The following is a 557,597-nucleotide window of genomic DNA, read 5'->3' on the forward strand; positions in this document are numbered from 1 at the left end:
CAGGAAGGGGAAGCAGTGCATCGTCAACACTGTTTACAGTGGAGATGGCGTGCTGCTGACCTCGACTCGGGACGTCGTGAGTCTGTGGGGAGAATACTTCGAAGACCTCCTCAATTCCGACACGCCTTCCATTGTGGAAGCAGGGCCTGGATACTCTGAGGCGGACTCTCCAATCTCTGGGGTCCAAGTCACTGAGGTAGTTAAAAAACTCCTCGGGGGCAAGGCCCCAGGGGTGGATGAGATCTGCCCAGAGTTTTTAAAGGCCCTGGATGTTGTTGGGCTGTCATGGCTGACACGCCTCTACCACATTGCGTGGACATCGGGGACGGTAGACATCGGCAGACCGGTCGATGTTCGACTCCGCCAAGGCTGCCCTTTGTCACCGATTCTGTTCATAACTTTTATGGACAGAATTTCTAGGCGCAGCCAAGGCATTGAGGGTGTCCGGTTTAAAGCCAGGACCACCTTGGATGCGCCTGGACGAAGGAGCCCGAGCTGGTGTGCGAGGCAGAAAAGCTCCGACTAGACATAGTCGGACCTGCCTCCTCACGCAGTTTGGTTTCCGGTTCAAGCCCTCTCGAGAGGGGTTGGACTCTCTTCCACTCTGGAAGTTGCCCACGGTGAGAGGCGTCAAGCAGGGGTGGGCATACTTATTGTCCCCCTCCCAGCTTGGCACCTGCACATTGGGGTTCACCCAGGTGAACGAGAGGGTAGCCTCCCTCCGCCTTCGGGTGGGGGGACGGGCTCTGACTTATGTTTGTGTCTATGCACCAAACAGCAGCTCAGAGTATCCACCCTTTTTGGAGTCCTTGGAAGAAATGCTGGCGAGCGTTCCTTCTGGGGACTCCGTCGTTCTACTACTGGGTGACTTCAATGCTCACGTGGGCAAGGAAAGTGAGACCTGGAAGGGCGGGATTGGGAGGAACGCCCTCCCCTCCCCCCCTCCCCGAGTCACACTTTACAACAATGTTTTAGCTTAATGCTGACTTACAATTCTAACAAACCTAACTCATGTCATTATTTTTTTAGGGGGCTTCGCAAATTGCATTTGCCTTTATTTCAATGGTGTACTATAAGTTCCAAGTGTGTTCATTTGGAATTTTAAAAATGACGTCAGCCATTATGAAATGAATACATGAAGAAATCAGCAAACAAGTAAGTCATTATTACTCATTTCCAAAGGTCACAATTTACCACAAGTATTTTGGCATCTTCCGGATGTTTTAGTTTTGTCTGAGCTTAAGGCTAACATACAATGCTAACAAACCTAGATGAATTTTGCAGTCATTATAGCTCCAATATTTAAACACAAACGTTGCAGCAACACTTGTTGGCAGAAAATATAACAATACTTGCGGGCATACTATATTATGTACACTAGAAACTGATTGAAGCTTAGTGGCCCAACTCTTTGTATTGTACTGAAGCATGAAATCGTGAAGTACAAAGTGTTTTTCTGTAATTCTTTACATTCTTTTCAATTATGCTATTACTGTAGGTTTTTATGAAGTCAAATACAAACAAAATATACTGGTTTTATTTTGTCATTGTTTCTTTTTAGGGGACTGCGCAAATTGCATTTGCGTTCATTTCAATGATGTACTGTAAGTTCCGTGTGTGTTCATTTGGAGTTCTGGAAATTACGTCAGCCATTATGATATGAATACATGAGGAGAACAGCAAACAAGTAAGTCTTTACCACTCATTTCCAGAAGTCACACTTTACGACAAGTATTTTAACATCTCCCGGATGTTTTGGTTTTGTCTGCGCTTAATGCTAACATACAATGCTAACAAACCTACATCAATGTTGCAGTCATGATAGCTCCAATATTTGAACACAAACTTTGCAACAACACTTGTAGGCAGAAAATAACAATACTCACGGGCATAGTATATTATGTATGCTAAAAACTGATTGAAGCTTAGTGGCTCAATTATTTTGTTGGCTGCAACCCACCCAATACAGATTTGACACATTTGTGTAGAAAATGTGATGAATGCAAAGCTTGGTTAGCTTGATGCTAACACATTATGGAAAACACCATCGACAGTGTAACAGCTAGCATCACAGTCTTTTGTTCGCAACTATGTCATGTGCCTGAGCCTGGTTGAAACTGCCCACCCCTGCCCTGCGCTTAGATGAAACTAGAACTGCCTTCCTGCCTGGCCAAAGCTGTTATTGCCTGCCTGGAATGCACCTGGATGAAGCTTTGACTGCCTCGCTGTCTGGTCTGCATGTTGATGAATTCATGAAAATCTGCCTGCCTGCCTTTTGCCTGGATGAAGCCATTATTGCCAGGCTGGCCTGCGCCTGGATGAAGCCATGACTGCCTGGCCTTCGCCTGGATAAAGCCACTGGCCTTACTGCCTGGCCTGCACCCGGATGAAACCTTGACTGACTCCCTGGCCTGCCCCTGGATAAAGCCATGCCGGGACCGCCTTGGATGCGCCTGGACGAGGCCGGGACATCCTTGGATGCGCCTGGACGAGGCCGGGAAATCCTTGGATGCGCCTGGACCACCTTGGATGCGCCTGGACGGCGCCGGGACCGTCTTGGATAAACCTGGACGGCGCCGGGACCGTCTTAGATGTGCCTGGACTACGCCGGGACCGCCTCATGCGCTGTCTGGACAAGGACGGGACTGCCCAGGATGCGCCTGGACCACGCCGGGGCCGCCTTGGATGCGCCTGGACCACGCCGGGACGGACCGCTTTGGATGTGCCATGGATGAGCCTTGAATGCGCCCGGACGACGTCGGGACCGACTTGAATGCGCCCGGACGACGCCGGGACCTTCTTGGCTGTGCTGGACGACGCCGGGACCGCCTTGGCTGCGTCTGGACGACGCCGGGACCGCATTGGATGCACCTGAACGTCGCCGGGACCGCATTGGATGCACCTGAACGTCGCCGGGACCGCCTTGGATGCACCTGGACGTCGCCAGGACTGCCTCGGATGCGTTTGGACGAAGCCAGGATCAACTTGGATGCGCCTGGACGACGGCGGGACCGCTTTGCATACGCCTGGATTCAGGGACCGCCTTGGTTGCGCCTGGACGACGCCGGGACAGCCTTGGAAGCTCCTGACGCGCCTTGGAGGCGCCTGGACGACCCCGGGATGCGCCATGGATGCGCCTGGACGACCCCGGGATGCGCCATGGATGCGCCTGGACGACGCCGGGACCGCCTTGGATGGCCTGGACGACGCGAGGACAGCCTTGGATGCTCCCAACGCGCCTTGGAGACGCCTGGACGACGCTGGGACCACTTTGGATTACGCCTTGGATGTGCTTGGACGACGCCGGGACATCCTTGGAAGGACGCAGGGACATTCTTGGAGGCGCCTGAACGAAGCCGGGACCGCCTTGGATGTGCCTGGACGACGCCGGGGCCGCCTTGGATGCGCCTGGACGTCGCCGGGGCCGCCTTGGATGCGCCTGGACGTCGCCGGGACCGCCTTGGATGCGCCTGGACGACGCCGGGACTGGCTTGGATGCGCCTTGGACGCACCTTGTATGCGCCTTGGATGCGCCTGGACGACGCCGGGACTAGCTTGGATGCGCCTTGGACGCACCTTGTATGCGCCTTGGATGTGCCTGGATAACTTCAGGACCATCTTGTATGCGCCTGCACAACGCCGGGACCCCCATGGATGCGCCTGGACGACGCCGGGACCACCTTGGAAGGCCTGGACGACGCTGGGACCGCCTTGGATGCGCTTGGACGACGCTGGGACCGCCTTGGATGCGCCTGGACGACGCTGGGACCGCCTTAGATGCGCCTGGATGAATGAGGCCGGGACCGCCTTGGCTTCGTCTGGACGACGCCGGGACCGCCTTGGCTTCGTCTGGACGACGCCGGGACCGCCTTGGATGGCCTGGACGACGCGAGGACAGCCTTGGATGCTCCCAACGCGCCTTGGAGACGCCTGGACGACGCTGGGACCACTTTGGATTACGCCTTGGATGTGCTTGGACGACACCGGGACATCCTTGGAAGGACGCCGGAACATTCTTGGAGGCGCCTGAACGAAGCCGGGACCGCCTTGGATGTGCCTGGACGACGCCTTGGATGCGCCTGGACGTCGCCGGGGCCGCCTTGGATGCGCCTGGACGTCGCCGGGACCGCCTTGGATGCGCCTGGACGACGCCGGGACTGGCTTGGATGCGCCTTGGACGCACCTTGGATGCGCCTTGGATGCGCCTGGACGACGCCGGGACTAGCTTGGATGCGCCTTGGACGCACCTTGTATGCGCCTTGGATGTGCCTGGATAACTTCAGGACCATCTTGTATGCGCCTGCACAACGCCGGGACCCCCATGGATGCGCCTGGACGACGCCGGGACCACCTTGGAAGGCCTGGACGACGCTGGGACCGCCTTGGATGCGCCTGGACGACGCTGGGACCGCCTTAGATGCGCCTGGATGAATGAGGCCGGGACCGCCTTGGCTTCGTCTGGACGACGCCGGGACCGCCTTGGCTTCGTCTGGACGACGCCGGGACCGCCTTGGATGGCCTGGACGACGCGAGGACAGCCTTGGATGCTCCCAACGCGCCTTGGAGACGCCTGGACGACGCTGGGACCACTTTGGATTACGCCTTGGATGTGCTTGGACGACACCGGGACATCCTTGGAAGGACGCCGGAACATTCCTGGAGGCGCCTGAACGAAGCCGGGACCGCCTTGGATGTGCCTGGACGACGCCTTGGATGCGCCTGGACGTCGCCGGGGCCGCCTTGGATGCGCCTGGACGTCGCCGGGACCGCCTTGGATGCGCCTGGACGACGCCGGGACTGGCTTGGATGCGCCTTGGACGCACCTTGTATGCGCCTTGGATGCGCCTGGACGACGCCGGGACTAGCTTGGATGCGCCTTGGACGCACCTTGTATGCGCCTTGGATGTGCCTGGATAACTTCAGGACCATCTTGTATGCGCCTGCACAACGCCGGGACCCCCATGGATGCGCCTGGACGACGCCGGGACCACCTTGGAAGGCCTGGACGACGCTGGGACCGCCTTGGATGCGCCTGGACGACGCTGGGACCGCCTTAGATGCGCCTGGATGAATGACGCCGGGACCGCCTTGGCTTCGTCTGGACGACGCCGGGACCGCCTTGGATGGCCTGGATGACGCGAGGACAGCCTTGGATGCTCCCAACGCGCCTTGGAGACGCCTGGACGACGCTGGGACCACTTTGGATTACGCCTTGGATGTGCTTGGACGACGCCGGGACATCCTTGGAAGGACGCCGGGACATTCTTGGAGGCGCCTGAACGAAGCCGGGACCTCCTTGAATGTGCTTGGACGACGCCGGGGCCGCCTTGGATGCGCCTGGACGTCGCCGGGACCGCCTCATGTGCCTGAACAACGACGCGACCGCCTTGGATGCGCTTGGACGACGCCGGGACTGGCTTGGATGCCCCTTGGACGCACCTTGGATGCGCCTTGGATGCGCCTGGACGACGCCGGGACTTGCTTGGATGCGCCTTGGACGTGCCTGGATAACTTCAGGACCATCTTGTATGCGCCTGCACAACGCCGGGACCCCCATGGATGCGCCTGGACGACGCCGGGACCACCTTGGAAGGCCTGGACGACGCTGGGACCGCCTTGGATGCGCCTGGACGAGGCCGGGACCGCCTTGGATGCGCTTGGATGACGCCAGGACCGCCTCGCATGCGCCTAGATCGCCTAGATCGAGGGGCTGGACTCTCTTAGTTGCCCACGGTGAGAGGTAATTGGGAGGAACGCCGATCTTAACCCGAGCGGTCTTCTATTATTGGACTTCTGTGCTTGACACGGATTGCCAATAATGAACACCATGTTCAAACGTAAGGGTGTCCATGTGTGCATCAGGACACCCTATGCCGCAGTATTCTGGTCCACCACACCATCCGGCGTCTCAGGAAGGGGAAGCAGTGCATCGTCAACACTGTTTACAGTGGAGATGGCGTGCTGCTGACCTCGACTCGGGACGTCGTGAGTCTGTGGGGAGAATACTTCGAAGACCTCCTCAATTCCGACACGCCTTCCATTGTGGAAGCAGGGCCTGGATACTCTGAGGCGGACTCTCCAATCTCTGGGGTCCAAGTCACTGAGGTAGTTAAAAAACTCCTCGGGGGCAAGGCCCCAGGGGTGGATGAGATCTGCCCAGAGTTTTTAAAGGCCCTGGATGTTGTTGGGCTGTCATGGCTGACACGCCTCTACCACATTGCGTGGACATCGGGGACGGTAGACATCGGCAGACCGGTCGATGTTCGACTCCGCCAAGGCTGCCCTTTGTCACCGATTCTGTTCATAACTTTTATGGACAGAATTTCTAGGCGCAGCCAAGGCATTGAGGGTGTCCGGTTTAAAGCCAGGACCACCTTGGATGCGCCTGGACGAAGGAGCCCGAGCTGGTGTGCGAGGCAGAAAAGCTCCGACTAGACATAGTCGGACCTGCCTCCTCACGCAGTTTGGTTTCCGGTTCAAGCCCTCTCGAGAGGGGTTGGACTCTCTTCCACTCTGGAAGTTGCCCACGGTGAGAGGCGTCAAGCAGGGGTGGGCATACTTATTGTCCCCCTCCCAGCTTGGCACCTGCACATTGGGGTTCACCCAGGTGAACGAGAGGGTAGCCTCCCTCCGCCTTCGGGTGGGGGGACGGGCTCTGACTTATGTTTGTGTCTATGCACCAAACAGCAGCTCAGAGTATCCACCCTTTTTGGAGTCCTTGGAAGAAATGCTGGCGAGCGTTCCTTCTGGGGACTCCGTCGTTCTACTACTGGGTGACTTCAATGCTCACGTGGGCAAGGAAAGTGAGACCTGGAAGGGCGGGATTGGGAGGAACGCCCTCCCCTCCCCCCCTCCCCGAGTCACACTTTACAACAATGTTTTAGCTTAATGCTGACTTACAATTCTAACAAACCTAACTCATGTCATTATTTTTTTAGGGGGCTTCGCAAATTGCATTTGCCTTTATTTCAATGGTGTACTATAAGTTCCAAGTGTGTTCATTTGGAATTTTAAAAATGACGTCAGCCATTATGAAATGAATACATGAAGAAATCAGCAAACAAGTAAGTCATTATTACTCATTTCCAAAGGTCACAATTTACCACAAGTATTTTGGCATCTTCCGGATGTTTTAGTTTTGTCTGAGCTTAAGGCTAACATACAATGCTAACAAACCTAGATGAATTTTGCAGTCATTATAGCTCCAATATTTAAACACAAACGTTGCAGCAACACTTGTTGGCAGAAAATATAACAATACTTGCGGGCATACTATATTATGTACACTAGAAACTGATTGAAGCTTAGTGGCCCAACTCTTTGTATTGTACTGAAGCATGAAATCGTGAAGTACAAAGTGTTTTTCTGTAATTCTTTACATTCTTTTCAATTATGCTATTACTGTAGGTTTTTATGAAGTCAAATACAAACAAAATATACTGGTTTTATTTTGTCATTGTTTCTTTTTAGGGGACTGCGCAAATTGCATTTGCGTTCATTTCAATGATGTACTGTAAGTTCCGTGTGTGTTCATTTGGAGTTCTGGAAATTACGTCAGCCATTATGATATGAATACATGAGGAGAACAGCAAACAAGTAAGTCATTATCACTCACATTTTGTATTATAATGGAGGATTTCATATCCAAACGATTTTACAGTGAAATCATTAGGTTATCAGTAAAGGAAGACCAGATCCAGAGTTAAAAGGTTTGATTCGGACAACAGACAAGATTATTATCTATATAAATATTTTAGTGGGTAGATTTTTGTGACTTGGTCATTTCAAAAGCAGCTCGCCAGCTGAAAAGGTTTGGCCACCCCTTTTCTACATAGTCACATGATGACAAAAAATGTCACAACTTTTTTAGAAAAGCAGAACAACAATAGGCATCGAGGAAAAATTCAATATTTTTCATCTCAACTGCGACTGAGCAGTTTTACAAAATAATGTAATTATGACCCACCATTATTGCGATTGGAGTTTAATGTGCCATTATTCTTTTCAAGATCCTCTTCCTGTGAATTTCTTATTAAAACAGAAGCAATAATTAATCTGTACTACTAAAATAATCTATTATACACAAAGTTATCTTTAATTATTATACTACACAATTTTTTTTCACGGTATCATTGTGGAGGATTTGTTAGCACATCCACTTCACAGTTCAGAGGGTGAGGGTTTAATTCCATCTCCAGCCCTCCTCATGTAGAGTTTGCATCTTCTCCCCATGTCTGTGTGGGTTTCTTTCCGGGCACTTCGGTTTCCTCCCACATCCCAAACACATGCACAGTTGGCCTATTTAGCACTCAAAATTGCCCATAGGTGTGAGTGCGAACGCGGATAGTAGTTCGTCTCTGTGTGCCCAGCAATTGGCTGGTAACCAGTTTAGGGTGTCCCCTGCTTACTGCCCGATCACTGCTGGGATATGATCCAGTACACCTGCAACCCCAGTGGAAACAAGCTGTACAGAAAATGAATGGCTATTCACACCTTCATTGTGTGCTATTTTTGTTTTACTCTCCTTTTTCTTGTTTATGTTTGTAGTTTGTATCATCATGTTTATATTTGGAATAAACCAAACCACTACTTGAGGCCTTATTGAAACACCAAATACTGCCACCTGTTGTTCAAATAAATATTCGACAGGCAGTACCATATAACGTGACCAGGCTCAAATGTACGGAGTATCAATAAATGGCATAATTCTCTATTATGTGTACGAACAGTATCAGCATATGGACCCTCACATAGACACAAAGCGGCAGATACACATTTGTTATTAGATATATTTATCCCAAGAAAAGAAAGTGAAAAATGATGAAAGGGGCAAGGAATAAGCCTAGAGTTCAATGTGTCAGTACACACAACAGCACAAAATTATATGTAGGGGGACACAAAATGCAAACGTACTTGCTTTTCAGACATTCATTTAGCAAAACAGTGACTTCCCATTTAATGTTTTCAGATAGGCTATTAGCAGTGTCACTAAGTTTATTTTGTGATTGTACATATGACACCTGATAACTGTTTGAAGTAAAGTATGTATCTTAAATTGTGTTTGCAGAACAATTGATCTTCTGTTTAACAAGGATCTGAGACTGTGAAAGGGAGTGTGTGGTGGTGATGGTGGGCACTTTGCGCCCCCTGTTGGTGAACAAGTGTACAACGACGCATGACGTGCTGCTAGGACATGAAGCCGAATCATTCATGCACATTTTGGTCCAGTTTTTGAGCTATACATATTTTCATGTTCAATAAAGACGTGAGCATCATGTTGCGTGGTGTCATCATCTTCTATGTGTTTGACGTGTAGGTGTGTTTGATGATATGACTCAAAGATGACAAAAAATGCTTTATCATCCACCAACACATCCCGTTTGATGCACTACGCCATCACTAAACATTTCGACGCAGTCACCAACAATAACATGGATGGAAATGGAACGCGTGCAAAACACCCCCTCCACCCTCGGCTGCATAACGTCTATTTATATTTTATTTATTTTGGTTATTTGCTTATTCATCACTCTTTTCTATTGTTTTTACTCTTTGTGCTATGTGTTGTGTGATGTGTCTAGTCACCTTGGGACAGTGGGAAACCAAATTTCGATCTCTTTGAGTGTCTTAATAAGTGAAGAAAATGACAATAAAGCAGACTTCAACTTTGAAGTAGATTAAGCCAGCGAGTAAAGTCTCGCGATGGATGGACGCCGGTCGGGGCATACAATTCCCTGTATGTTGTACTAAGTTCATTCTGTTTCCTTTTTCAATCACTTTTTGGTTCTTTTATCACAAACAGGGCATTTTAGGTTGCATTACCTGACATGTTTTGGCGTGAACTTCCGCCTTCATCAGAGTGTCACTGCTGTAATTGTGACGCGCCTTTATCAGCTGATCGATGAATGAAGGCGTGACTCACCTGTCAGATTTGACAGATGAGTCACGCCCTCTGCTGTCCCTTCACCTCACCAAAATGCTGCACCAGGGAAAAGGCCAGAGTCATCTGACCGAAGAAAATAAACATCAGCGTTAGATCAGGGAGGCCATTGAGATCCGTAAACGAGGCCCGAGGACCATCAACAGAGACGAGGGAGCCTACATGCTCTCTACCACCTGGAGCAGCATTCACCAGCACTTCTTCCAGGGACTCAAACAAGTGTGGGTACTCTGAGCTGCTGTTTGGTGCATAGACACAATGATCAGTCAGAACCCCTCCCCCCACCCAAAGACGAAGGGAGGCTACCCTCTTGTTCACCGGGATGAGCCCCAATGTGCAGGCGCCCAGCTGGGGGCAATAAGTATACCCACACCTGCTCAACGCCTCTCACCGTGAGCAACTCCAGAGTGGAAGAGAGTTCAGCCCCGCTCAAGAGGGCTTGCACCAGAACTCAAATTTGTGTGGAGGCAAGTCCGACTATATCAGGAAATGCAATGTGTTGAAAACAATTGAACTGCTGAACACGAACACAATTTCATCAAATGTATCTGGTGGTTAGTTTGGAAATGTCACGCCAACAATCAACAGCGTCCATGCGTTGGGTTCCTTTTGAACAAGGCAACTCTTGAGTACATGAACGCAACACGCCTTGGCAATAACATTCGTGGCCTTTAGAGAGCCACAGACACCAATACAAGAAGACACTGAGGCTGAAACAAGATTTATTTCAATAAAGGTAAAAAATGAGAAAACATACATACGCCCACATGTCCAAAAGCATTGGGACAGAACTAGAAATTAATGCTGGCCACACAAAATGTAATAAAAAAAAAAAACACTTATGGCCTATCCTAGATATTTTCACCTAGGGGTGTACTCACTTTTGATGCCAGTGGGTTGTAAACCAATTGCAGTGTTTGTTTTCAGAGGACAACTACAATGTGGTGTAGCAAAATGTTACCGCTTTGATGTTGTCCCGACATTGTGTAATGATAAGGGATGCATTAACGTTTATATAGGCCTACTGTACAAACAGAATTCTACAGCATGAGGGAAAAAAGACAAGCACACATTACTACGACGTCGAAGTTTTATTTTTTTTAAATACATACATTACACAAACGTTAAAAAAATGCTATAAAATGGAATAAAACATCCCAAAAAAGGATACCTGCAGTGACACACAATGTGTCCACAAAATCAATCTGCACAGATTCACAACACTGAAGTCATACAGTGCAAATTCACTAACAGTGACCCTTAGGGTCTTACAGGGCGGTTTCAATAGCCCTTAATCATTCAGTCATCAAAACAGACCAAATATTTAACCTAAAACATACATGCAGAGTTTTAAACAAATACGACAGTCTAGATGTCAACCTATGCAAGACAACCGACGCGTACGCGAAAGGGAAAGTATACAATACTCGGCTAAGTCGATTTATGGTAAATCTTAAACGCAGGCCTTTACAAGTCGACATGTAATATGTACATGTATATAACATGCTGCCATAGTCGTTTTGCGGGCGTGCTGCGGACCTACTTGACGAGAATAATCTACCAGGGTCTCCACATGGGGGCAATGTTGAGCTGTGGAGCTGAGCGCGCTCCACTTGGATACACCGCGCCCTGGGGTTTGTGACCTAGGCTGGACTTCAGGCTAAGAAGCCTCTGCTGGATGTGCGGGAAAGCCGCAGAGCTCTGGCTGCAGCAGTTGTGGCACTGCCTGTTGATGTTAGCCGACATGGACCGCTGGATGAAGTCGGTCACCTGTCGGGTGGCGTCGGGCTCGAGGCTGCTTTTCGGAAGGAGCGCAGAAACGCGCTGGAGGCAAGCTTTGTAGCCCTCTTTGTAACTCTCTGTGGAATCTGAAATACAAGTGATGATGTTGAGCTGTTGACTCAACGAATGAACGTATAAAAAAAGCTGTATTGTACTTCTGACTTATTGTGAGCAGGCTCTTCTTTGAGCAGGCTACTCACTTTTATTTTGGACAGGGGGCATGTCACTGAGGAACCTCACAGTCATCTCCAGGATGTCTGCTTTCTCCAGCTTAGAGTAGCGACTTTTCTGCAGATGTTAAAAAATATATCAGATGTTAAAACAAACGAGCCAAACCCTTACTTTGATCGTTTCACATCTAAAAATATGTTCAATGAACTGAAATTAAAAACAACATACATCTTTGCCGGTAAGAGGAAGAATGAGGTCCTTCAAGTGGTTCAGGCTGTCGTTAATACGAGCACGCCTTCTTTTTTCTACCAATGGTTTCATCGTCTGAAGAGAATGAACAAAGTTTAGTGGCGGTACAATAAATAAACATTTGAGCACATTTAAATGTATGAGGAAAGACAACTCACCTTTCTGAGCTCTAAGGCTTCTTTTCTTTTGGCCACGGTAGACCTCGGGGAAAATGATGCTAGAGCATCACAAGTCATGTTTGGAGACATGTTCTTCGTCCTATGAGTTCTGGAGATGTATCCTCGACAGATACCAGGTGAGAACTGTGTCCAACCGTCAGCGGCTGCGGTTTATATCCGCGTCCACAGCGTCGGTACCCGTGCGTCACGGCTACGCCCCCAAGCCAACACCAAACGTCGTGACTGGCCACGCATTCGATGAAAACAACAGAATAAAAGGCTTCACGTTTATTAGGACATTAGGATAGCCATCTGTCTTCTACTTAAATCCAAGCGTGACAACTGCATTGCGTGTCTGCATTATGATAAGCAAAAAATATATGCATAATCCACATCCAGACGCCACGCGTAAAACTTGTTTGCTCGCACACAAAACCAACCTGAAAACATTTGAAGATGCCATTTTTTCAATAGTTACATATATATGAAATTTATTGCATTACTTTATTTGTCGTAGAAAAAATAACACGGATTGTATAGTTGTGCGTAATTCTACAGAAACCACGGTTGTTGTTTTTTTTTGCGTTTTTACGCGTAGACTCAAGACTGTTCTAAATATGAAACAAAGTCAATCCAATGCCATGAATTAGTTCGTTCTACTCGATTGTTTTGATTTTATTTCAGATTGTATAAAAATGTTAAATACTTGCAGCATTATTGGCTCTTTGTGGTGTTGTTTCAGTGTTCATCATAAAATGCATTTTACTGCGTTTAAACCTAAGGATGTTTGCTCATGTAAAACTACATATTTTTCACGGGGGCGCCCATTTATTAAATAAATACTTAAACAACACACAGCGTAATACAGCTGTCTGAATTGAAGCAGCCTGCGTGGATGCATGGAAATAGGGTCCGCAGGCAACCAGTCTCCTGCTCCAATCCACGCTACATCAAGTAAACCCAAGCCACGCTACTTCCAAATAACATCTGCTCACACATTTTGACAACAATAGTTTTGCATATGAGGTTTATGCAGTTCTAGCCGGGGAGGGGGTGTTGGGGCGAGGTCGCAATACCTGCAGGGTGTTTGTGCGTCCTGCTGCCAACGCTACGCGCAGAATGGCAGGTGCTGGAACCGGGAGGGTCGGGGGCGTCGCTGATTTGATGCACACAAAGAAAACAGCAGAACATTTTGGAAAATAACTCAAAATAAATGACTGCGCGTTTGTTTCATTTCTGCCAAGTAGTGGATAATTCAGTGGACACTGAATTTATTTATTTTATTCCACGCTTATTCGCGCTTTCCCAAATGTGTGTACTTATCAGCGAGTTTCAAGTTAGAATAGTATCGAACAATAACTGAAGATGTATGACAAACCATCAGATGCCGCTGCACTCTGGGGAACCACGCGTGCAGCACGCGCCACGGTAACCAGATGGCGCTCTGCCCCCCTCCCCCCTTCTGATCCCCCTCATTCTCCTTCAGCCTGTATCCATCCAGTCATCCTGCAGCGCAGACATCCCAGCATCGTTAGTCGTACTACTTACGCGCACGCACGCACACACGCACACGATTGTGTGGGTCTATTTTTTTTTTTTTTTTGACGCGCATGACACATGATCCCAAGCACTTTTGGCGTGGCTACCCCATCTGCATATTTATAATGTGCAACTGATTCGAATCGTTACCATCCCCACCCCAGCCCCGATATGGAGGCTTTGTGCCGCATTTTTGTTCTATAGCTTGACACCCATTTTGGCGTCCAGGCAATCAAGGGATGCATGTTTTTGCATATTTGCTCACTTTGCTCAATTTGGTAGAGGGCATGGGAAGTATTTTGTATGGAGACTAGAAAAGAAATGTAGACTAGGAAAGAAAGAAAGAAAGAAAGAAAGAAAGAAAGAAAGAAAGAAAGAAAGAAAGAAAGAAAGAAAGAAAGAAAGAAAGACCTCACAATGAGTGTAATCACCCTCACCTGCCTCTCGCTACCTGTCGTGTATTTAAGTCCTGTCTGCCCCTCACTTCCTGTGGGATTATTTCTTGTCTCACGTCTGTCAGTTCTGTTTTTGTTTGCTAACCCTGTCGGTCAGTCTCATTGGTATATGTTAGGCCATTACGTCATGTTAGTTTGCCGGTTCTGTTCGTTTGTTCCCCTTATCCTCTCTTCCAACTACCTTTTCCCTTCAATAAACCCTGGTCCAAGCTGCATTTGGTCACCCTGCTCCATTCCGATCCGTGACAACATATAAACAAAGTAGATCCAGTCCCCTTCAAAAGTATTGGAACAGCATGGTCAATTCTTATGGTTTTGTTGTTTACTGTGCAAAATACTGTATACTTCAGCTCAAATGATGAACATGAGAAAAAAGTTGAGATTTCCAGCCCTTGTTTTATGGTATTGACATCTGTGTTAAACACACACACACAACACACAACAGAGCACTTTTGTTTTGAAACCAGCCCTTTTTTGACTGAGCAAAAATATCTGACCAGCCTTACTTGCAGTAACACCATCAAGGCTGCGACCAGTTGACTTCACCAGACTGTTGCTTTGTTGATTTGGAATGCATTTACTTCAGCCTTTTAAAAAAATCTTGTTTGTGGCTGGGGCTTTCTGTCTTCAGTCTCTGCTTCACGAGGTGAAATGTATGCTCCATTGAGTTAAAGACAGATGATTGACTTGGTTAACTACCTCACCCCCCATGAAATCATTTGGTTTTACTTGGGAGTGTTTTTCAGGTCATTGTCTTGCATCATTGTCAGGCTGACAAATGACCTGGACGACGACATGTTGACCTGGCTCGCCTCTACGGCGCTGCAAGTCTGAAGACACACGACAGAAGAGGAAGTCGGGCTGATGAAGCTTCTCCTAATTAGTTTGGATACGTTTTTCCGTAAATTGACAGACAAAATGATTCTTTTAGATTTCAGACTTCATGACATGACCTCGATCATGCTTTACAGAAGAATGAGCTTGCGTGTTTTGGATCATGAGCATCCAATCACCCCCTGCCCTGTGGAGGTTGGCAGTGATGTCAACTGAAACATAGCAGCTCTGTTTTGTCTTTCTTTTTCCTGTCAAGACCATAATACCATTTGCTGATTTTGTATTTTACATTGGTATATGTACATTGTTGCAAAAATGTGTACTTTGCGAGGCACACTTGCTGCACGTGCCCCTCACAGTCCCGCTGGGATAGCGAGATTAATGGAAGGGACTGCGTGGGGGGGGGGGGGGGGGGGCAGTTTTGAGGGAGGCACCTCTTTTCCCATTCTATGCTGTCGGTTAGAGTCCCCTTTTGTCTTTTCAAGTAAATTGGGCGTCTGTAACCCATCTGTGCAAGCCGGATAACAGGGAGCCTTTGTCTCTCAAGGTCCCAACACTTCACAGGAATTAAGTCACATGCATGCTGCAGGTTTTGGGATGAAGGAGGGAGTGGGGGAAGCAAGAGTAAAACACCATCTGACTTTTTATTCACAGTGTTTGTTTGAGTTGCTGGTTTTGTGCCAATGCGGTTGTCTTCAAAGCTGCAGCTAGTTATGACAGAATGGGTGAAGCCAAACTAAAGACAAACTCTCAAATTGCTGATATAACCAAAGAAAAAACTCAGTGTGTGACAATCATAGGCTTGTTGGATGGAGTCTTATTATTTTCATGGAACTAGAAAGCAGACATAGGGTGATAATCAAAAACGCATTGTAACAATAGAATAAAAATATCAATCAAATATCAATCAAATAGCAATCACTGCACCAGTGAAAGAACAGATTGCACATTTTTGTTTCAAATATGAAAAATCCACAAGGATTGAAAAGTAAGATAAGATGTGTGCAGTAGGAAGTTGCCAACTGCTAATGTCACGTATGTGGCCGGCGATATCATCCGCAAGGGGAAATCTTGCAGTTTATACTGTAAAAACTCACTTTGCGCACACGCCAACTCTTGGACTCCAGCGAGTCATCTACTTCCACATTGTCAAGCACTGGTGCGCTTCCACCACCCTGATTTTAATAGACTGACCCAGATTGACACCAACTGTTTGATCAAATTCACACACTTCTCCAAAATTTGCTCCCGAACACCACTCAGAATGGTTTAAATGTTGAATGCTGAATAATTTCAGAGGAGCCAAGAGGGCCTACTTTCTCCCCACTGAAACCAGTGGAGGCAAATCCTGGAGTAGTTTGCCAGTCAGTCACAGAACACAGAGTATACTCTAGAGACAACTTGGCGGCCATGGCACAGGGACAGAGCGGATCATCCAGTATGCAGAGGGTCCACCACTGTTTGATTCCAGCTCTGTTCGAGTCATGTGTTGTCGTGTCCTTGGGCAAGACACTTCACCCAGCTTGCCACTCACACTCTTGTACATCTGGATGCAAAGGTTCAGTGATGGGCGGTATGGGCTGTAGTGTCCATGTAAATCTGATGCATTATTTATAGGTCAAAAAAACAAAAAGAAAATATCTCAAAATCCTGATGTGCTAGCCTAGGAAAAGTGAAAAAAAATCACTTAAGAATCAAAAACACATTTAGGAACACAAAAAGTAATCAAGGATACTGCTAGTACAATCATTAACATTTTTATGGTTAAGCTAATATTTAAGAATATCTTTGATTTTTCTTTGTACTTTTTGAAAACTTCCAGCCTGGCCTGTCCATTCATTTTGCAACTGAGTTATTTCTACGTATCTTCTAGTTTAGCTGCTGTAGCTTCGTGCACTGGTAAGCACATCTGCCTCACAATTCAGAGGTTGTGGTTTTGGATTCTGGCTCCAGCCTTCCTATGCAGGATTTGCATGTTCTTCCCATGCCTGTGTGGGTTTCCTCCGGGTACTCCGGTTTCCTCCCACATTCCAAAAACATGCATGGTAGGCTGATTGACCACTCCAAATTGTCCATAAGTGTGATTGTGAGTGTGTGTTTTGTAAATTTAAACACAAGTCGAACCATCAAACCAGCTGTACAGGAAGCCACTTGTGTCTATGCTTGGAGGGAGTAACAGGCGATATATTTATTGGATGTATTTTTTGATAAGTTGTTGGCAATGAGAGAAGAAATATACTGTGCAGGTAAGGAACAAATGACTCATCAGCAAAAGAATTGGAAGACCATTTTGCTAAAAAGCACAGAGAAGTTCCACAAAGGTTTTGAAACAAATTTTATGTAATGAATCATGAGACCAAGATGAAAGGCCAAAGCACGAAGGATGAGAGGATCTGCTCCTGATCCAAATCTCACAGTCTCATCTGTAAAGCAAGCTGCACGTCATGTCATGGCTTGCATGGCTGCTTCTGGAATTGGGTCGATCATCTTTATTGATAATGTAACTCAATATGGGAGCCGCAGAATGAATTCTGAAATATACAAAACCCTTTTGTCTGGCAATTGAATGAAAAAAAATGCATTCGGACTAATTAGGTGTCATCAATGACCCAAAACGAACAGCCAACACAACAAAGGACTTCACCAGGGGGAGAAGCGAAGGTCTTAGCCTAGCCAAGACCTTAACCCAATAGAGCATGCATTTCACCTATGAAGAGGCGATCAAAGAGGAAAACTCCCAAAATGAAGAATTTAAAGTAAAGGCCTTGAAAACTATGACAAATAAAAAAAAACATGCAACAGTGTGGTCAATGATGCATGCATTTGATGCAGGTATTGTGATGATTATTATTAGGCGTTATGCCACTATAAATATGAAATGTTATTCACTTCAACCTTATTTCATTGGGTCTGTTCCAATACATCTGCTCACTTGACAAGCGAATGGCTTCAAACAAAAAGGCTCATCTACATGTAAATGCCATAAAATAAAAAAATTGAATTCTGAGCTTTCGTCTGTCTACAACAAAAACAAAAAAATTGACCTGGATCCAATACATTCAAAGGGGACTGGATCAGAAAACGTTGATGTTGTCTTTTTATTGTTTAAAATCTTTGTCTTTGCACATTTGAATAGTTTTCCCTTATGTTTAAATAAAATATGTTTTGGATTGGTCAGCATGTTTGACCTCATCCAAGTATAATTTGGATTTTCCTAAGAACTGTGATGTTTTATATACACTCAAACTTAATGTAAAACAATTGTACTTAAAATATCATGACAATAATTTGTATTGTTTTTAAGTGGGGTGTGTAACACTCAGATAGAAATGTCACAAAATTGTAGCATTGGAGTTGATGGCAAGTGCAACAGGCTGGAGTGTGTTTTTGGGGCTGCATGTGCACACCCAGCCACGCAATGACCTCAGTGTTCTTCCCACCGAATTGGCGGCAAGCAGTGAGGAGGCGCCTCATGCGGCAACAATAGAGCAGCTGCTCTCAGCATCAATGGGCTTAGGTTGACCTGTGGCTTTATGCATTTGCCGCCTTTTTCCTAAACCCAACATCTTACTCATTCTAAGCTTTTCACGACACCATAAAACACATAGTCAACATAATATTTTGGTATGTACATTTATTGACTTTTTCCAGTGATACATCTCATGAATCATTTTCATGCATGCTCTCAACATATTTATTTAACACATAGTGTTTACCGCCTATTCTTTTGCACAGACTAAAATACTTTGAAGTCCATCGTGCAAACCTCAAACTGAGTAACCCTTGGGGTTTTACAAAAGTGTTGTCGACAACCCGTGCCCTTGAAACCCCAAAGAGGATTGCATTAATAAAACGTACGTAAAACGATACTGCTTCTTTGGGATCTGTGCTCGATTTTACCCAAAATGAACTAATTGCTGGGTTATATTAACTATACAGCACCTCTCAAATTTTCTTCTATTCATTGCGTATGTTAAGTGGAACGTCACGAAATAAATAAGGCATTAAATAAGTGTCCATTAAATCTACCAGGGTCTCCACATGTCCGCGCTGAGAGCAGGCGGAACTTGTTGCTCTGCACGAGGACCCGCAGCCACCGGCTGCGACTGCGGCTGGCTGTCTGCCCTCATGGCACTCAAGCCGGACTTGAGGCTAAGCAGCCTCTGCTGGATGTGGGGGAATGCCCTGGAGGTCTGTGCGCAGCAGTTCATGCAGGACGGGGTGACCGTGGCGGACATGGAGCGCCGCACAAAGTCACTGACGCGCTGACACGCGTCCTGGTTGAGGCTTGTTTGAGGGAGCAGAGCGGACACCCGCTGGAGGCACGCTTTGTAGCCTTCTCTGTAACTTTCTGCGGGATCTGAATCGGAAGCAAATATTGAATATTATTCACTTATTCACGGACATTGGTGACTATTGTTTTTCGGGCTGTATGGTCAGTATCTCACCTTTCGACGTCGGGAGGTCCCTGAGGAAACGGACCGTCATTTCCAGAATGTCCGCTTTCTCCAGCTTTGAGTAGCGCGCATTGTCTTTGCCAACCAGAGGCAGGATGAGACTCTTCAAATGGCTCAGACTGTCATTAATACGAGCACGCCTTCTCTTCTCCAACAGCGGTTTGAGAGTCTGGAAGAAATAATGAACGATAGGGTGTTACTCAAGCGCAACTCTTTAGTCGACTCACCATAGGGGAAAATGCTCTGAAAACACGAACAGTGTTTTTCTTGTCCTTACCTTTCTCAGCTCGTGGGCTTGTTTCCTCTGGGCCACGGTAGATCTGACAGTGAGAGGCTGGCTGGCCTCGGAAGTGATGCTGGGACTCATATTTTGCGGGCACTTGTGCTTGTGAGATGTGTTCGAATTAGGGGCTGAAGTGTGGAGCGGAGCTGTGCCGCCCTCATATTTATGTGCCTTCGGTGCGTCACGGGGGCGGGACACAAGCCACTCAACGCGGTTTGATCCGAGAGGAGGGGGCTGGGGGTTCAAGCCCTTTGGGAAATGAATTGATGACATGCGCTCCTCTCTGGACCATCTGTCCTGGTCGGGTAGCATGCAGCCAAGCGCTGGTATGCAGGGATCATTCGTGGAGTCGCTGCAGGATGGCCTCGTATTGCTGATTTTATTCAATGTTGTTGCACTTTACATCTTCTGATTGAAGATGTGATGAAGACGACTGAACACAAAAAGCAAAATTCCGTGCAACATTTCTCTTATTTGCATTCGCCTTTTGGTGAAAATGAGTGGTCTTTCATAAACTGTTATACTGCAGTTATACTATACGACAGACCAATATACAATACATCTCTCGGGTTCACAACATGAATGTGTGTTAGGCGTTTATATATGTATTTTTTTTAATGCCAAAAACCCACGTAAGGCACATACATTGGATCTTTGTTTCCACTATGGCAAGACTAAATTATTCCTAAAATGCAGTAAGCCACGCCACGCCATCTAACATCTGCTTGTGAACCCCCACAGAAGCTTGTTGCCAATGCCAACAACACAGTTGGTGTTTATCAGTATGGATGCTGCGGTTGGTTGTGCTGGGGGCGGGGGCCAACGTAGTGACGTTATACTAAAGTGATGCCAAGTTACAGTTCCTCACACACAATGCTGTTGGGGGCTGCACGATATGCCCATGTGATTTGCATGGACCTAACGACATGTGACAGGGCAGTAGTGAGAAATAACTAGGCATATGCATTGAATAATTTTTATGTTCAAAAAGGCATCTATATTGAGAAAGTAGAGCCAGATATTGACTGAAGAGTTGCTGGGTAGAAACTGGAACAACGGTGATGAGAATGAACTTGCAGCAACATAAGAAAGTGCACATTTAAGCAACAATTAAGCCATTCCCTGTCCGTGATTGTATTGAATTATTTCATGGTAATGACTATAAGATTCGTGCCAAACGTTTTTTGTGGTAAGAACAAACATTTGGCTAATAGATCATGTGCAAGTATCATTGGGCTAATGTTATGATTGTTATTCAGTTCATGTGCAAAAAAAAAAAAAAGATAGGTTTGTATGCATTCCCACCATGCACCGATGGGCTTGAGCGACCACCTCCGCAAAATAGAGCCCTGAGTTGCCGGTGGGACTCACGCGCTCGGCACGCGCCAAAACCACGCAACAGATGGCAAGCCACAGTTTGAATCGGGCGCCACCGCCAAAACACCGCTCCCTCCACCCCGATTGTGCTCTGGCAATTTTCTCCACCCCCACCCTGGGCTGGCTGGACGTCTCTGCCATTAGCATCCTCCCTCCTTGCGCTCGCTTCATCATCTCGGAGAGAAGACTGCTGAATAGGTTATTGCTTGCATCCATATTATGCTTGCATGCATATAAGGAGGTATTGCAACAAACGCAAGTGCGTATTTGCGTGATTTTACCTGTCAAATTTATGCCGACTTTAGCAATTTAAAAGTTCAATTTACAAGACAAACTATTATTATTGAGTGGAGCTTTCACTGACAATGTCAATAAAATAAATCATCATTCATCTGAAAACAATATATGAAGATGGAAAGATGATGAGTTCCAAGACATGGAAGATTTGTGAAATATCTACTCCAACTATATGTTGCAAGCACAAGGGGAGAAGAGCGCAATTACGTATTATTCATTCGCGCGTAAACCTATGTTGCACGACGATTCAACAGTTCAACTAAAAAGTAAGTGCATTAAGGAAAATATAAAGGAGTACAAGATGGAATACGACTATTTTTCTTAACATTTCACACACAATTAGTATTTGAATCTATGCACCCCGGCAGCATTCAGCTCGCGCGGTGCATAGCTCGGCTGCAAGCTGTCTTGGCCATGAGCTGCACTGGTTTCCACGCGTCCTGTCCCATGGGGCCCCAACTAACTGCCACGTCCAGTCAGCATGGGAACAGGTCCCTTTTGGTGAAGCAACCTTTAAAAAAAAAAAAAAAAAAAAAAAAAAAAAGAGAAAATAGGAGAGGCGCTTCAGTTAGGGGCTTTTTTTTTTGTCCTAGTTTCAGCGTGGGTATCCATCTGTGCAAGCCGAGACCACAGTGATCTTTTGTTGAACGACATGCTGAGAAGTTGAATTATGAAGGGGCTTCCGGAGACTCCTTAAGGAGAGGGGGTTGGTAACTGTATCTTTACACATATACAGTCTTTGTTTTTAACCAAATACACGCTATTCTGTTTGTTTTCCCACATACATTGGCAAAATTATTATTCCGAGGCACCCCCCCCCCAAAAAAAAATCCCCAAAGATTTTTTACACCTTTAAAATAATCTCACGCTCTAAAGTATATTTCCATTGATTGAAAATAATTCTACAATGAAAAGGTCCATTCAGTACAGTATGCAACCTGTGGATTTTTGAGAACATGTAAGTGCTTTGGTGTTATGAGCGGCATGTGACTGACACGAGCCACGGCTCTGCAGACTCCATCTGGATCCCTACATGATGGTGAAGTGAGGCGTGAAACAAAGAATGGATGAGTCTCTGGCATATTCTCATCATGGTTCCACAGAGGCGTCCAAACCTCGAACCCTTAAACATATTTTTGGGGACAGGGTGATGATGACATTCGAAACCAAACACTGTGCCATCGTTAATTCTATCTCGAGTTGAATTTATGATTTAATTCAACCAATGAGAGTGTTTCTCAGCCAGTTACATGACCATATGCACTGACCACAGTTCAGTCGCTAACTCCCAAATCACTTTGACCTGTGCAGACATGTAATTTTGACAAATAATTAGTAAAGGCTGAAAAACACTCTTCTGAAAGAACCTCATCCATTTGCAGTGATAAACTCACAAATATTCAGAGGATTGTACCAAACTCTTGTCATATTTATGAATTAAATATAATAACATCCACACACATCCATGGAAATACACCAAAAATGTTAGACTGCCCCTGTGCTACAATTTAGACTTTTTTTGTTTTTTTTTTACATAGTTTAACATACTTTTTGTCACCAAATTGCGAGAAGCGCAGAGGGGGTATGCATGGGAAGCATTGTGCGAAACCAGACTTGACCCAGCACGAAAATAGAGATGCACTCTTGACGTTGCGCACAATATTTTTTTTATGACCAAATTATCAGGTGCATCAGGGGTGAGGCAGCTTCATGCACCGAAAGACGCATCGCGGTCTATGCAAGGCGAGACTTGCTCCGGCACTAAAATGATGCGCCCGTTTTTATGCTTCTAATGTCTGCAGACTCGGGTCAATCAGTGGAGCTTGGAGTTTGAAGCAAAAATGTACGATTGAAGTTACTGTAAAAACTTCAATATTCAAATATTATTTATTACCCATGAAAAATATTTTCTTACAGATTTTAGCAAGGGTCATTGAAGTTGACTTCACACTGACGTGCGTATACGCATGTCTGGCAGCAACTTGCAGGGAACTATAGTCATTAGCCTTGAAGAATTTCAACTGCAATAAAGAACTAACAAACACAATTTACCACCTCCGCGTTTTGAACAGATTACATCAAATTCTTGGCGTGTTAAGGAAAAAAGGACAATATTGAAAAAAGCATAATGTGCAAATCGCATCTATAAACCAGATCTTAAATTAATAATTCAAAAATCGAAAACGCAATTAAAAAAAAAACATTAGTATTTTTTTATTCTCGTGTGTCGTATGTATGTCGGTTCAATTTCATATGAAAGAGAATTAAAAAACGACATTTTAAGACTTTAAAAAACACATCTTATTGGATTAAATTGAACAAAGGGGCTGCCCAAGCCGAAAACAACGCCACTTGCAACATCTGATTCCCTATTTTGCGTCAGACACGCACGATCTAAATCGAGCCACGTTACGGTCTGCATCATGCGGTAGGTTGACAAAATGCTGCAAAAAATAATGGCTGTTGTGTATTTTAAGGCCTAAATCATTAATATCTCAAATTGTCGTGCTATACAAGTGTTAATGTATAAAACTGTTATTATTCGTACACACACGCGTGCACGCACGCACGCACACACACGCGTGCACGCACGCACGCACACACACACATACATACACGACGAATTATAGTGGATGAAACAAATTGCGTGACCGTCAAAGGCTGGTGATGTGCGCCAGACACAATGAGATGCATCACGGGTGGCGTGGGTTGCGTGATGGCCAAGCAAAAATCATTCACTGTATAGATAGTAGGATCGAGGGAGGGTCCAGACAGGATTTTGAATCTCTCAAAAGATGGCTCGCCAAGCCAAAAGCCAAGCTCCATGACGCAACTAAACATCTGGTGCTGGCGCAAGGCGACGCAAGTAAGCCACTCTTGAACTCTCCAACTTTATGAAAGAAATGTGGCTATGGTTTTTGTGAATGTTTCGGTGCAAAGATGATGATTGTGTATTTTAATGTAATATGTTTTATTTTATTTTTGGTGGTGTGCGCGAATATTGGATTCCCCCTCTGGTGCGGTACTATGAAGCGCATGAGGACAGCACGAGCCATGCAAACAAAAAGCAGCAGATGGTTTACACCTACCTCTATGTTATACGGGGGTCATTAAGCGCTAACCCGGTGGGGCATAAACGAGTGCATGCAGGTAAAAATGAGAATTTCCGAAAAAGGACAAATAAAACAAATCCAACAAGGCCTATAGCTATCTAATAAATTATGCTCCTTTAAAAGCACGACAATGTTCAAATATTATTCATGTATCAATGTTTAGTGACACCTGCACTGCATCCCCGATAGCTATTTGTAATATTTTTGCAGTTGCGCATGATGTGCAGTGCAAACTAAAACACTACTATCTGAAAATTCCTAGTTATCATGTAATAGCAGATTTTGATTTAGATTGTATCCACAACAGAATACATGCAATCAAATGGTTATTCAGGGTGAAACTCAGTCATGATCTGATCTCTAGTCAGTGCTTTCATAAATGTTGACCAAGAGTGCATATTATAGATATATTAGATTTGCGGAAAGCCTCCTGGCTGTTCTTGAGCCGAGCCGTGAGAGGGCGTGGCCTCAATGGTTGTGTACGCCCACGGTGTGGACGCGTCCCTCGTGGGTGAGCCAGGAGAAACTTGTGCAAAAGGGCGCTCAATATGAGTGCAGCCCTCAGCGTGTGATGACTGCCGGGGATGGACGCTCTATCCACAGAGCATGCACGCTGGTAAGTTGTTTTTGGTTTGGTTATGTTTTTTTCTTTTGGGACACGTTTTTCTTATTTGCCAGAGATATGTAAATAAGCAGTATAGATTTATTTCAGACTATATGTTGCAGAAATATTGCATTAATTGCACTGATTTTAGAGCGAGTAAATTGACCTTGTTGATATATTTGATTTGATTTGGTTTATTTCGGCAAGTACAACACTTAGAACTTCATCACACATTTTGTTTTACATGAATTGTCGAAAAGGGAAGTGGGTTGAAGCAATTCATGCTTATTTAGTCCCGTCCCGATTATAACCATGCACTCTTGACGAATTTCAGCTCGACTGACGCGTAACGTCACTTAATTGATGTTTGTATTTGGTGACCGTGACACACACCTAATCCATTAGAAGAAATGCACAATAAACTATATAGAAAATGAATGGACAGATTGAAATGAATCAACGGGCTGGCATCTCATAGCATGCGCATGGAAATGTTGTGAAGACCTTGCGCGTGTGTCGTCAGACAACGTGGATGTGGGTGTGGGTGCTTAATGAGTGCGCTTGACTGTGAGAAAGTCTAACCCTGGCAATTCTCACTCCAGATCATGGTTGACCGGCTTGCTGGTGGGGGGTGACACGTCACGCCTGCGTGGTGAGTTCAAGAGGCCCCTTCAAAATTGAAGATTGTTGCAAAAGTGCCTAACGATAGTTTGATTATTTTATTTATTTTATAATTTTATGCAGCAAATTAACCTACTCTGAAAAGGGCGAGTGATATGATTGCAAATAACTAAATGACCCATATCCTCTTATGTATCAACTTTGTTCTATTTTATAGCACCATTCACTTCATGATGAATACATATGTATATTTAATATATCTACCTTTAAAAACAACTTTACTTTTAGATAGCTATGGTGGCGAAATAGGCAGCATTTCGACAAAAGGAATGAGAGGAATGATTTTTTTTTCTTTTGTGTGTCATTGTGTCCATTCTTTTATACTTGAAATAAAGATGATGTTGTGTGGTCTCGTTTTTTTGGTTACAGTAAGCTTACTGTAAACAGACAATGATAACTTAATATCCACTTTATTGGATCGGACTATACAGTCGAGTTGCTTTGTATAACTCATGACATGAATTAAACGGCAGACAGGATGTCTTTTGTGTCTGGACTCATCGTGCACGCGCCCAGGTGGACGCACGTAAGGGCAACAATAGAGCAGAGCGGAGCACGCGCCAAGCAGATGCACGCTATACAGCACTGTCACAAATTATTAATTCCGGCTGCCACAATACCGAGATTTTAATTTGAAACTATTGCTGAGAGATTAGCGAACAACTACGAGTGGAACTCAAACAGTCCAATCTACCAGCTCAACCGAATTGAGGGCATCTGTTCACTGTTCAAAGTGGTTCGTGCCCCAGGCATGGCAGAAGTAGAGTGAACTTGAGCCAGAATGGTGGTTTGAATGTTCCCGCTTGTAAGCGGCAGATGTGAGCGCACAAAGGAAAATTGGGGTGGAGGGGTGGGAGCATACGCGCCTCGAATAATTGAGTGCAATTTGAATAACTGTCGCGAGCCTGACGCGTGCAAGGCATACCCCAGCGTTCCCAGGCTGAGGAGGAAAACCGTTGGCTTTCCTAACAAGCTTTGTTTGCTGCCTGCAAAGATGGGTAGGGGGCATATCAACTTGATTCAACCACATTCTCTTGGCTCTCTGTTCTATAATATAATACAATATAATATAATATAATATAATATAAAATAATGTGATATAATATAATATAATGTGATATGATATGATATGATATGATATGATGTGATATAATATAATATAATATAATATAATATAACACAATATAATATAATATAACACAATATAACACAATATAACACAATATAACAACATAATATAACACAATTTTATTTAATAAATGCACCCTAAAATTACAATGCACTAATGATAAAACAGACCAATATGGCATTATTATAGTTCTACATTTTTACAACAACAATTTCACAGTAAAACAAGAAATATGTCAGTAAGATTTGCGGTGTTTAAACAGGCCACACTTTACATTATTCATAACTTGTGCTGGTGAATCCCACCAGGGAATCCTTATTGTCTATTTTCTTGTACAATTAATCGAGGCTCTCGTGGGAATGAAAGACCCTTCACTCCCCCCCTGGTGCAAGGTGTAAATGACAGTTGGGCCTGTGTGACAGATGGTGTGGAGAGGCACGCGCCGGGCACGAGTCTAACACGATTAACCCCCCAACCCACCGAGAACAACGCACCCCGACCCCACAACCCGACCCCATCATGTATGACAGCATAAAGAGGAAGAGGTGAAATGATGCGTCACATTTATTGTGCAAACAAAATCCGCCTAGATTAAAGTTTGATAATTATTGCACAGAAAATAATAGCCTTTTACTTTAGATAAAGTATATATAAAAAATATATACTCTATGCGGACCCACAGTCTAAATCCTTAATTAAGAAAATTAATTTGCCAATATTAACGTTGTGTTAGTTGCAGCAGCTATGGAACATACATAAATACTTCGCCATGTACTACTGATAGTTTTAAATATATAGGAAATAAATAAGTAAATAATCACTCAATGCCCCACAAGTGATTTTAACTTCGTCTACTTGGTAGAATGCAATCCAGTTCAATTCTAGTCGCGAACATTAAGCTTTCATGCTGCCACCGTTTGGCGGCGCAAATAATTACAATGGCTCATAAACTTGGGCAGGTGGCCGTGCTTCATACGCACTCAGGCAAAGTCAAACAAAACAGGCCAGTATTAGATTTGTAAATAAATGCACTATTATGAGTGGTACGCAAAAGAAATCTAAAAACTAATTAGCTATTTATTCCAAATGAATATATTATGGTATGTATTTTGAAATGTATCCAGTTGATCATATGATGAATGTTAATTTACCTCATTGAACATATACCAAAGGATCTCTCTATATATATATATTCATAAAAGAAGGGTGGCCTAATGTCCAGACTGGAATCTGATTGAAAGGCTGTCAGATAACGGGAATTTGATTGAAAAGCTGTCATTTTAAGAGTTGATTGAAACGACAAGCCACAAAACGCGTAATAATGTTGCGTGACCTTTTTGTTCTTCCTTCGAAATGGTCAAACGAATTGACATGGTTTGTGGGCCGATAGCATTGCGCAATAAACGATGTAACCAAAACGCTCTCACACACTCTTCAGCGCGGTATAAAGTTCGTACTGGCCCTTTAACTGGTGAGCCGATTTTCAGAAAGCAACCACCTATAACAGGCTCAGCGATCCTCCCACTGATGGATTATTTACCGGGCGCTCAGTCCGGTGTCGCCATCTGTCAGAAGAGGAAAAATACACTCTGGAAGCACATGATACGACTTAGTAGTTGTTGGAAAGCAAAGTGGCTGAAGGAGTCAATGATATTCAAATAGGTCGTGTGCGCAACAGGTGCGCGCCCATCCTGCAGGAAGACGCACGCGAGACAGCAGGTCAGTTTCGAATTTGAAACTACCAAATGGACTGACTTTTGGATGATCCATAGATAAATTGAGTGATCAATGCGATGAACGTTTTCCAAACGCCGCGGTTATTCTCGCGGTGAAGTAGTCGGCCTCAAGTGTAAGGAAGAGATCAGGAGGGGGGGCGGCGGTCGTCGTGCAGCTTGGAGCAGCCATGGTCATCGAAACCGAGCGGACGCTGCTGGCCGCAAGGCAGGGGGACGTGCAAACTCTCAAAGCGCAGTTCACATCGAAATTGCTCACCAGAGACGTGAAGGATGCACTGGGGGCCTCGCCAGTCCACCACGCAGCCCGGGCGGGCAAACTGGCTTGCCTGCGCTTCCTGGTGGAGGAGGCTGGGCTGCCGGCCCACTCTCTGGCCAACAACGGGGCAAGTCCCGCGCACGATGCCGCAGCCACCGGCAACCTGGCGTGCTTACAGTGGCTGTTGACCCAGGGTGGATGTCGGCCAGAGGTGAGTAGGTTGGCTGTGCTGGAGTCACGAAAGGCTCCTTTCTCTGTATTCTTCACACTAGTTGAGTAAAAACACATCTCATATCAACTTTCAATGGAAAATTTGTTGTTGGTTACAGTTACCTTCTGCCACATTTAGAATGGTGTTGGAAACTTGAAGGAATGACCTCATACCACCCCTACACTATGGGGTGTCAACAAGTAGACTGCCTATAATCTAATTAATTTATTTTCAATTAAACCCACAAAACTTCAGTCTTGATTATGCCTTTCCCGTGGCTTTATTTTTAAAGCATTGAAAACCTCTATAGCTACACGTTTCTCGTAGATTTAGGTGAAATAACAAATAGAAAATTCATGATATGAATCATTCAGCAGCATACGAGTGTAGTTTGAGATTTAATTCTTGCAGGATAATAATTCATGAGAATATATTTGATAAAGCCGATGGAAGACATCCAAGTGTCTTGTTTGTCATTTACTAATCATTTGAGTTGGATTCATAACATGTTTATATAAAAAGTGTTGTCTTCATCACAAGAAGCCATGTGGCAAAGCACCACTTGTACAACATATTGAATTTGAACTGCTTTCGGATTCATAGTGTGCGTGTGTGGAGAAAGAGCAAAACATTTGCAGTCTAGAATTATCTTTAGGCAATGACAACTTTTCTTAATATCTCTGACCTTTCAAGTTAATTGTATATATTCTCATTATTCAAGTTGGACTGACTGCAATAATCATCACACTTTTGGCTGGCTGCTATGTTGAGTATATGCTATTGCTATGCTTTGGTTCCAGGATAAAGACAGTTCTGGCGCTACCATTCTCCACCTGGCCTCTCGCTTCAGTCATCACGAGATCACAGAGTGGCTGCTGAAGAGTGGGCAGGTGGAGCCCGGGGCTGCCACCGACATGGGTGCCCTACCTGTTCACTACGCTGCTGCCAAGGGAGACCTGCCCTCGCTCCGACTCTTACTGGGGCACAGCCCAAAGTAAGAACAATAAGATGGTTTTATCTCTGCAGGGGTTCTTGTTAGTCTTTTCAAAACAGGGGATGTTGATACAATTCTTTTTTTGGACAGTTTCTTCTCCTGCCTCACGCATCTTTTCTTCCAAAAGGGATTTAAGGCTTTAAATTATACCCCCAAAAAATTATTAAAAATTTTTTAATGCATGTATCCCAAAATCAAAAAAAAATTCATGCTACTCATTGTGGACTATTTATGAATGAAATATGATTGCATTTGAGCTCAGAATATGTCTGCCTCTGCTTTGATATAGTCCACCAAAATAGTTTTACACCACCTGCTCCACAAGGTAGACCTGCTTTTATTTGCTCTAATGTCTAGTCTACTTTACTTGTAGTGACGGGCAGAACAATGACATGCTCCTCCATTATATGGCAGGAAGTATAATAAACCTGTGTGTCCACCTGCCGCCATTCATACAACAGAATGAGTCATGGCTTCCTGTGAGTACATCATTTTGGTGTTCAGTTAAACAGGCCTTGATTTTATACTGGATAAGTAAATTTGGACAAGATCAGTATTATTTCAGTCATCATACCTTTGGTCATGTTTTTATTTGGTGTGGGGAGATTTTTCAGTTTAATTTCGATGGGCTAAAAATCAGATTTGGGCTGGCTGGCTGAACGCAGCTTTACTTTCTGGACCTAGATTTGCCTAGGCACTGTTTGATTGCCCTTTTGTGAATTTCAAAATTGACATTGAAAAATAATGTGCTGCACGCATTAGTCAGCATGTTGACTTTATTTTGGTAAAGAAAAACAACAAACGTAACTTGTTTAGTAGTAAACGCTTCATTGCACATTTGCTCGAGGAGAACGCTACTAAACATGTTGTCTTGACTGTGCTGTACTTAGTAAACAAGTCAGGGCTGTTACAAAAACACCCGAGTGAATAAGCTTTGGGGCTCACGCTGGCAAATGTACTTTATAGTCTGGCACTGATCAAGCGCAAGATTTCAGTTTTGCAATCTTAAATCCAGTTAATGGGTGAAACACGCTCTTAGAGGTTTAAAATCACTGCAACTTCCACGTGCTACCTATGCAAGTTATCCAGAATAATTTCATATTTACTCTTCATAGGAGAAGTGAGGCTACTGATGTTGGTTGAGAGGGCCAGGCTGCACACTCTCTGTTGTATTTCATCTCCAAAAGTGTTTGATGGGGTTGATGTTTAGGTTCTACATTAAGCAATACTGTCAAACAGTCTCTGCAAGTCTGCCCGGACTAATACCTTGGTTTGTTTAGCTGTATCTAACATATATTGTTGTGTCGGCATTGTTGTGCGATTGCCACTTGACCGTCCTTAATCAGTGCAGAGTCAGACCCGATCATGGTTTACAGAGATAACGCTGGACTGAATGACTGCCATGGACACTGCTAACACATTAGGGCGGCTGGGTTGTCCTTTCTATCAAACAAACTTGGCACACGGAATTCCAAACAACAAAACAGCATAAATCACACACTCACTTATCCCAATAAGTGGCCGGGTCATCTGCGGTTCTGCAGGGTCCGAGTCGTGACCCAGACCCGCTCGCCGCTCTCAGTCAGCTTACTTTAAAACATTAGAGGCATCTGGTTTTGGCAAGAGAGTGGAGATTTGGCGAGTAGGGACAAAGCCTCTGTGTTTGCATTCTCGATACAAAGACGGAACAAATAATACAGAGACGACTATTGATGCATTGGCAATTAATTGTGACCCTCAGTTGTTTAGTCTGGAAGCTAAAGCGTTCTAAATGTCAGTGACTTCCAAGAAGCTAGAATCAGGAGGTAATGACATATTTCATCACATGCCAAAACGCCAGTCAGACTCAATCAATAAAGGGAACACGGCAATAATATGTACTTAATTTGAGCATAATTGACCTCTCTGGGATTGTGTATCAGTGACAATCTGCGAATCAACAGAAATGGGAATGTGACAACTCAGCATACTTTGAACTTCAGCTTTGTATGTTTTACATGCTATAAATGTCGCCATTGCACTGTTTTCTAATGGCACAGCTCGGTAGGTGCATGTTGAAAATTTAATGAGGCCCAGGGACACAGAGCTCCCTGATAGCCAGGGCCCCATTCACTCTTCTCCTCCACCCCCCCCCTTGCTGTTTGTCACCATCTCCACAGCGACACACAGTAGCGCCAACCTGCGATAAGCTAATGAGGGAAACAAATACGTTTGAATAGCCAAAAGCTCCACTGGTCACTAGCATTGTTTGCAATGGAACTTTGCAACAGGGAGATAAGCATTCTTGCTTCGCGATTTATTACAAGTGCCAAATTTGTATCCATGAGTTTTAAGAGGCAATTGGACGGCTCGGGTTTGTTCTCGTTGAGAGATTGCAAGGAAAACATGACCCCTGTGTTACATCATCAGTTAAGTACTTGGCATTGTAATGACAGAAAAACAAATCGCTGTGTACATCTAATAGCCCATATCACACATTACATCATTTTATCATTAAATATTTCATTATTTTTTATTTTATGGTGGTAGAGTTTGACATTTAGTTTCTTCAGAATATAGTCAGATGCTGATCAGCCTGCCTTATAGTTTTAACACGATACCAACCGCCAAACATGTCATTATTCACACTTTAAGTATAACATTATCAAAGTAGGTCCATCTAAAGTGAAGAAGTAAAAAACAAAACACTGTCTTCATCCCAGGAACCACAGAAACATACTTCTGCAGTCTGCCAAAATATTTCAAGTTTTCATTTTCTTTAATGTTCGAATGTACTTCTGCTAAGAGTTTAATTCATTTCACAATGGAGCGGGAAGGTAGCCATCCAGCTCTATTTGAACATTTCCCTCAAAGACTAAGCCAACATATTGGGTCTGCCTAAAACACAAATAATCGTAAGCAGCCTTGCGCTTTACATTTAGACAGTACATGCGCTTATCAACATGTAGCGTACATGTAGGCTCTAAAGCCAGCGCTGCATTGGCCTTGAGCTGCATCTTATCAAGTGAAAGCTCAGCTGGGTCAGGTTTGTCTCGACGGGAGAGGAGCTCCACCTCCCCTTTTTTTTTCACCTTGTCTGTGGCTAGTCATCACATACTCGGGCCACCTTCACCAGTGGTAAGCCTTCATTAAGCACAAAGCCAGTCTGGTAATCCTCTTAGGAGATGCCGTGTTCATTTGTCAGTGTCCAGATAAAGCACAACTTTATAGGATTTAGTGGGGAAGTGGCTGGTCACTTCCCGACCTCCCTGTGTGGGACAAGGATAAATAAAAGTACATGGTTAAGGATGCTTGGCTAGGGGCTTTGGAGAAAACGAGGGGCTGGGGGGGCAAAGCTCACTGATAGCTACTTTCAAATAAACTGGAGCTGTTGCCAGATAATCCTGATGTAAAAAGCCGAATGAAATTTTTGTTTGTTCGACTTTAGTTGACAATGACCCAAGTAAGCATCTTGTTTGTTTAAGCACTCCCACACTGTTTTCAGAAGCTTTGTCTAAATGTTTTGCATTGTCATTTGAATACCAAACTCTTCACCGACGCTTGGTAGGCCTTAAGATGATTGCTGACATAAGATACAGCATACGTAACAAACAGCTGTCCGTCTGTCTGGAGGGAAAATGACATTCAAACACTGAGCGTTGAATGCACATTTGTTGGTGAATGAGCTGGGCGTTGTCTCAAATCAAACAAGTCCTTGATCGGTTTGTGTTTGCAACAATCCTTTGTTATATGATATTGTTTTATATTGTGCTGCGATTATCATGTCATTCATTGTTCAAACCATTGACACTATAATAATTATACCATACATTTCCTGTGTTTCTGTGAATGAAAAAAGCTGTACCATATAACATCTGCTATTTTTGCAATCTGACCTGCCCAAATCTTAATTTAGCCTTCTTCTCTCCACCCACTACAGTTTCACCAACTCCCAAACTAAGAATGGTGCCACACCGCTCTATCTGGCCTGCCAGGAGGGCCATTTGGAGGTCATCCAGTACCTGGTCAAGGACTGCGGAGCTGATCCACTCATCAGAGCCAACGACGGGATGACACCCTTGCATGCCGCGTCCCAAATGGGCCACAACACCGTCATTGTTTGGCTGGTATGCATGGAGGGAATAATCTTGTCAACAAATCGAGATAGTGTGTTAATATATCCTTTGGTCAATATCTCAATGTCACGAACTGATCTACTAGAAAATCTATTGAAGGTCGCTTCCTTAAGCAACTCTGAAATGGTTGATAATTGAAAATCAGACTACAAGTGTTTCTTCAGATGAGTTTCACGGAGATCAGTCTGATGGATAAGGATGGCGACGGGGCCACAGCTATGCACTTTGCAGCCAGTCGCGGTCACACAAAGGTTCTCAGCTGGTTGCTCCTGCACGGAGGCGAGATCGTCACCGACAATTGGGGAGGGACACCGCTGCATGATGCGGCAGAGAACGGTGAACTGGAGGTGAGTACTCCTCATGCAATTATACAGTTTAGGAATAAATGCCTTGTTCCTTCCTTTGCAAGTATTTTGACTTGGGTTGGAAACAGGCAAATGTCTGGACTGATAATTCACACTAACTCGGTCACTTTGGTTTTCCCTTTTTTTTGTTTTTTAATGAAACCTACTTTGACTCCTCAAGCTCGGTTTTTGTACCCGATGCAAGTCTAGACCAAAGCGCGGTCTAAATGTGCGCATGCGCGGAGTTTAAAAACACTGAATGAATTCACTCTTTCTAATATCAAATCTTGCAAGATTTGTGCCTAGTCTCAGGTCATGTCAAGCATTTTGACATTTTGTGTGGCTTGTGTTGTCCCTCTACAGTGTTGTCAGATTCTGGTGGTCAATGGGGTGGATCTGGCCATCAGGGACCAGGATGGCTTCACAGGGGCTGACCTGGCTGAATACAACGGACACTTCCAGTGTGCCAAGTATTTGCACACCGTCGAGAACATGGTGAGCAATGACGTCAACTTCAGACTTCCTTTTCAAGGACTTTGGGGTAATGACCAATCACGTCTCAAACCCAGAAAACAAGTGAGATGTGATTGGTCGCTACGTGATCGCTCTGATGTCATTTCCAAATGTCCCGGCCTGGTGATGAGAGGAAAAACGTGTGGTTGAGTCATATTCTACCAACACAATATTATTCCTAATGCTGTATTTAGATTAGTAGAACATATTATTGTAATAGGAGTTTATTGTGGATTGGGGCTGACTATTATTTACGTTCAGAACATGAATACATCAATAGCCCAACACATGCATAAAAGATAAATGAATAAAACTGTCTTTCAATTTCAGCATGATACAGGGAGTATTCAATGATCACAACGCAATATTCAATAACTGTTGTTAGGTCCTGACATGCCATGAAAATAACACAGGACCTAGTATTTCCAACCTTAAGCCTGCCTTCCCTTGTGTGTGTGTATATTGTCAGCATTAATTGGGCCAATGGGAGCTCCGCAAAGGTACATTCAATGAGTACATTTTGTTCGATCAACAGCTCAAATTTCCATGTCGTTTAAAACCACTATAGGAATCGTCAAATGTGCTTTGAGGCTCGCAGGTGCCACAAGCTATTAGAATAGGAATCCTCCCAAACAGTCTAAGTCTGATACAATGCGTCCACCAGGGCCAAAATGTAGCATTACAAAACACGTGTCAGCACAGTATTAATGCTTGAGCACAGTAACCCCCAAGTGGCCAGTAGAACGATAATTCTTTTGCAATCAGGTGGAAACCATTCACCTTCTTGTACTTGTTGCAAATAGGCCCAAGGGAAAGAGAGCCAAGAGTACGTGTGATGTGGAAAAAGCAGAGCAGCCGAACTAGAGACTCTCTGATCAGCTATTTCGTTTGTGCCAAGTAATTAAATCCACACTGTGGTTAGTGTATATTTTTAGAAAATGAAAGGAAATTGAATAGTGTACTTCAAAGCAAGTGGATCGATTTAGAAAATGTATTTAAACAATGATACATTTTGAGATTTTACCACTCCATCACTAGAATGGATATGAAAAAATGTTGTTGTTTTTTTATCACGACCCGAGTCACCTGCAGTCATAAAGCCTCTGAACCAAGAGGCCTATGAGTCGAATAATTGTTTGCCTAGCATCAATACAGAAAAATAATGTTTGACCTCCACCAACAGAGTGTGGAGCACCGGGTTTTGTCTCGGGACCCCTCGCTTGACCTCGCGTACAAGGAGCCTGAAAACAAGCAGCAGGATTCGGGCCTCTCGTCCCCAAACACCACCAGCCAAGCGGCCCACTTTGACATTAGCTCACCAGCCAGCTCCTTGTCTAACTACGGCTCGGCCAACTCCAGCCAATCCAGCACCGGGGAGAAGAGGAGCAGCTTAACATTGTCTCGAGGCACACCGCTGAACACGGCCACGCACACAGGTCAACTTTTATGCTATTACAAATGATAATCTTCTTACATTTCATCTCCACCTGCTTTCAAAGGTCACTTAAGGTGAATTGCGCTTCATTCAAATGCACGCACCATTCAGTAATGACAGCATAATATGACATCCAATGTTTTCTGCACTGGTCTCAATAGTGGACTGTTATGTATCTGTATTCAAATTGAAGTGAAGTCTTAGTTATTTTAATTGAAAGATTCCCTTGCTACTGGTGCTGCTCTCTAGTGGCCAAACAGTAAACTGAGACTTCAAGTAAGTTCAGCAAGGTCATTTTCGGAGTGTCTAAAATTTCATGGAACAATTTTCTTTTCTCTTTTTCGAAATTATCAAGTTCTGGTTCTTTAAATGAAACATTGAATAGGTTTAATATATGGCAACAGTGTACATGGGCATGAAATTAAATGCTCTGTTTCTTTGTTTCAGCAGCATCAGAGACAGCCATATCCGACATGCAAGCATACATGGACATGCTAAACCCAGATATCGACCCAGACAGGCCCAAGAATAGTCAGGACTCTGTTTCAACGCTACCGCCACCACCCACATTTGCACCCCCGCCTCCCCCACATTCTCCTCCGCCTCCCCCGCCGCCCCCGGGCTATCCGGCACCGAAGCCCCCTCAGGAGGCCTCATCGGTGGAGTTTCTGAAGGTGAAAAGCAACCTGCGCCACGTGGAGGGCAGCAACAACAACAAGAAGAAGGAGGTAAAAACAATCTTGCAAATTGAAAACCAAAAGTAACGACAAGTAAGAGGGACTCTTAAAGGAAGTGAAGATAGAATTCCTTTTCTGAGGAGACTTTCTACAAAATGTTGTCAATATCTGTACCATTTATTGCACAGGTGTGCCTTACGCTGACCACACTCCAAGACAATCTTGTGTGACAATCATTTGCCTCACACAGTACAATACATCCGCGTGTGCCCAAAATAAAGGGCCACTCTAAAATGTCCGCGTTTACTGTATTAGGAAGGTTCGATGGCAATGCATTTGCCACTAGCTGCCATTTCCCCTTGTGCCTCATCAGTTGAGCGATTGCGCTTGTGTAACCGTGGTCACAAAGACGTTATTGTGTTCGAATGGCTCACAAGGCTAATGAAGACGCTCATTACTGAGCCAAGCCTCGGGTTTGATGCGCTGTGATGACTATGAACTCAATTCATGTAATGAATCTGGCAACAGATCACTCAACAGTGTGTTGAAAGAGACAAACAGGTAAAATCAGCATCAATACTGCAACGCTAATGCTTGATGAGTGAATTATCACTCTGGGCTCATTATATCATTAAAGAAACAACCTATTAGTGAGAATCTCGTTCACCTAATGAGTTATTTATCTATTTGGTACTTGTGACCAGTATAAAGCCTGATGAACAAGGTTGCTTCTTCCATATGAATGATGTAGGTCTTTATTTTAATTTTTTATTTTTTTGACAAGGAAGCCACTCATACAAGGCTAACCCAAAGTGATGCCAGTTAAAGGTCCTGATGATTAAGACTGTCTCAAGGGTGAGCTGTGTCAGTCATGTGGGAGGGAGGAATTTAATTAGTCCCGCTCCTTCTCCTCTTTTTACCCAGAAGACCGAGTCCTCATTAAGAATTTAACCTAAGCCACTCCTTGGGACCGCGTGTGCACACCCGCCCGCACACACACACACACACACACACACACACACGCACACGCACACGCACACATGCACACACACACTCACAAACACGCGTGCACGATGTGAGCGTGCACGGCATCGTTACAAAAAATATTTACTCTTGGTGCTATAGTAACAGCGAAGGCTTAACTCATCCAGGGAATCAGATGAACTTGCAGTTGAAAAGAGCTTCTATCACCTGATTTGCATTGACTCAAATCAAATGTTTTTGTGGGAATCAGGTAGACAAATGACAGTTTTGCCTGTGATACTTTGGCATTCTTTGGATCTTTATTACACCTGTTCAAGAGTCGATGGACTTTGAGATACTATGTGATAATTGCTACGGGGAGGGAGGCACCGGGTTTTTTGTCCTTTACATAACTGGGCAAGTAGGCCAATGGTTGTAGAGGGTAGGCCACTGGTGACATCATCACTTACCGCAAGGCCGGCCCACGAGGTTATTGATGAGGCCTTTGCGTAAAGTGAGAGGGGCAGGTAGAGTGACGGGTGGAGCGCTGAGCAGAGAGAAGAGGTGAGTGACACTCTGGATCTGGTGACAGCTACTCTCTGTTCTCCGCCGGGCTTTGTGGCCGAGGCTCTGTTGAGACCACAGCAAAAGTCCGGGAGACGCTAAACGTCAAGGTAAGGTGTTAAAGAGACGACAGGAACGATGTTGCGTAATAAGTTAAAGGTTTTATTATACCCGCTGGTGTATTTAAGTAGCAAGATTCCGATTTGTAGCTGATAGTATTTGTCAGTCTGTTTAAATGGTGCTTATTGGCTTTCCACTGGTTGTTGTTGTTGTTGTTCTTCTTTTAGAATAAAGATCCCTGCTTATCCAGCACTTTCTCACATATTTGGATTGACAACACAAGTAAATTTGTTTTACAAAACAGGCACTGGGTAAACTCAATCAAGCACAATACCGCATGCAAAGGCTGTCGACATGTTTCTATGTCTTGAGATGTGAACTAGTGGGGTTGGGTTAGGTTGCGTTGGTGGCGGTGAGGTTACTCAAAAGCTTTGCTATTGTTGCCCCATCTGCCTGGAGGTTGCTAATCAAACCAATCCATCTGTATACACTGCTCACGTTACCGTCCCACCTCCCAGTCGGCAAAAGTTACCCGGCTCATCAGTGTTCTGAATGAGATACTGCAAAAAGAGAGAGAGGTCAGGAGTCAGCTGTCCTTTTACTTTAAAACTGGACGCCTGCGAGATGTATGGGTGTCTACTCGAGAATATGACTCATGAGTAGAGAGAATGGAATTCTGAAAATACGGGGTAGCAATGGACATGCATTGCCACGAGAGGCCCATGCTGGTTGAGTTCCATATTATAATCCTCTGCTAATTCATGTTGAATATTCTTATCGAGACTTCAATGTGTGATCTTTATGAATCCAGGAGATACTGTAGGTGAAAGTGAAAGTCCTCGCTACTATGCGCCTCTTACGTCAAGCTGTATATAAAAAAACTGTATACTCTCATGCTGCTGATGTTGTGCGGTTCTTATTTGAAACACATGCCAACGGTGCACTGCAGCTGAATACGAGCCTTGTTTGGTTATTAAAATAAAGCCGCTTTGTCGACTGGAGTGCTAATCTGGAAAGAAAAGCCATTTGCCACCGTGTTGCACAAAACATTTCATCCGAACTAATATTAGGCAAAATATTTACTGCCGAAGTAAATTGGCCGTGGCTGTATTTATGCCAAATGCATTTTCAAGTTAGCTTTACAGTCATAGAAGTTACCTAAATTCTTTTTTGGGTTTGTTTGCTTTAGCATCTGACGGTGGGAGAACACCAAGACAAACTGCGGCGTGCAGACTCCAACAGAAAGTCGAGGGGCTTCAATAAGCAGCCAAGCACTGGGGACTACTACAAAACCCTGGGGAGTGACAGCGCCGAGCTCCGTGGGAGCAAAGACATGGCACCAAAGGAGGAGGTAACCGTCACACCCTTAAGCACGTGGCTGCACGCTAGACGGTAAAGGTAATTAAGACATGCACTCGTCTAGACTAAAGTTAGGGCAAATCTTTTTAAAGAGGATGGCAACGAAAATGGCAGTGGGATTTAGCTCAATGGTGAATTGTTGGCATTAGGTTACCGTGGCGATATTTACCTGTGTATTATGCTACTCGGCTGGTTACATAATCCATGATGCAAACTGCCCCCTCATTTCCATTGAGCCTCCACCTTGCTGGGTAAACTATCAAACAAGCGATAATGGAGCTCATTTGGAGAGCCGACCAAATTTGATTTATTTAAGCATTCCCATAAAAGAATGATTTAAATCGCTTGGAATGAAAAGATTAAAACCAATACAGTACAGAACAATCCCATCTATAATTGAGTTGATTTGTTGCCACATACCTCTACAGACAACGAGGTCTGTCAAACACAATCATCTGTCTCTGGAGATGTATTACTATAATCTCATGGGAATCAGGAGTGGGGGCACTTGCCTGATATGGGAAATAATCCCCATTGAGCCAATTACAGCCTCAGAGGGGCCCCTCCCGGTCTCTCGAGCAGATGGGTCGGCTAATCAGCGGCACGTGCCGCCGGGCCTCATCTGGACACTAACCTCCCCCAAACTCCCTGGGGGGGCATGGAGAGTAAAGGGGCCTCCGATGATAGGCACGCGTGCGAAGAATAAAAGGGGTGGGGCTGATTCTTTGTCACGGTCCATTAACTCGCTTCCAGCAGGGTTCAGAGTGTGTCAGGCGCGTGCAATGGTGGGCGTGGGGATCTAGGACTATCACTTACAGCAGCAGATGGCTCGTGCCCAACTGTTTAGCCTTGCTGTTTCCCCTGGAGAGTGGGCCATATTAGCTCTGTTATTGTGTCGGAGTCTATGAGTTGATTAAATGGAGCAGAGGGGGGGCGACCTCTAACAGGGATGCGGTTACATCTGTCACAAGCAACAGTCTGCGCAAGAAATGAAGAGATCCCTCATCCGAGCGGGTGTTTGACCAGGCATTCCAGGTTGGAAGATTGATTTTGATACAACTTGGTAAGAATTGTTAAGAATTTGCCTTGTGGTCACTTAAACAGGCCCAGAATTCACACTAAGAAAATTTGGGAGTGAATTGAGGAGAAATGATCATGATTTCAGTATTCATATTCATAGAGAAATATTTGTGTGGTGGTGTGCCGTGAGAATTTTGAAATGTAAGATGGGTGCTTTGTCCCAGCTAAGGTTGGGAAACAGATTTATATTGCATGATTTGTTTTTTGGTCATCTGTGTAAAAAGGATAACATCGTAAAAATGATCTCTGTTCACGCTAACCTGTAAAATCAACTGATTGACAGATCACGTCAAAAATAGTCCAATTTGTACCCCACAAGTTTTAGAGTTTAGGTTGTTTGACCATAAATTTATTGACCCATCAGTGTTGTCTGAATAATAGCTGAAATTTAAATTCCTTTGCATAAATTTAAATAACCTTGTCTACAAATTAGTCGGTCAAGTAAAAAGTATGGGAAATAATCCCCATTGAGCCAAGGAGTTTTCAAAGAAAGATAACGATTGTTCCATTTTGTTATCCCTTCCTTTCAAATAATCAGAAAAACAAGATAGCATCATTCTCACAGCCGTAGTATAGGTTACAATCTTTTTAGGTCACAATGTTCTCTTGCGTGCACAGAGAATATGTGATATCACTAATGATGGGTTCACACTTGTATGCCCAGGGCTCTGTTTTATTGGAGGAGCCTGGCGATGGCTCCACCCAAGCATCTGAAAATGGCACTGCGGAGGAAACAGCCCCAGCACCACCACCACCACCCCCTCCTCCACCACTTCCCCCTCCTCCTCCAAGCAACCCGACGCCAACACCCCCGACACCTCCTCCGTTGCCACCGGACACACCGACAACCCAGAATCACTCTGCCAACATCTCCAACAAACAGCGACGTGCATCTTCCTCGTCAGGAAGTGAGTTTTCCTTGACCTCAAATGCCCTTTTGCAATTGAAAACAGGTTGAACATATATTTACAAACATTTTCAAATATTGGAATCCATTATTTTGGTGTATCAAATTCACTTATGTTTGGTCCCATTTCTTAAGACAAACATATTTAAGGCAAGGAATCTCTCAAGGTAGAGATGTTTTGCACCTAACACTGCAGCCCTGAATAATTGATCTCGAATTCACGATGCAGGGCTACCATTACCTTCTGAGCTGGTTTAGTGTTCAGCCATTTCTTAAAGTGCGTCCGTGTGTTAGATGCTGCTGACTGACTGTGTACTGCAACAGTTGCCAGGAAGTTTTTTTCGAAGAACACCACTCTGTTTAGGTTGAAAATAGTGTCCAAACAAACAAACAACCGGTTGTGCCAACATTTGAAAATAAAACAATATTCATTTATTCTGTAATACTGTAAGACAAATTTTGTCATTTGAATTTTTCAATTTGATTTTGTAAAAATCAAGCATCAGTGTGCCACTATTCAAAACTCCAATAGCAACTTTTACTCATAAAAGTAATTATCTTCACGAATTAATCTCATTCTTTGACCCAAATAATTAACTTATATCTAAAATTATATTCCTCATTTGTACTGCACATCACTTTTGATGACATGAAAAAATGTATACTTGGTTACAAAGAATGCTGTCCAAAACACTCCAATACTTTTGATGTGATCAAAAAACCTCCGATCATTTTCTTGAACATTTTATCTTCTTGCTCTCTGTTTTTTTCACACTTGCATCGTACCATCTTTGTCTGCTTACTATATTTGTCTATTTTCATCTCTGCTTTTGCCTGCCATGGTCTTTCCTCACTGCTGCTCTTTCAAGGCGGGGGTCTCTCTGCTCCACAGGCAGAGGGAGGGGCACTAAGACAAATGAAGAGTAAGTAGAGTCCACAAAACAACTTTATACATTGTGTTTCCCAATAAGTCCATTCCCTGATAGGAAACAGCAAGATGCCCTCTGATTGGGGAAAAAAATAACAGTTTATGAATGTGATACCCTCAGATAGCAAAAAAATACGTTTCCTGGTGGATTCTCTATACAAAAAAAAAAATTTTTTTAAAGAATGGATGGATGCAATCTACTGTCATTTCTGGTTTGTGAGACACCAAGGCAATAAAACAGACACTAAGCTGTAAACCAATAATTCCGGACTTTAATACCTTTTAAAAAAAAAGTCGTTCTACTCAGTTGTTTTGTTTTTGGCTAATTGCAGGAAAGCGATAAAACATTAGAAGCCACATTTGACATTGCTATGGAAATGTTTGAATCTTGAGTCTCTTTCCTTACTTTTTTCACCCTCTTACCATCATTTTGACTCAAATTGATATTGGTTTATCTGTCCAAGAAGTCTTTGGAGCATGTAATGGGTATTTTCACGACAAAGTCCAAGTTGGTTCTACTGTTGTCGTTGAATGTTATTCGTAGCGGGTTTAAAGCCTTTACTTCCATGATGGTGCCATTTCTTGTCTGAATCTACAAACAATTTTTTACTTCAGTTTCTCTTGTGAAAGTCTTTCACTTTCAATGGGTTTTCTTTGTTTGGAGGCAAAGAAATTGAATATTCTGCTTTTCACTTACTAAAGAAGAAAAAACTGTTGTTTGTAGTGTACTGGAGTCAGTGCATAATTTTAAAAGTGGAGAAATGCCAAAGGGGATGTTAGAATGCCAACCTGTGTCAATTTCAGACCATCTGAATCGGCGTTCCCCACATGTGTCAAGTGTACCTTACCCAGAGCTGTTTTGCTGTGTAGTGAGGAAAGCAAACAAGCATGTGGCAAATGACAAACATGAAGAAATTGTGTATCAACTTGGCTGTGGTGATTTTGACGAATAAGCTGAGTATGTATGTGTGCGTGCGAGTGTACGTGTGTGTGATAATTCCTTGCCAGCTTGCCAATGGCTCGCTGTCACTTCCAGTTAGCGGTGATTCCTTTAGATTTTCCCCCGACCGTGTTGATGGGGCTTTAACAGGGTGCTGCTTTCTCCTCCCAGAGGGAGAGTGCAACAGAGTGAGGGAGTGTGAGGAGGGGTTGCCGGGTGCTAGGGCTTTGGCGGCCAGTTGCGGTGACCTCGACAGGGAACTGGTGGACGTGAAGACTATTTTATTTTCATCCAGCAATTAGACATGACTGAGGATATTCAACTTATTTGAGGTTATTCTCTAAAGAAGGTGAGGTGTGAATTGGCTAGACTGTGTTTTGGCAAATAGTGAAATGCTAAACGGTGTATGAAGTTTCATTTGGTGAAAGTTATAAAGGAAACCTAAAGCTCCTCTCGTACTTGAGTTGTATTGTTTTTATTAATGTGATTGTTTTGACGTGAGACTCAGCTGCTGGGGTTTGATTTGAATATGGTTACTCATTTAATAATATGCATTTATTATATTTCTAAAATTTACTGTGCCTATAAAATAGACCAAGTGTGACATTTTCTGACATCTATTGTAAAGTAAGTCATTTTAGTCCCTAATAGAATTAAAAGGGTTTCTTTGTAAATGGAATTAGGGGTCAGAGCTTAAGTATGTGTCGAAGGTTGCTGCATTGTTCATTGTAAGCAGATTAGGGGCTGTGGAAGCTGAATACGTACATTTTATAACAATCCATTCTTAAACTGAAAGTTCAGCAGGTCCAATTTAGCATCAGGTGAGCCCGTTTTATGTTTGCTTTCATGAAATTGGACCTCTTCTGCCTGAATTGCAGAAAAATGTCTGGTAAGGTGACACTTTTATGTAATTTGGAGTCTTTTGAAGAGGCCAGATGTCTCTCTGAAACAGTTGTGTAATATCTTTTAAGAACGGATTATGGATCATAATAAAGAGTGTCCAAGCCAATGATCCACCGGTCTGAATATGTTCCATGCCAACAGTAACACTTACCTGATTGGATGAAATATCAAGCATGCCAAAAATCACTTTGTCGCTCCCTCTATTCCATCTTGATTCCTTAATGATTCTGCATCATTTTTCTATTTTTAGGCACAAAATCTTTCAACATGATGTCCCCCACTGGTGATAACTCAGAATTGCTGGCAGAAATCAAAGCCGGAAAGAGCCTGAAGCCTACGCCTCACAGTAAAGGCTACACCACTGTCTTTTCCAACAGTGGGCCAACAGGCAACAACGTAAGCGTCCGCGATTGCGTGACATTTTGTCTCATGCCTTGGATTTTGGGAATTACAAAGTATGCATTTGTTAGAATCACATCCAACCTGTTAAAAGTCCATTTGTGATTTTGCATTTGTCTAGGGAAACACTGTCTCTCCACCAGAGACTCGCCCTTGTAGCCCGCCATCCAAGACGTCATCCCCACTTACGTCCAATACGTCGGTCACCTCCCCACCCACAACGCCGAGTCCCACTCCCAGTCCACCTAGCACGGGAACCTTCAGGAACATGTCTGCATCAGCCAGCTTGGAGCAAATACACTCCCATTCCGTAACCAATGGAAGCAGCGTCGCTGGCACGGCAGCAGCACAATCGGGGAGAAAGTCAAGCCTTGCAGACGTGGAGGCTCTCGTACCCACGCACGACGAGCAGGGAAAAGCCATCCCCGAATGGAAGAGGCAGGTGATGGTACGAAAGCTTCAGGTCAAAGTGCAAGAGGAGGAGGAGCACAAACGCAAGGTAGGCACGGCAGCTGCCCTTCTTGTCACATTCGAGCCATCCCATTTGTGTTGTAAAGAATTTGAAAGCAGAACATTTAACAGCCTGGTTTTGCTTGACAATAATGAACACAACAAATGGAATGTAGCTTGATTTAGAAGTGGGTTTTTTGTGACCATGATTTTTGTGTTTATGCATGACTAGTCAATTGCAGAGCTGAATAAAAAATGTAACCTTATATCATTATTCTCCAAAACTAATGGATGTATTTAAATTGGCAAATAGTCATTCTTAATTATCTGCGTGTTGAGAAATGTGCCAGATAAAAGAAATAGCTTTTGTGATTAAATTGGACTAATCTGTCATTTGTTACTATTAAAAACCTCTTAATCAAAGATAAAGATTATATTCATGAGGACTACTTAAGTCCAAAGGTAAGATTTCAGTATGCATCTCAATTTCTGACCCGCAGATCAATGCACAAGTATTTTTCTAAATATATAGAAACGCGCATTGTAAACGAGCCAACATTAGCCATAGCCGCTACATTAGTAGCATGACTTGGAGTATTATTGGAGTGTTACTGCAATGTGAAAAATTATGTCAATTAAAATAAAACAGAGGATCTAAACTTATTTATCAAGTAGAAATGTTGCCTATTCTGCATTGCTTCTGAATCCTTAGCTGCCTTGGTCACAAACATAAAATTCATAAGAATTCTGTATTTAGACTTATCGGGGTGCATTATTGTAAAGAACATCTTTGAGATTGTCACAATTTCTGTCAGAGGCTTACTGTTGGGTAATGCGAACAATAAAAGTAATTGTAGTGGATTGGAAATTTCCCGCCAAAATGAAAATGAATCTACAAAATGTGTTTAAAACTGCTCTCCAAGTTTGAATGCTCCTAATGGGCGGCATTTCTTAAGGATAACCCTGCATGTTTTGCATGTTTGGAGTCTTTGGAGTGACGTGAAGACTTGACTCCATTGCCCATCACAGCATCAAAACACTTGATGAATGAATTTCACAGAGTGAGCCATTGTTGGATGATGGAGTGATTTGTGGTTTCAAGTTGATACATGCAGATTCAGTGGTGTGATGTCAAGCCCATTCACACTACAGTTCAAACAACAGTCTTCAACAAAACATACACAAAAAAACTGAAGGTGCAATTGAATCATACGATTTGTGCAGATAAATATATTTTGTTCATATTATTGTTTGCATCAGAGTGATGTGGTGCACAACGCTTAACCACAACTGATTCCAAATATGTCAGCTCTATCACACGACCAACCGAGCCGTGCTTTTTGAATATGTTTAGGTGTCACTGTTGCACGAATTATGGGCGTCAGCGGTGATCATTCTAATGCAACTGGCCTAATGCAACTTAACAATTGATTCAAAACATAAAATAACTGACAACTTTAAGTTTTTTTTTTCCATATAAATCCTGATTTGATAGTTAAATAAAGAACTTGACTAAATTCAAAAGAGCAGATAGGCAAATAGATGTACATACCTTACATAATCGTTTATATTATGTACATACCTTACATAATCATCTATATTGGGTAAATGCCAAGGCTGAATCAAAAGGAAAAAAATGGGGCAACATCTCTTATTTTTACCTTTAAATGATGCCTGAAGAGAGGCAGTGCCATTGCACCACTAAATCCATGTAAATCCAGTGTGTCCTAAAGGATGTGCAATGAAGCGTGTGTTTCAACAAGGAACTTGGTGCTGAAGAGTCCATCCCCTCCTCTCCACTTTCTTGTCTCTTGGTCTTCTCTGACCTCTGATTTAGTTTGCGGCGAGTGGGCACTACCATCCTCAGGAATGGCACTACTCCCACATCCACAATGCTATTTTGGGACCTTTTGGGGAACTGATGACCGAGGGTGATCTCACCTGCATTGAGAAGCAAATTGAGAACCTGCAGGTGATGCACAAGGTCTCCGAAGTTGAGAAGGAACTGGAAGAGCTCGAGCAGGAGCTGCATCAGCTTCTACCCGTTTCTGCAGCGCTCACTCAAGGACATTTTTCAGTCAATCCAAAGCAGGTGCATGGCCAAGCTGAAGATCTTCCAGCCTGGTGCAGCAAAATTTCTACCTTGCTCAAGAGCATGGCCATTCTTCTTGCCACACTGGGAGGCAAAGAGATTGACATTCTGGAACTGTTAAGCCCCGGATATTCTCCAAAAGGGACAAAGAATGTGGCAGCAATTCAGCCTGATTCAGCGACGGGATTTATTGGGCGCTCTCAGTCGTTCTCGACAAAGGAAGATGTGGAGAAGGAGATGAAGCAGTTTGGCGTATCAGTGAAGAACCTCAAGGCAAATTATGAAATCCAGTCACAACCTGCGAGTAGCAAAGAAACACGGGTGTATAAACGCCAGAGCTCACTCCCAGTTGTAAGCAAGTCGAAAAATAGTCCAGAGAGTATTTGTCAGGATGACCCATGTTCTTCTGTTGGCTCGCCTCAGTCCCACACCAACGGTTCTCTGCCTTTACAGGAGGAGCCGATCTTGAAACTTGTTGAAGAGCCAGTCATCAGGGCATCTCATGCTCCTCAAACCTATGCAACCACGGAGATGATAGCTCCAACTAAGATTGAGGAGTTTAACCAGGGTCTTTCTGCAGACTCCTTTTTAAACAATCACCAACTAACAAGAAGTTTGGAGGTGCAGACAGATCTGAGCTATGTTCAGGAATGCATTGAAACAAGGAAAGAGAGGATTGTCTTCCTGTTCCTAGAACACTGGCGCAAATACACCATCTCTGAAGCTGGCAGAAGAGGAAATCATCTGGATGTGAGCTGGGAGAACTTCAGTCAGGCTAACACGGAGGACGGGAGCGTTGGACAGATTCACAGAGAAGACGATAAGCTCCTCCTTTTCATGAAGTCCAAGCAAGTGGTGGGGAAACTGATCGGCCACTGGAGGACCATCATGAGCCAAGTGCCCAGCCGTCAAATTCGCAGGCTGAGTCGAGCCCAGATGATCTACTGGCCCGAACACTTCTTGCCACACATCAACGGCTCACCTGTGAGCTACGAAAGCCTGACGCTTGATCTTTTCATGCTCGGATACTTCCAGCTGCTGGAAATGAACATGTCGCGCGACGAGCGCAAATTCCGCCACCTCTTGTGCTATGAGATGTTCGATCGTCTCGGTAGGCATCAGTGGGAAGTTATCAAGCAGTTTCACAAGGAGGTGATGGGGGAAATTGAGAGAGGAACGAGAGACTGGCTGGATGGTTTTGAGGACATCAAGTCGAAGTACTTTGGGGACTCTGATGATGAGGGAGGTGTAATGACGGCCTCTCTGCATTCAATGTCTCCTGAGGTGGCCTTCATTCCAGTAGAAGAGCCCCTTCCGCACCCACCCTGTCATCCGCCACCCCCTCCGCCTCCAAATACACATCCTCCCTCGCCATCTCAAATCAATTTGCCTTTGGTCTGCCCCACTGCAGCCCTGGATGCTGTATTGGATGCCAGCCAGTGTGGGGAACAGAACTCACTGCCTGACTCGGTCAATAATTCACAGACGGATTTAAAAAACAGTGAGCATGTGTCACTAAATGAGCCGAATGCTCAGCAGGATGAGATAAGGAGCGTGACGAACATGCAAAATACTGACGCAACAAAAAAAGCCGAGACACTTCCGTGCACCGCAGAAAGCAAAGAAGCGGTTCCAGAAGTTTCTGTTAAAACCCCCACAGAAGCAGTTGATCAAACTCGAGGAAAAGATGATTCCATTAACGTCATCTATGAACTCAAGGAGTTTAGCAATGAGGAGATCATTCGGTACATTGATCGAAGCTTTGCGTTCTGGAAGGAAAAGGAAGCTGAGCTTTTTGACATCTAAACATGTCTTGACTATAACTTCTCATTACAGCAGACAGGAAAGGAATAACTTGCAACCTCAGTAAAATGAGCATGCATTTCCCAGCAAAGAAAGGGAAATAATTGGTTGATTCCTTTATTCACCTACATGGGAAAGAAAGAAATCATTTTCTCTGATAATGAAAAAAACATTTAATTAATATGCAGTGAGTTTCTAAAGACTCTCACATCTCTTATGGCTAAAAGGAAATGTAATTTGTTTTGTTTTTTCAAAAACAGGTTTTATTTGATGTGCTAGACCTCTGAATCAATTTTAGGTATGGAATATACAACAACACTGCTTAATGGACGAAAGATCTGAATTGGCATTGGAAATATATTTGTCACTGCAGCATGTGATCTATTCTGCATTTTCACAATATTTTTGTATCATTTGTGTGTTTAGAGATTTGCCTGATTTAAATGTGTGTTAGTATTTTGCTGTATAAATAAAGTTGTTTTTCATTTTTTGTGAATACGTACAGTAATCTCATGAGGTCTTTGGTTAAACAGAAAACTTTCTAATGGCCAAGGTCATTTTTTTTCCCCAATTTTTCTTCTCCCCCCCAAAAAACCTGAACCAAATAATGAATATATTTAAGAATTTCATTCATAAATGGAGAATCACTTAATCTGTTCAGTTTAGACTTTTAAGGTTTGAGTTTAGCAGAAGTGGCCAGCATTGAGAAAAGGTAACATTTGGTCATAAACATATAAAGACATAAGCCATTGTTTTATGAAGGTGACAATATTGTAAACAGAAGCTGAACCAATACCAAGAGACAAGATGTTATCTTGGTTGTGAGACAATGAACTGTGAAGTGGCGTACTTTTGTTGTTACGTCCTCCCGCATTGAGATTACCTTCCAATAACCCGCTTAGCAACTCCCGCTGTCGAGCTATCTTTGACTTAAGGAGGTTACGGCGACTCTTTATCAATTGCAAAAGAATGCATTAACAAATATCATTGTAATGATGGATTCAAGAGTTATTGAAGATGATGAGATGCATTTGCGATTAGTTCATCTTTGATTAGGGAATGTTTGATGGTTAACATTTCAAAATATCCCAAAATTAAGCAAATATGTTAGTTACGTGTACTTTGTACATATGGTTGGGTTTTGCTTCAATGTTTTAATTTTAAAATTCTATTGTGGTCACATCCCACTTTTTTTGTAGCTGTTAAATCATTGCCTTGCCCAAGTGATTTTAAGGGACTTCAAACACAACATCACAATTAGCTTTCATAATGTACGAATTTGGGACTGCAGGCAACTTCAGCTGACTCACAGAAGAACAGTAAGTAGTCTTGTTGCATTGATGACAAAATGTTCAGTGCAAACGTTTGATCACATTCACTGCAAATTCACCAAGTCATTTATGATTTGCTTTGCTGTTTTTTTTTTTTTTTACATCCTTTAATTCCCAGGGGAATAATGAAACATTCATGATATAGATCATCTTCCCTAGATTCCTTTGCCAAGACAAGTGAAACACTTAAACAAGAGAAATGCATTGAGGGTAATGTATCTTGTCAGGTCAAAAAAAAAAAAGAAAAAGAGAATCGAAGATGGCTGCCCTCTTTGCCGTCCCTCCTCACATTACAGGCTAAAAAGAGACAATAGGCTCCGGTTACTCGTCGGCGCTGTCAGAGAAAACGTCATGTGTTGACTCAGAGAAACAGGAGCGGAATACTTAATAATGCGCCCTGTTTGGTGCATGTGCACGGCACAATGCTTTGAGAGTCTTCCATTAAGGCTTTTTAGACTGGGAGAATGTGGGTGAATACAGGTTTGGACAGCTGCGGTGTCTGAACACAAGTTACTATTCTGCTGGTCTGATCTTCCTGCACTAATACCACTCGCGACGCAACAATGTATTTATTTATTGACAACTTAATTCATTTTTCATTCAAATTTATTATCAAATAATTGACATCCAGGAGAACTTGTTTGACTTGGAATTTCAACCTCCCAAAGATTCTCAAGTTTTTGTAGTCCTCGATAAATGCAGACAGATTATCTTTGTGTCAAAATAAGACAATTGCAAAACATCATTGACTTTGGTTTGACAATTATCAATAATTGTAGTTATTTTCTCACGTTACAGACCAAACTAGTAACTGAATCATAATTGATTTGTTTGCATTTTTAAATGTGCTTTTGTTTAATGAAGGGATGAAAATTAGAATTCTTTTCATGTTTAAAAAAGAAAAAACAGTTTAAAGATATAAATAATATGTTAATATAATGTGCAAAAAAGTTCAAATATAATGTGCATGAACACCAATTACCATAGTGGATATTTCTAGAAACTTTCTAGAGGATGTATGCATATTTATAAGTTGCATTGGAAAAAAAAAAATCATTGATTAATTGAGCTTTTCTCTTGCCCGTAAACAATCAAGTTCATACAGTCAAATGCCCATCTCCAGCAAGAGAACTCAATTGGGTTTCTACTCCTTGTCCTCGCAAAAAAGGGAACATTGATTGAATGGGGCCAAACGACAGAGAGCATGCGTGCAGGGGGACGATACATTCTCACACATTATTTGCCATTCTGCTGATTTTGGCAGGCGAATGAGGAAGCTGCGCGACTGGCCTCCATGCCCGCCTGGAGGAGAGACATGATGAAGAAGAAAATGGACGAAGAGAGGTGACTAACATAGCTCTGTTAGGGAACTATGAAGTTTTATCTAATCTTTATGATAAAAAATACTATTATCATTTGGAGTTTTGTTTAAAACCATTGAAATTATTCTCTAACAATTGATGACTTGAAAATTATGCTCCTGCATTTGCATAATAATTTTGAATGTGGTGACTTTCCTCAGTGCTAAACAAATTATAACAATTTGGAATTTAATGTTTATGTGACCTGATTAGGAAATTGCAATATATCCATGTATTATTTGGTACCCTGCAAAATTCTTTTTGATGTTTACTCCTTTTCCTCTTGTGCTTATGTCCTCCTGATGTGACAGGGAACAAAAAAGGTAAGAAAAATAACTGCTTTCTTATATGTATACATACACACGATCTTTAAAATTGTGCTTTTTGTGACAACTCGCTATATATAGATTGCCTACAACTGTAGGCCCGGGTCATACCAAAGACTTAAAATGGGACCCATTGCCTCCCTGCTTGGCACTCAGCATTAAGGGGTTGGAATTGGGGGGATAGATGACCAAATGATTCCCGAGCGCGGCACCGCTGCTGCTCACTGCTCCCCTCTCCCCCAGGGGATGGATCAAAATCCCATGGGGATGGGTTAAATGCAGAGGACAAATTTAACCACACCCAGATGTGTGTGTCAATGATCATTGGGACTTTAAATAAATGGTATTAAATTGGCACAATTAGGAATGCTCTATCGAATATCTGTGATGCATCCATTTAAAATGTGTATATAACTATATAGTGAATCAATTGACTAACTGCCGTGACAGTTTAGTCTGCTCGGTGGTGCCATTTCCATTTTTATATCCCTTACACGGTGAGAATGTGTGAGGAAAAGTAGAAGCCACACTTGTGCTCATTAGAACGGAAAAAAATAACAACTTTATGCTTTGAAATATTTATCATAGTATCCATTAGCTCAGATAATACTTTTCCTTTTAGCAGCATGCGTATATTAAAACCCAAAAGTATAAATATTAGACAGCTATAATAGACCACGAGTACAACCTGCAACCCCTCCGCGTATATATTGCTGTGGCCTTTGTTGTCTAAAAGAAATATTTACAAGAAACAGTATGTGTTTTTAAAACAAATTCAAACTTTGCCTTCCTGAATGCATTTAGGAAAGCAGAGGAGGAGGCCAAACAGGCCAAGGAGGTAGAGCAGAAGACCGAGCAGGAGCGACTAAGGATCCTGGGTTACGACGAATCGAAGCTTGCCCCTTGGCAACGACAGATCATCCTCAAGAAAGGGGACATAGCCAAACAGTGACCTGGCCTTCCCGCTTTCTCTTCCGCTCACGGGGCCCTTCCTATCATCAACTCAGCCCCAATTTCCAAGGCCTTCCTTCACTGATTGCTTTTCTCTCAACCCTGATGCTTTTCCGTGCCCTCTGCGGGAGCAGCTCAACACCACTCCCGACGATGTCCCGTCTTTTGTCTCTCATCGTCCAGACACGGAACTGATGCAGGCGAGGCCCGTGGTTCACCCTGGTCCTCGTTAAAAGTCTCATGGACACAAACTTTAAGCAGTAGTATAGCTTTGGCATGCAAAGTTTGCCCTCACGCAAGACCTTTTCTTTAAACTGCATGTGTCCTTAATTCAGACCTGTTTGCTTTACCTCTAATTCACTTAGATGTTCTCATACAAATGGCGAGTGACAAAAAAAAAAAAAAGGTTAGCAATGTTGCCATGGGAAGGAGTTAAGAGATGTCTGCTTTGTACAGTCCACGCACTCACCGTCATGTAACACCATTGACATACTAATCAATGAATCTATGGTATGAAGACATTTTTGTATGATGGTCATAGAAGCGCCATAGTTGTCATTCTTTCACATTTTGTGGATGTGTACATTTCAGCTAAATTAAATGCATGTTAAAATTGTTCTAAATCAGCACTGGAAAAATTAAAGGCTACGTTGATCATAATTCATTTTCTTATTGGTTACTATTGTGATCATGAATGTTGTGCATTGTTGCGTAATTTACTTAAGCAGGATGTAATGTAGTAAATATACTTAACCTAGGTCCCAGTTATCCAGTTACACTAACAAATAAACACAAATTATATTACTTAAACACTGCAGGTTATTTGGATAAAGTCTAGTTCATTTTTACAACAGGCAGTTTGAGTACTGCACAAGTATATTTATCACTCGCCGAATGATGATTATTATCACCCTCATCTTGTGAAATGTAATGTTTTCTTCTGCAGCAAGAAAATATCTTAAAGGTAATAATCGAACTCTGCTGAATATTTAGTATAGAGTGAACGACAAAGTAAATAGAAGCAAAGCTTGTAGTTGTCATTAATATGCAGGTGTATAAATATAGTACGTTATGTAAATTAATTTTTAAACGCTCTCGGAAAAGCTATATGGTATAAATGTTTACAGTAGAGAGAGTAATCATTTAATGAAGCTTGCAGTGCACACCTTATGTTATCATCATTTGGAAATAATTACAGACTCATCCGCTGCCATATGATGTTGAAATTTGAAATGATGTATTCGCCATTTGATTTTTCTATGCATATAAACCCTGTACATAGTCACCTTCTCTGATCATGATACTGTCAGTGTTTGCATATTGGATCTCAGCCTTGATTGGATGGAATGCTGTCTAATACCAGAAAGCATGATTATGTTTTCAGTCTGTTTAAAACAAAGGAAATAAATCGCAATTGCAAAAAAAAAAAAAAAAAAAAAGGTCGCACTGTGCTTTTATTGACTGAAAGGGCAGGAGTTGGGTAATTAGTTTCGTTGAGCAGAATTTAAAAGGTCAAAAAGAAATGGGTAACCTCTCAGTGATGTGGGTTAGGGTTAGGGTTAGGGTTAGGGTTAGGGTTAGGGTTAGGGTTAGGGTTAGGGTTAGGGTCAGGGTTAGGGTCAGGGTTGCGTGCTTACTATACCCCCTAAACAAAAAGAAAGGAATGTTTTCACAGCCTAGAGAGAGGGGGAGGGGTTGAGGTCATCTCTAAGTAGAAATCAATTTGCAATGATGTTAGTGCGTTCTTATTGTGCTGTAGGGTAAACAAATGGCCACTAGAAGGCGCTCACGGCCTGTTGGAAGTTGCGAAATCAATAAACCAACAAACCTGGGGAAGAATAACATCTTAAACAGAATAAAACACTGCATAATAGTTGCAAAATGATTTAATCTCCACATATACATATATAAACTACTTTAAATTTAGGAAAGATTAAAATGGGCTTCCAAAAGAAGTATAAATATTCTGCAGCCCTTCTGCACTTTATGTCATTGGCAGACGCTCACCTGTGCCGATGACGTCACCACGATCCCTAAAGCAGGAAGTGGCAGTATAAGCACAGATTTGTGACACAAATGCGTCGACCCAGCAGCGGACGCAGTTGAGGTTTCTCGCGCTCTTGATTTTTTTTTGATCGTCGGGACTTTTGCAAGTTCACCTCGCTCAGGTAAGATCGCTGTGTCATCTTGCAGCCTCGCATGCTTTGTTGCGTGTCATCTGGCCATAGAAAACTAGGGGAATGTGAGGCAGACATTTTTTTCCTCCCACTCAAATGCGTCTCTACTACAACTGTGTGGAAGGAAACTCATTCAAATCACCGTATTCAATATGTCAACACTTGTATGTTTTGCATATGGAATGAACTGATTCAAATGTTTGAATAGTTTTGCATGGATATGTAATAAGTAAGCGTTGTTTGTCGACGTTATTCGTAGAGCGTGCCTTTAACTTTTCAGCGCTGGAAATAAGTAGTACAGTAAATATCAGACGAAATAATAATAAAAATACTCACTCCTAAATAGCCCTTTTAGTATTTTTTTTAATTATACTGAACTTTTTTTTTCTTTTGACATTAACGTATCTTAAATGTAATATTTCCAGTAGTTAAATTGATTAGACTTCAATTGAAACGAAATACATGCGTAATGTAATGTCAAACGTTTCATTTTTGGAGTCTCACTCTATATAATGACTTGGACAAATATTTTTTATCTTTGTATTGTCTAGGCTTTTCTGACATCAATGTTCTCAAATAGAATCGTGTTTATACTGTAATACTATGATACCGCAAAATTAATTTCAGGAAAAGCCTAGTACAACAGCTATTCTTTATTTGGATTTATCAGAGACAAATTGATGCTATCATGTGTGCACTGTCACATGTAGCAGTTATAAGAGGTTGTGCACACTTTTGCAGCTGCATTATTTCAGTTGTTTGCCGCCTCATATCCACTGTGTTAAAGAAATAATGCTGCGTGACTTTTTAAATATTTGATTAACCCGTTGATGATTTTGCCAATTAATATTTTCCATACCTTTTATTCAAAATTCGTTTCGTGTTTTCAAAGCCAGTGGATGTTGATTCCTTAGTTGTTGTTTTTTTGCACGCTTCAACTAAACCTGATGAGAATTCATTCACCACCTTCAAAAAATTGTTTCCCAGCTCAAGTTTTCTGATTCTGACGTATGTCTGCTTGTGAGGGTTTGTCAACATACTCTTATTTTCTCAACTCTTTCACAGAACCTTCTAATGCTGAAGAGGTGAGCGGACTGGGCCAAGGTGACCGAGGGAAGACGCCATGTCTCACACCCAGTCAGATGGCTGTGCGGGTGACCGGGTCCCTCTAATTTTGGAGAGCCACTTTTCCACAGAACTCCATATATCTGAACCCGGTGATGAATGCTACCAGTCACAAAGCTCCCCCACTGTTCAGCCCGAGGCACCCGCAACCCAAGGGGAAGACCTCAACAGGCTGGTGGTGCCGCAGCAATTGATTTTGAGCACCCAAAGTGCAGCGGCGCTGAAGCTTGGCACCCAGCAGATCATTCCCAAGAATCTAGCCGTGGCCAGCCGGCCCAAAAACCGTCACCACACCACCGTGGTGACCTTCCCTGTGGGACTAGAGAATTCCAATCACGGATCCCGCATCCGACACTCGACTCACGGGCCCAACGTGGGCTGGGAAGACTACGATAGCGATGGAGACGGCTTCGCTTTGAGGAGGAACCGCAGAAACAAGTCCTACAGAGCGGCAGTGACCAGTTTGGACATTGAGGCCATGGCAAGGGCAAAAGGAGCTGGAAACACACTAAAACCTGTGAAAGAAGGCAGAGCACCCAGTCCGGGTGGAGGTCGCAGCCCCGGGAGGAAGGTAGAGCTTGCGCTTGTTTGTCTCTTCTGGATAAATTGAGACCAGTTGGGCTTACATTGAAGATATTATTTTAAATTCTTTTTGACTGGACTTTCACTTTAAGTGTTGATGCTCTCTCGAACAATTGACAAACTGCAATTTTGTTATGTTGATACCAAAATGGAAACGCTTGAACTTTCCAGCAGTGTTTGGTGGAAACTGAGCTTTAGCCTCAGTCATGCTCTTTGTTAGTCATGGAGATGATGCCTTTGTCTGTTCAACTGTTTTGAATCTCCCACATTAGGTTCTCTGTTGAGGAAGTCCACATTTAGCTTCTACAATAGCGAAAGAAATTGTGGAACAAAAAAATTGAGTGAGATACTGAAAAAAATGTATGTAGCGTGTATTCTTTTGTGATAATCTGTTCTGTTGTTGTCCTGGCAGCGAACACTAGGGAGGAAGAGGAACCGTAACCACCGCGGCTCATTTAAAGACGGTATGAATGAGTCACACTCCACATCGCTAAAAGTGGCTAAAACACTCCACAAAAAATGTTTTGAAATACAGTGGACGATAGAAACGTGTTACATGAAGACTTGCTGAGCCACCGGGATTCAATTGTGGATGTCCTGGCAGATTTCAGCTCTCTTGGGAAAGAATGGCCTGAACTCGGAATGGACTCTGCATTCTGAATGTGGCATTGTTGGCTGCTGATTATTGAATTGTAACGTCCTGCAGCCTCAGCGGCTCAGCCACTCGTTGGCGTATGTTGACGCCAAGAAAAAGCTGTCCCAATCATTCATTCAGTGTTCTTAAGTAACAAACCTCGTGTTTTACATGCAGAGTTGACCTGCAGTGATTTTTCTCCACATTTGGTCTTGAAATCATACAGGCAAATTGTTGACCTGCAAACTTTTCCAAACCTAAGAATCCCAAAATGATTAACATGTGGGTTTGCCCCCCAGCGACGCCGCGCCTCTACCAGGAGATCCGAGAGCGGGGCTTGCACTCCACCAACCAGGATGAGCTGCTGGATGACTTTGTGGTGGTAGAAGCTCCGGTGGAGGATCAGAGCATCGTGGTGAAGAGCTACAGGCCTGCGCAGCTCACTTGGAGCCAACTGCCACAGGTAGGCCTCAACCAACAGCCATGCTAACACGTGGAAATGGTGATTTTTCTCTTGTCTTTTGATTTTATTTGAGATACCTGACAACTGCATTTAAATCATTTGTATTCCTCCTCCGTGAAGGTGAAGGAAACCGGCATACTGAACATGATCTCACCTCAAGAGAGAAAAAGACAAGAGGTAAGTATTCCAGCTCTTGATATGTGCGCAGAAACATGCTACTCTGTTTTAGTTGATTATAGACCAATGTAACTATCTTTTCCAAACTGGTTAGGGACCACGACGCTACATTTGTTGCTGAACTTTGAATCCCCCCCAGAATTATGAGAATTATTTGTCAAACTCTTCAGTTCAGTCAGCGTTGGCGCAGTGTACAGCAGGCCTTAGTGATGTTGCACCCAAACTCAAAGCCAACTGAGCATTTTTTGTCATTCCCCGCCTAGCACTAAGTAACCATAATGAAAGGCTGATCAGGACTCCTTGCAACCTCATAAATACAATGTCCATTGAAATTTCAAATCGGGTAGACATCCAGTTAAGGTATTTTGAAAATTCTGACGCGTGTGAAGTCATCTAAAGCGGAGAGTTTATTGTACCTGTTTTGTTATTGCTTTCATTTTGTGTCCACCCTGTTTGCACTCTACTCCCTGAGCAAAGCCGCACCCAGCCAGGCTGTTTGTTACGTGGCTGCTTCCCACTTTTATGCCTCAAGTAACCTCGTGGGTCTTTATTGTATCTCTTCAACTTGAGCCGAGTTTCCACAGCAACGCCCTTTTCTTCTGCCGCCAGGCAAAAACGTTTGCATTCGCTTATCTTCAGCAGCATCGGTACCCCAAAGAAATCAGTGTTTCAATCTCACTGATACAATTTGCCTTCAGTGTCGACTGCTTTGGTTGAAACTGTTGTTGGTGAAACTTCCTGATTCAATCCATTTGACAGGCAATCTTTGAAATAATCACATCGGAACACTCGTACCTGCACAGCCTGGGCATCCTGGTGCGACATTTTAAGGAGAGTGACGCTCTGAGGAAGACCATGACAGCCACAGAGCACCATCACCTCTTCTCCAATATCTCGGTTATCCACCAAGTCAGCAAACGGTGGGAACAATACATACTCATGCTCTTATACCTTATGTGTGTCATTCATTCATTCATACATTTGTTGCTATGTGCAGTGCACTTTTAGAAACGACTCAAATTTTCAGCCCACCCACCCCTTATGCATGGCTTAAGTATCTTGTAGGCCCCATCAACATGTTAAAACACGCTTGGCAAACAGGTTTTGCCGCCTTACTGCTCTGCGTGGTATTTTTGGGGCTTTAAAGTGATAATGTACTGAGTTACAAAGCGTGTGAACAAATGCTTCAATGCAGCGAGTTGGGGAGGAGCTTGAAATCTTATGTAGTTTTTGAACCGGAGAGAAGGTGCACCTCCAGAGCAAATAATGATTCACATTTGTTTTGTGTGCGTTCTTCCTAGCCTGCATGGTGTCATTTGATGTTTTTTCATGGCTAAAATTGGCTGGTTTTTTTGGGACAAATAGGCTTTGACTGTGGCGCTTAATTTTATTTATTTATTTTATTCAATTCATTTATTGATTTGTTTATTATGAATAGTATGACTGCATCTGACTGAGCAGTTGAGACCATTTACTTTGTGTGTGTATCTATACGGCTGTATTGCGCTGCCTCGTGTGGCCAAGGTGCGCACATCACAAAAAGCCAACACCATTACTTACAAATAATGATGAACAAACTGTTTAGTTCTTTACATTTTATTGAATGAGATTATGATTTTTCCAGCTTTTTTGAGGATCTTGAACGACGTCACTCTGACACCCCAGTGATCCGGGACATTAGCGACATTGTTCAGAACCATGCCGCCCATCACTTTGATCCGTACATCGTCTACTGTTCCAACGAGACCTTCCAGCAGAGAACTTTGCAGATGCTCCTGTAAGTGAGCCGCCAAAGTCTTCTTCCTCTTGGTGACAATGTTGACCTCAAACCGTCTTTTTTTGACCATCTTTTAGGAGCAGCAATGGTACGTTTAAGGACACACTGAAGCAAATTGAAGAGAGCAGTGAGTGCGGGGGCCTCCCGATGATCTCGTTTCTCATCCTCCCCATGCAACGGGTTACCAGACTGCCACTTCTGATGGATGTTAGTCTGACCTTTTAACAAAAAAAAAAATTCTCATCACAAAAGATTATCATCATCACATTGTTTTTTCGATTTTCCCCTCTCAGACAATTTGCCAGAAGACCCCTGACAAGTCTGCCGAGTACTTTGCTGCAGTTTGGGCGCTACACGCTATCAGCAAGGTAGCAAGGCTCGCCGCGTGCGCTGACTCGGCATCTCTGTGGCCTGGTGTCCTGATCATTTGCATTCTCATTGCAACATTCAACAGCTGGTCAACAGCTGCAATGACGGTGCGCGGCGAATGGAGAGGACGGAACAGATGTACACCATTCAGAAACAGATGGAATTCGGGAAAATCAAGGTTAGATTTGTCTTGTTTTTCTTCGGAGCGTCAGTTCATCCTGTCTCTATAGTGAAAGTCAGACTCAGGCCTTGGGCTCATGAAAATCTTGGGCGTGGTTACTGAGGTTGTTTGGTGCCTTTTTTTTTTTTTTTTTTTTTACCAACCCACCGACCTTTTGCTTGAAGGGAAAAAAACTTGCGGCACATCTGGGCAAGATTTAGCGTCAGCATGTGTCGATAAGTCGTTTTCATACAATAGAAACTTTGGCTCTGACTTTTTATTTCCCCCACTTACAGCAAGAATATATTCATATTTAACACAATTTTGTTTGTTTGAAAATGTAATTCGAGGGGAAATCATTTGTGGCGACAATATTGATGCTTACATTGTGAGTGTGTAAAAGTTCATTTTAGGCCACAAAGTGACCTCCTACTGAACATTGATATGTACCCCCTTGTGTCCCCCGCAGCCATTTCCACTAGTGTCGTCATCACGTTGGCTGAAGAAACGTGGCGAGCTGGCTGTCTGTGCTGAAGAGCTCAGCATCTGGAGAGCATTCAGCAACAGGAGCAACTACTTGTTTCTCTTCAATGACGTACTCATTGTCACCAAGAAGAAAAGGTCAGTCAGCATGTTAACTCCATTGCAACACAAACCATACAAGAAATGTTACCGGTGCATTGCGGAGGGGTGGGCTTGTTGTCAAATCTACTAATTTTATGTATGTGATGTGACTTTAATTTTGGGGGTAAGAATAATTGAGACTTTTTCGGTCATTTCCTGAGGACTGTAAGATGATTGAGCTCCTGACTGTCAGGGAACAGAGGAGGTTGAGGAACATGGACGTAGTCCCCCCACATACTTGACATTCTTCAGCCAGTCGGCCTGAGAGCAATTTCAGCTTTGTGTTTTGACTCACGAAGAAACCAAACAATGTCTCCCCAGACAAGAGATGTTTTTATAGTACTTGCTAATGCTTTGGGAGGACAACGAAAGAATGTGTAATGTATTATTAAGAACTAAGGTAAACTGTGTTTGCGTGTGTCCTTGTGTTGGTTTGATCCTTCAGCGAGGAGAGCTTTTTGGTGATGGACTACGCCACTCTGGATAACTTGGAGGTGGAGGTCAGCGAGGAATCAGATGGTCAGGCGTCGCCACCCTCCAAGAACAGCCAGTATCTGTCCTTCAAGCTGCTCATGAGCAAGAACAGTGAGGGGCGACCAGAGCGCACCACACTCGTGGCCGAGTCCAGGTATATTCCTCCACGGTGTTTTGGAGTCCAGAGACTTCTTACAGTAGACAAATTTTCAAACTGACTAAATTAAAACAACACCTATTACCTGGATCTGATTACATTTAATGGTGCCATCAAAATTGTAACGACATCAAATATGCTGCTTTCACAATGATGATATTGAGTTTTGCTTGGTGCTATGCTAAGTTCAATATTGTGCTTGTAGTTTGCAGTGGTGTACAATTGTACTGGATCAGTTGAAAGCTGTTCCTAATGATTTGGACTCACTGGTGTATCTGGTCAATTTGATAAATAACGCATGACATGATGTGGCCAAGTGTTCAATTCATGAAGGTTGATTGGAATGCTTGGGCTCTGGCTCCCCCTAGTGGGAATACCATAGAAAAACCACAACAGTATTTTTTTTTCCCTTTTAAGGTATCTATTAATTCTTGTCTATTTAATTTTCCCTTTTAAGGTATCTATTAATTCTTGTCTATTTAATTTTCTGACAACTTTTTTTTTGTACTTTAACTCCCTCCATTTGAAAACTGAAGCTCTGTACTTTCTACTCCATACTTGCTAGTCAAAATAGTTTTTTTTCCCCTGCCCCAGCTCTGTGGTGCAGTGCTGGTTCAGTTTTCACCTTTGCATGAAGTGGTTTTCTTTACATTGCTTTGTTACCAAGGGTTGACCGGGCTCGTTGGATAGTCGCTCTCACCGAACACAAGCAGACGGAGCTTTTCTCCTGCAAAGATGGTAAGAGTGACAAATTTCCACAACTTTTTAAGCACCATCACTGTATGTTCTGACTCGGTGGGTCTATTTATTTTAGAAGGGTGTGCAGAAACCATCTTATTTGCATTTCAGATCAATGTGTGCTTGTTTAACATTGTTTTAATCGTGCACATTTGGGATCCAAGTTTTAATCCCAGTATATCAAATGTAACTGCTTAATAGACTCATGCTTGCGAAAGGGGAGATCAATTATGTTATATCTTTTAGTCTCGACCTGCCATAACAGCAGTGAGTGCATACTGGGATTGCGTTTTAGGTCTGCCCCAGTGCGAGGCCACCAAAGCCTACATGCCCAAGGAGCCTGACGAGCTGGGCCTGAAGCAAGCCGAGCTTGTCATCGTTCAGAGGAAGGAGGAGGGTAAGGGGCTCGCATTTGTTGTCGTTTAACTCGACAAGACATCCCCTTTTCTAAAAGGCTATGTGCTCCCACTAGGCTGGTACTACGGAGAGCGGATGCGGGACGGCGAGAGAGGCTGGTTTCCCGCCAGCTGCGCCACGGAGATCACCGATCCCACGGCCATGGAGAATAACATGCAGCGAATGAAGCGTCTCCGCAAAGAGACCAATGTTTGAGGTGTGAGGCAACACCAACCTCAGCTACGTACTTAGTGTGCCTTGGTAAGGCTGAAGAATTGACATTTGAGGGGAAAATGGGAGGTACAGCCTAAGACGATATTCATATTCATGAAGATGTACAGCACTTCACTTTGTCTACATTTTATTGAAGTCTAATTCCAAAGTGGATTCATTTTTTTAAATCAAATTTCCACACTAAACAGCCTGTGTTTAAGCAAAACAAGATTTAAAATCTGTGGCAAAAAAAAAAAAGATTAGTTCTCATTTGGACAAAAACCATGTTATTACAGGGTGTGTGGGTTATTTTTATTTTATTTTGGAATATGGCTGTACAGTGGTGCCTAGAGATACTACAAATTCATTCTGTGACAATGACTGTCATTTAAAACAATCATCATTAATCATTCCAGTGTAGCTGTTTTGTGTGATATCCTATACGTGCCAATTTTTGTCAGTAGTTGAAAAGAATGATATTCATAAAAAGCATGGTGATTGCATTTTCCATTAGCATTAAGCTAGCGGAGGAGGTGTTATGTCTGAATATGTTCTTTTCTTTTTTATCCACCAATTGTAATTTGACAGTAAATGTCTAGCAAGTGTATTAAACAGCTTGAAAGACCCTCTTTCTGTTTATTTGCCAAACTGCTGCATATCCTAATTTCTCATTTGGGCTCAGAATGCAAAGCAAAAACTAAACTTAATCAGACAATTCACTGCTCATATCTCAACAAGGCACCACTGTACATTAAACGAGGCTTCCCAGTTTAACCATTTCCATAAAACCACCCCTTTCTAGGTCATTATGGATTTATATAAATATTTTACATACAGTAGTTGCCATTCTTTACCTTTTGTGATAGCAATTAAGTCTTTATTTAAAAGACTAGTTATTTGCTGATGTGAGAAAGTTTGTGAATATTTGTGTGCATTTCTAGGAACAGACATCCTCGCTTCACCTCCAGAGGAACTTGAATCCGATGTCTTGAAGATTACATGCGCTATTATTGTTGCTCAGAGGATTCACATTAAATCATCAGTTCTGATACAAAACCAATGCCAGCGAAATTGGGACGTGTTAATCATAAAGACAGAATACAATGATTTGGAAATCATGTTCAACCTATAACTGAATACATTTATGACCAAGTGTAAAAGAAATGACACTTGTGACCCCGGACTGTTGAACATCCAAAGCTGTACTTCAAGAATGAAAATGAATTCCATTTATTAAGTTTCAGCAGTTAGTGTCTTCAGTTCCCAAACATTTATCGAATGTTGCTAAAAGAAAGGGTGAGATAACACTGGTTAAACATGACCGTCCCAGCTTTTTGCAAACAAGTGCTCATCAAATTTTATGATTTTCTAAAAAAAAAAAAAGTTTGAGCATTAAATAGCTTGTCTTTTTAGTGCATTCAATAAATAGGTTGAATATGATTTGCCAATCACTTTATTCTTGTAATTCTTTTAACGATGCCTCTATTTTATTGGAATTGGTTATTTGTTGAAATGTCCCTGCTATAATTACCTAGTCAAATTTAGAGTGAAATAAAAATGTAAATACAGTATGTAGTTATTTTAGTTACATTAAATTTAGAAATGAGATCAGTACTCTTTTTTTTTAAGTTTTAAAATAGACTATAGTCATTGGTTAAATACAATAGGGGGGAAATTAATTGGAATAATCTTTTGGGGTGCCTCATCTCTAAAGTACAATCAAATGTAGGCCTTGAGCACAAACGTTTGCCCTATTTCTATAAGTCATGTGATGCACATGAAATAATGTCATATGACCTCGAGCAGCCTTTAGTGATGGGCCTTGCATCCATTTGTGAACCCTAGCTTTTGGTTGCCTGCATCCAATAAATAAAACAACCACTCTTTTGTCCCTGGTTTTTGAACTTTTATTTGAGCTTGCACTTTAAAATGTTTGAATAGATAAAAAGTTATTTAAAAATGTCAAACTGACCAAATATCAAATTTCACTCATTCGTATTTTTTTTTTCTTGAAAAAACCATTTGGTGTAAAAACTTAGGACAGATTTAGAAAAACGTGCCGTTTCCCCAAAATGTGTTGTAGCTGTCACGTAAAGAGGAAAAAAACGAGTCTGCATAGAACCTGCAGGCAATCAGTGGTAATCTGTTCAAATGCATGGTGCAAGCTTGTGACGGTCATCAAGTCAAATCTTTATTGCTCTGATCTTGTTGGATGTTTCTTGTTGACAAAAAAACTGCGGGGGGGGAGAGGGAAAGTTGCAATTTAGTGCTCTGCTCATCAGCATCATTATGCCTTGCAAATTCAAAACGCTCACCCGGACGATGGTAAAAGATGGTAGGTGCCGGTGGGCAGGTTGCTCCCTACTCATCCCCACCCTGCTGGGCCTCGGGAGCGGCCGTTTTCTCTACGGAGGCATCGCCTTCCGCCTTGGCCTCCTTGGTGTCCTGGCCGGGTTTCCCGCCGGTCGGTGGGCGTGGTCGGCGGCGGTAGTTGACATTGCGCCGGTAGCGCCGCTGGCGGGGCTGCTGGTTGGGACCCGCTTCTCCGCCCTGATTCTCCTTGTCCTCCTCACCGTCCCGCACCGGTCTGGGACGGGGTGGACCCCTGCTATGGATGAGATTTGGGCCTTTTATCTCTCAGTCAAGATGTATCACTTCAGGATACTTCACTAACTATTAAATGTGAAGAGGGAAATTTGAAACTTGCAAAGGGCAAATATGTTGGGGTTCACAGCTGTCCCGTGACTCTTAAGGGTGTCTCACGGGTTCCGCAGAAACAAAGACTGTGTTGCACTCGCCTGTTGAATTTACTACTGGGACATCACATGCTGCTTGGCCACTATCAGCTGCAAATTATTTACCTTGGCCGGAAGCCTCTGTAGTAGTTCTGCCTGGCGGGTTTGTTTCCCTGGTCTGGACCCCCCTGGTTCTCATCGCCCTCACCGGCCTGAAAATAAATGAAACGAGATTGATCGAATGCAAGGTGACACTTCTCAAGGTGTGATTGACGCTTGATGTCCAGCTTGAAGGTTTAAGGCTGAAGCTGTGATATGGGAGTGTTTATTTAGGTCAAAACCCCTGATTCACCAATATGTATTTAAAAGAGTGTTTTTACTAAGAACAAGTCCAGACTGGGTCATGAGAAACTGAGTGCCTGCTACAGGATTGTAGCTGTGTGACAGCAGACCTCGGTCACGTACGGGTGCTGGACCAAAGCGTCTACGTACAAAGTATGGAGGGTAGCGCCGTCTGGCAGGATAGGCGGGTCTACGCGGCTGTTGCTGAGAGTCTCCCTCAGGGGCGCTCTCTCCGCCTTCCCGGCTGCCTTTGCCTTCGCGGCCTCCGGCTCCCGGCTCGCCCTCTCCGTCACTCTGGTAGTTGTCTGGATAGTCTCCGCCGCGGGGTGGACCCCTCCTTCGGGGGTAGCGTCTGAAGCGGTTCCTGTCAGCAGCGTACTTGCTTCCCTGGACCGCGGTGCCCCCTGGGCCGGTGACGTTCGCCGCCTCTGCCCCCTGTTGCCCATGGAATCACACGTTGAGAAACAGGCACGGGTTTTGGCGCAACGCAGATGATCGGAATGACACACTTACCTTCTCTCCCTCGACTACATCAAACTCCACAGTTTCTCCATCACCAACACTGCGAAGGTATTTTCTCGGGTTGTTCTTTTTGATGGCTGTCTGAAATTTCAAATTAAGAGTAAAATGAAGAGATGCATATCTAAGGATTACCTTGACAAATGAGTAGGACTGAAATATTTGGAAAAATAATAATTGCAAGATGATCAATATTGTGATTTTTTTTTCAAGGTCATCTTCCAATGCATTTCTACACTAAAATGAAAGCATAAAAAAAAAAAAAAGAATGACTATAAAAGAGATCAACTACTTTCATTAGTTGTTAACATCACCTTGCAGTCATTTAAGCATTCACGTCACAAATATTCTTCCAAACAAGTGTGAAGTAAACTTAAATTGGCAAATCAGAAATCAGATTACAACAACAATGCAACCAAATCTGAGTCATTACATTGCACTGTGGCAATTGTTGCTGGAGGTGTACGGTCCCAGGTTTTTCCATGCCATAACATACAGGATGGACATGCACTCCGGACAAGTCTGAGTCAACAAAAGATGTCTTGTGGGTGCTACCCCCAAATTATCAGAATAAATAACTTATTTTCTGTAACTTTGTAAGGTGTTAAAGTTTCTCTTCCACCAACACTTTCAATTACATGACTTTAAATTTTAAAAAAATTTTAAGGATGAAAACAATTCGACCCATCCAAAGCCCTGTTTCAAACACAGTGTGTTTACACCTGTTACCAACCGTGCATGCAATCTGTGTTTATACAATTTGGCATTTGGGATCTTAGTCAAACATCCCAATCTTTGTGAATCACATCCACCAGCTGTGCACCTGCCCCACTATTTGACAAGGACTGCAGTAGGACCTTAACTAAGGACTGATAAGAACTTCACGCAAAGTAAGCGTGCTCCCATTCAAAGACATGTACTGGTTATGCATTTCCACTTGTTATCCAGCCTTGTTTGCTTTATATTTCACTGTGGTTAAGTCAACATTAATGAATCACTTGCAAGACAGGGAAAAGGTAAACAAATTAATGTTATTTTGAACAACATGCAAGCCCTCATTGTTTTGTTGTATTTTATTGTGCTCGTACAAGCAAATATATATAAATATAAACATGATCTTATTTTCAAACTCACAAGGCAGTATTGTTATAAATATTGTCAATGTCAGATGTATGGTGGTGATAATTTGAGCCTGGATTTTTTTTTTTTTTTGATTGGAAACTTTTTTTTTTTAATTAGAATGACCTAGGTTCAAATTGCCCTTATACTGTTCTAGTGCTATGTTCAAATATATTTATCACAAAATAAAAGAAGTTCCTTAAACTTACCTGGTGTACAAAAACGTCCTCTTTAGTGTCATTCCTGGGCAAAGAAGAGCACATCTTGTTAGTGACACAATGCAGACTGAACCAGTCAGTCAGCCAGCGAGCGAACAGATTGCATCTTAAGTGTGAGGATTAATTAAGTGGTGCACGGACACCACTGTGAGCAGCAGACAAATCAAAGCTATAATAGGATTGCGCATGTCCCTTCAAACACACTTAAAGGTTCTTTTGAGAGGAACAGGTGGGGAGGAGGACGAGACCGGGGTCCACTTACCTATTGATGAAACCATATCCGTTCCTGACGTTGAACCATTTCACTGTACCCAGGACTTTTGTGGCTGTCAAGTGAGACAACATTGCACCGTTATAAACTTTCACTACTTCCTGTTCCAGTAGGCTATTTGTATCTTAAATTGTTCCCGAGTCATTATTATGCCATTTTCTGTTATGATCACTATATTTGCTTTTTGGCCGGCACCACATAGTGAGAGGAAAAGAAATGAAACCGACCTTGATTTGCAGAAATATCTCATCAACAACCAGCTTTAACTTTAATATTGGCAAAAATGCTTGTAGATTTCATTTTTATGAGCATAAACAATTACATGCTACACCAAATGGTTGCAGCAAAACATCATACAATGCAAAAAAAAAATAGTCATGAGGTGGATAATGAGAACATTTTGAAGTGATGAAGCTGTCCAGTAGTAGTGGCTTGGTCGTAATGAAAATTGTTACATAGGAACCAAACAGTTTTGCAAAACGTTAACTGAGGGGGAGACAGCATTGGCATCAAATAACTTCACCATGCAAGTTATATTTAACTGCCAACTGCCACACTCTTTTTAGACCTCAGGGGTGCCCCTGTGCCAGCTGCACTCGACAAGCTGCATTAGAGACAATCCGGACCAGCATGGCCCTCCTATGGCCTTTTACATCATCTTCTAGACTTAGCCTAATTTATTACAATTACAAGTTACTTTAGACTACTGAATTGTTAATGCGAGTAAAACTACCAGTACCACGGACTTGTACATTAGTGATTCTCCATTGGGTGGTTTAGATGCATAAGTGGGTCGAGGGTCCATTATGGGCGGGGCACAGACAGGTTGTAAAATAAAATTGACAGAGAATGTTTAAGGTTATGAATGGCACACAAATGCATCCTGGGTAACTACAAATACTTTGTAAATATATTCTGTTAATGACAACATTTAAAACAATAAAAAAACATTGTATTTAAAATATATCATTTTAACCCCCCCCCCCCTTAAAATGTGGTAATGTGGCACAAAAAAGAGAGAATTCGCACTTCCTGCTACTATATTTATAGCCACCAAGTATTTTACACTAATATTTACTATATGATGTTACTGCTGCATTTAGCATAGGTTAGTTGCAAAATACAAAACATAATGTGCACTCAAATGTCAATTGTAGTTACGTTGATAGACCTGAACTGTGGAATAAACCGAGGACGTGAAATATTTATCTTGCATGTCAAGTTTGACTTGCTTTAACTTAAGGGGATTTTGACAGGCATATGTCAATAAATGACCTAACTATAAATGAAATGTGGATTTGCTTAATTAAATTGTCGCAGTTAATTTTACAATCATGTAAATTATTTTTTTGTTTATGAAATCAAGTCCATCATATTCTAAACACAGTTCTCTGATACGCACTTGGAACATATAAAGTGGGTCATGACTTGGCTTTAGCGGGACAATGCGGGTCCCAGTTTGACAACATTCGAGAACTACTGCAAATTGTACTCGTAATAAATATGCATCTTACGGTTTGTGCGTGTAAAGTATCCCTATCTAACTTAAATGGTGAAGATTATATACATTAACAATGTAGTGGCCCACTTAAAGCCACAGCGCGCATTGCACGTGGTGATGTCGCGCGGTGACATGTTAGCATAGCTGACTAGCCTAATGCCTCACAACCATGTGGTTGAAACGGGGCCAAAAAAAGCTCCAACCAACGCATCTTACGTGACGGCAAACTATACGAACACATTTAAAACAACCGAGCCAACAGGTACGAGTCACCGGCGACCAGAAAAGGAAACAAGTGGAATAAAGCTTCGGCCGACATTTTGGGCGTCCCCTTCAATCGTGAAAATAGCCCAGCTAAGCTAACGCTAGTTTGCTAGTCAGCACAGAGTGGATTTCTCTGACGAAGGCCGCAAGTGGCAGTGGAATTTGATCTTAATTCTAGATTGTGTCGCGTACTGTGGTTGACTGGACACCCGTCAGTCCTGTCGTACGTTGATTTTTGGTGAGCGCCGAAACCGGTTTATGGGTGAAACCGACCGGCACGGGAACCGGAGGCTTTACTGCGAACAAAGGGACGCCAAATCAGTTAGCATTAGCTCATCTGGGGTGGCGGCGGTCACGGCTGGTTACAGTAAGGCTTATTGTTACGGCGGATAAATTATTGTAACGTGGAGCCTATGCAAAATGACAGTAAGAAAAGGAGCGGTCGATTTGTAACGGCCGGCCAGTAACGTGGCACGAGTGGACGGCCGTTAGAAGGCCAACTGAACCAAGGAATACCTGGTTACCGCATATTCGAGAAATTAAACTCTCCCCCTCCGGAAAAAAAAAAGAAAATAATTTGAATCAAACTAAAATGTGACAAGGATTGTTTAGATCGTACAATGATTTAACGCCTATTGCCATTTCAAACGTCTACTCACATGCTAGCACACTTCTATCACGGGCGCAGATTCGCAATTTCTACCACGAATGTAATTTATTATAGTTTTTAGATGCTGTGAGAAATTCATCTGCAATTTGCTGGCTACCTAGACACCGTGGCTAAATGAGCTCATTTCCGTACGTAATCTTACCGATGACCTTCTTATCCCCCGCGGAAGCTGCGACTACCGGGCTGGATGGACTCTCCACGTCGACAGCAGGCTGCTGCGGCTGTTGTTGCTGTACCTCGGCTTCGCTGCTCATGGTTACTACTAGTTGGTAATGGCTTCTGCCGGCGGCGGCTGTCTGTTGTCTCTCCCGGTGCAAGATGGTAACCTGGGCCGGCGGTGGTGGGGGGCTACTGCCTTCGGGCTCTCAGCTTTCTTCTTCCCGCTCCCGTTGCTGATCGAACTGGGCAGACCGTAAACTGTGCCGGGGAAAGTTCTTGGCCTGAGTACCGCCCAGACGTGATTTGATTGGCTTGGATCTGTAACAAATAAAAGCGTGCACGCTGATTGGCTACGGGAACCATCAAAGAAGGAAGGGAGGCGTTTGCGAAACTATGATTGGCTGGAGAAGAAACTACCTGTCAACCCACAGCGCCCCACAATGACGTCAAAGACAGACGTACAAACTGACATTTTTGGAACACGTTGACGTTCGTATAATGTTTAAATTATTCGAGAACAAATCATAAACTACATTATGCATAGGGAAAGCAAACGTCAAGAAATAGATTTTAGTGAGTTAGTACAATAGCGGTTAAACAATTTGGCTTATATTTGTTGTTGATTGCTGTCATAAAGGCCAGTTTGCACGTCAAACATTTGAAATGTTGGTATTGAGGTTGAAGGAAATATTTTACCCACTGGTACAGGAATAGTATTTGTGAAGGAAGGAAGGAAGGAAGGAAGGAAGGAAGGAAGGAAGGAAGGAAGGAAGGAAGGAAGGAAGGAAGGAAGGAAGGAAGGAAGGAAGGAAGGAAGGAAGGAAGGAAGCCAACAAGGCATTTTTTTTCAATTGGACATGATGAAAATGTTGCATTTTTTAAAAAATTGTGTATGGAAATGAATCAATTTAATGATCCCTAATCTTAAAAATGATCCAGAAGACGTATACAATAATGCCAGGCACTTACAATTGGCCTACCCAAAACTCGAAGTTCAGACAGACTCAGACTGGGCGTGAGACAAGCCCTCTGCAGCCCCCGACCATTGTAATGTTAATGCTCCACTGACACTGTTTATGAGCATTGGCTGATGTGTGAAGAGCTCCTTGTTCACGTTCTCCCACACAAAGATGGGCTTTCGTATTGACCTCAGAAAGCTTCCCCATGAAGCCGCCACACAATCTCTTTAGCCACACACACACGCGCACACGCACGCACGACGGAAAAGAAAATCCTTCCTCCAGCCTCCATAAGAACAGTCCCCATCTAAAAGGGTTCTTTTGTGCCAGCGGAACGAGGTCCAAGGCAGAACAGCCAGCATGGATGGGGGAGGGGGACCAGCATGGATTTGTATGGATAGCTGGGATAAGAGGGGGGGGACAACTCAGCAGAGGATTTCTCACTCATTCCGCTTGGTTTTAAATGTGTGAAACAACATCACTGGATCATTGCTCACCAATTCACTTCAAACACAAATAGTCATCCAAGCCCATTTCTTTTTACATGATCACAATTTGAGACTCTCAATTTGGGTTGGTGGGGAAGGCGTGGGGGTGGGACCCGCTGGCAACGGGCTCAATAAAAAAACTGGGAACACAATGTTCTTTGCAGTATAAACATTACATTCCCCCCCCCCCCCATTCTTGCCATTCAAAAGGACTGAAACCTTGGAGTAAAATAAAGGTGCCTGACAATCAATTTAAGATACATTTAGAAGTGCAATATTTTAAATATCTTTTTGTAATCAAAAATATTGATAACGTATATCCAATAGTATGAAGAGAAAGGCTATTTGAAAGTATTTGAATTTAATGTAGACAATTCATCCATGAATATATTATTAAAAGTGTATCATATGAATCTTGCAAATGTGGCGGCACGCTGTGGTGAGCTCTGATGCAACAACAAAATACACATTTTCAACCTTCTCTAACAGTGTATGGTGTTTTCACTAATATTGCAAATTGGGAATTTTATTCACAGACACACAGAGAGATGCAAGTGCCAAAATGTTTTTTTTTTTTTTTTGTTTTTTTTAAAAAGCAAAACAATTTATTTCCTGTTTACGATACAAAGTTGGGCTGAATCTGTGGGTTTTACACATAGTGAAATTAGACACTAAACACTATGCAGGTTAAACAAATAGGACATACTGTAACTTCATGCGTACAGAATGATTTTTCTTCACATTTCTCCACACTGTGCAACGAGGATCGGGAGCTTAGGCTTGTTGTTGGGTCCTGTGGGAACGTTCTGTTGGAGGTTGGGATAAAGAATAATTTTAAAATAAAAATACATACAGAGATGACTTGAGTGAAGTCAATTTCTATTCAAATGTATAGTACCTCAATCTTTCTCATGATCAGCAATCCATCCACAACTTTACCTGAAATAAGAATATTAAAGGCACATTTTCATGCAGAAAAATATATCTTTTCAAACTTTAAATAAATACAAAGTCCTCATTTTTGTGGAGTTACACTCACCAAAAACAACATGTTTTCCATCTAACCAGTCACATTTAGTGCAGGTTATGAAAAATTGGCAACCATTTGTTCCTGGACCACTGTTTGCCTAAAAGAAGAACGAATGATTACAGCAGAATCTTCATATCTCCAAAACAAACAGAATTCTATATTTACCATCATCTGTGTTTAAAAAAAAAAAAAAAAAATTCAGATTACAAACAAACACAGATGTTTGAAAAGGCTCCCGGAAGTTCAGCTTGTCAATGAAATAGAATCTCAATTGAAACCGTTTTAGGAGGAGAACATGTTGAACCAGGTTCAAACCTGCATCGTCAGCATCGAAGCTGCTAAGGCATAGGCAAATACTTTTTTATGACCTTATTGGAGTTCAATTAAATTATTTGACTCACTCACGACATTTAGTCTACATTGGTCAAGCCAACCATTACCTGTCACAGACATGTATCACCAAGCTTGTCTGTGAAATTCACTTATCAAACCACTGTAATGGCTAACGGATCCCTCTAGGTGGCAGTGTTGCATCACTTTGGATTTGCAATCAACTCAGCTTTTGAGAACAAGATAAAGATTAGGGACTGAAACTTTGGCATGTCACAATTATGAGTGAGAGAAACCTCAATGCATTGGAAGTCAAACAAGTGCAATCACCTCACACTTACACGTATTATGTTTATAAACAACACTGCCAACACTACAATGACTTTCAAATAAACGTATGAACGATCACTATTCTTAATGGCAGAAATGAACAGGCGCCCAAATGTTATTTTGTTGAGGGCACCATAGAGGCATGGGCAATTAAAACTAAGAGAACTCAACATACCATGGATAGAAGACCAGGTGCAGAATGCTTGAGTCGAAAGTTTTCATCTGCGAACGGACCTCTGTAGATGCTGCAGATGCCAGTGCCGTCACCCTTGAAGAAACAGCGCATAACAAACTCACAAAAAACAGGCCATTTACAATTTTAGAGGAGCCCAGCGCACATACATACATACATTTTTTTTACTTTGCTTTTTTTTTTTTTAAGCACAAGAGATCAAACAACTTGTAGCACTTTGTGGCCTGTAAATGCAGTGCCTATTCTACTACTGACATTTACTCACATTCACAAAGTCTCCTCCTTGGATCATAAAGTCTTTGATCACTCTGTAAACGAACAAATGGGGTACGTTATAACAGACGATGAACTTTGTTCAGTAAAACAGCAAATACAAAGTATCATCCAAACCTGTGGAATGTACAGCCCTTGAAACCAATTGGTACACCGTCCCTCCTGTGAGACAGATATTTATTTTAATATCTCATAAAAAGCAACCTTGTATGATCACACATTAGTAACATTTATAGTAGATTTTTCCTTACCGGAACTCTCCAGTACAGAACTGCCTGCAAGAAATGATGAAAATTTGAGTCGTACGATATTGACGGATATCAATCATTTTCCACGCCAACCTAGTATGTTGAATGATCATTTTTAAACACACTTTTTTTCCCCTCTCTGTTATTCACAGACAAAAGCAAAATATAGCGCTGTAAGGCCCTAATTAGTATTTAGTTCATCTGAAGGCTGGGGGGGGGGGGGATTCCTGAAAAGACAATAAAACGATGTTCGGATTAAGATCACAACATACCGAAAATTCTCGGCCGTCCTTGGGACAACATCAGCAAAAAGTTCGACTTTCATCCGCCCCACATCCTGAAATGTAGAGGAAATGTTGAGTAAACAGCTGATGGGACATGGGACAAAACTTTTATCTTTTGAAACAATCCATGTGAGGAAAAACATTCAAATATCTATACTGACAAAACAATGTGAAATACAGTTGATGTCAAAGTAATTCCAAACCCTCAAACAACTGATACTGTAACATGTATGAAACAACAACACATACAAATATCGATCACGTCTATGTTTTTCTCTGACTATTCCGGTCATGTGATGCGTCCATTGAAACGCACTGTTGACATTACGACATCAGTCGAACCTGCATTAGAATTTCTGGAGAAGGCCAAATTTAGCAAATGTTATCGGGATCTCAACCTTTTTGTGAGCACTGAGCAGAGTATGTAAAATGCTGGATTGGAAGCGGACTGAGACTACGGTGAATTGGGAAATGTTCAATAAATGAGCAGAAGCTACTGCATGTCTCATTCCGCATTGAGCGTTACACTTCATTGTGCATAACTCTAAACTAGATAGACATCCTTGAAAGGCAGTGCCAACAAGGAGTTTAAAAGGGGACTATTGCTAGCAGCATCTTCTCGACAAGCACAAGCCCTAAAAGAAGGCCGGGAAGGCAACAATGCACCTTGATGTTGACCAAAATTCATAGGACATGAAGGCCCATATGCCCATGGACTTGAGCCCGATGGCTGCATGGACATAGGAGTCAAATACAAAGTTCTAGCTAAGGTAGAAGGTTAAGGAATATAGGGGAGGTAGTTTATGGCTGCACCGCGCAGACAGCGATGGGGAGATAGTATATGGCTGCACCGCGCAGACAGCGATGAGGGTGAATAATAAAACAGGACTAGATGCAAAGTTCAACAAGGAACCAGTACAAAGTACAAAGTATGGGTGATGTGCTCATGTTAACTCGGTCTCATTAGGACCAGAGCAGCACTGTTGGAGCATTGAATGCAACAAAAAATGGTTTTGTATCGAATCCTAGGTGTGGTACCGCCGACCCCTTTACGAGAGGATATGAGCGATATAAGGTGCCCATTTTGGATCAACTTCCGCCGGCACATATGTTATCTTTGAAAAAAGAAGAATAAACATCGAGCCGTTTGAATATCGTGTTTTAAATTGTTAACTTCCTTTTAGCACCGACTGACGGTGTGCCTCACGTGTGTTTCTCCATCTTCGTTGTGCACAAGCGTCAAGAAAGTCTTTCAACAACTCACCTGTCCTCCGATTGTAATATCAAAAAATACAATAGGGTTGTTGGGGTTCGTCGCTTGAACGGACATTATTACCACCTCAATGCCTTTTAGGAGGAAAATAAAAACAGTGGACACTCGTTCAGAGATGATTGAACAACCGGAAACTCGTACGGAAACCCGGGAAAGCCGTGTTACTGCAAGCCGTTAGGGACAAACTGCACGAAAACGCAAAAGGCAGGGTCGTCTAAAACTGGGCCTCGGGGGCAGCGAGCCCGGATCTTTAGGATTTCTTCTTCTTCCAACTAACCTGATTGAAATGAATGGGATTGTTATTAGTCATCCTCTGAGCTCGCTGGTGATCTGGTCGGTTGACTCAGGTATGATGGAGTGACATCAAAAAATGCATGGCTGTGGGTCTCTTGTAACAGAGATGAACATCTCTGGCATATGGTAACAACTCAAGGAGCGGTATGTCAGAATTGCACATTTCACTGTAACCACAAAGAAGGCCTCTACAAAAAAAAAAAAAAAACATGACAGAAAAAAACCCCACATCTGCTTTGTAAAGCTACAAACACTTTAGTAAAGTTGTCTTTTTGTATGCATACACTACAAAAACATGCATATTAGGTTCCTTGAAGACTTTAAATTGTCTATAGATGTTAATGGTTCTCTATTTGTGCTCTGTCCACAGTGGCTCAAGTAACCCTAATGATAAGCACTATATAAATTGGTTAGCTGGATGGATGAAACTCAAAATTATGACTAAGTCTGATTAACAAACATCAACATTATTATAAACCACTACTCAGATATTAATCTGGAAGATACACTGAGGTAAACACTCACTCAGCTTGTTCAGACAATTCAGCTCAACTTTTGAATCCCATTTTGAACAATGGAATAACTCACACACATTTACCTTTAGGGTTTTATTTATACAATAAAACGTACATTTACAAACAAAAAAAGTCAAAGGTGGAAACCCAAAACTAAACAATGATTTCAAAACTGCACTAAAGCAATGTGATTGAAAATGAGCATGTTGACAAACTAGCAGGTTAGCCAAGAATTAAAACTAGATGATGCAAAAGGAACACGCATCTATGTAAAGTAGTAGGGCTTCTTGACGTTGACGCCATATTCTGCGAGAGCAGGGGCCAGGTCCTCCATTGTCAGAGTGTACTTCTTATCCTACAAATGAACAGGACAAAACATTAGAACATCAATTTGTTAGGATAAAAAAACAATGGCATATGCATATACGTTCATTTTTAACGCACATCAAAGTACATTGGGAAATGAAGAAACAAACCTTTGTCTTGCTCCTTGAGCTTCCTGACGCAGTCCCCTTCATTTTACAATACTGCAGCGCGTCGTTGGCAATGTCTGAAATGAACTTTTGCGAGGCCAGGGAGATCAAACGAATTCTAAAAAATAAAAATAATAAGCTTACACTATGCTTTCAGTTTGGTACAACTGTCCCACATTGAATTTTCAACACTTTCCAAAAACACATACATTCTTGGATCAGATGCTTCAAAGCCAGCCCGGTTGAGGTAGTAGCCTGTCACTGCATCAGGAATCTGACAAACAGAAAAGATTGTTGTTTAATTTTAAAGACTTGTACCACTTTATAAAGACCGAAGGCGAGAAAGTGAGACTCGCCGTGGGAGTGTACTCTTCCAGCTGCATGACGAAGTCAGCCAATGGGGTTGTGGAGACGGCGGGCTTAATGTCTCCATTGGTGATGCCTCCTGGAACATAAACTCCATTGGGTACAGATGAGTCCGATGATGACGATGATGTCACCATAGGGGTTGGAGTCGAAGCTGTAAGACAGGTGAATGTGTTTTATTTACAGAGATACAAAAGAAGCATTCTAATCTACTGCAATTTGATAATATACTGCAGAGAAAGTTACGGATCGCAATTAGAGGTGGTGGGAGTCACTTGGTATCGGCTAGATAAGGGACGTATGGTGCAAATGACAATCGCACTGAGTATGAAAGCAAAACTGATGCTGAACCGAGGCAATGTTTATTTGTAACTGATTCGTGAGCCAAGGTTACATTGCGTCTAAAAAACGACGCAAAAAATACATACTACTGAGTAAAATATGTAATAAAATGACTAAAAAGAAACTAGGATTGTAATTTTACGATTTGCGAAGGGAAGCAAAATGTCATCAGTGTTCTCAAATGATCGTAGAATTTGATCAATTTACCATTGCTGGCGACCGCAGGGATGCTGCCGACATTGCTCGCCGCGTTCTCATTTGTGGTACAATTGCTTGAAGTTAAAGACGTCGTGGCGTTAGACGCAATTCCGGTGGTCACAGACTGGTTGGCGTTGTCAACATTCATGTCGATGCTGTTCACGTTTTCGCAGTTTGGAGGGAAACAACTTGGCGGCTAGCTAATGCTCAAAAGTCAGCTACTATCTTCTTGGCGAGCAGTTAAAGAAGGCTTCAAAAGCCCACACGTCCAGTCCTGTGAGTTCTCAAAGAGACATTTGAGGTATAAGAAGCTCCCACTTGGGCTACTTTAAGCGCTTGTACAACGAAACGAAATCGGAGTCACGAGCTTGCGAACATGACCGCGGATGTTTGTAGCCGACTAGACTTCTTCTTCTTTTTCTTCTTCTTCTGCTGCCTCTTCTTCTTTGAAATGTGTTTGTTCGTTGGCTAACCAGTAAGCAGGCGCATTACCGCCACCAACTGTATTGGGGTCTATTTGACACACAATTTGATTGCAGGGAGAAGGTCCAGATTCAAATCGATTGTTTAGACTAAAAAATTGCAAGGAACATAAGATCACGTTGTTGTAATATGTTGTTTTTGTAGTTCGCACTCGATATAAAGTACTAAGTACATTAAAGTTGTCACAAATGGCGTCATGTGACCTTCGTTGTACGACTGTGACGAACTTAACCGAAAATACCCGAATAAGATTTTTATTCTGCGGTTATTAAAGGCAGTTGATTGACATCACGAGTGCAATTGCCACATTCGTGGTAAGCGGTTTTTTTTTTTTTTTTTAATTACTCAATAACACCTAAACTATTTCTGATGTCATGAGTGTATTAACCCACAGGTACCAAACCATTATATAAAGTATTTAGCGTCCGTTTATTTTGACGAAGTGTGTACATTTTAAGTATAAACCGCAAGAATAATCAACCCGTCGGTGTTACATATTTGTTTGACAGTGTTTATTATTATTATTATTATTATTATTATTATTATTATTTACATTCAACAATCTCCTACACTAACAAAAATACGCGGAATAGAAAATGAACAGATTGACGAATACACTATTGAGAGGCAATTTCCAAACCAAACCTGACAATTCGCAGCAGCTCTTGAATGCAACAGGGCGGGGCTTGTGACTGACAACTTCAAGGTTCTGTTGTTGTTGTTGTTGATCGTGGTAATGTAGTTGAAAAAGGAAGTCAGCACAAATTCCCTAAGTAAAGCCTCGATTCTAAAAGAACAAATACCAGCAAACGCTGCTCAGAAGAATCTGCCTTGCCTGGCACAGAGGAGTGCGGAACATCAACATGAGTCCACTTGTCCGGCTCATCGTAGTTGGAGCAGGTTGTCGAGGGGAGATCTACTCTCGCTATTCAATCATCCACCCGGATCGTGCAAAGGTACACCAGGAAACGTTCTCAATTATAATCAATGCGAAAGGGCTACCAATTTAATACACATTGCTGACTTAACAAATTTGCTGAAATTGCTTATTGATTCCAATTCGATTACATCTGAGAAATCATTCAATGAAATAAAATCTAAAGCCGCAGCAATGAGAAATTCCACGATATTATTTTGCAGATTGTTGGAGTAGCTGATCCCAGGAAGTTTGCCCGCACTAAGTTCAAACAACTGTACAAGCTTGCAGAGGAAAACCTGTGTGAAGGTGAGCTTGAAGCACGCTGAAATCCTTACAGTGATGTATGTATGCCTTGTTCCATATTACATTGCTGCCTTTCCTAGACTGGCGCATTTTAGCCGAAAGAGAGAAGTGTGCAGACGCTGTTATAATTTGCACTCCAGACAGCCTTCATAAGGTCAACTAAACCAGTATTTATATTGGTTTCTTTACACATCCTTTTTTTTTTTTTTTTTTTGCATCATTTTAGTATGTTTTTGTTTTTCAGGAGCCTGCAGTGGCTTTTGCAAAGAAGGGCTACCATGTTCTCCTGGAGAAACCAATGGCTGTGAGTGACAAGTGAATGTTTGCTTTGGTCTCCAACTATCATTTTTGTCACACATCACAAACTCACTTGGGTCTGCTTTGAATTTGAATTGCACTCCCAAAAAAACAACATATTTAGGCTCATAAGCAAAAATGCTTTGTTATAAACCATGTGGTTTGAAGGAAAAGGCACTTTCTCGAGTCACCTGCATAATAGAACTCAATGAGGTTGTCTATACGCATGAATTACATCATGTGAAATCTAAAATGAACACTAGAAACAACAACAATGCACTCTGGTGGGCAACCACTGCAAATTTTTCCCACTTGCATCTTGCTGTAATGTGTTGCTGCACCTTTTTTGTGACGTCAGACAACAGCTGAAGATTGCATGGAGATTGTGAAGGCTTGCTGTCAGAGTGGTGTGATGCTGAGTGTGGGTCACGTACTACGATACGATCCCACTATCCGCAGGATAAAGGTGATTTGATGGTTGGAATTTCTCTCACTTAAAGCATTTTCCAAGTAGGTCTAAATATGGGTATTGATTGTCGATTGAATACTTCTGCTGAGCAGGTTGGAAACCTGGGTAGGTAGGACGAAATAGAACTGATTATAATTAACATTAAAAAAAATCTTCAGTATAATTTGAATGAAAAACTGTATTCATTTTTGCCCCGTAATTCCTTTTTTTTTTGTCTTTAAAAATGGAATTGATTCCTGTTTTTCCAGGAGCTGATTGACAGCAATGTTATTGGTGATGTGATCCACATTCAGCACTTGGAGCCAGTGAGCAGGATTAAAAAATAAACTTCCCCAAAATGTGTAATTGTGTATGCCTATACACACATACGCGATCCACCTCTCTCTTCAGGTCGGCTTTTATCATTTTGCTCATGCCTACGTTCGTGGAAACTGGAGGAATGAGGCGGAGAGCTCTTTTTCTCTTTTGGCCAAATCATGCCACGATATTGACCTGATACATCAATGGGCCGGAACACGCAGGTAAAACGTTTAGACACAAAAGGAGGAATGGATGACATTGCAGTTTTTTCTTCTTGCAGGTGTTTGAAAGTGACGTCATTTGGTTTCGTCAGCCACTTCCGTCCAGAAAACAAGGTATTCTTACACTTATGGGGAGCTTCAAATGTAATAAGTTTTATATGTACGTGTGAGATATGTCGCGTTAGCCAACAGGGGCTAGTGATCGCTGTTTGGACTGTTCAGTTGAAGATACCTGTCCATACTCGGCAAGCAAAATCTACCTGGACCGAGTGAAAAAGGTGAGCGTTGTAGGACATGTTCATTTTGCACGCTGGATGTCGGTTTATGTCTATTTCCACTTTAGGGTCACGTCGGCTGGCCAGTGTCAGTCATCTGCCCCAACTCTTTGCCAGACATCGAGACCGTAACTGAGGCTCTGAGGACTGGACCGTACGGTCGATGTGTCTACGAGTGCGACAACGACGTCTGCAGCAATCAGGTTAAACCTTCTACTTGAAATGCTGAGGTTCAATACTTGAAACAGGGGTCAGGCAATTTTTTTTTTGCCCCCCATTGAGAAGAAAAACATGAGGTAAGAGTTCCTGTGTGGTGGTGAACTCAATTCACTTCACAGCAAGCAGCAGTTTAGTCGGTAGTAAACAACACTTTAAAAAAAAGAGGTCTCAGGTTGTGTTTAGCCACTTACAAACTCAAAAGGGTTCCTGCTCCCGATCACACGAATTGTCCTGTTGTTATTCCTCTAGGTTGTTAACATGGAGTTTGAAGGTGGTCTGACTGCAGCCTTTTCTATGGTGGCTTTCACTGAGGATATCTGCAAACGTAAAACAACCATCTATGGCAGCAAGGTACAAAGAACCTCAATTGTCATATATCACTCAAAATCCATTCGCCATCAAAACGACAATCTACTTTACAGGGAGAGTTGTCATTCAAAGACAACGAGATTCGTGTGTTTGACTTTCTGACCCAGAAAGCCACCAAATATGTAGCCAACGTGGGTTGCCCTGTGAAATTTGGCCTGTCCGGACACTCTCAAGCTGATTACTGCTTGATAGACGCCTTCATTTCTGCTGTGACTGTGAGTTCTTTGATTCTCATGAGTGTCATTTTTTAGAATCTCATGCTCAAATAATTCATGTAAACATTTGGTCTTTGTGCACACAGCACAATGACCCATCACTTATCGCTTCTGGTCCTGAGGAGACACTGCGGAGCCACTTGCTGGTGTTTGAGGCGGAGCGATCACGACGGGAAAATAGGGTGATTCACATGGACCACTCTGGATCTCTTGAATAATACCATTGAGGAAAATAATGATTTACTTCAGGATTATTCAGCAATCATGTGTGTAGTTGGGTATACTTGGAATATGTTTGTGATCAGTATTGAATTATAATTCTGTTAATGCTTGATTTGTTTGAATGGCAACTGGCTGATGTTGATGGGAAAATGAAGTTTCAAGTGTGCTTCATGAACCGGTTGTATTGGTTGACTCCTCGAGACGGCACTGTTGGTTTAAATAGTTTAAAAAAACGGCAAATCAGTGTGATTTCAGAGCAATGTTAAACAGACTGCCATCCAGAGTAGGGAAAAAATACATGTGGTTCATGTAGCACATTAGAAGCTTCATTTTCCCACCATACCATGCAGTCTCGTATTGACAGAGAAGTAATACTTGAAGACTGTCAGATTGTACTTGCACATAGACATTGACTTTTTAAGTGTATGCCTGGTGACCCAATGAAGGATGTCTGATCTAGTCAAAGGTTCTGAAACACCAAGTGTTTTTTTTGTTTTTTTAAACTGTCAGAAAGAATCGAAACATAAGATGTACTACTCACTGCTGTCGGGCACTGGATATCCTCAAAGAAATCAGATCCTGAAGCCAGCCACTCATTTTATACACTCATAAATCCATTTCCCCTCACTTTTCTTGTTGAGTATATTTTTCTTCCTCCCTCAGGTGATATCATGAATTTCCCACAGGACATTCAGAATGGCTTGATAATAAAAAATTATCGAATACAACTTTTGAGGTTTTACTGTCCTGTCGTCTTGTGCTCTTATCTTGCACATGCCATGTAATTGCAAGATAATGGTTGAACTAAAAATAAATGGAGTGTCTAAAAGAGCTACTCATATATTCCTAACCATCAACTTATTTTTAGTTCCATTGCCATCCACTCTGCTTCAAGTTGAAACTAAATGCAAGTGTCATAACACAAAGTAACTGTGTTAATTACAGATTGACAGTTTCATTTCAAAGTCCAGACGGTTTTCTTTTTCGCAGTCCAGTTTTGTACTTTGACAGGCCATCGCTTAGTAGCACAATTCTGGAGAAGCAGTTCATCTGGGACCCGGTGTAAAACACTGACTCTGTCTGATCCATATTGAAAGTGAACATGTGCGTGAAAACTGCCCGTAGTCCACATGGAAACATCTGCACATCAGGACCAGCCTCACTATTTGCCATCATCCAAGTATGAATGGCTAATGCAGAGGAGCTCATTGTTGGTGCATGTTCTATGTACAACACCAGACCCCTAGTCCTCGTGTTTTCTTTCTTTCTGAATCTGAAGACAAAACCCTCATTTTAGTAATCTATGTAATCCAACATCATTGTACATAACATTTCCTGTCACTGGTCCTCTTATATACTCACCCACTTAAGTGCCGCCGTGGGAAGCCATCATCTCATTTCCTCCTTTGCTTGATGAACGACTGCCTTTCCGGGCTTTGTCCTCTCTGCATATCACATAATATACAGTACTTTCAATTTGTATCCCCGCCCCCCATGAAAATGATCAATAAACACACATTTTAGACAAATTTATCAGGGCAACTAAAAGACCTGAAAAAAATGCAAGGATTTGCACGTTCAAATTCTTCTGCTCTCCTAGAGACTGGGAATGTTTATCTTTGGGTTACAGCCTTATACCAAAAATAAACACAACACCCCGTGACGACAACATGAACACAATTCACAGGTTTTGCATAATAATTTGTTGATGCACCTTTGACAACATGTACTGTAGAGCCTCAAGAGTTCTGTTCATTTTTATGGTCGTGCTTTTATCTGCCAAACTGCATGGCCCAGCTGGTGCCAAAGTGGAACACCTCACCCCTAACTCCCAAATAATCATTTCATTTCTCCTATTCACAGCTTGGAAGCACATACCTCAGATGAAAAGGTTCCAGCATGTTGATCAATCACTTTTTGCAAAGTATAAAGGTCACAATGTCTTTGGTCGTGTTCATCTTGATGACTAGGATTGCCTTCACAAAGCGCTTTTCTTTTCTTATTACACTAAAAAGAATGTGCACCTGATCCAGCTGTTTCTTAGCAGGTCTTATAATCACTAGGGTTTTTTGTTTTTTTTCTAGAAGATTGAAAAGGTTGTTCATCACAAGAAAAGATTTTTTTTACAAATTGTTTTCACAAATAAGCCCTTCTTTCAACTACATGCTTTTCACATTAACATCTACTTTGATAAAAAAAATATACATATATATTTGTAGATGTTCACATCATACTGAATGGACCCAGTTTGTTTTGTTTCGCCTGGTGGTTTGTATATTGGCGTTTGAGGCATACCACCTTTGTTGTGTTCCACTCTATGTCTCTCTCTATATATATATATACATATATACACTAATGTATTTGGTCCTTGGCTGTTACATCTGGTTCTGATTTAATGAAGTAGATAAGGAATAAGCCCTACTCAGGGGGCGGGGTTGAAGCTGCAGTGGACAGGTTGACTGCTGGGGTGTTCCCCTTCCCTCGAAATTGATCCGCTATGGAACCAAATCCATCACTAGCGAGGTCCTAAGGGTGACAAGGCAGAGAGTAATATGATATTGAGCATTCTCCGTGTATACAAGAGGCTACACCAGAAAGTGTGACACGTACACACTGCGTTAAGGTCTCCTGGAAGAGAATAACGGACTGCAGATTCAGGAACTCGCTGACTTTTTCCTCCACCAGCTTCAAGCATGCCGTCATATGATCATCCAGAGGTCCGTCACAAGAGCTCAACGTGCTGGACATGTCCGTGCTCTCATAGCTAATGTCAAGTAATGTTTGGACACCTGGGAAATAACAATGTGGGTATGAGTAGTATGCTTGGTGGTCAAGCAACATTAAGCTGGTCTGCCAGATACCAATTGTCGCACGCATGACAAAGCTTTTCATATCAGCCAAAAAAACATCGTTCAGTCCTTTTACACGGTCTGTGACACACATCGGATGCTTGGCTGCTCTGCTGTACCTTTTGTAAGCTTATTTACAATCTTTTCCAGGAAAGCGATTCGCTGTTTGTAGCCGCTCAGCTGCTCTTCGATCGTCTTTTGCTTGGCGGAAATGGCTGCCTGAAGAGCTTGGCGCTCCTGAGCTTGCCGTTTTTGCTCAGTAACAAAGAACTCACTCTCCTTGTAAAGCTGTGGGTGGAACAGAGCAAGCGTTGCATCAAGTCAAATGACAATTGAACAGAATTTTTCCATTGACCCAGTGTTGTACATAAGCAGAACTAACCTGAGCAATCTGATGCTTAATGTCCTCTATATACGAGTGCTGACAGTTGACGTAGCTCAGTAAGGAATAGATCTCCTCCTCCACTGATGAAAAAAAACAACCCACAAAATACTTTATAAAGGAAAATCGCTACTTTGACTTCTCAATTTGTTGAATTTGGACCTACATGCTAAAAAGTTTTCCACCAATGTGTCCAGGTCACTCTCTCCTGTCTCTATCAAGATTTTCCTGATGGTATCTTCCAGATGAGTCAACCTTTCGAGATGCTCCAGCAGATCCTCTGTGGGAATTTTTAAGAGCATTTACCCTCAGACTTACTTTTTATCCAGAAATATCATATTCACGCTGGTTCTTAGACAGACAAGTGCTTGTTTATTATGCAGCCATCCATCCAATAGAAATTCACCTTTTTCACGGTCGGAGCCTTCATCACCGGCATTCTTGACATTGACCATAGCCTCAAGATTGCAGTGTGTGGCGATTTCATGCTCCAAGTTGGTTGTTGTTTGAGTGTACTGAGCTTCAAACTGAGCCTTTTGTTCCTTCAGCTTCTTCTGCTTTACCTGGATTGTAACGCTAAGGGTCGCCACATTGGTTAACGAACAGTCAAACGCTTGAAGGATGAAAATTAAACATTACATCACTTATTTTCTCATCCCTTCATTGGATCACTGGTGAGCTGGAGCTTTTCTCAACTGACTTTGGGTGCAGATGCAACGAGGTGTACACTCTGAACTGCTGGCCAGTCTATCAGCCCAGTATAGACCAGAGGTGTTGCAAAGTGGTTTACAGAACATTCATTGTCATTTTTTCAATAAATTGAACCGCTTTTGCCAGATGTGTCCACTAGAGGTCACACTGACGCTAGGTTTTATTTATCTGAGCATGACTACCAACTACATCGGTATTTTAAGACGATCCAATACTGTAGATTGTAGAATGTCTTTTAGCAGCTTCAGCTCAAAAGAGGTTGGTTTGCTGGAACCCCTTTGTGTTTTGTTCATGACACAACTTTACAAGGCAGTGGGATAACTGCACCCTCTGGCTCCCACTTCCCTACTTCTGGTGTGATGAGTCAATGAAGGTTATCACGCACGTGTGGAAATTCATGCAACTTTAAAATTATTTCTTTATCTTAACACAGTTTCATAGAAGGTGCTTCCTCCCACGTTGCAAAACGATAGGCAAATTGAAAACTACATTTGTCCAAATTGTTAAAGAATGTTTGTTCTCATAGGAATTCAGATTGACCAGTCTATGGTGCAGGCCACCTCTCCCCCAAAGTCAGTTGGCATAGGTTCGAGTTTACCCACAAGCTGGATATAGGGGATTCGATGGATATATAGCATGTGTAAAGAACAGTTCCTTCACTTACTTTTGGAAGAAAAAAAAAAAAGAACAATTTACATATGTGCACCTGTGGTTGAACAGGTAAAGAAACGACTAAGATGTAAAGATATTCACCTGGCATTGTTGGCTTTAGTACACATAGCGCTCAAATCAGAAATTTCCTTGCGGAGGGATTGCAACTCCTGGAGAAGACAACACGGTCATCAGCAAACATTTGCCTTTCAGAAGCAATTTTCGCATTCCGGCTGTGACAATCTAGAGCAATGCTAAACACAATTGCATCCTGTATTTTACAGAAACATTTGAACAGTAGCTTTCACACGACTGACCTTCCTCAGCTGAAGCTGAATTTGCAGGAACTCGGCCTTTTGCATCTCCAGCGTATCTATTTCCTGCTTTAACTGGCCATTCCTAATCATCAGCTCATTGAAGCATATGTGACCCTTTAAAAAGGAATGTTACGTGACTGCTTTCGGCTTTGAACGCTGATAGATGCTCGTGATGAAGCACTGACCTTGTATAGTTTGTCCTCTTTCGACAAGATATCCTTGATGGAAGTGTCTTCACATTTTGCATTATGCGGTGCAGTCAGCCCCCTCTGTGCGACCAACTTCCTCTCCCATTCTATAATCTGGAAAGAAAGCCAAAGGTGGGGGTGTTCGCATGACACTGTGCAGCATTAAAGCAACTTTTTTTTTTTTACCATAACAGTTCTCACCTCCTTTTTGAAAGCCACTAGTTTGATTTTGTTCAATTGTAGCTCTTCCTCTATCTTCTCCTCATTGTTCAAAAGGATATTAAGATCTGACGAAGCATTGACTTCTTTTTTTTGGTTGCAATTACTCTGAGTGATGGTGAGGATGTGTTGCATTTCATCATGTTCAGTCTGGAGCCTTTGGATCTCCCTGCTGCTTAGACGTGAAAAAAAGGCAAATAAAATTGCACTTCAAGTCAACAGGACACTGAGCATTCATGTTTTCGTGAGGCAAGGACACAAATGATCAATAAAAGTTGTTTCGGATAAGAATAATAAAAAAGTAACCCACTTGCCTGTCTTTCTGGAGGAGCGCTTGAATTTTGTCATCGTATGCCTGTTTGTCTTTTACAGCTTGACGATATTGTAGCTTCAATTTTTGCAGGTCATTTTCAGCTGCATTTAAAAAACAAAATTGTTATTTTATCATACAAAATAATTGTTTATAATTGTTTTTTTTGGGGTGAAACAGATAAGGCAAAATGTCTGGTACCACAGGTACAAGTCACAATAATGTACCTGATAAAGGGACGAGCATATTTTTGGAGAGTGTGTGTGATTAGTTAAACGCTTCTGCATTGTTGTTGGTCCAGTATAATCACAGAGGTTTGTTTTTGATCAGGCATTGTGTTTGTGATCAATAAGAGCCACAAAGTTCCACCTCCTTGTGTGCGGTAACTTACGATTTTCTTCCTGTGATCGACCTCGGGCAGATCGCCTCATGTTTCATGAGAGTGAGAGCGCGTCTCCAGTCTGAGAAAGGACACAAGAGTTGACTAGATCAAAGTTTTTGGGAAACACTGCACTTTTGCCTGACGTATGCTCAGCTTTTGTCTGTTCAGGAAATACATTTCAATGGGGCAAACTAATTACTTGAAATGACATGGCAAGATTATTCATTATAATATTAAATATTAATATAATTTCATTGCACAAACGTGACAGTGGAATATTTGACGAGAATAGTGGCACATTTACATTTCAGTATTTTAATGTAACTAACTGGAGATCGATATTAGATCCCTCAATCTATTATGTATACATCCACACCTAAAAAAAGTCATCAGTGAACCTTATGTGCATGTTTTTGGAATGGGTACACACACACACGGCAGTGGCGTGCAAAATGAGCCAAAGCTCAGTGTACGAGAAGAGGTGAGTTGCGGAAAAAAAACATGACAGCGCCCTGGGTCCCAATGCCCTGATCATATTTGTCAGTTCTTGGCCAAGAAGAACATTAGCATGCTAGAGCAACCTCCCAACTCAAGTCATTCTCACCTCAAGGTCTTGTGAAATAACATGCACATAATATCTACAACCTTGCTCAACACACTCATAATGCAAGCAGGATCAAGACTGAGTAAAAGTCAACATTTGGCTGAGTTTAAAGTACTAGATTATGCAATTTTATTTGTCCTTGCTTCTACTTCTAGCTCATGCATTGATTTGCATTTGCTGGCTAACAAAGCCAATCAGAGATGAAATTTATGCAAACTGTAATTGATTCAAATCATATTTAAAAGGCACAAAAGCACCAAATTCATGTCGGTCCTCAGAATTCTAAATTCTGTTTTTGATTTTGGTTTGCTCTAGCTCGTAGGATATTCTGAATGTGTTGAGCACGGTTGTGGAAATGTGCAATTTATTTCATAAAACCATGATTGTGGATGGTATGATAATGACTCCTCAGCCATTTTTTTTTCCTCTTTTTTTTTGTAAAAATGTAAAAATAATGCGACTTTGACAAGCACCAAACATTCTAGACAAATTCTTCAAACATGTACTGTATTGTGATTAATCCTGCATTGCACAAAAAAAACTAAAATATCGTCTTAACAGCACCCAAACACACGTCCCACTGGGCAATTGCCAGCTACGCCCGACGGCCATTCGGTGCTTTGTCATTATCGTCCACATAATGCATTACTATAGAACATTTAGATTATGGCTATCTCTTTAGCTCTCTATTTATTTATCTATTTAATTATCGGGCTATCTACCTAACTTTAGTTTAATAAATGGGGGGGAAAGTTGGTTTTGACCTGATAATGCTGCTTTGTCTCCCCCTGCAGGTTAGCTCAGGTTGCTAGCTCACGTAGCATCACGTCCAACAGTCCACGGAGTACACGTCCGCCTAGTCATTGTAGTGACGTCAAGGCTAACGTGAGGCTAACGGTAGTCGGCTTCGGCCAAAAAGCGAAAACATTTCCAGTTACTAGTTATTGTCCAGCTCGCTAAGGGGGGTTATTTTGTTGTTAGCTCACGTTGTACGTCGACAGTAAGTGAATGGTGTTCATAAATGCGGTCGTCATGTCCAAGCTCGGTAACTGCTCCTGTCGTGACGTCATGCTTCGGCTGTGTACTCACTTCCGTGTTTATTACATAGCACTATGATACAGAGCTCGCGGATGAATGACGTAATTGGTCACATTCTTGAATTTACTGTGCGGTAATAAAAAGGATTGTTTTGTCTTTCTCTTTTTATCTATCGTTATCAATCTTTTTATCTATTTTTTTCAAGGGCTCTGTTTTTTTTCTATTCTATCTATCTACCTAGCACCTACCTTGTGCTATGCGTTTTATTTCTATTTTTTTATTCTTTTTTATCAGGCACGTTAACATAACAGCCCAGAATAATAACAAACAATGATTACAGTAATCAACATATTTTAATCACGGAAATTTACAACTAAACTACAATGTAAGTGTAAGACTAGGTGGAAAAAAGAATCAGTACAAAAAAAATAAAAATGAATCATAACATAAGTACATTGAGGACGTGTGTCCTGCACGTAGTGACTGTTGGGAGGTGTCCTTTTTAATTGCTGTCAAATTATAACGTTAAACAACAGCACATTGTTAGTGGGCCTTAATAGAACACATCATGTCTGACTAATATGTTTTTCTCTTTTGTTTTTTCTGGATCATTTTTGAGGAAAACCTAATTACTTGCAGAGCTATTGAAGTGTCAATGAGATGTTTGTGTTTGATGATGTAGCTCTCATTTGGGCTATTTTCTTCATTTCAAATTCACATCTCTTATGAGTTTGGAAATAGACATTTGAACAGAATATAGGATACTGCAAATAAAACCTGGAGGATACACTAAAAATAGGATACTTTTAGGAACAGGCTCAGCTGGTGTACAGTGGCAAAAAGGGTGTGTACCACAATGATGTCATAATTGAATCACCGTAAAATCACTGCAAACTTTGACCTTTGAACTTTGATGCATGTGTGGGCTGACACTAGACGGTCCTGCAGTCAAATCTGACACAAGTACAGTTCGTATACCCCACATGCACGTTAAGACAGAGCTAAAGGTCAAACTGGAGTTGTCTTATCCTTAACGGAGTCATTCAGTCCTCACAACAAAACAGACACACACAAGTGCCTGATTTGCTTCAGGAACTTGCAGTGTGAGTCACAAGCTGTTTTTTGAATGAGTCAACTGTCAGAGAGTCCCGCCCCCCCCCCCGCAGCCCTCCCTCGCATACGGGGGCACATGCTGCCCACGCTTTTAACGTGGGCTTTAACCTCACGATGGTATCACTTCCTCCCTCTTAAGTCAGTTATGACGCATCAAACAGCCCAGAGCAATGGATCTTCATTTACTGGTGTGGTTAATTCCATTCACCTTAGTTTTATAGCAAGGTTTCAAGGGAAAAAAAAAATACTTTTGACTTGTTCCTTATAATCTGTTTTGCTTCTTTTTCCAGAAACATGCTGTGACGAGTGGCAGCGTGTGGTGATTCTCAACTGAATTAATCGTCCAATAATAGTTCTCGCTCATGGTGACTCAACAGGAAATGATGGAGCGGGACTAGGGCAGACAAAAAAACTGGAGTAGAGGCTGGAAGAATGAAAGGAGAAAATACAGGGAAAAGGAACTGCTTACTTTGTCATGGCCTAGGATTGTGAACTATGCAGCAGCGCGGAGCAAGAAAGGCACACAAACACACAAATTCCTCCGTTGCTAATAAAATGCTGTGCAGTCAGAGATGACCTCATTATTCTGTAGAATAGAGCGGTGGTCCAGGGGTCACATGCCATATGTTGATGGTCTGCAGAATAGTTTGTTATGAATTATGTTTTTTTAAGTGTTTGTCCCTACATATGGTACATTTGACATGTGCATCAATAAAGCAAACATATTAAACCAATTATGCCTACCTACCTTTAGGTGTCTAATAGCCCTGGTATGATTTTGACGTGTCATTAAAAAAAAAAGAAAAAACTCACATCCTGAATATTTTTGTTTTGGTTTTTAGGGGGGTAAGGAACATAGTAATGACATCCTGTTTTGGAGAACAAAAGGTAAGCTATTTTAAGAATACACCTTGCTTTTAAGATAAGAATGGCATCTTTTCCAGAATACAAGTAGTTCAAGTTGTATTACAAGAATAATGTTGCATTTTTGGAACAGACTACCAAACTTTTTTTTGACTTATGTAATAATGTTATGTATGACTTTATTTTGGAAAAATCAGACTGATTTGTATGTCTAGCTTATATTTTTATCCAGACAAAACACATCTTTGTTCATGTTACAGTGGTCGCAATGTACAGTGCTGAACAATTGTACTGCGCCATAATAAAAGTTATTCATGCTCTGGAAAATTAGGACTGTTTGACATTTTTTTTTCCCTTGAAGCCAGCGTTCAAAGGGACCATCAATCCTCGGCCAGTCCTCCTCCTCGTCCTCCTCCAGGTGGCGGTTGATTATTTGATAACTGAGCTCTATCCCCTCACGCTTTGAGGTCAAAGGTCATGTTGCAAAACCCACTCAGATGTCCGAGGAGTTTTATTCTTTCCTGCTTCTTCCTACTTGCCAGTGTCGATCACAAAAAGAAGAAAAAAAAAAAAAGCATTTTAATCCCTGCATTAAAAAAGTGGCAGACTTTTCAAATCACATTCTGTAGTAAGGGGCAACAAAATGGGGCAAAATTACTTTCATATATATGATGAAGAAAAAGGCTGTCCAGGTTTTGAATCAAATCATTATTGTTCCATGTCAATGTGACGGAAGTTGTGGGTGGGAAGGAGCACACAGAACTTGAGGGTTTCTCAAGTGTTGGATGATGCCGCACCTAGTTTCACCATATTGTAGCCTGGCAATTCACATTATTCATCAATTCCATAAATACACAAACACATTCATACACAATACAATAAATGTGTGTTTTCTAGCTTCATTTTTTACAAATAACCCACACATCTTTTTTATGAACCCTTAAGAGACTCAACGTTGGAAAAGAAAACTATTTGCGCTTCTTATATAAATTCAGGCACATTGGGATGAACAGCAAGGAATTGAAGCATAACGGGCAGACTGAAAACAGCAATCTGGCTGTAAGTACTATTACATGTTTGTACACAGCTGGTTCTTCTATAAGGGAATTCCCCGTGACACCGTGTCAGCATATCAACTGAGCACAGATGCATTTACCATGAAGCACGTATGTTAACACAAACATTTCCTTCATCCACCTTGAGATGGAAGACAGATACAGTGCAACGTCTGAAGTCTGAACAAGACCAATTTGTTCTTTTGTCTGGCAGTACTAAAAAGATCTACTGTGTATTATCGACTTTTATCGAAGGATCTAATTTGTCGATAGGCGTGAATGGCTATTTGTCGCTAATTTCCATCGGTGTAGTAAAATTGCCACCTGGCAAGAAGTTTGTCACAGATTGCAATTCAGCACCAGGTTGAAAAACTTGTACGTCCGTCACATACAGTCAATTACGATTTATGCTGCCCACAGTAAGTTTGTTGAAACAAGTTCCTCAGCAGACGGCCTGCTACCAACACCACTGACGAAAACACCGAACACAAACACAAGGAAAGTCTACACTGTAACTCAACGTCAACTAAAGCTCAATTCAGCGGATACTTTGGAGAGCTGTAAAGCTCTCCCGGTACTGACTTCATGTTGTTCCAAGGGTTCAAGCAGAAATTTGTGACTCTCCAGATGGAAGTTTGCTGTTTTCATCAGTGGTCTGTCCCATACGTGGCTTGTCAAGAAAATATCCTATTTCAGGGATTGAATAACATCTTGCTAAGCATCATCTTGCAACAATGTTCCAATGTCAATGAGCCGTCACGTGCTTGCAAAAACTGTAAAACCGAAGCTGTTAAACGGTGATGGCTTCACATCTGTCCGAATAATAACTGGTATGCAATTTCTTAAATGTTTTGTGTTCCTTTCAAACTGCAATGGACTTGATGAGCTCAATTAAGCACCCTGTAATTAAATTTACAGTTCCCATGGTACTAATACACAAGTTCCTCAAAGGTTCCTGCTGTCAAAATGTGCTGTTAATATGATGGTTATCTATTATAGATAACATATCATACCAAACATCCCACAAATCTGCACCTGCAAACATTCCCACTCACCAATGCCAAAAGCCTCTCAGCAACTGAAAAGAAGTCCTTGTTTGGCATAGTTTTGTACAGGAAGTTTCTCCTTCACAGCAATGCCTCCTATCTAAGAAAGCTCACCAAAGGAGGCAACAAATGTGGGAGTTGGCTTTCTGACTGAACTGACAGCTGTGAGGGACACAGGGGCTCTCAGAGCAGGAAATGACTTGACCTCCACCAGTGGGAGATGGGCCCGCCCTGACAACAATCTCCACAGCTCTGATGTGGATTTTACAGTGTGACATTTACACATTTTCTTTTAAGGCTCACTGTTATCCCCTTTATTTCAATTTCATGTTGAATGCTAATTAATGACCAAAAGGAGCTTTTCCTCCTTAAGCTACACCCTAAACCTCCGGCTGGCCAATCACAGCACAGAACAGAACGGATGTGTGTGACACACTAGTCTTGAAACATTCATCAAAGAAAGATTTTATGACTCTTCTGTTTCCATTCATCCATCTATTTTCTTTACAGCGTATCCTGTTCACTGTGACAGGGAGTTTGAGTCGATCAGAGTTAATTCAAGATTGACGGACAACACCCTGGACTGGTCAGTCACAGGTCACCTATACTGTTGGGATAGACAACCTCTGTCCTCCATTTGGCCAGTTGGCCACTGAGTGCATTGGAATTGAACCCACGCTACATGGAAGTCAGGCCAGATAAGAACCACACCATTAGTGAACAGATCAATGCAGGATCTGCCTGAAGGGTTGCAACACTACAACATCAACGCTATTTGGGATTGGTTGTTGGTTAGCATTAAGCTAAACTGACTCTATTAAGCAAAACTGACTGTACGTGGTTGTTTTTAAATACACTATGAGTAATTCATTTTATGTTTAATAATGAAAATAATAATATATTTGTAACGCACTTTACATTCCATGGGAATCTGAAAGATGGTGTCGTCTGGAACAGGATGTGAAACTAACGCTGAGTATTCTTTGAGCAAACAGAATACTGAACCAGGATAACAAGTGATTGCAGCAATAAGGTTCATTTGATAAGTTTACACGCATAGCATACGTGTGTGTAAAAACCACTCCTTGATATATAGTGTGTGATGATTTTATTGCTGCAGGATCAGTAGAAAGGATGAACAAAATGGATGGGAGCACTGAGTCATCTGGTATCTTTTTTTTTTTTATTGATTTATTTGATCTGGAGTTCAGTGGCCCAGTGTTCAGCTCTCTCTGGAAGAACGTTTCACATTTGAATCTGTGCCTGTTGGGACCTTTTTGTGAAGAGTTTGCATGTTCTCTCTGTGCTTTCTTGAGTTTAGTGCTGCTTTTTTCCCACTGTCCAAAAACATGGATGTTAGTGACATTGAAAACCCTGTGAGAAGGAAATTGTGACTTTTTAAAAAGACACGCTAATTGTTTCGAGATCATGTATATTATTGTTATGTTGCGGGTCAATGTATGGCGACCCTTTTAAAAGTGTACAAATAAAGAAAACATTTTCTTTCGATGCAACATCAGATACAACTTTTTGTGTCGGTAGGGAAAAAGAAAGAAATGATCAATGAGGAGAGTTGGGAGAATATGGCAGCAAAATAATTCAATAGCAGATAAATGATCAAAACCTGTTTGTGCTGATTTCATATCCCTTTTGATTAGACAGCCAAAAGTAATTTGCTACTGTTTTTTTTTTTGTTTGCATCCGCTTTTCCTGATTTTCAGAACTGGGACAGATTAAGGACAGTTTGAAATTATGTACAGTATAAACAGTGGAAACGTAAACACACAACTCATATCAAGTTCTATATATTTGCCTTTGGGAGAAATTTCATGATGGACCTAAAATGCACTTTAACCTTTATCCTTGAACCTAATTTGACCTTCTGTAAAGTTTTGCACATTTACGTAACTGTCATTGCGTAATCTGTTTCTGTTATTTCTGCACAACTTTATGCTCTGTACAAGGAGCTGAATGGCAAAATACACAACTGCTATTTGATTCATGAAACAACCAATCCATTTTTAAAGTCATCTACTGCCTTTCTGTGACTGTTCCTATTGTTCTGCATCTCTGTTGCAAACTGCTGATGACACATGACAAGCTCACCTCCACCTGAGAATATCCGATTGGAATTACTGTTGATCAATTGTTTGGTATCGTCTTGTTGTCATTCTATCAAAATGTGAAGAGCCAATAAGGGGGACTGATATTTTACAACCAATCCAATTATTTTTATTTCCATTTACTACACAATGGAAACTTACATTTCTCATAGTACAGTCAGCCATTCCACTGGCTCGGCCTTGATAGCTAGCTTGATGAGTAAAATGGACTGATTCACGGAAGGGTATGTTGACGTTTCTCAGAGTAAATAGAGCTGGAGGGAAAAACAAGGAGTGTTTGTTTGATGGAGTAGGAGGATCGATTTCTGTGTCAGAGGTTTGTCCATCAGTCACGTACGCATACAATGAAAGAACAGGATGGGTATTTTTCTACCCAGGTTGTTATTCCTCTATTTCATGCATTATTCTTTTGTAAGGATTGAAACAGAGAATAACTTCACGAAAAGTCACATCTAGTATTTGTAGTGTCACAAGGCACCCACATAAGATTTTCACCCAGGTCAATTAAAGATTGCTCAAGTGCATCGTGGAGGGCAATTTCCGCTCAACCGTTACACAAGGATCAACACTAACCTTGCCACTGAACTGTTGCACAGTGTTTGGGGATCTACAATTCATTTTCACGAGTGGCAGTCTGTTGACAATTAGTTGTGGTGCAATTTGAAATCTGAATTGCAGTTGAATACACGTTGCACATGTAACAGCCAATAAAAACATGCCATGTTGTCATCACATGGGCTGTCACAAAAAATATAGTTTTGAGTATCAAGTGAGATCCAGTTGCCAAGCCGTAATGTACACTGTATACTATCTGACAGTAATATCATAATATATTTCTAATTTGTAGAAACTGGTGGGTTTTTATTTTTTATTTTGTGCAAACTGTTGGCGAAATGTAGAGTCCCAGTTACCGAAACACATGAGTGGACTCAATAAATTTGGTTGCTTCCTGCCAAGAGCCTCTTGAATACGCACACACTCCTCTCATAGTTATAGATGACAGCACAAAAGCACAATGTTGTTTGTGGTTGATTAAAAAGAGCAGTTCCCTGGGGAACTCCATTTGTCCATTGCCGGGGAGTTGATATATGTGTAAGGTTCAGTCTGTCGCCTGGTGTGAGTCACCAAATGGATTTAATTCATGATTGTCCAGGTTAGTCACAATGGTATGTAGTGGACCTTATATGGATTGTGTCCCATCCATATCATTTAGTCTGAACTTAAAAAAATGATTTCAATCTTTACAACACACCCAGCCACCCAAAATAAAAAAATAAAGATGGAAGATTCAGATTCATCTGGTTAAAACGTAGGAGATCCTTGATTAAATTATGGCGTTACATTCCTACAGCGCCAATGTAACCAGAATTTGGAACATGCTCTTGTTTATCAAAAACATATGCTAAAGTGCTAAACTGCTGTCAAGACTGCAGTAAATCAGTGCTTTTCAAACTTTATATACCAAATATTACCTAAAAATGATTATCCCTTCAAGTACCGCAATCATTACCAAAATTAAAATATAGTAGTGTGGATGGCCTGAGTGTTCATCAAAAACAAGACAGAAGTTTTATCCTTAATTTGGAAAGCCATCATCTCAGTATACACATGAAGACTAGTATTTCAACGTAGAGAAATAAATAAAAATAAAAAAAGCTGTACTGACACGATGATTCAATTCATACGCACCTCACATAATAGTTCAAAAAAGGTCAAAGACAAAAATACAAATGCACGACAGTTAAAGATAACTCAAGAATTGGACTTAGTGGTACGAGTACTTTGAAGATCTCTGCAAAAAAAAAAAAAAAAAAACCGTACAAAACTATCATTTATTATTCATCAAGAGTGAAGCCATTGAGCCTGTTTCAGCAATGACTCGTCCTTGGTCAAATAACACAAGTATTTACTAGTGGTGCAATAAGAGTTTATGCACACCGGATGTGTGTGACGTCATTGTAAAAAAAAAAAAAAGGTCCTAAATTGATGCTTTTTTTTTTGGTTGAACTTTTAAAGGAGCGTTTCTCTTTAAGAAGATGCTGGGTGGAGTTTTGAGAACATGAGCGCATTTATAAAGAGCCGTGCTGACGTCACGGAGCCACTATGAGCGCACCTCGCACTGTGGTTTAATGCACATGGCTGCGTTGTGGATACGAATGAGAGATGGAGTAGAGACCGAATGACAGTCGGTGAGTACCCATTGGCCGTTCGTAGGAATTGATCGGAATTGATTCATGTTGACTAGACCGATGAACAATCGCCATTCCAATGCGAAGAGGCAAACTTGATTTTTCTTCAATTAGACTTCCTTAAGTAAATTGACCGTCAATTCAAACGTCCTCTCTGCTTGTGGTCCATTACATTTAATTGGAGTGTTATTAGCGTGAGAATATGCTCTCATTTAATTTGTACTTTGAAGGATTTATCTTCCGTTATTTCCCACCATTAAGAATAAATGATCACGCGACACGGGAGCACAATACTTACTGTTTTTCCATTCGATTTTTCTATATTTATGGGCGGAAAAAGTTGTTCATACAAAAATGTGCTGTACTCATGACGTTTTGAGGTTACAAACGTGTTATTAAGTACTTTGCTCAACAGAGTAAGAATGCAGGAAAAAAAAAAAAAAGCACACTCAGTTACTGTTGTACCAACTGGTTTTCTTGAGCTTGTTTTGTATTCATTGCTCAGTGCTTTTTACTTTGAGTCACAATGAAGCTTTCTGTGACGAAATGACCAGTGGGCAGTGAGAAAAATCAAATGTTCAAGTATTCATTTGGTCCAATATTGCATCACTGGACATATTTACATATTTAGATTGCTCAACTTGCGGGGGAAACTCATCACACTCGGCTGCAAAGTGAGAGTTGGACATCACGGCTTGAAGAAGCCAACGGTACCACATCATCTGCTAAGCAAAGATGCGATACTGAACCCGCTCAATGAGCCCTACAAATTCTGTCCATAAAGGTTATGCAAAGAATCAGTGACATCACTACCTTGGCAGAGTTCAACTCTCACTGGAAATGAATCCGACTTACTGCTGGAAATGTGGACCAAACTCTGACATCGGGTTGGCCTATTCGGCGGTTTGGTATCCCGTACTCTCAAAGCACTCTCAAAAGATCTCCATGGTCTAACGCCTTCCCCAAGTCCATAAAACGTGTGGTCCACTGATCTACAGCCAGGACAAAAACCACATTTTTATCACATACAGCAAATTTCTTTCATTGTGGAGTTGACATTTTCTCCCTGTGCTTGTGTAGGCTCTTGCGTTTATTGACTCGACTCCTGAGGGTACAATGTGCTTATTTGATAAAAGTCAACTATTTGAGAGGAGGCCATTATTTCTACTCCATGAACTTGCTTCGCAAAGACCATGCTGATGTTAATTCATTTGCATTCAGTGTCGAAAGAAAAAAGCACAAGGACAATGCCAAATAATTGTGAGCAAAGGCCTTTCTTCCTGAAGCTGATGATGATGTTTTACCCATATATCAAACAGGTGTACCAAATGTTTTGTTTATTAAGTCAAGGTTGGTTTAGTAACAACTAACCCATCTGCCAAGAATAACTTTCTACATGGCTGTCATACTCATGGGTTGTGAGAGGAGGAAGACTATTCCATCAGTAGAATAAGCTGTTCCTCTTTCACTTTGTCCCTCTTTTCATCATCCATCAGTAGAATAAACTGTTCCCCTTTTCGGGTTGTCCCTCTATTCATAGTTTGGCTATGTCCGCCGGTCTCCATGGTGTATCTTCTGTCCTCACCTCATGGGAGAGTTCACTTGCATTGTCAGGCCTGCTTCATCGCACTCGAAAGTGTCACAAAGGCCCATTTATAGCTGAGAGTGGCTCCATTCATGCATGCTGAGCCAACTGGCCGTACAATTCCTCCATCTCCGAGGCTCACTGAGCGAATTTGACGCCACTTTGTTTTGTTTTTCTTTATGAAAGAATGAAACAAAATCCAATTAGGTGCGTTTGTTATGCATGCTCTGGATCGTGTAACCCACCAAACCAGTTGTAGAATTCATTAGGGTTGAGAATTGCAGTGTAAATCCCAATTCAGTACATTAGCCAGTTTTTGCCCTCAGCAACAGTTAGGATCACGATGCGGGTTAGGGTTAGGGTTAGGGTTAGGGTTAGGGTTAGGGTCATCGGCAGATCGGTCATATATTGCGTGACTGAAAAATGAAATAATTAAATGTGTCATGGAAAAATTGAGTATTCATTTCAAATTTAAAAATAATTCCATCAATTAGTAAAGTAGAGGTTAATATCGGATTTTGTTTCAATTTTTTTGTAACGGATTTTTTTTATTTATTTCTTCAATTAATCGTTGTTTGGCGATACTAAATGGCAGTTTGTCTATCACTAATACGGTATTGGATGAATTTTCAATTCCATTACAGAATGAATGGTTCTGAATAAACATAATAATTCATTCGTGTTGCTTTGCGCAGTACTTTGTGTTGCATCCTTTTCCTGTCTGCACCCAATTAGTCATTCACTTTTATGGGCTTGGATGACGTGGTGTTCATATTTTATTTTCCAATGTCACACTTTTGAATACGCCCTGTAAATACTAACTTGATCAGCGTACATACAGTACATGAGAGCGATGACTTGACTTTTCCTGCATTTTTTTTTCTCTCCCTCCCATACAAAAACAGCACTAATTAAAACATACAGTACTGTAGAAGTCAGGAAAAAGGATTTTGACGGGAATGTGAGCACGCGTTGTTCGGATGTACCGCGTTGAAGCTTATCTTGGAGCATCACAAGAATGCTGCACAATCAGCTACTGTTGTAAAGGCGGATACTGCGCGCTCTCATGGCCGCACAGAGGAAGGAGGGCGGCGAGCGTTCTTCCCACATCTGACCCGCTCCTTTTTTTTTTTTTTTTGCAATTGTCCGCATTAAGCTGACAATGCACAGCTCGATTGATTTGTTTTTGTTGTGACTCGCTCAGCGTTTTCCCCCCAAAAAACTTCTGCGAGAAATCATTGATGTGCAGCTGAAATCATCCAATTCACTCTGGTGGTTTGAAAATGATGTATTTATTACAAATAATGGATCTTTTGTTCATCTCTGCAGCCGCCTCACAAATTTTGCCGTAGTTCACGTTACATATGAGCTTAACCCCCAATAAAAGAACATATTAAAATCAATGTGTGTTTAAAGATACCCCTTTCCTTTACTTGTTCCTCCTCATTTTCTTGTGAAATGACATCTGTATTTAATCTTTACATTTCCACGTTTTTAATAACATTTCTCAAATTTCTTCTCCGGTGGGTGACTACACAAGGGGGCGCAAATTTTCAATACAAATGGCAATAGTTGAGTGTCTTGTGTTTTTTTTTTTTTTAATTATTATTCAAATAAGATGACATTCTTAGATTATGTAGTTCATCACAGTACTCCTGCAAGCAATCGGGTATAATAGGTGCCGTTTATTGAGTTACTTTTTATTCAATGTGTCTTGTTTGTTTACGGGAACACATGGAGAATAATTTGAGCGAGTGATCTAATCTAACTCACACAAGTATAGTGATTGAAATCAAAATATGTCTAATCTGGATCTCTTTCTGTTTCTATTCAACAGCACTGGTTGCGATGCAGCGATAAAGAGTTCAATGGAAAGACCCGAATGTTTTCTGAGACAAGTCTTGCCGACACAACATGAGTGAGAACAACTGGGGACATGACTTCAGCAGGTACATGAACATTTTAGTTTGGATTGATTTATGACAGTCAGTTTTTAATTCATTCTGACTTCTTTTCTTAAATTCAGTTTTAGATTTAGTTTTATTTCAATGTAGGTTTTTTGGGGGGGGGGGGGCGGGAATGCTTCATTTTAGTTGAAGTATTAGTTTTTTTCTTAACATGACATTAAAAATGAAACACTCCTGTTCATTTACAAAGATGAAAACAAATGACATCTTCCCTAAAATTATAGTTTTATAAATGTAACATTGTAGTTTCAGTCTTTATTTTTAAAAACCTTTTCATTTTATTTTGTTAACAATTTATCTTTAATAATAGTTTTATTTATCTTGTTTTCGTGAACGATTATAACCTCGGTTGGTTGAAATCCGGACCACATCACTTTTCGTCATCCTCTCTCTGCTACATGTAATGACTCACTCAGAAGGGGTTACGTGCGGAAATGATTGACACGTGCGCAATTCTGTGTCGACTTCTCAACCCACGCTTGCTTTGCAGAGTGTGCTTGGGCCTGCCGAGCGGCCACGTGGAACACAACCTGACCCAGCAGCAAATGGTCCAAGAATGCAACCGTAAGTCCCTTTTACATTTGTCGAATATTATGTCTAGCCACACAAATACATCTTTGTTTAAAACTCAGTTATTCTCTTATATAAAGGTTGTTATTGCCAAAATGATAGTTTGACCTCTGAGAAGAATACATTTACATACCAAGGTGGAAGTCTTCCAAATGTGCATACGTTTGTTGTTTTTCAAAGTGTGTGCTATTTCTTTCATAATAATTGCCTGTCCCCAAGTCATATGTACCTTACAAAAATGATTCATAAATAATAATAGTGACGCCTTGAGACATGAGGTTAATCCTTTCCACAACGACGCTTGTAACTCTAAACATCTTGCAGTAAGTGAAATCCGTGATATCGAAATATGATTTATTTAAACACACCCTAGGCATGTTTTAATAATGTTTGTGGCACTAAAAGGTCTTTATATTTCAACACCTTCAAATCATACAAACACATTTAATAACATCATGCATTTAGAAAGAGTTTGCTCTACCATCCCTAGATTGAAATCAGGACATTATTTCAAATCAACAGTGCAGAAAATACACAAACAAATTAATTGAATTCAGTTACTGGTTTGCTCCGTTCCATATCAGGAAATAGGCAAAAATGTTCACCACTGTTTTCCAAAGTAAAATCTATTTTGAACTCAATACGTCTGCTTGCATGGAGGACTAGAGACATTTGAGAATATTTATTGCTCACAGGGTGAAAATCCGATGATGTGGAAAATTTAAATGAATCCAGGTCTCTAAAAAAATTAATCTATCATCAAAATAATTATTTACAAATTTTATATTCCATTGGTTGTCCATTTAATCGGCCGATATTAACTCTTTTAAAATTGGCAAAAAAGTGCCTTAACGTTTTATACTTATTTTTTCGATTAATCAACAATTATTGGAATTTTATTCTTCCAAAAATGGGAACCGGCATATGCCTCTTAAAATCTACATCGTCTGTACTGTAATTCTAATAGTAGTAACAGACATAGTGTGTATCTATATGTGAGGAAATGATCTATCATTCGATTTTGACTCATTGGAAAGTCTTGCGGTGTCTGTTATGGCTTAAGTTTAAGATGAAAACAAATATGGTGTTTTATTTGCTATACATAAGGCTGAACTAATATTATGACCGCTCATTCTTCAGATGGAGACTTTGTTATTCCTCCATAGGCGAGATGATTGCAAAGCCAAGCTGTAGCGTTAGAAAGTCATGCAGTTGCTCAGCAGGCTTTTGCGTGGACTGAGCGGTCTCACAGAGGGGACCCTATCAGCCCCCTTGCCCCCAACCCCCACCCTCTTCCTGCCAGGTCACCAGCTGCTCCTGCCGTCTGGGCTACGTCGGATGTTTCCATAAGGAAAGTTATGGGAAGCTCTGTTAAGATAGTGGCCATTCTCTGCGTTAATCAGGGTGTTGTGGCTGATGTTTGACGACAAAGGTGACGGGTTAAGCGATTGTTTTCTACGCGTTTGCGCTCCGCTTCCTGTTTGGACCTCCTGGGCACCTGCTCCCCCTGCGTGTTTTGCCCCTTCCTGACCAATCCCCAAGCTTGACTGAGGGATTGCATGTTCTTTTTCATCTTTCTTGCTCTGAGAGCCATTTCCTCCCAAGGAGGAAGCTGTGATAGCAAGACCTTGGACAGATAGGTCCGGCATTATTTGGACAGTGACACACTTTTAATCGTCTTGTCCTAAAATCACTTTTGCAGTGGATGCGCTTCGGAGCAAACAAGCTGAGCTCCGTTCGGAAGTTTACCGTTATAAAAACAATTGCAGTTTCACAAATTGTGCAAGTTCAAGATGTATTTTCAACTGTATTTAATTTGTGCTTTCACAGCAAACCTCGTCCAACCAAAGTTTCCACCCTATTCTGATTCCTACTGCCATCCATTGGAAAAGACACTTGGACCACATGAAGGAGACCAGGTGGTGCCTCATTGTTCTTCCCACAGATGGACAGTGTGTTGGGGCCCGCAGAGAGAAGCCAAACCATTGCCGCCGTTACCTGACCCCGAGGAGCTCATGTCCGACGAGGCGGCGGATAATGAGGTGGAATTCTTCACCAGCGAGCGCCGGCCACTTTTACCCAAAAGCTGCCCTAAATTGGTGTGCGGGAGCAGAGGTCAAGTTAATGCCGCCTATCAGGAAGCAGCGTCACAGCCTGGGAACCCCGCCTTGGCGTTCTCCTGGCCTGGCAGAGAGGTCGAGCTCGGCGCTTCTGTTTCCCTGGCAGACAACCAGCAGGATACGTTGTGGAGTAGACATGCAGACCATAAACTCAACTGTTTCTCCTCCTCCGCCATGCCCTCTGAGAAGCCCCAAATTCCTCCTCGTATCCCAATCCCTCCAAAAACCTATCTTAAGACTGCGACTGGAGAGGATAAGCCGCCCAAAATCCCGCCAAGAGTCCCACTGGTGCCTCCGTGCCCACCACGTTCCCCGAGTCCCAAAAGCCTCCCGATTTACATCAACGGCGTGATGCCGGCCACACAGAGTTTTGCTGCTAACCCGAAATATGTGAGCAAGTCACTGCTGAGCGAGAGGGTTCCTCCGGCGGCTCAGCTCACTCCTTGCATAGTTCCAATTTTGAAGGACGGCAGACAGGCCAGCGCCACGCACTACCTTCTCCTCCCGCCGCGGCAAAAGACATTCGCGGACAGACGAGGGCGACTCTTGAGTGAACCTGCCAGGTTGGGAAACGGATGGCAGAACTGTTAAACTCCCATGAGCCTGAATTTGCATGACGTTTGCAAAACAGACACAAAGTTGACATGGAAGTTGATCTACCGACCAAGCCTGTGCCAAACAGATATACTAGCTGTGCAATTCGGGTCCAAACAGTGAGGAGCTGATGCAGATAGTGATTTCGCACATTCAATGTGATTCCTCAAATCTGAAACAAATATTTCTGCGTCTTTTATTACAGTGTCTGAAAGCCGATGATGATTGTGGCGAGGTGTTGGCAAAGTGAAAGGCGACAAAACGAATGGATCTTTTCTCACTCGTGAACATTTCTGAAATGCCAGAAACAAAAATGATGAAGGGTCTGTTCCGCTATGCAGGTTTCAATACAATTCCCAATTAATTAAATCAAACAAAACATGGCTTCGATACGATTATAGTTTAAATACTGCAGACCTTAATCGGTCGTTCTCCACCACTCTAACACGCGTTCCCAGTTACACCGCCATCTTCGTGGATCACGCTCACCAACGATGCATGTAATCGTTTAAGCGCACGCTATTCAGGAGCTTAGTCAATTAAGCCATAGGAGTTTTAAAAAGGAGAAAACGGTCATTTACATCATTCCTTTGGCTTTGAAGCTTCCGGCTGTGAAATATGGCTTAATAGTGTAACCTGTAGAACATTCAGATGGTTGGCCCGGACATGTTTTGTTTTGCCAGGCATTTTGTTGATCAAATCAATGGGCTGGTACGCTACACCTACTATTAATTGGTATCATCTGACAACTGGTTATTTGTGGCCTGCCACAAATGGTGAAGATTTATTATTAAATGACCCCTCATTGCCGATACATGCCAGGTGGTTCACCTCACAATACAATCACCTAAACATTAAGACGTTTTTATTTTCTCAGGAAATATTACCCGAGCATTTATAAGCAGAAATATTTAATTTGCTTTTTTTTTTTTTAATGCCGTTGGAAGAGCACAGTACAAACAGACACGATAGCATCAGTAGAATATGTCCTTAAACAAGAGTGACTGACTGCGAAAGTGTGACAAGATCCACAAGCTGAATTCATGTGCCTTATCTTTTAATCGTGAAATATTTTTCTTTAAAAAAAAAAAAAAAAATGTTAACAGCACTGTGCGTTTGTCCGTTGTTTCTAACATTTTGCCAATGATTATTAGTACAGTATTTGCTCCGGGTCAACCTGGAAATCCTCTTAACATTCCAGTATTCTCTCTCTCGAGTTGTAGGATTTAGTTGCCTTGTCGTTCCTGAGGAACTTCCTTTGGGATCAATATTTTATTCCAGTACTTTGTAACGTTCCAATGACAAAACATGCTGCAATCCTAGCAGAGCAGATACTAAAATACGTTATTGTACACTTAAATGTGATCAAATAATTACTGTTTCAACAAGCTGGGCTTGTGTCAGACATCATTCCACGTGTTATTTCTTTCAGATGCTGCTTGAAATCCTATGTACGTATTTATAATATATCACTCATAATGACGACTGATTGAACAATGAACACAACAATTGCACAACACACAGCCCAAACAAATTAAACCATTTAGTGTCTTATTTGTATCCATAAATCATTCTATTATGTCTTTTTTTTTTTTTAGCTCTGGTCATTTGGTATGGTTATTGTAAAATCGCAAAAGAAGAAATCAGTGAAACATTTACTACCAACAATAACTGATTTATTTTCATGAGGTTAACTGACAAAAATTTGTCGTAGCAAAAAAATCTAATTATGAAAGTCATTTTAAATGATGCAAACTTTGCAATTCTTTTCTGGACAGTGTCCAGTGAACATAACGGGCACATATAATTTGTATTTGTCAAATCAGCAAAAACACAGTACACTACCTACAGTGTGTATGCGTTTGTGTTCATGTGTGTATGCGTTGGGCATGATGTTACATTTCCTCCCAAGAGGATCAGTGCGGTGTTTACAACTTTTGTTACACTGACAAGTTTCACATTCTCTACAAGGTTATGTGTCCACCTCAGCCACAGTGTGAAATGTTTGGAAATTATGTGGTTGTAAAAAAAAAAAAAAATCATTTATTTATAAATAACTTATTAATTAAACTTGTGTGAAGAACTTGTTTTTTTCTCCTCCCAACACAACATACAGTGGTACCTTCACTTTAATTCTACAATTGGATTCGCCATTTTTAATTGTTAGTTTACCGCTTTACACACAGCAGGATGACTGCCCTGATGAAATAAACATTTCACCTGAGAGTGGTGAAAAATGTTACGATTGAATTGGCTGCTTCGGGGGGGAATTCATCCTCCACTTACATTATTTGCAGCGAGTTAATATATTCAAGTAGATGTTCTTTTTGCTAGATTTCATCAAAACATGGCACAAAAAAATTCTCCATTATGCTTTCATTGTCCTTCAAATAAGTTAAAAAAAACACATAAAACCACAATTCATTTTTCCACCAGCCGCCCTCCCCTCCCTCACCTTTGCAGTTCTCTACGGGCGTTTTTTTTTTTTTTTTTTTAACCTGACGGACGTCTTACCATGCCGAGGTCGAATGTGCAGCGTCCAGGCTGTTGGTGAACTGCAGACGCAGCCAGCGAGTGCTTTACCGCCAGGCCCTGTTGAGCAGCTTGACTTCAGCCAACCGCTTGCTGATCATTGTGGCAAAGAAGAGTGCGAACAGCACGCTGCTGATCAGCATGTAGTCATAGTCATCTTTAAGCACATCAAATTGTTTCGACGGATAGACGCGGGTTTGGTAGATGTCTAGACCGTAGGCCACCACCTGTGGGAGTCAAGGGGCACATTTCACAATAAAAGGTAGTCCTTAGAACTACAGATACTTGTATAACAAAACACTGGCAAAAGTAGTACTGATTCAATTCCTTCACTACAACCTGAAGTGTAATTGAGATCAAAAATAAAATGGAAGTTTTTGTGTGAATTACAAACAATACCTGTTACTACTACTTGGCATAATGAGAAAGCATGAAGTAGAAAGTACAGATAAAAGTCAGCTGAAAACTAAATAGCCACATAAAAGACAGACTGTATAAATCTGTATAACATTCCTTACCACCAGTGGTGCTGCCTCAAAACAAACACACAAAAGGGCAGACTCACCAGACATGTGGACTCCAGTCCAGACGGGGCAGTGTATATTCCTCGCACTCTTGAAACCGATTGATTGTAGTTGACAAACCATTCTGTGCGGATAATCAACTCTGGAGCGTAAGGGATCAGGTTCTCCTCCCTGGACATTAACACAAAGTATGGAAACATAAAAATGTGTGGTTTAAAAAAAAAAACAAAAAAAAAACCAACAACTCAGTTTTATTTTATTTAATTAAGAAACTTTTTTTTTTCATTGTTTTGCTAGTTTTCATTCGTTATACTTGCTCTTCTTAGAGGGAAAGCTGGTAAATGACACATCTATCCACTTTCTATAGCACTAGTCCTCTGCAGCTAACATGTTGAAACACTCAATTGCAAAAAAAAAAAAAAAAAAAGCGTGTCAAACAGAAGTGCTCACCGACTCTGCTCAGATATTATTTCAGGCCTCCGAGGGTCGAGGAACATTTTGGGTAATGATAAAATTCCTCCAGACGGCAAGCCAACTGTGGGGGAGAGAATAAGTGATGAAATTTGCCATTCATAAAAAAAATAGGACTCATTTCATGAGAACTCACTGAGCAGATGGCGGCTTGTGATGCCTTTCTCGGTCAGCGTGGCCTCCATGGTGGAGATGGATGAAGGGAAAATGTAGGACTGCTGTAGCACTTGCGGGGCGTGCGGCCGATCCAGAGAGCTGAACACAGTGCTGTTGTACAGCTCCATTCCCTCGAACAGTTCGATGACCGAAAACTCGTTCCTGCGAGACTTGGTGCTCCAGTATTCATACTGCAAATGAGCAAAATGCAATCAACGCTGACAGAACCCTTTTAGACAAAGGCTACAAAAGAGGATCTCAACAGTTACACACACAGCAAGACTTACCACGACCCAGTTTTCAGAGTGCACCACATGAACTGGCCCTTTGGCCTTCCTCTGAACGGCCTCGTGGATAATCCGACCAGTCACGCCATCAAGCAGCAAGATGCCGATAAAACTTCGTTCTTGGTGCATGTCCGTGCTCTCGGTCACCACCGCCAGTAGATTGGGGTTCAGGTACTATGGTACGGAGAAACAAACAACAAATTGTAAATGCTCTACTTCGATCGGTAGGGCTGGGTCCTCATACCTCATGAATAAAACAGGATTACTGCATGCCAAAACCCCGAATATTGATTATAAAACCTTGGTGGAAATCCTTGTGAGCGAACATGGCTAGAGAAAGGTACTGTATCCTTTTTGCACTTACCTTATAAAGGACGCTGCGATCTCCCATGACACGGCCCTGGGAGTGTACATGCTCGTTTGGTCTTTTCCCTTTGACCGAGACAATTTTCTGCACCTCTGTGGGGATAATCACCTCCCAGATGAGCTCAGTTGACAAATCCTAAAAGTGCAAAATAAATTGTGAGACGACATGGCTATGGATTAGGAAAGGTCAGTTTGGATTAATACTAACAAGTGTATATTACATTGCCCCCATGTGGCCAAAGCGCACACACACCAGAAGAAGCTGCATAATGGCAATGATGCACAAACTGCCTAATTCTATAAATTATATTTTATTTATATTGCTTCCAGTCACAAAACAAAAGGGGCTAGTCCTTTTATTGAAAAATTGCATCAGGTCACCGAGTATAGTAACTAAGTAAGAAAAATTGACAAAGTATAAATGGGAAAAAAAGATTCATCATCCGGCCATAAGAGCCTTGGACAATTTCAGTAATACAATAGTCACTTACTGTTCGCAGCCTATATCCAGACAGGCTCCCCTTGCTGGAATCCACCAGGTAGAAGAATATAGAAGAAGCCATTTCCTGGAGCTGCTGCAAGACATTCTTTGTGGAGGGAAAGGCAGACACCTGTGATTTAAGAAAAACAGTTTTGACTCCATTGCCACAACAACTGGTTGTTTATTTGTGCCATTGTGCAGTGTGACCTTATACTGGTCATCGACAAGCAGTAAGACTTTAGCGTAATCTTGGTCCATGAGTGGAAGCAATAGTGATTGAAGTATTGGCTGAGGCAGAGCAGGTGGGGCAACGTGGCTCTTCTTCCCAAAGATGGGGTTGAATACATGGAGTGTTGTCAAGCCTGTGTCCTGGTTGGTAAACAAAACCCAAAACAATGATAAGCAGATAGACTTGATAAATATTCAAATGTTCCTTTCTCTGGGATCTTGTGGTGGCAAACCTTGTGTTTGATTAGCAGTGTGCACTGAGGGGGGTGAGGGAAGTGGGCAGTAGTCCGTTGCACCATAAGTTTGAAGGCTGCATTTGATGGGACGTTCTCCAGGTAGTGTCGCCATAAAATAGTGCCCGTCTTGCTGTCAATGCCAAAAAGCTGAAGAGCAGAGAAGATGAAGTTGATCATCATGCTCCAAAGTATTTAACCATCAGTGAAAATGTCAAATAGCAATCCAACGTTTTGGTGCCACGGACCGGTTTCACAGTCATAGCGATCGTTGGGTAGTTTTCACGAGTAACCCAACGTCTTCTATGGGTTTTACTGGTATCCACAATTTGAACAGCATCACCATGTGGTAGATGTATATATTATTGATTTCAAAAACATATTTGGATGAGACACATTTTGATGGAATGACAGAAACAAATAGAACAGAAACTTCTGCTGCACAAATAGTATTTTGCAAATGGAGTGAAGGAATTTAGTGACTTTTTTAAAGGCCTAGTTACATCACGGTCACACACTCTGTATAACATAAGCATAAAACAAAAATCAAAAGCCCGTGGCGTACCTTGCCAGACGCGGTGACCATGACCATCATTTTTTGAAGGTTGAATTCATCTCTGGACAGCGTCTCAATGCTCACGTCATTTTTAACTTGGCTGTGAGGTTTGCGTGCGTCGTAGAAGAGTTTCCAGAGATGAGCGATCCAGGCTTGCAGGAGAATGAGCTGGGAGGACAGCCGCTTCAGCACCATTGACAGCAGACCATCTTGACAAGAGTGCAAGCGAAGAACGCAGTCGGTGTTGAATATAAGCCCCGCAGTCTCTCATGTTAACACTGGATTTACATTGTATGGGTCAAGTAACAATTTTTTGGGCTCTTAAGTGTCACCGATTTTATATACTTTATGGCAATGTAGAGGTGAAAATATCACATGAAATTGGATATCTTCAGATTACAATTGACATTTGGACAGGCAGTGTAAATTCAGCCTGTTTTACCTCATCAGATTAGCAGACTACATCTTGGAGAACAATGTGACGAGAAACAAGACTACAAGAGGAGCAAAATAAAGAAAATCTATAATAATTACAAGGGCTGAGACATTTTCTTTTTACCTTGAATGGCTGAATCCAAGTGCAGCAATAAAATGGATAGAAAGAGAAAAAGTGAAGCTAAAAGCAACAAAGTGATTGCAGATACAACACTCCAGGGTCCGATGCTTCAAAAGGAAACAAAGGGCTGAAACATTTACCAGCCTTTTTGCCGAATTCACCCTCCAGCTCGGCCTGTGTTCCCGTGAGGGGCAGATCCACCATTTCCATGGTCACTACGTCTGACAGGGACTCCTCTCTGGTCCACATGACACGTCCTGAAAAGAGACACACTTACTGGTTGGTCTTTTAAAGCGACAGAGCTGAAGGCAAACGTTAGGCTACACTCCTGATCTGATTTAATTCATATGAGTTTATTTGTCAGAATGACAATCCAACCGATTAGTGTTTAGCTTCTAAACTGAGTTTATATCAGATCATGATATTTTGATTCATTGACACCCATGTCTTTTACTAGGCTTTTTAGAGCCCTACACACGGAAAGTCAAAACTAATCAGGTATAAGGAGAGAAGGATGGCGACCCCAAATGGTTTTGTTCATAAAAAATGCAAAATATATTTCTATCCTATGACTTGATCATTACATTGGATAATCTGTAGAAGGCAGAAAAACGAGGGCGAACGATGCATTCTCTCCCGTTGTCTTGAGGCAGCATACCTGAAACTTGTTTGTACAGTGAATTTGACTGAATTAAAAAACGTCAAGCTGGTTCAAAAAATGTCAACTACTATATCACTGCAATGATTTAATTACTGCAAACAAACAATGCGTCTTTGTTCATCCACTTATGCTGTTTTATTTATATTACCTTAGCCCCCCCCCTCCCCCCAAAGAGCAGCATTGGACTCCGCCCCTTATTCAAAGCAACGTTACCTGGCTGTTGCATGAAGCTTAGCGTGTGATCTTGAGTCTGCAGCATGATCCTGTAGCCAACAGAGTCATCTTTTTTCAGGAACGTCTGAATGTACATCTGAAAGACAGAACGGAAACATTGACAACGTTAAGGTTCATATGAGTGAATCAGCGCAGATGACTAATCCAGGGACTGCCCAAAATCAGTTTTTGAAAAACATTGCCTCACCCTCGCTGGTTTGCCATTATTGGGATCAATATTAACATTCAAGGTTGTGTCGAGAAGTCTGCGTCCAGTTTCTGCACTGAACAAGTTAACTGTGCAAGCCTAAAAAAGGGAATAAAGGAAAAAAAATCAGAATTATTTAGCAATGACACAATCAGATTGCAATTGCAGGGAGGATATTCAAATGACACGCTAACTCACCGTTTTATTTTTTGGTGACATAACAGCAACGACGGTTTTATCTCCGGTGGTGGAAAATGAAGCCAACATCGCCTGTGATTCAAGACAAAAGGGACGGGTCTCAACTCTTTGAAAAGGGAGTTTTATCGAGACGGGCAGATAAAATTTTTACAATTTAAGCTTCCCTACAGTAAATTATATTAGTTTTGTCAAACTGAAGGCGGGAGGGATGAAAGATATGCCTTCTGTCTTCTATGCCTATCTTAAATAATCACTCAATAAATACTTTTCAGTAACATCACTGACGATTCAAAGATTAAGAGTACGGTGCTGCAGGTTTCTTACGTACAGGCTTGAAATCCCTCAGTGTGACAATTAGTCCATTGTTGAGCTGAAGGAGCAGGTAATGGTCGGGACTGAGCTGAAGGAGGAACTCAGTGAGTGGGCGCCGGGACGGATTGGGCTGGGTGTAAACCAACACTGGACGAAAGTCGGGCGAAACATCAAGTCCCAGTGACTACGGATAGGAAAACCGTTTGAAAGAAATTAACAATATGAGACCATGGAGAATGTTTTATTTTAGGCAAATACCTGCAGAGAGATTTGCGTCATCTGTGTCTGTGCATGAAGATCAAGTGTGTAGAGCGAGGCTGTGGAGGCATCCACGCACGTCAATATTCCCTGGCCGACCATGGCACAGCTGGCTTGCAAGTTGGACAGCCATGGAGCTTCCGCTGAAACCTCAACAAGCAAACAAAGAAATTTGATCAAAATGCTTGCGACATTGCCCAGGTATCACCGACGAACGGTTTTCTACAAAGGCGAACATTCAATTGTGAATACCTGCTTTATTATTTCTCCATCTTCCACACTGTAAGTCACAATTGCAATGTGGGAATGAGGTAGAACTCCCAGTACATACACTTCGCCAGTTCCTCCAGAATACACAAACTGGTAATCTACTGTCTCACTGGAAAGGCGGTGGGAAAAAAAAAAAGCTTTAGTTTCCAATCCATAATGCAAATGAAGCACCGCCTAACTGTATTTTATTAACATTTTAAAGTTCATGTTAGGGCTCAACAAATATAATCAAACTGATTTAGATACATTTACTGTCCCATTAGACGGGACTTTGGTGACACCTTGAGGCATCTTGGGACATTACAGAAAAAAGAAACTTAATACAGCGAACACCAGTTTATCACAGCAGATGTGTTCCAGAGGCACCAAAATGTGGAGAGATCATATGAAAAAAATTAATTCGTTTTACCCCTTCCCTGTGCGCCAAATATATTTTATTGAAAAGTATCAAGAAATTTTATATGGCTATTAAAATTGGAGTGCTTACCTATCTGGAAGATTCTCAATCCACTTTTGATGACCATTAGACAGATAATGAAGGGACATGGCAGTTTTCTTTAAAACAGCCACATGCTTAACTACGTCTTGCTGTCCAACAAAACATGCCGCCTGGAAACTGGAAGGTTGGAGAAAAACAGACATCGGTTGACAACAGAATGGACAATGCAGCACTGACTAGCTAGCATAAGTCAAGTGGTCTCTCACCTGCCAGAGTCCAGGACAATCTCCCAATTCAAACCACCAATATTTATATCCCAAGAACGCAGTATGCGTCCGTTTCCCACAACAAGGACAGTATCTGGTAGATAAAAATCAATAGTTCAATAAACACTCTACTGCTCAGTGTGTCCATAATGGTTCACAAACTCACCTTGTCCATGATGCAGAAGAGCATTAATGTTTCCCTCCGGCCCATTCTTATCCACATGTCGCCAAACTGCGAAGAGACATGATATTAAGCCCTCACAAAAAAGAGCGACTTACCACATCAAACAGTAAATGTAGTTTATAACGTACACATCAAGAAAACACTCACAAAGTTCTCCAGTCCTGGTGTTCACTGCAGCAAAGACATTTTTCTCGGTTGCCATTATCACCTTTTTGGATGACTGCAAGTGTGCATCAAAATGGGCAAAGCGGACATCGCCAACATACTGCTGCCTCCTGTTTAGAAAAATGAATATGGTCGGTTTTTAGTGATATATAAATGTTGAATAGGTAGTCCAAAAAGGGGACTAGGTTCTAGCAACTGATAAGTTTTGGCAAAATGTCAATTTGCAGCACCATTTAAACAGTGTCTCCAGAGTTCTTCAGATGGAGCCAAGGCAAAATAAATAAATGTGCAAATATTGGTGTTTTTATTTCGATAAAAAAAAATCCAGTGCTTAGAGTGTTCCTGCTGCACTGATCTGTATTCATTTCTTAAACTACTGATGTTGTGCTTTCCAAAAGATAATATATATGTTGTTGATGCTTCATTTTATATTTTCCTTTCTTTAAAAACAGTTTCTATTTCAATAATGCACCTGGCAATTAAATTAAACAATAAACATGTAGAACATTAAAAACAGTACCACTCGGTAAACATAAAAAATGCATCTGCGTAAAAATGTCAACTTATTTTACACACATGAAAATATTTTTCATACATAAGTCCTGCAATCTTGCCACCAGATCAAACCAAAGGCAAATAAAAAATCAGCAAATAATATAATGCTGGCAGTGTTCTACGAATACCGGTATTTTACATTTTCTTTCATACATTGTAACGTCCAGTCCAGATTCAAAGACAGTTGACGGTGCACAGACGCACCCTAGCAGGTGTTAGCATTAGCATGTCTAAGACAACTTTAAAGTCTTATGAAAACGCACGCCTTGGAATGTTAGTTTTTACCAGTCAAACTTTCCCACTTGATCCTCAAACACGGCCTCAACGGCGAAGCATAACATAATCACTTTAAGCAGCAACAAAATGAGCTGAGACATTGCCACAGTCAATTACGCCGCACTGGCCTGCACTCTTCAGGACAGGCAGCAGGAAGTTGGTTGGTTTCTCTTTTCCGCTTCGTCTCGTGAGATTTGCTGCCCCCTATAGCTTGGAGACTTTATTGTCACTAACCGCACAACGCAGCAATCGTAAAACAATTAGTAGGTAAACTGCACATCATAATCGGGATACGTCAATACGATTCCAGTGATATCGGAACGCTCGAAAGCATTTTCTAAACGCCAAATTCAAGTCAGCAGCACACTTTCCTTTTTTGTACAGTTCATATGAAATTCGATTGAAATAATGGGACCAGCACGTTCGTTTTAAAGGCGTATATAAGTGTTTTAGTCAGTGAAACGAGAAAAAAGTCACAAGAGACGTTTTTCTCCAACGATTGTCATTTTCAGTTGTTAAATTGGTATGAATCTGAAAAAGAAAGGTTTGTTTTTTTTCCAGAAAAATAATTGTCAAATTATCAGATTGGCCAATATAAATTTGTGGGAGGAAAGAAAATATAGACAATAAGAAATTGACCAAATTTGGAGATGTGAAATTTCCATCCAACATTGTTGATTTGTTTTTTCTCTGTAAACACGCAGGCGGCTATGAGACTAAGGTTAAATATATGTTTTATAATCTTGTAAATTTAATGTTGCCATTGAACGTGTCCACGCAGTCATCGTTGTTGAGTGACGTCACATGGAGTCCCTCTACCCACCCAAGTTGTCCCTACGTAATAATTACTGCTGTTATTTCGTTGTAACTTGAGACCTTCGATTTGTACGTTCTATAGGCAAGAGAATATACAGTATTTAAAAACCATCAAGGTTGGCCGGACAGAGCCACATTTAACGCAATAGCTCACGTTTTGTGACGTGAATTCGAGGGTTTAAGTGTAAGAAAGAAAATGTCGAAGGATCGCAACGAGTTTGGCGTGAGGCGTTTACGGGCTGACAGCGCCCCCTGTGAAGTTACGCATTGGGTTTCTTCTTGCCCTAACTAGCTTTTTTTTCTATGGGATTTCAAGATGGCGTCGAGCGGAGGAAATGGGGAACACGAATGGACAGCGGCGGTGCGGCCGCTTTTATCGGCATCGTACACCGCATTTGAAACGAAAGAGCTACCGCAGCTTATCGGATCCATTATTAACAGGTGAGCTGCCTCGTGTCAGTGCGTCGCGGCTCCGCGTTTGCAAGAACACCGGTCGTATCCATCCGGGAGTGCGCTGGTATGCTAACTTGCTAACTAGCTTGGCTCGTGAAACTGGATGGGGAAGCGTCAGCTTTTGCTTAGCTAATGTTAGCGGCTAGGCGGCTATTTGAGCTTAACTTGGATTGGTATCAAGTCAGCTGCTGGCGTTAGCAAACGTAACAACAGCACTTATTTAAAATGCGTTTAAGGTTAAACTAAGCGGGATACAATTTTTATTTTATTTCAAACCACGGTACGCCGTTGGGCACATGCCTCTTTGTGCGTGTTCGAGTATCTTTATAACGTAATGGTGAAATGTTACAAAAATCTGCTTCATCATTAGCTAGCTGACCAAACATTACTAATCAAGCTAGCAAATGGGCCTGCTGGATAACGTGACGAGGAAATGATCACATACATAACAGTTTAGTGGAAAAATATGGTTTTCAAAGTCGAGCAAGTCTTTTCCCAGACTAGCCCATTTGCACTGCAGTGAGTTCAGCATGTTATCTACTCTATCCCAATTGTGTGTGGTTGTGTCAATGACTGTACAGTGGTAGCTCTACTTACAAACTTAATTGCTTCCGCGATTGAGTTTGTAGGTAGAAGCAACGTTTCCCATATGAGTCAATTAAAAGCAAATAATGGGTGCTGCACTATCCCAAAAGTCACACTGTGAGCCTTTTTACTTTGCAGAACACACAGCAAACCAAAACAACCGTTTTAGTTTTGCTTTCTCAAGCCTTTATAACAAAACATAAATGTCACTTTATTTTTGACCTTCTAACTTTGCTTGGGGAGGAGGGAACTTGTTCTAATTTTCCACACTTGCTAAAAATACCCCCAAGAAGACAGAAAAAGTCAGACTAATAGATTACTGTATGCTTCCACGTACTCCTGGCAATGTCCTCACATACCCGTCATTAATCTTTGGTGCAATTAAGGAGTTTTCTGACTGTGTGAGTGGTCATTGAACGCACCTCAAGCAGAAAGTGGGTGAGAACGTAAAAAAAGAAAATGAAAGAAAAGGAACGTTGCTTCTAAAGATGGAAACTGACAAACACAGAAGTGTGTCCTTCATGTTTTTATTGGAAACAAGCTGCTACTGTCTGCTGCACGGCAACGGCTTCCGCCTTTCACTCAATGCATGCGCGCTCCTCCAGCAATTTTCATGGGGGTCCTACTTTAGCACAGTACTGGCCATACTCCGTCGCCATATATTTGCCATGTTCCTTTATGATTTTGCGTTTCATAGCGATAGTCTTAGGAGACATACTCGACTGCACAGCATACATTCAATCTACTGAATTTTTATGACTTGGTGGCAGGCGGTGTATCTCGCTCGTTTAAAACCTGATCCCCCCCCCCCCCTTATGTGAAAACATTTGTGCATTTTGCTTGACCATAATTTGCTATGTTGCGTCATCGTGCAACTGTGATTCAAATTTCTTCTGTGTGCAGTGGGCCTAAAAAGGAATAAAACTGAATACTGTATTGTAAATAGGGTCATTCCATGCTCGATCACCCCCCAAAATCTGAACATTTTAACAAAGCTGATTTTGATTTTAAGGAAACTTGCTGTACTTGTTGATCGTGATGGCACAAAATGGAATTTCAAATTACAGGTGTTAGTTAGTATAGGTGTTTGGGAGCTACAGCCTACTGAATTTGAATATTTTTGGCAAAAAGGGCTTTGAACTCTTGTATCTCAGGAACTGTTGGGTCAGACTTCACAAAACAGGTATTTGTGGACGGAAAATTCAAAAGGGTTCCAAATCTGTAAATATTTACAAGACTGGTGCATATTTTAGTAACTTTAACTTTTGACCTATAATTTTACCGTAAAATTAACTTTATGGCTTATGTAACCATTTTTTTTATGAAGTGTAATCTGTTACATGTTCACAAGCTTCAGAGATGTACAATTTTTTTTGTTTTGCCGCAATAAGGAGTCAAAGTATCCATAGCCTCGTAGTCAATGAGTATTTGATTTTCAATGAATATTCAATTAATATTCAACTTTGACTGAATGTGTCCAACATGGAATGAATGATTTGAATTTTCATTTACAGTGAATTGGACATTCTTCACCATGACAAACAGTATGAGCCGTTCTACTCGTCATTTGTGGCGCTTTCTGCACATTACATCACCACAGTATGTGGGCAAAGTACGTAACATACACATTTTGTAGTGTAATATTACTGTTTCTTCTGTGGAAAAAAAAAAGTCTAAATCTTGTACTTTCTTGTAGCCAGTTATTAATAGTCGCTTTCCTTTTTTTAAACCAAGTACCAAGAAATCAGTTGCTCTCCGTTGCTGCGGCATGCAAAGTTCTGATTGAATTCTCCTTGTTACGCCTGGAGAACCCAGATGAAGCATGTGCGGTGTCACAGGTGAGATTTGCCAGTCAGGCTTTTATACCACAAATGTACCATTGAAATCAGTTTACTTTCATTTTGTATTCAAATTATGTCAATCAATCAGCACTTTTCATACAACAAAGAAGTGCTAAGTGTTTTACATAAAAACAATAAAATGCATAATAGACACATTAGGCATAGATATACCTCTGTTCTTCCATACAAAGGAATGAAGAACAAAAAAGAAACTCTGAGGAAACACCACCCAACATTCATTACTTAGACATATACATATATAGTGTTTTTATTAAACATTGCCTTCCAATCAAATTGTGCTATGCGCTTATTTTTATTGATTTATTTTTTGCAGAAACACCTGATTCTTCTAATAAAAGGACTTTGCACTGGCAGTAGCAGACTCGACCGCACAGAAATTATTACTTTCACTGCAATGATGAAGTCTGCCAAGCTGCCTCAAACTGTTAAAACCCTTTCAGATGGTAAGAGTGGGTTTTAATCCTCTGTGAATATGATAGTGAATACGGAGTCGTCAGAGGTGGACGATGATTAGCGAGTAAGATAGAACAGATATAGCCAATGCTAATAGATAACATAATGTGTCGCCAAATACCAAAATAAGTGTTTTGGTGTACTCTTTTCGCCTAAGTCTGGGTTGAGCTGCGTTAGCGCACAGGGCAGCCACGGATGAATAACACATTAGCAGGTGTCTATCAGGTGTCTACAGCTCGGTAAAATAATAGGGACCACCGTAAGCACGCAAGCAAGCAGTTTTGTCATCTCAATTGAGTCGTTTGCAAGGTCAAAGCAGTCATTTTTGCTGAACCAGTTTAAAAAGTTGAAAATGACTGTCTCCCTAATCATGTCATTACATCATTAGATAATACCTTTTAATTCTGGGATGGTATCATGTAAATTTCTGGCATATTTGTAATTGTTACTGTACACGGTAAATATTACCCTGAAACTCGATTTGGAAAGAATAAATCCTGAATCGAATCAAAATCTCAATTGCTGTCAGAAAAATCCCATTTCCTTCAGTAATTGTTCAGCCCTATTTTCCAGTCATCTACAGTGGGTGATATTGTTACGACGTGTTCATGAAAGTGTCCCACTGATTGCGCAGTATGACTAGGTTGTAATCACAATTTTGAAATTGTCACTTTTTGCTTTTGTTTTAACAGTAGAGGACCAGAAGGACACACCCAGTGCTGTGAACCCTGAACTGAGACACAAAGAAGTACAAATGAACTTTTTTAATCAGCTAACTTCAGTGTTTAACCCTGACCTAAGCACTATTTTGGCCCCTTCAGCACACATGCAGGTAAGGATTTATGCTAAATATACATCAACAACTGGAGAATGTCTGAGATCTATGGTTGTGCATTTGCAGTTATAATTCTGTTGACTTCCTTTACAGCCAGAGAGCGATTGTGATGACCAGACATTTGACCAAGCTGTTCAGGCAAAAATGAAGAATGCATTTGTTTCTCAGAATGTCTCAAGCTTACAAGATCTGGGTGAATAGAAACTTTAAACACTTCTGTTACCAAGTTCAGACAGACAATTTGTTCCAAACGTGAAGTCATGATACCTTACTGTAAATACATTCTGTATCCGGAGTATTTGCTCCCAAATTAAATGAGTACAAAATAAAAAGAGTATATACCCATAAAATAATACAATTTAGTATGTCAATTTCATCAACAGGAGGTTACTTGTAAGACATGCCGCTAAAATGCCAGACAATTACTGATTTTGAAATTCTTAATATAATTAAGTAAAAGGTGATTGAGGACTCAACTCGACTAGCAAATTTCAGATCTCCTCAATAGTAATACAAGCATAACAGGGCTTTAACAGAGTGAAGTGGAAGAGGCCAAATTATGAAGTATGACGCCACGAACTTATTTCCCTTCCGCTCATTTTGGTTTGTAAAGGTGTTGCAAAGGGTGCAAGCAAGTGTTGAATGGCGCTTTTATGTCTTGAGGACCAGCCAATTTAGTGGAAACTTTGTGAAAGTGCGCTTCTGATGCGCCGAGTTTGTGCAAACCATGAAAGGGCTATGTCTTTATTTGTCTTCTCAGGTGGGTCTGAGAAGTTGCTGCGAGTGTGTCTCAACCTGCCCTATTTTCTACGCTACATTAACCGTTTCCAAGATGCTGTGTCTGCAAACTCTTTCTTCATCATGCCTGCCACAGTAGCTGATGCCACAGCTGTCCGTAATGGGTATGTTGTATGTGCATATTTTTTCCACGCTTACTTAATAAAGGGCAGTGTAGTCTGTCCAAGTGGGTCTAATGCGAATACATTCTGAATGTGCTACTCATCCCTAGATTTCATTCACTGGTGATTGATGTAACCATGGCTTTGGATACTCTCTCTCTGCCCGTACTGGAGCCATTGACGCCGGGCAGATTACTGGATATGACTGTCCTGGCTTTGAGTTGTCTTTACGCTGGTAGGCAGAGCATTCACCGAGTTCTTCTTTTCTGTTGTTGATCTGAGACCTGTTGGCAATGCTAGTTCTATCCCCTAACACAGCCAAAAGCATTTGACCATCCAAAACCTGGAAGGGTTTTTCCTTGTTGTTTATTCATAATACGAATCTTTACTCAGTGATCAAATTACAATCAAATACAATGCACGCGTTCAATGCCAGAAATGATCCCTGCGCTTATAATGCATGCTTGTGCTGATGAATGAAAAGGATGTGATGACGAGCCTTTTTTTTTGTGTGTGTGTATTTAGGTGTGAGCGTGGCAACCTGCATGGCCATACTACAGGTGGGAAGCGGTTTGCAGCTTCGCTCCACATCCACTGGGACTAAAGAGGAGGACTATGAAAACGACGCTGCTACAATAGTCCAGAAATGTGTGAGTTTTATGATAACAATATTTGCGGTGCTTTTGCCAGAGTGAAGAAGTTCTTGTCAAAGGCACGATTTGACTTTGATGAGCCCTGTAATGTGTTTGTACCAGTTGGAGATCTATGAAATGATTGGGCAAGCCATCAGCAATTCTCGTCGAGCTGGTGGAGAGGTGAGCACCAAGCCACTCAAGAATAACACAAAAAACAGTGCCTTTAATGTGTGTCTGTGTTGTACTTAATGGTTTGGTGTTGTGTTCTGTAGCATTATCAGAACTTCCAGCTGCTTGGCGCGTGGTGTCTCTTAAACAGCCTATACCTGATTCTCAACCTGAGCCCCACGGCCCTGGCAGACAAAGGCAAAGAGAAAGATCCTTTGGCTGCTTTGCGTGTCAGAGATATTGCCGCTCGTACCAAAGATGGCGCTGGGTCTCCGAAGTTGGGTCCTGGCAAAGGGTAAATGATGACTGGATACGTGATCATGAATATTTCAGATTCTTTTTTTCGTCAGTCTCTTTTCAAGTTTTTATTGAAAAACATGATGAAACATGATAAATTCAACAGATAAATTATCACAAGGAATTACTTTAGCATTGTTAATGTCTACAGATTTTATACAAAATGTCGTATGTGGTTTGAGTCCCCTGTTAAAGCATAATCATCAGCATAGCTTCTCACAATGAGTGGCCACAATCAGACAAATGCATTGTCCTTGAATTTGTAATCCTGATTTATTTTTTAAAGACACCAGGGATTCGGAGTTTTGTCTGTGATCTTGGCCAACCACGCCATCAAGCTTTTAACGTCACTTTTCCAAGATTTACAAGTTGAGGCCCTGCACAGAGTAAGTCGCTGCTCTTCCTTTACACTGCTTGTCTTCTGAATATTCATGCATGTCACCAATCCCATTACCCATCCCTCTCTTCCCCTGCAGGGTTGGGTAACTGATGGTCCACCTGCTGAGCTCAATATCATGGCACAGAGCACTTCCATCCAGAGAGTCCAAAGGCTCATCGACTCTGTACCTCTTACCAACCTTCTCTTCACCCTTCTGTCCACTGCCTATAAAAAGGTACTATCAACAATAACTCTCATTTCCCCTCACTCTGTGATCAAGATGCTTGGCCAAATAGAGACAATGGATGTAGAAAGTTAAGTGACTGGTGCAGTCATGAAGCTGCCTGTCATGCCAGTATGACTGATCTTTCAGGAGCACTGCCTTTTCCTTCTATCAGGCTTGTGTTCTCCAGCGGCAGAGAAAAGGCTCAGTCAGCAGTGATGCCAGCGCTTCCACCGATTCCAACACCTACTATGAGGATGACTTCAGCAGTACTGAAGAGGACAGCAGCCAAGGTAAAGAGTCAGCACATATCATTTCAGGTTTGCACAACAACAAAAAAATGATACACCTTCTGTCTTTTTGCCCTAAGCACCTTCTACAATAACCTCAACTCAAACATGTTTTCTTATTCTATTTGAATCAATGATGAATGTAATAGAAATAAGCGTTTTAACGTTTCCGTTACTTACTCAAATACCTGCCGTAAATTGAATTTCACAACATAATTCTGATAGTAGTTACTGACATTTTGGACTGTGGATAAGTGATCTTTTTATGTAGATTCAGTTTATGAATGGCAATGCCCAATATGGATGAATTACATTTTGACACGTTTCTCTGTCTCTCTCCCTTTCCCTCTCCATTGCTCTAGTTAAGCGTATTTTTAGTGCATCAGCAAGTTGGAGCTAATGAGAGCTGAGGACTAGTTCATGTCATCAATGCAGTGCTTTATCAATTCTTAAGTTTAAATCTAGGCAGGTACAAAAAGCTAAGTCTCGACTGGGTTTGGTGTCAGTGCTTGTGTCGGTGTATGGAGCCGCTTGAAAAAAGCCACGAGTCACCTCTATCTGTGGATAGGTTAGTTGTGATGTAAGAGCAGCGAGAGGAATAAACACATGCAGCACACTCGCAAAAATGTCATTAACATTTTTGTCTAGTCACCCCATATGATAGCGCAGTTGACAGTGTCTACTATCTCAGCAGAGAGAAGACAGGAGAAGACAAGTGCAGCTTGTGTCTCAGGTCAGCAGATTTCTGTCCTCAGGTCAAAAGACTTGGTGTTCACTTCACTGTCCTACACTCATTTTTGTTATTGTATGTCTCACTATGTAGGCTATCAGCTACATTAGCTAAGTAAAGAGCCACAGAGGACAAAACTTTGGCAAAATGTCAGTTCTGTCAAAGGTGCCTTTTGCCATAATTGGCTGATTAAAAAACTGATTTTTGTCAAAGAGGTTCATCTGTGGTTCAATGTACCTGAAAGGATAATACCAGTGGTCTAATTATGTGGGTCCTTAGCACATACATAATAACCCCACTGGGTGTCTGATGGTAACGATCCTATACTTCTGTACCTTCTTAATTTGCCTTTACACTGTACACTTGCCAATGGTCACGCTGTTTAAGGTAAGTTTTTTTTACTGTGTATGTATATTCGGGCCCGACCGACATGATCTTTATTGGGCGATGCCGAAAGAATTTGAATATTCGAAAGAAAAAAAATATATATTACTGATTAACCTGACAATTAATTCTAAAAATACGTACCAAATATATTGTCTTATTTTGTTATGTCACTTCCAACAAATATATGAATCACAAATAACGTTTGACTGCTCTACAATACTTTGCCCTTCAGTATTTTGGTTTTAAACAGAGCGAAATTAGTGGCAAAACATGCAAAGAAGGTAAATTAAAGCATTTAAACTTTGGGAGATTATTGAACTAAAACAAAAATGAATCATGTTTTAAATAAGTTTCAAAATACCTCTGATCTTGTACTTGTTGCTGCAAATTGGAGCAAGGTAATTGTACAACTTTACAACCTTTGCAATACAACATAATCAAAACTGGACAAACAGCACACGTCGACATGGCTGTAGTTGTTTCTGATAGGTTATCGAGAAGATCTGAGGGTTAATTGACACGGTAAGAACACCGTTGTGCACCAGTTGGACGCTATTCAACATGTATGTACTGTTTTATGAGAGACTTGGCAGAACGATTAATCGGGCGGGCCCTAGTATATATAGCTTCTACGTCTACTCTTTTTGCCAGACAGTTGTGACTGCATAAAAAGTGTCTTAATGACATACACATGTAGCTTTTCTTTGCAAGCAATTTTACCCTGTTACTTCATTTTGGGTCACAATGTGTTTTTTTAAAATGCATGTTGCATTATGTGTCATACATGTCTAAAAATATTGGCAGCATCCAAATAACGTAGAACCCACTTGAAATCAGTGGTATTATTCTTGAATATTACAAAGTTGGGCTTGCACTGCGCTTAAGCATACTATGGTGCGTCTCACTGACACCTGACAAGTTCTATTTTTTTCTATGTTGCATGAAAATGTGAATATCTACTTAAAGTTATAGGTTTGCAATTATAGATACTATTTGTTTTTCGGAACTCTTAAATCCTGAAACTGAGGTGCAGGACTTGATTTCAATGGGCATTGGTGGCCTTTTCAAATGCACAGAGGTATTTCTACTATTCAATTCACAGCCCACCTATGCTGCAGAGTCGAGATGGTATAATTATTTGGAAAACTGAGCGTGGAATGGGTTAGGGTTCAGTTTCATCACCATGCTGAGATGAGATCCCAAATTTTGCTTATCAAATTATCACATGCCTATACTTGCTCATATGAATTTTGGTGATAATTCCCTAGAGTTTTCAGCGGTAAAGTTTTCATAGAAGCTGCATCAGCCATTGCAGTGAAAGAATAGCACTCTGCCTGACAAACTTATCCAGAATCTTTGGGTATGTCGCGTCACAATTGTGCTTGTTGGAGGTCCATGGCTTGTCGGAACTTTTTGGGTTAAGTTCTACGGCAGCTTATAGAAATTTTATTGATCAATGTTACAATGAAAGTCTCTGGATCTTGAATGTTTGCGGGCGTGGCTTTGTTAAAGGGCCATTTTTTGTAATTTATAGTAGTATATTTTTGAACAACTTGGGTGAGACTACATTCAATCATGACCTTTACTATTTGTCTTAACGTAATTTATTAATGAACTAACTGTTAACTACTACCTCCTTTAAGTTGATATTCACCAATAAATGTTCACTTTTACATTTTCTTGTCCACCACTTGCAGTGTTGTAGGCGTCACAAAATAGTTTGACTCCAATACTACTGCATAAATACCTGGGAAGCAAACTTACTGGCATCTCGATATAAAATGATCATAGACAAATGTTTTCCATTGCAGATGATGACAGTGAACCCATCCTGGGGCTTTGGTTTGAAGAGACTATTTCACCCACCAAAGAGAAAGTAGCCCCCCCACCGCCTCCACCACCCCCTCCCCTGGAGACCTCACCCAGACTAAAGAGCCCCAGCAAACAGAATCAAAGCGAGAATGGCAACATTTTGGCGGGCCGTAAAGATCCAGAGCTTGTGAGATGATGATTATTATAGTTTTTTTTTTTTTTCGTGAGGTTTGACCTTCACAGCCCAAGTGGTTCATATGTTCTACTTTTTTTGTCTGTCCCTACAGTTCCTTAGTTTGGCATCTAGTATTTTGAACTTCATTACCACTTCTATGCTCAAGTCCAGGAACAACTTCATCCGCAACTACCTAAGTGTATCGCTAACAGAGCAACACATGGCAACGTTAGCCAGCATCATCAAAGATATGGACAAATATGTAAATGGTATGCTTTAAAAATGCTGCTCTGAACTTGAATTTGTTTTATTATGTTTGCTAGTCTACAGACAATATCCATTTTCCCTCAGGATCTTCAGATGAGGCCTTCTCTTTAGCTCTATATCATTTCAACCACACCCTAGTAACATCAGACCTGCCGTCACCATCCCTGCAGGTAAGAGGAATACATTTCTGCTATGATTTTAAAACACACATTACAATACACGTTCAAACGTACTTTATGAACAGAACTTATTCCAGGGCGTATGAAGTTCTACCACTGTTGTCTCTTTTCTTAGAACACCCTTCTTCAGCAACTCGGTGTTGCGCCCTTCTCAGAGGGTCCATGGCCCTTATACATTCACCCCCAGTCACTCTCAGTCCTCTCCAGGCTTCTTCTCATCTGGCAGCACAAAGCCAGTGTGCAAGGAGACCCAGATGTGCCTGAGTGTATGAAAGTCTGGGAAAGGTATTGTTCCCCTTAAGTTTTCAGATCCCAACCTTCGACTCACTACTACAAACCAGCAAAGCCTTTGAATCTCCTACTTAACAACAGCTACTGACATCAATTTGATCACTGTCTTTATCTGTCACTCATAGATTTTTGGGAACACTGAAGCAGCATACCGTTCAGGGAGCTGTTCACGGAGAGGATGACCTTAACGTGGAGCACCTTCAACTCATGCTTTTGCTCTTCCACAAGTTGTCAGAACGTGGCAGATGGACAGTCCTTACTTTGGTCACCCAGGCAATCACTGATGTGGCAATGAGTAGAGACAGCCAGCTGAAAGCAGTGCCCCTCAACCTGGCTCGCCTGCTGCTGGTTTTTGACTACTTGCTGCGCCACTACTCAAAAGCTCCTTTGTACCTTTTTGAACAGGTAGATCTTGTAGATATCTCTGAATGAATTGATCGCATTATTCTGTGTTAAATTCTACTTTTGTATACCATCCTTAAAATAGTACTCGTTCCCTATTACTACCAGTTAAAGGTATTGCAAACGATCTTTCTGACAGCTCAGAAACCAGAGCCTATTGGTCCGTTTTTGAATACTGCACATGCGCAGGTCCCTCCTACCCATCTTTCCCTGTTGTTTTCAGGAAACACCTCCACACTCACATGCACGAGCGCCATATTTGAAGTTGTCTTTTCAAAGACGTCAAAAACCAGCTTTCTTTTGCGAGAACCTTCATCATCACGACATCCATTAGCCATTTTAACTCAGACGTCAAGCGGAAAATGCAACATCTCAGCCAGAGTGTCCAGAATCCACGGGTTTTAATCACAAGTTACACACATGCGCAGTACTTGGCGCAGGGACGTGAACAAGCATAGATGTCAACAAGGAAATAAAACACGGAAAACACATTGATAAGTTAACTGACCAATGTTGCCATTTTTCTCGCCGACAATGATGGGCTGTAGTTTTTCTGGTCCCACATATATATAACAGTCCGTCTGAGGTATATGGGGAGAAATTTGAGAAATATTCCAGAATAAATTCGAAATAAGATCCTCTCCAATACCTTTAATTTAATAATTGAAGCATAGCTGGAGATATTTGGCTTCTACCACTGATGGTTTTTATTTTTAGGTGCAGTACAATCTTCTCACCCCTCCATCAAGTGGGCCAAGCTCTCTACAAGATGTCAGCAAGCGCAACAGTATTCCACTTTACTATGGCTTTAAGGAGGTGGAGGAGAACTGGGCCAAGCACTGTCCAACTAGTAAGTGCAGGAGGCAAAATTTTTGTACTTGCAAGGCATGTGGTCCATTCAACTAAATGACTCCACAAGCATGAGCTAGTTATAGAATACATAGCTAAGCAAAACTACTTGATTTCATTTTGAAAATGGTGTTCCACGACAATCTAAAAATACTGTTTTTTCCTCCTATTCTAGATTCAAATGTTCAGCCCAAATTTTATTGTGTGTTGTCACCTGAGGCATCTGAAGATGACATCAGTAGACTAGACACCAAGGTGAGGCCATTGATCTTCCTTATATATTGTTCTTGTGATGTGAGAAGAGCCTTTCTATGTGACCCCCCCCCTCCCCTTTGATAGGTATTTCCAAAGCTGTTCAACGGAGCAGTGAAATATGATGAACTATATGCATGGCTGATCTCACTCCTGGCAGCAGGCTCACAGTTTGACACAGCAAGAAGACAGGAGAACAAGCCTATCACTCCAATGGTGAGAGCAAACCACAAATGCTTACGGATGGGAGTCACAAAGTTCCAAAAATGTTTTCTCTGTGGTTTTACTAAACAACTGTTAACGTCTTTGTACAGGAGGCCTGTTCCCTTCAGTACTTTTTCTTAGTGCTGTGGAGGATCTTAGGAGCTTTACCACCTTCAAAAGCCTACATGGAGCAGCTCAAGTCTGGTTGCGGGGATCCCAGTGAGAGTGACATCCTTCATACGCTGCGGTGGTCTTCACGCCTCAGAGTGTCAACTTACGTAAATTGGATTAAGGTTTGTTGACTAAGTACTTTTCAGTGCTAATAAGAGTCTATGACTGGATGTGTGATTTTTTTTTTTTTCATCCTGTATTCCTTTCATCATTTGGGGTGTTTGCAATTCTCTTTCCTGTCACAGGAGCACTTGGTGAAGCAGGGAATGAAAGCAGACCAAGCAGCCTCTTTGGTTGAAATAACAGCTGCTAAGTGCAGCTCGGTTAAATATGATGTTGAGCTAGCAGAGGAATACATTGCCAGACAGGTAATGTTCACAATCTTAGCACCAACAGCTAATACTTTATGGTCCATTTTTTCCTCATTTGATTTTCGATGACATTGCAGATCTCAACATTCTCCACTATCGACCCAAATGTCATAGTTCCACTCGATCAGCTGCCCTCGCTACAAGCCATCTATACACTGGATGCAGTTATTTCCAAAGTACAAGTCTCCCTAGATGAACATTTGTCCAAGGTTGCCATTGAGACAGACACTCAAAAGTCATCTGAGATCACAAAGAACTTGTTGTCTGCCACGCTGCAGCTTGCTGACGTTTACACAGCCTTTACAAGGTGAGTGTCTCATGGGGAATGTGTATAATTGAAGCAGCTTCAGTTCGGAATGATTATAATCAATAGCAATAGCAGGCTAAACTTGTTGCTGTAGTTTATTTGGGGGAGGGGGTTAATGTTGATCCAAGTCTCTCCACGTCAATTACATACATATTCTAGAATAAGAAATTGAAAGCCTTGGTTTGTCTCAGGTCTTATCTACTAATGAACATACCAGAGGAAGGGGAAAACAAGCTGTCAGATGCCAAGCTCCAGGGTTATGCTGCTGTGCTGTCCATTGGCTCCACCCGCTGCAAGGCCAATTTGCTGGGTATGTAGCACAACTATTTAATGCAGAAGTCTTGAACATTGTGTGTTGAGTCGCTCATTAACTGTTTGAAACAAACACGTTCAGGGCAGAATGTTATGCAGAACTTGCCACCAGCTGTACAGACATTATGTGAGACATGGAACAGCATCCATACCAACGAGTTCCCCAACATTGGTTCTTGGGTATGTAACCAGAAGGACTACATAATTACTTGTATTGGAATTTACTGACTACAGTTGATATTTGTAGGGGAACGATTCCGGGCTGCCCATGAATAGTGAAAATCCCCAAATAATAGACACCCTTTTTAAATGCATTTTGTTGTTTTTTAATCTTTTTCATTTTCTTTATTATTATTATTTTTTAAATAAGCAGAGATGTACCCTCAATTGGCTTTTTCCACAGAAAATGGGATTGGCTTCCAGATAAAAAAAATAAAAAAAAACTTCTACGTCTGATGTTAATTGTGCTGCTGTATTGCCTTTTGAGGCTCCCAATATAGTATGGAGCGTTGTATCACTCTTTTTAATAATTTGAGAAAAAATATTCCATTATTCGTGCTACACGTAGAATCCACTATAATCTTTAACTGTAAGGCTAGAATCATTTCTGGTTTCCAGAGTAGTCCAGTGCATGTCATTACAATAATCATTTGACTGATGTTTTTATTTGCTTTCCCTTTCAGCGAAATGCATTTGCCAATGATATCATTCCATCAGAGAGCTACATTAGTGCCATCCAAGCAGCACACCTGGGAACACTGAGTTGCCAGTCGTTGCCTTTGGCATCGTCTCTCAAACACATACTGCTGTCTTTGGTTCGCCTCACCGGTGATCTCATTGTGTAAGTGGTAGTTCAGTGCAGACCAGATCTGAATCAGCACCAATTGTGATCGCTACAAGAATTATTTCTCTGTTGTCCATGTAGCCCAATGAGATCAATGTACGATATTTGCAGGTTTTCCTGAGTTAATTTTTGCTTGTCTTTTAGCACAGAGGAGGTGAATCCTTCTCAGATTGTGCGTACACTGCTCCCCCTCCTCCTGGAGAGCAGCACTGAGAGTGTGGCAGAAATCAGCACCACGTCACTAGAGCGCATTCTTGGCCCATCAGAGTCTGATGCCTTTCTGGGCCGCGTCTATGAACGTTTGGTGACCGGATGTTACAACATCATCGCAAATCACTCTGACCCCAACAGGTAACATTGTCACAATATTAGGATTTCATCCCTCCTGACCGCCACAGGCAGAGCCCAAAGCATCCATTGTTCCCTTTGCGCATGCCACAGGGAACATTAAGTGCTCTCAGCGCCGCCACCTCTTGAGCTTTAATCCCTAATTTAATTTTCTTGTAGCATCTTGCAGTCTACAAAATGAAACGTTTTTTTGCAAGTTTATTTCTTCTTTATGACAGAAGCACATTGATCGTAATGCATGAACCGGACATTTAGGGTTGCCACTGACAAACAAAAAAACATGCGTCTCTCTGTGCATGCACAGGGAACATTTAGTACGTACTTTCAGCACAGCCTCTGGTGGTCTCTGGATTAAATAGAACTGCAGTCATAGTCATAACTTTAATTTTACAGTTGCTGAAACCTGCATTTGTGTTATATTGTTCACTTTTAATTCTTTGATTAACTCTCCTCATTCCAGTGGTTTGGATGAGTCTGTTCTTGAGGAATGCCTTCAGTACCTTGAAAAACAGCTTGAGAGCGTTCAGGTCCGCAAAGCCATGGAGGAGTTCTTCTCGTTTAGGTATTTAATGACATGCGAGGCATTACGGCCCATAAACACAACTTCATTGTTCACCTTGTTCACCTTTTTGCAGCGGTGAACTTGTCCAAATTATGATGGCAACAGCCAACGAAAGTCTATCTGCAAAATTCTGCAACAGAGTGCTGAAATTTTTCACAAAGCTTTTCCAGCTAAGTAAGTCCAGATCATTAGTTTTGTTATTATTATTATTGTTGTTATAATTATTGAGCTGTAATCAAAGAGAATGTTTGTTGATTTATACTCATTACTAACCTCTACAAATTGCTGCCGTCAGGCCGTCTATACTAATGGTCAGTCCACACAATGGGCGCTATTTTTGCAAATTATATGTATTTTGAAAGTTGCTTTCTCTCTCATGATTCAATGGTAATGGTTGAACAAACTTGCCCTTTTGGGGCTCTCCATCATCTCTATTGAATAGAATAAGCCTTAATTAGGCCTGCAATGGTAGAGTGTAAATGATCAACAGTATAGTAAAAGACATATGTTAAATATTATGATTGATTAATACATTTATATCACGTGGATGCTTTCTTTCCCCCCTAGCGGAAAAGAGCCCAAACCCCAGTTTGCTCTGTCTTTGTGGCTCTCTGGCACAGCTGGCTTGTGTGGAACCTTCTCGTCTTCAGTCCTGGCTGACGCGCATGACTGCCACCCCACCCAAGGACTCCGAGCAACTGGAAATTGTGCAAGAAAATCGACAGCTTTTGCAAGTCCTCACCACTCATATAGTGCGAGACAACAGCCAGGTGGGGGAAGGAGTGTGCACTGTCCTCCTGAGTACGCTCATCCCCATGGCAACAGACATGCTGGCTAACGGAGATGGGACAGGATTCCCTGAGCTCATGGTCATCATGGCCACTTTAGCCAGTGCTGGACAGGGAGCGGGCCACCTGCAGCTGCACAGGGCAGTTACTGACTGGCTCACAAGATGGTAAGATGTTGCATGTTAGTTTGGATGAAACGGGCGAACATGCGTGAACATGCATATTCTAAACACATTTTTTTCCTCTTTGTAGCAAAAAGTATTTAACACAAAAGAATGTTGTGGAAAAAGTGAGCACAAACACATCCCAAGGAAAGGTATGGGATACAATACTAGCGCATCCTCGCTTGGCTTTAGATTAAATCAAAGTCATAAATTTGTACTCCACCTTTGATTTTAGCATGCCAGCATGTTGGAATGCTCCTGTCACATCATCTCCTACCTTGCTGATGTGATGAATGCCTTGAGACAAAGCAATGGTCAAGGGAGCTCCACATTACTCGTGGAGGGCGAAGAGAAGGCCATGGAGGTGGACTCGGACTGGGTGGAGGAGCTAGCTGTAGAGGAAGATGATTCCCAAGCAGAAGATTCCGTGAGACTTTATTTTTATGTGCATGCCTTTCTCAAAAGGGGACATAATTGGCTTCATGTCACAGTACTTACAAGCTCAAGAAATGTTCTGCGAATTATTAGTAGTGTACATCGGAAAAAGCTGATTAATGTCCATTGTTGCCGCACTCTGGAGAAACACTTGTTCGTCTGGTCCTCTTCATAAATATCTACACATGAAAACTGATCAATTGACGCACTTTCCAGTGGCAATGTGTGTAATACAATTTGTCATTAACTCACAGGATGAAGACTCTCTCTGCAACAAACTCTGCACCTTCACCATAACTCAGAAAGAATTCATGAACCAGCACTGGTAAAGAAAAGTTCATAAGTTATTCAATGCTGCATGATTCTGCTTTTCGTTTGCAGATGGTTTGAAATGTGTCCACACTCTTTCTTACACTTGAAAGGAATGTATCCCATAAAAACCTACTCTGTCGACATAGAGATATAATACCTTGAAGCAATTCTTAGTGTCGTAATTACATAAATTATAGTCGGTAATGAAGGAAAGAAGATTTGACACAAGCGTCAGAAAAGGATCAGCAACAGCCGGTGTTACAAAGGCATCACTATGAACGCGAGTGGCATTGTCAGGACTAAAAGTGTCACATTTCATTTTATAGGTACCACTGTCACACCTGTAAGATGGTAGATGGGGTAGGTGTATGCACTGTATGCGCCAAGGTCTGTCATAAAGACCACGAGATCTCCTATGCCAAATATGGCTCGTTCTTCTGTGACTGCGGTGCCAAAGAGGATGGCAGCTGCCAGGTGAGACCGAATACCTCAGGTCATCATGGGAAGAGAACAACAGCGGTAACTTTGGCTTGCAAGTCATTCCATCATTGACTTCCATCCAGTCATTTCATTTGGTCAGGGCTCTATAGCTAGTCCGCACATGGCCAGTAATAGTTGACAGAAATCATGTTGCATTGCATAGTACATGTACAAGAGGCCAGTTTTCCTAGTTAATCCTAACTGACTGCTTTGGTGTAGTTTGCATGCAACCACATCAACCACATGTTATGTTTTAGTAGCATAGTATCTGATTATTGCATTATTTGTTTCAGTATTTCTAATCTAGCTACTTGTAAACTCTTACAATGGTGTAATATACTTGCATGCCACATTTGAATAGGTTATTGTGCCAATATTTTCAGTCATTCTTTGATTCAGTAAAGATAGCCTTTCTTCAGTAAAATAATCCTTGGCATTTTTAGGAAGCAATATTCTGAGAAATTTTAAATCTCCAAATTTTAAAAGTAGATCATGTGAATGGATTATGTTGCTGTTTGCCCTTTCGCCTTTCTCACTTGTTCATATTGTGTTGTGTCATCAACAGGCATTGGTGAAGCGCAGCCCAAGCAGTGGCATGGGATCCACTCTTAAGGAGTCTTCAGCCTTCCAGAGCGAACTGCGCATGCCCGAGAACGCAAGCCGCCACCAGAATGCCTCGCCGTCTGATAAAGGCAAAGTGACGATTTGCGATGGCAAACCCGGCGATGAGGAAAGACCAAAGAAGAGCAGTGTGTGCAAGAGTATTGAGGGCTGCCAGGAAGAGCTGCTTTCACAAGTGGTGAGGAAAATTATGGACGAGCTGGATTTATCACCAATTAACTTGTTTTATTCTGATGGCTTGCTTGATCACGTCGACGCCGTTACTTAAAACTAAAAACAGTCAGAGGAAGCGTGGATTCTTTTTTATTTTATTTTATTATTTTTCATTTGAAAACTTCACAGGAGTCTTAACATGTCTCCTGTGGCTTGCTTTTGTCAAAATATCCTCAGGACCAAGAGTAGAGCACATTATACTGCCTCTATTTCCTCCCCCTGAACCCGCATACAGTTAAGGCAAGCACCCATATAGATATCATTGTATTTTTACCCGTGGGGTTAGCGTTTCATCACAAAGTCAAATTACACTTAGTATGTGGCAGTGCTGGTGCATGACATTGCCTCGCCCACATCGGCAGCTTAGCAGAACATTTTAATGGTTTCAGAAGTCACTGTTGGTAGTTTGCTTGTGCAATTCCATTCTAGACAGATGGGGAACTACTGCAGAGCGTGTGAACAAACAATAAATGGTTAAGTTTACATATAGTCCTCTTTGATGTCTTCCAACAGAATGCATCGTCTACCGCTGCCGTCATATTGGAGATGCTCATGTTTCTAATGGAAGCCATTCAGAATAATTTCCAGCAGGCATCGGCTGTAGGGAGCAGCAGCCGGGCACAGCAAGCCCTCAATGAGCTTCATACTCAGGACAAAAGTGTGGATATGACAGATCAGCTAATGGTAGGGTCATCTCTTTTGGTATTTTTGTTGTTGTGATGTTTCTTTTGTGAGTGTCAGTCATCGATATCACATTATGCGCTCTTCAGTTTCTCATTCTCCCACTTTGTGTTCAGGTACCCACTCTTGGCTCTCAGGAAGGGGCTTTTGAGAATGTGAGGATGAACTACAGTGGCGACCAGGGGCAAACAATCCGCCAGCTCATTAGTGCTCATGTTCTGAGGCGTGTTGCCATGTGTGTCCTGTCGTCACCTCATGGCCGCCGGCAACACCTTGCAGTCAGCCATGAAAAGGGAAAGGTAAGCCTCACTCGTGGTAGACTTTAGCTGGCTTTAACTGCTTACTATGGATGATGATTTCTTATGATGAATTCTCACGTACAGTCTAACACTAACATAGCTGTTCTAAATGCATTTAGTAATTTTATGATTATTTTTTTAATTCCAAAGTCTTTCAGCATGCATACTTAATTGTGTGATTTGTGTCCATCACAGATAACGGTTTTGCAGTTGTCCACCCTTTTGAAGCAAGCTGACTCAAGCAAGAGAAAGCTGACACTCACCCGTCTGGCCTCTGCCCCAGTCCCTTTCACTGTCCTCAGTCTCACAGGCAACCCTTGTAATGAAGATTACTTGGCTGTGTGTGGCCTCAAGGTAGGTTGTTAAGCACAATAATTATGTATATATATATATATCATATTAATTGTGTAAGTAAGGGGAACAAACCAAAATGTTGATGGGCTCTCATTTGCTCTCTCTCAGGACTGCCATGTGCTCACCTTCAGCAGCACAGGCTCTGTGTCTGACCATCTGGTGTTGCACCCACAACTTGCAACTGGAAACTTCATCATCAAAGCCATTTGGTTGCCGGGCTCCCAAACAGAGCTAGCAATCATCACTGCTGATTTTGTGAAGGTACATATGACAAGAAAATTTATTTACCGGAACCTCCGAGGCAGATTAAGATTCAAATGTTTTGTATTTGATGCCCTCTCCCCCAGATTTACGACTTGTCTGTTGATGCTTTGAGCCCCATGTACTACTTCCTACTCCCAAGTTCCAAGATTCGTGATGCTACCTTCCTTTTCAACGAAGAGGGAAAGAACATCATTGTCATAATGTCTTCAGCGGGTTACATATATACCCAGGTCATGGATGAATCCAGCAGTGCTCAACATGGCCCTTTTTACGTCACAAATGTGTTAGAGATAAGCCATGAAGACTTGAAGGTAAGACAACTAAGATGTTCAAAAGCCAAAGATACTTAAAGCGGGCTTTTGCCATTTTCAAACTTCTACCAAGACTTAAATGTAAGCTCACTTCATGAATGCTCGAAGATGTGTTGATCTTTGTTTCTGTATTTATTTTTTTTATTTTAGGATAGCAACGGTCAAGTTGCTGGAGGAGGGGTGTCAGTCTACTACTCCCATGTGCTCCAAATGCTTTTCTTCAGTTACAGCCAGGGAAAATCCTTTGCTGCCACAGTGAGTCGCAGCACCACTGATGTTCAGCAACTCTTCCCCATCAATGTCAAAGGGTATGGGTGCTTTATCCACGAATTACAATTTTTGTTGTTGTTTTTGCAAGGAAAGTGGTGTTGACTAATTATTGCCTCTTTGTAGTTCCAATGGCAGCAGCAGTAAAATGTCACCAGCCCTTTGCCAGTGGTCTGAAGTCATGAACCACCCAGGACTAGTCTGTTGTGTGCAACAGACAACAGGCATTCCACTGGTTATTATGGTTAAGCCTGACACTTTCCTCATTCAAGAAATTAAAACTCTGCCTGCCAAAGCCAAGGTAAGGACCACTGGAACCACGTGCTTTGCTAATGGGATCAATAGTACCGTATATCAGTAGATAGCTGTCTGAATCACCTTCTGGCTTAATTCTTCTATTTCCTCATTTTTCTTTGTTTTCGCTGCTTCTAGATTCAAGACATGGTAGCAATTCGACACACTGCCAGTAATGAGCAACAGCGCACAACCATGATTCTTCTCTGCGAAGACGGAAGCCTGCGAATCTACATGGCCAATGTGGACAACACCTCATACTGGCTCCAGCCCTCACTACAACCCAGCTGTGCTATCAATATCATGAAGCCTGTGCGTAAGCGCAAAGCCGCTGCGACCGGTGAGTGTGTACGATTGTTTTATCTATACCATAGTAAGGCAAAGTGTTGCTTTGGACGCACAAGTTCACTGCCGCTCTGTTTGTTTGTAACATACATTTTTGTGTGTGCAGCTCCCAATAGGTCAGTGCTATTAACATCAGCACACAGAAATCTATCATAGAAGCAATTACCAAGATTAGTGCTTACTTTTTTTCTGAATTATCTAACCATAGGCAGACTGTTGTAATGTCTATTTTGTTTTAAGCCTTTTTCGGTTACCTTGAAGGGTGTGTAACGTTCTTTGAAATTTAATTTGAATATAAATTACTATATTGTGTATTTGTCCTTAGCAACCCGCACCTCCAGTCAAGTGACATTCCCAGTAGATTTCTTTGAACACAACCAGCAGCTGACAGAGGTGGAGTTTGGAGGCAATGATTTGCTGCAGGTCTACAACGGACAGCAGATTAAACACAGGCTCAACTCTACTGGGATGTATGTGGCGAATACAAAGGTAGACTGTGTGAATCCAAGATATGCTATCATCCGGGAAAGAGTTAAGATACAAGTTTTCACTTTTTTTTTGTTTTTTTATCCCCCCACTTAGCCTGGGGGATTTACAGTGGAAGCAGTCAACAGCAACAGTTCAATGGTGATGACAGGCATGCGTGTGCAGGTCGGCACTCAAGCAATTGAGAGAGCCCCCTCCTATGTGGAGGTTTATGGTCGCACCATGCAGATAAATCTTACAAGGGCACGCTGGTTTGACTTCCCTTTCACCAGAGAAGAAGCACTACAGGCTGACAAGAAGCTGTCCATTTTTAGTAAGCGCATTACTGCAATTTCTCTTATAATTTGCATGTGATTTGAGAAGTTGATTAGGGGGGGGGGGGGGGGGGATTGCTCCAAACCAATAATTGCTTTATTTGCGGGCTTAAATTCTATTTGACTTCCTTTGTCATGTCAGTTGGTGCATCGGTTGACCCGGCTGGAGTCACCATGTTGGATTCAATCAAGATCTATGGCAAAACAAAAGAACAGTTTGGTTGGCCTGAGGAACCGCCAGAGGACTTCTCGTCCACCTCTGTAAACAATGTCTGCAGTCCCAACCTTAACCAGGCCGGTGGCACTGCTGATGCAGATGTCGTCACACCAACTACAACCAATGGCACTGTGCTGGAGAGGTACGGCTTTCAACTTATGACTTTATATATATTTTGTTTGAGTCAATCAAATTGATGTATTTCCTGTTTGGTTTCGGGCTAGTTTTATCTCTACTTTGAAGACGGCCTGTCACCATTTAATCAAACAATGGCAATATTCAATTTTCATTTATATCTATTTTATAATTCAGGCTTATTTGACAAAGGTTTTTTTTTTGCCCAAATTATTTAGTAGTTGTAATAATGGTTATGTACCATACGCATTTTCCATTTGGCTTTCCATGAGTCTAACCTTTAGCTTTTTTTTATGTATTGGTGGTGGGCTTTTTCTTTCAGTAAGTTTGTGCATGGCTACAGGCGTCATCTTTTTGCATGCTTTATTTGTTTTTACCAGTCATTTAATTTCACTCGTTTCTTTCTGTGATCCTCACACTTTTTTGTTCTTTTTTCTTTTGCTCCCAATTATACAATAAAAAGTTGTGAAACTGAGTCCTTATCCACCTTGGACCGGTTAGTAACAGCCCTTTCTCTGCTTGTTTTGTTGTATGTTTTCGTGCATGTGTGCCTGTTTGTGTGTCTATGCCTGAGACTATGAAAATGCCACACTGGCCATCTTTTTCTGTTAACATTCTTGCAGTGTGATATACCTTTTGAAATTTAGAGTAGTTTGACTTGTGCACTTGAATTTTTGGGTGAACTCAAAATTAGTGGTGGAGCTGACTTTTGCCTTTAATTGCAGGCTTGTGGTCAGTGCTCTCGAAGCTCTGGAAAGCTGCTTTGCTGTCGGTTCCTCTAATGAAAAGGTACATCAAGTAGGATTTGGAATGCCATATTACAGTGGTGAAACATCAAAATGAAACTTTACCATGACTGTATGCAGGAAAAAAACAAGTCTGCCGCACTAGAGCTGGCCACTCTGCTCCTATCGATGCCAACTCCAGCAGGTGTGCAGCATCAGACAAAGGGACTTCTTGCCAGCCTTCACACCAGTCGTACTGCTTATCACAACCACAAGGTAGAGGAAACATCGTGGTCAACGTGATCAAATATCTGTTGCTTAAATCACTGTTGCATTGAAGCTGTTAGTCTGCCTGTCTGACACTTTGCATTATATTTGCAACAAGTTAACAGATTTTCCTAACGCAAAGTAACGTGGTTTTTTTTTTCCGCACAACGTATATTATGTTGAGCTTGACAGAAAATGTTATCTCTGCTTCGGGATAGTGGTTGGCCTATCCCTGACATGCGGATATGGAGTAGTAAGCCTCTAGCTTTTCTCTGTGCTCCCCAGGACCAGTCCCTGCTGAGTAATGCAGTGCAATGTCTGAACAGCTGCACTCGCGAGGGCAAAGAACTCGACCCTGATGTGTTCCAAAGGCTTGTGATCACTGCTCGCTCCATTGCAATCATGAGGCCCAATAATTTGGTGCATTTTACGGAATCCAAGTTACTTCCGCTCGACACTGGTGAGAGGCAATTCAATTGATGCTCCAGTTGCACAAGTATTTTATGAGTATATGGAAAAGTTACTTGTTTTGTGTTTATCCAGACATGACAGATGATGGGCAAAAGTATGTGGAAGGCGAAAGCCATTATTTCATCACACAACTAATGAGTAACTTTTGGAAGCTGCACTCCTTGAAACCTAAGAATGCTTTTCTTGCTCCTGCATGCCTGCCTGGTAAGTGCACCATTTACCCAAGTCGTATTTTTTAGCGTGTAATACAAGAAGCAATGGGCAAGCCAATCTATGGTTGTGTATCTTCCTCTCCCTCCAAAGGACTCACTCACGTGGAAGCAACAGTAAATGCCCTGGTGGACATCATCCATGCATATTGCACCTGTGAGCTCGATTACATCAATGTGGCCTCCAAAATCTACATGCAAATGTTGCTCTGCCCTGTAAGTACATGACCAAGTTCATGTTATTCTCGCTTTCACTGTGTGTAAAAAAAAAAAAAAAAAAAAAAAGAGAGAGAAAAAAATGTTTACATTTGATTTCAGGACACAGCAGTGAGCTTTGCTTGTAAGCAGGCACTGATCAGAGTGCTTCGACCACGAAATAAGCGTCGCCATGTTACGCTTCCATCTCCTCCACGCTCCAACACGCCCATAGGTTTGTTTTCACAAGCTTTATATGATGATTTATGGATATATTACAAAATACTGTCTGATCAGAAAACAATTTCATTGCCTGAAACATTTCTGGGTGTTTTTTTTTTTTTTTTAATCAGGGGACAAAGATGATGATGACGATGATGACGCAGAGGACAAAATGCAATCATCTGTGCTTACTAGTGGAGAAGAAGTTAGACCGGAGAGTCAGGAGCAAAATGAAGTGGATCATGGCGACTTTGAGATGGTGGTGAGAAAAAAATAAGTGATTTATTCTGACGATTACCTCAACTGGTACCACATTAGTTCTAATAATAATGAGTGTTTCCTTCACTATTTTGCATTCTTCAGTCAGAATCAATGGTCCTAGAGACATCAGAGAATCTAAACAATGGAAATCCATCCCCCCTGGAAGCATTGCTGGCTGGAGCTGAGGGTTTCCCCCCCATGCTTGACATCCCTCCCGATGCTGATGATGAAACAATGGTAGAGCTAGCGATTGCGCTCAGCCTTCAGCAGGATCAACAAGGTTAGTAGGAAAAGAAGAAAAAAAAAAAGGTTTAGAAGATTGCTTTCAGTTTATTTGGCTTGTAGTGTAAATATTCATGGGCATCTTATATGTAATATTTTTAGGGAGTAGTAGCAGTGCCCTTGGCCTTCAGAGCCTTGGTCTGTCTGGTCAAGCCCCAAGCTCCTCGTCACTGGATGCGGGCACACTGTCAGACACCACTGCATCAGGTAATAGGAATACCTTTTGTGATGTCTGCACATTTCAGTTTATAGATTGGCAAATGTTGATTGATTGTGGCGGTCTGACACAAGTAGCCTAATTTTAAGAAAGCTTTTGGAGTTTTTGACTCTGTGATAGATGCTTTGGATTGTTATGACTTAAGGTATGGATTCATCTTGGACTCTGGCCCAGATGACAGCAGTTTATTTGCTGTTACAATTATTGCTATGATTTCAGCCCCGGCATCTGATGACGAAGGCAGTACTGCTGCTACTGATGGCTCCACACTTCGGACCTCCCCAGCTGAGCATGGCGGCAGTGTGGGCTCCGAGAGCGGAGGTTCTGCTATCGATTCTGTTGCAGGGGAACACAGTGGTGGGTGATTGATTACAGGGGAGAACTACACGTGTAATTTCTAAACCATACTTAGGTTCAGAGGTAGAAAAAATACTCACATTCTGCAGTGTACTTATACGTACTTATACCAGATACTTGTAAATGATTGTGAATGAATGAAAATGATTGATAAGGCTATACTGATAGTGCTCCCACTCAGTTGAAAAAAAAAAGTAGCTAGCTTTGGGCCATGCTTTTATGCTATTGCCAATACAATCCCATCAATGTGTGTTTTTTGCTTCCTTTTCACTCTGCAGTGTCAGGACGCAGCAGTGCTTATGGGGATACAACAGTGGAGGGCCAGCCTGCTGGTCCTGGGAGTGTTAGCTCCAGCACCGGTGCAATCAGCACCACCACAGCCCAGCAGGAGGGTGAAGGCTCAGAGGGAGAAGGAGAGACTGAGGGAGACATCCACAGAAGCAACAGGTCAGACCTCAACAGTTTGGTCTAAAGTCTTTGTTGGTCAACCTGTATATACTGACAAAATTTGATTCTTACTTTGTGAATAGGCTTCACATGGTTCGTCTTATGTTACTGGAACGCTTGCTGCAACAACTCTCTCAGCTCCACAACGTTGGTGGCGTTCAAGCCATTCCATATATGCAAGTTATCCTCATGCTGACCTCTGATCTTGACGGGGAGGATGAAAAGGATAAGGGTGCCTTGGATGATCTGCTTGCTCAGCTTATTGCAGAGCTCGCCATGCATAAGAAGGTAATTGCGGTCTATTCATAACAAATCATCTTACATGTGCTTGTTTTGCTCAACCTGCCTCTTCTCGCTGTAGGATGTTTCAAAAAAGAATGATCGCTGCCCTATGAATGAAGTACACTTGGTCATCATGAGACTGCTCAGCGTTTTCATGTCTCGAACCAAATCCGGCTCCAAATCTTCCTCTGAGGTACATTATTATTCAAGGGTTCTTAAAAAATACTATGTACATTAAAAAAATCTCACGGAACACCACTAAGCAAATGTCACAAAATTATAAACTCACAAAATAGTGTATGTGTGTGGTGGTATGACTTATTCTTTGATATGAATAACAACAGGTCGATACACAAGTTCATTTAAAAAAATATTTTTTTGGGGGGGGGGGTAAAATTAATTTTGTATAAACTCTTGTTTCTGTGAGTGACTCATGCTGTTTGCTATCTTTGTTTCTTCCAGTCATCTTCACTGATTTCCAATGCTACAGCGTCTGCCTTGCTCAGCCTGGGCGCCATTGACTACTGTCTCCATGTGCTCAAATCCCTTTTGGAGTTCTGGAAGAGCCAGCAAGGTGAAGAAGAACCTGTGACCACTAGCCAACTCCTTCGCCCGCACACGTCTTCCTCTCCGCCAGACATGAGCCCCTTTTTCCTCCGCCAGTATGTCAAGGTATATGTCATGAAATCAGATTACATACAGCATGTCATATAGACTAAAAGTGACAAGGAAGTGTAGAACTAACTGAGTTGCTCTTGTCATTAGGGACACGCTGCCGATGTTTTTGAAGCCTATTCGCAGCTGCTCACTGAAATGGTGCTCCGACTGCCATATCAAATCAAAAAGATAGCTGACACCAACCCACGCATCCCACCGCCTGTCTTTGATCATTCCTGGTTCTACTATCTGTCTGAAGTAAGATTCTGGCATACTTGAAAGTGTCATTTTCTGTTTCATAAAATTGTAAAAAGAGAATCAAAAATGATCTCCTCTCTTTCCAGTATCTGATGATCCAACAGACCCCATTTGTCCGGAGACAAGTTAGAAAGCTGCTGCTGTTTATCTGCGGCTCCAAGGAAAAATATCGTCAGCTGCGGGATCTGCACACACTCGATTCTCACGTGCGCAGCATCAAAAAGCTTCTAGAGGAACAGGGTATCTTCCTCCGGGCCGGGATTGTTACAGCTTCATCTGGCTCAGCGCTGCAGTATGACACACTCATAAACCTGGTGAGTGTCATTTGGTGCATGCTGAAAGCATTTTTGATGGTTTTGGTGCTGGGCAACATTACCTTTGTTTCTGTCAATGCAGATGGAGCATCTGAAAGCTTGTGCTGAAATTGCAACTCAGAGGACAATCAACTGGCAGAAGTTCTGTGTGAAAGATGACTGTAAGTCGATTACGATTCCCTTTTTTTATATTAATAGAAGTATAAGAACTTTACTGGTGTCTTTATCATCGTGACTCTCCTTTCTCATGTACTTTTTTCTTCTCTGCAGCTGTGTTGTACTTCCTGCTACAAGTCAGCTTCCTCGTAGACGAGGGTGTTTCCCCAGTCCTTTTGCAATTGCTCTCGTGTGCGCTGTGCGGCAGTAAAGTGCTGGCCAACTCCTCCTCACTCTCAGGCGGCTCAAGCAGCGGACAGGGAGGAACTTCTCAGTCCTCTCAGAGCAAGTCCTCTAGTAAAAAGAGTAAAAAAGAAGATAAAGAGAAAGACAAAGAGGGTGAGGCAATGATGCAAGCCTTGTTTTGATCAGGTGATGCCTTCTTTAGTTGCAGATGATGAATGCTATTGAATGGAATGTGGGCTTTTTTTGTCTTTGTCTTGATCATAGGGGATGGAGTTGGGAGCCAGGAGGATCAGTTGTGCATGGCTTTGGTCAGTCAGCTCAACAAGTTTGCGGACAAGGAGACACTCATCCAGTTTTTGCGCTGCTTCCTGCTTGAGTCCAACTCATCAGCGGTGCGCTGGCAAGCCCACTGCTTGGCATTACATATCTACAGGTACGCTCTTCTTTTTTTTTTTTTTTTTTGTACATTTTTACATTTAGGCTTAGTGCAGTCCAACACTCAAAACCATATTCATGCAATAACAGGAACAGTGTATATTAAAAAAGAGAATTGGTGCTTAAGCCAATAAATATGATTGAATATGTCATTATAATCCCCAAATGTATGGATTTCTCACTAGGAACTCAAGTAAATCTCAGCAGGAGTTGCTGTTGGAGCTCACTTGGGCCATCTGGCCAGAGCTTCCAGCGTATGGCCGCAAAGCTGCACAGTTTGTTGACCTTCTCGGGTACTTCTCACTCAAGACCCCGCAGACAGAGAAAAAAGTAAAGAAAACAGACTTAAGAATCTCTATTGTGTCTCTTATATTGTCATTTGAGTGGAATTCTTTTTTGTTTTTGTCCTTTGACAGTTGTTTGGTTGCTTCTTTTTTGCCATAAGTACTGACCGCACATGGCAATTGTACTTGGTTATTCATGAAACTCAATGGTTTGTTTCCTTTTCTTTTAGCTGAAGGAGTATTCCCAGAAGGCTGTTGAAATTCTGCGAACACAGAACCATATCCTGACAAATCACCCAAACTCTAACATCTACAAGTATGTTTAATGACCCATGCTGTCTGTCTTTTGTACCGTTGATTTGTGGACATTCATTTTGGCTTTCTTTTACAGCACTTTGTCAGGTCTGGTGGAGTTTGATGGCTTTTATCTGGAAAGTGACCCCTGCTTGGTGTGTAATAATCCAGAGGTTCCCTTTTCGGTATGTATAGCAATACCTTAGTGGACTCTGGGAAAAAAAAATAGTAATAATCCTAAACCTTGTTAAAAATATATATTTTTTTCTATTTGCCCTTAAGAATATCAAACTGTCATCTATCAAAGTGGACACCCGCTACACCACCACACAACAGGTTGTCAAGCTTATTGGCAGCCATACCATTAGCAAGGTTACTGTAAAGATCGGCGACCTCAAACGCACCAAAATGGTCCGCACCATCAACCTCTACTACAACAACAGGACTGTGCAAGCTATTGTGGAGCTGAAGAACAAGTGTGTTTTAAATTTTTGTTTGTTGCCATCCTGTCTTACTTTCCCCTGGGTCAGAATGCACAATGCAAATGTTAATGTTTGTCATTTTTTAGGCCTGCTCGCTGGCATAAAGCCAAGAAAGTACAACTGACCCCAGGTCAAACGGAAGTGAAAATTGACCTGCCCTTACCCATTGTCGCATCCAACCTGATGATTGAGTTCTCTGACTTTTATGAGAACTACCAAGCCTCCACTGAGACGCTGCAGTGCCCACGATGCAGTGCCTCTGTGCCTGCCAATCCTGGAGTGTGTGGCAATTGTGGTGAGAATGTCTATCAGTGCCACAAGTGCAGGTGAGCAGCACACTTCCTTAGCCACTTGAACAGTACAGGTACTTACTCAACTATGACAAAGTTGTACATCATATTTAAATATGATGCCGTGATTTGTTTCTTTTTCAAAACAGGTCTATCAACTATGATGAAAAGGACCCCTTCCTGTGCAATGCCTGTGGTTTCTGCAAATATGCCAGATTTGACTTCATGCTTTATGCCAAACCATGCTGTGCTGTGGATCCTATTGAGAATGAAGAAGACAGGAAAAAAGCAAGGAACCTTCATACTTCAAAAACTTCATTCGAAGTTCTATTGCTCAAAAGTTGATTTGCTCTCTAAAGATTGTATGTATGACCATGCATTTTAAAACTTGTTTTTAATCCTTACAGGCTGTGACAAACATCAACACCCTTCTGGAAAAAGCCGATCGTGTCTATCACCAGCTAATGGGTCATCGACCCCAGCTGGAGAGCCTTTTGTCGAAGGTCAATGAGGCGGCACCAGAAAAGCCCCAGGTAAGGCTTGGAGTGTATTTATTATGCGGTGAATGTTGCAGAATTTGAAACATGAAACATGAATTGAAAACTTTCCTTCCACAGGATGACACCGGAGCTGCTGCAGGGCTTGGAACATCTTCTGCCAATGTGAACAGATACATTCAGCAGCTGGCTCAGGAATACAGTGGAGACTGCAAAACATCATTTGATGAACTCTCCAAAATTATACAGGTTAGAAACAATGCTGGAGCATTTTTATGATTATCCTTCTATTTACATAAATTATGGGGCTGGTGTTTAACCCCCCCCCTCTCTCTCTCTCTCTCTCTCTACACACGCACACACAGAAAGTGCTGGCATCTCGCAAAGAGCTGCTTGAGTATGATCTTCAGCAGCGTGAGGCTGCCACCAAATCCTCCCGAAGCAGCAGCAGCCACCAGCCGACCTTCACGGCCAGCCAGTACCGCGCCCTCTCTGTGCTGGGCTGCGGCCACACCTCCTCCAACAAGTGTTACGGCTGTGCCTCAGCAGTCACAGGTCATTGTATCACTCTACTGCGTGCGCTGGCCACCAACCCAGCCCTCCGGCAGATCCTTGTCCTTCAGGGGCTCATCCGTGAGCTTTTTGAGTACAACTTGCGACGCGGCACTGCAGCCATGAGAGAGGAAGTACGCCAGCTAATCTGTTTACTTACGAGGTACGGCGCTGCTCTAGATCCCATTGTGACGTGTTTTCAGGGAACTACCCTTAACCTGACAATCATGGCTTGTTTGATGAAACCATATCAACTACATTTGATCATTTGTCCGTTTTGTAGCAATTCTGTTCAAGTACTCATTTGTTTCTTATTATTGTGTTTTTAGAGATCACCCAGAAGCCACGCAGCAGATGAATGACCTTATTATTGCCAAGGTTTCGGCAGCACTGAAAGGTCACTGGGCCAATCCTGACCTGGTATGTGTGATTCTCATCTGCTCGTTCAAAGCCATGCATCTATCTGTGTCTTTCTTTTGTGTACAGTATTGAAGCAGTGATAGATTTATTACAGCACAAACACTACTGGGCGGTGTAAATTTGACTGTGTTTTTTTTAACAGGTTAGTAATCTGCAGTATGAAATGCTGCTATTAACTGACTCGATTTCAAAAGAGGGAGGATGCTGGGAGTTACGGCTGCGCTGTGGTAAGTGGCTGTGGTATTTTGAAGTATTGGCAAATAGCTTTGGGTCCTATTTATGCATAGATATTAAGTCAGCAATCACCTATCTTGCAGTCAAGATCTTTTATACCATTTCTAATCTAAAATGTCTAATTCTGTGTTTTTTGTGCTTTGTTTTCCTGCAGCCCTTAGTCTTTTTCTCATGTCGGTTAACATTAAGACGCCTGTCGTTGTGGAGAACATCACTCTCATGTGCCTAAAAATCCTGCAGAAGCTGATCAAACCCCCTGCCCCCACCAGCAAGAAGAACAAGGTGGATATTGAGAAATCATGTTGAGGCTTTGCATTTGCTTTAGGGTTAGATTTAAAATGTGCTGATGAGGTTAATGGGATGCAACTGGCTGAAAAGTTGGTGTAGACCCATGTAGAAAACTCAGTTTGCAAGATATTTCATTATGGAAATTGCACAATATATTTAAAATAAAACATTTCAAAGTACGCCAACTCTTGGAGTACTTTTTGATCAGGTTAGGTCCTAACCAAACTATCTGTTGTTTAAAGGATGCTGCCACTGAATCCCTGACCACCGTTAGGCCCTACAGTAATGAAATCCACGCTCAAGCCCAAATGTGGCTCAAGAAAGATCCCAAAGCTTCATATGAGGCCTGGAAAAAATGCCTCCCTGCAAGATGTAAGTATTCAAGTAGTACAAACGTGTCATTGTAGCTGAGTACTCATTTTTTATCTCAAATGATCCTGCCAACCTATGGGCATGACAGGCCATGAGATGGTAACAAAGCCACAGGGGAAGGGTGAACTGCGGAAGCAATATCTGATGGAGAAGTATGTGTGGAAATGGAAGCAGTATATGAGATCCAGAAAAGGTGAAATCCTTTTCCCTCGCCTGCTCAGGCTGAGCCACAACAATTGGCTGCGGCAGGTAAACATGTGCAAACGATGGCTCGTGAGATTCACAAATGCACTCTCATGAGAAATCTGTTGACATAAGTGTTTGTCATGCTGCAGGTCCTTTTCACGCCCGCCACTCAAGCTGCAAGACAGGCAGCGTGTACAATTGTGGAGGCTCTCACAACAATCCCCAGCCGCAAACAACAAGTCTTGGGTCTGCTCACCAGGTAACACTCAATGAAGAATGTCTTGAATTAGGGTCAACAATTCTAAAATCACTCTTTAATGGGCGATGATTAAGCCAACTGTACTTTCAAAACAAATTTTACATAGTCAAGTGCAAGTGTGCGTTTTTCATGTGTTGGTCAGTTATCTGGATGAGCTGAGTTTGGCTGGAGAGTGTGCAGCAGAGTACCTTGGTCTTTACCAAAAGCTCATCAAACCAACACACTGGAAGGTTTACCTGGCTGCACGTGGAGTCCTTCCCTACATTGGCAATCTCATCACCAAGGTAACGTGATCTGTAACTGGCTTCAACTGTTTTTGAAAGAAAAACTGCCTTTAAAAGTGTGTCATGCAATTCTTTCAACGGTATTGTGTGTAATTGCCTCTGACAGGAAATAGCCAACCTGCTGGCCCTGGAGGAGGCGACGCTGAGCACAGACTTGCAGCAAGGCTATGCACTCAAGAGCTTTACTGGTATACAGTTTTGAAGAACATGATTGGAAGTGCTCTTTGTCAAATATTTGATAAAATGGTGTTTTGTCATGGCAGGTTTGCTGTCATCATTTGTGGAGGTGGAGTCCATTAAGCGTCATTTTAAGAGCCGTCTGGTTGGCACAGTGCTGAATGGTTATCTGTGTCTGAGAAAGCTGGTGGTGCAGCGCACCAAACTCATTGATGAGACTCAGGACATGCTGCTGGAGATGCTGGAGGACATGACCACAGGTCAGCAGAAGTGGAATCTTAGCTACTGCTTTTGTAGCACGCAGCAGAGTCTGGCAATGTTTGTCGGAGCTTAGCGTTGTTTTCCACTGTTGACATGATGCGCACAAAGTCTAACCATCTTGCGCTGTTTACAGGTACTGAGTCTGAAACGAAGGCTTTCATGGCAGTGTGCATAGAGACTGCGAAGAGATACAATTTGGATGACTACAGAACACCTGTTTTCATTTTTGAGAGACTGTGTAGCATCATTTATCCCGTAAGTTAGCTCTATCCCTGATTTATTTCGCTTAGAGAGATAGCTTACAGAATAATTACTTGACCAGCAGTGTGAGTCTTAATGTTATTCCTTTTACCTTTTCTCTTTTAAGGAGGAGAACGAGGTGACAGAGTTTTTTGTCACCCTGGAAAAAGACCCTCAACAGGAGGATTTCCTGCAAGGTCGCATGCCTGGAAACCCTTACAGTAGTAACGAGGCTGGCATCGGCCCCCTTATGAGGGACATTAAGAACAAGATCTGCCAAGACTGTGACTTGGTGGCACTCCTTGAAGACGATAGTGGCATGGAGGTAATCTGAATCTGTATTTCTAAATGTCCTTCTCATACTGCGCACTTCCTATTGTCATCAAGTTAAGTCACATTGCATGTCTTTGTTTTCCTCAGCTTCTGGTGAACAACAAAATCATTAGCTTGGATCTGTCTGTCGCTGAAGTCTACAAGAAGGTGTGGTGCCCAACAAATGAGGTAAAGTTAAAGGCGAAACACGAATAATTACTGGGGCTTCCAAAGTATATTTGAAATAAATGAATGGTCAAGTTGACATTGCCCTCTCTTTTTCAAGGGCGAACCAATGAGAATCATTTATCGAATGAGAGGTCTCTTGGGAGATGCGACAGAGGAGTTCATTGAATCGCTGGACTCAACCACAGGTTCTATTATTTGTTTGTTATCGTCTCCCACGCTGTTTATAGTCTGTCAAGTCTGCCAGTCTTTCCCCCTGGTTGTCTATTGATTTTATCACACGATAAAGTTAAAAATACATGAATACATTTTAAAAAAAGGTCACTTAATGATCTTTGTCCAGATGAGGAGGAGGATGAGGAGGAGGTGTACAAGATGGCAGGAGTCATGGCACAGTGTGGCGGACTGGAGTGTATGCTCAATCGGCTGTCGGGAATCAAAGATTTTAAACAGGGACGTCATCTGCTCACGGTAAGACGGTGGTGTTGGGTTAATGATGTTGCGCAACAGTTGTGATTACAAGATGCGTAATACCATTATATAATAATGCAAAAAAATAAATAAATCGCCAGCAGTGACATTGTGCATGTGCAGAGAAAAATATGATTGTATTCCTAATTCAAAGATGAATTGTATCTTTTCAGGTTTTACTGAAGTTGTTCAGTTATTGTGTAAAAGTGAAAGTAAACCGGCAACAGCTAGTCAAACCAGAGATGAACACACTCAATGTCATGCTCGGAACTCTAAATCTGGTGAGTGTCCTTTTATCTCACACAATATTGAGGAACACCTTTTAATATGTGCTCTTCCTTTTCCCTCTTAGGCTTTAGTGGCTGAACAGGAGAGTAAGGACAGTGGCGGGGCCTCTATAGCAGAGCAGGTTCTGAGCATCATGGAGATCATTCTGGATGAAGCTAATGCAGAGATTTCAGAGGACAAGGTAGGACCGCCAAAGCCACATGAACACTCAAAGAGCACAGACTGTCACCAATGCCAAATAGGACTAGGAAGCTGCACCCTAACAAGCACAAATCCCCTCTTAACTCTTTTGAAAGGGTTAAAAAGGTCTTTATAATCTGTGTCGTTGTTCTTCCAGGGTAACTTGCTGCTGACTGGCGACAAGGATCAGCTTGTCATGTTGCTGGACCAGATCAATACTCCGTTTGTGCGCTCCAACCCCAGCGTGCTGCAGGGTCTGCTTCGCATCATCCCATACTTGTCATTTGGCGAACTGGAGAAGATGAGGATCTTGGTTGAGCGCTTCAAGCCGTGTTGCAGCTTTGAGAAGTGGGTATTAAAAGTGCTGACCTATACTCTCAATGTCTTAATGATACATTGATTTGACACGTACTACTATGGAACTTTTTTTCTTTTCAGGTATGACGAGGATCATAGCGCCGATGACAAAGTGTTTCTGGATTGCTTCTGTAAAATCGCTGCTGGAATAAAAAACAACAGCAACGGCCATCAGCTGAAAGATCTTATTCTTCAAAAGGGAATCACACAAAATGCACTGGACTACATGAAGAAACATATCCCAAATGCAAAAAAGTACAGCACTTGTTATCTTTCCATGCTTTTGATAAAGGCGTAGAAAAGTGTCTCCTTTGTCTGAACTTTCATCTTTTTTTCTTGTCAGTCTGGATGCCGACATCTGGAAGAGGTTCCTCTCTCGACCTGCGCTGCCCTTCATTCTACGATTGCTCCGTGGTTTGGCTACTCAGCATCCCCCCACACAGGTAGTTAATGTTCACATGAAATGTAGTGGATTCATAAAGTCAGGATTGATAACGTGAAAGGGAAAACCTTTGTCATGTTCAGGTGCTGATAGGCACCGATTCAATAACCAACCTGCACAAGCTGGAGCAGGTTTCCAGCGATGAAGGTATTGGTACGCTAGCAGAGAACCTTCTCGAAGCACTGAGGGAGCACAGCGACGTCAACCTAAAGATAGAAGCGGCACGCAGGGAGACAAGAGCTGAGAAGAAGCGTATGGCCATGGCTATGAGACAGAAGGCTCTGGGAACGCTGGGCATGACGGTACACTCACTTTTGCACATGGATGTTTTGTTTTTTTTTTGTTTTTTTTTGTTTTGTTTACTTCTGTCACTAACAAGCTTGACAAGTAACATGCAATGTGTGCATTTGCCTTTCAGACAAATGAGAAGGGTCAGGTGGTGACAAAGACTTCACTGTTGAAACAAATGGAGGAACTGATAGAGGAGCCAGGCTTGACTTGTTGTATCTGTAGAGAAGGTTACAAATTTCAGGTAGGCTACAACAAGGCACACATCCTTTATTGGCGTTTCAGTGAGGTACAGCGACTTGACAGCGATGGTTTTCATTCCAGCCCACCAAGGTCCTGGGTATTTACACTTTCACAAAACGGGTGTCCTTGGAGGAATTTGAGAACAAGCCTCGCAAGCAGCAGGGCTACAGCACTGTGTCGCACTTTAACATTGTCCACTACGACTGCCATCTGGCAGCTGTCAGGTAGCGGCATCTTTGCTTCTTAAGAAGACATCAAAACACAAAGTATTATTGTACTTTATTTTCATTCTTATTTCTTTCACCTTTACTGCAGGCTGGCCCGTGGGCGAGAAGAGTGGGAAAGCGCCGCTCTCCAGAACGCCAACACCAAGTGCAATGGACTTCTTCCTGTTTGGGGGCCGCATGTGCCAGAATCGGCGTTTGCCACATGCCTCGCACGGTAAACACATATCACAGAAAAAAAACAGCAGAAAATGTCCTCCCTAGATTGGAATAATTCTAATCTCTAAAGACAATGCACGGGGGAGAACCTGCTGGCTCCCAAGTTCTCCTTTTTTTTTTGGAGCTATTGCCTCCCAAAAACTATGTTTATGCTCGAAATACCAGCATTCAAGACTGAATTTTGACTCCTGTTTTTTTTTTTTTTTCTGTGCCACACAGACACAACACATATCTGCAGGAGTGCACAGGCCAGCGGGAGCCCACGTACCAACTCAACATTCACGACACCAAATTGCTCTTCCTTCGCTTTGCTACCGAACAATCATTCAGCGTGGACACAGGAGGAGGCGGCCGAGAGAGCAACATCCATCTCATCCCTTACATCATCCACACTGTGCTCTATGTGCTCAACACGTATGTACTGTATCCTGGTAGTCTTATAAATTATTGTCTTGGACAGTGAGACATGACCAAAGATGAAAGCCCTTTGCAGAGGCACTTGGGTTGTGTTAGCGGGCTCAAACTAACTTTTTTTTTTTTAGAAGTTTGCCAAAATTATATATGCCTGAACCAAAGTTGTTTAGCACCTCTGATCTATACATTTCAAGTCATCATCCTCTTTAAGACTTCTCTTGGAGACTTCTTCTATAAGAAACCTTCTGCCAAAGTCTGCTGCTTATACAGTGTATATTGGTATCCCTTCGCTAACGCCGCAGGACACGGGCGACCTCCCGAGAGGAGAAGAACCTGCAGACTTTCCAGGAGCAGCTGTGTGAGAAATGGGTGGAGAGCTCGTACGAGGTAGAAGGACCGCACTACTACACCATCCTGGCCATGCACATCATGCCGCCCGAGCGCTGGATGACCTCACGGATTTACTTCCTCCGGAGACTCCTGGTCAATGCACACGCCCGCAAGGTGTCGGCAAGCAGCGCCAACAAGTATGACCTCTTTGTGAATATTTTCTGCATTTATTTATTTATGTGCATGTGAGTTGAAATGAGATCCCCCCCCCCCTCATCTATTCTCTCTTCTACCCTTCCTCAGACTGACAGATAAAGCACCAAAGGAATATGCAGTCTATCGCTCGCCCCTTCTCTTCTGGGGCCTGGTGGATCTTGTCTATGACATGTTCAGGGTAATGTCTGAAAACTTCAAGTGGTGCATTTGACTTCTGAGTTTAATTTGTTCCGGGAACATGCGTGTAACTTAAGATCACTCCTTTCTCAAATCAACTTTCCCCTTTATTGGGGGTTAGTCAGACCACATCAGTTAGTATTATAATATTCAACACAATGTTGTTTTTATGTGGAAAAACACAATTCCAAACTAACTCCTTTCTCTGCCTTTGGGCTCTCCAGAAAGTTCCCACCAGCAACACAGAAGGCGGTTGGTCCTTCTCGCTTGCCGAGTACGTGCGTCACAACGACATGCCCATCTATGAGGCCTCGGAGCGCGTGCTCAGGGCTTTCCAGGATGAACTCATGCCTGCCGAATCCTTGGCAGAGTTCTTTGACGTTGTAGGTCAGTATTACACACAGAATGAAAGAGGCCTCATGTTGAAAAGATTTGATCACAATTCCAACAAAAGTGACTTGACAGTACTCTTAACGATGCTAATTTGGGCTCACGAAGGCAGCACTCGGTGTCAAACATTTGAGAAACGACATCATAAAACACGACGAGTAATGCTCACACGTGTTCCTGAAAGAAAAAAAGGGAACCAAACAAAAATGACCAACTTCTCATGTTTCAGGTCTCCTCTCCGAAATCCCCGATCCAGACCTCTTCCTGCAGGATTTGTTGAACTCTTTACCCTGATGGGTAGTTGGATCCACCCATAACACCAATTCCCAATCCAAACTGCATCACAACTGCTCTTGGAACAGCCACCAAATAAACACTTTTCCCTCTGTGCACAGTGTATATGCCATGCTTCAACACCCCCCCCCCCCCCCCTCTCCCTCCTCACCATGACATCTTCAATTGATCGTAATCTTTTAATACACCAAGATGTGTTGGTCACACAACTAATTCCACACAAAGCAAACACAGATGATGAGGCGCCGGAATGTCCGTTGGAGGGATATCGGTCCGACGACGCGACGAGCGCGGCATTCTATTTTATCTTGTTTTGCTTGTTTCTTATTTAAGGTTTTGGTCAGCGTGTTTTAAAACGGCAGAGAAAGCCTCACATGCTAACTTGTCCTCCTTTGGTCGTCATGTATGGTTCTAACTGGAATTTGAGTGAAAGACGCCATTTTTGTTTTGTTTTGTGTGTGTATGAGCAAAATTTCTTTTATCAATTTGGCAAGCAACAGCAAGACGAAGGGGGGAAAAAAACAAGGAACGTATTAATATTAAGTTTTATTTTCATCCTTAACACTATGCCTTGGTCACCTTAACCTTTTGTATAGAGTTTATCTGTTGCAGTGATATTTTAGATCTCCTGTTGCAATACATAATAAAGCAAATTACATTATATCCCTAAATACTTTATTCATTTGTTTTCACTTCAAGGGTTTTGCATTGGATTCCTTTTTTTTTTTTTTTTTTATTATTAAATTATTGCTTCAATGATAATTGTCCCCCCCTAAAAAAATAAATAATAAAAATGAAAGAAAAAGGTGGCAATAGAGCTGCTCTTTGTGGCCAGGAACATGCAGCTGAGTTTTACGCTCACCAACCTTGAGCAAAAGTAGTGGCGTTAACCAGCTGAAAGCATGGTGTGGACTTGACTCACTTTATTGTTCATTCGCCTGCTGCTACGATTGTTCAAATGTTGCTGAATGTCTGCTTTTTGAATTAGCCCTATGATTAATAAAGTTGATATATGGTTATGATGACTTGTCAGAAATTCTTTGCAAACAATTTTGGCACGATTTCAGCAGGATGAGCACTGACACCATTTTGCCAAGTATGAGGGCTTCAACGTTTTTTCATTTTTACTATATACTATGGTCCCTTTAAAAGCTTTTTACTTGAACACATGGGGCCATTATAGTCCCAAAACCATTCACAATTTCCTATTTTGATCCACAAAATAATTCATATCCATAACAAATGTGAATCTACAAATGCATGACTAAAGTCGTTCATGACATTTTAATTAAACACTTGATGGTGTATTCATTTGTTTCTGGCACGTTCGGTCCTCCGTATGAGCGTATAAGGAAGGGCTCAATAACCAAACCAATATATTGAGGGAGAAGTTTTTAGTTTCAACACGCTTCATCACATGTACAGCCGAGCGCCCTCTGCTGTCCAAAGGTACATGCAGCATGCACGCAAAGTATAGATGTTGGCCAAATAGTATTCATTAACTTTTATCCTTACATCGTGGACTTTATTCTTGCTTACAGCCATAAGTGTATCGAAGCCGCAGCGTTAAAACTCTTGCATTTATGCAGTGCATTTATTACAAATTTCATGGACATTTCAAATATTTGTACAATATAATATTAACACAATAAAGATCCTTTGTACAAAGGAATATGGCTTTTTCTCCACAACATACCTTGACAACGTGGTCTATTTGAGAACACGTTCAAGAAATATTAAGGCCTCTGGTGTATAAAAAAAAAAGTCCCAATTTTGGACCATTTTGGAGTTAAACCCCCAATTAAAAAAAAAGTTAAAGAATAAAAAACACGCAATTTGCGCAGCTTTTAACGAAACCCAATGTTGAAGAGTCCATCGGTCACTGGCAGCACAGTGGGGTGACGTCATTGGCGGGCGAGGGGAACGCGCGCATGGCCTCCCTGGACGATTTGGTGAAGCCGTTGTGAAAAATGAGGGCTTTCTTCAGGGCAAAATAGGACACGGTTTAAATCTGGTGAGTGTCCTTTTATCTCACACAATATTGAGGAACACCTTTTAATATGTGCTCTTCCTTTTCCCTCTTAGGCTTTAGTGGCTGAACAGGAGAGTAAGGACAGTGGCGGGGCCTCTATAGCAGAGCAGGTTCTGAGCATCATGGAGATCATTCTGGATGAAGCTAATGCAGAGATTTCAGAGGACAAGGTAGGACCGCCAAAGCCACATGAACACTCAAAGAGCACAGACTGTCACCAATGCCAAATAGGACTAGGAAGCTGCACCCTAACAAGCACAAATCCCCTCTTAACTCTTTTGAAAGGGTTAAAAAGGTCTTTATAATCTGTGTCGTTGTTCTTCCAGGGTAACTTGCTGCTGACTGGCGACAAGGATCAGCTTGTCATGTTGCTGGACCAGATCAATACTCCGTTTGTGCGCTCCAACCCCAGCGTGCTGCAGGGTCTGCTTCGCATCATCCCATACTTGTCATTTGGCGAACTGGAGAAGATGAGGATCTTGGTTGAGCGCTTCAAGCCGTGTTGCAGCTTTGAGAAGTGGGTATTAAAAGTGCTGACCTATACTCTCAATGTCTTAATGATACATTGATTTGACACGTACTACTATGGAACTTTTTTTCTTTTCAGGTATGACGAGGATCATAGCGCCGATGACAAAGTGTTTCTGGATTGCTTCTGTAAAATCGCTGCTGGAATAAAAAACAACAGCAACGGCCATCAGCTGAAAGATCTTATTCTTCAAAAGGGAATCACACAAAATGCACTGGACTACATGAAGAAACATATCCCAAATGCAAAAAAGTACAGCACTTGTTATCTTTCCATGCTTTTGATAAAGGCGTAGAAAAGTGTCTCCTTTGTCTGAACTTTCATCTTTTTTTCTTGTCAGTCTGGATGCCGACATCTGGAAGAGGTTCCTCTCTCGACCTGCGCTGCCCTTCATTCTACGATTGCTCCGTGGTTTGGCTACTCAGCATCCCCCCACACAGGTAGTTAATGTTCACATGAAATGTAGTGGATTCATAAAGTCAGGATTGATAACGTGAAAGGGAAAACCTTTGTCATGTTCAGGTGCTGATAGGCACCGATTCAATAACCAACCTGCACAAGCTGGAGCAGGTTTCCAGCGATGAAGGTATTGGTACGCTAGCAGAGAACCTTCTCGAAGCACTGAGGGAGCACAGCGACGTCAACCTAAAGATAGAAGCGGCACGCAGGGAGACAAGAGCTGAGAAGAAGCGTATGGCCATGGCTATGAGACAGAAGGCTCTGGGAACGCTGGGCATGACGGTACACTCACTTTTGCACATGGATGTTTTGTTTTTTTTTTGTTTTTTTTTGTTTTGTTTACTTCTGTCACTAACAAGCTTGACAAGTAACATGCAATGTGTGCATTTGCCTTTCAGACAAATGAGAAGGGTCAGGTGGTGACAAAGACTTCACTGTTGAAACAAATGGAGGAACTGATAGAGGAGCCAGGCTTGACTTGTTGTATCTGTAGAGAAGGTTACAAATTTCAGGTAGGCTACAACAAGGCACACATCCTTTATTGGCGTTTCAGTGAGGTACAGCGACTTGACAGCGATGGTTTTCATTCCAGCCCACCAAGGTCCTGGGTATTTACACTTTCACAAAACGGGTGTCCTTGGAGGAATTTGAGAACAAGCCTCGCAAGCAGCAGGGCTACAGCACTGTGTCGCACTTTAACATTGTCCACTACGACTGCCATCTGGCAGCTGTCAGGTAGCGGCATCTTTGCTTCTTAAGAAGACATCAAAACACAAAGTATTATTGTACTTTATTTTCATTCTTATTTCTTTCACCTTTACTGCAGGCTGGCCCGTGGGCGAGAAGAGTGGGAAAGCGCCGCTCTCCAGAACGCCAACACCAAGTGCAATGGACTTCTTCCTGTTTGGGGGCCGCATGTGCCAGAATCGGCGTTTGCCACATGCCTCGCACGGTAAACACATATCACAGAAAAAAAACAGCAGAAAATGTCCTCCCTAGATTGGAATAATTCTAATCTCTAAAGACAATGCACGGGGGAGAACCTGCTGGCTCCCAAGTTCTCCTTTTTTTTTTGGAGCTATTGCCTCCCAAAAACTATGTTTATGCTCGAAATACCAGCATTCAAGACTGAATTTTGACTCCTGTTTTTTTTTTTTTTTCTGTGCCACACAGACACAACACATATCTGCAGGAGTGCACAGGCCAGCGGGAGCCCACGTACCAACTCAACATTCACGACACCAAATTGCTCTTCCTTCGCTTTGCTACCGAACAATCATTCAGCGTGGACACAGGAGGAGGCGGCCGAGAGAGCAACATCCATCTCATCCCTTACATCATCCACACTGTGCTCTATGTGCTCAACACGTATGTACTGTATCCTGGTAGTCTTATAAATTATTGTCTTGGACAGTGAGACATGACCAAAGATGAAAGCCCTTTGCAGAGGCACTTGGGTTGTGTTAGCGGGCTCAAACTAACTTTTTTTTTTTTAGAAGTTTGCCAAAATTATATATGCCTGAACCAAAGTTGTTTAGCACCTCTGATCTATACATTTCAAGTCATCATCCTCTTTAAGACTTCTCTTGGAGACTTCTTCTATAAGAAACCTTCTGCCAAAGTCTGCTGCTTATACAGTGTATATTGGTATCCCTTCGCTAACGCCGCAGGACACGGGCGACCTCCCGAGAGGAGAAGAACCTGCAGACTTTCCAGGAGCAGCTGTGTGAGAAATGGGTGGAGAGCTCGTACGAGGTAGAAGGACCGCACTACTACACCATCCTGGCCATGCACATCATGCCGCCCGAGCGCTGGATGACCTCACGGATTTACTTCCTCCGGAGACTCCTGGTCAATGCACACGCCCGCAAGGTGTCGGCAAGCAGCGCCAACAAGTATGACCTCTTTGTGAATATTTTCTGCATTTATTTATTTATGTGCATGTGAGTTGAAATGAGATCCCCCCCCCCCTCATCTATTCTCTCTTCTACCCTTCCTCAGACTGACAGATAAAGCACCAAAGGAATATGCAGTCTATCGCTCGCCCCTTCTCTTCTGGGGCCTGGTGGATCTTGTCTATGACATGTTCAGGGTAATGTCTGAAAACTTCAAGTGGTGCATTTGACTTCTGAGTTTAATTTGTTCCGGGAACATGCGTGTAACTTAAGATCACTCCTTTCTCAAATCAACTTTCCCCTTTATTGGGGGTTAGTCAGACCACATCAGTTAGTATTATAATATTCAACACAATGTTGTTTTTATGTGGAAAAACACAATTCCAAACTAACTCCTTTCTCTGCCTTTGGGCTCTCCAGAAAGTTCCCACCAGCAACACAGAAGGCGGTTGGTCCTTCTCGCTTGCCGAGTACGTGCGTCACAACGACATGCCCATCTATGAGGCCTCGGAGCGCGTGCTCAGGGCTTTCCAGGATGAACTCATGCCTGCCGAATCCTTGGCAGAGTTCTTTGACGTTGTAGGTCAGTATTACACACAGAATGAAAGAGGCCTCATGTTGAAAAGATTTGATCACAATTCCAACAAAAGTGACTTGACAGTACTCTTAACGATGCTAATTTGGGCTCACGAAGGCAGCACTCGGTGTCAAACATTTGAGAAACGACATCATAAAACACGACGAGTAATGCTCACACGTGTTCCTGAAAGAAAAAAAGGGAACCAAACAAAAATGACCAACTTCTCATGTTTCAGGTCTCCTCTCCGAAATCCCCGATCCAGACCTCTTCCTGCAGGATTTGTTGAACTCTTTACCCTGATGGGTAGTTGGATCCACCCATAACACCAATTCCCAATCCAAACTGCATCACAACTGCTCTTGGAACAGCCACCAAATAAACACTTTTCCCTCTGTGCACAGTGTATATGCCATGCTTCAACACCCCCCCCCCCCCCCCCTCTCCCTCCTCACCATGACATCTTCAATTGATCGTAATCTTTTAATACACCAAGATGTGTTGGTCACACAACTAATTCCACACAAAGCAAACACAGATGATGAGGCGCCGGAATGTCCGTTGGAGGGATATCGGTCCGACGACGCGACGAGCGCGGCATTCTATTTTATCTTGTTTTGCTTGTTTCTTATTTAAGGTTTTGGTCAGCGTGTTTTAAAACGGCAGAGAAAGCCTCACATGCTAACTTGTCCTCCTTTGGTCGTCATGTATGGTTCTAACTGGAATTTGAGTGAAAGACGCCATTTTTGTTTTGTTTTGTGTGTGTATGAGCAAAATTTCTTTTATCAATTTGGCAAGCAACAGCAAGACGAAGGGGGGAAAAAAACAAGGAACGTATTAATATTAAGTTTTATTTTCATCCTTAACACTATGCCTTGGTCACCTTAACCTTTTGTATAGAGTTTATCTGTTGCAGTGATATTTTAGATCTCCTGTTGCAATACATAATAAAGCAAATTACATTATATCCCTAAATACTTTATTCATTTGTTTTCACTTCAAGGGTTTTGCATTGGATTCCTTTTTTTTTTTTTTTTTTATTATTAAATTATTGCTTCAATGATAATTGTCCCCCCCTAAAAAAATAAATAATAAAAATGAAAGAAAAAGGTGGCAATAGAGCTGCTCTTTGTGGCCAGGAACATGCAGCTGAGTTTTACGCTCACCAACCTTGAGCAAAAGTAGTGGCGTTAACCAGCTGAAAGCATGGTGTGGACTTGACTCACTTTATTGTTCATTCGCCTGCTGCTACGATTGTTCAAATGTTGCTGAATGTCTGCTTTTTGAATTAGCCCTATGATTAATAAAGTTGATATATGGTTATGATGACTTGTCAGAAATTCTTTGCAAACAATTTTGGCACGATTTCAGCAGGATGAGCACTGACACCATTTTGCCAAGTATGAGGGCTTCAACGTTTTTTCATTTTTACTATATACTATGGTCCCTTTAAAAGCTTTTTACTTGAACACATGGGGCCATTATAGTCCCAAAACCATTCACAATTTCCTATTTTGATCCACAAAATAATTCATATCCATAACAAATGTGAATCTACAAATGCATGACTAAAGTCGTTCATGACATTTTAATTAAACACTTGATGGTGTATTCATTTGTTTCTGGCACGTTCGGTCCTCCGTATGAGCGTATAAGGAAGGGCTCAATAACCAAACCAATATATTGAGGGAGAAGTTTTTAGTTTCAACACGCTTCATCACATGTACAGCCGAGCGCCCTCTGCTGTCCAAAGGTACATGCAGCATGCACGCAAAGTATAGATGTTGGCCAAATAGTATTCATTAACTTTTATCCTTACATCGTGGACTTTATTCTTGCTTACAGCCATAAGTGTATCGAAGCCGCAGCGTTAAAACTCTTGCATTTATGCAGTGCATTTATTACAAATTTCATGGACATTTCAAATATTTGTACAATATAATATTAACACAATAAAGATCCTTTGTACAAAGGAATATGGCTTTTTCTCCACAACATACCTTGACAACGTGGTCTATTTGAGAACACGTTCAAGAAATATTAAGGCCTCTGGTGTATAAAAAAAAAAGTCCCAATTTTGGACCATTTTGGAGTTAAACCCCCAATTAAAAAAAAAGTTAAAGAATAAAAAACACGCAATTTGCGCAGCTTTTAACGAAACCCAATGTTGAAGAGTCCATCGGTCACTGGCAGCACAGTGGGGTGACGTCATTGGCGGGCGAGGGGAACGCGCGCATGGCCTCCCTGGACGATTTGGTGAAGCCGTTGTGAAAAATGAGGGCTTTCTTCAGGGCAAAATAGGACACGGTTTTGTCCCACGCATCTGAGCTGGAGCCGGACATGCCACCACTTAGTTGCCTCTGCAGGGACGAGCGCATTCTTGCAGCTTTGTCTGTGCATTTCCTCTCCATCAGCATCACCTTGCACATGCTGCAGATGGGGGCACACATTAGAAAAGGAAATCCAGTGCAATAAAGCCAGACAGGCCTTTCCATGGTTATGGACTCATTTCATTTAAATCTGGAAATTTGATTGGTTGATTTACACATGATTGAAATCTTTGCTTCAATATCACTTGTTCTGCCTCAAGCACATTGTTTGATTTCATCTTTTTCACGAAGTAATGTAAATCCATTCGTTCGTTTGTTTCTTCGTTCGTTTGTTCACTTATTCATTCAGTCATTCGGTTATGTCCCGAAGCGCTCATCCTCGCAATAAATCTACCCAAGAGGGATCAAGATAATGTTGATTATTTTTAAAACCCACAATGTTATGGTTTGCGAATAAGTTCCTAAAATAATTCTTACTTCATTATTCCATAAATTTGCTTGGTAATTTTAATTTGTTTTTTTTGTTTTTTTATGCCTGCAGAAAATCCTTTTTTAAGAATCAGACAGAATCAAGACTTGCTCCCCACTGAATCAGAATTGTTCTTAAATGTATTCATATCATGTTTTGATCAGCCAATCAGGTGAATTTAAAATCTGATTCAAGAAACAATCCCATTTCTAATACATTTCCAGCACTGCTGACTTGGAGCGCCCTGGCCAGATTAAATTTACATTTGCAGCTTTTATAAACACTATGAAATGAACAGAATGAACTGCTGAGAATACACAAATACAATCTTATGGAACAAATAGGAACACCTCGTTATAGCATGTGTACACTTACGTTGCGTGTTGCTCAATCATAGCGCCGTCCACGTAGTCCAGACTCACGTAGGCCGAGAAATGATTTGGCCCGACACCACCCGAGGTCCTTTTTTTATACGTCGTGCCGTCGCTTTAATGCGGCGCCGGTTCTCACGGCGTTCGGCCAATCACGCAGGAGCGTTATGACAATGCAACATGGGAATAAATTAGTTGGATTCATCTCATACAAAGGCTTCAATCCAAACAAACAGGTGGGAGGCCGGCCACCCCGGACACACCATGCCTTACTGGCCCCTTGTCACCCTCAGCTGATGTGTGGTGGGAAACATCTGCCCCTCCATGTGAAATACACCAATTGAAGCAATTATAAAGGCAGAATTTGAATTATGACAAGTCACCAAACACCCAGCTGAAAATCATCCTTTTTACTTTGCCGTTGTGTTGATTTCTTTTGTACGTAGTCTGACGATCAAAATGACTCACAGGACATTTAATCATCCAAAAATAAAGATAGATCACAAAGGAAACAAACATCAGTTGTGTCAATATTTGATGCAAATATAGTATTTTTCTGGGTTTATGATGCCTACCCTCTTATGTTTAGAATCACTGATGATCTAGGAAAAAGTGTTTCATTGGCCTCATAGCATAATTACCTTAGTTAACTCTCATAAAATCGATTTTTAATTTTTTCTCTGTCTCTGTATAAATTCTCACTCACCCAGGTGATGGTCATCTGCAAAAGTTAAATTGAGCCTAACAATTTTAACATTACTATTGAACTTGGTCTGCTTTACATATTTTTCCACTTTCATTTTTTTCAAGTCATAATACAGAAGTAATTCATTTGCTAATTGCCTTTTTGATGATGAAACAGAGAAGACTCACATTGACTCATGAACATGGCTTGTAAGCAGTATGGCTCAAACAGGTCGACTTGACTTGCAACATAACAGAGCCTTAAAATGTTTTCTGTGACTTTTAGAACGTTACACACACACACACACACACACACACACACACACACACACACACACACACACACACACACACACACACACACACACACACACGTCTCTATTTCAACCTCCAGTTCACACGGTGAGAATCTCCAAAACTGACAATGGTTACCATGAGTCCAGATGGTGTGCCTGGAAGCCCAGTTGACAAGCTTGTGTTCCCCTGCGTGTGTGTGTGTGTGACAGGGGAGTGTGCATGGGTGGGAACGGGAGAGGGGGGTGGTCCACTCAATATCTCTGCTGAATAGGGCACACTTCCTTTGTGCAGGCGGTCTGTGTGTCATTAACGCTGTAGTGTGGGAAGCTCGGGAGCACCTCATCTCCCACGTTCAGCACAACGCAGGGGAAAAGAAGCGTGTGACCGAGACGTGGCCAGCTGCAGCTTGAGCGTGCGTGCGTGTGTGTGCGCGCGCGTGTGCGCGTGTGCCTCTGCATCTATATCAGGAAACTTTTTAGGGTGCAACTTATTGAGAAATTTCTCTTGTAATCATAGGGCCAATTAAACAGAACTGCCACATGTACCACTAAATGCCATAAGAATGGAAAAATGAAAAAAAATAAGCACAATTATTTTAGAGAAACATTTTTAAATGTTAAGAAGAGAATTAAGTCATATTTATTTGTATTTTTTAAAAATTTCAATAGTTACAAGAACTTAAAAGTATTTGGTATGGATAAAAAAAAAAGACATAATCTTATGAAATTAAGACCCCATCTTTATTTCTATTTTCTTAAAATTAATTGGTGAGTTTTATTTAAAAAAGATGCCTACCTTCACTAAAAGAAGAGGACTATATTCTTAAACAAACAGACCTTGTTCCAAAAACAAAAGGACAAACAAACAAACAAACAAACAAACAAACAAACAAACAAACAAAAGCCTATGTCAGATTTGTGTGATGATACATCACAATCATACCATAGATTCACTGCCAGCCATTTTAAAGTACTTGACATTTTCAGAGATAGACAAAGGGACAGACAGAATGGTGGCAGACAGTCAATTTGACAGTGGATACAAATACGTACATGAAAGCGACAGGCAGTATTGCAGGATGTGTGATGCATAAAACAGAAGTGTGTCAGGCTGTGGGAACACTGGACCAGACGGGAGTGCGTTGGATGTGTGAACTTGTGCTGGGAGCGTGTGGACACTTTGTGTGTTTACACATTGACGTCTACTGTGAAGCACACACGCTTTAAAGGGATCCACAAACACATTTGAGTCAGTGTGCACGGATATACATTCCTGTTCCACTTTGCCCTTGAGGATTAACAATGACTAAAAAATAATACATGAAATAAAAACAAGGAGTGTTTAGGAGTGTTTAGCAAGTTAAAAAAAAAAAGATAATGCAGAAAAGGAGTCATGATAAAATGTAATGATATATTGTAATGATATATTGAGAAAACCAACAAAGTCAAACAATTATACTATTGGCCATTTTCTAGTATTCATAACCAATCCAAGTCTTGAGTCTTTAACTGTCAGATCCAAGTCAAGTTTGATGCATCACAAAAGTAGCCCTTTTTAAAACCTTCATTTGAAACATGGATTTTTATTATAACTGTACTTTGCAAAAAAGAGAAAAGCCAATTTCAGGGTGCAGCGGGGTGCTACTTTATGTTTAAAGTGTGAGAACCTCAGCCGTATACCACTTATCTGTTAGGAGCAGATTTTTTTGTTGGGAGGGAGGGGGGGCGCCACGTGTGCACACTGTCAGATTCACTTTGTGTGTGATTACATCACGGGAGTGCGGCGTGCTTCCCTCGGAGGGTCACCACTTTCCCATATCAACACAAGCAGTGGGTCAGAAACGCCCATGTCCCCCCTCCCTCCTCCTCCAGCTCTTTTCTCTCCCAGTCTATCCCTCCACCTGCTCCCCGGAGACACGCTCCATTGTCCCTGGGGCCATAAACACTTCATTGAGCATGTGGCGGCCCTGCGTTCTTCTGAGCCCTTCCCGGCCTTCCCATTGGTCCGAGGAGTGTGAGAACCTCCGCTGAGCCCGAGACTCACACATTCATATGGAGATCAACGTGTATAAATACAGGGAGGAGGACACAGAAGAAGTCAGCTCACACTCAGAGAACGAGCAAATCTGCAAGCATGGCTCCTGCTGTTTATGGACCGAGTCACTTCTCCAAGGAGACTTCAGCTCACAAGGTAAACCTGGTGTCTATCTTGATACAAATCACTTGTTGCAAATGTCTACATCAAAACCAGTGGACTTAATATTTATGCTTTCTTGTTTTCAGCTGAGAAAGCCACTGGTGGAGAAGCTACGGCGAGACCGCATCAACACCAGCATCGAGGAACTCAAGTCCCTGCTGGGGCCCGAGTTCCTCCGACAGCAGCCCGACTCCAAGCAGGAGAAAGCCGACATCCTGGAGATGGCCGTGTGCTACCTGAGGAGCTGGCAGCAGCAACGGCGGTCATCCCTCTCCCCCGCTTCCTCCTCCTCCAACGGCTACGCGCACTGCGTTCACCAGGCCGTCAGTTTCCTGTCCCACTGCAAAATCCAGAGCCCCGCCCAGAGGCGGCTGCTGGGACACTTCCAGGACCTGCAGGTGTCGGACGGGAATTACAGGGGAGCTCAAAGCGCCCTGTCACCCCCGGCCTCACCCATCAGCTCCGGTAAAGGTGGCGGCCCGTCCGGTCCGGCCCTGTGGAGGCCCTGGTAGACACCGAAGGAGGACTGCAAACTATCTAGACTCTGTGAAGTCGAGTTCTTTTGGGTCACCGTGTGGTCAAATGGCCGCCGTGTGCCGGCAGGTATTCCTTTGGGAGGATTTGATGAGGTTCAGGTTTTACTGAACGATATGTGTGGTTACCATGTGACCTGGTTATTGACTGTGATAAGACACCCAAGTTGGGTTCCGATTCATCCGAGAATTGTCTTTGATACCGTGTATCGCTTAAGTGTCTTATAATCGATCCTATGGATTGATTTGCGCTGTAAATCCTGTTTTGATTGAACACCGTGTGTATCCTTATGTTTGACTCCACATTTTGGTGGGAATGTCAATTGTATTGTTCAAAATGGATGTCATGTTCTACTTTAAATGCCTTTTGGAAAGGAATGATGTGTGCTTCCCTGAGAAGAAAATAAAAAAAAAAGCTTCAGATGAAGTTTTGCAAATCTTACATAGTTTTCATGTGTTTATTCCAAGGTGTCATGCTTTTGTTGCATAATTTGGGAACACTAGTAAATATAGCAAAGCAGATCTCAGCTAATTATGTCATCATGCTTGAAATGAACGTTTCCAAACTTTTATTGAGCCAGGGTACTTATTTGATATGCAAATAAAATCCAACCACACAATGTAAATAATAAATGTCCTAAAATGTACTGAAATTATGACAATTTTGACAATCTCAATTTACAAATTCAGTGGGAGATCTGAGACTGTTAAATTGAACGCAAAACAATTATTCTGCTAAAATACAACAGGTGCATTATTTCTCATGCGTATATCATAATTTTCAGACAAGGCGAAATTGCATAATTTCCCTTGGTGCACCTGAAGCTCCCTGCAATAGAGAGTTGGCATTGCTGCAGTATAAAAAATTTCAAATTATACTTAAAATACCTAAACCCAGTTGTAATGTGGTGGGTCAAATAGAGCCCATTTTCTATAAGTCTCATCCTTGTCAGGGTTACAGGCGAAGGCTTAAAATATCTTCCTAAGGAAGCAAGAAGGGCTTAAAGTGGATCATTAACTTGAGTTAATGTGAACTCCTTCTATTACGCAGTCAAGTGTTGATCATCATTTTTTCCTATACAAAGCCCCCTTTCCTAAATGATGCAACTGTGAATGAGTTACACCCTCGTACTTGATTTCTCTGCAGGTGTCCTCTGCCACTAAGCTCGTGTTCTCATGCGAGTTTCATCTGGTTGGTGCACATTTGGTGACCCCCCCCGTCCCCCTCGTCCCCTCCCTTGTGTGCCACTTGTGCTGAGAAGGTCGAGGCGTGCTGTCTCGTGCTTGAATTATGTGTCAAGTGCTTCTAAAGACTTTCCCAACTATTTGTGTGTGTCTATGTGTGTATGTGTGTGTGTATACAACTTGTGTGTGGAATGTAGCATTCCTACCCTGGGACTTTCTCAGGGTCTAGTTGGCCGAGCCAGATGGCCCCGCGGGCCTGAGCCGCTGCCCCACCCGTATCCCCACCGCCCACCTCCAACAAGAGATCAAACACCGTAGCTAATGTGATGTGTAACAAGACACACTTCTATTGTTCCTGCCCAGGGCCTCGTTGAATGGCCGCGGACTGTGGGAAACCACAGAGAGCACACTCACAGAGGGTCGGCTTGACGGGAAGACGCTCTGCCCCGCCGACCAGCCGCACTTTATGGCAGGAATTCCGAAGCTACGAGTGGGAGGGGGGGTCTGGTCTTCACACACACTTGTGGCAAAAAGAGACACATAGACAGACAGACAGATGAGATGAGATGAGCTTGGACGGATAGATAACAGAATGAGATGGAGAAATGGATCAATAATAGGTGATGAATGAATTTATTGATGAATTAGAAAAAAAGATAGATTAATGGATAGACAGAGAGCGCAATGGATGATGGTCAATAGTTTGGGGGTCATCGCAGTCAAGACAGTTGGCTTGATGCAGATGGTGCAGAGGTTATGTGTGTGTGTGCGTGCGTGTGCGCTTCGACCCTCCAACCACAAAAGATCAATTAACATTCCCAGTGGAGCAGGGAGGAGCGTCGTAGGGCTTTTGTAGTGCACTGAGCCTGATGTTGGGAACTGGTGGGAAAGTGGGCGCACAGGCCTACTCACACCATAAGCTCACATCTGGGGGGCCGACCGACTCCTTTACCCCAGGACTGCACGACTCCCTAACAATGCCATTAAGTTGACACTAATCTGACACATCACTTGTTGCCACATGGCAAAGTGTGCCGCCAATGTTTAAGTGCTGCAAATATTAGAATCAATCATAAGGTCCAGACATTTTAATATCCAATACCCGCCCCCCCCAGCATGCAAATACACTCCTTGGCGACTAACTACATTAGGTAACTACATTATTTAATTTGACATCGTCATAATTCCTGTCACTCATTGCATTAATTGAGCTGACATCCCAAAACCCAAAATATTCATTTGTCCATCCGTTCATCTGTCCGCCTACCTACCCATAGATCTGTGCGCCCTAATTTTTCACGACGATCGCATCCCTTTATTTTAAAACAGAGTACGCCAGCTGTTGTACGTGTCCACTGTTTGTGTATGTGTGCCACACTTGCACTTTATATTGTTTTACTGCAGCAACATTTGGTCTTTGAATTGCAGCGGAGGCAGGCCTCTTTGAAGTTCTTCCATCTAATTTGGAAGTGTCCAATCATGTATTTTCACGATAAATGTGCAATGATGAGTTACTGTGCTCTGCTTTATCACTCGTAGCTTATCTTGGGAAACATGCCCGCCACAGATACATGACCTCTGGGTTATTGATGCCTCTTCTATTGTTGTATTGAGAGTCCCACTGGTCAGAGTGTGGGAACCCTAGCCCGGCTTGAGCCACATGCCTTTGTTATGCTAATGTAAACCTATAAAAAGAGGACCAACCCGTGCACAGATACCAGAGCGAACGAAACTGTCAGAGAAGAAGCTTCTCTTCTACACCTGCATAAGACATGGCACCTTCCTCCTCCAACTTCTCCTTCATACAACACGCTGGGATCTCAGACAGGGACAACATAAAAGTAAGTTTTTCCTCAAGCACGTCACTGAACAGAAGGACAATGTGTCATGATTGAGTATAGGTGTCAGGCTCAAGCCACATTATTTGATGTGGCTTGCTGCAGAAAATCATGGTTCTTGTTCAAATTTGAGGAAAAAATTAGTCATTGTCTTCATTTTTAATATTGTGGTGATTTTGCACGCATTTGTGAACAAAACAATTTTAAAATCAATAGAAGAACCACCTTGACTTCTCATTTCAAATCTAGGAGTCTGTGAGTTTGCTGTTTGTGTATTTCTATTATCTGGTACATTTCTATCAGAGGTGTCAGTGTCATCTATGGATTTCCTCAGAATGCCTTTGACGATGTAAAGATTTTGTAAATGTAAAATTCCCTCAATATTGATCACAGATTGAATGAACAATGCTTGCGATATCTGCAAAGACAAATGTCAATTTTGCAAGACGCATGAAGTAGATTCATACAGTGGAGCTTTAATTTGCTTTAGCGACCAAGCTGACCTCTGCATCTCCTCTCTTCCCCTCTTCAGTTGAGAAAGCCCGTCGTGGAGAAAATGCGTCGAGATCGCATCAACAGCTGCATCGAGCAGCTCAAGCTAATCCTGGAGAAAGAGTTCCACAAGCAAGAACCCAACTCCAAGCTGGAGAAGGCCGACATCCTGGAGATGACCGTCAGCTTCCTCAGGCAGCAGCTGCAGCCCGCTGCCAGCACGGTCGTCGGCGGCGGCAACTACAGCCGGGGTTACTCTCACTGCTGGAGGGACTCGTTGCACTTCCTCTCGGCGGGCCCCGGCAGCACGGTGATGGTCCAGAGGGACCGTGGCTCCTCTCCAGTGTGCTCGCCCAGCAGGGGCACCAGGCTGCAGGAGAGCCATGGCGGCGCCGTGTGGAGGCCCTGGTAGAAGACCTGGACCCCTTCCTCACTATATCTTCAGTCCTGCTCCTTCCTCAACGTCTCATCATATTGATGGGGACAAAAAAGCCACAGCCCTCACTTATCTTGAAAACTTATACTTTGACTGTGATTCACCATTCAACCTTTTTTTCTCTGGTTTTGCGTGATGATGGTTTTGTTGACTCGTTTACTCCAGTGGAGTTTGATATCTTGACCGATTGTAACAGTGTATCTCTGCCATATTGCGTCGTACTGACAGCCCGTGTTGAGAATATTTCTCTTTTATCGTTGGATGCCAAATTGTGTCATGATGAGTGATGTGACCTCTGTGGCTGTGTGTGTGTGTGTGTGAACGTGTTACTCTTTTTGCAATGACATTGATGCTCTAAAAACTCATTTTTGTACGACAATTACCAATAAAAATGAAACAATCATGAAAACAATGATGTTGCTCTATCGCCGACATTTTACTCTAATTTTTCAGCGGTGCTGCGTCTCCAGCCGGCTTCTTTCACTCTGTGTGGAGGAGGTGTGGCACTCCAGGCAAAAAGTCCAGGCATAAGATTGGACTGTTGATTTTTAAAAAAATCTTTAAAAAAAACCTCTACGAAGCATTCCTTTTTTTAATACAATCAGAAATAAGACTGAAGTATTATGTTTGCTAGTGGTGGGCTGATTGATCCATATATCAATAATTTTGCTACAGGTACCGATATTGATCAATGGTAGTTCAGATTTAGCGTTTTTATGAAGATTTAAACTTAATTATTAAAAGTGTCCGTATCTGTGATTCTAGCCCGGTTGGTATTGGATCAAAGCTGAATCACACGCTGCCAATTATTCCAAAAAAATAACACATATTTTACACACACAATTTTTCTTTTAAAATATTTTATTTACCTCATCAACAAATGTTCATTCAAAAAATCAAATATGGCTCACCTGACAAATATAGTCAGGTCAATAAAACATTTTTGTTGTCATGATAGGGTGTTGTGAGAAGATTTATGATAGGAAAATGATTTTATTCCATTTTGAAGTGAGGCTAAAGTATACTGTATCAGTACTTTGACAAACTGAGATCCAGGCGTGGTGCATTAACGACAAGAATTGAGAAGCAATGGACCATCTTTGTGTTTCTTTTGGATGCGCTCAGTGTGGACTTTATCATTCGATCGTGCCAGTGTGACTGCACAAAGGCGATTCCCTAGAGTGGCAGACACATCAATAACTCCAAGGTGGGGTGGATAAACACAGTGCTGACCAGACCAGATAACGGATCTCAATTAGAGGGAGAATGATGGGCTGTCAGCACACTGCTCTTATCTCCTATCCCATTCCCAGTCAGAAGATCCCAGTGCGAGTCTGGGAGCAATTAATGACTGGCTTGGATGCATGTAAAAGGCCTCCAGGGAAAAGTCCTGGCTGGATAATTGAAATGATATGAATGAAGCACCGTGATTGGTTGGTAACCAGCCCCACTGCGTACCCCGCTTCTGACCCCAAGAAGGACAAGTGCTATAGAAAATAAATGATTGGATGATTGGAAAAATTTGAAGATTGCCTCATAATAGTTTCAAATGGCCAGTTTCAAATCCTAATGTTACATGCTCCTATTCAAATTGCTCCATAAAAATAAAAAAGCTGGAAAAGTCAAGGTCCGGTAGTCAATGTGGACTAGATTGGCCCCCAATAAAAGTGGCGCCTGTTGATCAGTGGCACACTTTGCCTGTTGACCGAGCACATGAAGTCGTGAGTACGACGCAGACTGTGGGAAAGCCCTACTCGGACTCTACTCACACGTCTACTCATCAATGGGGCTGACCTCCCAGCCACAAAAGACCTTTTCATCTCCCCTCACAAACAGAGGCTAACTGCACTGTGAATGTGTATGTGTGCGTGCGTGCGTGGGACAGACAGAGCCAGAGAGAATGAAGACAGGCCAATTGTGCCTTTATTCAAAGTGTTAAATGATCTCTTCCAAAAGATGTTGCTGTGTTTTTGCATCCTCTACCAATCAAAATAGAAACGGGCTTGTTTTGATTGACTCTGCTAAGAAAGAATCATTCTAAAAAAAAAAGAATTGTGAAGTGGTATACACTTATTTAAGATGTTGATAATACAGTGATATCTTGACATACAAGTTTGATTCAAAAGAAATTCATCCGTTTTTGTCACAGTATTTAATTCGGACATGGTGCTGCTTTTTCTGGTGTAATAGTTGGGATATTTTGCAGAGGATAAAGAATGTTTTTTTCTGGTCTTATTGTTATATTTTCGGTTTACTTGTTTTGTTCCACATGATGGGTCATATTTTTTGGGTTGCAGTGAGTAAAACGGGCGAGTCGCAGATTGTACGATGGTCGACTTTAGTTTCGTTCAGCCACTTGGCTCACTTTGCTGCAGGCCTCGGGGTGCGTTGAAGACTCTAAATTGTGCACACAATAAAGGTAAAAATTAAAAAGGCATTTTCACTATCAAATATATACGACGCTAGTTTTGATTAGTCGGCATAAGGGAAAAAAACCTAAAAGCTTGAAAATAAAACAACATAGTTTCCCTCTTGTATTAACTGGAGTAGAGTTCGTACTGAGAAAAACAACGTGACTATTCAAATTCTATTTACCAGTTACTTCTTGCTCATGGTGTACATCTGAATGCAGTTCTGGAAATGAGCGGTGGTGTTCATTTGCGGCCTCAGTACGATGATGTAGAGTTTGGGCAGGAAGTAGCCCCAAAGGACGGCCAGAACACTGAAGAGAATGGCAAAGACGTGCGCGGCCATGGTGAAGGGCCCTCTGACGACAAGGTAGACGGTGAAGAAGCTGATCCAGGAGGCGAGGTAGACCATGAGGCTGAAGGTGACGCACTTGGCCTCGTTGTAGTTGGCCGGCAGGTCTTTGCCCATGTAGCTGAAGGAGAAGCAGACTACGCTGAGGAACGACATGTACCCCAGCTCTACGCCTGTGCCGAACGACACGGTATTGCTGCACTCCAGGACAATCCTGTCCTTGTAGAAGTCCACATCTTGGGACGGTTCCGGTGGGTCAAGAGCCACGCGGGCCACAGATATGAGCAGAGCAATGGCCGAGATGATGACAATGGTCACCTCAGGCCCTTGTTTTTTGGCCCACTTGTCATAGGCCGGCGGAAGCTTGGAGGCCAGCTTGAAAATGCAGACCACCTGCAGGGAACGCACGGTGATGCAGGCAAGACACACGCTGAAGCTGAACGTGAAAAGCGGCTGCTTGAGGATGCAGGACATGCGGGACGGGGGGCCAAAATGGCACAGAGAGCTCAAGGCGGCGGCGGTCAGGGCGGCCAGCATCACCAGACAAATGCGCCCTCCGGCGGACTTAGCCACGGGAGTGCGGAGGTGCAACAGGAGGATGGCTGCCGAGCTGGAGGTCAGAAGGAGGCAGCAGACCAGGAAGAAGAGCAGCGCTACGGCCAGGGGGGCGTCCCAGGCCAGAAGCAGAACCCTCCGATCCAGACATTGCTCGCTGCTAGCAGGAGCCCACTGGTCACGTGAACACGGTTGGCAAATAATGGATTCTGGGAAAAGCAACTTTAACATCAGGAAGGATTTATTTGAAACACTCTCCCGCCTCACATTATAAATCTGGAGTCCGCCTCTTATTCGAAATCTTTAAACAGCCATATTTGTGATAATTTATTTGTTTAACACTACTTTTGTCTTGTATGAAATTCTTTTTTCTTTGATATCTATCCATCAATCTATCATATAATGCTCATTAGTATTACAAGTTAGGCTATTCCGCTTGACTTTGACACCCTGGACAGGGTGCCAGCTAATCACAGGGCAACATTAACTGTAGACAAGCAACCATTCAAACTATAAATCCAAGCTAAAGACAACTGAGTTTTTAATCAACTTAATTTTCATGTTTTTGGAATGTGGAAGGCAACCGTAGAACATGCATCATTTCCTGCAGCACAACTGGTAATCTCTCTCAGCGACAAAAAAAAAAAAAATCATTTATAGTGTTGGTATATTATTTCTTTCCATCCATTTGATATGTTACAACCAGTTAAGAGTGAAAGTTAAAAGAATGAATTTCGTCATTATAAAAAGTGACTATTTTGAATAATTTTTTCTCATCTACTACCACATCTGTTCCATCTGTTGGTTTTCCAATTCATGTCCATTAAGCACAAAGTTTAGAAGTTAGGTAGGTTGTTGTCATTTTATTAGTGTTTGGCGCAACCCGGTGGTCAAGCAAAAAATAGCAGTACTGCTAAGTTTTGGGTTGTACACCTTTTTGTCCTGTGTTTGATAACTATTCCTATTAAAAGAACAATAATAATGATAATAATGATAATAATAATAAAAACAATGGGGGAAAGGCTATTCTTTTATGTACCACTTATGTTGAGGAAGGTGCCAAATGGACAGGCTTGGCAGTCGAAGCAACAGGCGTGTTGACCTCTCATCACCTTCCTGTGGCCTTTCGGACAAGGCGGAGAGCAGATGGACGAGGGCACCTGGAGACAAGAAACAGGAGGCAGAAAGACGGTCTTACCTCTCCAGTTATTTCTACGGATCAGAGTGACCCATTTGAAAATTTAAATTAATATTTTCCGCCGACCCAATTCCCCCAGTGACAAAAAAATATGAAGGGTAAATCTTACTGATACGGATGTCGCCCCAGTGCTGTGCCACTCGATGGCTGCTTCATCAAGTGTTAGCTGGACGGGATCTGGTCTGAAGGAGCCCACCACCCGAAGGGACCACTTCGTTCTTCTCCAAATCCACGTCACTATATCATATCCGGTGGGAGGGTCTCCGTTTGCATCAAAGTGCACAGACGTGTTTTCCAGAGAGAATCCCGTGTCTTTGAGCATGGGCAGGAGCTGAGAGCAAACAGTGAGACCTAGTGAAACGAAGGCCGCGGCTATGTTCACACATTTTAATGATTTTCTTTGACTCAACGATGTAGCCTATTTTGTAAAAATATGTTCCAGACACAGTCCTTCATGTTGATCATAACAGAACTGACCTGCCAAGGATGTAGCTTCCTTTTTTGGCACAATCCAGAATCGCATTGAAGAGCTCGGTGGAGAGCATGGGCAACGGCATACACCGCTTTGTATACATTGAAGGAGGAGGTGATGTCATACTTCTCCAAAGTGAAGTTATTCCTGGCCAGGCTGAACATGTCGGCGCTCTGCAGACAGACACCGCTGGCGACGCCTGAATCCATCTGAGCGTCGCCGTGATGCAGCGAAGCCTCCACCACGCTCCTCTCAAAGGCGTTAAAGCCAGTTATGGCCGCGTCCTTGATGGCCACGCCGAGCACAGTTCCGACGGTGTGGATCCCGGCGATCCCGGAAACACGCGTGGCCGCTGACCAGTCCTCCGTGCCAATCCACACCTTACCTGTCACGTTGGCCTCGATAACAAAAGGGAAGAAGCCGCTGAGTTTGGACTTACTGGAGAAGAGCACAATGGTGTTGACCTTTGCTCTCAGTATGCCTTCCACCATGCTCTTCATCAAGTGGGCTGTCTCACTGCTGTAGGCCGGGATGATGCCCTGGTAGGCCACGCAGATGCCGTGGGCCGGGGCCAGCTGGGACAGGCTCTGCATGCCGTCCAGCCCGTAATCGTTGTCGCTGCCCAACAAAGCGATCCAGGTCCAGTTGAAACGAACCAACAGTTGAATTATTGCCTCCACCTGATTCTTGTCGCTGGGAATTGTGCGGAAAAACGATGGGTAGAGGACTTTGTTGCTCAACTTTTTGTTGGTTGCTTCATAGGAGATCTGCAGTCAAGACAATACATGTACCTGTATAAATATGTATTTATACAACTATATTCCACGATGTGAACACGAATAAAGCCTAAACATGGAACAATGTCATCTTTGGTAGCTCTTTAAAATTAAAGACTTTTTTTTATCCCAGTCTGCTACTGTAAGGTTTTGAGTCCATTCATTTTTTTTAGATGAGAGCAAGTCATTTTGGCAACTTTGACTTATGAGTAAAAACTTAAGATAATATGAGTGCATCTGACTGACTTACCATTTAGATATTTCATAAAATAAACACATTTTCATTTTTTTTAGGGTGGACTGGATTCATAACATTTTCATTCATTGGAATCAACATAACTTACTTGTGGTATGAGGAAGGCTCCCAGTAGAGCGGCAGGAGTAAAGGTTTTGCTGCTGCTGTCGGGCCCGATGACGGCCACGGTCATGTTGGCAAGGGTTGCTTCCGTGTTGGCAGCGGGGCCACGGTGCTGATCGGCCAGTATGTCCAGGGTGGCCAGCACACTGGCCGAAACAGAGCAAATGTCGTACACCTGGTAACCCAGTGAGATTCCTGGCAGGAGATGTTTGTCCGTCTTGTTGTTGATTTCTTCTATTGCAAATCGCATGGCTTGCATCATGTGGTAGCCATGCTTGTTGTGGGGGCCTCTATGAATTAACATCAAATAGATTAGAATAAAAATTAAAAACTTCGAGGGCCTGTGTGTGTGTGTGTGTGTGTGTGTGTGTGTGTGTGTGTGTGTGTGTGTGTGTGTGTGTGTGTGTGTGTGTGTACACTTATTTGACAGTGCTCAATTGTCAATTATTCCTTAGTTACGGAATATACTGAATTTTTAAAGTGTGTTTTTTTAATTTAATAAATATTAGTGATAGGAATAATAACTTTTGCAAAACATAGTTCTTGAGGCTCGGCTCCTCCTCAATTTATTGGTTATTTCAACCAATTTATGACCTAATTGATTACTAACTTTAATAAATATTTAATCAAATATACATTATTTACAATATGTTGCTTTATTTGGTCACATGTAGTGCTACAAACGATTTTTAAAAAGTGCATTACGTACATATTGTTGAAACAAACACAAAAAAATGCTGCATTGTTATGCCAACCCACTTGCAGTACAGAATACACACTCATGTCATGTATGTTCCTTAACAGCAAGTTCCCTCATTAGTTTTTTCTCTTTTTAATTGAAAAAAATTGAAGTACAGTACACATGCCCCATAGTTTTACTCGTTGTAAAATGCATCTGAACAGACAATGCTGTTGTTGCAGTAAACTCACTCATTACATGCACGCAGAGCAGGCAAACCAGCACTTGGGCCATTTGTGTCATGGAGAGGAAAGAGTCCAGCAATGGAAAAGTCTCCCTGAAGATATAGTCCTCCTCCCTGAGAGAAGTAGTCTAGTTCTGCATCAGCCATCTTCAGCATCAGGCAACATAAGACAAAATATGGAAGTGTCACACACATGTCAACACACGCAAAACTCAAACAAGTGCCACTCTGCTCATGAAAGTCAGGGTATGAAATGAGCTTTTTCAGGTTTGCATTTAAGGCCGCGGGATGAGAGGATCATTTTTGCATTGCTCTCGGGTGATGCATTTGCATGTCTAATTTGCTTGGTTGAGCCATACTGTTGCATAAATGCCTTAACCAGGAAAGGCCACTTAAATCATTGTTTTTGAAAATTTCACATTTATAGTTTTTACTTCTTCTGTCTAATGCTTGTGAAATAAATTGAATCTACATGAGTGTGAGCTTTGAATCGGTGTTTTAAATTATGTACAGTATATATAATGAAAATGACTGTTTGCAGATTTGTAATTTGCATTGTGGCTGATATTTGAAGCTTTTTTTTTTTTTTCAGATATGCCTGTTCGATTGACAAAATTTGACTCTCATCTCCATCCAAGCCACAATTATTATGTTTCAGCAGCAATAAGGTGTATTTTGTCAACCACAGCGTCAAGGATGCAAATGAACACGCAAATGTTTTGTAATGACAACACTTTATGGAAACTATTTGCAATAATGGCAATTTTGAAAACAACTTTCTGGCTTCACTGATACTATAAAACCTATGACCAGATAGAATTATGGAGTTTAGGTTATTTTAAGTAGTGAATAAAACTAATGCAAATATGAATGAATGCATAAGATAATATCGAAAAATAGACGCTCGACTGCAGGTGACGTCACTGTCCCGCGACGCACATGTCGAGGTGAAAGTGCGAGCTGCCATTTTTTTTGATAATTCTTCCTGATTAGTTCATCTAAAGGGAACGATCTACCAACCACTCCACTTTGACGGTTACCGATTTATTAATCTTGCTGTTGTGCCGAACAGGTATTCGCTTCTGAATTACATAAGTTCTGGCATTTGAACCAGCCTAAAGCTTAGGCTCGCACGTAGCATGCGAATGGCTACTTAGCTGTTGCTAGCTAAGTGTTAGCTGTACCTGTAAACAAACACTTGAGCAAACTGCATCTCGAGAGCCAACTCAAAAGCTGCACGTTTGTAGTTTCTGCACATTATTCCCGTAGGTTAGTGGCTAATGAAACATTAAAACAGTGATTTGCTTGAGTAGGTAGCAAAGAACGCTCTTTTTTTTGGTTGCTGTTTTAATCTTGCGTGTAGTTGCGTGAAGTGCAACTTTAGTTTTGATGACCGTGATCCGAGTGGTTTCCCCCCCACTATCTTGAAGCTCCGTCAATTTAGAGCGCATTCTTGGTGAGTTTGCCCCGAAGGAGACGCACACCAGTACACGGACATGTCGTCGTTTTCCGAGGCGGCCCTGGAGAAGAAACTGTCGGAGCTGAGCAGCTCGCAGCAGAGCGTCCAGACTTTGTCCCTTTGGATCATCCACCACCGCAAACACTCGGGCCTCATTGTCAAAGTGTGGCATAGAGAACTGAAGAAAGGTAAGGCTCGGATGTAGCAATCTAGTGAAACTATCATATCTTATTCGTGACTAGCCATCTGACCTAACCCATATGCCAGTACAATAATAAGTCTTTGAAATGTGTCTCATGCTGCTCTGCCAATTACAATGTGGGTAATAAGAAGTAGGGACCCATTTTGAAAAAACATCCCCCCCCCCCTCGCATCCTCCTATTCAATATTGTTGATTGTATTTTAATATGCAATGTTTTAGTCTACTGTATTATTATTATTATTATTATTATTCTCATGATATACTACCCAAGCAAAAGTCTGTCTCCATTACATTAAGCAACATCATATTTATTGTGCAAAAATATTTTGGTCTTAATGTTTAGGCTTATGCTAATATGAAGGCAAATTAACCTGATTCAACACTTAGTTGTCTTTTAAGCATGACAATGTAACAAAATTCCACCAAACAAGTTTGGTGCAAACAGTGAAAAAGACAAGTCAATGCACCTTATCAAAGTCAAAGTCCGCTTTATTGTCAATTTCTTCTGTTTGAGCCATTTAATGATCATTGTTGAAATAACCTACACGTCAAAACAGCTTTCAGTACCTCACTGCAAACTCAAAAAGGGCATTGTTAGAATAAGAATATTGTGTTGATAAAAACACCATGTTTTTGTTGTAGTTGGTGATTATGACTAATAGCTTTACTAATTTTACTGTGAACTGATGGGAATTTATTATTTCGATAATTGAACTCATATACAATAGTCTTCTGAATGTTCAATGCACTGAACATATATTCACCTTTTTAATTTTTTGGTGTGCTTTCTGAACTGCTCCAAGATCCTCTGTCTTAATAGCGAGGTAGTACAGTAAACCACAAAATTTGTTCACGTAATACGCCCTGACAAGCTTTGTCTTCGAGAGGAGCTAAATTTAGTCTGAATTGTTAGTGGAAGTTAAGGAGAGTACTCGCCATGTTCATTTCTTTTTTTTTATTTTTTATTTTTTTTAAATCAAATCATCTGTAAGCCATTTGTTTTTAAGGATGTTGTTGTAACATGACAGTGGTGTGCCAGGAACGTTTTCTTCTAAAATAAAGTTGTAACAATGTTGTTATCACATTCAAATTGTATTTTGTTGTCCTGCAGCTAAAAAAAGCAGGAAGCTGACGTTCCTCTATCTGGCCAATGATGTCATCCAAAACAGCAAGAAGAAAGGACCCGAATTCACGAAAGACTTTGAGTCCGTCCTCATTGATGCCTGCTCTCATGTTGCCAGGTGTGTGGGGTAAATAAAGAATTTTTTTTTTTACATTTAAATGTATACCATGATGTGTTTTTGTATGTTTGTAAAGGTGTAAAAAAACTACACCCTGGAGCTAAAACCCTGTGACCACTATCAATCAGAATGGCATTGTCACCTACTGTAGTGGTTATGCAACACTTTATCCTTGTATGACGAGAAAAAAAAAGCATTTCCCTGTGTTCCCATGCCCCCCTCCCAAATGTGTTCATGCCCCTTGAATTGTATTTGGCTGAAGAAGATTCAGACCTTTAATACATGTGGCATAAGCCAAGAATGACTTCAAGACAAAGTGGGACAGCGTTTCATGCTATGTGCACGTTGAGCACTTGTCTCTTTTTTGTGTTTGTTGTTCCACTGAACTCCACTGTCCTCTTGCAGTGAAGTTGATGAGAGCTGCAAAAAGCATATGGAGCGACTCCTGAACATATGGAAGGAGCGCAACCTCTACAGAAGTGACTTTATTCAGCAGCTCACCCTGGCCATAGAAGACTCCAACAGCCCTCAGCCTATAGGTGTGGTCAAATAATAATAACAAGAAAAATCGGAAATGTTCATCAACACAATGTGGAAACGCATTCATAAATTTGGTGCTGTTGTGGGTTAGGTGTGGGGGTCCCCCCCCCCCCCTCATTTACATTAAGCATTGTCAATAACTCTTCTGTGCTCTTGACAGTAGAGGAAAAGAAACCGGTGAAACGAAGCTACCAGAAGATCCAGCAAGAGGAAGAGGAGGATGAGGATGACGACTACAGAAGCATCAGCTCCCCTCGTAGCACGGACGCCTCCGCTAATCAACTGGTAAAGGAGGCAAATCTTCTCTTTGTGACCTTATAGGCTCGGCCAGTCAGAGTCATGTGCGGGTTCTTTGAAGTCGATGGGAAAGAGCACCCGTTTTGCTTGTCTACATGTATTCCACACTTTGACAACAGCGACGCGTGACAGCTTACAATAACGTAAATTTTAAAAGAAGACAGAAAGTAGTGCAGAAATCTTTATAGTGGTCATAATAACAAAAAATGTATGATATACAGTACTGTACAGATATGCCCATTTACTCTCTGTCCTGTGGTCTTGGTGGAGTCACTGTTTCCTGCTGTCTATTTGAATGTTATTGTAATGCATACTCAGACAGAGGAGTTGGTGAAAGCGCTGCAGGACTTGGAGAACGCCGCATCAGGTGATGCAGCTGTGCGACAGAAAATCGCCTCGCTGCCGCAGGAAGTCCAAGATGTCTCACTACTGGAAAAGATAACCGGTAAGCTGAATATTCCCGATTGCAAACTGGAAGACTTGTTTTCTGAGCGGGATACGTTCCAGACCCACTAGGTTTCTATCCAATGAAATATGTTGGTTTTTTTTTTTATTTAGTAGTAGTTCTGCCACATTTCAACTCATCCACTCAGTGCTTCTCAATTATTTTCTGTTATGCCCCCCCCCCCCCCAATTCTCCCCAGTGATTATAAATAGTACCATTTGTCTATAAAATGGTACAAAGTACAATTGTACAAAAGTACACCTTGGGGGGCATTTGAGAAGCCTTGATTTAGGGTAAGTTCACACTGCAGGCAAATGCGACCCAGATAACTTTTTTTTTTTGCCTGTATGCAACCTGTATCTGATTTTATTTACACACGCTGGACCACATTTACTTCCACCAAAACTACATTGAGAGTGAGGGTCACTTTGTGGATGCATTTGGTTAACACGAGGTCACATTTAATATGGAATGTTAACATCAATTCGGGTACTGAGAGCTTAAAGCCCATTTACCTTTTTTAAACACAGTTTAAAGGGATTTCAACACACACAAAATACAAGCATAGAAAATATTGTGACAAGCTGAAAGTCACAAAAATATATTGAACTTCATTCCCTAAAATCCAAATGACATAAGTAAGTAGTAAGACAGGCACGAGTATAAAGACAGACTGAACGAGATGCACGTCCCATATGTGCAGATAAGGAGGCAGCCGACAATCTGTCCAAGACAGTGGACGAAGCGTGTCTTCTGCTGGCCGAGTACAACGGCCGCCTGGCCGCGGAACTTGAGGACCGGAGGCAGTTGGCACGCATGCTGACTGACTACATCAGTAGCCAGAAGGAAGCGCTGGTTGAAAGGGAGAAGAAGTTAGAGGTAAGGCAAACTCCAAAATTCAATACATTTCAAAGAACATTGTTGTATCCGCTCGTAGGGAAATCGAGTTTTTCAAATCCCGTTGTTGTGTGCAGGAATACAAGCAGAAACTGGCCAGGGTGACCCAGGTGAGGAAGGAGCTCAAGTCCCACATCCAGAGTCTGCCCGACCTTTCCCTCCTACCTAACGTTACAGGCGGTCTGGCCCCGCTCCCCTCGGCCGGTGACCTCTTCTCCACCGATTGAGCGGCGGAGCTCAGAGCAGCTAGCCCCTTGTGTCCTCCCACACCCACCTACCAATACACACCCTCAGCATAACCATTGCAGGCTCTGTGTTGCTTGCTGCGGCCTGATGAGGTCAACAGGTACCAGAAGGACAAGAGACGGGTGGGACCATGGGATCGCAGTCGGGACAATAACTTTCGGGTTTTGTGAAATCACAGCATTCTGCAGAGAAAACAGAGACTCTGTCTGCCTGGATTTTCCCACTTAGTTTCCACGCCACCAGCTTGGAGTTAGTTTCTTCCCGTTTTGTTTTTAATCATTATTTTCTATTTGTATCATGGAAGTGAATAAGGAGGCCAGGTTTAGTAGACCGGAGATCCGGTCGTCGAGTGGCGTTCGTGGTGCTGTTACCTGGATTTCCATATGCTTAATTGGCCTTATTAGAGCTTGTGACTACACTGCTGTGAGAATGTACCATTGATCAGTTGGATTTGTTTTTCAATGGTCTCTCTTGTTTTCTTTGAAATCGTTTTGGTGTAGGTTAAAGAGCCAGTGCCTTTGTGGCGTTCAAAATCAGAATGGATTTACAAGTTGGCATTTTTCAGATTTTTCACAACAACCTGTGCTTCATTTTACTGTGTGCAGTAATTGGCAATTCAGACAAAAAACAAATGATGAGTGGCTTCTTTCAATTTATACTTGAATGTTGTTTATAGTTACAACTAATGCAATAAATAGGGAATGAAATCATGAAGTCCAAATGATTGACTGGAACAGATCTTTGCCAGCCATCCTCAATATCCAAGTATTGCCCATGCCCCAGTTGTGTATCCAGATGTCACAAAACAGCAACCGTGTGTTTAAGGTCAGCAAGAGTGAAGTTGCTTCTTTTGGTTTACGTGTAGCTCGTTTTCATTTTGACTTGTCTGCAATCAAAAAGAACTTTGAGATGTCAGAATGTCAGGAATATGTAGAGCTTTCACAGTGTTTGAGAAACCAAAGTGTGTGTGTGTGTGTGTGTATTTTATTTTTATTTTTTTAATGCAGTCACTGGTGGGCCTCCCAAACACATTATTGGCCTATCCTATCGTCATTTAAAAAGAGTGTGTGAAAATGTACAAATGCCCATGCAGCCACTGGAAGCCAGGAAGGACTTCAAAAAAACAACAGTATGTGTCACTGTAGTTTAGTTACGTCTATTCTTCCCCTCACGCTGTGCAGCCTGCATTTCTCTCTGCATAACCTTGTACAAGCTGGAGTCTACCTGTAGGGTAGTTTTATTTCTGTAATGAAAGTAATCAATGGATGCCAATAAAATGGAACCATTTGAACAAAAACCTCGAAGTTTCTTGAGCACAATAAAACCAAGATATATATATATATATACTTTCAAAAAAATTGACAATGGAAGGACTCACACACCTCCAGCTGGATGTTACATTAAATGTGCAGATGTTGATCAGATAGATGATTATAATTAATGTGGCACATAATACAACAGTTTGCTTTCCAAAATTAAAATTTATTCCACAATAACAGCAAATTTACGAGACAATGGAGAGGCAGGATTATATATGATGTCCCTCAATGACATTGCATATTGTTTTTGCTACCAATATTGTTTACAAACTATATTTGGGAAACTGATTGGTGCTAATTTGCTGTATACATTGCTGTATACATTGTTAAATCTGATTATAATTTTTTTTATCCTTAAATGTTCATGATATACAGCGCGTGTATTTTTTTGTATGTTTTCACGAGTGTTACGTCTAACATGGTATGTTATGATAAAATCATTCACATTCCAAACCAGCAGGTGGCGACAACACAACTGGTACTTTGCTGGTCGGTCGGCATTTTTTGAAAAACAAAACGAAGAAGAAGCATTTTGTACTTCCGGTGTGCCATAGAGTATTGACCATATTCTAGGTTTGTGTTGTACTAATTCCCCCTTGACAAGCTTAACTAGTTTCGTGTCTGAGCGTGTAAATTTCAGGAATGTAAAGATACGGTTGTTTACTCATGTAATCCCTCTTTTCCATTGCCAGCAATTCCTTGTCCCTCATGAAGTAAGACTCGTTTTGTTTGACACAAATATCGCTTGTATCGCTGGTTAGCTAGTTGACGTTAGCTGGTGGTCGTGTTAGTGGTAAACTAGAAGTTGCTCCTTCTAGTCTTGCATGTTAGGCTGAAGTAAAACCGTTAATACGATTGCGGTACCCTAGACCTGGTAAATAATTAAATGACTTTCGTTTTACGACGGTGCCGAACGGCGTGTATAAACGATTTTGTACGTCAACATGTCATGCGTCATAAGATGGCATGCTCAGTTAACCGTAAGAATTTCTGCTTCCATTCGAAATCTTACTGGACTGGACACAAAGGAAAATGTTAACTGTATGTTTTTATCGTCACGAACAGAATACGTGCAATTATTCTATAAATTTGCTCATGTGGAGCTCTTTCACCAGACATATCTTAGCCGTCCTTAAATGTTTTCCGAGTGAAGGCATTGCTAAACAAAACGTTTGGCTGGATGCATTAAGAGTGAGTGTGCTAAAATTGTTGTCAATGATTGTGGAGTTATGGCATTGAGTTCTCGTCAATTTTGCAAAGCGTATCAGTCTGTGAATAAAAAATGTCGTTAGCAACAATATTAGCAGCGTTAAATGTCAATGGATCTGAAAAAAAGAAATCACAATTTGAGTACTTTTGTTTCACTTTGGTTTCCAGCATTTATTGCGCCATTCACTATAATAAGATGCAATGCAACCACAATTAAATCATTGTTCTGTTTCAGTAAGACTCAGTATTTTGGTCAGAACCCTAATAATAACTTTATTTTCCTTTTGCCACTTCTGTGATCTCTTCAAGTGTGTATGTGTGTTTGTGTGTTGTTGTGATGAAGGTGGTGGAGAGTGGATGCTGATGGGGGACGAAAAAGAGACCTGGAAAGTTAAGACTCTTGAAGAAATACTACAGGAGAAAAAACGCAGAAAGGCATTGGAAGAGCGAACAGAAACCAAGCACTCGAACAATGTAAAGTATATCCAAAGATCAACATATCCATGAAATTCATAATTGAAATAATCAATCAATAATCATAATTGAAACAATCATAATAGTGCAAAATATTTTGCACTTTTGAGAATGGTGTAAGTTAACTAGCTGCTGTTGAAATATATATATATTTTTTTTACTGCAATGTCATTTTGAGTGTGACTCCATTCATCAGTAATTCTTATTTGTCTTTACCGCAGATTTCCCAAAGCATTGTTCCACAGGCGGATGCTCGGGAAGCCAAACGTGAGACCCCGGAGGAAGGAGAACTGCGGGATCAAAGGATGGAAATAACAATTCGCAATTCCCCCTACACTCGTCAAGATTCCACAGAGGACAGGTGCTTGTGCTAATCATCACACAGCGAAATACAACAGCACAAAATCAAACTTAATCCTTTCCGTGAGACTGTGTAACCTCAAGTTTGTCTAATTTCAAACCGTCATTATTAATTGCTCTCGGCATATTTTCCCTGCTATTGGTTGAACTCCAAATTGTGCCACTTTTGGATTGTAAGACTTAGGAGGTACAATTGTATGCAACATCAGAAAAATACTGCCTAATATGATCCATTCTTGTGGTTGGGAAATTCATCCCCGCAATAACATCAAATATTCTATCTTGCTCTTGTTAAAATGACAATATCTTCAGTCTCAGGGGACATTGTTGTTAGAGAAACATCAGAGTCATATTTTGTTTGTATTTCTTATACAGAGGAGAGGAAGACGATTCCCTAGCTATCAAGCCTCCACAGCAAGTTGCAAGAAAAGAGAAATCTCATCACAGAAAGGAGGAGAAAAGAAAAGACAAAAGACGTCATCGCAGCCACTCGGCCGAGGGTGGTGAGGAACATCATTCCATAGGTTTTGTATCACTAAGTGCGCCTCTGCATCCACTGAAGGTGTCTTCCCTTGCAGCAGGGAAGCATGCACGGACCAAAGATAAAGAAAGGGAGCGAGATCGCAGAAAGCGTCAGTGGGAAGAAGACAAAGCGCGACAAGACTGGGAGAGGCAGAAACGAAGGGAACAGGCCAGAGCTCATTCACGCAGAGAGAGGTGAAAACTATGGAAAAGTCACTGTGCTAGAGTTTTTGTTTCGGAGTTGTGAAAGTTATCACATGTTCCTACTGGAGAAAGCTGTCTTGCCAATTACCGTATATAGAGTGCAAGGCAGCACAGTATGTTTAATATAATACCTTGTGTGAATAGTGTTTGAAGCATTTTATTTTGTGAGCGCGCACTGGCTTGTATACCAGTGAGCGCAATAGAATACATTTTACAGTACTTTAAAAACAAAGTGTAGCCGCGTCAGTCGTTTAGCATTGTTGCAGTTCTAACTGTGTGATACATGTTTAGTAGTAATGTTTCTAACCATCAAAAATCTGAATTGACAAAATTGGGCTTCTGGTTGTCCGGACAGACCCCGACTGGAATCTCCCGGGTTTTTTTTGGACCACAGGGACCGTCTGGAACAGCAGGAGCGGCAGCGAGAGCGCGACAGAAAACTGCGCGAGCAGCAAAAAGAGCAACGAGAGCTGAAGGACCGAGAGAGGAGGGCTGATGAGCGACGCAAAGAACGAGAGGGTCGACGAGACGGTCAGTAGTCGAATCCGACTGGTAGTCCTGGACGGTTCATCGATCACTCTCGAGATGTTATGATCATATATTTTTTCACATTATTAAGTCGCAAATAAAACCAAACTCTTTGGTCCACAGTGCCTTCACACCACCGAATGTTACCAGATGAGTACGGTGAGAAGCCGAAGCAAAGTCACCGCAGTCGCAGTCCTGCTCATCTCCCTCGAGAGAAAACAGAACCTGGCGAATTACGGAAAATCAGTGAGCACAATAACAACATTTCCTTTAATGCTGTAACAAAGAGTTGGGTAACTCGTCTTTTGCTTGCAGTGTCAAAGGAAGAGAGGGCTGATGTTCAAGACCTACTCGCAGACCTCCAAGACATAAGTGACAGTGAACGGAAAACCAGCTCTGCTGAGTCTTCCGGGGGTAAGGCATTATCATTGCAAGCACAAAAGTAAAGTAATGCTCGCTTCAGGTGATCAGCAGGGAAATTCTCTTTATCTAGCATCAAGATCTGGTTCTGAAGAAGAAGAGGGGGAGGAAGGGGAGTCCAGCAGCAAGACTGAGGGTGAAGAAGAAGGGGAGGAAGAGGAGGAGGAGGGAGAGTCAGTCTCAGTGTCTGGCTCAGAAAGGACTGAGCAGAGTGCAGGTAAGCAACAATTCCACATTGTTGTACTCTAATCCAAGGGTGTACCGCTTAACAGAAGGGAGACTAAAAAAAAAAAAAAATTCAACGAAGTCTGCCTTTTTGCAGAGGAACTGACTGATGAGGAGCAGTCAGAAGAGGACTTTGAAGAGGAGCAGGAAAATGGAAATCACATTCCTGCAGGTCAACTACTGATCCTAATAGAACATTTTGTCATGATGTCTATCAGTTCATTTCGTCATGCCGCTGGCCACTATATATCTTAGTCCTTTATTCTATTCCTGATGTTCTGCACTTCATTTAGTTTTGTACATCTGCCTTGAAGTTAATAATTTATTAGATTAGAGTGGTCAGTGAGTCAATAAATTACATTTGAGTCACAAAATGTACTTCACATGTACCACAAGAGGGCTTTTGAAATGCCTGCCCAGGACTGGCGGGCACATCTGTGATCCAAATGTAAATGTGAAGGCAGACCACTGAATGTTTTGGAGCCAAGCAAAAAAAAAAAAAAAAACCCGCCTGTAATCATTTTCAGATTCACTCTTTCACCGCAGACGCTTTTACTTGCTTACTTTAACTGGTGTGATACTGCACATTATAGTTAGAGTAGTTAAACACCGGCCTGTTATTCTTCATTCACAGTTGTGTTTTGTAGTGTGATTCAGGTGTGTGAGAATAATTAGAGTCCAGTATGTGCATGCACCTTATCTTCAACCTTCATTCAACAGTACCAGAATCCCGCTTCGACCACGACACAGAGGAAAGTGGCGAGGAGATGGAAGATGAGGAGGAAGAAGACGCAGGGGATGGTGACCCTACGCCGCTGTCACAGACTCATTCACGTTCCCCCACACCTGAAGGAAACTATATTCCTGACTCCCCTCCGATCTCACCTGTGGAGCTCAAAAAGGAGCTTCCCAAATATTTGCCTGCTTTACAGGTAATGTCAACACATCACACTTATTTAGCGTTGAGAGCATGAACATATCATAGTGGTCTCAGCTCGAATAGACCCTTGACCCCCTTATTATTTGCATCCACCTAGCCAAATAAACTCGGTAGCTCTTCATACTGTAAATAATTGTGTTGCTGTTTTGAAGGGTTGCCGTAGCGTGGAGGAATTCCAATGTCTGAACCGAATTGAGGAGGGAACGTACGGTGTGGTGTACAGAGCCAAGGACAAAAAGACCGGTAAGGGAGTCGACGTGATGTGGCTGTAGGTTTTGCAGATCACACGTGTGGACTCATGAGTTACATGCTGCGCTCATGTTTAGATGAAATTGTGGCATTAAAAAGGCTTAAGATGGAGAAGGAGAAGGAGGGCTTTCCCATCACGTCTTTGCGGGAAATCAACACCATTTTGAAAGCTCAGCACCCCAACATTGTCACAGTGAGGGTAAGGAAACATCTTTTCATCAATGTATTCTTTTCCAGAGTCACGCGTTGCCTTTTAAGTGAGAACAATGTAACGTGTTGTAGGAAATAGTTGTTGGAAGCAACATGGATAAGATCTACATTGTGATGAACTATGTTGAACATGACCTGAAGAGTCTGATGGAAACCATGAAGCAGCCTTTTCTGCCAGGTGATAAATCATCTCGATGATTATAAATGATGCGTATCACAATTGTTACCTGCTGAAACGGCGCCGTTCAACCTTCTTGCAGGAGAAGTAAAGACGCTGATGATTCAGCTGCTCCGAGGAGTTCGTCATCTCCACGATAACTGGATTCTCCATCGGGACCTGAAGACGTCCAACCTGCTGCTCAGTCACAAGGGCATCCTTAAGGTGGCTTTGCTTTCATGAACTATGAAGCATACAGGGTTTTTTTTTTTTTCTATCGCAGTACCACAAAGAATATGTTTGAACCTAAAGACTAAACATTTTTTGATGGGTGTAGGTCGGTGACTTTGGATTAGCCCGTGAGTACGGTTCCCCCCTGAAGCCCTACACTCCCGTTGTGGTGACCTTGTGGTACAGATCACCAGAGTTGCTGCTCGGAGCCAAGGTAAAAGCACATCTTCACCAGACACATGCATGGCAGCCACTCACACGACAATGCACTTAAAACATAGGGATCATGTCGTCACCGCTGATATTATTACCCCCAAATATAAACCAACATCTGCAAATCACTTAGCTTATGGAAACCCAATTTTGACTTTTACGCAAAATGATTTACACATGTAAAAAGGTCCAGCGGTCGTCACAGCACATCCACTTTCACAGGCGAGACAGACCGAAGTCGGAACGTGCCAGGCAGACTGTCTGCGTTGTGTTTTTATGGACTGCCACTGTGGTTTTTTTTTTTTTTTCTTTCTCCTTCTTGCAGGAGTACTCCACAGCTGTCGACATGTGGTCTGTGGGCTGCATATTTGGAGAGCTCCTAACCCAGAAACCTCTTTTTCCTGGAAAATCTGAAATCGACCAAATTAATAAAATATTCAAGGTAAATGTTCAGATTTATCATCACTGTAAAGGTGTTTAGAAACGGGTACATTTTGCAACCGCGTGTCACAGAGGTGAGCTCGCGGCGCAGCTCTGCAGCGGACCACTGGGTGGAGCTGCTGGATCGAAGCGCCCAGGGGACGAAACCAAGAAAGCCCACCCTAGTTGTCTGACTGAATGAGCTTGGCCTCATTCAGGCTTCTCAAATTATCCTGCAGTCATTTACCTGTGATGAAGCTTTTGAACACGTGTGGTTGAGTTGAAATATCCATCTGCCCTTGCAATAAGAGGGGGCCCTGTGTTGTTTGTGTGGTCTTTAGGATCTGGGGTCACCCAGCGAGAAAATCTGGCCGGGCTACAACGAGCTGCCTGCTGTGAAGAAGATGTCTTTCACAGAGTATCCCTACAATAACCTGCGAAAGCGCTTTGGTGCGCTGCTCTCGGACCAGGGCTTCGACTTAATGAACAAGTGAGTTTATTTCAAGCTCGATTGAAGTCAGTGCTAGGGGCCCCAAATCTGCTCACTGCAGTCTGACTCACTGTGGCAAATTTTAGGCTTGTGTTCTGGTCATACATCAGAAAAGTTGGCATATTTGTGTCGTTCTTCTACATTATGACGTGAAGTAAAACCTTCACCGACAATGTTTTTAGTCATTACTGACAGAATACCGAAATCAGATGTGAGCCACATTCAAATATCAAACAGATACGTCAGTTACAATCAGCAGGATTTGACAGTGGAAAAAAAAAAAAGCGCGCTCCTTCACATCAATACGTTCTTACGTTGTTCTTTCCGTCGGTGGCTCCAGAATTTTTTATTCGCGTCGTGCTTTTCTGGCCGCCTCGCTTAAAACATGACAACAGTAGTGGACTGGTGATTCATCAACCTGCCTGTGCTCCACCCCCATGTTCTGTTTCGCAGATACGCTTACCAAGGTGACGCTCCATACTACTAGGAAATGTTTTCACAAACATATCTATGATAAATTGGACCTTGTGGTTTCCAAGAGCAATTCATCTGGCAAAGTCAGTGTTGTTGAGCAGCTTCTAGCAAGAGAAACATGCCGAGATATTTACTCCCACCCACAGAGTCATTGCACGCACCTGCAAAAGACCATCCTGCTCGGTGTAGTCTGGCAATTATAGTTCACTGGAAGTTTTTGCCCCCCCCCCCCCCCTTCTAGCCGTAAAAAGACAGCCCGGAGAGACTCAGCCCATGTGAGGTCGACTCTCTTGTTTGAAAAGCGTCAGACAGAACCGCTGAATAAATGTTGAAAGGTATATGTTGGCAACGGAATGTGTTTCCACAATCGCACACTGGTGCGTGCGCAAACCTTTTAAGTCCAAGCAAGACTTTGATATGCAGTCGGGTTCAATCGCAAGTTAACGCTCAAGCGTTAACACAATCTCCAAACCGAAATATTCCCACCCTGATGTAAAGAACCTCTAGAGAAATATTTCCACTAGCAGTGACTGTTCAGCGGTGCTTCATAAGGACACAATTGTGTGCACGGCGTCGAGTATATTGAGTATTCCGTGCGTCACCACGGCAACGGGGGGGGGGGGGGGGGGGGGGGGCGCTGTGCTAAGGTCCCCAAGCAGCGTGGAGTGAACACAAAATTGAACACCTATAAAAATGATATAAAATCATCTTTTGCATGTTTTTTTTAGCAGTGGAAGCACATCATCACCAAGCTACCTGATCACACTTTGTAGGACTGCCCTTCAGTGTGTTGACGTGCAAGGTTTATGAATGTTCTGAGCTCTCGGTTATGTGGCAACATAGTTTTGACTATGCGCTGTCTGCACAAATGTTGTGCGCCTTAGCTCGTGTTTTTTTATTTTTATTTATTTATTTTATTTTCTTCCCCTTAAGTCCACAAAGAGGACTCTACTGAAAAGAAGAGGGCAATAAATCTCAAGTGCCCTGGCTGTTACGGTGTCTTCACATGAAGTGACTGTGGATTCTATTCCAGATTCCTCACCTTCTGTCCCAGTAAGAGAATCTTGTCGGACGAGGCGCTCAAGCACGAGTACTTCCGGGAGACGCCGCTGCCCATCGACCCATCCATGTTCCCCACGTGGCCGGCTAAGAGCGAGCAACAGAGGGTAAAGAGAGGCACCAGTCCTCGGCCGCCCGAGGGAGGCCTGGGCTACAGTCAACTGGTAAGGCCATTAAGTCCAACTTTCTCCATTACATAAAGCTGGTAGTCTTTCCGAAGGCTGCCTGTGTTAAATAGATTAAAGGCCGACAAGCCTCTGCTTTGTGTCTGCTTAGTTCCTTCTCGTGTTTTCCATGATGCGCAGCCCGACGCTTCTAATGTTTTCTGCAGTGGTACTACCCACAAGGAAGTTCAATTTCCACGATACGGGAATTGTATCTTTTGTAATACCCACGTCAAAGAATATCTTGTGACATAAGAGTGGAGGAGTTGAGAATGATAGAATTGATCAATTTATGCTTTGTTCAAAGTACAGTCCGCTAGAGTAGTACTTTATTTGTTCCTGGATGCGGGTTACAGGGTGAGCACCGATTTGTTCGCTCAATCTGTCAGTCTTGCCTCTCCTGAGCAGATCACAGTGTAGCAGTCCCACATTTATACTGTGAAGCATGCAGCAATCTGGCTCTTGATAGTTTAAAGAAGGGCTGCATCGAAACATTATTTTAATAATCGATTAATCTGTCAATTAATTGATGAATCAAATAAAAAAAATATCTCGATCCCGTCATTCAAAAACATTGAAGATTCGACAGTGCACTATTATGATTCAAATATTGGTTCTGTCTAACATGTCAAATAGAGAAAGTTGTTGCTCATTGTTTTCCAAAGTAAAAGCAGATGTTTCATTTTGTCATTCTTTATGGTGGATTATACAAATCGGACAATATTGTCTCTTGATTATCTGAAATTCTGAGCTGAACAGTTTTGAATAACAAAAAGATTAATTGATAATAGTTGTCCTTTAATTATTCATCTTGCACCTCTAATCAAGGAACTGACAGTCCTGGAACTTTTCGGATCCACATAGTATCGTCCAATTTATGTTATGAAAAGACTAGATGTTGAGTTTGAAACCCATGCTGGAATAATTGTCGCTACTATAAAAAATATCAACACTGTTTGTATTTAGTTGTACTATTTAATGTCTTAGCTGTCATATATTTTCCAACAATTGTGTTATGATGTGGATCATGTCCCTATTGTTAAACTTCTGCCATGTTGTTTGGCACTTCTGACTGCAGGGGGGGGATGATGACCTCAAAGACACAGGCTTTCACTTGACCACCAGCAATCAGGGAGCGTCTGCAGTCGGTCCTGGATTCAGCCTGAAATTCTGAGCATGCTCCCTTGGCCTCATAAAGACGAGCGCACCCATGGAACGCCGCTACTGGAATGAACTGCAAAGCAGATCAATACGCCATCAGCGCCAACTTTTGACGAGGACTGTCTCACACAAGAATGGTTGGCTATGACGTGTTTCAAAATGTTCAACTCTCCTTCACCTGTGTTATCATATTTTAGGAGTTTAGTATATTGTATTAGTTTTGCTTTTTTTTTTGTACGTTTGAGAGAGGTTCCAATTTTATGAATGGTGATGACGTTGTGTCAGTGATGTGAAATTGTTGACACAACTTCTCAAAACTCAAATGATAAGGCAATATTTTGTTTTTTTTTTAACAAGAAATAAAGAAGAATAATTGTCTATTTTGTAATTGGATTGCTTTGCACACACAATAGTGCTTTGCCAGAGCGGCAGGAAAAAAACACCCCCTCTTTTGAGCTGTCCAAGATGATGTCATTCTGCTTGTCGCCACGTAGTCTTTGCTCTGCCATTTCTAATTAAATGGGTCTTCAGTGATAGAATTGAATAAATCAACTCTTGGATTCATGGCCCACAAAAAAAAAGAAAAAAGCGGCACACGTCTGCTCAGTCCAAGATGTTGTGACGCTTGAACAAAACAGACAGACAAAGAAGTCATTTATTGAGTCTGATCGGTCCCCCTGCCGTGGAGCTCTTGTGTTCAGCGTTCCACCTGGTGCGTTGAAGAAGAGCAGCTGGTCGGATCATGTGACTGATGGTGTTTGGCACGAGACCGTCTGAGGAAAGCAAGTGAAGCGTGTGAGGTGTTCCACATGTGCTTGCAGGTCCAAATACTGTACTTCCAAAGGCCAGAGGAAACACTGCTTGTTCTTCATTTTAAAAGAACTCTTTTGGCCCAGTGTGTACATTGTCGTACAACTGGCCTTCTGTAACCTCACCCCGAAAATAATAAAAGCCACGCTAGATATATTGGGTTTTCGGGGATGGGTCGTCACTTAACTGAATCCCTCTATTGTGGTTTATTTCATTGATTTTTGAATTAAAGCACTGGAATCAGTTTGTTTTCCATCTTTAATGGTTATTATTCCAAGATGATTATGCTGGCCATCCATAATGTAAAGAGATCCAATACAAGAACAGTTTCAAATGTTCAGACCCCCATCCCCACAAAAAAAAATCGAATTTCTGTGTTTTTAATGAGGAAAGTATCACTGTCTAATATTGTACTTCATAGAAAACTGAGGAAATGCTATCAGTGGGAATGGGAGGCTATTCTTAATTTTTTTTTTTTGAAATACACAAACTTAAATTACAATACCAAAAACAATGTGAGGATGCGCTGTGGGATCTCCCAACTGTTTTTAGTGCCCAAAAATACTTAAGATCATGAATTGTTTATTTTCCTCACGTCATGAAATGACATTTGCACAATGACTGTCAACAATACATGGAACAGAAAGTACAAAAGAAATATGTGCCCAAGTGAATGAAATGAGCCAGTGAGGCCTTCAGAAGCGCACACGCACTCTCCATGAGTAATTGGTGAGAACTTTGTCTTTCTTCTTCACGATGCAGGTGTACGTGCCCTCGTTGATGGCATTGGCCACGATAGTAATGTGGTCGTCCTTCAAAGAGATGTAATTTGGGTGGGAGAACTCCAGAAGCTCGCCGTCCTTGTACCAGCTGAAGGTTGGGAGATGGCACTCAGTGAAGAAGCAGCACAACAAATGAGGTGAGGAAAATGGTGACGGTACTCACAATACTTTGCCTTTCTTCGATGCTATTTTTTTCCCGCAGCGGAACGTCAGCTTTTTTCCCTCGACCACAAGCTTGTGTTTGGTCCTCGGAGGTGCCGGAGTGGGAGCCACAGTTGGGAAAGGGAATTCTGAAGGGGGAAAAAAAAAACGTCAATTATGTACTTGCTGGCCACAAGTTTTAATGTAGTTAACATCAAAATATTGCGACTGATTGTCATTCTTAGAGCTTGCAGAGATGCTCTTGCGAGGTAAGTTTCAAATTTGAATTTTATTTTCTGATTGGGTAAGTTTCGCAGGTTGTTTAATGTAAATGCAGACCCGTGCTCCATTTCAGTGTTTTGTTTGCAAACTGCTAAAAGATAGAAGAAGACAAAAACGGCAAAGCATTGATTAAGACAGTTGGTGAAGATTTTTGGATGCAAGGCTATGTGAAGTGCGTGTGAGTGGTGTGTGTGTGTGTGTGTGTGTGTGTGTGTGTGTGTGTGTGTGTGTGTGTGTGTGTGTGTGTGTGTGTGTGTGTGTGTGTGTGTGTGTGTGTGTGTGTGTGTGTGTGTGTGTATACATTGATGTGTACGTGCAGTATATGCGTCCGACTAAATGTAATTTGAATCGTATCACAACTCACGTGGGAAATACGTGTCACATTCTATTTTATTGAAGAAATGCACACCCCTACTTATCCCAATAAAAAAATGTATTTCTTTTTAATAACTTCTCTCTGAGCTATGGCCAACCTCGCTATCAAGTGAAAGTCCGCTTAGAGAAGAGTCACTCTCTCTAATGAAGCAGAAATCCAAATTGACCTGGTGTGTCTCTAACCCTGGAGCCACAGTCTAAAATTCCAGCGGTTTTGGAAGGGCTCAGGAATTTTCCACAGCCGTACGACGTCTCCCAATCAACAATGAAGAACAGATTAGAGTGAGCCAAGGAATCGTATCCTCCTGCCTCCCCGCTCTGTCCCCTGTTGACGGCCGAAACATCGGAAAGCAACAACAAAGCGGGTGGAGCCATTTTGTGTTGTGCAAGAGGGGATCTCTGACATGACTTTGTAGCAAATCTACACAACTGACTCATTGTTGTCATTGATTTGCTATGAACCGTGTCTGCAGAACTTATATCGTATCGGTACTTTTACTAGTTTGGACTCACATTTCTGCTTTGGCAAACGGAGATAAAAAAAGTCTTCAAACTTCCCTCCCTCTCCTTAGACCGGCGCTATCTTACCATAACAGAAATCACAGCTGGAGGGGCAGTGCTTCTGCATCAGCTTGCGCTTGCTTTCACAAAAACCTTTACGAGCCCACGCCGGACAAATGAAGAACCGGTCCAAACATCCTGGAGAAGACAGAGGAGCAAAATAAATGTGAGCAAATACTCTCAATTCAACACATGCCAAGTGGATCATGATAGCAGTCAGTTCTTAATCCTTGAGAAATGACGACAGACACAATTTCCACTGTCGTGTTCTAATCGAAAGATTTGGATCATTACCGTAGAGACGGTGCAAACCCCACACTTCGTCCTGCGTGATCAGCTTGCGGCCGGTCAGCGTTGCATTCAAGTGCATGATTGCTTTCGGGTCTCTGGAGTGCATAAGTCCCAGCACGTGGCCTATCTCGTGTGTCGCCACGTGGACCAGGTCCGTCAGCCAAACCCCTGCAACAAAGCAAACGGCCGCTTAGCGCGCATTCACCGGAAAACCCCGGCTGAGCGTACCTTTCTTCCAGCTGAACCGCATGTTCCCCAGAATCCAGTATTCATGATCGTCAAAGTGGATCTCGCCTGTCGGCGGGAAAAAGGCGTGAGCCAATTCTCCCGTGATGCCGTCGAAACAGTGGTGCAAGTATGACTGCAGACAGTCTGTGTGGTTGACCGGGTAAAAACCTGCCAAAAACACAAACATGCAACTGTAGCCTCAGAGCCCAAAAGTACTCCCACTTGATATAAATGTACAGATTATGTGGATATAATAAGTCTACACACCCCTGCTTAAAGTCCAGGTTTCTGTTATTTAAAAGAGGCCATGGTAAATAAATAATGCAATTCCTACATCCACCCACCCTTTTTGAAGTATTATTGAGGGCTATGTCAAATGTTATTTTTAGTCAGTGTTGTGGGTCGCTAAAAAACAGTGGGTCACAAATGGCCCCCGAGCCGTAGTGTGGACACACCACATTGTTTCTCTTTGAGAAAAAAACAATGGTATTACATGTCACATGTTGTTTAAAAGCTAGCTTGTGCTTGACTTTTATGCTATCAAAACCATGGTAACCAAGTAACGTAACCTCCAAAAAAAAGTAGGATGGAGGTTGTTAAGCCTCTGTGTTTTTGATTCAAAAATGTCATGAGGCACAATGGCACAAAATGAGTTGGAGGTCCTCTACCCACCGATCTTAATGTCCGCCTCCTGGTCCGCTGGCACCTCTCGGAAGCTGAAGGGTGAGATGTCGCTCCACATGGTGAAAGCCTTGGCAATGCCTCGTCGCGTGTCCGTGGCATTGATCAGGTTTGTAGGGTAGGACAACAATCTGATTCAAAACAAAAGACAATACATTACAGCACAGGAAGATCATACAAGTCATTTTTCCTGTTATTCTACATGTCATCATTTTTATTTGGATGACCTTGAAGTCCCTTCATTTCTAAGTGGATAACACATGGATCTTGTATGCAGGTACAGTGAAACCACGAAGGTCACATGCCCCTCAAGTTTACTGTTCGGAGGTCAGACAACAATCCATCCATCCATCCATCCATCCATCCATCCATCCATCCATCCATCCATCCATCCATCCATCCATCCATCCATCCATCCATCCATCCATCCATCCATCCATCCATTCATCCATCCATCCATCCATCCATCCATCCATCCATCCATCCATCCATCCATCCATCCATTCATTATCTTATTGTATTCACAAGAAATGAAATGGAGCCTTGAGATATAAGTGACAGTTTTTTTTTAGATAGGATATTTTTTTAGTTGTTCCATTTTGGGGGGAGTCTGGAACGGATTACTGGCATTTGCATTTATTTCAATGCATAAAGCTGCTTTGAGATACAACTTTTTAAGTTAGACTCATATCACCGTTTATAGACCAGAGTATTAATTTATTTGAGCAGCAATTAGCTTCCACAGTTACTGTCAAGGTTCCCTAATTGCGTAAAATGTATTCTAAAGACAAACGACGTCTCGATTTTGAACACAGCGGTTCCCCTGCGTATGCAACGACGCTTGGTAGGAAATATTGACAAGGATACTTGTATGTGAGCTTGAACTTGTCCCATTTGAGCTTCTCCGGGGTGAGGGTGTAGCGCTTGTTCCTGGAGAGGTGCAGCACTTGCGAGTGGGCCTCTTTGCGCATTCCGATGAGCAACACAGTGGTGTAAGCTTCTTCCTTGGACAAAGAAAAACCTTTGATTAATCACCTCACACGGGCCCTCAAAGAGAATTTAGGACTTTGGCGGCAGCTCGAAGCAGGTTTGAGGAAGCTTGCTCGGAAATTGAGGGCGATGGATTTTTGGCAGAATACAAGCGTCAGAAGGCTTGCAAGTATAAATTCCATTTGTCATATAACGGTAACAACAGTGCAGGGTTGCTACTATTTCACTGCCTCGCAAGTGAGACACTTACTATGTTTTCATGCACTGGAATTCCATCCCACGGAAAATGAAGAGGTCAGCAGTGAAAGTGCTTTCCAAACATGAAGTATGATGGGGCTTTGGAGTACAAATTCCAGGTAATAACACCTGGATTACAGACTTTTTGTAAACCTTGATGGTTCAGTACTCTCATAAATAAACTGTGACTTGACTCAGGTTTGACTTGGCAGCAATATTTCATATGGTTATGCACTTTGACTGAGATGGCATTGACTTTCCCAACTATGACTCAATGCTTCTCTATCACCTTGATAAAGATATTACAGTACAGAGGTAGCTTGAGATACCAGTCAATCGAAACTATTCTTCAAAAAAGACACTCCGAGCTTTTCCTTGACGTTTACTTTTGAACTAAACCTTAAAGTCAATTCCAAGTTCTGTATTTACAACAGCCAGATACGTTGGCTTTAATAATGTCAATTTAGCTTCATGCTAACAAACAATGCAAAATTCCATAGACAGGTTAATGATGAGCATGAGTGTGTCTGTCGCAGCGAAATAAGTCTTTGCACAACAGTCGTGCATTCTTTATGCTTTGTCTTTTACGCCATGGTGTCAACTTACTATGCTATTGTGGGAATAGTTTGAAAAAGGCCCATACTTGGATACATTTGGAGTAGAAGAACTTCAAGGAAATCTTCCCACAAGAATGGAAGGTTTATACTGTGCATTTGAGACGAACTGCATATTTTGCACAAGTGTCTGCATTGTGATAAGAAATATGCATTGGAAAAACTTGTCAGTCTTTCCTTCAGCTTTATGGAAAACTAGCAAAGAGCACTTAGTCACAGTTACAATTTGCTCGAAACTCTCAGCTTCCTGTTTCTGCCTCACCCAATCAAGATAAATGGATGCAACGCTTCCTTCGCTTCCTTTCCAAAATAGTGAACCCAGAGGACACACGGTCGGTCCCACAATGTACTTGCACGGTTACATGCAAGTGCTTTTTATTCCCCCACTTCAGTTGATGTAAGGCAGGTCCAAGGGACCACCATTATAACCAAGAAGCAATTCGGGGACCACCGCTTTCACGGAATATTGTTTTATTTTGCACCGAAGGAGGATCAACCTGTACAGGTTATTTATTTGCATCTGTATGTCTATTTTGGGAATCTCAGCTACCTTTGACAAAATCTGGATGGGTAAATGATTCACAAAATTAGCTGGAAAATAAATCAAGTCTAAAGAATACATCTATTTGATTTTTAAAAATGTTACAATTATTTTCCATTTCCAATTTCGCGGACCACGTGCAATACCGCCACGGACCACTAGAGGGCCGCGGACCACCCGTTGACAATATCTGACGTAAGGGAATAACATGCTCACTAATAAATTTGAATGAATTCCCCCACCATGTTGCATGTGCCAGCGCCGATATTTCCGACATGTGTAGCTCATTTCAAATTACACATGCTAACAAGTAATGATGTACCATAAACTATGAGGCACTCTAGACTAAACAGCAGACTTGAAGGGTAAACATTTTTGACCAACACTCAGTGAGCATCTTTAGGCGATCAGGTCCTAAATCCTTGAATCGTCTCTATTCTTCCTTTTTTTTTTTTTTTTTTTATATATATTTAGAAGGAAATGAAAAGAGTCATTAGGTACTAATCTCATTTGTCTGGCCGGCCCTCCTGCCGCAGATGCTTATCTCAGGATGTTATGTAACCCCGCAGGAGCACCACTGATTGACACAGAATGAGAGCGTGTCGCGAAGGAAATGAAATAAAGCTATTCCTCATCATTATCACAGCCAGAGGGAGGCACGGTTGGATGCCCAGGCCCAGTACCGGGCCAACAATAAATCAACGTAGACATAGTCAAGGCTGGATCCCTGCGTGAATTGAGTAGTGAAATTTAAATATGCAGCCCCCAGAAAGTGAGATATTTGGTTACTTTAGTAACAAGCCCTGGCAGAAATGACAAAATAGCCAGTCTCGAAGGATGTTTACTCAGTTGTTTCATTTTGTTGGAAAAAAAAAACAACAACAATAGAAAAGATTGCAAGACATGACGCAAAACAAGTCATTTTAAATGGTGACTTTGTAACTTTAAGAAACACCAATAGGAATCAAGAAAACGCGCATATGGTTGTCAGTACTTTCATATTTTTCGTCCAAGCAGTAGAAACAAATATGGAATTACTCAATTTTCAGGGTGGGAAATGGAATTATGAAACAACAAAAGAACACTTTAACACAGCGCGAGCACTCTGTTGCACCACGTCTGGCTTTTCTAGCAGCTGGCAGTCTCAGAGGGACAGACGGACTTTAAGAGTGATAAACAGTACTCTTCACCAATATGGCTCCAGCTTTCTCTGATTACTTTTGCCAGGTCATCTCTGCAGGTTGGAGCCTTTGTCATGAACCATTTTCTTCAACTTCCACCAAAGATTTTCTATTGGATTGAGATCTGGCCAATTTCTTTCATAAAAGGAATGTTTTCACAGTTTTTTTTTTCTCCAGGGCTAAATGGATTAATAATGTTTGTACTGGGTTCAGATTTTAGACAGATTTGACTGCAAGCAACCACCATCTTCTGCAATATGTGTAACGATTCACATTTTTGGGGGAAAATCCTCTCCTTTGTTTGAATTAACATCTCTCATGTTGGAGCCATGTTTCATATCAGTCCACTTGGTGCAACATTTCTCCAAGGTGTAATCACTCCTGTATAACTGTAGACAACTTGAAGACTTCTCATGTGTCCACGTGTGTGCCATTCCCTCGCCCGCCATAGCTATTGGATGATTTTAAAATATAAATAAGCAGTTCAGACAAATAATAGATTCATGTAATAAATATGATAATAATAATGGTGCATTCAATGAATGAATTTCTGCAATCACACAGAAGGTTTGAGGCACACTTGTCATATGAATAAAATACATTGTCCCAATCAAAAACTTCACAATGCCGTCCAGTATGTTAGAGGCCTAGCCTGACCCTAAAAAAAAAAAGCGCAATATGGGAAATGGAAATATAGTATGCTAGAAGACGAAAACATTTGTCCAATAAGAAAAAGGACATGCATTTGTAAGCCTCTTCCGCTTCTGTACGGTATACGGCTGGGAAGAAACAAGTAGTAGAAAAGGTTTAGCAGCACTTATACAGTCCACAAAGCAGTGCACTAGTTGACATCTGCATGCTACTAGTACTAGAGAAGCACTAGACTAGTAGAATTGTGTCACTGCTAGTACTAGTAGCACAATAGTATTAGTAGTAGTGCAGAACAGTTGTTTCCTAGTGAGTTTTAATGATATACCCAAAGGTCAAAAGTGGCACCAGGAGAGGGAAGATAACGCAATGGGTAAGACGTTTGTAAGTCGTTGAACTAGTGTGCTGAACTGTTTGACTTGTGAGGACAGCGTGAACTAGTGTATGGAGATAAAGTTGGATATCTTGTCTGAACATTTGTATGACGGGAACTTTTCTACATTTTCTACCAGTGAGGACAATTTGGACTTTAAGGTGGATATGAATGATAAATGCATCAATGCCTTTCCATACATCTAATGATCTCCATCAGTTTTGAATCTTGAGTGGGAGCCAGTAAGTAAAATGCAGTCGGCATGGTATACCCCAGCAAACGGGAGAATAGAAATGACACCAGAGAGGGTCCCCCCCCCCCCAGCATACCTCGGTCCTCCACGAGGGGAACGCGGCGCTCCGGGGCATCCCTCCGAGCAGGAGGCTGAGCAGGGCGGCCGCCAGCACAGTCGTCCACCCCCACTTCCTCCTCGGACAGCTACCCCACATGGCCGCGGCGGCGGTGCGGTGGCACCTCCCGGAGAACGGCGTCGGAAAACGATCCATCGAGCGGCTACTCCTCGGCCATTGCGCTCGCTCCGCCGGAGCCTCTGCAGGTCCCGAGTGGGAAGGGAAGTGAGTGTATGTTAAGTGCGCACGATGCAGCTCCGCTCGCCTGATCGCCGCGCCGCACCGCGCCGCGCCACAGGCTTGGTTTCACATTACTGCGCACAGGGCAGCAGGTCAAAGTCGAGACGCTCTAATTGGAACCAAACGCGCTCTGTCCATCCTGGAGCCACAGCACACTTCTCTAGTCTGGCTGCAGCCTGGCTTGCAGTAGTAGCACGTGGCCCAAAACTTCAAACTTGGCTTTTAAGTTTTCTATTTTTTTTTCTCGTTATGCAGCTCTACTGCTTTTCGCCAGAGGTGGCAAAAGTACTCAGATTATGTCATGAGCAGGGAGAGGTTAAAAAAACAACCTTGCAGTACTCCATAATGAACTCAAGTTACACAGTACTGCAAACTATGATCATATTTTTATTAAATAATTAACATGATTAAATACAGAAACGTAAGGAAGATTTAGTTTTTGATTGTATACAAATAGTTCAGTCTCTGGATTGCTGGCCTATCCAGCAAAGGTAGAATTAACAAAAGTGAGTACCACCACTCACATATTTGTAAAGAAATGACAGCGTTCACTGGAGCTTCACAGGTTGCCTTTGGAATTCACTTCCACTCCTCTATGTTGACATTCCCCAGCACCTCCACTCAGCATCTTAAATGAGGCTCAATAAGTTTAGGTCTATAGAGACATGCTTGCCTGTACCCTCAGCTCAGTTAGCTGTTTGAAACATAACCCCCACGAATCCTTAACAGATGGAAATCCATCAAGTATTATTTCAAAGTGTTAAGCATCATAGTGCAATACAAACTATGCAAGGTGCAAGTATTTGTATCTGTTTGACATTGTAGTGTGGCTTGAAAAGGTAGGTGAATGTCTGGTTGCCACCTTGCATGTTGAAAAACGTGTTCTCGCAGCTCATGTACGGATGTGCTTTTTTGGTGTTTGTTTTCCAACGTTTGTTCAATACTAAAGAAATTAAAAGTACACAGATGGCTGGGTTTCTGCTTGACCACCTTTGATGGGATTACTGCAAATGTGCAATTGTGTCAAAGCACTTTTACTTGATCGTAGACACATTGCATTTTACCCTGTTTTTTTTTTTTGTGTGAAATGATCCCAAACTAAGTTTGGACATTCTCTGTCCTTTATGCGCTCTTTCTTTCTGGCTTGCATTTACTGGAACATAAATATACAGTGTGAAAAATGATTTCTCCGAAATCCCACATTACAGCAAATAATCAAAATTAGATTTACGTACAAATTAAAAAATCCCTTGTACTGTGCGAGTGGAAAAATCGACGATATGATGAAGGATATAAATCTATAGCCACTATTTTCAACAATTTGTAGCTGAAACTGAAATATATATTTAAGATGTATTTAAAACTGATTGGAAACAATATATTTGATATGTAATTTAATTGGAGTAAATAATTATTCTATTTTTGTTAAGTAAAAGCGTCAAGTGTGCAGTACACGTGCATTACTCATTACATGACAGGAAAAGGCCGGAACATTTAGTACTCCGTGTGTTCCTGTCGAGCTTTTTAGACTGTCGGACGTGACACGGAGGAAATGGTGCCGGTCAGACTCATCAGGGGTGAATGGCCACCCAGACGAATCCCCTCCAAGTTTACACGTAGCATTTGACCCCTCTTCTCGTCTTTTTCGGCTCCGAGTGTGGCTAGCGATGCTTGCCTGTGATCCAATGGACTCTTCACCTTTTCTGGGGAGGCCATAACACGTAAGAAATAGTGTCGTATGACGTTTCCTCTTCCACGCTGTCCACACCAGGTGAACCGTTAGCTTCCTTCAGTGGCTAATCAGTTAGTTTTAATCCGATAATCTCATTTGTTGGCCTCCAAATAAGAAATGAAGCGAACGATACTAATGTACTCGTGTGCTACTGATTTCCGTGTTCGTGTAGTGTCACTGTAAATATTGTGTGACCTAGTGAAATATAACCAACTCTCACATGAATGACAATAAGGTGCAGTCTTATGAATCCAATACTTCTTTTCGGTTTGTTTTTTTACAAGGTCGTGCAATATTAGTGGCATTACTCAACCATGTCAAACTGAATTATGACTATAGATTTATGTTATGGTTCTTTAGTCCTCGTGAAATGTTACGTTTAAAAATATCTAAAAGGACAACATTTTTGAAATGTAGAAGAAGTTAGACTCACGGTGTAGCAATTGTAGTCAGACTACATTTTCACAAGGGGCTAAAATGAAGCAGAAAAATCAAATTTACCATTACCTTAAGATCTCTGTGTCCCTGAGTCTGAATGTATGTTGCAAAATGCATACTTTGGCGAACTGACATACACTTTTAATATTATTACCACTGTGTTTAAGTTGCCATGTGCATCGGCACACCTTATTGTACGGCAATTTAATGCAAAACATGCAGCGAGGTTCCCATTCATGATTTGGTTCGGCAGGGGACGATGGACTTCTCGTTGCTTGCGCTGGGCACACACACACCCACTGACCAGAACCAGCAGAGAAGTAAATCTCCTCGCGCTCGGTCAAAGCATGCTGGAAAGTGTACAGCGTTACCATCCTTGCAAAATACTTCATATATTGTATTTATGTGGCTTGGTGGCAGGTGTCTGAACAATCCGTGGAATTGCGCTTCTTTCCAAGTTCAACCCGGAAATATAATTTTAGTGTGGCAATGGGTGACATTACTTTGGTGTGCATGGAAAATAACAACTCTACTCCTGCGCTGTTGCTCAGTCACAAATTATTGTAGAGCGATGCAAAAACACAATTCAATTGGATTTGATGTGAATTGGTGCTCTGTAGGTACCGATCAAATCTGACCGTACCAAAAGTACCAGGTTTGGTACCCATACCTTGCGATTAGTGATAAATGTCAAGGAAACCTGGAGTTACATCACAAATAATAGTCATGACAAAGCAATTTACGAAGCTCATGAATTTAAACATTTCTTTTGTATGCGGCTCATTCCACTCTTTGATTTGGTTGAAGCCCAAATAGTCTTTGATTGTGATGTGTGTGGGTAAAATGAAAGCATGCGTGACAAATGTTTGTTCTTTCTTCTCCAGGAACACCTGACTTTGACATTGGGTGTCAACACCGCTTCTATAAATAGCTGGCTGAGGAAATGGCCAAAGAGCACAAATACAGCATGACAGAAACGTTTGTAGTGGCCGGATCGAACGGCCACAATGGGCAACCGTGGCACGTCTCTGGCGCCAGCCACGTGTCCAGGATGGCCCGAGTGGCCTCCGACGTCAAGCACACATGCGCCGCTTACGTGCTGGCGCTCAGGCCGTGGAGTTTCAGCGCCTCGCTCACGCCGGTGGCCCTCGGCAGCGCACTGGCGTACAAGCTGGATGGCTCGGTGGACTTGGTTGTCCTCATGGTGTGCGCGGTGGCTGTGCTGTTCGTGCACGGTGCCGGCAACCTGGTCAACACCTACTACGACTTCTCCAAAGGCATCGACCACAAGAAAAGCGACGATAGGACTCTGGTGGACGAGATCCTGGCGCCGCAGGACGTTGTCATGTTTGGAGCCTTGTTATACTCATTGGGGTGCTTATGTGCCACATTGCTCTTCTTCCTGTCTACACTCAGACTGGAACACCTTGCCCTGATTTACTTCGGGGGTCTCTCCAGCTCTTTTTTATACACTGGAGGTAAGTACATCCCTCATCCATCCATTGCTGTACATTTTCCACTCTTGCGCGGCTGGCCTAATGGTATGTGTTTTTAATCCTCAGGGATTGGTTTAAAGTACGTGGCCCTGGGAGACGTGGTCATTCTCATCACGTTCGGTCCGCTGGCCGTCATGTTCGCCCACGCCGTGCAGGTGGGCTACCTATCGGTCCTGCCGTTGGTCTACGCCGTCCCACTGGCCCTCAACACGGAGGCCATCCTCCACAGCAATAACACCCGAGACATGGACTCGGACAAGCAGGCGGGCATCGTCACACTGGCCATCCTCATCGGGCCGACGCTTTCCTACGTGCTCTACAACCTGCTGCTCTTCGTCCCCTATGTGCTTTTCTGCATACTGGCGACCCGCTACACCATCAGCATGGCACTGCCCCTGCTCTCTCTGCCCATGGCCTTCCCCCTGGAGAAGCAGTTTCGCAGCCGGTGCTACACCAAAATCCCCCAGCAGACAGCCAAGCTCAACCTGCTCATGGGACTGTTCTATGTCTTTGGCATCATTCTGGCACCTCGGGGCAGCCTGCCCTTACTTTGATTGAAATATTGTAAAAAAGAAAAAAAAATATATATATATGAAACTACTTTGTATTCTTCATACTCTTTAAATTATTGTCTTGTTTATGTGTACTGTAGAAATAAGTTTGGCTTTTTATCTCTAACAGTGAACACAGGAGTTTATTTAATCAGTATTAATAGAAACACCTCATTGCCATGTTTCTTCTAATGCAGATGCCTGAAGACATCAATGAAATAGGCTTGGTACTCTTTTCATTGATCATACTGTTAATTTGTACAGTGGGATATTCCTTTTTGGTGGTTGCCAGCCAAATAGTGTTTCTTTGCGTTGAAATAAAAGTTGCTGATGGTTTAATACTTTGTCTTATTTTTTTTATTTTGTTGAAACATGGATCAAAGTGGAATCATGAGCATATTCTATTGAGCGACTGTATTAACAAAACAACTGTTCAGAAGTTTGGGGTCATTTAGAAATGTCCTTATTTTTGAAATAAATATGTGATTATTTCAATGAAAATAAAATCAAACTGATCAGGAATACATTTATGCTGTTAATGTGGTAAATGACTATTCTAGCAGCAAACATCTATTTAATGCAATAGGCCCATTTACAGCAACCATTCCTCCTGTGTTCCAATAGTCTATTGTGTTTGCAAATTGTGTTAAAAGGCTAACGGATGATTTGAAAACCCTTGTGCAATTAGCCTATGTTCGTTTTCATGGACAACACTAAATTGTCTGGGTGACCCCAAACTTTTGAATGGCAGTGCATTTTCTTCTGTTCATGCATGAGGGAGCAGGCATTCCAAATACAATACTTGTTTCTCTTGATTTAGTGTTTTGCTAAGGATTTTGATTAAAAATGGACAATGTAATTTTTGTTATAAACAAAACGTCTCGTGGCATGCATTGACCAGCTAGGGGTGCTATTGGACAACCACTGAAACGTCATGGAAAGTGAAGTTTGCTGATAAGTTGTTTTTACTCTACATTTTTCTCTGCTGTATTTGAGCAACTATATTAAGTTATTTTAAAACTCCAATTTTGTCCCTTTTTTGGCATTCACAATGTATGCTTAGAAATAGGTCTGAAGCTCAATCTGTTCACTTTATACTGAAAGAACTGATGATCCTGCTTTCCAAAGCCATTTTGCATCTATTCTAGATTCATTAGGGGTTAGGGTAAGGGGTTAGGAGTTAGGGTAAGCGGAAAAAGATTACGGGTCAGGGTTATTGGTTAAGTGTCATAGTATGGTTCCAAACTAAAGTCAGCTTTTCAACCTAAGATTAGGGTTTTGAAGTAGGGGTTTAAACTAGGGGTTGGGTAGGCTTAAGGTTTCAAACAAGGGTTAGCGTTTCAAAGTAGGGTTTCAAATTAAAGTTAGGGTTTCACACTAGGGTCAAGTTCTGAAAGTATCATTTTAAACTAGGGGAATGAAGTAAGAAAGAGGCAGGAATTAAACCAGTGGCTCCCAAGTACAGGTCTTCTCTCACCATTGTGACTCCAAGGTCTGCTGAAATGGGCATTGTAAAGGTCCATCACCTTCATCATCATGCCTGTTGCAGAATGGATCTTTGAAACCAAGCCAACGTTTACTATGAATTAATGCTCAATTGAATTTAAACATGTGGGATGCTGAACATTTCAGTATCCCATAGGGAATGAATAGAACAATTGTGAATGTAAAATATTAAATTGTGGTGAAACGGCAAGTACTATGTAGATTGAGAAATGTTAAAATTGGGAATCGTATTTACCATGTGAGGCAAATAAAAACAAAGAATCACAATAGCATCTATGTGTGAATGCGTTCAGTATTCACACAACAGAACTCCGTTTCCATGTTAACGAGAGCACACAAATGCATCGTCTCGTGACGTCAAACATGGGCGTGTTGTCATGGCCGTGCGCTGCAACCCCCCCAGTTTAGTACACGTTTATTTCCTTTAAAAGCACCTATATCGTTGGTGATCGGAGCAAGAAACATGGGATTATTTCTCGGCACAAAGTAGACACTCCTGACAAAGATCCGGTGAGTAAGTGCACTGTGAAAGAAATTGTTGTCCACGTCAATAAACGTTGCCAAACATGGGTTAGCTTGCTAGCGTCTGCGTTTGACAAGCTAATAACACGCACCAGAACCTCAGTCATCTCCAGGCACACTAAACATGTCGATCTCTGTTAGTCCGTTTGCTTCGATACATTCTATTCAGAAAACTACGGGCAACATGTTCTCTCAATTGACTAACGAGCACTTAGTGTGAAGAAAGTGCTTTCTGGGATCTTTTCCAGTCATGTCTGTGGCTGAGAGCGGAGGCAGGTGGTTTTCACCTGACAGGCGACTACAGGGTTGTGCCCCCCCCTCATATGACGTTGCCTGTCTTTTGGATGTGTTTGTTTGCAGCATCTATTCTTTATCCTTGATGTTCAGTAAAAGGTCCGTCCGTATCTTTGTCATGATGAATAAGACAGTTCAGCACTCTAGTAGAACAGCATGGAGAGAGTAGAGAACAACGCACTAGTTGTTTCCATCAATAGCACTTTTGGCCAACGAGTATGCCATTCAACATGTCTAGAAAATCTTTGTGCTGTGCCAATTGCACCATTAGATCCAAGTTGTAGGTTGAACAATTATTTCGATTTCTTTCATATTTAGCTTAAGGTGGATAAATAAATGAATGCACCAATCACTAGTCCTAAGTTTACAACATTGTGCAGTTTAAATTTTTGTAATTGTACCTTTTATTTAGGTAGGGCAATTGAAAACCATTCCTTATTTACAGTGATGACCTGCATGCTGTAGTAAATATTGTTGCTCAAATATCTTTAACTTAGGAAACAGGGCTCCAGACTGCCCCTAAATTGTTGCGTTTTGTCCCAAACATGAAAACAGTGCGGGTACATTCTCGAGTATGTTGGGATGATGCAAAATGAAGAAAACGTTGGCTGAATCCGACCTGGCTGTTCAGGCTGTGGTCACATTGCAAAAACTCTGATAAATATCCGATTCAGGGTAGGATGTGTCTTCGAGAAGTTTGATACAAATCGCATATGGGCAAAACAATTGAAAGTGAGCCGCAGTGTGAACGTAGCCAAAGTCTTCAGATGTACAAGTAGAATCGGTCAAATTGTGAATAAATTGGGACAAGGTAATCACTCCTTGACTAGCGGTACCTTGATTTATGAGGAGCAAGTTTTCCAGGTTACGAGCCATCATTCGGTTGATGTTTTGCTTTACGTTGCAAGCTTCAGATATTTTGCTGTTAGGGTTGGGTGGTATTATGATCATGCGGTAAAAAGCAGCTGGTGAGGATTTAAGAATGCACTTTAATCCATCGGGATTGTACCTTTGGCCACATGCAACAAAGGGATTGAGGTAAGAAACATTTATAAATAATGGTAATTAGAATTGCGGTAAGCTACTATGTGAAATGTAATGTATGTGAGTAAAACAGTCATGGTGGGTACACAAATTCACAATTACAGTTTTGTTTGGCTTGAAAAAACGGACTGACTAATAATGACAGATGGGAGCCTAGATTGCTGGCGAATGTTAATGATGGACCAGCAAAATTGAGTAAAATGCCCACCTCTGACCCTTCATGTCAAGTATTCATTCATGAAAAGTCTCCTTCCTTTTTCTTTTCCCTGAGCACCCCCCCATCCAAGATAGCAGCACTTCCCCAAATTGCCTTGCCCCTCCTCCCTGTTTGCCCATTGGTTGGGTTGCAAATGGTGTCTCTGCAGGATGTGAAGTATCTCCTTATTGTGGTACTTGTGCACCTTTGCATACTGATGAGTAAAAACAGCGTGTCAGTGACCGGAGCCGGCGTCCTCATGTGATGGAATACAACATCAATCCCACAGATTGGGAGCAAAGGACCCTCGTCAACCTGAATGCTAGCGAAGCGCAGCAACTGTCCCTGGTCAACCTCCGCCACCTCCTCTTTTCCCCTCTTTTCTGTCCATGGTCGTAATCCCTACTGACACAAGGCTGGGATTTAGTCCTGGCATGGGCAGCAACGCTCGCTGTAGTTTGGATCCCTCTTCAGACAATCTGGTTTTGCATATTTACAAGACTATTATCGCGTCTGTGGAAAAGCACCCTCCCCACCTACTCAGCCACTCTCTTCAGGGAGCTCCTTTTTTGTCTGACTGGAATCTTGTAGGGACACTACTTATCGAGGATGCATTGATATGATAGTGTAGATAGCTACAGCCTGCCTTTATGTTGGGCTTCCCCTCGTCTCTGCTGCACATCAGTAACCTGAAAGGTAAACGGGAAGTGACCATTTTTCTCCACCAGATTGTTTTTAAAGCTTTAAGTGAATGATGCTTTCCCCCTCTGAAATTGTAATGCAAGACTTAATCATACACAAATTGAAATGGCTCAAAGGTCATACAGGCGTTCAAGTCCAAATAATTTCTCTAACCTCCTATAATCTGAAAATTCCACATAGATATGTATTCTGATTATGATATTTGTCCTAAATATTACATGAAACTAATGACAATATTCATGATATATTTTTCAGTTATTAGTGAAACACGTTTTATGTGACAAACATAATAAAATGATTGAAAGATAAATACAATAAAACACAAAATAACTACTTTACAAAGAGTGCAAAAAAAAAAGTGTGAAAAATAAAATCATTAGATTTTTTTAAGATTAAAAAAAAAATGCCCATATGTGTTTACCAGGCCTAAGCCTATTAGTTATGGCTGGAGACACACAGATGATGTAATAGAAAGGCAGCTGATCTTGTGTTGTTATCATTTTCGCCACTGCAATAGTTTACCAAACCCGTTTAGGCTACACAATTACCTTTCTGTTCTGCTTTTTATGGCTTTCATTTTTTTTAACAAACCAGAGAATTATGCCGGAGTTAGGTTGCATTGTCGAGGTTCTGGTGTATGAAGAAGGAAGCGAATGGGAGAAGACTGTGGACACAAGGCTCTTATTGGTAAGGGCAATGTTAAGTTGTCAACCTTGTGACATTGACTTTGGTCTCAGTTGCAGTCGAGAAGGGGCTCCAGACTGCCACTTATTGGTGCCATTTAGCCCCCCAAAAATTGAGACAGTGCACATACATTTTCCATTTACTTGCAAATGTGTGACTAGTAAATGAGCTTAATTATCATTATCTAATTAATTAATTATCACTCTTTGAAGGGCAGCATGGTGGTTGTCTCACAGGGTTCGATTCCGGCTCCAGCCTTCCTGTGTGGAGTTTGCATGTTCTCCCCGTGTCTGTGTGGGTTACTCTGGATTCCTCCCAAATTCCAAAGACATGCATGGCAGGCCGATGGACCAATTCAGATTGTGAATGTGAGGTTGTCTATATGTGCCATGCAATCGGGAAGGGACCCGTTTAGGGTATACTTCACCTACCGCCCCAAGACGGCTCGGATAGTGTCCAGCACGCCTGCGGACCTTATGAGGCCAAACGGTTCGGAAAATGGATGGATGGGTATTATTCTGACAAACGTCTGCTCTACACTTCAGCCTATTTATCAGTAATTTAGTGCGAATGAATGGAAATCTAAATAATTGGCTTGTCGATTCACAGTGCGCCCGTAATTCTTCTGCTGTAAAATTTCAATTTCGACGCCCCTGTGTGAAACCCATTTGAGTCATATGTGATAGATTTTAAATGAACCTATTCACTCGCCTTATCTTTTTTTAATGCCTGCCCTGCCTGCGGTCTGAGTTTGCAGTGGTTGGTCAGCTCCCGCGGGCCTAAACAAATATGTTGCACAGCTCACAGCTGTGCCAACTGCACAGCTACCACAAATTTCGAACATACCCCCAGCCAGAAACCTGACAAAAATTTCCATGTTTCAAACTGGGCAGCTGACAGGTACCGACCTGTCACAGACTTTAACATCCTGTTGACAAAGTAGTCATGCAAGTGAAATGTTTATTTTTTTTATAGCCTTTTTGGGGTCCAACGGTTGCAATGTTTTGTTTGCACATAGCAACGTTGTTCTTTCGTTCCAGTTCAATATAGCGTGGCAGTTTGTGGACAATGACATCTTTTGTAGTCTCGGGGCAGCTCACCACTGTATTAAGCCGCTTTGACAATGGTCTTCTAAGTTGACAAATTTTCAGCTTCTTCCGGCTCATTTTCTTGTGTGTAAGGCAATATATCTGTTTTATTTCTGGAATTACATTTTATTTGATTTATTATTTTTTTTTAAATCACCACCACCTCGTTGCCTGGCGTGCATACCCAATAGACTTGCACACAGTCTTGCATCACATAAAAAAAAAAATAGCACAATCATGTCGAACAGTCGCCCATCCTCCCTTGGATTGCTTGCCACTAAGCTACTTGCTCTGCACCAGCTACGAGCTGAGCTGTGGCCGACTAGCTGACACGGCTAAGCACTGTCCTTCCATGGTGTAGATTCACTTTTCACCTCCACCGTGCCGAATATTACAATATGTACAAACCCGTACAACAACTTTGACTTCTTCAGATAAGACAGTAGCGATATACATAAAAAGAAAAGCTCAGAGATGAGTTGAAGTGACAGTGATGATTTAATCACTTGTTTTTTCAGTTTAAGTAGATACTAGAGTTGACCATACAAGGCCCAGCATGTGACTTGATTTTGACTTGAATACCAGGAATGATTAAAAAGGTACATTACATCATCCCCTTAGAATTTAAAAGCATTTCTTCTTGGGACACAGTGACTTTGTGTCAACAGCATTTTTTTGTAATTTCATTACCTCACTAAACAAGCGTGGCTTTTATAGATAAGAGTCAGCTTTGTGATGTCCTTGAGTAACATCTGTCAGTGGGCGGAAAAAATGGGAGAGGAAAATCTGCATGTTCCAAAAAACAAAAGGGCAAGGTTCACAGTAGGCCACATATAAAGCATGTGCCAAAGAGGGTTCACTCCCCCCTTTAGTGAGATGACCGCACGCTGCACAGTTCTCTCATAGAAGGTCCTGTCTCCTGTCCTACCTGGAATATATGGCATTGCCACGGCACACTGGAATTCAGCTGCCAGCCATGTTCAAAATTGGACTGAAGACAATTGGGAGTGAGTATGATCATTTGTGCTCTGCTAGATTGCTCAGGAGTTTTTCTCTAAGGTCCATAGCATTTACTAAAACTTAAGCTGCTTTTAAGCCCCATCGATCCGGAAAAGATTGACAGTACTGTATTTGGACATTTCGGTGCAGGATAAAATAAGAAGTGTAGGCTCGTACTTTGGTCCTATCTCCCTCGTGAAGAGATGTTTTCAAATGTGTTATTTACTTAGTGGCTGTATTGATTTTTGTCAAAGTCCTCTTTTCCATCTCCATCATTAAGTTCTAACTGCTATTTTTTATGCAGTGTTAAGGAGGAGTCATGTGAAAATTGAAAAGGATGTTTATATTGTCAGTGATTACATATTGTATATAGTGTAGCTTTATGATGAGTTATGATAAATGCGTACCATACGGACACACTTTTTCTTCCCCCCCATGTCACTGATCATAGGCGAACACATCTATGGAAAAACAGGCAAGAATCAAATCTAAGCCGTCTATATAACCATAGCTGTATTTATGTATGCATGTATGTATGAACTGTGAGAATTAAAAGTTCTTTTTAAGTTTGCATTCAGACCAATATTCGATTTATTCTTTAATTATGCATCTGATATAAATGAATCTTGGCTGAATATCACAGCATCTAATGATACTGCATCCATGTGAAAATTGCAAGAAAGTAACAGGTATCCAGATTTTCCCTTCTAAATGTGGCTTGGAGGCCACATGACTCCACCACTTCCAGTGATGTATCAAAACAACGGCCTGAATATGTGGGTGAAAGCCACATGCTTCACACGAGCACGCGATGCTTATTCATTTTCCGTTTCCGAGCAGCTCACTCCTCCCCAGACCTGCTTGTGTCAAGAATGACAAATATGCCATAAATCTTCACATCGTGTGCTGCTTTGCTTTGCGGCCTTAAAGAACATTTGACTGACTTGAACAGTAGCTGGGACGAGAATTATGCACTGACATGCTAAGCATTGCATATGATAAGCAAACCCAACATATTTTTCAACTAGGTGTGTGGTGACTTTAAAAAATGTAAGAAATGAAGGCATTCAAGTTATGCAGGCTTGGAGATTGCTACTGAAGATCTTTAAGCGTGTCTAATGTATCATCATATCCACAACTCTGTATATTGACCTTAAAGGCATAACTCATCGGTCCTCTTTAGTCTCAAGTTTGGATCCTACAATTTGGCCACTGAGTGATGCTTGAATAAGTTTGGTGTGGAAAAAGATGGTTTTAACGGAAAGGTGTTCATCTAATTTATTGTTTTGAGTCGCAAGCGGTACCTGTGTTTCTGTGGCCACATGTGTTTATGTTGTGCCAAGCCAACACCTGTCTTCCTGTTGTTTGTGTGAGGAAGAGGATAGCGTTGTTTTTAGTGGCAGCATGGACGACAGGCGTCACCCCATCTGTTGTTGACGTTTGCGATCTTTAATCCTCACCTCGCCAACTACGTATTTTAGCAAGGTCAAGGGTGCCTTCAACTACCTCAGGAGTCAACAACGTTCCTCCTGCCGGTGTATTGCTGCTTTTTAACATAACACCAAATTGACTTGAAATAATATGACATTGCTGCGTTAAAAATATACCCATGCCAAACTTTGTGGGAACTCGCATGAGCTGTTTGTGGTGAGATTTTTTTTGAGAAATCTTTTTGGAGTTCAACTGATCTAAATTAAGACTCCTTCAAAGCTGTAATAGGACGGTGACTGCATTTCAACATTGTTCTCATTGGCAGTATTTTTTTGAAAAGGCTTCGTCACTACAAAAACATTTATTATTTGTGACTATATTTGTCGTGGGAAATGGGCTTATTGAGTTTGTTTCTCACTAGGAAATTCTTTTTGTCCGTCATCCTGTCACATTGAAAGCCAAATTGAGCCTGCTGATTATTTTTTTTAGAAACCATGAACTCTTGATGTGAGGGCTTTTTACTTGACTTCCTGTTGTTTGTCTTTCGACACACAAAAATGCTTGAGCTAACAGAAACAATTCTCTTTGATTTCTTTTTTGATTCATGGAGCTGGTGACACATGCAGTTGCCTCACCTCTCATTTCTAAATTTGAAATGGAATTAAAGCTCTCATAAAAGGACAAAATCAAAATTGCAAGGATTAATCAAGCACTAACTGAATATCAGATCAATAATTTATTCTCAGATATTCTCAGATTTCTATGCTTCTCTAGGAAAACAGATGATTTTTTTCCCCCCCAACAATTGTCAACGTTTTTGTGTATTTTCAGACATAAATTAACATTTAGAAAAACATTTGTGTACATTCTGTACCATCAAGTTTGAAATAATGTGCTCCACACACAAACAATGCAAACTCCACACAGGAAGGCCGATGCCGAGATTGAATCTAGCACCTCTGAAATGTGAGGCGGTCATGCTAACCAGTGCTCCACCGTGGGGCCTCAACAGATGAATTGATAAATAAACTAATCATTAGGTCCATCTAAATGATATATTTTTTTTCTGATGTTATCTATTTGTTCTTGAGATGAAGATGATGATGAAGAGGCATCACTGTGGAACTTGTGTGGGAGTTTGTGCTTGAATATAGTGTGGCTTTTACTTGTCCGTGCCAGTCTCAGCATTTTTAACTTTTTATGTGGATGGTTGCAATACTTTCCATTTCCATCCTTTCTGTTTGAAGGGTGGGTGGGTTTTATTCAAATCACTCAGATTCAAAAGATAGCATGACGTACTGCACGCTTTGCGACTAATACATCTCGTGGATCGTCGCCTGACTTATCTCAGATAAGCTTCCGATATAGTTCAACTTTGGTTTTCCCATAACTGCAACCGCTTTCCTCTTGAGATCGTTCCAAATAAATCAAGTCATTAGTCAGTGTGTGAGTGTTTTGCAGTCTATAAATATCAGCCAGAAATGCTGAACGATTACAACTTGTTCATGCCGGTTTTGCTTTTAATTTCAGGACCATGTTTTTTTTTCTCACAAAATTATCAAACAGTATGCCAAAGGGCTTTGACGTTTGGATTGTTTTTGTCCTGATGAAGAGCTTGTGCGAGTGTGCTGAGATTGTTGTCGTCAAGCACCTCCCTTTTCCTTTTTCTAGAAGTCAGCAATTACTTGCCTTGAATAATACAAGCCACCAAGACAAAGTCGCTGAAATTCAAATGAATGAATGTTCCTCCCTCAGTGACTGTCAGCTGTGTAGTCAGACATCAAGCTTAAGAAGCAGTGGTGTGGAGCCATATGGATTTGGAAAGTGGGTGCTAAACCATGCATTTCTTTCTTTCAGTTGCCCCTGATCTGCTGCTGGAACCTCCTCTGGTACCATCTCTGCCAGCGCTATCATCAGTGCGGGCCGGTGGGAAGGCCCGGAGGCGCAGCAGTAGCGACACTGCTGCCAGGCGTCAGCCATTGAGCACAGCCCCGAAGCCGCCGGGCGCTGGTCGAGGCAGCATGGAGGTGGGCATGCGGGTCGTCCGCGGCACGGACTGGAAATGGGGAAACCAGGACGATGGCGAGGGCCACGTCGGGACCGTGGTGGAGATTGGGCGGCAGGGCAGTACCACCACCCCAGACAAGACGGTGGTCGTTCAGTGGGACAGCGGCACGAGGACCAACTACCGCACCGGTTACCAGTCTGCCTATGACTTGCTGCTCTACGACAACGCTCAAATTGGTAAGTGCTGTCGATTATCTTCCGTCGCATAACGACTTGATCGGTGTCTGACAAAAGGTTGTCCTTTCTAAATGAACCCTTTTACTCAATTCCTCTCTGGCAACTATTGCCCTTGAATTAATGAACTGCAAGAGGAGGAAAAGCAGAGCAGTGTGACTTGTCTGTCTGCGCATCGATCACCTTAATCTGTCTAATTTACTCTTCCATCCCACGCAGGGGTGCGTCACTCAAACATCATCTGCGACAGCTGCAAGAAGCATGGCATCATGGGAATGCGATGGAAGTGCAAAGTGTGCTTTGACTATGACCTGTGCACACATTGCTACATGAACAACAAACATGACCTGAGCCACTCGTTTGAGCGTTATGAGACGGCGCATTCTCAGCCGTAAGTGTTTTGTTAACCCCCTCTTCCCCTTCTCCAGGATCATTCATCACCTTTCATTTCATTGTGCTGGTTGACAAGCCTCCCCTGATTAACTCAGGGCAGGGGGGTTAAGTGTGGAACTTAGATTGCGTCGTCATTTTCTGTACGGATGAATGTTCTATTTACTTCTGCCAGTAAAGCTATTCATCACTGTTTATTAGTCAACAGGATTACACAAACACTTCCCTACAAAATGTCAGGATTAAAAAACAACAACCAAAAAACAGATGTAGTAAATAAAAAAAAACCTGCTGCGTAACCACAGGCAGTACATTTGCGGTAAATAGAATTAATTGGCATCTATTTTTAAACATATATTTTTCAGATATAAACAGTGTTGTGTTAAAAATGATGATTATTGCATTAAGAGGGGACATTTATCAGGAATTGGTCCAACAAGACTGTGTGGCTTTTTCTGTGTAGTGTATCAGATTTAACTCAAGGCCGCTGCCTGTACGTAAACCCTTGGTGATCTGATTCCAAGTGTTCTGTGTATCCAAATTGACTGGCCCAAGTTCCCCCTGTAGAATGCACTCTTCTGCATCAGTTCACCGTAACACTCCAAACTGCTGCGGGCACTGTCTGAATGTCAGCTGGATGGCCTGTGCTCAATTTAATGAGGTGACATGTTTGCCCTAGATTTTTCCTATAGTTAGTATATTATAGTTTAGGACATAGTCCAGCTCCAGGTCCACATTTGCGTTTATACTTTTCACTATCAGAGTTTCCCAACATTTGATTATCTGATACAGACCCCTCTTTATTGCGAGTGGTAAGGACCAAGAATTGAATTCATAGTTGTCTGTCCTCTGAGCATAATCACATCTGTTTTGGTCAGATTCTCTTCAAACTTGTTCCTAGTACTTGATATGATTCATAAAGTCTCCTGGTGTACCTTCTGGTATTTCGACTTTTCAATATCAGATTTTCCCAACATTTGATTATCTGATACAATGGACCCCTCTGTATTGTGAGTGGTAAGGACCAAGAATTGAATTCATAGTTGTTTGTCCTCTGAGCATAACAGACATCTGTTTTGGTCAGATTCTCTTCAAACTTGTTCCTAGTACTTTAGAGTACTTGAAGTTTTATCAGTGATTTAATATCAGCCAGAACACGGCCTATTTGACAAGTGGTAAAAGTAAATTTAAGCACTCTACAGTTATGTTTTCTCTTACACAACCTTATATGAACAAAGTCATGACGTATTTTGCCTCTTGGGTCGAATACTACATCCCTGACAGAAGTCTTGTTCTTGCCTGTTATCTAATAGTTTGACGTTGATTGCAATGGGATGGAACGGAGATATTGATTCGTCTCTGAGGTCAAAATGTGTGGGGGGGGTTTATCTCAACAGTGCCCTTTGTATAGGAGCAGTGTTTTTCTTAACCAAGTCAATACAGGCCTGTGCTTATGACAGTGTATTGATTGAAGAAATGATATTTTCTCACAAATTTTGTCCCAGCTCCTCAAACCTATCAACAAAGACCTATTCATCCATCCATTCATTTTATGAATCGCTTATGCTGACCATAATAATTTCAAATTTTCAACATATGCTTTTCTTAAATACTACTGCTGTTAATTTAGGAACTGAATGTGTAGCATTTGTTAGTGATTTTGTTTGAGATGCAACACTTTTTTTTATTTTTGTGTTGCAAGTCTGCCAGGGATCACATGAAAGTCATTTTTTTTTCCCATCAGATGATTGGTAGAGAGCGAGAATGTTTTGCACTGTGTGATGTGCAAGTTTTTTTTGTTTCCACACACCAAAAAAAGACTAGATTTTGCCTGCAGCATTTACTAATGGCTCAGTCATGGGACCGAGTGTTTTCTTCTTTGAATGACTCGTTTAGCTTGGTTTCAGTAGCCCTCCTATTTGTACCTCCTTTTTAACTATACTGCTATGTTTCAAGTTGACCCATTTAGAGTTTGTGTCATGTATTTTTTAATGGAATGTTTTCGTACAATGTGTACCACGAATCAATTTAGTCCATTTAGATGTATCCCAAAAAAGGCCTCACACACTCGGTCGATCAGAAAGCTTCTTACTTAATGAATTTTAGGTTGGTTTCACGTGAACAGCAACAAGGTTCCTGAATCAGTTTGACTCGTTGATTCCAAAGTGTTAGAAAAAGAAAATCATATAATTAACATTAGTACACAGAAACATAGTTGCTATTTCTTCCCTTAGTCAACAACACAAACTACATCCTAAAGTGTCCTGTGCGGAAAGTGGTGCATTGCGTGATCCTGTTGTTGGATACATGAATGGGTCAAACATTCAACATTATTTGAACCGCTTATCTTCATGAGGGTCGCTATCCCAGCCGACTTTGGGCAGTAGGCGGGGGACACCATGAACGGGTTGCCATTTCAATCTTTTATTCTGATATATTTTGGACACAATTAGATTTATCACTTTGTCACTAGTCATCATTCACAGAGCCACTGGAAACAGAAATGTAATTCAGTCCAACTGCAGCCCAGCAAATGTGGTCGCCTTCAGGCAAAACACTGCCTGCCGCATTTGTCTCTATGGCGTTGCCGTAATCAACAAAAACGGAGAAGTTGTCAAGTGCTGCTTTAAATGATAAATGGGTTGTAGTCGTATGGAGCTTTTTTTTTACCGTCGGTACGGTACGCAAAGCGCTTCACTGCTTCCTCATTCGCCTACTGTGATGGCCACCATCAGGAGTTCAGTGTCTTGCTCAAGGACACTTTGACATGGTCTCAATGGCTGGGGATCGAACTCCCGACCACGAGGTTTGGGGGACGACCACGAGGTTTGGGGGACGACCACTTTAAACCAAGCCATGCATTAACGTGCTGATTCCAGTACCAGTTAGATTCCAAGGCCAGGATTTGTTAAGAATGATTCGATTTTGTTTCTGATATGTGAATATCTCTGATGTGTATGCTAAAAGGCTGTTGAGTAGATTGGTTTTTTTTTTTGTGTTCTTTTGTTTGCATGCTCCTGCGTTGGTACACATTTTATTTCTTTATTTTGTTGTGGTTAGTTAACCTCGTGTGTGTGCGTGCGTGTGGCGATGGTGCTCAAAACAGCATACGTGTGTGCCATATGTTTACGAGACGGTCGCTATGCAGTTAGTTAATCGGCTCTTCCACTCAAACAACCCGCACGCAGCATCTGGGAATTTATCAGGGCATGTCGCCGCTTAATCCTGCTCTTGCACATCAAGCTGCACACCTCCACCTGGTCTCCAGAGCTCCACAGTTACGTTCAAGACACATCCAGAGGAGAAGGTTGTCCCCCACAACTCCTTTACTCATGTTGTTTTCTATTTCTATTTTTCCTATTTCTACTGATGTTGTATTGTTATAAGAAAAAAAAAAAAAGAATGCGCTTTAACTGAAATAATAATGCGCCTTATCTTGGTTATCATTTTCTTCATGAAGCCTTTATCTCACTGAGCTCTGAATGCTTGCAGACAAAGTGTATTTGGGTTTCCTCAGGGTTTGTAAAAGAGTATAAATGTGAAAACATGGTCAGTTTTACCCGTTGCAAACACTTTTTCTTGCAAGGAAATGTTGAACATGCGAATATGCATCATTGTATTGTTAGCAGTGGCGAGTACCAGTCATAAGTCAACAGTCATCAACATTTGTAAATGCTCTCTCTTAAAACATGCCGCCAATTTGCCAATCCTAGAGCCATGGTTACCGTGGTTGCAATATATGTCGACGCATCCGTGCGCAGCATTTGCTCACAGTGAGTTAAATTTAGCACCTTTTCTTCACATTGATCATCATGCAAAGCATGAGGAGAAAGCCAATGAGATGATGTTTGGATGACTTTAAGAACACAAAAAGCAAAAGAGTTTTTGAGCAGTTAGTGAAAGACTTTTGAAGAGAAGCACCTGCACCAACCTCCAAGTACATCCAAAAGTTATTTTTATTTTGTGATTCTCATTGAGCCACTATAATTCCGATTTTTGACATAATATTGGCGGACTGACACTTGTCAATCACTTTTTGCACTTTTGGTTTTGCAACCATTGAGTTGTCTTGATGCTTGTATGACCCTTGGTTGACTTGTTGACAAGGACAGTAGTTATAGCGCTACTGCTGAGATCCCGTCTGGTCAGAAAGGTGACATTTAGGCTTTCTGGATTAGAAATCTTGATCCCTTAATAGAGCTGTTGTCTTTCTCGGAATGGCTGTATGCACATTGCTGAAGACTGTGTGGCATAAAATGAACATGGTGGGCACATACTAGCTTCAATGCTGTTTCCTCCATTGAAGATGACTGGCCTACTAAGGAGGATTTGCAATCTCTAAAGAAAACTGCCACGTTGAATGAATCAGTTAAACTGAACACAGGTAAACGCAGGTATAAGAATAGTGGTTTTGCTAGTTAGCTAAAACACTAACAGCCACTAGATATGGCTCTGTGGAAAAGCATTACATTTGTGGTTGTTGGGGTGACCTAAGCCAGAGTGAAGGAGCTCAACTGGATTCAACAAAAACATTGGTCGTTGTGAGGCCTGGTGTGAACTCGGGTCCACTTAAGCGTTGAAGGCGGTGCCAACGCTTGCTTGCTTGCTCTTAAAGCTCTGCTTTCAAGGATTAACCTCGAAGCATCTGTCTTCAAAAGCACACTATTCCCGGCACAACTTTGTCCAAGCTCGCAGGTCTGTCTAGAGAGGGAATTAAATAGGCAAACTTGAGCTTCAGGTTTTAATGCAGTGCAATATAAAACTTTCTGAGCAGCAAAACTTCTATGACATTTATTGACAACACTCACTGGACTTTCTTTGGACCTCCATTGGATTTTAAATGATATGAACTATTCCGAGACGTAATCTGTCTGAAATGAACGTTGGCGTCTGATCTCTTCAAGAAAGTATGGGAATAGGCAGTTCCTTTGCACCAAAGTCTGATCAAATCTTTACCATAAGGTATGTTTGCTTATGACTGGATGTCTTGAGAATGTGTGGATAGAGCTTGTTTGTTTGTTTATTTATTTATTTTGGAATTCAGACCCCTTCAAACACAAATTTTCCTTTTTGTCAGTTTAGTATCATTATTATCTCGCTCTAACCTCCAGAGTATTTTGACACACTAATATCCTTACAATAGATCAATTGTTGGACGTTGGGATCTCCGATATGTCTTGAATAAACTCAAGAAATATCTCAGTGTGGGAAAAATTAAGAAATATCTTATTGATCATATATTTCAGAGATCATTTCTCAACTAGATTGAGAATGCAAAGTACCAAGATGATTGAGTTACATTTCTACTTCTGCTCTTTAAAATATCATTTTTTTTTTCTCTGATAAGCATCACACAATCATGTAAATAATGCATAAATATCATCTGCCTTAATACAACAAACTAAAGTTTATTGTAGAGGACATGTTTACGTTGTGTTTCTTTCTAAGCGAGACAAATGTGCTTTGAATTCGGTAGAAGCGTTACAAGAGTTTGCTTAGCTGTCTCTCCGTGTTCTTGTCACAGAGTAAGCTTGGCACCGAGGCAGAACCTCCCACGGTTCATTCTCAAAGGAATCTTCCAGGGTGTTAAAGTGGTTCGTGGACCTGACTGGGACTGGGGGAACCAAGACGGTGAGTGGGTTGGGACGGTGGTTCTGTTTTCCCCCTCCCTGAACTTGATTCCTGATTGGAGTCCTCTGCCACTATGTGTTATCTGTTGAATTGTGCCTTTCTTCAGCCACAACCCATAGAAGTGAACCCTCACATCTTGTTATCATGTCTGCATGTGCCAACTTGCTATTTTGCCAGTCACTCATCTCTGTTTGTTGCGCAGATGTGCATTTCTTTGTCTCTTTCCTTCTCTCCGACCTTCTACCATCCTAAACCTCGCCACATTGTGGATATAAAAAAATGTTACAGTTTAGAGAATTGCCCTGTCTTTCAGATGCAAGAAGATGTCCGGAAAGATGAAACGTAGACAATGTATTTAGTCCTGGTCCTATTGTCTTTGAACAAAGCTTTACGCCCATTTTTGGGCCTGCGCGAATGAGTCAAAATGTCCTTTTGATGGCTAAACACCTGAGGGTTATGTGAGGTCATTCATCTGGTCTGGATACTACTATATGTGGATTTGTGCATACAGGACGCCGTGGACTTGCGCCATAACCTCCAGCCTAGTATGTAGCCTTTCAGGTCACTGGTTTATCTGCTACGTTTGGGCACAGAGGAAGCATCATGTGACTGCTGTAGAGCTCGCACAAATTATCCCACTAATAGTGAATATTGTCTTTGTGCCTCAGTCATGAACAAAAAATGGTGTTTCGCCATTCTGCACTCCGAAACGTGCATCACCGCCTTCTATTTCCACCAGCTGATTACTTCTACTTTAATCTGTTGTTGACATTTCTTTCTTTTCCAACGTAACAGCGTGACTTTTCCGTTTTAAATAATCTCTCTCTCAATCTCCTGTTTACCAACACTCTGATTATCTCGTGCCTATTTGTGTTTGCGTGTGTGTAGGCGGGGAGGGTAAGGTTGGGAAAGTAGTGGACATTCGTGGCTGGGATACAGAGTCTGGTCGCAGCGTGGCTAGTGTGACCTGGACTAATGGCACTACCAATGTCTACCGAATGGGCCATAAGGGCAAAGTGGACCTCAAATACGTGTCTGATGGCCAAGGAGGCTTCTACTACAAAGACCATTTGCCAGTCCTTGGTAAGAGCGATTACTCTATTAATTGCACATTCCTTAAATATCATGAGCTCATCCTTCAAACGGATGCCAGGTTTGCACAAAAAAAAAAAATATCTTGCATAATATTCATCATTCTGCTATTTTAGAAGCAGATGCCTTTGCCTCACTTGATTCTTAATGTTTGTCCATCCAGGAGAGCATGCAGAGCTGCAGCGCCAGGAGAGTGCTGATGGCCACTCTTTCCAACAGGGTGACAAGGTCAAATGTCTCTTGGAGGTTGATATTCTGCGACAGATGCAGGAGGGCCATGGGGGATGGAATCCCAAAATGGCAGAGGTATTCTAGTACTGTTCTCTGTGAATAACGATACATGCGGTTTTATTTTCCTTTGATCGGATATGTTACCATTAACACCCCAGGAGGGATGGGCATGATATATTTATGCTTAAATCCTTTGAGTTAAGAATTTTGTTGTCTCACACACATTATGATTCAGTGTAGCTATGTCTTAAAGAAAAGGAGGCAAAAGTCGGTGTAAAAATCAAAAGAAGAGAGAATTTCTTCAATACACGAAGCAGATGGCGTAAGGTTAACCCGAGTGGCAACGTTTTTTCTGACTGTCGAGGTTGGAATAAGAATTCAGAAGATCATTTGCCAAATTCCACTATATGAGACTATGGAGTCCAGACAGGCAGAACTATTCTGCTCAATATGGCATTGGCTTTAAAACACAAGTCAAAGATATAAAAAGGTTCCTCTCTAAAAATGATGGTATACACTATTTTGCTGGTGGCTCAAATGGACTTTGGTGTTTGTTGTAGTGAAAGAAAGCAAGAGTGTAAGCCCTTGAGGTCCTTGCTACCAAAGGGAACATTAAGGTCAAAGCCATGCAGAGGGAGACCCAGGGCCAAACGGCCTCTTTGTGTTTGCAGTATATTTTCCGGATCGGGACAGTTCATAGAATCACTGACCGGGGAGATGTCAGAGTCCAATACAGCAACAACATCCGCTGGACTTTTCATCCGGGGGCCCTCACCAAGGTACTCCATAGCAGTTTCATTGTTGCAGAACATTCATCCTCGAATTCAAACAGTTTTACATTAAAAATAACCATGCTTCTCCTAGGTGAACACGTTTGGGGTTGGTGAACTTGTACGAGTATTGGAGGACATTGATAGTGTCAAGAGACTGCAGGCCGGCCACGGAGAATGGACAGACAGCATGTCTCCCGTACGCTACCAGCATTCATTTTTACTCTAGTCAAATGACCTGGAATGTCTTGATATTCTCTAAAAGACTGTGAGAACACAGGGGCAAAACGTGACATCATTGAATCATAAGTTACGCTCATCCGCATTATTGAATATGTTTCCGCCAGGTGCTCGGCCAGGTTGGTAAGGTGCTGAAAGTATATGCCGACGGTGACCTCCGCGTGGCGTTTGCCAGTCAGACGTGGACGTTCAACCCGGCGTGTCTCTCGGCCCAGCCCGTGGAGGTGGATGCCAACCTCATGACGACCGAGAACCCCAACGAATCTGGAAGTAAGGCCTCTGCCAGGACCAAGGGGCTTACCTCCAAAAATCCAGCCTGTCTGTCTGTCTGTCTGTTCATCCTCCCTTGTTCTCCTCTCAACTGCGCTCTGGCTACTCTGCATGCATGTATTCACAGGCATTCATTCTGTCTCTTTTTAATTTGTGTACTTGGTATTTACTTCTTGAAATGACTTTTCTCCGTTGCATGATGTTGACTGACGATTCAACATTCCGTCCTGGTTGGGATGTATTTTGCGCATGCATTGGAAGGAATCCGTGTGCGTGTCACTTGGCATGGCCGGGGCATTTTGACTCATTCTTGAAGTTTGTCTGTGATCTCAGCTTGACATTTCTAAAGCGTCCTTTTACGTTGCATTTATGTTTCAGGCTTCTGAATAGCTTTTAGACACCTTTGCTCAGCATATTGTCAAAAGTGGACTTGCAAAGAAATGAAGGATTCTTTCTGTTCTCTTTGTCATCCCATCCCTTCTCTGTCTACCTCCACCACTTCTCAGGTACAGTCATTTCTGTGTTGGAGAAACTGCTATCCCAGTCCACAGAGCAGGACAATCCCAGCCGGCTCGTCATTGAGGCAGCGCAAGGCAGTGCCAATAAAGTCAGAGAGTTGTTGCAAAAGTATCCTGATAAGGTGAGTGCAGCACTTTTACTTTTTGCATCATGTCAAAGGTTGTACTTTGGTGGAAGACTAATTTACCTCCAGGCTAATCTTTAATTTTTTGAGGTCACATTGTTTTTGCTTAAAATCCTGAATTGCCATTTCAATAAAAATGTACATTTATTGCCAATGGACCAATGAATGATAATTACCAAACAAAACATATATTAAGAGAATGATTAATCTTACATCAAATAATTAAGAAAATACTTAACACCTATATTATGTACTAATGGATAAAACAGTATAAAGCACATTGGGTCCTTGAGATACAAGTTTAATTCGTTCCATGAACCCCACCCTTTATTTGAAACATTTGTATCTCAAATTATCTTTCTCCATTGAATTGTAAAGAAATGTCAATAATCTGTTCTAGCTTCTGCCAAAAATTCAACCAAAAAAAGTTTGTAATGTTCTTTGTATAATACGGAAAATAGCATTGTATTATGTTGTGCATCATGATTCTTCTGGTGTCCTTGACTTGGCCATTAGGGATCAATGAAATACAGTTGAGTTTCACAATTACTCTAGATCAGTCATTATTCAGAGAATAATGAAATGTGCCTTATATTGTCTCTCTGCTGGTGTTGATGCACTCTTTCTGTAGTTTAGATGCTGTGCATTAACCCATCTATGGCGTTTAGCATTCTTTGTTACCACTAAGGTATCAGACTTTCAAAAGCAAAGCTATGCAGTTGTTTCAAATACGCAATGTGGAATTCTCTTTATTGTTTTAGGTTTAGTTTGACTTAAATTGGGAGAGGCGCAAAGAATTGTTCTTTATCAGCCAAACTACTGCTTGTTATAAAGTGACTGGAGTTCAACGCCGCCACAGTAGTTTCTAGATCTGAAGGAGCAAAAACAATGCAGGGCTGCGAGAGAGACGTGTGAACGTCTTCTATCAAAGTGGAACTGGCATCAATACCACCCACACAGAGTAATGCCTTGACCCACGTCAACCCTTGTGATTCACATGGAAGGAGGGAGGGCAGACCATGACTCACATGCGACATCAATAACTCTAGGTGATAATGAGCCTACTAGATGTGCGCAGCAAAATGCTGAAAAGTGATAAATGCAAGTCATTCTTGTGGGGGATGATAAGGCTTTATTTCAAGATGATTATCTTGCCCCTAAGTATCATATTAACTGTATAACTTAATATAAAAATGAAGAAGATGAAATTAACCAAATTGTGACAAATGAGGCTTTGGCCCGTCGCCAACGATCTATATTTATATCTGCTGGTGACGATGATGCTCCACTACACGTATTAGGATTACATACCACGTGTATGAGAAACGTGGTTGCCATTCACGCTCAGATTATTCTCAGACAGAATTAGTTTGTCTCTGCTCGTGGTCAGTCCACCACCAATGAATCGTCAACTACGCTTATGCTCCTGGCAGGTGGACATCAAGAACCAGGGGAAGACGGCGCTACAGGTCGCCGCACACCAAGGCCACATGGAGGTGGTGAAGGCCCTGCTCCAGGCCAACAGTGCCGTTGAAGTCAAGGATGAAGATGGAGACACAGCGTTACACTACACCGCCTTCGGGTGAGGAAGCAGCTGCTCTTTAGTGATCTAAAAACAGGAATAATTGTCGAGCGATTGACAAGTGATAATCCACACAGATGAGACTTTTACTTGCCTAATGGGCCAGCCATATCTTCCCCTCAGACCAGAACACGCTCAGATGGGCTACAGCTCAAAGTCTCATCGGGGATTAACACAATAGTTAAACAGCTTTGTCAAGTTGGTGGCTGTGAAGATAAGAAACAGACAGTTTGAGTTGTAGCCGTGGTGTTTTACAATGACACTGAGTGTGCATGTTTTGATTTATCCAGTAACCAGGCAGAGATTGCACGGCTGCTGTTGAGCAAGGGAGCAAATGTTAACCTCTTGAACAACTCCATGTGTACGGCACTCCACATTGCTGTCAACAAGGGCTTCACAGATGTCGTGCGCGTGCTCACTGAACATTCCGCCGATGTTAATCTCCAGGTGAGAGAGCTTCCTGCAATGCCACACGATATTGTTCTTGTATATGTGCTATTCATTTCACCGAGGCTTTGCCGTGGCCCTTCTAAAGCACTCGCACAATTGCACCAACATTTATGTCGTTTGACTGTGATACTTAGCTTCAACCCTATTAAAGTAATTGAGTGTCTCTTGTGATGCTGCCTCAGACCTCAGAGCATATTCTTCTGCTTGACTGGTCTGACCACTCAACTAAAAATGGAATCGCAGTCTCGTGGTCGTTGTGTTTTCTGACATCTTTACATCCATTTTTATGGACGTCCCAATCACAAGTTTGCTTTTAAACAAAAATGTGGATATTATTTGCGCAGCTTTACACGAGTCTTTCACGAATGAATTGTGGATTCATGATTGACAGGTCATTGGCAAGAGTTATATGGCAAGATTACACATTTTCCAGAGAACTCTTTTGTGGGCTGGAGCTTTAGTAAAGACGGCTTTAGAGGTTTACAACAATTTATTGTCACCATTTGAATTGCAATAGTATTATAATTGCATTGTCATAGCTATACAGTATAACATGGACATTACATCCCATTACATTACATTACATTACATTTCTATCTTGTAATGATTTGTTATTTTATTGATTAAATAGTCCCGAGTGTGTCAGCATTGTATGTTTTGCGTCATGAAAAAAAATGGTTGACTAGAATGACACCTACTGCCTACCCCCTCAGGATTCTTATGGGGACACACCTCTACACGATGCCATTGCAAAAGATTTCCGCAATATCATTGAGATCCTGGTAGTGGTGCCCAACATAGACTTCACTCAACAAAACCACAGAGGATTCAACCTCTTGCACCATGCTGCACTCAAAGGAAACAAACTGTGAGTAAAATTCATTCGGTCTTAGAGCGCTTGAGTTTTTAATGTTATATATTGCTGTGCAGGAATCGGTGGTAATTCGAATTGATTAGAGAATTGCCCATAAAAAAAAAAATAAAAAATAGATGCTGAAAGTCAAAGTGTGTAATATATAAACGTACACATACTTTGAACAAAAGGTAAACATACTACAGAATGTTTAGGAAACATACAACTACTTCATTCTTACACGATTTACAATTGGTGCCACACCCAGATAATAAAATGGTCTCAAGATGGTGCTTTGTGATCAGCCGCCATTGTAAGAACACAATACCTTAAAATAAGGCCAGTATTGACCTGAGGCAATGACTGGTATAGGTATATATTTTTTTTTTTATAGTTTCTTAATGGTTTCAGCACAATTCCAGTTCATTACATTTGTGCTGGGTAACTCAGACTTATTTCGCTCAAGGTAAAAAGAAAAAATCCCCCCAAAAAATCACTTGTGTTGTAACACTGTTTTGAAACAGCCACATGAAATCTACAGTTTTTCCACCTGCTGGATTTTTTTTTAAATTTTTTACATATTAAATCTTAAGACCAGCCTGATTTTTATGACTTGATATTTTTCACAGTCCACCAAGTCTACCTAACCATGATGAGGTTTGTGCCCCTGTGCTGCAGGGCTTTTATGACCTCATTTGAACTTTCCTTTCAAATTATAGCAAAACCGCACAGTGGAAAATTGTCCCCGGCTCTTTTTAAAGAGCTGCCATGAAGACAAAAACAAGACCGAAAAACACCAGCGTCCTTATATAGTATTTCCCTACAAAAGCAATGCCACTTCATTTGAGGTTTCTTTCTGAGACTTTAAAATACTTCATGTAATTTGGTGGATAATGGTTGGGGAAACTATACTATAACGGGAGGGCGCTGTTGTTCAGTTTAAACTGTTTCTGTCTACAAAGCATCAGAAACAAATCAATCAATCAATCAATCAATCAATCAATCAATCAATCAATCAAGAAAGAAAGAAAGAAAGAAAGAAAGAAAGAAAGAAAGAAAGAAAGAAAGAAAGAAAGAAAGAAAGAAAGAAAGAAAGAAAGAAAGAAAGAAAGAAAGAAAGAAAGAAAGAAAGAAAGAAAGAGAAAGAATTATAGATAAATAAATATAAAAGAACTGTACAGATGTAAAAGTTGTGTTTGGCAAGCAGACAAAAATACTCCACCAAGAGTACCGTTCACGCCGTATAGTCTGCATATATTGTGTGCAGTGTTGCTTCATTGAGCAGTGCTCTCTAGCATTCATTAACTCAATTCTATGACTCTATGCTCCGATTAATTGAATCCTACAACAATGAACCATTTTCTTGGACTTGTCTTAAACATGTCTTTTCATCACTTGCATATTTGTTTTTATTTTCTCCTTGATTAGACCAATGTGTGACATTTGTCTCAAAGCTTATCTCTAAAAGTGGCTTTCCGGGGACAAAATGAGGCCCTTCACTAGATGAGTGTTTGGTTTATGAGGGATTTACTGTACTTATTTTGAGGAAATGGGGGTGGGTGTAAGTTCACAAGAAGTCCTGGAAAGGTCCTGAGAAATACGAAACGGGGCAAATAACTGCCGTGTTTTGTTTTGTTTTTACCACTGATGAAATCCCAGTTAACCACAATGTGAAATGAAGTGTCTTGTTGGGAACCAGAGCAGGAGAAGGCAATAAATTTACTTCTGAGTCTTCTGAGATGCTTGAAAGGCATTCCCTTCGAGGACATTTTCGCAAAAGGCAAATCAAAAATTGGAGCTGTGCAAGATATTGTTACTCTGGGCATCAATTTCAGTTCCATCATTTGAATTTATGCTCGCAATAGCAGGACTTGAAATGTATGTCTTTGTCTTTTTTGTACCGTTGTTTTCAGTGGATATATGTAAGTCGACATAGATAAGAAGAAAAAGCACTTTATGGCTATTTTGAAAAGACAAACTTAATCTCTACACAACAAATGGTGTCCCTTTAACTAATGCACTCAAACATATTAAAACACTCATGCAGATTAGATAAAATATTTAAATAAAGGTAAAGAAAAAAACACGATTGAGCTAATGGCTATACCTACTTGAAAATATAATGTTTTAACCTTAAGTATGGTTGGACTATAACAATGATCAATACTACAGTACATGTAGACCTTGAATAAAAGACTCAGTTGACCTCTTTGCTCTATTAAGCATTGTTTCTTTTCTAATGAACCTGTTTTTAAATAATAAATTAGTCAGGAGTATTTGCTTTCATTTATTATTTTCATGTCGCTAAAACAGTGCAAGGTGTCAATTTCAACCCTCTCCCCCAAGATTATGCTATAAAGGTAGTTCCATAAATGTGCAACTATAGCACATATAGCACACATGAATAGTAAATGAATAAATAAAATGTAGTTGCATATTCATGAATATATCATACATATTAATGGTAAATAAAGCAGTGAAACATTGCAGTGTAACACAGGCATTGTGACCACAGGGTGACTGAGAGCTAATTCTTCTTGAGTACTGCTTAATGCCTAGCGGTGCTTCTGAATTAATAAATGTGCTCAAATGACCATTAATTATAGGTTAGTATTAATAATTCATAATAATCACTAATGATATTCACTTACTGTAAATACGTAATTTATCACAATAATTATCAACAATGATTTACCAAGGTAGCTTATAGATAAATATTAATACACAACAATTAATTTCTATGGATCTTTGCAAGGGTGCGAATATTCACGTAATCATTTCAACATTCATAGTAAATCGCTAATGTCCTACCACTAATGAGGAATTTTTAGAACAAGACCGGCTACTCGTGTGGTGATTGGTGACCTCTGGTCCAGGATAAACACATGGCCCTAAATTACACATTGACTCACACACAAATGTACACCAACAAAGTTGGACTGCGGACACTAGTGACCTCCAACACACATCTCCCCTCTGGCCAACACTCATTAGAATACAATAGATGCGGCATTGTATGAAAGATTTCACCTTCTCTTGGCATACTACCACTGTGTCATGTTCTCTACTGCAAATGACTTTGTAATTTGTAAGTTATTATACTTAAGCCACGTTAAAAGTTGCCTTCCTGCAAAAAAAAAAAAAAAATGTACGTAGTTAGTATACTTGTGGAAATATTGTAATGGCAATATTATCTCAGCCGGTCTTCTTAAGGGAAAACATGGCTCTCAAGTATCTTGTTAAATTTTCATGGTCCTTAGAAAGGACCAACATTGTTTTTTTTATAGTAAAATAATCTACTATTACCGAGCAGTTAGTTCAGTCAAATGTTGTGAAGCAACAAAAAATATGTACAGTATTCATCAAGACCAATATGATATGGGTTGTTCTCAGAAATGGTGGTCCGCCCCAGGCCGCAGATCGTGACACAGTTAGAGTCAATATTTGTTCCCCCTTAACATCAAATACCACATCGGACTTTTTACGACATTGCATACATATATTTATATATATATAATGCAGGGATAAAATAATCTTGCGGGGTTTTGTGCTGTTGTGTGTGTGAATGTAATTTTCAGCACGAATAAGAGCCACTGCAACTACTTCTGGATCGTGACAATCTAACGCAACCTTATTGCGGTCGGAGCATGTGGTGTTCCGGAAATGAAAAAAAAAAACGGCTGGTGGCTCTGGTGACATAGCGTTGATATCAAAGCTTTAGCAGACGGGAAGTGATCGCTGGCAGTTTTAAGAGGCTGAAAACAAGCCAAAAATAATTGCAAATAATTCATCACTGTGGAAGGGACCAGGCGAATACGTTAGCTGAATGCTAACGATTTGATTCGGCCCCCGTTCGCTGCTCCTTTTAATCGATTCTTATTAACGGTGAGAAACAACAGCAGCCACACAAAGTGAACCTTCATTGGCGATCAGTCTATTGACGCCCAGACAACGACATCTATATTCTTCCTATAATCCTCAGTTGTCACCCGTGGCAACGTCAGCAAATGACTTCCGAGTGAATTTGTCATTTTATCTGGTTATACATGACCAATATTTCAATTCTGACAGGCTTTTATGTATGCCTGAAGCGTGCTGTGCTGTCTGTGGTAGTTAAGAATGCACTGTGTGTCACTTAAATGGATTAGCCATGACAATATTTTAATGCCGCATAGCCACTTGTGTCAAACAAACCCGATTTGTAATTGCGCGGCTTATTGGATGCCTTGGCAGGGCCACGGAAAAGATTCTAGGGCGAGCGCGACAATTGGTGGACGTTAAGAAGGACGACGGCTTTTCCGCCCTGCATCTGGCCTCCCTCAATAACCACCGTGACGTCGGTGAGATCCTCATTAAAGAGGTGAGTGTGTCAAGTCAAACGACGTTGGAGATTTAATTGTACATGTTAGGTGTTCTTTAATGAGGCTTCCGATCCCCACAGGGACGCTGTGACATCAACATCCGCAACAACCGAAACCAGACGCCGCTGCAGCTGGCGGTGACGCAGGGACACACCGATCTGATCCAGCTTCTGGTGGTCGAAGGCGCCAACGTGAATATGGAGGATGAGGACGGCGATACAGCCATGCATGTGGCCCTGCTGCGACCACAGCTGGCCAATGTGATGCTAGGCCCCGCTATGGGAAGCAGCAGCAGCAGCAGCACAAGCACAGAGGAGAGCGGCGAGGGCTGTTCCTCCACGTCTCTCTACTGCAGGGTAAATGATGGGGTTATGTTGTTGACAGAGATATGTCAGCAACAAAGAGTTTATTGCTTTTGGTTTCAAAAGGGTATGTTTAAAATGTATGGAAAATTCTCTTAAGATGTTAAGGGGAATTTTCACTTCAGAACGAGTTTGCGAGGTTGTGCCGTTGACTGGCTATGAGCGAGTGCATGGCAAATCTCACCCTTCACCAAGTTGATTTGTGATTGGTTTCAAACTACCAGTGGTTCAGCTCAGTGAAAATCAGTGGGTGACCAGGAGAATTGAGCTTGTAGCTTGCTTCTGAAAGAAAAGGAGCTTCTTTTATGATATAACAGAGCAAGCTAAGAATATCCCTTATCTGAAACCTTTGAATCTTCTTATGTTCTGCGCTGAGTATGTTAGGAATTTAAATGACAAGTCTCGACAAGATCACGTATTTTTTAATTAAAAAGTGATCACGGGTTGGCTAGTGAAACTGATGAGCCACATGCCTGAAAATTGAATGTGGTCATACCACTATATTTAACCCAAAATGTAGCTCTGAAGATTGCCTGTGGTTGAGCGCAGCAAGAAAAACATCACATTGTGTCTCCCCGGGGCATGTCTTGATTCTTCATGTAGAAAGGACAGACAGAAACCGCATTCAATCAATCTGTGACCTCTAAAAGAAGTCTTGTGCTCTTTTCTATCCTCAGAGGCAATATTAGTCACTCGTGAGTTCTGAACGATGGGACTTTTTGTACATTTATTTTCAGCCGTTTCTTGCTGAAGATTTTGCTTGGGAAGAATTGGCATTTTGTCTTTTAATCTTGAGCACTCCTATAGCTAAATAATGTACGCTTCAGGAGAAAATGATGTAAGAATAAATATTGAAGAGTGGTGAATTGTCCTTGGGTGGGAATGTGAGCGTGTGCTTGTGCAATTAATTACCTGGCGACCAGTCAAAGCTGTACTCTGTCTCTTCCCTAGTCAGCGGACATAGATAGCAGTTACTTAATGACGCTGTAGAAAATGGACAGACGGACGGATGCTTTGACAGCAGGCGCGTCATTAAGATAACCTTCCTGCTAGCTCCTAAACTTCATATACAGTGCTTCTCCCTGAGTTAGTGTAGATGTCATTGTAACAATGAAGGATGCCCTTTCTGACTCACAGGACCGCAAACGGTGCAGCTCAGCTCAACATCCTGGACGCCTGCCAAAACTCCTCACACACACAAACACACGATACTGAGCTGTTTTGAATTTTCACATTAGTCTGCCAAGCCTGTAAAGTGAATTCAGAGATTTCCCAAATTATACATGTTTGGAAAAAAAAAACCAAATTGCAGAAAAAGTGCAAAATGGAAAAAAAAAAAAAAAAAAAAAAAAAAGAACTGAGGTGATTTCATTTGAATCTGTGGATATCTGACCCAATTGTGAAGTGCTAGCTAGATTGCCTACACTTCAAAAAGAATAGTCGGCTGGCATGGCTGCTTTTAGAGTGCCTCAGTGTCAGCCATGGGTGCATGCGCATTATGAAGAGAAGGTGGAAGAACTGCGTCTTTAAAATAAGAAAACTAAGCAGATGTGTGGAAAGAGGCTTTGTACTTGTGTGTTTGCTTTAGAGCACCTCATTGTCATAGCGTGGAAAAGCCTGCAACAATCTAGTGGAATATATGTGATTATTTTTTTTCAATCATTCAAGTTTAGCAGGTTGTTAACAACTCTGGTGTGTCAAACTTAAGAAGGCATTTATTTTCATTTTGCAGGGACTTAAAAAGAATTTTCAGTAGGGAAAGTTCAAGACGTTGAGCAATAAGCCGGATATACGTAGTTCCTTGTAGTTTTCAGCAAACTGTTTTGTGGAGCTGTCTGTCATCCATCATCTTCTCACAAGGATGTCTTCTTGTCTTTCCCTTACTTTTTCCACACCCTTACCTTCATCACTTGCGCTCACAGCTCAATGCTTCGGGCCTTCTCGGAAATACAGAGCTCAGTGTCGGAATGGCGATCGCTTGCTTCCTGGCGCAGGAGGGGGCTGATATCAGCTATGCCAACCATAAAGGAAAGAGCCCCCTGGACCTGGTGGCAGACAGCACCATGCTGCAGCTCATCAAAAGCTTCTCAGAGAAGTACAGGTGCTTGTGAGGAAAACCACGCAATCCGTTCCTCATGCGCATGCTTTAAAGCTCTCCGTATCATGAATTATGCACCTTGTCATCTCTCAGATTGCAGCGCCTGCAAGCTATAACTTGTGGCCAGGGCCCAAGTGCTGCTAACCTGCGCCGTGTTCACACTACGCCCAACACCATGACCAATCTGGTTCTTCCTACGCTGCCGGGTCCCAGTGAATGCCTCATCTGCTCTGAACTGGCTCTGCTGGTTCTCTTCTGCCCCTGCCAGCATAGTGTGGCCTGTGAAGGTGAGTTCATCATGCAATCATAAGTTTCATAGATTTCTTATATACGAAATGACTTGCTTAACATGGACTAATAACTGATGAGTACTCTGATTATGTTTGTGGTCAAAAGGGATTTGCTCCCACTTAATTAAATCAGGATGACAGTCACACATGACCATCTTCCCGGGATAAAATAAAAAACGGCAGTTCAATAGACCAGTGTTTCCTAACATTAATTGAGCCAAGGCACATCTTTTACCTCAGGGCACACCATCAAATAAAAATGCCACAAGAAGTAGACAGGATATACTGAAATATTAATGAGCTCATCTCATTTTCCTCACAAATGTACGTACTTGATGTGAAATCTGGGACCTCCAGGGACAGAATTTGGATTAAACCATTATCACGGGTGTGGGATGGACAGAAACAGGATGGAAAATTGATTATACATAAACTCATACACCTGAAATCATTCGCCCCCTGTTTTTTTTTTTTTACTTACCAATTGTGAACTGTATCGGAGAGTGGCTATTGGCCTGTCTGACATTTGGATGGCAGTCGTGATTAAAATTGTGACTCCGCCATTCTGCCAGTGATAGATTACACGCTGACGAGCCTGTCAGGACAGATATGCGTTACCAGTCAGCCGGCCCGTGTGCTTCGTGGCACCAGCGGGACCCTGCAGCTTAATTCCTCATTTTTCGAGTGATTTGGCTCCATCCGCTTGCCATATTTCATTGTTTGGTCTGATTTAGCGTTGTGTTAAGGATCAGTGTTTAGTAGGTATCGTGTGTGTTTTGTCTTATTGACCTGCTCTTTACTTGAACAGAGTGTGCCCATCGAATGAAGAAATGCATTAAATGCCAAGTCACAATCACCAAGAAAATTCGACAAGGTAAGACAAAAGCCTTTCCTCTTTGAATTTTCTGTCAAGGCGCTTGTTTTAAAGCCCACTCAAGGCTACAATAGTGCCATATAAAACATTCTAACTTGACTACAAAGACAATATTTTTAATCATGTTATACGTTGACTATTTCCATTTTGTTGAGCAGACCTCTGCAGGGTCAAAGTATCTTAATTTGGCTCAGGACCAAATTCCAAACTTTCATAGAAACACTCAAACATAAAGTTTGGATTTTTTTTTTTTCCTTTTCTTAAAGGTTCATGGGTTATTCATCAAGTATCCCCTTTCTATTAGTACTGTTATTTTCAATTTATTTCTGTTTTCAAAACCCGGTACTACATTTGGGGCACCAAAACTAAGTGGATACTAGATGACGGTTGGATGAGCAGATTCACAACTGTCACATTATTGTAAGATTCAAGAATGGAAAAAAACAAACAACGGCTGCTTCTGCACTTTTACAGCCATTTTGTTGAACTGTAAAATGCGCAAAGACAATTAAAGGAGCTGCCCACATTCTGACTCTCTTGAGCAGACGTGTCACACCCACACAGTACATACAGTGTTTTCTATACATTGTATGCTATTGTTCAAGGTATTGCTCGTCCCTTCTCAGACCAAACCGAGGTGGACTGTAGCCCCGGTACGGAGAATTCCGAGCAGCACAACCTGCTGGAGCAGCTCCAGTCTCGCTACAGGCAGATGGAGGAACGGATCACCTGCCCCATCTGCATCGATAACCAAATCAAACTGGTTTTCCAGTGCGGACACGCCTCCTGCATCGACTGCAGCGCCGTGCTCAAAGCTTGCCCAATCTGTCGGCAGACCATCCGCGAACGCATCCAGTTGTTTGTCTGAGCCGCAGAGCGAGGAAGGGCGTGGTGGTGGTGGTGGTGGTGGTGGTGGTGGTGGTGCGGCCGGCCCGCTGGCTGGCTGAAGGCAGACCATTCATCATCTACCTTGCTTCTAAGGCACATGGACTTATTATTTGGCACTGTGGAAAGGACAAAAAAACAAAAAAGAACAAGCCCTTCAGCTCCCCCAATCATTTGTCTGACGTTGCTGCTTTTAAGTTGATGTCTGTTACCCGTCATCCTCGCCTCTGTTCTGTTTACACGGCTGCACAGAATGAGTCCTCCCTCTACAGCCTGTCTTGTGAATTACGTTTGCTCTCATTTGGATCTGGGAATAATAATAATCAGTATTAGTCTTCGCAGTGGGTGCGCTATATAGTCCCCAACCACTTGCCTGGAAAATACACACTATACAGTATATGCATGAGTATATGCATATTGTAACATTAATGGGTGATTTGTTGTTGTGGTTTTTATTTCTTTGTAAAGTATAGAGTTTTATTTATGTGTGAAAGGTGGTATTATTTTGTAATGTCTATTTTTTTTTTGGTGTTTGCTTGGAGGGCCGCAAAAAGTGTTTTTGATTCTTCTGAAAATACACCCCAAGCCTATGTCCTCTTACTCAGGGTATCAACTCTTTCAAAAAAGCACTTGTGATATCCATAAAAGGTTCAAAGTCGCCGCTTCATATTGTGTTGATGTCGGGAGGTGCCTCAGGACGATAGATGTCATCGACCTGGAAAAAAAATGTCATTGTTATGAGTGAAATGAATGTTTCTGCAACAAAATGGATGGACATGTTCATCTTCAAAAGTAAGAAAAAGAAGCTCCCCACAAGCACCCATCCGTCCACACTGTCTATCTACGGAGCATCCGCTGTGTGTCTGGTGTTTGTGCTTAGCTTTCGATTCAGCCCGTGTTGTTATATAGAAGAGCCAAAAAAAAAAAAAAAAAGAAGACTCTGGTTATTGCATCGTTTACCTTCTTGCTGGAGTCATTTCACAAAAAAGCCCATTTTCTCCTTTGGCGCTCTGGATTGTACTCTCCAGCTTTTCTCTGCTGTATTTGGTGTTTCTTGAAGGGCTTCAAACACATTTTTAAACTTTTATTTGATTTTCAGTTCATGTAATTGACTTCCAGGGACAAGGAAGGTTCTCATTGATTTTTTTTTTTTTAAATTACGATTTCATGTTTGGCTTTATTCGACCCCCCCATTTTGGGAAAGCCAATGTTTAAATTTGTACATTTTGAATGTCGAGGTAGGGATGACTCAGTTTCACTCAACCTCTTTTATGTTTTTTTTGTTTTTTTTTTGAGGAAGAAGCAATGTTGAGCGATAGAACGCTGCTGGGTCTAAAGTGTGTCAAGAGGTAAGGTTTACTTAGAATGTCAGTGCCAAATCGCATGAACATATGCATGGGCACTGCACACAAATTGAGGTTTTACAGCTGTGTGAGAAAAAAAAAGTCAGATCTTCCGCTAATGTTATTATGATGACCAAAATATAGTATCATGAGCATGCTAAGTTATTGGAATACACCAAAAGCTCACAGTGTGGAGTGATTTCACATTTGCTTCCAGATGGTAGTCAGTCCCACATTGTTAAGAGCATTTACCAAAAGTGTATTTAAGTTATCAATTGAAAAGCATTTTTTTTTTTTATTATTTAATTTGTAGTTGAAGGGTTTGGCGGCAGATGTAATAATGTGGAGAAGGACAAGAAATGGGGAAAATATTGGTATATCTAAGTTTTTTTGAATGTTTATTTTACCTCCACGTTAACTGAGGTAGCTGTGATAAGCAGTGATCAATTGATGTATAAAGGAATAATATTAAAGCCGCAAATGTTACTTTTGGTGTTTGTACAGTTCAGCTCTCTGAGTACTGATGTTGGCCTTACTGTCTCTTCCTCCTCTGTTCATGTTTTCTCAGTTTCTGTACAAAAATATTTTGCAATAAATATGAAACACTTTTCTAAGGACATCATGTCTCAGGATTCATTTATTTTATGTGAGGATGTTTATTTGGTCGATATAATCTATATATTTTTGTAGTACGAGTTCCCACTCAGCCATTTATACTACATTGTAATCTATGAAAATACTTGATGTTTGATACTTAATGAATCACCATAATTCACATTTTACTGTGTTTTCCTTGTTCTTTCTCTGTTAGTTTTATAAATGGACTGCATTTGAATTCACCCAAGGTAAACTAATCCCCCTGGGACAGTACAATACGTCTCATCTTCTTCTGCTTGAAAAAACCCCAAAACAAAAACCCTGCATAACCGCCTCAAGGTTTTTTTCTGTAATACTAACGCACAATGGCAAACAACATAGATGGTTTAATGAATATCTTTGGTGTCATGATGTTCTAACCCTTTAGGCAATAGCCATTGAATACAAACAGTGGAGCAACACATCCAGAAAGATAACATAACAGTTGTCGCAGGTGTATATTGTTGATCTTCTGTGAATAATGACTAATATTATTATACTTAACTGAAGTGATGTGATGTCTCCACTAATATCCATATCATGTTAGAATTCTACTGTCCCATGGTGGCCATGGCAGGTATACCAGAGGTAGACAGACTGTTTCAATTCTGAGGCTGGATTCATGATATTTCCATTCATTTCACACTTAGTGTGAGGGCAAGCACTCCAGAGTAGCAATGTTTTGTGTTCAACTTTGTAAAGTTTCCACAATGTGTTCATGCCAGTGTGTATGCTGATTTTTGTACAACAACAAAAACAGGACTACAGTAAGGTCAAGACTCCTGATTATGAGTCATTGGAGATTCCGGCTGGAAATATTTATTCCAGGCTGTTGTCTGCGTAACAGCTTCACTTTGGCACCTGCCTAATCGTCTTAAGGCTCAGATGGCTTTGACATATGACTCAGCATTTTAAGCAATGACGTCTCCAGGGGACAGGGCGCTTGAACCAATGAAAAGTTCTCTGACCGTCCTTTCAAAGTTGCATTGCTCCATTTCACACACTGTAGGAATTTAGTTTAAGGCGAGTGTGTTAATATACAAACAGGCGCATCTCAATAAATTTGAATATGGTGGAAAAGTAGTTACGATTTTACATATTGCTCAGGCACAATTCCTACCTAATCTCACATTGAAAATCACTTTTCATTGTCCTTTTATGCAATGCTGTACTTGTACTCTAATTTCTCGAGATTGTATTTGTTTTTTTAGGTGTAAGCTACACTAATCAAAATCATATCAGAAATAAATTGTGAAATATTTCCTTCTGTGTAATGAATCGTATTTGCTTATTAAGTGTAAGCTACACGAATCAAAATCATATCAGAAATGAATCATGAAATATTTACTTCTGTGTAATGAATGCATGTCATGTTACACTTTCTGGATTACTGTAATAAATGACGTTTTCCACGACATTTTAACTGAAACTATCTATATACGTATTGTTTGTTTCTGTACATGAATATATACAATGCTGAGCAATCATGTTAGCCCACCTGTCAATTAAAAAAAAAGATAACTTAAGACATTACATAAATATATGCAGCAGCTTGTTGTATTGCAGGAAATTGTTGAACAAAAACAATAATTTACATATACACGTCTCTTTTTTTTTTTCTACCAGTTGACGTGCGCACTTGCATGTGGCGCGTGTGTGCGTGCGTGTGTGTGTGTGTCCTACAGGGGGCGCCATGGCCTCACCACACTCTCATTAATGTTGAAACCGACGCTCCTAAACCATTTGAAATATTACTGACTTATTTTTTGTTCTATTCCACTGCATGTATTCCACTTTGCAGGTTGTAGCACTACATTATACAATATGCAACACATGCAACTCTAAATTTCCTGACTTGCCTGTATGATGTAAAACAATCATAAATGATTACCACTTCAAAATCTAAAGCATGGCTGGGGTTCACTGCATAATAGCGTTATCTCAATTAGGCACTCAGATGTCCGTGATGTGGCAGCCACTTTTGTGGTGTCATTATTACACCGCACAAACATCAAGCAAAACCAACAAATGACATTGCTTGATGACATCATTGTAGGGACAATAATTGACAATATATTGTCAGAACAATTTCCTCCCTCTTTGTTTCGCCTGAGGTGGAGTAAGCTCATCACGTGCAACTAATACATGGGCTCCCCTATGAAGTTGCTCGGAACCAGCAAATCCAGCAAATGATGAGGCTTTGTGTATACTATCACTAAACACTGTTGCTCCACCAACAAATTGTGCCGCTTCGCTCGGCTCGCCTTCAGCATATAAGCGTAAAATCCTCGCCTGGTGCCACACTTGCTGAAAAAGCTGCACATGGAGTTTGCGACAAAAAAAACTTCACAAGGAGGCAAGTACACAGTTGCCATAAATATCCTTCCATCTATTTATAACGCGCTTATATAATTCCTCACCTGTTGACATGTATTGTGATGAGTCTTTTCAGGCACTGATGCTTGTTGAACAGAAAATGGACCATTTTGGTTTCAAGCAGTCATTTGGCTGAACAAGTCTCTTAACAACCAGAAAGGATCACAAATGTCCGCTAATCTAGCCAGGATACTAAAATAGCAATGTAATGATCACATCATGCATGATGTCACTTGTGTTTGCTAAAGGCCGAGGTTGAACACGAACAACTCACAGGTACCTCTTACACATTCCAAATAACCAGTAACATTTTCCGTGTCAGTTGAAAAAGAATAACCGACACAGTATATGAATGAAGTAGTTGCATTAGTGGCCATCCCATCCAGCACCATGCGGGGTCATTAACGGAGAACAGTGATGCATTCAAAGCATCCTCTTGTCCTTTATGATGCCATATAAATATGATCTGTACGCTATTCAACGAGTACATTCTTAACGTGAGATTTTCGGAATAGGCAACCCCCTCGCCAGTGTGTGTGTGTACATGACATCAAAGATAAAATGGCTTTACGATAGATATGGTTTTTCTTGAGAAATCCTGCTTTTCCCCCGAACAGCTTTGTACTAATGTCATAAAAAAAGCCGTGTTTGTAATATGGCTCGTGTATAAGACGTTGTGTACAGTGATGATGAGGCTCGTGGAGTGAAAAGGTGCCATCTATTCATGTTGTTTTTCTTTCCTGAAGGCTTCCTCCTCCCAGGCAGCCAGTTGCTATGATGGGATTCCCACTGATGCAATATCAGCCAACCTTGGCTCAACTCTCGGGGTACGTCACCATACTCTCATTTTGTTGTTGCTCCCGAGGAAACTCGGCCGTGTGCTTATCACTTTCCAAAATGCTTTGATTTTCATGGAGCTGCGTGGCTCTTATGGGAAAGTTCTGTTTTGACTCCCTGAAGGTGAACCCCACTCTGCTTAACTCCTCAACCTGGCTGCTGTTAGCGACCACAAATTACACCCAGCTCTTCTCCGTCCTGCCCTCATTGTAGTCGCCCTGCCGTTGTGTTTTAGGATTTGTTAAGAAAGCCGTCATTAGGTGTCCCGTAGGAGAATACAAGAGCCCACTGGAGCAGATGGGTAAACTTAAGTGGGGTGCTTCTTAATTAGAGCTTGATAACATCCATCCAGGTGGCAGTTGTCAAAGGGGCGTTATCAAAAGACCCCTTGTACATTTGCTTCTGCTGTTTTCTTCTCGTTCTGTACGCACCAGAGCAACTAGTGCATGCTAGAGTTATTTGCGTAGGGAAATCCTAATTTGGCTTTGTCAATCCTCGCCTCGCTTTCTCTTTTTACCCCCCTCATAGAACAACAAGTCTTTCAATACTTTATCGTGACGGCAAACGGGGGCTCACACAAGACCCAGAAGGACGTGCTTCCATGCCGCGTCATTTGTTTCTCATGCAAATAGCAACTGACTATGTCGAGCAGGGATGACTCAGTTCAGATAGGCGCAACCTCGGGCAACGGTGAAAGTTTTAAAGGCGCAGTACGTCCATTGAGAACAACACAATAAATAAACATACAATATGAGAATGTGAGAACTTCTCTTAGCCTGGACATAATAAGTCTTGAAATTATGCCACCACTGTGACTCGATTTACATCCACATCCTTGCGCAGTGATTGACGGGAGCAAATGGAAAATTCAAATAAATTGACAAAACTTTGTAACTTTCTCCCTTAGAGCAGGATTGAAGTATATGTCCACCTAGAAAAATACAAAAACTGACTCAATAAAACTGGCTATTCTACAAACCATGATGAAAATGAAGACATTGGGTGTCCAACCTGGTGTCCATAAAATCACGTGACGTAGATTTAACCAGTGACAGGAGTATGATTACTTTGAGTGTGTAAATGTTCTTTGCTCCAAACTTGTGCGCTGTCAAAAGACGACTGACATGCTTTGGCACAACGTTTGCCTCTTTTGAATCGAGCACACACACCCTCGAATCTCTTTGTGTGTGCATTGGCGTAGTCTTGTGTCTGCGTCGCTCGCCTCCACACATGAATGGAGCAAAGGCTTTTCGGCATAGGACAGCTGTCTCCTTTGAAGACAACTAGCCTTAAAAAGTGGTGACCTCCTTCTTTCATGTGTTCACCCGATACGGCTCTTCATTGCCTCGCTATCGCTCCATTCACACCGTGGCCCGAGGCTGCCGTGCTGCATTATTATCTTTGTAAATGCAGAATTCATTCACTGGATGGTAATAAATTGTGACCAGTGGGTAGGTGTCTAGTTTAGATTTAAATCCGATTACGTTCCAACCACAAAAATCAAAATATTAGTGCAATTCGGCTTGACTGGGATGCTTGAGTTTTGGCTCAGGCTCCAAAGTTGCACTTAACCACATCCTCTAATCGCCAAGCCTCCCGTGCACCTAATGCCCTCCGTTGAAGTCCATACTGAAAGCTATAAATGGTGAAATCGGAAGAAAAATGGGGAGTGTCAGCGGTGCGATAACCTCCCATTGACTGAGGGTAATTAGAAAGATCCAAGGCCCGCTCGTCTTTGGCTTCACGTGCGTGTTGCTGCTGCTGTGTGCGTGGAAGGAGGTTGAGGCCCAGCGTTGTACCAGGCAAAGGTTTCCACCAAACTCTTCTTGCATAACTCCGCGAGTGATAACACCGGCGCATTCCTCTCAACACACATCACAGCTGCCAACATCTTAACCAAGTAGTTCTCCTTTTCTTTTTTTTTTTTTTTTCCACCCCTAAAAGCTTAGATTTAAATACAGGCTATCTCAGATCTCACTGCCTTTGCTGCAGGGACTAAGTTTCCATTATGGACTTAAAGAGGAGAAAGGAAGTACAATGTTTGAAGAGATGCCTTCCTGTTGTCTGGAAAATAGATTTGGCTGATTTTCAAAGGCAGAGGTTCATCCTGAGGTAGGTCAACGAGGGTCAACGCGCAGGAAGTCGTTGTGCAAGTGGAGTCAAGGACGTAACTGGATGGTGACAAATGTTTGGCTTGATTGTCCTGAATCGAAGGGTATGGTACTTGTTGCATCTGCGGCTGCACGGTGTGTGAGTGGTTAGCGCAGCTGCCTCGCAGTTAGGAGGAGTGGAGTTTGAATCCTTGCTTTGGACTTCCTCTGAGTCTTGCGTGTTCTCTCACATATATACATAAATCATTAGTGTGTCGTGTCAATGACTGCTTTATAATTTTGTATTTTTTTTTCTCCTTACAAAACAACATATCTATTCGAATAGCCATTTTTTGATTCCTTGAAAAAAAACAAACCATCAAATCAAAACGTAACACAATTAATTTGCTTATTGGCAAGGCTTTTAAGTACCTTTCTAGTTTTGCCCGTGAGAGCAAACGGCGTATGGATAGTTGCATCTGGCTTGGCCCTAAAGAGACCTCATTGCTGAAACTAAGGTGTTTAACTGCACCTTCCTGCACGGCTGGCTCACTTGCAGGATGTTGATTCAGAGCCTATTTAACTGCAACTCTCTTCCTCAATGATCAATGATTAGGCTCAGTAAACACGGCCATAAAGCATCAGCGTCGGACCAGGCTTGTGTACACTCAATCCCGCGATGCCGAGTGTTACCTGCTCCCTCAACACTTCCTTTGGCACCAGCCGAGCAACAGCCGGTCTGTCTCCATGGCTGCCGTAGGTCCGTGTGGCACATCTTGCTGCGCCCTCGCGATAGGCTAGATTGTGCGAGACAAGCCGTCTGGAGACTGTAATGTTGACAGAGCTCAGACAAATCCAAAAGGGCGCAGGGTTGTAAAAGTGTGGCCAAGCTCAGAGAGGGCCCCATCCGTCAGCTGCCTGTGTTAATGTGTAGCTCTCTGACTGAAGCACCTTTGGAAAGCAAAGAAACTTCAGCATTGTTTCTGCTATGGACTTTGATTTTGCTCAGATTCGAGCCAAAAAAAAATCAAATCTGCTTGATCATTGACTGCTGACTTGTATCAATTGAGGTGGATTCTCGCTGGGTCATCATTACAATACACTTTACTGTAGCCTCTGGAAAATAAAAAAAACTTCATTGTGCTTTTAGTCGTACATCTTGGAGTTAGTACAACTTGGAGTTTGTTAATCATCCCGTGTGCAGTTTGGTTTAAAACGCAAACATAATATGTTTTTATGATAGTACAAATGAAATTCAAACATATTCATGTTGGTGAGGCAAAATCCTCCTGGTTTTATCCATCTCATGGGGCGGCCATTTTGCCACTTGCTGTCGACTGAAACTGACACCACACTTGCCAAGGACACACTCAGTGCACTAAATGATTGCCACAGGAATAAAAGAAAACTTTAGGAGGTGTGTCAGAAAGGTTCCAGGGCTGCTGTCACAAAAGATATTTCCAAACCCAACCTACAAGTTTCCCCATTATTGCCAACCAGCAACACCAACCTGTCTAGACAATTTGTGACACCAGTCCTAAGATATTTTTGGGACATACCTATGACAGTTTAGAAAGTTTGGATCGAACATCATATGTATTCAGAAAGGACACGGGTCTAACTTAACTTGTTTGTCATCTGGGAAGTTACTCTAGAAAAAAAAACACACACACACACACACCCACACATTGAAAAAAAACATATTAAACCACAGTGATGCGTATAATGCAACAGGTTTGTCAATAAACAATTATTTGGGCATAGCCTCAGGTCTTCAAACTTCTGCACACACAGGAAGGAATGAGCAGGTGATGCTTTACCTTGGTAACTAGTCTCAGTGGGACACCTCCTGGCTGTGTGTTCACCCCCCCCCCCCATTTTCTCCCCAGAGAGCCTTTATCTCACAAACACATCTTGTATCATTAGTGGGCCCTGCTGTTACCCTGTAGTCAAGACCCTATGATGCAGAGGATGTATTGTACGCTCACACGACATGTTTAGACTAAATTGTAAGGAATGTTCTTTTTAAAAAGTAGACTGCGTTATAATGTAACATTTGAAGCATGATTTTAAAAAGGTGACATTGTAAATGAATATCAATGGCAAATTATCCAATCATTTTATCTTCATAAGCTCACACCCAGCTTAGGGTGTTACAGATAAAAAAAAATCAGTGAAGCAATTTTTTTTTTCTACCCCAAAAAATAACGCAGTAAGTTTGAAAAGGATGCGTCGCGAATAGGTGGGGTTTCCGCACCATGCTTTTAGGAAACAAATATGGCATTTTCCGTTCCTTTGTTTACCATGACGTCATCGGAGTGTTCCCTTAGAATAGACAAAGCTCACATAATGGGAACTCTTCACAAAATTATGCCAGAGTAAATGAACATGTATTTGCAGCCGTTGTGGAAGTCATTGTTACTAGCGCTTTAGTAAACACATTAAGCTGTGAGCAAATTAGAGTCTTTTGAGGAGCTCGGTGGGCAGGTGTGTTTGGAGATGCTACGCAGGGTCGGAGTACTTGACAATGCCTTCGACTGAACACACACGACCGTTTAAAGCCTTACAATAATACTAAATGTGCCTTGTCTCTCTGTTTATATTTGGGCACAATGAAAGATGACCTTTGGGCAGCATTTACACACATTTCCCTAACAAACTGCCTGGTCTGGCCTGCCAATGTGTGAAACTCGAGCCGTGCTTTTGGTTGTCGCTGCTTGGGACAGATTGTGTGCGTGGAAGAAAGCGTGCAATCCTTTTGTGTGTTCCAATGAATCATGTCAGGCAATTTAATTTCTCCATTTGATTGTATTGTAGGGGAAATAATCCGTTTTAAAAATGATATACAATATATAAGGAAATATGATTCAGAAGTAGGACGTTACCACGTTGACCCACCAACCCTGCCCGATAAGAGAAAATGTCAGACTCTTCACTTTGTGATGTCACAAGTGAGGAGCCACTCCTTGGTAAACTAAACACACACCCAGTTTCTCAGAGGAGCTGTCCTGTCCCTGCACCTTGACTTGGTATGTGGCTATTCGGATTCATCCATCATCCGTTCGTCCAGTAGGCCGACTTGACAATGTTTGGTCAAACATTTGACTCTGTGAAATCCACCAACTACTGCAGGTGCAGCCACCTCTCGATTTCCAGTCAGTTAAATGGGGGGGGGAATCTTCGTTTCACAAACATTTTGACCAGACCAGAGTCAAATAAGTTTATTATCCACGCTACCATATTTTAAATTCTATACTAATCACATCCGATAAAATCATTCTTCTTTTATTGCGATTATTTTGTTTTTTTGAAGATGTTTTATTTTAAAAAATGTTGAACGTGGATAGTACTCCTTGTCATAGACTAATCCAGATCACCACAATGTTCAGTTTGACCTGAAACCAGCCAACAGGTGTGTTGTGGAATAGGATGCAGCAATAATTGGTATGCTTCGATCTGCCTTTCCATTGTAATTTCCCCACAAGAGATTAGAGCACACACACACACACACACACACACACACACACACACACACACACACACACACACACACACACACACACACACACACACACACACGGAGCGGCGCAGCTAATTCTTTCGGGGCTAATTAGACAATGCCGGTGGCAGGAGGCAAGTCAGGGCAGGGCCGAGGCTGCGAGACCGCTTGTGCTCGTTCTTCTCCCTCGGTGATTCTCTGTCAGTGGTAACAGGCGTGATGCTTGTATCTCAAAGCTCAAGAATCAGCTTTTTGTTGTTATTCGTGTATTGTCCCAAAAAAATGGATACTTTTGTGTGAAAGCCTGCATTTGACCGTTTAAACTTTGTCCAAAACTGTTCAGTATCGTTTTGCAACTAGCCGTGGAGTTGAACAGCAATGTGTTTTATTTTTGATCATTCGTTTTGAAGGACGTCCACGTGCATGCTTTTCTGTGAGGTTTGCGGTCTCTCGATATCTGTTGTAAACGGTTGGTGGAACGCTTTGACAGTGATAATTCATCCTGCTTGAATACTGTTGATCAATTTTTTGGTATCACATTTGTCTCACCATGTCAAAACAAGAACAGCATGATGAGGAGGACTGTATTTGATACATAGTATCACTTTTAATTGAACAAGGGAATATGTATATATTTTTCAGCTCCTTGTTCAAGAACAGGAAGCTGCAAAGAATAATGACGCACTGACGCATTGGATGAGCATTTAGAAGTTCAGAGAAAGACAAATTAACCTGTAAAGTATATTATGCGGTTTTGGTTCTTTTCAGAAAATCCACTAACTTTTTGTGGATATTTTTGTTTAAAGATGCCAACAACCCTTAATAATGTAAAATTGTTGAAGAAAGATTTTTTTTCATGAAGCGCTACTGCAATTACAATTTAGAAGACAACATCAGATGAGTTGAAAGCAGGCGGAAAAGTTCAAGATGCCCATAAGCAACGTTGTGGAAGGCCTTTTAAAATGCGAGTCCATTATCCGAAGAATAAGCAGTATGTCTCGAGTATTTGTCTGTGAGACTCTGTGTTCAACCGCTTACAAAATAGTTGGAATCCTCCAGACATTTTTAAGTCGAATGACTGAAATCTCCACCCAAAAATCATCATTGGACATGGGTTGATTCTTCCGCACGTTTTGCTGTTATCACGGTTTTAGATCAGCTGGCAAGTTGTCAAAGTAATTTGTAAATGTCATAATAAAGTAAGTTGATGAAAGACATACACAGCTGCGTGTGCATGCAGCGCATGTTTAACACGCCCAAGATGGTCACGGTAGAAAAAAAACCATCCCAGAATGCATTGCTCTGAGCTGCGTGTAAGCGACCTATGGAAGATAATTGATTGAAATGCTCCTCCAGAGGTAGCAACCCCCAAATTGACACAAAGACATTGGAAAGGTTTAGGTCATGATCACAATGAAGATGCTTTTCCTTGAAAAGTTTTTGTACTTCCAATAGCACGATGATGACTTTTTTATCGTCACAATATTGAATTGTGAACAGACACCAAGCGTTGCTAGCTTGATAGTAACGCCAACATCGAGCTAACTATCTGGAGACTCGCAAGCCGATTGTTGAGATGAAGACCTTTTTAAAAGTCACACCTGGGCAAAGTCCTCCAATTTCCTTTAAGACAATGTGAATCTGTAATTATCCTGCCGGTCGGTCTCTGAGCAGAAGGTAGACAGGACGAGAATACAACAGAAAGCCCTTCATGGGAAGACGATGCCTAATGAGCAAGGCCTTTTATTTGGGACAAAAAAATTATAATAAATTCTTAAAAGTAGGTTTCTGCTGTTTGCATCTATCACTGTTCAGAGGGCACTGACGGTTTGATTTGATTGTCACTATATGTTTGTGTTCCATTTGATGCATCTGACCCGTTGACTGATGTCCTTGCATCCCGTCTTGCGTGACCGGCTGGCTAGATAGCCATCAATAGCCAAATAAGTTGAGGTCAGTCTCCCGTGTGTCACCCCTCTCCACATTTGTAATGCAAATGAAACCCAAACAAAGAAAACCTTTTGGAGCACAGCAATTTACTAAACCGCCCTTTAAGAGTGACTTGGCGGAGGGGAAAAAAAAAAAAAGTGCTAATGGTTTACTTATAATTGTCTGGAAAACTTGCGGTGGAGTGGTACGGGAAGCGAGCTCACACGTATCTAATCTGATATGCTGTCAAAATCCGTTGGTGAATATTTTGTTGTCGTTTGCGTCAGCATTGGTGCGGTTTGTTTAACTGCATACAGGCAATTATCTTCTTCCACATTTGCCGGCCAAGTTCTGCTGCGAGCTGTGCCACACCCCTGCGGAAACCGGATATGGTTCTGGTATTGTGCTCATTGTTGAGAGACTAATCCTGACAATTACACCCGGAGACCGAAAGTGGCCGCCTAGCCCAGCATCCAAGTAAGGTTTTGGATTCGGCCTCTGTTTGCCCCCTGGGGACGAGAGCCCCCCGATCCTTTTGTTTGCCGGTGCTCCCCCACCTCTAAATGCCTCAGACTAACCTCAAACCTCTGGTGTCTCTTTTTCACGTTTTACTCACCTGCACTTTGTTCACCTGTTGTTCCGGCTGCTGTTGTCGTTGGGACAAAAAAAGGTGTGTGGACACAAAGGGAGGCAGTTTGTGGGAGTAAAGGGCAGGTATTTCAGGTTGTGGCCAACGTTTACAGCAAAACGTGAAGGCAGAGGTTTTCACAGTCATAAAATTGCATTGAAAATGTGAGTTTGGACCGTTTGTCAGTCGACCAATCGTCTTTGCGTGGATCAGAAGAGATTGTCCCCACCAAGCCTGAGCTGACATCATAAAAAACACACACACAAGAAGGTACCTGGGGGTTAACGGGGGTTGGGGGGGGGGTGGTAGGTAAGCGAACCGGTGAGGTGAGAGTCAGAGGGCGGAGGTGGGTGGGGGTTCTGTTCTTCGTTTGTATTTGCTGAGACATTGCATCGGACACACCTGTAAGCGCCAGTGGCCCAAGTGATTGGCTGCAACCTGAAAATTACACCTGCGGGGGCAAAGAGGAGGAGGGGGAGTCAGGCTACATGTAAACCAAGCCCTTTACAAATTCGGCCTCTGTCTTCTGGAGGAGCTTAAGAGTTGAAGGGCGCCGAAGAGAAGACAACAGCGGGAACGAAAGAACTTTTGCTTCGGCAACAGGAAGATAACTGATGCGCTTTTCTTCCGGGGTTTGGCTTTCGCTCTGACATCACGCGGGCTACCATCTACCTGAGAGGAGGGACATCTTACGCCTCCTAACCGCCATGCCAGTGTCCTTCAGCGAGAGCAGGAAAGAAGAGGACTAGCCAACCGGGCGTCAAAAGCCCCCGACACAATGATGCCTCTTGTATTGGGTTTCTGGCTCGATGACCACACCTGGGGAAAGGCTGGGTAAATTCTCAAATGTGTTCCCTTCTTTGTCTTCATTGTCTTAAGATGCAAGTTGCCGTCACAACCTGTTGCTCGGCGACGCGCTTTTTCCAATTTCTCGAATGTTTCTCAGCTAAGAACAGGAGACGTGTAAGCGATTGTGTACGGATAAAGCGTTCGCTTCAGGGGTGTTTTCGATGCGAAGCGAAAATAACACGGATCAAATTCCGGCTCCATTTAAGCAGAAAGAAAGACTAGGAAACAATAGAAGCCAACGTTCATTCCTAAACTGGATAGACCAGTCGGGGCAGGTAAAGGCAAACTGCCAGACTTGTCAAAGGACACGAAGACAGTGGTTGACTCCTCTTCGATCGTACAACCTTCTGCACGAGGAGACAACCGGCCGAATGACGGTACGAAATCGATTTTACTGTAACCTCCCAGCAACGGACCGATTCGCCCGATACACGGTGCATAAGTATGATTATGCAACTCATTGTACAACTTTTCTCGACAACCCGTTGAACTGACTAGTTTTCCTCAAAAGTCATTTTGTTGACTTCTTTCTCGGTTTTTCGAAGTCTTAGCAGTGACTGTTTTAAAAGAGGAAGTAGACGTGTAGCGGGCGTAAAATGTCGGCTCCTCTGTTCTCTTTGCTTCCAAGTTTCATTTGCGAACTGGAGACAAACAGCAGCGTCATCCTTATTCAAGTGGGGAATTTCCACCACAGACTGGTTATACATTATGGAGTCCTCTCGTGTGCTCCTAAGATAGATTTATTCGGAGGAGTTGCGCACAAGTCTAGGAAGCAGACTGCAAAATGGAGGGAAAATGTCGACCGCGGACACTGTACAGCGAAGGCTGCAGATTTAGGTGGAAGATTGTGATTGGTGGAGAGTTCACTACTTTCATACACCTGAAAGGTCACATGGGAGTTTGAGACTGAAGTGGAGTTTAGGTTGTAGTTTGATTTACTTGATGGGGGACAGGGGGGGGGGTTAGGCTTTGGGACATTAGGAATGAGGATATATAATAGCTATTACGCTTATTTAAATTAACACATTTTATTAAAAAATATATATGTATTTATCAATTAGTAAAACATTTCTTTCATCATTTAAATACATTTTTAAATCAAAAATTTAAATACTCATAATAGATATATGTATTTAAATTAATATATTTAATCTATCAAAATGTATTTGAATATAAATGTATTTATTTAATTTTTTTTTAATTAAAATTTGAAATATACACTAATAGCTCTTTAAATTAATATGTTCAAATTATAAGATATATTTAAATATATATCTATTTAATAACTTACATTATTTTAAAATCAAAATTTATTTACACTTATACTTTAAATGGATATATTTAATTTCTAAAAATATTTTAGATATATATGTATTTATTATTTAATAAATTAGTAAAGTCAAAATTGTAAACACACATCACTACAAAAACCACAAAAATCCTACAATATCTAAGATTCATAAATGAGTCATTTATTTTAAACAACAAATAAAACCCAAAAGGTGAGGAAGCAACCAGTGCCTATGTAACAAATGTAAACGACCCATTTAACATTTGGGATGCAAAGCAATATCAGGGTTTAAACGCCTCGGTTACCAGGTTGCTCCCCGGCGTATGTGGGGGACCGAGATAAGGTCTGCACTTAAGTAAAGTTTTGGGTTTCCTTTCCATTGTTTTCCCACAAAGACGGCGATTATTGATTAAGGGCCAGGCCAGTTTACCTATCGGGTTGTTCACTTCACAGTGGAGTCACATTCCTGCGCAGAGGGCAGAGTTACCTGATCACGCCTCACTTGCAGCAAGCAAAAAGCGTGGGCAGCCATACAACTCCCACAGCGCTGCGCCATCTTGTACAATAGGACAAACTTTTGCCAATGAGCTCAACCGTGAGCAGAGGTTTAGTGGACGCGAGGGCGGGCTCGTTACTTTGACCAGGTACTGTACGTTTTGTCTAATCTTTTCACACCCTTTCTTGTCTCCCTCTCCCTCCTTGTCGTCCTCAGAGGGCCCGCGGCAGCGGTTTATAATGCTGATGATTAACTAAATAGAGTCTGGGAAAGCAAGTCTGCTCGGCTTTCTCATTTCATGGGGCCTGACTGACCGTGAGGAAGACGGGAGTGTTCTCAAGCGGCGGGGTGGAAATCCAAGACCTTTCTTTGCTTCTTTTTTTTTCTCAGCCCCCTGCCTTCCAAAAACTTTCTTTGGTTTGGTGGCATTCTTTGCTTGGGGTACCTTTCAAGACGGTAAGATTACAGGTGCATTCTCCATTTGGCTTCACCCTCTTTCTCCCTTCCCCCTTTCAAACACTAGGCTGAACTTTTGCTTGCGGGGTGACAGAAAACCTTTCAACATATCCATAACACACCTTTTCTGTAATCAATGACGCCACTATGGAAATCGTGCCACGAAACTTTCTTCAGTCAGGTGTTTTTTCTGTTTTATTGAAAGAAACATTCAATTTTGTGTCATTTAACAAGTCTTATGTTTGATTCAGAAAGTATCTATGTCTTCAGTACGAAGGCGAGCTTTTGGCACGGCGCTCCTGTGAAGTAGCCACGTTGTTCAGTAAAAGAGCGCCGTTTCGGTCACCTCCCGCATACGGGCTGGCCGCTCAGGTCGAGCTGAGCAACATTCCATCAGCCTTTCATCACTCCACTAACACAAAGACAACAGCATCAGAGGTCCACCGATGGGGGGGTGAAAAAAAGAGCAATCCCTCATATTTTAGGCCACCATTTAATGCCAGTTAACTGCAGCTGAAAGTTGTGGTGGGGGAAAAAAAATCCAATTCACCTGAGAGGCTGATTGAGCGTTGGCCCACTGGCTTGACTTACTTTTAACTCGGCTGTATTTTGTGCGAAATTAGTAACTGCCGCGTATCGTGTGAAAAAGCAGCCCTTCCTCCCGTGGTTGCCGTGCCATAGCTTTCGACTAGTCAGAACAGGTTTGGGCAATCATTAACAACTTTTGTGGCCCAGTGTTCTGTGACAGCCCGTGTGGGCTGGAGAGCACAACGCCAGCCTTCTTAAGCACGCCAAGTGGATGTCCTGCTTGTAGATCACGGCTAGAAAATGTTTGCTCGGCAAGTGCATGCATTTGGCTGACGAGGTTTGCTTCTCCGAGTCATGTAACGTTGTTGCGCCTCCGGGCTGCACTCGCAAACTTGCATTCAATAGTTACTTTAGTAGCAGAAAAGTGACAAATGTATTAACTGTAAATATGTATTAATTCAAAGTCATCTCATATTACCTTTCAAAGGCAGATTTTATTTTGAAAATCAGACTCTTGCAGACTCTTTTCTTCTGCTAACAACCCAGGCTAAACTTAGCCCCACCCCGATGTGCAAAGCTTGTCTCTGAGTCAAGATGCGTCACTTCAACTTATAGTTCCTCTGCACCGTCTTGTGGCACAAAAACCACTTTATGAGGAGTGAAGCTTATATTGAATTAAATCTCGTATGTTTGATGTCACGCGTCCATCCGTCTTTCCCTGCTAGGCCTTGAGGAGGTCTTCTCGGGTGATCATCTCCATCTTACAAGGCAGCATTGGACTACATCTTCTTTTCTAATACTGCCTGGTAATGATGATGATAGTCATCTGCTTACAACAAGCGCACAAATCATTGTAAGCGTTACGCAGGCCGGAGAAGGAGGCTCTCAGGATCCATCTTACCGGGCAGTGCTGGATTGTACTACTGTTGTTCTAACACTGTCTGGTAACGATGTTTTCCGGGAGACCGCAAAGCTGCAGTCGCTCGCATTTGGTTGCCTCAACAAAGCTTCCCTTGTCTGATTAAGCTAAAAGCATGGCACAGGGGTGAATTTAAGCAAGAAGACCCAAGAAAGAGATGGAATGTACTTGTCTGCTGTATTGTGCCACAGACGCGTGTGGTGAACTGACGAGTCTGCCAGTAGCAAAAATGCATTTAATGAGCACGTCCCATCAGCACAATCGTAACGACAGCAGCATGTTACTTAAAATAGGTCGAGTGCGTGTGTTCTATTACAGCTTCAGTGTTTTACTTCTTCAATTCAATTTGCCTACCTGACCTTTTTTTTTCTCTCGTCTTCAATGTCAATCCCAGCCTACCTGCATAAAAGACTAGCAGTACGTTGATTGTTCCAGCGGTCGTGCAAGGCTAGCCCGTTTCTTTCTTTTTTTTTCTTCTTTTTTTTGCCGGTGGCTTATCATGAACAGCGCCTGCCTTTGTGCTTCATGGCAGCCATTGGTCCATCTGGCCTGGTGCATCACGAAACTGAGCTTAGCTGAGCCTCTCGTTATTTTAGCTATCCAACATATGAAGATCTGATATACAAACGTGTAAACTGGGAATGGAACATTTCTAAACAAAAGAGCGAACAGAAACCTTGTGTGTTTAAGGAGGGAGAATTACAGCCGCACCTTTATGTACCCACTCAGCTCCATTACCGGAGCCAAAAGAACAGCCCCCCCAGCTCGTTGTCTTTGGACTGATGTCGCTTGGTGCTTGCGTATGAAAGCGCAAGAGAAAGAGGAACGTTTTCAGGCCGTTTCTTCTGCGCTGCTGTTTCCTCAGAGGTCACCCTGCCAGCCTGTTGATAGGCGTCTTACCAGACATGGTTAGATGTAATTATTGGTGTCTAATACTGTCTGGTAATGCCGTCCATTAAATGGCATTGCCTTCCGCTGTTTTCCTTCTGCTCTCTCGCTCTCATGCGTCTTCACGTGCGCACCTTCGCATACTTGACTGTGGAACTGTGATCCTTGCACTTGAATGGGAATAAATGTCCCTACTTGGATTCTTCCATGTGACTTGAGTCAAAGTTTAACTATGCTCAACTCTGAATGTTCTTTTAAGATGGGATATTTTTGTGATGACCATAAGGATGAATTTTTGTCCGTACAAAGATGTGTCCTCTACCTCTCTGTGCTGTAACAAAATACCTTCCAGGAACTTGGCTTCTCTCCAGGTACAGTAGATAAAAGCACTCTTGTGTGTGGCGATATTTTATCCGTGGGCAAAACATGTCACGTGAAAGAATATGTTAAATAAATAAAATAAGAATTCACTTCATGTGTCTTTATTTCTTTTTTTTTTCCTGAATCCACTCACAATGTTGTCGCACTCTTGCAGCAGTGCTGCTGACGCGGATCCTCGGTGAGAGCGGAATGCCGGGCTCCGGTCAGGTGTGGATCAGGTTACGCAGAACAGAGCTTCTCTTTAAAACTGCCACCCAACCCCCAACTGCCGCTCCGAAAGCCAGGCTCTCACTTTGTCCCACTGTAGGCTAGAGCTTTTGATTAGAATAATCATGACACTGATGCTACTAATAAACCAAATAACAAAACTAAACAAATGATAATTGTCATAAATAATAAAACAATGTACATATGGAACCATCCCCTTCGTACAATAATGTCCTATTGTAAAAAAAAAAAAAAGGAATATTTTGCTTTTGCTTTTTTTACCTTAAAGGATCTTCTCAGGGTGCTGAAAATGAATATATTAGTAAATACAAGATAATCTATGTTTGGTTGAGTTTTTGTGTTTTCTGAAAAAAAAAGATAAACTGAAAAAAATTACTTGGTCTATTATTTTAAGACAGAATCAAAATGCATAAATGCTTTTACAAATATTACTATAACCACTGATAATTATAATATTACACATCAATATTAATAATTATTCAGAGTAAGTAATACATATACAAAATGTGATAAAATAATAAAAACTGAATCATGGAAATCCAATAATTCACTAAATCATAAAACAAACCCATAGAAAAAAACATATAATAATATTAATTATACTATTATCATGCCAAACACAAATAATCATAAAAATGCCACTGGTACAAATTCTGCAACTAATAACAGTAATTCAAAATTAAAGATCATACAAAAAAGTAACACTCTTACTGTTAATAATAATAATAATTATTATTATGGCAATTATCCAAAACAAACCAATAATTAAAAATGTCTACATTAATACACAATAAACAACAATAATGATGATGTTAATAACGTGCATGACGTTCTTGCTGGCAAGCTTGTCCATCATAATCCAAACGTGCATTGTTGGGACAGGACTGCTGTCGGTGTGGCTGTTAAATACAGCTCTGATTTGATCTCTTGGAAATTGGAACACACCAAACTGGCCTCGGGCGCTGATCTCCGGGTTTTTCCTCTGTATGCATGAGTAGCCTAACCATTCACTTTTCCTATCAATTGGTCACAGTTCACTAGCAATAGCTACAATATCAAAATCAAAATGATAAATCAATATATAAAGTACTCATTGTCTGTTTCTCCTATCTAATCAGTTTTATTTATTATCTACTGCACTTTCTTACAAAACAATTGTGGATTTTCACGGGTGACAAAATGATTGAAGGCTTGGCGGAGGTGTGGCTTTCAACTGCAAAAATGTTCCAAGCAGCAGAGGAAGACCATTTTTAAGATGTCGCTTCCCACCTTGTTGACGTCACGCGACTGGATGACATTCCAGACTGGAGGAAAGCCTGCAGAGGATTCCTGAGCTGGTCTGTGCACGCTTGAAGTAGTTGGACCAGATTCCTGCTCCGACCGACCCTTCCTGGTTGACAATGGAGAGGAACAGACTCTTGGAGTGCATACACGAAGAATGTTAGATCAGCAGGCGCAAAAATTCTATTTTATGCAGAGAGGGCCAAATTTGCTGAATTTGAATTCAGCTTTTAGTTCTTTGATTTGAATTCCCAGTGCCCTCGTCATAGTTTGCATGTCAGCCTATTGATATTGAATTCCTGGAAAATAGCCACAGTCTCTTGGCCAGGCACGTCCAGCTACGGGCCTCAAGGGCTGCTTTCCTGGCGCTTGCCCTGATGGGAAAATGAAGTTTCAAGATGATTCATGAACCAGTTATGTTTATCGAGTCTTCTCGCTTGCACTCTCAGTTCACCATAAGCACATTGACTAGCTGTTTTCTAAAACCCTTTATTGAACCAACATTGCTATCTAGAGGAGTCCAAAAAAAATCAACTGGTTCACGAAGCAAATTTGAAGCCTCATTTTACCATCACTATATTCAACAGTGATGACGGCCCACACATGATTAATTTTATGCTAAAGGTTGCGGGTCAGTAGAAATTTGAGCACAAGGCTGCAACTGATTTAGATGGTCTCAGTTTGGTTTAGTGTTCTTCAGAATCCTGCTGAAGTGATGCGTGTTAAGCGGAAGGGGACAACATGGCTGGGAAAGGTGCACAAGTAGCAGGGATGAAGAGGATGTCAAGCAAAAGCAATTCAAATATCTGGGGGAGCTTCACAAGGAGTGGTCTGAGGCTGGTGTCAGTGCATCAAGAGCCCCCACATATGACGTGGACCACAGCTGCAAAATTCCACAAGTCAAGCTACTCCTGAACCAAAAACATCAGAAGTGCCAGAGCTAAGCTATGGAGAAAAAGTACAGGTCTGTTGCTCAGTGGTCTCAAGTGCCTTTTTTCCAGATGAAAGTCCATCTTGCATTTCATTTGGAATTCAAGGTTCTGAATAATAACGAAGGTTAAATGACTTTAGTTTGGGGAGCCATTCGCTTGTGTGGCTCCATTGTCCAAGTACTTAGTCGACCAGGAAATGGTAGTTGACTTCCCCTTTCTCTAATCACATGATTTTGTGTCGAAGTACAGATATTCCCTTTTATCGAATGGTAAAGTCATCATAAAAACACTCAATTAAGAAATTATACTTATTTGGTTATTTCCTAGCACTATGACCAGTGGGAGTGAGAACTGATGGAGCCTGGGAACACATTGTCATGCTCCCATTGTACTTGTGTAAGGAAATCAGAGAGCGAGCCTATTGAGGCACGCCTGTCTTTACACGGTAACTCAACTCTATTGCTGCCAGCCTGTCACTATATAACACTCACAAGGAGAATCCCTTCAAATAGCGTTAATAATGGGTTGTGGAGGGACACCATTGCTGCAGGCTGTAATTGCCTAGCACTTCCTGATGAAGCTGACGTGACGTGGGAAAGAGCCAATCCCCAAGGATACACAATACAATGTCAAACAAACATTGTTTTGTTTTATTTCGTTTTTCAAGTACAGTATAATGTTTGCCAGTGTTTTTCAACCGTTACTGAGAAAACTTTGGCATAAATCAAATAAAAATATCCCCAAAACCTATGAAGACGTGTATAATGATGATTTGGTCTTTAAGTTACCCACAATTGAGCTTATTCAATGTGAAAAAGGTTGACCACAAAGGAAAAACATTTTAGTTTGTGCCAAAAATGAGTTTGACACTCCTGCATTAGAGGGTGCAGGTGTACCTAATATTGTGGTCAATGACAGTGAGAGTGTGTTGAGCAGGAACATAGTCACTCCGATTAAGGTTTACACGAGGGGTTTTTATACATGTGTACACACGCATGCGCACGCAGACACGCACACACACACACACGCACGCACGCACGCACACACACACACACACACACACACACACACACACACACACACACACACACACACACACACACACACACACACACACACACACACACACACACACACACACACACACACACACACACATCCTCTTGGCAGATGGTAGGTATAGCACAAGTTGAACCAGGTTGTAAAACAAACCCGTTGTCCTTGTCCACCTGCAACTGCCTTAAACAGCGTCTCTATCAAATGGCGGGCGGCTCTTTATCAAGGCGTGGCTGAACGAAAAGGCCAGGTGGGTGAGGCCCGCTTCACAGGCCAAGCTTCTCACTGCATTGGGACATTTTGGGGTTCCAGAAGGAGGCAAATATACTCATGCTATGTTTACATGCAGAAAATATTTGGGTTAAGTTAAAAAAAAATATATCGTTTGAATATAAATGTTCAAACACTGACTTTGTGCTGTCGTATGTGTGTGAGTGTATTTTGAATGAGATTTGTGCTGTCATTTTTGTGTAAATGTATTTAGTGGTGAAAAATAACCCTCCCTGCCACTTCCTGGTCATGACATGGCAATTAAGAGCGTTTTAAAATGCATCAGCTTCAAAGAGACAGAATGTTAATGCACACATGACAGTTGATTTGAGTTTAACTCTGCCCAGATATTTCACCAATAAAAAAATAAAAGGTTCACTTTGTTACAATGGTTCCTTCCATAAGGTTGCACTTGCTATCTACTACTGTAACTTACAGCCGGATGACCCGAGTAATACTTTTTAGGAATAACACTTCAGCCTTGAACACTTTGGCCTACTATGCTACTGTTTTTTTTTATGTTGGCTGTTGGTCATTAGAGTGCTAATTGTTTTGAGGTGGTAAAAAAAAAAAAACACTGCTCTTGACTGTTGTGCATGCTTGTAGGGGGAAAGAAAAGTCGCTTTTCCCCTTTGCGTTTGGACACAATATTATCTATCGCGTTGACACAACACAGGAGGCCTCCAGGTAGTTAATATTGGATGAATCTAACTAAACACAGGGCGGCTGTGCAAGACACACTCTTGTGGAAGGATTGTCCTAGTGGTAACTGTTGCCATGGCTTCCACTATTGGGCAATCTGATGATTGTTTGTGAGGGTGGAGTGGAGTGGAGTGGAGATGGGGGAGAGGTTTGATGACCGGCATTGTGGCAGACAAGATGATTCTGTTTGTGGCTTTACTGGTTTTCTAGGCCTCGCCTGGCTGGAGGGTTGAATCAACATGGTGGAGAAAGAGTCTGCGGAGTAGTTGAGAGGGTTGAGGCTGAATCGGGACCAGTACGTCGTTGAAGGTAAGAATAGAATGATACCATTTGTTGACATGCAATTGCTAACGTTTTGAAAACATGCCTCAAAGTCCAAATAAAATCGCACCGCTTTTGTTTCCATGTAAACAAATAACATGGAGGACATGCATATGGAAGAATAGTGTTGCCTTGAGGTATGAATGACTTGATGAACGAGTATTTTGAAACACAAGCTGCCGTTTAGCCGAGTTTTTGCTTTCGCTTGACAGCAAAAAAATGGACATTTATGAGAGCAAGGTGGTGGCAATGCACAAACTAACTGTGGGGATGGGTGGAGTTTTCTTTCTTTTGCTATTTTCGTAGACAGGTGCAGCTAGAAACGCCGTTGTGGGAGTAAACACAACCAACTTTCTGGCCAATTAACACGGCTTCACTCATTCCTTTCAAATTGAGTGCAGGAGAGGTGCGCACATTGCAAAAGCAGAAACGGTAAATGAGGAAGATTGAAGTACGCAAAATAGGTTCATAAGGAACTGCAAGCGGTAATCCATGAGTGGATAGATCACACCACTGTGAATTGGGCACATGACCTTTCACCTCTATCCATGTTCTGCATTGCAGGAGGGGATTTAATACACATAGGAAATATTGTATTAATAATGTTTGAATGTATTTTTATGAAATACATTTATTGATCAAATGTATTCATTATTTCAGCTTGAGATCATGTCATCTGAGAGCTTGTTGGAGAAGTGCAATGAGGCCCGGAATGATGACGGCAAAGTGCACAAGCACGAAAAAGAAGTGGAGGAGGACAACCAGGCTGCAGTAACATTATCTCCTGCTCGTGATGTCGTAGAGGAAGTGATGACGGTCCAGGTGAAGGAGATGCAATCTGGTCAAGGCAAAAAGGGACGGATCCGGATAGCTTTGAATAAAAAGAGACATGACAGAGACTCAGGTGCGTGCGTGTATCATCACATTGATCATACTCTTTACATATTTTATTATTGTTGGCACAAATTTCAGGTGCACGCCTCCATAAATCCTTAATTCTAAAATTCTCAAGTGCTTGCTAATGTTCTCCTATCCAGTCAAGGAAAGGGTGCAGCATGTTGAAGAGCACAGAGGTTCTGGCCCTTTTTTCTTCTTTGGAGGAGCCAATGGTGCTGAGATGTAAGTAACAGAGGTGGGAATTTGTCATTACGCCATTTTTTTTAAGCCAAACAAAATTGTACTTGTCAGTTTTTGAAGCTGATAGATGGTTCTCTTGGCTGCCTCACCGGCAGGCGAGCAGGAGCCTTTGGGTTGCTGATTGATGACGGGTGTCTACGACACAGAGCTCCATGTCTGGCTGAAGCAGCCGAAATGATTCTGCAAATTTTGTCCCTTTAGCCGTCGAAAGCTCATTGTGCCTCGACAAGCCATAGGGGCTGGACAGAAAAACTGTTTTTTATATATGTACAGCAAGTTCAAATGATAAAAAAAATATGGAATGGTTTTTACTCTTCCAGGGAGATTTTTTTCCAAGCTGTTGATTCTTCCCATTAGTGTCATTTGGGCAGATGCAGAAGTGTCTCGTACAATGAACTGTGTATGCCTGGTTAGGTTCTCTTTTTGTTGTTTTTGCTGTGTGGAGCGTCAGCATTTCACTGAAAATGTTCCCTTTTTTTTTTTTTTTTTTTTTCTATAATGCTTCAAACAACACAAGATTACACCGTTTTTTGCAATTCATATCAGGGCTAGGTGCTCATAGTGCGACTTCAGGCTCCCATTGATGGGCTCAGTGTAAATCCAGGTTCATGAGTTCCAGTCTAACCTCTGGTTGATAAATTACCTTCATAGCCTGCGATTGGCTCGTGAGCAATTCATGGTGTGCCCTGCTTACTTCCCAAAAACTGTTGGGATATGCTCCAACGACCCTCGTGAGGTCAAGCGGCTCGGAAGATCAATGAATAAATAAATGAATATCTTCACGGCAATATCTTGAATGGTTAAGCGTGATGGCGCTTATCTGCCCTTCAGAGTGAGCACTTACTGTGAGGGAAGAGGATGGAAGAGGACATACAACAAGCACAGAGAGGACTTCAAACTCAAGTGGTGTGAGACCAAATCTCCACGCACGTACTGCAACTTCAGAGAAGGTGATGGGATGGGCTCATCATGAGTATAACACAGCACAGTATTTTTTTTGCTGGGTTCATACTGTGGCCATTTCTCATGTTGCTTCCAGGAGAACAACTGGTTTATCAGATCCCCAACAACAAGGTTCTCACCACAAAGATTGGCCTGCTGAGTAGTCTGAGGGAGTACGAGCGAGTCACCTGCAAAGTCAACCACGGCCGAGTGTTCAGGTCAGCTGACTTGCTGTGAATACCCACGGGTACCTTTTCCATTTAAACCTGGGAATTGCCAATTCTGGCTTCTTTTCTTCTGTGTTCAATTCTTTTGTTCTGTGTTCAATTGATAATTTATTTTACAACAGAGAGCAAGCCATTTTCAATGCTTTACATCGGTCAATCATTTGTCAAAATGGCAGACCCGCATCGGGACTTACCAATTTTATCAACTGTGAAAAAGTTGCAAATTGGCCAGATTTGCAGATGTGAAGTTGCCGCTGGACAGTGAGTGACAATATGCAAATTTCAACAGTCAAGATAAACCTCAAAACATATATTTAACTTAATTCCGACATGCATGGCATTCATTTGCATTCAGTATTTGACATCCATTTCAGGTTTTTACTCATAAAAACATGTTCTAAATATTTTCTTTAATGTACTTCTGAGGCAGTCCCAAAGATAATTTATAGCAGATAGTATTGCTGCCTAGCTTCTAACTGCTAACTGTATTCTGCTACACAGGAAGATGAAAATGAAGGACTTTATTCCTACAACCTTCCGTTTGGATGTGAAGGAAGAGCGAGAGGCTTTCTTTGCTCAGCAGGAAGGTACAGATACAAAATATCTATTCTCCCCAATACACGCAAAGGACACAGGCTTTGTGCTTAGTTGACAGACTCCAAAATCAAACGGTAAAAAAAACTCAATTGTCTTTGCGCGGCATTGTTAACAAAACAAGTGCCTTGGCGATGGTCTCGTGTACAGTGGAAAAATAATGCACTTCACCTCCCATGAGGCTCTGATAAAATCACCTGAGGAACATGCTGTTGCCCTAGCGACGAATCAGCAAAGGGCAAAGCTGAGGCACAAAGACAACGACTGAATATGTTAGACAAAATCAAGGCGAGAGTTACAGTTATAGGACGTTCCAAATAATCTTCACGTCATGGCATTGCCTCAAATAAGTGAATAAACCTTCAGCCATGTATGGCATAACATGTGATCGTAATAGGTGTCTGACAATAAACATGAAACCCTCTCCATCAAGCATTTCTGAGAGTCTGTTATTGGCACTCAGCAGGTTCAAACATCAATTCCAGTCAAATGTGGATATGCAAGCCCACTGGTCTGAACCAGGGCAGAGGAATCTTCCTATTGAAGAGTGTGGAAGACGTTGCCACCTTGACCCTGAAGCTGCAACACATGGACGACCTGCGGAACAACACTAAGACTGTTCATCGCCAGCCTCAGGCTTACATCGTGCAACAGTGAGTACACACATTCAGATCCTTTACATGCAACTTTTTATTTGTCCTGCATGCAATTGAGCCTTGAGATACACTCTTTGCTCATTTTATCACAATATGTTTTCACACCGCATATTGCGCTAGGTGGTACCCATCTAAGCATAAGTGATGTGTATGGAATTTTTCAATTTTTTTTTATTGGAACTGATGCCTTATTAACTAAGATATAAACAGTCTCAGATGGTGTTTTGGTGGTGTAGTATCGAAGTGGATTCTATGTTTTATGCAGTTAATGTCTTGAAACTATTAGATGTGATTGCCTCACAATAGTGTGTGCATCCGTGCTTCTCTTCATATCGTCACTGTTGGGTTTCGTAAAGCACAATCAAAATCTGGCCACAATTAAATATTTCTTACAGATCAATACTATTAGTCAGTGTCCACATGATTACAGACCAATGTTGACTGTTGAAAATGGCTTCTTCTCTGTGACAAAGCAATGTTAATTGCTCAAACATGGCATTTATTTGTGATGGTCTTGGAGATGGAAAATGTTCATGTTACGTTTTGATGTTTGCAATCTGTGCGCCAATTATTTGTGCAGTTACATCCAGAGGCCGCTGCTGTTACGAGGGAAGAAGTTTGACGTACGCTCTTTTCTCCTAATAGCCTGCACGTCACCTTACATGGTCTTCTTTCGCCACGGATACGTCCGACTGACCTGTGACCACTATGACCCCAGCTCCAATAATCTCTCAGCCCACCTGACCAATCAGGTACAACCTAATAGTGTGAGCTTCAACATGAAAAAACAGCAGCAAAACTCCTCGCACTCCTGTAAGTGCTGAAATGATGTATGCGTACGCCTCCTACTGTCATCCTGCAGTACATGCAGAAGAAGAACCCTCTGTACAGTCACATGAAGGAGGAGACCGTGTGGTCCATGGAGAGCTTCAACACCTATGTTAACGATTGCTTTCAGGTTGCAAAGGATCTGCCCAGGGACTGGGTGCTGGGCGCCTTCACAGTAAGTGCGGCTGTTGTTGTTTGGTAGCTCGCAGGGACCAATTAGGAGTCAGGCTTAACTTGCTCCTAATTGAGGTGAAGGCAAGGATGGCAAAAGCTCATTTCTGTTTGAGGATACATAATACTGCAATGATAAGATTTATGATAGTGACTGCTCAATTCATGTTGACCTTTTTTTAATGAGAAATGCAAGTAAAGTTTTCTAGATTTTTTTTTGCTCTGATTTGATTCCATATCTGCCCTCTCGCACATCATTAATAATAATGAATTAAGTAATGAACTACGGGCACAGTTTTAAACACACACACATGCACAGACCCTATTCACTGTATTCACAAACACCTGCTGTAAATATTTATTCACCGTTCTGTTGTATTCTTTTATTCTATACAAAGAGCTTTGTTACAGCTACAGCTCTTGTGAAAACACTATACAAATATGAATGACATTTATTCATCATATTGACAAATTGTCTCATTCTAATGGCACTCTACAGTATAAGTTAGCATGCCAATGATGCAATCAACACAATTGCTTAGTCTCTACTCAACTATAATGATGTATGTCCAGTTTTGCATTTAACAAAGTGGTCGTTTGCCACTTCAGAAGTACATGAGGCAGATGATGACACAGTGTTTCCTTGCTGTCAAACACAAGCTAGACCGCAGGCTGGGTTTCTTCGACTTGATTGGTTGTGACTTCTTGGTGGACGAGGACTTCAAGGTGAGAAAGGCATCCAACGAGAATAAGCATGTTTGTTTGTGTGTGTGTTTTAAAAGCACTTGTGTTATTTAAAAAAATAAAGGTGTGGCTTTTGGAGATGAATTGTAATCCAGCCCTCCATGTCAACTGTGAGGTGCTGAAAGAGGTGATACCCAGCACTGTTACGGAAACACTGGGTATGTTCATTTGAAGTTAACAGTACTTTTGGCCCTTTCACAGAGTAATTTCTTTCATGCTGCTCTTCAGATTTAACTCTTGAGATCTTCAACAAGTGTCGTCTGAGACAGCGGATCTTGCCTTTGGCCGGTCAGAGGGAGTTTGTGCTCCTGTACAACGGACTTTGTGGCTCGCATTCCGACAACACTGGAAAGAGCCGCAAAGTCTCAAGAAAAATCCAAAAGACTAGGCCCAGACAGGTCCGTGGGACACAACGCAACTGAGACAGCCCACACATCTTCTGACAGCTTTTCCAGTATTACCACCTTAAACCCGTCGTAGTTATGTGGAGATCAAAATGAGCACATTCGCAATGCAGCAGATGCGTTGAAACACTGATTTAATGCAACAAATACAAAATATTTGCATGTTCAGTGAGTAAGTGACTAGACTATTATTCCATCAACCTCAAGTTAATTTTTTTTTTTAAATATGTAAATTATGTACACTTTACATTTGCAAACATGTCATGCATGTAGGTTCATTATGCTATCTAGATCTCAAGTTGTCTTGGAAATGAATAAATACACAAATTATACACAATGACACATTCATAATTTATTACAAAACAAATGTTAGTAAATGTCTTGTACTATACACAGCATTGCTTTTTCCTTAGAGTGCCACTTGTTGCTAGGCAGAGTTCATAGGGCTTAGGGATGCTATACCATCGGCCACTGAAAACAGAGAAAATAAAAACTGCCTAATCAGACCACCTATGAGTTTGCTTCAATGACACACTCATGTTAATTATTCCAGAGGTTTTTAAGAAATGTTTATTTTTTTTTACACAAGTCCATCAATTTATCCTATTCTGGGGTACACGCGGAGGTCAGATGAATACCACTACACTGTATTAAATGCATATACTCATTTTCTGGAATGATTATCTCCTTGGTCATGTGACATGAGTCACCATACAAGCAGCGTGCAGACATGACATTTTTGTCCAAGTTGCTGCGAATCCAACTAACGCGGCTTGCTTGCTGACTCATCGTGTAATAATCCCATTTTGAAATCAGAATGGGAAGTAGCATGGAAACACAACAATCCAGAGAGTTTGGAGTCTTTTTCTAGGGAGGCGCTTGCTTGAGCCAGACAAGTGCGAGGCAGCTGACAGGAAGGAACAAACAACCACACTGTGCTTCACCATTTTTTTTCTTTTTCTTTTTTCAATTCCTCTTCAGACGCCTGATTCTGAACACCTTTGATGAGCCGGGCTTTGTGGAAGCAGAGTATGTGCTGGTGGGGAAAAAAAGGGGGAACTGGAGATTAGCAGTCGCCCCTCCTCCTCTTCTCATTTGCCCAATATCCTCTTTTAGGCCCTTTTTGTATGTGTTTGTGCCTGCTTGGAGTGTGGCAAACACACAGTGGGGAGATGGTGCGGACCGTATTGTGGCGGGTCTGACAGAAAGGAGGTAAAAACTTTGTTCATGATGGGATGCTGCAGTGTGACTCAGAGCCACACCGGTGTGGACGAGGTGGGTCCTGATGAGATTGAGCTACTGGAACTCTCTGGAGACCATCTAGGGTAAGATGCATACACTTTAATAAAGAATGGCAAGTTATGTTCGGTGCTGAAGAATTTTTTTTGGGGGTGGCTTGGCTCACGTTGTGCAAGAGGAAGTGGGCAGGAATCCCCTTAGCGATGTGTCTGTCGGTGTCAACCGCTGTGGTTTTCTTTGCCCTTCTTCTCTACATTGCCTCATGCAAAATGATGTACAAGTGTTGTTCTAGCATCTAAATCAGGAGTATCTACTTTTTTAATCAAGGGGTAGCACAGAAGGATTGAAGGATGCAGGCCAAGGCCCATTTCTTCATCTCTTAAAATGCTGACCCGAATTGTTAGAAAACCGTCTTTCTTTCTAAACATCACAATGTAAAAGCTGACTTTTCAAGGAGTGTGTACTTCTGCCATTATTATATTTTTACGTTTTATTGCATCGGCTATTCCTGCTAAGTAATGTTGTGATATGACACCCTGGTTTCAAGCGTCATGCCAACCATGAGCAGGGCAACACCTCATATGCTTTGCAGCTTACCAACGTGGCCTAATTGTTTCATATTTACGCGGAACAAACTTTGGAGCTCAGTGATGCAGCACTCATGTGATTAGGAGATTAGAACAATACAATAGCCAAGCATGGAGGTTGCTAATACATTACTGACAATGATGGGACAAATCCCTGTTCAATTGAAGACTAGACGATTACTAGAAGCTAATCTACAACTGCGGTCGCTAGTCTGTGTGTGCGTGCGTGAAGTCTGTAATCTGATTATGTCTGCCATCAGGAGGCTCTTGACAGACAGTTCAATGTTGTGTTTTGGGAGCGCACGACTGACCCATTGACCCCCACCTCTGTCATTCTCCCAACTGAGCTTGTTCACATCTTTGAATGTTGTTGTTTTTAGGGTGTGGAGTTTGGGAGAGACCAGGCTTCAGCTGTCAGTGAGGAGCAGCAAAGACGACAAGCAGCCGCCATCACGTTATACTTCCGTGCCACAACTGGAGCGACATCCCACTCATAATGTACGTCTAAGACCACTTCCACATGCTCAGGTTACAAACGCAATGCAGTGTTTTCCATGATGGTTGATGACTCGCTCAGCACTCCTTTGTGATTCAAAGTTTACAGGAAGTGAAAAGGTCATTGAAATACTTGGACTAAAATTGAAGAAGGACGGAAGAATTCATTAAAGAGTCTTGCGTAACATGACATCACGTGTGTACTGTACACAACCGCTATCTGAATTTTTGTAGCTATAAACTTTGCAGTAAGTAATACAAAAACAAAATGAGTAGTATTTATTTTGGAAGTGTATGTCTGACTCAGTGGTACTTAAACTGGCGTCCCTTGAGTCCACAAAAAGATTTGCAATGTGCGGGTGAAAGGTCAATCAATTAACGGAATCAATTCCTCCTTCCAACCTTCGCCTGGGTACTGAGTAAAAACTCTGATTCGATTGTGTTGAATCACATAAATCTGACATCCAGCTGTATGCGTGCAATTATGTTTGTTTGGCATTATGATTTTGGGGTGGTGCTTGGAGACAAAAATCTTGTCCTCCATGTCACAGGTGTATTGGCACCTGTTCAAGCTAACCTCAAAGGATAATTTAAGATCTTCTCCCTAACAAAGATGTTTTGGAAAGCATGTGCTTCCAAAGTCCGAAACACAAGGGCGACCATGCTGACATTTCACTCAAGAAGTCAGTCAGGTCCAATCTGAGAGCCCAAAGACTTGTGGTGTGATTCAGTTTTTGTGTGTCTAGGGGGTGCTGTGGGGCAAGAGCAGAGGGGAGCTCCACCAGAGGATCTTCTCCCAGCAGCCAATCAGAGGCTGGGAGGGTCGACCTGCTCACATGTATGGAGAGATCGTTCACTCATCCTTCATGGCTCTGCACAGCAAATATCCTCAGGTCAGATATGGTACTGCACAGTGCATACTCAAGAGTATTTTCCAATTTATTCTCAGAACAAATTACGCAATGTTTTTTTTTTTTTTTTTTTTTTTTCAAAAGTACACTTTGTGTTGTTTTCTGTTGGCTTTTGTCCTATTAATCACATTTATTTTTCTGAACAGGAGAACCGGGAACATTTCCTGGTTTTATTTTCTTTCCACCTGCTTCTCCTCTCCCTGGATCACACACATCAAGACTTCACTTATGAGGTATTGAGTATTGACCTTACATTACAATGGAGTGGTTAAACAAAATGTTTCTTTTGCTTTTTTTTTTCACAGGGCATGCTTCCACTTTCCGGTCTTTCCTTTCAGGTCATCTCCATGGAGAGTGACAGTTCACAGTCACCTCACATGTTTGAGATCAGTAGTAAGTGTGCAACATGCTCCATTCCAATTCACCATTGTCTCCTGGTTCTGGTGAATGCATGGAAACAAACCAACCCTCACCCAAAGCACACTTAAACCTACCACAGCTAAAATCCTACCTGTACCGTTCCTTGTTTTGTACAGGTTCAATGATGGACCCGAAGATCTTCATTTGCCCCAATGCTGCAGAGTTGCAGACATGGATGAAACACATAGAAGACAGGAGATACAAGTCTATAACTCAATCAACAAGCCCTTCGCATTGTGCTCTCTCCTATCTTGTAATGATCATCTAATTACGTATAATCGTCTGCACAGGACAAAAAACCTTCATTGCTAAAGTCTTTGTATGTTGTGTCTGCAGCTACCTTGTGATGAGCACTGGAAAAGAGAGGAGTTGAAGAAATACTTGCTGCATGCTCCTATATGGGAGTGGGAGGGTTCGCCTATACAGCACATGGGCCCACCGGAATATATCTCAGTGGTCCATATCATCAACACACACAGACAGGTATCATCATTACCTCAATCATTTCAAATGTCGACCAGAATTCGTCCAGTGAAAATGAATAGAACAAAAATCTGAACGTCGTACAGCACAGGTGTCAAACGTACGCTGTATGTTTCAGGTGTTTCCCTCCTGCAACAAACTTGATTCAAATGATTGGAATCTACTTGCTGGAGTTAAGTTGGCTTTGTTGTTACAGGGTCTCCAAGAAAGACTCATGATCCTCTTCCCTCAAGACATCCTGCTGCTGTCAGTGGATAACAAGCAACTCAATATCACCTACCAGGTAATGAAAGTTGACTCCAAATGCTCAATACAAAAACTACGATAACATTTGTCATACTAATACTTACTGCTTTCCTATATATATAAAAAAAAAAAAAAAAAGGGAAGGCTCCCCCGTCGAGGTGTCAAAGCGACAGAGCGATCATCTCTGCCCGGCCGATTTGAGTTTGAGCTGAGAGGTGTGTGAACTGAACTATCGTTTGTTACATGCACAAGGATTATTAAGGACTATTTGTATTTTAGGAGAGCTGGTGGAGCCTCTGCAGGTCTCGTGTACCTGCCTGGAAGATTATCAGAAATGGATCTTTCATTTAAAGCAGGTTTGACTCAACATCAATTGCTCATACATCATTTTGAAATTGATTGTGCTGAGTAGTATTTGCACTCACATATCATTTTTGAGGAAATGACACATTCCAGTCGCTTAATCATCTTAATATCAAAGTTGTTTTGCATTGATGTAAGGGACAGCGGGACTACACATTCACATTTTTTCCAGACACTTCAGCTCGTGCGTGAACATGTAAAATGCATTTCCCCTTCTACTGTAGCCAGAGAGAAGCGTCCACACGGCTGTGAGTCGCACAGCACCATCACTCATGCCCAAGCTGCACAGGGGCCGCAAGGAGGCCATCACGACTGACCAATCTCGTGTCAATGGACACAGCTGAATGCAGAAGAATTTGACTGTGACTGTGTCACTTTGTGACTGAGACCGTGTGACTGTGACTGACTGTGTTACTTTGACTGTGTCTAGATCAAATAAAATGTCTATGTACTGCATTGTGTACAGAATCAGGATCAAAAAGGGACAATGGAAGAATGATAGTTTGTTCATCTCATTTAGTTTGTTTCTGTTACACAATAAAGATTTTTAAATATATTCATTTTTGTCAAGCTTTACAACTGCTTTTGGTCAGGATTCCATTAATATAGTTCCATCTGGCCAAATATAGTATTTGTGATCACATTACTAATGTTAAAATAAGATGACTACGTTTATTTATATAGCCCTTACTCTCAAGGTAGTCTCAAAGTGTTTGACAAACCCACAGTTGGGAAAAGGAACATTCCAGGATGAGCAGACTGCATTGGATGGTAAGTAGGCAACATCAGTCACACACAATACATGCTGTTCAATGTTTGTTTAAATAACATAAGAGTGGTGAAGGTAGAAAAAGTGGTCCTCCTCACGTCCTATTCTGATTGGTTGATGGATGGATTGGTTGATTTTTACCCAATTTTCTTGCTTTCATCTGTTGGTAACAGTTCCAATGACCAATCAACGTTTGATGATACAGCCGAAATCTCACCAGCTTCTTGTTTTCAAATTTTTCCAGTTGAATCTGAAATAAAAAAACATATACAGGAAATATATGTTTTTTAATTATCGGCAGCTAATTTGACATTTTTTGAGGCGGCGTGGGTTAATCAGTTCATAATGTTATATTTCTTCTCAGTTAGGCATCAGCAATTATTTTCCGAGCAATCCGTTTTTGTGTTTTGTGTCTTCATTTTGCAAGTACTCATCAAAATGAGTTTTGTATAATTGATAGTATATATTTTTTCCTTTTGTACTTAAGTACATTTAAGTCTGTTCTTTTTTTTTTTTTTTTTTTAAAGGAGAAGACTACCATTCTTCTCTTTATGTCATCTCACCTTCAGTAGCAATGTCTGATTGCTTATTCACGCAGGGAGGAGGCGGGGCGTTCCTCTTGGCTCTTCTTAACTCTGATGCAGTGGATTTCTGCAGCCAAACAATATTTGAACCCTCACACCATGATTTTCTCGCTGTGTCGACATCAGCCTACCACAGACCTGTGAGTCTCTGAAATTGCTGAGGTTGTTGGGAACACTTTGGGATACACTCATGGGGGGAAGTGGAGCTCGTCTCTTTTGGCGTCCCGGCAAGGTGTTTGAATACGAAATATCCTGCTCGTTCACGTCAGCAGATTTTTCTTTGAGAAGGCCAGAAGAAGATCTCACAATCCTTTCTTTCTGAGGGGAATGATACGCATGGGATTTATTGCGATTGTCTGTCTCAGAATGCACACAATTATTTAACCTACAATTTCAGCTTTTTTCTTTAGTCTCCGGCACAAGCTGAGGAAGACAATGTTCTCCTTCTCTTTCCTTTTCTCCGTGGGTACATCCATATGACGTGCAGCACTACGATTGGCTATTGACAGACAAAACAAAAGTAGTGAAATGAACAAATAGCATGTTCAATTTTGTTCAAAGAAAAATATCTTCAGCAAACAAAAACTTTCATATGTTCATGTTCTCCTGGCTCTTTCCGAGTCTGTTGCGGCTTACCTACTTCATATGTACAGAGTTGATAAAGGTTGACCAAATGATCGTTGTCAGCTGTGTCCCGAGCAAACACCTCCCTTATTCCAAGCTCATTTAAGGTCTTGGCAGTGTCCAGTGACTCTTTGGACTGATAGTCCCTCAGAAGGACAGTTGTTTCAACTCTCAACTCGCACTTGTCGCACACCAATGGAAGAAGCGTCTCTAGGGGCAACCGGGGGTTCACTCTCAGCACGGTCTTCTGGGACTTATTGTAATTGATCAACAGACGTACTGTGGCCTGCAAAGTACAAAAGGTGACAAATGGGATGTACATTTGTATCTCTTCTTTGACACAAAATGATTGGACTCTGCTGGAAGTGTTCCATGGGCAAAAGGTAAAGGTCATCATTTAGACCAAAAAAATATATAATATACTGCTAATAGTTATTTAAAGCTATTTTAAATATAATTAGTGAATGAAGCCCGGTGATATTATTTACATTTTTTTTTCCTTTGTTCTCTATTTAACAGTTAACAAGATTGTATAAACAGAAAAAGTTCACCTCAGGCACATAAGGCTTTTTGATTTTGTCTTCCATTCTTTCAGGTTTCAGCACATTTGCCAAATGTTTGAAGTCAAATATTCGTCAGGAAAGTCAGTCAGGTTCAGGTGGTAGCTTTAACAAATTGATGCTACTTCGCCCATCACTGGCACACTAAAAAGAAAAGTGCATTTGTCAAAGAACCAAATACATCACAGCAAAAATCTAAACAAAACAGTTGAAACATGAGTGGTGGCTATAGACAGTACAACATATCAAAGTTGAGATACCTGTCTAGCACTTCTGGATAATCTTCACACAGAAACTCGCCTTCATCTCTCTCTGTGGTCTTGAACAATCTCCAAATCAGCACCTACTATGAGGAGGAAGAGTGTTTGTGTGTGTGTGGGGGGGGGGGGGGGGGGGGGGCATGGTATTTCCATCCATTCCTTGTCTGTATCACTTATCCTGTTGCAAAGCCCAGGAAGCTATTTTAGTTTACTTCAGAGCAAGATGCCCAAAAAAAAGTAATAATAAGATTATATACTACACATAGATACATACATAAAACTATTTGCAAGTGTTCATTAAATGTTGAAACATTTTAATTAAACTCACCAGCATCTCGTGATAAAATAAATAAACTTTTAAATAAATAAACAATTTGAATGAGGTGAATTATTAAAGAAAATGTCAAGCTAAATTGCACAACTAATATTCACTTAAGGAACAAACTGTATGGAAGAAATCAATCTATTTCATTCAATTTAATATCTGTACAATTTTGAAATTCAGTCCATTGCTGCAAACCAAATGAAACAAAGAAACCCTTGTCAAATATTGAAATGTAGATTTCATTCTCTTAATACTATAGTTGGATGTGAATGTCATCTACCACTGGACAAGTTCATTCAAACATGTTGTCTGAGCAGTACAGTAAGTCTCAGTTCCAAATCAGATTAAAGGAGAGACGATTAGTGCCTTGAAATGAATGTCTGTGCATGTAGAATCTCTCAATGAAATAAATATAGATGACATATTTATTTTACCTGTATCCATGGGAACCTCTTATTTTTCTTGTAAGATGTCCATGTGTATAGGATGAGATGAGGAAGACAGAGGGAAGCACAAGCACAAGCTCAAGCACAAGGGTTGTGTCTGGAGTAATCCCTGTTTACCATAAATCTTAAACCACGCCTCTTTCTTTTGCATGTCTGAGCTCATGCCTTTCCATGTAAGCAGTCTTTTAGGCGTGCGCTGCATGCACATGGGATGGGAAGACATTGAATGAAGCTAAGCGTTCAGTTACCTGCCTCTATTTTCGAATGGTGCATTTTTCTCTTAACCGGTTCATCTATTTTCTTATTGGACATTGCATTGGTGCTATCTTGTGGCATATTAAGGTGTTACAGTAAGAGCACAAAGCAGGTGATTCTTTTTTAGGGAGTGTCAGGGAATAGTGAATTTGGGAATCATGAACTGGGAATGATGGTTTGTGTGAGACCATTTACATATGGCCATGCCAAGTTGAAATGTAGCAATTTGATCTTGTAATTCAGCTACCTTGGTTCTTTTCTGACGTGTGAAGATTGCTTGAAAAGTGAGTCACATGTTACAATGAGATGAACTGATTTGACCTTTCCATACAAACCTCAGACATCTTGAGTCAAATGTCATTGGAAACAAGACATTTGTCCAAATAAAGAAAAACATATCTAGTAAGATTTTAATTAAATCTGGACCAGATTAATTCAGTTTGTATATTGAAAGAGATGACAATTGACCATTTGATCTCATTTTCTCGAGCCATCTTGTGAAAATTCCACTGCGGCAGAGTCTGAAAAGTGCCATGTACCTGGCAAGTTGATCTTTGACCACCGTTTCTTCTGTCAAAATGGTTACGGTACATATTGTCCATGGTTAAATTTCTGTCAAATTGCAACAAATCACTTGACTTATTTTGTCTTTGCACCTATCCGGATTTATAAGATTATAAGACTTTTTTTTTCCACATTTTTTTCCTCTGCTTCTTATGAATAATGCAGCTAAGTCGCAGCTTGCTGCCAATTACTTTTGTGTATATTTTACGACACACGGCAGAATTCATACCGCAGCACTAATTGTCAAGATGTACACTCCTCCTTGAAAGGTATTGGAACAGTGAGGCGAAAGGGGTTTTGGAAAAGCATGTATAGTTTATATTAACTGCAAGCACACTTCCACAGAGAAAAAAAAAAACTGCACAAGTGGTATTTGAAAGGCAGCTCCACCTGATTAGGAAGGAAAGTGTCAAGTCGAAAATAGGACCAGACAGGACAGGAACAGTAAGTAATAAAAAAAAAAACGTTTTAAAAAAAAAAAAAAAAGAATCCAGGAAGATAAAGCAATAAAAAATACTCTTAATAGAAATTGGACCAGCAGTGTCCGATGCTTTATCCTCCAAAGGCCAGATACAGAAAAACTGACTGATGCAAATTTGCAAAAATCTTGAACTCCATTCGAGAGGCTGCGACTTCAGCAATATAAGTTTTGCTCAATAAACACTTGCAAAATTCCACGGTGCACTTTCAATTACAGCAATTATGCATCTATTCAGTAGGCACCAAACATCAGATGGACGGCTTCAAATGTTCTCCTCTGCATTTTCGTGCGTTGGTTTGATGGCTGTTCACCCGTTTGTGGAACTGGTTGTCACATTTGTTGTGGCTAACATGAGTTTAAAATGAAACAATGTGACGAGATAGACTGCATACTGTAAGCACTGACAAAAAGTGATGAATGCAAGTGTTAAGCACCTTTTTGCCTTCTTGTCTCTTTCCTAAAATAAGTTTTTGTTTTACAAAGCGAAGCAGCAATTTCATTTTAGAGGTATAAGGAATGATCTTTTTGACTCTTCTAAGGATGTAGCTCATTTTAACAGAGGTGGCAATAGACACAACCTGCACACTATTCCTGCCTAGTGTGCGTGCAGAATAGACATGAAAGAAGTCTGCAGAAGCTTCCTGACGCAATATGAAGAGCTAGCCAACAGGTGGCAACATTTCCTAAGGCAAAGCGAGAAGACTTATTTTGAGTTTTTTTTTTTTTTATATGATCGCAGTGATTATGCGCGCAGTGACACCGCCTTGTCAGATAAAAATGAGCAAATAATCTTAAATAAAAGCAAAACAAAAAAATAATTAAAAAGTAAATAGGAAAAATACAGTTCAAATTTTCGTCGGTATGTTTTTCTTCCACCTGACAGCAGGTGGACTTGTACTCCTCGCGGGTGCGTTGTTGACGTCCTCCAAGGGTTCGTCTGATGCCACCATTGCACGTCCATTGTGCTCAAGCCGAAGCTCCGGAAAGCGATGAAAATTGATTAAGAGGAATATTTGCTTCTAATAAGACACAAGACATTCGTCTCTTTGGGGGGGATACGATTTCGAGATGCGTTTGATCATTTATCTTATTTGTCCTGCCTATCAATCCGGTTTTAAGAAAAAGCCAAATATGAGATGGAATTTTATCTTAAGCGCCACTTGCGGAACGTCGTAGTAATGATGGTGAGTACCTGTCATCTTCACCTTGACGTGTGACACCTTCGAATTGTTCATTCATTAAGAAAAGTCTAGAAAACGTCGCTTATAGTCGCCTGGAGTCAATAACAATTAAAACGGACATTAATGTGGTGATTTAAACTGAAGCCTTTCAGGGATCTTCATTATTTTTCGTATTTCACGGATCTGCATTAATCGTGTGAAATCTGTTTTCAACCTGTTGTGCTTTTGACAATATTTTCCGGTGATGAGCTGCCAAGTCAAACAAACAAATGGAGAAAAAAAAAATCACTTCCATCGCACGGTTTGTTTTCTAATCAATGCATACAACCGTGACTCATTCATTTTGTCTCCTCTTGAGATGGAAATATAAGTGAGGTGTAAATATAGAATTCATTGACGAGGACAAAATGGACGAAAAATAACACCGGGCTTCCTATATTAGCCTCCTGTCAGCCACCATTGCGTCAGGCCGAGATAAAACGTTGAGACATAATCATTTCAATGAGCGATCTGGATGTATTTTTAGTCATAGAAAATAAAAGCTATATGTCTATTTTCAGACAAGTGGCCGCTCCCTTTTTTAGTGATGTATTGTGAGCAAATAGACACACATCTGGCATGGACACGCCCAGAATCCTTTCAGAGATTCACTAGCAAAAAGCATCCTCAAATATTGAACTGTAATATGTGCCGCTCTGATTATTGGTTTGGTGTTTATTCTAGGACTTGTTTAGAATTGTTAATGGTTTGTACGTGTCGTTTTACTGCGTTGAACGACGTGGTTTCCGGGCCTGGGTTTGGATCTCTGTGTTTGCCACTAATTGTTGGCTTCAAAGCCTCAGTTGGTTTTATGACTTGGTTGTAAGGAGCAGAGATGGTGGCAATAAAGTGCAGGCTTGGGATCAACGTTAGTGTCCACGAGTACCTGTGGCCAAGTAAATAGCACGCTGTTTTAAAAACAGCTCACATGATGTTCCATTTCTGGGAGTTATAGAAATAAAGTGTTGCATATTAATGTTGTTGTACATTTATACTATATTGTTTGTGTTTAGAATTGTATTGATTATATTCGATGTTATGTCCTTATATTATTTATATGATTGTATTTTTTGCTCCTCTTATATTATTGTCAGGTGCATCGACAAGTGGTGGGGGTCAAACAAACAACATACAATGGCACATATGAAGCACATACTGTCAGAAAAATTATTATCATGCATGATATGATCTGGCACAAGCCAACTAATCACCCTGCATTTCCTTTTTGTGCTGCAGCTCCCTAATCCAACTGAGCCACTCTCGACTTAAATGATCAGGATGACAAAATGGCCCAGTTGCTGGTACCGCCTGGTCCTGACAGCTTCCGCCCCTTTGTCCCGGAGTCTCTGGCTGCCATTGAAAGGTGCATCGCCGAAGAGGAGGCCCGGAGACCTCGGGCAGATCGCCGCAGTGACTGCGATGATGAAAATGGGCCAAAGCCCAACAGTGACTTGGAGGCAGGAAAATCGCTTCCTTTCATCTACGGTGACATCCCGCCAGGTTTGGTGTCTACTCCTCTGGAGGATTTGGACAGCTATTACAGCAATCAGAAGGTCTGTTTGAATCAATCTTTGAATTTTCCAAGCAGACAGTTGCTGTTGAGGAGGTAGAGCATGGACGTAGTATTGTTCTGGCAGCGCACCATTGTTCACTACTTTTTAAGAAGAATTATGGGATACATTGAGGGCACAGCACTGAGTTCAAGCATGACAAGAAATCTGAACATTATGTAGGTGATACAAGGGTGTGAAGATGGAATACTATCCTAAAGGTGACACAAGTCCTCAAATAGAAGAATATTAGATTCATAAATGTGGTGTCCCGGTCTACCCAGTTTTGGGACAATAGTCAAATAACATCAAGATTACATTAAAGGGGAACTCAAGTGTGTTTTATACTGTATTGTGACAGATTACGTGTTTTCTGGCTTCGGTCACATGATGTTGGTAATGTGAGCCAGAGGGCACTTTGACAATCACTTTCAGTCGATAGCAGAGGGTAGTCGAATGTCAAAATATTTGACTCTGAGATGGATGAAAACGGCTGGGTGAATTAATCTGCTGAAAAGGAGGGTGAAGCGAGGATGGTTGATTTTTCACAAAAAAGTTAGCATTTTTTATTTTATCCATTCATTTTGGAGAACTAATGAAACTACAAATGCCTTTAAAAACGCCCACTTTTAATGACTAATTAAACCCCTCCCCTCCATGTCTGGTTGATGACATCATCGAAGGAAGAGATCACAATTTCCCCATTGGAAATCATTGTAAAGACTATCGCTTAAAATGTACAAAGCAGCTATCTATCTGAATTGTTCATACGCCGTAATATATTCAGTTGATAAGGGGAAGGGTTCATTTGACTTGCATTTCCCCCCGAAGTCCACGTATGGGGTACCACGTCCGCCGCCTATCCGAAAAGGAGGCGTTTTAAACGACCAGACAGAAAAGCCATTGCAGAATAGAAAGGCGTTACGTCAGCCCTCCGAAATTGAGTTGGTTACTAAATGAGCTTCTGTTTGTGTGGGAAGTCATGTTTGCTCCAGGTTTTGAATGAACAAACCTTTATTAAATCAGTCCCCCAGGCTGCTGTTTAGTCTTATTACACACGCATTCACACTCACGGTTGGCTAGATGATTAATAATGTCTTGTCTACTTTTTGTCTCCTTTTCAGACTTTCATAGTATTGAATCGTGGGAAGGCAATCTTCCGTTTCAACGCCACTCCTGCCTTATACATCTTAAGTCCCTTCAACCCACTTAGGAGGATAGCTATTCGAGTTTTAGTACACTCATATCCTTTGAAAGTGTGTTATTGACAGAGCTTCATATAGACTGAAACGTTTATTTGACAAAATGAGATTCAGATGTTCTCAATGTCATTCTGTGAGTGGCTCGAGCGAGTAGGATTTTACAACCACTGTGCATTTAAATGCAAGTGATGAGCAGATCTTGATCTGTGATATGATTTACTTAATTCTGATTTATTATACTTTAGAGAGCTTGCACGGTGCTTATGGTGCATCAGGAATGGATGTGGGGTGGAATGAGTTTTCCAATGTGTTCCTTAACTCTTGTGTTTCAACGATGTTCAGCGTGTTGATCATGTTCACCATTATAACCAACTGTGCTTTCATGACCCTAAGTAACCCTCCAGAATGGGCCAAGAATGTAGAGTAAGTCCCTTTACCCTCTTTTCAATTGAGTCATTGCCTCTCTGAAACTAAGATAATGGGGTCTATTTTTGTAGACAGGCGCACATGCACTTGGCACAAAAACCGCTGCAAGTCTCGTTCACCATGTTTGGAAATCAGGCAGACCGCGCTACGCCTCTCTGGGCATTCCAGCAGACATTTTCGATTACAACCCCCAGTGCACCGGCAACACTGACAATTTGGTGACAGAAATTAGACTAGACTTTCGACCATGTGAAACCAGGTCAAAGTTGTGGCGCAGGTGGTGTAACACGATGAATCTGTGCTCCGGTAGTTTGTGCGGTGGATTTGTTTGTATTTCATGAATAAATATGACATTGGGGTACATCAAACCCTCGGAATAATTACGGAAATCAATTCATGGGATGTATATTCCTGTAATATTTAATCTATTTTTAAAAGCACATCCCTGATCATGGCACAACGTCTTGCAGTTCCTTGCAAGTGTACCTTATGCACACCCATCTTCTGCATTTTTAAAGTACTCTACTTGTGGCCCTCGCTTTACCTTATTGCTTTGGTCGTCATGGTAACAAAAACTTGATCACATACAACATAAACATGACATTTGGCAAGTGCAGTCTATTTTTAATATACTATTTGTCGTTGTTCCTTATTTGCCAGATACACATTCACAGGAATTTACACTTTTGAGTCCCTCATAAAGATCCTGGCCAGAGGCTTCTGCGTGGGGAAGTTCACTTTTCTGCGCGACCCTTGGAATTGGCTGGATTTTAGTGTGATACTTATGGCGTAAGTTTTTGGCGCACTTACACTTTTTCTGCTAATCACTGAGGATGATGATCTCCATTGTATCGTTGTACTTAGAAGAAAACATGCCGGAAGAGGTCATCTTGATTGGGTTCTAATTGACACGAGCGCAGACGTTCTAGTTCTCTGCAATGATGTTGAAATAGCATTGCCAATTCATTTGTTTTAATTTTAGACTGAAGTCATTTTGGTTTCAACTCAAAAGATGAATAGGAGACAAAAAAATCAGAAGTCCAATTTTTATTCCGCTAGATTTCTATTATTTCTAAATCTCCTAAATAATTCCTTTTAACAAAAACTACCTACTTTTCAAGTGAGCAAAAGTATTGAAACAGACCTTAAATTAAACTAAAGAAAACAAAAAATAACAACTCGTAAGGAAAACAATGAGAATTTGGAGTTCATCCTCACCAAAAAATGTCTTCCCCAATGTTTTGTGAAACTGTATGGATTAAGATACTGAAATTCAAATCCCGTATGAAAATTGGGGAAATAATAGATATCAAATGCTTCGGAGGTCAATGTCTGAATCAAATGATGGTCCAAAATGCCTTTACCAACTCATGAGGCTGAGATGCATTTGACACCATTCTTTGTGCAGCTGCACTGCAAGTTGCTTCAATCTCCATTACAATACAATTTATGAACTGAATTAGCCCCTCATGGAGTCAAAGACAGGAACTGGCTCATAACCATGAATGCCCAATGTGCATCCATCGACATTGGAACGAGTGCTGTCTGATATCCTGCTCTTGCCCTAAGGTCCCGGACCATTGAATAGTCACATTTAGTCATTCAATAGTCACTCTCCGTGCTGCTTCTTCCAACATCTTGATGGATTTATTTACTCTGAGCTCAGGAGGTCGATGAGCCTTTTTGTACAGAGCATTCACTCATCTTGAAACTGCTAAATAACGCCTCAAGTATTGTGTATGTTTTTATTATTGTCCCCTGTAAGTGAACACAAAGGGTTGCTTCTTTGAGAGCGGAGCTTTCTTTTCTGAAATGCCTGTATGTGTTTGTGCTCCTTCTTGAGGGATGCTATGTGATAACTGTGCATTTAATTCTGCAGGTATATAACAGAGTTTGTAAACCTAGGCAATGTTTCAGCTCTGCGCACATTCAGAGTATTGAGAGCTTTGAAAACTATCTCAGTGATACCAGGTAAGGCTGCCCTTGTTTATCCTCCTGTGTGTGACCATTTGCCGTTCCCTCTCCTTCTCCACGACCCCTCTCCCCCCCCTGTTTGTTTTTTTATGCTTTGGGCGTGGGTGTCTGTTTTGTGTGCGCGTGAACGTGTGCATCCCGAACACACCTTGCAACTCCCCGAACCCCCTTCCCCTGCCTCGCTCCCTCCTCCCTTACAGATATGTCACAGAGTTTGTGGACCTGGGCAATGTATCAGCACTGCGAACCTTCAGGGTTCTGCGGGCCCTGAAAACTATATCAGTCATCCCAGGTGAGCGCACCATCAAGGCCAAAAGGGCTGATGAAATGCTCACTGCTAAGTGGCATTTTTGGCAACATCTACTCACTTCTGAGCTCATCTTCATTGCAGCCAAGCCTAGCTGCACCGTTTTGCCATCCTTCATGTTTAAAAAAAAAAAAAAAAAAAAAGCTGGAATCTGGCTCCAATCGGCACAGATTGAAAGGATTCCTAGCTTTTAGACACGTAGTAAGGCAGAACGCTTTCTTTGAAATTTATTCTTGCCTTGGGAGCCACCTGTGGATTTTGTGCTATTTCCTTTGTGCATGAAACATTGCAAAGGAAGATTTTCTGGTGGCAAACTAATGTGTGTGTGTGTTTATGTATGTCTGTCAAGTGCGTAATTGCTGTTTGAGGCATGTTATGTTCTTTTATGAGGAGTTGTTCAAAGCACTTTTCATTGCACATTACAAAAATACAAGTAAAGGTAATTACATATTTTACCTCCACAGCCATCCCGAAGTACTGCATTAGTTTGTGGATTAGATTTTTTTTACAGCATTGATAAGCTTTTGCAATGTTACAGTAATTTTGCTTTCAGAATTCATTTTGGAAGAACAGAATCTATCCCAAATGTTTATTTTAGCAAACTTAAGTTTTCCATGGTGGGTTTTTGTGCCCAATTTGTATATTGATAAGCCAACTAACCACTAACCACTTTTAAATGAAATGTAATACTCTTTGAAAAGCTCAGTCTGCACCGGCCTCCTCCCCCATGCCATCATTTTCAAGTGCCTCAAAAACAGTTGTCCGTCCCGGGCATCAAGCTTCAAGTGTGCTTTGCACGCACGCCACTGATTCACATCAGTGACTAAACCATTGCCTTTCATGGATTCTTATTTTATCTGTGATAAACAGTGACCTGAATCAGCGTGTTTTTGATATGACTGTCCAAGACTTCATACATACATACATATACCTCAATCTGGCTGCTTGTTATTTGAACAACTCTCTTAACAAGTTTGTGACAGGTTGTAATTATTGGTCCTTGTGCCATGTCCCACAACCCCTTTCCCTTTTTCCCACCCAGGGTTGAAGACAATCGTCGGTGCATTGATCCAGTCAGTTAAAAAGCTGTCGGATGTTATGATCCTGACGGTGTTCTGCCTCAGCGTGTTTGCGCTCATTGGCCTGCAGCTCTTCATGGGCAATCTGAGGCAGAAATGTGTACGCTTGCCCAATGGCAACGCCACCAACAGCAGCATCATGGATGTCGGCGAAACCTCTCTTTTCAATAGCAGCCTAGCGGAAGTCAACAACATGTTCCCGAACCGCACAGGGTTCAACTGGACCGAGTACATCAGTGATAACAGTAAGCGTGCGGGTTAACGGGGTTCCAATAAGTTTCTGCTAAAGTCATTCGGACTCAGATTGCCCTTCCTTAGAGAAAAGCAACCTTCACAAATGCCAAGCAATATCAGACAAAATAGCGTTTTGAAATCTTTATGAGCCTAGGCACATTGTACGTCAAAAGATTTCACAGCATGCCACCTGGCGAAAATGTAGAAATATATACAGCAGTATTAACTGAAACAGTGATGCAGATCTCATCCCAATTTATTCACACATTAAGTGTGAAATGTTGGTTGTTTAGATGAACTATTATTCTGTTGTCTGAATAAGTGATACACAGATGAATTATACTATAAACAGAATTATATTGTCCATTACATCATAAACAGATCCTCAAGTAAGCTTTATTCAAGGTAAATTGCCTAAGGATTTTGTCCTCCACTATTTGGCAAGTTGCAATATTTATGCATATTAGTAAAGAAGGCTCAAAGTGTGCTAGAGATGGTAGGTCCCTTTTTGTCTGAATGCGTCAAATTGACCTCTGTTTAAAAGTTTCTCGCTTGTCCTTTCTTGCCACGGTATCAAACAACAACTGAACTGACGTGCTGCCTGCGCAATTGTTCACCCCCTTAAGAGCAGCAAAACGAGTGTTTCAAATTTCTGGTGTTTTCTCTTTTTTTTTAGAAAATTACTATTACCTCCCTGGTCGCAGGGATGCTCTGCTTTGTGGAAATGGCACCGGCGCTGGGTAAGGACCTTTGCCAAACCAGCTTTTAGACACTTAACATTTAGAAGCTAAACCTGTGATTTTTCACATTACGATATTTAGCACTCTCAAACGTAAACAATCATTCTGTTGACAGGCTTTGTCCAGAAGGCTTTGTTTGTATCAAAGCAGGCCTTAATCCAGACTTTGGGTACACAAGTTTTGACACCTTCAGTTGGGCTTTCCTGTCTCTGTTCCGACTCATGACCCAGGACTTCTGGGAAAATCTCTACCAGCAGGTTTTTATCATCTGTGGCGCACACCATTGTTGTTGTTATTTCAAAAAGTCTTTGTCACTTCTGATTTTTATCATTTTGGATCCACTAGACTTTGCGTGCGGCAGGGAAGCCCTACATGGTCTTCTTCGTTTTGGTGATCTTCCTGGGTTCCTTCTACCTTGTCAATCTGATTTTGGCTGTTGTGGCCATGGCTTATGATGAGCAGAACCAGGCCACCATAGAAGAGGCTCAACAAAAAGAGGAGGAGTTCCAGGCCATGTTGGAGCAGCTGAAGAGGCAGCAAGAGGAAGCACTGGCAAGGACAATTTTCGTTTGTTTGTAAAATTGAGATGCTATATGTTATTGGGAATGTATTTGGATTATTGCATTTATTCAACAAGAAAGAAAATATAAAGGAGAAAAAAATTATAGCAGTTGAGTGATGGTGAATATACATTTTGAGAGACTGGAACATTGTCTCGTAAAAAAAAAAAAAAAAAAAAAAGCTCATTTAATGCAGATTAGGAAAAATCCCTAGACATTACAAACAAAACCCAAGATATGACATTTCAGTGTATTTGGAAATGATAAGTTTTATTTTCTGAATTCAAATTTCCAGCTACGCAAGTATCTGTGCACAAGTACAAACACCAGCAGCAACACACCGCTCAAGTCTCCCTCAACATTTGAAAACAAGTAAAATTAAGGATGTACATTTAACCCAATAAATAACACCAACATTTTTTAGACCATAGGCTGATTTGACAGTGCTCCCATGACTGCTTTCAACTGCCAGGCTTTCGCTTCATACTCATTTGCGCGAGCCTTTCAGACAGCCACCAGATTGCCATGACAACTGTGTTGTTTTCCCATTGGCTGACAGGTTGCCGCGGCAGCAGCCACGGAGAGTGGCGAGTACAACGGGAGGAGGGGGGCCACTTCTGAGTCGTCCTCTGTGACATCCAAACTCAGTTCGAAAAGTGCAAAAGAGCGACGCAACAGGCGGAAAAAAAGGAAACAGAAGGAGGAAGAGGAGGAAGAGAGGGGAGCATGCAACAAGTTCCGTAAATCTGTAACCATAGACAGCATCAATAGATCTTTCCACTTTTCCATGGATGCAAACCGACTTTCCTATGAGAAGAGATGCTCCTCACCCAATCAGGTACATTTTTCTTAACAGGCTTTCACGTCAGTGAAAAGTGTTTTTTTCATTGTTTTTATTTTAGTAGAAAAAAAATATTTATTTGAAATTGTTATGACAAAATGATCTCAGCATGCACTAGTTTTTCAGCATCATCTTGTGGCAAAAAAAATAAATAAAAAAATGGATGCACCTTAAGAAACTAAAGTGCGTCAGAGGAAAACTCTGGTTGCCAGATATGAGTACCTATTTTGTTCATCACACAGCGATGCTAAGCTCATATCCATGCCTTCCATCGCCCCTGCCAACATAGCCACTACGTAAGGTGTCTATTAACTTGATTTAGTCTGTACTGCATGTCTGTGACAACAGCGACACAACGAGTCAATATGTGTCCCAGTCTTTGTTGATTGTGTCCCAGCACCAGTAAACAGCAACAGTCAATTCTGGAATTAACAGACCTTGACAACTATGATATATTTTGAGTGCACTGAACTCCATTTTCTGTCCTGCATAGAAGAGCCAAAGAAGTCCAATTGTATTCATTTAAAAAAAAAAAAATCACTCTCATCCCTGTGCAACTACTTTGATGATCTTACAGATACTTTCTTTCATAGTCTCTGCTCAGTATACGTGGATCACTCCTCTCCCCACGGAGGAACAGCCAAGCCAGCCTGTTCAGCTTCCGCGGACGAGTACGTGACATGGGCTCAGAAAACGACTTTGCGGACGATGAACACAGCACCTTTGAGGAGAGCGACAGCCGCCGGGGCTCTCTGTTCTTGCCACATCGCCCCGAGCGTCGCTGCAGTGCCATCAGCCAGACGAGCCTCAGGGTTCCTCGTGTAATGCTTCCTGCAAATGGCAAGATGCATTGCGCCGTGGACTGCAATGGCGTCGTTTCGCTGGTTGGAGGAACATCTGTGACTAACTCTCTTTTGCCTGAGGTGACTCAGTTCATCTTTTATCTCCCAATTTTGGAATTCATTTGCTGTGACTTGACTCTAGTTGAACGTAATTTGCCGATTTGCTTGAAAGACGGACTTTCCGTTGACCTGGTATCCATGAGACTCGACTTGCACCACATGACTCAACATGTCTTGCTTGTTTACATTTCAACAACAAACTACAAAAACATGCCAACCTATCCGTATGACACAGAATTTCACATCATGAGGCTCCTGGCAGCTGGCTCGGTTACCTGCCAGTTGATTATAAGCACCGGTGGCTAAAGCCAAACTGTGGCAGGTCTCCTATTTTCTGGACTGGAATGTGACACCTCTGATTACTTGGGAAAATTGACAACAATCTTGATGGACTTGCACGTTGTACCACGTCGTTCTCTCCTGACACTGTGGTTAGTTTTTCCATAAATACCTTGGACTGTGTGTGTTGTTCTCTAGGGTACCACTACAGACACCGAGGTGAGGAAACGACGCTCAGTTGATTATCTCGATGAACCAGGAAGCAGGCAAAGAGCCATGAGTGTGGCCAGCATCCTCACCAACACCATGGAAGGTCAGCTAAGCTCCAAACTTCATTCACTCGTCACATCCCTATAGAATATGAAATTACAAAGATCATATTAGCTGCTGTTTTTTTCTGCCAGTCAGTGATTTCCCCCCACTCCTTTTCAATGTCTCCCTTCCAGAGCTCGAAGAGTCCAGGCAGAAATTCCCCCCATGCTGGTATCGATTTGCTAACACTTGTTTGATCTGGGATTGTTGCCCTGCCTGGCTTAAAATTAAGGAATTTGTCAGCATGGTGGTCATGGACCCCTTTGTAGATCTGACCATCACAATTTGCATCGTCCTCAACACCCTTTTTATGGCCATGGAGCATTACCCAATGACAAAAGAATTCAACAATGTCCTTTCTATTGGAAACCAGGTACCTGCTAATGTTTGAATAACCATCCAAACCCTGTCGGTTGCCTATTGATTAATACAATTATTTTCCTTCTCTTTTTTTCCAAATAGGTATTCACTGGCATTTTCACAGCAGAGATGTGCCTAAAGGTCATCGCCCTAGATCCTTACTATTACTTCCAAGAGGGCTGGAACATTTTTGATGGCATTATCGTCAGTCTGAGTCTGATGGAGCTAGGTTTGGCCAATGTCGAGGGTCTCTCTGTGCTCAGGTCCTTTCGACTGGTAAGGTCACATTTTATTGAAAAAGATGCCAACCACTCTACACCATCTAAATGCAGAGTGTAAATAATGCTGACTTTTTCTTCCCCCCCCCCAACAGCTGAGGGTATTCAAACTGGCTAAGTCCTGGCCAACTCTGAACATGCTGATCAAGATCATCGGTAACTCAGTGGGTGCTCTGGGCAACTTGACCCTGGTGCTCGCCATCATCGTCTTTATCTTCGCCGTGGTGGGCATGCAGCTTTTCGGCAAGAGCTACAAGGAGTTCTTCTGTAACATAAACGATGATTGTCAGCTACCACGCTGGCACATGCATGATTTCTTCCACTCCTTCCTTATCGTGTTCCGGGTGTTATGTGGAGAGTGGATAGAGACCATGTGGGACTGTATGGAAGTAGCAGGACCGACAATGTGTCTGATTGTCTTCATGATGGTTATGGTCATCGGAAATTTGGTGGTAAGCGTCTTCATAATTGTATTTTTTTTAACATCATAATATGTAGTCATAGTTATGTAGCATTCATGAAATTCATGTGAAACTCTCTATTTGTGGTCAAGACGACTGATTAGGCTATGGTACTCAGGCCTCTCATTAATGACAGATACTTACAGTAGTTTGTACATCCAGTAGTTTATAGGAGTTGAAATCTGATCCAGCCCAATCATTCCTGTCTTCTCTTTGCATGTTCTAGGTTCTAAACCTGTTCTTGGCTCTGCTTCTGAGCTCATTCAGCGCTGAAAACTTGGCAGCAACTGACGACGACAGCGAGATGAATAACTTGCAAATCGCCGTGGGCCGTATCCAGCGAGGCATTGCCTTTTTAAAATCCACTGTCCGGCAGTTCCTCCAGAGCCTGTTCTTTGGCGGGGCCGTGAAGGGCTCCAGCCTGCATGAAGAGAGCAAACCCCTAGAAGAACTACACAGCAACGGCAAAGGCAACTGCATCGCCAATCACACAACGGTGGAAATGTCCAAAGACCCTGGCGGGATGTACATTTCAGCCGAGGGCAACGGGCGCCCAGGAGGCGCCCTGGTTGTCGGGGACACGGTTGACGAGGATAGCACCGAAAAGTACCCCATAGACGATTGTCACTACATGTCGTTTATTCACAACCCGAGCCTGACGGTCACAGTGCCTATTGCTGTGGGTGAGTCAGACTTTGAGAACCTTAATACCGAGGACTTAAGCAGCGATTCCTCAGACGTGGAGGGCAGCAAAGAGGTAAGCTTCGACGGCCGTCTCTCTGGCTTGATGTTTTGATCTTGTATTTTAAAATTGAATGGCAAATGACTCGAACCAAAAGTTATGACATGCCTAAATACTGTACCATTTATCAGCCCCAGTGGGACAATATGGTAAGATATCGTGTGGTGCGATCATTGTGTTCCTTCTTACAGGTTGGCACAAGTCAGATGATGTATTTTGCTACAACAATACTATACACACACCATTCAGATGAAATGCGAGCTACATCCGGATAGGGCAGTGTGACATTTGGAGGGGTTCCGTGGTTTGCACGAGGGGGCACCGGTTGTAGTCAGGATGCAGAGCAACATCTGTTTGTTATTATTGCGGGACTTGAATTGTAACTTTACGGATGACCTTCCCCGGCTAATGACTTGGATTCTCTTTGAAGATGACTTGAAAAAGTGATTGTGAAACATCGCAAATGCTGCTAATTGAAATGAGAACTCCTTGAAGAGTGATCTCAACTGACTCCCTATGCTGACGAGAAACAATCTTACTGACGACAATCAAATACGCTATCATTATTTCCCAGCTCCCATTCCATCCTATTATAATTCATTTTTAAGTCTTAGAGCACAATCTATAATGGCACTTGGTTGAGAATCATTGCGTCCACACAAGATTTTTCCAGTGTACCTCCATCGATTGGATCTGGTGGCAGCCTTGGTTCTCTTCTGGCAACCTCAAAACCATCTTGCACTTGGTGTTAACAGGCCTTGAGGATGTCTCCCACCACTTTTACCATTATTTTACAGGTGTTTGGATTCTGCAAAACTTTGAGAAGATTTACAGTTACAAATGATGTGCGCTGTTTATCGACATGATCTCTTATACAAAAAAGTTCTAACACAATTCTGAGCGCAGACATGAGGTTGAATGCTGGCTTGTGGTGCGAGTGACTTACTATTAACTCCCCCCGTTTGTTATTGCAGCCATATCACAGATGCTCTCAAGGTTTTCAGTGAGAGAAGAACTGTAAGATCACTTTATTGTATCATAGCACTAACCATGAGGACTGCCAATGTCATTTACGAACAGGCATTTTTTCCCTCATACTTTTAATGGATTGCCCATTTTCGTCCTTTGCCTGGTCTTGCCCTCCGCCCCCACCCACAACCCACTTTCCTTTATTCCCACCTCTTCCCCATACAGTAGTACAAGTACACACTGTAGTTTGTTGAGTAGCCCTTTTTTTTTTTCTTGGTCTGCAGCTACCAACTGACAATTAGGAAGAATTGGAAGCATATAAAAAAAAGAAAAAATCTATTTAATTAATTTTGCTGTTGTTTAACATGGCTCTGATATATGACCCTAATTTCCTGATTTATTAATTCGTGGATCATGTACTTTTTTTCCATAAGCCGACTAATCTTTTGTTGCGCCTCTGACTAATATTTCCTTTTCAAATCTTGAGTTGTCACTGAAATTGAAATAGAAAACCAAGATGGCTTTTCTGCAGTAAAGTCCAAGACTGGAGGAACTTTGGCACTCTGGAGTGATGACCTTCATAGACGTTAGAAGAACCTTAACACTAAATGAGGTTTTGTTTTTAAAAGTAAATTCACTGTCGTTCTGACGAGGCAAAAGAATCATATTTGTTGTGAATTGCGGCACAATCGACAACCGGTTAGCACTTACGCCTGCCTCACAGTGTGGAGGTGGATTTGGCAATCTAGCCTTCTTGTGTGGACTTTATACATATTTGCTCCCCCCGTGCCTGTGTGGGTTTTCACCAGGTACTCCGGCTTCACATTCCAGAAACATGCACGGTAGGTTAATTGAAAATTCAAAATTTTCTGTAGAACCGTCAATGCAAGAATGTGAGTATGAGTATTTTTCTACGGTGGAAACCATTCAGAGTCCACCATGCCTCTCACCCAAAGAATACTGGGATTGGCTCTAGCAGGCCCTCAACGCTAATAAGGATTAGCGGTTCAAAATTTTTTATAAATTAATGAATAAAAAAATTAAAAAAACATGTATAAGTACATAGATTACTTTGTTTCGGAGTCATAAATCAGGGTCATAAATCAAGGTGCACTTTCTAATTTACTTTTTGATCCCTGAAATACGATGTCATTCCTATGACCTGTGACCTATGATGATGATGGAATGAGGGAAAAAACATTTCATCATTAGTTCATATGTCTTTTTTTCTTTTGGTTTGTAACATATGTTGTAGGGAATTGTTAAATCATATTAATAAATTGAATAAACACCCTTTGGAATAGGGATCCTCCCGTGACAGAGGTACAAAATGTAGTATAACATGCCAAGCTATCCTGCTACAGATAAACGTCTTTCCAGACATCAGCACACAGTTTCCATAAGCCATCAAGGCCAAATGAGTCCCAATGTAGCGTAAGGCAGCATCCTTTCAGAAATCAATGCACACGTGAGCAGCATGCTTCCATCATCGCCATGTCCTATTAGCTGGGTCCCACTACAATCAGGGCTGCTGCACTGTGTAGGATGACATGTTTCAAAACTTCACACAGCAAATGAAAGTCACTTGCTTGCAATACTCGGTTTCCCCCCCTGTCAAAACTGACACGTTTCACATTGCCCACGTGCTATAGCCGCTATATATACATTTACACGTCATGTTATGCCGTATAAGTGTGGAAAAAGTCAAACACTAGACCACATGCTGTCTTATAAACAGTGCACAGTGCTGGTTTTTGCTGGTAAGCTAATGTGGTCATCTATCGATTTCAACACAACAAAATTAAGCTTAAACACCGCTTTCAAGGAATGGAAATATTGTATTTTCATGTCACTGAGGAAGATTGGTCATCAGAACTTTTGATGGGTGGGGTTTGCAGTCAAAGTTCCTTTTGGGGGGGTGGGGGATATTCACGCAAGATAGACTGAATCCAAATTGATCTGGGTTGTTAATTCCTCAGTAGACGTGAAAATACCGCACATGTTGCTTGGTACGATTTCAGGCTTGAACTGATGATGCACTGGAATACTGCATGCACTCTTCCTCGAAGTGAGGTCGCATCAAACGTACCCACAGTTGCATTACAGTAACGTCCAACTCTCCATGTCATGTGTTGCTATATATGATATGATTCGAACTTTCACATGGATGTCTTGAGAAAGCCTGTAGGTACATTTGATCACATTTGCATGTGATGACAGAGAGGTGGACGTTTAAAAGTCGTCCTACTCTGTTCTGACAGTGCTTACTCTGAGAGGAAAAACACCAGTAACCATTGAAGGACATTTGGTTCTGGAACAAGTCAACATTTGCAATGTCACGCTGTGCACATTTTCTTGTCCGTACAGAAACTCAACACAGAGCCCCAACATCTTAGCTCTTCGGAAGGAAGCACTGTTGATATTCGCCCTCCAGGAGACGGGGTCGATTCGGTGGAACTGGAGCCGGAGGAGTCAATGGACCCAGAGGCCTGCTTTACCGAGGGTGAGATGACTACGAGTATGATGGATAAGGAAAAGTGGGACGGGACTGCTCACGTGATCGGTTAAACTCACATCTGAGTGACAGTGAATAGAAATGCTCATCAGGTTAGAAGAAAAAAAAAAAATAATCTGAGTCTGTATTCATCTATCTTAATAATTGAACCTGGCATTTTGTCTGACTGGGCTGCAATTTGTAATGTGCAAAAAATTCAAATGATAGACTTCCCATACTTAAGCTATTTAAAAAAAAAAAATTTTTTTTTTAATTGCTACTCGCGTCAGGGCTCAGGCCCGAGTCCCTGAATACAAAAGTTACCTACACCTCCAAACCACACACACTACATACATATATGCAACTGTTCAATGCTACTTGTGAGGCTCTAACTTGTGCTGTTGTAATTACTTTCATGTTACATGCCCAACAGCATACAGTGGTATGCGTTGTGGTCGCCAACACCCGAACAATTCATTTCTGTGGTCTGTTTCATTTATGTTCAGGATGTGTAAGCAGATTTCAGTGCTGCCAGGTCAATGAGGAAGCAGCCAGGTTTAAGAGTTGGTGGACACTCAGGAAAACTTGTTTCGTAATCGTGGAGCACAACTGGTTTGAATCCTTTATTATTTTTATGATCCTGCTCAGCAGTGGTGCACTGGTGAGTTTAAATACCGTTTCATTCAAAGTCCAGTCACCCCCCCCCCCCCCCCATTGGAATGTATCATTTTTGTTCTTCTTTGCTCAGGCTTTTGAGGACGTTTATATTGAGCAGAGGAGGACCATCAAAACCATGCTGGAGTATGCTGACAAGGTCTTTACTTATATCTTCATTCTGGAGATGCTGTTGAAGTGGGTGGCCTATGGTTTTGTCAAGTACTTCACCAATGCCTGGTGCTGGCTCGACTTCCTCATTGTTGACGTATGTACACTGCTCTTTGGTTGAAGTTTGGCTTATTCCTTCCACATTTTTTAGAGCCTAAGGTAGTCAACGTGCTGCCTCTGCATCTGACTCCAATAAAAGATGTCACATTTCATGTTTGCCACCCTGCTCGTGTCCTCTCAGGTTTCCCTCGTCAGCCTTGTGGCCAATGCTCTGGGTTACTCCGAGCTCACCGCCATCAAATCCTTAAGGACACTGCGAGCCCTCCGGCCACTGAGAGCCCTATCTCGGTTCGAGGGCATGAGGGTGAGACTTCCTTTGAATCCAACCTCTGTCAAGTCGCAAAGAAATGTTAACATGTTGAGTTCTCCAGTAGATATCTCGGGCAAAGCTGTTTTCTTTACCAGTCATTGTGTAGCCATACATGACTACGTATATATTTTTGATTACGTACAATGTGTAATTTTGAATTTAACTGCATGTTCTCCTTCCAGTTCAACTCTGTACTTCTTCTATCTGCATGTTTCTCTTTACATCGCTTCTTGACGCTGCTCATTTGGTGCCTTGTAAATGTGACCTGTAATCTTTTTCTTTGTTGTGTGTCTTTTTTCATTTACAGTCAGACAAAATGTTGTGACCTCATCCTGCCTCTAAGGTTTTTTTCTGTTTTGCTTTTTTTCCTATGAAATTGTTAACTTTACTGAATCAACCTTCACCTTCTTAACGGTCTTGTTAGTAAAAGCTTTTTGTGTGCAGACGTCAATAAATGTAGTCTTTGTGTAATGTAAAAATAGTCAAGTGATTAGATGATTATAATGTCCACTTATCCAAAATCAAGCATCTTTTTTTCGGAGGAGGGGGGGGGGGGGATAAGCACACCCTCTCCATCTGAGCAACAAGAAGGTTCTGAGCTTGATTGTATTTTGAACCTGTCCAGGTTGTGGTGAACGCACTACTGGGGGCCATCCCCTCCATCATGAATGTGCTGCTGGTCTGCCTCATCTTTTGGCTCATCTTCAGCATCATGGGGGTCAACCTGTTCGCAGGGAAGTACTACTACTGCGTCAACACCACCACTGACGATGTCTTCCCCATCGAGGTGGTCAACAACAAGTCCGACTGTCTGAATCTGGTCAACGAAAGCGCCCGGTGGAAGAACGTGAAAATCAATTTTGACAACGTCGCTGCTGGCTATTTGGCGTTGTTGCAAGTGGTGAGGTGTTCAAAAAGTCCCAGCATGCACTTTTTATTTGTTCTTCAACATTACAGGCCGGTGGTAATAGAGACCAAACAGTTACTGTTGGAAGTTATTACTTTCCTTTAAAGGGAAAATGATTCATATTGTTCTGCATATGCAAAGAACGGAGCATGGTGAAAGGCAATGACTGACCTAGTGTCATCTGTTGTTAGGCAACCTTTAAGGGCTGGATGGACATTATGTATGCAGCTGTGGATTCTCGCAATGTAAGTTTCATCCAAATGATAGAATTCAATTTTACAGGATAATTTCTCAGTGGATTTGTTTTACAATTTACAAACACCAGTGACATTTTTTTTTTCTTTCTGTCGGCATTGCTCCAGCTGGAGGATCAGCCCCAATATGAAGTCAACTTGTACATGTACATGTACTTTGTCATCTTCATCATCTTTGGTTCCTTTTTCACCCTCAACCTCTTCATTGGCGTTATCATCGACAACTTCAACCAACAGAAGAAAAAGATAAGTCATCTTCTTTGGGGAAATGTCTCAGATATTTTAGGTCTGTGGTGATGACAATCTTTTGTTGTGTTTCCTATACTTTGGAGGGCAAGATATCTTCATGACGGAGGAACAGAAGAAATATTACAATGCTATGAAAAAATTGGGCTCCAAGAAGCCGCAAAAACCAATTCCTCGACCCGCTGTAGGTTTTGGTCACACCGTTGTACGTTCTCCTCCTGCGCTCTGATGATCACGTCGATTCTAATCCATTGTTTCTGTTTCTTGTCTGCTTTGTCTCTCAGAATGCTTTTCAAGGCTGTGTGTTTGACTGCATAACCAAGCAAGCGTTTGACATTGTTATAATGATCCTCATCTGCCTTAACATGGTGACCATGATGGTGGAGACTGACGACCAGACCCCAGACATGGACAACATCCTTTACTGGATCAACCTGGTCTTCATTGTGCTCTTCACAGGGGAATGCATACTAAAGATGATCTCTTTGCGTCACTATTATTTCACCATAGGTTGGAATATATTTGATTTTGTGGTGGTGATCCTGTCAATTGTAGGTAAGGACAGCACTGTCCCCGGATTGGGTTGTATTCAAATCCGCTAATCGGATGTTTTTTTTTTTTACTTTCGCAGGTATGTTTTTGTCAGAAGTGATCGAGAAATACTTTGTGTCGCCGACATTATTCCGAGTGATCCGTCTGGCGAGGATCGGCCGCATTCTCCGTCTTATCAAGGGTGCCAAGGGCATTCGGACGCTCCTCTTCGCCCTGATGATGTCACTTCCTGCCCTATTTAACATCGGTCTCCTCCTGTTCTTGGTCATGTTCATCTACGCAATTTTTGGCATGTCCAACTTTGCCTACGTCAAACGGGAGTCCGGAATCGACGACATGTTTAATTTCGAGACCTTTGGGAATAGTATGATCTGCTTGTTCCAGATCACTACCTCAGCCGGGTGGGATGGTCTGCTGGCACCCATCTTGAACAAGCGGGAACCCGACTGCGATAGTCAAATGGAGCACCCGGGCAACAACTACAAAGGCAACTGTGGCAACCCATCAGTGGGTATCTTCTTTTTCGTCAGCTACATCATCATTTGCTTCCTGATCGTGGTCAACATGTACATCGCCGTCATCCTGGAGAACTTCAGCGTGGCCACGGAAGAGAGCGCCGAGCCACTGAGCGAAGACGACTTTGAGATGTTCTACGAAGTGTGGGAGCGTTTTGACCCGGACGCCACGCAGTTCGTGGAGTACAGCAAACTCTCGGACTTTGCCGACGCTCTGGACCCGCCGTTGCGTATCCCCAAGCCCAACATGATTCAGCTCATCTCCATGGACTTGCCGATGGTCAGCGGCGAGCGCATCCACTGCCTGGACATCCTGTTTGCCTTCACTAAACGAGTACTCGGGGAAGGCGGCGAGATGGATGTGTTGCGCGGGCAGATGGAGGACCGCTTTATGGCATCCAATCCTTCAAAGGTGTCGTACGAGCCAATCACCACCACTCTCCGCCGCAAGCAGGAAGAAACGTCCTCCATCATCATCCAGAGAGCTTTCCGCCGCTACATGATTTGCACGGCCATGAAGAAGGCCTCGGCCCTCTACAAAGAGCAGCTCAAAGAGGGCTTACGTGACCCTGACAAGGACGTGATGGTCATCAGCAAATTCAATGAGATCTCCACCTCGGAAAAAACTGACATGACCCCATCCACAGCTTCCCCTCCCTCTTATAACAGTGTGACAAAATCTGACAAAGACAAATATGAGAAAGAATACTGTGATGAGAAAAAAGACTTTTTGAACGAAGGAAAGAAATAGATACCACACCCCTAGCCCCATTGTGGCGTGCTTGTATGTTTGATTGCTACGAGTTGACGAATGCCCCGAGTAGAGGAGGGCAAGTATGTTGTGTGTACAGTGAATCCACAAGAACATCTGGAGGGACCAAATCATCCAGAAGACACTGCCAGACTGAAAAGATTAGTGCAAACACTTGTGATTTTATGTTTTGGTTGTTTTGTTAACTGACACACCTCTGTGCACTATTAAGTTGTCTGTAGTAAGTACTGCTGCTATAAATACATGATTCATTTAAAAAAAAAATGTCTGTATTACTCAAAACTACTCTGCTTTTTTTCTTCTTTTGGTTGGGCAGGGGATAAAGTCCAAAGACAAGGTCGCATTTAGCGTTTGTGATTCCCCCTCCCTGCCGCTTTGAACTGTGCCTGTCTGTTAAGTGTTGAAGATTGATGAGATGATGAAGCCAACCAAACAGCACCAAGTTTGAAGGACATGCAGCCAACACAGACAGCTAATTGAACAGTTCCACAATAATATCAAAAGACCTTTGAGATGGATGATCCTTTAATGGGTCATGAATTATGAGCCGACTCTAACACAGCAAGTAAGTAACTGTAGTGTATAACTAGCATCCCGGTTTCTGGAGGCGATACAATGAAGCAAAAGGGGAAAATTGTCCCCCCAAAAAAGTTGTGTTTCTATGCATTTATTTCGATGGCCACTTTCAATAACACTGCGGCTGAGTCAGCAACACAGTAACGTAACTGCTGTTGTTGACAAGCGAGCAATCGTTTGTCACGTTCGTCGATACTTGCATGACTCAAACTTTATTGCGCATCTATTTTACAGGCTGTGAGAGGTTTTCACATGTTTTCACAGCACACCACCAAACAAAGATAAAGCAAAAAGTAGAGAAACAGGTTTGCTATCTTGTGGAAGAGCATTTCACCGCTCTGCCTCTTGCAGTACTGTACGTACCTTTCTCTGCCCGACTTTATTTTAAGAGTTAAAATGCAATTCAAACCTCTCCCTGCCATGGCACACGACTTAGAGAAACGGAATGTTTGCAAGCAGATTGAATGATGGCTCTCATCCTTGTAATGGAAACTTGACAAGGAACTTGCAAAAAAAAAAATCCCACTTTTCATTTTGAAAGAATTTCTCTCAACAATACAAATGAACAAATCTGTATTGTATTGCAAAGTTCATCTAATTCCATCCATTTTCTACTGCTTAGCCTGATACTTAGCTGGAGCCTATCCCAGATGACTTTGGGCAAGAGGTCCGTCACATGCACTTAAGTAAACACTCACAATTTTGAGTGCTCATTTCATTCATCTTGGATTGTCTTCAGTTTCACTGGCTTCCTTCCACTTTCCAAAAACATGCATGCAAAAAGTAAGCTGCAATAGGCTGCAGCTCTCTCGTGGCCGATAACAGAATCAGCAGTAGAAAAAAAATGAGTACTGCAAGGTCACACTTTTGACAGCTAAGGTGAATTGTACTAGTCCACGCTAAACTAGACCAATTGATCCAACTCGGAAAAAAAAAAAAACATCTTGAGGCTTAATTTTCTCTATTGCCTCAGGCTCTTTACTAGGAATCAAATGCTTTGTACTGTCCCTTAATATTGACTAATTCATGTTTCTGTTCTCCCACCCAACAAACGAGACACAGTGGTGCTTTGAGCTACGAGTTTCATGTTCCTGAGTCGAAACAATTGTCTCGCAAATCAGCAAGAATCATTCAAGATCTAGAAAAAGACAACACATGACACTGAACGGGGAAAGTATGTCCCCATTAAATAAGTGATGTAATCATATATGAATTATTTTAGGCCAAAGGTTTGTATTGCGCATTGATTTAAGAGCACTTTTGGTATTTCAAAGTTTTATTGTGTGTGAGTGTGCGTGGGATAGAGAGCGTGAGATACTTCCATCCATTTTCTTTACTGTTCATCCTGTTCAGGGTCATTGAAGGTTGGAGTTATTCCAGCTGAACTGACATGGTGAAAGGCAGGGTACAGGATTTCAATCAATTACAGGTCAAATTGAGGCATTGATGTAAACATTTTAGGAATGACCAAGTCTTCTTATTTTTGTCATGCAGATGATAAAAGCACAGCAATTATTGTTAGGTACAAACCATTCATTCGCCATCTCCGATCGCTCGTGTGGTGTTTTAGTGAACTGCTCGCAGGAACGACGACTGTCTGCACTTATGGTCTTATTACTGTTTCAATGCCAAAATAAGAAATAAAAATGCATATTTTTTCCTAAATTTTGTCTTTTTAAAATTCTTTTTATTTGAGTTTTCTGTTGTTGTTGCTTCTGCTGCTTCAATCAACAACGCTTTCATTACTTTGACACGTGATGGTTGGGTCGACTGTTTTAAACAATACACTTAACTAGCCAAAAGCTACATTTTTCCATACCACTTACAGCCAGATACATTTTTTTTTTTCTTCTATAGCAGAGGTTTGCAAATGTTTTTGTCCAAGGGACCACCATAATAACCAAGAAGAAACTTGGGGACCACTGCTTTGGCAGAATATTAATTCATTTTGCACCAAAATAAGAAATCGATTTTATTTTTAAAAACATTACAATTATATCTTTTTTTTCACTTTTTTTTGGTTCTTGTATCACAAACAATTATTACAATTACAATTATTTTCTATTTCCAATTTCGCAGACCACCTGCAGTACTGCCACGGACCACTAGCCATCCGCGGACCACCGGTTGACCCCTGATGCAAAGGACTTGCGCTCTATATAGGGTCTTAAGGATTATTGCTCGGTTGAAGCAAATCTTTTTTAGTAGATATGAAGGAATGCAATACCCAAGCACTGAAATTTAAATGCATAGCCAATTATAATAGCTTGTTTCAAAGGTGTCTGTTGTCTAAATACGGTGCATTAGTCGTTCTTGTAAATATAAGAAATTGAAGAATTAATTATGAAGACAAGAAGATGACAACAAGGTCCGTATAGGAAGGAGAAGGACATTAAGACAAGTGAAATGACCATCACCCTTCACCTGCTCTCTCCCTTCTAGTTGCCTAGCAACCATCACAGACCCAACCCCATGCTTCAATGAAATCAGCCTCCCCTGATTTCTTGTTTGGCAAGAATGCTTTACAAAATCATTTCATGTGATAGTGCCCCCGAGGCAAGGACATCCATCGCATATAAAGCTGCCAGAGGGTCATAACCAGACCTATCATCCAAAACTGTAGAAGTACAGATAGATTAGTGTGTGGCAGAAGGGAGGAACATGTCTTTAGTCCATGACAGCAGAAGCAACAACAGACAATAACACCCCACCCCTGACTATCGGCCTGCTGGGTGAGGGGCCTGGTACTCGGGTAAAACGTACAAATACTGATTTGCCTTGTTTATCATTTTTTAAGTACTTACTGAAATCGTTTTAAAATGTTTTTTTTAATTCAAAAAAATACAAAAAGATGTTTTGAAAATTAAAAACAAACTCCACGCCAGTAGGCGGCGTCAATTCATATCATATGATGGTTGTCAACCGCCACTAAACCCAGAAGAAAAACAACAACGCGCATGCGTACCAGTGTGTGTACGGCGAAAATAAATGAGGAAATGCGGAGGCGTAGGATTCGTCTATACCCATTTTTTTAAAGATGCTATACCTCTTTGTAGTTTCAAATTATTTTAACAACGGTTGCGAGGCTTTGGTCTTTAGCTTGTTTTCAAGCTAGCCACTCAGCTGTCGCTATCACTTGTCATCAACTTCTTTTGTCTGGAGGCCCAAATGTTCACTGACTGTACCTCGGATAAAATGTCACTACGTTTTTGACATTTTTCTCCTTTAGTTCCTTCATGGAATATGACATGGGTGTATTTATTTCCACCTCCGACATTTTTAAACCAAAATAATTATTAACCTCGGACATGACTCATGGCGTCCTCCAAAGCCGATACCGGAGTAAGCAATGAGACCAATTGCTCGAAAGAAAATAATAGTAGCAGTTCCTTGGATGAAGCATCAAACAACCACCCTAGGTACTGCCTTGACGACCTGGTGAGCATCGCTACAGTAGGTAAGTTGCCAGTACATCTTAAAGGGATACATAAAAAATATGTCAGGACTAAAATCCCCCCACCCTCCTTTTTAAATAACCTCTCGTTTTTATAAGGTTTCTTTTGTTATGAGTGGCACACCGACTTTGGGTGCGTGGCTATTTTTCTTTTCTCCCCCATCTCAGCCTGTCCACGTCATAGATGGAAGGAGGCAAGCATGATCATGTTTCCTGGCCTGGTTTGTCACGTATTGTTGTCACCCAGTGTCTGAAACGGTGATAAATGTTTCCAATTCAGCCTGTGAAGATATAAAAGTCATCTGCACAATATTTGAGATCTATTGACATTTAAATTAACCATAAGCATACAATGGAAAACAGAAGGAAAACAGACAATGATTCTGAATGTTCAAATAGTTTCTTGTCGCTGCCCTGACTCCCACCAAGACATGGGGGATGGCATGGCCATATTACTCTTTTCCAAATGGCAAAATATAAAATTAGGCTTTTGGGACTTTCATCAGAAGTACTAGAGATGGCAATCCTCCAATGAGCTCTGTATAATAGTTTGCTTGCTTCTTTTCTCCCTTGTGTCCCTTTTGTTTAGGTACAGGAACTTTTGGGCGAGTATTCCTAGTTCGGGACAAGAAGAGCAGGACCTTCTATGCTCTGAAACAGATGAGGATCCCTGATGTGATCCGCCTGAAGCAGGAGCAGCACGTACACAACGAGAAAGCGGTTCTGAAAGAGGTCAACCATCCCTTCCTCGTTCGACTGTGAGTTTGTTCTTCAGGTTTCTACAAGATTTCATGGGTGGGAGAAACTTTCCAAAACATCAGAAGATAAGCTCTCATATTTGTGCTTTTATTTCTATCAACTTGTAACTTGATTTAGATCATTGTTATGAGGGCAGTGTTGTACTCTTATGATATGTGCATCGATGTGAACGTTTAAAAACTACATTTTACATAACTATTAAAAACGTGGACCCCTGTACAGTTAAAAAATCCAAACTGTGAATATGAAAACCAAACATAGTCATTCCTCGAAGCTCAATTGGAAGCCGATCAATTTGGAATCCAGTTTATTTGTAACGTTACTTGAGATGCACTGTGATACCTCACCAAAAATGAAACTAATGCATTGGGAAACCCCACTATCACGAAGAATCGTACAGTATGTTTATCCTGCCCTCTCTGATAACATGGTCATTTGATATTTAGAGCAGTCAAATGAGTTAAACGCCTTAATATTCAACCAAACCATATAATTTAGTTTTGCAGATTTCTGCTAGCTTAAAGCTAAAACAATGCAAAACGCTATGGAAAGTTACCATCAATGTTATCGTCAACCTTCAAACCATTGCTATTTTTATTACAAAACTTTCATCATCCATTTAAAAATCCTTTGAGCTTGCCAGACTTTGAAAAAGCCGAAAAATTTGTAGAGGATGCTTTAGCCAATAAACAGTAAATGTTTACCTTCCTCAGCATGCAATTAATATTTCCATCAAGCAGCACTGCCCTACTCTACCTAAAGGTTAAAAAAAAAAAAAAAAATACTAATCGCATCACACACAGGCTTCTTCAGCTCTCCTTTATCTCAAATAACAAAAGTAGCAATCAGTCTTTTCTAACTGTTTGCTTTGTTAACTTCAGTGTCACGATGATAATTAGCCTTTTATCCTTTGTATTAACAAATAAAACCTTGTGACATCATTTGTTATTCATCACAGGAGAACACTTATCAAACAAGTCGTTGTTGACATAACTACATAAATGATTGTGCACACATACAAAATTGCTGCCGCTCCTCTGTTAATGAAACAAAACCAATACAATGATATGGCTTCAAACTGACCAGAGTAATTGTCGGGTTCAACAACCTTAAACATCCATGACCACACAAAGAAAGAAAAGAAAATTAGCACCTCTGTATTTATTCTACATTTTTCATTTTGAGAGTTACATTTATCGAGTGTAACAAGCGTTCAGAAGGCCCCACTATTTGAGAAGCCATTTCCATCCATCCGTTTTTTCATACCCCTTTTCCCCACGGGGGTCGAGGGCATGCTGGAGCCTATGCCAGCAGTCTTCAGGCACACGGAGACGAACAACCATCCGCACTCGTACTCACACTTAGGGGCAATTTGGAGCATATCAAGCATATTTTGGGGATGTGAGAGGAAACCAGAGTATCCGGAGAAAACCCACGCAGGCGCGGAGAGAACATGCAAATTCCACACAGGGAGAGGCGAAGGTGGAATCAAACCTGCAACCTCTCAACTGTGAGGGGGACGTGCTAACCAATGCACCACCGTGCTGCCTTTGATTTGAGAAGCACTGAACTAAAATAGACCCACTTTTCATGCTGAATTGTAATGTTTGCAAATAAATCGAGCCAAGTTCAACGGTATTGAACTGTGTGGTTAAGTGATGCTCCGTAAACGTTTTCTAAAATGATCCAAAGGAAATGTCATATTGACTGTACACTTGACAAGATTTTCTTTTCTTTGTCAGGTTTTGGACGCACCACGACGACTGCTTCCTTTACATGCTGATGGACTACGTGCCCGGCGGCGAGTTATTCAGCTATCTTCGTAGCCGAGGGCGATTCAGTAACGCCACCGGTCTGTTCTACGCTTCGGAGATTGTCTGCGCAATCGAGTACCTCCACTCCAAAGACATAGTTTACCGGGACCTGAAGCCTGAGAACATCCTGCTGGACAGGGAAGGCCACATCCGCTTGACAGACTTTGGCTTTGCTAAGAAGCTTTCTGACAGGTACAGTCACTATCCATGTTTGCTATATTTCCTCCACACGCCAAAAAAAATAAAAAAAATGTTTGGTTTCATTTCATTCTGTTAAATAAAGAGGGAGCAAGTTGTATGATACAGACATAATGAAGAGTTTCACAAGTGACTGTAAACTGTAAAGGGTAAATCTAAAACATGGCTAACAGAATGTTGTAGAAGCCCGCCGTCATTTTTGTCTTTCTCTTTCGGAGTAGAACCTGGACTCTATGTGGCACCCCTGAGTATCTTGCTCCAGAAGTTATCCAGAGCAAAGGTCATTGCCGTGCAGTGGACTGGTGGGCTCTTGGCATTCTCATCTTTGAAATGTTGGCTGGGTGCGTACTGCTATAGACACACTACTCATTTTGAAGTCACAGCCACTGACGAAAACAAAGTCTAATGTAGAAACAGAAGCATTATGTTGAAATACCATGTGAATGTGTTTGCATGCTGCAAAAATTCGAGAAGCATTACACAGTTTAACATCAATTCTCATTCTGAGTCATTGTGCTGGGTGAGGTCAGCATGTGTACTGCGCAATATCCTCCCTCCCCCCTTAATATTTTCCTCAAAGTTTACTTTTAATGTATATTTTTTCATATATGACTAGATTTAAACAAGAGTGGTGTGTGATGAGCTGGTCACCTTCAAATCTTGTGTGCTCGCAACCAATGAAATGAAGTTCTTATTTCTTCTCTCCAGGCATCCACCCTTTTTTGATGACAATCCATTTGGAATCTACCAGAAGATCCTGGCGGGGAAACTGGATTTCCCACGGCATCTGGATTTCTACGTCAAGTAAGCTTTCATACATACAAGAAAAGCAGATCTTTTGCATCTCACCAAAGAATTTCCCATTGTACAAAATGTGAACATTTATTTTGTGGATTGTACTACTTGTATGTTTTTGTCACGTTGAAAATCACTATTGCATACAGTCAAATACATTTCTGGAGTAACTGATGACATGCTTTACTATACTTTTAGTGTGAAGTCAAAATAATATATAGAAGATTTCAATGCCATGTCAAAAATTCAAATACATAATTATTTCTGTGAACTGTATTGTGCGTGGTTTGCCACTAGGGGGTGCCTTGGTGCAGCAATCTAGGTGAAAATTTGACAGACTGATTATTTTCCACAGAGACCTAATCAAGAAATTTCTGGTAATTGACCGAGCCAGACGGCTGGGCAATATGAAGGTCAGTTCGGTTTTTCTCTAACTTTTTTGAACAACTAAAAACTATTACCATGTATAAAACTTCATATTTGCTATATTGACGTATTTGGGTTACACCATCATTGTATAAACAGTTCCTTGTCAATACAAGTTTATTTTTCTGAAAGCTGTAGAACTATTATGTAAAATTATGCAAATAAGAAAAAGCTGGTTATTTTTATCAGCGTGACGGCTCATTTATTGTTTTTGTTGTTGTTCAATTTGACTAGTGATTAAAACTTGAATTTCTTATTTCTCTCTAAATCAAGTTAGATGGATGTGCGTATTTCCAAAATTGAGCACATCTTTTTTTTTTTTTTTTTAAATGAAGTCGTTGGCAATTTCATATTAAATGCACGCCTTCTTTCTTTTACTTTAGAATGGAGCAGATGATGTGAAAAAGCACCGTTGGTTCAAGGCCATAGATTGGGAGACAGTTCCACTGAGAAAACTGAAAGTAAGTCATTTTGGAACGTTTGAATAGTTGGCTCAAAGAACCATATTGAGTCGTTTGAATTTAAAGATGCAAGACAAGTGGGAACATTGTCTTTTGATATGTTTAAGGAGCCCAGTGGCATGAAAGCTGAAATTTTAGAGGCGCAAGTAGAAAATGTAGGGGTGCACACTGTAAATGTTCACTTTTCCACTCAAGATCAGAATGATTTTAAACAATCATAAATAATTGATTAGTTGTCAAATTAAAAAAACGAGGTTAAATGAATTTGAATGAACTGCAGCTTGTAACTGGAACATTTATGGCTAACTCCACAGCCTCCAATAGTTCCCAAAGTTTCCCATGAGGGCGACACTACAAACTTTGAGGTTTATCCCAATGACGAATGGAAAAAAGACCCATCTGTTCCACCAAGAGACTTGGAGATCTTCAAAAACTTCTGACAACTCAGATAGAATGTTTTATTCATGGAAAAAGTACTTCACAAAGAACAAATGTTCAGGGAATACAGTGGACCCCCAGATGTTCACGGGTTGGCATCTGCAAATTGACAAATTCAGATTTTTTGGGCGCGTAATCTACAAACCGGATTCAGTTGAAGTTGGGAAATTGTGTAAATAAAAACAAAATACAATGATTTGAAAATCCTTTTCAACCTTTATTCAATTGAATACACTACAAAGACAACATATTTAACGCTCAAACTCATAAACTTTTCTTTTATTTTTCAAATCATAATTAACTTGGAATTTTCCCCCATGAATATTTGGCGTCTGCTGTATTGATATTCCTCAAAGTTGGCACGTTACAGCTCTTTGTCTCCCTTTAAATCCTAATGAGTCATGCTTTAACCATCATACCACAAACAGGCTTTTTATACTCTGGTCAACTGTCTGTTTTTTGTTGTCAATTTTTATTATTATTATTATGAATCTTTCTGAGCCTAAACATGCAAGAAAAAAAAAAACAAGACTGTTACTTTCTACTTTTTAAAACGTTTGTATTTCATTGCAATGGCCTATTACTGTCTGACCTCTGAACCCTGTGACTTCTTGGCCAGAAGCAAGTATTACTGGAAAATACAACTTTTTTTTGTTTACAAAAGGCAGCAAAAAGGTGCCTTATGTTTTTGCTACTTCATAATTTCACTTGAAATGTGTCCTCAACTTCTCATTGTGGCGTGACTCAGAATAAAATAATTGAAAAAGGAGTTGTTTTAAGCTGCTCATGGTTCTCTGTTCTCCATCCAGTATTGCTTTCTCTGTTACTTTGGTCTCAGTGGTCATCATAAGTGATATTAGAACAAGGTAGCAGTGCTCCAAACAATGCATACTATATTCCATTTTAAAATATCTGTTACTTGACCACAACCAAATGAGAGAGGGTAGGAACAAAATTTGTACATATAGAATGTTCTTAAAATACTAAACCCAACATGCCAAAAGTATTCGCTGTGATTCACTTTTTCTACATTTCACTGTTAGAAAATATAAAAATGAGTTTATTTTTTTCCTCAAAATTTTACACCTAATGAATGACATGACAAAAACAATCTTTGAAGTGTATGCAAATTTCCAGCCATGTCTTTGAAAAAAAAACGTAACCAAATGAAATAGGGGAAAAAGGTTAGCGTTGAATACTTGGGGAAAAAAATTCCGATTCTTAGCAATTGCAAACAGACTTTGACAAAGACATACTGACTCAATTGTTTGCCTCTGTCACAGAATTGTGAGCACTGAAAATGGGAATGTTGTTTTCAATTCTGCGTACTTTTTAAAATACAGAACTCAAAATGCATTTCTGATTTGAATGGTTTCATCGCAATGAATCATTTCCACTTTGATATTACAAATTCTAAGGGGCTGAACAAAATTTTTGTTGTGATATAAACAACTGTATCAATGACTGCTGTCAAATATCCGAATCTTAAAATGTATTCGACACGCAGGTTTAATATTGAAAACAAATGCAAATCTCTCCCTCCACTTTTAATTCCAAACATGAACAAACAAATGACATTCACACATGAAAATACAGAAGCACACCGACTTATGAATTTAATTCCATGACTGAGCTTGTGATAAAGCTCCCCCCCCTCCCAAAATCCCCCAAACATCTGAACAACAATCAGCAAACTCAAACGCCGAATATGATACCGATGTAACAACAAAATACAATTGTCCTCCATTTCTACATGAGTAATCACAAAACAAAAACAACCTGCACCAAGAACAGGGGCGGAGCTACGTGATGGGCCCAATGATTTGATTCTCTGGAAATTTGATTCTTTGGAGCAGATAATTATTTCTTTATTATTATTATTTCTTCCATTTCCTCACAATCACGAGGCACTTGGATACTCTGCCACCATACATTTAGACTGACTGTCTATCTAAAACCAAAACTATTGAGCTGCATGCAAAATATCAAAGTATCATTCAAGAGTAAACTATTTTAAACTTGTAGCAAGCATTAATTAAGATTTGCACTTAACGCACAATCAATATGACTGAGAAGAATTAGCAAGAAAATCAGTGCATGAAATGATTTCATTTAAATCAAAGTACGTGAAAAGCAAAGAAACTGGTAAATCTAACTGAGCAAAACATTGCTTTTTACTCTTATATGAAAAATTGTCTCGCTATTATTATTATTAGTGTGTTGGGGGAGGTTGATAAACATGCATTTTATTTCATGAAACTAACTGGGCAATAATTTGCGACGTCTCCACATTGTGCAAATGTGATTTATCATTCAAAGTACATTTGAGTGGTTGTGGTACCCCGGCCCACCCCATTGAAAAAGTTCTGGCTCCGCCCCTGTTTTTCAATACTTCTATTATTTATCAAAACAAAACGAAAACAAATCACACACCAAAAAAAAAAATGATGACACATAACATTGGGACAATAACAAAAAAGTACAACACGATTTTCTGAAATGACAGCTTCAGAAGTGTTACCATTACATGATAAAGCCACTAAAATGTATCCGCCAAGATTAAAAAAAGCCAAACATCAAGCAGCAGAAATATCAGAGACGATACTATGGTACAAAGAAACACGGATACTTTAATTGTCGTTCCGTCAAGGAGGCTTGTTTTTTTGCGGAGAAGGTGCTGGGCTGTCTAGGACGTCCTGAGCAAGTTGCTGTAAACTGAATTCAAGAAAAAAAAAAAAAAAGATCAGAGTGAAGTTTGAATGTGATTGGTGAATTCTGAAGGCAGCCCAGTGATAAGAGCTTATCTCACTTGCTTGTTTCTAACTTCACCTCCCTAAAAAATGTTTTGGTCTGGTTTTGAAATGATTTGTCCAATTTGTTTGCGTATTTGATCAGAGGTGTGCAGACTTTTTCTATCCATTGTTCATACGAGTAGCGTACATTTGTGAGTCATAAGGAAGTGAAAAATGGTTTGGCAGTAAATTCATCCTAAAATAACCTACCTTGAGGGTTAGACTGCGTAGGATGTGATTTACCACTTTCTGGGTCAGCGCCTGCTCACAAAATGTTTCATTTAGCCATCATTGTCTTTGAAGATTGGAACCAGGTCAGACCGAAACGGTATGCAAGTAAGTAATCCGGGCTACGTACCTCCCTGTATTTTGAAACACAGTTTTTTCTTCTGATAAGCAAAGTAACTAGACGCCGCTCCTAAAAGAGCCACCCCGATGGCGCTGACGATTCCCCCGATTGCTCCGGAACTGGCCTCTGCGGGACAAATGATAATTCCACACAGTAAGCAACATCTGAGTTGTTTGAATTTACATTGACTTGATAACTATCATAGAATATGATGACAACACAGTCCTCGACCCAGTCAGACCTTGACTTAAAAAAAAAATACAAAATGATCATAATCTGCCAAGGTACATCCTATTAAAAAGCAGACGACATATCACTTCTGGAAAAATATGTCAAATGTTTAAAAGACACCGTCTTACTTGATGAGTTGATCGCAGTCAGATGTTTGCATTTATATAAAATGAACTTTTGATCGATTAACTCTTTCAGTGCCAACAGTTTTTAAAGCAGCCCCATATTGGCAGCCATTAGAGAGTTTTTGGGATGATCTTTTAGCACCCACAGAATGTTGTGTTCTGGACCCAAGCTATCAAAAGAAACAGTAGACTCTTGAAAACTTTCTGTTTCTATCTTTTTGATGCCCAAACCCGTCGGACTTCCCGCTTGTTGGCTTGTCCCTCCCTCGTGGACATTACATGAGCCACGACTTCCCCCGTGCAATGCATGCCCAGCTATTTGATAACGAACAAAGGCACTCTTGACAACTACTTGTTATTGTTGGCTATGATGAGAATGTGCTCGGTCGGGTGTGTCTTGATATGTTGACATGAGGTGGTGACAGAAAAAAAACACGCAACTGTGATTATTGTTGTCAGTTGGTAGGTACTTTATTGATTCCAACGAAACGCCCGCTCGCTTTAACCATCCTGTCACGTGTGGTGACTTTCATTTTACAAAGAAGCAACCAAAATAATGTTCCTTAGAAAACGATTCACGCTACCTCGTAAACAAAAAGACAGCTCTACAGCTACGGACACACCCGTCAACATGCAAGCCACGATATTCAGATCATCAGGCAGGAAAGAACACTCGGAAATCAATCCTACAAGCCTCCTGAGCTAAACAACGCACAACCGAGTCCATTTCCATGTGACTTCCTTTAGATTGTCATATCGGATTCAAGTAACTTACTAAAAGATGTAAACGTCAAGTAGAAAAACAAATCATTTTCAGGGCATAGCCTGCACAAGCTCCAAGAGCCTCTCTAAGAGCGGTACTAAGGTCTTTTTTATATTGGACATCCACATAATGATTTCCTCAGGTATGTTACAATTTAGCATCTTCAGGATTTGTCGCCACGGAAGGTCGGGATCTGCAACAACACAAAATTGCAGCATAGTTTTAGCCAGACAGACTAGACCAGGAGCCTCGATCCTTTCTTAAAGTTGCAAAAGCAAAAACCATGGCCTTGGAAGTCAAGGAGGTCTCCTCCTCACTGTTCCCTGCCCATCCATTCAAAGCCCAAACTTCAAGTGGCACGTATTGACCTTGCCCTCTGCGGCTGGCAAGCTTAAGCTGCCATTCAAAGTAAAAAACAGTGCTACCTTGACATACAAGTTGAACACATGACCAAGCCTCAGTTTACTTCTGCGCCCAATATGCAGCCCCCCGAAACCACCACAAACACGTACAGAAACATACAAAGCACTGTATTTTCTGCTCGTAAGCACAAACTGAGCTTTGTACCTTTAAGGGGATGTGGCCTGGTGACTAACATCACAAAGATGGTCGCTTAATCTCTGTGTGAACATCAGTCAGGAGTTTGTAAGTGTTGTCATTTGCTATTTGTATGTCTGTGCAGCTCAATCAATAATTAAAGGTGCTTCGGCGACTATGACGCTCCCCTTTTTTCCCACATAACTCAAGTAGCTCATTTTGCTATTGTGTGTATGTCCTTTAGAAATAATTTGATGTGACATTTCCAAACCGTTTCATCATCAAATCCATTCTCCACTGGTAGGATAAAGCTTAGACCAAACCTAAAAACCTCAAATGCTCGCTTCGCATTAAATTATGACCACAGCGACCAAAACAGCTCTAAGCAGCGACGGTACACAGTCTTCAAACAGGAAATGTGATTCATGGGCACAAGGGGGGGATTTTATGATGCCAGCATAAGTCACAAGTTACCAAGACAAAAAGCGGAAAGGTAGAAGTCGAAAATAACGTTACCTTGAGGCTTATCAGCACCACCTGAAAAGATAACAAAAGAATTATTCTTTTACTGTCGAGTGAATGACTTTTGTAGATGTTGTTTGCAGTGATATACATACAACTGACTGACATCTAGTATAGCTAAGTAAGCTAACCAGTGAGGATTACTTTATCTCCATGGCAACGCTATTTCTACTCCTCCTTCTGGACGTTACAATCACAAAGATCTGATCTTGAAACAACAATTGAGCTATTCAAACGCTCTATGGTTTTAATTTTTATAATCACAAACACAAAGAAATGAGGCAAAGCCTTAAATAACTATTCAAACAACCAAGTTTGGGAAGTTGTGTATGATGAGCGGGTGGTCGGATGTGCACGCGTGCTGTGCGTGATTTGACGGAACAACTTTGTCACACTTTGACATGAGTACTTTTGACTGGGACGCTACCTGCAAAAAGTTATTATTATATTGCAAGATTTAACATACCTCCACGATTATAGTTAGAATCTCCGGAACGCCCTATGATTAAAACAAAGTATGTTAGGCATTCAAATACAAAAAAAAAAAAAATCTAGCATTAGGTATACTAAAAATGTCAAACGTTCGCAGAAGATGTCTTACCGTCATCAGGGTTGTAGTTTCCACCATCACTTATGTCAAGTAAGTCATTGTCACCAAAGTTACCACCCCCTATGTGGAAAATTCCAAAGGATCATATTGAAGACAAAAAAAAGTACTTGCTATGCACAAAGCATGTCAATGAAACAAAGTGAAATCAAGTCGACAATTTTCAAACTTACCTCCACCGCGGTTTGGTGGTTTGACCACAGGTTTGTCAGGTTTAGGATTTGGGTCTTAAACAAAGAGAAGAGAGAAAATGACCTGAGGAAAACGCTCTCACAACACATTTCAAGGAAAAAAGCGCTCGTCAGGTTCACAAATGTCTGTTAAGTCGGGGCTTTTAACTCATTCACTGCCATTGACGGCTATAGACGTCAAAGATTCATTTTAACTGGACTGGCAGTGAATGAGTTAATGGTTCACTTGAACTGTTCTTTTCAAAACATGTAATTCATGTGAGAGGTCCCACCAGTTTTGCGAAACAGATAATAATGTTTTCCTTCGACATTGGGACAATGATCTCTGAAGGTTATTGAACAAGCATTACCTGGTTTTAGAGCGTCGTCGAGATCAAATCCAAAGCCTTCTGCATACAAAAATACAAGTTTGAGAGATGCAAAAGTTCAGGCTGTTTGCTATTCTAATCATTTTTCAAAGAAAAAAAAAAAAAAAAGACGACCAAATCTACCAGAATCTCCAGTATTCTTTGGCTTCTCAGGTTCTGGTTCATCTTGAAAAGAAAAATACAGACAACGTATAAGCTTTACTTTAACCAATACTTTTTTACTGTGAGTTTTTTGTGCAATTATAAATAAAGGAAATTAGAAGGAAAATGATTAAAGTTTCCAATGATGAATTAAAAATTGGCTATGAGCTAATGCTAAAATTAGCTCTCTGTGTAAAGAAAAGGCAGGGGCAGCACCCATAGACAAATGAATGTCTTTTTAAGTACTCACTGTAAAAATCTGCAATACGTTTTAGGATGCATTCTGCCATCACGTTATTTTGGTTTTGTTTATTGAGTTAACGTTACACCTAAAAAAAAAAAATCTGCATATACAACAAAAACTTGAAGGTCTAGTTGGAGTGATTTTAAATCAATAATGTAATTTTACCTGGTCCTAAGGCATTGAAAAGGTCCAGACCATCTGTGGGGAGACAAGAAGAATAGTTAAAATATTAGTTTGGGGTAGCAACAGAAAAACAAAAATAATAATTTATCCATTAGGGTTTCACATAAATTGAGGCGTAGAACACTCAAGACTTGTCATTAATGATTTGAGTTGGAAATGGATGTGCAATATTTTTACAAATGACAGCCCAGGAAAATCTTTGACACAACTTGAACACTCGAATAATGTCCGCCCAGCAAATACTGCTGTATATGATATTGTAAAGGTAACAAAATAAAAAGGACACCGTCACAACATCCGTACCATTAAGATACTTTTATGCGCTTGCTTTTGTGAATACACGCAAGGATAATAATTAGCCGATTTTGATGTGTCAAATAGGTAGCGCATGGAAAATAGGCAGCTCACTAAAGATTTACTTGCTTGTCACACAGATTGGATGGGGAGATTTCCCAGAAAGTAACATTTCTGTCATATGTCCGTCCACTTTAAATACAAAGCCATCATAATAAATCATTAAGCTTGCTAATGTCAAAAAAAGTATGCAAACCATCTAGATTAGTATTGTCTGGGGCTTTTGGTTGCTCTTTTGGTTTTGGTGGTGTTGGGTCTAGAAAAAAACAGAGAAAAAGTGTTGGGAATCGTTTTTTCACTCCATATAGACACTTGTAACAGAAACAACATTTCTATACAAATTGCTCACAGGTCTTTTGAGCTCTGATTAACAAACTATGAAAATAACATTCTAATTATTAACAACAATTTACCTTAAATTGGCATAAATGTCCATATTATATAATTGACTGAAATATAATGTATCAAATATTCTCCCCAGGACTACTCACCTACGTCATCGAGAGCATCAAACAGGTCAAATCCTGTATGAAAGACAGAGAACAATTTCGGATTACATTTATGCTGGTTCTACACTTTTCTCCTCTCATTAATGAGAATTACTTTTTGAACCCAAGCACAACCATTACAACCACAAAGTCATCAAGATCAAAATAATAAAGTTTGCTATATTTTGTCCAAACATATGTGCCAATATGAACTTTGACCCCCAACCCCAATGCCCTAATCTTAACCAAATAAAAAGACACTTCACAAAGCGTGACAACAATATCTGGCTGTAGTTATTGCAGCAAGAGGTTCTGCAGTTTGATTCATTTATTTTAGTCTCTGCCAGTTTGCAGTTTGCTGATTTGGTGCCATTTCCAACCTGACAACAGGAGCCCAAAGCAGTTGACAAAATCAGACCATCCTAGAAGACGTTATGAGCAACTCTGGCTTCTATTGAATGTTTTTTCATGCAGAGCCACTTTGGTGAGTCTTCATAAGTGCTTTCCTCTTCCACGCAAGCTTTGAATGACGGAACAGTTTGTGGGTCAAATGCTTTTGTTAATGGAGAGCGAGCAGAGTTGCATTATTTATCATGAAAGCTTTATGCAGAGTTTATTACTTTATACTAAGTCATGATTGTTTTTTTACATTTGAAATGTTTGAGTTTTTATTATTTTCAAGTAAACTGATTGAAACGTGAAATCATTTATACGCAATTTATCAATGCGGACTATCTACTGTTTGTTATGAATGTTGTTTTTGTTACTGAGATTCTTTGCAAGATAGGCAACATAAAGCTAATTGTGTTTCAAGTAAAAAAAAAAACATCAGTCTATATCCATGTGCATTTATATACATTTAATCATATAATTTCTTTAGAGTTTATTAGACTAGTATAGCCAAGTCTAAAAAATGACATCCGAAATCATCCTTTTTTTTCTGTGTGCTATGGATAATTCTAACCCAGCATGCAGTGTTTGCCATTCGGGACATGGGAGGAAAACCTACGCAAGCATGGCATGCAAACTTCCAACAGGAAGGGCAGATATCTCGACAATCACGACTGTGGGACATCTGTGCTAACCACTACTGCTTCCTTTAGAAACATATGGGAGCATTAAAAATACCCTAACCTTTATACTTGATGTAGTTTTCCATGACAGGTCCCAGAGAAGAAACTCTCTGAGACTCAGGAAAGAAGACCTTACGGACGCAACTGTCACAGAAGTCCAAAGCATCAAAGCAAAGCTCCAGAAACATGAACTTCGACTGTAACGTTTTGAGAAACAGAAAGAGGTATTTGCTTCAGTGTATTTTGTCCTGATTTTGGGACTATTGTGTCATGTCACATTGTGAATGTGATATTTGTGGTTTTCACTCTTTGATGAATGCACATGGTGTCAGATGACACAAATGTGCAAATCAAGTGAAGCACTCGTCTGAAAATGGGGTCACCAATGTAGTGCCAGTGGGTACTAAGTAGGACCACATTAGTAAGTAACCTGCAGGCTTGTTCTAAAAATATTGGGAAAATGATTTCTTTCAGAATGTTATAGAAGAGACAATTTGAAAATGTGAACATCGGCGATGATATATAGAAAAAAGAAGTTGCATGGATACAGTATATGTTTCCTTATTATTATGAGAACTCAGTCACGTGACCAATCCACTCACATAAATAAATATTAATAATAACATAAGTACACATAACATTAATTTCAGACATGTGCATGGAACTGGGAGCCCTTTGCATTGGGCATTGGAAGTAGCTTCAAAAAGGTCACGTCTAGTCTAAGCTACAATATTTAATTTACTTTGACGTTTCTTAAATAAAACAAGACGATCACATCGTAATCAAAAGTAATTTTGCAGTAAAAAAAAAAAAGAACATTAGGAAACACCCGCGCTCTAGACTGAGGTAATAAGTACAGTATTTTTACTTTTTTTTCCATTACGTCAATTTCCAAAGATTTAGTCATGGTGTCTGGATCATAATTGCAATAATAGTACTGCGCACTTTATAATAAGTAATAACAGTTTTTTTAAGGTAGGGTGTTAAGTTTAAGCTAAATCTAATCAACGCAACTTTCATGTGAGACGATGACTCAGAATCCCCGTGCAAAGAGAGGCAGTTTGGGGAACTCTCGAAATAATAGTTGCTTGGCGACCACTGTGGCCGTATAGCATAAGAATACCGAAAGACTGATTATCTCCATTTTCAAACAAGAATTATGCAATCACGACACAAAAACGGGGGTGAAACTTGCCATCCTCCGTCAATGCCCCAGTCACCAGGAGAAGTAAAGCGGGTAGCAAGCAAAACTTCATCTTGACAGAATAAAAAAAAAAGTATTCGCTCCTGAGTTTTTCGGTCTCCAGACAGGAAAGAAAGTTACATGAAAATGAGGTATATGGTTCGAGAGCGTTCCAATGTGCGTGTTTAGCTCGGGGATATTTCAGGGAACAGCGCAGGAGAGAACACGACTGCTCTGTGGTATCCAGTTACAAAAGCTCTCATGAGTCAACTTGGTACCAGATCAACTGGGTGTGGCGGGGCGTTTCTCCAAAAGAAAACATGTTCACTTTGTGTGACTAATTAAATGACTCATCCAACTGAGCAGGACAATACTTTATATATTTTTTTTAAATATATATATATATAAAGAGGAATTGAGAAAGTGTCAAGACTCAGTCGAGCATTATGAAAAGTTACAATCGCGGCTAGTGCGGAGCGGCTGCTTTCACGTTAACCTCTACTCCCATCTAGTGCATGCAAGGTGAATTACATTTGGAATGTTTTTGTGATTGAAAACGTCAACAAGTGATAAGTGTGAAATGTAAAACGGTACACAAGATATTTGCGCAACGGGTTGAGTTAACAAACGATCAGGGTGAACCAGTGTACGAACGCTCTCGAAGCGGCTGACTGTGAGGGTGTGTTCGAACACGCCGCAAGTCATTCATCTACTTAACATACAGTCAGGGCGCCATTTGCAGCATTTAAAGTCCATCCATTTTCCGTACCGCTTGTCTCCACGGGGGGGCGCGAGCGTGCTGGAGCCTATCCCAGCAGTCATCAAACAGGAGGCCGGGGACAACCTGAACCGGTTGCCAGCCAATCACAGGGCACACAGAGACGGACAACCATCCGCGCTCGCACTCACACCTACGGGCAAATTGGAGTGCTCAATCGGCCTACCGTGCATGTTTTTGGGATGTGGGAGAAAAACGATGCCCGGAGTAAACCCACGCTGGCACGGGGAGAACATACAAATTCCACACAGGGATGGCCGGAGGTGGAATCAAACCTGCACCATCCAAACTGTGAGGTGGACTTGCTAAACAGTGCACCCGCCCGCAGTTGAAGTTGTGTTGGGAATTCTTTATTAACGTGGATAAACCCCTTAGAATTAAACATCTCGTTTATGAAAGAATCAAATCGAATTTTGTGTCTGATTAATTTGATGACTTCATACAGGAAAACCCCATGGAAATTAAAAACAAGATAGCTGACCACCATGTTCATTGAACATGTCACCAGACCATCCTGTGGAAAGGGGATTTCTCATTTGTACCAAGTGATCAATAAACTTTTCTATGAGCACTTCAGAAACTGTTGATAGTATCTTTACCATCAAACATATCTAATATACCCTGAGGGAAAAAAGAAATAACATTTGGAAACTCCTGAGCGGTTGGTTACAAAGGAATTCTTTGTGGTAAGTTTGTTCAGCATCGTAATCTTCCATTTGACGCCTTCATTTTCTCCAGGAAACATTTTTTTCGCTTACCCTGAAGATAACGCTGTGTCATCCTGAGTACAGTGCTTTTTCTAACCGGTGACCCTGAAAGTGAATGCATGTATTAGGGATGGGAATCTTCACCATCAAAGCCTTACACATCTCGATACACTGCCAACGATTCGATGCATTCACCATTGATGGAATTGCCAATGATGCAATACGATTCTCCCATTTCCTGCGATACAGTACGATTTCATTTTAAAACAATGCGATCCAATGCGATACGATACGGTGCAACCGGATCATACAGGTCGTATCGATTTTACGATGGATATCAGTAATCTTTCCAATCCTAGTATGTATGTATGTATGTATGTATGTATGTATGTATGTATGTATGTATGTATGTATGTATGTATGTATGTATGTATGTATGTATGTATGTATGTATGTATGTATGTATGTATGTATGTATGTATGAAATAGAGTAGCGATATAGCTATGAATTTTTGAAGAGTTTGTTCATGTACATTGTCACTTTTAACTGACTTTTTATTTTAATTATTCCAGGACAGAGTTCAACTTCGTTTTCTGACGCCCCTGACCGCAGATGACGTCTTCATGTTGGGGGCGGAACGTAAACGAGTCGGTTTTGTTTCCGTCCAGGCGACCAACAGCACACACATTCGGACACCGGCAGGAGAGGCAGGAAGAAGAATCATGAATCCACTGTCTGTTTTGGTGCCTCTTCTCAAACTTTACTACTGTGGAATCAGAGTTCTCATCTACCAGATGTTCAACAGATCTTTCACACTTCCAGGTTGGCTATATTATTGTTTTCATATTTTCACTAGCTTCTTAAAAAATGTTATTGGTTTGATGTTTTATTTATATAATTTTGCACAATATTGGCAGGAAGAAAAGAAAATAAATAAACGAAAATTATTTATTTTATTTTTATATTGATTGATTGATTGATTGATTGATTAATTGATTGATTGCTTCATTGAACATGTTAACATAAATCAGAATCAGCTTTATTGGCCATGTTTGTCCATGCCAAACAACCAAAATAAATAAAAATATTTAAAAGAAAGAAAAACAAACAGAAATATGCTAAATTGGCTAATAGTTGGTCATCAAATTCCTAAATTGGCTAAAATATGTCTTCCCCCTTATGTGTCTTTTTTTTCTGTCTTTTCAAACTTAATTTTTCAATGCCACAAGTTCTTGGTTGTTAGGGTGGCACAAGAGGCGATGGATGGGAATATCGTGCTTCTCTGAATCTGTTGCCATCATTGTCTTCAATACTTAATGCTGTACACTCCATGTCACTGCTTGCCTCTATTTTGACAAGTTCTGATTTTTTATTGTAATTGAGGATAATTAGTTGACTAAATTAAACAACATTGACATTAGGCCTACTCCACTTGCCATAATCTGTTTATTCGTGTTTAATGATCAACACAGTTATAAATTAAGTAATCTTGAAAATAGCCTACTCTGCTGGCTGCCACCTGTGATTGTTTTCTCTACTGATACCACCAGCATGAGTACGCACCGATACCGAGTAACCAAGACCGCTAGTCACAAAATAAAGAAATAAAGCCCTTTTGCTTATTTCCACAAAACGCAGAACAGTCACTCTGCAATAGAGAATTTAAGTCCAAAATAAAACAACTACATTTTGATGTATGATTCGTTTTAAATAAATTAATAATAATTAAAAAATAAATGTGGAAACTCCCTGTCTTTGTTAATAATAAATAAATAATGAATTGAAGTGCAAAATAATAAAGGTTTGACTGTCAACAGCTAAGCATGACATAATGAAGTTGTAGAATGAGTGACAGGCCAGTGACGGCCGTATCTTGTCTGTATTTCATTCAGCAGGAAAAAAATGACCTTATTAATGCACTGAATAATAACAACATTCTATTTTTCCCAATGGGTGTGTAATCAGAAAAGTCAAGAATTTTTGACTGATCGCCCTTCACATCTAGACACTCATTCATTCATTCATTCATTCATTCATTCATTCATTCATTCATTCATTCATTCACACACTTTGAGTGTAAACACCTAGTTTGAGTTCGATACTAGAAATTTGTTTATTTTTAACACAATCAGTCCAAAATAGTTTGTACTTTTACACTGGCTGCTTTATTGCTAAAGGTCTGACTGGCAAAGTAGTTGAGGCCAAACAAAGCCTTAAACTGGTTTAAAAACGAAATAAATCCAAGCCAAATTGTGTGGTATAGCATGTGAGAGTCACAAGTAGGGCATTATGTTTCTTACTCCTAATCTGTCCAACAATGTGACTCCTTTGACTAGTTGCGTGGGGTTTATCCCAAAGCATGACAAATGGATCAAGACCAACCAGCTACTGAACAGCTGTCAGTATGAAAGAGGACAGTACACCGTCCATCCTTCAATTTTCTGCACCGCTTAATCCGACGAGGGTCACAAGTGTTTCTGTTTTTCTACAAAGGGACTTGTCTTTTTATGGTGGCTTATTTCTCTCAATAAAATGCAGATTTTATTTCTGCTAGATTGTGATTTTTTTTTAAATTATTACTTTACACATTTGTGACTGCTATTCTGTCCATTACCATACTCGGTGAACAACACTAAAAATTAGACACTATTGATTTATTTCTAAGTGAACAAACTTCAAATTTACTGTAACTCTAATAATCAGGATACAAACGTGCAGGGTTCTGCAGCAAATTTTCCTGAGTGATCGACCATAAACTATTTTTTACACTATTCCAAATTTGAATGTGTATATTTTAGAATTTCATGTCTACCTGTGGCTAAAAAGCAAAGTGTGAAGAGTCACTGTCGCCTGACGGTACAAGTGCATGAATGAATGGAACTATCATTGATTATCTTTTAATCCAAGGCAGTTTTTCCACAGACACCTCAGATATTTTTTAGACTTAGAAGAACCTTTTGAACATCTCCTTTCTTACAGTCTTACAGAAGCAGAATGGAAGGGTTGGCATTGTTACTGGAGGTACAAGAGGAATGGGCTACGAGACTGCAAAACATCTGGCAAGACTTGGCATGCACGTCATTATTGGTAGGCTTTTGCATCACGCATGTTAGATTAGAACCTTCCTTTTGCATTTTAACGTTACCAATTTTAGAAATGAGAATTCAATTCTCTTTCAACAAGTCAAGTAAATCATTTTGTCAGGTGGATTAGTCTTATTCTGATGACATAGCCTCAACTTTAAACCATATCTAACAGTAATTACCAATGAAATATTTGATTTCATTGTCCTCCAATATATTTTGACATTCATGTATATTTTTATGAGTTCTAAATATTCGTAAAGAGCTACTTGGTTACTGATGACCCTCTTCATCATTTCCAGCGGGGAATGAAAACGAGGAGGGCTTAGCTGCCGCACGAGCGATTCAGGAAGAATGCACCGAGGGCAAAGGTAATTATTTTTTCTTCATCTTCATCAAAAATGACTATTGACTAATTCGTAATCTATTTCCAGCCGAGTTTCTGTTTTTGGATCTGACTTCTCTGAATTCAGTGCGAAAATTTGTCGAAACGTTCAAAGGCCGAGGGCTTCCCCTGCATCTTCTGGTTAATAACGGTAGGCTGTTTTCTTTTTCTATTGCATCTCATCAATATACTTTATTGTTACGTAACGCTAATTTGTAGACTATATACGTAATATTGGATCGTATGTTTGAGTAGCAAGGGTGATTTATGGCTCACCCACAGAATGAGCCATACCTCACATTTTTTGGACATTTTTTAATACATATTGGGAACGTCTTTGCATAAAAATGAATCATGTCGGTACACCTCTCTGCGAGTGTGACTAATCAACCCACGTTGAAGCCAACTGTTCGGTTGAACAAGCATCTTTGATCACTGGAAAAAAATGGGGCTGCAAATCTTTAGCTCTCACAAATTTTAAGCCCTTCACTGAACTGGTTATTTTTATGTTGTTTTTTTAAGCGATTGGGAACATGTATTGCTGGTGATACATTTTGGAGTTGCTGGATTGTCGCGTGTCCAGCAAACGGAATGATATGGGTGCTTCTTTAAATGTTCATCTCTCAAATCCTCTGCTCATGCTGGTGGTTTTACAGTTTTGGTGGGCTGCAGTTTGAAATTGGATGCAGAAGAGAAGAAATCAAAGAAGATTCTTTTGCATTCCTCGGTGTAGAAATTGACCTGAGGCGCTTGCTAATTGAGCCCAGAATAGGAGTGCTGTTTCCCTACCAAGTAAGCCCAAGAAGTGACTGGGGATGATGAATCGATGGGGTTCATCAATCCACAGTGTAAAACTAAAAATACTAGCGACATAAGCAACTGCTGTGACCGGGTCGAATTGGCTTCATCACAAGATACTTGATTTAATGACACTGGTGAAACTTAGAAAGCTACTGACAAGAAGAGTGGGTGGATGAGGTGGTGGGGGGGGGGGGGGGGACTTTGGGATTCATGGCATTTGCATTCATTTGAATGGGTATGTGTCACTTTGTGTAGCTGGGACCATGCTGGTTCCTGAGAGGCAGACTGAAGATGGCTTTGAATTCCACTTTTCTCTCAACTACCTCGGCCACTTCCTACTGACCAATCTGCTGCTTGACTTATTGAAAAGGTCAGGGAGACCGGACTGCTCTTCCCGAATCGTCAACATGTCTTCTGCCACACACTATGCGGGGGTAATGCACATGGATGATCTCAACAGGAGGTAAAATATAATCATGTCCTTTTCCTTCAAAGGTTATTTCCTGGTTGTTTCAACCTTTCAGTTCATAGGAACATCTGCCCCAAAAACTATCCCCCCAAAAAAAATTGTTTTCCAGCAAATAGTTAAGGATGGGCACCACACAAAAAAAAAAGAGGCAATTGGGTGATTTGTGAATGGCAAACTATAAAAAGGCTGTTCAAATGTTAAGTAAAGGATAGCAACACATAGAATATCTAACCTCCTTTCCCCTTTGGCCAGGTTAAGTTACAGCTCCCATGGTGCCTACGCCCAAAGTAAACTAGCCTTAGTCCTTTTCACTTACTACCTACAAGAGCAGATGACAGCCAAAGGGTTCTCAGTGATGATCAATGCGGTGGATCCCGGGATGGTGGACACGGCACTCTACGACAACTTGTGGAGCCTCGCGCAGGCGCTTAAAAAGCCATTTGCAAAGACTTTGTTTAGGGTACGTCAAACATCCATGTGTCTTAATTAACTCTGTCTTTTAGGTTACAGTGTGACTACCTTCAAAATTAGCTTTGGTGCTAGCACTTTTCTTTTGTTTCCCCTCTCAGACTCCAACAGAGGGTGCCTCTATAATCACGTATGCCGCAGCTGCCTCCGAGATGGAAGGGGTGGGCGGCTGCTACCTCTACAATGGCGAAAAGAGGCAATCAGCCCCAGATTCCTATGACGAGGAGCTTCAAGCAAAGTTGTGGGAAAAGAGTTGTGAGCTGGCAGGCCTACACAAGGCCTGATGTGCGGTGGGTGGGTGTGGCTGTCCTTGCAAGACCAACGGATTCATATGACACTCAAAGCAGGCAAAGGATCGGCGTTTTTCCATCGCAAATGATATCAGGGGTTTATACGCTTCAAACCAGTGAGTCGCCATGTTGAAAAAATTTGAATGTTTCACGATTTTACAATAATGTGCCTTTGTTTATTCTATGCCAGCAATGTATAGTGACAGGAAAAGCAATTAAACGCTCTTCAAGTAAGTTGGCAAAATGTTCTTTGAACCTGTTTACTGATGGTGCCATGCAAACAACTGCATTTTGGCTTTGTGTTCAACTAAACAAGTGCAGATTTCTTAAGTGAATTTGTGGGTAAATTCATACAAGCTCCTCAATATTTCAATATCTTCAATGTTTACACAGAGTATATACACTTTTTGTCCCATTTTTCTTTGGTTTTCTAATGTAATTTGTCCTTGGCTCCATAAAAGTTGAGGAACAGGTCAGGGAATTGTGACTGCCCAATATATATATATATATATATAAAAATGTGTTGGCTTTGCAATATCAATCCTTACTTCGCCTGATATTTTAATGCCTTACTGTTTGTTTAGTGTTTTTTTTTTTCCAGCCTGAATCATTGTGTATCATTCTTGCACTTGTCTCTACAGGAGCCTCACAAATCAACTACTTTGCAATCACGTGATGCTGCTTGCACTTTTATGTGGAAAATAAATATTTGTTTGACAGTCATAGTTGTCTAAAACTTGTTTAAAAGTTGTCACACCCAGCTGTTGTCTTGTGCCCTAAATCATATCCATGGTATTGTTTGATTTTTAATTCCCTAATAATACGTGTCCTACTTGCTACTTTTGTGCTTCGGCTAAAGCAATTACGATGTATTGCATCTTGGTGGCACAATTGGAACTGAGTTGAAAGCTTCCACGAGACAAAATTGGTTCTTTGCTGCCCCCGGATGGTATTTATAGGCACAACTATTTTGAGTGAGTGTACATGAAGCCATTATTCATTAAAAGCAAAGTTTATTGTCATTAGTTGTGACACAACAATGCGTCTTTGTTGATGTTACAGGCCCAAGTCTTTTAATAGTAAATACAATGGAGGGGAACACAGACCAATGCGTAAATAAACGGTGTACTGATGTCAATTGGAACTTTCTTCTAAATGTTTTAGTCTCTTCCTCAGATGCTCAGAGATGTCGTTGAGAGGATTCCTTTTGCTGCTGAGGATTTTCACCGCCTCGCCAAACCTACTGATTTCTGACTCCCTGTGGTAAGAACACCAAAAAATGAGCACATTTCATTTGATGTTATGACTATAAATGATACGAAAAAAGAGCTTACAAGAATTTGCGTTTCTGTAGGGGCCTCATCTGACTGAAATTAGTTACTGCGCACTTCTTGACTGGCCTGGGGAGGAGAGAGGGACTGGTGAGTTTGTTTGACCGCCCGCCAATAAGCATATTACAGTGCATATTGTATCCTGAGCATTTTCAAACATAATATTGTTGAACTCGTGCATATTACGTGTGTTGTAGACACCTGGTTTACTAAAAGTATCCAAGTTCCCACATGAATTTTATAGATCAACTTACACTGTGCTTTTCCGGCGAGCTGTAGCGGCTATGCGGGCTGTACCAGCTGGAGCGATGAGCTGGGACAGCTCAGGCAGGGCGTCTGCTAGCACGCTCATGTCTCCCACCACTGGAGTGGCCCGCCGCCGGGCCTGTGCCGCTTGACGCTCCTTTGTCAGCTTGATGACGCTGATTTCTGTGGAGGAAAGGAGGCAGGTCGATGGGAAGACCTGATATAATGGATGGAAAATAATCAACTTACTGTTTAGCCATCGCTCCCGCCTTTCTTTCATCTTTTCTTTCTTCGACTTCACTTTCTTTGGTTCAGACGTATCTTTAAAATCACACACACAAAAAAAGTGATTGGGCATGCGAGTGTTGAATGAGATTTCACAACGATGTTGGCAAAGCTTACCGATCTTGGCAGGTATGGGGGCTACTGGAGGGTCTTCGAATGTTAATGTTTGCCTTAGGGCATCTGGAGCTATTTCTGTGCCTGCAAATATCCCACCTGGTGAAGACAGTTGGTTGGGTGCCTGCATAATTAAGCATTAGAATTAGAGGTGAAGCAATATCTTTATTTGGCAATCAATTATTCAGTGGCTAAGACAATCGACTATGTTCAACATTGTTTTCATCTAATAAATTAATAGCATAGGAGATTATTGCGCTGTCACTAGTAGCCTACTGCGGTCGGAGCAAAAGTAGCATGTTATTGTACTCAAATTGTGTTTAATTTAATAGAAAAGGAGTTGGTAAGCAAAGTAAAGGAGACGTTTTCTAGTCGCTACTTACTTGTATATTCCCGGTAAGTTTAGTAGAGCCATTTTCCACATGTGAATGACTTGGTTGGAAGGAGAAAGGTTCGTCCGAGGATTTGGACAAAGCACAGTCCATCCACGTTAGCTTTACAGCTTTCTGGTGCAACTTCTGCCGGACGTTTTTAATTTTTCCAACCATTTTTACAACAATAGAAGCTCGTTTTGCAAAAGTCTTAGAATATTTATCTTGGCAAACACGATGTCGTGGTTTGGTTTCGTTGACATTAGAGACTGTCTTCTTCGTCCACCACAGTCTGAGTCGAGCTTAATGGAGCACTTAGCGCCACCTTGTGTTCTGGGGAGTAACACCCCCAAACAACAACAAAAACACCCATTCACTGTATTCTGAAATCTGACGACTTCTGGAGAGATTCAAAATACGCAGATTTTGTTGTTGTTGACAACTTAATTTAGATATCTTTCACCTTCATCTGATCGTGATGAAGCAATGGGATTTGTGTTTGCAAAATGAAATTTAGGGTCACAAAACGAGCATAAGGTAACTTTATTAAAGATTGGACATTTTCCCCATAATTTGTTGAGTGGTCATATTCAGATTAGTCTAATAATTAATCAAATAAATTTCATGTTAAATTGTCAGTGCAAAATGCTCAACTGATTGTGAATTCTAACACATTAATTGTGATTTATAAAATGTAACAGTACTAAAACAGTTATATAACAAAAACAATGCAAATATTAGCTATTAATAGTATAACGCAAGCATTTAAAACATGTTTTTTATCATTGCTATTTGATCTAACTCAAACATAAAATATTTGATTCCTTGTTGAAATACTCAACCATGCTTGTGTTTTTCTAGGGCACTGGCTGAGCCAGTATCAGAATAAAAAAAGACAAAATGGACCTACATGCACAATGAACACTGTAGGTTCTAATCAAATGCTACGTTGGTGAAGTCTTGTCGCCATTTCATCGAGATCAGGGATGAGCAAAGTAGTGCATAAGAGCCACATTCATTTTTGAAAATTAACAGAAGGGCCAGCTCATTTATAGATGAGGTTTAAAAATGTAAGATGTGTATGTAATAATTAATTTTGGTCATAAAATTGATACTGGAAATATTTCTAAGTCATTCAATTATGAACAAATTATTTAAGTCACAGTTTTAAAATTTGTTTGTGAAATTTCTCATTGCGTTATTGAATTCATTCCCATCACTTATAACTATTTAATTAAAAAAGTTATTTTGATAATAAAAGTAATTCATTTTAATACTATCTATGTAATTATATCCAGTTTATTTATTTGCCAAATACATTAGAAAATCAATTAACTCCAATTTTTACTTTTATTATCTACAACAAATCTATTATTTGATAAATGAATACAAAATCAATTTAAGAAACTTCATAAAAAATAATTATCTAATTTGGGAGGAAATGGCTAGATTAGTGAAACAAATATTACAAGAGTCTTGATAACGTAAATACTCAACGGATGGGATGAATGCATTGGGCCATGCGAGGCCCTCTGGCCATAGTTTGCTTACCTTTAATCTATCTTATTGGATGACTTGACCTTATTTAACTTTTTTGACAACATTAGCATAGGCAAATTCAATTTCCCTCTCGGCAGGGCAGGTGCTGTTGAATTCCTCTCTCTGATAGGCACAGTTCAAATACCGCCAAACGCCTGTCATCTCTGCAGGGATCTCAAATCCACGATATTTCTTGGCTACAACCTGGTAAAATAAAATAAATTGAAGTAGAAATCCATTGCAGATGACCATGCGCCATCCAGTAAATGCAATGTAGAGCAGTGAACCTTCAGGATGTGTAATTTAGGAAGCAGGTTACAGTCGGCCAGGGTCAGCTCTGGTCCGTCCAGGAAGCTCCTGGTGGACTCTGGGACATCTCCCGAGGCATCACCGTCAATCTCAGCTGGCAGGGGAGTCCGTAGGAAGTCGTCAAGATGTCGAAGAGACTTCAGCAGTGCCTTCTCTAAGGCTGGACACAAAGACAGGTTAGGGTTACATTTTGTGCGAGTATAGTCACAAGAAAAACGGTTCTTTGTCACCTACCATCATTGGTTTCTTTCTTTGGATTCTTGATATAAGCGGAGAACTTGGCAAAGACATCTATGCCAGCTGTGTTGGCCTCTGGGTGTTTCGGTGACAGTTTTGGGTAGCTGGTAATACCAAAACAACTTGTAACAGAATAAAGCCTGAGAACATGACTTTTGAATGGACACATCTTCCTGTTTAATGTTTCAATACTCTAAAGGAAACATATGTGCGCAGTGTGAGGACTTTTTGTTTATTACTACAGTGTAGCGCGCTCGTGTTTGTGTACCGCGGTGGCGCCAATTTCTCCTCCAGAAACTCCTCTATCTTGTTGACATCAACCTTGACCTCTCCGTTAAAGGTCATAAATGGAGGGTTGGTGCCTGGAGCAAGGTCTTTTAAATCAGCAGGTTTTCTGAGAGCACAAAAAAAATAATATGCCAGGCCGGGCCAGGTCAGACGTTGTTACGTTCAATAAAACAAAATCATAAATGTACAAAACTTTGAATCAATAAACAGGAGCTTCTCATTCTTATGGTGGCCATGTGGCAAATTAAAATTTGTATCCAAGTTGTAACGCGCGTATATATATAAATAAAATCTATATCAAAGATCAAATATAGTCGTTTAAAAATGTGACAATAAGAATTACCGCTTGAGGTCAACAGTGGTGACATTGAAGATGACTCCTTTGAGCCAGAGGATCATAAAAAGTCGCTGAGAGAATGGGCAGTTACCGATGCTCTCCCCATCACTGCCCGCCTACGCACACACACACACACAAATGAAGGAAATCTAGTAACAGAACAATAGAGGAGAGGTAAAGTCAACAGAATTTGACATCATGACTGATTGAGATAAATGATAATCAAATACCACTTTTCTTCACAGCTTATACGGCAAAAATATATCTTATAATCAAGCCATCAACGCCAACAACAACAATATATTTTTTGTGAATATCTGACAAAGAGGTTATTGGCTCTGATAATTGTTTTGATTGTTTTTCTTTCTTTCTTCTATTGGTAGAGTGCACCAAAGTGCAAATACTTGGTCGATTTTTAAGGTATTCATATCAAATTTATTTTCCTCACAACTTTTTACTCCCATTATGTGAAAAGAGATGTTGGACTTTCCACAGCTTTTCTTTGTGTCAAAATAAACGTTTTTTTTTTTTTTTCCAACATCCTCAGATGACAACACAACATTAAACAATACATGTCAATAGAGAAGTAAAGGGAAGGCGGAACAAGCCGAGACAGCAGCAACATGGAGAAACAAGACAGGGATGATTAATTGCAGCGATTTCCAAAAGCATGAAATGTAAAGGTGATGGATGTGTACACTAAGTGTTCTGCTTCCAGGGCTACTGCGCCCACAACGCTGAACACCAAACAGCAGGCTAATCAGCTTACAGAGTGAGAATGCAAGAGATTAGCCTTCTAACTCCAGCCGTATAACATTCCTACCCTACAGTTAATTGCTCTCAACTGGGTTCCAGGACTATTTGCCATAATTATTGATATTTGATCACTTTTATTCACCACTTCAAATATCGTCTTGGATGCTTAGGGAGTTTGAACTTGATTTGGTCAGCCAACAAATTCCCCAACAAAGGACAAGCAATTCTCACATACAGCATTAGCACATTTTTTCAAGGTATTAAACCATTCCTGCTGACAATGGTGGGACAAACAGGCTGCTACAAATTGATCATTTGAGTTTAGATACGGGTACGTATTGTACTTTGTATATGTAGTTGAACGTGATGTTTTACTTTTACAACCTATATTTGAACACATCTGTATTTTCTACCTGGTGTAAAAAAAAACATAAATAGAGGAGAGGTAAAATCAACAGAATTTGACATCATGAGTGATTGGGATAAATTATAATCAAATACCACTTTTCTTCACAGCTTATACGGCAAAAATATATCTTATAATCAAGCCATCAACGCTTATGATAACAACTTTGATCACAACTTTGAGAACTTGAAAAGTGTTAAAGGTTCCTGTTTTATTCATGTTAATTTGCCCAGACCATTTCACCTTTCTCAGGTCACAACTAATTACGGCTCACAAGTTTTCTGAAACTGAGCAGTGATTGGTTGTGACTCGAGACCTGGCAACTCATTTTCAGTCAAGAGCAAGTGGCAAAATGGCCGCTACCTGAGATGGATCAAATCAAGTACATTTTGCTGCTTAACTCATTTTCCACAGACGCAATATGAATCAAAATGCCATCTTTAGACTAGTGGAGGCACATACAACGTATTATTGTAAAGAAGATTTTGATTAGATCAACTGTGTACTTTTTTCATTACCTTGACATAAAGTGAGATCTCATTGTCCTGGTCGAGTGGTGTTGCTGTTGTATTGTCCTGCCCAGGTGAAAAAAGGCCGTCCTCCATTTTGCGGGAAATCATCTCCTGTTGTCTCTCTGTCTGCCACTCCTGGTTAGGAATGAATTGTTGTCCATCCTCTAACAGAACCACCCTCTTTTTCTTTACCTGGTCATCTTTCTTTTTTGAAAGAACTTCATCTTTAATGACCGACTTTAGTTCCTTCATCCACGCATCCCTTGCGAAATTGTCAGTTAAAGCCTCTCTGATGTCTGTTCCTACTGGATTCTCTTTTTGGTGTTTTCCTTGTGGAGACACATGTGGTTCTTCTGGCTTCATTTTAAAGCAGGCATCATCTTTTTTCCTCGTGGACAACAGTATCACTTCCTTCTTTATCGATTGTGTCTCAGGGCAAAGTATGCCATTCTCTATGGCTTGTTGTGATTCTTTGAGCTTTCCATTTATAGCCAGTTTTAACTCTTCTTGAAATGTTATTTTGTCTTCACGTGCTTCTGACCTGCTATCTAAGGCATCTTTCGTTTCAATGTCCCCCGGCTCTTGGAGATTTCTGTTTTGACGTTCGTCTGTCTTTTCATTCTCATAATCTAAAATGGTCACAGGTTCTGTAATCTCTTCTTGATGGAGCGCATCCTTCACCTCATCACTTGGCTGCAGAGTTTGATCGTCAGCTATGGCTTCCTCTGACATGAGCTTCTCCCCTGGCAGTGTCACCTCTGACTCTGATCCGGTGTCCCGCTCTGCATCATCTTGTTGGCCGATTAAATGTATCTTCTCAACCTGGTGGTCAAGTTTAATGTTGTTATCTAGCGCTTTTTCCTCTGGGCTTTGGTCATCTCCATCGATTTCCACAAAGGAAATATTTTCTTTTTGCTCCTTTATTTCAGATGTCCCAAATCCTTCAACATGAATTTCCTCCTCCGGCTGATCTAAGGAAGAGATGGGTTCAATATCTGGTGGCTCTTCAGTTTCCAGACTTGGTTGGATTTCTTTGTCGGAAGCAGACATTGTGACGTTCTCCAACTCCCACATCTCCATATTCAGGATGTCCTGCTTTAAGAAGTCATTGGCCGATTCATGTTCCTTGGAGCTGTTCATTTTGTCACATGGAGTAGTTTCACCTTGTTTCACCATGTCCATCAACTGGCTGGTGGGACTGGCTGCAGGTTCAATAGATGAACACAGAGGTATGATATCAACACTTGGATGTGAAGCCTGGCAGGGATCGTCGTTACTTTCCACCGGCAACTCAATGCTGACATCTTTCACGTGCTCCTCAAAATGGGCGGCTGTTGTGGCAGCTTCCATCTGCCAATCTTCACTGGGCGTCTTTGAATTATCAAGGGAGTCTTGAAGCTCATGGGAAATCTCTACATTATTGTCATCTTGGCCTGTGGTCAATGCACCTTGATGGCTCTCTGGGGAAATTGCAGGAGCAGGATCATCTGTCGTCACCACAACTTCCTGCGAGTTTGGAGCTGAGGCTTGATCACTGTGAGTTGCCTCATTCATTGTCTGTACAATTTCATGGCAATCCTGGAAATTGGTAACTGAGGCTTGAATACTGTCAGCAGCTTCCTCAAGGGTCAGGTGTTTGTCTTTTTTCATCACATCCACACTTATTTGTGCGCTCTCTGGAATGTTTAGTTCTTCACTTGTGGCGTTTTCATTTTTGTCATCTTCCAATGTAGCGTTCTGACCAGCTAGATCTCCCGTCGCCATGTTTACGTCACATGATCTTTTCTCTCTCTGGAAATTGCCCTCGATCCCAAGAAGTTCTTCTTGCTCTCCATGCTCTTCTTTTTTGTGGTTGGCATTTCCATCTTCGACTGTTGTTGAAAGATTAACCAAAACGGTCGACTCCATATTTTTTTCATGAGACCTTTTCTCGTGCTGGATGATCTCCTCGGATGGATGATCTCCTGGATGATCTTCTGGATGATCTTCCTGGATGATTGGTTCTTCCTGGATGATTGGTTCCTCCTTTTCGTTATTTTCTCCTTCATGTCGCCCAAGCTCATCATCTTCCATGCTTGGAATTTGACACACATTTTCAATTTTGTTTGAATGCTCCTCATGCTGTTTTTCATTCTCTTTCTGGCTCTTTTCGTCACTCACTTTAGCCTCTTCAGCTTCACTTTCATAATGTTGGCTTTTCTCAACTTGTAAAACAGTTAAGAAGTCATTCTGGCTTTCAGAAGTCACCATTTCTGTGTTATGTGGGGGTTCTTCGTGGATCATCTCCCTGGTTGCCAATTCCTCTCCATCTACATGTTCCTTTTCACTTCCTAAAACTAGAACGTTGTCACAGGTTTCGACATCATTCTCAATGACAGTCTGGGCTTCTTCTACATTTTCCACTATTAGCTCTGTACTTGCATCTCTTTTCAAATGATGAGCATTTTTGTCATTACCGTCCTCTTTATTGTCTTCTTCAAGTTGCACTGCTGCTGGGAAATGACACAAATTTCCATCTACTGTTGCCATTGCCTCCTCTTTGACTCTGTTTTCTTTATTCGTCTGTGTGTCACTTAAATCTTGCACTCCTCCTACTCCGCACTCCTCCCGTCTTTCCCGGCCTTCCTCTTCCTCCCTTGTCATTTCATTTGGTACCTGGGCCATCGAGAGGATTCCCATTTCTTCCTGTTCATCTTGATCTGCACTTTCTTTTTTAGCTTGTCCATCTGTTGCTTCAGCCATTAACAAAATGTCCTCCCCCACCTCTTCACCAAGTTCAACATCTTCATCTTCCTCTTCTTCGTTCTCATCCTTTTTGTCTCTTTGGTTGTTTGCATCTGACGAAAAAGTGACAGGGCTGTGGACCACAGTAGAATTTGATAGGTCTGAGTTTGGCCAGACGTCTGACTGAGCCATTGGAAAATGACAAAAGGATTGAACGATCCACTTCTTGGATTGTAAATCTACCTAAGGTGTTCAGAATTCCCGATAAACAATGGATTTTCAAGAAAACAAAATTTCACTTCACAAGTTAGTCCCAAGTGCTGATTGTCTCCGACAAGACGGTCAGACAATGTTCCAGATTTAAAATGGCAAAGTGCAAAACTGAAACTAGGTGTAGATCAAATTTGAAAAATAAATGAAATTAGAATTATTGTTCAAAAAGATGATTAAAAGTTTTGATGAATGTACCTTCCAGCCAGGTCTGGTAAGATTCTGGTCAGTTTCAAGGTGCAATACGAAATACCTTTTGTGTGACAAGTCAGCGTTGAAAACTCCAAATTTTGAGACCTCCACTAATTTTTAGGCATTGAAATTCAGGGGTTGCAGTCAGTCTTTCCTTGTTGAAAACCAAAAAGCGTACTGCCCCTTAAGTAGAGTTAGACATCAACAAACACAGTCAGATCTCTCTCTCTTTCTCTCTCTCTCTTGCTCGCTCGCTCTCTCACTCTCTCCTCTATCTCATGCACACACATGCACATTCTCTCTCTGGAGGATTAAACCAAGCCTGATCCCCACATGACTCGGAGTTTAAAGCCCAGCATAATTTGAGTTGAAGCACTACACCAGACAGCATAGCTGAAAAAAAAGACAGCGAAATTGTTGATAATTCAGCACAGTGACATTTGACAATATGTCACTGGCAATATAGTTATTCACTTACCTGACAATGTACTTAAAGTTCCCAGGCAGTGGTGGTGTGAATGATTGTTTTGTTGCAGTCTGGACGTGGCTGGATGAATAACTTCTGGCACCTTCTTCCAGTCATTTTAAGTAAAATAAAATAAAAATAATTTTAAAAAATGAAAAAAAATAAAAATAATGGCGAGTCACAAAAGCCTACCACATCAACCAAAACTGAATGACATGATTATTAGGTGTGCTGTAATTCTGTCATACACCTTTTTTTTTTTTTTAAGACATTGAGGAATTGTTTCAAATGTATGAAAGAATGCATACTAAGTCTCAGCTAAATTTACAGACTGCTCTTTACATTGATTTCCAAACAGCCATCCATTTTCTATACCACTTCTCAGCATTTCTCGTTCAGTGAAGATGTGGAATAGACCCTCATCAGGATAAATGATGGATGGATGGATGGATGGATGGATGGATGGATGGATGGACTGACGAAAGGACAAATCAATAGTAATAATAAAATGTAATAATAAAATAATAATATGAAATATGTAATCTTAAATAATAATAATGAAAATCTGCATTTTTACCTTTTACTTTCTGGTTAAGTACCAGTAAATTCCACAGTCTTAAGCCTTTCCAATGCTTTTAACTAATTGAGTAAAGGTCTTTAATCAACAATTTTACTTGTATCCGAATCGTGATGCTTTCAAATCAGGGGAGTAAATGTAAGAAGTCGCCAGAAAAATAAATACTTCAGAAAAGTACAGGTATCGGAAAAATCTTGTCAAGTCCAAAAACAAAGTATTTGTACTTGCTTACTTCCCACCTCTCCTGTCAGCATCTGATTGAAATGGCTTGGAATATGTTCAAGTGTTTTTTTTTTCATTTTCCTGTACCTCTGATAAATGGTTGATTTCAACGAGTCATTCATTATATTAAGATTGTGACGTCATGGTGAAACGCCAGACGCGTGGTGGAGACTGGAAATCAGCGGCTCCGTGGAATGACGCCACTTCCTCTATCCTCCACAGTCATTTAACAAACAAAAAAGAATAGAGGATTGTACAGCCTGGATAATTGGTGCATTCTGTTAAATGGTGCAGTGTTTACGTTCGGTGTGGAAAAGAAGAGAAATTGACGGAATGGGACGGACTCTGCTCGTTTAGCGTCGTACCCTCTGTTTCCTGGTCAGTTTATCCTGCGAGCTGTGTTCGGCTTGTAGCGGTTTTTTGAGAGCGAACAGTAGTTGGCGTAGCTTTATATTCGCTTGCGACCAGGTTGGTTGGAAGTATTGAAAAGCGTTATGCCTTAGAGATAAATGTGATTGTAAACATTTTATTAGAGGAAAAAGCTAAAAATTAGGTGCTCGCATGGAAAGTATAATGGCTCGTGGGCGTGTTCGACGTCACAGCTGTCATCTGTCTGTCTGTCTCCAGAAAGCAAAAACTTAAAAATGCAGCAATCGGAGAATGGTTGCGAAGAGGACGCCGCGGCGGTGGCTGTTCAGTTCAATGCGTTACCAGACGCCCTTGTTGCGTACAAAGTGCCAGAAGATTTGTTTGACGACGGCCGTCAGAAGGTAAGATGAAAAATGTTGAACAAAATAAGGCCTTTTTTATTTCTTGCTGTCATCGATTTATTTCTTATAATGTTATGTGTGATGTGATTCTCAAATCATTGAAATGATTAAGTTCCAAGCGTAAACAAACGATCAGTGACTTTTAACGCCCAGTAGGTGGCGGCAGTAGTCAAATTTGTTCTCAGGTTTGTCCGTGGAGCGTTATGCCCATAGACATCAAATTTACGTAGATTCCGACTTGAGTGGATTCATTGGTTGGTTGCCGGAAGCGCGTCTCCCATATTGTATGTGTCAGATACCTAGTAAATCAGAATGTGAATTGGACTTCATCATGCAGCAACCGAGAAAGGGCACAACATTAATGCCTCTCATTCAAACGCACGCACGCACGGACGCACGCACGGACGCACGCACGGACGCACGCACGGACGCACGGACGCACACACGCACGCACGCACGCACGCACGCACGCACGCACGGACTCGCACACGCTCCCTCCCCCCCCACAAAAAAAATGGTTGTCAATTATTATATCATTACTTCAGACAATCAGTAATCAGTGTGATGCTTGTTTAACAGTGTAGATTTACTTTTCCTGTCATAACTCAGCATGTCGCCACATTAATAGTCCGGAGGGCTGGTACCACTCCCCGGTGTCACGGGACTTGCTTATGTTATAAAGTCTCTAGTGTAAATGGGGAGCAGGTGGGTTAAACGTCATACCTTTATCCTGCTCATGGTTTTTCGTGTTCTTCTTTCTCATTTCTCTCATGAAAACAAATGTCAGCTGTTGGGATGGAAAGTCTTAAAAGTGGCATTTATATTGCAAGGTTTTCCATGACGAACGGTCTGTCTAGCATCAGGGGAAAATACCAACATCATGTAGCATGGGGACAGTGAAGCGCATTAAACATCTGTTGAGCTGAACATGTGTTGAAATGAAGAAGAAAAATTACCATTTGCATTCTGAGATAAATGGGTGTACTAGTCAGATTGGAACTAGAAGTTGAATAATCAGCAGGAAAAAAAACCCATTTAGAATACCAAGAAATACAGAATTGGTTTAATTAAAAGTATATGAGGTAAGAAATCAAATTCAAATTTAAACTACAAACTACAAGTTTTCTCCTTCAAAGTAATCCCTGGATTCTCACACACGTTCCCAGCATTTCATGCCACACCATCATGCGCTCCTAGAAGTATTCTTCCGGGATTACCCACAGCTCCGATGTCATGGCAATCTTGATGGCATCCGCATCTACTTTGATAAAGCCCTTTGAACTTAGGAAGAAGGGGTGACAAAAATAACATGGCACCAGGCCGAGTGGATAAGCAGGTTGCTTCAGCTGGGCAATGTGCTTCTCGGTTAGGAACCGTTGCATGCTCAGGGCATTGTGAGCTGGCACATGAAGGAAATGCCAAACGATCTCTTTGTAGATGTGCCGCTTGATTGTCTGGCACACAATGAAGGGTAAAACTTGTAGTTTGGGTTTGAAATGTTTTGCGATGCAGTCCTGGAACTTTTCTGACTTGCCTCGTTTTTTGTAGTGTGGGTGTGTGCACTCAAATACAACCTTAGGTTAATTCAGTAAGTAACAGTAAAAAAAATCTATCAGCATCAATTTTTGTTGTTCATAGTACGTTTGCAAATGCAGACTTTTGTTTTTTTGAACAGTCCAATATTACCTTCCTGTACATGAATACCAAATGTGATAAATTGTTTCTCATGTTCTGATATTAATTAGAATGTGTATGGAACAAAAATTACTAGAAGCATCCTGAACATTATACTTCATAGGCTGAAGAGGCATTTCGCGCACCCTGTAATTGCAACTGTACACCAGGATTTGTTTTCTTTTTCCTGTAGCTCAGTGCTGCAAAGTACAGCCTTACATAACCCGCTTTATTAAATTTAAATGACTTTTCCGACAGCATTTAGTGTTTGCTTTATCTTAAATTTTGTTCATGAATCTCAAAAAGGTCTTGAAAAGTAAATGCTGCAAAAATGCTGTTTCTTAACTCAAAATGCATTTTAATAAGTGTCCATTCCATTTGCACTGTCAGCGTAAATAAAGTGAAGTGGAAACAATTACCAGTTTCTCTATAGAGTAAATTGAGGATTCCAGCTTTTTCAAAATTGTCAGTGCTTTCTCGTTTGAAGATTTGAAATGCTGATGTTTGCAATGTTAATCAGACTAGAAAGTCTGAGTCAGTGGAAAAAAGGCTCAGGATGCTTGCTAAGCCCGCTATCAATTGGGACATCTTGGATACAGTAAATACAACCCATTGTCTTCTCATATCATCACACGATTCAAATGGAAAGATGAATGACTGGGACATTTTCAATGTTTTCTAAACCGTCTGGTCTTAAGTAGCACGTGGATGAGCGTGTGGATGAAATTGTTAAGCAAGAAGCTGAATGTTGGTCATGTGATGAAATGCAAACAGTAAAACTGAAGTGTATGACAACATCATTTTGTTACAAGATCCATACTTGCATCAATTTTGTCGGAGAAAATCAGTAGATTGCTGTACGGGGGGGGGGGGGGGGGGGGGGTTGTGTTTCTTCCCTCCTCTTCGTGATCATTCTGGTTTTTTTTTACACACTGCCTGAAATGTTTCATGAGTCAGCTGACTTTTCAGGTTACAAGAGTTTCCACTGTGCACATTGTTTTGGTTGTGGTATAGAATGAGGGTTGCTCAGCAGCATGACTCTCAGTGGAAAACTTTTTGTACTTGTAGAAGAACAAGAAGACTAATCATGCCCTTAAGTAGTGCCAGGAGGGGATCATTCTTTGCAAGTTTATTAATGAGCAATTCTCATAGGTGACTCATCAATTTTAAAATTTCAGAAGTGGTGGATGGAACATAGCGGTTGAAGCTCCTCTACCTATTGACTATTCTATACGGGGGATGCAAAAGTAGGTGTTCAGTTGTATGAGGTATATAAGAGTTCTTTATTCAAAATGAAAAAAAAAAAACCCCGCTGATTTATTCATTCTTTTAGTCGACAGAGCAAAGAGAAAAGCACACTGGCAATTGTTGCCACCACGCATTTACTTCTATGTTTTATTCGTAGTAGCTGATAAACCTTGTCCATTTACAGAATTCAAATTAATTTTGTATGTTTGGGTAAAAGTATTAACCTCTATTTTGGTAAATGAACTCACAACTTATTTTTTCGTGGCACCACGATCATATTTTAAGATAGATTTGTAGAGGTTTTTCATCATTTTCCCTCTAGCAATTCAAATGTGCTATGGGGCCTCTAGCGGCGAAAACGAGTAATACAGGCATGAATAAATTAGCCTGTTTTCATGAAATTAGTGAATTATTACTTATAAGAACCTGAAATTACAAGATTTGGAAAATCATTAGCTAAAAATATCTAAACGATTACTCGATTAATAAAGTATGAGGTGATGAATTTGATAATCAATTTGTTGCCAATTGATTTTGACACCTATGTCACTGGGATACATTTTAGCCTCACCAATAAAAATCAAGAAAACTGAATTGGTGAATAACAGTTTAATGCAATATCTGTACAACTGACTACCAAGCAGTTCTCAGTCTTTTTAATCTTGGAATGTCCTGTAATTCTTTTTCCTTTGTGTAGCCAGATCAGAGCGTCTTTACGAAGACACTTTGGAATTACTTTACATGTTGAACATTTGCATTCATGTTCAGTACGTGCAACAGCAGCAATACTGGCTAAATATGAATGCAAAGTGGTAAATGAATGAATGCACGTCACGTGCTAAACATAACTTGTTAGCCTTATCCGATCACTCAATTTTCTCTTCACGCTCTTTGCTATTAATACCTCATAAAAGCGTGTCATCATGCCGCATACTTTCCATGAGCAGTACCTCGCCCCTCCAGTTTGCATTCTTCCTACCCGTCATGTCTCTGTTACTCTTTCCACTCCTTTTTTTTTCTGCTGCTATTCAGCTGCCATCTGTTCTCAGCTGTTCTCTTTCTCGCACCCTTGGTTTCTGGGTCTTTCTCCTTGTGGCGGCTCATTTACATTTGTCTCACACATGCCCTCTCGGGTGTTTTTTTTTTTTTCTTTTTCTTTTCGAAAACCCAATCTGAGTTGCCAAGGGCTTTGCTTTATGATGGTTATATTATCATATTTGAATGTACTGAGTTTGACGTGTCAGATGTCAGGTGACTCTTCGTACACGCTGTCCTAGTGTCCTTCTTTCCGTCCCGATCAGTGTGCATTGAATTGAATTGGCAAGAGAAAAATAAACAAACTCCTCCTCCTTTCCTTGTCTGGTGGAACTCGGCAAATCGCTGACTAGTGGGCAGGAGCTGTGGGCTGTGCGTCAACATGTTGCTGAAGGGGCGTGATAAAGAAGAGAGAGAGAAAAAAGAGAGAGCGTGAGGAAGCAAGTCTGAGAGAGACACTAAATGAGTCATTTCTCCACACCCAAATGCTGGATAGACTTGTTTAATTTATAGGTTGCGAAAGAGCTGCTGGATCTTTTTAAAATAAAAGACAACCGATGCTTAATCTAGGACAGTGTGGTGCAGCGTAAGGGCGGAGGAAATCCATCGGCCAAAAACCCAACCTCCCCGTTTCCCTTCTTCGGGGCATCAGATTACGCCTCGCTCATCTATCTATCTGTCAGCCTGGCGAAGGCAAGGGTTCCTCGACGCTCTCATTTCTCTCCTTCCTCTTCATCGTCCTCCCACCTACCTCTCAAGAGCCTCTCGGCAACCTTGAAACCAAGAATTAAGTGGCGATTTCTGCGTGAAGTGTTGCCTGCCATGCACATCAAAACCACCAAGTGTAACCACTTATGTCTGGTTGTCTCAATGACCAGTCGGGAAGTGTTCAATCATCCCGAAGCTCAGGTAAGCAAAGTGTCTGCTCTTTTGCTTCTTAGTCATAACTTGATGGCGCCCCAGCAGCCGCGGCAAAAAGGGTCACTTCTACCCGCCCGGCCGGCTTTGGTGTAATATTGATGTAATCTATTTGAAAGACCTCATTGCTACTAATTATCTTTTTTTTTTTTGTAAATGTAGAAATCCTAATGCTTAAGACAATTCCCTTGTGATGTACCGCTGCAGTATTCAACTTGGTCCTGCACTCAAGGCAGGTGTAGGACGACACACTGTTGATCGTCTGCATGGATAAATGGAGGAGGATGAATACATTGTTTTATGTGACTGATAGTGATTGACAGTGATTGTATCACATCCCTTTTTCTATACCGCTTAGCCTAACAAGGGTGCATCCTGGACTTGTCTCAAGAGTGCTAATTGGCAACGTTACAAAAGGAGCTTCCCGAAATTGCTCAGTCATTCACAAACAAAGATGGGGCAAGGTTTCGTTAACGATTGCGTGATACAGTTCAAGGACAATGGCCCTCATTTACTAACTCATGCAATGAGTGATTCATCAATATCTTTGTGCCTGAAGTTGCGCATACTTTGTTAACAATTTTAGAACATCCCCAGACCACGCACGCCCACAACTAAGGATCAACTGCAGACAAACCATAAAAAAAAACCCACCTAGTATTTTACCCAAGATGCACAATGTATTGAAACTAAAGTTACATAAATTACTTATGAGTTGAGTAATATCCTAAATAAACACTAAGAGGAGTTTATCAATGGTGTTGTGTGTCAGACCAGTACAATGGATGCTGAAATCCGTCAAGCCGCTCACTTCAATCCAAAGCGTCAACGTTTTTGCATGAATGCAGTAGCCATGTTGTTACAAATCTAGGACAACACTGCCACAAATTTGCAGTTGACAAACCACAACTTTCCAAAAGATCCTACAGGCAAGTACGATTTAACTTGCGACCTGTGGGACACATGCGGCCCAGAACCAAGAGAGGTTGAGGGTATCATCAGCTGTTCACTGGGCCAGGCTACATTTCTTGAGCTTAAGATGCATGTCAAGCAATGAATTCCACTTACAAAGCTTTAAAAAAATTAGCATCGTCAGCAGTTCCCAAACGTTTATTGAACGATGTTAAAAGAAAAAGTGATGTAACGCAGTGGTAAACAAACATGACCCCCATCCCAGCTTTGTTGGAATGTTTTGCACTTAAGGACTATTTGCTGAAGACAGACTATCAGTTTCAGCGTTCAATATTTTTATCGCTGTTATCATTTTGTCCCTGTTAGCTGATGGTCTGTTCCTTCTCTCACACTCTCTTGCACTCTCCCCCTCCCCCCCTTGCCTTTGCAGGCCAGCTTTGAGGCTTTATTCCATACTTTTGACCCAGATGCGCAGTTCCAGTACTTCAAGTCCTTCCGTCGGGTCAGGATTAATTTTAGCAATGCACTCGCTGCGGCAGAGGCAAGACTGCGACTGCACAAAACAGATTTTCATGGCAAAGAGATGCGCCTCTACTTTGCTCAGGTAATGTCGATGAGAGACCCTTTTATTGATGTTTTTTTGTCTATGAGATTGAAAATTACCTGGACTAATATGGTTGTTGTCTGTTTCCTGCAGTCTGTCCACATCGGGAGTCCGAGACTTGAGCCTCCGAAGCCAGAGAAGCAGTTCCTTATCTCACCACCCGCCTCACCTCCAGTGGGCTGGGAGCAGTCTCAGGATGCTATGCCTGTCGTCAACTATGACCTGTTGTGCGCCATCTCAAAACTAGGACCAGGTGAATCTGTTATTCTCTCCATTGTCATATAATTACAGATTTGAACAATATGTGGGAATGGGCTGAGAATAGAATCGACTCCCGCCACTGACACAGGGTACAGGTGAAGCACAAATACGGAAGCAGAAAATGGATTGAAATAGAAGGACTAATTCTGACCTCCTTAATGGGTTTTTAATTCAATCAATAACATATATACACGCACACACACTATTTTCTGCACCATAAAGTGCTTTGGGTGAGAAGGCACAGACTCGGTTATAAGACATTATTGTTAATTGATATTCATACACAAATCCATCAAAGTCCTCATCTTCTGTATCTGAATGAGACTGTTGGGCAAGTTAGCCATTAATCAAGTTCCCTCTCATCATTGTCGGAGTCAGACTCGTTGTCACGTTGCTCTTCAGTGTGGTCGCCGTTGATGCGACTGCTCTGTTACCACGTGCCACCGAGTAATGTAGCTTGAATTATGCCTCGTCAGCATGACTCTTTGCCGAGGTCATTTTCTGGGGCCCTGATACTGTTTGTTTTGCACAAACCGATAGTATTAATCAATCGTGGCCGAGGTACAAACGCTACATATAATCTACAGTTCTCTGATTGGTTTACCTATGTATTTTACGTAAAACGTAATGTCCTCTAATTGCTTCATCTTACGTGTTTTGTGTATCACATAGTGTTCTCTCATCACTGTCAGCTTATGTCACTGTGCCTGACAGTGGGACACCATTTTTTATTTTTCTTGCATTTTCTCAATGCTGCTTACTGTACAACTCGTGCAAAATCTTTACCCTTTGCCTTCACCTCTGCTCTGACGTCACATTGGCGCCACATCAGAATTCAGTATTTTTCAATTTGCGCATGTTTACTTTGATGAACAATGTGCAGGTGACTGACATTTCAATGTAAATGCATTTAACAGACTTGAAATGACGGATGCGTAAAAACAATTATTTGGCCTAATTAGTTGTAGCAGAGGTTTGCCCAAGCTTAGTGGATATAATGGAATCATAGTTAAACTTCTCCATAAGATTGCATTTTTTTTTGCTAACAAACAGTAAGCCAAAGAGTTTTCATGGTGGAGGGAATAGTGTTTTAACCTGTAATGTTTTTTTATTCAGTCCTTGTAAACATAAATCCTCATTTCCAGGCGACAAATACGAGCTCCACACAGCCACGCCCACCACCCCCAGCGTTGTCGTCCATGTTTGCAAAGAAGAGCTTGGTGACAGTTTGGCTCAGGATGACAGCGAAGCGGACAACATGGCGCGGCCCGCACGGCCCAAGATCGTCCAGACGCGCCGGCCTGATTACACACACGGTGTTGAGCAGCTATCGGCAATGGAGTGAAAGGTGTCAAAACATCCTTGCGATGTCATTCATACGGCGCAAAAGATGTGCTCTCTGAGATTTGCTCTCTGAATTTGGGAAGGTGCCTAGGAGGTGCTGCATTGTCCCGTTGGCAAGGAGACAAACTTAGAATCAGATGCTGTATTTGTGTCTACTGGGAAAGATCGGAAATTCTTTTTGAGACGTTCAGCTGTGTGATAACTGCTCTCCATTTTGAGGGTTTGGGATGATGGCATACCAGGTTTTGAAGTGTTTAAGACCTTATGTTCATGCTTCATCGTATGTTTGGATACTTGGTTTATGGATTTGTTAGATGTGCTATTACTAACGTGCATGAGATAAGCTTGTAATTGACAAGATTCCCACGCAACATGAATGCAGCATCATTCTTTACAAGCACGCTTCACTCAAATTTGGGGTGGGAAAGAAATTGCTTTTCAATAAAATACAAAAGCTACATATTATACACCACCACAGTTCAGATTTCCATAGTGATCATTTAAGATGGTGGGTGTGTGATGTCACATCTTTAATATTATAACTGTTTTGTGTGCCGTGAATGTGTGGTCAACGTGTACTGCTTTACATTCTGATACTGCTCTGAAATGAGAATGTAATACTCCCAGTCTTGTCCTTGTTGTCATTTCTCGAGGTATGGAAAGTGTCTGGTCTTTTCTTGTAAACTAGCAAGGAATTGTTAGACTTGTTCTATGTTTCATTCATTCACAGATGCAAGCAAGGCCTTTATCTGTGGCATGTGGCAACATGGTTGGCCTTTTCCAGCCGTGGGGGAGGAAAAAAAAAGTCTAAAACTGGACCATCTTTTTGATCAGTTTGGCTTTATGTAAGATGTGCTAAAAATTGTATTCTGACATAAAAATCACTGTTGCTGAGCCTAAAAGCCAATAAAAGCAATGAATTGAGTATGACACCGCAGTGTTTCCCTGCCTTTTTTTAGTCAAAGCCCCCAATTTACATGATTACCTTACAAATCAAAACATGTAATTATGAAATAACGATCTTGTCTCAATTTGCTTACATATCCCCTTACCTATGTAAAACCTTGGCCCGTTTAATTATTTTATTTCACACACATACTCAATCACACGAAGGGGCACAGATGGGTTTTTGTAACTGGAGAGGACCAATTTGTGTGTAACTGTAAAAAATTGAAGTAAATGGCTGAATGATAAATCATATATGATAAACCAATTATTTGTCTGCAGTGCCAATCATCCACCAAATCCGATTTTAAAATGTGTTTATGAGTTCAAGAGTACAAGCAAAAACAAATTTACATAAATAAATAAAAATGTTGAATGAAGCTGTGACAAGAAATTATTTTTATATAACAGATATAGTGTTCTTGTGATTTTCCTATAGGGAATCTACTAAAAAATAAAAATCTTGTTTTACATTCAGCTTGATTCAGGTAGGAGCAAATGCTGTTTATATCTGTAAATTCATCTGTGTAGATTTCCCTAATACCGTGATGACGACGGCGTTTTAGTCATCAAGACAGAACAAATAACTGTCACATTACAGGTAACAGGCGGGATAGTCAATTATTTTGTTTTAGAGAGAACATTGGTTTGGATTTTTGTTACATATGGATGACGATAGGAACATAATCACAATCCGGAACGTGGATTCCATGACAGTTCCTAGCCGGATCTCTAGCTGCACACTTTAAAAATGGCAGCCAACATAGAGCAAATTTTTCAAGATTTTATTTTAAATAAAATAAGAGAAATTGAAGACCAGAATGTCGACAAAACGTATGTCAATAATTTGTTTTACATGCATCATAGCTTCATTAATGTTACAAATATAACGAAGTTTGAACGTGTTTGTTTCGAGCAAACCGGTAAAAGTGTCCGCTCAACGATTTTTACGGTGTTTATCCTCTCGAAACCTAGCTGTACTATAGTACAGTATATATCATAATAGAGTGTTTGTTTTGATTAATGTCTTCAAAACACATAACGTATAATGTATCGGCTTATTTTTAGGACTTAACGTGACATTGTGTTCAATAAAATTTTGCACAGCTTTAGTTGGAATTGATTGCTGAAACGAGAGAATCAAAATTTGTTGTAATTTACAGTGTTTTGGGACTGCACTTCATTCGACTTTGTTTGTCTTTTCTGTTTTTATTGTGTGGTCCTCTCGTGAAGCAATCAAATGTTTACATGTTACTACGGTATGATGCTTCATATGTATTTTTTAACAGCTATTGCAACGTCGATAAAAATCAAGTGTGATTATCTTAATTTCGGCGTAGTATTTGAGTCAACCCATTTATTACATCCTTTTGAGTATGCCTAAAATCTTTCTTATTTTTCAGTTGTCTTGACAGTACTCCTCAAACTGTGGTTGCATCCAGTGTAATGACTTCAGAGGATAATAAAGATAAAAATAGTGACGGCAAGAGTTCACATAAGAAACATAAGAAGCACAAAACACATAAAAGTAAGAAGAAGAAGCGGAAACGAGAGAAGGAGGCAAAAGAGAGCACTTCTGAATGCGGGGAAGAATTGGACACTCATTGCAGGTAAAACGGTCATAAATCCTCGGCCAAAGTACATCTGACCCTTATTGCTGCAATAACACCAGAATTCAAAATGTGTTGTATTTTCATTTAAAACTAAATCTTACTTCTTTTTTTGTAGAAAAAGATCTCCAATAGAAAATGAACAGCCATGTAAGTGTTTTCTATCTTCTCCATATAAACCAGAAGTTTCAGTATCTTAACAGTCGGTATTGACTTATTTCAGGTGATCATGCCAGTAGCTCGAGAAGTCATAAGCACAAATCAGGAAAGAAAAAGAAGAAGAAAAAGAAGAGGCATAAGGATGAGAAACAAATAAATTCATCTACTTCTGACACAAAAGAAAAAAAGAGAAAATGCGCTCAAAGCCCTTTGCCTAGGCCATGTGATGAGTTGCCTGATATCATCCCAAAACAGGTAAAAAAAAGAAAAGAAAAGAGGCTTTACTGGGATCTAACAAGATTGATGCTCAAAGTAACTTGCAACGACTCAAAGCTGAAGATAACTGACTAGTCTTTGCTCAATCCAGGACAGCTCCACTGGAGTAAAAGCAGACAAGGGAAAAAGGAGGCGCTCCCGTTCACATTCCCACGGTTCACATTCCAACTCGGAGGGGTGGAGTTCTCGACCTGGCAAACGAAAAGCCAGATCTCACTCACGGTCTAGTTCACGGGGTCACCGCGCCTCATCCAGGTACTGCCTACAAGGGACTTTTGAAAATGTAGTTCTTGTAAATCCTAACCCTGGCTTTTCTTGATATTCTTATATTTTCTGTATGCATCTGTGCATAGATCGTTAGACAACAGGGATGGTTTGGACGCATCTACAGAGTCCAAACAAGATGCTGCAAAAGGCATCCGATTGCCGTCTCCAGTTCCAAAAAGAAGAGACACAGAAGAACCGCAAACAGACAAGCCAGCCGAGATCACAACGGAAACTATCAGAGACAATTCAGGTAGAAACTGTTCACGGCCTTGTCTAATTTGAATTGATAAATAGATGTCTACTATCTATTGACCTGTCTATCTAGATCAGGGTTATAATACCTGAGCATTAAACTGCAATAACCCGTGTAAGTACAAAGTGTTTGTTTTTGACTGTGGTGGTCGTTTGGCCCTCTACTGCTCCTAAGATCCCCAAATTCTGTTGATTGTTGTTTATTGTTCCAGTTGCAGGTTGTGCTGCACCTCCATCCGTGCCAAATCAGTCTAGTCAGACTCATCAGACAGGTGAGCCTGTCCAGCCACAGCTAAAGGCATCAGAACACATCTCGGCCAGTGCGAGGAAATCCCCTGCAAAAAGAAGACGTAAGCCATCCAAGTCCCCATCAAGGGGCAAAGAAGAGAAGTCAGCTAAAAGACAGAAGGGGTCTCGGTCACCTTGTAGGACTCACAGGACGAGGACGAGGTCCAGATCCAGGAGTTCTTCAAAGAGAAGGCGATCGCGGTCGAGGTAAGTTTCCAGTCTACTAGAGACCTTTTGGAGGAGCAGTAACAAAATACTTTGTGTGGTCAATGCAGGTCTAGAAACCGGAGGTCACGGAGGTCACGCTCTGCATCACGAGAAGAGAGGAGGCGAGCGATTTACAGCCAGCGAGACCGCTGGAAACGAGAGCCAAGCACCTCGCCTGAGCTCATCCTGCGCAGACAAAGATCCCCTACATGGAAACATGGAGCTCAACTTGACAGCTCTCAACGGATCAGTGAACTAGGTCAGATATGGCAATTTGGCTTTAGGCTTTGTGTCCTTCATGTCTGCACAGTTGTCACCCAGAGCTAAAGTAAATTGTTTTGTCTTGTTTTGTTTTGTTTGTTGGTTTTGTTTTTGGTATGTTGTTCCCCATGTGTGGGGAAGTGGTTGATTTGGAATTCATTTGTTTCCCTCCCTCAATGAATGTTGAATCGGGTTGCTTTTATGTTCCCTCAGGCAAAGAGCAACTGCTAGAAATTGCCAAGGCCAATGCAGCCGCTATGTGCGCCAAAGTGGGTATGTCCATCCCCGCCAGCCTGAAAAGCTCCATGCTGCCGTTGTCGTTTCCAAGCATGGCCATGAATGCTGCTATGACGGCAGGTATAAATGTCAGTTGGCGAAATCATGTTAATGCTTCAAAAATAGTACATCATTCCCCGTGTCTGCTTCACAGCCACCATGACAGCTGCCTTGTCCAACATCAACACCTTGTCGGCATTGTTGCCACTGCCCACCATAACCAACAAACCTCCTGGTGCAAACCTCAACAGCTCCATAACTGCTGCATTGGAGGAAGTTAAAAAGAAAGTAGCCAAGCAGGCAAACAGCATCAGCATTAAGGAGTTCACAGATGTAAGTGCACCGTACACTCCAGAATCCACAAAAACAAAAAACAAAGCAAACAAAAAAAATTGTCTCACAGAAAATAACTTAACCTAATGCAGTTAAATTTAGTCGTAGTTATCTATCGGCCGTAGCAGACTTACGAGAGGGCTGCTAACAGAGCGAAACAAGTTTACAAAAGTGTGGCCTACTTGGCCATTTGGTTGCTACATTTAACAATTTTTCCCAACCACTGTAGCAACTATTTTTCAAAAAGTGACATTCACATAAGACAAGGAGCAAACCAATGAATTGAACATAATTCCACTAAAATTTCACTAGATGACGCTAAACGACTGCTTTTATTACTTTAGCTTGAGAACAAAAACAGCTGTCAGCAGAGATAGGCTCCAGCACTCGCGTGACCCTGGTGAAGATAAGGGTTAAGATAATGGATGGATGCTTGAAAAAATAAGTATGAAAATGGAAATGACAAATCACTTATATGCAAGGGCTCCATATATGCAAAAAACGCTGCAAATTATTTTGCAGGTTTATTTGAGCCAGCAAATGCATTACATACCTCTGATTTCACCAATATGTGTTGTGTATTTTCAGAAGTGCAAAATGATTGTGGAAAGCAAAGGTGAATTGCCGGTGGCGGTGCCTCTTGTGCCATTCGAGGAGGATGACGGGAAACCATTTGGGGGATTGGTTCTGCGTGAACATAAGGCCATCAGCTTCAACATCAGTGTAAAATACACACACGTTTCACAAATGAAATCATGCAAGAAAAAATGTAATGATTACATCCTCGACCCATGCCCCGCCCGTCAAGTAAATAATTTTGCTTTTAACCTAGAAAAAAAAAGCATCCTTGGTGGATGGAATGAAAAAGTCCATGTAGCAGCGTGAAGTATTGATTTTGTATCGTATATTCTTTCAAAGTAAATCAATTCTCATTTACTCCTAATGTGATAATGTGACTAATTATAAGGAAAAGGTGATTGGTAGTAACGCCAACATGTTCTCCTTACAGAACACGACAGTACGACCCACTGCCCGAAGTGATGCAGGCATGGCAAAAGAGTTTCCAGTGTCTTCAGGATCTCAACACCGTAAAAAGGTCTCAATAAACAATTTACACTTGCCTATGAGGGCTTTTTTTCTTTTGTTTTACATCAAGTGATGCAGTGTTTTCTATCCAGGAAAGTAAGACTTTGGACGCCTATGGAGATTGGGTTCCAGTAGAAAAAGCGTCAGATGAGGCAAAGACTAACATTCCCAAGACACCAGTCAGCTCTTCATCAGTTACCAGTGAGACTTTGACAGCCGCAGAGTTGACTGGGACGGATGAGGCATCGGCGGCAGATGAAGATAGCGTGTTTCCTGGTCCCCCACCGCAGGTTGAGTTGCATTAAGAACATGCTTCCCAGTTACTCCCAGACACAACTGTTGAACGTCTTTTGTTTTTGCAGCCTGTCGACATCTCTCAGGCTGTGAGTGAGAGGATCAAGGCTCAGAGGCGATTGGCCGAGAACCCGTATGACGTTAACGCCATTTGCATGCTTAGCCGGGCCCAAGAGCAGGTAGTAGCTATTTTATTATTGTTCTTTATTTTTTTTAAAACAAATTCATTATAATCCCTCAAAGAAAAAATATATTTATATCGTTATTAGGGTCGCATATTAGGGTATCTTTACAGATATAATTATACTGTACTAGCAATGACCTGTCATACAGTATGAAAAGAGATGAGTTTTAAGCATAATGAGAAAATGTAGTACTTAGTAGTAAAGTGATAGAAATCAGAGAATATTAACTTTTAGAGGCTGAAATCAAAGAATTTCGACCATTGTAAATTCAGCAATTGCGCTAAACCTTTAATTGATTGAAAATAGTTGTTGAAAAATTTGGTGATCGAATAGTTGTCGATTCATTTTCACACTTCTATACCAATGGAAGCTGCTAGATATTTTCCTTAGGTTCCAATCTTCATATGAATAAGACACTGAGCACACAAGTCACTGGGCTCCCATGGTTATATGTGGGATGTGAGATAGCTATGCTATTTGAGCTCATGTGTTTTCTTTTAACAGGTGGATGCGTGGGCCCAGTCCAACACCGTTCCTGGTCTTTTCACGGGCTCGACAGGAGCCCAGGTTCTCTCCTCAGAAGAACTGTCCAACAGCGGCCCACAGGCTTGGCTGAAGAAGGTGAAAGATGCAACACAATGAGAACTTAAACCAATGTGCTCTCGCGCACTGGTGGAACATGCCTGTTGGTTAACAGCTTGTCTAATCCAGTTTGCATGTAACACAAAAATGTTCAATGATCACTTTAAGAATGAAGGATGTTTAATACTGAAATTGTCTGTATTGTACTGCATATACGTTCTACTGTGGGTAGCACGGCAGTATTGGAGGAGAAAAAAATAAAAAGTAATAATTAAAGAAAAACCCTCTACTTTGGAATTGTGGACACGAGCCTACACGTTTCTCTTGTTCTGATTCAGAATAAGGAGGGATTGTACTGGTATTCACTACAAGGGTGGAAAAATTCGATTGGTAAATAGGGTTGCTGGCCACCCCAGAGGTTTTACCTCAATAGGTTTTTTCCCTAGGCAATGGGTAATAATACATAACACTTGAATTGGTTGACCACATAGTCTGAATGCTTCACAGAGACTGCAAGTTTGATGTTCTCGTTTGCTATCTCAAGCTTGGGCCTGTTCTGATCTTAGGACCAGTTCCTCAGGGCAGCACCAGTATCGGGCGGCGTTGGAGAATTTTTGATGAGGAAGATGGGCTGGAGGCTAGGAGAGGGTCTCGGGAGGAATCGTGAAGGCACTGTGGAACCGATTGTCATTGATTTCAAGGTGGACCGCAAAGGTCTGGAGGTCCCACAGTACTTCATGCTTGAGATAAATTGTGATAGAAAAAAATATATATATATTTTTTCATTTGATTCAGGATTGGTTGCTGAAGGAGAGAAGTTACAGAAACCAACCGGGGGACTGGTGGTAACCAAGGACCTGATGGGTAAATGGCGCAGTTGTTTAATGCGTCTTAAGATCACAAACTGGTTGCAATAGTACTGAAAAGGTATCATCAGAACATGCACCTTTTGGTACTCTTGACATACAAACAAATTCTACGATGGGAGCTGGAATGAAACATATCAAAAGTACTAAAAATGAACTCATGAAAATCCAGCACTGTTTGTTTTGAATGGTCCAAAATTAAATACTGGACGTGATTTCATTTGACTCTTTCCAAACAGGCAAGCACCCGGTGTCTGCACTTATTGAATTGTGCACTAAGAAACGGATGACACAGCCTGACTTTGTCATGGTTCACCACAGCGGCCCGGACCATCGCAAAAATTTCCTCTTCAAGGTATGATTGCTTTTTTTTTTTTATATTTGCACTTTTCCTGAACTACTGTGGGCTGGCTAAGGTTACTCATCAATGCGTTGTGTACTCACCAGGTGACGGTGAATGGGGCCGACTATCAGCCGCAAACAGCCAGTCCCAACAAGAAACATGCCAAGGCCATGGCAGCAACAGTGGCACTGCAGGCTCTTGGAGAGGTAACAAAGTCACAGGTCTCAATGAACAAGACAGTAGACAGAATGGCCTGCTAAATGTTTCGCGGTTGTTCACCAGGTTCCTGTTGATGGACCTGGACTCTATAGTGGTCCTGTCTTCACGGCCTCTTCCACTGGGCCTCTGTTCTCCACATAGACGTCGAGCAGTCACCTGGTTATGTGACCGTTGTTGTTGTCTCATCATTTTCAATCTGCTTCTGTCACTATACAGCACTGTGCAAACGTCTTAGGCCACTATGAGATTTGTTGTTTTAGCAATTCTAAAAAGACCGTCTGTACTTCCTGAGTCATGGGGGATAATGAACAGACAAGAGGTGTCGTTGTGATTTTGGAGTGGTGGATGGTTCCATTGCAAGAATGAGTCAAAAATGATTAGGGTTATCATCCATATTATCATCATGTTATCATCCTCATCCATATTCTTGTCAAAATGAAATTGTTTCTTACTCGTCTCAGGCTACAAATAAATGATTTTGGATTTTTATTTCAATTCTGTTAACCCCACGTTTAAGACGTCAAATGACGGTAGTGGTGGACCTTTGCACGGTGCTGCATATTGACAACATGAATTTGAACTTAGCAAAGATTTTAAAATGAAGCATCAACAAGAATTGTGAAATAGTTTCAGTCAATAACTATGTTGTGCAGTTGTAGTACAGACAACAGATTGTTACGCAAACTCATGCGCCATGTATTGAAAATAAAAGTTATTTATGTCACGTAGTGGAGGAACTGTGTTTGGCGGTCATCCTGTAAGTGGTCTGTGCTACCAGGGCGATGCAGACCAAGATGGAAACCCCTACACCCAAAGCAGGCTAAGCAGGTAGGAATACTGAACGTTATATTACAATGCAATGCAATATGTGTTGTGAGGGGTTTTTTTGGGGTGGGGGAGGGCCTCCAACAGCTTCCAATTTTGATGTTGAAGTAAACCAGGAGGGGGCAGCACTTTATTACCTTGTAATTTTACAACTCACTCAAAATGATACTCGAGCACAAGAGTGCACACACACAAGTACAGGAACTATTCTAGTGGGTTGTGTAAGAGGGTAATGGCTTGAGCCAAAATCAGCCCACTTCAATGCAGGACACACGTGGTCGTTCGTGTATCTGTGTGTGTGTGTGTGCGTGCGTGCGTGTAGAAGTCGGAAGCACATCACGCACTCGAGTCATGATTCAAGCTGTATTCCGATTCTTTTTAGCAGTGTTTTTGTTTTGTTTTTACTCACTGCACTGATTCCCACCCACAGTACGTCATTGGATGTTCTGCTGGAAATTATCCTAATTTAATTGGGCTGAAAATTATATATCAAGAACCAACATTCACTAATTGGCAGAAGGTAAAATTAGCCTGTGTGTGTGTTACTGTAGTATATATTGGTACTTTGACAAATTTAATGAGGTCTGTGTCAAAATATATAAATCAAATTTGTTTTGCATATCAAATCAATTTCCCAGTTGTGTATGAATTGATATGTCATTAATCCTTTCAAGACATAACTTAATATGGAAAAGTAGCATTGTCTGTCAGTGATGTATAGTGACAGGCAGAACAATTAAACTGGCTTCCGCTACATGGTAGAAGGTACAATTAACCATTATAACCACCCATTGCTATTTATACAGTAATAATAGCTTTGTGTTCAATGAGACAGTTCCAAAATTCAATGTACTGAGTAATTTGAGGTGAGATTTTTAATACTCTATATACAATATGGTGCTTTTTACTTGGTGTGCTGTGAGTTTTTCTAATATACATAAATGAACATACATATGTGCTTTGGCTCAATCAAAGTTGAGAAACACTGGTGTAGTGGTTCACTTTTTTGTTACTGATTGAATAGTGATTCACTCCTTTTTTAGGGTATGTTGCTTATAGTGTAACGGTCGATTGCCTGCCTAGCTGTCTTCCGTACAGACAGCGTGGGTTCAGTTTCCGCTCAGCATATGGATTGCTAGTTTGATAGATGAATATTTTTGGAAGCTTAACCTTCCGATAAACTCTTATCATGTAATGATTGACTTCAAATTGAATTTAATTGAGTCTTAAATGTTTTGAAGCTCATCTAGAATCCGATTTCTGTTTCTCTTCATGGATGCCTCCTATTTAATTGGATTAATTAACATATTACTAATACGTTAATTGACTTTACAACTGCTGTTACTTCAAAGCTTGTATGATATTAGCTTTGAAGTGACAGCGGCTGGAAAGTCAGGGCAGACCCAGCCAAGAAGCAACTGCTTAGGGTCTTGCCGCCACTGGGAGGCCCCTAAACTTAGTCATCGTTCCATTTCATGTGACAATCATGGCAGCCTTCGGCTGGCTGTGTATATTTGCTTTTCCCAGCAGGAGAGGTGGTGGGGATTTGGAATATCAATTCATATCATAGATGTTTAAATGACTGATGTTCTACGAGGCAGCATGGTGACCCGGTGTTGAGGCATGTCTGCCTCACATTTCCGAGTTTCGGCGTTTAACTTTTGACTCTGAACCTGACAGAGCCAATTGATTCGTTAGTCACTTAAAGGACTTCTTCACAGAATCAATCTGGGAACGCTCCACTGGGACAACTTGTACAGTGTTACCTACCAAGTTTTATTTTGACCACCCCTCACTAATATTTGAAAACTCTCTCAAAGAAGGATTTTTGCTTGTCAGAGCGACCAGGTCAAACTTTTGGAAGTGACTTCAGGATTGCTCACTTGTCCAATCAGAGGACAGGAAGCAAAATCCACGTGCAGTACATAGTTTAACCTGAAGATAGCACCATACAGACGGCTTTCACCAAACATGCGCCCAATTGTCAAATTAATGACCAGGTAATGTAGACAGCATTACGGGACACCCGTTTATGCAGTTTATCAGCAAAAAAATAAATAAAAAATCATTCACCTATGCTGAAGTAAAAAGGTACAGACAGCAATAGAGAAGTATTTGCCTGATAATAATTATCTGATAAGCTAAAGCTTCCCAATATTGTTCACGTTTCATATACGTATAAAACGCAAGACACTGAATTGAAATGATCAGGATTGTTATCAGACTTCTTCAGAGCTTGCTGATCCTTTCAATCAGATGTGTTGGAGGAGGGAGACATCTACTGTAAAACATGCAGGACTGCGGCCTTTGAGAACTGGAGCCGTACATCCCTGGCTTTGTATATTAAGTCACGCCATAAACTTGCTTTGCTCATCATTATTGCAGAAAGAGAGGATTTAGGAACTTTTGGGGGAGGGAGCAGTTGTGAAGACTTTTCATTTGAAAGCCTGTCCCACACGTTATTTGAAGGGCAAGTAGATACCGTCTTTTTCTCCTGCTGAAGAAGCTCTTCAGACATATTTTTAATCATTTTTGCTAATGGGAAAGGTTTGACATGTACTGAGGCAAAGGCAGATAATGGCTCAGGATAATCTTTCAAAATCATCCGACAATCAGATTTTTGCTGACTCTGTCATTAAGAGGGGCAAAATGCTCAAATTATTGGTCCAATGGGTAAAATTTCAATTTCAAAACAGTACACCCATCTCATTAATCCAGCATAAGAAAAGTCAGTCAATTAGCCCCAGTGGCTATGTTAATTATCAGGATTTCCACCACATTGATTTTTGAATGAACTTAGAAATGTTAATTACGGCGGGAGTACCTTCCGCTTAGGCGCAGTTTACCCCATTAATGTTTTTGTGCCAAGCCATTGCGCTGAAAAAAATTCAACAGTTGTGTATTATTCAAACTTTTAGTCTTGTACAGTTTTTATTTGACATTTATGCGCAGTGCATTTTGATCGAATTATTATTTTGGAAGTTTCATTTTCCCATTTTGAAACGCAGCGTTAATGTTCAAATTGCGCACAATGTTACAGTGATTTACGTATGCTTTTGGAGATTTAGATTAGTCTAATTTTTAACAATCATAAAGCACTTTTGTTGTAAAAAGTTTGAAAACCACTTCTTTATTGAACAAATCCAAAAGGTGAAGAAGGTGGCACGTGACGTCACACGCCCTTCTCTCTCCTCGCGCGCGGCGCTCCGCTCCGCTCCTGCGCATCCGCTCAGTGAGGAACCCCTCCACACATGCTGCGCGTCAAATTTTCAAAAATATTTCATTGACTTAGTTAATGTCTACCAGCAGTTAATTGCACTCGGTTATTCCATCGATTGCTGTCGTCGATGTCACGCACACTAAGATGAATCATGACAGGTACGCGCGCTCAATCGGGTCAGCTGTCTGTGAAGACTAAGACCGACGCGCACAATTAAGGTGGTGTCGAAAACAAACAGGCTGGCTCATTCATTTGGCTCCGAGAAACAAGCTTAGTGAGAAGCAAGGAGGAAGAACTGTGGAACTAACAGCCGGAGATGCGACATGAGTAACATCAGTGATGGAGTTGGAGGGCTTCTGCCCCTCTGGAACTTCAATGGTGAGTCTGAAACATTTCAAATTATGCCCTTTAACTCTTCAGTATGGTCCAAATGTTGTCATTGTTGTTGTTGTTGTTGCACGCGGGCCATTTCCTTCTACAGTCTTGCGCGTATCGGAGCCACGGACCACTTGCGAAATATAATCATATGATGCGTCAAATAATCACCTTGTCCAAGATAATACTATTCATGTTTTTCATTGAGGGAACTAAGACATTGACAAAGAAAATTGCACAGTACCGTTGCAAAGTACAAGCCCAACATATTTAACGTTGTTAAAACAAAGGCATACTTCACGAGCAAGTTCAACACAAAAAAACAGGACGGATGGACGGATGTACAGACAGACAGTATATTATAAATATTGTATAATTGATTTTTCACTAATTCTCAGTGAAGTTTTGGTCTTTGTCTTTGCCTAGACGGAAGGGTAGTTGGAGTTGTCTCTAATGATTCTTAACCATTGTGTCATAAGAGATCCTTGCATGTGTCAATTTTATTATCCTGATCTACTTCATCATTCTAAATTTATCTTATTTCGTTCACATAATAATACATAATCTGTATTTCTTGATCTAAACCAGTGATTTATAGGGACAGGCAAAACAATCCAATGTTTTTTTTTTCACTAGGTGGCAGAAATGATTTAAGTATACTGTATGGCATTTTTCCTGCTACCTGAGTGGAAAAGGGACAAATCCCTCCCACAAAAAGCAAAACTCTGATTTTTGTGCCAACACTGACCTAAAAAGGTTAGTAATTGCCAGTCGATGCCACAAAATGGCGCCAAAGCAATATTTTTATGTTAGGAACAGCCATGATCTGAGTAAAAAACAAGCAATAGGTGAATTCTACAGTGAATAAAACAGGATTAGTTCCCTCTCATTGATAATTTTCTTTAGTGTCATGTACACATAGATTATCGGAACCGAAAAGCACAGTACGGAACAGCAACACGCCCTTTCAACTCCAAAGTTTTTGCCTCTTATCAAATCCCGTCATATGAGTTAACTGTGTGCTACATAACAAAATCTAATATTAGCATGTTTTCTAATTGTGGACTTTTTCCGGACTGAGGAAAACTGTGGCTACTGCTAACACTTGTTCTGTTCAACAATGTGAAAAGAGAAGAAACACGACTGATTTAACAGATAAACTTAAAATTACAAAACCTCCAAGCACATTTATGTCAGCAAGTATGAATATCGCAGAGTCGACAAGACATCTGTGTTAGTGATGCCCATTGGAGGAAATGCTGATAAACAGTCAATATGCAATTCCCATGAAAATGTTGAGGGAGGGGGCATTTCCTATTGAAAGTCCCCCCACAAAAACAGGAAGAAAAAATGAAAAAGTGAATATGTGCGTACCGAACCGCAAGTATGCCGAGGTCCACAGTAAAAAATGTCTGTAATTGATGTACAAGTCAAACATTAATTTGGAGATCTTCTTATTTCCCCTTTTTTTGTGCCCTCTTGGAAACATTGAACGCTCTATATTTGTAGAAAGCTCAACTGCACTCAATCGTGGCAATACTAACCTTGGCGATTGGAGATTTGGTTCATCTCTCTACGCCATACTTGGAAAACATATAACTTGGCTTCATAGAGGTTGGGAAACACGACTTGAGGCAACACATGAAAGGGATGATGAAAAATGTTCTCCACATTCTTTCTCCTCCCCCAGCACAACTAATGCACTCCTCCTTATCCTCGTCCTCCCTCAGCTCCTACTTCACTTATTCCTAATTTTATTCCATTTTCATCTTTGTTCCTGATAAGAACACATCCAAGTTGTGGGATTAATAAGGGGGTCTGGCTCTGGTTAATCTTCTAACATTTCGGTAGATGTGTCCTTTGCATTATCCAAAGGCATAGCGATATGCAGCGCAGTGCTCAAGTGGTTAGCATACCTGCCTCACAGTTCTGAGATCCAGGATTCAAATCTGGGTTTTGGCCTTCCAATATGGAATTTGCATGTTCTTTCTGGGTCCTCCAACCTCCATTCCGAAAGCTTCATTGAAGACTCTAAAATTGCCCATTGGCGTGAATGCGAGTATAAATGGTTGCTTGTGTGTATATTCCCCGTGAGTGGCTGGCAACTGGTCCGGGATGTACCTCACCTCTTGCTCAAGGACAGTTGGGATCAGATTCAGCGACCCTGAACAGGATAAGCGGTCTTCAAAATGGTGATGGATGATAATGATTTTGTTCATGCTTTAGTTCCATCTAGGTTATCTAGCAAAACATTTGAATTGAGTTGCTCTGACATTTGTTACATCGAGGTTATGTTGTGTAGCAAGTGTGGGGGATGTAGGTGTTGCAACACCCACACTTTTCCTGTCGTTATTCACTTTTAGTCATCCCCCATCACCAACCAACCAACCGAACACTCAGGTGCGTGGCACACACTTTGCTTGGCCTCTTGAAGCCTTGTGGCAAAATGCATTTCATATTTGATAGCAAACTAAAGAGGGCGTGATTAATCCAGGTGCTGGAAGAGAATTTACAACACATAAAAAGAGGGAAATACAGTGGAACTTTGATTTATGAGTTTAATACAAGATCATGACTCAATTTATTCTTGTATCCTATTAACTCTCCCGACAGAAATGATTTGAAGTGACAATAATAAGTTCCCCTTGCATAAAACCGCCCAAATAGCACTGACATGTACTTTTTAAAACATAATAAAATGCTTTGCTGCCTGACTGCCATAGGAATGCCTGACTGCCATAGTAATAAAAAAAAAAAATGCAATAAGCAAATGTTTACATGAACAAGTGGAGGATTGTGTTAAAAAAAAAACTGTGGATAGGTACCCCACCCTCCCCAAAAAAATCTGTGAATGATGTTTAACCATGTTTTGGGGGGCAGAATGGAACAAATTAATGCCATTTCTATTCATTTTAATATGGAAAGATAATTTGTAATGTGAGTCTTTTACAAGCGTGGTCACACCACAACTTAAACTACTGACTCGTATCTCAAGGTAAGCAATACAGCGGCCGACAGCCAAGGTGGAAAGCACAGGGCTGCAAATTTGAGGATTATCGATGAGCTGCAAGGAAGAATACAAAGAAAAGCACAGTTCAAGCCTAGGATATTTTACATAATCATCTCTGGAATATCCACAGGTCTGACAGCTGATTGAATAAAGGTGATTGTGAAGGGAGCATGGGTGACTGAGATTTGACACTTACAAGGAATGGAGAGTAAAGCTTGTCACTTATGATAACGTTTGATGGAAATTGGACAAATATCTAGGATATATGTCCTATGGCATCAACCTCTGCAGTTGATGCTCTTAAATATGGGCATAGTGACTGTTTGTAGAGGCAAACAAAATATGGAAAATGCTCTAACCGTGGAGGAGAATATAGTCTGTTTACTGGGGTTGTTTAGCCAATAAGGGACGCCAAGGCGTTGCAAGCCGATTAAAATGTCAGAGGGTGTAACGTTCGCTTAAGCCGTCAAAGAAGTAAATGGAGCAAATAAATAACCAATGTAGAGTATAACAAGGCATGCGAGGGTTGCTGCAAATTAATAATCATTAATGAATAATTCAAAAAGAGCTTATATTGCTTATAGGAGCGGGTAATAAATTGTTCAGCACAGTGAGGAAAACAGAGAAAAAAAAAAGATTACAGTTAAAGCAGCATTTTTAATCTTTTCATGCAAGTAAACACACGTCTTAGCGATACTAGTTTAATTCCTTCTGTGACCGCACTCACATCTCAAAACGTCATCATCTTTTCCCAATAAAATACATGGAAATATTGTTACTGTCTCCCATGAGCACCCCTCCCAAAAAACTGGAAAAGGGAAAATTGCACTCTGTAAAATTGTACATTATCAAAACATGTATGAATAAATTAATTAACTAGAAAGTAAGAAAATTATACAGTTTGTGCAGCATGGTGACTTCATTTCCGATTCTTCTGGTGTGTCCAAATATCCATCATTAAAGGGTTATGAATATTTTTGATTTTTCATTGGACAGTGGTTAGTTTTCATGTCACTTTGACTTTTGAGTTGATTAATTACTATTATTTCTTTAAAAATGCATCATTTCACTTTTGTTTTTTAATTTCACTTTTTTATAATTAGTATTTATTATTTTTTATTACAAATGCATTATTTTAATTTAGTTTTAATTTTATTTTAATATATGGAGCAGTGCAAGACAAAAAAGTTACGGTTCAAAAAAGGTTAGATTATTATGTAACAAAGTAAACTTCAATTCCTAATTAACTGTTCATCCTTCTTCCTTCTGAAAGGCTGCAGTAATCCCAAAATAAATTAAATAAACCCTGAAAGCTTGTGCAAGCATGTTATACATTTACAAAGATGAAAATAAACCAATAAAAATAGTTAGTCTCATTCATTTTGAAAATTCAAAATGTAGTTCAAATTAGTCATTGTCTTTCAAAGGCAAATATAAACGTAGCAAGTAATGACGACCAAGATAAAAATGGCACCAGATGCATCATTGTTCTGCTCCAGCCAAATAAACTCTCTCAAACGACCACGATTGAAAATGAGGACAAGGATGAGGTCATTTCCTTCGCCAACACACGTGCATGCCTCATGTGAAAGCGAGAGCGTTGCCTTCACCTCTGCCCACCTGTAGTTACGAGTTGATCTTCCATCCTGTTTCATGCTGTAATGACCTCATTTCCGAGAATGCCGCTGTTCACGTCACATGTAATTTGCTAATCTTCATCGATTTCCCTGTGTGGGAATGCTTTAGCTGCAGATGTTGTTCGAGAACTAGATGGCTGCGCTGCACTGGAATGTTAAGTTTGAGGATAAAATTATGCTTACACGGCTGATATTTTATTCATTGCCATACCCATCATTAATTTAATTAAAACCTACAGACTTGTTTTGCCGCATGCAGAAAATGGTCATCAGCTGTAAATTTTGATTGCATCCGCACTGCACAATATTTGTTTGTGGTACCTGATACCCAAAGTGGAAAAAAAACCTCACACCCCCTGTTTTTTTTTTAGTTTTTTACTTAACCTCTATTTTAGTCAATTTTAGTATCACGTAAAGATACCTGAAAAATCTACTGAAGTACAATAACAAAGTATGTGTATTCAATAATTCGGTTGGTCTCTGACACAACTGATATTTTAGTTCACATATAAATGACCAAAAACACACTAGAAATTACAAACGCAAACTACATATAACCTATATAAACTATAACCAAAAATTGAAGTGGGATTATTTTCAATTTTCATGTCGCAATGTGTAAAAACACTATCTTGAATGCTGATGGATCCTCAGTAATAAAAGACCATGTTGGGAGATCTTTACTATAGTGCTCTTCATATTGCTGATGAAAATCTGAGATGTTCTATTTCTGTCATTCTCAAACCTTTTACACCAAGTACATTGTGCCAAAATATTAAAAAATTGTACTAATAAGTCAAATAGAAGTGAACTGTACCCGCTCAGTGATTCATGCCAGAAATAATATTGTCTTTTTCTTTCAAATACATTTTTCCAGCATGGTGGTGAAATTATGGTTACAGACTGCTTCACAGTCAAGGTTCTAGGTTCAAATCTCTTTCTATTCCAGCTTTCTCCCATATTTCAGAAACATGCATGTGAGGTTCATTAGATACTCTCAAACAGATCCCCGCGGGCGGCAGTTAGCTCCCGAGCACCACACGACGAGCCTGCGGGCCTGTTTTAAAAATAGCTCATCAGTGATGGGACATTGTGATTAGAAATGTTTTAAAAGTGATCATTTGCACATGTAAACACGGAACAGAAAAAGAGTGTTGCATATTTCATATGTATCTATTTTCCGCAAATCATTGTGGATAGGTTTGTCTAATTGTGCCTTGTGAATGACTGGCAACCAGTCCTTAGAGTACCCCATGGAATAGGTGTTCCAATGAGGACAAATGGAGGACGGAGGACATTTTCCAATGGAGTAAAGAGTTTCCGGTTCCTTTGAGCTTGAGGGTATAGTTCGCAGACAAGCAAGTGTAGTTTTACAAAGATTATCAGAGCATTCCCTTTTTTTTGTCATTTTACTCGAAATAGTACTTTTGGGTGGGAGGCCCAACACTTGGGAGATCCAACTGAAGTCAATTTTCCATCAATGGTCCATAATTAGTGTCACAAGACCTAGGACTCTTTGTACAGTGTAATATTGAATGTGACTTTAAAGGGGAATATTACGGAAAATTGATAGTGGTGATCATTTGACCACAGAGCAGATCAATTTAATTTTCCTTATTTTCTACAGGAGGTTTGGCACTGGTTAACACATTTGCATCACAGTTCAGAGGTGCAGGGGTTGATTGCGCTTCCAGTCTTCCTGTCTGGAGTTTGCATGTTCTCCCCTGGCCTGTGTGGCTTTCATAGTCGAGGTACTCCGGTTTCCTATTCCGCATTCCAAAGAAGTAGGCCGATTGACCATTCTAGATTGTCTGTAAGTGAGAGTGTGAACGCTTGTTTGTCGAAGCAATTGGTTGGGTAAAACATAAAGTAACATTAATGGAGTTGATAATAGTATGGAAGAGAATCCTCATTGTGAACATATCAAAGAGAACATCTCATTTTAAAGCATGGGCACACACGATCCACATAGGGCAGCGTTGGCGTCACACTGTGCAATATGGATTGGTAATGCTGTGATGTTGGGGTAACCCGCAGTATTTGCGTCTTCAAGAGAGAGAGAGGGCTCGGGGGAAAATCTGACCCTCCTTGATGACTTCTCTGTTTCTGAAAAATCCATACTCTTCAATTTCTGATTTGTTCTTCAAAGTATTGCACTTACTTAAAAAAAAATAAGAATGTGTGAAATGTGAAACTGAGCTTGCCTAAAGATAAAGTGAACTGAAGAGATTATAATGATTAATGTATGACAGTTTGGAAGCCCATCCCCCACATATTTTCTTTCATCATCATGATCTCATCCTGATCTTGCAGAGGAAAAAAAACAACATATTTCAGAATCCATAAGAGTTTTGGGGCTGAGTAAAATAAAGTCTTCCAAATAGCTGTATGAACTGCAAGTTGTTTGTCTGACTTTGAATTCGTTTTGGTACATTTTTTATTTAACTTTTATGTTACATTTTAATTGAATCATTATACTAGACAAGCAAAATGTATAGAGCAAAGTATATAAATTATACATATTATATTATTGTCATAGTATAAATATTATTAGGATTATTAAGTCATTTGTTGACATGCAGTTTTAAAATGTTAAAAGGCCTAATGTATTTAAGGTTGCTTACGGTGGCGGTACTTGGGCAACTAAGTATTTTTTTAGTTACTGCTTGGTATAAAAAGTTTGAAAAGCACTGTTCAGTGAACAAAATATTTGACTGGCGAAGCAAGAACTCTCCCGATTCATATTTAAAAGTGTCCAATCCAAACTGTTTAATCTTTCTTTTGCCTTTTCAACTGAGCGCCGTCTCTTTCGGGATTATTAATCAAAGCAAGTTAATTTTGAATAATTATAATCTTGCTTGAGCATGCATTTAAATAAAAAGAGAAAAAAGAACTGCTAATCTTGAAGCGAGCATTGGTCCCATCTTTGTGACAGCTTTCTACTTTGATACAAAATGCTTGAAGGGATTTGTTTTTCTGCTTTGTCATTTTTGGCATTCTTTTTCCAAAGCCCAACACTACTGAACTAAACATTGTCCATGTGATTCGTAAGGCTGTCCTTTATGGTTCTTTAGCCAATGAGCAAAACAAAAAGTGCTTTCAGAGGTTTTTTTCTGTATAATTCTTTCAGTTTGGAGGATTGCAAGCGCTCCCTTAAGGCCTTTAGTTCTAATGTGGCTCCAGAAACTTTTTTCCACCACCATACTCTGTTGATCTTAATTGTAATCAGAACGATATATTCAGACTACAAATCAAATTTTAAATTCAGATTTGAAATGCAGATTGGTTGTTTTACCCTGGGGATCTGAAATGTTTTGGACCCAGTGAACTCTGACGAGAGGTATTTTTTCGTGGTCAACTAAGCACACATAAACTGGGAGCTAATCCAACATAAAACCATGTGTACCCCTGAATACTTTACTGGTGTCTATTTGCCCATTTGTGAGAGAAAAAAGAACAGATAGTCATAACAAATGTAGTGACATTGACCGTTAAAGTTTACTATGAATGAAAAAAAAGAAGCCTTTTTTCTGGAACAATTGAGTATTTTATTGGAGAGAAAAAAATATGCCTTTTTTTTTTCTTAAACAAGATAGGTAAATTGAATTAAATAAATTTAAATTGAACATGCAAGTGTGAATTTGACAGAGGAATCAATCCAGGATAAAATTAGTGAGGTTATTATATGACAAATACTGAGCAACGTCATAATTGATACATATGATCATCAAGCCACTTGAGCGCTCTTGTGTCTTAATCAGTTTCATGGTTTTTTAAAAGTGCCACTCAGCAGAGGCAACTGAAACAAGGAGCGTCACTGCAATATAGAGGACAAAATTGAGATTTGTATGCAGTATAGTACAATAATAATAATACAAAATAGACATCTTCAAGTGAAGCATGAGCTGGCTCATTTAGCTTTTTCTTTCCTCTTCCTTGCTTCCGACTCGACTCACATTTGGACGACACATGGAGTTTTCTGATTGGTCAACTGTTGAGTCTTTCCTGAAGCAAATGCTGCTAATTTAACTTTGGAAGACCAGGGAGACCTCAGGGAGTGGTTGGTCAAGCTGTAAGTCAAGTTACCGCTGGATGATTTTTCGAATGACAAGTCTTGGCTCAAAGAGAGGGAAACCCCGCTGTTATGTATGAAACCGTGGCAATCAATTCTATTCCAGTTTTCTGGTGTTGTCAACCACTGTATGGCCATTGTAATGGATCTTGGTTCCAGTGACTCCCCCTTCTCCCACAGGGCAAAATTCATTTTCCTGGCCCATTTTCCATTTCGCATGTATAGAAATGACTTCCGACAGTCAATCTTTTGTTTCCCCACAAACATTACTCAGAAGACATCTCCGCGTTCCTAACGTTGTGCTGCTCTCATTCAAGACACGGTAGACTACCGTGTTGAAATCAGCAGTCAGGCGCCTTACATCTGCCTTTGTATAATTCATAGAAAGTGTAAGCCTGCTCCTCTTCAAGTGTTGGGAACATGTTTCTAGTAATGCGCTGAAGAAAAATACTAACGTGTCACTTTTGGGCTTGCTCTCATTTTTCATGAGCTGAACTAAAAGATCTGAGACTTTTTCTATCAGCACAGAAGTTGTGTCTCTCTCAAGTCTTTGCAAATCTGTCTAAAACTGCGATAGCATTTCTCCTCTGTCGAGATAATCCATCCACCTCACAAGATGCTAATTAGACAGCATGATTATTGCACAGGTGTCTCTACGGTAAAAGGCCTCTATAAAATGAAAAGCTTACTGTATCAAGGGGGTCCAGAGATGATTAAATTCCCATCAATAAATCCCTGTTCCTAAAGATGAGACATAACAACTATGACATCCAACCTCATTGCTATAAAACTGACCCAATACATTAAATTCACAGTTCAGTTGATCAATAGCTGCTCAAACATCTTCATGTTAGTGATGCATTTCATTGAGAGGCATTAAAGTGAAAGACAATACAGAGACTGCTTTTGGAGCTCTTGAAAATGTGATTGTGAATATTAGTAGGTTGAGGTAAGGCTTGTGTGGAAAGCAGCTAAAATATGGTGTGACCGAGCTAGATTGTATGACTTGACTTGCGTAACCCAATTAACGACTGGACTTCAACGACCCTGACTTGACTTGCTTGAGCTTTGCTACAGTAAATTGGGACTTGCTTGAAATATAAAGTTGAAGACTCTTATGACTTGCACATATGTAATACATACTCCTAATTTCTAATAAAGGCAAGTTGTTGTAGCTGCATTTTTTTTTATTTCGAAATGAATCTCATGACCCAACCACAACATGGCGACAACGGATATAGAGCTTTCCTGTATCCCATGCCAATAGACAAATAATTCCTAGCTCATTTTTTGTATGCTCCAGTCTCAGTTGTTCAGTCAACCTAATCTCCAGCAGCAGCGACAGCAACAGCAGCAGGCAGCTCTTTCACTGGCCCATTGATGCATTTCAAAGTGACAAACAAGAGATAATCTTTCTTGGGAGGTGCTGAAGGCCCAACTCCATGGAGGGTAAATGGATCAACATTCATCATTAGGCGTAGACACTCTCTCTTTTGGGATGTGAAATTAAAATGTTGCTTGCAACATAAATATGTGTGTATTTATTTGACATAGTTATCAATATTGTGGTCAATTTACTGCCAATATGAATTTAAAAAAAAAGCCATTTGCCCCCAAAAAACGGTGTGCCGGCTTGATAAAACAAACCCCAAAAATATTTTACTCAAGCAGCACAGTTATCACTACTTTTTTCCTACTGTGGCTCACACTGAAAGTGCTCTGTGGTTAACATCATCTCATTTACATAAATCTCAGCTGTTGTGCAAACAAAACAACAATGGGCTAATATTTTGCTCCAGGAATAACTGTTCTGAGCGGAAATCTGTTAAATTTAGGGAAGATTAAAGGGTCGGTGATAGAGTGGTCGTTTCCCAACGCAGAGGTTCTGTGTTCGATCCCCGGCCATTGTGAAGCATCCTTGAGCAAAATACTGAACCCTTAGTTGCGTAGGTGAATGGAATGGAAATGAAGTGTAAATGACTTTGAGGGCCTTAGCAGGTATAAAAACGCCATACAAGTGTAAGACTATTTACCAAAAGCGGCCTGTATCAAAAAGTGTAAATTTCAGGAGCGGTTTGTCATAGAATGAGTAAAAATGTCTTGATGGAGCGATATGGTGTTGTGTGAATGCAGAGGTTAAACTATCACCATGTGGCAACAAAAAAGCTTTGAACAGATGATCTTTTCTCAATAGATTGGAACTCAACAGCTTGTTCAACATGTGGAAATTCAATTCATTTTTTTTTCAGGGAAATTATCCTTTTTAATTCCTGAGGCTATTGCAACAATAAAAGTATGTTTATGGTGAGTGGCAATTATGGTGTCATGTTTGTCAAATCTGGTAGCACGTGCTTGTGTAGCTGTGGACTGAAATATAAAAAATGAACACACAAGGGAAGGTCTCTGAAGGCTTTTATGTAAAGCAACAACGTATGTATAGGATTCAAGCACTACAGACAGATGCAGTCTCGGGCATACATGTTTCCCTGCATCTTACATCAAAAAACACATTTGATTAGAAAAGTCATTCATCTTATTGAAAGCACAGCTACCATTTAAAATTTGTAATTGTTGATTTAAATATTTTCAATGAATTTCACGAATGACTTCACATTCACATAGTTAGCAATCTATGTGTACAACCCAAAAAAATAACACCGAGGATAAACCCTTAACGTTTGAGAGCAGAGAAAACATTAGATTATTTTTGACAATTTTTAAACCAAATTTGATATTTGTAGTGACTTTTCACTAATATGGCGGGATATGTACAGTCTCTTTATTATTCACATTCATTGATCATTTATGCCTGAACATGTTCCTCTGTATTATAACTCTCCCCCCAATACTGCTGGGAATATTAATGAAAGGAAGTGATTGACAACAATAGCACTCGAGAACAACAAAAAAAAACCTGTCCCAAACGAGTTGCACAGTCTGTTCTTTGTCTTTTCGTTAGGCAAAGAACAAACAAACGGGGAGAGGAGGACACTTCAGAGTGATTTCTTCTGCAATATGTTGAACTATGCTGAGCAGTAATTGTCGCATTCAGTAAATTGCTGACTGCATCATTTGCATACAGAACTTGGAATGTCAGTTTGACTTTTAGAGAGTGCAAACAGAGGTTTTTTTCTGTTTCCAGCGACTGTGCTGTAAAGATAATGCATGCATGAGTTTCCTTCTTGTGCGTGATGGCGGAATTGCTGAGAAAAGCATTCACACTAATGCTTTTGAATGTGAATTTGACTTGCTTATGAAACTCTTTTCCACCTAATCTATTGCGAGCGATCGAGGCATTGTTAAATGGCTAAAATGCACATCCTCACAAACATTAACAACAACAACCACAGAAAACCAGAACATAATGCACGACTGAATCATTCTCCTGAATATGTACCTATTAAGAAATAGAATGAAAAAAAAATGGAGTCCGTGTTTATAAAAGTAGTCCCCGGCCACTCTCCCCCAACCTGCTTGCCATCTCCTGCTGACTTTGTTCGGCACTTTTCAAGCATTGGCTGAATGTTATCATGGGAAACCAGTCTCATTGTTAAATTGCTTGGAATAACTTGAGTCAGCGTGTTCCAGGGAAAAAAAATGGTACGCTGTGTATTGCTACTTGCTTTTACTTCAAAGCACCAAGTGAATACATTTATTTTTTTCGTTTAGTGTTTTTTTTCCTGCACTAGTGCACTGGTTTATATGAGCTTTCCTTGTATGTGTTGCCTTTAGTCGTATAAATAATAACATTAGCCATCCCACAATAAAAAATGAAGCAACGCTGCAACACCGTTTGAGCCTCCTGAGGTTGTGCATCTTTAAACAGCTGGTGACCCGCTGCACGTATCATCACCGCTTGCGTGGCATTGTCCAATTGAAAGAGGTTGCAACAAAGGCTGGAAAAGCATTTCAAATGAAGAAAGCAACTGTCTATCAAAGTCCTTGGGGTCGCGAGCTTGATTATTGCAAGTAAGGTTTTTTGTCACCAAATATTGAATGTTATTTACTTTTAGTTCATGTAATAATGGTCTCTTGCATTTTTTTGTGTTTAGCTTCCATCAAAATTGAATTGAAATGAATTTAACTCCCACTTTTCTTTAGTGACACCATTGCCAATCGGCAAGTATTGCCGAGTCTCTTGCGCAAAACTGCAATAAACTTCGTTGGGGGCCTGTTGCTCTAAATATTACTATCATACGGATTACGTGTAATCAATCTTCCTTTTCTTAATGGTTGGCCAGGAGTCTCACTCACAATCAAAGAGCTCCTGGTTCAAGTCACATCAAGATACTTCATTGACAGCAATTACTACTTTCCTATTAGCCAGGGATCTGGCACCATCTTCTGGCATTTTAGTGCATTATTAAAAGAGCACAAAGACCTTTACAGCTAAGTAAAGGTTTCTCCATTGTTTATTGAGGTGTCTGTTATGTGCGTTTTCTCGAAAAGCCTCGTGTTATGGTCTTTATGTTCAATGGACGATCTTGCTTTCTCTCTTGCTCCAGGATCCTCATTCAACAAGTCCAGCGACCTGTTGGCCAACGCATCGTGCAATGTGTCCACAAATGATTCGATATTCTGCTCGCCGGCAGATGACGGCACGGGAGCTACAAGTCCATACAAGGCGGTGGAAATGTTTTTTATCGCCCTGGTTACTGGCTCGCTGAGCTTCGTTACCGTCACAGGGAACATTTTAGTCATGCTGTCCATCAAAGTCAACCGCCACTTACAAACTGTCAACAACTATTTCTTGTTCTCGTTGGCATGCGCCGACCTGATCATTGGTGTGTTCAGCATGAATTTGTACACCGTTTACATCATTGTGGGATACTGGCCCCTCGGACCCGTGGTCTGCGACCTGTGGCTTGCTTTAGATTACGTCGTGTCCAACGCGTCAGTGATGAACCTGTTGATTATCAGTTTTGATCGCTACTTCTGCGTGACCAAGCCCCTCTCATACCCCACGAGAAGGACCACTAAGATGGCGGGGTTGATGATCGCGGCTGCCTGGATCTTATCCTTCATCCTTTGGGCCCCTGCCATCTTGTTCTGGCAATTCATCGTTGGGCAGAGGACAGTGCCACCTGGAGAGTGTTACATTCAGGTACAGTCAAACAATGTTTCTCTCTTTTGGAGGCTATGAAATTGCCTCAAATTAAATCTGTACATCACAACTCCAAACAAGCGTGAATGCAAAGTGCAGATGGTGAAGTCCTCAGGAGACTGTGAACCGTATGAAATCTTCTGGAGCGCTTCTCGGCAAATGACTGCACACAGATCAAATCCTAACACCTGACCTGCACGAATTAATCTTACAGTCCTAATTGGTCCTAGAAAATGTCTAAATAATACTAGAAAAGAATGAAAACAGGGTTTCTTATCAGATACATTATTATTAATTTATGTATTAATTGAAAGTCAGTCTCGGGAGAATGAATAATTGCTGCATTTGGAAAATCGTAGGAACACAGTATTACAAGATGAGATTTGTAACTTTTAGAGAATTAAGTCACAATACATCATACAGTATGTATACATATATCCTCAACAGTGAGTTGCTTGTAATATTGACTCTTTATTCTACATGGTTTCAAACTACGGTTTCAAACTAGGGTTAGGGTTTCATACTAGGGTTTAAAACTGGGGTTAGGGTTTCATACTAGGGTTTAGAACCGGGGTTAGGGTTTCAAACTAGGGTGAGGGTTTCAGACTCGGGTTTCAAATTAGGGCTAGGGTTTCATACTAGGGTTTAAAACTGGGGTTAGGGTTTTAAACTAGGGTTTAACTCTAGGGTTTCAAATAAGGGTTCGGGTTTCAAACTAGGGTTTAACTCTAGGGTTTCAAATCAGGGTTCGGGTTTCAAACTAGGGTTAGGGTATTAATTCAGCAGACAGCATGAGCTGTGTGAATGAGCATTTATGGCACAGCAATGTCCCACTTGGACGACTTCTGCCACAAATACAATCAAATAAATCCAGGTGCTACTGTTACGTATATCTCCTGAGCGCCGATTTACCAGCAGTGGCTTGGAACTGTTGAGATCCGGTAAAGGTTTTGACATTGAAACATGGCGTATTATAGACTTTTTTTTTCATTAAATCTTTTAGTAATATGCTTGTATGGTTATTTCCCCAAAGCAAAGAGAGGATGTTTATTGTCAATGTCTCTCATAGGGTATTTTATGCGTCTCTTTGACTATAACCCTTTTCAAAAAAAAAAGGTTTATTGCATTTCCACAGGGTGAAAACTATGCCTTTGTGTCTCTGCACAGTTCCTGTCAAACCCTGCGGTGACATTTGGCACAGCTATAGCGGCTTTCTATCTTCCAGTCATAATTATGACCGTGCTGTACATTCACATCTCTCTGGCATCCAGGAGCAGGGTTTCCAAACATAAACCCGACAAGAAGGAGAAAAAAGGCTCAAAGTAAAATTCAAATTTGATGAAATGTCTTGTAATATTTGTCTGTATTTATTCATCATACGGCATCTTTTCCAGAGCGCCAAGCGTGACTAAAAGCCACATACTTAAGCAGAACAACAACAATGAAACCAGTCCTCAGAACAGTCCCCGCATGACCCCCAAGCTTAGTTTGGACTCAACAACCACTGTTGATGAGGCTGTGAAGAACGGCAGGGTGGGTGCGGCCAAACCAGATGGACAACAGCCACCCGCTCAACCCAGTCCCGCGCTCACGACACAGGTTTGTCTGTCTGTCTATCTCTTACCTCCCAAAAGTGAGTACACCACTTGTAGTTTTGTAAATATTTGTACTTGTTATTTTCATCACACAACATTGATATCATCATTCTCAACCTAGAGATATTTGGCGATGTAGCACAAATATTGGGGGTGGTGCAAGGTGGTCCATAATAGCCCAGGTCAAATGCATGGCGAACATCATCCGCGAGGGAAGATCTTGCAGTTGTGTAAATGTCATCATTTACTTGTCATAGTAAATGGCTTCACCAGCCATGAGCCTCGCTGCATGGCACTTGAGAAGCAGGGGTTATAATTGTCCTGTTCATATTGGTCGAAGGGTTGACCCCCGCCCCCTCCCAAACTTTTTTCTTGGTATGATCAGAGAGTTTGTGAAAGAAGGTTTTTATTGTTGTGCTTTGTGGTTATTCTTCTGGTTTTTGTCCAGCCATCCATTTTCTATTCCGCTTGTCCTCATTAGACATTATTATGCCCTGCTATAATAATAATTGGCTGCTGCACCCGGGGGCCGCATCTGTGGTGGCGTTATTATGAATCCCGCTAATCTTAACAATAACAAACTTGATTGTTTTTATTTTGTACAAATGTGATACATATTTGGAACGGTCATCTCATTTCATCTGCGTAGCCTGCCTTCCTGCAACCGATTTATACTAACACGCTCATTTGTTTCTATCCCAGCTGATTGGTGTACACTGGACATATGGACAAAAGAAAATCGATTCACACACATTCACACATTTGATCAATTTTTAGAGATGACCTCTTTGTTGCTTTGGGTTTGCACATTGCTCGAACACAAACACACACACACACACACACACACACACACACACACACACAAACACAACAGCACGTGCACATCTGGGCTAACTTTCACATCAATATACACAAAACTCCTCACATCAAGCAACTCTTCCGGTATCATCAACCTCCACCCCCCAAAACTAACACAAAAAACACGCCAAAAATTAGGCTATGTGGTGCACGTGTTATCTGTTCTTGTGATATATAATGATTTGAAAAGTTACACAATGTCAGTCTCTGCTTGTGGACAAGCTTATGTTGTTGAAATATTGTATTTTCTCTGTCACCGCTGCTCTAATGTGCACAGGTGACAAAGCCTTTTTCAAAATCACCCAGCAGCAGATTATCTGGACACAAATATTCACACTTAGTCATTTCTCTTGATCAGCGGAGCCTTTTAACAGAGTTGACTGTGTTGTCGGCTTTGGTGTTTATCATGTTTGGGTGTTACTTGACGTTTTGTTTGGTGGAAATTAGTGATAGGTTGAGTTGTGCTGTCTCTTGCAGCAGAGGGATTAAGTGTCATCTAGCAAGGAGTCAAAATGTATTCTCAGGATAGTTCTCTGCAACGTTAACATTCCGGTTCGGGAGCCTTCCTCTACTATTCGTTCATCTTCCTTTTATTGAACGTGTTTGACAGATGTCAACACGTATTAGCGCCAACTACAACCTGTTGCTTCAAACAGCAAACTTTGTGAGTGGTCATGCCATGGCTCTTAGTAAAGTGTAGACGTGCTTCAATTGTTAGCTTTGACTGTCAGTCACGTGCACATTAGACAACTTGTGCAGTAGAATACTAGCCTTCGATATATTTTTGTGTCTATCTCATCTAGGAGGAAAAGGAGAGCTCCAATGATTCGTCCACAGCTTTCATTCCCCCGACAGAACCAAAGGCCAGCAATGATGTGATACCTGAGGTAAACATTTACATTTTTGCTTCTTGATATTTTCTTTCATGTTTTTTTTTTTAATGATGTTCTGTTTTACCACAGTGTCCTACAAATCAGGCAAAGCTGCTTTACCCATTTGAAAACCAGCTTAGGTTTTCATTATCCAAATGTTTGTCTCAAACTGTAGAAATCTGGTGGAGATGGATTCCCTAAAGACAAAGTTGCAAAGAAACATTTCTTGTTCTTGTTTTCCACCAGGCTCCAACTAATTCTAACCCAGTTGCAGCAAGTCCAACAAATCCTTCCATATCCAAAATCAATGCCACCTCAAGGTGGTCCAAGATAAAGATCGTTACCAAGCAAGCAGGGGATGAATGCATCACAGCAATCGAGATCGTTCCGCCCGTGGAGGGAGTCGAGAGACGTTCGATCCCGATCAGCCGCCCCAGGACAGTCGCCAGGAAGTTTGCAAGCATCGCTCGGAGCCAAGTGAAGCGAAAACGACAAATGGCCGCCAGGGAAAAGAAAGTATGTTGGGGGGGAGGGGGGGGGGGTGCTGAAGTGAGTTACAGCAGTTGAAATTGCATCGGCCACTAATGAAGTCAAATATTTTACGGCTGCGTCATCTTGATAACAGAACAGAGTCAAATACGAAATGATTGCCTTCTTTAGTATTCAGGGTGCTGGCACAGAAGTAATAATGTTAATATTGCTAGCACACCATCAGCCACAGGCCAGTGTCAAAGGAAAAAGTTGAACCTTTTTGTACAAAAGCAATCAAAAGAAGCACTCAGAAGAATAATGAAAGGTATAATTTCTTAACAATGTGCACGCAAGGTGACAGTTCAATTTCGACTTTATGCCTTGTGTAAGATCTGTCTGATTAATTCTCCATAGGAGAGGTCATATATGCAGACATGAACAGGCAATTTACATCTGCCTCATGCAACTGCCCCCACCCCAATAAATTCTGCTTTGTGAAAAAAGAAAAAAAAAAAAACATATCCCCATCCTACAAGGAAAAAAAAACCACATTTTTTTTTGTCAGTAATATAATTTGGCACAAAAATGTCTGCCTCAAAGATCCTCCAATTTTCTGCAAAAATATTTTGACATGAGACGAACAATTCTTCTCTTGATGTGTTTTGTGTCTGTATATGAGCAGTGGGCTGGTGAAATATCTTGGAAGATTGAAAGATGCTTTAAACTTGACAGCTCATGAAATACATTTCTATTTCTTTAAGTTTTATCTGGTCGCTCTGCAAACAAGCAGCCTTTGATAGTGTTCACTGGAATGAACTGCAAAACTTTCTTGAGTCTTCTTACTTCCCTCTAGCCCATTAAGTGAGCCCAACACCGCTCGCCTGGGGAGTCGAAATGATTGAAAGCCTTCTGTGCCCACATTTTATTTCATGATCTCTGCTCGCCTCTTAGGTGACCAAGACTATCTTTGCCATCTTGCTGGCTTTCATCATTACTTGGACCCCGTACAACGTGATGGTGCTGATCTCCACCTTCTGCCAGTCGTGCGTTCCCGACACGGTGTGGGCCATCGGCTACTGGCTGTGCTACGTCAACTCCACCATCAACCCGGCTTGTTACGCTCTGTGCAACGCCACCTTCAAAAAGACTTTCAAGAACCTACTGCTGTGCCAATATAAAAACATTGGCACAAGATGAGTTGGAAGGCTACAGGGAAAGAAGAGAGGGTCGGTCGGGATGGATGGATGGAGGTATTTGAAAGACGTGGAGATTTTTATGTTCTAAAAGAAAATTAAGCACACAAGCCCCCAAAATGATTCATCAAATCTGCTGTGGGGGAGAGCAAGAAGGACATACGTATTAGTAAACTGATGGAGGGTTATATTTGAATGACAAAACTAATGGGTGAGTGTAAAATACGGAGAAGAACGACATGGATTGTGGATGAATGAATGAACGATGGACATTGTCGGAATAAATGCGGTGGACGGATGGATTGGTGATCTATACGGGATAGACGGATGACTAGCTGATGACCAGATGATCACTTTAGCTGACCAAAGATGTTCCCACTATTCTTTTCTATCAAGATTCCTCTCTTCTGTCTAGGAGATGAATGACACATTCAAGTTACAATCATTTTCTAATATCTTTATTCCGCTCAAGTCAACACGCTTGGTGTGAAAAGTGATTGTGGACTTAACTTCAATCAGTTAGGGCAAAAGTTCAAGAAACTGTGACCTGTGCGGTCAAGAAACACCACTCCAGAATTTCATATAAGATACTATGCTCGGTGATCGGGATGCATGAAGGCTCTCGCCGTAAATTAGGTCGGATGGCCTCCAGCGTCCCTTTGACTCTAAACTGGTATAGAAAATGGATGATGGATGCACTATCTTCTATTTTGCTGCTTACTTTGCTAGTACGCTATGATTCGTCGCTTTCGGTTGCAAAAAGGGTTGTTGTTTTTTTTCCTGTAAAGTGAATTTGATATTTTCAGGAAACAGAAAAAAAATGGACAATCGTTATTCCCAATCTGGCAGATCTCTCAGATCTTTAAGTCCTCACAATGCATATGAAACAGTCAACACAATAGCCGCTCAGTCTTGCAATGACTGTTCACTTTTGTTTAGGAGATTCACTAGTTGGGGTACAGTAGGAGTCAGGTCCCTCAAGGTGAAGAAGACCCAGCTGGTGAAGTGAAAAGCCATTTTACCTCTTTTTTTTTTTGTTTTGTTCTGACAGTGGAGCATGCTTTTGTCTGAAACTGGTGTGGTTGTTGTTTTCCCGTGTACAGCGCATGCACTTTTTTTACGATCCAACAATGCATTGTGAATTGTGGTTTTCCTTCTTGTCAGTAAACATTCAACCGATTCAATTATCTCTCAGCAAACATAAAATAGGATCTACTGAGCATATACGCCTTTATACATGATGTTCTTAATTGCTCGGTATCTGCTCAACTGTTATTAGCTGCTATAATTGCAAGATTTTATTGACCACAGCATTTATTTTTTTTCAGTTCAAAACAGTGTTGTAAATTCCTGTAAATATTTTCTTTGATTAGGCTCCTCCAGGAAACGATCAAGAAACATGAAACATGCAGAATAACTTGGAACACTATATTTATGACAAATGGAAGGGGGGAAAAAAAAAAATCAATGCATCAATCGTTTCCTTCACTTTGGAAATATCTACATACTGTATGTAATGTAGTAGATGCATACATTCTATTTCAATATCTGCTTTCCCAAAAGCAAAGTTAGAGAACTGTACTTGACCAATTTATGTTGAATCAATCATAAAGTAAGTACTAAATATTTTCTATTTTCTCCAGCACTCCACTTCTATGGGTGATGAGTGTTATTGACTCTAATCATTACCTCACCATTGAGACAAGTGTGCGTTATGTAACACAATCAGCTTCATATCGCAATGTTTTGGTTTTGTAATATTTTGAGAAATAATATGGATCACTGACGTTTACATGGCATTGCACAATGAATTGATACCTGGACCCAAACTCCATGTTATGAAACACACCATTTGTTCAAGCTGTTCAGTTTGACCCACGGGATTACAATATCGAAAACGTAATTCAAGAAAAAGTAAATTGCTGGAATCTGTCTGGAACTATGCCAGCTTAGAGGGAAAACACTGGCTTAAAGATCTTTCTGTCAGCAGGCCAAGATAAACATACGCATCGATGTTCATGACATACATTTTCGATAGCGCTTCAACTCATTAGGCTAGCAGTGATAGAAGTGTACACTCTGGACCCGAGGAGGGATCCAAAGCCCAGGGGCCGGATAACAGGTTTCATTTGGTCGTAATGGTTGAGGCCCAATTATACTATACAATTTGATGTTCTCTAACAAGAGGCCGAACAGCAAAAATCACAAACGTTTGTTCCATCAATCAAGCAATGCATTTGGAAGGACATCCACCTTTATGCCTTTCGGCGTCGCAACCTGCCGACCTCCCCTCCGGCTGGAAGCCACACAATGATGGGTGTCTTGAGCTCTTGATCTCAAAACATCAATGAAGAGGACTTTTTCATACAAATTCAACTTCAGCCAGGATTTAGTATTGGTTAGGATCAAAATCTTTTCTGTGATGTTGCCATTTTGCTTTTTGTTAGCGAGCAGCAACATTGTAGAGTCGGAGCTGCATTCCAAAGTTTAGAGAGGGTCAAATGAAGTGAACCTGTAAAGATGAAATTATATTCTAATTTCATCCTGAATCACATTTTTTGTGAGTGCTTCTTATCAAAATCCTGTGTATGACATTGTGACAGCTTACATTGCTTTTCATACCATTGTGCTGTTTGTAAGCTCACCGTCAGCCGTTGGAGGTTCCCAAAACAGCTTACACAGAAGCGAGACTTTTTGTGTCAGCTTTCATGAGCTTTACACCGGAGGAAATAGGAATGGATAACCTCCACCGTGTTTACGTTTGCCAGCTCACTCCCCCATCAAGACAGGCTCCATGACTGAGTGACTGCTTCCCTGTTTGTTCTTGTTTCTACCTGCAAGTATTTCCCACGTCGTCTCTCCTCTACTTGGGGAGCGTGAGGTCTTCGCTTCTCCCTTGTTGTCTTTGGCTGATAAATTGCAAACACAAGCCGCACCATGTGGCACGACTGCGACATTTTCTACGATGGGCAAACACCCCGCCGAGGAAACTCATTCCCATTGCTTGTATTCTTAACAATCTGTGTATCCTAAATTCTTTTTGTGTTTGATTAAAAAACAAAAAAACGTAACCAGTCACTTGTGTTTTAGAGTTTCCATGGCAAATGAAAAATGGAAAGAACAAATGATGCTTGGAATTTATACCATCGTCCCATTGGCCACTCACTAAACTGACTGGTAAATGAAAACAAGCTTTGCCTTTTTTCTTTTTAGTATGCCTCGTCAATCCATCTGTTGGTTACATGTTGGGTCATAATAAATTTTAAATAGTAAACAAAAAAGATGAACTGTTTACAGTAAAATGTAAAAAGTGTAAATTCATTTCACAACATTGATACAGTCGGTGAATAACTTAACTGCTGCTCTTTGTGATTGATGCGTAATGTAGTGGTATGAAAAAAAACTTTGGTCGGTGAAGCTTTTGGGACAACTTTTTTGATGTTTGTCTTTGTAATGCTTTTTGTCGCCTCTTTTTTTAAGCTTTTGCAGCATGTTAACTAGCATCACCTCGCACAATACATACTTTGTAAATACGATATATGTGGTCCAGATATAAGGATGTATAAGAAACAACATAATGATGGTAATAAACACCCTCTGTTGCACAATTGTATCGCATATGTGTTGCCTGGTGACGTCTTTCATGTCACCTCATGCTGTAACCATGGTGATGCTAATAGAAGCTACACTACACACATTCTGGGGTTGATCCAATGAGGAAAAAAAAATCTGAACATCACAGCCGACCTAGATTGGAAGTCAGAATGAAGCATATGGACGACTCTACTGATGATTCACATAAGTATCTATTATTCTATTATTCATAATTGAATTGAAGAAAGATCTCCATTGATACACTTAGGTTTTTTTTTTCAAACCCTTTTTTTTTTTTTAAAGAAAAAAAGGGCATACATTTGATGGGGTTGTGGTATGCCATACAACAATCCCATCAAATTCGAAACATTTATTGAGCTATGATAGTGACAACAACAGGTGGAACATCCAGTTTCAGTTATCCAAGACGCACAGGTCGGAACGCGTAATCTTATGCAGAAAAAAAAAACAGTGTCCTGTCTCCCTCCTCCAGTAGGCAAGGTAAAAAATAGTCTATATTTCGTTAAATTAACAACATAACAAGGTCTGTTCTAATGGAATTAAATTAAATAAGTTTTAAAAGTAAGATGATGTTTATTTTAATATAATAACTAATAATTTAAAAAGTATGGACCCCCAAAAAAAAGCAATGGCCCGCGATGCCATTGTGTGAATTTTTTTTGGCCCTTGTCCAAAAGTAATTGCCAAACCCTGAACTAGGTTGTAAAACTAGGGTTAGGGTTTCCGATTAGGGTTCCAACAAGTTTTAGAATCGCTAATTAGGGTTTCAAACGAGGGTTAGGGTTTCCGAATAGGGTTTTAAAACATGGTTAGGGTCTCCAACTAGGTTTTAAAACAAGGGTTAGCGTTTCCAGCAAGGGTTTCAAACTACTTTTAGGGTTTCTAAGATTAGGGTTTCTAACTGGGCTTTGAGACTAGGGTCAGGGTTTCCGGCTAGGGTTTCCGACCAGTTTTGGGATCCCTAATTAGGGTTTCAAACGAGGGTTAGGGTTTCCGATTAGGGTTTTAAAACATGGTTAGGGTTCCCAGCTAGGTTTTAAAACTAGGGTTAGGGTTTCCAGCCCTGGCTGGACACTACTTTTAGGGTTTCTAAGATTAGGGTTTCTGACTGGGCTGTCAGCCTAGGGTTTCCGACTAGGGTTCCCAACCAGTTTTAGGATCCCTAATTAGGGTTTCAAACTAGGGTTAGGGTTTCCGATTAGGGTTTTAAAACATGGTTAGGGTTCCCAGCTAGGTTTTAAAACTAGGGTTAGGGTTTCCAGCCCTGGCTGGACACTACTTTTAGGGTTTTCTAAGATTAGGGTTTCTGACTGGGCTGTCAGCCTAGGGTTAGGGTTACCAACCAGTTTTAGGAACCCTAATTAGGTCAAACTAGGGTTAGGGTTTCCGATTAGGGTTTTAAAACATGGTTAGGGTTCCCAGCTAGGTTTTAAAACTAGGGTTAGGGTTTCCAGCCCTGGCTGGACACTACTTTTAGGGTTTCTAAGATTAAGGTTTCTGACTGGGCTGTCAGCCTAGGGTTTCCGACTAGGGTTCCCAACCAGTTTTAGGATCCCTAATTAAGGTTTCAAACTAGGGTTAGGGTTTCCGAATAGGGTTTTAAAACATGGTTAGGGTTCCCAACTAGGTTTTAAAACTAGGGTTAGGGTTTCCAGCCAGGGTTTCGAACTACTTTTAGGGTTTCCAAGATTAGGGTTTCTAACTGGCCTTAGGGTTAGGGTTTCCGACTAGGGTTTCCAACCAATTCTGGGATCCCTAATTAGGGTTTCAAACTAGGGTTATGGTTTCCGAATAGGGTTTTAAAACATGGTTAGGGTTCCCAACTAGGTTTTAAAACTAGGGTTAGGGTTTCCAGCCAGGGTTTCGAACTACTTTTAGGGTTTCTAAGATTGGGGTTTCTAACTCGGTTTTTAAACTAGGATTATGATGATTACATAATCTTAGCACAGGATTGTGAAAAGGTAACGGTTGTGGTACCAACTCATTCGCAGCACAAAACAGACGCTCTAACTTGCTAATGACTTTAATTATTGTTTTTTGAAGCAGTGAGGATTAGTTTGGCACTAGGCAGAAGAATCAAAGTCACAGCATGGGGGTTCCGTCTCCATGGCCCGGTGTGCGAGTGAGTGAGGAATTTTCAGCTGGGAAAGTAAAGCGAGAGAGGAAGGCAGGCTCACTCGTATTTGGCCTCATCACTAGTCGATACAGAGAAATGTTCTTACTCAACGCACAAGTTGACCTTAGACATGAAATGATGGTGGGATTTGTGGCAGGTACGCACCAGCCGAGTTTCTTCTCATCACTGTGCGTATGTTCATAAATCACAATTCCTTCTGATTGGCAAGGTCATGCTCACGATCTTCAGTCCGCTCTATTTCAAAATAAGAGGAGGTTTGCAGTTGCGAGAGACTGCTTCAAAACATTTTAATTTCACAAAATTGAGGGCGTCATGTTAGAGGCAAGTAAGATGACCCTTTTTCAAAACATTTCCACTGGAGTGTCAATGACAAACAATGCCAATCCTGTGTCACCTGAGCTCCACACCGTGGCTCAAATGTAGGAAAAAGTTGTTTGACATTGAAGTGTGTGCAAAGTATAGGATATCGGACCAGACAAAAAAGAAGGAAACGGTAGAAAGTACGTAGACCAACCTGATCTCAATCCTTAGGATGAACATTTGGCTGATGAAAAAACAAGCTCAGCCATCTCTAACATGTGAATGGAACAAGGTTTGAGATATTCATCTGTCACTCACAGCTAATTGTTTGTTCCGCTGTCTAATTTATAAAGAGCTCCTTTACTTTATTTAGCCAGCAAAAAACATTACATTTTGTCTGTAGTCAATTTGATACATTTTTTTTTTTTTCATGTTTAATTAATTCCTTTAATATACATTTTGTCACTTGCTGTCGACTGAAAATGACATCACATGAGCTCAGGGCCCAGGTAATGACTAATTATGGTCAGTTTGACAACATAACCCGTGATTGGTTGTGACATGAGTAGACAAAACGTTCATTTTTCACTGCTGGGAAAAAAGAAGTAATTACAATATCCTTTTCATATCCTGCAACAAATGAGTGAAATTGCGTTAAGTAATGTGCTAAAGTAGCACATTCTATAAGAATATCTCTTCATGTATTTCTGATCCCTCTGCAAATGTTTCTTATTGTAATGGGTGGAGGTCTGGCCACTACTTTTGAAATGCTGCTATCCTAATGCAATGTATTTGCCTCACAGACAAACCCATTTGCTTGCTCTTATCTACCAGTGTGATAATTGTCTTTAGATGTCCAGTCTTTTAATTCCTTTTGCTGTTAATTAGTGTATTACCTTATGCTTTTCATCAACAGAAAGAAGCTACTTATTCCCCCCACGACGCTTCAAAACTGATTTGCTTAAAGATGCACAATTGCCTCCTTAAGACATTTTCATTTAATTAGCCTCCCTGGGATAGTAGTGTTTAAACATGTTGGAGATTTAGTGTACCATATATCAGTGGTCCCCAACCTTTTTTGCGCCACGGACCGGTTACGTGTCAGAAGTTTTTTCACGGCCTGGCTTTTATATAAATAAATAATACGTTTATAAAAATAAATAATATTTATATGGTAAATAACAAATATATACTATATACAATAAAATGAAATGGTATGACTGGCATAAAAACAAGTATAAATGACATAATTTTTAATTATTTATTTATTCGTAATAATTTGTGTATTATTTTATTTAGTTTTTTTAAATAAAACTCACCATTACGTTGAATTAGTGGGAGCACTGAGTTTGTTTCTCAGAAACGAGCCGATCCCATCTAGGCGTAATCGGAGACAATGACACCCAAAGTGGTTAAGGTTTGTCTTTTAATACATGATGCTTGGTCACCATGTGCAGAAGCAGTTTTGAAGGCTTCAATGCCTTGTTAGCTAGTGGGGTTAGGGTTAGGGGTTAGTGTAAAGGCTGTACTGTAAATCTAAATTGTATCTCAAAGTTAAAACAAATGCTATGGTTTACATTATTTTTGTACTGTACTCTTCGTAAGATAAAACACAAGTGATTTCTGGGTTTTTTTCTCTGCTCTGAAGGCTGAGCACCTTAAAACACCATATGATACACACATAAGGGTTTTCAAAGCATCAAACATTGGTTCTCTGTCTTTAAATACACATGAAGACAAAAAAATCAGGCGCTTTCTATCACATTGTGTGCAGTGTGCTCCGATATTCACAACACAAAATGCCACGCAAACACGATTGCTGAGCTGTTTCCAATATTTTGATCCTCCTGTGCAGCTAAAGATGGTAATTTAATGAACGTTTTTAAATGTTGTTGCCAAGGTCCCATTGATTAGTAGTGAGATGATATGTGTTGTGGGTTCTGTAAACTCTGCCAAGCATCCTGAGTGATAGATAGTAGTCCATCCCTGCCTCACTTTCCTTCTTCTGTTGTTCCCACACCACTTTTTATTTTCTCTTCCTGCAACACAAAGCTCTCTACATTTGGACATCAAGAACAGCCCCCAGGTATGCAGGTATTAAAGCTTTGTTTGAGATCTTCATCTTGCTGGCTTTAGCTAGTGTGTTGACTACAGTACACAGATCTGCGGTTGGTTGGTTGGTTGGTTAACTTTAAGGTGACTTTGAGTCTTAAAGTGACCAAAAGGTAGACATAAACTGACGAACAACAAAGACTGACAGATATTGTGGCAGATGTGAAATTGATCTTTATTAATAATATCATCAATGATTTTCACAAATAACATGATTTGAAAATATGTTTACGCTGTAGCTTCATGGAATCTGTTGTTGCGATGCATATACTCGCTAATGCTAATGACAAATGGCTAGAATTTAGTAATAGCATGGTGGCCCTTGGACCAAATCGAAGTATTTGCTATGTTCTACTTCAGAATTAGTCAGCTTTTGAGAAAATCTACAAACAACACTAGCTTAGTGCTATAAATGTCAGTACCACTGTTCAAACGTCAGAGGTGAGTTGCCAGACCATTTATTTATAAAGATTCTTGTCTTGCCTGTCCCCAGAAAATCCTCTCTTGCCTCTACTGGCCGTTGCCTTTTTTCTTCTTTCCTGAAAACCCAAAGGGTACAGGAAGTGAAGAGAATCACTTAGACAACGCAAAAGATTATATCGACGGCTGATCATTCAAAAAATTCGTAACTCAAGGTAATGCTGTGGAAAAATCTGAGGGCTGCTGCCCAAATTCACAATTATTATGGCTTCTTGAGTTGTGATCAAACTTGCTTTCTTTTTTTGGGGAGCAGTGTGTGTGTGAGACAATTGAGAAACTATCCATTATTCCACGAGCCGAGTACGACCCGAATTGAGTTTACATATGACAGTATATGTATTATTGCCATCGTGTATTGTGTGTATGGGAACATTTTCCTGTTGCTCACAGGATGTACAAATGTAACTTTTTACACTGCAATAAGTCTCACCTTTGCTTTTTGTCTTGGTTTGTCCAAGGCAGGGTTTGGTGACAGAAATAGTCTGCTGGCACTCTGCGTTGTACAATGCCTTCTTCAAGGTCCCACTTCGTGTCTGGATGCCAGCATCTGGGTCACAATCACCCCAACTTCCAAACCTATACTTGCAGTCAGCTGGACATTGAAAACACAAAAGGATTTAATTGATAAAATTTGGGGACATTTCTTGTGTGTTTTTTTTAACTTCTCGAAGAGTGTTACCTCCAAAGTTCTTTTTCCAGTTGCAGGGTACTTTGCATTTCATTTTCTTGGTTTGCAGATTACAGATTCCCTCCCTAAACCCGGGACCGCAGTCTCCGTTGCTAGGGACACAGTTTCCATAGCGCCAGTCGGTGCAGTCCGACCCAGACTGGGAAGGTTTGATTTTCTCTGTGAGTTGAGGAAAAATAGTTGAACACCAAATATGTTCTTGCAATTCAATGAATAAGACAGAAAAATACAGTCAACTATAAAGGGGAGTTTGAAATAAATAAATCGATAGATAAATAAATAATCCACCTTGTTTTTTGTTAAAAGTGTCAGAATTACTTGACAATCGTGCATTACTCAAATATTTTGCAGGGGAAATGTAATAATAATAATAATAATAATAATAATAATAATAATAATAATAATAATAATAATTCAGCCCAAATCAGAAAAGTCTGTGGTCATGCCTTGTTCAATCTCCTTGCCCCAAGACCTTGTTGTCATGGTGACAAAGTCCTTGTAAGGACTCAGCTCGGCAGTATACGGTCACCAGCTCATGTCGCCCTCACAAATGGGCTAGTTTCAGTAAGACAAGAAATAGTGTGTCGATAATCTTTGATAGAGATTTTTTGTTGGCGCTAGATTCTTTTCGACATGATCAAAAGTAAGAGCGCTCATACCTTTGTTGTTTTTCCCTCCAGCTACAGCTTTGATTGTGAGGACAGCAACAAAGAGCAGCAGCAGCGTAGCCTTCATCCTGTTCAAATATACAGCAGTCAAAAAGTCCACATTAGCATGTTAACCAAGTTCACCATTTGCTTTCTTGTAAAATGCTCGTTCTTTCACGATGAAATTTCAGGACTTTTTGCAAAGAGACAGTGCAAGTCATGTGTATGTGCGTCTTTACAGGAACAGCGGGGAAGGTGTTCACAGGGGAGTTTGAGCCTGTCCCAAGAAGTGACTTGGTTAATGTGTGAGGCCCCATCGGGGGATCTCAAAACAGTGAAAGATCCCACACACACACTGAATCTGAATTTACAATGTTTGAAAGTTGTTGTTTGATCCAAAAATAAGTGATGTAAAACATGAAAAGCAGAGATGGGGTGTTGCTCGTATCCCTGGTATTCTTGGAGGGGTTAAATATTCAACAAAAAAGAGGTTGGAAAGAGGTCCCGGCACCCAGTTGGATACTACATAAAAGTGTATACTTTCCCTTTTCTCTGAGACTTTAAGGATTCATCATCCATTTATTTATGTTAGCCAAGCTATTCATGTATTTTGAAAAGTTGTGTAGTTCATAGTTTGAAAAATACAATTATTATGCAGATATTCGTAGCCTGTGTACGTGTAAAAGGAAAATAATCAGTATGTAACATTTCTTTTTTTGGTCAGGTCTATCAATGGAAGGATGTCAAGGCATTTCAGGAGCTTCCCATGAAAATCAGGCACGTTCTGACCTCCACAGTGGAGGCTCTGCCGAACCCCTCAGACCGACTCACCGAACCCCAAGGGTTCGATCGAATCCAGGTTAAGAACCACTGATATAGACAAACTGAGCAAAACTAATCTTTAAGACCACTTTTGTTCTGTTAAGTGGAAACGCAATAGACTGGATATCACAGAGTTTCCAAAATTCCACTGAAAAGAAAACAGAAATTGTGTTGTTCGGTTCCAGTAACCCTTGTACATCCCTGTTGACCCAAGTCCCCCCAGGAATCTTATCTAAAGTCAACAGTCTCGAACTTGGGTTTTAAGATAGACAATGGTTTTAGACCGTATCGGCAAATGTTGTTAAATCCTGCTTCTCAGTTGTTGTTTTTTTTCATAAAAAATATATTGGGATTTTTTTTAATGGTATTTCCTCTTCATTTAATTTAGGAAGGATTATTTGAGATACAAATGTTTTGAAACAAATCTGGCTAAGGTTGTAGCCATGTCAAAATGTCAATTCCTCGCCAAAATGATGTTTTCCTCCATTTACTCATCACTATGATAAAAATATATATAACGTTGCATGCTAGGGGTTGGAGGTCAACTGATTTCCTTTAAGTCAGTGCTGACTAATGATCAGAGGTTCCTTTAGGGTTAAAGGTCAAAGTGGGCATGTGGTCACAGGCTGAAGATCAAACCACACTCATGTCATCATTAGTTTCCCAACCACAAACAGCTTTTATTTACATCATTCTAACATTAGCTGCAAATGGAGCATCTGTTGTGGGAATTGGAACGACTCGGGTTTGCAGCTCTGTCAGCAGGGAGTCCAAGTGTACTTTATTTGAAGCTTCAAATTGACTTCTTATATGCCAGGACCAGTATTGTGGGTAAACACAGTTACAATAATGGAAAATGTTTGCTCTAGTATGATCCAGTATTTCCCTGCTAGAGTCTCGGCACATTTGTGTATCATGAGAGAGCAAGTGTGTTGCAGGGAATTGCACTTGTATATAAGTAATATTGCATGTTCAGAATCAGAATCAGCTTTATTGGCCAAGTTTGTGCATGGCATACCGTTTCTGCTGAATGGACGCACACCCAGCTGTCCTTACAACTTGAGTTGACATGCTACTGTTCTGATTTTGGTGCATCAAAGAAATTCTAAAATGTTTCCACGTACCCTTTGCAATGTGCTCAATTACTACTCGTTATTGCTGTTGGGCGCATTGAATGAGCTTTTTTTTCTGTGTCATTTTGAGATGTCCTACTGTGTGAATGATCATTACAGTATAGTACAGCAGATGCGGAATTTTAGTGTAACAGCCGTCTTACCTACGGGTTAGAAAAATAGCCACCAAAAAAAAACCAAGAATTAGATCGCCATTGTGGGAAATGTGATATATAATCATATAAATGCCCGTGGAAAGCTTGGAATAACATGATGCAGATCCTTTAAGTTCACCTGTGACCTGAATACAAAGCCTGGATGTAGCATGTAGCAGCACGACTTAAGTACCAGTTGGAAAAGAGCGGCAACTGCCCAGATATAGGCTACCACTTAGAAACCATTTGGAACCAAACTAAATTGCCTCAGGTGTATGGGGGCGTGGAGGAGTCTTGCGAATAACTGAAACAGAATAAATAAGTGGTCGTGTAGAAAAACAAAGAACATAAAAAACAAGCCTAATCATGATCCCCAAATGTATCACTTCAACAATACTTACTTGACAGCAATTACTAATTCATGATTAGCCAGGGCTTTTCTAGCCACTCGTTTTTGTTGCGGTCCACATTGTAGTTATGACTGCCCACTTTAGGTCATTATGGCTGAGAAACCAAAACAAATGTTTTATTATCTCCTCTTCTTATTACATAAACTTTGGAGTCAGAAGTCAAGGATAATAGTTTATCAAGTCGTTGTTCAAGTTACTGTAAAAAGGGTAGCAAAAAATGTGCAAAATTCTCAACATTCTTTTTACAAAAGATTACTTAAAATTTTGGTACAGATTTTAGTAAGGATTGTGGAAGTTGACACATGATTTGCTACTGCGGGCCACATAAATGATGGTGTCCCTCAAGGTTCAATTTCAGCTGCCCCCCTTTCTTTGGATAGATACATTTCCATGACCTGTACAAAAGTGAAATATCTTTTGGTTTTCATCTTGTTTTGTGTTTCTACTTTTAGAAATATTGACTCTTTTTTTTATGCAAAGCACCTCACTTTTGTCAGGCAAAAATAAACTATGATAATTTCTTCTCAAGTTGGCCCTGAAAGTCTTACTGGATTAACAACACAGCTTCTGCACTCATTACAAACCCCTATTACCATTTTATTCATTTTCACAAGTGTTCGAGCTCCCTGAAAACAATCCAAAGCCCACTCTGAAAGGCTACTTTCTCTTAACCGAATATGACGAACAAACATTTAGAACCACAGAAGCCCCAGAGAGTTGTTACAGTGCTTCTTGTGCTCTTGCTTCTTTTTGATTTAGTTTGATTATTAGGGGATGCTGGGAGGCATATCTGCTTTGACTCTAATCCACTATTATGTACCTAAAGCTTTTTTTTATTACTCTTTTTGGTATGCACTCTATGTGACTATCTCTCAGTGGGTCTGTACTTACTTTAATATGGCAGTAGTAAATTGTTCTTGTTTCCTGAAAGTACAAGTTGTGGATTTGGTTAATATGATAGGGGTGGGAATTACCATGTTTTTTTTTTTTCCTCGATTATTTGCTTGGTAGGCTCATTGAAAAACCTGAGTTTTAACGCAACTATGACTCTCATAAAGGAGTATAGAGAATGGATGAATAGCTTTTACCATTTGAATAGCCCAGGGACAGTACGTATAGTGTCGTCTTATGGGAAAAACTACATCCCTGTTCTATCAGTGGTGGGTCATGCATTTGGTAGGTTGACCTAAATTCTACAACAATCATGTTGCAATGACAGAAACCATCATTGTACAAAAATGTAATGCTGTAAACCAGTACGCAACTGTACATCTTCTTAAGCAATTGAGATATTTATAACTTTACAAAAAGATTACAAAACTATATACTTGACAGACATTTTGATTATTAAATAAATTAATAGTTGGAGGTTAAACATGGCAGTAAAATAGTTTTGCTTTAACCAGCCAATCAGAGGACAAGAATCAGTGAAGCCTGGAGAAACACTACCAAATTAGGAGAATAGATTGAAGGGGTTGTAATTGTAGATTAACTAGAAGGCCAGACGGTACACCACTGGGATTTACATTTCATATGTGAAATCATTTAAAACCCTGAAAATGTCCCTGTACAAAATATCTCACTTGAGCCACACACTGAAAACTTTGATAATCATCAAATAATTGTAGGATGAACCAGCTAAGGTTTTCAATGTTTGCTTCAGTAGGTGTTCGAAAGTAAAATACTCTAGTGGGGTTTTTTTTTTTTTTTTTGGTTCCAATTTTTTTTCTGGGCCATCTGCCATAAAATACAGAGTCCACACTACTCCAAAACACATTTATTGGCTCTTTTGTCAATTTGCTAAATGTCGCCTAAAGACAAATTTCTCTGTATGTTTCCCATACAACTTCATTTATTTAGCTTTGACTGAAAAAGAACAGTTCTTAGGGAGCCTTCTTTTGTGTTGATACTGAATGCATCTTCAGAACATTGTATAATAGTTTCCATGGTTATACTGCCATGGAAAGCAAAGAGCCATTCTGTTATTTGCAGTTATCATTTAACCTTCGTCCCAGTGATGGGAAAATGAAGCTTCAATATGATTCAGGAACCAGTTGATGTTTACACTACGACACTCCCTGTTCCTCTTAGGGCTGAAATTACACGGACTTGCCATTTCTTAAAAGCCTTTCTTGAAACCAACAGTACCATCTAGAGAAGTAAAACTGGTTCATAAAGCAAATTTGACGCTTTATTTCCCCATCACTACAATCGTCCTAATATATTGTGGGGAGAATCCTTTGGATAATTTTAGACATCCTGGGTACCATTCAATTACTGGCTACGTACAGTATAAAGCACAGGTGTCAAACTCAGGGCCCAGGGACCAGATCTGGTAGCCTGGCAAACCAAACTCACGTGCATTCTACAGACAAGAATTAAGTATTTTTATGGTTTTACAATATTAATGGCCCTCTGAGGGAAAGTGCACAATGAAGCTGATGACAAGAATTAGTTTTGACAAGCCTTAGCACTGTCAATGAACAATTTCCAGGCAAGGGTCAGAAAGTATTATTATTATTTTGTTTTATGTCAAAACTACTTGACACAGGCAGTATTTTGAAAACGTTGCCGGTATTATGGTATACAACAAGTTGAGATATACAAATTTAAACAAAGGACAGAAAAGGGGAGCGATGTGGGGGTTGTGAAATGTGTGTATGCGAGGAGGGTGGGGGGCAGAGGATAACAGCTCAGACAAACACATGCCCATTTTAGGAGCCGTAGTACTTCTATTTGAATTTCATTTATTCAACTTAATTGATTATTCACACATCCGCAGGCCTCATCCCTGCAATTTGATGATGTTCAAGACCCAAATTGTCAACAACAAAAAACTACAAAACGTGTCTCAATTCGGTTCAAGTTTGCCTCTGCCAGCCTCGCTCCATAACATTTAAACAGAAATTCAAACCAAGAAGAATAAAGAAAGAAATAAAGTAAAACTTTCCACACAAACTTTTGCAATCCGCAAGAAATCACAATTTATACAATACATGTCACGTCTTACACTTTCACACGCACTTAAAAAAAAGACAATGGACACATCTTAAGAAGACAAGGAAGTACTTACTTGTGGGGGAGCCTGGACTCGAGTGGAGGTCGTGGGCATCAACTTTCTCGTCAAGTTCTTTCTCTCTGCGAGCATCAGATCACCCCCAATGCACCCCACCTCAAACGATTGGCCTCCCCTACCCCTGAGGCAACCCCCTTTGCCTTTGTCTAGCAAACCAGTTCATTCTGGTTGCATTAGCTCCATTCAGACCCCCCTGTCACCCCACCCTGCACACAAGCACACTCAACCTGTGTTACTCTGTAGATCACCACAAGCAACAAGAGGCCATCAAGTGTAACCGCTTTGTGCATAAGTAGGGGTGAGTGCAGATGAGTGTGTGTGCACGTCTTCCCGGCGGCAAAGCTCTAATGAGAACAACTCTCCTGAAAGGCCCGCTTTATCTTCACGGTGACAAAGAAATGCATTTAACACCATCGCATGGTCTACAGTTAGTAGCAAATGTGTACTGTATGAAAACAGATTTACTTCCCTTTGGCATAATGGGGACGTTGTCAAATTTTCCCAATTTTCCATTTCTTAAATGAATAGGTTGAAAATATTGTGGACGCTTCATTGGCGTACAATCAGGTCAATAGCATCTCTGTTGTTACCATGGCAACCCTGGATCACTCACTTTCGTGTTTTATTGTATTAGTGATGACATGGGTAGGGGTGCGTCACAGATGTGCAAGTAAGTCACGTAGCGGTATGGAGCATGGGCATTTTTCATTTCTGGTACTTTTTACAGTGTACTTAGCCCATTGTCATTTAGACATGTGAAGGAATTAGCTTTTCACAACGTAACTTGTCATCAATGCAAATACTAACTTCAACATAAAGGTGAACCAAATAATGCATTGACGCAAATGTTTTTAAAGTACCTAGGCCCTCGTAGGACGGGGTGGAAAGCTTGAATTACCTCTTAGAGATTTCAACTTGCATTACGCTAGTTATTAAGGCCATCACAGATTTGTTACCAACATCAACGCAACATCATCAGTTAATTCCGCCGTCCACAAGGAACATTGGTCAGGAAGTATGACTAATTTTTTTAAGTAGCGAAAAGCGCAACATTCAAGACTATTTATTGTGAGCAGCAGTGCTGTGTGAATAGACAGTAGCATCAAATTTATGGAGCAGGGTATTTTTTTTAAGCTCCCCCCTCCCTCGTCCAGCAATTCATATGCCCCCCCTTTAGTCGGAGGTCTGGGTCTATCGTGACGGATGAAGGGAGATGTCGTAAACAGTTGTTGTTTTTTTGTCTTTTGTGGAGCAACCTTTTTTACCCAATACTATTAAAACCATAATCCTTTAATCCAAATGAAATAATCTTTGGAGCGTCCTCTATGAATGATACTTGCTTCATGTGGTGGCCTATGGTGGCCACATCATAGCAAACTGGTGGGGTGTCAAGTTTTCAAATAAAGATAGGCATAACCTCTGAAGGCTTCTTTGCGTTTGGGTGATCCTCAGCAGGTAATGACATGAGACTCCATCGCTTCTTACCTTCATCTGGGGTCACTACAGTAAATCATCTCTTTAGAAGATCTCTTTTTGCCCTATGCATATTGCCTCATCCACAATTCTCAGTCTCTCTTCTGCACAACCAAATAATCTTCATCTGACCTATCTATTGACCTTCAAAATTCCTGTCCATCCTCATCACTCACAAGGCAAATCTCAGCATCTACAACTTGATCACATCAAGCTCTGTTTACTCTTGCTCATTGCTACAATGCTTGAAACTATTCCTTTCACTTTAGCTTTTGTGCCCTGGATCACCCCTGACATGCCTGAAATCCCCAATGCTCCATGCCATCTGTACTCCCCCCTTGTCCCAAGTACAATTTTGTGTCACCGATCCACTGTCCTCCCTTTGAGATCACTGCTGTCTGACCTCATCTGTCAATATGTCCATCAGTAGAGGAAACAGGAAGGGGCTCAGATCCAATCCTAGATGCAGTCTCACCGCCGCCATGGCAACCTATGAACGTCCGATGAACCCTTAAGTCAAGACGTCACGCACAATTTGGACATTTCTACTTAGCCGTGTACTCACATATAAAAAGGTACAGTATTCACAAAGATGTGACTTTTGTAGTATCTCTTGGCTCTGCAGCCTTACAGATTTACATACAGTGTCTGTGTTGTTTTCTCCAGCATAATGGCGGTGTCTTTGCCTTGCATTGAGCTTTCCTTGCATTTCATATTATAATTGCCATTCAAACTGCTTCTAAATGCCAGCTCAATACCTGCTATTCTTTGCAGACTTTTATCTGACAAACTTGTCATGAAGTAACAATGCATGGGTATGGCAAGTGGCAAATGAGTTTCGAGTGTATCAACTGTCAAAACACTTTTAAGTCAAAAAATGAAAGTACTTGGCACAAAATGAATGGAAATTAACTCCTGCTTGTTGTGAAATCTAAATTTAGTCTATACTTTTGCGGTGATTGGTAAAAATCATAAACAACTCCATCGTTGTCTGAATTGATGTATGAACTTAGCTCGGCCAGCCACCTTTGTTGTGATATCATTCAAATTATTCTGGGCTTCTGAGAATGTAATTATGTCGTACAGAAAGACAAATAAGTATTGAATTGATTCATCCTCTGAATCTAATCTATTTTAGAACAGTTGTAGCAGTTTTTTTTGAAAGTATGGAAACAGCTGAGCAGGAACCGAAACCACTGGAAAACGTTTTATTACCTCAAGACATGCACAAACGACGTTAGATGTGGCAAAACACAACAACAATGTATTTCACAACCAGTGTATCAACTTACTTGTAGGATATAGTCATTGGCAAGTATAAATAATAGTAAAAGATCTTGCAAGTCAAAGATGCTAACATCAAATGCTTAAGTTTACAACAAACAAATGTAATTCTTATTTTTGGTATGTGAGTGAATATTTGGCTAGCCGCTGTGCAAGCAACTTATAGAATAATTTACTATGCACACATTTACTATGTAAAAAGGCAAGAGAATAGCAACACACTTGCTAAAGGCTTCTAGTTTTTCTTTATGCTTCGTCAGTCATGTGGAGGGAAACTTGGGTCCGAACAGAAAAACACATATTGACATGAATGACCCCTTCATGGGAATGTCGATTTTGGTAACTCAGAATGTAAAAGTATAAGTACGGAGTCTCCGATATTTCAAATGTTTCTGTAACCCTCGACTCGTCACACGCTGTTTACGATCTACAGGAAATGTCCTGAGTTGTTTCTTGATCAATATGTTTTATTACGTTTGGCACATCTGACTTGGCTGCTCCTTGCACTCTGGTTCTGAAGACGCCTATACGGCCGTTTCTTGGTCTTCCCTCTGGATCATTTGGTAGTGCTGCCGGTTCTCCAGGTAAGCTGCCAGCTCGGCATCTTGAGCTTTCTCAGCCCGGTTCTTTGGGGTGTCACCCTTAGGAGAGCGAGAGATGTTTTTAGTTGTTAATACAGTAAATGTGTTTATTTCCATCCAACTCTTCAATACTGTTTAATACAAATATGTTCCTGAAGAAAAAGTCTCTTTAGATTGGACTATTTAAATTGTTTTTTCTTTCAGGGATAAATGTGAATCCGATGGGCTGCAACTGGTGTTCAGAACATCGCTGCTCCCTTTTTTTTTTTTTTTTTTAACCAAACCCGGGAAACTCAAATAGATCATACCGGTCCTAAAATGTCTACATTCCTGAGAGTCAAAAATAGATTTGGTCTACAAAGATCTGAACAGTCCTGGACCTGAAGATATTCAAAGCCTTTCAATTCCCAATGAAACTTGAGGAGCCCTCAGGACATTGGGTGATACAGCAGCACTCTGTTGTATGCTTCTCAAGTATGGAACAAACTTCCTGAACAACTGACATCTCCTCAAATTGTCACTACATTTTAAATTTGGCTCAAATCACTACTTTTTCATCCATTTGTTTTTGGTGGGGGGGGGGAACACTACTTTTGTTTGGTTTGTGATTTGAAATTGATTGTCTGTGTTTTGTCATTTTTATGTCTTATTTGATCACTTATTCTGTTTTCATCTTTTTGCTTAATTCAAAATTTAGTAGCTATTTTTTGCCTTTGTAAAGCACTATGGATCTGTCTTCTGTATGAATGGCGCGAGACAAATTGCCTTGCTTTTACTATCCAGCAGTGACTGCGCGTCACTAAATGAACTACAAAGAAACAAAGCCACATTGTCGTGCAGGTAAGGGAGCGATGTCATAAGATGGACTACTCGTGTGAGAGTTTTGGGAATTTACTCTCTTGCTTTATGGATACTTGACAATTCCACAAGCAGACTGGCAGCCAGTCAACATCTTCCATATTCAAACCTTTTAACAAGTCCAGCTATACGCATACGCCTTGAATCTTTTGACCTTTGTCATGTTCCAACCTCAAACATATTGTATTTTAGAAACACAGGATATCCTCAACTCAACCCCAGTCATTTTCCCACCGAGCACAAGATGGCATGCCTTTGTGTAACGTTTTATGCTCTTTTGGGATGTGTTACAATAGTAGTAGTTTGAAGATTTGTCATTATCTTAACATTGACCCATCCGGTGTGTTGCACATTAAGTTGTAAGGTTTGACTGAAAAAATGCCACCATTTCTATTTTGAATAACTCTCATTATGTTTTTTTTTTTTTCACCAACCTGCATGTCAGTTTTCATCAGTGAGGCTCCCGCTTCTACTAGGTAATGACAGATGGTCCTGTGACACAGTGATGCGGCCCGATGAAGAACTGTTTCGCCGCTGTTGAAAACCAAAAGCAGCGTGAGACCCACACAAATATTGCTTTTGTCTGTTGATGCCTGTCAAACTGGCTGTACGGTGATGCCTTTACTTATCGTCTTTTTTCTAGCTACGCTGTCCCCTGGTCGATTTTATGCTTCTACGTGGATATTTTACAATACACCACTATTTTACCTTATTTAAAAACAAAAGGTAATGGGGGGGAAAGTGATTTGCAATACAAATAAATGTTTGGTCACAGAGTAAATGAAATCCTTATAGTACCACCCTTCCTTGTTAGCATGCAGTGCACACAGATTATTTGTAATGTGTGTATAGACAGATCATATATTTGAAACATTTGATACAATTAAAAGCAAACAAACTCACTGTATGTGTTCCGTCAAATCAATGAGGTTATTTGGAGCTGCAAAATCAAAGAGGTGGCAAATGAGTGGACTTTGAGCAGTCATGTGACTCCACAAAGGCTATACAATACAAGGACCACAGTTACCATTGTCAAGGATGAAGCGGACCATCTCTTTGCTTCCTCCACTGACAGCATGGTGCAGCAGGCTGCAGCCTGATTGGTCGACACATGTGAGGTCACATCCTTTCTCATGCAGCTCCTGCAGCTATTTCCCCCCACACACACACAGAAATATACATTTAATCGAGCTTTACAATTGAAAATAATCTGTGTCAAAATGGAAGTTCAATCAAAGAGCAGCAGGGTGATCAAATAACACACACACTCACCTTCTTCATATTGTTGCTCTTTACACACTGAATCAGCAGGTCTGAAAAGACACCAAAGAATGATATATATTTTTTTAAATCTCAAGTCCTGATCAACAAGAGCTTCAGTAAAACAATGTTGAATGTGTGAGTTGTGAATTATTTTACATGAATAAAATAAAATACAATATAATGAAATGTATCAAGTTATCATTAAGTTACGTTATTATTGGGATGTTTTTCCTGGGGCTTTCTTTGCGTGTAAACCTTTCCAACAGCTTACAAAAACAAAAAGAAAGTGATCAAAAATGCGGCCGATTTACTGTACAGATGACCAATTTTGCATAAAACGCACAATACTTGTCCATCCAATACAGTTGAGATCTGCATTAAGTCTAGGCATGATGCCCTTCTTTAAGCAGTGCTGACGCTAGTGCAAACATCATGAGGGGGTGGAGTGGGGTTTCTACTAATATTGGAAATCCCCAAAGCACCATTGTCTACTTAAAACAGGTCATAATTGTTGCCATATTGGTACAGGTAACAATTCTCTGCTTCTGTGGTAAAAAGAGAACTGATGGAGAATGAATATAAAAAAAGCTTTCTGGAAACATAGCATGATACATTCTCCATCTAATTGAGTTCAACTTGGGAAATAAAAACATCACAGTTTTGTTAAAAGTCTGTGTATAGCAGAAGCAAAGCACTGAGATGAATGTTCATTAGGTTGACCTCAATCCTTGCTCTCACCGCCCCTCACTCTAAAAAGCACAGACCTAATCCAGTTATGTGAGGCAGAGAAAGCGAGACGGGGTGGGGGGATGGGGGTGGGGGTTGCGAGAGAGACAGAAAGTGAACTTGAAAAAAAAAATGAAACATTTAAGAGCTTTCATGGCTAGAAGGCAAATCAAGATAACGCACATATGGACATTTGCGAACAAAAAGGCCAATTGGAATTACCTCAATCTCTATTCAGCCCGGTCAAAATATTTGATCAGATTTTTCATCAGTTAAAACTAATACCACACTAACTTTCCATGTTTCAGTGGATACAAGTTAACATTCACAGTGCAGGGGGGAAAGTGCATGTTGAGTCTTTGTATTTCGCGGGTAAGCCTCGTCTGGCAGCGATGACCTCAACCAAATGTTTTGTGTAATTGCAGGTCAGTCTGGTTTGGACCATTACTTGTTACAGAAGTTAATGCAGCATCACAGAGCAGGGAACAAGCACCTCAGCTTTGTGAGAGTGGACTCATTAAACTGAAGTTCACAAACCCTTTGTTATTGATGTGAGGGAAGTGTGAATTGATTTGAGTGAGATAAGACTAATAGAGCCTGAGGCTAATATAAAATAAATAGCGTGCACTACAAGCTTAACAGTGACGCATGGTGAGGTTCATGGCTGGTGAGGCACTCGTATGAAATTGACGAGCCAAAAAGAATGGTTTATTTACCATTAAATTAGAGAGCAGTTCAAAAAAATGGTTAAAAAATCATGTATCTGCATTCTTTTTATTCATATAATTGGTCATTAAAAACATTTCCAGTGATTTAGAAAGGGCATGACTGCTATTGTAATTTCTAACTTATTTAAAAAGCTATTTATTCATTAAATGATGGTCAGAAAAAGAATTTTAATTTAGGCCTATACCAGAAAGAGTCTTTCACCTTGGGTACATTCACCAATATCTTAAATGAAGTCCTAACTCCACTACGCCGCTGTAGCCGAGTGCAAGAAACCTTGTCACCTCTGAGTTTTCTACTTTCAGAAAAACTACCTTTATGTTTTTGATTATGTCATATGTAAGTAAAGCAACAAAGGTAAGTGGAGCACACTGACCGGGCCGGGCCGTCCATGCTTACTTGCCTAGCGGGGAATAAGTGCGCTAAGATTTTCTGAATAGCTTACAGGTATACTGTACAACATATACACTATCCGGTTAAGTGCATCAAAGGCTGGGTAAATTCAGAGAAGAGAATAAAAGAGTCGCGCGGATTGCTTGTACAAACCACATTTCACGTTACCTTCCCCATAGCGGCCTTGTTGACTATATCGAGGTTCCTTGCCTAAGCATGCACACGCAGGCACGTACGCACTAACACTCACACGTCACATGCTCCACTGAACTATTCCGTTTGATGCAACCTACCTGACCTTATGGGATCTGTCAGCGTGTGTCAAAAACTTGCAAACATGAGACCGTTCCAAAAGACTATGTGCGTTGAATAGCAATAGTGAATGGGCTTTTTCATAAACACAATTAGGCTTACGGTACCTGAAGTTTTAATTTACCCAGATTGGGACTTGAATGAATAAGGAATTTTGAAGCTCACAAAAGCTTAAAGAAAACCCATGAAACCATAAAAAGAGGTCCCCTACTGTTATCTGATTGGACGCTCAGCATGTGCCCTGGTCTGCTTGCAATACCTTGACGTGATTTTTGCATCATTATGTTTCTGCCCATAATTGGTTTCGTAGAACTTGTACCATATTTAAAAAAAAAAAAAAAAAAAAAAAAAAAAAAAAAAACTTGAGTCGAGCCAATAAGTGTCTCTTTTTTGTCACTTAAAATGAACCCAGAAATAAAACACGAGGAAGATCTTAAATGGCAGAATGTCAAATTTTGGAATTAGCTTGCAAGAATTTCATGTGCAGAACATTCAGTGATTGCAGAAATGAGCGAGTTTAGGATGTATAATCATGCAGGCTCTTTTCCAGGTAAAACGCTACCAGCAACATAGTGAGCGAAAACAGGAGGTAAGAGAGGAGAAACTCTTCACAAAAGCTGGCTTGCTTCTGTTTTGGTTTTTTTATCCGCTCAGAGACACACAAGCTGTCAAGACTGCCAAGTTGTGTGTCTTGTGCAACATAAATGAAGGCCATTTGTGTATGCATGAGTACGCGTGCAGTACCTTTTTCTTCTTCTCCTCCACCTGCATCACTTGACCTTTGATCCATTTCATGTCTGGAGAGAGACCATCGCAAATAAACACACCGGATGATTCATCACGGTTTCTCTACATATACAATATCGGAATCAATAAGCATTCTCACAAAGACAAACCCCAAGAGGTTGGATGAAACAAATTGAAAGCGGAGTATCAAACAATAACATGCAACACTTCACCTAACATATCATGATTTTCAGACAGTTGAACATTCTTGTGTTCACGACGCATTTATTGAACACGTGATAATCGTGATGGTGCCAGCTACAATGGATTCAGCTGAATTTAAACTGTGGCCACTACCTCCATCTCATATTGTTGGTGCATGTTAAATTGTTGTACTACACTGGTTTATTACTCAATATGTGAATCTAAGTTCATTGGGTAAATTAATGAAAAAAAGTATGCATTTGTAAAGGAAATGCATATCATTTGTTAAAGTTGGTGAAGAATGAATAATTGTGGATCATTTCTAATCAATTCTGTAATTTCTTTCTATTCATTAAAAAAAGGGTGGGTTTACATTCTGGAATTTGAAGGGTGTGGGTAAAGCATGTGCCTAAACATACAAAAATATTTTAGCAGTGAGAAGGGTGCTGAATGTTAAGTATGTGTTCATGTGCCCCCCACACCCCCGAAACTGAAAAGCTGTTTCGTCAGGTATTGTAGCTTTGTAGTGAATCCCATTAATTAAAATCACTTTCTGGAAAAGTCAAGCAGTGAGAGTACTGACCTCATTACTGGCTTAAGCTCATCATTAGTGGTGACAGAGCGCTGGATGCAACCTTTTCTGTAAACCACAAAGCAGTAAGAGCATGAAATAAAAGGGTATAAAAAAAAAACTCCGGCAAAGTTGCTGTGGAGCCAGCATTTATGTAATGTTATGCAATTGGTGACTAACCTCCGTAGTTTTCGAACCTCAGGTGTTGAACTCAGTGCTGAGGCAGAGCTGTCACTGTTCATCCTAAAAGACAGCGCACGGTGTGCTTGAATGTACCAGCTCCACATTCACGTTAAAGTATTGTGACACGCTGCCATTACAGAGAAATGCTAGAAGGAGTTCATAGAACTTCTGATTTGGCTTTCAAAGAAGAACCAGGACTTGCCCCTTTTCTAAGTTCATATCGTTTTTGTTTTTGTTTTTTTTTAAACATTCATCCATGGCTTATCCTGCTTTTCAACTGTGAGCCAGACGTACTACCAACAAGCCCCCTCCAGTCCGCTCTTGAAAGCACATGAAATTATAGCTGCTAGTCATCATCATTACTTCCATCCTGACTGTGCGATGACGGATGTTGCCATAATGATGATGTTGGTGGTGGATCAGCGCATATTTAGCTGTGTGCATCCGCATGTCAGCAACTGGCTTTGGCTCAAAATGTTCTCTTGTGCGCAAAATCAACTGGATCTGATCACCACACATGACACAGGGAGAATTTTTTTTCCCCTATTGTGACCACAACGCAGATATAGTAGTTGTCCCTCGTAAATCGTGTGTGTGCGTGTATGTGTGTGTGTAGGGGGGGCTACATTCCAGAATTCCACTCCTAACAAGATGGCCAATCAATCTCATCTAGCTCTGCCCATTTCCGACTGAGGATCATGGTCTCAGATTTGGAAGTGCTGATTTTCCTACCAACCACTTCACACTGGGATGCGAACCGCTCCAGTGAGGGTTGGAGTAGCAACAGTATCAAATCATCTGCAAACAGCTGAGATGCGATACTCAGGTCACCAAAGCGGACCCTCTCAATGCTAAAGAACTGAATAGCTGACAAAAAGGCAGTCTTGAATGGAGTCCAACCACTGGAAATGAGGTTGACTTACTGCCGAGGACCAAACTCTTGACATTAACCAAACAAACCATGAGCAGTAACAGCACTAAACGTGGCTTAACAGACTGAATGCTGGACAAAACTACTTGGAGACCACCTAAGTCCCCTGCATGAAATATGAATCTCTTTACTTCACAGTAATGTCTGGTAGATATCTCCTTGCTCCTTTTCAAAGGTTCACACCTTACCCCAAGGTCATCTATGAGTCAGTTTGACACAAGGCAAATTTTCGTCTAATGAAAGTAAGTGACAGTACACAACGTGAAACAGGTAGACCGTGAATTTACTTAATGTCCACAATGCCTAACGACTGTTGAAATACATTATGAGCATGGCAAAGAACATGACAGAAGAGAAGTTTTAAAGTTGTACACCAGAGAGGCAAAAAAGTTAAGCTTTAACTCTCAATTTTTTTACAAAAAGGATTAAGCCCAAGTACTGTGTCACGTTGATAGAACTAGGTTGCAGAGGCTATAAAATAGTACGGTTCAGTAGAGCAGGACCAAGATTCATAAAATCTATGTCAGGATTCTCTACAAACTGTATGAACTTGCTGGACAGTAACAACTCTCAAGAGATGATGTTGAGCTTCTGACATTTTTACACCGCCATATTTGATTTCAAAGGAAACCCATTTTACACTTAGTATCTCAGTTGTTCATATTTTATTTGGCCTTTCCAAAATTGTTTTTTCTTCTATTGAGTTGTTCAGTTTATAGGTCACATAAATGATGCAAAAAGTTTTGAAATGATTTATACTGGTCTCATTTATTTATCTGACAAAAGGCTGCCATTTGAACAGATTGGTGGTGCATGTTTGTACAACCATTAACATTGCAACCTCAAAAAGCGCAACACCGATTAGTAAAAAAATAACACCCACACGTAGTATGACAAATAGCATGGATCTCTTTTTTTTTTTTTAAACAAATTGCGACTCGTGAGGTTTTGGCCTGACATCACCGTTTTATGAATTCAAGTGAGCTTTTTAAACACAAAAAAAATCAAATCACAGAATACATTATATGATTGAAAAATATAGCACAATATTTCATGAATGTAATTGATTGATGTGGAAGAATGTATAACTCCTCTTAAGGACTTTAAACCTTAGCTATCTCATTAACAACACCACAGGCCATAAGCAGCAGAAACGTTGAACGCCTCCGCAGACACAGTGTTGTGGTTCCATAATTATTCACTTACCGGTCTGTTTTCTCTTTTTTCATCTCACAATTACATTACATTTTGTTTCCTATTTCTAATTAAGCGGGAGAAGAACAATTACGTACGTTAATCACTTAAATTGGATAAGTATAGGTATATTTCTTCAGGCACTTATATTCAAACATTTGAATACTACACTGTCTTGAAATCGTTTCGCTGAAACAGCAAGGTAAGAGCCATTTTTGCTTGCTGAAAATTTAGATGAAAGCAGAAAGTTACTTCTGAAAGTTCTTTGGCAGACAGTATAGAGGGATGCTCAATTATCAATGTGTCCAACGGTGAGAAGAACCTTCCCGAATGCCATTTGTAAAAATAATGATACAGCCTCAAAATGCATCAGTTGCCTCACACTATGCCCAGTACGTGTCAAAATGTCAAAACAAATATCCCGGGACTTCTTTCCAGAAACATCACCTGTCCACATTTACTGACCTGTGTTTTTTTTAACATTTCCACACCCGTGGCAAATTTGAAAGAAAAAAAAAAAATGGGAAAAACAAAAACAATGTTTTTGCGTGTAGGTGTTTGTCAGAGGGGGAGAGAGACCGGGTGATGGAGAGAAGCTAAGAGAGGGATGTAATTATCGTGGGAGGGATATTGTTCACCTCTGGCCGAGCGTGGGCAAATAGCTACGCTGTGTGTGTGTGTGTGCGTGCGCGTGCGTGCCCGCAAACATCGAAATACAGTAAAATTATGTTATTCAAGAGCTCTGACATGCATTTCATTTCTCTCCCCATCAACGTTTTTTCACATTACCATTTCAAGCTCTCTCTTCCGCTCCCTCTCCCCTCTCTCGCTCTCTCTCTCGCTCTATCTCGCTCTCTCCAAAGTGCACAAATGCCTCTCGGACGACTCATCCCTGCACCTCATCCGCCCACTTGATCCACTCAGGATTGCAAATCAGACTGCCAACACAAACATGCGTACACACTCACCATTTAGCCAAGATATTCATCCCGCTGTTAGGATCACAATATTGAGTTGCCATCTATGTCAACTTCTCACATTGTGGAGCTTAGTGAGCATTCTAACAGGTTGTTACCTGGGGATTGTTCAAATATGCTGAACCAGAGTGCGTTTGCACTGCATGTCATGAAATTATTGTGAATGTGTGACAATGTACAAAATGAAATAAAATAAGAAACACCACCAAACAAAAATGTTAGATTGAGTAGGTGTTGACCATTTGGATTTTTAGAGGCTGATATTGATTCCACAAGTTGGCAGGAAAAAAATATTGATTACTGATTAATTAGACAATTAATTAAAGTACTAATCCTACTGCTTCTTGGGTGCTGGTTAAAGCGGCTACTAGTTGCATACACACTTTTGAAATGACAAATTTGCTCTAATAATGTTCATGTTAGCAAAACCGCAATATAATTGGGGTACTGAAAAATATTAACATGTCCTATAAATCTATGTCAGTATGTACATTTTCAAATGACCCCTTTGACAACATTCCTAGAATATTACTATTGTTGGAGTTGGAAGAGGTATTCTTTTTCTCAGTCAAAAAGCTGATCAGTTCTAAAATATTGAAAATATTGCTATTTTCAAAGAAAACAATGTGGCTGCCTTGGTGCATGCATGCAGTTAAATACAGTTAGTTGCATTTTATCTGGAACGCAGTGCAATTTTAAAACCATCAATGTATATGCACGCTCACGTACACACGAGTTTCATTTAGCTGTGTCTTCCATAGCAAAGAAGAAAATGTAAATCAGCACTATTATTCATGAGTACAGTAAACTCCTACACAAAAATAGCGTATGCATATACCCGAGCACGGAGACAAAAAAGGGCTGAGAATTATTCCTGCCTACTTCACGCAGGCTTTGCCATCTAACAGGCTCGACAATCCCAACAGCCCCTATTTACAGTGAGCCAGCCAATCCCATCCCACAGCACCTACTACACTGTGTTCTCTGTATGGGTATCATCATGTAACTAATTTCTCAAGCCTCCAATGTGCCTCCTACTAGAATAGAAGCGTGTGTGTTCACTTTGACTTTATTTATGCACGCGTTTTCAAGTTTGCAAAATGCCACATATTTCACACTGTCTGGACAGAAATATGTGGACACTTGGCGACTGAATGCAAAATGTAGTAACAGTTGTGAAAATGTGACCCCATTTTCCGGGTGTTTGATGAGGTTGATAAGGCTCCAGATCATCTGCTACTACTATCAAAAATTCAAAACATTCTGTCGTTTCCAATGATTTTACAAATATAAAAAAAAACATTCTAGAAATACACTCCTAAAACAGCAAAGGACTTTTTCAACTTCACACCCAATCATAAAGGTATAAGCGTATACTGTATGAATTTGAAAAGTTGAGTTTGAGATGAAAAAAAAACGTCCTTACTTGTAAGAAGAGGGTAAGGTTGGAGAATTACACGAATCCACAGGGAAGACAAACACATCATCTGGGTTCTTCAAATTGTTTTCCCTAAAGATGACAAAAGAAAAAATGGTTAGAGCCTGGCTGGCTCCCATAGCAAAAAAAACACAAGTTATAAAGTATTACGCGGTGCAGAGAACAGCTCTAAAATTATTATGGGGTGGATAAAGTCAGCAGGTTAAAGGCTGACACAAGTGGAGGTATTCTGACCTACCCGTTGTCAGCCAAGCTGGAAGAAGGATGAACCAGGTCAGGCATTGCAGTTGGAGACGTGCCGACTGTCATTGTGACAATCAGTTCCGGGTCTAGGATAAAGAGTTCCTCGTGGGAAATTTCGGACACATAGTTGAGATGTTCCTGATGAAACAATTGGCATTTAATGCGGGGGGGGGGGGGGGGAGCTCAAAGCCCCACAATAAGCAAACTTCGAAAAGAGAGAAACCCACCTGTGCTCTGTCTATCCTGTAAAAACGATCAGCTGTTGTAGCTGTGGAGGTAATGGGAGAGTTTTAAAGTCGAACTTGTTGCAAGGACCTGTGATGTAAAGCATTCTCTTTATATTGAATAGTCCTTTCACTGATGTCAGAGGCTGTTCTCTCCCGCAACTATGCTGCAATTAAAGATAACCTTCGCCTGGGAGAAAGCGCCAACAGCAAACACCAAATCGCTCTCATTCTCTTTTAATGAGATAAATAATCTTTCCTTGGTTTACAGTATTTTCCCCGCTCGGGTTTCATGGAAATCAGGTGTTAGAATCTAAAATGAATTTATTTCAACCCATCGGATAACAATGTCTTTGAATTTCATTTCTTCTGTTTTGCTCACGTCTTTTGCTACGTTTCAATCTCGACCGCATCTCTCTTTGATTCCAATTCCACAAGGATTCCTTGTGCTTGTTTTGCATCCCGAATATAACTGATGCCGAGATCTTTTGGTTCTTTTGCAAAGCCTCTCACAAATGAAATGAATGGTCATGATGGCAAACGATTTAACCCTTTGGGGGCTCGAGTTACAACACATCTTTGCCAATGTATACTGCTTTTTATCAAATAGGTTTTAACCACCAACCCATTTTTTAGACAGCACTTGTCCTCATTAGGGTCATGTGTACACATTTAGAGTTTTCAATTTTTCCACCGTAAGGAAAGAGTGGAAACTCCACAGAGAATACCACCAAGATGCCAGGTTTCACACCATCCATCTTTGACACAGCCAGCTTATCCTCATTAAGGTTGCGGGTGAGCTGGAGCCTATTCCAGCTGGCTGTGAGCGAGAGGCGGAGTACACCACACACTGGTCGCCAGCCATTCACGCTCACGCCTAAGGCCAATTTAGATTTTGTCTTGAGGACAACATTCATGTTTTTTCAATGTGGGAGGGAGCCGGTGTACCGGGAGAAAACTCAAACAAGAATATGCAAATAACATCATGCGGCAAGTTTTAAACAAGTAACCCCTAACTCAAATAATGTCCTCTTTGACAGAAGTCCAATATGGTTGACAATGCTCTGCATGGCAGCAGTGTTTATCGGTATCAGAAGGCACAAGTTTCCCAGAAGCCCAAGTTGGCAGATAAAGCAAAAGCTGTTAACAAGTGAAAATAATGAACTGTGTGGGCTGTCTCTTGGGCAGCCATCTGAGGCACTGAAAGCATGAAACTTATATTAATTTAAGCAAAGTTTAGTAGCAAACTTCTCTCAGGCTCCAGGCGAGTTAAAAAAAACAAAAACACACACACACACACAACAAAAATGCCATTTAAAATCTGTAGCATCAAATTCTTTTATCATCATTTTGTCTCGGATCGGACTCTACCGACAGCCGTTTTGCAGGAGTCAGTGTGAGGACGCCTTTTAATTCCTAAAGCTATAATTGCTAGTAACAATGGAAATGATTGACGAGTGATTTTACTTACAATCAAGGAAACACCACTTTGGTGACAAGCGCTGTGAGGAAAGATTCTTCGTCTTGACAGCTTCCTCCTAAAGACAAATACATGTGTGTGTAAAAAAATGATGAAGAATCTGAGGTTGAAGAATGAGAATGGACACATGCACTATGAAACTGTATCCTTAAACATTTAACAAGAGATACAACAGAGCATCACAGATTTTGCCTTTGCCATTCCACCCAGTGGTTGGTGTTTAATACCTTATTCACTGTTCGTTCTAAAATACAAAGACAGAAAGCGTATCTGAAATCCAATTAACCTTCTGTTTCTAGCTGTCTCTAAAAGTCAGAAGACACAGAACGCTCTCACCCATTTCCTTTCATACCAATTTGGTGTTAGACCACTTGTTACAAACCTTAAGTGATATATTCAAAGACAACTACAGGAAGAATCTCCTGCCTCCTTACTACGACTACGAGCCAACATCGACTGACTTACAGAAAGCTACAACACAACACATTCTAGACTTCCTCTGCATTGATTCATTTGGTTTACCCAAGATCAGATCATTCCTAAAAGTGTAAGAGCAGATGTTTGCAAATGTCTTTTTCCGATTCAACAAAAAGCATACATCAGTCTGCTTTTATGAAGGACTCGAGAAATCAGCGAATTATTACTTTTGACAGCCTGAAAGCAAAAGATTTTGAAAATAGTTTCATTAAAAATGTCTCTAAACAATTACTTGGTGATTAAAATAGAGGCGCATAATAATAATCTGTTTGTTATCGATTAATTCTGACACCTCTAAAATCAACACCGCCATTCTTTAACACTGCTGCTTGCATGTCAGGGTGTGTTGTGCTTCTAACAGTGACATGCCATTGGTAAACAGAACCAATGAGCATTATCAGTCACCAGAGAGCAGGAGATCAAACAGTTTTGAATCCCTCTGGTTGCTATGCAACAAAGCAACACAGACTCCATCTATCAATTTTCGGAACCCTCGAGCTTTATTCATATAGCATCAAAGTTGAAACAGTGATAACATTTCGGCACAGGATCATACTGAAAATTAAATGTCCATAATTAGAGTCAAAAAGAGTTGACGTTCAAAACACCACATGAATTTATTTCAAGATAACCTTTTGGGCGGTAGGGAAAGCGCACTGCTTGATTCCTGTACACAATTGAAGTGGCGCTGGGCCAGCATGCCATCAAAAGCACGGTGATCACGTTCGCGACTTCACACGAGTTACGGTGACAGAGCATGACAGCATCGCAAGAATCCCAAAGGCGAGATCCCCCCCCTGGCCGCCAAGATGAAAGACAGACAAAAAATAAAAAGGCATAACGGCAGGCATCAGCGAGAGGGACACAAATGGAGGAAGATTGAAGAGATTGAAGAGCTTTGTGTATAGCTATTGTCTCCAAGCGCTTGTTTCTTCTATAGTAGGTTCTCAGAAAGGCTTCTTTGTATATTGTATATACATATGTATATGTGTATCTTTTGTATTACAACAGTGAGGGCAATTTGTTTATTGTGGATATGTTTGGCTTTGAAAGGAAAAGAGGATTATGGGGCAAAAGATCAATAGTGCTGCTTTCTCCCATGTGTTTGCATCTGATGCACAATTTAGAAGACAACATGAATATATTTGTCACAAAAGCAAATTTGTCAGTGAGCAAAAGTCACGGAACGTTACAAAGATCTTTCCTTGCATGACGTTTGTTGATATATTGACAAAAATCAAACTTGCGCTTGAATAACTGATGAGAATTGATTTTAAAAACTTTGTTTCATCACAGCTCTGAACACTCCCATTTTTTTTCACTTCATTCTCCTCTTTGGCAGGTGAAATGCATACTGTTTCGGACTATTTGCTATTTCCTTCTTTTCCATGGTTCCCCCCTTTTTTTTGTTTTGGCAGAGTATTTTGCTACATGATGAAGTATCATCCGTTTAGCTGCATTTTTTTTTAAATTTACAGTGACAGACAAACTTTCATTTTGCTGTAGCCATCACATGTTGCATCCTTATCCTAGTTCTAGCTGTGAGATAACCTCTGCTGAGTTTCACCATTGAGCGTTCCAGTAACACATCCTCAGGCCGGCAACCCACACGGCCACCGCTGACCGCTGAGCTATAAGCCCAGCAGGCCGCTAACTCAGTGTTGTGCAGTCTCTGGAGGAGTGAGCTTTTACTAATGTATGTACACTCACGCATCAGAAGCCAGCATCTGTGACGGAGATGCGACCCACCTCGGCTTTGCGCTCCCAGGTAATAAAGCAATCTGACTCGCTCCAGCGGAAGTCAAATAGAGATGAACGGAGAAGCCGTTCCAAAACACATTTGAATTAACATTCCTTGCTTACATCTTTGTTTTGAATTGGAAAATAAGAATTAATAATAAATACAAAGATTGGTCAAAAACTATTACCAAAGAAATATGGCTCTTACAGGGACGACAGGCAGAAATTTTCCTGTCTATGGTTAAGATCATCAATAATAAAAAAATATAATTTTGCCAGATGTTTTTAGGGAAATTCCAATTTTCCCAATACATTTTCCAACTTCTTTCAGCTTCACAATTGTTTTGTTTTACCCACAATATGTGGTTATCATGTAAGTAACAATTCTTGTAATATCTGAGATTCAGCACAAAAAAAAGGCACCGATAACAGCGTAACAGGTCGCTTGTTTTGTTGCATGTCAGTTTTTTAAATAAATGTTCTCAAGGTGTCTGGACACCTGCTAAATATAGCATCGCTAAGTTGGCCACACGTCTTCGCTCACCCATTAAATGCGCCGCGCTTACACACCACACTATTTTAAAAACAGTAAGAATGTCAATTTACATTTGAAATAACTCCACGTTTAATATACTCATTGTTACCTACTGTAATTAAATATCGCACACCTAAGTGCTTACTTGCTTAATATACACTGATTAAAGTGCCTAATTTCACCTTTTCTTTTTACTTGGCCAGCTCGAATGATACCAGACATTTGAATGAGACAAATGAAATGAGGAATAAGAGTGGTCAATCACAGCAACCCTGATGCTATGCAAATGCGCCCTCTCGGAGCTATGCGCAGTTACGAGGATGACATCTGAGCAATCTAATTGGCCAATTTAAATTGTTGCCACACATTCTCATACGCAGGGTCATTACCTTGCCAGTAAAGTAATTTCTTACGCATCCTAACAAGCGACACAAGTTTTAGCATTGATTGAGTTCCAATCCCTTGAGCTATGGCACTTCTACTACTAAGTGCCATTAAAGTATTACTGGTGCAGTAATAAGAATGCAAGAGACATACTGCAGGTAAAGTGAAGAGACTTTTTGAGAAGAAAATGAGCAGAAAAAAAATAAATTCTCATGTGATATTGGAAAATGTTCTAATAACGTCCTAGAAGTTGATTTGTGGCAGATGCCAGGGTTTCTTCGTTCGTACCAGAAAGTGATTTGTTTTATACCGCGTATATTGACATCAAGGCTTCTGGTAGTCCTAACAGGCAATTTGGAATAATGTCGAGTAAAGTAGTGTAGCTAGCGTCGGTGGAAACAAGGCTTAAATATTAGGGCCGTATGTTTGTGGAAACGTGTTGTGCAATGCGGCCCCTTGAGAGCAGAACCTTTTCAGATTTTGTGTGTGGGCGTTTGTTGTGTGCACTGGCATTTGATGTGTGCTTTTAAAGAATATCAAGCAGGATGTTAGAAAGGAAACAAATGTTGATCTTTTGGTGGAAAACCTTCAGCAGTCAATCACTTACCCGCTGGCCATCACAACTGTTAGCGTACGTAACCTTTTCACAAGACTTTTACCCTTGGGTTGAGAGGTTTTTCTTATTAATGCAAATGTTCATCATCAGAAGTAGAAACCAAACAAGCTTGCACTATTGGCGGAATGGTCTTCTACTTTCTAATTGCACTTTTTATTTAATTGGCGCCATACTGGTTAGTTGACCTCGGAAAGCCACATCCCAAAGCTGAATGTGAAAATCAATGAAATTAAAGTACAGAGAACATATGGCAAGTCAAGCTTAATTAGCAGGTTTGATCCATAGCTGCTGTTTCGTTTATGGATTGGAATTCTTTTTCTCCAAATGAGCAGACATATTTGTTCCTTTGGCTGAGATGGAAGCCCAGAAACCAAAATTAATTAACTGACCTCGAGACCAAGCAGATATTCACTCTAGGGCTTGTGAGTAGCATAGGAGATGATCAAAACCTGGTAGTTTGAACTGCAATTGCGCATGTAGTCACAAGCATATCTTCTAACAAGCTAGCATATCTCTTGAGAAGTTTGCTCACTAAGAATAGCAAGAATTAATTCCACAAACATTGTTTTGTTTTGCTTTTCTGTGGGTCTGTTGTGAATAATGGGGGAAAAAATAATAAATCATCATCGGAAGAGATTGACTTCCCTGACACAGGCAGGAATCCTTTCATCACTTTCATCACAGCATTTGGGCCCAACAGATGAGTAATTTAATTTACTTTTGATTTTATTTTTCATGAAGGGCACATTACTGTGGAAAATTGACTTTTGTTTGGTTTGCCCACCCATGAAGCGTGAAATTAAACAACCTAGCAACACTTGTGGTCATCCATCCATGGATGGATGGATGGATGGATGGCAACACTTGTGGTCATCCGCCTACCGTGTTTTACGGACTATAAGGCACACCTAAAAACCAAATATTTTCTCAAAAGCCAACAGTGCGCCTTATAGTCCGGTGCGCCTTATATATGGACCAAATTCCTCAATTTAAACTGGCCCGAAGCATTGCGTCATGAAATCAATCATAGGTGGCCCGCTGAACACTATGAATCATGAATCAAAAAGACTATGGATCCATTTTTTGTGATTATAAAGTAATTTTTTGCGTCTGAAGTTGAAATAAAAAAGATAAAGTGGAGAATGATTTGATTAGGATTAAAAGTCTGACATGATGCATTAATGGTGTGCCTTATAGTCCGGTGCACCTTATATAAGGACAAAGTTTTAAAATGGGCCAATCACTGAAGGTGCACCTTATAGTCCGGAAAATACGGTATTTTGAAAACTGTCAGTGAGTAAGATTTGTATGTGTTCACCCTTCTGTTACAAAACAGTGGGGCTAATTTAGAATATAACTTAGCCCTATGCCGTGTTTCTCAGCCAATGACTTGGCAACCAAGCTTGTGCTTGGCTGCGTAGTAGAGCAAGACGGCCAAACATCATCTCATCGGTCTTCCAGGCTTCCGCAGAAGCACCACTGCGCTGATTTTGAACCTTCACATCTTCTACTAAAAGAACTGTCGGGACCAGCGAGAGCATTACTTCTGCTTTTTAGAAGTCATTAAGATATTTGACTGGGTTAGTATGCTCTTCAGGACGATGAGGAAGAAAACGAAGAAAGAAGAAAGGGCAAAGCTGGTGATCCATAGCAAACATCACTAAGCTAGAGGCAGCACATGCTAAATGTATCACCACAGGATGGTTGCACAACTCAGAAGCAGTGTGACAGAGTTGCCTCATTTCACTTCCATAACATCATCCTTGAAGGACCATATGGGCAAATCTCTAGTTTGCTGATATCATCTTGGTGGGTTCAACTGGCTAACCCGTCTCGACAAAACATCCACAAAGTATGCAGCAGAAATCAAAAAACACAAAATCAAAATGAAAATGCCAGCACAACAGACATCGCAAGCACAACACACACCAGCGTCCCACAACCAACCTGAAGTCCCACACATCTTAAAGAGGAGTGGACAAAGGAGAAGTCCTGGAGAATTGGAAAAGTAAAAAGAGAATAGAAAATAGCCCAGATTGAATAAAACTCTTTCTTCAACACGTCACTGATGGTTCAATCCCTCCACGGGAATGAGATCCCTAACTTAGTAGATCAACTCCCCCACTTGTTCTTACCTCTTGTAAACGCTGGATATGTTCTCGGCATGTCTCCAAATCGCTGTCTCCGGGAACCACTATTAGTCCCAGTGGAATAGCTGGGGACATATGGACACAAAACAATTACTTACCAGCGCTTGTTGAAACTTGGTCGAGTGAATTAGGAAAAATAATAAAATTGGCACACTCCTGTTTGAATGCCAGGATTTTGTGATATGCTGTCAATAAATCAGGCCACACTCAATCACTACAAACTGTTTTCAATCTACATACAACTTGTACAACTCAACTGAGGAAAAAAAATAAATCGCACTCAAATTCATGTTCAATGCAAGTCAGCACAGATCTGCCGCCATTTAAAGTGCCTCTGATTGATCACAAATAAAGTTCAGATGTTCTTGTAGGCTTTTCCTGACATTTTCCTAACGCAAATCATTCGACGGATTCGTCACAGTATCAATCTGGGATCGTGAATTGTTCGGGAAAGGCGGGACATACAGTGCAATACTTAGAGTGGATTGGGCGGTGTGGCAACTTGTGCAGCCTGAACTTTTAGTTTGACCAATCACGGCAACGAAAATCCTAATCAAGAACTTAAAGAAGCTGTTTTCCAGCTAAAAATGCACAAAGCTTCTTGTTTTTGTCACAGCCACATATTCCCCCACCAAACATATGGTTGCTTTGCGATTGGACCGGTCATTCAGTATCCAGCTTGAAGGACAAGATGGATTTTGGCATTTTTGTGAATACACAAATACCGTGACAATTCAGCTTGCAGTCAAAGCTACAAGCCATGGTCCGCAGAGCTTTCCTTGCATCATAGCGAAATCACTGCTCAAAAGGTCTCAATCAAGAGAAGGGTACAAAAGAATTTCCAAAGCATAATGGAGACACTGGCTCTTATCATCATCACCTTCATTAATCCTCCTACAATAGGGAAATAAATGTCACAATTGTGACAAAGCCAAGAACTGTATGCCCCTCCAAAATTGATAAAAAGACCAAAAACAGGTCAGAGAGGCCGCCAAGCGGTTGAAAAGCAACACCGAAGGAGCGGTGGGAATTTTTGGCATAATATATTGGTGGTTTAATACAAGTTGAAGCGACAGCAATCTCCCATCTTCTTTATAATGTGGGTCTGCTATGGAGTACTGGCCTTATCATAAATAACACGTGATATCCCACAAACACACATGGGAAAATATGCCATGGTCCAATGAAATCAAGGTTAAATCTTTTGGCCATAAATGCAAAAAGTATGTCTGGCACAAACACAACAATGCTCATCACCAAAAGCTTACCAATTCAACAGTGAAGCTTGGTGGTAGTGGTGGCATTTTCTTTTGTTGGAATTGTGGCCTCTGCCAAGGTGGAGGGAATTATGAGCAGTTCCAAATACTAGTTCCAATTCCAACTCCCAATCAGTGTTAGCACAAATCCTTTACGCTTCTGCTAGTCAGAAAAAAACTAATTTTATTGTATTTTGTTTAGTTTTTTCTGGTTTTACTGTCTTTGTTATTATTTTTATTGTTTTAACTATGCTTTGTTGTCATATGAATTATTTTGCTCTATGCACAGCACTTTATATGCAGTGGTGGTTGTTTTAAAACGCTCCATAAATACAGTTGAGAGAAAGATAAGTTTTGGTCTAATCGATCCGAAAGCCTTTTTTCTCCATAGGTTTTGGCATATTGAAAATTGTTAATAGCATAGTGATGACTTTCTTCTGGTAACTCGACCATGCTGCCTATTTTTCTTCAAGTAGCTCCTTATTGTGCATCTTGAAAAAGCCACACCAATCTATCTTCTGAGTGTAGATGTGATACAAAGATGATACATAGCCACAATAGAAAATGTTCAGTGTATAAAGAGCAACGTTTGATTTGCATGATGAAAAAAGGCAAACTAAGTTCAGGCATTCAGAACAAATTAATAAAAAATGAATAATGAATAATGCACTGGAACCGAGAACAAAAAACATAGAAGTTCAATATCATCCCTCTTGTGGTTCTTTACAGCAGTATCACATTCATATGGGTCTTCAATTTAAATGCATATTCTTCTCCATAGATTAGTCTCAGGGCAGTGTGCTACACATACAAATTTGATGCATATCAGTCACAATGTTGCCAACATCAAAATGTTTGTGGTGTCACGATAGCACCACTTTGTGTCAGCACTTAGAACTGCATGTGGCGTAAAATGGAAAGATGACCAAATCAATAGATTGGACTTGCAGCTTTTTAAGTATTTCAAGCAACACTAACACAAGCAAAGGCCACGATTTATCTTTGACCTGGGCACACTTAACGAAGGCAAGAGTAGCTTGCAAATGAAAATGGTCTTGTTGACTTTCAGTTCCTAGCTCTGCTCTCAGTAATCACCGGGAGGGTCATCTTTAGCCCCGATTCAAATCTGAAGATGACATACTACAATCATTAGCTGGTCAGCCTAAGAGGTTCAACATAGCAACAAGGTTCTATTCTTGTTTCAAAAGTCAGCCACAGTGAGAAATCAGGCCTCGCTACTGCTTCACTGGATTAAAAATCAAGGAAGCAACTCGAGATAAAAAAAAGAATTTGTATACAAGCAAGACAGCAAATACAAGTTAATTTTCCATCATACATCCCAATCAATGTAATTTATTTATAAATGTTTCCATTTATAAATGCTTTGTCACTACTTGATCTGAACAAGTGTAGTTGTGTAGCTGCATTTTTGGATACACTCGCTGAGAGCAGAAAGCAAAAATTAATGATACATTTTATTCAAATAATTTGATGACCGGCATTCTGTCCCAGTAATAAAAAGGTCTGTCCTTCTGTCTCTGACAGATGCGCGGACAAAGGACAGAAAAATGTTTTACTTGGTCTCGCTTTTCTAAACCACAAAACCCTGACATTTGAACCAGATTTTTGTATATCCATTCATGCAATGCCCATGATTAGATGGTGTGTATTAGTGTGTGTTTCCTTACACGCTTGTCGCAATTTGTCCTTGTCATAGTGCAGAGCGTCGTAGTCACTCATGCTGATTCTGCTGACTCGAAGCCTCAACCTTTCTGGGACTGGCTGTTGGCTGAAATACAAAGCGTATCGTATCCATTTGAATAAAAGCAATTATTTTTGTGAGTAGTTCAGAGAAAAAATGTAAAATATACAGTGCGTGACTCACTCGTTGAGGTGTGGCAACGATGTGCGCCGTTTAGTTTTTTGGAACATGTTGGCCTGGTTTCTGAGGGTGATGTTGATGATGGAGGGAGCGAGTCTACATGGTTCCCCATCCACCTGAATATGAACAATCCAAATGAGACTATAAAACATGCTCAAAAACTATATGTGACTGACCAAACAGGTTAAGGTCACCTGGAAGACTAAACAGAAATTTCAATGAAGATGAAATATTTTCCCCTATGAAAAAAGCTATGAAATTAATGAGATATGCAGTCGAGACATGGTTAAAGATGTCAGATACAGTCAAGACATTGTTAATGTGCTTTTTTTTTTTTCCTGACGAGAGCAACAATTTGAGAAAAGAGGCTTCAAGCTGTTTGTCACTCCTAGTTGAAATTTGGGGTCTAAATAAAAGAATTACACATTGGGTATTTAAAACAACATAGCTTTGCCTTACAGAGTTAGGACAATCTCCTTAACACAATGCTAATAAATTATTAAACATATTTGGAAGGTACCTGTACAGGGAGCGCCTTTGTGGTGGTGAGGGTTACTTCACGACACTGATTCAACCTCTCGCCATGACCACCAACCTGAAGAGTAGCCTGCACATAAAAACCACAATGGCACTGTTAAAACGTTCCTGTTGAGTTTGATATCAATGACCAAATAAGAGACACAAATAGGTGCATCTAGATTGAATAATTTCACAACCCATTATTTCCATACCAATGATGTCATGGTGAATCCAATGACCTCAATGTACCCATCGTCATGGCGCTGAGGTTCAAAGTCATGATGATCACTTGGGGTTCCCCAAGGTGTGGTACCAGCACAGTACCTAAAAATAGACACAAAAAGGCACACATAAGTACACGTTACACGCAGGCATAATAGCTATGATCATCTGACTTGGAATACATCTTTATTTATATAGCGCCTTCACAACGGCTGTAGCTTTAAGACTGCAAAGCCTTTACGGCAGAAGTTGCAGACCCAGTAGTCATTATGTTTCGTCAAAACTCAGCGTGGTAGCTATTGTGACAAACCTGGGAATGTTGAGAAAGACCAGACATTGGAGCTTCAAATCTTGAACCTTTGATGTTAAATCGGTCCCATCACACTGCAGACAAATGCACAGAAACACACAAATGAGTGCTAGAGCGTTCACACAGGAAGCACCAGCTTGCTTGGCAGCTACTCACCACAACTCGGATGTGTTTCGACAAGTCTTTGGAGCTTCCCATAAGGAAATCGGAGAATGCTGTCTGTATGGGAGTCACAAACATACAATACACCAATAAATGTTCATTCTGCAATGGTACAACAATAATTTAACAGCATTAGTAGGCATTAACAAGCTAAGCATCAGATAAAGCATCAGCACACTGACACAAGATGTGCTCAATAGCTTTTTTGGAATTTATTTTAAGGTTGTTTTCAATACTGGCAAGATTGTGACAAAAACAACTGTTTTTACTCTAGCCAATCCTTAAACTAAACACACACAAAAAGACAAACATCTACTATGTATTGTTGCCTTATAGGTCACATAGCATCCCCCCAAAGATGTTTTCGCAACAATCACTACACCCTTATCTGTGGCTCACTCTTGACAAATTCACCTATTTGCATTTTTTTGTGCTCTTTCTGTAAATCACTGTGATGCCACAAGATGGCACTAAAGCTGTGAAAGTAAATTCAAGTCCAGTACTGTCAAGAGTAAAGAACAGAAAAATGTCAAGACAATGGGGGCACACTTATGCCTTAAAGTGACTTGCTTGGTAAAATACTTGCCATCATCAAATAATTGGGTTTTTGTTTTATTAATGCAGCTTGCTTGTTCATCAGCAAAGTCGCTTCAGTTTGGCTACATTTCAGTAAATGATGCGAGACTTGTTGGTTTTCCCCACACTCGTCAAGATTTTTGGTTGAAAATATTGAACATTTAAAATTTAATTTTGTCGGCCCAAAGCATTTATTGGGACAAATACACTTCTAACACATCTTTATCATTTTATAATCTTATAGGCCAACCACAGTCAGGTGTTTTGCATCCTTGGTAGAGAAGGGGCAAAATCAGGACAAACAATTGGGTCTGAGTGTTTTTATAGATGAACTCAGTCTTACAGTCCACTGATATAAGAGACCACTGAAGCAGATGGTCGGGGGTCACCAAGGCAACAGAGATGCTCCACTCTTCATTAAGCCTGTGTAGCATTCAAAAGATTTGACCCTGTTTTTCTTTTCTTTTCTTAGCTAAAATCAATATGTGGTTGCCATGGCAATGACAGATATCCAGTATATCAAGCAAGTTGATTTGAAGACACTATTAGCAAACAGGATCCTCTTATCATTCACTGAGTGAGATTTAAATGTGTATCGCTATCATGTGATATGTGTTTTTACAGGACTGTGAGAAAATGCACATAACAACCACACTTAAGAGTTGTGCTTACTGTAGATGACAGGTTAGAATATCTTTCATTTAAAATGATGATTTTAAATTAAAATAAAAAAAAGTGTTAGACAAATTGACTTATTGCATTCACTCACCCCAGCATAGAACATCTTATTCCTGAAACGGCTGTTAAACTTCTCTGGGTTGGCTTCTAAAACAATGACATAAATCATATTAGAAATAATCATAAGAAAAACAAACATTACCTAAATAAAGACAATTTAAAAAAATAAATTAAACATATTTCTTGGAGGACTTTAAGCTCAATGCAATTAGAAGCATGAATGAATAGAGGGCCTCAAATGGGACAACTGCAGCAGCTAGGGGGCGTGCTGTACGTGCTGTAGGCTTATAAACACCATCGCCATTAAACCTCAGTACTGTTTGCGGTTCTCTAAATTTCCATTGTACATGAATCAAAATATCAAACATTTATGGACAAGTCAGTCCTCAATGACAGCATGTTTGTGAAATACCAAAGGGAGCTGGTAACTGAAAAAAAAAAAAAAAACATGGGCACAACATGCAAACTCCATCCAAAAGGAAAGAAGTCTAAATTCTGACCCCAAACTTCAGAACTGAGACTAACATGCTAACCACTGGGTTATCGTGCTGCCTCATTAAAAGCCAGTATAGCATTATGTCAAGTTATTTACTGACCCACATATCACCATTCCTTTTACACACTCTGCAGTAGAAAGACAGTTTTGCATCAGACAAGGACATGGCTAGTATCTAATGTTGACATGATAATGGTGATGCACACAACTCTCATCCAATCAAGTTCAGAGTTCTTTTAGGTCAAGAAAAAATATATATATTTGTCAACATACCTCTTGACTCATGGAATTCTAAGGTTACATGTGCGTCAAAGCCAAGGCTAAAGTAATTGTTGAACACGTCCAGGGGAAGCTGAGGGAACGGAAACAGAACAGAACATATTACCACTACTTTATTATAATTTAGTTTGATGATAAAATATGTACCTTAACTCAACACTTTTTCCCCATCTAATCTAATACTTATTTTGTAAATAAAAGTTATTAAATAGGTTTTATACATATAATGCACACAGATTGTGCGTATGAATTTGAAGCCCCCGATAATCTCTGGAGTTCAAGATCTCGATGCACCAGAAAGATTCAATGTTCTGGTCTCGTTGTCAGTGTCGGTACTCCAAACGAGGATTTGGTGCAGGCCGCCAGTCTCTTTAAGTTACTGGCGGTCGTAGTGAATGTTTACAGAAAACAAACAAGCAACGGAATATTACAAAAAGAGCACCAAAGACACACACGGCTGTGCCGGCTTCATGAGATAAAGAGTTGAGCATGCATAAGAATCCAACGGATAGAGTCAAACTGAAGCGTTGAAACGGAAGCTGTTAGATGACGAGTCTGGAAGCGTGCATGAGAATGCCAACTTGCACAGTGACTAACAGAGGAGGGAATGAATCAGCGTGACTGACATTTACATACGCGTTTGTACGTATCCTGACATCAGCAGAAATCAAATAATGGGTTTCTTTCTATAATCCAGCTAAAAGTTAAGGTTCACAATATTTTACAGCAAACCTTATCACTTTGCTGTTCATCCACTTCAGCCCCTGCAGTGTGGTTGGCTTCAACGTGTAGATTCCACCTATCGAGTTGGACCACACTTCCATCCTCAACATGAGAGAGGATCTTGGACAGGGGTTCATCTGTATAGCCCTGTATGCACAAAATATTTTTAAAACATCAAACCCATATAAACAAACAGAGGTGGGCACTTTAACAAATTTTCCCGGTCCTGTGTCGGCCACTCGGGGACCCTTCCTCCTCACCACTCTGTCCTTATTCATATTTAGTTTTCATAAAGTCAGGCATTTGTCAAAGGCTGTGAATAGCGATTGTTTTTTTTTCCCCACAAAAAGTTACTGAAAATTGGGTTTTTATTTTTAGGTATATCATGAAAAAACTTCTCAAATGTATTAAGAAGCTTCAAGACAGAGCGGTCTAGCTGTGTGCCTCACAGGCACAACAGAAAAAGCAAGAATGAGAACAAAAAATGACATCTGAAAACTTCTCGAGTAACCACACTTTTCTTCTCTGCACCTCTCTATAAATACAGAGTTGTAATACTCTTGCCACGTCTGCTATTTGGACTCACCCCTCCCCAATTGAGAGTCCGAGCAAGGTCATTTCCTGTCCCAAGTGGTAACACAGCAACAGGAGGTTGAGGATTCAATCCAAGTTCATCAAGGCAAGACAGGATCCACCCCACCTTTTGCGCGCACATGCACACACACACACACAACAGACAAACACACACGTTCAGCACTCTCAGTAAAATGGATTACAGTGCTCCACAATTGGAACTACACAGTACAATTCATTTAGTTTGTGATTTGTACATTTCCTTTAGGTACTCACAGTTCCATCGCCTCCACAGGCAAGAATCCTCAGGTTGTGAACTTTGCGATATAACTCCAATCTAGATGTTAGTGGTTCATTAATGATCAATCATAAGAGAGTATTTGAATGCTTCTGTGAATAGTTACCCCTCTTTGGGTCCTCCCTGGCTCAGGTCAAAAACCTGCCTTGGGTTCAGATACCACATGAAGGACTGAAGGATTTTTGTGCCCTGTCAGATGTGTAAAAAAAAATACCCCGCCCCAAAAAAAAAAAAAAATCAGACTCAAAGACCAAGAATTACCCAGACAGGATCTATTTTAATACCTGATTTCCTCCACTTTTAGGGTTGACAAACACCACCAGCGGTTTCATCAACGGGGAAGGAATAGGCCGGATGATGAAGGGCTTCCACTGCCGTACATCCTGTGAGTACTGAGTACACAAAACAACGTAGCTAAAAATAACAATTCCCTCCAAAACTGGATGCAAATGATTGAGAGGAATAATCGCTCAGTCCAATGCAATGAGACAGAAGATCGAAGTATAATAATGTGAATTAACAAAACAGGACCAGAGAAAACTCCAAATAGGAATGAAAATATAAATCAGATAAACTTAGGGAATATAGGACAACGTGCCTGCAGGAAGTGTGACAACATTTTAGGCTGTCCCGGAGCTGCCCCGGAGCCCAGACTGTGCTTGTTTACCTCTCAATGGTTTCATGTGTCTTGCAAGAATATTTCACGAGATTTACGAGAATTACAAGATATGGCACGACGGAATGTCGAGAGAATCACGTCTCAGAGGCCAATGGAAACACCTATAAATTAACTTTATGTAAATTATAGAAATAGGCTCTATTTTGTGAAAAATTGTAATGGTAACTCTGGGAATTACTCCCAGATTTTTGGTATGCATGACTGGATTCAGCCCCTATCCATGGGAATGACTTATTGACGAATAATTTATTATAATAATTTATCTCCTTTTCAGACAAGCAGTACACACTGTTTCAAAATTAGATACTTCATATCTTAGAGATGTCCTTTTTTTTTTGTTTATATACTGTACTTTTGTGATAAAAAAAAAAAATAGCTCAATTTATTCACTCAGCCAATTACCAGGTAATCATTATTGTCATTTTGTAACCAAAAAGGATCAAAAAGTTCAACCATGTGATTGAATACTTTTTTGCCACAACAAATTATGACTCAGGCATCACAGCATGTAATACCAGCTCAGAGACATGACATCCCTAGAGCATAAGCAGAACTCATGCGTTGTCCCACGTGGATTCATGAAGCAAAGTCTTGTGATTGGAACCATCAATGTAAATCAGCAAGTCTTTAAATGTGGAATCATCAAGGATCATAATACCTCAGCTCCTTTTTTACTGCTTTTTCTCTTGAATGATGTCCTTTTTTTCTTCTTACTGGACTTCATCGATGCCTGTTTGAAAGCAGAACACAAGTTAAGGTTGCTGTGTAATATTTTTATCTACTATACACACCGGCCACCACCTAATGTAAGCTGGGATCAATTCCAACTCACCCTGAGACTCTCATGACATGTGGTGCGGAAAATGAATAATTGTTATTCGGATGAAACCCTACAGCAACTAATGTAAACTAACAAAACCAAACAGTATATTTTTGAAGAAAAAAAAAGAAGTTATTTTTGTGTCAAATATGACTGATATTTTCTGTGGAGTGATTAGATCATTATTAGTATTTTTTTTAGGAATGTTAGACAAAAACATTCAGAAGAAAACATCATTATTGAATTGAGATAAAAATATATATATATAAAAAAACATCTATGGGTGAGGTTGGTGTTACCAATGTTATTAAGGTCATACATTGTTACTCACTCCTGACTGCTGATCATGTTTTAAGTTTTCTCCTGCTTGAGTGTGGCAACACTGCTGACACTGAAATGAATTCCTTTATTTTTAAATTGAGATCATAAACTATAAACAAACCTTCGACAATTATTACCTGGCAACGTCGGACTCGAACAATCCACGAGGGCGGAACTATGAGGGCAGCGTGTGCTCCTATTGGACAAACCTCCTCAATTTGGTGTAACATGAAACAGGACACCTTGTTGTGAAACTAAAAACGGGGGAAGTACATTTCCTCATTATGAAACCATTTCTTTGAACTGTGAGATTGTCATTTCATAACATTAAAGACATGCTCACCGCCTGTTTGCACCAAGAACAGCTAATGGCAACAATTTCTTTACTGTGGAAAGTAAACTTCTGCTGGAAGCCCTGAAGAGCAAAATAGTTCTTAGGTCTTAACAATGAAGAATTTAAGAAAAACAAAATCACCACCACCACCCACCTTGCCACATTGTTTACATTTTCCCTCTTGTCTTCTTCGATGCACCCAGTGATGACGTACAATGTTGGGCTGGAATGCAAAATGACCAGGGTTCATTTTCCCAAAAATAAAATAAACATTTTGAACGAAATAAATCTTTAACTTATGTTTACTGGCAAAAGGACATTCATTATTAGCTAGCAGTTTGTCTTTTATCCCTGATCACCACTTAGCACATTCCCACAACTCACCTCTCGAATGGTTTTGAGACTAGAGTCCCTGAAAGATGGCTTGCATCTGAAATTAATCTAGAAGAGAGTACAGGAAGAGTACAGGTATGAACAGTCATGTAACGTATCATAGGGAATCATTTAGATGAACAGTCACAGCAGGACAAGCGGTAGAGAAAATTTATAGATGGAGTTTCCAGTGACACATGAGGGGATAGTGTAATAACTTGTCACACTCTGATCTAAAAATCATTAATTAATCAATAATTATACATGATAACATTTGTATTTGGTAGCCTTTTAAAAGGCTAATAGTTGGAATTTTCACAATAAATGTGATGGCGCTGCCTGCGTAAAACATAATGCTGCCTTGCTTGAGGTGCAAAAACAGGTGCACCTGTTTTCTTGGTTTGGTCACATGATGTTTGCAATCTGGAAAAACTCAGCACTCCTTAACTTTCTAGAATGCTATAAATTGCCATAAATGGCCCAAAGCCCCGTCTAAAAAGTAATTCATATCGAGGAAGTAGACATTTTTTACAACTCGATTACAGTCCCTAGAACTGTAACAAGAATTTTGCCCATGTGCGTACACGTGAGCATGCAAGTACGGTCACACATAATTCATATTCATATCAAGGAAGTACACATTTTTTTTGAAATGACACAACTCGACCACAGTCCCTATCACTGTATCAACAATTTGGCCCATGTGTGTACGTTTGAGCATGCAAGTACGCTCACACATCCACAGGCAGGATATGCAGGCAAGATTAAAAAATTAAAAATGCCTAAAACCATCCCCCGGACATAAATAACCAAACTTACCTTCTCCAGTTGTTCAATACAGATCGTGTGAGCAACTATCTTGCAGGCAGCACACTTCCTCCGGGTGACTGACTTTTGCTATGAAGAATAAGAATACAAATATGTTGTACTTTTTAGTTTTTATTCATGCTCTCTGTTGTTTGTTTGTGGGGGTTGCTAGCTTCAATTGCTTCTTTAGTGTGTTTTGTGCATGCTCTTGCTCTATCCACAAGGATTTTTTTTGGAGTACACACTTTAAGCCTGGTTTGTTAAAGGGTCTGGGGGAATGACAAAATTCTAACATGTAATACTAACCAGTGCTCTGGCAATACAGTGTTGTTCTCCAACATAACAGTAGTCCCCAGACACATTCGTCTCAAACCAGATATGATCCCCACACTGAGCAGACTCCTAGGCAGAAAAAAAAAAAGATTCATTAATACAGAAAAAGAGGGGGGGGGGGCGATATTTACTGACCGCTTACTCACTACCTTTAAAAAAAATTCATTAGAAGCCTATAACTTAGGTCTTAAATGGACATGTTCAAAATTTAGAATACAAGTTGAGCCTACAGGAATTCAGATGACTGATGCTGGTCCTTACTGTTTACTTGTACTTACAGTCCAGTCAACAGTGCTGCTGATGATTGCTTCTGGTTCTGTTTGCCTGAAAGATGAAGTACTTGGCTGACAGGGTAGGCTGGATTTTGCTATTGCTTTTCTGGGAACAAAAAGAAAAACAGAGGAAGGAAGTCAAACCTGATGCCAAACTATTACAATGCAATATAAAATCATGTATAAAATTGCACACTGCATATTTTTTTACTGGAAGGAAGTAGTGTGAAGCACAAGTACCAGAGTTTACGTTTACCTTGGTCTTTTAATGACCTTCCTACAGTAGTCATTTTGACTTGGTAAAGCAATAAGCAGTAGATCAACCCTAGTTAACAGAATTGCACAAAGTACAAAAGCAATTTTAATGCAACTTTATAGACGGGTGGTGCGAGGACCAAGAAATAAGTCATTACATTTTTCTGAGAATATGGATAAAGGAATTTATTTTCACCATTTGTGTCTGTATGACCTAAATGGAACATTCACCCACCAGAATGATTCATCTTAATCATTAACCGTGATGAAGCCAACAAACAAAACCACTTGACAAATGATTCAACCGTGGTCTTTTTTCTCTTAATGGTTCTTGCAATCTTCACTTTTGCTAATAAGACAGCCTTCATGATGCTCCTGAAGTGATTTTGAACACCAGGATAGATGCAACGTCATAGTGCCCAAAATCTTTTGATTACATTTCCAAAACGAGTCTGCGAAAGGAAACCCAAGGCATTGAATCAGTTTTAACTTTACTGTTCTGCTCGGATGAGAACCAAAAAGCCTTCTAAGACAACCAGACTAGTCCAGTTGTGATTCACTGCCGAGAATTAAATGACCTGGATGAATGAGAATATTCACAGGCAAATTAATTGAAATTAATTATGTATGTCTCTGTGTCTATTCTGTGAGCTTGCGGGAGAGGGCGTATTAAGAAAAGCATGCGGACAAAACAATTACCTCAATGTTCTCAAATGAGAACCAATCTTACATGCACCACGTCCGGCCTATACAAAGTCGAGGCAAAAAGCTGAATGTATCACTGAATGAGTGTTTGTGAAAGAGTTTATTACATACGATAGGAAGTTCTCCCATGTTTCCAGATATGGATCATAGTATGTCAATCCCTCTGATCTACTGATAGGTGAAGAGCAGCTTTCAGGGAGTTCACTAGGCAGTGCCTCGGGATCCGACTTCAGATTGGTTGAATCCATTTGCTTCAAAGTGAGGTTGCTGGTTGAAGTCTGAAAGATTGGATTTTGAGGGTGTGGACCTTGACTCGACCTTCGAAGATAATAGCGACCATAAAGCCCGTATATCAATTCGCTGTTGTGATAGACAGACTCAGCTGGGAGGAGATGGGAGGAGTTCCGTCTCAGACAGCGAGGAGGTCGGAGGAAAGGTCGAGGTTTAATGCGTTTCTTCATAGCGGCTTGGGTTGCGTGCACTCGAAATCTGCGCCAGTCATCTTTTTTGCTAACTGTTTGGTCCTCCACTTCCTGGCCAACGGCTTGCTCCCCATCCGACCCGACACAGGAACAAAGTGAGACGGAGGATTTTTCTTTCACGTCACTTCCCATCTGGACAACACTTGCGAGCAACATGGAGGAACCAAGCAAATGAGGTTCAATGGATTTTTCTTTAGAGGGGTGATAGTATCGCACCGCCATTCTTCGGTGCCCGCCAGAGAAGGCAGCTGAAGAGCGGCGAGCAGTACGTTTATATTGAGATGGTCTCCATTCTCTCGTAATTGCCGTATTAGGCCTCTCGAGTCCGCTTTCTTCATCTGATTGGCTTGAGCTGGTACAAGCCGCATCTTTAATGGACTGTCGTCTCTGTCCACTGGCCACCAAAACGCCAACACTGGGACGCCTCTGATAAGGAAGCAGTGGCAAACCGCTAGAGGAGCGCCTGCTTTCTAGTAGCGCTGCGGAGGGGAGGCCGATACTTGAACGCCTCCTTGCTTTGCTGACCAGGACAGCGGGTCCGGGTTGACAGACAGTCGAAGGAAACTTCTGTCTCTTGTGCCATCGATGAAAATGACGCTGGAAGAAGATATCCATGCTGTTTGGAAGACAAGAGGCACTCAATCATGGTAGTGTCTTGTCTTTAGTCATCTTTGAGAGAGCTTTAAGTTCAAAGGTCAAATATCAGCGCAGATGTCACGACAGGATCCAAAGACGATCGTCCACTGGTCCACCTCCCGGGAAAACAGGCTGCTCTGCAAATTAAACAGCTCGTTAAATTTACGTAGACAATGACTTCAAACGGGCTCTTTGTCTACAAATATTACTCATAAGCTGGTTTATGCATTGAATTAGCCACTGAATATTAAATATATATTACAATTTTCCCTTTGAATTCAATCTCTTAAATGTACAAATTGCGCAAGCAGCCATTTAAAAAAAGAATGGAATCAACGGGTCTATGATGCAGTGCTGTGTTGTTCAAAGTATGTTCCTTCCTTATGCAGCTTTTAAGGACATGAGCGGTGTCATGACAACATAAGAGCGTGTGTCTTTTGTGCAACTGGAAACACAGTAATTAAGTACTACTTTACATTCAGCAACAGCCTGCATTTAAAAAAAAAAAAAAAAATCATATACAGTTGAACATTAATTACCTCCATAAAAGAGGTTTTGTTTTTATCATCGTTTGTTTGCTAGTTAAACTAAAAGGTATATACCTACATAACTTAAGTAATATTTGAATTTGTAATTCATAGTTTGATTGTGACTGTAGCAAAAATATTGCTTTCATAATCTAAAATGGTCAACACTTAAATTAACGGTGTGGTCATGAGTACAAACAAGTACAGTCCTCACAAACTCTTCGGGCTTGTAGCAACTATAAAAAACGATGCTTTAATCTTTAAAAGTGAACTTTAAAGGTGATTTGAGCTTCTCACAACTTTTGAATGAACCTGTCAAACTGTTCAATGTGTCTACTTTTTATATAAGGAAATGAATGGCAACATTTCACAACAGGTGTTTAATCCACGAAGGGAACGATAAATTTCCTGGTTCAAATTGAATTGGTATTTAAACAGTCCGCTTTATCATGTTGACATTTTGACAACATGACAACGAGATCATGGCCAACAACTACAATCAAAAGTACCTTGCCTTGACACGGCTTCAAACTAGATGTTCTCCAAGTAAAGTGGTCACTGAGCTTAGAGTGTTGCAATGAAAGTCACAGAAAGTCATAGAAGTGGACGTCCTTGGAAATGTACGGCAGTTGTGAATTTTAGGGGGTAGAGTAGGTACATTTAATATTTTACTTACAAGATGATAAGTAAATATTGTCAGTCTCAGTTAATAAAATGGTATTGTTTACCGGGGAAGACTAGTGTTTTGTTCTTGATAATTAAAATCTAAATGCCAGTTTAAACAGTACTTAAGCAAATGAGATCCATTGTTCTTTTAGTAGAAAATGTTTAGAGTTATATGCAACAAGCACGTTTATTACTTATTTTGAGTTCATAATTTTTGTTTATATTTCGTGTTTATTTTCACGACAATATTGATTTTGGTTGAATTGTAGTTAAAAAGAAGATAATGCCTGAGAATTAAATATTTAAATTAAGGGGAAGAAAACAAAAGGTTTTCATACAATAATCAGCTGTGTTACTTTCCACTTTTGGAGAATCAGCAACCCGTAATTGTGAGGGGGGGTACTTATGGTACGATGAGAGGATCATGCTGGGGGTACTCAAGACAACAAATGTTTTAGAAAAACATTTTGGGGGAAAAATGTTTGTGAAGCACTGTGAAAAGCAAGTTGTACTCTCCCCAGCATTTTTATCTGGCTCAAAACTCACACAAGCAGATATAAACAATCATGGCGGAGCTTGCAGGGGTGTCAGAAAAGCACACCTCTGGAGCCAGGTGGAAAGAGACTGCTTGTGTATTTTATTGGCGGTAGAAAGTAGCAAGCGGAAATGACGTCAATATGAGTCATGACGCCCGTGTGTGTCACCATTTCAATTGGGGTATATAACTGGGGGTAGTAACTGTCCGTTCAGACATGTTATTCCGAAAGTTTCAAAAACCGGAAATTTGACCTTAACCCGAATATTGACTACATGTCAACCTAGTCAATGGTTTATGTGTTAGTAATGTCAATAGAATACCAAACAAGGAGCTGTGGGCACAACACATCTGTTGAAGTCATTTATAAACACTGGAAGGTCACCAACAATTTTTTGGGCGTCAATCTCAAATATTGATATTGGCAGACAATCAGCCTTGTTCATCTTCTGATCCCTGTTCATTCTCATTTGAGTCTGGTGTGTGCATCTTGTGTATGTGAGGGAGGCGTGTGTGTGTGTGTGAGGGTGCGTGTGTTTTGCTATTATGCAACATCTGCTTCCGGAGAGTTATAATCCCCAACCATGGTGGGAGACGAAAGAGGGAGAAGCCAGATGCGACTATTCACATTGTCCACCTGAGTCTGTATATCAACACATTGGAGTTGAAACAACACTATGATATTGCATATGTCAATGTTATTTTAAGATTGGTCCTGGACGTTTGTTTTTCTTTGTTTGTTTTGTTAATGACTGATAGTCAGTGAGCACGTTTCTTAAGCTTCCACTAAAGAAAAGCAGCCGCATAATACTGGAGATTGTGGTGAACTTGGTTCTATAATACTGGCCATCCTGGAATTTGATGGCCAGTGACTAGAGCAGACTGCAGTAGGCTCATAGTATGTAGCTGGCGGAATGTAAGTCGAATCCACGTACCCGAACATAATGTTCATCTCCTTAATGGAAACAAGGAAAGACACTTTCATCCACTAGAACTGGAAATTTCCTCAGGATCGCCTTATATGAGCAAAAGTAGTGAGATGAATATTTTTAACACATTATTATTGCATTGGTTAGGGTGGGGGGGGGGCCTGTTTAAATTCCACCTACATGAGCTACTTGAAAGTTCAAAACGTTTGTTTCCGTTTACTCAGAAAGGTAATATTTTTCCCATCGGGATCATGGCTGACCTTTTCATCAAATTCTTCAATGATATGGAGTCTGAAGTATTGCTCCTGCCTTCAATTCACCCCGCCCCCTTCATTTTCCACATTGGCCAGATGGGTGTTTTCCCCCTAAATATTAAAGGGTAAGCAAGTTGAAATTTTCTTTATGCCCACCCACTCGTCCAAACATGTTATTCTGATCTCTATTGCTTTGTTTTCTTTTCCTGCCACTTGCTGTCGACGGAAAATGACATCACAGTGCCGAAGGGCTCAGGTAACAACCGTCACGGCTCATTCGTTTTCTGTTGTTGGTCATTCGCAACATATCTGTCCAATGATCAACAACTAACTGCAGCAGAACTGCTGTACATGACGGAAAGAGTTGAAGCTTGACAAGAACTTAAACTAACTGTGTGTGTCAGACTTTCCAGAGCTGCTCTTCGGGTTAAATATTTACATCAAAAATAGTGACGCATGATGCAAATACACGGAAGCGTATTCCATAACAACCAACAAACATTTTCACAAATCCACTAGTGAGAGGGGAGGAGATATTTTTAACAATGGTTTGATTGGTCCAAAACATGTGTTCAAGGCTAACCTTAGTGACTAAAGTGCACATTTTGCTCTGTGCGTTATACCGTACAAGTGTCTTCATGCACAAAAACGGAACGGTCCTTGCCCTGCCAAGACATGCAACCTGAATTGGAGCTGACTTGTGCATATCTTCTCAGAGAGCATTAACACGAAACATGTTAATAGTATATGTTTTCTTTTAGGGTGATGATCAACATGATCAACCATGATCCCCCCTTTTTTGCCAAACTTCAGCTAACACTCAAGTATGATATCCAAGACTTCCCAATTTGAGTTTTGAAATATTGATGCGGCAAACTAGTGTTTAACTACGGCTGCTAGCATTTATCTTTTGCAAATTGTTATTTTCTTATCCCATAATCCACCACACCTCTTGGGTTCCCTCTATTTAAATTTTCTGAGGTCTTGTTGTAACCCCTTTTAACCTCTGTTTTAGTCTGAAAAATAAATATCTCAGTGTCAAGTGCAATACCCTTAAATTAAATGTTTGCACTCACTCATCATACGAGTGTGATGCACAACTTAGAAATTATTGACTCAACACGATGTGACTTGTTAAAAAAAGAGTAGTAACAGGAAGACCACACAGCACTGCATCAGCCCAGTATCACTGAAACGCACCAAGCTAAGGTTGCAACAATCATATAATTTGTGCTGCTTAGTTTTCTTTTAAAACTAAAGTAGGTAGAATAAATAAGATACGAACCTGGAAAGTCTGAAGTAAACTATCCAACCATGCTTCCTCTCACTAAGGCTTCCTGTATAGTGCAGGGAACCAGAAGCTCAGCAAACGAGAGAGAAAGAGGGTGAGAGAGAGAGAGAGAGAGAGAGAGAGAGAGAGAGAGAGAGAGAGAGAGAGAGAGAGAGAGAGAGAGAGAGAGAGAGAGAGAGAGAGAGAGAGAGAGAGAGAGAGAGAGAGAGAGAGAGAGAGAGAGAGAGAGAGAGGGAGGTGTGGCCGAGAGACAAAGAGCGCGAGAGCCTTGACAAAAATAAACCAGCATATAATTCCTCGATGCGCTGAGAGCAACAACACTTTTCCAATACGCTCGAAATGCACGGGTAAATGTCCTAAAAAGGAATGGTAGTGCAACGTGCCACAATAAAGTGTCAAAAACTAGTTAAGCATGTGAAGGAAAATACATTCAACTGGAAATTCCCGTAATGAGAAAGATGAATGGCAATTGTTATACAGAGTAATTATCAGAGTGACTCTGTGGCAGCAGCTAAGGGAATGCAACTTTTTTTTCCAGTCCATGTCCGTAGCCTGGAAATGATTTGGGATTTCACAAGACATCGTTCAAAATAATATGATAAGATGTGCTTAAAAACGGTTGCCATAATGAAGAGCAATTCTCTGACACTTCAGTCCCATCACAAACCATGTGACTACACAAGCACAACTCCTGCTAAAGAAAGATTGAGCAGCAAGCACACCCATGAAACCCTCGCCAAGTTGAACAAACATGCATTGTATTTATTTGGCTCTTCTTAAAAGCACAGACTTGGCAATTTCTAAACTACTTTATTTGAACCAACTATGCCATGTTGAGCAGTCATGATTATTATGATTATGAAGCAAATTTGAAGCTTCATTCTCCCAACATCACCATCATTGTTCCGTGAAGCAAGTAGATTTGCAGTTTTATTGTTGAGAGATTTTTTTTTTTCCTCATATCGCGCCCAACACTATTTGAACCCCAAAACTCACAACCGTGATGTGGAACGACATTGCCAACCTTGATTGAGCAAACTCAAAGTATTGATCTCATCACAAAGCTCCTATTGGCATGACTACCATGAGACTGGGAATCGTGTCCCTTTATGACTGGGTGTGAAATGAAATGCTAATGATATGCTCGTCCATTTGATGGTGGGGTCGAATACAATCAACCGGTTGCCAGTCATACAGCAGATTAAGCCATGGCTAGTTCAATTAGCCATTTTTTCCCCCAGTATTTTTTGTTTGATGGCACGCCTACAAATTGTTCTTATGTACAGTAGGTGCCTTGTTTGTCCAAAGTTTAAACATTTACAAGGATGGTGATTACTTTTTTACATTACCCCAATTAACATAGTTCTCTTTAGTTTGTACAGTTCAGGAGTCAACTTTGGTTTTGAGAATATGCACAGATGAGTAAAATAATTCATTTTACCTCCAAAAAATTTATTAGGTGTTTATGCACAATCCCAATGCCTGTAAATTCATAGATTTAATTTACTCTCTTTACAATTAGTGTGATCAATTCAAAGACGATAAGGTAAGCAAAGTGCACATTTGGTTGCTCTCAAATGTTTTGCAAAAAATACACTTGTACTGTTTTGCATTCAAACAGGGAGGCAAACGTTATTGTTATTTCTATGATGCTTTGGTTTTCTAGGCCAGATGCACCCGGCATTAAATGAGTTTGTCACCGCTTCCAGCAAATAACTGTTTATAACACTCATGAATAGAAACAGTGAACCAATGACGCCACCCTCCGTCAACACACGGTATTACACTTCCAGCCTGTCTGGCTCTTACCTTCTTTTGAAGAGTTTGAGTCCAGTGAATGATTTGGAGCAGCCAAAAAACATCTCCTTCTCTTCCTCTATACAGTTTGGAGGGAGGCTGGGGGAGGTATGGGGACAAGGGGAGCAGGTACGTTGTGAAGAAATAGATGAGCTGGAACTAAGTCCCCCATCTCGATCATCTTTTAATGGATCCTCTCCGTCGCCTACTTTTTCCTTGCAGAAACAATCGTGGAGGTTCATCTGTGCATCTAACACCTGGTCGGTGTTGTTGCTATCCATGACAAGATATTTTTCGATAGTCCTGTCCTCAAAGGTTTCGGCCTACCTCAATTTGACAGGTGACGTTATCAAAAAGCTTGTGGAATGTTCTTGTTCAAGCATCCTGACCCAAAATCATTGAAGAACACTCTGGGATCTCTAAATGTCTCCAGTGTCACACAAGATACTTATAAAATGTTTGATAGCGATGATTACTTCAAGGTATAATACACAACCTGCAAACAAATCTGCAGCGTAAAAACATTCACCCAGCACCAACCATTCACAAACGCGACGGTACATATACTACATAAAAAGACTTCAAATATGGCTACCCTTCAAAGGCTACAAAGTCAATAATCCATAAACTAAAGGTCTTTTAAACAAGGCACACAAGGTGGGTTGGGTGTATGTAGAGAGATTAGTGTTGACTTAATCCTTGCTTGCATTCCTCTCCAAGTCAGTAGTTTTTTTGCAGCGACTCACTCTCGTGTCACGTCACATCTCACTTTTCAGTCCTTGAGTTTTTGCCAGAGGCTTCTTCCTCCTCCATTTCTCTTCTAGAACTTCACACTTAGCCCCTTCCGTCTTCCTCCTCATTTTGGCTATCGGTTTAATCAGTACACTCCATTAACGTAAACGCTGACACGCACCAGTGCGCATAATACGATTGGCACGCTCACGCAAGACAAGCGACCGGCGCGCACGCGAACACTCGCGCTCTCACACATACGACAATGCAAACGCGTACACAAACACGCAGTGATTCTCTCATCCCCACCCGGCTCAAAACACGGAAGTGGATCATGACAACAGTCCCCCAGATCAGGTCCTCACTGTTAGCTGCCCTGTGACATGCCTGAACAATAAACTTCCACACGCCCCTTAAAAAAAAAAGTATTGCACGTACATAAAAAGAATACCAAAAAAAAGAAACTAAAGTATGGAGCCCTTAGACTTGAGATGGATACAGATATAATATGCTATGTCGTTGTTTATTCTTTGCTTGCCATGTTACAAGTGAAATGCCCAAAATGAAAATGTTACCTGCACTAAAAAAATACAGTGAAAGTGAAAAAGTAGAATATTACCAAAAAGTCTATTGTATTGTATTGTATTGTATTGTATTGTATTGTATTGTCTATTACTGTTGTGTAGTGTAGTGCAGTGCAGTGTAGTGTAGTGTAGTGTAGTGTAGTGTAGTGTAGTGTAGTGTAGTGTAGTGTAGTGTAGTGTAGTGTAGTGTAGTGCCATGCATTGCATAGCATTGCATAGCATTGCATAGCATTGCATAGCATTGCATTGCATTGCATTCTATTCTATTCTATTCTATTCTATTCTATTCTATTGCAGTCTATTGTAGTCTACCCTCTTCTATTGTAACATGCACCAGTACTGACACATAACAAAGTACAAATAAAACATTTTGATACTTAGGTAGATTATTCAGATATTTGAACTTTGACAGTTTATTTTTCTGATGACTTTTTACTCTGACTCCATGCATTTGAGTTATTATATTGTTATTACTAATCACGAGTTTGATAACAAATCTAATTATAATTTATAGATTCAGAGGAGAAGATGAGACATCCCCGGAACTGGGGTTCAATGGTAACTGTTACCACGATGCCACTTACTATGACTGATAGAAACTTAAACTGTGTGGAAACACAAGTTGAGGTTCAGGTAATGGAAGGATGGATCTATATATATATATATATATATATATATATATATATATATATATATATATATATATATATATATATATATATATATATATATATATATATATATATATATATATATATATATATATATATATATATATATATATCCCAACTGATCACGTGATGTCACAAGAAATAATACTATTGGCCAATCAGTTTTATACAATATGAACCAAAAAATTCAAGTGGAAACCAAGTTATGAGTATTTTTTTCATCAAATACCATCATGTGAAAGTTTTGCCTACCTTAAAGAACTTTGATTCTATCTTGCAAACAAAGAGCAAATCATTTTGACTCTAACCAGTCAACTTTAATCATTATGTAAGGACGTGGTTTCAATTTCAAGACACCAATCAGTGTTGCGTCCAGGTGGCGCCCTATTTTAACAACATAAGAGTGTTATTTTACATCCTTTTATCAGTGGTGGATTTGCAGTGTACACATGAGTGCATGTACACGCACGCACACACCTGCTCACTTTCTCTTTCAACCATCGCCCACTTTGCATTTCCATGACAAATAAAATGCCACTCAGAAGCCTGACACAATTTTCCAAGAGATCCTTTCACCACCCACCGCTGACCCATTTTCTCGGTTTCTCTCCAGCAAAGGACTCTAACTGTAAACTTGTCATCATTAACCCTGAACGTGATCCGGAAGCATTTTGTTTCCAAATAGCATTCTTCTTTTTTGACATTTTAGATATGAATGGACATTTAACACCAAATCAAATGCAATTTTATGTATACACAAAGTGCTTTGCAGGAATGGAACCTGTCGATACAAAAAGGCAACGATTTTACAGAAACACACCGCTCTGTTTGCTTCATTAAAACACATACACACCCACAAGCAATACATTAAGTCAGTGTTTCCCAACTGGTGTGTCGTGAGAGATGTTCAGCTGTGCCATGGGAAATTGTCCAATATTGATTGTGGTGTGCATTATAAACAGGATCGCTAAACCACTGGTTAGTTAGTTAGGGCAAGGCCTGGTCAGCTACTTCCTAATCGCACGTGCGTGTCGAATCTTGAGATTTCATGTTGTGTCGGTCTGATTGTGCTGCAGCGGCACATATTCAGTTTATGTGTGTGCTGCTGTGCACGTTTGCCAACTGACGGAAATCCCTGCATGCAGTTCAACTGGAAAACTTTGATTGTGCATTTTTCACCAACATAAAGTACACAGTCAAGTCGTGACACCTGCATTGTGATAACCACTCAGCTGCTGCAAGAACAGCAGGGCGTCTTTAAACATGATTCAGATGAGGAAAACAATTGAATGGGTGGTCATTGGTACGAATAGCAAATAGAAAATCTAATTATAATTTACAGATTCAGAGGAGAAGATGAGACATCCCCGGAACTGGGCTTCAATGGTAACTGTTACCACGATGCCACTTACTATGACTGATAGAAACTTAAACTGTGTGGAAACACAAGTTGAGGTTCAGGGAATGGAAGGATGGATTTATCGTTTCATTGTACTCTTCAAATTTCAGGTGATTTCACATAAAGCAAACAAATGCGTGTTGATCACGGAGCTCGCCCAACCGGTTGTTATTTCAAATGCCAACACAGCAGCAAGCTGCCAAGCTGTGCAAAACATTTTGAAATGCTACTAGGGCGGAAGATCGTTTAGAAAAAGGAACACAACACGTATGATTCGATAAACGTGGAGACAATATGTATGTGTCCGTTTCACTGCATTCAGGAAGCTTGGAGATGAATTAAAGAAATAAAAAAAATAAACGATGAATTTGTCTCGAGGCAGACGAGGAGGCCATGAGTTGGCGCAATTTTTTTTTCTCGGTTTTGCTGTTCTCCATCCTTCTGGTACATGGTGTGGTGCAACGTTATACAAGTTTCTAGCTCGAGGCGAGGAGTGCATTGTTCCTCCCCTCCCACTCCCTCAGCTGCTTGACATATCAACGCTTGTCAATATTAATCACGAGTTTGATCACGCCTGAGGGAGCAACAGAAGCCTCTGAGCTTGAATGCGGCTCATCAAAGTTTTAACATTTAAAGAGCTTCAATAAGTAATCAACGCGTACAAATTATAAATGAGGTGAACTACAACAGTACTTTTGTTTTAGGCGTGGTAATGCAATTAATAACTGTGTGAAAAAAGTCATTAGTGTTAATCATGTTTTATATCATTCACAATTAATTTATAAAGCAACTCTCCATTGTGTGTGAGATAAATACTTTGTGGTCATTGTGCAAAATAATTTTTATAAATCACATTTGTACAATTAATATCATGCATATATACAAATGTCTATACACACAGTTGTATAATTATTATTTATATTTTTTTAGTTGCTTTTATTAGTTATTGTTATTTATTTTACAAAGTGTATTCATCTTTAATACACTTCCATTGATTTGGTGTTTTTGGCTTGTCATCTGATGTGTTGTTTCTATGAAGCCGTACAGTTTAGTTTTAATTTGGTACACAGCGTTTGGCACAAAATAAAAAAGTAAATTTAGAAGTGAACTCGTGACTTTGGCATAATTACTATTACGTCAGACGCAGTCCTATTTATTTTGGTCTTGATTGGCAATGAGTAATTCGGAATGATGAGAGGAACCACGGAGAAGGTAATTAAACTGATTGGCTGAGTGTCATACTGTTTGTTGTAAACATTTTGAAGTCAGGGCGAAGCAAAATGTGTTATTTCTGCATCCACCCAATTTCTGTACCACTTGTGCACATTATCCCAGCTGAGTTTGTGACCGCTGCCGGTCATTGATGAAAGGCAAGCTCAAGTTTTTCCACCCTACATAATAAATGACTTCATTTATTTACAGCGCATACGTCAATTCTACCCTTCCTTCTTTTTCAAGAAAACGATCCGGTCGACAACATTATCTGTCATGATGTGCAGCTGAGTTTACTTTAGTTTAGCTTATTTGGGCACGATGCATTCCTGACAATGCGTTTACATACAATATTTAGAACACGGTAATAAGAGCCCAAAAGGAGTGGGCTGAAGCCGAAGCTTATAAATAAATGCCTTCCCTAGACTGGCTGTGAGTGTGAGTGATGGGGACGTGGGGAGAAGCTGCGCAGGTGTCGCGGCTTGTTGGCAAAAGAAACTGCGGCGTGACAGAAAAGAGTCACCAAACACTCGTCAAAGAGAAAGTCGCTGAGGATCGGATCAGTTCAGCGCAAGCAATGAAAAACTAACTACGGTGGAGTTTTGCATATAATCCTAACTCACATGCTTCTGGGATGTGGGTGGAACCTCGGTACCCAGAGCGAACCCACGCAATGACGGGGAGCATACGTAAGCTCCCCACGGAATGGTGGGATCTGAACCTAACACCTCGGTGAACTGGAAGGCAGAAGTGCTAAATCTGCAGTGCTGCTTCACGTTCATCTTGTCTGTTTCATTTGATGCAGTGTATCCTTCAAAGCGCAGATCTAATTATAGAGAATAAACACATTAAATCCAGGAAGGCCGAACTTCATGTCTGCTTCTTGTTGATGTTTATTATCTCTAATAAAACAACACATGGCATACACTTCCCTTCCTGACACACGGTGTGAGTTGACGCACAAAGAAGAAAATACTGGAGGCAATATAATACGAAAGGTGCTGGTAAAAAAAAATAATGAGCTGAGGTAAATATCACAAGAGGACAAGAAACAGCGAAACAACATCCGAGATTATTCTCTCCAAGTCCCTGCTGACGTTTCTATTTCGAGTTGTCTAATTTTGCAACGGATATATTGCGAATAAAACCTCGCCGGCGAGAGATTAAACAGATGTTAAAAAAAAACACCGACGCTTACATAACTCAGTCGTGTCAGTCTTAACAGCAGCCGGCTGGCCAGCCATGACCCCGCCCCCTCCCCGCACCACCTCACTTTCACACATAGCCTGTGTTACTGATTATTCTAACATGGGGATGAGTGTAAGCCACCAGAGTGGGGGCTGCAATTCACTTTTGAAGACCTCGTGGAGGACATGGCCCGCATATTGCATAATATGGATCTATCCATGTCACTGCACTTTACACATATGACCTAGTTCATCACTGGTGTAATACAGTCAACTCCCACTGATTGGTGGTTAGCTATTCACAAATTCAAGTGTTTTTTTGGGGGGTTGTTTTTTTGTCAGTTGGCTCTTCCATGGGATTTTTTTTTTTCCATTTTTAACGGATTTACTGTTTTGCAACCTTTGCGGATGAATCGAGAAGTATACCAAAGCGAGTGGAAAAATAAAAGTGATATTGGCCCTGGAGTGTTTTGGGGCAAATTCCCTCTTCCATTTACTGTAATCATCCTTAGCTTTTCATTATTGGGACTGTTATATAAACACCTTGAGATATATTTAGAATATTGAACGAATGAATGATATTATCAGCGGAGGTTTATCTCGAGGTAATCCCAGCCCACACAAAAACACAACCAGCCCACAGAGAGGAAGAATGTCATCCTTTTCAGGTTTGACAGGTTAGTAGATGAGCACATTCCACTTTCTCTTTTGCTTTCAACCACTTCCTTACCTGTAAGACACCTGCTTCTTGAAGTTCAACTGCATAAATTCGCTTTCCATCTGAGAGGCTGATCTCCAGGATCCCTTCTCCTCCTCTTCCTTCAGTCCTGGCATCTAAAACAGTAAATAAGATGTTTTGAAATTCCTGAATTCCACAAAGAAGGTCCAAATACTCTGGTGCCTCCGTTGGCCGCTACACACTGAGCGATGCAGTCGACCGAACTCTCGTGCAGTGGGTGGCGTTCAGCTATTGGTTTTAATGACTGTTACTAGTTTTGTGGAGATTCAAATTGTGTATTGCTGGTGCACGGAGTCGCAACATCACAGATGTTACACCTAATCAAAAAATGCACAGGACCTTTCATAAAGAAACAAAAAGCCCTTCCGGGTTTCATCGGGTCGCCACCAAGCTGTATAAATACAATAATTACAGTATACTGTATCGTGCTTTGCAACAAACATTTCAATAAATTCATCTGCACCTGTGGAGGAGATAGTGATGCATGGCATGCAGTGTCTGTGGCCAAAATGTACACGAGCAAATCAGACTCAGTACAGTCAGTGAAATGGGCGAGGCCGCTTCTAAAAATAGACACACTCATTCATTCCTCGCTTTGAGGTAACCCACTTCTTCCTCAAAATTATGCTGAGTCATGTTCTATTAATAAAATTAATACTAATAAAGTACAATATATAGTCTGTGACGCCTTTAAACTCAGTTCCCATTGTAGATTTGCAGGGCTCACTTGCGTGAGTCACAACTTTCTCTTTTTTTTTTTTTCTGATCGAACGTTCCGGTCTGGTGAATCGTGATAGTGCGCTGTGTCATATCTTAGAAAGGGTGTCACGGTCATTTTGTCTCCAGCTGCCTTCCAATAAGAAGATTCCAGTTGGATGTGGGTTTCAGATCCATCCACTCGTTCATTTCCTGTATCACTTATCCTGGATGCCATAGCCTACCCAAGATGACTTCAGGTCAAAGGTGGGCATAACCGGTACATATATTCAGGTACAGATACTCGTACCAGTAATTAGTGCAACAAGCACACATTCAATATTAGGGCTCTAATGATATATATTTTTTTATACGTATTGATAAAGATGATGCTTGTGCTTGTTTTAGTAGGCCTAGACAATATTCAAAATCCCATTTGATGCTTCATCACTTGAAATCCTCTTGTATTCCAGATCCGTCATTAGACCTCAGTGTTTAGGGGTGCACAAGAAATGCATGTGGGGGGGGGCCCAATTCCTATTACCCTATAAACAACTGCATGCGTGGCTTGAATGCATCATTGCAAAAAGACACACACGCTTCTAACCTGCGTTGCGGCACAATCGGCCGTTACACATTAGGTCCAAATGATGGATGGAATTGTTGTTTTTGGTTGGTCCAAGCCTCATAATTTATAAATGAAGGATTCTGATCAGGGAATACAGTAATCCCTCGTTTATCGTGGATAATTGGTTCCAAGACCACCCGCGATATGTGAAAATCCGCAAAGTAGTATTACCATTTTTTTTAACATACATACATTGTTTGTGTATAGGTGTATATTAAACCATATAAGTGCATATGTTATCATTAGAACATTAAATAATAGTTTCAAACATGTAAATATTATATTAATATGTAGTATAAATGACATACAGAAAATAATGTATAAATAATATAAATATAAATATAATACGTGCGTGAATGTGTGCGTGCCTGCGTGGGTGCGTGTGTGTGACACATTTATATGTAGCTAAAGTATACATCCTGTAAATATGTTTTTAGAACTCTTTTATTATAACAACTTTTTTATGACAAAGTACAAGTGTACCTACGGTAAATATGTTTTTAGAACTCTTTTATTATTATTTTAAAAAAATATAACAAAGTACAATACTGTAAATATGTTTTTAGAATGCTTATTATTAAGCCAACTTTTTTCTATAAAACGGTACAAGTGTACGTACCGCAATTGCGTGAACACTCCCTGCCTTCTGCTTGCGGCTGGGCAACTTTCGTGGCATAATTCTTCAATTTAGAAGGTTTATTTTGAATTTGTGATTTATTTTGGGGAAAAAAATCCGCGATATACTGAAGCCACGATAATCGAACCGCGATGTAGCGAGGGATTACTGTATATATGTTTTATATTTGAGGGGCAAGCAAGACATGAAGACATTAAGAAGTGAAGCGGAGGAGAGAGGCATGGTTTCATCAAAATATATGAAATATACATTTTGGGAGATTTAGTTTGAGGGGGCACCACATTTATTTGAGGGGGGGCCTCTTGCCCCTGCTTAGACCTGGCTCTGTTGTACACTAAAAGCGCTGCAACATTTTTATACTGTATTAATGCCATATTATTGACAGAAAGAGAGCCCCGAAATAAAATTTTCGGGCGAGACCCTAGAAAGAAGCGATCCGGAAATTGGATGGATGGATGAGAACAATGACAACATACTCAAAAAGTGCTTGGACAAAAAAATCGGGAAAGGGTGGGAAAAACATAAACAGGACAAAAAAGGGGTGACCACACACGCCCATAAAAGACACAAAAAGCACCTCACGCGCGCGCGCGCACACACACACAGACTCACACGGCGGCAGTAGCTGCTGGATTCCCCGTCGTCGAACACGTCGTCCTCATCTGCTGACTTGTCTTCCAGCTCGGGCCGCTCCGCCACGGGAGGCACAGCGGACGCAGAGTCCCTCAGTGAGCCCCTCAACATTTCCAAGCCAAGGGTGCCTGCCGCTTGTTCGCTCCTCTGCGGTGACGCAAGACAGTCACACTTGCCTCTCAATGGCTTCTTGTTCTTTTCTTTTTTTTTAGCGTTTTTCTTTTGGTTTGTTTTTACAAGTTGTTGTTTTTGTCTTAAAATTGTTTACTCACATCGTGCACGAGCGATAGTGCCATGGTCAAAGTGTGAAGCCAAGGACACGCGTTCAATGAAGCGCACGACCGTACACTGATGTTTTGTGTCTACTTCTACTCTGTATCTACTGTGACGTCACGCGTAATGTTGCAGGAAATAGTCTCTCTTATCTCTCTCTCTCCATTTGCCTCTCTCTCTTTCTCTCCAGGTTACCTACGACATTTCGATTTCAAGCCTCCATAATTTCCACTTTTGACAAATAAATTGCTTTTTACAAATAAACTATTCAACCTTACGAGTAAACAATTGTGCTGTACTACCAAGCCCGAACTCATAGGCAGGTGTCAGGATACAGCACTAGTAGCTGTATTCAAAGGCGTGAAGCTTTTAGGTTCACTTTGTTTCAAATTAGAGCACTATAGACAAATAACTCGTGTTTTTTGTTTTTTTTACCATGTCACATTGTGCTGCCCTGGTGACAACAATAGCCTCAACTAGGCCTGTTTTACACTCGATGCAATTTGCAATTTGAGCATTCCTTGGATATTTGAGATCCACCCAGGTCCATTATAATAATGAGACCATTTTGGCATATTATGACAACTACAGTACAGCTTACAAAAAAAATGGATGGATAATAGTATATATCTACTGTCATTTCATTATACAATGCACAACCAAGAGCTAGCAAACAATTTGAGTCATAATTATTAGTGCAGTCTTCAAAAACCTCGGAATAATTGTGAATTCTGAGATGAGTGGACACCGGTTAAAATCGCGCTCGCTGTAATTTGATATGTTTCCAGGAGATGGCGGCCGCTCATCCAAAACGAAAACCCGGACCTTGCCCATTATTCATGTCTTCGCCAAAATAGAAAGCAACACCTCATAAATGAAAGTCATATCCCTGAAAAGAGTAATAAACAAAATAAAGTATTTGTGGGCTATAATTAGTGCAGAGTGTTGACATAACAGCCTTGATCGTAATTGGCCCAAAAATATGTCATTCATTTAATGACCCAAATTAGAAAAACAGAAAATGGTAAGGAAAAAGCAATAATAATCACGACAATCTGGTTGAACTGGTTTATACTAGCAACCAATCAATGGCTAAAATTTTCTTAATTTCTGTCCAAATTTGCAATTAATTAAGTAAATGGTTAACCCCAGGAAGTTGGGTGGCAAGGAGTGCCACAAGATCGGTTCTTTTTTTCTTAAAAGTAAGAAAACAAGTCACAATATAAAGCATTGAGAATCAGGAAACAAGATTCAAAGCAACAAACACTGAGACAAGACTGACTACTGACAGGAGCAAAAAGCACAATAAACAATGAACAGACAACAACAAAGAAGCCAGAGAAAACACAATGAACAAAAAACACAGCACATGACAGTTTTCCCTCTTTAATGTTTAAGATCATCAGACAAACACCATCAAACCATCGACGATCCAAGAAAAGAGATTTCTTTTCTTTTTTCATGAAGCATTCTCATTTCTTAAGGAAAAAAATCTAAATTCACTCCTCAACATGTCCCAGATTGATTGCTGTGATTGCTTACAATTAGTCCAAAATCCATGCTGCTCGAGTCATCAAGGAAATCGTATTCCACCACTGGTTACCTGTTGGGTTAGCACGTCTGCCTCACAGTTCAGAGGCGCAGAGTTCGATTCCGGCATTCAGTCATTCAGCTCCCCTGCTGTCCAACTTGAATATTGATCTGTGTATTTTCCTTTTTAAAGCCAAATTTCAAATATTTTCATTTATACTCCCTCTAGTCTTGTTTTCACATCCATTTTATACTTTGCTTTGACTGTTTCATTGTACAGTGTCTCTTTGGAGCCTTTGCAGGAACCTTCAAACAAAAATGCAATATTATTATAAAGGTGCTCTCTCTGATCCTTGACCGGTGGCCATGTGGCTCGGCATCAAACTCATAATGAATGAATGAGAGCATGTTCACGCAGCCAGAAGGCCAAAACAGCTCGTTTGAACACACAGACACTCTTTGTCTGTGCCATTGATTAAAAAGCCAGAGTGCTGACTCTGGTGATCTGGAGCCAGTCTAATCGACGTCTGTGTCCGGTCGGCAGCAGCTAGTCGACCCCGAACTTCGGACAACCTCTAGCAGCCTAGCCTACAACAGATGCGGCTGAGCGGCTCGGTTGCTCTTGGCCCATGACTATATGGAGCAACTAAGCCCCCAGTGTTAGCAGGCCAAAGCCCCTGCAGGATTAGCCTAATGCCACTAGTGGTGAAGCAGGCATGGGAAATAACATCCCCACCCCTCTCCTTTTTTTTTTTTTTTTAGATGTCATACATTTTGTCAAAACTGAATGTTAAGATTTGTGGTCTTTTTTTTTGTTGAGTTTGCTAAGATGCTTTAGTATAGACTCATTTAATAGCACAGAAATGTTGACATTTAACAATTTTGAATAGGAATGTGTAATTTGCCAACTGAATTGCTCTTTCCATACTCAAAATTTGAGAAGGCTGAAAATTGAACAAGCATAACATTCAAGTAGTGCTTCTTTTTCTGTGGAGTAATGCTCATTTTAATTTCACGTCATTCAAATTTGAATTCAAAATATAATTTCAGTGAAATGACATTCACTACGTTATCCATTGCAGAAACACATCAAAAGATTTCGGCAGTAAGTTACCAATTAACCTGGTGGTTTAAGAAATCAAAGCATTGACTCAGCCACTTGAGGCAAATATTTTTGCTGTTGGATTGCATTCTGTGTTGCATTTGATGCTTGGAAATTTTCAATGAATCTGGTTTTCAGAGACCAAATGGGAAGTTGTCCATTCATACCAGTTGAGAAAGATTAGGACGCTCCATTGGATATCTCCTTGAAGCGAGTAAGCATGCATAACTGACTCTGATGTCAAACAAGAGCTCACTTCAGTTTGCTTGGTCTATTGTCATCCTGCCTGCTTTTGTTCGTATCATTTTATACTCAAACTCACAGGAGACGAATGAAAAAGGTTCAATCTTTTCCTGCATGGTAAAGTTTGGGCTATGGGGACAGTTGACTTTTATATGAATAGGGTTCTTTCTATTTTTCACGGAACTACAAGAAGAAAAAAATGCTTGAGAATGACCAAGACCAGCAGGTCATAGCTGTGCCAACCTTGAGGAGCGTTCACTCACTTTTAATTGCTGTTAAATGCATGATTTTCATAGTTAACCAGCAAATATTTGCCAAATATTTTATATCAGTACCAAATGTACAATAAGATATATACTTTTAAAGTTTTTAATACACTCGTTCGGCTCAGTGTTTTACAACCTTTTTGTCTGTCAAGGATCAGTTCAAACTAGAAAAATGTGTCATATGTTATGTGAAGCATCTTTGAGTGTCCACAAAACACTGTATAATTCAGATGCATTACATTTATTATTATTATTATTATTATTATTATTATTATTATCTATAATGTATTCCAGAATGTCCGCATGTTCACCCTAAGACGCAACGTAGACATAGATTTGACAAAGTGTCTTCCCAACCACACTCTCATTTCCCTTTGAGAAGTTTCGTCATGTACTCAGTGCAGAACTGTAAATAAAGCAAATAATAATTAAAAAAAACAGCACAAGACTGATTGCTGAGAATATTACATAGCAACCAAACCTGAATGTCTTGTAACAGGTCTAGACAACACCCCACACCAATTGTGAAAATGTTTTCACCCTCTGTGAACGGGTGAATCCAAAATAATGTTCATAGGAACACTAGTGAGTCATTTTCTATGGCTTCAGCAAGTTATTATCTTGTCATTAAAGCACAAGCGCTGCAGCTACCGTGAAGCAGGATGACAGCTTTACAATGTTGGCAATGTGGTGGCAACGTTCCCATTGAAGGCAGTGCAAGTGCTTAAGTATGTGCTACCGATAAAAAAATAAATAAATACGTCCACGAAATGGAACGGAAACGGAATGCGGCCACCATTGTGTCGACCTGATACCTTGAAATAAGGCCGGTGTACCCTATAGATGTTTACTTTGATAGTAAAATTCAAAACAAGAGTGACCAAACAGCTTGAAGCCTCTTTTTGAAGAATTGCTCACTATCTGTCAAACTGCCACCACAGAACATTCATATCTCAAATGTATGCTCTACAGTCAAAGTGAAAAACACCCCCAAAAGAAGCCAAGTTCAGCCGTTTTTGTCCATCTCAGAGGCCAGCCATTTTGCCACTTTCTGTCGACTGAAAATTACATCTGCCAATGGAATGTAAATTACAGTTGTCAGGTCTCAAGTCACAATAGATAATGGCAAAACATGTTTGACTCAATTAGAGTTTCAGAAATGTCTAACCAATGGCGTTTGAGAAAAAAATCTAAAGTATGGACCAAGGCAATACAGGAAACAAAACAAGCAACCGATTAGATGAAAGGAGTGATGGAAAGGCAAATTTGTACGATGGGAAATTTGGGATTTGGAACACGTTGAGGACCCAACGCAAAATATTAAATGAAGTACTTCAAAAAAGTAACCTCATCTTCCCCTCTCCAACTATGTCTCTAAATCTCCACTTGGCCCAGGCACCCGTACGGAACAATACAGCGCTGCACATTGCTTCCTGGCTGTATTGTATTGGCCATGCCTTCCACACGGGGAACAGTTTTTATTGGCAGCCCCTGGTGTCTGGCATGTAGGTGGTACTGAGTCACGCCAGTCCCCGTACCCTGAAACCCACCAATCCCCACCCACCCCCAGACTGCCCATCCTCAACTCAAATTCTGCTGAGTGTGCTAAATGCAACATGACATAATGCCATTCCAGAGGGATCGTGGCTAAAGCCCCTCTTTCTGGTTCTTAGGTATATAAAGAGGATGCGGCCGTTGGGCAGAAAACACCCGAGTCACTCTCATCTCCTGGCCGTTTTCAACATCATTCTTTGATCGCTCTCTTCACTTCACCTACCGGAGCCTAAGCTGAGCTGCTACATTTAATCACCCGAGTCAAGCCGAGCTGTACCAGACCCGAACCTCTCCGCAGTCATTATGGATATTGCCATCCAGCACCCCTGGTTCAGACGCGCCCTGGGCTCCATTTACCCGGCCCGACTCTTCGACCAGTTCTTTGGCGAGGGCATGTTCGATTACGACCTCTTCCCCTACGCTGCCTCCACTATCAGCCCCTATTACAGACAGTCACTGTTCCGTAACTTTTTGGATTCTTCCAACTCTGGAATGTCAGAGGTAAAAACCAAATTGGAAGTGTACATTTATCAGGCTTGATTGCATTTACATTTATACTATCTCTAATACATTGCTCAGGTGAGGTCTGACAGGGAAAAGTTCACGGTCTACCTGGACGTCAAGCACTTTTCTCCTGATGAGCTGAGTGTGAAGATCAGTGACGACTACGTGGAGATCCAAGGCAAGCATGGAGAAAGACAGGTGAGTCGCAACCATTTTTTTTTTTTTCTTCCAGTAGTCTGCAAATTGGCTTGGTCTTAACCCAGAGTGTCTTCCAGGATGACCATGGATACATCTCCCGTGAGTTCCATCGCCGCTACCGCCTCCCATCCAGCGTGGACCAATCCGCCATCACCTGTACCCTCTCTGCTGACGGCCTGCTCACACTGACCGGGCCAAAGGTCAGCGGAGGGAACGAATCCGGCCGTAGCGAGCGCAACATTCCTGTCACTCGTGATGACAAGCCCAACGCCGCCGCCTCTTCCTAAAGGCTGGAGTGGTGGGCGTCGACCAAATGGGAAGGCAGCCACAAATCTTCCATTTATTCTTCCTCTTTTCCCCAATAGAGGACACATGGGTCCTTCCTGCTTCAGTCTTTCCTCTCAAGATGATTCTTAGCACACTCTCAGAGCATCACTAAGATAACAAAAAGGTCCCTATGAGGATGCTGAAATTGAGGTCCTCGTTGATTGTTTGGCTCACAGGTAATGTCCTACATATTTTGTCAAAGATTTCTACAAAGTTCTTAACGCCCCGACTGCTTTCAGTCCAGCTCAGACCCTTTGACCCTTCTACTCATGTCTCCAATATATCCTGTCTTTTAGTCTATGCCTTGTTCATTGGATACCTCGATACTGAGAAGTCCATGCCAAAGAAAAAACATAATAAAGCTGCAAAATGAACAGAAGGCTACTCCTGTGTCATCGATTGCCCTCAAGTATTGACGTAAATTCACTGCAATGAAATAAGAAAAGGCAAACTTTCTCTTTAATTTTCTTGCACACAACTCTGACACGACATACATAGATGTTTACAACATAACACAATATAACCAAACATGTCAGTTTCAATTCTTTAAATACATTTTTTTACACACATGTAAATGTGTATATACGTATATATGTGAGCGCACACACACAGGCTCATTTAGTAACAGTTTTGGTAAATCCTCAGTACCATGACTCTTCCCCAACAAGACCAAAACAAGGAAAAAGCAAACAGGAAAACAGGACAAAAACACTGAAAGGCACGTCACCGTTTGTTCTGTTTACATCCTTTAACCTGGAAACACACAAATGTTATGATGTAAGGTTGTCAATAACTATGACCAGACCAAACTATGCTTTGAATCCAGTCATCTTTACAATTACTCATCATCTGCCATAAATTGCACCCAATGATACAATTCTGGAACAAACATGTTACCTGCATGAGTACCTGGAGGTCCGCCGAGGTTTGCTGAGCCAACAGTCTCAAGCTAGGCTGAACACTGGATGTAAAAGTGCTAATTCGGGCCTGGAGGTTTGAATCAAGCAGACTGGCACCCAGGCGAGACTCCGCTATGTTTTCCAACAGCACTGACTGAAGCAGACGCAGAGAGTGAAAGCACACTTCCCAGGATTTGTCTGTTACAGAGACAAATATATGTGGTTTCACATAATTTTTTTATCACTCCTTTAAATTCCATGAGATTACAAAACTTTGGAACATCACTGTGTCATATGACCATCCTTTTCTGACTTCAGCATCGGCTCACATTCCCAAAACATGGATAATTCTCAGGGCCAAAGGGGAGAATGTGTGTGTATGAACGGTACATAAAATGTCATTCCACTTATTGGCCAAAGTCTGCTGACAGAGTCCAGTTGAGGATAAGCAGTAGCAAAATGGAGGGATGTTTGGCGAGATACATGAACCATTCGTTCAGTTCACATTGATAACAGCGCCATCTAGTGGCTCTGCATGTTACATGAAGCACCACATCCAATGATGAAATGAATCAAACATCGGACAATGCATAGCGCTGCAAGTTGTAAACTTAAATTGCATGGTTTTATCTAGCGCATTTGACATCATCTTGTTATCATATTACCTTCAAGCATAGTCCGAATAAGAGGCAGAAGTGCTGGCTTCTCAATCATGTACTCGAGTCCCTTGACACTGATACTGGCATTATAAAGAGCCATTAGCATCAACCTGAGGCAAAACATCAGCACAAAACCAAGCAAACACACTTTGTTAAATGCTGACAATCAAGCAGGCTACCCTATAAAAACATATACTTATGTTTGTATTGATGTAAATGAACTCAAGGAACTAAACGTGTCCACTTAATTGTGACATTGTCATGAACGTTATAAAATTATAGACATTATTTGAAATTGATTCCACCCTTGTCATCTATTTTTTCGTGGGAATTCAAGTCTTTTTATTTGGCCACTACAGCGGTCGGAAAGGTGTCGTAAATGAGCTCCTCTCTCGTTGTTAGTGCAAAAAGTCACTCCAAATATTTTTTTCCGACAAAAAATCAATTAAACTGATGAATCAGAATATCCCTTCCCTAAAGCAAATGTTGATAATGATTTTATCAGTATCTGTTCAGGCTGATTTGCACCCCTTCCATTACATTACACAATACTAGTGTGCATACGTACACTTTCAGTTTCGGGAATACATCAGGCTTCATCAGCTCTAACAGTTTCATCAGCGTGTCCAACAGATCATGTGCTGAGATGGACAAGAAGTCCCGCCCACTTGTTATAGCCGCTATGTCTGATTGGCAGGAAGAGCAGATACAGCATGTTAAGTTTCATGAACGGAGTTTTTTCCCCTTCATAAGACTTGTGTATGACTGGTTCTTACTGGTAATGGTTCCAGTTAGCGCCAAAATAAACTGATACTCTTGGGTGTTACAGTCCTCGGATTGACTCGTCCCATCCTTATCCAGAGTCTTCATGAAGCTCTCCAGAGTCTGAGTGGCCACCGCTAGAAAAGCCGGCAGGCTTCCCTACTCCACAAGAATCAATCACACATCGATTACACAAAAGGTATACCGTTCAGTGAGCTCCCACGCACTTGCCGATTTTTTTCACCCAATTTCAGGCTTGAGCAAACAACTAAATTTCGCATTTTTCTTTGATTGAAGCCAAAGTTTGCAGTCTTAAAAAAGACACATACACGCACGAGCACGTTTTGTTGCACTGATCATTCTTGCTCGATTAGCAAGAAAAATCAAACAAAAGTTAAAGACCTGTCCCTATTCTCCGTGAATAGCGGGGGTTTAATGTATAAGATCATAGTACGACACAAAGACAAGTCTCACATCAGCTAGCCACTGTTTAATTGTGTCTTCAGTTGCAGAGCAGTTCCACAACAGGCTGCAGACTACAGAACCAAGACTGAAGCAGTAGTCGGCCTGCTGCTGCAACTTGGTCCCACTGTGCCAGAGCTTCTCGCGTAACATCAATTTTTCCTGAAGGTATAATAGACACAAAACACACACAGAGCAAATCACACCGTTATCAAACAGATTATAGAAGCAGTTGACCTATATGTAATGACACTTTCTGTACTTTCAGCTTTAAAATTAATTTGATTATTCAAAATACTGAAAGGGTCAACTGTAGCGTTAAAATTTGGGTGTATTCAAAAAACAAAAAAAACAATCAGAACAATGTTTGTAACCAAGTTTATGCTGTTGAATATATGAATTATGTTCTAGGAATCAAATACATATCAGGTCATTTTTTTAACAATAATACAAATAATACAATAAATTCTCTTTCATCTGTGCAGGCCTATAATTTAGTGGTCTTCATTTCCCACTTGAATGACTATTTACTGTGGTTGTAGTTTGCAATAGTGCATGCTGAGAGACTGTCAAAACAAACCTGTGAAAAAATTACACCACCATAAAAATATCATTACATAAACACCCTTCTGAAAAAAATTAAACACATTCAAACATTGTTACGTTTGTAAAAGCAAAATAGTTGACATGTGAGTTCTATTGGATCTCATGATGCTGAAATTATTTTGGTTATTAAAACTGTTGTTTAAAAATTGCCCGCTCCTTTAGGTCTCACCTCTCTTTCCTTGTGACATTCAATTTGTAGCGCCTCCAGTCTGGACTGAAGATGAAGACACTCTTGTTGTAAAAGCTCCCGTTCCTGTGCTTGTTGCTCTTTCACTAGTCACAGACACACACATATTCAAAAATAGTAAGTACAATTTCCCATTAACATTCATTTATTTATCAGTTTCTCCACATTGACACAATAAATGAAGAAGCAAGGAAACAGTAGGGTTATGAAGATAAAAATACTCCTATTAAACACAGCCACATCTGTTTCCCAACCTTTAGTGAGCCAAGTCACTCATTTGAAATGAGAGAAATCCTTTGGCCCACCACCAAATAAAAATGTGCCAAAAAGTTAAGACATTGAAATAATTCATCCCTGTTTTGCACCACTTCTCGGGTATGGATGGAAGGAGCCTATCAGCATGTGCAAAATCTATCAATCACAAGGCGTGCCTCTTGTCAGTTATTTTTACGTCTCATCCTTGTGGGGATGCACTAATTAGATGATAGATCATTCTAAAAAATAGATGGTCTAGAATCATCATGGCTTACCTGCTTTTGTTACTCGAGTTTTGTGTAGCATGTCAATCAAATCACTGTTCACTACTCTGGGCAGGAACTCCCTTAACTGCATGACCTGTGTGCGTAACCTTTCCAGGTCTCTTTTGCGCACTCGAACAAAACCATCCTGAGATGTAAACAATAGACAAAGGGGGGTGTCAAAAAAAAAAAAAAAAAGTACAGAATTTGTCAAACACAGAAAGCTCACTGGAAAATACTTTTAGTATACTTACAGGACTAGGGTTAGGAATTTGCAAGTTTGCCATGCACATAATTACCAACTTTCTTCTCATCCAAACTATTCTCATTTATACTTTGACAAAGTTGACTGATACAACTATATTTAATCTGACCCATGACAAACCTTAGCGCCATCAGGCAAGAGAGGCGGTGGCACACCAAATGATGACATGCTATGCTAGTTTTACTTTCAACGTTATTCTTCCGTTAATCCAAATATAACGATTCCTGCAATGGAAAGGCGGCACATGAGTAAATTATTTTTTATTGTTTGATAACTGATTAATACATGACCACTCCTTTAAAAAAAAATCGTTGTACCTTACCACAAAGAATAAGTAAAGATTTGTATCCCAAACACCTGATAAATTGACGTCGTCCTTTTTTCGTTTCCGGGTCTTCCTTCCAACCGACTCTCATTAACTAAACCAGTCTGTAAAAAAAAATAAAAAATCCAGTTCGAGTTTTGCCAATTTCCGTCAGAGTCGAAAGCTTATCTCGACTTCCTTTGTGTTTGAATTAATTTGAAACGTGTTTAGACGGCTCCGTGAATCCAGGAAAAACCTCGGAGACCTTTCAGACTTTACTCATGTCTATAGAACGAGACTTTTCGAGCGCCGATGAAGCACTCACGGGCATGTTCCCCATCCACCGCGCTTGTCGTGATGGAGATGTTGGAGCTTTGCTGTCACTGAACCAGCATCACAGTCATCTAACAACCGAGGACTCCTGCTACGGTTGGACCCCCATTCACTGGGCTGCTCACTGTGGACAGGTGCGGATTACCTTCAGAGTCCGTAGAAGGAGGACATTCGTGTGTTTTGTCAGCTTTTTCGATAGCAAAAAGTATTACGTTCCAATTTACTCTCGACTTTATGTGCTTCGTTTATTATTACTTGTTTGTAGTTTGAGGGTAAACAGGTAGAATACGTACAAAAGTCAAGCGGTTTTCTAATGTGAGCGTCGAGCGCGACTAGCGAGCAAGTTTGTACGTGCAATAAAGTTGTAAAGCTGCAAATTTGGAGGAAAAAAAAATGCTCAGAGCTCTTTGATTGGTTGTGGAAGAATCCCACGGAGCCAATAGTAGCTAAGGCGCCAAACTGTACAGGAACTGTGCCCGCCGGTCTGTTTATGTTGACGTAGTACCTGGACAATGCCATTCATTCTATTTTACTTGACTTGTGATTTTCAAATGATGCATCCATACATTTGTAGTGCATGCCCTGGTTATGGTGACTACACAATCTCTGAGCTTTAACTACAATATGGCCTATAAAAAAATGAGTTTGACAAATATGGTTTTGATTTGAACAACAAACATGCAATACTATAAAAAATAGATTTGTCACAATTTGATAAATTACAATTTTACAGTATATTGGAATATTAATAAAAATGTCAGGAAATCCCCTCCATTGCCAACAAAATGTTTCTCTGCATCTAATTTGAATGATTTCCTGGTTTCATCTAGTTGGAGTGTGTCACGCGTCTGGTGCAGATGGGTTGCAACGTGAACATGGTGTCCACTCGCTTCAACCAGACCCCAATACACACCGCCGCACTTGGCGGGCATACTCGCTGTGTTTTGTGGCTGTTGCAGGCTGGGGCAGATGTCAACCGGCAGGTGAGTGGTGATCTTATTGTAAATGTAAACAAAAATTATTGTGGGAAGCCATTTGAAAGCAGCTTGAAGGGGGAGTCAAATCAAATGAAAATTAATATTACCTGAGCCCTCAGGGCTATGATGTCATTTTCAGTCAGCAGAAAGTTGCAGAACTCGATAAAATGGCAGCCCTCTTGGATAGGAAACGCGTATATTTTTCTGCTTGATTCATATTCAACTGAGGCAATATTAATCCGAATATTGAGGTTAGACTAGTAGGGGCGCATAGAACATGTCAAGATTTTTGACTTGATCTCCTTTAAAGTGGAGCTAAAAACAGAAAGTTCGCATGTTCATTATTCAGTGTATTAAGTATTGTTTTTTTTCTTCATTCACGTGCAATTTATGCAGGGGATTCATATTTCTATCTTGCATCTGTGTTTTCAGGATTTGATAGGTGAGGCTCCCATCCACAAAGCTGCCAGAGCAGCCTCCATGGAGTGTATCCAAGTTCTGCTGATAGCGGGTGCTCAACTACAGTAAGTAACTCGAAGCAGAACTCAGGACTAGACTAGTCTGCATAGACAATGGAACCCTACAAGTTGAACTCGATCTATCTGTTTAACGGTTTAACTTGTAAATAAAAATGTTCTCTACAGGACTTCATGCAAATACAGTATGGAACAGTTTACCTTGTACTGTGAAGTATTCTCTAACTTTAAAAGTCTAAAAATGAGCAAAACAGAAGTTATGAACTGGATTTAAAGCTTAAAGTCACACAGAAACAGACTGTAGTATATCCATGTGTTGATGTGTACCTTTATTAGGCGTGGTCTCGTGATTCTCGCTTCCGTGGGCCATTTAGATCAATTAGTCCAGTGTGAGCTTCTTCCCCATGCTGATTGCAAGTGTTTTCCTTTTTTGTGTTTAACTGTTTATCCTGTCAATTGAAGGCTTAAATCTTCCACTTTATACCTGAAGGTTGCTCGAAATTAAAACCTAATGTCAATAAAACTCAACTGTAAAGTTTTTTTTTTTCTACACATTTAAGACTGATTTTTCTTTGCATTTACTTGCCTTTTCTCACTGTGCAGCTTAAGGAACACCAGTGGCCAAACCGCAGCTGACCTCGCGCGCACTCACGGCTCTGATGACTGCCTTCGCTTCATGGACAACTTGCAGGAGCACCTGTTGCAACTCGGTGAGCTCCATGGCAACATGGAGAAGAATGGGAACGGCCCTGTCCGTGATCCCGGTCTGCTGTGTAGAAAAAGGCTGCAGTCTGCTTTTGAGAATGGTCAAATGAAGAAGGCAAGGAGAGGTAACGACAACTCCCTTTGCAAGCAAGAGCAGCATAGGTGGACTTGAATTTGTCTCGTAAACTCAAATGGTGTCTGTTGCATTGCAGAAGTGTTACCACAGCATTCTGAGCTTGAAGACAGCATGGAATCCAACTGTGGAGGTGAGTTGACCACAAATGCAGGTTGTAGTGTATGATGCAGCTAGGATTGCACACAGGAACATTTTTCATTTTTCACAAAGGCAAAAGAAAATGTGTCCATGAGCATAATCTGTCGACCCGTTGTTCCATTTGACTTCAAATATCTGTTGTTCAAAGTAGGGGTCCCGATATAAATTCAGTGGACTGCCGCTTAGTTGTGGATCAGAACCATCAAATAAAAAATAAAAAAACCTGTTTTAAATTTTGAAATATATAGTTCTTGTTTTGGTCCATCCCTTGTCCGTTTTTTATTTGAAACGCATATTTGTGTTTTTTGTGTTGCTTCTATCAACTCACACCAAAAAAAATCTAATTTCTCTTTACTTTTAACATTGCTCAGTAGTTTTGTAGAAGGGCATTATTTCAGAAAATTTGGTTCTGCTCTTTTATTTATTTTTTTTTAGCCTGTACACGCAGGTCACTTGACCACATCAAATGTTACCCAGCGCTCGAGGGGCGACTGTAGTACAAATTATTGTTATGAATACGTAATTTTCAGACCGATCAAGTGAAATTGGATACTTTAACGCAGTGGTTTGTGAGGTTGCACTTTCCCGTTTTTTGGAATTCAACAAAGTATGTAGCGATAGGGATGTGGTATACGTGTAACACATGGCAAAGGTCAGTGCATGTGATGACATCACTATAATTCCATTTGAAGTTATGTACTTCCTGTGAATTGGTTTGACACTTTTTTCCCCTCTCTCCAGCAGACAGTGTCCATCCACCCTCTCTTGTTGACGATGAACCGATGAAAAGCATTCCCGACTGTGATGAAGTTTCCACGCGGCTATCCGATCAACGCAACTCACCTGATATGTGCGGCTCACTGCATCTGACTGGAAGTCCCAACGGCTGCGTACCCCATCGACCAGAATCAGAGAGTCTACTAAAAGCTGATTGGGGCGAATTCCTACTTTATGGACATTATCATGGCTTTGGGGACACAGCAGAGGAGTTGTCTGACAGAGACCACTGTAAACAGAAGTCTTTTCAAAACATGGAAGGTGTCATGCATCTGTCCCACGACAGATTCTAAATCAAAGGCATTTTTGTATTTTCTCACAGGCTGTCTCGGTTCTCCAAATTGTCACATGAAATTTGTGAAATCTCACTTTTTTTGGGACACATTTTGGGAATGTCCTCTTGGTGCTTCATCTGACTCTGGGTTGTATATAACAGTTTCTAAACCTTTATTGAGCCAGAGTATTAATCATTTATAAATCTAGCTACTATTTACATACAAATATGGGGTTATCTTTGTAATCTGTAATAGCGGCATCCTGATGTTACTTGAAGTTCATAACCCAGCGACCGGTTTTGCTCCAAGCAGCAGGGATGCCTGTATTTCTGTTTTTCATTCCCTCATTTAATGTTGGGACAAGAAAGGTATTGGTTTGTCTAACTTTGACCGGGATCCGCTGTGCATTCTTTAGTTACCTTTGAATTGTGATGTACCGTATATCTTTTTGTAACTTGCTTCTCAATATCCACACCATTTCTGACAATCAAAAATACATTTAGTAAAATTTTCCAAAAAAGTACGAGTATCAAGTGTTCACTGATTGTAAAACCAGATTCTCATAGACACAGAGTCAAACACCTTTTTATTAATAATCTTATGTGTCGTTAAAACGGATAAAAACATAGTAAAACTCATCCATCTTCTATACCACCTATCCTGATCCGGGTTGTGGGGACCTGGGCCCTTACCCCGCTGAAATCAGGCGAGCTACAATCTGGATCGGTTGCGAGTCAATCACAGAGAGACAACCATTCATACTCACATGCATACAAACACTGAGTAAGAACTGAACTCAAGACTTGGACCAGGCTTGTAAATCACGCCATTGAGGTACAATCATCCCGATAAATCCCGTTTGATTGTTTTCTGCAGACTGGCTATGCTGGCATCCAGAGCTGCCAATCCATCTCGAAACGCCGCCTCATCTCTGGTGTCAAAGGTCGATACTGACCTCATACTGCAGTCAGGTGTCAGAGTATCCACTTTGCCCTCAGAAAGGAACGAATCAAACGTTTTCTGACGCTCTCTTTTTGTCTGCTGCTCTGATAATTGTACTCCCGCTGAACCTTCACTGTGTGTCTGGTCACAATGATTTGGATGAGATGGCGGTGTTTCTCGCCGAGTCATTTTCACTTCATCTGGCGTTTTCTCTTCCCTTTCTGCAGCCATGTGTACATTATCACTGACGTACGAGGCCTCCGTTTGGCCCAGAGTCATCAGGTATTTAGTGATGCGTTCGGTGGCGTCGTTTGGGTCATCATATTGCTCCTTGAGTGCTGCATCAGACATTGCAAGGTCAACAACTGTGTCAAACTCCGATATGTTCCTACTCCGGATAGTCCTGGAAAAAAAGAGGGAGGCAAATTAAGCTTTGATAGCAACTTGGGTATTAAACAGGGACCTACCGCCTGAGGTTTTCTATTCGTTCCAATCTTTGCTGGGCAAGTATGATTAGTTCGTTCTTTTCCTCCTGACTGCGGACAAGTTTGGTTCTCAAGGTCTCCAACTCTGAACATAGTACAAACACACACATCCGCATGCTGTCAATGTTTTGTTGTTGCCTGTGCAAACATGAGTTGATTCAGCAAGTGCATTGTAAATGGGTTATGAACGTTATCTGGATTCCCAAAACTGTCCCATAGTTGTCGACAAATAATCACATCTGCCTTAGCGCTGTAAAACGTTGCTCATCTAATAGTGTGGCTGTAAAGAAGAAGGTCAGCAAATAGGTCAAGACCCTACCTAATTTCATCAGCTCGTTCTCTGCCTCACTGTCGCGCAGCTGTTTCTTCGTGTCCAGAAGAGATTTCCGCACTTCAGCGAGAACAACTTGAAGCTCCTGCAGTCGGCATTGAGTGTTGGCAAGATCATCCGGCACACAAACCGCTAAAGACAAAACGTTTAACTTTCATAATTTAAAAGAGACATGCATATTTTCACAATTTAGAACCGTTCTCAGGAGTCATCAAAATAGGTCAAGGATAGAGTAGGGCTTAGGTTCCAGATCCCATCCACGATAGGTGAACAACTTCAGTACAGTATTGCAAAAGGACTCTAGTAGAGATTTATTTCAATTGGTCATCATATAAATTAAAAAGAGCAGACACAATACGGACACAAACGCAAAACGTTTACCTTGACAAAGGCTTTCAACATTTTGTTGTCTCGTTCTCTCCTTTAATTCTTTGTTCAGAAACTCCACTCGTCTGGAATAACGACATGAACGTAAGAAATAGTGGCCGGAACCACTTCTAACATTGTGCCCTACCTGTGAAGTTGAGCGTTCAGGTTGTGCAGGGCCTGGAGGTCTGCAGAATTCTCTTGGTCCGAACCTTTGGAGTTCAACTGCGGTGAGGACACTGTCAATTCCAGATGATTGAGCAGCTTCTCTGCAATACTGCCTGCACAACCAAATAGAAGAAATGACATAATTGGGTTGAGACAAAAGAAAATAGCTAGACAGAAATGCATCACTGAATATTGCAGAAACCTCCAGGTACTATGCAAATACTGTATTCTAATGTCCACTAGTGGGGAAAAAAAAAAAAAAGAAAAGAAACTTCTTTCAATTTTCTGCTAAATATTTAGCAGACCACCATGCTCCAGCTAGCCCCTTACTAGTTTGAAAGTCTTCCTTCAGACCTTTTCTTAGAAGTCAAGACAAGGAAAACCTACCTTTTCCAGCTATCAATGTCTTGAGCTCTCCCAGAAGATACTGAACAGTCCTTAGTTTTCCTGGACCAATGTCCTCCTCCTCACTACGTGCATCCAGATGGGTGTCATAAGGCTGACCAGCATCAAACTTTTTGTCATAGTTGTGTACACTCTGGTGTGTCTCACTTTGGATGTCTGTGTCCTTCACAGGCACAGAATCAAAATCCTTGCCATTCAAGGAGGCCCTGTGGTAGACGCCAACTGGCTGGCGGGCCGTCTGAGTGTCAGATCGTTGGCTTGAAGGAGAGGCGGAGTGCGGCGCAGACTCAGATTGGGTCACAGACAGGAGGACGGACTTCAAGAGCAGGTTGGGGACAGACCGTCGGAGTGGATGAGACTCCTTCGGCGATGGAAGCAAGTGGGACTGTCGGGCGGGGGGGTGTGCCTTCTTCGCTCCCAGTTGTGAAGCTGGAGGATATTTTGCTCTTGGGACATGTTTAGAACGGTGTTCTGAAGGTGGAATAAAGCAAATGTGTGAAAAATGACTTTCTCTTCGATTCAGATGCAAACTATGAATGAGAATCTATCAAAGGTTGATGGTGCAAAACCAGCAGTTAAAAAAAATTATTGGAAGATGATCGTTAACAAAATTGAAAAGCAATGTTCGGCAATGCTGTCTAATCTATTGGTCTGTGTTTTTAGCAGGCTTAGATAATGATGGTAAGCAGTTTGCATATTTGGGATAGAAGTTCAATTCTTACTAGCAGTTTTAAAACTATGAAATCCCCTCTTACAGTTTAAGTTTTTTTTATTTTACTCATTACATGTCTATCTATGTAAAACACCTCTAACAAAACAAAATACGAGTAATCAAAACTGAGCACTTTTTGGGGAACTACCTATCGTTGGAGGAAATTTCTTGCCACTCTTTTTACCCAGTCCCGTGGCTGGTTTTGGTTTGGCAGCCCCACCGTTTACTGCTTTGCTGGGTTTTTTCGAGGGCTCTGGGCACAAGCATCAAACAAAACAGACACGGTTACACCATAGCACACATCATTTCTACAGTACGAGCTCTTCATTTGTGAATTGGAAGACAAGAAATCCCTCTGACCTTCCTTGTCCACCTGGAGCATGCCAGAGAGCAAAACAGCACAGCGATCTAGCCCTGAGTGCAAACTGGCAATCTGAACAAAGGTGTGGGATGTTTTCACAAGAATTAATCATAATTTATGGACAGTACTCTAGTTTGTTACAAAGTGGTATGCTGGGTGGATAATTGACAATGGATGGATGGGTCTTTTCAAGATATTAACAATTCTAATTTGAATTAAAAAAAGAAAAAAATTCTACCAAAATCAATCCCTCTCTCTTACAGGTCTGAGACAATATAGAAATACGTTTTTGTACTGTTCAGTTATCTGTCCATAAATTGAGTAGTAGTTATATTTTTGATGACCTTTTCTGCCCTATTTTTGGAAAACTAATATAATATAAAACTCGTTCTTCCAGTGGACTCACAAATTGTGCTGCTTTCATATCTAAAATTGAGCATCAGTGTGATGGTTGTACATCAGTTAAGTTGGTTCAAAAGTTACAAGGGAGTACCATTAAAAGTGTCTTTAACTAACAAGAACGTTGCTTAAAAAAAACATTGCTAACCACCAAAAATCCAACCTTGTTTTACTCTTTTATTTTACCTGGTCATGAGGGTCTGTGGAATACAAAGAGTATGTCGGTCCCTCTGGTCCTGGAATCGTGGCTCTGTTCATAAAATAGAAAAAAAGACAATACATTTCTGAATTAGGAGCATGCTGTCTGTGGAAGAACAGTGTAGAACGTGCAATAACAAAATGAATGAACTTGCCGTTTTCTGGCCTGTTGTACCTTGGCTCCGCCACCTGCTATCCTTCCAGAAGTTGCTACCTGTCAAAGTGGTTCAATTCATTCATCCATCCATCTTCATCGCACGTACACTGCAAACTTGCATCTATTCCAGCTAGGTGAGAAGTATCCCACTTCTCATCAGACCAGACTGACATTTCAATTACTGCACTGACTTGAAGCATTGGCCTGCATTAATGTCTTCAAACCACAAGTCGCTGATTGAACTTGACAAAGATACATTATTTGTAATAATTAATACAAATAACCTAAGCACCTAAAATTTGAGAGAAACCTTTCAAGGATTTTCTTGAAACACTTTGCAAGTTCTTAGAACAGGAGTAGACTGGAGTTGACCATTTCTGACTTAGATCCTTGGCATCATACTGCCTAAAATGGTGCTTTTATGCATTCCATGCTTTTTTTTTTTGTGCGTTACTTGGTAGTATTTGGTGGGGCCAGACGTTAAAACGAACAAGGAAAAAGTAAAATAATAATTTAAATAATTTATAAATATACAATTATTGATAATTAAAAACAATAAAAACACACACACAAATAAAACATGGCAATCTCACACATTTCCTCCCATTGCTGTATATTGAATGGGTTGGATGAGGATCATTCACTTGGTAACTCTTTGATGTTCAGTTCGTTCGGACAGATCTGCCACATCCAAAATGGCAGACACGACGACGTATCGCAGGCATCACCCAAATCACCCAACCGTCTCGATGCGTATCTTCCTTATATTACTTGTTAAAAAGTCCGCAGTTAAACGAATTGGAAGGAACATCGTCCCCAATCGCAATGATAGAGAACGTTTGGCCATAGAATGAATTTAACCAAAAATCTAAAGTAAAATACACCTGAGACCCATCACAGGATAGAGAAGTAAAGAAAAAGTGCAGCGAAAGTAACCGGATTTGTAAAAGTAGTCTGACCTTTCGTTTCACACTTGCTTTCATCGCTGAGAAACTTCATCAGTATGAAGCCAACAACTTGTGCCGCTCCTTTAATGTGGTTACTCTGCAATCATGGCACTAAAACGTAGCGTTATTCGAATTTTCTTCTTCTTTTATTTCTTCTTCTTGTTTTGACTGTTGGCAAATTGCAACCAACCAAAGTGCACTACCGCCCCCTATCACGATTGAATGTGGACCAAAGTAACTACAGTGTGGCGGATCTCAGTACCAGACACCTCACCCAGCAGGCCGACACTTCGGGGTGGGGTGATATATTTGTCCTTTGTGATATCATCTTCTCTTTATATCTTTGATTAATTCTCTCGAGCTAGTCGGAGCCACAGTTGTTGGCAGACAGTCATGGAATGAAGACGCGCTCCTCCCTTCTGCCACAATAGTACCCTTCCTGGGTTACAAAAAAATACAAAATACATAGATGAGTAGTTACTTACATATGACGTTTTCCAATATATAGGTAGACATTGCATCTACATTTCATTCTACACTAGGTGCGCTCGATTTGATCACCCAACTCTCCAGGGATGATCCATGGATGATAATAATGTGTAGTTGTGTGCACCTTCTATACTTTATTGGTGGCTACAAATATAAGTAATATGCAATAATAGTCACAGTTGTATTCCCCTGCATGTCATATCTGGGGCAGTAAAAACAAAATTATAAAATAAAATTATGAATGAATTGAATTAAATGAGACCTATGGAAATGTATTTCTGATTTCCCGTGCCGCTATTTTGAAATAATTACGTGAACATTGTTAAACCGAGCGCTTGAATAAATGGTAAACATTGTAAAACAGATCGTTTTTAAAATCGCGAATCACAACGTAGTTAGTCAACTATACATTTGGGTATACGTATTCAAGTAACAAACATATAGGCGGGAAGGTCGCAGACCTGGCAACCCGCGCTTGCTTCGCTTTAAGTTCTCTACCGCGCGTTAATTGTGCGTGCATCTCGTGACGCAGTAACGCTATAAAAAAAAAAGACTCGAAGTGAAATACAACGTGCTTGGACAAATATTTGACCGTACAGTATGCATATTTATACCTATATTACCTTGTTTTTTTTACTTCCGTGAAAACAAATGCTTGTTGGCAATTGAGTTTTGTCGAGTAATTGTTATTGCGTTAGCTGGTGTCGTCAAGGGCAAACGAACTAGTTCAAGGTTGCTTGGACTTTTTTTTTTTTTTTTAGATAAATAGGCGTCATTTAAGGCCTACGTGCAAAATTCACCATGCCATGGTTACTCTTTGTCTTTTTGGTGAATATTGACGATTCGGAGACTTCGTTAAAGGTTCTTAATTTGCAGGGCCTAATGTTTGCGTAAACGACCGTTGTGGGTGGAGGCAGAGTTTTGCAGCGCAATTTTTCTAAAATTGTCCGACATTCAGATGAATGTCGTTTCCACAAATTACGTCTTAGCTGAAGCTGTGTAAATGCATTTATGTGAGTTAAGTTTAGTTTTATCAGCAAATTTCTTTGGTTAACTTCGAAGCTCACTAGGCATGTGCAATTACTTGGGGTCTGTCAGCCATTTTGCCACGTTTTCCAAGATATCTCGGGAGATAGGTTTTACAGCATTTTGTCATGTAATTTTTATTTTTCGTTTCAGGTGATTCAAAATGGATTGTTTCGATGAACAGGTGAGATTGCCGGTCTCAACCTGCTGCAAGATTAAGTTCTATCTTTGTTCTCACTTACCTATTAAAACTTCATTTGTCTTTCCTGGATTTTTTTTGCAGGAATTTGAGACCAGGACCTCCCAGGGTTGCAGTATGTAAACTTGGTGTATATGTAATGTAAAAAACAGTAGTAATGTTCCCTATGAATGGGAAATGAAAAGCACTTGATGTATTTATCTTCACCATAACATGGCCAAAGTGCTTTAGAAACTCTTGCATTCCCCCAGTCACACACCTATTTATATCGGCAGTAGTTCGTGGTTGAATTGTCTCCATCTGTCCTGTCTGATGCACTGATGTACCATGTTCCTTGTTTGGATTAGAAGAAGCCATAGCGACTTTAGTGTCAACAAAGCATTGTTTTGTTCATTTCTACTTTAAATGTTAGCATTATTTTGCATTTTTTTCCTGTGCGCTGTTACAGCGATGCAATGTATTCTCCAGGAGGACATCTCTTGCGCATCTTACATCTCGTAATTCTTAAATATTACTGCATGACGTATGTTGTTTTTTTTTGTATTATGAGAACTTCATGTGTGAGAAGAGAAAGCAAGGGCAGATTTGGAGTCAGTCCAAAAAGAATTTTTTGCATCTCAGATTTAACAGTTTGTTGACCAGTGTTATCTGTCAAATTTCCAAATGAGCTCTTTTCTTGATGTGCAAAGTCCAATTTTTGACCTGCAGTCCCAATAATTTTGAGGCTTGCTACATTGACGTTATTTGCTTCATAGGTCGTGGAAGAAGAGGGAGAGGAAGAGGATTTGGGAGCTCCTTTTCTTCCGGTACTGCTGCATTGTTTATTTTTTTTCTACCTGTTCTGGTGCGTTGAACAGTTCTACTGAACGTGTTCAACTGGAATTATTGAGCTCGAGCCAACCAGGCCCGAGCAGAGAACGCTGCAAGGACGCTAATGTTTTCTCTGCATTCATTTGTTCCATTTTGGTTTACTCTGATCACACGCTTTCTCCCCGACTCTGTTTACATGTTTTGATGTTCACTTGCCAACCTAATGTGGCTGCAGAAATGTGCCAGTAGGAGCAGAGGGACTTTGAGGAAAATGCAGCTTGTGCGTCGTGTTGACTAATTTGATGGTGGCTGAGGTCCTCTTGCACATATCCCCCACAGTCCTCTTCTGTCTGCTTGGTAACACCTTGCCACTTTTGAATAATGGTGCCAAGAGTTGGAACCTTCTCAACAAGCTGCTGTTGTGCTGGTTTTGTAACTTATTTGGCCTTGTGCAGGTTCACCCTCAATTCACCTCACTAGTTTTACCCATTGTAGTTAGGAGGTGAAAACATGAATCATAGAACAGTTGTAGTTTATATCCATGTGGAGTAGGATTGTGCATAGCTCTGTGGGCATCACGTTAAATACGGGGAGGGGGATTGGATTCTTACTTCCCTCAAAAACAATGCACAACATTTTTATCGATTAGGGGAAAATTTGACAGGATAAGAGGTACAGATAATAGATGTTTTATTTGCCATAATTAAAAAACACAATTTGATTTATATCATAAGTAAGCAAACTCACAGATTCAGGGGATCAAATATTTACTCCATCCTATGTAGGTAATATTCCAGTGAGTGAACTGTGAATATCCATATTATTCTCTAAAATCAGAAAATAAAGCATAGAAATAAAAGAAAGATTTATTTTGAAGCCAAAATCATAATATTGCTCTGTGTTGTAGGGGCTGATGAGAATGAGAACAGTAATGTTTTTGGTACAGTAACAATTTGTTTCATAGTCACTTTCGTTAATTTTTCTCGATCTCCTTTAGAAACGGACAGCTGGAAAAGTCCTGGGGGAGAAAGAGAAGCTTTCAGAGGAAGAGGCAGAGGTGAGACCTTGTCAGACAGTGAATGTTTGTTCCTTGAAATACTTTGCATATCTTGAGCCCTGCTGTCTTCATGTTTGTTTAATCAGGTCAGGGCTTTGGTGGAAATGGTCAGAACCAATGGAATGGTACTCTTATTACTTCATTCTCTCAGTTTTACACATTCAGCTTGTGATTTGATCAAAACGTCCTGTATTTCACAGGGGGAGATGGTTCAACCCAGGATAACGGTAGGCTGGTTTAACCCTCATTTTTATCAATGGATAATGACAAAAAAATTGAACAGTTTTAGACAGTCTTTGTCATCCTACTGAAAAAACAATTGATTAGAATAACATCTCAATAGTTTGTGAATATCAACATTCTTTTGGCTGTCTCCTTCCAGAATTGAATCAACTTCCATATTTTATGCAATTTTTAATATGTTATCTTCTAGTCCTTGACTTTTGTTTGTCCTGAACAGACTTCAGTGGAGGAAGACGTGGCAGAGGAGGCTTCAGTGAAGGTATTTTATAAAGTAAAATTTAATTTGGAATGTGTCTTAACCCTGGTTTCTATTTTTTTTTTAAATGTATTTATTTGTTTATTAAATTCAAGGTCGTGACAGAGGTGGCTTTGGAGGAGGTACATGAAATTTCCATTTATCAAAAAAAATATATATATATTTTGGTTTGTTTGTCTTTGTGCTTATTTGTGTGCATGTCTCACATCTTGGCAGGATATCGTGGAAAGAATGAGGAAATATTCACCCGAGGTTGTAGAGATTTAAAATGTAATTCTTCAAGCATCCTGAGATATTTATTTATTTTAATTTTTCTTCTATGCCAATACAGCAGATACTAAGGAGCCAGAGCCAGAGAACCCTGATGGTAGTGTCCGTAAGTTGAGCCCATATGTTTTTTAGAGGTTATCAATACAATAGTGTGACAGCGCTTATGAATAAATGGCTTTACTTTAACCCCTAGGACCAAAAGTCACCTATATTCCTCCAGCCATCCCTGAAGATGAGGACTCTGTGTTTGCGCACTATCAGCAAGGCATTAATTTTGATAAGTATGACGACATCGTTGTGGATGTGAGTGGAACCAACCCGCTGCCTGCCATCATGGTAAAGGTTTTTCTGAATCTCATAATCAACCAACCTTAATCTTTAGTGCACCAGTGACTATTTGACCATGTTTCCTTCCAGACTTTTCAGGAGGCAACCTTGTGTGATTCCTTGCGAAGAAATATTAGCAAATCGGGTTATTCAAAGCCCACCCCAGTTCAGAAGCACGCCATTCCAATTATCTCTGCTGGTCGAGATATCATGGCCTGCGCCCAGACCGGTTCTGGAAAAACGGTAAGAAAACTCTAGTTGTGGCCTTTGTGCTTCTTTTGGGTACAACACGGTTTGACCATTGCGCTTGTGGTCCTCCAGGCTGCTTTCCTACTTCCAATTCTGCAGCAGCTAATGTCTGACGGTGTGGCTGCCAGTAGCTTCAGTGAGCAGCAGGAGCCTGAGGCAATCATTGTTGCCCCAACCAGGGAGCTCATCAACCAGATTTTCCTGGAGGCCAGGAAGTTTTCCTACGGGTATTATCACGTTTCACTCTCAACCTGTGCAATGTGTTGCCGGAGCTTTGTTCCCTTGGTCTCAGGTTTCATCAAGCACAAAGGATAACTTTTACCTTTGGAGATTTCCATCCATGACTGTAGTGTTGCCCTACCTTTTATTTAGCCAAGACACAATCTTAGGACGGACAGACGGACGGACGAGTACCAACGCCAGGCATCTCTGTCAATACCATTATCGATGCCTTATTCAATCCATTGGTGCAATTAACTTCCTTAATGTCACACCATTGGCCAAATCAGCATTTGTCATCCCAGACTGCGTTGTGAAAGCTTGAATGAACTCAACAACTTGATGGAAATTTGATCTGTCATGTTGTAGAACCTGTGTGCGTCCTGTGGTTGTGTACGGTGGCGTGAACACTGGATTTCAGCTCCGAGAAATTTCCAAGGGCTGCAACATCGTGTGTGGAACACCAGGAAGATTGTTGGATGTAATTGGGCGTGGAAGGGTAAGATGAATACATTAAATTTCACCTCGAGAGAACCACTTTGTGTTGACATGTGCGAAATTTTGGCTGTCCTGCTTTAGTGGGACCAAATTGTAAGCTTTCGTTTAATTAAAAAAAAAAAAAAAAACGGGATCTGAATGATCTTGCCTTTGATCAAATGAATGCATTTTATTCACAGTAAGGCCCCGATATTAAAAAAACACGCGATATGCAATAAGGTTCTTAAATATAATGATATTGACATTATAATATTCAACACATACCTAAAGAAATGACATTTTTATTATCAGATCAGGCTGACCAAACTGCGGTATCTGGTTCTGGATGAGGCTGACAGGATGTTGGACATGGGCTTTGAGCCTGACATGCGCCGCCTTGTTGGTTCACCTGGGATGCCACCCAAAGAGAACCGTCAGACGATGCTCTTTAGCGCCACCTTTCCTGAAGACATCCAAAGGTCTGTCTCCTGACAACAGCCATGTTGCACTTGTATTCATTGTGGGCCACAAAGTAGTTGTGGTTGCCCTCAAGGCCAATTTACAACGGTAAAGCCACTTAAATGTTTAATGGGGAATTGTGACATGCCCAAAAAAAAACAACAACAAGATGGTTGGGTGTGTATTTTGCTGATCTGGTCCTGGTCATGTTATGGTTGGCAACAGAACAAAAAGCTAAATAATTGCTTATATTTTGTGTAGATGCTTCTTAGGTGAACAGATAAGATGTTTTTGCAGCTTGATTAGCATGTCTATATCTAATTTTGAACAGGAAAAAATGGTAAGCTTTCTCAAAATGTAAGGTCATCAACTGTTCCTCACCAGGATTTCACCATCGCCGGTTGAAAAGTTCACTTTTTGTTGTTATTGATTTAAAGACTGGCTGCTGACTTCCTCAAGACAGACTATTTGTTTCTGGCTGTTGGCATCGTTGGTGGGGCCTGTAGCGATGTTGAGCAGACATTTGTCCAAGTCACCAAGTTCTCAAAGAGAGAGCAGTTACTTGACCTGCTTAAGACCACTGGTAATTAAAACAGTTTATTTTTCGTCTGATTTCTCACTCATCAGTCAGTATTGGTAGTAATGATCAGTGGCTTTTGCAGGAAATGAGCGCATAATGGTGTTTGTGGAGACAAAAAGACAAGCTGATTTTATTGCTACTTTCCTGTGCCAAGAGCAACTTCCCACCACCAGTATTCACGGGCAAGTGTTGCTCCCTTTGACATAATGTCCGCTTGCTTCCAGTGCGACTTGTGATGTATTGCGAATGCGTGTCGCATTGCAGAGATCGCGAACAGCGTGAACGAGAGCAGGCCTTGGCTGACTTCAGGACCGGCAAATGTCCCATCCTCGTTGCGACCTCTGTCGCTGCCCGTGGCCTGGACATTCCTGATGTGCAGCATGTGGTGAACTTTGATCTTCCCACCAATATTGACGAATACGTCCACCGCATCGGCAGAACCGGCCGATGCGGTAATGTTGGCAGGGCCGTGTCCTTCTACGATCCAGACCGCGACAGTCAGCTGGCTCCTTCGTTAGTTACGATCCTATCCAAGGTGAGGATCTTTACTCCATGTGTAGATTGGGGGGGGGGTGTAAAACATAAAATGAGATAGCTAATATGACAGTGACTTTTTTGTTGATCACAGGCACAACAAGAAGTTCCATCATGGTTGGAGGAGTCTGCTTTCAGTGGAGGGGCCACTAGCTTTAACCAGGCCAAAAATTGTTTTGCCTCTTTTGACTCGAGGAAGGCAAGTCTCCTATATGTTTTTTTTGTTCCCCCTCATACACAACACCCTCCCTAAATTTAACCATTTTCATCATCCTTTCTCTGTGTTCCAACAGGGAGGAGGTGACAGGAGCCAGCCAGGTCCTCAGGTTGCAGATGATGACGACTGGGAGTAGATGTGACGGCACCCCCAGCAAGCCCCGGCTTTTGTTGCGTGAGCTGTTCCATAGTTTGGCGTTTTATCACTACATTTTTGTTTTGAGAGTGGACCTAAAGGTTGTCTCAGTTCAAAAGACAATTTTCAGATGTTAATTTAAAGGTTTGTGTAGTGTTGTAATCTGCACGGTAAACTAATGCATATGTTTTTTTTTTTAGAAGTGTATTTACCATTTAAACTGGAAATATGGCAATATGGAGGAGGGAATGTCATTTAAGTTGTTTTGCTACTTGGAGATAAAAGAAAAGAAAATTTATTTGTGAATTTTTCTGTGTATCAAAATAATTGTCAACAGTGTCCTCTTTTGGGGATCACTACAAATCTGTTCTAAAAAGAAAAAAATAGTTTAATTCTAATTAAAAGCAGTAATCACGTTAAAATAATGAAAAAGACGATTGCAAGTATTACCGAATGTCAATCCTGAATATTGCATTGTTATACTGAACGGCATTTCAGTGAAACATGCTCCAGTGATGAGCTTTGTCATTGGTGGCAAAGAGGCAACTGTAGTGATCATTGTTTTTACATGGATGGTGCTTTTTAAATGTTTAAAAATCTCACAAAGCCTCTGAAATGTTTCCACGTACCCTTATTTGAGAACCACTGGTGTTATACATGGTGCATACTGTGGCCCCCACTCAAGAATACCAGTCAGTATGCGTCAAGGCCCTACATTTACTAATAAACCTTAGGAACACGATTCAGAGACAAAAATTCTCAGACATTGACCTGAAATTTTCACACAAAATATGTCTATAATCTGAAAGGCTGTGCTGACAAGATGATTTAAGAAAAAAAACTTTTAAAACAAAACAATTTGAGTTTCTTTACCTTCTCATTATGGGGTGTAAAGTGCGGCCATCACCAAGAAAAGATGAGCCACCTCAATTTTATTTCCCTGAAAAGTGAACTTGCTGACCCTAGTGGGAATTTGAAAAATAATATTTAATTAGGATTATGGACTCGTTTAAGCTAGACAAGTGTATGCTGCACCACATTGAAAGCTTTCTGCAGAGATTGAATTGAATTGAAATCAATCGTTTTTATTGAGCAGACTCGTGGTCTGTTAAAACACATACGATACACAGTCTATAATTATGATAATTATTATAGTTATTGAAAGAGGGTGCCCCGCTTCCAGGTTGACTCCGGAACAGATTCCACTAGGTTTTGTCTCCGAGCCGCGGTGCATTGTGGGTCGCAGTCCGACAGTGAAGCCGAGCCAAATATGGCTGCTAACCCCAGGCAGCGGAAAGAGCCTTCAGATGCAAGCTTATGAATGAAGTTTTTAACACCAAATCCCTCTCGCCAGTCGCAACGGTCTCTCCGATCCAGCTGTGGATGACTTAACGCGTTCCTTCGCCGCAACTGAATTACAAACAAGTGAGGTTAAAGTCTCGTATGAATCCCGACGAGAAGGAGGACTGTGAGTGTGCGCCACCACAGGCCGACATTAGCCCAGAAGGAGGAGCTGACAGGTGGGTACGCGATGAGGAAAGAGTCGGGGATGCTGGGAGCGCTAGCTCGTGGCTCAGCTGCTCGTGTGACGTTTTGCGCCACTTTGCACAATGTTGTCCCATTGAGAATCCATTCCGTTTTGGTTCCAGTAAGTTAATTCAAAAAGCGAATTCTTCTAAGTCGGTACAGTCTTTGCTGTGTTAGCTTGATATATATTAGCTTGCTGGGGCACTTATATCATTTTTCTTTCTGTGTTCTTTAATAACATTGTCTCTTTCTGTTGGGAGTATTTTAAAATAGGCAGCGAAATGGCATTGACCGTTCTTATCAATATTTATTTGCCAAATGTTAACGTTGGCTGGCTGACTGGCTCTTTGCATCTTTCTCAACTTGCACTCCATGGTGCTTATTAGCTGCAATGCTATGACGTATACTAGTACCTTTATATTAAATGTAATGTGCACTCACTGATACTGGTTGCCAATTTTGTTTTTCTTCCATTAGACAACACGACGAGACTGAAGTAGACAACCCAGAAGCAAGCCGAATGTAAGTGGTTTTCCAAACACAATGTCAATTCTACTGTCAGTCAATATAATGCCAATAATTCAGATGCGTCTGCGTCTTGGGGGAATAAAAGAACTGAGTCCATACAACAAGTGTGTGGCATAAAGGGAGTTGCATACAATATGACATTCAGCATGCTTCATTTTTTTTGAACGACCCTCTTTCTTGTGCCCCTCTTGACTCGTCGCTCTTTCGTTACTGCGCACCCAGGAAGCGAGCAGCTGCCAAGCATCTAATAGAGCGCTATTACCACCAGTTAACGGAGGGCTGTGGGAATGAATTGTGCTCCAACTCATGGTGTGCCTCGTCTTCCGGCTTCCACCGCATGGACAACAATGCGGCAGCTGTCAAAGCCCTCGAGCTCTACAAGGTTAATGCGAAACTCTGCGACCCTCACCCCTCCAAGAAAGGTACGGCTTCGGTCTACCTGGAGAATTCGCCGTGTAGCAATACCAAGATGAACCATAAAGAGATCCACTCTGTACGGGACAATTTCAAAGGTCAGTTCAAATTCAGAATTACATCTGCCTATGAATAGTTTTGCCTTTCACTTATGCATGTTTGTAGCAATGACCTAAACGATTTGAAGAGCGGTGTTACGTGGCCAAGGAAGGCCCAACAAATTTTGGCGCACATTATTTTCATTGTTCAGCATTGACCAGTACATCGGTGCCCTGAGATACAACTTGAGATTGACGTTTGAATTTTTTTTTTTTTTAAGAATGCCAGATGTCAGAATCAAGCAAGTAAGACTGAATGTAAAACTACTGCTAGTCTCTATTCGTCCATCTTCGCGATCGCTTTAAATTGGATTGCACACGTGAGCAGAGGTTATAGGCCGCCACACAAAGAAAATAAAACTGGGTTAACTCAGTGATTTTTTTTTTTTCCCCCCCAACACTTTGTCCTGTGTTGCACCAAGAATATTTCACCAATATCTGAAATTCTGCCTTGTCCTTTTTTCTGCGAGTTGTCCTTTCCTCTTAATCCTGTCACATCCTACTCCACAGATGTGAATTACCTGACAGAGGAGAAAGTGTACGAGATCTTGGATATCTGCGGTGAGAACGAGGATTACTCCCCTCTCATCAGAGTAATCGGCCGAGTGTTCTCCAGCGCCGAGGTCCTGGTGCAGAGCTTCAGACGGTCGAATCCTCACACCAAGGAGGAGCTCAAGTCTCTTCAGGAAAAGGACGAGGACAAAGATGAGGATGAAAAAGAGGCTGCGGCCTGCTCCACCACAGCCATGGAAGAGGACTCCTCGACCTCTTGTTCTTCATCGCGGCTCGGGGAGGGGTCATCTGGAGACAACGCTGTCCAAAAGCTGGCCCCCGACGAGGTGACGGTAGACATTGAAGCGGTGCGCCGAGTGTACGAGCGCCTGCTCTCCAACGAGAAGATAGAGGCTGCTTTCTTGAACGCACTGGTCTACCTCTCACCCAATGTGGAGTGTGACCTAACGTACCATAATGTGTATTCCCGTGACCCAAATTACCTGAACCTATTTGTTATAGTGATGGAGAACAGCAACCTCCACAGCCCGGAGTACTTAGAAATCGCCCTCCCGCAGTTCTGTAAGGCCATGAGTAAACTCCCGCTCGCCGCTCAGGCCAAACTCTCGCGACTCTGGGCACACTACAGCACCGAGCACATTCGGCGCATGGTGGAGACCTTCCAGCAGCTCATCACCTACAAGGTCATCAGCAACGAGTTCAACAGCCGCAACCTGGTGAACGACGACGACTCGGTGGTGGCGGCCACCAAGTGCTTGAAGATCATCTATTATGCAAACGTGCTGGGCGGCGACCTCGATAGGGAGCACAACGAGGACGAGGAGGAAGAGCCCAACCCGGAGTCGAGCGAGCTCACCCTGCAGGAGCTGTTCGGCGAGGAGAGGCGCAACAAGAAAGGTCCTCGGGTGGACCCGCTGGAGACGGAATTGTCTATCCGCACCACTGACTGTCGGCGGCCGCTGATCCCCTTCGAAGAATTTGTCAACGAGCCTCTGAACGAAGTGCTTGAGATGGACAAGGACTACACTTTCTTCAAAGTTGAAACTGAAAACAAGTTCTCCTTCATGACGTGCCCCTTCATCCTGAACGCTGTCACCAAGAATTTGGGCCTCTACTACGACAACCGCATCCGCATGTACAGCGAGCGACGCATTACTGTGCTGTACAGCTTAGTGCAGGGCCAGCAGCTCAATCCGTACCTGAGGCTGAAGGTCCGCCGGGACCACATCATTGATGACGCTCTGGTCAGGGTATGTGCGGCTCAGTCGTGTGCTTTCAAAGATGACGATCATATTGATAACTGAAGAAATGTACTTCTGAACAGCTGGAAATGATCGCGATGGAGAATCCTGCAGACTTGAAGAAGCAGCTGTATGTGGAGTTTGAAGGAGAGCAAGGTGTCGACGAAGGAGGCGTTTCCAAAGAGTTCTTTCAGCTGGTGGTTGAGGAGATTTTCAACCCAGATATCGGTAAGACAACCCAGCCTTAGCGAAGTGTCACTAAAACCCAAGCGCAACAATTCGTTGGAGGGAGCCATGTGAAAATGTGCACCAGGACTGTAAAAGCAGGGCTTTAAAAAAAAAAATTACATACATATATGAGTAAAAGTGTGACCAAAATGTCAGTTGAACAGGAACAGTCTGTCAGCAGAAAAGGAAAAGATGTTTTTGTTCTGATTTCCTAAAACAAACCTCAAACCCTCCCACCAATGTTGTGAAATAGCCTTCCTTCAGAGAACTGCGCTGCTGAGCGGAAACAAGGCTTGGGTATTAATGCGGCAAGTGTTGTATTCCTCTGGCAGGCATGTTCACGTATGATGAACTCACCAAGATGTTTTGGTTCAACCCTTCGTCATTTGAAAACGAGGGCCAGTACACGCTGATCGGCATAGTTCTCGGCCTTGCCATCTACAACAACTGTATTCTGGACGTTCACTTTCCAATGGTGGTCTACAGGAAGCTGATGGGCAAGAAAGGAACCTTCAGGGACCTTGCCGACGCCAACCCTGTAAGAGTCCCGTTGTCAGTGATTTATAGCTGACTGCTTTTATTTACGGCTGGACTTTTTCCCCACTTGTGCTGAGCAGATTCTGCACCAAAGCCTGAAGGAACTTCTGGGGTATACCGGAAGTGTAGAGGAGGATATGATGATTACGTTCCAGATTTCTCAGACGGACCTCTTTGGGAACCCACTCATGTATGACCTAAGGGAAAACGGGGATAAAATTCCAGTGACGAATGAAAACCGAAAGGTGAGCCACGCCCTCCATCTTGCTACACATGAACCATAAGACATGATTCTTTTCATCGCTCAATGTATGCAGGAGTTTGTTGCTCAGTATGCAGAGTACATGCTGAACAAAAGTGTGGAGAAGCAGTTCAAAGCGTTCAGGAGAGGTTTTCACATGGTCACCAACGAGTCACCGCTCAAGTATCTCTTCAGGCCTGAAGAAATTGAGCTACTGATATGCGGGAGCAGGGTAAGCGCAAGGCGACACAGGTCAAGTGGCTTTCTTAGCATGTGTGTCCAAATGTGGCGGCTTTAGGTGTCAAACTCAATTTTTTTTATTTTTTTTTTTTGTTGCAGGCCACATCATGTATAAGATTTCCCTCAGAGGGCCTATATGCGTGTGAAATCATTTAATTCTGTACGGTCACCACTTCATCATATGTCCAAGTACATAGTTCTACATTTTGGTTTTATATATATGTTTTATTAAACAACAAACAAAATGTGAGATTTAGATGACTACAATAGCTCCAACTGTGCATTTACATGTTTATTCTGAGTTGTCTGCCAGTTTGTGTGGTTGTACTTTGCTGCTGTTGTTTTGCAGCATCACACTACAATCATTTGCTAATGTTTTTGTTTCACCGTTTAGCTGCACTGTAGGAAAAACAGGTGTACCTAGTGTGGTCAGTGGGCTGGTCAGTGCATATTAATGACTTGGTCAGTCAGCTCAAGTTTCTTTTTTTTTTTTTTTTTAATTGTCCAGAATTTAGACTTCATGGCACTAGAAGACACAACGGAATATGATGGAGGCTACAATAGAGATTCTCGAATCATCAAGTAAGTTTATATCAACATCCGAAAGAAATTCCATGCACTCATTTTGTTTTTGATGTAAAAATGTGTCTGGTGTGAATATCTTGAGATGACCAACAGCAATTTTCCCCTCTTTCTGCGGCGGTGGCTGGGTTGTTTAGGGAATTCTGGGAGACGTTGCACTCTTTTGGTGAGGAACAGAAGCGCCTCTTCCTTCAGTTCACCACAGGCACTGACAGAGCACCCGTGGGTGGGCTCGGTAAACTGAAGATGATTATTGCCAAGAACGGGCCGGATACCGATCGGTGAGCGCCAGCCGCGTTTCTGTTACTATGGAAAGCCATTTGTGCATTTATTCAGGTCCGTCTACTGGTACTCTATTTGTCCTCATGATTGCAAACCCAATTCTAATGAAGTTGGGACGTTGTGGTCAACCTAAATGTGGATTTAATAATTAGCGTCACGTGAGCGAGACAACTTGACATTAGTCAAGAGTCAGTCGTAGACAGATGTAATGGAGAATCCCGTCACTTTCCAAAATAAAATACTTTTCAGCCTTGTGGAATAAATAAACCAGTATTTTGTTTTTTCTTATTTGCGCGGCTCACTGTAGTCCGTGGCCTGGTGGTTGGGAACCGCTGCTTTAATCAATTTATGTTTGACCAAAAACAGAGCGACAGATCATAGAATAACAGTCGTGCACAGATTTCCTTTATCCGCTGCAAAAAATGACTGAGGAGCCGGGAGCGTCTCCCTGAGTATATCTGAATGTTCTGCCCCCAGCTAGTCATGGCACCAGAAAAAGCAGCACAATGCCCATTGAATTGATGCAGAAATGTGGCAAAAATATTTCATTCTTTACCTTCTATAAATTTATAATGTTATTATTGTTTTGGTTTTTATCAAATAAAATATAGTGCTATATATTAATAAAAAGCCCATTACGAAAATGTTGAGTTTTGCCAGGGTGGGGCCAGCTGAAATCAGTGAGGACAAGGAGCGTACTTGTGTCTGGATGTCAAAGAAATAGAATAAATACACAAGTGGCTTTCCGTATATACCATCGTGCATATGCAAATATCTCCTGACGATTTCACCTATTTCCCCCTCAACAGGCTACCGACATCTCACACTTGCTTTAATGTGCTACTGCTGCCCGAATACAGCAGCAAGGAGAAACTGAGGGAGCGACTGCTGAAAGCCATAACCTATGCCAAAGGCTTTGGCATGCTCTGAGCCCACCCCACCGACATCCCCTCTCCGGCATAGTACCACTCTTACACCACCCGCTCCCAACCCACTGCGAACAGACTTTTTTTCCCCCTCAACCCATTTAGCTCTGTCCTTTTTTAAAATAAAATAAAATAATGAATAAAAATCCGAAGCAATGTAAGCGACAGCAGGAGAAAATTCCACTGTGCCTGCATTATCAAACAATGTAATCTGTCAGTGTAAGCACAGAGATCTTCTGATCAAAGTATCCACATCCACTTGACATGGGTGTGCTGCTGCCTCCCCGCTTACCTTTATATGTACAGAGAGGATGATTTTCTATTTATTTTACGTTTACCCTGGCCCCTACCCCCCCTCAATGGTGCAACAAAGGTTATTAATATCTGCACATGGGACAAACAAGTCGCCATCGTCCAGGATTGTTGAACAAAAAGCTGTCCAGTAGAACATTGTAGAAAGGAGAGAAAAAAAAATAAAAATACAAAAATTTAAATAGAGTAGACTTTCCTGGGTTGTGAATTTTCCCATTGCGGGATTAATAAAGGTTTATCCCATTCATATTCTTGCTCTTCTTAAAAAAATAAAAATAAAAAAAAATAATGCACTCTAAACTCATCCCCCCCTCACCCTCCCTGCCCCCACCCTCTCAATTGTCATTCATTTGTGGGGATGAGGTGCTGAACACACTGAGGTCTTGTCAGATCTGTGGAAGTGCACTTAGACTTTTTTTCCTGAATGTTTGTGGTTTTATTTTTGGGCCCACAGGTCACCACGATTGTCTGAAGCATTTTTTTAGTTACTATGTTGACAATATTGATGAAATAAAAAAAAAAAACATAAAAACAACGTATTTATATATCGGCACGCATGGGACTATGATGTTGGACCGGTGTATATAATAGTTGCTGATTGGCTGGAATCCAAGGGGCACTTTATGTTGGCCATTTCTGTCATAAATCAATTTTGTGAACAAAAGGGGGTAGTTTCACCCAGCAGAAGTGAAAATGGACTCTTGCTGTTAAAGCTTCCACTCCCGTGCCATTCTGGGCCTGATTTGCCATTCTTTTAATTTCGTCCACAACAGATCCAGCCAACCAAGGGGCCTTACCTAAATTGTTCTTGGAAAGCATATAAAATATATCAAAATAATGAAATATGATTCAGCTGAAACTAAGGCATCTAACCCAACCATTGCCTGATTGATAGATGAATTAAATGGTGTGCCCCAATTTTTTTGACTTGTCTCTCTGTGTGTGTGTGTGTGTGTGTGTGTGTGTGTGTGTGTGTGTGTGTGTGTGTGTGTGTGTGTGTGTGTGTGTGTGTGTGTGTGTGTGTGTGTGTGTGTGTGTGTGTGTGTGTGTGTGTGTGTGTGTGTGTGTGTGTGTGTGTGTGTGTGTGTGTGTGTGTGTGTGTGTGTGTGTGTGTGTGTGTGTGTGTGTGTGTGTGTGTGTGTGTGTGTGTGTGTGTGTGTGTGTGTGTGTGTGTGTGTGTGTGTGTGTGTGTGTGTGTGTGTGTGTGTGTGTGTGTGTGTGTGTGTGTGTGTGTGTGTGTGTGTGTGTGTGTGTGTGTGTGTGTGTGTGTGTGTGTGTGTGTGTGTGTGTGTGTGTGTGTGTGTGTGTGTGTGTGTGGTATACATGCAGTGGATGTTAATACAATGAAACAACTTTTCATTAATTGAAAACTATGTATGTATATACAAAGGCACAGCACAGAATGCTGACTTAGGATAAGCGTTCTATTGTATTGGCTAAAAAAAACTTGCGGGACAAATCCTGTTGAGAGAAATGTAATTGGAGAACACTAGGGATGAAGGAAATAGTGTTAAAAAAAACACACACACAGCAAAATTACAACATATTTGATTGTCCAGACCATTACTAGCAAACTATTCTGTGGACAGAAAGAAGGAACACACATTAGTCCGTGGCAACATTACAACAGATTTGACGTTCCTGACCATTTCTAGCAAACTATTCTTTGGACAGAAAGAAGGAACACACATCAGACGTCAAAATCTCATCCGAACTGTAAAGTATGGAATATGTCGTCATTGTTTGGGACTGCTTTGCTAACCCAGGGACTGGGCATATTTTATTCATAGAAAAATTAAGTATCAAGTTTATTAAGACATTTAAAGTTTTGACCACAACTTGATTGAGTTGTTGTGGCAAGATTTCAAGGGTGCGATTGACACCAGACATCCCAAGATTATTCATGAACTGAAACTGTTTTGGAGATGAGACATGGTTGTCTTACACGTTGTCTGATCTGCAAAAAAAACAATTTTGGTCGACCTTATTGTTGCCAGTGGAGGCTATCGATATACATTTTCATTCAGTACTTGTGTCCATGAATGGTTACCTGAATTTGCCATATCTGATCATTTGTGTTTGGTGTCATATTGTGAAAGAACAAACGAAGCAACCTTCATTCCTAAACATTTCATGAAGTTGCATATTAAGAATACACAAAGAGCAATTGCTAAGAGGACGTAGCACCTAAGCTCATCCTATTTATCAGCTACATTGATGATCCGGACCTGGTTAGTCAAATTGCTGAGCCGTTGTTTGAGCTTGCGCTGAGATGATTCGTGATGTTCCGTCAGCTTCTTCAATTTTAGTGACATGAGTTCCAGGCTCGACTCGACCTTGTTCACTTTCAGTTCAAAGTCTCTGGCATCGGTAGCTGCCACGAGCGACTCGTCAATGAGGTTGTCTTTCATCAGGATGGCTCGTCCCTTGTCTTCCAGTGCATTCTTAGCGTCGGGATACTCTGTTAGCGCCTCCATCAGGTCATCCTTGGATAAGGCAAACAGGTCTGAGTAACCCACGCTTCGGATGTTGGCCGTTCTTCGATTCCCCGCCTTACTCCCCTTGATACCCAAAATGCTAATTTCTCCAAAGTAGGCTCCATCGCTGAGGACCACAAACTGGGTGACCCCATCATCTGCCACCACCGCTAACTGCCCTTCCTTGATAATGTACATTTCTCTCCCGATGTCCCCCTTCTTACAGATGTAGTCGCCAGGACTAAAGACTTGGGGTTGAAGTTTGAGGACCAACTCCACAAGCAAACCCGCCTCGCAATCTTGAAAAATTCGCACTTTGCTCAAAGTTTCCAGATGAACATTGATGGCGATCTCAGCTTTGAGTTTATCCGGGAGGTTCTTGAGCACCTGCTTTTCATCACATGTTTTCTCCTCCGTCCACAAGTAATCGAACCACTTGACCACTCGGGCCTCGAGGTCTTTAGAAACCTTTCGAAACTGCATGTACTGCTTGATGGAGTCGATCTTGGCCTGAAACTCCACTCGAGCGACACTCATGTTGGATATCATAGCACCGACATTGCCTACGATTGTAGCAAAGATCAAAACCCCGGTGAGGAAGTCGGCCACAACAAAGAAGTACTCGATATCACGGACGGGCGGTGGCGTCTCCCCAATAGTGGTCAAAGTCAGAGTGGACCAATAGAAGCAGTATATGTACTGCCTGGTGAGACGTCGAAAGTCTTCATTCTTTGTTGCCGGATAAACCCACGTGTCCGAGCCAAAGCCGAGAACCTTAGAAATTGCAAAATAAATACAAGCGTTCCAGTGGATGATGATGATGATGTAAAGCACAAGATTAGCAATTCGAAAGATGTTTGGGAAGTTGGTGCGAGTCTCGGTTCGGTCGAAGAACTCAAAGAGCCGAGCCAACCTAAAGAGGCGATTGAACCTCCACTCGGGATTGTTCAGTCCAATTTTGATGAATACAACATCAGTAGGAATTACGGATATGACGTCCAGTTGAAACTGACGTGTTTTCATGTACTTTTCCTTCAGGATCTTCTCATCTCTTACGAGCAGGCCTTGCTCAAGGAAACCTGTGACAAACATCGACGTGACTACAGAATCTTGATGTGAACTACACTCGCAGAAGATCGGCCGAGGTAACGAACCCGTTCTGGCTCTCACAAAAGTGTCCACGAGGTAGAGGGCGTCCGAGATGTAGTCCAACACGATCCACAATACCGTGTTGTTATTCTGTAGTTCATTGAAGCAAGCCCTGCAGTGCAACGACATTCATAAAGACTTTCAAAACGTTCTGAAGCTAAAAGAAAAAAATGTACAGACCTGGCTACCAGCAACATCAGATTGTAGAAGACAGGGATGGAGATGGTCCATAACCAGTAGTAGTATGTATCTGTGGCAGGGTCCATGATCCACACCTCTTTTCTAAACAAGACAGTTAATGGCGGTCAATTACTTATTTCGACCTTTTGAAAATGTGTAACTTATTCATTTTAAACAAGATATCTGATTTTTTTTTTTAAGAATGAATTAATGAATAGCTCATTGAGAGTTTGAATCAAAATAAATATTGGTCAGTTTCATTTGAATATGAAGCTTAGAAATATTGCGTTCTCATTCAAATCAAAGTAGCTTTTGATGAAAGATCACTTAAATAAGCCAAATTAATTCTAACAAATCATAATTCAGCACCACAACATTTGTAAGACCAAATGCAAAACTTACGGTTCTTCCTTTTTATCATCTTTTTTGTCGTCTTTCTTATCATCTTTCTTGTCATCCTTCTTGTCATCTTTCTTAGGTTCTGCCTTCTTCTCATCTTTCTTCTCATTTTTGGGTTCTTCTTTCTTTTCATCTTTTTTGCTGATGAACAAGATGCTGCTCTTTAATCAGCTGCACAGTGAGATTGCAATGTTTGCACAATAACTCAGATGTACTTAAGGGGACGCTGTGACATTATAGTACACTCCCTGTTCAGTTCAAGGAAAACCACTACGACGCTTCAAATAAACAGTACAGTGTCTTCTTACCCATCATTGTTGTTGCTGTTGTTCATGTTCTGTTCAGCCAAAGGCAACTGAAAAGGACTAAAAGGACAACACGTACATTGATTCATTACTGTGCAGCTTTTCTAACATACACCCGAATTTCCCATTCTATGACACCTCCTGTCACTAAAGGTTCTTTGACGTTTCTGTGATATGAACATAAAACTAGGGCTTGACCCTATTATGGAATACACATTGAATAAAATACCGGTACTAAACTATAGCTAGCTTTAGCTTTACATAATTATTACATCTAGCTAATTATTCAGAGGCCTAAACTAATATTGTTTCACTCTTTCTTCACAATTTTCTACACACCAGACCCTACCATTAAAACTGAAAATGACCAAATCTGAAAAAAACAAAATGTATGCTGTTTTTTGGCCAATCTGTGGTGTTTTGCATTGTTAGAATTGAGCTCAATGACTTTATAAGACAAAGCTATGTGTTTGTTTTCAACTCATAACAAATGTCTTTGTTTTATGTTTAATTTGACAATAGATTTAACTCAAAGTGGCAATAAACCACTTGCAACATCTTTTAAGAATTGTTCCCAACACCACACTTCTAACGCTAATTTTTGCTCTTAAGTCAAAGCAAGAAATAAATGAATAAATAATTCAAATAAGATCAAACTGGCTTAACAATGGCTCTTATCTTGAAAAAATGGGTTGTATTACTTGTCTTTTCCAGTGCCTACTTTAGTTTCTACAACATTTTCAGTAAAAGCCTTCCATCAATGCAATTTTGTTTGAAATGCCAGTGTATTTTCTGGTTGGACAACTTACCTCTTCCTCATTTTCTTTGTTTTAGAGTAGCTCATGCTAAACTCCATAGGTCTGCTTCTGTTCGGACCAGAGTGCATCATTTGAGCCATCCTTGCAAAAGAGAACAAATTGATGACGATAAAGCTGTTTTAAGTTTTGCAGTGTTTTTCTGCTTTCTCGCTTTACTTGTTGAGTGATCCTGTGCCTACAGATAAGGTTAAAAAAAATCAAAAGGGGGACAGGGTTACATTGACTTTCTTTCAGCTCTTGTGTTTCTGTGGTTGTGCCTTTTCTCGTTTTGAGGATTTTAGGCATTGAAACCCAAAGAACCAATCAAAATGGTCGACGACTATGGTGTCCAAATATTTTTCTGATATGCTGAACAAGATTTATAGATTAGATTTATTTGATAGTGTTTTTTTTTTAAATAAATATTTGCCTTTTGTAACAACATTTTGAACATATAGTTGTGCTTATGCACATGTTAGGAGTTACCCTCTGACCTTAAGATTTCAAGATTGAAAAGAAACAAAATTGACATCCTAGTGCCTATGTTTTCCCTGAAATCTGAATATTTACTTTAGATTTTTGTTTTTGCAAGTGACAGCCTATCACAGCAGTCAGGTGTAATTTCCCCACAAAATAATTCCATCTCTGCCCAAACCAACTTGTGATACATGACGTAAATTTTAGGGCAAGTTGCTTTCGATATACGGAGGAATGATCTTTGTAAAAGAACTTGTCTTAAAAATTGTTTAGGTTTAGTCTTGTGTGCTCCACTTAAATCTCCTTGCCCAGATTATGGATTATCTAAAATTAGAATTTGTAGACCTGTTTAGCACTCAAAAGATACTCCTACTTTTTAAAAGCTATTTTGCAAGTGCCTATAAAAAATGTGCGTACATTTACCTTTTTTTTTAGCGATGATTGTGAAGGCTCAGTGTGCACTCTGCAGTAATTCCATGTTTGCTCTCAGTTCCGAATGACCCCAGTCGCATCAAATATGTTATTATATATTCATGAAGAAAGTAAAAACACACAAAAGCAACACATCCAAATTGTACAGCTTGTCCTGCTCTTCATTAGTTCCTCTATCTTTATTTACTTACTGTCACTCCCAAGCCAATTCTGTGGGGAGGAGGCAGGTGCGAGAGGGAGGAGACTCAAAGAGAGACCACACTGATGTTTCTGGAATAGGTTGGCCCATTTTTTAATACCTCAGAGGATGACATTAAGATTTTTTTTAGAGAAAAAAATGTTGTTTCACTTCTATTAGACGGTCATGAGCTGTTGTCACATTAGGACACCACTCACCATTATTCCCAAATTATTATTTTGGCACTATTGGTATACAGATATCATCGTTTTGGTAAAAGTCAATATTAAAATCAACAGTAGTGACTTTTGTCAGCGCTACCTGCTATTTATTTATATCCTTTCCAGTCTGGCTAAAGCCTCTTACTGTGTGTAGACCAAAATGACTCAGCTGGACGACAATCCCTCTGACATCTTGAGCTAATCTGAGCAGGCAGTTTACACCCCCCCACCCTTTAGCTTCCTTGACCTTCTGAGGTCAGACAACAAATGTGAGCTACTGCATCAATCTTGGTGATGTATATTAGTGATCACAAGAATCACTGTTCTGTATCCAAGCAAGAGATAGATAGATAGATAGATAGATAGATAGATAGATAGATAGATAGATAGATAGATAGATAGATAGATAGATAGATAGATAGATAGATAGATAGATAGATAGATAGATAGATAGATAGACAGACAGACAGACAGACAGACAGACAGACAGACAGACAGACAGACAGACAGACAGACAGACAGACAGACAGACAGACAGACAGACAGACAGACAGACAGACAGACAGATAGATAGATAGATAGATAGATAGATAGATAGATAGATAGATAGATAGATAGATAGATAGATGGATGGATGGATGGATGGATGGATGGATGGATGGATGGATGGATGGATGGATGGATGGATGGATGGATGGATGGATGGATGGATGGATGGATGGATGGATGGATGGATGGATGGATGGATGGATGGATGGATGGATGGATGGATGGATGGATGGATGGATGGATAGATAGATAGATAGATAGATAGATAGATAGATAGATAGATAGATAGATAGATAGATAGATAGATAGATAGATAGATAGATAGATAGATAGATAGATAGATAGATAGATAGATAGATAGATAGATAGATAGATAGATAGATAGATAGATAGATAGAGTATATAAGTACAAATACACAAGTGCTCTTAGATTTTTGTTTCTACACTTTTTACTTTTTTGATTTATTCCTCATATCTTTTAATTTTTTTTTACACTCCTACATAACTAAAAAGTAAAATACCTCCCCGTAATAGCTTATATATGATGCCAAAGTGATGCATTACACTTGAGGTCACATTTATCGACGTCGGTGTCACCTGTCTGTCCCACAGGAGGTGGATGAGTTGGAACATGTCTTCCCGCTCTGTGATGCTGATCATTAATAGCCTCTTGTGCATTTAACATTGCTGTCAACAGAATTTCATGGTCTTATTAACATTATCCTCATCAGCACACTCATGGAGTGGAGGGGGGGGAGAAAAAACGTGTCTGCCCACCCTGAAGACTTTATTTTGGTGAAGAGAGAGTGACTGTTGAAAAGTTGTTTAGAGTAACAGTGTTGATTTTATATTGGATTTGAATTAAAGGTCTGCCATCTAGTAGCAATTTTTATTACATTTAAAAACTCCAGTGGATCCTACATATTCGCAGTTCAACACCTGCTGAATCGCATGTTATCAGTTTTCTTTTTCTTTTTTTCCATCTAGCCATTATCCGAACCACTTATGAGGGTTGGTTTAGTTTGTGCTGGGATGAATGAACCCTGTACGATAGCCGCTTAGTGTTATTCATGTCATACTGCTGCCCCCTTGTGGTCAGATGTAATAAAGAGCAACCCTGCCCTAATGGAAAACTCCGTTATCTTTAAATGTTCTATTCTTACGTTTCAAGAAACGTAAAATATACGTTCTTATTTTTGTTCCTCATGTAGATGCACCGTTTCCTTTTTTTACATTGAACACTGTAAAAATGATTCAGTTCATTATCTTTTTATTAGTCAATATTAAAAGGATCCAAGGTCACCTGTCAATTTCTTTCACTAGCAGTCACCTACTATATTCGTCATTAAATAAAAATTAGCATAGTCTTTAGTTTTATAGTTTCCGTTGTTGCCGTTTCAGTTGCTTTAGAATGTTTCTATTTGATCCTCATGGAATCCAGTCACAGGCCATTCAGTTCTACCATATTCATTGGGTTATATGTACAGTCCCTCTGTAATAGAAAAACAGAAAATCAATAGTTTCACAGGTTATAATAAAAAAACAATTCAGATTGGATGATTTTTCTATCACAAAAACATTTGAATACTGTATGTAGATGTGCTTCAAACAGTTGCAGTTTAGCATGAGGTCAATATGGCATAAATGCAAAACAAAAGCACAAGCAAGAGGAGGATTAAGATTTTATTAGTTTCTATCTTCGATTAAATGGCAAAGGGTGCATGAAATGATGGTAGGTTGTACAAGTTCAAGTGTTCCAGATGTGATCCTATACACTACATTGCCTAAAAGCATGAGGTTAATTTGCCCTCATTTTTTTTTTTCTTTTCTAAATTTGAAATGCATGAACAGTGTCGCAGTATTTAAGCGCCCTGGTTCCACCTACATTCATCGCCCAAAGCGCCCCTCAAGTTTCAAGTGTGAGCCACTTAAAGGTTGCAAGGCATTCAAATGTTGACCCTTTTACAGATCATCACTTTGGTATTGCATGTATACATTAACAATATCTTCGCACAGAAACAAAATGTACAACTGTATAAATATACAATTCATCCACCGTGTTTGATGGCTAAAAACATTCAGAGGACAAAGTCCAGAGGAGAAGAACATAAAGCAGAGTCAGCATTGTCTAACGCACAGGCTGGAAAGCACACAAAAAAAAAGATCAATTAAAAAGGCATTTCATAAAACCCCTTCACACTTTAAGTGATTGAAGCACAAAAAGAAGGCAAAGTAAAACAAAGGCTCCCATGATTAAAAGACAACAGAAGAAAAAAAAGAGGAAGGAGGAAAGAAGTTCCTTGGAGTGCTGCCTTTTTCATTTAAGATCAGAAGAGTGGTCCGAGCCAATCAATCACTATGGGCCGTGGAACATCACGCTGGGAAAATGAAGATAAAGCGAGGTACCGAGGCAGTGATATGACAAGGTGGAGATGGAGGAGGAGCTAATGGCCAGGGTGGGGGAAAGGATGGAACAGATGGTGGTCCACTTGTACACGTGAATGAACAAATGGTGGGAAAATGTCACTTACAGCTGAATAAATATGCTTGCGTGGCCTAACAGCTACTTTTTCCCATTCAAATTGTGCGCCAACACTACCCGGAAGCAAGTGTGATCGACTTAGCCCCCCGACTACTTGTCTACTTCATATCAGTGGGTTGAAACGGGGTAGGGAGGAGCGGGACGGGACGGGGCGGGGGTGGCGAAGTGCTCTACTGCTCCGGTGGCGGTCATAAACCCTTGACCGTGAACTTGATATCAAAGCGTCCCTGGTAGCGGTCCTTGTCACTGTAGGATATGTTGTCGCCGTAAACTTTGCACTCGATGCGCAGCTCTTCGTTCCTGGTCAGGTTGGTGAATTGCAGCGCCACCAGCGGCTGCAAGTAGTGTGGGTGGAGCAGCTTGCCGTAGTACGGGTAGTATTGCAGTGGGAAGCCACCGCCGATGCCGTGGTACTTGATCTCACCGATTTTGCCCGCGTCTTCCTCTCTCTGGAATGGAAAAGAGCGGCGAATCGTTAGATAGATAGTCGGGACTTTGGTCATCAAGGGCGGGGGTGGAAAAACGACATCGTCACGGCAGAAATATTCACACGTATAGACGACGATAGAAATGACGAGTAAAGTTCAAACAAATGAGAGCAGAATTGAGACAGAATTGTAAAAATTGAAACCTAAAGGATAAAAGAAAGTATTAAATAATACAGTGGTACCTTCACTCGCACATCCCCCAACTTTGCTTTGTGTCGCGAGCAAATATTGGACTTACAACAGTGATCGTTATTTCCCCCGCGAACCATGATGTCTATTCTGCATTCCCCAAGCGTGCTGTGTACAGTTTGGCACATAGCAAGCAAACACTCCTACAAAAATGAGGCCAAGTGCGTTTGTGGCTCCCAATTGAAAAATATTGTCACGAAAATAAAATGAATAGTTGTGGATTTAACCAAACGAAAATAGCATTGTCTTATGAAAGTCCGCTAGCGCAACGTATAATGCGGTACACCATAAAGGGACGAAAGAAACTAGCGTAAAAATGTTACGTAACTTATAACGAGATATTTGAACGCCCGTAGAGTGACCGATTAATCACATGTCTATTCATTTCAATGGGGAAAGTTGATTTGAGCTACATGTGCGGTACCACTGCAGTATAGTGTAATCGTGGTAAAGTGCAAATCAGAAGGTACACTAGTAACAACAGTGATCTCAAATAATGCAACCAAAATCATTGATATGCATAATATGTAGGCTCAAAGTCCTTTTTCAGGTTGAAACACCAAAGAAATTTGAGATGTTAAAGTCATGAACACAAATGCACAGATCATACTCACATCCTGCGGTCGGTCACATTCGATAAATGAGGGCAAATTGAGAAGTAGGAGTATGAATAATATAAACAAAGACACAGATGACATGAAGTTGAGAACATCTGGAATGAGGCTTTGAGTGTAAACTACCTTATTGGTGCAGTGGATGGGGATCAAATTGGGCTGCACTTTGGACTGAGCTTCTTCAGGGATGGTTTCATTTGAGGTGGGAGGCTGAAGACAAAAAGACAAGTCATCTTTTCGTCAAGATAATCATCTTTAATCATCATCTCAAAATAGCATCTCTTGTTTTCTACCTATGTTGAAAAAGGAAGTTGAAATATTCATAACTTACGGGCATCGTAAAAAAAGATTGGGGGGCAGGATTGGGCCCCGATTTTTCAAACGAGACATAAGGAAAATACTTGACTCACCCGAGGATGGAAGTTAACGATCCGATTGAGCTTGACGATGATGCAGGGCTGGCCTTTGTCAAAGCCAAAGTCTTTGTCTTTATCATCCAAACCGGCGCAGGGGCCCAGCAGTCTCCTGGAGAAGCGGCACGCCTTTCTGACACCCGTATCGCTCTCCAGGTCACCACGCAGCTGGTAGCTCATTGGGTCATCTGGACAGGACATAAAGCATATTATTCAACGTGAGACAGTTTCTTTTTTTTTTTTTTTTTTGCGGGGACGAGTGGGCATACCTCCACAGTCATGAAATCTCATCTGGTCAAGTTGCTTGTCGTCATCATACTTGGCCAAGAAGTCCCTCAAGGCCTTGGTGTAAGGCAAATAGGTCTCTACATCTTTCGGGTTAAAGGTCACTTCGGATTTGTCAGAACGCGGGGTGTGCGAGAGGCCTGCGTGTACGGACACACAGTCACGTGATTATTCACATCATTATTGACCTGTCCTATCATTTTGATTTCATAAACTACAGATCTACGGCTGTTGAATGACATTAGCTCTCGTATGGTAATCTGTCACAATGAAATATTTTTCTAATGGATTATTCTTGATGAATCGATTATAATTGTATCTGCATTAAAGTCTATGACGTTTTTTCCCCCAATTATTGTCTATTAAACAACTATATTGTTTATTTGGTATTATTTATTGATTGACACAACAATTAAGCAATGTCACGCGAGAAGAATTGTGTGTATAAGCTTCAGGTTAGCATTCTTTGGAACAAGAAAAATGAGTGACATCTAGTGGTTTGTTGCAATACAGTCATGTACGCTTTGACGTTGAACTATCCAAGCATGAACCAAAATGGGAGGGGCAAGGGTTTTGCTCTCAAAGCACTCCATCGATTTAAGCCCGAGAAAGTGAACTAGACTTGGGGCAACATCCCAAGACGCTTTCCACTTACAGCACCAGTTGTTAGCAGTTGTACATTTTTCTTGGTGCTATGTTTGTACAGTAAAGATACAACATTGTGAATGTCCAGTGCAGCTTTGCAGGATCATTTAGCAGCTTCTTTGTTGACAAGCTGTGGGATGAGTACAAAACTTTCAGATAAGATTTCAATTCCCAGATTTGCTCCTTGTGTTAATCTGACATCATTAGCTTCCATGATGAAGGCCCCCCCTGCCTCTAGGCTGCATTTGTTTTGGAAACTATCAGCCCATGGAGATGCATCCCGTGTGTACTACTACACTATGTATTCTAGTTGCTATGGTGATGTTTTAGAAGCTAAACCAAAGCTAGTTTTTATAAAAAGGGGAAGTCACCTGCCTAACTGATTCAATATTGAAAGCTGTTCCTTGCTGTGCAGTGCGGACACACATATTGGGACCCCTGTATCGCATTTTATTATGATGTTATTATGATTATTATTGAGTATTGTAATAAACTCCTGGGTTTTGTTGGAATATATCAGTTGTTGACAGACTTACAACAACCAGGCTACCGATCTTAGTTTCATTCGTCCATCTATGGTGTTTCACATTACGTGCTTGCATTGCGCTACTGGACTTTCCAGAGTCATGTGGTTTTGTTCAATGGAATTATCTTCACTCTGGGACTGACAGAATTAGGCATCGTTTCTCTTGTCCGATTTCACTACAAGTCAAGTACCACTGTACTATACAAAAGCTAGCCGCCCTGAAAAACACAAAGCACAGACTTACCTGGGGGTGCGACTCGGTCCTGCCATGTAGGCTTGTAGTTGCTCAAGGTGAGCAGCATGGCTTGGATGGTGCCGATGAAGATGCCGGCCAAGCAGCCGTAGAAGATCACGTAAAAGATGGTGATTTTGACTGAGGTGGGAGAAAAAAAAGGTAGATGGGGTCACCGCAGAAAACCTCAAGGTCACAGCAAAGTTAAAAAAAAACAAAAATAACCGCCCCAAAAAACAAAAATGATCACATACTCACACGGTTTCAATATTTACAATAGACTTTATTTATATGCACGCTCCCTATCCTTCAGCAGCCCCTTGAGGGCAACAAGCTCGTCGAGCAAGAACTTAACTGGTAAAAACGCTCAAGGAAATCTCAAAACAGTCATGCCTCAGCAATAATCATAATACCACAGACGAGAAGTGGCTATCGTGCATAGTTATTCAACTGAATTCAACTGTGAATCCTGAGCATAATATAAAACAGGTTATGCTGACGCAGGCAAGTGGGTCCCGGTCATCTCCTTCACGTGAGGTACTGCAGATGAACAAAAAAAATCTTAGCCTAGAGGATCCAAAATGAGGTAAATCCAGAGGTCACGCTGCTGCTGCTAGCTGATTTCGACATTAAGCTACAGGAAGCAATGTCAAAAAGGGCAAGGCAGTCAGACTCCATTAATAAATCACATATTACTTCTTAGATGACTGCCTCACAATACCTCTGGTGGCCTTATCTCAAATGAGCTGCAGGTACAGTAACCAGAAAAGCATGTGTTTTGCCGACATCCAATATTTACTGTTTGTTTTACAGTGATGCAAGACTAAACTGCATCATATGTTTCTATATTGAGTCACTCATGTGGGCAATCTAATAAATAACAGCCAAACACCAATAGTATTAAATATAAACTAATGTGCTTATCAAATGGATTATTATGCGCATTAACATGCAAAACTGTGTTTTCTTTCCTGTAATGCCGCGACAGCCTCCCACAGCAGTTTGTGATGCTTCAGCATTTTTTTTTTTTAATACGCGCCCAGAAGGTCAACCATGACACATACGCCTGTCTCCAAATTCCATACGTCGAGCATTGCTAGTGTAATCTGCTGCACGGCACAGGACTTGTGACATTGAGAGGAGCTGCAAGGACATGCGCACTGGCGCCTCACGAGAAACTCGAGAAGGTCGAACCCTTAGTTAATCAGTGGTATTGTCCATTGAGACTACACCGACATCTGATCGGAGGAACCCGATATAGATCGATAGTCCTTCCTTCAATCCAGTCCACTTTGAAGCAAGGCCATATCACCTTGACTCACCTTGGATTGTGATGCATTTTTAACCCTTACGGTAGTCACCCCCCCCCCTTTCTTCCAAAAAAAAGAAAAAAAAAAGACGCTTGACGTCCAGCTGTTGGAATTCTTTCGTTCTTCATCGCACTCTGTTGCTTTGTCATTTAATTTTGCAAATATATATCAAAATATCAAATGAGGAATAACGGGACAGGTTGTACGTAAACGCAACATGGGGAAAATCAAACAGGTGGCAAAAAAGCACGAGGCTGCTTATACTTACACCAACTGCCTCCTGTGCGACCGAGCAGTTCTCCTTTTTCTGAATCCCAAAGAAACTTCTTCCACCCGCCATCGTTGGTCTTTGGAGGCATTTTTTCCTGTATGTATTCTTATATTTTTGACTTCCCGTTAAGCCGGTTCCTTTTTGTAGTAGTAGTGCAGTGTAGCCCCTCCCGGAATTAAGACCAAGCGCTAGCCGAAAGCAGAGACACCCAGCTCCGGCTTGTTGGAAGGCTCCCAAATATAAAGAGTTGGATCGAGAAGGTGCCCGGCCCCCTTAAACGCCCCACAGGTTACCCTCTGGAGGAGGCGGAGCAGCGTCGGCCAATCAGGAAGCGAGTGAAAGTGTGCGTATCAATGACGTCGCTAAATGCACATTCAGCCAATGGATTTGTGGCGTTTTCTGGAAAAATAAAAAAGAAACAATTTATAATATGTATAGTTTTTAATCTCTGGCTTCTAAGAGACATCTTTTACATGAGGGTGTGATAAATGGAAGGCCCCGGGTCCAGATCTGGCCCAGCACATCATTTTATTGGGCCTCCTAAAGTGTGTTTATTTCAGATCCCTACTAAATCAATTCATTCTTTTAATTTGGGCCATTTTCCTTCATTTTTGTGTCCCAAAATTTTATGAATTTAAAGCATTCTTTGACCAAATTCTTGCCTAACATAAGTATCTTTAAAAAAAAAAAAAAAAAAGTTAAAGAAATGTTCCACAGTATTTTTGTAAATGACTCAATAGTTAATGAAATTATTCAAAAGTACAGTGGAACCTTCCTTCACAAACTTAAGTCATTCTTAGAATCCATTTCAAAGCAATGTTTCCCTATGTATGGATAATTAGCTTGTTCCAGTCCCAGAACAAAATGATTTGTCCTTGTTTTTAATAGGTTTGATATTTATTTTATTGTATTCAGATTAGTGTGGAACTCCCAATGTGGAATAAATATTTTTGATTGAACTATATTGTTTGAATGTACTCCAAAGGTGTTCAGTGTTTGAGCGTAATGTTAGAACATTGCTTGTTAATAAGGTGCTAAATGCTATCTTGTATCACATTTCAACAGTCAATTTAAACTGGTCAATTAAATGGCCAGAAAGGCCAACTTGCTCACCTTTCTCCAAGCCTGCTCCTTTTTGACTTGGGGCCAAGTATTGTAAGCTGGCTGTATTCTATAGCTCTCGGTGCTCACAAACCGCAGTGATTATTACGCCCTACTTTGTTTATTTCATCACACTATGTGTGTGTGTGCTCTGTGTGTGCTTTGTTCGTCTGTGTGTGTTACATAGTAAAAATATTCTCAATGCTGATTGGGTGTCGCGATGCAATGTAGCTTTGATTTCAACTTTTCAAACACTATCATCCACACTGCCAGGACGGATTAGCCTCATCCATTCAAACTTTGTTTTCCGTGCCAGGAGAAGTGCTTAACTCGCGTTTGGTCTGAGTGCAGAATGCTCGCTGCACATCAAGCGACATGGCCCATTTGACTTTGGAAATGAAGTCAATGAAAAGTTGACAGAAATCTAAATAAGTCATTTACAGATAAACTTTTGTACTCTATTGCACTCCAACTGCGAACACCTACAAACAAGACCACGTGAAATTTTAATTAACTAAGACGAACATTTAATTTGACTGGCAACCAACATATAAACTTGTAGGAATGATTTAATGTTTTACGGTCTTTTAAAATTCTGGTAAATAATGCAACATCATGTATGAAGAGTCACCATTAATTGGCGAAATCAAACCCAGGGTGCATTCAGAGTGGGACATCTTCTCACTCTTGTCTGGATAGCATACTACTGCGGTGTGTGCTGGTGCACGCATGTGTAAAATCGCTCAGCAATGTGCTTCGGCTGCTTGTTTAAATGTAAACATGGATGTGTAAGACATGCTTGACCTAGCTGCTTGTACTGACCTTTAAATATCAAGGACACGACAATGTGTCTCGTCAATTCTTGGTATTTCTCATGTGTTATGTATTACAATAGGCATTTATGCACCTGCATATACATGGCCAGTAACATAGGTATTTATTTATTACTCTTTAAAGTGTTGCTGAGACACTTTTTGTGGAAGCTGAGTGCAAACTTCCCTATAGACTCTCCCTGGCTTTGCATGAATGCCTGCTCAAGAATTTCCGTGTTTCATCATCAGTCCTGATAGTAGCGTGCCCTCCGCTGCATAGTTTGTTAAGAACAGCTCTTGGTACGCATTAAGCAGTGTGACGACAGCCATAAAGCTTCATTAACTGGTGCTGAGCTACAGCCGAGGGTAGAAAATCTTCTTGCAAGGTGGCATTTTTGCAACATCACTTCAATAACAATTGGCCGACCATGGGTAAGGGAATTGTGCGCTTAGAAAAACTGCAAAGCCTAAGATGATTTCTATTGACTTATAGGACACACTGTATCGCTATCATTATCTAGTAACAATGAGACTAGTAAAAGGGGGATGGGAAGAATATCTCTATTTTGGATTGCTCAGTAGAGACCACAAGAAACCACCCAATGGGATAGCTTTACAAAATCTCTTTGCCCTTCAAAATGAGGGCTGTTGGATGGATGCACAAGTCCCATTCAAATGCACACAATTGAGAAAATGAGTCCTTTCCTTGGGCATGTTATTCTATCAAGGACAAAAAATGTCATCATTTCCACCTTTCCCTGGTGTTTTTGTACGCAGAACCTGGCCAAATCTGGAGTCAGTGGAACCGGCAATGGTAACCTGCCAACTACCAGCTTTTCTCTGCTTGTGTACATAATAAACATGCATTGTGTCAGGGTTTGTGTGTAAGCGCGGTGTGTGGGTGGGTGGTGTGGGTGGGGGATGGAATCTCCAGCTAGTGATTTGGTGCGTTTGAGGTGTGACATTTAATGTCATACTCTGTGCAGGCAGCATTGAGTTTTAATGGAGCTCAATGCAGCGTAATAGAAGAAGAAACAGCAGAGAAAGTCCCCAACTAATAGTCATTGTACTCACATGGCAGAAAAAAAATATACATACGACTAATGATCCTGCTCTTGGTGGCAGTTGCTTGATGCTTGAAAAATTCAAAGACATTGAGACTGTTTCCATTTGGCCATCCGTGGCGTTCCTCGTTATATTGTCTATTAGCATTCACCAAGGTTCCACGTTCATCCTCATATAGTTTGCTTGAAAATTTTGTTGTTTAACTATGTAATGGCTAATTCTGTTTTGTTTGATGTGTCAGTTTTACAGTAAACTTCATCTCGAGTATGAGGAAAAAAATAAGGCAACCAGCATTTTAGAAACATTTCTGAATATGCGGCAAACAGTTCTACATCAATACAGCCTCAATATAAAACAATTTTTTGGGGGATAATATCACACAAAACGGAGGATTTTTATCTGTCTCAACTTGGAATGTTTAGTCTGGATGGAATCTCCATAAATTATGCAGATGTGTTATATAGGTTGCCAGCGGGTGTAGATGAGTGACTGAGAACCATAATAGCAATGGGAAATAAAATTAAAGAAATGGTTAAGTGTGTTGAATCCTAAAAAAAATACAAATGATGCAACTAAAAAAGAAAATAGGCATCCTTAAAGCGGAAGTCAACCCCCAAATGTTCTTTACAATATGTTATATATGCCCACAGCAGTCTAAGCACGGCATTCTGATTAATATTGTGTTTATGAAATATGATTTAAGCAGCAAAATTCACCTGTTTTTATTTATCTCAGGGGTTGACCATTTTTTTCCACATGCTGTCGACTGAAAATGACAAAACAGAACCCTGTGTTTCAGCTAGACAGATCATATTATTACAAAGAAAATGTTGTGAACTGCATTCTGAGTGTGAGTCTCATTATGATGAAGATTTTCTTGAGGTAAAAAACGGCATTATGCAAAGCAGCGGTTTGGGGGACCTGCTTTTGGAAGTGCACGTGATCTGTGGCTGAAAGAAAAAAGAAGGAGGTGCTTTGAGGAGTCATTTCCTGAAAGGAAAGTATGTCATGCAGGCTAATCTCTTTCGATATCTTTTCTGCAGTTTTTAAGTCTAAAAAAAAATTAAGTATAGCTTTATTAGAAGGATTACTTTCACAAAAAATTTTGAGAAGGGATGCCACATGATCTGGCAAGAGCCCATTAAATTCTTGGGCCTATCCGAGCATTACTTGTGAATACTGCATGGATCATAGTCTCCTATCTGGAGTATATGATAAAGATGTATCATGTGCTGATTGTTTCATCTTACCGGGTAGCTGCACTTTAATGAGTGCCTTTGGAGTGAGTTCTTGCCATCTATGTAAATGTATTCAAAGTCCAAAGTGCTCAAAGAGCTTCATTTGCCATTAACTGTGAGTCTTTTTATAAGATTTTTTACATGACTCCACTCTTTCACAATACCTAAATGCAACAACTCCTATCTATGGTGGTACACTACCGATCTACATGCAGACATCAACGATCAGGGAGCACAGGTTTATAACACAGTTTGCAGCTAAACCATGTGGACAGCTTACTATATAGAAATCTCCATTGTCTCTTTGCAAGCCAAGGCCATCGCATAATGCCAGAGGTCAATTATTGACAGGTTCATAATGGCAAGCTCAAAGGAACTTGGTTAATGTATAGAGTTTTGAAAGAATGTTTGGCTACATTTCCCTTCTTCAACAAAAGCACCAAATGTTTAGAACAAACAAGAGTGGTGATGGGTGTTTTCAGTGATTGACAGATAGCGCTGTTCAAGGGGGAAAGGTGATCATGATGAATTGAGGGTGAAAGTTCAAAAGGTGTTATTTCCTGTTTCATACTACTACAAAATGGCGGCATGTCATCATCTTTGTTTGTATGCATGGGAAGTTGGCCTCCAGTTGACCTTGTAGGAATATTACTTCTACAATTGTGGCCAAACAACAATAATAAACACATTTAGCAATTTACTGACTGGAGACCAGTCCATGGTGAGCCTACAGGCCACCCTGAACATGATAAGTGGGATAGAAAATTGATAGATGGGTGGATGGATGGATGGATGGATGGATGGATGGATGGATGGATGGATGGATGGATGGATGGATGGATGGATGGATGGATGGACGGATTTAATAGCGGTTTACTGTTTGTTTTTTCTTGCATGGATTTTACTCCAGCTTCCACCTGCATCACCACAATCTGCTTCTTTGGTAAACTGATGACTCTAAATGCCAATAGGGGTGAAAGTCCAGTGCAACCTGCTGAGGACAAACAAGACAAAATGAAAATGTGGATGAATGGATGGAATGTTTACAGTAAATAGATTCAGAAAAAAATAAATGCAGAAAAGCAAAACAACAAGTGGGTGTTTGTATTTAGTTTTAGTTTCCCTAAATAGGTCTTTTGGATTTCAAATAATGAATCATAATTAAAAGTTAATGACCTGCTGTCCTTAGTGTAATAAACACCGCCTCCATTAAACATTCATTGCTCCTCCCTGCATGTTGGAAGTGTTTGTGAGTTAGCAGAACTCCTTGAAACTTGACTGGCTAACCCTACTCGCGTTGGAACGGACGCTCTTGCGAAACATTTGGTTACAAATTAATCTACATCTCACTCACATTTAGCCGCCACTTACACCAGTCCAAAGTTTAGCCCTCAATCCTTCCAATAATTCATGTGATAGTTAATATTTGAGGGAGATAGATGAGCCAAGCCACTGAAATATACTCCAGCACTTTTGAAATGGAGATATATTGCATTTTACACAGTTCCATAATAGAGGTTATGAAACTTAAAAGCAAAGAGGAAACAACCTTCTCAAGGAAACGATTCAGCATTTTGGGACATTGCTCGGACAGTTGTCAGTGTTGTCACAACTCATATGTCGCATTGACTAATGTCAAAGACCCTGCAGAGTGAATTCAGAGATTTGGTTCCAAATACATGATAACTGCTGAAAACGTATGAAAAGACTGAGTATTGTGGAGATATAAGGTTGAATTGTTTTGTACCAGTTCAGGTTCCCAGATTTTTTTGGGTGTGGCTAAAATGGTGCCTAGTGACTGAAAAAAAAAAGGCCTTTTTCTACCACTACAGCATTCAGTTAGCTCGATAACTATGCCTACAGTCCAAAAGTGCATCTTTCCTGCACAGCTTGGTGTCATTATTTGAGTTTCAAAGCAAAGAGGATGAGCGAGCTGCCTGACGGCAGGCTAAGAGGTTCTCCTGCAGTCAGTTAGCTTGCGAGCTCGCTGGCGGCTTGCGTCACAGCTTGGAAAGCCCTGCGGTGACGCGGTGGGATAGATTCCAGCCACCATATTCTCTTACATTTTTGGAGCTCAAATCTGCAGGGATGTTTAGCATGCCTCGCAGCATTTAAGGACGGAGAAAAGCCATGATCTGTTGTGACATCAAAGTCTCAGTTGATGTTTTCTTTTTTTTTCCCGATCATTAAAACTTGGCAGGGTTGATATTAGACAGTCCTCTTCTCTGTGATGTGTCAAACTTACAAGACATGTTTTCTCTTTAAATAGTCTTTAAAAATAGGTTTAAATAACAAAGCTGTCTGATATGTGAGTGAGTCAAATATATTTTTCTTACTTTATTTTATCTTGCTCTATGGTCCAATGTGACATCATAATTCATCATAATCTATCAAGAGTTAGAAGATCAAGGGGACAATAGAGGCCCTCGTTACTCAAGGTCATTTGGTTTGCCCTCTGTGACTGCCGCAATATAAGTCACACAACCATTAACAGATAGTTTTACTGCTGTGAGAATATTATGCTGTAAATCAGGCTTGCGTCTCATACACTATGATGAAAATGCAATCCAAGTCGCCATGCAGCGTGACATTCCTTACCGAGTCTGAGAAAAAAGCTTGGATGGAGTTCAAACGGTTCAGTTGTGACGTCAAGATTTGTATCGTGGCTATGGATCATGACCCAATTGCATTCAGTGTCAACAAAGCTTGTGCATGTGTGTGTGTGTGTGTGTGTGTGTGTGTGTGTGTGTGTGTGTGTGTGTGCGTGCGTGCGAGAGTGTGCGTTTTCTTTTCAAATATCTCACTTCCTGCCCTTCACCATCTTGACCTCTAAACCATGGCGGCGGCCATTGCACAGAGATCAGCATTCAACCAGCCTTCATTTTTTCTTTGCCTTCATAAAAACACATTCCAAATGTGCCCAATAAATTCCCTACTAACACTTCAGTTAATAGAATGTATGTTAAAAGTGAAGATTTCCTTTTGTGTTTATACCCCATGAATAATCAAACAAATCGTTTTTCATAGGCAATTGCATCGACGCGTTGGAGGCACTGATCATGCGTCCGCGATGCAAGTTTTTTGAGTTGCGGCCAAAAGAGGAGTCACCTTGCCCTTGCGTGAGCTCTGCACCACTTCCTGTCTTTCCTCTGTGTCCAGCCTCACTTGCTTTTGAATATTTCCTGCTTTCATCTGCACGACCTTGTCCTCATTGCCCCACCTGCATTTGTGGTTTGATGGGGGCCGAGGTTTTCGATAACCTCTGCGGCAGACATCGGTCATGTTCCCGTATACGTGACTACAGTACAATGCAGCTTACGCTATGCAATTACTGTACAGTACATCCTCTCCCTCCCAAAGAGGAGCTGCAATAAACTCCGCCTCCTTGTCTTCTCTGTGGATCACCTGAGTGGTGAACCAGGAAATAGAGGCGCTGCGGCAAGTGCAATGTCCTTCAAGGGATCTCCTTCAATTGAACTCAGGCTCATTTTTTGCAGGCTCATTGTTAGAATCTTATGTCGAGCGCTCTCTCACACACACACGCACACACGCGCACACATGCACGCACACACACACACACAAGAGTCTTTTGTCAGCATGTCTAGCGGTATGTTATCAGTGGCAACAAAATAATTGCACATACGGGACAGAATGTACAGAGAGATAGGGACAGAAAGAGAGAGCAAGAGAGGGCATAGCGACTCAGATTTCAGGGAGTACTTTCTTCAAAAGCACACTGTCCTCCAAATGTCACCAATGATGGAAAAGTACTGTCCCACCCAAAAGAACTTCTCCTTCAATTGGGGATTAAGCGGCTTCTTTTGCTTTCGCTCTTCCTCAGAGCAAGCCTTCTGATTTAAAAAAAATGTTGATTTTACACAATGAAAACTGAGCAAAGCTGTTGTGATATTTCGTGATTTGACTACATGATTACAATCAAGTACAGTAGATATAAATTGCTTCACAATTGCTTCTCAATTAGAATTAACCAGATTATGGTACCAGTGGACCACTATGCTACACTAGAGCAGGGTTCGCCTACGGGCACCAGGTTACCTACATGCATTGTACCATTAATTAACATGTAATTAATGGTGACTTGATTTGCTATTTCAGGAGTGTATACCAAATTGGAAGTCTTGACCTGGACAATACATTTACAGTATGTGGCTACTTGATGTGTTAGACCTTAAATGGTAGAGTGAGGCTAGTCCCTTGGGTATCTCAAGGGCAAGTCCTTGTATATGTTTCCACAGCAAGTTTAGTTACAGTATATGCCGAGGAGCATCAGAGGAATGACTGTGCAGATATCATGTTTGCTGTATGGCGAATGTACATCTTATATACAGTGCTAAGGATGCAAAGGAGTGGAAAATTCCAAGTGTATTTAGAGAATGTTTGGAATAAAATTCTGAAGAGTGTGTGTGTGAATTAATACTTGATAAGTAACAATTTCCTTAACTCCACCAAAACTCGATTAATCCATTTTAATGAGATATTTTCTCTCGAGCTCTTGGGGCCCTTTCGTGTAAGAGAAGACATTTTTCAATAATTTGGTACACTTCAAGAAAAGTATTATTTTTTTACCTGGGTGAAGGGTTGACATTTAGGGTAATTTTATTTTAGTCATATGTCAAAACATGGTCAGATTCTACCCAAACAGTAAATAAGTTGAAGGTGAGTGACCCTTGTGAGGCTAAGTGGTTCAGATAATGGATGAGTTGATTGAAGAATGAATGAATGAATGAATGAATAAATAAATACAGAAATACAGAAATACAGAAATACAAAAATAAACAAACACATAAATAAGTAAATAAATGAATAAATAAATGAATGAATTCATGAATGAATTCATGAACGAATGAACGAATAATGATCGCATGGGACATGGCAATGCATGTTGGTACTCCAAATCAATCGGAGGCAGTTGCGAGCTCCAACACGTCAAAGGAGCAACAGAAAAACGACAGCGAAGAAGAAATATGACATCGAAGAAGAAATCTCCCAGCTGTTGACGTCTCAGAAGCCTCACGAGAACTGTATCGCTCACATATTAATGATAAAACAAAGGTTAAACGTGTATGTGAAACGGTCATGATTATCGTATTGTACTTAATAGCTGCTGCTATCCTCGCCGTGCTGTTGTTGTTTGCTGTGAAGTTGCGGAAAAGGACGCAGCAAGGTAAAAATTAGAGCTAGCTGACGAGCTAACTTGACATAAATTGACATGACATTTTATAGATATTTAGTGCAACTAAACTCCCGGCACTCTCAAACGGTAGAGGCCGGGACTTGTGCACTTTTCATCGATAATTCATGTTGTAGTTACGATTAACCATGCAAGTTTTGTAAGCTACGTCAGCAGCAAAATACAGGCACCTGTTTAATATGGTTAATGGCAAATGTCGAGGTAATTTGCGTAAAAGCAATAACGTGCAGACTTTGAAGTATACTCAAGTAAAAGCGTTAAAAGGCATGATGACTGTCAGTTATGCAATAATTGTTTTAATTAATTGGAGTGACTTGTATGCAATCAAAACACATTTATTTACTCAGCTCGACTGTGGATAGATAATTACTAGGTTGTTGTTTTTTGGATCGCACAAGATACAGCGTCAACGTGGAAGTCCTTTAGTCATCTGTTAATGATGTTAAACGCAACAATCAAAGAGATGTCAATACATTAGAATATTTTATTTGACACATTTACCAGAATTTATCTTTATTAATATGTAATGTACATTTATCCACCATCCTATAATGTCTATGGTTAAATATCAAGGAAGTCTTTTTTTTTTTTTTGTTAATCTTAACGGGTCATTTCTGTGCACAGCTGACAGAGAACATGAACAAGCTGTTGTCAGACCGCCAGGCGTCCGTCCACGGCCTGCTGTGGAGGAACGAGGAGCTGGTATGCCACGTAGGAGGAGAAATCTTGCAGGGGCTATGGCCAACAGAAGATCACAGCGAGAATCAGTGGAGCTTGGTAAACACCCTTTTTTTTTTTTTTTAACTGCCATCCAAAAAACAAAACAAAAAAAGAAAAAAAAAACACAAATAAAAATAATAAAGAAATAAAACAAACATAACAAACAAAAACATTGTTTTTAAAACATAAAAACAAATAAGAAACAAAGCCTTATTGCGTTGTTGATTTCAGAAGGAGAGCAAGTGCAGCAGTATCAGGAGGATGATAATGATGACGAGGAGGCAGAAGAGCAGAGTTTCCAGCCAACTGTAAAAATTGGAGCCAAAAAGCAAAGGAAGCTGGAAGAAAAACAGGCAAAGAAAGCCCAGCGAGAGGTGAGACAAATCCCTTTGACAAAAATTGTACAAACTTAAAGTCGAAGTTGTCCACCTTTACTCTTGTTTGTTTCGTGATTCTACTTTCAGGCTGAACTTGAGGAGCGTGAAGAAAGGAAGAGGATGCAGGAACTCAGAGACGAAGAGAGACGACAGGAAGAGGAGAAAGAACGGCTACTGGAAAAGAAACAGGTCTTCCCCCCCCCCCCCCGAAAATAATTTCTATCCTCTATCATCCGTGCAGGTAAGATAACGTATTGTACTCATTGATTGTTTTTCATCAGGAAGAGGATGAACGTCGAGCCAAAGAGGAGCAGGAGAAACGGGAGGAAGAGGAGTACCTCAGGCTCAAAGCTTCCTTTGTTGTGGAAGACCAGGGCGAGGAGGAGGAGCTGTCTGAAGACCAGGTCAGGTCCCCTAAGATATGACCTTAAACGCAACATCTTTGATTGCTCTTAAAATATAAACGTGTGATTTTGTTCTTCCTTTCAGTCACGTAACCTACTCCAAGAATTCATCGATTACATCGAGGTGATGTCACATTCCATTGATTCTTTCTTTTCAAAAAGCGAAAGTCAAGTGTGTTTGTGTGACACCCTGGTATCTGTCCACCAGAGCTCTAAAGTTGTTCTACTGGAGGATTTGGCCTCTCATTTTGGAATGAGAACAGTGGATGCTATTGCCAGACTGCAGGACCTGCTAGCAGAAGGCTCCCTAACAGGTTTGTGTCAAGCAGGGCATTATTATCACAAACACTTACATACACAAACTCAAAATGAACTGTGTTGATTAGGGCTGAACGGTTGAAGTCCACGTGAAGTATTTCTTGTACGGACCAATTTGTTCAGAAAATAATTTTGCATTTTTTTGTTGTTTCCCAGGGGTTATTGATGACAGGGGAAAGTTTATCTCCATCACTCAAGCAGAAATGGACGCAGTGGCTCAGTTCATCAATCAAAGAGGTCGAGTTTCTATCACAGAGTTGGCCCAGGCCAGCAACACTCTGATCAATTTGAATCCAGAGAACCGCAACACTGCCTGACAGACATGATGGCACAATTGGCCACAGTGAGCTCACATCTTCATGCAGAGCTTTATCAGACACTGGCCAATATTGGAACGTTTCTTTTGAATGGTAGCATTTGGACCTTCTTCAAATCAAACAAGTTCTCTAAAAAAAGTAAGTTCCATCCACTGTTCTTAGAAGTCACCAGGTGTGGTGTGGGAGATTCAGAAAATGATTGACTACAAATAACTTTTTTATTCATCTATCCATGCCAGCAACATATAGGAGACCAATGATACTATTTTGCTCACAAAAGAAGTGACAGCTATTAAAAAGAGTTATTTCTTTAATCACCATTTGAATTAATTCAGTCATGAACTGTTTTCTCAGTGCTGTTTCATCCTGTCGCCGATATCCGATGCCCTTTTTGTTAGCTCCCACGTGGAGGCGGCTCCTCGATCCTGAAAGCACAAGACCAGAATGTCAGCCTGGTGTTTAGCGATATAAACTTAAAATACTGAGTTGCTCACTTTTATAAGCACGCCAAGAGGTGCCAGATTCTTCCTCAGTTCATCACTTGCTTTAAGGAGTGATATTCTGTCTGGATAAAGTGCTTCTTGGAGCTTCCCAGGAGTGGTTGACTGACGGGTGAGAGCGAACGCTCTGACTTCACTTCGGAATTGAGTCAGCTGTTCGACAACAGCCCGGAAGCTTCCTGACTGTCTCGTTGCCTCCGCCTCCTGCACGTCAGACAGCCATGCTTGATTAATACCAGATCCAAGTTTGAAAGCCATCACTTTACAGCACAGAAGACCGTGTGTGAATAAATTGCTTGTTGGAGATTCCGCGCGCATCCCGACCTTGTTATGCAACGGGTCAATACCAAACATCTCCAATATGTCTCTTATGTAGGCTGTCATGGCTCCAAACACAGCCGGACTTCTCGTTGCTCCTGCAGCCTGAGCAGACAACAGAGTCAATACGCCACGCAAATATGATAAAAGTCTTAGCTTGTTACCGTGGAAACGGGCTGCAGCTGGCAGTTTGCCTGGTAAACCAAGTCCATTATGGCATTCATGGCTCTCGGGGTGTCAAAGTCATCAGCAAGTGCTGTCATCACAGTCGCTTTGGTCTGAGCCAACCTGGTGAATTGGAACCGTGACACAGCAATGATGTCGTGGCGTTCGTTAGAATTCCCATAGCCTGAAAATAAGTGGGATCAAACCTCTCCCAGAGTAATGCGTCTTGCACCGGCAAACACTGCAGCTGACCCTTTATGTAGGCCTGAGCGTCGTTATAGAAGGTGGAGACGCTTGCCAGGGCGACCCGAGCCTCCGACATGCTGCTGTCGCTGTAGTCTATAGCTGCAGACATCACAGAGCGCTCACTTAGCAGCGGTGTCACTACCTATGATAAACTCTAATAACTACCTGATCTGTATTTGGTCAAGAGGCAAAACATACGGAACTCATCGGCGGAGTGAGACTGCAGGAAGTCCTGATCATGTATGGAAAACCCCCCCCAAAAATGAATTAAGCAACTTTGGCATTGTGACAGCATCTCGCAGCATTTACTCATAATAAATTATCCAATTATTTTTTTAAAGGTGAACTACCTTAATAGTGATGTAGTTCTTCAAAGATTTGGACATTTTCTCTGCGCTGCCTTTGAGGTGTAAATGTCCTAAACACAAATTAGATCAAAGCAAATATATCTCGCTATATATTAAGCAGCCGCAAAGAATTTCTGGATTATTTCCATCTGTTTGCATTTGGTGCATGAGTCACCTGAGTGCAGGAAGTAATTGGCCCATTGGTCACACCGATGATAGGCTTCACTCTGCGCCACCTCGTTCTCGTGGTGAGGGAAGGCTAGGTCCACGCCACCTGAGTGGATATCCAGCTGACTGCCAAACACAGAGCTGGACCCAGCACGGAGGTGACATCACAGATCACATGCACAGGCGACCAAATGCTGCAGAGGGTTGGGAATGCAAACCTTGCGATGGTGGAACACTCGATATGCCAGCCTGGTCTTCCTGGGCCCCAAGGAGACTCCCAGTGGGGTTCTTGTGCTTTTGATCGCTTCCATAGAGCAAAATCCCTCACATCTTTTTTGCTGGGGCTACCTGAAAAAACAAAGTGCTCTTACTATGATTTTTACTACTTTCCTTTTCTTTCTTAATGATGTTAGCCGCAAGAACAATTTGTGGTGAAAGCTAAAACAGCCAAATGGCATCCGTTTCTTACCTGCTCCTTCTTGAGACTCTCCAGCTCCTCCAAACTTGCCGTATCGATCCCCAATGGACTGGATATCGAAATAAACGTCACCTGCGAGTCAAATGAGTTTGTGGATTTTGATGATTTGGTGTGGGAGGATCAAATGACACCATGGCAAACTATCAAAATGCTCACCTTCTTTTGTAGCATAGGCATTTCCGTTCTCAATAATCCTTTGAATGAAGGCCACAATTTGCGGCACGTTTTCGGTGACTCTTAAATACACTGCAGGAGGAATCACCTAGATTTTTTTCAAAGCCACGTTTGTATGAAAAAAAAAAAAATCTGACCTTTTCGATATGATCCAAATTTCTCATGCAACAGTATTCCTTTACATTTTGTTTTATGATATACTAGTACAGTATATGTTTTGAAATTGAGTACAGGAATGGCATTTCCACTGATTTCATAAAACCTTTGGCACTGTGGACTGAGATGGCCACACACCTTCAATGACATCATATCCTTCTTAAATTCCTCTTCATACATTCTGGCTATAATGGTGGATGAGACGTTCTCCTAGGGGGAAAAAAAAAAGGAGATAAATATTTTCGATAAATCATACTCACTCGTCATAGCAACCGGTGTCTCACCTGCCAACCTCTTTGGATGATTTTATCATCGATGTCTGTGATGACCATGGCGTGAATGATGGTGATACCAAACAACCTGGACAAGATTCTCTGCAGCACATCGAACCTGACATATGAACTTGTGGAGAAAAGATGGTCAAACGTCTAGTAGAGAGGAAATGGATTCAATACATTGTGTGTGATCATTACCATGCATGGCCCAAATGGGCATGGTCGTATACAGTAGGCCCACAGCTGTACCTGATGCACAAACACAGGCATGATTTTGTGGGAGCTTAGTATCATGTTGCTTTAAATACAGAGGGTCCTCGGTTTACCACGAAATATCTCAAAATTCGGATTGCGTCATAGTCTTTCCTTGTATGTATTTGTCATTGTATAGGTTTTTTTTTTTTTTTTTTTGCACCAGTGAGTTTTAATTAAGCTTTTGTCAGTTTTTTTTAACTAAATTTCATGATTTGAAAAAAAAAACTTCGTTTAGTTGTTTGATTTGATTAGGTTTTGTATTGTTTGGAGTTTTTTTTTATACAGTATATGGTTTAAATATGAGTGCAAGATAATAAAAACGTATATGAAGTGTTGTGTCATCAAGTAAACTACAATTCCCAAGCAACTGTTACACCTTTCTTATTGTAATCTACAGTAATAGAAGACAAACGTAACTTCTTGTGCTGCATATTTTTCCGCGCACGTTGTAAGTCAAAAGCGCGCATTACGGGGCGTCGTAAAGCGAGGACCCGGTTTCATATGAACGTAAGTGTAGTACCAAGTGGCTACTCCCTCTCGAGATAGAATCAGCGGCTCTTTCTGTTTGGTGAGGCTGTTGAAAGTCTTTAACCCAGTGTCATATCCCGTGGGCAAGAACCACTTCTTCTCGCTTCTGCTGCATGTTCCACGGATTCTTGCTTTTACAAGTCTTTTGGTTCGCCGTAGAAACGAATTGACTGCGTTTCTCCACATGCTATGACCTCGGAACCCTGCACAGCCCTGGTATGAGCTGCTAATGTAGCACGCACGATATGACACGTAAGGTTATTCCGGTCGGCAATACAACGTATACGTTAATAACCAAAGAATAGAATTAAATGAAATACGCACGTTTTAGGAATACACCAGACATCAAGTGAACCTTGTCACTCATATACAACAAATCTCCATAGATACCTCCTTCGGCGCAAAATTGTACGTCGATTGAGCCGCCTTATTGTGTGTGGAAAAAGTAGCGCATGAAGATGCCTAATAAATTTGCTACTTGGAGATGTTTTGTATTTAAGCATAATTACATACACTTAAGTGAAATGAGACTCGTTTTTAAGTACTGATTCACCTATAACAAGTAAAAGTAAAGTAAATAAAGCTCTGATACATTCAATATGATGCTCACGCTATCATCTCGCGAGAGCGTGATATCCGTAATTGCCCGAGTGGTCATGTGATATACGAATGTTGCTGCTGCACACTCTGTTTTTCGAAATAACAATGTTGAGTTAGCTCCGTGTTCTTGTGTATGCTTCCAGGGAGAGTCCCTTGATTTGAGCCCGCAAGATGCAAAACGTCATTAACACAGTAAAAGGAACGGCTCTCGGAGTTGCCGAGTTTCTCACGCCAGTGCTCAAGGTAAACTTACTTGCAATTCACAAGCTACTTCGTTGCTAGTTGGCTAGCATGAGATGCCTTATTCACATCGTAAAATCGATTAATAATCAATGATCGGCGCAATGCTTCTAACCGTAGTCATTGATGTCGTCGATTTAAGAAAAAGGTCATAGATTACAGACATATTTGGGCAAATTCTGTGCAGCACTGTAAAATTAACATCAGGATGGGAAATTGTTACAAGTAATATGAGGTAAAGTACTGTAGATCATTCCAGAATTGGAGTGCAAGTCACGCACAAACAATTATGATAAATTGTTCACTTATTAAAATGAACACTCATTAGGAAGTGACCCAAAAATGTGTATGTCCAATTAAGGTTGTAAACTTATTTGTTGTTGCTAAAATTCCACAGGAATCCAAATTTAAAGAAACTGGAGTCATCACACCAGAAGAGGTGAGGTTGTGCTATTTTATACGTGCTAACGTTTTGCTAGTATTCCATATGCCCCAGTGTTTCACAATAATGTCACAAAGGGTACACGGTGTCAGATTGGGGCCTGTTTGTTCAAACTCAAAGCTAATATACCTGTTTACTTGCAAAAGTTAAAAGACACATACTTCCTGAGTAGAACTTTAATCATTTGGACCGATTCATTGAAATGTGATCATTTCTGGTAGCATAATGGTTTGGAAATCACTCAAAATATAAGATGATGGATGTATAGTAAATGTACAATGTTGCATTTTTCTTTTTCATGGTCAGTTTGTAGCCGCTGGGGATCACTTGGTTCATCACTGCCCCACTTGGAAATGGTCAGTATCATTTCTTCCAAATAAATTGTGCTTTGAAATATATGTAATGAAGTTATTACGTCTGGCTAGACGGGGGAATGTTTATACTGTGACTGTGTAAAATCAGGAATAAGGCAGTGATACTTTGTGACTCAGGAATGTCCATTATGTTGTTGTGCTGCTCTTGTTAGATTTCACAGAATGGTGTAATTTTCAGCTGGGGAAATCCAATTGACCCAACTGAAACTTTTATTTCTCTACACTTCTGTTCATTTTGTTATGTACTTGTGATATATTTTGACTTCACTCTTGGTACTAAAACAGTAAATAAACTAATGCATTTAGGTAATGCAATTGTGCCTCCAAATAAAAGTTTAATTTGTTCTGTGGCGATCGATGTTCATATTGCAAAAGACTCGAACTTTCTTTGCCCTATAAAATGAATTAAAGTCTCATTAAAGTGTTTAAGCCTTCCACGCAGAGCCGGTTCTGACCTCCAGGGGGCCCTACGCAAAAATATGTCAAGGCACCATTGTGTGACGTCTGATGGCGCTAGTTGTCATCTAATAAGCACAATGAAATGATTTTATAAACTAGTCATGTTTTTTATTTTCATTCTTCACTCAGGGCCAGTGGGGAAGAAGTGAAAGTAAAGCCGTATTTGCCCTCGGATAAACAGTTTCTCTTGACACGCAATGGTAAGAATCTTCTCAAAATTGTTTTGTTTCTGAGTGTGAGAATGTTTTCTTTCCCCCCTGGTTTTGTTTTTTCAGTTCCCTGTTACAAGCGCTGTAAACAGATGGAATACTCGGACGAGTTGGAGGCCATCATAGAGGAGGATGATGGAGACGGGGGATGGGTGGACACTTACCATAATGCAGGCACGGCATTAGTTTACTTCTTACTTAAAAGATGGTAACATATATTGTGAATCACTGCTCTGCACAGTATGAAAACTATAACAATGCTCTATTTCTAGGTATATTAGGTGTCACCGATGCTGTACAGGAAATCTCACTGGACAATAACAAGGTATTTGTTGTGGTTCTGTGTCGAGGCGATTATTACTTCGATGGAACTAAATACTTTGGCCATATTCACATGAGGCAAATTTGAACCACGCTTGGTCTTTCCTGCTCCTATCCACCGATGGCTTGCTTTCACATTGATCTTGAAGAACTTGGTATTAAGATATGTAAGATCTACTTAAGTGCAGTAGCAAAGTATTTTTAATTGGTGACTTCCCACCACTGCATTGAAGTTACTGCATGACACTTCTCGTGTACTGTATGTTGCGTGTGCTTGACCATTGTGCCGAGTCTGACTCGTGGTAACTAATCAGTCACATCGGACTTGAGATGTCAAGCGGACCCAAGCGCGGCACACATTACCTGGTGTGCCACTCCCTTAGTTTCCTCGTGTGCTAGCCATATTTCAGCTGCGTATTGACTTGATCTAGGACAAGAATATGAATAGCACATCTGCAGAGTGTTGTGATGATGGTGAAGATGACGAAGATGGTGAGGCAGCAGATATGGAAGGTACGTGAAAATGTAACTATTTTTTTTTTTTTTTTAATTATTATTTGTCTCATGGCTAGCTGCACTCTTGTTACGTTGGTTTTGTTCTTTCCAGAATATGAGGAAAGCGGCTTACTGGAAACAGATGAGGTAAGCTTGCCCATTTCAACATAGAATTTGTGAGCTTCTGCAAGTCATGGTGCACCCTTCTCTCACCGTTTCCTTTTCAGGCAACCCTGGATACCAGTAAAATGGTGCAAGCCAAAGTGAAAGCAGAACCCGGAAGTGAAGACGCCATCCTTCAGACGAGAACATACGACCTTTACATCACGTATGATAAATACTACCAGACACCTCGACTCTGGCTGTTTGGATATGATGAGGTTTGTTATTCATTGTAGTGTACCGTATTGCATCATCTTATCAATTTACACGTCAGTTTTGCTTGATTTGCAAACAGTTCTGGAAAAAAACTCTCTCCTGGAAATGGTCACTCCACCTAAATAGTTTGAGAATACTGTCCAAACTTGTGTCATTGGCGGGGAGGTGACTTGAAATGACTAGTTTGATCAAGTGGTCGTGACCTCTTCCAGGACAGGCAGCCTCTGACTGTGGAACAAATGTATGAGGACATCAGCCAGGACCACGTGAAGAAGACGGTCACCATTGAGAACCATCCACATCTTCCTCCGCCCGCCATGTGCTCTGTCCATCCCTGCAGGTGATGAGTTAACTTTGTTGTCCTTAACTTATTAGTAGTTAGTTAATGAAGCACCTTGAGCAGTATCTCCAAAGGCTTTAGGCCTTTGGTTGGAATTTTTCACTCCTTCAAGTTATCCTACTGTGGACTAATCAGGTCTAGTTAATTCAAGTGAAAACCTTTTGGAACATTTTCCGGGTTATGTTGTGTCATTGGATATGTCTTCAATGCCTTTCTTTACAGAAGGAAACGAATCCTTTTTCTTTTTTTAGACACGCGGAAGTGATGAAAAAAATCATCGAGACCGTGGCCGAAGGAGGCAATGAACTTGGAGTGCACATGTATCCTTTCCGTTTATTTTCTTGGACAAGTAATCAAGTGGGCAGATGATTTGTGATCTGAGAATGAACAATGAAATGAATGTTTTTTTTTTTTTTTTTTTCCTTGACTGTAGTTTACAGGTACCTACTCATTTTTCTCAAGTTTGTCCAAGCTGTCATTCCCACAATAGAATACGACTACACAAGACACTTCACCATGTAGAAATACGGATTGTGCAAAATCACTTCTTCTGCCGCTGTCATATGATCTGATTTGGTGACAAGGGGATGTTTGTCTCATTTTGAAACACTTGGCACCTGGCAACAAAATGTGCATCCTAAATGCAAATATGTTTTCAGTGAGAAAGGAAAAACTCATCTAGTTCTCAAATGTGATGTTTTGTCTCAAGGTGGAAACGATTGAAGCCTTGCACATTCGTAACTGTAACTTTCAATCAACATCGTAACAGTGGAATAGACTTATCCAGCACTCTGTCCTAAGCAAGGCGAAGCTAACTACATCCTCAATGCTTTACGGAAGCGCTTTTCCTTACTGATCGACCGCATACAAAGTCACATTCCATCGTTGTATTGTACCTCTGATTTCATGTGATCCATACTCTCTACTTTCAGTTCACCGTATTTTGGGGACTGTCGGCCACTTATGCTAAAGCCGTTTAGCCTACCGGTATTCAGTATGTTATGTTTACATTAGCACTGTGGCGGATGCAAAAAAGGACCCTGAAATTAAAGCCAACACGATGACAAAATTGTTAGTACCCTTTTGTGTAACAATCAACTAGCTAAAACTGTCACGGAAAATCTTGCAACTGATCCAACAATACAAAAATGACGGACAATTATTTGGACAAAAGAAAATGTAAGAATAATGCTTTGGAGCTAAAACCTGTGGCTGCTTGTGCAACAGTATTTTAAACTCAAGTTTGTTTTTAAACTAATTCTCCTTGAACATGAAAATAAAGCAAGGCTGGATTTTTAGTTGTTAGTCATGTCAATGATCTGTTTTTCTTTTTCTCAATTTCATGCAAGGGTGCCAACAATTTTGTCCGTGTGTGAAGCTCCTAAAGAAAGCATCTTTGGTGTACTATTGCCTGGTTTACAAAAGCTTTATTTCCTTCATACAGTTGTTTATGGTACACAAGTTTGTTTTCAATGCCATATTGAAAGAATGTCAAAATAACCATGTTGTTGTTATTGTCCTGCCTTGGCGTAAACTTGAACTCAAAGGAAACGGGATTTAGTCCAAACGATTGACATTACATAACTTTCAACTAACTGAGGGAACTAAAGCGTTCATAAAAATTTTAACTTGTGCAGATCATTGGCTTTCTGTACACTATCATGTTTCACTGGGACAGAGTTGATTATTATACAGGATACAGTTATAGTGAGAGGTGGCCCCAATTAAAAAAAAAAAAACCCTGCCATTTTGTCTTAATACTATGAATGTGTTGATGGTCCTTAAACAAAATATGTATTTTTGTTTGTTTGTTTGTTTGTTTGTATGTATAACATCATTGCGCATTTTCTTGCCCAGCAGCTTGTGTGGTTAACTTGGCAACAAACTAAATCTTTGTGGCACATTGTGTAAAATAAAATAATATATACAGAGTAAATAAACTCACCAGAGTTTCATTATTAATGTTGAACTTCAGTAACCTCTCACTTTGATCACATTATTAGCCTCTATTGTGCAGTGATGGGAACTATCAAAGTACCTAAACTGTGCTTAAATATTTACTGTTACTCTGTTAATATTTTCCAAGCTATGGGAACTTTTTTTTTGATAGCATAAAAGTTGAGCTAATTGGTTAAAACAAAAACATGCGACATGAACTGTCCTAGTAAAATGTACCGGTAAGTCAATTAAACAAGAAAACTTGTATGCAGATAAGTTTTTGTGTTGTACCAACTTATCAAAGCAGTGAAGACCATAAAAACCTAATTAACAATTTAGTATGTTTTAGCATCTGTGCATTTGAATTTTTACATGAGTGCAAAAATGTAATCAGCAACACTACCAGTCTTTTACTACACAAGTATCTGTAAGTGCAGCATGCAAATACGATGCAATATTTTCCTGGTCGCAAGATCATTAATAACATTTGAAAATCTAATGTTTAGTACATGTAAAGCGGTGGTGTCAAACAAATGCTTGTTGCGGGTCGCTTTGTAATTAATTTCATTCTCAGGTTCCCATTTATTTAAATTACTTTTTTAAATTACTTATTCAATGTATTAATTTCATTTATTTATTTATCTATCGTCTGCTCTGTGCAGTTGCATGCTTTAACCACTACGCAGCGGTAGTGCAGCAAAGATCTTCTTAATCGCCTTAAAAAAACAAAACAAACGAATAAGTGTCGCCACCAGTGTGTGTGGAGCAGTCAAAGTTGATGTTGATGTGGAGGTCATGTAACTTGCGTACAACATGTCTGTGTTGTACCCGACCTTGTACCTTTGCGTTTATGGCTTATTTTCCAACCTGAGGCCGTCGGAACCTTTCCTTACCGCTTACTTGATGGGACCTGACAAGAATCTGACCGAGGCGCAGGTGAGGAAGCTGCATGATCTCGCGAAGACATTACACGCGACACTACGATTACCTTGTTCAAACGCTGTATCTCGATTTCCTCTAGTTTAACCTCTTAATCTATACATACTAAATATATATGTTTATTTATTTCAGAAACGTAGGTAGGAACCAGGTCTGGCCAACGCGCATGTTGTAACATTGACAGCATATTGCCCAATTATAGCTTCCGCCATCAGTAAGTGTCAGAAAAGGTGGTTCTAAACTTAAAAAAAAAAAAAAAAACGTATTGCAAAATGGTTACATTTATTACTCTACCTCAATATTCTGCAAACAAGTAGGGTTGCAAAGGTAAGTTATATTAAAAAGCACGTCGTTTCAACAGTTATATTTGTAAATAGAATGTTAACAATATCTCACAACATTATTTTATTACAGAGCAAAGTGAAAATGCTGAGTTAAATATTATTGTTGGGCTTTTGAGTGAAAGATTAGTATTAAACTAATTTGCACTGCAGCCTTTCTGGCTGATCTTAATTTAACCTCCTCTAAACTTTGGAATGCACACTTAAGTCCAACATTGTGTGTTGTAGACCTTTTGAGTAGATTTATTTTTAATTACCTTTTGTAAATCCCTTTCACAGTGGATAGATGACTATTTTTTTAGGCCCAAATACATTTGTAAAAGCAGTTTTAGACTGTAATCCCTCCAGGAAGCAAATGTTAAATCCTTTGGAATTTTTGATTAATCTCAAATTCCCTCACGCTCCACAGAATTGCACTTGCATTTAAAGTCCAATTATTTTAGGTCACAACACTGCTCAGCTTCAGAAAATTGTGGTGAGCCATGATTACTTGTGACGCTTGAGACTGGCAACTGTGATGTCTTTTTCAGTCACTTCTTCGGCAATGCCACTACAAAGTAAAGAAATTACATATAATGCGGATTCGAAATCGATCAGTTGTTCAGCTCCGGCTTGTTTTTTTCTTTTTGCTTCAGTTGAAAACATGCAATCAGTCAAATGTCTTTCTGTCTTTTGCTTTGTGCAGGTTGTCAGTGAAATCTACCCAATCTGGACATATTCCTACCTGGCGTTGATGTTCCCCGTCTTCCTGGCCACTGACTTCCTCTGTTATAAACCCGTGTTGGTGTTGCAGGCAACCAGTTTTGTGGTCACTTATGTGATACTTGCCAAAGCACAAGGCCTTCGCACCATGCAGCTTCTGGAGTTTTTCTTCGGGCTGGCCACAGCCTCAGAGGTGGCCTACTTCTCATACATCTACAGCGTGGTCGAGCCGGTTCACTACAGGAGGGTGACTGCTTACTGCCGCAGTGCGGCTCTTTTTGGCTCGGCCGCCGGCTCGCTGACCGGACAGCTCCTCCTCGCTCTGGCCCAAGTCCGGTTGGTGGACCTCGTGTGGGTCACGCTGGCATCGGCTGTCGTAGCCTTTGTCCCTCCTTGGTTTCTGCCCATGCCCAAAAGGAGCTTGTTTTTCCACAAGAAACCCGTGAAGGTGACAGCGAAGCAGTGTGACTACAGCAGCGCCCTCATCGAGAAGGTCGACCACAAGGTGCCGCAGGACAACGAGGACCTCTCCACTGTGAGTCTCAAACTATAGTAGTGAAGATAACACAAACCATGACTTTAACATAAATGGCACAATAACCAACAATTTGTTTGTTGTGACAATTAGGTGTCGCCGTCATCTGAGGAGACAAGTAGGAGCTGTGATTTATCAGAGGTCTTGAAGATGCTCCTGGCCGACTTCCTGCACTGTTACAGACGAGGTCCTCTGCTAGCGTGGTCACTCTGGTGGGCGCTGGCAACATGTGGTCATTTCCAGGTGGTCAACTATGCTCAAGCGCTTTGGGAGAAGATCCGGCCGTCCAGCGAATACCTCATCTACAACGGCTATGTGGAGACCTTGTCCACACTGCTAGGTAGCATGAGCTTCGTATGCTGTTATTGCAAACACCGGAAACGGTCCTCACTAAGCTGATCGCTTGGGGGGGTGGTGTCTTAAGGGGCTGTGGCTGCCCTCCTGGTGGGTCACCTTCCTGTGCGCTGGACTGTGTGGGGAGAGCTGGCCTTGTGTGCCCTTTCGCTCTTCATGGCAGCATGCGTACTGGTCATGGTGACGCTGAAGAGCATCTGGCTGTGTTACGGCTCGTACATCTTTTTCAGAACTACCTACATGCTGCTAATCACCGTTGCCACGTAAGTACCACTTGCATGGATTCAAGAGCGATTGCTCCCTGGCGGTGCAATCTTAGCATACGTCTTAGCATTTTTTTTCTTCTCAGATATGAAATAGCTTCCAGTCTCGACATGCAGCGCTACGCCTTGGTGTTCGGCGTCAACACCTTTGTGGCTCTGCTGCTGCAGTCTTTGCTCACTCTGGTGGCGGTGGACTCGGTCGGCCTGGGCTTGGACATCTTCACCCAGGTGAAAAGTTGTGATTCGCTCTCACCAGAAGATAGGCACTTGCACATCTTGGGACACCTGTAATGAGTTCCAATAACAATGGGAAGAAGTCTTGGTAGTTGTAGTTTGCCATGTAGAACTGCATTCCAAGGGCCTGAAATTTAGCTCAAAGCTCTTATCAGGGTGTACCTATTGTATTCTCCTTGCATATATACAGTTGTGGATAGACGTTTATAGTCACATATGTTCATGCTTACAAAATGGGTTGATTATGTCTTCCTCCAACAGTTCTACGTCTACGGTGGTTACTTTGCTCTCATCTCTGCTGTGTTCTTCTTCGCCGGGCTTTGCAAACTAGCCACCAGGCGACACTCTGATCAAGAGGTCCTTTCCACAAGTCCAGCAGACACAGACAGCACTTAATGTTGATTCCAAAATGTCTACTCACAAACACAGCAGACTAGCTTATTGGTTTTTTTTTTTTTTTGTGTTGGTTTACATTCAACTAAGCACTTCTGCCACTCACAAAACACTATCATGAGTTTCAGTATTAAACCGACTGCACTGATACTTAAAAACATGCTGTTTGTAAGTACTTTGTCATTTAGTTTGAATCAGTTTGTGGCCTTAGACTTGAAAGCAATACTGTGCGCACTGTCTCTTGTTCTTCCATACCCCCTTTTTTATATTTAATGTATATTTGTGTGCCTGAAATTACAACAAAATGTTATAGAATGTACTACTGTATATTTGGTAAAGCCGTTACAAACCATTGATTTGTTAGTAAATTGTGAATCAAACATACATGTGTGTGCAGTTATTAGTGCTAGACAGATTGTGCCTGTTTCCATACGTCACTGTTAGGAGTACTAGAACACACGATTGTAATGGTTATGATTTTCTGTTAAATTATTAATATATTATTTGTTATTTTAATATATATTACACTTTGATTGAAATTATTTTCCATCCAGGGCTTTCCTGGACTTTTGCAGATTTTAGTGTTACAGTAAGAGTTAGGTTATCACAAGATATTATCGTAGAAGTTATCGTCTACAATTGTATTTTGTTTGAATAACCAGATTGCTTCAAGTTACTAGATACCATACCAAACTGGCTCCAAAACCTCAAGGAGGCCCTTCACATCTGTGAATTTATCATTTACCTCAAAGGTGCCATTCATAAAAATGGCTCGTTCGTTAGCATCACAACACTGGTGAAACTGGGACCACTGTACTCGCTATCTCAAAGCTGTCATCATGGTTTTACTAAAAAATGTTACTGCTTGCTAAAATGATGCAATGAGATAACCACAAAATCTTTGTTTTGACATTGTATTCAAATTTTGACATGGATAAAAAAAAATTTTCCTCAAAATGTATATGTCATTGCTGAAAAATGGATGGACAAAAGTATGGGACAAAGTCAGGTCAGGCTCCAGATGACGGTAAGTGTTGCCATGGCACCGTTAAGGATGGCGACACCGTAATCCAAAAGGACATTTCTGTTGTGTTGATCTCTGGAAATGAAAAAAAAAATGACACTGAAGTTTGAATATTTACATTTGGTAGAAAATATTTTGTTAAAATTACCTGCACAGTGTTAGTAATGTCGGTGGCAGCAGTCCTGGTTTGTAAGAGTTGAAATAGGTCAAAGTCCATGAGAAGACGCAGCAAGCGATTCCTGCTAATAGCGAGAGAACCAGGATACTCCAGAAACCTACAAGTAAAAACACCTTGTGAACCTGGGTGACAATTTAAACAAATAATGAGTGACCGTCAATCCAAGGGTCACAGTTTAAACAGCCAAGGAATGACATAATCAAAATGTTTCCAATAAATACTCACCCAACATCCTGACTTCTGACCCATTCTCTTCCTTGATTCTGCATCCTCGCAGCTCTGAAACAATTGAACATTACTTTTAGATGCTGCAAATCGGCAGTTTGACTTATTCCCACACACTGGCGCCCACAGGAGAAACTTGTTCTGTCGCTCTCTTTTAACCTGTGAATATACAAGTACAAAGCAACAGAGATACTCGCGTTTACCTTGAAGTATCGGATCCAGAACGGCGCAGAAAACACCAGCAGCAACTACAACTACAGCAGAAAAAACTCCAGACATCGCCACCACTGTCAAAGGTTTAAAGCCATTACGATGTATCATGGAGCTTCCTCCAACCACTGCCCCAGTGTGTGATGGATGCTCCATTTTCTTTTTACGACAGGACAAGAAAGTTACGACAGGACAAATTCATCACTAAAATTCAACGAGCTTTGCGTTAATAATGACACTTCAGCAAACAAGCGAGTCTTTTCTTCTTCTTATCAATTCTTTGGTATACTGGGCACTGTTGTCGCCCTCATGCGTTTGTAAGTGTTATTACTGTAAGGGTCCGGGAGGTTTTGTCTCTTATCCACAGGAGGGCAGCCGTGAGCAGAGTGGCGGAGGACCCACAGGTGTGGCTGATCCCCCACAGGTGTGGCTGATCCCCACAGGTATGGCTGATCAGGCTCATAAGGGGAAGGCTTGACTTGACTTGACTTGAGTGTCTGCCTATGTGATCTCCTCTATGGCTGTGCCGCTAGTAATTATCTAGTCAACCCTACTCGTCTACCCATTCGATCTTCGCCTTGTTTTCCACAAACTCTGACTCTTTGTTGTTGCCTTCCAGCTCTTAGGTCTTCCTCCACAGAAGCTCACGATCCACCATCACAGCTCCAACTCTGTAGCCTGCCCCTGGCTCGGACCCTCCAGCGCTATTGCTACCTCACTCCACATCCATCTGGGATTCCTGAGTTGGTTTCTGCTTGTGGGTCAAATAATGGCTAAAACCGTGACAATTACAGGTTTCATTTTCAAACATGTACCAAAAATGTATATTTTTATTTCTTTTAACAAGGTTTATATTTATTACCATAGTAACAGTAGCTCATTTTATATTTTATTATTCACAATAAGTGAATATTTAATTTGAGAAATTACATTTTTCATCAAATACATACAAAATAAATAGCACTTTCCCCTTGCATTATATACTATAGACACTTTTTTGTTTGTTTTACATATCAGATTCACGGTCAGCTTCAACAAGGATAAAAACAGTTTGAAGCAAGCATTCTTTGTTTCCATACTTTAAATGCAGTTAAAGTGTGTGGGAGGGTTAAATTAATTCAACGACAAGCGTTTGATCATATTTAAAACCCCCAAATCGAGCAGGAACAAGTACAGAGTCGCCGGCACCAGTTCTTGCTAGTCCCTTGTGCTGAACTGGAGCCCAAGGGGCAGTGCTGTGAAACTGGTCTCTCAGTTCTCTGATGTCTATCAGATTGGACCGGGCTTTGTGTGCAGGTTGAGTCACTGTCTGTGCCACAAGGGATATTCTTTTTGGCCTTGTGTGCAGCTTTCATCTTGAGTAATGCCGCTTTCACCACTTGGAGCTTCTCTTCCATTTCTGACGCAATCATGTGTTCTTCGTGGGGCTCGATGGAAGGAACGATGGGAACGTGCCTGAGAAGATGCTCCTTCATCATCTGAACCTTGTGTAGTTGTTCCCTCAGCTGGCACCCAAGCTCCTGAATGGTCCTCTCTGTGGCCGCCGCATATTCCTTCTCCTTTCTCTGACTTTGACGAAGCTGCATCCTCAGGTCGTCAATTATCTTCCAGTTGGCGCACAGTTTGTCGGTGTTTTGCCTCTCTTGGTTTTCCGAGATCTTGATCTTGGTTTTCAGAGTGTGAATCTCAACCCATAGCTGGATTTTGCTGTTTTTTGTTCGGTTACCCTGAAGGTATTCCAGGACGGCAAATTGGCTCTTTATTTTGCTTTTGATGTGCGCTCTTTCCTTCGGGTTACATGATAATAGTCGAACTTTGTTGGCATTGAGGTCTTTGGTGACATCATCCACGAGTTTATCAATATAAGACGTGACATTATAGTCCTGGCCAGAATTGTATGCGTTGGCCATATTGTTTTTCACTAATTCAAAAAAAACCAAATACTGTCATGGTAGAAATCCCCCTCTTGCACAAAAATCAAGAAGAAATGCCTTTGTTGCATCATTAATTATTTGATGGCATCATAAAGGAAATAATCTGTCGTGGTGTTAAGTCAGCTACTCCCAGGTCAATGTGAGTGAAGGCAAATATATTACAGTTGGAAAGAATCTCACATCATACAAGCTAAACTGTCACAAAACGTGGAGTGGAAAAACAATTGTTCTGCCTGTCGCTGTATGTCATTTGCATAGACATAATTGTTGAAAAGATATTTTCTGATCTCGATAGTGCAGCTTATAATAACAGTAAGCAGTTTGAAATACAAAGTAAAAGCATTTATATGGCAGATTAATTGAAAATAAATAATACTAAAACAGAATGAATGAAACTATTATTTTTGTGGCCCAACAGATTTATTTAAAAAAGAGAAAAAGAAAATTAATGACAGACTGCATTTTGGCACCTTCCGCAGATCCAACAGGATTTTAATTCTGGTAATAGAGGTAGACTTCGTTGTTTTTTTTTTTTTTTTGGCCATTCTTGGTCGTTTCTACTGTATTTTGGGTCTTCAGTGAGATGAGACCAACCTTTCTGACAGTGGTCATTCGCTTCAATTTGCCTTGAAGCCTTCAAGATTTCAAACTCATAACAGAGCAGCCCCAAAACATAACTTAGTCTTTTAGAATCTCATTTGAATAACATTTCCTTCTGCATTAAAGGACCAAAACTGAATGAATAAATTATTGAAATAATTAATATCTAATTAATTTTAAATTTCTATTTTTGGTTTTATTTCAATTCATTCCTTATTATTCAGGGGACACTGAGCTTCCCTTGCATTCTCTGATCACTTTATTTTACACTTCTAGTTAAATGTAAAACAAAAGCAAAACAATAAAATAAAACCGTATTGGGAAGGAAGACACTTCAATTCTGCTACAAAGGACATGATGAATAAATGGGAAAACAAATGTACAAATCATGCTCATCTACAGTTTGGAAAGAAATCTCTGCAGCACGACAGTGAGATGTGAACACATGCTGTTCTAATTGCGTGATTATGATTAGTGTGATGTCATCATGAAGGCCTTCATCATCAAGTATTGGCGTGATGTCACCTTTTCAGAAACATACCTGAGTCATTCATTATTATCAGGATTGGGCTGTTGTGGTCAATGATGTCACACGTCTGCTTTCTTTCAAAGGTGCTTCAACAACAAATGACGTTGGTTTGTCTACAACACGTCCATAAATGAAAATTGGAATATACTGTAACACATTGAACGCTCAATCCATTTCTTTCTCATCATGTATCGCATTGGAAAAATGGAGAAGAAAGTCAAATACCATATTCGTAAGACCAGCCACAAACCCAATGCTCAATCAAAGCTGGCAGAACCAGAAAATTTTGATCGGTATCTCGAACAAAAGAAGGTCCAACGTGCTGAAGCCATGGAGGTGACAAGGGAAGCTAATCAGAGGTTGATGGAGGCCATTGTTGCCCAGGAAGAACGGGTGAAAGGTCTCGAATTGGTCCTTGAAAGACAGAAACTCATCAATGAGAACTTTCGGGAAATGGCAGACAAGAAACTGGCGGAGGAAGGAGTCCGTTATGAAAAGATGAAGAGGCACAAATTAGTCAAAAATTCTGAAATTGATATGATTAGTGATCAAATCCAGTCTATGAAAAAGGAAATACCCGAGATTGAGGACACGCTGAGCAGATATGAGCGCTACAAGCAGAATATTTTCAAACTGGCTTCCTCTGACCAGCAAGCCAATCAGACCGTTCTACCAGATCACGAACAGGTCTTGGAACGGATGGAAAACCTGAGAGAGCAAAACCAGTTCCTGCTGCCTTACGCTGTTAAGAACAATTACGCACTCCTCGGGCAACAGCAGAAATTTGAAAACAGCAGGAAGAAGAATGAAGAGAACCTGGAGAATTTACGAACGGAGATCAGTAGCGTCAAGGCTAAAATTCAGGAGGAGACAAACACATCCTTGAAAATTTCCCAGATGGTTAAGCTTTATAGAGAAAACCGGAATGTAGAGCTGGAAAAAGAGTTGGACTCGCTGACCGTCAAGGTGACAAAAGTGTATCGCTCTTGTTCATCTTCAAGTCATTTTTTGAACCCATTAAAGAAGATGAAACATGTGGAGGAACAAGTGTTCATGCTCATGGGCAAAATTGACAGCATCCCGAAGGAGGTCTTGAAGAAAATGCAAACAAACTTCTATCGAAAGAGAGTGCAAGAAGAAGAACAGCGGCAGCAGAAGGAACGAGAGGACAAACGCTTAAAGCGGTCCAAGCAGAGGTCTGAGCAGAAAACCAAGACCAACCAAAAAGATGTTCGTCCCAAGCGCGTCATGGTACGCTACAAGATTGCCGCTCGCCCCAAGGCAACCGGCAAGAAGGCCCAAGCCGCCGAGAAGAAATGCAAAACCTTTGAGGACGAGATCTGGGAAGATGTGGTGCAAGCCGGGGACGGAGCATGTGTCCTCCTGCCGCGGCTCAACGCAGACAAGGCCAAGACGGCCAAGAAGGCCAAGGAGCCAAACGTGCCGGCTGCTGAAGTCAAGCCGCCGCGCAAAAAGAGCACCAGGGAGCAGACGCACTTGCCGCCCATTTCGGCAAGGGACAAACCCCAGGTAGACCTTGTGCCGCCGCCCTTCCCCATCTCACCACCCACCTACGCCGACCCCCTCGAGCTCCTCCGGGCAATCAAGCGGGACGCCCCCTTCTTCCGTTCCCAAGGCATCAGCAAATCTGTCCTCCTCCAGCTGGGGCAGAGAAATACGGGTCCAACTTGGACATAAATAAAGACCCTTGAGAAAAGAGTAGAGGCCCAATGGCCATTGGGAGCACCGGAGGAGGTTTCTCACCCTTTTTCTGGGTCTGACGAGTACAGGTATCGTGAGTTGGTGATCCAACAGATTAACCCTCAGACTTTGCTGAATTTTACTCCTCCCTGCCTGCAGTTTCTTTGTGGCGAGTTTTGGCTACAATACTAACACTTAACGTTTGAGTTGCCTCATACTTGGGGTTATGACTGAAAACCTTGTAAATGTCTCATCACGCCATCAATCACATTATGATACAAACATCAGCCACGAAGAACACAAATGTGCTCTGCCAGGATGTGACCACCTGCCATCACCATTGGCAACTACCAGCTGGAAGTGGCGCACAAGTTTACAAACCCCAGCTTCACCATCATCTCTGGATGCTCAAACGAACGCACCGACAATAGCTGCAATGACGCTGGGACGACTAAGCGCCAGTGTCTGGTAGAACCCCCGAGCAGGCCATTGCAATCAAGGCGGCAAAGAACATCGACTGCATTATCGGCATCACGACGCCCAGTTCCTTCAATTTATAAGGTGTCATACTTGGCAGGAACTGTCAGATGCTGAGGGAATAATGAACAGCGAGTTGGCCGGCCATTACTCATCTCTACTCGCACATTAGCCGATTCCTGTTTAGTTGAACGTGGAAGGAGAATGTCGTTGTTTTTGGGCCTGAAATATATCTTTTCTGATGCAACATATGCAAGTTCTGTAGGACATTCATTTACCATGATTCTAAACTGTGTTCCACTTTTGTGCACACTTGAATGCACCATTGTTGAGACTATTATAAAGAAAAAAGTAACTTAAATGCAAACAAAAATGGCAAAAAAAAAAACTCATTCCTTCAGGTTTCTTTATTCTGCCACAAGAGTACATCATCGTCATACACATCAAGAACTAAATATCAAAAGGATGAAAAATAAATTTGAGAAAATAATCTTGAATTTATTTGAGCCTGGAAACAAAGTCACTTCTCCCAGAGAGAAAATATCTTACTGTCACCAGGACAACTAATTACAGTACAAAAAGATCACGAGATCATACACAGATGCGATTGATCAGCAAGTGTGAAACTTCAATGGCACTTGTTTTGAGATTCTCTTCTCCGTTCACACGAACCCTGTTGGTTAAACCTTTATATAATATCGAGCCCAGGCATATTTTGTGATTCTTTTTAAACGCATTGACACACACACACATATATAATATATATTGTATGTATATAGAGCACAGCATACACAGTAGCACTCATAAATGAAACATTAAACAGCATGTCAACAATTCCACCTAACATTGGTCAAGTAAAACATTAAATTCAAAATTGTAGTGTTAAGAGAACATTAGTTGTAAGGTTCATGAGTGTTTCAATTTGAGGAAGCATGTTTTTTGCCCCTGTAAGAATGTGTATCAAGGCAGCAGATTTTTTTTCCCAAATGTAATTCTGCAGCTTCCCCTAGAGTTTTTCCCTGGGGAACAAAGACACCATCACATAAATGGCACACACTCAATTCAACAAAAGGCCAGGCGGCACAGGTACAAACAAAACCCACAAGCACAAAACCCAATTGGATCACACAGTTCAGAGAGGGGGAGAGCGGACGCGTGCATGACAGCCCAAAGCACAGACGTTTGGGGGGGCGGGGGTTAATACAACAGCACAGCTAATCTGTTACTTTTTTTTTTTGTTTGTAATACAACAAGATTGTCCACAACATTTGGTACCTTTTTTTTTTTTAAGTGAACCTGAGGGTTTTCACACAACCCATTTATTTCTTCATGGGGGTTTTGTATTATTATATATATTTTTTTGCATGAACTAAGAACAGCAACACATTGAATAGTAAACACATTTTCTAATTTCAATTCCACATGACAATAATAGTATACATGCAGTTGTAGTTGGAATGTCGCTTTTGAGAAGATTTCTTTTGTTGCAAATGTGTTCAATTTTGCATTTGCACGGTTGTTCTCACTCCACACTTTTCAATTTACGGTTGAGAACTCATCACATTGCATATAGGGCTCAATCTGATTTCTGGGGGACAAAAGACACAATTCAAATCATCTGAGAGATGTTTGTTTTTAATGTGCATTTTAAACTAAGCTGTGTTGCTTCAAGAAGCTATTTGGGCTCACTCGCTATCAAGGTCGAGTAGTCTCCAGTGGCGAGTCAGACAAAAGGGGACCGCAATTAGGCAAAGACCAAGTGCTGCTGGTCCAACAGGCATCGGGTGAAGTTGTTGATTGGTCCAATGGCGCTGAGTGACATGGCGTTGTCCCGCCCCCAGAGCAGGTTGGGCCCAAAAACCACAGCCAGGTTGCTGTTGGTCATCTTATTCACTTCGCTGTTGACTGTTACCTGTTAACAGCACGGCATTACGTTTTGAAACTCAAAGGTATAATAATGATTTCATCCATCGCTATAAAATGCACCAAGACAGCTTTAGCTGTATAAACTGGTTTAGTTTACCGATAGCTGGTCAAATATTACCTAAGCTTCAGATCGGTTAAGTGTTTTAGGCGTTTGAAAATTTGCCTGATTGCAGATTTTTATTTTGGGGATAAATACATTTCAATTTTGCTATTGAGGGCCTTGTTAGCAAACATCAAGTTGGACGCATTCAAAATTGAAAAGTGTAAAAGTTACATTGCAGGGAAGCAACCATACCTGTGCCAGGAATGTGATTAGGTATCTGAGTGTGGCGTAGTTCTCCTCTGGCAGTGACTCCACCAGCGTCTTCATGACGGTCACCTGACTGTCACTGGGCACAGCTTGAAGTAAACCAACAGGGCAGTTAGTGACAACTCCACACACCTACCCGGCGACATTTTGGAATGACGCACGGCGAACCCACAGGCAAAATTGACTATGTCATTATAGAGCTGGAAGGTCAGCAGTGGCTCGGGCAGTTCTCGCAGAAACGTCTTCAAGATCACGGCCGCCAAATGGACATCTTCCATCTCTCTGAAGTTGACCGTTTCGCCTGCAAAAGGGGCAAACCCATAGGAAATGTGTTTTGTTTTCACGGCACCCCCTACCAGGTGTCATCTGCGTGTGCTGTGGAGTAAACTGTCGAGCAGTTGGTGAGAAACCTTAGAAAGGCAATGACGTGCTTTTCGAGAATGCATAGAATTAGGCCAAGTGCGCTTAAAGAAAGAAATGCTTGAAATTGTTGAACACAAACTATAGAAAGAGAAACTCCAGCTGAGTTTTTGAATCTTAGTGTCGACAAGCAGCGTGAATCATTTTCTTTCTTTAGTTTCACGCTTCACCGTATTTTTGCCCGTACTGATGTATACTTCGTTTCTAACATGTTTGATGTGTGTAGTTAACACAACACATAAAAACACAACATTTATGAGTGTTTGAAACGATAAATTGATGAGGTACAATCAATTACGTCAAGCGTGCTACCTGAATTATATCGGAGTTGAACCTCCTTCACCAAAGTCACATTGGCGGAACGTCGGAAGATTCCCTCAATCTCCAGACCTGACAAAAACCACAAATGTTGGACAGAAAACAAAACCAACTCAAGCCGCCATGTATTTTCGGGTGGTGTTGAATTCACCTTGCTCTGACAGGAAGTTGATCGTGTCTCTCATCACCACAGGAACAGCGTCTCCGTCTGGATTTCTCGTTCGTAACCTGAGAGACGCATAAAGGCACGTTAACTGCAACGCCTTTGACACCCACAAGTGGCGTTTGCCACGAAAGACGAGAGGTGACTTGCAATTCAAGGGGGACCCCAAAGACCTGGTTGGGGAGAGGAGGACTCCGAGGAGGGGACATAGGAGGCAGTGAGGTTGGCTTCAGGGAGGCTCTCAACTTGTTGTCGTATCTGCACACGCACGGCAATCAGCTTTTTCGGTTATCAGATTTCATTCAAGGCAACATGAGAAGAACAAGCGCTTACTCTTTGACACGGGCTGGAATGATGAGCTGCTCACACTTGACCACGTCCTCCAGCTCACTCAGATAGCTCACGTAGTTGATTTTCCTCCCAAACTTAAAACTACACGCAAAAAGAGATGAGACAAAGAATAATCATCATCATAAATAATCTACAAACAGCAAACATCCATGCCAAAGTTCAGCCAAGTACCTGATGATGGGTTTGAAGAGAATCAACAGGGTCTTTATGAACATGGTGGGATGGACAATATACAAGGCTTTGATATTCTTCTTATACCTGGCATACAAAAACAACAAACACTACTTTAAAAAAAACAACAACAACAAAAAAACGACGTCCAGATAGTCAAGGCTGAGATCACTGGTGCGTGCACGCTAACTCACTTCCTGTCAAACTCCCTGTAAGCATCTCGCAGCCAGCTGAGAGACGGCTTGTTCTCGCTGGTCAGCCCGTGGTGGAAGTAGATCAGGGTGTAGTCGCTTTCAACATATTGGTCCAATGTTCCTTTCAGGTACCTGTAAGACGAAACCTGAGCAGTTCAAAAACATATCTATGGAAAAGAAAATTTCGAAATACTGCTCTTGCCTTAACATGAACGACTGATCTTAAAATTTAAACAACAAACCGGTAATCTGTATTTTCATCCCGGCACCCCCAAACTCATTCAATATTGTTCAAAAAATGCATTCATCTTCCAACATGGTTGTCCAAAGTGAAAATAAAAAAAAATTCCCTTCACTCAAATTGTACTATACCTTCTATCGCTATCACATACCATTGTACACTTACATCAACACCGCATTCGATCGCTTCCTATTTATGTTACAAAAAATGCCAATTATTTACATTGGCATTGATTAAAATGGTATACCAGCAGCAGCCATGCACTTCAAAGTCTGCGGTGATGCCGAGCGCCCACGATACAAAAAGCCTTTTAATATGTCATAAAGAGAAACGCCTCCTACACTACATCATCTTCACAAACTCAAAAGGTATTTAAGCTGCAAGCGATGCAATAAATAAAACACGCGTGCATTAAGCCCGTATTAATATGCGACGGAGGGTCCTTCTGCAACAAAACAAGCCAACTTAAATGGAGCTGACTATGTTTCACCCTTACTGTCTACAAAAATATCCAGGCAATACAGGTGAGAATATGCGACACATTTCTGAAAATAGGAAAAAGATGGAATTTTGCAACATGTCAATCAAAAGCAGCAATGCATTTGTTTTCAAGCTATTTTCTTTACTCTAAATTGATTTATGTTGCGTGCGGGGCAGACCATACGTACTGATGTGCGCTATGTACTTATTTAAACTGGTAAGTGATAAAACAAAAAGAAGGATTTTATAGATTTTCAGATGGCTGCAACCCTGTGTCCCACTAAAATATTCACACTCCTGCACTGAGCATTCAATTGCATTCTATAACCTCCCCCCCAAAACAATTCTTAAATTCTTGATGCAGGATTAACTCAGGGTTTTGGAATGTGCAAAGAAATAAAGCTTATCGGATTTGTCGGACTATGGCAGTTGCTCGGCTGAAAAATCTACAGGAAATGTTTTGGTCTTCTGAACAGAGCAAAACTCATCCTCAAGCAATCAAGTTAAAGTTACTGTCAACTAATTTTACATTCCTAGCAGCAAAACTCACATCAGCAGCTTGTGATGGTCCAGTTGGTGATGGGGGGGCATCCTGCACGCGTTAAAGACAATCACTTTTCTGCCAAAGTTGTCGTCGCCTACAAGACGACAACAGGAAAACAAACAGTGAGGACCGATGAGAATATGAGGTCCGCACAAGATGGCCGCTGCTACCACTGACCGGCGACTTCGATGATTTGATGCCGGGCGATGTCATAGTAGGGATGGTCCCAGGGCAGGTGGGGGGAACTGGCATCAAACTGCTGAGAGATGTCAGTCTCTGACATAAACACACGAGCGCAGTTTTAAAAAAAAAAAACGATATGTGAATGTTGAGTAAATAATTGCATAATGTAGATGGCGTAAAATGATCTTCATTCGGCAACCTTGTTAAATAATTGTTGAAAATTACAAGTGAGCAAAAGGCTCAATCATGGACTTGGCCACACTGTTCCAACGATGCAGATAAATTTTTTTTTTTTTCATTTGACAACAATTATGAATAGAGATGAAAGCAGGTACAAAACTGACTTCGGACTAACTTCACTTTCTAGAAATGTTTTCTGACCCACTCACCCGACTTGCTGAGAGACGATTCATCCGCCGGCCACTGCTGGTCCTCTAAGGTGGCCAGTTTGAGATGGCCCAGTTGTGCCGTCGTCGGGTCCTCGCTCAAATCCACAAGTAGCTCCGAAGACATTGCACACCGCAGGATGGCGCAGCACGCAAGCACTCAGATGACGGCAAGTTTAAGACACACACACACTCAAACACACGCTAATAGCACATGGAGTCCTGCAAGAGACAAGTGTCGTCTGTGAGATCACAACCAGCCAAGTTCATTTGACCTTTTCATTCGTCCTGCTTTAAGTGAGACGTAATCTTGAGCAGTGTGCTTTTACGCCGCTGCAAACTACAACCATAATAATATACAACCCACGATGTTAAATCAATACCTCTTTGACCTTGCCAATAAAAACTAGGGCTGAACAAGATAGTAGAATGGAATTTTCTAAGTGCAAAGACCTTGGTAGTTTTCTTTTTTTTTTATATATACGTATCTTAGTTATACGTTGACACGATAAAGGCACTGATTAGTTTGCATTACTGACTTGCCATATGTTTTCGCCACACTTTGGTAAATTTTTTTGAAGTTGTCGTAGTGAAAGCTTGACTGAAAGTCAATGTTTAAAAAGTGAACCCTAACTGGAGTAGACCATCTTTCACATGAATTCAAGCTTTTAGTGGAAGCCTTAAATTATTATGGCAATATTGAATCAATCAGCGCTAACCTAAACTCTCCTACATTTTTTGTAAATATAAAACTTTGAAAACACGACTTGTTCCGGATGACATTAGAATCATTAGATTGTGCAGGTGGCCGACGACAAGATACTGTCCAATGCATTTGAGTCTTGTCACATATCAACTTCAAACACTCATGCATCCGCATACATCCCCCAACCCCCACGCTGTAGCCAGCCCCTAATGTGTGGCATAATGCTGGTTGACAGAGCGCTGCTTTAAATAAATGCTGTTACTAACCAACAGGCATAGGCCATGTCACCGCTGCTGGCCAACCACAAACAACGGCATTTGTGTAGTTGGTCACTCACACCCCCTACACAAACAGCCAAACCCACACACACAGATTACAACTGTTAGAGCAATGACCAATGCAATTCAGGACATGAGCAACCAATATGTTCCTGTTTTTTCTAGCCTGTAATTTATTCACATGGTTGTTTCAGTTAAAATAGCAATGTGACATGTTGGTGACTATCATTTTTAATGCAATAGGAGGAGGAGTCCATCCATGCAAGTTATATTAGTAGAATAAGGTTAAATTCCCATTTCCAAACTGAAGTCAATCAATTCTTTATTGCATAAAACAATCGAGTGCATAAACAGAGCCTCTCCTTGGCTGCAGTCAAAACACATTTAAATTTGAATGAATTGCTTCAAGACATTTGTCCATCAGTTTTGTATGCTTCTCCTAATTAGGGATGCAAATAAGCTGAAGGCAAGAAGTGCAAAGAGCACACTGGACACGTTTCCCCTGTGCTTGCATTCCACATTACACAAACATCTTTGTCAACTTCATTGATGAGTCCGATTGGCTGTTTGCCACGCCACTCCAAGGGGTAACTAGTTCTTTACCCAAAGTCAACTCAACTGCCACCCAACAATGACAAGCACTATAGAAGATAGTTGGTTGGCTGGGTTCACGGATGTAGATACCTCGGGATCAACATCCCGTGCTAACATTGCATCCTGCTTACGTCACATTTTTGACAATGCATTTTCTAAAAAACGAAATTACAATCAAGTGTCACGCCTCGGAGAAACGGTGTGACGCAAGAGGAGAAATGTCATATCATGCAATTGGAATGACGCTGACGTCTACTTCCAGTGCAGAGGCTAATGAAGCTAACTTTAGCAGCCCTAGCTTGTAAACACAAGCATAGCAACAGTATCATCCTAAAATGCAATGACCATCGGTCCGGAAAACAAACACATAATAATACATCATTAATTCACAACCTCGGAAATCATTAAGCTTTTAAAAAAAATGTTGATCGTCGCATATAATTGCCATGTAAACATAACAAAGCGCGCAAGGAATAGTGCGTCAAATTGCATGCGACTTCGTCACATTCATATTCAAACAATTACACAAAGGATACGATCATAATAGGTAAATATATGGCGTTTTTATTCACCTGAAGAGCTTTGTGATGATTTATCTCGCAGCACTATGAACACACAAACAAGCAATGTTTCACCTATTTACCGCTTTCACACTTTCAAAATAAATTAACGTGTTGTCTTCCGCTCCTTACATTTTCAAGATAAAAGTATTCTTATAAAACTGGGTGCGACCCCTTGAGGTCTGATTTGGAAATTACAAATCTTATGCTGTTATCTAGGAAGGGTAGAAATCGGAATTATACCACTTGGATTGACTTCAAAACGTTTTAAGAAATTGTCAAGAACAAACACGGCCATAAAATGTTCTCGTTTATCACAACAGATCCAAGCAAACCTTCATTATATTTCATACATTCACCAAATAACTTTGTGAAGAGATAAGTAGGAAAACTGCAATTCCTACAGCAGGAAATTTTACGAAATTTGATGGGATTCTTGAATGGCATACAACAACCCCATCAAAAGTATGCCGTTTTTTTTTCCTTTAAAAAAATATGGGGTTGAGAATTTTTTATTTTTTTATTTTTGTTTTTTTATTTTTGTTTTTTTAATACATATTAACGTCATCTCGCGGGCCAGACAGAATAATTGGCAGGCCAAAATTGGCTCGCTGGCCCCTATTTGCCGACCACTGGCCTAGTTAGAAACCCTAAAAGTAGTTTGAAACCTTCGCCGGGAACCCTAACCCTAGTTTTAAAACCTAGCTGGAGACCCTAACCATGTTTTAAAACCCTACTCGGAAACCCTAACCCTCGTTTGAACCCCGAATTAGGGATCCCAAAACTGGTCGGAAACCCTAGCCGGAAACCCTAACCCTAGTTCCAGGACCCAGTTAGAAACCCTAATCTTGGAAACCCTAAAAGTAGTCTGAAACCCTCGGTGGAAACCCTAACCCTAGTTTTAAAACCTAGCTGGAGACACTAACCATGTTTTAAAACCCTACCCGGAAACCCTAACCCTCGTTTGAACCCCGAATTAGGGATCCCCAAACTGATCGCAAACCCTAGCCGGAAACCCTAACCCTAGTTCCAGGGCCCAGTTAGAAACCCTAATCTTGGAAACCCTAAAAGTAGTCTGAAACCCTCGCTGGAAACCCTAACCCTAGTTTTAAAACCTAGCTGGAGACCCTAACCATGTTTTAAAACCCTACTCGGAAACCCTAACCCTCGTTTGAACCCCGAATTAGGGATCCCAAAACTGGTCGCAAACCCTAGCCGGAAACCCTAACCCTAGAATAGACAGAATAGATGGCAGGCGGGCCCCTAATTTCCAACCACTGTCCTACAGTGTTGCATGTACAATTTTCCTGGAGAAGATTGTCCCATCTTCACATTTCTTTTTTTTTTTGTAAATTAGTAAATAAGTCAATGATTTAATTCACGCTATGCAGTGCTGTTTTCCTTTCCGTATAACAGTGCATGCAGTGAAATGCTGGTGTGGTGCGGAATCCTCATACCTCCAAAGTCATCACTTTTCAGCAGACCCCAAAACGTCACAACATTGCATCATCATTTTCAACACTTAAGATTGGTTATTTGTAAAATAACAGCAACATCATCAATACTATTCATATATTGATAGTTTTATTCTTTATTAATATTAATATATCCACACATATGGACTGACTGATAGTATAAATTTGGACATTAAGGTATTGCCAGCAAAAAGTGAAATGTGACTCAAGCCCAGTCGCTTGCAATCAATCATATAAGAAGGGTAAGACTTTCCATTTAGAATACTGATTTGGTTATCAAAACGTGATATGTTCAGTGACACAAATACTTATTTTTGAGCGATGTACAAAGGAGAAAGAAAATGCCTTTTGCAGGAGAACCTTGATGTTTTGCTATGCATGAACGGTTTTGAGAAACACACACACACCGTTTTGAGAAATTCAATTCTGATGTGCGAAATGTACCAAAACGACTGAGAGCACAGGAAAATACTTGTTTGGGAAGACAAGAGCTGACATGAAGAAAGAATGGGGAGGTCACATGAGTGTGATTTTCAATTTTTCGACATTCTCAGTTGTGCTGCAGGTTTCCTGGTGTTGAGTAACCAAAACAGTAGACACTGGTTAGCTGTTTAAAAAGAGGAGCAGCCTTTAGAAGCAACTGGAAGCAACATTTCACGTTGTGTCTCACTAAGGTAAAATACCTTTTCTTCAATTCCCGGAAGGTTTTCCAATTGGAAATGTTTTCAAAATTACCCAAGCTGAAATTTATTGCAAACTTCCTATTGTAGTAGACCTTACCTTGAATTTATGCAATTTCTTTCTCAGTACTCGGTTTTGAAATGAACAAATGTGTTGCTTTAATTGACACGATGTAAATTTTCAAATGAATTCATCAACACTCTCAGCTTCATACCTTAGACTGTGGCTGAGGCTCCTTCCTCTTCTTATCAGTGCATGCGTTGCTCTTGCAGTCAAAACTGTAACCTAACTTTGCACAATTTGTTTTTACTTCTGCTTCATTATTCAGGAAAGAATAGTAAGTGGCTGACAAACCAAAAAATAACATATAAATGTTGAGAAAAAAGGCCGCAGGTATAAGAAAAAAAAATGGAAGTATGCTGATTAACATAGTGTAGGAGTACTTAGACATTTATAGGTCTTTGTATCTGTGCTTCTACTTAAGTAGAGCACATTGCTACTTGATCTCCATACAAAATGCATCTTGTCATCCTGAAGAGCATCCTTATCACGAACAATTGGCGAATGCGTGAGGTTGTGTACAAGATGTGCCATTTTCAAATACTTACTTATTTTGAATTTCCAGTTTCAGGTGTAACAATGAAAGCTGCGGTGTGTGCCGTTCTCCTTTTGCTGGCTTTTTTTCAAGGTATTGATTGGTTGAGTGTTCCGACATGCTACAGTGGCCATTAGATGTTTTGCCAATAATAATAATTAAAAAAAAAAAGTCAGCAGCATTCTCGAATGGAGAATAAAGAAAATAATGAAAACTCAGATGTAATGGTGATACAAATGTCCAGTCTCTGGCCACATTTTAATGTTGTCACTTTTTTTTTTTTTTTTCTAGTTGAAGCACTGAGGTGCAACTACTGTTTCTCAAAAGGCAGCGATCTGTGTAATCCGACTAGCATCCAGACCTGTTCCGGATCTGCTGATGCCTGCGGTGCAGTTATCCTTCAAGGACCTCTAAGTAAACTTCTAAGTTGGGATTTGTAGAAATTTCAGTGTTGTCAGAAATTGTGTGTGAATACTGAGAGATGCTCTCAAGTGACTATGGCTATATGTTATTTATGGCGACCCCTGTTGGGGTCTCACAGAATGATCAATTATTGATTTTCATTGACCAACACGGAACGAATTGTATTTCTAAAAGAGTTTCTCTTGACTTCATTGCAGGCCAATCTTTCCGTCAGTGCATGAACATGGCTGTGTGTCAGGGCTACATCCAAACACCCGGTGCATTTGCTAATTGCTGCAGCACAGACCTCTGCAACTGAACGCTGTTTGCTTTTTGCTCATGTCACATGCAAATAAAGGCTCTGAGTGGAAACAATTACTTCAAGTAATTTGCCACCTCACACCTAGATAGATCAGTAAAGAAACTAGTTAGAAACAACTTCATGTTTTGTTTGCAGTAGATATATAAAGTCTAGACTACTCCACATTTTTGAGCCTTAAAAAAATCACACTAAGATTTATCATATTAGAAAGGAAAAAACAACAATGATCATTGAAACAAGCAAATCCAAAGTGACAATGATAACATTTCCTGAACCATATTGCCAACTGCATTAGTTGGATATACCCCACACCAGATTGGCAACCCCACTAACTTTATCAACAAGGTCTGAAATCTGGGATTCAAGCCTGCTGAAACCACTTCATATCATCACTCACCACTCTGTTCCACTGAGGCCCATGTGATCCGCCCCATGCAGCAAATAGTTGGATGGACCTTTTTCATTTACTTTAAGGATTTTGAAATAATACAAATTCTGTAGTACATTAGGTGATGTTTCTTTTTGTGAATGACCAGAGAACCCAAAGAAACCTTACTTGAAATTTGGTGATGGCAATCCTACTACTACGCACTCCAATAAACAGCATGGAGAGAACCAACCGCCTTGTTTTATGAGGTGAACCACATTGACTGGGGCTTCCCCTAATAGCGAGACCCCAGGAAACATGGTGGAAACAACCATCTGGAGCCTGGAGCTCGGGATACCCACCAACATTTACGATTTGTATATTACATGCACGGCGGTCCTGACATACTGTAAAACATTTCAATGCTACAAATGAACTAGTTTGCATTTTAGCGATTGTAATAGCTACGTTCCCCATTTGTTTGGTTTTATATTATGGCCTACAAATGTTTGTCATACAAATACCGTAAGAATCCTGCACTGTCAGGATTTTTTGACATCAGTGATAGACTATGCTGATTTCTGATTTACATTCTGTCACAACTTGTCCCCGGTTGTTTTATTATGTGTATATGTTACCATGGTTTCTGTTTGCATCGCCCCTCCCCTCCTGTGTTACCTCCCAATCAATCTAATCATAGTCACCCACCTCTTGTTACCTGTCGTGTATTTAAGTTCTGTCTGTCCCTCACGCCCTGTCGGGTTGTTCTTATTTCTCGTCTGTCGTGGTTTTTCTCGTCTTGTCGGTTACCCCTGTCAACTCTACCTCAGTTAGCCTAAGTTACGTTAGTTTGCCGGTTCTGTTGGTTTGTTCCCCTCATCCTCCCTTCCAACTCTATCAATAAACCCTGGTCCAAGATGCATTTGGTTGCCCTGCTCTACTCATTCCGTGACACATTCACATTTGAACAGGATGACTTGTCAAGTCAGGTAAGTCAAGTCGAGTGTCTTTAAAGTCAAAATCAAGGCAAATCTTTCCCATGTTTTTAGCAAGTCCTAAAAATGGCAACTTGAGTCAATTCATACAACTTGAGTCGCCCATCTATGATAATATCTCTGAATATGTTGCGGATCTGACTCTTTCTAGTTCGGGTCAAGGGTAAAATATTATTTCATGTTTTTGTCAAAACAAATTTTTAATTTTCAGCCTCAGCCCTCTAATGAGCAAATGCATTTAATGATACTGTTCATATGTCTCCCTCATTAAGCCAAAGACAAGTGTTGTAAAATACGTGCTAGTGGAATCCCAGCATGAGAGCGCAAATTTGAAGAAGCAAGGCAACGTTGGCTCCTCGTAAGCACAGCGGGACGTTCGACAGCTCAAGCGAGCCTCCATATTATGCCGCTGACCTGCAGAGGATTTCCTCAGATTTTCCAGTGCATCATTTTCCTTCTTGCCTCTGGGTGAGGAAACTGGTGCGATCTTGATATGTTTGCAATTATTCAGTGAAATCCATTAATGAAGATATTTGGCGGCTTCCAGTTAACATCACTGATGGGATTCCCTACAAAATGGCCGCAGAATGTAAACTTGGTTGGATTGTGGAAAAACAAAAGTTCCACCTGTGTTTTTAAACTGTAAATCCACCCAACACATCCTGCCATTTAGCAGAAGAGGTGTGAGAAGGTTTTCACAGCAAATCTGCTACAGCTGCAAACATGGCAGAACCTTTACAAAACATGCAACAGCAATAAGACACCATGTTTTTTTTTCCCTCGTGTTATACCCTCATTCATTATTTTGGTTCATTATTTTGATCCGGCAGATTGATGAGTAGATTTGGATGCTCATCATAATCTTCCACATGTAGCCTTTGAATATCGGAAGCTGATACGGGGGAACCTATATCGATGACTCGTGTAACCCGCCTGCTCCAGGAGTTTTATGATTTTCATCAGTGGTGGCAGGCGAAGGACCTGGTGATGACTCGTTAAGAAATTGAAAAAACAACATACAACAGCAAATCAATGGATTCAGATACTTGAAATGTACACACCTCCTGCATATATGGCACTCCTCCCCCAGCTATAAATTTTTGCTCGAACGGAGCTTCTATCAAACGACTCTCTCGCTGCTCCCTCACAAACAGGACAAGAATGCAGGCTGCTATGCCACATAGGAACCTGCTCGTGCTCCTCTTTGTCTCTGGTGTATGCACCAAAAAGCTCCTTCAAGGTTCCAACCATGATGACAGCAAGGATGGGATGGCCTGGCTCGAGAGTTTCCCGAGGGCGAGGTGCATGTCCCGCTGCTTGAGTTTGCACAGCGTGGCAACACTGCAGGTAAACTCAGTTTTCCTATTAAAAAAAAAAAAAAAAAAAAAAAAAAGTGATTGTCTATCTCCATTCAGTCCTTTTTGTTGTGTGAATTTGTAAATTGCATTATTGCAGTGTTGTTGTTTTTTTTATTATTTTTTTATTTATTTTAGCCTTTATGTATGTTAAATTGTTTGGACATGATAACTGCAAGGCCTGGTCATGTTTCATATATATATTTAAAATTACTTTATGATTTTTTTAAAATCAATGTAATGCAAAAACCCTCTTGATTTTTAATGGTATCCATCTCAAGATGGTCAAGGAAGGGCAGGTGCATAGTAATATATTGTTCGTTCTTCTCAACCAATCAGATCATTCGAGAATACTCTGCATCTCTGTGGCTCATCACCTTCTCAAACAGGATAAGGCAGCCAGTGCTCCATGATTATGTTAAACGTTTTTTATTATTGTTTCATTCAGCAAAACATGTCAAAGGATTCAAGTTATCCAAATTAAAATGTATACTAAAATTTCGACAAACATGACTTTAGGTTCTGTTATATGAGCTCATTGGCATAGTTTTGTTATTATTTCACTCATCAGCGAGTTTGTAACAAAACAATCAAAATATGTTTGAAATCTCGACTGTCACCTTTAAGAAACAAAAAAGTAAGATGCTCTTCGGAATTGCAGCCATTTTAAACCTCCATTTTCAAACAAAATCACACATAAATCAAACTTGATTAAAAATTCTCACTTGATGGGGAAGGTAATCTAATAGGCAGTTGCTTATCAGATATTTAATTTTGAGTTTCATTTTTCTGCATTTTACTTGCATAATTGCAGACGAGGGGCTTTATCACACGAGGCTTATGGTAGTTTAACAAAGTCGTCCAAGTATAAAGTCTCACAATCTGGTGATCACTTTGATTTCCCCACTGAAAAAAATAAAACGTTCCTGGGAACCATAATTACTGACTTATACGAACAACCTCATTTTCCTCTTCATCAAACTTACCATTTTGCTGAATAAGTGACAAATTCATACGAACTCTGTAGAGAGTTTAATACTTTTATTGTGTTAATGATTAGCTCTGCAATACAGTGAGGGTTGTGAAATTTTATCTTACAATAAAGTCTATTTGTCTCCTTTCAGAAAAATGGATCATTATTCTGGTGTCAAAGTCATAAAGAGTGCGCAAAGGTAGGTTGTTTTTATGGAATACATTTCATTTCATGCAACTTGATCGATGTCTATGCCATTTGAGATTTACGCATAAGAGCTCATTCAGAAAATACATTTTGTTAGACATTTAAAAAAAAAGATACTAATCAAGAATATTCATTTTAATGTTCGTTTTGAATTAGAGGGACTAACATTGAATGAATTAAAGTTTAAACATGTATCTTTATAAGGAAGTGTATGGATTGTGGGGGTGGTCTTGAACGTCACCCACACAATGGAGGTGGGATTACCATATTTCCATTTTTTAAAATCATGATCGTTTACAATTTTTTAAATTTCTACTCTGACACCTGGCACTGCTTCAAAAGTGAGATTCTTACTCGTAAAGAGTACTTTGATAAGGAAAATGATCTCACCGACTGACTCAAATCTTCTAAAAAAATTCATTTGATGGGGGGAAAAAAAAAAAGTACATACTCTGGTCTTCCGCCCAAGGGTATTCTACATGAGTCATGTCTACCCTGGCTAGGGCTAATTTCCTCTTGGCGAATACAAATGTAGACTTCTATTCAACACTGTTCAATAGACTAACATCAAGTGGGAGCAGTCCTTGAGCTCAGCCCGACAGTTCCCCCTTTAACTTGAGGGAAAGATGATTGATATCATCTGGAAATGGGGGAGAAAAGGAAGCATCGCTGGGACTTGCAGAGGCAGGGACTGCACAAGAAGTGGCAATGTCACTCTGTATTAGCGAGGCAATTTCTTTTCGAGGCCCACAAGAGAAGATGAGAGATGGCGAGCCGAGCGTCGCTTTGTCAATTGGCCAGCACTGTAACTTGATGTGCACATAGTCAGCCGACTATATCTGCAACTATAAGACAACAAATTGTGTTGTTACCTAAACTACTGTTTACAAAAACATTTTACAACTAGTACCAGACAAAAAAAAAAATCTTAGTTCTCCCAGACAAATGATTAACATTAGAATACCATATCATGGTAGGCCTAATTAGTCATTATTCAGCAATAAGTTTAATATTATTGTCAAGAACAGTAACGTTATGCCCAGTTTGAATTAAATCTATTGTATTGTAAGTTAAAGAGGACTATAATGTGTAAAGAAAAACTTTTCAAACCTCTATCAAAAGTGTGATCCTTTCATGTGCCACTATGGTAAGAGAAATCATGTTTAGGACATTTATGTTCTCTGTTAGTGGGAACAGAGTTTGGTTTTAGGCTTGAATAACTGCAGCACAAGAGAATCCTGATCAGTGTCAGACATCAATCATGATGTGGATACAATCAACATTCTTTTGGAAGGTCAAGTCAAGTTTATTTGTATAGCCCTAAATCACAAGCAGTCTCAAAGGGCTTCACATAGACAATCAATTGACAATTATTCTCAAAGCATCCCCTGATCTTGGGCTCCCAAAAGGGCAAGGAAAAACTCAAAAACCCCTACCAAGGGTAAAATGAGAAACCTTGAGAAGGGACCACAGATGGAAGGATCCCCCTTTCAGGATCACCAGGCTGCAATGGATGCAAAGAGGGCACATAAAATACATATGTAAATCAAAAAGTGGATGTCCAGGCCAAAGCGAAGAGCTGTCGGAGGTGCCTTCGATTGTCCTGGCAGTGTCCTCTAGGAGGGTATTCCGCTGCAGTTCCCTCATGCTGAATTGGTCCACGAGAATCTAGATGGCCGTCATCAGCTTGGGTGTCACCTAACCACCTCCCCAGCCGGGGAGGGGTGGGGGGAGTGGGGTCGGGGAGAGGGAGCAAAACAAACTCCAGCCGAATCGGCTACTACAGGTTAATTAAAGGCCATATCATAGAAATACGTCTTTAAACGTGTCTTAAATGTTTCTACTGAGGTAGCAGTTCTAATATCCATTGGCAGGGCATTCCAGAGCTCTAGCCCCTGCAGACATTTTCTTGGCCCTCTGTGTCAATAAAAGACTAGCGTTTGGAAGGTGTACATTTCTCATGTTCTAATCAGCTGTGATTACTGTTATTGAGTAAAAACTCTCTTTGTTGAAAATGTCAGCTTTTCAAATACAAATGTGTTGATTTTGTGATATTTTTATCAGCTTGGCACTTTCTATTGCCACTCCCCCGTGGTGAGCACTAACTGGCACTCTTGCACTTATCTGTGACTGTAATTGAAATATATACTTTTGTGGAACAGCTTTGTCGATTGTTCCGGTGCCTTTTAAATTGATCCACGGGGATGGATAAAGTGGCTCGGAATGAATCTAGTTCAAACTAACCATGGGAACATGGCAGTGAACAAAAAAAATGAATAAAATCACTCACTACCCTCTTTAAAGGCAAGTTAACCAAAACAGATCTGAGGTGACGTTCTATCATGATTACACACCCCTGATGGCAAATCTGTACCCAACAATATGTTTCTTAAAAATAGATCCATTTATTATACACATTATGTGTAAATGAGAATAAAAATTATTTTAATCATAATGAAACCTAACAATAAACATGCAGAATGCAATTTGTTTTTCCTCCATCCATTTTCTGAACCGCCTTGTCCCCACGGGGGTCGTGGGCGTGCTGGAGCCTATCCCAGCCGTCAACGGGCAGAAGGCGGGGGACACCCTGAACTGGTTGCCAGCCAATCACAGGGCACACAGACGAACAACCATCCACACTCGCACTCACACCTAGGGACAATTTGGAGTGCTCATTCGGCCTACCAAGCATGTTTTTGGGATGTGGGAGGAAACTGGAGTACCCGGAGAAAACCCACGCGGACACGGGGAGAATATGCAAACTCCACACAGGGAGGGCTGGAGGTGGAATCGAACCCGCACCCTCCTAACTGTGAGGCGGACGTGCTACCCAGTGCATCACCGAGCCACCCGCAATTTGTTTCTGTGATTATTGATTTGTTGTGTGGACTAAAGTTAAGCATGCTAATCGTTACTTGCTCAGAAATGATCCGTTCTTAATTCCATACAATGTTTCTTGATTTGTCTTCATTCAATGTTATCAAACTGACCTTACTCCAATAAAGAATTGAGATGTGAACCAAAACGATTAGAGTTCAGTTCATTAAGTGTTCTTGGAAAGGTTTTCCACCTTTTCAAATAACTATCATTCAACCGCGTGTTAGCCTTGGACTGAGGGGAAAAAAAAAAGACAAAAACTACCCTTCATTAAAACCAAGATATGAATGTCATTATTCCACAGCAATTAATTTCTTTTCAATGCAATAAATAACTGCATTATGAACCAGTGTACTATGAGTCGACATTCACTGATTTTTAAATTGAAATTCACTGAAAAACAAAATATACAATAATTCAACACCCCCTCTATAATGAATATTTCACTTTCATCTCTTCAACAGTGCCTGAATCCCTGTCAAGACGCTTGGTCCACAAAAAGCAAGAGCAATTGCAAAGAGTCATGTGAGGTAGTTGCATTCTAATGTTTTATCTTTTAGGGGCACATAAGTATTGAAATGGTAGATGATGTAGTGCTTGTACCTCATCCCGTTATTTATCCAAGAAATTGTTTCCCGTGAGCCACTGGGAATGTGTGGCCAGCTGTGAATTCCTCCAGACCTTGATGAAGGTGAAGCAAGGCGGCTGTCCACCTCCGAACCGGGCCACTGGCTTCGCGGCTGCCTGCGTGGACAGTTGTGATCGCGATGCACAATGTCCAGCTCAGAAGAAGTGCTGCTCCAACGACTGCGGTCACACATGCCAGTCTCCACAAGACCTTTACAAAGGTGAGTGTGACAAGCCTGGATGGACCATCAAGTGCCACATTGGCCAGTTGCTATGATATGTTGGTCTGCCCGCCTCTTTGGATGTGGCAGATGAAGTAATGCAAGTCAATGAATTGAACTGAATAAAACAACACATTTTATTAACTTCTCAGTCCACCCAGTGAGACACACATCATATTATGATGTGATGCTATAAAGATTATCCAACGCATTTATGATGTAATGTTAGCGAGTGAGCTGGGCCAACACCCCCAAAGCAAATCTTCCATTTGGACAATTTAAAGGTGTGGCCACTTTGGAGTGCCTTGTTGTTGGCCGTGAGCAAGCACGTCACACAAAAAGATGAAAGTGTGAGGATAGCAGAAACAACTTTTGTGTCGTGCAGTCACAAGTGCTGCCAAGTCAAGGACAGGGACAGAAGACAAGGATGCACCAGGCATGGGCGATCATCAATTTCAACATTTCATGATAGTTTGCGAATTTATCTGGATGTAATAAAAAAAAAAAATGTTTTTGCTTTTACAGTTTTGGTAATTAAAAACACAACATGACATGTTTTCATATAAAAGTAGGAGTGTTTATTGGTGGCTTACTATCTGTAGCCTCAGCGTCAGGTTCTTTCGCCTCCAGCTTACACCATGACGTCAACGTGACGTAGACCATGAAAAGGTCTTACCAGCCACTTTGTATAGTGCTCCTGCAGTCTAATGAAATCCTTATCAGGATGAGTCTCATAAATGCCTTACAAAGAAAATTATGTTCCATTGACAATATCAGATTGTTATTAATTTTAAAATACATGCATCATTAATTGTGGCTGTATCGCTTACCTCAAATATAAAGATAGCTACTTTAGATTCCTACTCACTTGGGATGATGAACTAAAGTGTAGTTTATCAAAAAACTTTGGCGGGACTCCTGGAGACCCCTGTACTTTTACTGCTGCTTGACGGCTACCATTAATCTACCAGGGGCTCCTCTGAAACCAAGAAAGGAATTGAACTTTGAGGAGGTTCTCCCTGGACATCTGGAGGTGCACTGGTCCTGTAGGTTCAATATCTCAGCTGAGCCTGTGGTCTACATCCTGCAGACAAGGTGGAACTTTGGTATTCAACCGGATGATGATGCTGCTGTTTCCTGGCATGTGGTTGCACAGGTTAGTAGACCGCTTATCCACGTGAGGCTTCATGTTGTGTCCAACTACTACATGTTGTTAAAACCCAACACCATACTTGATACTCGGTAGACCACAGAGCACAAAGCCCGCTTGAACGACATCAGACCTGGCCGCTGGTACCAGTTCAGAGTTGCAGCTGTGAATATTCAGGGAACTCGAGGTTTCACCACTCCTAGTCGACACATTCATTCCAGCAGAGGTCAGCAACATTTGGAATGGTTATAAGATAGCTAGCTAACTAGCTAACCTTAAACCGTTACTCTGAATCCTAACCCCAACCATAAGCCTGAAACCTTTAACTCCTACCCTACCCTGCCCTAATACTAACCCCCTAACCCTGAAATCCTAACCCTAGTTTGAAACCCTACTTCAAAACCCTAACCCTAGTTTGAAAACCCTCTTCCAACTTCTAACCCTTTTTGAAAATCTACTTTGAAATCTGAACTCTCGTTTGAAATCCTAACCTTAGTTTAAGAATCCCAATTTGAAACCCCAATCCTAAATGGAAGACCTTTAAAACTATCTTTAGTCTAGTTTAGAACCTTCATCCTGATTTAAAGCTAACATTGGAGGTATCCTTTGATACTGTGCATTCTTTTCCAGAGTGTCTTGTAACTCAACATCTCCATCCTCAGAACCGTCTCGTCCTCCCGCACCAACTGAGCTAAAAGCGACCAACATAACGTTTGCTTCGGTCGACTCTGTGAGGGTCACACTACACTGGAGCATGCCTGAAGACCTCGATGTCCCTGTTCACCACTACAGGGTCAGCTGGAGCTGGACTGCTATCGGTCAACCCTCCGTTTCCTCCTTAGCCAAGAGGAGGAAACTAGTCAGTGAGGTAAGGGGTGCTGAGACCCCTTTGGTTGTGAAAATGGAGAAATAACATCACAAAGTCTTGCAAACTCTTCTATACAGAGGTGGGCCGTACTCGAAGGCATGCGGTCCAACCGGACGTATACCGTGAAAGTACAGGCTGTATCCTACTGGAAACAAATCCAGCTGAAAGGATCTCGAGCTATCGTACACTTCAGCACTCAGCTCAGTATGTATACAATGTGTGTCTTATTTGTTAGGATCATTGTGTGGCTCAAGATGATGCTTCATCTTCGAAGGATATTTGACCTTTTTATCTGTTCTAAAGATGCAAAGGCCCCACTGAAATCCTCCGCGGCTGACGGCATTCATGTGGGAACACCGTTTTTTCAAAATGGACAGCTTCAGGTTCACATTTACTGGAAGAGCAGCACAGGTGTGTAAGCTTCATTTTACCAGTGCAAATGTGCCAAATATTATCATTGAAACAAAGAACAGATGCCAAAATGATATGTAGCAATATATATTTGGGATAAAAAGTTCACAATAAAGCCTACACACTGTTCAGTCATTCACTCGGACATGTTTACAGCTTTGGAAAAAATTAAGAGACCCAAACAAAACATGGACTCTTTTAGTATTTTGATTTTCTGCATATTAATGTTTGAAATGCCAATATTTGCATTTAGAATGTGGTAGTTGTATTGACAACAGGTGAGGAATCCAATAAAAATGTTCATTGTAGTACCTATTAATAGCTAAATCAGTGAACCTGATTAACGCTGTACCCTCTGATTATTTTATTTAAAAAGTTTAAATAATTTAAATATTTAAAAAAAAAAAACGATTTCATGAATTTCCCGATTTTATTTATTCCCTAGACCCTTCAGTTGAATACTACAAAATCCAGTGGATGCCAGAGTATTGTGAGCACAAACAAAACACAGTGAGAGAGAAGACCAGCACACAGGTTGCATAACATTTTTCAAATTTGATAAATGTTGTGTTGAATAAAATGGTTTGGTTTCCAGTTGTCATTTTGATGTGGCTCTCCCGTGATGGTTGAGCATTACATGGAACTTTTGAGTCCAATTGGCTTTGGAAATGCATTTAGCCAACTGCTGTAACTGAATGTTGCCTGTTGGCTTGATCCCAGGAAACCTTCGCCAGCCTGCAGGGTTTGCTCTTCTCCTGTAAATACAAAGTCTTACTGCAGCCTGTCAGCAGGACCAGTCGGCCACTATCCAGGAGCATCTGTTTCCGTACGCCTTCCTGTTCTGCCATCCAAGCCAAGAGTCCAAAACCCATGGCCTGTCATGGAGAAAGACGTAAGGGAACTTTCTGTATGAAGCATAGTAGGCATCCGTTCAGGTATCATCACAGCAGCCATCAAAGGAGCAAAGCATTTTTCCTTGGCTAATTTTGATTTTTTTTCACATGAATCTGTTCGTGCAGTGACTCCTCAGACGGCTTTGATTGAGCCAACCAACCTGACCGTTTCCTTCAAGCTACGACGTGGCGGGAACCTGTCTGCCGTTTTTAACTGGGATGTGTCTGCTGGACCATCTCGGCGTCACCTAGTAACTGGCTATCAGGTGACCCTGGTGGAGATCACGTCAACTAGCCGATATGACCAATCCCAGATCCTAACCCCGGTTAGTACTTGTAAACAGACCGGTCATTCCGATTGGAGGACTTTTTCTGCATCCTTGATGAAACTTTAAATAATCCATGCACAGCATACAGAAACATGCATTTTTGTGGATTATTGTTGTTTTAAGACCAGTTACCATAGCTAGCTATTATAATTTGTGTTTCCAAACACAGGACATTAATGTTCTGGAAGTTTCTGACCTACACCCTGGCAGTGTCTACAAGTTGGAAGTCCAGGCCTTCACTGCAGATGGTGAAAGTCCAGCCATCAGCAGAACCTTCCAGACTCCAGGATTCCAACATGTGTTAAAGCATAGAAAATATGAGTGATAATCCAGCCAGATGGGCAACATGGCAACAATTAGCCAGTCGCTCGGGGGCACTGACCTGACAAGGGTGATGTTAAGTATAAGCTCCAGAAATACAACAGTCAAATAATTTCTTCCTTCCATTGTTCCAAGTTGAATAGCTCATATCGTAAAACGGTGAATGATAGTTCATGTTAATTATTTCTAAGTTGTGTAAATTATGTACATAATATTTTCCATCTAGATGTGTTCACGAAACCTTGGGATAGCTATTGTACAGATTCAGTACAGAACCAAATAAATCCTATGCCCAACGTTTAGTGCTTGCATTCTAGGATTTGCCGTTTTTTTTTTTGTATTTTGCCCCGAGGATTGTTCCGCCCGTGTCCTCGGTGCACCAACTCAATGCAGTGAAATGATTGCAACATGCTTCATTGACTTGCATGTGCACACCACACAAGTTTTGGGCAACACTGATTATCTTGCATCAGCTCGGTCTACTGTATGATACAAAAAATGAATAGTGTCAGTGGTCTTTCCAATTCATTTAGGACACAGTTTTGTTCCAGATAGATTAAATAGAACACCCCCCCTCTAGCTCCTTGAACTGGCGCAGAATAAGATAAAAGTATTTTCATGATTAAAACCCACAAGCTTGTTATCATTTGGGCAAACTGATGTCTTTGAAAATGAAATGCTGGAAGCAGTATCTTGAGTAGCCCAGCAGTCCAATCCTGGCAGGGTAGACTTTGCCGCAATGAGTGCACACAAAGTCTGACTGCAGGCAAGGTTAGCCTCGACGCTAAATATTTCTTGCTCTTCTTTGTCAGTGTCATAATGACTGCAGCCAAACTTTCTATTTTAAAGATACATTTTGGAAATGTACATATATTCAGACTCGTCCTGACCACCCCTGCCCATCATATTGATTGGGTCAATTTGCTGTCTATAATGTAAATAGATTCATGGGCCGCTCCCTCGTTGTTGGAATGGAGGGAAATAAAAATGAAGTTGCACCATATCAACTTAAAATAAGCCAGATGGCCAGTCCAGCCTGCATACCTTGAGTTTTTTTTTTATTTTTTTTAGACACCCAATCGTCACACACACTCACAACTCTACATATAGTAACCGCATTGGTGCCAAAACATGGCATCAGTGATGTACTTTGTGGTTATTTTTCCTTCTTTCTGGTGATTTGTATTCTAAGGCTGATCCTGCACCTGTGGGATGTGCAGTCTTAACTCTCCAACACTAAAATAGAAAGATGACCCACAAAGGAATTTCATGTTGAAATCAATCATTTTAAAGCACATGTCAAAGTGCCTTTAAAAGGAACACAACCTTCACATGCTTTTCTGGAAAACACACATAGATCAATTAAAATAATTTGATTAAAATGTGTTTCATGAAATGACAGACAGACATGGCTGGTCCTAAAATTTGGGGGCTCTAAACTAAACCCACGCACGCACGCACGCACGCACGCACGCACGCACACACACACACACACACACACACGCACGCACACAAAACTCTCCTTCTTCATCCGCCGGGAGGCAGTGTTGCTGTCTCAATTGAAACGTTACTCATTTAATAATTGGCAATTGTAAAATGGAAAACGAACCTTTTTTTCTATTTACTGGATGTGGATTTGTTTGACATAATAATGTTAATAATAATTATGTTAGAATATGAAATACTTACAATGTAGAATTTAGTGAATTGAAGCTTCAACCTGAAAATGCAATTAATGCCCTTGTCACCTACCTGCCAGAGGATAATCCCAATGGGCTTTTTGAGTGACACATTATTGCAGAGGTAGTTTAGGTTGAATAGGAAAAAAACGGTGTACTTCCTTTTCAGGGCCATGCCAGTCACAATTTCCAGTGTATACGCTTCATATCTGGGGATTACTTGCTATTTCAATGAGTTTAAATGATATCTGACAAGGTGCCTGAGGAGCAGATTTGCCCATTTTCAACACTCCACCTCATTTATGTACCTTCATCCCTAAAACATTCAGACATTGTTGTTGGAGTTATCTTATATTTTAAATACCTTACTTTGCTTGAGCTAAGGACTAATGGTAAAGTTATTTTGCCTCTCTTTAAGTTCACTATTTTTTTTTTGGATAGGTTTTGACAAAGTCACGTTTAGAAAGTACAGTTATCTGTTTTCAAATGTCAGGCCTAAAAGCAACAACAACAACAACAAAATCATCTGTAAATTAATACTGACATGATGACACCTGTAAAAGATGGAGCACTTCATCACTTCCCACCACGAGATATATTTACACTTCGACTCCATTTCAAATCTTATCCTGAGCCCTTCGCCTTCATTTCGCTGTCTTGCCTGCTGCCAGCAAAGCCGAGGGGCTGCGAGTGGGATGATGCCGCATGCATGCAGGCTGGCCCACCTCTATCATGCACTCTGCCTAATTTGGCTTGGGGCTGCATCCATGAGCACTCTCTCCTGCTTCAGGCTGTGAATCTCATTTCAAGCTGTGTGCTGGGGAATGTTTCAGTGCACTGCTAGAGTGAGAGATTGAAATGAAGCTTCTCAGGGTTCAATCAAATTTGTGAAAAGGTTGTTTTGGTTCACGTGTAAAACATTTCACTTGATTGTATTAGGCCCAAACCACACGATACTAATACAAATACTAATATGCTTACTGAAGTGAAGTATCGAGTGACACAGGAACAGTGAGACCAATCTGTTTGTATTTTTGCTATGGCCTGATAATATTGGGGACTGACATCAAAAGATGAATATGAGAAATGAGATCAGCACTACAGCTTTTCAATTGATATAAATTGGATATCCAATTTAGAAAATTGAAGATTTTGTTTGATTACAACTATTTTTTGCATGAGCTCATCCACGTATGACCGACAGGTCTGTTTTATTGCTTTTGTGGGACTTACAACATTGATTGTTTAAAAAAGATCAAATCAAAAAGCTGAATAATGAAAAAGGCTGTGTGAAAATCTTGACAAGCTTCACAAGAATAATTCACGTTTACTGATAATTCTAATTTGCAAGCGGGTGAAATGATCAAAGACTGTGTTATGAAAACCCATTCAATCATTAGCTGAACTGATTCAACTCCACGAGGGTTGCGGGTACGCTGAAGACTATCTGGTTGCCAGTTTGACAATATCTGTGCAGAGGCAAGAGATTGTCATCGTTTGTCTGGTTTGTGACTGTTGATAAATGAAGACAATTCATAGGTTAAACATTTAGAGGCTAAAGGAGTGTATTGGAACCCTTTTTTTTTTTTTGCAGTCGCCTGTCTGCAGTCTGATGCCGCTTTTTTTAAACTTTAAGTACCTAACAAATATATCAACCAAGCAAAAAATAAAGTGTAGAAATATTGGGTTTTTTTGCTGGCTGGATGGTGTGAACAATTTTTTAAATTTGTGATGGATGTTGGGTTTTCTTTTATTAACGTACGGCTTCACCCCATGCCTTTTTGGTTTGCTTTATTTTCCTGTACTTATTAATGGATATATTTAACTGGAGATAATCAAATGAAATTCTATCACTAATACATTTTGGTTGTTAAGGCAGTTTGAGTTTGGCTCTGCTGTATCATCTGTTAGCGCCGTCTGTAGCATTGACTGAAGTTTTGAAAATTGAATGAAATACAAACTGAAGGAAGCTCAAAAAGGTGTGGAGGCATTTAAAGGAAGATCTATCACAATAACATAAGATGAGCAGGGCCCCAGCAAGGATACCTAAGGGACAATAAGCTGGATAATTAGCCTGCCAAAGCCCTTGACAAACTGCAGATCATTAAGTGCCTCTGTCCTTATGATCAATATCCATTTATCTGAGTGCAACAACAACAACAATGTTGACTTTACCTTTTAGGAGAAAATGTGCACATTTAAGACCCAAATTTAAGCATTCAATCAAGTGTTGTAAAGTTTTAGCATTGGAATTCACAAAAAGCACTTGTACACGTGCCACAAACAAACATACTTGGAACATGACAGTGGTTATGCGGATCTTTCTGTTTCATCGTGACACATGAAATACACAAAGGCCCTGAGATATGTGTTTAATTCATTGCGTTACCATCCTTTGAATCAAAATAATTGCACCTCAAATTGTTCCCAATCGCAATCTTTTTTGTATCTATAATACTGTATGGTATTTGTCTGCTTCAATTCGATTGACATTGTACTGGTACTTCTGATGTGCGAACCCAGGCCATCTGTGGGCACTACAAAACAGATTAACTCCTTAGTAAGTTCCAGTAATATTGGTCATTCTTCACAGAGGATAAAGAATTTGTTGAGGGTTATCTTTCTACATGTGTTGTTTCACTTTGTGTGTTCAACTCATCATTGTTTGAATAGTTATGACACTGATGTTTTACTAGCTCATCATGGCGTTTCTCTTATGTGTTAGCATTAAGATAGCAGACTAACACAAACTTGTGGGGTTGAATTAAATGGACAATGTGCAGTTCTCTTTGTTGTATTTTTTCATTTTGACAGGAATCTTTAACTGGGAGTGGCATTAAAGAGCTTACAGTAAGTCTCATTTTTAAAGAGATGTTCTTTATTTGCAAAAGGAGACATGCATATGTATATACCATTATGTACTTACACACAAATGTATACAGACACACACTGAACAGATGATTTTCATTTCTGGAATATGCGTCCCTTGACTGAGAAAAATTCATCATGAAATATACAACAAATACTTATAACAATGCATTCCCATGAGTGAATACTGCATTGTGAAGTCAGCTTCTCAAGTGGGCCTGTCTCTTTGGGAATCCCTTTGACTGTTTCATTAGTCGGAGTGAATTTTACTGCACGATGGGATAAAATAATACATGTGAGCTAGGGAATACTTTGCCTCTGATGTCTTGATTTAAAAGAAGTCACAATTCAGTCTCATTATCAGAAGCAGCAGGTAAGCTCACATAATGGGGGAAATCAAGTGTTCTAACCATCACTGCAAATCAACATCTTACAAAAACAAATGTTGACTCCACAAAATCGAATGTGCTGTGGGACTTCTCGCTAAGAAGAGCCCACCACATCTGAGAATGGATGCCTGCCAGTCTCACAGATCAATGCCTAATTTGTTTGCGTGCTTCTTAAAATAAGAATGTGTGGAATAACAATGTCACATATGTAGTCTTTCCCTGAGGAAAAGTTGTTGCTTTCACTTACTGCACCAAAAGCCAATGCAGAACCAGGTTAACCTACACAGTTATTTTTAATGAAATTAATTTCACACCATTTGTCCTGAGTCCCAGCTGTCTGTCTAGCTCAGCCAACCCTCCGTCTTCAGGAACCTCAAGGCATCATCAAAACCCTCCTGACAGAGGAATTGCATTCTGTTGGTAGGTGGCGGGAACAAAGCCTGGTTCAGTCTTTTGATGTTTTCCATTGAGAACTGTGGAGAACACACCGCAGCCCATTTGAAAATAATGTACCAGCCTTCCGGACAACCTTTTCTGAATCTTGAGTTATATGACATCGTATTATGTTGATCCCCAAAGGAGCATATTTTTTAATACCCTTTGATGGCTGTCATTACGGTATGAAAGGCTCTCATCTTCCTTCTCGCTACATTAGTAGAAAGTAGGATTTCTTAGCAAGAAGCAGGTTTTTGCATCAAACTGATGACTAGCTCTGCTAACAGCTGCTGTGCAAAAACAAACGGCAGTTCCAGTGACATTAAACATCTCATTCCAGTTGCAAAATATATCAATTGATGCCCAATCAAACGAGTGAACAAATTAGATGAAATTCTTTTGTGCACAGCACTACTGCTGATGAAAATGCGCATTTAAGTTAATTTTGTTAACAATTTGACATACAGTAGTTTTTTTTTGTTACAGTAGATACAGTACATGATCATACATACCGTTATGTTCATGTTGGCCAGTTTGAGTTGGGACTTGAAGGCATGGCCCTTGTGCAATGGACTCACATCCTGCGGTCCAGCGAACGGGGACACTGTGATGGTTCGCCCCACAGGCAGGATTGGTAGGCTGTCAGTGAACCCTCCATCAATCCATTTCTATTCACAAAGGTGAATGCTATACAATCAGGTCTGGTGAATATTTAAATAAGAAAAATCGGTGACATGGTCAAATACCTCTCCTTGGAACTTGACCGGTTGGAGCCCAGCATAGACTGGCACAAAGCTGCTGGCCAGGAGTGCCTTAGGGGAGAATAAAACGATTCAAAGACAAATAATCATTGAATATTTGAACTTCACTGGTTTAAATAGTGCCAGTAATATTGTGTGCGAGATTGCGTTAACTGAGCCATCGTGTTTTTGACAACATACAAAATCTACCTAGTTGTGATTTGTTTCATTGTTCGTGTATGTGCTTATTTTGGCGTTTTAATTGGATTGAAGGCGGTCATACTTTGTGGTTATATCTTGGAGATAATTAGTTATCTAAAGATTCTGATAGCTCAGGCCGTACACTCTGATCTTATTTTTTTTTAAGGTCTTCAAACTTTGAGAAGTGGTGCAGTTTTAGCAGGATCCCGCACAGTGAGAGAAGCGAGTTGCAAAACTGATGACCACAGTAGTGCTGGGAGGCAGCTTAGAGCGAGAGGTGACAAATGGGTAACAAAAAAAAAGCTTTGTCTGTACTCAGGTTTGCTACCAGTCAGTTCACACGATGGCGATAGTGTAATCGAGACCCTTCATATTGTCACAAGAGGTTCAAATGTTTAAAAACATGGCTCAAATGTGTTGAAATAAAAGAGCTTGTTGCCATTGATATGTTTTGCGCCTGCTTTGAGTAGTAGAGATTGATTAGTCATGCCTACACGGCTGGGAAGGGAGAACTCCCAGAAAAATGCTTAATTGTGACGAGGCTACCTGAGAGGAGACATTGTGAGTGTAGTCATTAAAATGTGTACTTTTCGGCGTGTTACTGTTGGCTGTACTTTACATAGAAAGAAAAACAACAAACGCCAGTAAATATTTGAATGTTTGCACCTGTATGAGGTCTTCTCTAGAGTTAAACCGGGACACAATGAGGTTCTTGCCACTTCTGGAATGAGTCAATGAGACATGGAGGCGATCAGATGCCAGAACGTGCGCATCAGCTGGCAGCATCTCCTCAATTCCTTCCCTGCAAAGTGGCAGATACTTGAGTCAGATGTCGAGTTTTATTTTTATTTTCCCTACTTCAGTTGTTTTCGCCCAATATCTGTTGAGTAGTTACCGCAGCTTTGACATGAACTGATATCCAGGTGTGAGTGCTCCAAATCTCTGTTGTCTTACATCCTCAGCAAAATTGTATGTAAATTCTTTGCAGTGCTGAAAGAGAAAGAACAGA

At 41.1% G+C, this 557,597-nt stretch overlaps 53 protein-coding genes across 137 annotated transcripts in view; 30 read left to right on the forward strand and 23 right to left on the reverse strand.

The window, feature by feature from the left end:
- LOC147062080 (uncharacterized) overlaps positions 1-9,275 on the forward strand; it is a 38,322-nt gene extending 29,047 nt beyond the window's left edge. For 10 of the 17 annotated variants that reach the window (XM_085923978.1, XM_085923960.1, XM_085923951.1 and 7 more), the window contains 4 exons: positions 1-1,155; positions 1,562-7,064; positions 7,471-7,596; positions 9,068-9,275. The exon at positions 1-1,155 is cut by the window's left edge. Coding sequence is in view for 1 of the 17 variants with exons in the window: in XM_085924070.1 (XP_085780196.1) it covers positions 2,897-4,030 (1,134 nt within the window). In the remaining 16 variants the exon portion in view is untranslated. The remainder of the gene's footprint in view (positions 1,156-1,561; positions 7,065-7,470; positions 7,597-9,067) is intronic. The other 7 variants (XM_085924034.1, XM_085924015.1, XM_085924052.1 and 4 more) reach the window with 5 other exon arrangements.
- A 1,752-nt stretch (positions 9,276-11,027) lies between these two features.
- Positions 11,028-12,431, reverse strand: LOC147062081 (transcription factor HES-2-like). The gene is made up of 4 exons (XM_085921092.1): positions 12,301-12,431; positions 12,122-12,217; positions 11,923-12,010; positions 11,028-11,808 (listed from the first exon to the last, which is right to left on the reverse strand). The coding sequence occupies exons 1-4, from the start codon at positions 12,388-12,390 to the stop codon at positions 11,498-11,500; spliced, it is 585 nt and encodes a 194-aa protein (XP_085777218.1). The 5' UTR covers positions 12,391-12,431; the 3' UTR covers positions 11,028-11,497.
- Positions 12,432-19,153: 6,722 nt separating this feature from the next.
- On the reverse strand, positions 19,154-19,988 carry LOC147062082 (transcription factor HES-2-like). Its single transcript, XM_085923291.1, has 3 exons — positions 19,863-19,988; positions 19,577-19,754; positions 19,154-19,488 (listed from the first exon to the last, which is right to left on the reverse strand). The coding sequence occupies exons 1-3, from the start codon at positions 19,950-19,952 to the stop codon at positions 19,154-19,156; spliced, it is 603 nt and encodes a 200-aa protein (XP_085779417.1). The 5' UTR covers positions 19,953-19,988.
- Positions 19,989-27,878: 7,890 nt separating this feature from the next.
- espn (espin) lies at positions 27,879-55,129 on the forward strand. 4 transcript variants are annotated; one of them, XM_085922643.1, is made up of 14 exons: positions 27,885-29,272; positions 30,073-30,266; positions 34,186-34,372; positions 34,546-34,728; positions 35,089-35,220; positions 36,422-36,674; positions 37,121-37,401; positions 40,127-40,288; positions 42,041-42,284; positions 45,305-45,450; positions 45,575-45,952; positions 52,394-52,472; positions 52,792-52,813; positions 53,621-55,129. In XM_085922643.1, exons 1-14 carry the CDS (start codon positions 28,973-28,975, stop codon positions 53,766-53,768), a joined length of 2,709 nt encoding a protein of 902 aa, XP_085778769.1. In that variant the 5' UTR covers positions 27,885-28,972; the 3' UTR covers positions 53,769-55,129. The 4 variants fall into 4 exon arrangements, with proteins under 4 accessions (XP_085778751.1, XP_085778761.1, XP_085778769.1 ...); XM_085922650.1 differs by having other exon boundaries at positions 27,886-29,272; positions 37,124-37,401; XM_085922625.1 differs by lacking the exons at positions 52,394-52,472; positions 52,792-52,813; positions 53,621-55,129 and adding an exon at positions 47,741-50,277 and having other exon boundaries at positions 27,879-29,272.
- Positions 55,130-55,768: 639 nt separating this feature from the next.
- On the forward strand, positions 55,769-65,724 carry arhgef16 (Rho guanine nucleotide exchange factor (GEF) 16). Its single transcript, XM_085906611.1, has 16 exons — positions 55,769-55,935; positions 57,010-57,640; positions 58,064-58,115; positions 58,585-58,748; positions 58,869-58,925; positions 59,685-59,845; positions 60,550-60,702; positions 60,780-60,909; positions 60,996-61,070; positions 61,157-61,249; positions 61,701-61,852; positions 62,301-62,483; positions 63,154-63,224; positions 63,520-63,621; positions 63,697-63,837; positions 64,775-65,724. Exons 2-15 carry the CDS (start codon positions 57,068-57,070, stop codon positions 63,834-63,836), a joined length of 2,106 nt encoding a protein of 701 aa, XP_085762737.1. The 5' UTR covers positions 55,769-55,935; positions 57,010-57,067; the 3' UTR covers position 63,837; positions 64,775-65,724.
- On the reverse strand, positions 65,718-71,897 carry ybx1 (Y box binding protein 1). 2 transcript variants are annotated; one of them, XM_085906631.1, is made up of 8 exons: positions 71,615-71,897; positions 69,029-69,092; positions 68,758-68,791; positions 67,424-67,513; positions 67,061-67,345; positions 66,695-66,780; positions 66,149-66,438; positions 65,718-66,067 (listed from the first exon to the last, which is right to left on the reverse strand). In XM_085906631.1, the coding sequence occupies exons 1-7, from the start codon at positions 71,724-71,726 to the stop codon at positions 66,195-66,197; spliced, it is 915 nt and encodes a 304-aa protein (XP_085762757.1). In that variant the 5' UTR covers positions 71,727-71,897; the 3' UTR covers positions 65,718-66,067; positions 66,149-66,194. The 2 variants fall into 2 exon arrangements, with proteins under 2 accessions (XP_085762757.1, XP_085762748.1); XM_085906622.1 differs by having other exon boundaries at positions 66,149-66,441; positions 71,615-71,896.
- A 1,549-nt stretch (positions 71,898-73,446) lies between these two features.
- Positions 73,447-77,250, reverse strand: ppih (peptidylprolyl isomerase H (cyclophilin H)). The gene is made up of 9 exons (XM_085909286.1): positions 77,031-77,250; positions 75,755-75,819; positions 75,486-75,509; positions 75,352-75,396; positions 75,227-75,269; positions 74,944-75,036; positions 74,118-74,205; positions 73,977-74,017; positions 73,447-73,884 (listed from the first exon to the last, which is right to left on the reverse strand). The coding sequence occupies exons 1-9, from the start codon at positions 77,094-77,096 to the stop codon at positions 73,816-73,818; spliced, it is 534 nt and encodes a 177-aa protein (XP_085765412.1). The 5' UTR covers positions 77,097-77,250; the 3' UTR covers positions 73,447-73,815.
- Positions 77,251-77,932: 682 nt separating this feature from the next.
- On the reverse strand, positions 77,933-79,622 carry taf10 (TAF10 RNA polymerase II, TATA box binding protein (TBP)-associated factor). Its single transcript, XM_085914281.1, has 5 exons — positions 79,237-79,622; positions 78,678-78,841; positions 78,531-78,595; positions 78,325-78,439; positions 77,933-78,203 (listed from the first exon to the last, which is right to left on the reverse strand). The coding sequence occupies exons 1-5, from the start codon at positions 79,373-79,375 to the stop codon at positions 78,114-78,116; spliced, it is 573 nt and encodes a 190-aa protein (XP_085770407.1). The 5' UTR covers positions 79,376-79,622; the 3' UTR covers positions 77,933-78,113.
- A 202-nt stretch (positions 79,623-79,824) lies between these two features.
- On the forward strand, positions 79,825-84,345 carry LOC147062088 (uncharacterized). The gene is made up of 13 exons (XM_085914269.1): positions 79,825-80,666; positions 80,851-80,935; positions 81,013-81,086; positions 81,177-81,236; positions 81,588-81,695; positions 81,947-82,003; positions 82,089-82,219; positions 82,279-82,333; positions 82,405-82,497; positions 82,563-82,697; positions 82,963-83,064; positions 83,136-83,297; positions 83,384-84,345. Exons 1-13 carry the CDS (start codon positions 80,574-80,576, stop codon positions 83,513-83,515), a joined length of 1,287 nt encoding a protein of 428 aa, XP_085770395.1. The 5' UTR covers positions 79,825-80,573; the 3' UTR covers positions 83,516-84,345.
- LOC147062089 (coiled-coil domain-containing protein 63-like) lies at positions 79,983-91,197 on the reverse strand. Of its 4 annotated transcripts, none has more exons than XR_015066409.1 (16): positions 90,897-91,197; positions 89,538-89,607; positions 89,151-89,250; positions 88,819-89,008; positions 88,615-88,731; positions 88,430-88,543; positions 88,215-88,282; positions 87,157-87,326; positions 86,917-87,030; positions 86,751-86,833; positions 86,488-86,656; positions 86,130-86,308; positions 85,942-86,045; positions 84,882-84,964; positions 82,905-84,792; positions 79,983-81,799 (listed from the first exon to the last, which is right to left on the reverse strand). XR_015066409.1 is itself a non-coding variant. In XM_085914249.1 (15 exons), the coding sequence occupies exons 2-14, from the start codon at positions 89,575-89,577 to the stop codon at positions 84,886-84,888; spliced, it is 1,527 nt and encodes a 508-aa protein (XP_085770375.1). In that variant the 5' UTR covers positions 89,578-89,607; positions 90,897-91,197; the 3' UTR covers positions 82,773-84,792; positions 84,882-84,885. The 4 variants fall into 4 exon arrangements, 1 of the variants encoding a protein (XP_085770375.1); XR_015066410.1 differs by having other exon boundaries at positions 91,119-91,189; XR_015066411.1 differs by lacking the exon at positions 90,897-91,197 and having other exon boundaries at positions 89,147-89,250; positions 89,538-89,611.
- Positions 91,198-99,476: 8,279 nt separating this feature from the next.
- errfi1b (ERBB receptor feedback inhibitor 1b) lies at positions 99,477-108,466 on the forward strand. 3 transcript variants are annotated; one of them, XM_085906837.1, is made up of 4 exons: positions 99,477-99,560; positions 102,983-103,094; positions 103,603-103,676; positions 105,513-108,466. In XM_085906837.1, the coding sequence occupies exons 2-4, from the start codon at positions 103,060-103,062 to the stop codon at positions 106,391-106,393; spliced, it is 990 nt and encodes a 329-aa protein (XP_085762963.1). In that variant the 5' UTR covers positions 99,477-99,560; positions 102,983-103,059; the 3' UTR covers positions 106,394-108,466. The 3 variants fall into 3 exon arrangements, with proteins under 3 accessions (XP_085762963.1, XP_085762971.1, XP_085762981.1); XM_085906845.1 differs by lacking the exon at positions 99,477-99,560 and having other exon boundaries at positions 101,322-103,094; XM_085906855.1 differs by lacking the exon at positions 99,477-99,560 and having other exon boundaries at positions 103,049-103,094; positions 104,823-108,466.
- Positions 107,480-117,021, reverse strand: emc1 (ER membrane protein complex subunit 1). 2 transcript variants are annotated; one of them, XM_085906824.1, is made up of 22 exons: positions 116,920-117,021; positions 115,943-116,070; positions 115,778-115,843; positions 115,612-115,705; positions 115,394-115,522; positions 114,889-115,015; positions 114,637-114,786; positions 114,395-114,562; positions 114,067-114,138; positions 113,869-113,967; positions 113,661-113,757; positions 112,927-113,043; positions 112,240-112,439; positions 111,675-111,824; positions 111,421-111,582; positions 111,224-111,343; positions 110,731-110,868; positions 110,367-110,540; positions 110,060-110,270; positions 109,903-109,987; positions 109,494-109,623; positions 107,480-109,155 (listed from the first exon to the last, which is right to left on the reverse strand). In XM_085906824.1, the coding sequence occupies exons 2-22, from the start codon at positions 115,995-115,997 to the stop codon at positions 108,976-108,978; spliced, it is 2,724 nt and encodes a 907-aa protein (XP_085762950.1). In that variant the 5' UTR covers positions 115,998-116,070; positions 116,920-117,021; the 3' UTR covers positions 107,480-108,975. The 2 variants fall into 2 exon arrangements, with proteins under 2 accessions (XP_085762950.1, XP_085762942.1); XM_085906816.1 differs by having other exon boundaries at positions 116,801-116,975.
- Positions 117,022-117,711: 690 nt separating this feature from the next.
- Positions 117,712-157,240, forward strand: ubr4 (ubiquitin protein ligase E3 component n-recognin 4). Of its 9 annotated transcripts, none has more exons than XM_085921055.1 (105): positions 117,712-118,048; positions 120,160-120,257; positions 120,380-120,483; positions 120,821-120,950; positions 121,653-121,792; positions 121,889-121,988; positions 122,556-122,697; positions 122,805-122,929; positions 123,220-123,344; positions 123,450-123,509; positions 123,602-123,792; positions 124,081-124,180; positions 124,271-124,408; positions 124,572-124,716; positions 125,381-125,419; positions 127,615-127,802; positions 127,903-128,059; positions 128,142-128,227; positions 128,352-128,521; positions 128,653-128,932; positions 129,647-129,779; positions 129,954-130,033; positions 130,118-130,246; positions 130,345-130,527; positions 130,651-130,773; positions 130,854-131,083; positions 131,275-131,393; positions 131,478-131,575; positions 132,079-132,236; positions 132,384-132,590; positions 133,048-133,149; positions 133,223-133,323; positions 133,717-134,104; positions 134,190-134,253; positions 134,337-134,528; positions 134,791-134,861; positions 135,175-135,367; positions 135,894-136,127; positions 136,676-136,846; positions 136,960-137,142; positions 137,338-137,496; positions 137,605-137,757; positions 137,844-138,071; positions 138,222-138,379; positions 138,465-138,639; positions 138,771-138,972; positions 139,303-139,466; positions 139,560-139,776; positions 139,920-140,136; positions 140,855-140,918; positions 140,996-141,130; positions 141,407-141,581; positions 141,665-141,796; positions 141,896-142,017; positions 142,120-142,231; positions 142,350-142,480; positions 142,582-142,759; positions 142,864-142,968; positions 143,198-143,335; positions 143,614-143,782; positions 143,866-144,070; positions 144,144-144,257; positions 144,527-144,736; positions 144,830-144,979; positions 145,066-145,293; positions 145,376-145,454; positions 145,564-145,788; positions 145,900-146,068; positions 146,256-146,400; positions 146,585-146,670; positions 146,746-146,833; positions 146,931-147,124; positions 147,217-147,456; positions 147,570-147,708; positions 147,828-147,953; positions 148,038-148,166; positions 148,283-148,632; positions 148,799-148,889; positions 149,032-149,116; positions 149,278-149,405; positions 149,654-149,783; positions 149,863-150,032; positions 150,119-150,228; positions 150,371-150,512; positions 150,619-150,700; positions 150,776-150,949; positions 151,084-151,205; positions 151,318-151,515; positions 151,611-151,691; positions 151,789-151,876; positions 152,032-152,159; positions 152,333-152,440; positions 152,512-152,628; positions 152,785-152,975; positions 153,066-153,239; positions 153,328-153,427; positions 153,510-153,728; positions 153,845-153,958; positions 154,039-154,181; positions 154,273-154,398; positions 154,620-154,814; positions 155,117-155,341; positions 155,448-155,538; positions 155,762-155,924; positions 156,157-157,240. In XM_085921055.1, exons 1-105 carry the CDS (start codon positions 117,924-117,926, stop codon positions 156,219-156,221), a joined length of 15,573 nt encoding a protein of 5,190 aa, XP_085777181.1. In that variant the 5' UTR covers positions 117,712-117,923; the 3' UTR covers positions 156,222-157,240. The 9 variants fall into 9 exon arrangements, with proteins under 9 accessions (XP_085777181.1, XP_085777430.1, XP_085777260.1 ...); XM_085921304.1 differs by having other exon boundaries at positions 135,175-135,322; XM_085921134.1 differs by having other exon boundaries at positions 124,572-124,689; positions 125,378-125,419.
- A 912-nt stretch (positions 157,241-158,152) lies between these two features.
- On the forward strand, positions 158,153-163,036 carry LOC147062093 (E3 ubiquitin-protein ligase UBR4-like). Its single transcript, XM_085920015.1, has 14 exons — positions 158,153-158,173; positions 158,307-158,423; positions 158,580-158,770; positions 158,861-159,034; positions 159,123-159,222; positions 159,305-159,523; positions 159,640-159,753; positions 159,834-159,976; positions 160,068-160,193; positions 160,415-160,609; positions 160,912-161,136; positions 161,243-161,333; positions 161,557-161,719; positions 161,952-163,036. The coding sequence occupies exons 1-14, from the start codon at positions 158,153-158,155 to the stop codon at positions 162,014-162,016; spliced, it is 1,944 nt and encodes a 647-aa protein (XP_085776141.1). The 3' UTR covers positions 162,017-163,036.
- Positions 163,037-167,979: 4,943 nt separating this feature from the next.
- LOC147062094 (transcription factor HES-5-like) lies at positions 167,980-168,940 on the forward strand. Its single transcript, XM_085919608.1, has 2 exons — positions 167,980-168,054; positions 168,147-168,940. The coding sequence occupies exons 1-2, from the start codon at positions 167,998-168,000 to the stop codon at positions 168,570-168,572; spliced, it is 483 nt and encodes a 160-aa protein (XP_085775734.1). The 5' UTR covers positions 167,980-167,997; the 3' UTR covers positions 168,573-168,940.
- Positions 168,941-171,505: 2,565 nt separating this feature from the next.
- On the forward strand, positions 171,506-172,935 carry her12 (hairy-related 12). The gene is made up of 2 exons (XM_085920213.1): positions 171,506-171,619; positions 172,149-172,935. The coding sequence occupies exons 1-2, from the start codon at positions 171,551-171,553 to the stop codon at positions 172,518-172,520; spliced, it is 441 nt and encodes a 146-aa protein (XP_085776339.1). The 5' UTR covers positions 171,506-171,550; the 3' UTR covers positions 172,521-172,935.
- A 1,939-nt stretch (positions 172,936-174,874) lies between these two features.
- tas1r1 (taste receptor, type 1, member 1) lies at positions 174,875-179,739 on the reverse strand. Its single transcript, XM_085919928.1, has 7 exons — positions 179,594-179,739; positions 178,650-178,953; positions 177,535-178,296; positions 177,167-177,388; positions 176,899-177,019; positions 175,140-176,068; positions 174,875-174,941 (listed from the first exon to the last, which is right to left on the reverse strand). Exons 1-6 carry the CDS (start codon positions 179,731-179,733, stop codon positions 175,143-175,145), a joined length of 2,475 nt encoding a protein of 824 aa, XP_085776054.1. The 5' UTR covers positions 179,734-179,739; the 3' UTR covers positions 174,875-174,941; positions 175,140-175,142.
- Positions 179,740-180,510: 771 nt separating this feature from the next.
- rprd1b (regulation of nuclear pre-mRNA domain containing 1B) lies at positions 180,511-186,198 on the forward strand. 3 transcript variants are annotated; one of them, XM_085924472.1, is made up of 8 exons: positions 180,511-180,658; positions 181,017-181,233; positions 182,359-182,497; positions 182,894-183,027; positions 183,189-183,313; positions 183,644-183,770; positions 184,474-184,649; positions 184,745-186,198. In XM_085924472.1, the coding sequence occupies exons 2-8, from the start codon at positions 181,083-181,085 to the stop codon at positions 184,892-184,894; spliced, it is 1,002 nt and encodes a 333-aa protein (XP_085780598.1). In that variant the 5' UTR covers positions 180,511-180,658; positions 181,017-181,082; the 3' UTR covers positions 184,895-186,198. The 3 variants fall into 3 exon arrangements, with proteins under 3 accessions (XP_085780598.1, XP_085780589.1, XP_085780606.1); XM_085924463.1 differs by having other exon boundaries at positions 180,511-181,233; XM_085924480.1 differs by having other exon boundaries at positions 180,511-181,233; positions 182,359-182,488.
- Positions 186,199-186,700: 502 nt separating this feature from the next.
- Positions 186,701-196,937, forward strand: cdk11b (cyclin dependent kinase 11B). Of its 5 annotated transcripts, none has more exons than XM_085911695.1 (19): positions 186,701-186,805; positions 187,785-187,915; positions 188,137-188,276; positions 188,651-188,778; positions 188,854-188,992; positions 189,396-189,532; positions 189,653-189,943; positions 190,023-190,166; positions 190,272-190,346; positions 190,895-191,106; positions 191,267-191,357; positions 191,441-191,562; positions 191,646-191,751; positions 191,834-191,955; positions 192,068-192,175; positions 192,500-192,616; positions 192,936-193,084; positions 194,592-194,781; positions 195,860-196,937. In XM_085911695.1, exons 2-19 carry the CDS (start codon positions 187,799-187,801, stop codon positions 195,953-195,955), a joined length of 2,484 nt encoding a protein of 827 aa, XP_085767821.1. In that variant the 5' UTR covers positions 186,701-186,805; positions 187,785-187,798; the 3' UTR covers positions 195,956-196,937. The 5 variants fall into 5 exon arrangements, with proteins under 5 accessions (XP_085767821.1, XP_085767810.1, XP_085767829.1 ...); XM_085911684.1 differs by having other exon boundaries at positions 186,798-186,945; XM_085911703.1 differs by lacking the exon at positions 186,701-186,805 and adding an exon at positions 186,971-187,423.
- Positions 196,938-197,022: 85 nt separating this feature from the next.
- Positions 197,023-205,397, reverse strand: mmp23ba (matrix metallopeptidase 23ba). Its single transcript, XM_085913682.1, has 8 exons — positions 205,007-205,397; positions 200,961-201,097; positions 200,085-200,224; positions 199,413-199,580; positions 199,188-199,352; positions 198,921-199,031; positions 197,698-197,824; positions 197,023-197,622 (listed from the first exon to the last, which is right to left on the reverse strand). Exons 1-8 carry the CDS (start codon positions 205,181-205,183, stop codon positions 197,448-197,450), a joined length of 1,200 nt encoding a protein of 399 aa, XP_085769808.1. The 5' UTR covers positions 205,184-205,397; the 3' UTR covers positions 197,023-197,447.
- A 1,363-nt stretch (positions 205,398-206,760) lies between these two features.
- Positions 206,761-209,823, forward strand: ubiad1 (UbiA prenyltransferase domain containing 1). The gene is made up of 3 exons (XM_085928531.1): positions 206,761-206,988; positions 208,322-208,915; positions 209,000-209,823. Exons 2-3 carry the CDS (start codon positions 208,381-208,383, stop codon positions 209,485-209,487), a joined length of 1,023 nt encoding a protein of 340 aa, XP_085784657.1. The 5' UTR covers positions 206,761-206,988; positions 208,322-208,380; the 3' UTR covers positions 209,488-209,823.
- Positions 209,824-211,351: 1,528 nt separating this feature from the next.
- Positions 211,352-258,890, forward strand: mib2 (MIB E3 ubiquitin protein ligase 2). Of its 3 annotated transcripts, XM_085935235.1 has the most exons (20): positions 216,392-216,527; positions 219,808-220,194; positions 220,411-220,582; positions 226,106-226,212; positions 227,101-227,295; positions 227,468-227,610; positions 228,207-228,314; positions 228,400-228,504; positions 228,653-228,815; positions 229,322-229,455; positions 230,892-231,040; positions 231,331-231,487; positions 232,204-232,358; positions 236,577-236,703; positions 236,785-237,060; positions 238,989-239,167; positions 239,258-239,451; positions 240,263-240,328; positions 246,315-246,395; positions 257,404-258,890. In XM_085935235.1, exons 1-19 carry the CDS (start codon positions 216,458-216,460, stop codon positions 246,344-246,346), a joined length of 2,919 nt encoding a protein of 972 aa, XP_085791361.1. In that variant the 5' UTR covers positions 216,392-216,457; the 3' UTR covers positions 246,347-246,395; positions 257,404-258,890. The 3 variants fall into 3 exon arrangements, with proteins under 3 accessions (XP_085791443.1, XP_085791361.1, XP_085791278.1); XM_085935317.1 differs by lacking the exons at positions 216,392-216,527; positions 246,315-246,395; positions 257,404-258,890 and adding exons at positions 211,352-211,500; positions 240,955-243,175; XM_085935152.1 differs by lacking the exons at positions 246,315-246,395; positions 257,404-258,890 and adding an exon at positions 240,955-243,175.
- Positions 258,891-264,584: 5,694 nt separating this feature from the next.
- On the forward strand, positions 264,585-271,414 carry ttll10 (tubulin tyrosine ligase-like family, member 10). 2 transcript variants are annotated; one of them, XM_085928940.1, is made up of 13 exons: positions 264,585-264,813; positions 265,039-265,137; positions 265,810-266,053; positions 266,187-266,268; positions 267,118-267,236; positions 267,326-267,446; positions 267,957-268,042; positions 268,513-268,702; positions 269,286-269,457; positions 269,568-269,708; positions 270,314-270,430; positions 270,513-270,575; positions 270,650-270,766. In XM_085928940.1, exons 3-13 carry the CDS (start codon positions 265,819-265,821, stop codon positions 270,680-270,682), a joined length of 1,359 nt encoding a protein of 452 aa, XP_085785066.1. In that variant the 5' UTR covers positions 264,585-264,813; positions 265,039-265,137; positions 265,810-265,818; the 3' UTR covers positions 270,683-270,766. The 2 variants fall into 2 exon arrangements, with proteins under 2 accessions (XP_085785066.1, XP_085785057.1); XM_085928931.1 differs by having other exon boundaries at positions 264,588-264,813; positions 270,513-270,606; positions 270,677-271,414.
- Positions 271,415-271,835: 421 nt separating this feature from the next.
- LOC147062103 (rho guanine nucleotide exchange factor 7) lies at positions 271,836-276,121 on the forward strand. 2 transcript variants are annotated; one of them, XM_085928952.1, is made up of 12 exons: positions 271,836-271,881; positions 271,969-272,177; positions 273,059-273,176; positions 273,920-274,066; positions 274,231-274,317; positions 274,390-274,477; positions 274,621-274,757; positions 274,841-274,987; positions 275,184-275,270; positions 275,373-275,448; positions 275,513-275,589; positions 275,821-276,121. In XM_085928952.1, the coding sequence occupies exons 2-12, from the start codon at positions 272,080-272,082 to the stop codon at positions 275,938-275,940; spliced, it is 1,182 nt and encodes a 393-aa protein (XP_085785078.1). In that variant the 5' UTR covers positions 271,836-271,881; positions 271,969-272,079; the 3' UTR covers positions 275,941-276,121. The 2 variants fall into 2 exon arrangements, with proteins under 2 accessions (XP_085785078.1, XP_085785088.1); XM_085928962.1 differs by having other exon boundaries at positions 271,871-272,177.
- A 4-nt stretch (positions 276,122-276,125) lies between these two features.
- On the reverse strand, positions 276,126-278,509 carry LOC147062104 (cordon-bleu protein-like 1). The gene is made up of 7 exons (XM_085928974.1): positions 278,394-278,509; positions 278,125-278,277; positions 277,586-277,859; positions 277,339-277,448; positions 277,088-277,267; positions 276,929-277,016; positions 276,126-276,615 (listed from the first exon to the last, which is right to left on the reverse strand). The coding sequence occupies exons 2-7, from the start codon at positions 278,158-278,160 to the stop codon at positions 276,596-276,598; spliced, it is 708 nt and encodes a 235-aa protein (XP_085785100.1). The 5' UTR covers positions 278,161-278,277; positions 278,394-278,509; the 3' UTR covers positions 276,126-276,595.
- On the forward strand, positions 277,662-302,075 carry LOC147062105 (sodium channel protein type 2 subunit alpha-like). Of its 5 annotated transcripts, XM_085928917.1 has the most exons (28): positions 281,385-281,648; positions 282,921-283,237; positions 284,359-284,476; positions 284,769-284,859; positions 285,523-285,651; positions 287,037-287,128; positions 288,186-288,467; positions 289,133-289,196; positions 289,312-289,453; positions 289,542-289,748; positions 290,316-290,594; positions 291,191-291,520; positions 291,977-292,091; positions 292,225-292,463; positions 292,553-292,726; positions 292,824-293,180; positions 293,416-293,946; positions 297,268-297,403; positions 297,901-298,055; positions 298,143-298,316; positions 298,461-298,583; positions 299,215-299,490; positions 299,688-299,741; positions 299,859-299,996; positions 300,076-300,180; positions 300,281-300,551; positions 300,628-300,837; positions 300,933-301,145. In XM_085928917.1, the coding sequence occupies exons 2-28, from the start codon at positions 282,971-282,973 to the stop codon at positions 301,001-301,003; spliced, it is 5,130 nt and encodes a 1,709-aa protein (XP_085785043.1). In that variant the 5' UTR covers positions 281,385-281,648; positions 282,921-282,970; the 3' UTR covers positions 301,004-301,145. The 5 variants fall into 5 exon arrangements, with proteins under 5 accessions (XP_085785018.1, XP_085785027.1, XP_085785043.1 ...); XM_085928892.1 differs by lacking the exon at positions 281,385-281,648 and adding an exon at positions 277,662-277,956 and having other exon boundaries at positions 300,628-302,075; XM_085928901.1 differs by lacking the exon at positions 281,385-281,648 and adding an exon at positions 277,662-277,875 and having other exon boundaries at positions 300,628-302,075.
- A 3,289-nt stretch (positions 302,076-305,364) lies between these two features.
- Positions 305,365-312,088, forward strand: prkx (protein kinase X-linked). Its single transcript, XM_085936110.1, has 8 exons — positions 305,365-305,868; positions 306,455-306,623; positions 308,367-308,630; positions 308,858-308,977; positions 309,345-309,440; positions 309,787-309,844; positions 310,241-310,318; positions 310,633-312,088. The coding sequence occupies exons 1-8, from the start codon at positions 305,727-305,729 to the stop codon at positions 310,756-310,758; spliced, it is 1,053 nt and encodes a 350-aa protein (XP_085792236.1). The 5' UTR covers positions 305,365-305,726; the 3' UTR covers positions 310,759-312,088.
- Positions 312,089-312,288: 200 nt separating this feature from the next.
- cd99 (CD99 molecule) lies at positions 312,289-321,172 on the reverse strand. 3 transcript variants are annotated; one of them, XM_085936444.1, is made up of 13 exons: positions 320,920-321,172; positions 318,655-318,687; positions 318,360-318,419; positions 317,792-317,824; positions 317,365-317,406; positions 317,224-317,259; positions 316,856-316,909; positions 316,677-316,745; positions 316,542-316,574; positions 316,070-316,090; positions 313,907-314,023; positions 313,759-313,809; positions 312,289-313,471 (listed from the first exon to the last, which is right to left on the reverse strand). In XM_085936444.1, the coding sequence occupies exons 1-13, from the start codon at positions 320,978-320,980 to the stop codon at positions 313,443-313,445; spliced, it is 639 nt and encodes a 212-aa protein (XP_085792570.1). In that variant the 5' UTR covers positions 320,981-321,172; the 3' UTR covers positions 312,289-313,442. The 3 variants fall into 3 exon arrangements, with proteins under 3 accessions (XP_085792570.1, XP_085792490.1, XP_085792652.1); XM_085936364.1 differs by having other exon boundaries at positions 317,224-317,262; XM_085936526.1 differs by lacking the exons at positions 312,289-313,471; positions 313,759-313,809; positions 313,907-314,023 and adding an exon at positions 314,030-315,209 and having other exon boundaries at positions 317,224-317,262.
- A 1,889-nt stretch (positions 321,173-323,061) lies between these two features.
- dhrsx (dehydrogenase/reductase (SDR family) X-linked) lies at positions 323,062-328,712 on the forward strand. Its single transcript, XM_085936234.1, has 7 exons — positions 323,062-323,215; positions 325,373-325,480; positions 325,779-325,847; positions 325,911-326,012; positions 326,918-327,125; positions 327,384-327,591; positions 327,701-328,712. The coding sequence occupies exons 1-7, from the start codon at positions 323,116-323,118 to the stop codon at positions 327,881-327,883; spliced, it is 978 nt and encodes a 325-aa protein (XP_085792360.1). The 5' UTR covers positions 323,062-323,115; the 3' UTR covers positions 327,884-328,712.
- A 170-nt stretch (positions 328,713-328,882) lies between these two features.
- Positions 328,883-330,560, reverse strand: slx9 (SLX9 ribosome biogenesis factor). Its single transcript, XM_085917144.1, has 6 exons — positions 330,249-330,560; positions 329,869-329,989; positions 329,716-329,787; positions 329,475-329,649; positions 329,224-329,289; positions 328,883-329,147 (listed from the first exon to the last, which is right to left on the reverse strand). The coding sequence occupies exons 1-6, from the start codon at positions 330,411-330,413 to the stop codon at positions 329,024-329,026; spliced, it is 723 nt and encodes a 240-aa protein (XP_085773270.1). The 5' UTR covers positions 330,414-330,560; the 3' UTR covers positions 328,883-329,023.
- A 1,257-nt stretch (positions 330,561-331,817) lies between these two features.
- Positions 331,818-337,536, reverse strand: LOC147062110 (uncharacterized). Its single transcript, XM_085908933.1, has 6 exons — positions 334,627-337,536; positions 332,953-333,062; positions 332,590-332,715; positions 332,319-332,425; positions 332,063-332,244; positions 331,818-331,979 (listed from the first exon to the last, which is right to left on the reverse strand). Exons 1-6 carry the CDS (start codon positions 337,534-337,536, stop codon positions 331,818-331,820), a joined length of 3,597 nt encoding a protein of 1,198 aa, XP_085765059.1.
- Positions 337,537-339,235: 1,699 nt separating this feature from the next.
- Positions 339,236-348,769, forward strand: LOC147062111 (calcipressin-1-like). Of its 3 annotated transcripts, none has more exons than XM_085909429.1 (5): positions 339,236-339,539; positions 339,699-339,841; positions 346,059-346,232; positions 346,326-346,485; positions 347,639-348,769. In XM_085909429.1, exons 2-5 carry the CDS (start codon positions 339,716-339,718, stop codon positions 347,836-347,838), a joined length of 660 nt encoding a protein of 219 aa, XP_085765555.1. In that variant the 5' UTR covers positions 339,236-339,539; positions 339,699-339,715; the 3' UTR covers positions 347,839-348,769. The 3 variants fall into 3 exon arrangements, with proteins under 3 accessions (XP_085765555.1, XP_085765546.1, XP_085765565.1); XM_085909420.1 differs by having other exon boundaries at positions 339,236-339,449; XM_085909439.1 differs by lacking the exons at positions 339,236-339,539; positions 339,699-339,841 and adding an exon at positions 344,159-344,707.
- Positions 348,770-349,466: 697 nt separating this feature from the next.
- Positions 349,467-357,166, forward strand: sonb (SON DNA and RNA binding protein b). Its single transcript, XM_085909384.1, has 20 exons — positions 349,467-349,616; positions 350,186-350,392; positions 350,511-350,542; positions 350,616-350,806; positions 350,919-351,082; positions 351,181-351,344; positions 351,559-351,841; positions 351,910-352,100; positions 352,316-352,459; positions 352,533-352,711; positions 353,300-353,434; positions 353,721-353,807; positions 353,890-354,087; positions 354,160-354,270; positions 354,781-354,897; positions 355,425-355,572; positions 355,654-355,722; positions 355,964-356,079; positions 356,172-356,273; positions 356,350-357,166. The coding sequence occupies exons 1-20, from the start codon at positions 349,534-349,536 to the stop codon at positions 356,425-356,427; spliced, it is 2,799 nt and encodes a 932-aa protein (XP_085765510.1). The 5' UTR covers positions 349,467-349,533; the 3' UTR covers positions 356,428-357,166.
- Positions 357,167-360,654: 3,488 nt separating this feature from the next.
- LOC147062113 (muscarinic acetylcholine receptor M4-like) lies at positions 360,655-382,761 on the forward strand. 2 transcript variants are annotated; one of them, XM_085909399.1, is made up of 7 exons: positions 360,655-360,709; positions 373,931-374,529; positions 375,697-375,851; positions 375,924-376,128; positions 377,786-377,869; positions 378,101-378,370; positions 379,277-382,761. In XM_085909399.1, the coding sequence occupies exons 1-7, from the start codon at positions 360,655-360,657 to the stop codon at positions 379,520-379,522; spliced, it is 1,614 nt and encodes a 537-aa protein (XP_085765525.1). In that variant the 3' UTR covers positions 379,523-382,761. The 2 variants fall into 2 exon arrangements, with proteins under 2 accessions (XP_085765525.1, XP_085765534.1); XM_085909408.1 differs by lacking the exon at positions 360,655-360,709 and having other exon boundaries at positions 374,093-374,529; positions 375,933-376,128.
- Positions 382,762-388,192: 5,431 nt separating this feature from the next.
- Positions 388,193-389,588, reverse strand: LOC147062114 (midkine-A-like). Its single transcript, XM_085918150.1, has 4 exons — positions 389,510-389,588; positions 388,842-389,009; positions 388,593-388,754; positions 388,193-388,221 (listed from the first exon to the last, which is right to left on the reverse strand). The coding sequence occupies exons 1-4, from the start codon at positions 389,583-389,585 to the stop codon at positions 388,193-388,195; spliced, it is 435 nt and encodes a 144-aa protein (XP_085774276.1). The 5' UTR covers positions 389,586-389,588.
- Positions 389,589-397,739: 8,151 nt separating this feature from the next.
- LOC147062115 (diacylglycerol kinase zeta-like) lies at positions 397,740-446,294 on the reverse strand. Of its 11 annotated transcripts, none has more exons than XM_085905827.1 (36): positions 445,908-446,294; positions 443,326-443,429; positions 428,740-428,839; positions 428,435-428,530; positions 428,141-428,218; positions 427,334-427,390; positions 427,104-427,172; positions 426,959-427,030; positions 426,753-426,869; positions 426,626-426,685; positions 426,133-426,204; positions 425,080-425,187; positions 424,902-424,984; positions 424,774-424,834; positions 424,511-424,624; positions 423,934-424,071; positions 423,196-423,274; positions 422,458-422,513; positions 421,107-421,169; positions 420,951-421,024; positions 420,631-420,742; positions 420,420-420,506; positions 419,903-420,015; positions 419,706-419,806; positions 416,747-416,826; positions 410,851-410,917; positions 409,383-409,423; positions 409,151-409,293; positions 408,901-408,984; positions 404,202-404,432; positions 403,433-403,485; positions 400,541-400,581; positions 400,296-400,416; positions 400,172-400,208; positions 399,703-399,802; positions 397,740-398,470 (listed from the first exon to the last, which is right to left on the reverse strand). In XM_085905827.1, exons 1-36 carry the CDS (start codon positions 446,037-446,039, stop codon positions 398,354-398,356), a joined length of 3,261 nt encoding a protein of 1,086 aa, XP_085761953.1. In that variant the 5' UTR covers positions 446,040-446,294; the 3' UTR covers positions 397,740-398,353. The 11 variants fall into 11 exon arrangements, with proteins under 11 accessions (XP_085761953.1, XP_085761917.1, XP_085761973.1 ...); XM_085905791.1 differs by lacking the exon at positions 445,908-446,294 and adding an exon at positions 429,805-430,948 and having other exon boundaries at positions 443,326-443,342; XM_085905847.1 differs by lacking the exons at positions 443,326-443,429; positions 445,908-446,294 and adding exons at positions 436,823-437,025; positions 437,138-437,927.
- Positions 446,295-451,199: 4,905 nt separating this feature from the next.
- cryaa (crystallin, alpha A) lies at positions 451,200-451,885 on the forward strand. Its single transcript, XM_085917417.1, has 3 exons — positions 451,200-451,397; positions 451,476-451,598; positions 451,676-451,885. Exons 1-3 carry the CDS (start codon positions 451,200-451,202, stop codon positions 451,883-451,885), a joined length of 531 nt encoding a protein of 176 aa, XP_085773543.1.
- A 477-nt stretch (positions 451,886-452,362) lies between these two features.
- On the reverse strand, positions 452,363-457,277 carry hsf2bp (heat shock transcription factor 2 binding protein). 9 transcript variants are annotated; one of them, XM_085919536.1, is made up of 11 exons: positions 456,913-457,277; positions 456,641-456,712; positions 456,404-456,507; positions 456,031-456,166; positions 455,483-455,586; positions 454,720-454,869; positions 454,260-454,404; positions 454,052-454,169; positions 453,490-453,593; positions 452,823-453,022; positions 452,363-452,678 (listed from the first exon to the last, which is right to left on the reverse strand). In XM_085919536.1, exons 3-11 carry the CDS (start codon positions 456,449-456,451, stop codon positions 452,649-452,651), a joined length of 1,035 nt encoding a protein of 344 aa, XP_085775662.1. In that variant the 5' UTR covers positions 456,452-456,507; positions 456,641-456,712; positions 456,913-457,277; the 3' UTR covers positions 452,363-452,648. The 9 variants fall into 9 exon arrangements, with proteins under 9 accessions (XP_085775662.1, XP_085775653.1, XP_085775672.1 ...); XM_085919527.1 differs by having other exon boundaries at positions 456,606-456,712; XM_085919546.1 differs by having other exon boundaries at positions 456,601-456,712.
- On the forward strand, positions 456,451-461,253 carry ankrd10a (ankyrin repeat domain 10a). 2 transcript variants are annotated; one of them, XM_085919560.1, is made up of 6 exons: positions 456,451-457,054; positions 457,751-457,903; positions 458,330-458,421; positions 458,977-459,203; positions 459,291-459,344; positions 460,097-461,253. In XM_085919560.1, the coding sequence occupies exons 1-6, from the start codon at positions 456,869-456,871 to the stop codon at positions 460,420-460,422; spliced, it is 1,038 nt and encodes a 345-aa protein (XP_085775686.1). In that variant the 5' UTR covers positions 456,451-456,868; the 3' UTR covers positions 460,423-461,253. The 2 variants fall into 2 exon arrangements, with proteins under 2 accessions (XP_085775686.1, XP_085775685.1); XM_085919559.1 differs by having other exon boundaries at positions 456,454-457,054; positions 460,094-461,252.
- ccdc14 (coiled-coil domain containing 14) lies at positions 460,616-466,052 on the reverse strand. The gene is made up of 11 exons (XM_085919485.1): positions 465,888-466,052; positions 464,927-464,985; positions 464,760-464,823; positions 464,174-464,246; positions 463,962-464,066; positions 463,084-463,572; positions 462,677-462,809; positions 462,544-462,614; positions 462,151-462,294; positions 461,814-461,916; positions 460,616-461,749 (listed from the first exon to the last, which is right to left on the reverse strand). The coding sequence occupies exons 1-11, from the start codon at positions 465,909-465,911 to the stop codon at positions 461,245-461,247; spliced, it is 1,770 nt and encodes a 589-aa protein (XP_085775611.1). The 5' UTR covers positions 465,912-466,052; the 3' UTR covers positions 460,616-461,244.
- Positions 466,053-466,815: 763 nt separating this feature from the next.
- ddx4 (DEAD (Asp-Glu-Ala-Asp) box polypeptide 4) lies at positions 466,816-474,028 on the forward strand. Of its 4 annotated transcripts, none has more exons than XM_085927106.1 (21): positions 466,816-466,962; positions 467,544-467,574; positions 467,674-467,704; positions 468,345-468,395; positions 469,397-469,456; positions 469,543-469,581; positions 469,657-469,683; positions 469,917-469,958; positions 470,051-470,077; positions 470,172-470,207; positions 470,287-470,331; positions 470,419-470,561; positions 470,643-470,795; positions 470,874-471,028; positions 471,390-471,519; positions 471,810-471,976; positions 472,394-472,539; positions 472,619-472,718; positions 472,801-473,071; positions 473,165-473,273; positions 473,368-474,028. In XM_085927106.1, exons 2-21 carry the CDS (start codon positions 467,554-467,556, stop codon positions 473,421-473,423), a joined length of 1,809 nt encoding a protein of 602 aa, XP_085783232.1. In that variant the 5' UTR covers positions 466,816-466,962; positions 467,544-467,553; the 3' UTR covers positions 473,424-474,028. The 4 variants fall into 4 exon arrangements, with proteins under 4 accessions (XP_085783232.1, XP_085783257.1, XP_085783238.1 ...); XM_085927112.1 differs by having other exon boundaries at positions 466,831-466,957; XM_085927122.1 differs by lacking the exon at positions 466,816-466,962 and adding an exon at positions 466,991-467,377.
- Positions 474,029-474,618: 590 nt separating this feature from the next.
- LOC147062121 (ubiquitin-protein ligase E3A) lies at positions 474,619-481,338 on the forward strand. 2 transcript variants are annotated; one of them, XM_085927087.1, is made up of 11 exons: positions 474,619-474,942; positions 475,427-475,471; positions 475,700-475,989; positions 476,500-477,752; positions 477,827-477,971; positions 478,304-478,509; positions 478,589-478,753; positions 478,826-478,981; positions 479,498-479,571; positions 479,709-479,852; positions 480,663-481,338. In XM_085927087.1, exons 1-11 carry the CDS (start codon positions 474,866-474,868, stop codon positions 480,781-480,783), a joined length of 2,676 nt encoding a protein of 891 aa, XP_085783213.1. In that variant the 5' UTR covers positions 474,619-474,865; the 3' UTR covers positions 480,784-481,338. The 2 variants fall into 2 exon arrangements, with proteins under 2 accessions (XP_085783213.1, XP_085783221.1); XM_085927095.1 differs by lacking the exon at positions 474,619-474,942 and adding an exon at positions 474,970-475,070.
- A 1,503-nt stretch (positions 481,339-482,841) lies between these two features.
- Positions 482,842-486,496, reverse strand: LOC147062122 (cyclic nucleotide-gated channel alpha-3-like). Its single transcript, XM_085909909.1, has 6 exons — positions 486,411-486,496; positions 485,605-485,661; positions 485,300-485,437; positions 484,898-484,999; positions 484,723-484,829; positions 482,842-484,647 (listed from the first exon to the last, which is right to left on the reverse strand). The coding sequence occupies exons 1-6, from the start codon at positions 486,488-486,490 to the stop codon at positions 483,290-483,292; spliced, it is 1,842 nt and encodes a 613-aa protein (XP_085766035.1). The 5' UTR covers positions 486,491-486,496; the 3' UTR covers positions 482,842-483,289.
- Positions 486,497-489,925: 3,429 nt separating this feature from the next.
- On the reverse strand, positions 489,926-496,029 carry atp1b1b (ATPase Na+/K+ transporting subunit beta 1b). The gene is made up of 6 exons (XM_085909922.1): positions 495,768-496,029; positions 494,202-494,330; positions 492,771-492,926; positions 492,499-492,689; positions 492,215-492,298; positions 489,926-491,246 (listed from the first exon to the last, which is right to left on the reverse strand). The coding sequence occupies exons 1-6, from the start codon at positions 495,856-495,858 to the stop codon at positions 490,986-490,988; spliced, it is 912 nt and encodes a 303-aa protein (XP_085766048.1). The 5' UTR covers positions 495,859-496,029; the 3' UTR covers positions 489,926-490,985.
- An 8,929-nt stretch (positions 496,030-504,958) lies between these two features.
- On the forward strand, positions 504,959-507,648 carry ddrgk1 (DDRGK domain containing 1). Of its 2 annotated transcripts, none has more exons than XM_085910282.1 (8): positions 504,959-505,171; positions 505,823-505,975; positions 506,153-506,292; positions 506,383-506,484; positions 506,577-506,699; positions 506,785-506,823; positions 506,908-507,013; positions 507,174-507,648. In XM_085910282.1, exons 1-8 carry the CDS (start codon positions 505,084-505,086, stop codon positions 507,332-507,334), a joined length of 912 nt encoding a protein of 303 aa, XP_085766408.1. In that variant the 5' UTR covers positions 504,959-505,083; the 3' UTR covers positions 507,335-507,648. The 2 variants fall into 2 exon arrangements, with proteins under 2 accessions (XP_085766408.1, XP_085766401.1); XM_085910275.1 differs by having other exon boundaries at positions 504,961-505,171; positions 506,150-506,292.
- cars2 (cysteinyl-tRNA synthetase 2, mitochondrial) lies at positions 507,627-511,560 on the reverse strand. Its single transcript, XM_085910230.1, has 16 exons — positions 511,269-511,560; positions 510,937-511,170; positions 510,360-510,410; positions 510,171-510,288; positions 510,025-510,096; positions 509,713-509,818; positions 509,548-509,628; positions 509,297-509,426; positions 509,086-509,219; positions 508,914-508,981; positions 508,729-508,795; positions 508,524-508,662; positions 508,317-508,440; positions 508,159-508,257; positions 507,829-508,038; positions 507,627-507,759 (listed from the first exon to the last, which is right to left on the reverse strand). The coding sequence occupies exons 2-16, from the start codon at positions 511,128-511,130 to the stop codon at positions 507,685-507,687; spliced, it is 1,668 nt and encodes a 555-aa protein (XP_085766356.1). The 5' UTR covers positions 511,131-511,170; positions 511,269-511,560; the 3' UTR covers positions 507,627-507,684.
- Positions 510,907-516,742, forward strand: atg3 (autophagy related 3). Of its 3 annotated transcripts, none has more exons than XM_085910262.1 (13): positions 510,907-510,923; positions 511,688-511,787; positions 512,182-512,223; positions 512,533-512,582; positions 513,189-513,259; positions 513,335-513,442; positions 513,541-513,593; positions 514,021-514,102; positions 514,197-514,231; positions 514,312-514,464; positions 514,675-514,802; positions 515,054-515,122; positions 515,243-516,742. In XM_085910262.1, the coding sequence occupies exons 2-13, from the start codon at positions 511,716-511,718 to the stop codon at positions 515,322-515,324; spliced, it is 945 nt and encodes a 314-aa protein (XP_085766388.1). In that variant the 5' UTR covers positions 510,907-510,923; positions 511,688-511,715; the 3' UTR covers positions 515,325-516,742. The 3 variants fall into 3 exon arrangements, with proteins under 3 accessions (XP_085766388.1, XP_085766369.1, XP_085766379.1); XM_085910243.1 differs by lacking the exon at positions 510,907-510,923 and adding an exon at positions 510,949-511,160; XM_085910253.1 differs by lacking the exon at positions 510,907-510,923 and adding an exon at positions 511,178-511,196.
- A 745-nt stretch (positions 516,743-517,487) lies between these two features.
- Positions 517,488-521,458, forward strand: slc19a2 (solute carrier family 19 member 2). Its single transcript, XM_085921687.1, has 6 exons — positions 517,488-517,676; positions 518,706-519,257; positions 519,351-519,597; positions 519,682-519,874; positions 519,961-520,102; positions 520,370-521,458. Exons 1-6 carry the CDS (start codon positions 517,554-517,556, stop codon positions 520,502-520,504), a joined length of 1,392 nt encoding a protein of 463 aa, XP_085777813.1. The 5' UTR covers positions 517,488-517,553; the 3' UTR covers positions 520,505-521,458.
- Positions 521,006-522,458, reverse strand: arl6ip6 (ADP-ribosylation factor-like 6 interacting protein 6). The gene is made up of 4 exons (XM_085921700.1): positions 522,132-522,458; positions 521,929-521,982; positions 521,674-521,800; positions 521,006-521,600 (listed from the first exon to the last, which is right to left on the reverse strand). The coding sequence occupies exons 1-4, from the start codon at positions 522,292-522,294 to the stop codon at positions 521,507-521,509; spliced, it is 438 nt and encodes a 145-aa protein (XP_085777826.1). The 5' UTR covers positions 522,295-522,458; the 3' UTR covers positions 521,006-521,506.
- A 2,900-nt stretch (positions 522,459-525,358) lies between these two features.
- Positions 525,359-527,835, forward strand: LOC147062129 (uncharacterized). Its single transcript, XM_085906328.1, has one exon. It carries the CDS (start codon positions 525,388-525,390, stop codon positions 526,897-526,899), a length of 1,512 nt encoding a protein of 503 aa, XP_085762454.1. The 5' UTR covers positions 525,359-525,387; the 3' UTR covers positions 526,900-527,835.
- On the reverse strand, positions 527,769-535,321 carry arhgap1 (Rho GTPase activating protein 1). Of its 3 annotated transcripts, XM_085906340.1 has the most exons (13): positions 535,217-535,321; positions 533,070-533,288; positions 532,675-532,773; positions 532,504-532,591; positions 531,233-531,364; positions 531,039-531,125; positions 530,850-530,948; positions 530,667-530,774; positions 530,505-530,581; positions 530,348-530,425; positions 529,788-529,916; positions 529,601-529,704; positions 527,769-529,291 (listed from the first exon to the last, which is right to left on the reverse strand). In XM_085906340.1, the coding sequence occupies exons 2-13, from the start codon at positions 533,191-533,193 to the stop codon at positions 529,124-529,126; spliced, it is 1,293 nt and encodes a 430-aa protein (XP_085762466.1). In that variant the 5' UTR covers positions 533,194-533,288; positions 535,217-535,321; the 3' UTR covers positions 527,769-529,123. The 3 variants fall into 3 exon arrangements, with proteins under 3 accessions (XP_085762466.1, XP_085762479.1, XP_085762471.1); XM_085906353.1 differs by lacking the exon at positions 535,217-535,321 and having other exon boundaries at positions 532,675-532,753; positions 533,070-533,246; XM_085906345.1 differs by lacking the exon at positions 535,217-535,321 and having other exon boundaries at positions 532,675-532,771; positions 533,070-533,246.
- Positions 531,861-550,556, forward strand: LOC147062131 (anosmin-1-like). 2 transcript variants are annotated; one of them, XM_085906316.1, is made up of 17 exons: positions 531,861-531,997; positions 533,048-533,236; positions 538,247-540,035; positions 540,314-540,509; positions 541,196-541,388; positions 542,521-542,568; positions 545,921-545,986; positions 546,082-546,304; positions 547,276-547,460; positions 547,551-547,680; positions 548,117-548,322; positions 548,400-548,526; positions 548,626-548,733; positions 549,179-549,267; positions 549,454-549,625; positions 549,753-549,952; positions 550,125-550,556. In XM_085906316.1, exons 4-17 carry the CDS (start codon positions 540,445-540,447, stop codon positions 550,278-550,280), a joined length of 1,968 nt encoding a protein of 655 aa, XP_085762442.1. In that variant the 5' UTR covers positions 531,861-531,997; positions 533,048-533,236; positions 538,247-540,035; positions 540,314-540,444; the 3' UTR covers positions 550,281-550,556. The 2 variants fall into 2 exon arrangements, with proteins under 2 accessions (XP_085762442.1, XP_085762433.1); XM_085906307.1 differs by lacking the exons at positions 531,861-531,997; positions 533,048-533,236 and adding an exon at positions 538,014-538,048 and having other exon boundaries at positions 548,400-548,733.
- A 4,278-nt stretch (positions 550,557-554,834) lies between these two features.
- Positions 554,835-557,597, reverse strand: part of pnpla4 (patatin-like phospholipase domain containing 4) — a 5,069-nt gene continuing 2,306 nt past the window's right edge. For 2 of the 3 annotated variants that reach the window (XM_085906379.1, XM_085906371.1), the window contains exons 3-7: positions 557,484-557,578; positions 557,255-557,390; positions 556,394-556,459; positions 556,160-556,315; positions 554,835-555,685 (exon numbers count right to left, since the gene is read on the reverse strand). In XM_085906379.1, coding sequence (XP_085762505.1) covers positions 555,554-555,685; positions 556,160-556,315; positions 556,394-556,459; positions 557,255-557,390; positions 557,484-557,578 — 585 coding nt within the window. In that variant the 3' untranslated portion in view covers positions 554,835-555,553. Of the gene's footprint in view, positions 555,686-556,159; positions 556,316-556,393; positions 556,460-557,254; positions 557,391-557,483 lie in introns of all 3 variants that reach the window. The other variant, XM_085906363.1, reaches the window with a different exon arrangement.

The sequence above is a fragment of the Syngnathus leptorhynchus genome, chromosome 1 (assembly GCF_054491065.1).
Source record: "Syngnathus leptorhynchus isolate UIUO chromosome 1, UIUO_Slep, whole genome shotgun sequence".
Classification (NCBI taxonomy): Eukaryota; Metazoa; Chordata; class Actinopteri; order Syngnathiformes; family Syngnathidae; genus Syngnathus; species Syngnathus leptorhynchus.

Excerpts from the sequence above, each read along its gene's own strand:
- LOC147062088 (XM_085914269.1), top strand. The coding sequence starts at position 80,574 with ATGAGTCCACTTGTCCGGCTCATCGTAGTTGGAGCAGGTTGTCGAGGG. Across the intron at positions 83,065-83,135 it reads CAACCATCTATGGCAGCAAG|GGAGAGTTGTCATTCAAAGA; the intron begins GTACAAAGAACC and ends TCTACTTTACAG. Across the intron at positions 83,298-83,383 it reads CCTTCATTTCTGCTGTGACT|CACAATGACCCATCACTTAT; the intron begins GTGAGTTCTTTG and ends TTGTGCACACAG.
- ppih (XM_085909286.1), bottom strand. The coding sequence starts at position 77,096 with ATGTCCGTTCAAGCGACGAACCCCAACAACCCTATTGTATTTTTTGAT. Across the intron at positions 75,510-75,754 it reads AGGACGGCCGAGAATTTTCG|GCAGTTCTGTACTGGAGAGT; the intron begins GTATGTTGTGAT and ends CATTTCTTGCAG. Across the intron at positions 75,270-75,351 it reads AAGGGCTGTACATTCCACAG|AGTGATCAAAGACTTTATGA; the intron begins GTTTGGATGATA and ends GTTCGTTTACAG.
- hsf2bp (XM_085919498.1), bottom strand. Across the intron at positions 453,023-453,489 it reads TATTCGGACTATGCTTGAAG|ACAAATCCTGGGAAGTGTGC; the intron begins GTAATATGATAA and ends TCTCTGTAACAG. Across the intron at positions 452,679-452,822 it reads ACCTCCAGGTACTCATGCAG|GTTAAAGGATGTAAACAGAA; the intron begins GTAACATGTTTG and ends GTGTGTTTCCAG.
- LOC147062122 (XM_085909909.1), bottom strand. The coding sequence starts at position 486,490 with ATGATGCACTCTGGTCCGAACAGAAGCAGACCTATGGAGTTTAGCATG. Across the intron at positions 485,438-485,604 it reads AACAGCAACAACAATGATGG|CAAAAAAGATGAAAAGAAAG; the intron begins GTAAGAAGACAC and ends CTTGTTCATCAG. Across the intron at positions 485,000-485,299 it reads GATGATAAAAAGGAAGAACC|AAAAGAGGTGTGGATCATGG; the intron begins GTAAGTTTTGCA and ends TGTCTTGTTTAG.
- LOC147062121 (XM_085927087.1), top strand. The coding sequence starts at position 474,866 with ATGAATCCCGACGAGAAGGAGGACTGTGAGTGTGCGCCACCACAGGCC. Across the intron at positions 479,572-479,708 it reads AGAGATTCTCGAATCATCAA|GGAATTCTGGGAGACGTTGC; the intron begins GTAAGTTTATAT and ends TGGGTTGTTTAG. Across the intron at positions 479,853-480,662 it reads AACGGGCCGGATACCGATCG|GCTACCGACATCTCACACTT; the intron begins GTGAGCGCCAGC and ends CCCCCTCAACAG.
- ubiad1 (XM_085928531.1), top strand. The coding sequence starts at position 208,381 with ATGGCCAAAGAGCACAAATACAGCATGACAGAAACGTTTGTAGTGGCC. Across the intron at positions 208,916-208,999 it reads CTCTTTTTTATACACTGGAG|GGATTGGTTTAAAGTACGTG; the intron begins GTAAGTACATCC and ends TTTAATCCTCAG.
- LOC147062082 (XM_085923291.1), bottom strand. The coding sequence starts at position 19,952 with ATGAGTCCCAGCATCACTTCCGAGGCCAGCCAGCCTCTCACTGTCAGA. Across the intron at positions 19,755-19,862 it reads AAGCCCACGAGCTGAGAAAG|ACTCTCAAACCGCTGTTGGA; the intron begins GTAAGGACAAGA and ends TATTTCTTCCAG. Across the intron at positions 19,489-19,576 it reads GGACCTCCCGACGTCGAAAG|ATCCCGCAGAAAGTTACAGA; the intron begins GTGAGATACTGA and ends CTTCCGATTCAG.
- espn (XM_085922625.1), top strand. The coding sequence starts at position 28,973 with ATGGTCATCGAAACCGAGCGGACGCTGCTGGCCGCAAGGCAGGGGGAC. Across the intron at positions 30,267-34,185 it reads TTACTGGGGCACAGCCCAAA|TTTCACCAACTCCCAAACTA; the intron begins GTAAGAACAATA and ends CACCCACTACAG. Across the intron at positions 34,729-35,088 it reads CAGAGAACGGTGAACTGGAG|TGTTGTCAGATTCTGGTGGT; the intron begins GTGAGTACTCCT and ends GTCCCTCTACAG.
- LOC147062081 (XM_085921092.1), bottom strand. The coding sequence starts at position 12,390 with ATGTCTCCAAACATGACTTGTGATGCTCTAGCATCATTTTCCCCGAGG. Across the intron at positions 12,218-12,300 it reads AAGCCTTAGAGCTCAGAAAG|ACGATGAAACCATTGGTAGA; the intron begins GTGAGTTGTCTT and ends CATTCTCTTCAG. Across the intron at positions 11,809-11,922 it reads GCCCCCTGTCCAAAATAAAA|ATTCCACAGAGAGTTACAAA; the intron begins GTGAGTAGCCTG and ends CTTGTATTTCAG.
- mmp23ba (XM_085913682.1), bottom strand. The coding sequence starts at position 205,183 with ATGGATCGTTTTCCGACGCCGTTCTCCGGGAGGTGCCACCGCACCGCC. Across the intron at positions 199,581-200,084 it reads GGAGGCGGACATTAAGATCG|GTTTTTACCCGGTCAACCAC; the intron begins GTGGGTAGAGGA and ends TGTTTTTGGCAG. Across the intron at positions 197,623-197,697 it reads TCGAAGAAAGGCAAAGTATT|CTGGTACAAGGACGGCGAGC; the intron begins GTGAGTACCGTC and ends CCCAACCTTCAG.
- her12 (XM_085920213.1), top strand. The coding sequence starts at position 171,551 with ATGGCACCTTCCTCCTCCAACTTCTCCTTCATACAACACGCTGGGATC. Across the intron at positions 171,620-172,148 it reads CAGACAGGGACAACATAAAA|TTGAGAAAGCCCGTCGTGGA; the intron begins GTAAGTTTTTCC and ends TCCCCTCTTCAG.
- ttll10 (XM_085928931.1), top strand. The coding sequence starts at position 265,819 with ATGTCATCTGAGAGCTTGTTGGAGAAGTGCAATGAGGCCCGGAATGAT. Across the intron at positions 268,043-268,512 it reads TTTCTTTGCTCAGCAGGAAG|CAGGTTCAAACATCAATTCC; the intron begins GTACAGATACAA and ends ATTGGCACTCAG. Across the intron at positions 269,709-270,313 it reads GGGTGCTGGGCGCCTTCACA|AAGTACATGAGGCAGATGAT; the intron begins GTAAGTGCGGCT and ends TTGCCACTTCAG.
- LOC147062093 (XM_085920015.1), top strand. The coding sequence starts at position 158,153 with ATGGCCTCCCTGGACGATTTG. Across the intron at positions 159,977-160,067 it reads TGCCATCTGGCAGCTGTCAG|GCTGGCCCGTGGGCGAGAAG; the intron begins GTAGCGGCATCT and ends CCTTTACTGCAG. Across the intron at positions 160,610-160,911 it reads GTGCTCTATGTGCTCAACAC|GACACGGGCGACCTCCCGAG; the intron begins GTATGTACTGTA and ends CTAACGCCGCAG.
- cryaa (XM_085917417.1), top strand. The coding sequence starts at position 451,200 with ATGGATATTGCCATCCAGCACCCCTGGTTCAGACGCGCCCTGGGCTCC. Across the intron at positions 451,398-451,475 it reads CCAACTCTGGAATGTCAGAG|GTGAGGTCTGACAGGGAAAA; the intron begins GTAAAAACCAAA and ends TACATTGCTCAG. Across the intron at positions 451,599-451,675 it reads GCAAGCATGGAGAAAGACAG|GATGACCATGGATACATCTC; the intron begins GTGAGTCGCAAC and ends AGTGTCTTCCAG.
- LOC147062105 (XM_085928892.1), top strand. The coding sequence starts at position 282,971 with ATGGCCCAGTTGCTGGTACCGCCTGGTCCTGACAGCTTCCGCCCCTTT. Across the intron at positions 297,404-297,900 it reads AGAGGCCTGCTTTACCGAGG|GATGTGTAAGCAGATTTCAG; the intron begins GTGAGATGACTA and ends ATTTATGTTCAG. Across the intron at positions 299,997-300,075 it reads TCAACCAACAGAAGAAAAAG|TTTGGAGGGCAAGATATCTT; the intron begins ATAAGTCATCTT and ends TGTTTCCTATAC.
- slx9 (XM_085917144.1), bottom strand. The coding sequence starts at position 330,413 with ATGGTTGGAAAAATTAAAAACGTCCGGCAGAAGTTGCACCAGAAAGCT. Across the intron at positions 329,788-329,868 it reads CCCCATACCTGCCAAGATCG|ATACGTCTGAACCAAAGAAA; the intron begins GTAAGCTTTGCC and ends GTGATTTTAAAG. Across the intron at positions 329,650-329,715 it reads GCGGGAGCGATGGCTAAACA|AAATCAGCGTCATCAAGCTG; the intron begins GTAAGTTGATTA and ends TTTCCTCCACAG.
- ddrgk1 (XM_085910275.1), top strand. The coding sequence starts at position 505,084 with ATGATTATCGTATTGTACTTAATAGCTGCTGCTATCCTCGCCGTGCTG. Across the intron at positions 505,976-506,149 it reads GCGAGAATCAGTGGAGCTTG|AAGGAGAGCAAGTGCAGCAG; the intron begins GTAAACACCCTT and ends TGTTGATTTCAG. Across the intron at positions 506,485-506,576 it reads GGCTACTGGAAAAGAAACAG|GAAGAGGATGAACGTCGAGC; the intron begins GTCTTCCCCCCC and ends GTTTTTCATCAG.
- emc1 (XM_085906816.1), bottom strand. The coding sequence starts at position 116,892 with ATGTCTCAGCTCATTTTGTTGCTGCTTAAAGTGATTATGTTATGCTTC. Across the intron at positions 110,541-110,730 it reads ATCGCAGCGTCCTTTATAAG|TACCTGAACCCCAATCTACT; the intron begins GTAAGTGCAAAA and ends TCCGTACCATAG. Across the intron at positions 109,988-110,059 it reads CACAAGCCGCCATCTGCTCA|TTGGCTTGCCGTCTGGAGGA; the intron begins GTGAGTTCTCAT and ends TCTCCCCCACAG.
- tas1r1 (XM_085919928.1), bottom strand. The coding sequence starts at position 179,733 with ATGGCTGATGCAGAACTAGACTACTTCTCTCAGGGAGGAGGACTATAT. Across the intron at positions 178,297-178,649 it reads GAGCCTTCCTCATACCACAA|ATCTCCTATGAAGCAACCAA; the intron begins GTAAGTTATGTT and ends TCTTGACTGCAG. Across the intron at positions 176,069-176,898 it reads CACCTTCCTCAACATAAGTG|AATCCATTATTTGCCAACCG; the intron begins GTACATAAAAGA and ends TGCTTTTCCCAG.
- dhrsx (XM_085936234.1), top strand. The coding sequence starts at position 323,116 with ATGAATCCACTGTCTGTTTTGGTGCCTCTTCTCAAACTTTACTACTGT. Across the intron at positions 323,216-325,372 it reads CAGATCTTTCACACTTCCAG|TCTTACAGAAGCAGAATGGA; the intron begins GTTGGCTATATT and ends CCTTTCTTACAG. Across the intron at positions 327,126-327,383 it reads ATGGATGATCTCAACAGGAG|GTTAAGTTACAGCTCCCATG; the intron begins GTAAAATATAAT and ends CCCTTTGGCCAG.
- cdk11b (XM_085911695.1), top strand. The coding sequence starts at position 187,799 with ATGCTGATGGGGGACGAAAAAGAGACCTGGAAAGTTAAGACTCTTGAA. Across the intron at positions 189,944-190,022 it reads CTCTGCTGAGTCTTCCGGGG|CATCAAGATCTGGTTCTGAA; the intron begins GTAAGGCATTAT and ends CTCTTTATCTAG. Across the intron at positions 191,107-191,266 it reads AATATTTGCCTGCTTTACAG|GGTTGCCGTAGCGTGGAGGA; the intron begins GTAATGTCAACA and ends GCTGTTTTGAAG.
- LOC147062131 (XM_085906307.1), top strand. The coding sequence starts at position 540,445 with ATGCCGCTGACCTGCAGAGGATTTCCTCAGATTTTCCAGTGCATCATT. Across the intron at positions 540,510-541,195 it reads ATTTTCCTTCTTGCCTCTGG|GACAAGAATGCAGGCTGCTA; the intron begins GTGAGGAAACTG and ends CCTCACAAACAG. Across the intron at positions 549,626-549,752 it reads GGCCTGTCATGGAGAAAGAC|TGACTCCTCAGACGGCTTTG; the intron begins GTAAGGGAACTT and ends CTGTTCGTGCAG.
- rprd1b (XM_085924463.1), top strand. The coding sequence starts at position 181,083 with ATGTCGTCGTTTTCCGAGGCGGCCCTGGAGAAGAAACTGTCGGAGCTG. Across the intron at positions 183,771-184,473 it reads ACTACTGGAAAAGATAACCG|ATAAGGAGGCAGCCGACAAT; the intron begins GTAAGCTGAATA and ends CCATATGTGCAG. Across the intron at positions 184,650-184,744 it reads AAAGGGAGAAGAAGTTAGAG|GAATACAAGCAGAAACTGGC; the intron begins GTAAGGCAAACT and ends TGTTGTGTGCAG.
- LOC147062094 (XM_085919608.1), top strand. The coding sequence starts at position 167,998 with ATGGCTCCTGCTGTTTATGGACCGAGTCACTTCTCCAAGGAGACTTCA. Across the intron at positions 168,055-168,146 it reads AGGAGACTTCAGCTCACAAG|CTGAGAAAGCCACTGGTGGA; the intron begins GTAAACCTGGTG and ends TCTTGTTTTCAG.
- atg3 (XM_085910262.1), top strand. The coding sequence starts at position 511,716 with ATGCAAAACGTCATTAACACAGTAAAAGGAACGGCTCTCGGAGTTGCC. Across the intron at positions 513,594-514,020 it reads TCTCACTGGACAATAACAAG|GACAAGAATATGAATAGCAC; the intron begins GTATTTGTTGTG and ends GACTTGATCTAG. Across the intron at positions 515,123-515,242 it reads AATGAACTTGGAGTGCACAT|GTACCTACTCATTTTTCTCA; the intron begins GTATCCTTTCCG and ends TGTAGTTTACAG.
- LOC147062089 (XM_085914249.1), bottom strand. The coding sequence starts at position 89,577 with ATGAGGCGATCTGCCCGAGGTCGATCACAGGAAGAAAATC. Across the intron at positions 89,251-89,537 it reads TCGATCACAGGAAGAAAATC|CTGAAAATGACCTGCAAAAA; the intron begins GTAAGTTACCGC and ends TTTTAAATGCAG. Across the intron at positions 84,965-85,941 it reads GCTTCAACCCCGCCCCCTGA|AGAGGACAAAGCCCGGAAAG; the intron begins GTAGGGCTTATT and ends TGTGATATGCAG.
- LOC147062110 (XM_085908933.1), bottom strand. The coding sequence starts at position 337,536 with ATGGCTCAGTCAGACGTCTGGCCAAACTCAGACCTATCAAATTCTACT. Across the intron at positions 332,716-332,952 it reads ACCACTGTTGACCTCAAGCG|AAAACCTGCTGATTTAAAAG; the intron begins GTAATTCTTATT and ends TTGTGCTCTCAG. Across the intron at positions 332,426-332,589 it reads GAGAAATTGGCGCCACCGCG|CTACCCAAAACTGTCACCGA; the intron begins GTACACAAACAC and ends TGGTATTACCAG.
- arl6ip6 (XM_085921700.1), bottom strand. The coding sequence starts at position 522,294 with ATGGAGCATCCATCACACACTGGGGCAGTGGTTGGAGGAAGCTCCATG. Across the intron at positions 521,983-522,131 it reads TCTGGATCCGATACTTCAAG|AGCTGCGAGGATGCAGAATC; the intron begins GTAAACGCGAGT and ends CAATTGTTTCAG. Across the intron at positions 521,601-521,673 it reads ACATTACTAACACTGTGCAG|AGATCAACACAACAGAAATG; the intron begins GTAATTTTAACA and ends TTTCATTTCCAG.
- sonb (XM_085909384.1), top strand. The coding sequence starts at position 349,534 with ATGGCAGCCAACATAGAGCAAATTTTTCAAGATTTTATTTTAAATAAA. Across the intron at positions 352,460-352,532 it reads GAATGCTGCTATGACGGCAG|CCACCATGACAGCTGCCTTG; the intron begins GTATAAATGTCA and ends TCTGCTTCACAG. Across the intron at positions 353,435-353,720 it reads CCATCAGCTTCAACATCAGT|AACACGACAGTACGACCCAC; the intron begins GTAAAATACACA and ends TTCTCCTTACAG.
- LOC147062111 (XM_085909429.1), top strand. The coding sequence starts at position 339,716 with ATGCAGCAATCGGAGAATGGTTGCGAAGAGGACGCCGCGGCGGTGGCT. Across the intron at positions 339,842-346,058 it reads TTGACGACGGCCGTCAGAAG|GCCAGCTTTGAGGCTTTATT; the intron begins GTAAGATGAAAA and ends TTGCCTTTGCAG. Across the intron at positions 346,233-346,325 it reads TGCGCCTCTACTTTGCTCAG|TCTGTCCACATCGGGAGTCC; the intron begins GTAATGTCGATG and ends TGTTTCCTGCAG.
- LOC147062103 (XM_085928952.1), top strand. The coding sequence starts at position 272,080 with ATGATGGGATGCTGCAGTGTGACTCAGAGCCACACCGGTGTGGACGAG. Across the intron at positions 272,178-273,058 it reads CTCTCTGGAGACCATCTAGG|GGTGTGGAGTTTGGGAGAGA; the intron begins GTAAGATGCATA and ends TGTTGTTTTTAG. Across the intron at positions 275,271-275,372 it reads AACTCAATATCACCTACCAG|GGAAGGCTCCCCCGTCGAGG; the intron begins GTAATGAAAGTT and ends AAAAAAAAAAAG.
- arhgef16 (XM_085906611.1), top strand. The coding sequence starts at position 57,068 with ATGTCTCACACCCAGTCAGATGGCTGTGCGGGTGACCGGGTCCCTCTA. Across the intron at positions 58,116-58,584 it reads CCGCGGCTCATTTAAAGACG|CGACGCCGCGCCTCTACCAG; the intron begins GTATGAATGAGT and ends TTTGCCCCCCAG. Across the intron at positions 61,250-61,700 it reads TGGAATTCGGGAAAATCAAG|CCATTTCCACTAGTGTCGTC; the intron begins GTTAGATTTGTC and ends TGTCCCCCGCAG.
- ybx1 (XM_085906622.1), bottom strand. The coding sequence starts at position 71,726 with ATGAGCAGCGAAGCCGAGGTACAGCAACAACAGCCGCAGCAGCCTGCT. Across the intron at positions 67,514-68,757 it reads AGGACGTTTTTGTACACCAG|ACAGCCATCAAAAAGAACAA; the intron begins GTAAGTTTAAGG and ends TTGAAATTTCAG. Across the intron at positions 66,781-67,060 it reads GGCGCTACCCTCCATACTTT|GCCGGTGAGGGCGATGAGAA; the intron begins GTACGTAGACGC and ends ATTTATTTTCAG.
- atp1b1b (XM_085909922.1), bottom strand. The coding sequence starts at position 495,858 with ATGCCTCCAAAGACCAACGATGGCGGGTGGAAGAAGTTTCTTTGGGAT. Across the intron at positions 492,927-494,201 it reads GGACCGAGTCGCACCCCCAG|GCCTCTCGCACACCCCGCGT; the intron begins GTAAGTCTGTGC and ends CCGTACACGCAG. Across the intron at positions 492,299-492,498 it reads TCGTTAACTTCCATCCTCGG|CCTCCCACCTCAAATGAAAC; the intron begins GTGAGTCAAGTA and ends TTTTGTCTTCAG.
- LOC147062129 (XM_085906328.1), top strand. The coding sequence starts at position 525,388 with ATGTATCGCATTGGAAAAATGGAGAAGAAAGTCAAATACCATATTCGT.
- LOC147062115 (XM_085905791.1), bottom strand. The coding sequence starts at position 430,790 with ATGGATATCTTCTTCCAGCGTCATTTTCATCGATGGCACAAGAGACAG. Across the intron at positions 421,025-421,106 it reads CGAAACACATCCGAGTTGTG|TGTGATGGGACCGATTTAAC; the intron begins GTGAGTAGCTGC and ends ATTTGTCTGCAG. Across the intron at positions 404,433-408,900 it reads ACCTTACCCTCTTCTTACAA|GATGAACAGTGACAGCTCTG; the intron begins GTAAGGACGTTT and ends GCTGTCTTTTAG.
- mib2 (XM_085935152.1), top strand. The coding sequence starts at position 216,458 with ATGGCATTGCCACGGCACACTGGAATTCAGCTGCCAGCCATGTTCAAA. Across the intron at positions 227,296-227,467 it reads AGACCATTTGCCAGTCCTTG|GAGAGCATGCAGAGCTGCAG; the intron begins GTAAGAGCGATT and ends TTGTCCATCCAG. Across the intron at positions 229,456-230,891 it reads TGCAAAAGTATCCTGATAAG|GTGGACATCAAGAACCAGGG; the intron begins GTGAGTGCAGCA and ends TGCTCCTGGCAG.
- errfi1b (XM_085906837.1), top strand. The coding sequence starts at position 103,060 with ATGAGTGAGAACAACTGGGGACATGACTTCAGCAG. Across the intron at positions 103,095-103,602 it reads TGGGGACATGACTTCAGCAG|AGTGTGCTTGGGCCTGCCGA; the intron begins GTACATGAACAT and ends CTTGCTTTGCAG. Across the intron at positions 103,677-105,512 it reads AATGGTCCAAGAATGCAACC|CAAACCTCGTCCAACCAAAG; the intron begins GTAAGTCCCTTT and ends GTGCTTTCACAG.
- taf10 (XM_085914281.1), bottom strand. The coding sequence starts at position 79,375 with ATGAATGTTGACAACGCCAACCAGTCTGTGACCACCGGAATTGCGTCT. Across the intron at positions 78,842-79,236 it reads CCCTGCGGTCGCCAGCAATG|CTTCGACTCCAACCCCTATG; the intron begins GTAAATTGATCA and ends CCTGTCTTACAG. Across the intron at positions 78,440-78,530 it reads GAAGCATCTGATCCAAGAAT|AATTCGTTTGATCTCCCTGG; the intron begins GTATGTGTTTTT and ends TTTATTTTTTAG.
- ubr4 (XM_085921055.1), top strand. The coding sequence starts at position 117,924 with ATGGCGTCGAGCGGAGGAAATGGGGAACACGAATGGACAGCGGCGGTG. Across the intron at positions 121,989-122,555 it reads CTCAAGCTTACAAGATCTGG|GTGGGTCTGAGAAGTTGCTG; the intron begins GTGAATAGAAAC and ends TTGTCTTCTCAG. Across the intron at positions 123,793-124,080 it reads AAGTTGGGTCCTGGCAAAGG|ACACCAGGGATTCGGAGTTT; the intron begins GTAAATGATGAC and ends TATTTTTTAAAG.
- ccdc14 (XM_085919485.1), bottom strand. The coding sequence starts at position 465,911 with ATGAAAGCAAGTGTGAAACGAAAG. Across the intron at positions 464,986-465,887 it reads AAGCAAGTGTGAAACGAAAG|GTAGCAACTTCTGGAAGGAT; the intron begins GTCAGACTACTT and ends CCACTTTGACAG. Across the intron at positions 463,573-463,961 it reads GAAATTTCCTCCAACGATAG|AACACCGTTCTAAACATGTC; the intron begins GTAGTTCCCCAA and ends TTCCACCTTCAG.
- ddx4 (XM_085927106.1), top strand. The coding sequence starts at position 467,554 with ATGGATTGTTTCGATGAACAG. Across the intron at positions 468,396-469,396 it reads TGGGAGCTCCTTTTCTTCCG|AAACGGACAGCTGGAAAAGT; the intron begins GTACTGCTGCAT and ends GATCTCCTTTAG. Across the intron at positions 473,274-473,367 it reads TTTTGACTCGAGGAAGGCAA|GAGGTGACAGGAGCCAGCCA; the intron begins GTCTCCTATATG and ends TCCAACAGGGAG.
- prkx (XM_085936110.1), top strand. The coding sequence starts at position 305,727 with ATGGCGTCCTCCAAAGCCGATACCGGAGTAAGCAATGAGACCAATTGC. Across the intron at positions 305,869-306,454 it reads GGTGAGCATCGCTACAGTAG|GTACAGGAACTTTTGGGCGA; the intron begins GTAAGTTGCCAG and ends CCTTTTGTTTAG. Across the intron at positions 308,978-309,344 it reads ATCTTTGAAATGTTGGCTGG|GCATCCACCCTTTTTTGATG; the intron begins GTGCGTACTGCT and ends TCTTCTCTCCAG.
- cars2 (XM_085910230.1), bottom strand. The coding sequence starts at position 511,130 with ATGTGGAGAAACGCAGTCAATTCGTTTCTACGGCGAACCAAAAGACTT. Across the intron at positions 509,819-510,024 it reads AGGATATGATGTCATTGAAG|GTGATTCCTCCTGCAGTGTA; the intron begins GTGTGTGGCCAT and ends AAAAAAATCTAG. Across the intron at positions 508,663-508,728 it reads CTTGACCAAATACAGATCAG|CTATAGACTACAGCGACAGC; the intron begins GTAGTTATTAGA and ends TGATGTCTGCAG.
- slc19a2 (XM_085921687.1), top strand. The coding sequence starts at position 517,554 with ATGTCTGTGTTGTACCCGACCTTGTACCTTTGCGTTTATGGCTTATTT. Across the intron at positions 517,677-518,705 it reads AGAATCTGACCGAGGCGCAG|GTTGTCAGTGAAATCTACCC; the intron begins GTGAGGAAGCTG and ends TGCTTTGTGCAG. Across the intron at positions 519,258-519,350 it reads ACAACGAGGACCTCTCCACT|GTGTCGCCGTCATCTGAGGA; the intron begins GTGAGTCTCAAA and ends TGTGACAATTAG.
- LOC147062114 (XM_085918150.1), bottom strand. The coding sequence starts at position 389,585 with ATGAAGGCTACGCTGCTGCTGCTCTTTGTTGCTGTCCTCACAATCAAA. Across the intron at positions 388,755-388,841 it reads CTGGAAAAAGAACTTTGGAG|CTGACTGCAAGTATAGGTTT; the intron begins GTAACACTCTTC and ends TTCAATGTCCAG. Across the intron at positions 388,222-388,592 it reads AACCAAGACAAAAAGCAAAG|GAAAGAAGAAAAAAGGCAAC; the intron begins GTGAGACTTATT and ends TTGGGTTTTCAG.
- ankrd10a (XM_085919559.1), top strand. The coding sequence starts at position 456,869 with ATGTCTATAGAACGAGACTTTTCGAGCGCCGATGAAGCACTCACGGGC. Across the intron at positions 457,055-457,750 it reads GGGCTGCTCACTGTGGACAG|TTGGAGTGTGTCACGCGTCT; the intron begins GTGCGGATTACC and ends GGTTTCATCTAG. Across the intron at positions 458,422-458,976 it reads ATAGCGGGTGCTCAACTACA|CTTAAGGAACACCAGTGGCC; the intron begins GTAAGTAACTCG and ends CTCACTGTGCAG.
- cd99 (XM_085936364.1), bottom strand. The coding sequence starts at position 320,980 with ATGAAGTTTTGCTTGCTACCCGCTTTACTTCTCCTGGTGACTGGGGCA. Across the intron at positions 316,910-317,223 it reads CGACGACGCTCTAAAACCAG|ACCCAAATCCTAAACCTGAC; the intron begins GTAATGCTTGTT and ends TCTTTGTTTAAG. Across the intron at positions 316,575-316,676 it reads AAACTACAACCCTGATGACG|GGCGTTCCGGAGATTCTAAC; the intron begins GTAAGACATCTT and ends TTTTAATCATAG.
- arhgap1 (XM_085906340.1), bottom strand. The coding sequence starts at position 533,193 with ATGTCTTCGGAGCTACTTGTGGATTTGAGCGAGGACCCGACGACGGCA. Across the intron at positions 530,949-531,038 it reads CTCTTCAAACCCATCATCAG|TTTTAAGTTTGGGAGGAAAA; the intron begins GTACTTGGCTGA and ends TTTTGCGTGTAG. Across the intron at positions 529,705-529,787 it reads TGACATAGTCAATTTTGCCT|CTGTGCCCAGTGACAGTCAG; the intron begins GTGGGTTCGCCG and ends GTTTACTTCAAG.
- LOC147062113 (XM_085909399.1), top strand. The coding sequence starts at position 360,655 with ATGAGTAACATCAGTGATGGAGTTGGAGGGCTTCTGCCCCTCTGGAAC. Across the intron at positions 360,710-373,930 it reads GCCCCTCTGGAACTTCAATG|GATCCTCATTCAACAAGTCC; the intron begins GTGAGTCTGAAA and ends CTCTTGCTCCAG. Across the intron at positions 378,371-379,276 it reads TGGCCGCCAGGGAAAAGAAA|GTGACCAAGACTATCTTTGC; the intron begins GTATGTTGGGGG and ends CTCGCCTCTTAG.
- LOC147062104 (XM_085928974.1), bottom strand. The coding sequence starts at position 278,160 with ATGGAAGACAAAATCAAAAAGCCTTATGTGCCTGAG. Across the intron at positions 277,449-277,585 it reads ACTCTGTACATATGAAGTAG|CCAATCGTAGTGCTGCACGT; the intron begins GTAAGCCGCAAC and ends GTCTGTCAATAG. Across the intron at positions 277,017-277,087 it reads GCAATTTCAGAGACTCACAG|AAATCCACTGCATCAGAGTT; the intron begins GTCTGTGGTAGG and ends GTTTGGCTGCAG.